We start from the raw sequence: 421,713 nt of genomic DNA on the forward strand, positions 1-421,713 counted from the left end.
CTGGACAATATGGAGGTAAAAGGCTCGGCGCCCTTGCCTCAATTTAGGACGATGCTGAAAGGACATCCCAGCTCCAGAGCTCCCTGTAGGATCACCTGAGGCTCTGCCTTGCCAGACAACACCTGTCCCCTGCTCCCATGATCTGTCCAGCCTCCCTGCCTGGCTTCCAGGACAAGAACTAGGGTCGAGTCATAACAGAACCCAGTGCGGGGCGTGCTGGCTCTGCTAGAGGAAGAGACAGACTATTTCAAGATGAGGACCTGGCCACCGCCAGGAGGCCAGTCAGGGGACTGCAGCCTGAGGGTGCCGGACCAAGGAGAAGAGAACAGGGAGCACTCACTCATGATATGGGATTTCACACCCAGCAAGGATCCCAGAAGGAGGTCCTAACCAGCTGGTAGGGTGACATAGAAGCCTGTAAAAAGTGATGGCCCACATTAAATGCAGTAACAATGCAGGAACCAGGATCAAGAGGCTCGGTGAAGTGAGCACGCTGGCCTGTATATACTATGTAAAGCCAGAAACCCACTAGATGACCACAGGCTGTGGACCAGCCCAGAGGACATGCCGTTTACCAAAGCAAGGAAGACTGTGATGCTGAGAGGGTCACCAAATCTTTGAGAAGCTAAGTGATGGCTCCGTAGGGCAGGGCCGATGGTAAGAAACGGTGTTACAGAGCTGGGCTCCCTGGCAACAATGCGAATGCGAGGATCCAGAAATAATAGAGGCCAGGTGGCAGCACTTACCTGTTGAGAAGCTGGGTGGGCACAACTGTTACAATGAGTGGCAGAAGTGGGGAGGCAGCCGGGTCCCTTGACCTGTAGAGAGCTAAGGAGATGGTCAGTGAAACATGGTATTCTGAGGAGAAAAACAGGTGGGCGGTTGTGTCAGCGGTCCGTAAGACCCCCCTCAGGTTCAATGATTCATTAGGACTCACGGAACTCAGAAGAGCTATCATACTCACAGTCACAAATTATTACAGCAAAAGGATAAGGCTTAAAATCAGCAAAGGCGAAAGTCACAGAGGACAGAGTGCAGGAGAGACCAGGTGCTAATTTCTAGTTGTCCTCTCCCAGTGGAGTCACGTGGGCAATACTTCTTAGTTCTCCCAGCAATAGTGTCACAACACGTATGGAATGTCACCAACCAGAGAGGCTTACCCAAGCCTTATATCGAGGGTGTTTGTTGGGCTTGGTCATGTAGGCGTGGAGCGCCCATGTGGCTGATCTAAGTTTCTCCGTCTCCAGCCCTTCTAGAGGTCAACTGATTGGCGTGGCCGAAGTCCCCCACCAGAAGTCACATTATTTGCATAAACTATCTGTGACCCAAGCCCCCAGGTATGAAGACACTCTTATCAGGCAGGATTTTCCAAGGGCTTAGAGGTTGTCTCCTAGAAGCCGGTCAAGGGCCAATTTCTTCGGAGTATACGTGGTTGAGCACCCCAGACCTGCTGAGTTAACCATTACAGCACATCAGCCAACAGATGTCTTGCTTATTTCATGCAAGCAAAAAGAAATCAAGGATGGATGATCAGAGAGTGAGAACAGGTCCCCGAGAAAGTTCACGATCCCTTGTGCTCAGGACTTGAGCCAGTCCTGAACCCTGAAACCCACTGAGCAAAGGAGAGAAGAGCCGCTGGGAGGAAGGGCCGACCCCGCCACACTATGGCAAGTGTATATGGTAATTATTTGCCCAGACTTTCCCTAAAGAGATCTATAGTCACATACTCAGGTAACTCTGCACTGGGGAAAAGGGAATACCCAAACTTTTCAAGGACTATTAAACACAGGAACTGAGTTGGCATTGATATCCAGGCCCAAAACCTCATCATGGCCCCTTGTTAGAGAGGGTGCACACAGGGGACAGGCAGCAAAGAGTCCTGGAGCAGGTCCAGCTCACGGTGCATCCACTGGGCCCAGTGACTCAGGTGGTGGTCATTTTCCCATCCCTGAAACTATATTTGGAGTGCACGTACTTGATTGTTGGCAGACTCTCACACTCCTTCCTTGAACGATAGAGTAAGAGCTATGTCAGTGAAGGCCAAGGAGAAGCTCTGAAAACTGCCCCCTCCCAGGCCAATAAAATACATTTCATAAAAATCATATTTCAATGATAAAGGCAGAGATTCAAGCCATCCTTAGAAATCATAAGGGTACAGTGTTGGTGGTCCCCATGAAAACCCCATTGGGGGATCCCTTACAAAAGCAGACAGGTCCTGGGGGATGACTGTGGACTAATGTAAAATTAACTAAATAGTGAACACAATGATAGCTCTGTGCCAGACACAGTATTTTTCCTAGAGCAAATTAATCCAGCCTAAGGTGCATGGTATGTGCCTTTGATGTGGAGAATGTGTTCTTCATTCCTATTCAAAGAGGGGACAGAAACTCTGCACTCACATGGGACAATCACACACACATTTTTAGTCTTGCCCTGGGGCTATGTTAATTCTCCTACTCTCTGCCATGACCATCCCCTGAAGGAATCTGGGAAATCTGGACATTCTGCAGATGATCGCATTTGTCCATTATATTGATAATTTCATATTAACCAGACCAGTCAAGCAAGAAGATGAAGGCACTGGTAAGACATGTACACTTGGGGCTGGCTCTGTGGCCGAGTGGTTAAGTTTGCGCGCTCGGCTGCGGCAGCCCAGGGTTCAGATCCTGGGCGCGGACATGGCACCGCTCGTCAGGCCACGTTGAGGTGGCGTCCCACATCCCACAACTAGAAGGACCTACAACTAAGATATACAACTGTGTACGGGGGGGTTTGGGGAGATAAAGCAGGAAAAAAAAACGAAAAACAAAAAAACAGATTGGCAACAGTTGTTAGCCCAGGTGCCAATCTTTAAAAAAAAGAAAAAAAGACATGCACACTCAAGAGGGTGATAGATAAAAAGTATGAAGTCAGGATTTTGCCATATCAGTAAAACTGTTAATGGCCCGCTGGTCTGGGGCATGCCTGGACAACCCCCCAAAATAAAAGACAAACTATTACAACTTACACCCACTACCACAAGATGAAATCACAACAGCTTGTAGGCCTCTTTGGGTTCTGGAGGCAGCATATTCCACAACTGGTAATTTTCTCTGATCCGTTTTTTGAGTGACATAAAAGAATACCAATTCTGAATATGGCCTAGAACAGGACAGGACTTAGCAGCAGGTCCCATCTGCAATGCAAGCAACTCTGCAGCTTGCGCCATGCAATCTAGCAAACCTCATTGTTCTAGAGGTATTGGTAATGGGAAAGATGCTATGCAAAATTCATGCTAAGATCCAATAGGATTATCACAATGTAGACTCCTAAGGTTCTGGTGCAAGGCCACATCACCTGCAGCAGAGACCCAAACACCTTCAAGTGGAGATCCTGGTGTGCAAATTGGCCCTGGTAGAAGTTGAGGGACATGTGGCCTGAGCCGCTTACTAAATCTTAAGGCAGAGTGGCCCCAAGAGCAATCCATTATAAGATGAGAGTGGTACATATGTGATGTTGCATGCATAGGAAAGAGGGCACAGGCAAACAGTACTAGTGTGGTGGCCCACGCTGTCATGTCATTCATCTCTGTTGCATCAGCACCCCTCTCTCAGCTCACACAAAATGAAAGAGCCCTTATGACCAGCTGACAGAGGAGGGAAAAGGCTGAGCTTGGTTCATGGATGGAAGGGCTTGGAATGTGGGTGCAAGACAAAAATTGGCTGCAGATGTATACAGCTCCATTCAGGGTGCTCTTGAAGGAAAGCAGTGAGGGGAAATTTTCCCAATGGGAAAAGCTTCAGGCAGTGTGGAAAGAGAAGTAGCCTGAGGTAAGAATAAACCATGGCAGTGTTGGATGACTTGGCTGATTGGTCAGGGCCTGGAAGGAGAAAGGTTGGGAACAAGGAGGTCTGGGGACAAGAGACACGTAGATGGACCTATGGGAGCAGGCGCAAGTATGAAGATCTTTACATCACATGTTAACATCACCACAGAGCATCCAACCTAGAAAAGGCACTAAACAGCCAAGTAGATAGAAGGGCTTGGGCAGCTGATGTCACTTCTAGCCTGTCATTGGCCACACAGTGGACTCACGTATGGAGGGGATATGGTGGCAGGGCTAGAGGATATGCATGGGCCCAACAGCAAGGGCTCGAACTCACCCAGGCTGATCTACTGCTACAGCAAGATGTCCAATTTACCAACCACAGAAATCAAAGCTGAGTCCCCATTCTGGCACCATCCCTCAAAGCGACCAATGAGCTACTTGGTGGCAAGTTGATTACATTGAACTCTTCACTCTCTAAGGGGCAGTGATTCATCCTGACTGGAAGCAACATATATTCTGGGTAGGAATTTCCTTTCCTGTCTGCAGAGCCCCTTGGTCAGCACCACTATCCATCTTACATTATTTAGTCCACCAACGTGAACACCACTTCAGACCAAGAGATCTACTTTGCAGCACAGGAGGGACATGATCATGGGATCCAGTAGTCCTGTCTGTACCACTCAGAAGCTGCCGGCCAAGTGATGCAAGGGCCTTTTGCAGGGATAGCTGAGGCTCCAGCTTGGAGTTGATGCCCTGCCACAATAGGATTCCTTTCCCTAGAAGGTAGTATACGTCTTGATTCAAAGACCATTACATGGTGCTGTGTCCCCTGTAGATAGAGCTAAGGGATGGATGTAGGCATGGCCCCACTTACCATCACTTCCAGTGGCCAATTTGGGGATTTTGAGCTTTTAGCTTTAGGCTGTGGTGATCTACAGCTGCACTGTCCAACATGATAGCCATTATCCAAATGTAGCTATTTAAATTTAAATTAATTAAATTAAATTAAATTAAATTAAACATTTACTTTCTCAGTCATACTAGCCAGAATTCTAGTCCTCAATAGCCACATGAGGTTAGTGCTACCATGTTGAACAGGGTAGATAGAGAACATTTTCATCATTGTGGAAAGTTCTATTAGACAGCGCTGGTTAGACCTTGTTCCCAGAGGGGCAGCACTTCTTCCAGGAGAAACAACAAGAGTTCCACTAAATTTAAGCTACAGTTGTTGCCTGGTCACTTTGAATTCTTTGTGCCAAGAGACCAGCAGGCAAGAAAAGGCATCACCATCCTGGCAGGCGAACCATGCATGTTCATCAGGAGGACATAGGGCTACTGTTAGATCATAAGGCCAGGAAATAACATGTTTGGCACCCACGTGATCTGTTGGAGCATTTCTTGGTTATCCATATCCTGCCCAATTTTGGTGGTAAATGAGCAAATGTAGCCATGCCTGAGAAAGACTCTCTGACCAGGGCTCAGACCCCTCAGAGATGAGGGTCTTCACCAGATAAACAATCTAGGCCTGCAGAGGCGCTAGAGGTGACAAGAGGAGACGGTATAAACAGAGGAGGGAGATGATGAGAATCAGCGGTAGCTTCAAGACCAGCCACAATGGTGGGGATGACCATCCACCTCACTATCCTTCCTCTCCTGATTTCCCAGGAAAAACGTCCAACTAGAACCCTGGACAAGATGTTCCCAGATGGGGTGACCATCTACTCAAAGCACCTGGCTTCGAGTGGCACAAGAGGAGAGCTGTAGTGGATGCTGTGGTATACCAACAGACCGCCTTTCAGAACACAGGCCCCTTTCCCTGCTGCTGGCAGCATTGGTTGCTGATGGCCAACAGCTAAGGCCTTCTCCAGGAGTTGACCTTGGTGGAAGGGAGCCGTTCATGCAAGGTTACACGCACCCCCTGAAGGCAGCACATGTTCAATGACTGGTCAATACTGGGGCACAAAGGTCTAGCCCTCTTGAAAACTTACATCTTCAACCCTGAAGCATTTTCATTTTTTTTTTTTTTCAGTACGTTCTTCCTTCATTTTTTTTTTTTTCTTTTTGGTCTCTCTCTCTCTCTCTGGGATAATATTTCAGATTAAACTTCTATGACTCTTATCTATGGTCCCATAATTTCTGAGATTTTTGTCTCTGGATCTGGGAGACTTTTTCCACTTTATTTTCTAGCCCGTCCATTGGACTTTTTATTTCTATAATCATTTTTTAATTTCTGAGAACTTCCTTGTTTATCTGATTGTTCCTTTTACTCATAACCCCCTGTTGTCATTGTATAAATGTTATTTTTCAAATTCTTTTCTGTTCTCTAAACTATCTTTGTTTCTTCCAGCATCAGTTTTTTCTCAGTTCGTTTTGGCCTTTCTCTCTCACGCAGCTGGTTTCTCTGCTAACTGCTGAGTGGGCTAGCCCCTCTCCTGAGTGAAAAGTGTGCCTGGACGCTGTGAATGTTAATTGACAGACTTTGTTCCAGGGTATCGTGAGGAACGTTTTCCATCTGTACCTTCCCCTCCCCCGCATCTCTGTCCTCTGGCTCCCAACTGTGTTTAGTCAAGGAGGCACCCTGGCAAGAGATACGGGGGCATGGGCTGTGGTTTGGGTATTCACTTTCCTGGCTTCCTCCCTCATGTTGCTTCAGGTTGTCTGTGCCCCTCAGCAGAAGGTCTCAGATCTTTCCAGAATGATGCTCTCACCATCCAGCTTTTCCTGACTTTTCCCTGCCCTTCAAGGCAGGGGTTGGGACAGCCTCAGTGCTTCTGGCCTCAGGTCCAGCACCATCCCTGGTCTTCCCAACACCCCACACGCACTTTTCTTATTCTGACGGGTCTTACCCTGACCTCCCTGGGAGGCAGAGCCTGAGGCAATGCTCTTAGATGGGGTGTAAGTAGGACAGTCTCTGTCTCCAGGGAGAAACAGGCAAGAATTTATCCACCACCTCCCATCTCCCGTTTGTCAAAACGTAACTGCACAGGTGTTAACTCCCCCTGCACTTTCAAGTTGCACGTGGTGGGCTCTGTGCTTGATCTCATGGTGTCCCATGACTCAGTTTGCTAATTAAGCCCCAGGACAGGAGGTAAAAGGTGTGCTATGCAGGTATGAGGGGAGGGGCTGGCAGATTGTACCAGTGCAATGCTAATAAATGTTAAGAAACAGCTCTCCTGTTTCTATGGTAAAACACTCTCCATGGCCAATGTCAGTGAGGACTTGGTTAGAGGTGCTTTACATGGTGTTTACATTATAAAGTTACAAAAGGTGTAAGTAACCTCAAGACTATACATAGTAGTAGAATAGGTAGAAAGTGATGAGTTTTGAGTAGATACTACCTTTGCTTTTAATAAAATTTATTTAATTGTAAGTTTACATAATCTAATTTTTTAGTAATGGCTGTGTTTAACCCTCCCAAGCCGGTAAGGACCAGCTCCACGCATCACTGAACTGCACTTGCGAAAAGACTGTTGGAGCCCATCAAGTAGCCACTGCAGTGGTGGCTTGACCACGAGACAGGCGAGGCCCAAAGGACACCTGAAGGGGTGCATCAGAGGATGCTGGTACAGTCCCTTGTCAATGAACCCCCCTCCATGACTCTAGTTTGAGTGTTGGGACCTGATGACACAGCTGAGAAGGTTTGGGGCAACTGTCAAGCTACATACTCCGCAAAGGCCAGAACTAGGAAAGTTTTACCTGAGAGGCACCAACATCCCCCACGAGAACACACCTCTCCCTGGACACTCAGCTTCTTCAGAGAACGCTCCCTGGGCTCTGGTGGGGATTCTGCACATGTGAGATAGGGGCCCGTGGGAGCCGTTGTTGTGTGAACGTTCTTTCACTCCCACTGTTTTCAGCCCCACTCCTCGCTGCCCCCCAACACCAGACCTGCCAATTACAACTGGAGTCCCTGGGAATCCAGACAACCAGCCAGGCCCTGCCTTCCTGCAGCAGTCTCTCAGGGTAACCCCGACTGCAGCTTCTTCCACGCGGTTTGTGGGTAGGCACATTTCCTGTACTTGCCATTTGCCAGAAATTTGTTGGACTCTCCCATCTACTCATCAGTCACTCCCCAGGTCTCTTTATCTTTATGGGTTAATTTCTTTTTGCTTTACTAAACTTTTATCTCACTTGGGCACTAGAAAGCATATGAGACAAATATACGTGGTAGATCATTGTTTTTAAGTGAGGAAAGGCTTACATGTGATTAAGTAAAGCACACGGGTGAACGTCCGCGTGTCATCCCCTCTGAGGGAGGGAGAGTGAGCAGAGGAATCAGTGACCACCTTTGAACTCCCGATGGCCTGTGTCTCAGCAGGGAGCGCTATGAAAAACTCGAGTCAGTGAAAACAGTTCAGTGCACTTGAAACCTCAAACGTTGACTTGATTTCTGATCTATGGCAACTCATTAAACTTGATGTTCATATTATCTCCCTGTTAAATGGGCTAGTGGTACTTATGAAAGTGATGTGAAACTCAATTAGAGAGATTGTCCCCAAGGATTTATTGAATATTTATTGTATATAAAGCCCTAAATTAGGACCTGACAAATTAAAAAGAGAGAGAAAGAGAGGGAGAGATTGAAATCCTGTCTATAATATAAAATATGCCTATTTTGGGGCTAGCCCAGTGACATAGTGGTTAAGTTCACGTGCTTAACTGATTCAGCAGCCTGGGGTATGTGGGTTTGGATCCCGGGCGCAGGCCTACATACCACTCATCGAGCCACGCTATGGCAGCAACCCACTCACAAAATAGAGGGAGATTGGCACAGATGTTAGCTCAGGGCCAATCTTCCTCACCAAAAAACAAAAAGAGCCTATTTTGAATAAAGGGAGGTTATGTTAATTGACTGGTAGGTATTATGAAAGATAACAAAATGGCAAATTTGTAAAACTTTAAAGAAAACACTATGAAGAGATATCACCAAAAGTTGAATTGCCTTGTGTTTTCATCCTATTTTTAAAATGTAGCCTATCTTTGGATTAGAGGGACTTTTAATTATCCATCTGACCGTCTTTTTTTCTTTTAGTTTTCTTAGGAAATACAGCGTTGTAGCCAATCTCTTAGAGCGCCGAGTCACGCAAGGACTCACTCTTCCTTCAAAGCGACTTTTGTCTATTGGTGAGGGATTCTCCTAGAAGGAGGGAGCTCAGACCAAAGTTAGCGGGCAGACCCTTCCTGACAGAGTCACTCTGATCACTACACTTTGTGAAAGACCTTTCTCTTCCCGGGGACTGAGGTAATATCTTCGAATTTTCACATGTTTAAAATACAGGTTCATAAGTCTGGAAGGAAGCTGACAAGTCCACCTCACCTGGGTGCGCCATCACCGTGGCTCAGGGCGGTGCAGGGACTAGCTGGTGCCCAGCAGCAGCTGAGGGCAGACTACCTCCCACCTCAGCACGGTGCCTGTCCATCTTCCCTGACTCCTGGGGTATATATTGTGAAGATCATTAAAGAGGTTTTTAAAAGCCACCCAATGAAAAATATATTACTGCCTCCTTGTTTATCTGCTCTTGTTTTAGGACAAATTGAGGAAATGAGTCTGGGCGGTTAAAAATGCAGTGAATTAGCTGGACACTGGCAACGTACACAAAGGTAGGAGTTACTGTTTCAGCACAGGCCGGAAGGAACAAGCTAGTCGTCTTCACAGGAAAACTCTGGGCTGGCCTGTGTGAAAGCACACAAGGGTGGGTTCTCTCACCAGCTCCTGCATGGTTTTCAGGGCTTTCATAACCATGTGGTCTCTTGGGCTGATTCAAACATTTTTAAAAATTAAAATGCTCTCTTTTTCCTCCCATCATTCCCAAATCTTAATAAACCATTTGCCACTACTTTGTGGAAAGGAAACTTAAAGCAGAGAGAAATGGAGTGTGTCTCTTAAGATTGTTTCAAATGGAATATCAACATTTTGTAGAAATGGCGTTATCCAGTGCTGGGTCTGGATTTCTAAATTCAGACCACTTTCTACTCTCCAAATTAGTGTAATCTGATTTCCTTCCTTGAGTGAGTTTGATACTGTCATTGTCCCCCTAAGTTGCCCAAGATCTCACAGGTAGGAAGAGGTAAAACCAAAAAGTCTAGCACCAGAACTCACTTCCTTAACTATTCGAAAAGGCTGAGTGGGAGGAGAAACCAGTCTTGATGGCAGACTCTCTCTAGCAGGAAGCAGAAGACACAGATCATTGGAACCGGCATTGGTAACCCGGATAGGAATCTGAGGTAAGTGCCTATTTTGGTAGGATCTCGAGTTAGGACTGAGAAATAAGTGACGCAGGGCCTGCCCCGTGGCCCAGTGGTTAAGTTTGTGTGCTCCACTTCAGTGGCCAAGGGTTTCACTGGGTCGGATCCTGGGCGCCCACCTAGCACCTTTCATTAGGCCATGCTGAGGCAGCGTCCCACATAGCACAACCAGAAGAACCTACAACTAAAATACACAGCTATATACTGGGGGGGTTTGGGAAGATGAAGTAAAAAAAGAAAAGAAAAGGAAAGAGGATTGGCGACAGATGTTAGCTCAGGGCCAATCTTTAAAAACAAAAAAGGAAGAAATAAGTGACACAAAAGTTGGAAAGGAAGATGGCAGCCAAGTTTGGAGATCCTACAATGCCAGCCATATCCATCAGCAGCTGGGTCAGCAGCTGTCATAACAGATAGCCAAAATCTGTGGCTTAAATATATTAGGTAGTAATTTGCTCATGAATAAGAAGTCAGAAGGTCAGCTCTCCAGGGCTGGCGTGGCAGCTTCAGGGACCCAGACTCCATCTATCTTTCTGCTTCTCCCTCCTCAAGGCCACCAGTTGGCAGCAGGAGCTTCAGCCATCTTGTCCATGTTCTAGAGCCAGTCCTGAGAAGCAGAAGAGCAAAGGTGAAGAGCTCACACCCCACAACTGAGTCAGCTCCGCTCAAAGAGCTTTCTCATGGAAGTCCCAATGACCACGTACAGCCCAGAGGCCACCCCTGGCTGCAAGGGATGCTGGCAAATGTCATCTTTTCAGGGCCATGGCTTCTAGGGATAAAATCAGTGTTCTAAGACATAAGTGAAAAATGGATATTGGGTAGGCATGTTGGGTGGCAGTCTCGATGTCCCCAGCGTAAGGGGTGCAGACCATTTTCTTAGGCTGCGGGAAGTCACTGGAAGATTCTAAGGTGAGAAGTGAGGCAGCTAGGTCAAGAAGACGAAATTGGCAGAACTGTGGGAGCAAACGGAGAAGGGCGAGCAGAGGGTTATGCTGTGTGGATGTGAGGGGAATGGAAAGCGGACAAACGCACTCCAACCTTCTCAGCAGCCCCTGGGAAACTGAGGCAGTTGGATGGCGTTGCTTTAAGAAATACCTTCTCTGCGGCGCTCCAAGTAACAGGCCTGACAGTTGACTGAATGCTTTTAGATTGAATATGCAAAGTAAGGTCAGCTTTCATGTGATTAGCGACTTTATCTCATTGTTATGCCGGATGTCACATTTCTGCTTTAAAACAAATAACGTTCCTTCTATAAAGCTACTCGAAAACATTTTGTCTTCTCCCCTTTGCTCTCCTTTGGACACCAACATAACATTTGTAGTTGAATAATCTTTCAAACCTTGCTCCATTGAACTGTGTACAACTGGACTTGGGAATTTTGTCGTGCTTAGCACGTTAACACCAACCCGTATTGACTTTGTAGTCACAACTGAATAGGTGTTTGTGTCAATGAGGTGTTCATGAGTGCTATGACTCAAAAACAAAGCCCAAATACACAAAATAAACACAGCAAGTATAAATAAAAAATATGAGCAAGTGTGCATGTATTTTACAGTAAATCATAGTAGAATCCTTTGTTGATCTGATGTGACTTTTGAATACAGTCTTTACAATGTTTACTGACTTCTTTCAATGGTTTGCTGTCTAGATTTGGAATATCGGGATTTCTGAGACATTCCCGTGGTTTATCGGAACAAAGGGATGGAGTATTTGAAGTTGGGTTGCTCTGTAAATGGCAGTAGCTTCCTGCCTTGGATATCTGTACTATGAATATTCAACATTTTAGGGTTTATGTTTGAATTGCAGGAATTTTCTTTCATAAAGGGACACCTAAGTGATATGGTGTAGTTCATAGTCATCAGCACTAAAAGTCAAAAGACAGGCAGGATGCAAGGAGTGGCTTGAAATGGCCAGTGTTCAGGCCACAAAACTCTCTGAGGACTTTCAGGGACTGAGCTACATAAAAACAGGCAGCTCCATGTTGGCTGCTGAGAAACTACCAAAAATAACTCAATCCGCGGGATTCCTCGTGTCTGTCCTGATGCTTGCCCTCACCTTAGTGAGACTTGTTTGCTTAAACTCCATAAAGATGTATTATCCTTTGTGTTTTAAAACCTAGGGCTTTTGGGAAAGAACATGATTCCATTTCCAAAACGCAGATGTAGAAATAGAAAAGGACGCTGATGTTCACGTCATCAGGTAGCATTTATCCCGTGGGGAAGAGTTTTTATACAGGCTGGGCACTTTGGCCTCTTTTTTATTTGCTAATTACCAATACTAAATGTTTCTCTTTGACAATGAATTTCTGGCAAAACGTCTGTTTTCATCCAGTGCACTACTGAGAATTATAAATTCCGCACCCTCCCCCGATGGGTTGATGCCGTGATAAACACGGCCCAGCAGTTAGACAGATGGAGACAGTTCTGCGGCACCAGCAGCGGGGGAGGCGAGGGGCTGGATTGTGGGGCCTGTTCAGGGGATTTATTAAAAATGATAACAGTAAAAACAACAGATCTTCATCTGAGCTCAAGAGTGCTGGTTATTCTTCCTGACAGAGATATAGCCTGATTTGCCTACAAAAACACATGCATTATTAAAAACAAAACTAGCAGAGGTCAGGTGAATTTCTCGTGGCTGGAGGCCAAGGTCTCCTTCTCTGGTTTTGCTCTTCCCCTCCCCTATCATATTCCTACCAAATTCCATCTCAGGATATTTTGTTCATAAGGATTAAGGGGCCAAGTGATGGCAGCCTTGAGCTCCCTGTAATATCTACCAACCCCTCCATAAAGCATCCCAAATCAACCTACAACACATGTGATAGCAAGGGGCTTGCCATACTAAGGAAGCTCTAATGCTAGTCCCCTAATCCCCCTTCCAACCAGATGGCTGTCCCTAAGCCCCGCCTGTATGGAAATTTTGGCTCACTCGCTGCTTAAGGGATTAAGTTTATCCCAAGCTGACAGCAGAGGCTTCTCTAGACATCACTACAAAGCTGGTGAATGAACCTGCCTGAGGACCAGGCACCAGCCAGACATCTGGGCAGCAGCGAGTCTGCTCATCTTTGGAAATCCAAAGAGAACCAAGCAGCCTTTAAGACCCTTATGATGGGGAGAGGGAGAGCCCTTGACTGGAGCATAAGTGAGGATCCTGCCCGACTCTGGTGAGGTGTCTAAAGTAAAGGTTTGCTCCTTGCTGGAGAGGGCATGATACAGAATAATGGCACAGCCCAGCCACACGGGCCTTCTACCCCAGCATCCAGAGGGAAGGCCAAGAGTGGTTAGTGTGGGGACGCTGAATGGAATTCCTTGCCAGCCCTCCCCGCGGTAAGCCGGGGCAGGGGAAACTGTCGTCTTATCTTTGGAGAACAGTTGGAGTAAAGTACACAAGGAGAACCCCAAACAAGTATGGTGGCATCTGTTCATTTGGCAGATTCTCACTGGACACTGATCTGACCCAGGCATCATGCTAGGCTCGGGGATACAGCTGTGCACGGAAACAATCCCTGACCTCAAGGAGCTCCGAGGTGGAAAGAGAAGAGAGGCAACCGAACAGTGTGGTCAACCAAGATAAGTAAGTGTTCAGTGGGAGCTCTTAGTGGGGGCCCTGAAGAAGACACCATGTGCCACGTGCTCTTGGCCCACCTCGTGCTCACCTGCAGCTGGTGGGCAGTTTCTGTGCACACTAACAGCTTCCTACCTCCAGCACTTACCCACCTCGCCCTTTTTCTCTACCCGAGGGCTGCAGGGCAGCTAGGAAGTGTCAAGCACTTCACGCTCTTAGGGCAACATTCAACCAGTCAGTGGATAAATGCCCTGGCTTCCTCCTGCTCTGTGGGGCAATTATGAGGCATGCCCCATGCAGCCTTCTGGGGACCCTGCAGAAGTGAGGCCCAGTTACCCACAGCAGTAACTCACTCATTGACTTGTCCTTTATTGACTTCCTTGCCTCACCTCCCTACTCCCTCACAGCACCACCTGGGCCTCCTCCCAATTAGCCACTTGACTTAAGTCCTTGTCTCAAGCTCTGCCCTTAGGGGGACACAGGCTAAAGATTTGACCCAGGCTCATGGCACTTTTGTGTAAGTTAGAAGATGGCACCCTCCACTGGAGGAGGCAGCTGACCCCAGGGCATACTCTTGGCCAGTAGAGAGTAACCCAGCCTGGATGTTGCCCCACCTGCTCCCTTGACCAAGCAACTGTGCACAGGTCACAATCTGACCACTTTTACACAGCAGTCCTGCTGAGGTGACCTCTAGAGGCTTATAAAGGACTTGGAAAGTTTATACATCTGAAACCCTTAAGATGTCCCATCTTTTTCCCACTGAGCATGGGATGGCTACCTTTCAAGTAGTGCCTGTGAGGTCATCTGACACTTCCCTCCCCCAGGTCCAGGCCTCAGAAAACACATCCCCTCACTTCCTGGAGACACAAAGCACAGAGACACAGTCTCTTATGCAAAATCCTTGGGGCCAAATGTGCTTCAGAATTTGAATAGTTCAAACATTGGAAGAGTAAAACCCTACGTATACCATATATGACACATCACTCCTGGCAGAGTCTGGGACCAAATTCCCCAATGAAACAGTTTAAAATTCCTGAATCTTCTTGTTGAACACGAGTTTGTCCCAACCCTACAAAAGCTTTTGGTTCTCAGAACATTTTGGATTTCAAATTGCAGGTAAGAGGTTACGGAGTTATTCGACATCCTGCTACCCGAGCAAATCCTGTCACCTCAAGGCCCTCCGCATGCCCCTCCTCTTTTGTGACCCTTCTCTGACTTCCAAAGGACTAATAGAACTCATAGTCTATAACATAAAATACAACACTTGATACCACTCTAGTTTAAATTGTTCTCTAATTGTTTTCCATGCATCAATCCTAACTTCCATTTCAATTGTAAAAATCCTTGAAGGCAGAAATCATGTATTATGCAGCATGCTGCATTTGGCAGGACTCTCTTGGTGGCAGGAAAAGTTAATTCATATTTGACTTTTAAAAAGTGAATTTTTGCTCTCATAACTGAAAATTTCAGGAATAGTCTCTGATTCAGGTCCAGCTGGATCCAGGGGCTCCTTCCGTCCATCAGGCTTCTATCTTATTGTTCTCTCTGTGTTTCTGGGTGCTGCTCCTTCTTAGTTGGTGTCATTCTTGACCAGGCTTTCTCTATCTGGTAGACCCTAGAGGCTCAAGGTTTACAACAGCTAGCTGAGCAATCCTCAGGGAGAGACAGCTTCTCTGTCCCGATATTTTCTCAAAAACTCCCACTGGTCACTCCTATTAGCCAGCTTGGTCCTGAACCAATTTCCATAGCTAAGGGCAGTGGTGTTCTCCTTGACTAACCTTGGGCACCTATTTCCCCATGGAACAAGTGCTTTCAGATGGTGTTGGTGGAATGCAAAATCGTACAGCCCCTAGAGAATGCAATTGCCCTTTGACTCAGAAATCCCACCTCTTGAAACTTGTCCCACCAATGCAGTGGCAAGCAAATGTAACACGTGTGTGTGAGGCTTTCATTGCAGAGCTATTCACAATAGCAAAAGATCGGAAATAATCAAATAACTAACAAGAGACTGATTTAATAAACTAAGGCAGATCCATACAATGGAGCTGCCACAAGGAGTGAAGAATATTGTGATGGTTGATTTTATGTGTCAAGTTGATTGGGTCACAGGGTGCCCAGATATTTGGTTAAACATTTTTCTGGGTGTGTACATGAGGGTGTTTCTGGATGAGATTAACATCTAAATTGATAGAGGGAATGAAGCAGAGTGCCCTCCCCAATGTGGGTGGGCCACATCCAATCAGTTGAAGGCCTGAATAGAATAAAAAGGCTGACTCTCCCCTAAGTAAGAAAGGATCCCTCCTGCCTGATGGTCTTTGAGCTGGGGTATTAGTTTTTTCCTGCCTTCAGACTGGGATGTTTGACATTGGGACAGTGCGAGTAAATATTGGGCTTTGTGGTTGCTGAGCCTCTGAATATTGGTCACACGGATACCCATCAATAGTGCTTCTTGAATAAATAAATGTTTCATCCAATTAACCTACATACGGAGGTTGATACTGCTGAGGTTATTTATAAATAAATGGTATAAATCCATACGGCAGATCAAAATAACTGCTGCTTACAAGCAGGAGAGGGGGCAAGCTGAGCAAAACAGTGCTGCTCAGCCTTGTGCGATGGTGGAAATCTGAAGGGCAGAAACGGGCGCAGGTCCAGGAACGTTCAGTCAGGGTTGGAGAAAGAATCTCAGGATCTGGAGCAGGGACTGGTCACAACCCACTCTTCACTTTCAGAGCGGAGCAAGCTCAGAAGCCACGTGATGCAAGCTTTGACACAATATTTTTTGAGGAATTGGACCATTTTAAACTCTTCCTACTGTTAAGCCAGTTTGCATCTAACTGCTTAAATTCCTCTGTGGCCCTTGAAATCATGAGGCTGCAAGGGATTACTCTAATGTTCTGGAGTAATCCATCATTCCACGTAACAAAACATTTCACGATAAGTCACTGGAAATATCTGTTGCTTCATTAAGAGCAGCTCTCCACTGGTGCGTGCACAGACGAAGGAGGGGTAGCTTATGATGGGCATCCCATCCCGCAGATCCTCGTCAGTCACAGGTGCAGCCAACGCCCTGACCGGCACCCCAGAGCCCTTAAATGCAAGAATCCAGCCCCCTTGACCCCTCAAAAGTGGCTTTCGATGATTATGCCCCAAGAGAAAACAGATCGGACTTGCTTCTGGTACTGTTTGAGTCCACTTGTATTCTGCGATTAGCCACCAAGTCCCTGGACACTGCAAACATCACCTGCTTGTAGTGGACGGAAAACAGGTAAATGGGAACCGAGCAGACTAGACTAAACCCAGCCTCAGGGGCCAGCGATTCCCTTGCAGTGAAGCCTTGAGGGGGAAATCTCAGAGGCAAAGCCTTGATGAAGGAGGAAAGTGGCTGACATAGCACTCACCCGGAAAGTCCTCAGTCCCAGCAAAGGCTCCATTCTTTGTCCCATGGATGGGACAACCCTGAGGGATGTCCCCAGTGGGACTGTGCCTCAATTTCTCACAGTGGTAGCCCCTTCATTAACACACAGCATATTGACTGCCTCCCCTTCCTTCTCTCCCTTCCCCACTTCTCGAATTCCTGGGATGAGCTGCTCACACTCAAATGCTTTTCTTAGGATCTACTGCTCAGGAAACACAAATCAAGACAGTCCCAGGTCTGCCAACCCCTCTGAGGCCAGCAGCATGTGATAGGGGCTCCAGGCTCTCCTCCAGAGAGGCGAGCTACAAGTGGTGTTAGTGATGCAACAAGTGGACCCAGAACCGTAGAGACAGAAACAGCAAGGCCAGGAGTAACACGGGGGCTGAATTCTCTTGAGCCGATTGCAGACAGAGAGACTGGGATTCCACATGACTGCAGGTGTGTGAGCGAGCCAAGCAGAGATCATATCAGGCTGAGTTCTGCTGGCTCATATCAGCAGGACTGGAGACTCCTGAGAAATAATGAAGGGTGGTTGTACAGACCTGTAAGGTTTGGGGCCATTTGTTATGCAGAAATAGTAACCGCTACATGATGCTTGATTTTTTTATTGAGGTATAATTGACAAATAAAATGGTGTATATTTAAAGCATACAGTGTGACGACTTGATATACAAGGAAAAGATTGCTCTTAGGTGTTACCAAATAAGGAAGAAAATTGTGGAAGGAGAGCACCGTTGCCTCAAATGAGGTAGAGAGTGAGTGTTGGAGACCACAGTGACCCCCAATTTTTCACTAGAGGACTCCATACACTTCCTTCTGTTATAATGTGGCGTTGGAATGTACTGGAAGAGGCTCAAGTGCAGGACCTCCTCTGTCCTCACTCCAAATATTTGTTCTGGGGCCCTGGGCTGTTCAGATAATTAAGTCACCCACTTTCAGGCCGAGGATGAGAAAGTGTGGGTAGTGCGTGTGGTATTCAGGTAATGCTTGCCACTGCGCCACGTGGCATCTAAAGGCCCTGAAACCCTTGCGGTGGAATTCAAGGGGCTCCGTGTTTCCATCTCACCGTCATGAAAGAGCCGCAAAGGAAGCTCTGGCAAGAGAAGCAGCTCCTAGAACACCGGGGCCTCCAGGATGAAGCACGCCAGCCTAGTAGCACCATCTGCCCCCTCAGCTGTGACTTCTCCATTCTCGAAATGCCTCCTCAAGGCATAAAATGGGGGGAAATATTTGCAAAACATATATCTGAAGAGGATTTGTGTCTAGAATATAGAAACAGTTCTTGCAACTCACTATCAAGGCAAACAACTCAATTTTTTTTAAATGGGCAAAAGATTTCAACAGGTACTTCACCAAAGATTTAGAAGTGGCAAATATATGCGTGGGAAGATGTTCAACATCACCGGGCACTGGGGAAATGCAAATTGAAGTAGCACTGAGATACCACTACAAATCTGCCAAAATAGCTAAAATTAAAAGACTAACCACACCAAATGTTGGCAAGAATGTGAAGCAAGGGGAATTCTCCCTCTCCTGAGAGAGGCGGGAACAGAACAGCCACTGCAGAAAAGAGTTTGGCCATTTCTTACAAAGTTACAGACTTCCCGTATGATCTAGGTGTTCCCTTCCTAGAGAAAGAAAAGCGTGTATCCGTACAAAGACTTGAACACAAGTGTTCACAGCAACTTTATTTGAAAAAGCCGCAGACTGGATAAAACCCAGATGCTCACCCACAGGTGAATGGATGAACAAATCATAGTACATCCATACAATAAACACTACTCACCAATAACAAGGAACAAGGTATGGACCCACACAACAACAGGCCGAATCGTAACATCATTGTGGTGAGTGAAAGAAGGTACATTGTGTGTGCTGCGCACTCTGCTTCCATGTATGTAACACTCTAGGGGACGCAAAACTAGTGTAAAGTGATAGAAATCAGATCAGTGGTTACCTGGCGATGGGAGGGTTGGAGGAGGGAAAGATTATGAGGGCCTGAGGGAACTTTTGAGAATGACGTCTATGTTCATGATCATAATTGTGATGTTTCCATAGGTATATGCGTGTGTCAGAACTCATCACATTGTATATGTTAAAAAAACAAAAAACAAAAAAACTTCTCCTAAGGTGGGTAAAGGGATGCAGCACCTGGCACATTTGGTGCTCCTGTTCCAGAAAATTCTAGTCGTTACTCGGCATTCTCAGGTATTCCACCAGGCCTCTAAACTGTCTCTTGTAGACAAAAAGAAATGAAGCAAGTATGGCTTTTGGGTTGCTGGGGGCCTGGCAACTTTGGAGCCTACAGTCAACCTCTGTCCCCAGCAGATGAGGAAAATGAAAGGCTACGTGACTGGTCCAAACTCACTTATCAAATCACCACCAACCCAGTGACTTGTTCCCCTAGATCCCACCTGTGGACCTGTGCTTGGTTCGCTGGGTCACCGGGCTTCTCAAGCCCTTCAACAGCTGCCCATTGTTTTTCTGGCGTTGTGTTTTCCCTCTGCTTGCCGGGTTGAGACCATTTCCTCTGAAGTTCAGAGTTCTTAAGGATGCTCTTGGAAACCAGTCCCAGTTTTCAATGAAATGGTATTTCTCATTCCATTGTATCCCCAGATCACAGATAAACAGCTCTTTAGTCCTCCTGAGTCGCTTTGATCATTGGTCCCTTTATCCCAGATCTATACCCGGCTGGCCTCACCCCTCTGGAGCCCACAAGAGCCCAGATTCTATAAGGGTAATCTGTAGATCAGTCCAACACACATATGCTGAACTGGAGTCATAAATGCCTTCATTATCCCGGACCACCCAGCTAAGATTTTATCTTCAATATGAATGCCTGGCCCCACAATGACCCCGTTGTTCTGCACCTTTAGGCTGTGGCGAAGCCCCACCATAATCTCCCTGTTCATAAAGGACCCCCGGGCTCAGGTTATCCTTTCTACTATTGTGAGCACTTGCAAAATCCTTTGGGAAACCAGAGTAGTTTACAGCAGTGTCTTATGCCACTTGTCTCCCAAGCCCCTCCTGGTCATTCATGGGGGATTTCCAAACGGCCGGCACACCACACACAGAGTGGCCTCCAGGGCCAGCCCATGCCCACGTGCCAGGACTGGCGCGGGGGCTCACCCCGATGCTGTGGGAGGCCTCCCCATCTCCCCTTTCCCCCGGCCTCCCTCCCCGCTTCCTGCCTCTGCTATCTCTCTTGAAAGGAGTTTGTGCTCTGCACACATAACAGAAATACAGGAGGGCACAAGAAGGAAAAGCTGTTGGCCAAATGAAACTCATGCAGTATGGACCCTGCACCATCCTGCCTCTATATACCTGGAGGAAAACAAGAAGAGATGCCTGTCTGTGTAGACCAAAGCCCACCCTGGCTATTTATTCTTCCAATGAATAAACAGTGCTCTTTGCTGCTTCCAAACTGTCAGTGAAAATCCTCAGTTTTAGGAGCTAACAGAGAAGATATTTTGTAGAATTGTCCGCTGGCGCCTTGATTCTCAGCGTGGCCTGTGGACCAGCAGCACCGCCACCACCCAGCTTGCTGGAAATGCAGAATCTCAGATCCCCTCCCAGTTTTACCGAATCAGAATCCGTATTTTAACAAGATCCCCAGCTGATCAGAGCTGAGAAGATCTTCTCAAAAAATGACTGCTGAATATTCCAAAGAAAGTTCTTTGCCACCTTGATACAGACTGTCTTGAAACGGGGAGGGTCACTGTTTCCCAGGCCTTTTGGGCAGTTTCTAACCTTCCAGAATTCTCTAAAAGAGTCTATTCCCCAGTCACCCTGGTGAGAATTGTTCTGGAAGAAAGTGTACTGGAAGAAAGTGTTCTGGAAGAAAGCGTTTCTGAAAGAAAGGGAGGAAGACTTTTCCTCTACCTAATGTGGGTTCGTCTGGCCGGAGAACGAATTAAATTCACATGAGACAGAATAGCAAGAGAAAATTAAACAAAGCTTTATAACATGTATACATGGGAGAGGTCAGGCAAGCTGAGCAACTCGCCAAAATGGCCGAAACCACCGCTTAAATATCTAAAGACAAAGGAGGATGTTGGGGGTGGAGGGGGAGTCGATCATGGGAGATTACCACACAAGTACAGTAAACAAAATGCGGATTTAAGTCCTTGCCTTTGGCATTGATTAAGAGTTTCTAGAGAGAAGGTCATCTCCCCTTCCTGGTACAGAGAGGGAGATACCTTTACAGATGGAGAGTTCCTTTACAATGTAAATGTCTCTTACAAAGGGTAGGTAAATTCTACTTTTCAGTTGCTTTCCTGTCTGCAAAGTAACTAGCCTCAAATAATCATCATGCCAAAGAGACATATCTTGGGGTGGCCAATTCCAGTCCCCACAAAAGTAAAGAACGCAATCCAAGGTGGGACATAAACATGTGTTTGGGGTCGGGGCAGGGGGCATATGGGAAGCCACAGGTGACGTCAGCCCTGCACAACTTTGCTAAAAACCACTCGGGGTCAGCTGCTCATACAGCTCCTGGTGATGACAGCTATTTTTACCATTCTTAACAAACCTCAGCCACATGCCATGAAAACATTTCTATCTAAGATTTTTCCCTTTTGTAGAGGTATTATTTGTTCCGTCTCGTTTTAGACCAGTTTTTCCATAACACATATAGACATGTTCAGAAAAATAGAAGAGAAAGGTTTGATTCCCATGGCACCGTCTCTGCCGAGCTAAATCGCTCTCTAGGACAAGAAAAGTTAATGTCGCTACTCCGGGATTTTCTCAGCTGAGGGAGGTTTTGTCCCCAGGGGACATTTGGCAATGTGTGGGGACATGTTAGGTTATCACAGCTGGAGACAGGGAAGTGTGGCTGGCATCTAACGGGTAGAGGCCAGGGATGCTGCTAAACATCCTACAGCCCAGAACAACAACGGCCACATGACAAAGAAGCGTCTGGCTCCAGACGTCAGAGTGCTGTGGTCGAGATCCCTGCTCTAGACAACACCTGGTCTAGCCACATCCCGCGGCCGTCTTAATGTTTATTCTACGAGTGCCCTCAACCTGCCCTGCTCAAATACAGCCATCTCTCTCTTCTTCAGAGACAAAAGAGATTTCATAATAATCATAAATGATGCTTGTTAAATGCTTAATCTAGCCCAGGCATGGCTCTTGGTGCTTTCCATGTGCTTTCCAGCAACTCATTTAGCCTTTAAAACAAGCTTGAGGGCTGCTAGTATTATTATGTTATTATTATCATACCCTATTCAACAGATGAGGAGCTGACGCCCAGAGAGGACTACCTTGCCTGAGGTCTCCTAGCTAGTCAGGGATGGAAGCAGGATTTGCACACAAGAGGATTGTCTCCAGAATCCACCTGCTTAACTGCAACACGATGCTTGCCAAGGAACCGAAGGTGATGGAACAGCCACAGGCCGAGTTCAGGAGCCCCAGTGCTGTGGACGAGCCCCCTTCTCAGGAGAACATGGTCCTTTACACACACTGCCTCACCCCAGGGGCCAGGCTGATCATAGGATGTGGGAGGAAAGGAGACAGTAGGCACTATGGGAAACTCTGAGGTGAGGAAGTTTCGGTGTCTCTGCACAGAGGTGTGCCGGTTCCCTGAAGCTGCTTCTGCAGTAGCGGCGCACGTTTGGTGAGAATGACAGTCGGGGCCCCATGGTTTGTAATTGCTGATGGACAAGATAGAGAAATATCCTATCAGTTAGTTGTGGCAGTGCCCACTATTCGGCCTGAGGAGCTCCATTCTTTCTAGGAGAAAAGCTCATTTGCACTTGAGGAAAGGTTCAAGAAAAACAAAGGTTTTATTTTGGAGTAGTGATTTACAAAAATCCCGGCCCCATTGAGTGCTTTACCTGCCACATGGCTAAATGGGCCCTTCCTGACGGGCCCACTTGGACCCACATCCTCTCCCCACCGACACTGCCACCAGGACGGTGCCGGGTGCTGTACAGAAGACAATCAAAAACAGTGTATAGTAAGTACAGCCATCCACCAGCTTTGATGGAGGAAAACCGAAATTCAAATATTTAAGTGATTTAACACAATTATTTTGTTGGCATGGGCAGAATTTTTCAGATGAGGCATTCCTGAAAAGAATGTAAACCAGTACCAATGATAATATCAACCAGGCGTGGACCAATTTCTGCATGCCAGGCACTATCCTCACCGTTTTATACACACATCTCATCTAACTTCACAAGAACCTCCTCACTTTATGGATGAAGAAAATAAGGTTCAGAAAGGCAAAGTAACTTGCCCGAAGTCACACAGCCATCCAGTGGCAGAGCCAGAACTCCAGCCCCGATCCTAATCACCAGGCTTTCCTGTGGCCTCACTCAGTCAACTAAGCTGTCGTTAAGATGCCTCACCCATAGGTACCCATGATGCACTGCATCCAAGTTGTAGCTTCATTCTTCTCAAGGTCTCCCAGAGTTGTTCAGCAGCATCTCCACATTACTTTATCACAAGTTCTGGCCTGTGGAGAATGAAGTCACCTTCCCAAGAAGGTAGGTCCTGCTTCCCCTCCAGCTCCTCCTGGGGAACAGCTGGTGACTAAAGTGACCCAAGAGTCAGCCAGTGTGTTGGGTACACCACTGGAGTCAGTGCTCTCAGGGGACAAGGAATACTTTTGTTTCCTGGGAAAAAAGTGACAGCACAGACAAGACTGCCTTGCCTTCAGGCAAAAGGAGTTTAAAACAAGAGTACCAAGAAGAAACCTAGAGAGGAAAGGAAAGACGGCACCGTCGCTATTTTGCCATTTCTTTCTTGGGTGCTTCACCTCTCTCTTAGTCCGTTTGGGCACCTATAACAAAATACTGTCGACTGGGTGTCTAACAAACAACAGAAATTTATTTCTTACAGCTCTGGAGGCTGGAAGTCTGAGGTCAGAGAGCCGGCACAGCCAGGTAAGGGCTGTCTTCGTGTCGCAGGCTTCTTGTTGTGTCCTCACATGGTGGAACGGACGAGGGGGCTCTGTGGAGTCTCTTATAAGGCACTAATTCCACCCTGAGCGCTCTGCCTTCATGATCTAATCACTGCCCAAAGGCCCAGACTCCTAACTGAGAGTAGGTTTCAGCATATGAACTGGGCGGACGGGGGACACAGTCAGACCACAGCAACCTCTGTGTCATGTCAGTGGCTCTCAACCAGGAGATTGATAAGGATTTTTAGGCTGGTTAATTTTAAAACGGTTTATGATGAGTATTTTTAGGCTGGTTAATTTTAAAACTACAGATGAGAAGCAGGCTCCGAGGAGTGGAATTTGCTTGCCCCTTTGTTGGGAAACATTTACATTTCTAAGGGAAACCTCTCTCTGTAAAGATGCCTCCCTCTCTGTGCCAGGAAGAAGGGGGATGGCCTTATCTCTAGAAACTCTTAATCAATGCCAGAGGCAAGGACTTAAGTTGTTTACTGTCTGGCAACCTCATGTAACTGACCCCCCTCCCCCAATCCTCCTTTGTCTTTAGCTGAGGATAATATTCAAGTGGTGACTTCTGCCATTTACTCAATCCGGTTTGATTCTTATCTAAAAGTTGTGGGACCACCAAATGGCTGGACCCTACTAAATGGCTGGACCCTACCAAATGGCTGGACCCTATGGGCACTGATACCGTTTTAACTTTTTTACATATTCTTTCTTTTGTCTTTTAAAGAGATAACTCACATACCTATGCCTTAAATTTAGCCTTACTCTCCACCCAACTTTGCAGCAGAAGCAGCAGCAGCAACATGCCGGCAGCAGCTCTGCCTCCCCGTGGGTCCCGTCCCTATGACAGCGGCAGCAGCAGCAGCAGCAGCTCCCCATGCCAGCAGCATCTCTGACTGCTCGTGGGTCCTGTCCCCATGCAGCAGAAGCTCTGACTGCCCGTGGATCCTGTCCCCATGCTATTCTATTCTCTAAATAAAAGAGCACTACTGCCAGATCTTAAGAGTCTAAGAAATCTTTCTTTCGACTCCTCGGCTCACCGACCCTGCATCAAGATGACTTACCAACTAGGGAATAACTTATTAAGGGCTATTTGGCAAAGTCAGAGAACATTGGTCACTACTGGGGGTTGAGGGGTGGGGCTACTGGCATCTAGCCAGTAGAGGCCAGAGATGCTGCTAAACATCCTACAGCACACAGGACAGCCCCACTACTGTCCAAAATGTCGATCGTGCTGAGGTTGAGGAACCCTGCTCTGTGTAACAAATGTAGGACTTCACAGCACAGGCCACGCCAAGGTGTTTGGACCCAGACTGCAATCTATCATCAGCTTTGAAGAAAGAACTCTTCACTTTTATCTGGCCCCAAATTTATCTGTCAACAAATGAACAAGGATTCAGAAATGCACAGACCCTCTTTGTTCCTGACCTCTGAACCTGGACATAAAAGAAGAGCGATTCCCAATCCAAGACTGACATGCTCACGGCCCTGACGCGCCTTGATGATTATCCATGAGGCCATGACTCATTTACTCTTCTTCTTTATAGAACAGGGGATCAAAGGAAAAAGTTAGCCTGGCAAACTGTGGGGAAAAAGGGAAATGGGAAGATTCCAGAAAGATTTTTCAGGGGAAACATCACTCTGAGGTAGCTAACTTAAATTGTACAATTTTTAAAAAGTAAAATAAAGCAAACACCTAATGAACAACGAAAGTCACAGGTGTTGTCTTCGCAACCTGGAACTTTACAAGCTGCCTTTCAGCGTTGGGAAAGAGCGCCACCGTGCCAGCCCAACCAGGAGCTCCAGAGCAAGGACTGGCCCTTAGAGGAGCCCCACTCTGGAAGGAAGGGCCCGCCCCGTACCCGCACCTTGCTCAGTCTTTGGCCAGGGGCCCCAGAAAAGCTGTCATCAGCCAACCACACCCCCGGGCAGCACTTATTTTCCTAAAGGAGGGGCCGAGTTTTGTCTCAGGCTGGATCCCCAGAAGCAGACGCCTCGGTATAGTAAGTACAGGGGTTTGTGCGGCAAGAGTTGATGAGGAAGTGCTCCCAGGAAGAACCTGGGGGTGGGACAGTGGGGAGAGAGGTAGGCTAAGCTGGGGGAGATCACAGGCAGAATCCCACCGAGGGCCACTTTGGCTCAGCCCTGGGGAAGGGCGCACTTGGAGGTGACCAATCAGGGCTGCGGGCTCCAGTCAATGCCCCTGCACCACCTGCCCCCACTCAGCAAGTCACAGGTCCTGGCTGCCCCTGAAGGGCAGTAAATTCCCAGGCACTTCTCTCCTCTGTGCTACAAAGAGAGTTCCAATCCTTTAGGGGCAGCCTGGACGAAGGGATTCAGGGGCTGGCTAATGGCAATGAAAACACCTCAGGAGGGTTTCCTGAAACGCAAAGGGCCCCAGGGCCCCTGGGTGGAGCTCTGCCAGCACCCAAGTTTATAAGTGATTGAGGCAGAGAAGGAAAATTGAAAATAGAACCAAAAAAAGTTTGTAAATCTGTCCATGTAAAAGTCAACTCTGACGTTCTTTTCCTTAAAAAACCATTTCAGGGTGTGGATAGTGGTGGGAGAAACAGGAAGAGGTTGGTCAAAGAGTATAAACTTTCAGCTGTAAGATGAATAAGTCTGAAGATCTAACGTAAAGTGTGGTGACTATAGTTGATATCACTATGTTAAATATTGGAAATTTCCTAAGAGAGTAGAACTTAAGTGTTCTAACCAAAAAGAAAAAAAAGATAAAGATAAATCTGTGAGGTGATGGATATGTTCATTAACTAAATGGTGGGAATCTTTTCACAATGTATATGTGTATCAAACCACCATGATATACACTTTAAATTTCTTACAATTTTATTTGTCAGTTACAGCCCAATAAAGCTGAAAAAAAAAAAAAATCAGGGAACTATTATGAGTCGTGGAACTTGGGAAGCACCTCATCTTGCTTCCCCTTCTCCAGAGCTGGCCTGTCCGTCACGCCACGAGGCTTCCAGCAGCTCTGCCTGAGCAGTTGGAGGCGCCGGGCGGACACAGTGACTGGGTCAGACTCCTTAGCAGAGTAACATCCATGGAGAGCCGTTCAAAGGAGGTGGGAAGCCATTTGCTTTACAGAACAGGTTAAATGTATTTCCTGGAGGCACAGTAAGGAACTTTGCCTCAGTAATGCCTCCAGATCAAGAAAAACAAAGTCCGTTGAGGACTTCAACATGCACTGAAGGATTTGGTTAAGGCAAATCAGAACTTAATCTCAAAATGCTTTATCCCAAAGTCATATTGCAGCAGCTTACTTACAGACTTATTTTTCTTCCTCTCAGTATTTTTTCTTTGGGTCTCCAGAGAGAAGTTTCCAGGAAGAACTCTTATTTCTCAGGTTCTTGTAGGGGTGGGAAGTGGGTCAAAGATGTCTCCTCACCACAACTTGAAGCTCAGATTCGGATTTCCTGCCGTTGATTTGATCACTGGCAAAAGTGGAACCAGATAACTGACCCAAGTACCGCCTTCCTCGAAATCCAAGGTAGCCATCCGAACGTTTTATGTTACTTTAGCCAGAAATTGTCAGACCTGCACAGAGTTCTATGTAAGAACACATGGTGTAACTCCATTTGCTTATTATTGTATTTACTTATTTGTTTTTTGATTGTTCAGAACAGTTTTAGATCTACAGAAAAATTCAGAAGATAGTACAGAGACTACACATATAGTCCCCTGCCCACAGATTCTGATTATTGACATCTTACACTAGTATTGTACATTAACTACAATTAATGAACCAATATTGACACCTTATTTTTTTTTTTTGAGGAAGATTAGCCCCGAGCTAATATCTGCTACCAATCCTCCTCTTTTTTGCTGAGGAAGCCTCGCCTTGAGCTAACATCCGTGCCCATCTTCCTCTACTTTATATGTGGGATGCCTACCACAGCATGGTGTGCCAAGCGATGCCATGTCCACACCAGGGATCCGAACCGGTGAACTCCAGGCCACTGAGAAGCGGAACGTGCGAACTTAACCGCTGCACCACTGGGCCGGCACCATGACACCTTATTATTAAACACAGTTCAGGTTTATTCACACTTCCTTAGTTTTTAGCCTAACATTCCTTTCGGTCCCAGGATCCCATCCAGGACACCACATTACATTTGATTATCATGTCTCCTTAGGCTCCTCTTGATTGTGACAGCTTTTCAGACTCTTTTTGTTTTTGATGAATTTGACAGTCTTGAAAGTGATGTGGATTAAGGCTGCCCCATGTAGAGAAGCCCAAGGCGACCTGGCCTACATGCCAAACTATATGACCCAGTGGATTTTTATGGTATGAATTAGGGCTGCCCCAGGGAGAGAAGCCCAGGGCATCCTCACCTACATGCCGATCTATATGGCCAGATTCGTATCTAAAATTATATGACGGCACAATAACCAGACCCCATCTGCACTGAAATCATTTAATGACTTTTTACATCATCTTTTCTTTTTCCAGTAAAAATAAGTCATGTACCCATGCCTTATAAAATTAGCCCTAACCCTCAACTCAGAGCAGCAGCAGGAGCTCTGACTGCCCATGGGTCCTGTCCCCATGCAGCAGCAGCAACAGCTCTTCACTGCCCATGGGTCCTGTCCCCATGCTGTTCTGTACTATTCTCTAAATAAAAGAGACCACTGCCAGACCTTGAGAGTCCAAGAAATCTTTCTTTCGACTCCTCGGCTCACCGACCCCGCATCAAAAGTACTGGCCAGGTATATTACAGAATGTTCCTCCATTGAGATTTGTCTGGTGTTTTTCTCGTGATTAGATTGAGATTATGGGTTTTTAGGAAGAAGATCACAGAGATAAAGTGCCATTTTCATCTCTTCATATCATGAGTACACACTGTCAACGTGATTACAGCTGTTGATGCTGCCTTTGATCACCTGGCTGAGGGAGTATTTGCCAGTTTCCTCCACTGTAAAGGTCCTTTTACTTCCCTTTTCCATCCTGTGCTTATGGAAGGAAGACACTATGTACAGCCTGCCCTTGCGGAGTGGGGCATTATGCTCCACCACCTTGAGGCTGGACTATCTACATAATTTTCTTGGAATTCTGCCTGGCAGATGTGTCTGTTCTCCTCCACTTATTAATTTATTCATCTTTTACTTATGTCAGTATGGGCTCATAGATATTCATTTTCGAGCTTACTATTACTTTATTTAATACTATCTTTATTTCTTTTCTTGCTCACATTGCTCTAGCTTTGGCCATTGGGAGCACATTCAGTTGGCTCCCGTGGTCCTTTGACGAGCCGCTGTCAATGTGTGTGCTCTGTATTTTAGTGCTTCCTGATTTTATAGCACTACAAAACGCCCCAGGCTCAGCTTGTATGTTTCCTGACCCAGCTGGGAAATGAGCTATTTCTCCAAAGAGCCCTGGTCTTTTTTATTGACAAATGGTGTTAGAATCCAAGATCTGCACACTAGGTATGCTTGTTGCTCCTGGGGTGTCATTGCTTCCAGGCCATCTCAGCTGACAGAGCAAAGAAATACATGTGTATATACACACATATCTTAAATATTTCTCTATGTAACTATCTGTATTTACATTGAGTTAAATATGAGTTCTCATTGATATCTCTAACTCTAATCCATTACCACATGCACCATTCTAGCCGCCTCCGCTTACTTACACGTAAATTCCCACCATCACCATCCATTAGCTTAATTGTTCAGTTCCATATACATGTATGGCAGTATCAGATTTGTTAACCCATAACCCTATGTGAAGCAAGTTTATCAACTAGAGGATAGTGGTTACGTGCAGTTCCTTTTGCCTTTAGATTTACAGACTTCACTCATTCTCAAGTTACTTAGATCAATACCTTGTCCCCCACTCCCTTCAGTGAAGTTATTTCACAGATTTGCAATACAGTTGGAGTCTCTTGTCATAGTCTGCATTTTCTTCCCTGGGATTCTGCTTAATTTGCTTCAGATTTATAAAGTAATTTTTCTCTCCCCCTCAGATTGTATCAAATAGAAAACTTGAGTAGCAAAATCATTTTTATTAGTAATGCAGATACATTAAAAAAAGTTGCCATCAAGTGAGTGTCTGAAGTTACCAAGCCAGGTTCCAAGAAGAATAGTGAATTGTTTAATTCCTACATGTCTCAATTTCCCTTCCGTATCACAGGATACCAATAGTGGTTCCTACCTCCCAGGGTTTAGTATATCAACATCTTCAGAACAGATCATAACATATAAAAAATGCTTCACAAATGACCCTGATATTATTACCACCAACAAGTTTTCAGTGGAAGAGCACAGTGGCATGATTAACATCTTAAAAGATCATTCTGGAAGCTGAGGCAGGAAATCTAGTAAGAGGCTATTGTAGAAGTCTGAATGAGGGATGGGGCAGCATGGGGGCAGGCAAGGAGAGGGGGAGAAGCTGATGGATATGATGGGATATGAGAGGTAAAGAGAAGAGTCAAGGATAACACCTAGTTTTTGTTTTTAACAACCAGTTGTCAGGATAGTAGTGCCGTTTACTGGGGAGAGAAGACTGGGAGCTTTGGTTTGAGTAATCATGAAAGCAGAGCCTGCAACAAGGACTTTGGTATCTGAAGTTTATTTGGGAGGTGATCCCAGGAAGCTGGAGTGAAGGATGGTGAGCTGAAAGGAGAAAAGCCAATAAAGGATGTGTCATTGGGTTGGTCACTACTGTGGGCCACTGGGCTCAGTCCCACTTGGGACGCTCTGTGTAGAACACGCCTCAGAGTTGTTCCTCTGAAGGACAAGAGGTTGGGATGTTTACCCACCAGCCCCTACTCCCTTTGGTGGAGCGGTGCCCCTGGAGGAATGAGCTTCCCCATACTCCCTGCCCTTCCAGCACTTGTCATAGGCTATGGGGGCTTCTCTGGCTTTGGAGAAAGCCCTGGGGAAGAAAAGTAAAGAGATGTGTGGTGGCAGAGGAAGGATGTTCTCAGTGTGCACTGCAGCTATAAGAACATCAGAGGTGGGTGGAGGCACCCCAAAAAGTCAGCTCTATGGAGAAAAAGCAGGTTTTCCAAAGATGAGATGGAGTATGAATGAAAGTCTTTTCATTTTCAATTCAGTAATTATTTATTGAGCGTGTATAATACGTTAGGGTATTCTGCCTAGATGCATGGGAGATGGACATGAAATAGACACCAAAGGGGTAAAGACATGGTCCCTTCTCTCAGGAAATTACATCTAGTAATATAATATAACATGATATAATATAATATAATATAATATAATATTATTATAATATAATATAAACATAAAGAGCACTGGCTTTGGAGCACTGGCTTTGGAGTCACACACGTAAGGTTTAAGTCTGCCATTTTCTACCTAAGCAAACTTAGGACATGGTGCTTAACCTTTCTGAGATGATGTAGTCTATTTCCCCATTTGTAAAATGGGGAAACATCTGCTCCCTCAGAAGTCTGTGTTGAGTGTTGCACGAAGCAATGCGCTTGAGGTGCCGAGCGCAGAGCCTGGTGTAAGGACTCAGTTACTACTAGCTACTATTGTGGTGGTCGTTGCTGTTGTTAAAAAGAGAGAGAAGACATTTGCTGCAATCATTATAGGGCAAAAAGATTTTCATAAGAAGGCAAAAATTTTGTCTTTCACTCCTCTCCTAGTATTTCCAGTTACTTCTAGAATTTTGGGGAAGACAAACTAAAGTAGGTCCAATACATCATTATCTCATAAATTCTTTATGGCCAAAGAATGAATAGTCACCCAAAAGGAATCGTTTAGGACTATTTCACACACATTCAGTCCTATCCCTTTCCAACTTCAGAATTTAGTCATGGTAACTTTAGAGTCTCCCATTTGTATCAAGAAGTGGCACATAGGACAATTTTTTTCACAGGAGCTGTAACCCATACTACCATTATTTAATTGCCCTGATGTCCTCATAGCTTATCTCTGTCATTTTTAGTTCTTCCTCCATAGATTGAAGTCAGTGACTCTCAATTTGGAGAACGTACGTCTCTGTGTATCTATGTTTGTGTGTACGTTTAAATGAATGTGTTTAAGTGTGTGTATGTATGAGAGAGACAAAAGGGGGAGAGATAGAAAGAGGGGAGCTGTGTCAGTTGTCTACTACTGTGACAATGCTGCATAACAAACTATCACAAAACTTAGTGCCTGAAAACAAGAAGCTCTTATTTAGCTCACAGGTCTGTGGGTCAGTGATTCGGGCTGGCTAGGATGGGCAGTGCTGATTTAGTGGGAGCCGCTCACATGTCTGGGGGACAGTTGGCATTGGCTGATCAGAATGGACATGGACTTGGCTGGAATAACTGGGGCAGCTAGACTCGGCTTCATACTCCTCATCCTCCAGCAGGCTAGCCCCGGCGTCTTTTCATGGTGAAGGCAGAGGAGCAGGACAGGAAGAGCAAATGGGAAAGTGCTAGCTCACACCTCTGTGTGCATCATATCTGCTGATGTCCCCTGGCCAAAGCCAAATCAAAGCATGGGAACACAGACTCGCCTCTTTAGTGAAAGAGCTAAAAAGTCACATGGCAGAGGGCTTGGGCTCAGAGAGACGTGGAGAACTGAGGCTGTTCATGCAATCTGTCGAAGAGTCGGCTTCAGAGCTACCTTGGGAATGTTCTCGAATTCCCCACACATCCTCCTCCTGCCACAGGGACTCTGGTTCCCCCTCACCCCATCCTGCTGGGTGAGAATCACTTTCTCACATGCCCTTCGCAAACTCGGCTTCCACGTGGGTCATGGACTTCCATTAACATGAGAATGTTTGACTATATTTAATAAGGAAAACACATATTGGACAATGCGTTAGTTCTGGGGATCCAGAAATAGGTCAGGGCGCCTGACTGGTGGGAGGAATAGTGTGACAAATGATTCCAATGCAACATAGCAGGGGACACAACAGAGGAAAAAGCAAAGCACCACAGTGGCTGGGGGACTTGGAGGTGAGGCTCATCCATTCGTCTATGTGTTCTGCTTGTACTTCAAAATGCAATTAAAAAAATAAATTCTGGTTTCTTCAACAGATATAGTGAAGGAAAAAAAAAAAAGAGAGAGGGAGGGAAAACCTGTAGATTAAAATAGCCATAGATTTAAGAGACACAGACTAGCAACCTAACCATAGTGTGAATCTTTTTTGGATCTTGATTCAAACAAACTGAAAAAATTGTATTGTTTATGGATAATTGAAAATTTAAATGCTGACATTAAAAAATTACTCTTAATTTTTTCAGTCTGAAAATGGTATTATTGTGGTTATGTTAAAAAAAAAGTGCTTATTTTTAGAGCCATATAGCTGTTTATGAACAAAATCATATAATGTTTAAAATTTGCAACAAAATAATATGGGAGGGGACGTGAATGGGGCGGAACTGTCAATAGGGTTGGGAGTTGGGCCTGGTGATCAGCATATGTGTCCTTTATATGGTTCTGTTGACTTTGTGTATGTTTCAAATTCTCCACAAAATAAAGTTAAGTAAATAAACTCATCTTCCCTAGGAAGATTGACGGGATGAACCCACTTGATTCTGATGGTTTCCAGGACCCCCCACATTCACAGTTCAGTCCACACACAACCACTGCTGAGCAATGACTTAGTGTTTGTCATTAACGTGTTTCTCTCTCATCGGTCTGGTACCCAGTGATTCCATCTGTACAAAAGCAGTATGTGCCTGCGGTCCCTTCCAGGCCCTAGAGGAACTATGAACCTGGTTCATATCCTTCCTTTCTGGGGTCCCCTTGGGTGGTCCCTACCCTTACCAACTCCTGCCAATCAAGATCTTGTCAAGAATCCTGACCGGGGGCTGGCCCAGTGGTGTAGTGGTTAAGTTCGCATACTCCACTTCTGTGGCCCTGGATTCACAGGTTCGGATCCCGGGTGTAGACTTACCACCGCTCCTCAAGCCACGCTGCAGTAGCATCCCACATAAAGCAGAGGAGGACTGGCACAAATGTTAGCTCAGCGACAATCTTCCTCGAGCAAAAGGAGGAAGATTGGCAACAGATGTTAGCTCAGGGCCACTCTTCCTCACAAAAAACAAACAAACAGAATGAATCCTTATGACTGTGCTATGTTCTCTCTTCATGGTGGAGGGCCACAGGCTCTTAGACACATTCATGCAAACATGAAAAAACATAACCAAAAAATCAGCCCACCTGATAACTCCCCAAACAGCTTCCTGGGATAAAAAGCATTCCTTTGCAAATTATTATCTTAAGATTAAATGCCTGGACCATTTCATGTTCAAAAAATGCTAACAGTTTTCTGTCTTTTATCAAGAAAGTCTTGGACAATACAACCAAATCCTTTTAGCCCCTCAGGTGGTCATCAGGTTCTTAGCCTGAAACAATAAATATTAGTTGGAATTAAAGTTTTAATAAGAATAAGCAGGCAATTGCAGCACAGCTCCAGGATGCATGAAGCCAGAAGCTGGTGCCTCCTTGTAACTAACGTTGACACTTTTAATGCTCCATTCCTTTCAGTGTCTTTGATATGTTGTCCCAGACCATCGGTCCTGAATAAACTGCCAACTCCATGGATGCAGCAACGCAGGGAACAATGAACCATCCTTTCCTGCAAGACGATCCCCTTACCCACTATTAGTTTCCTCTACGATGCTTCTTCCTGACAAACACGTGAGTTCAGCTTTTGCTGCTGAAAAATCAGAGGCAGAAAGCTGAGGATGGCTTCATGTGGAATCCAATCTAGTAGCGAGGATCATCTCAAGAGAAGGCTGACAGGTATGGGGAGGTACCATAGTACCTTGTAAACCTATAATCTCATTACTATTATCCAAATGGCTTAGCTATGTAGGCCTTCAACAATGGCTTGACATGGTTAGTATAGTACCTGGATGTAAGATTCTGGGGTGCAAACACAGGCATCTTCAGGAAACAGGCAGGTAATGTCTAGGAGTAAAGTGGCCAGAGCAACACATTTCATATTAAGTGGGCACGGCCTTTGCTTTTAAAAGAATCACGCATTCCCTCATTTTTCTTGAAATACATGGCTTTCTGTATCTATCATTTTCCTTCTTTAGGGCATAAAAATTATTTTATTTCCGTCTTCCCTGTAAGCGAAATAACAGAGCAAGTATGTTGATAACTGACAATTTATTTTCTGCGTAGACCCAGGGAAGGGGGTGGGGACTGGGGTAAACAGGGGACAGTGTATTGCACCTTGTAAATGATCAACAAAGCTGAACATTGGTTAAAGTGGTAAGGATGGATTTTAATCAGTAATAACTATTGCAATCGGGAAAAGAGTCCAGGGAAAGAATTCAACTTTGACTTGTACAGAGACAACTAGGAGTTTTAAAGGGAGAATGAGGGGATATGGAGGGGGGCGAGTGGGGTCTCAATAGAGTCAGGGAAGTGAAAAATTACAAAAGCAGGAAGAGGAGTGTTGGTCCATGTGAAATCCATCTGAGTTTGCTAACTGGTGCTTAGACGTTAGGCTCCTGCCCTCCCATAGAGGCTGGGAGACAGGGGCCCTATCCTTAGGTGTTGGCTGGAACAAATAGGACATTTTCTGGTAGCTTCGAGCTTCCTCAGGAAGGCACTTTAAGGGGGATCTAGGATTGTCCTAGAGATGTGGACTTGAGCTGTTAGAAACTGTTAGAATTTGTTCAAGTCTTTATAGGCCAAGCTGAGGCCTAGTTGAGAAGTGGGCTCAGAGGAGCCTGGCTAAACCGTGGTCAAGGAGAGAGTCTCTGTCAGTCTCAAAGCTGTGTCCACTGCTCAGCTCAAACAGGTCATTAACGTGTGGGACTGAACATTGCCAAGTCTTCCAGCTGCTGAAGGAAAGCCAGAAATGCAGACATTTGCACAAAATCTCCCAATTTGTACAATTTGGTAACTTATTGCAATATATGCATTTTTAACATAGTTCAGGACAAGCTAACAAAAGCTGCCCCTGGGTGAACTCTGGCCCTCAGACCACCAGTTTGCTGCCTCTGCGTAAACTAATGGGGAAAAAATTAACCCTTGACCTTCATTCTTTTCTCATAAAAATGTCACTCTTTGGCAATACCACTTTCCCAAATCTTTATTTTGTGTTCTGTTTGATTTACGAGGCATAAATAAAAATGTTTCCTGACACGTGGACTCTTGCCTCCCAGGCAAGACAGATAGGAGCACTTTGCTATTTCAGTGCTGGATTCTATGGTTTATGAATCCTTTTCCTTTAAGAACTTTCCTTTATCTCATTCCTTTGGGCAACAGGCTACTTTGCTGAGAAAGCTTGGCAAAAGATTATGTTTAGAAAAGTGTGGAGCCAAGCAGGTTCCTCCATGAGCTGTCCTGAAACCTGTGACCCCGCCGGCCTGGCGCAGAAGCCTACGTCCTGCCGTTTCCGTCTGCCCTCCGGAGCCTTTCATTAAATGTATGGTTGGGCACTTCTCATTTGTATGCCCAAGAGAGGTTTATAAGCACAGATTTAAAAGGGTGTAATAAACGCTTTTGGAATCATTGAAATTGCCTGATTTTATTGTTACCTTGCATGCCAGAACACTAAACAGAAAGGTTTCTATGAGTAGTAGAAGGAAGAGTTCAGCTCCTCCTCTCCTCCCCCATCTAGGCCAGAAGCTCATTTCTTAGCCCTTCTCCCTGCAGCCACCTATTTGGAAGCAGACATCACATGCTATCGTTCAAAGTGCTTCAAACTTTTAGCTCTGAGGAAAAGGTACTGGGTTGGTTTATCCTCGAATAATGGGGTTTACTCTGAGGAGAGATGAGAGACAAGGGCAGCAGGAATCTCTCGGGAACCCACAGACAGTTGTGCGGAGTGAGGCCTCACAGGGCCTGAGATTCAGGATTCATGTCTACAACCAAGAGGGGCTCCTGATCCCAGGAGCTCAGCTCCATCAATGAGCCAATGGCCCTCAGCCTATAGGAAGAGTTCACTCATCTCTTGCCTTGATGGGGTGTTATGGACTGAATTGTGTCCTCCCTAAAATTCATATGGTGAAGTCCTAATGCCCGGTACCTCAGAATGGGACCCTCTTTGGATGTAGGGCTTTTAAAAAGGTGACTTAGTTAGAATGAGGTCATTAGGAGGGGCCCTAGTCCAATGTGACCGTGTCCTTATTAGAAGAGGAGAGTAGGACACAGACACACACACAGAGAAGATCATGTGAAGACACAGGGAGAGGAAGGCCATCTGTAAGCAAAGGAGAGAGGCCTCAGAAGAAACCAACCCTGCTGACACCTTGATCTTGGACTTCCAGCCTCCAGAACCGTGGGGAAATACGTCTCTGTTGTTCAAGCGGCAAGTCTGTGGTACTCTGTTATGGCAGCCCTAGCAGACTCATGGATGGGGCTCAGCTGCTTTTGCTCCTGCTGCTGCTGCTGCCACCACCCACCATTTTATCCCCTGAATATCTCTAGGCCATGGCTTGTGCTGACCCAAAACTTCTGCTTAAGTAGAGTTGCTGTGTCTTCATGGCTCGTCCTGTTGGGCAGAGCACTCAAACCGACTCCCTCTTCAGGCTGCTGGGTCAGGTTTCCTGCTCTCTCCAACTCTGTCACCAGAAGGTCACACAACATGCCCTGAAGCTGCCTAAGGCTGTTCGCCTTGGCGTGAGGCTGTAGGAAGAGACCCCCCCCCCTTAGAAAGGAGTGTGTGTGTGCATGCATGTGTATGTGTGTGTGTGAAATGTTTAGATTTAACCCACTTCCACACTCATTTATTCAAAAGCCAGTTTACTCTAGAAAATGAAAATTAGTCTACAGTGACAATGAGGTGGGGGTGGAGGGAGGGGTGGACTGCAATGGGATTTGAGAAAACCTGTGGATAAAGAAAATGGTTTGTGTTTTGATTATGGCCTTAATATCATGGACATATTTATCTTTCAAAAACTCATGAAATCCTATCCTTTACAACATGGATGCTGCTTATTGTATTAAATTAAACCTAAAAAAACCTTCAGAACAAAGTTTGCTTTTTAAGAGGTTAGTTTCCGGATATTTGGCACCTTGGGGTATGACGAAGGAGCCTGAAGGCGTAGGCTGTGCCTTAGAGATAGCTCAGAAACTCCGATGTGAAAGTGTGATTTCTTCACCTTCCTTGTCGTGGCAAACAAAGAAGTCAGTAGGCAAGGGCTGGCTGTGCTGGGAAATGAATGAATGGGCAAGGTTGGATGGAGGCCCTGGGTGACCGTGAATGAAGAAGGCTCAGCTGATTACAGTGATTATTGTTTTCATAATGTTCTGGAACCCTCTGATTCAGGGAGCATAAGACAATACCCTCTGGTCTGAGTCCTACTTTTGTTCATCCCCACTTTGTTCTAGAACTAAGTTTTCTCAGAATTCTAATGCAAACACAGCCCAGTTTCTGCTTTACAGTGCAGGCTTTGATACTCCCCATCAGCACAAGTATTTAAGGATGCAACGATTGCAACATACCCTGGAGTCAATCCTGCTGGCATCGAGAAAAGACCTGCAGAGAGCACACCCAAGGCTTTGCTTCGCTCTTGTTGGTTTTAGCATATGCTGACGTGGGCAAGGGTAGATGGAGCCATTATTATTGCTGCTAATTCAAAAACAAGGGCTCAAATATACAGCCCAATTTTTTTTTTTTTAGGATTTTATTTTTCCTTTTTCTGCCCAAAGCCCCCTGGTACATAGTTGTATATTTTTAGTTGTGGGTGCTTCCAGCATGGCCTGACAAGTGGTGCCATGTCCGCGCCCAGGATCCGAACCGGTGAAACCCCGGGCCACCGAAGCAGAGCGCGCAAACCCAACCACTCAGCCATGGGGCCCGCCCCATGCCGAATTCTTTTTAAGTGCTTTAAAGACAGAAAGAGATTTCACCAGATACCCCTTTTTAGCAAATCTTGTGTTGAAATTTAGCATACATAGAGAAAATTGCATCTATTATATGGAAACAGCTTGATGAATCATCACAAATGGCATAGCCTTGGTGGGTATCCAGATCAAGAAAGGGAAGATTACTAGCATCCTAGAGGCCTCTTCATGCCACCTGCCAGCCACCGCCTCCCCCACCCAAAGATAACCACTATCCAGACCCATAACAGCATTATATAATTCTACCTCTTCTTGACTTTCACGTAAATAGATTCATACAAGATGAATTCCTTTGTGTCTGGCTTATTTTGTTCAAAATTATGTTTCTAAGATTTATCTGTATTTTTACTTCTAGTTGTAGGTGTTTACTCCTGTTGCTGTGTAATACTCTATGACTATAACACCATTTATTTATCCATCTACCCTTGCTGGGCATTTGAATTGTTCCAGGTTTGGGGCTAATAATAATAGTACTGCTATGAATATTTTAGTACTTTTCTTTAGATGAATATATGTCCAGAATTCTCCCAGAGTATGCATCTGGAAGCTGAAATGTTGGCTCAGATGTTTAGCTTTAGAACACTCTCCCAAATAATTTTCTAAAATGGCTGTAGCAACATTCACTTCTACCATTTGTGTATGAGAGTTCCTGTTGCTCCTCGTCCTTGCCAGCATTGGATTTTTTTCATCTTTTTCAGTATTCCCATTCCTGTGGGTCAGAAATTCTTTTGAGGAAAAAAAATGATAGTCTAGGAAGGAATCATCACTATAAATATTTTCTCAACATTAGGCAAATTTTGTTTCTTCCAAATTAAGAATTAACTATGTAGTAAAGTTTTCTGGCCTCAGACAATCAATTGTACGCTTAATATTAGAAGACCTCCAAATGTAACCACGCTTCAGGCTCAAGTGTGCTCTGTAAACGATATTGTGATGTGGTGGTGCGGCCACGTGGAGGGTGATTTGGAAACATCTCCCAAAGTTTTAAACATGCATTGACGTAACAACATCGCCCCGGGAAGGATAATTCAGAAACACCTAAGTATACTAACATTTTTATGCAGATATGCGTTGGACCATTGTTTGTGTTAGTAAAAACTGGAAACCACCTAAATGTTTGATTTTAAGTGGTCTAATCTGAATACGTTCGTACTGTGGAATACTGTGTAGCCATTAAAAAAAAATGACATTTGTACTTCCATGGAAAAAATGTCCATGATGTATTGTTAAGTGAAAAAAGACAATTTAAGAACAATATGTATGGTATGAACTCATGTTTGTTTGGAAACAACACACATTGAAAATAGTCTGGAAGAAGACACTAAAAACTGTTAACAAGAATTTACTTCTTGGGCCGGCCCCATGGCCAAGTGGTTAGGCACTCTGCCGCAGCAGCCCAGGGTTTCGCCAGTTCAGATCCTGGGTGCGGACATGGCACGGCTCGTCAGGCCACGTTGAGGCAGCTCCCACTTGCCCCAACTAGAAGGACCTGCAACTAGGATATACAACTATGTCCGGGGGGAATTGGGGGAGATAAAGCAGAAAAAAAAAAGAAAAAAGAAGATTGGCAACAGTTATTAGCTCAGGTGCCAATCTTTAAAAAAAAAAGAATTTACTTCTTGGAAGTTGGATTAAAAAATTGGAATAAAGAGAGATGCACAATTTTAATCTTTTGTATTTTTGCTCTTTTTGAAGTTTTTGCTATGAGCAAATATTACTTCACGATTTTTAAAAAGTGTGGCCTTTCCAGTATAAGGCAACAACACTAATGAGGGTGTGGTCTCGACAGGCATTCCTCACTACGGAGGCAGCTTAGATTATTGCTCAGCAAATAACCGCTCCTCTACCTCCAACCTCCACGAGAGGAGCATGCTTCCCCACCCACTGATGTGGTCGTGGCCACAGAACTTGCTTGGGCCAATGGAAAGTGGGCAGAAATGACAGTGTGCCAGTTCCAGGGGCTAGGCCTTAAAAGACACCATGTGTTTTCACACATCCCTCTGGGAACTTCCAATTTTGCCATGAGAAAAATGTCCCCCAGGTGGACCTGCCTCTCTAGCCTGGGAGACTCACAGTGAGAAATGTGGAGTGGGACTGCCCCAGCTGACCAGGGAGAGCGTGGGAAGGCTTGCTTATTGTTGTATGCCACCAAATTGGTTTTGTTTTGCAGTATTGATGTGTGGAAAGCCTACTGAGACATTCACTAACAACTCTCTTGGTTTTTGCCCCATTGACATTGTTGATTTTTCTTTTCTTTTTCTTTTTCTTTCTTTTCTTTTCTTTTCTTTCTTTCTTTTTTTTTTTTTTTGAGGAAGATTAGCCCTGAGCTAACATCTGCCACCAGTCCTCCTCTTTTTGCTGAGAAAGACTGGTCTTGAGCTAACATCTGTGCCCATCTTCCTCTACTTTATATGTGGGATACTCACCACAGCATGGCTTGATGAGAGCTGCGTATGTCTGCACCCAGGATCTGAACCATCGAACCCTGGGCCGCCAAAGTGGAGTGTGTGAACTTTGCTACGCCACCGGGCTGGCCCTGACATTATTTGTTTTTAAATGGGCTTACTTTTAAAAACTTAATTTCCTATTTAGCTCTACCATAAGCTATAATGATCATGTAGTCATAGGGTTTACGTGGTAGTTATATATTAAATACACATTAGCATAAATATATAACTATTAAAAATTTTAAAGTTGATCTTAGATTTATCTGACCCACCATCAGTAGTATAAATACCACTTTTAGAAATACTAATGTAGTCTACAGATATATTCACTCTCTTCTCTTATTTAGTAGTCCTAGGCATTTGTGCCGTGCCAGGCAGCGTCTATGGCTCTAGAACTAAGCACATCTGAGTGTCGGATGTGGGGCTAAACCACTGTCCTTGGTGTTTTTAACACTGTGCAGTCAGTTACTGGGTTTACCAGCTCAAGCTATGGGCAGAGCAATATGCTGTAATGGGAGCCATTAGTTAATTGTCAGTACGCAGTATTTGCTCCCCGCTTCTTTACACAATTAAGTTAGTCCCATAGATTGTATTAAGCTCAAGGTTTTGTTATGCTCCTGGAAGCAGTATGGAGACCCCCTGAAGAGAAATGAAACAACAACAAAAGCTCAGCCAATTCAAAAGCAAAACTATCTGACACCTACCAATGGCAGGTGTCACTTTGTGGTAAATGATAACTGGGAAACCATCCACCATCCCAAAGAAATTTCTGACTAATTGCTCAGCTGAGCAAGTCAGCATTGACCTTCTGGTTTTGGTCAGTTTTACTCTTGCAGTTTGACATCTAGAATTATCTTACCCACCAACAGTAGTATGAATACAACACTCACAAATACTGTCCATAAATAATGTCTTCTTGATATCGTCAATTCTTTTATATCGTTACTCAAGGATGACCTGTTACAGCTGGCATTCTCTGTGATGGCAGAACGAATGAACTGAAACTCTCAACGCATGCTTGCTCTTAGCTGGGACTTCCTGAAGTCTAAGATCTGGATACCATGCTTTTCATTTAATTCTAAAGTCTTATGTGAATGCATCCAAATAGTAGGCAAAATTTGTATTCATTTTGGCTCCTAAAAAATATTATTCAATACGTAGAACATAGGCTGCCACAATAAACTCATAAATGAAGCCCATTCATAACCGGGTTCCGCCAGGAAAAAACCACCACTGACGCTCTTCAGAGCTTACTATTGGAACATGGGCTTGTCTACTGAATTTTAAAGCTGGAGGAACCCTCGGTAGGTCACAGCCTCCAATCTCCTTTCCTCAAGATCCACCAGGTAACCTTGGAGAACACAACACCTCGTCCAGTTGGTGGTGTTGACCATAGGCTCATTGTAATCCTGGAATTCCCCAAAGGATTCAAGAACAGCAGATTACAGTGCGTGGGCTCCTCAGTGCATGTCTGGTTTCCATATAGAGGAAGCTTCTAGATGTCAAATATGTGAATCGCCTATAAAGTATATTTTGCAAACAAATTAAAAATACATCTTGGGACCTTCCTCAACTTGATAAAGGGCGTTTACGAAAAATCAACAGCTAACATCATACTTAATGGTGAAAGACTGAAAGCTCTTCCCAGAAAAAGACAAGGATCTCTGCTCTTGCCGCTTCTATTCAACATTGTACTGAAAATTCTAACCAGAGCAATTAGGCAAGAAAAAGGGAGTAAATTATGTTTCAGTTTGGGAAGGAAGAAGTAAAATTCTCTCTCTGCATAGGTGACGTGATTTTGCGTATAGAAAATCCTAAGGAGTACACACACATGCACACACACACGCACACACATCTACTAGAGCTAATAGATAAGTTCATTGTATACCAAAAACTATAAAACATTGTTGAAAGAAATTAAAGAAGACCTAAGTAAATGGAAAGAAATTCCATGTTTGTGAGTTGAAAGGGTTAATACTGTTAAGATGGCAGTAGTTTTCAAACTGATTTACAGATTCAATGCTTTTCCTATCAAAATCCCAGTTGGCTTTTTTGCAGCAACGGACAAGCTGATCTTAAACTTCCTATGGAAATGCAAGAGATCCAGAATGGCTAAAACAATCTTGAAAAAGAAGAATAAAGTTAGAGGACACACTTCCTAATTTCAAAACTACAGTAATCAAGACTGTGTGCTGTGGGCATAAGAACACACATATAATCTATGTAGTAGAATTGAGAGTCTAGAAACAAACTCATACACTATAGCCAGCTGATTTTTTTTTTGACAAAGGTGCCAGGATAATAGTCTTTTCAACAAATAGTGCTGGGACAACTGGATATCCACATGCAAAAGAATGAAGTTGGATCCTTACTCTACACCATATATATAAATTAACCAAAATGGATTAAAGATCTAAATATAAGAGATGAACTGTAAGAATCTTAGAAGAAAGCATAGATTTAAATCTTCATAACCCTGGATTGGACAACAATTTCTTAGATCTGACACCAAAAGCACAACAAAAGAAAAAATAGATATATTGGACTTCATCAAAAGAAAACGGTTTTGTATTTCAAAGGAACTCCCAAGAAAGTGAAAACACATCCCACAGAATGGGAGAAAATATTTGTAAGTCCTATATTCGATAAGGGACTTGCATTCAGAATATTTAAAGAGCTACTGCAACTTAGTAAAAAACAAATAACCCAATTTATAAAAATAAGCAAAGAATTTGAATCGCTATTTCTCCAAAGAAAACATACAAATGGCCAACCAACACATGAAAAGACACTCTACATCTTTAGTTATAAAGAAATACAAATCAAAAGCACAAAGAGATACCATTTCACAACCACTAGGATAGCTATATTAAAAGACCTACAACAACAAGGATTGATGAGGATTTGAAGAAACTGGAACCCTCGTACATTGCTGATGGGAAAGTAAAATGGTGCAGCCACTCTGGAAAGCAGTTTGCCAGTTCCTTAGAAAGTTAAATATAGAGTTATCATAAGATTCAGCAATTCTACTCCTGGGTATATCCCCAAGATAACTGAAAACATATGACCACACAAAAACTTGTACATGAATGTTCAAAGAAGCATTATTTATAACAGCCAAAAAAAGTAAACAATCCAAATGTCCAGCTACTGATGAATGGATAAGCAAAATGTAGTATATCCATACAGTGGAATATTGTTCAGCCAAGTACTGATGTGTGCCACAACTTGGATGAGCCTTCAAAACATTATGCTAAGTAAAAGAAGCCAGACACCAAAGGTCACATATGGTATGATTCCATTTATATGAAATGACCGACTAGGCAAATTCGTTGGGAAAAAAGTAGATTAGTATTTTCCAGGGTTTGGGGGTAGGAGTGCAGTGGAGGAGTGACTGCTAGGATATAGGGTTTCTTTACAGGGTGATGGAAATGTTCTGGAATTAGATAGTGATGATAGTTGCACAACATTGTGAATATGCTAAAAAACATTAAATTGTATTCTTTTAAAAAGTGAAGTTTGTGGTATTTGAATTATATCAACTTTTAAAAATCCACCTCTTCTTTACATTGTGTTTTGTACGTATGCATTGTGTTTATTGACCATTTCAGTGACAGACTCTTTTCCATTCTTTACATAAATTCTAGAAACTTCACATTCTTTCACCCTCCAGCTCTATTTAATCACAGTGCTTTAACTTTGGCACAAAGATATTATTCTGTTAAAAGTTCTTTTGTAGTTTAAAAACTAAATAAACTACAGTCATTGTGACTCAATTTGAATTCATGTAAACGGAATTTTTTTTTTTTCTGTTAAGTAAAATCACGCGAGATGTTGCTCTTCATCTGTTACTAATCAAACTTCTTAGCTATCAAAAGTACAATCTTGGCCAGTTGTTCATGTCAACCCTCACTTCAGAAAATACAAATTTACACATTTATTCAGTGTCGTTTCTGTTATCCTCTATCATGCCACACTTACATACTCTCAACTAACTAAACACACCTTCCGTTAACAGACAGGATCCTTTTAATAAATCATATATCTCATGCATGATAAACATTTTTTTTGAGGAAGATTAGCCCTGAGCTAACATCCACCACCAATCCTCCTCTTTTTGCTGAGGAAGATTGGCCCTGAGCTAACATCTTTGCCCATCTTCCTCTATTTTATCTGCGGGACGCCTGCCACAGCATGGCTTGAAAAGCAGTGCATAAGTCCATGCCTGGGGTCCAAACCAGCAAACCCCAGGTCACCAAAGCGGAGTGCAAACTTAACTGCTATGCCACCAGGCCAGCCCTGAAAAACATTTTTAGATTAAATTGAAATCTGTTGAAAGATAATGCAATTGTGTTTTATAGCTTAATTGGAAATTTTTGAAAAAGGAAATTAAAGGGAAGCCTGGCCCTGGCACACCTTGATTTTGGACTTCCAGCCTCCAGAATTGTACACAACAAATTGCTATTGTTCTAGCCACCCAGTTTGTGGTCCTTTGTTAGGGTAGCCCTAGGAGACTAATACAAACTAATTTCTTTAAGGATATTAAGTGTGTGTGTGTGTGTGTGTGTGTGTTTTAAACAAATCTGGACTATTTCACACTCAAATTCCCCTCTGCTGTTTTCAGTCCTATTACAAATACAAAGAACAACATGGCTAAGTTTGTTTGTCTCATGAGCAGAGTCAACAGCATCCTGTAGTAATGTAAATGATAAGAGACTACGTCTATCCATTAGTGTCACTAGAATTTTACACCATGGTTAAAATGACTCTTTGGGGGTAATGGCACTGTCTTTGTTTGAAATTGCCTCTGTACAAGGCATAAGGACCCTGGAGGGTGCCACATAATTCTTGTATCCTGAGAAAAAGACAGCAGGACGTCCTAACCTGGGCTCTCTAGGAAGCTGAACCGAGGCAAAACTTGCTGTGCCAAGGCTTTATTGGGAGGTGCAATCACAGGGCAGCAAGAACAAGGGGAACAAGAGGTGCAAGGCAGGGAGGGTGCCGCGCATCACTGAGCTGGCCACAGCTTCATGAGGAAACACAGCTGATGGCTCACATTGCCGGTGATCTCCCAGAGAGGCCAGTGAAGTACACTGAACCTTGGTACAGGCTGTCAAGGGAAGGAAAGCAGGAGCTTTCACTGCGAACCCTTTCCATTTCTTGTTTCTCACTGATCTGTTTCCCTCACAAGATTTTAATTTCCCTGCTCTTTTGGGTGGTATTACCTTGACCCTTTAGGTAGCCATTGAGAAATAAAAATTCCATGTCCAGTGGTATTTGAATCATCTATTGCTTCATAACAAACTACTCCAAAACTTGTACCTTAAAACAGCAGCAACTTGACATTTTTTACAGTTATAGGCTGATGAGCAGTCCTTCCGCCTGGCCTCACCTGGGCTTACTCATGCGGCCGCATTCAGCCAGCAGGTTGGTGGGGCAGGGCTCAGCTGGGACAGCTGGTTTGACTAGGGTTCCCTCAATGGTGTCTTTTTTCCCAAGCTTCTTCCCAGCCGGGTGGTCTCGGGGTGGAGGTCCAAGAGGGTGAGAACAGAAGCAGGCAAGGCTCTTGAGACTTGGGTTGGGAACTTGCACACATGGCTTCTGCCACATTCTGCAGTCAAAGCAAGCCACAAGCCAGACTCAGAATCAAGGAGAGGGGAAATAGACCCTAGGTCTTGATAGATAAATAGATAGATATTTAACCTACTATATATGGTGTATACTTCTACGGAGTCCAGTAGTGGCGGGAGGAGCCAGGTCAGACTGGCCCTGGGTGCCAGCGCTGCTGTGGCTCCCGTCCTGGTGGGTGCACTGCAGCTCTGATGAAGACTGTCTCACCAGGGGGCACTGACAACCTGTAGGGAAACCAGGGAATGGCTGCTGTGGTCGAACCGCCCACGTCTCAAGGGTGGCAGGAGGGGATGAGTCTCTGAGAGATTCACACATTATATCCTGTCCACAGGATTCACAGATAAAGGATGGTAAATGTTGATCGAGTCAGAGGGTGTGTTGAGAAGACCCAGAGTATGATCTAAGCACTAGAGAGAGGAGCCCAGGAAGGGAGGACAGCACCTGGAAGGGGGCTCAGGACAACCTGAGTGTTGCCAAATAGCAAGATGAGAACACTGGCTGCCTGGCATGCGAAAAGGAGGGCATGGACACCTGTAAAACAAATTTTTCCCCCTTCCTTGCATTTTTACCTGCTGCTGTCTCTGAACAGAACATATCTGAGCTCAGACCAAAGCACCAACTAGAGCATTCTGCAATTCATTCCACCAATAGCCTTTTAGTTCTTAGCATAATTTCAGTGTTAAACACACTTTTGGGTTTTGTGTCAGCCATAGCCTCAGTTCTCCAAGAAGAAACTCTAAGACAAGAATGAGGGTGGAAGTGTTTATTTTTGAGGTGACTTTAGGAAACCCTGGTGGGGGGAGAGGAAGAGAGACAAGGAGCAGGAGAGAACAAGGGAAAAGGAGAGAAGGAAAGAAAGAGATTGAAAGCAATAAGCAAACACGTTTTACATGAAAGTGTACCTTGGCACCAGTAGCTTGGCACATGCAGATGCCCTTTTGAAATAGGTATTGTCTCAGTCTGGAGTCCCTCAGAAGGTGAACCTAGGATAAGCATTAGAGTGAAAAGAGCTTCTGTGAGAAGTGAAGGTAAGGGAGCAGACAATAATGCAGAACACGAGGGCTGCCAATCACAGCTGTGTTCTCAAGCCAGCTCCCCCAGTGGGCAGCTAGAGCTTAGCCCTAGTATGGAAGACCCACCTCCAAGTTATCCCACCCAAGGTGAAGGAGTTGGCCTACTTATATGCTAACTTAGAGTGATCGTTGTTTGAAAGCTGCTCCTGAGGGTCTTAATTCCTCAGTACTTCTGGCCTGTTGCAAGGAAGTGCTCAGTGGAAATGCAGTGAGTGCCAACTGGAATGAGGTCATTGGGCATGAAGTAGGGAGGCAAAGAGAATGGCGGGCAGGGCAGGCAGTGTAGGCCACAGGTATCTGCCCAGATTTTTTTCAACCTTCCGCTCTTATAAACTCCTATTATTGGCATTTCAAGGGAAAAAGATATCTCCACCTGACTTGAATTTGATTCCAGCACTTTGTTATAACGTCCCAGACCAAGGCGACCTTGTGAATCCTCTGGGAGAGCAGAGCTGGGGCGAACACCTCTGGGGACACAGCCATGGAGTTGCCTCCTAACTACTGGTAAATTGGCTTCAGTTTCAATTCTCCTAAAGAAAAGAAAAGCAGCGCCATGTGTTTCATATAAATGCCTTGCAGAAAAAATTCTCATTGCTTGAGATGACTCATGGCAGGCAGATACAGTTGTCCTAAGCAAAAAAGAGCAGAGAACGGGAGTTTTAAAAAATTCAATTTGTTATAGAATAGGTTGTGGCTTATTGTGGTTGTGTTTCGGGTCATAGCCAATGGAGTTCTAGTACTGCAATAATCAGAGAATCTCGTGTGGTAGCCTCACTTAAAAGGTGTGAAATCCAACGGCGTGGATTTCGAAGGCAAGTTTAACGTGTCTCTAAGTAACGTATGATCCAATGGCAGTCTCGAAATGATGACTAAATCACTGTTTAAAACACTCATTCATTTAAAAAATACTTGTTGAGGGCTGGCCCCGTGGCCGAGGGGTTAAGTTCGCGCGCTCCGCTGCAGGCGGCCCAGTGGTTCATTGGTTCGAATCCTGGGCGTGGACATGGCACTGCTCATCAAACCACGCTGAGGCAGCGTCCCACATACCACAACTAGAAGAACCCACAACGAAGAATATACAACTATGTACCGGGGGATTTGGGGAGAAAAAGGAGAAAATAAAATCTTTAAAAAAAAAATACTTGTTGAGACTCTTGTAATAGCTGGGCTCTGTTCTCGATGCTGGGAGAACAGCAGTGAGCCACACCTACAAAGCCCCCATCCTGTGAAGCTTGTTGTCTAGGTGTGCAAAACAGACGAAAAATAAATAAGCAAAATACAGAGGACGTGAGATGGTGATAAGTGCAACGGAAAAGGACAAGGCAAGTCAAAGAGCGAGATGGAGTAAGGGTGGGAGCTGCAACTTTAAATAGAGTAGACAGCAGGTAACCCTTGAGCTGAGTCCAGGAGGAGGGGAGAAGGGAGAAAAGACAGGAATAACTTCATCTCCATCCTTGGTGTGAATAACTGAGTGTGCGCATTTTAGGGGTAGTAGTAATGGAAGGAACTTCTGGCAGCTGGTCAGGGGAGCAATTTGGAAAGAGTCAGGGGCTCCTCCACACCCCAAACACTCCCTTGTATTTGGTGATTCTGGTTCACATATAGGGCCAAAGAGCCTGAGACATTAACTGTAAAATGCAGGCTGAAACTAATTTAAAAATGAGCCAAAGACCTTAACAGACACCTCACCAAAGAAGATACACAGATGGCAAATAAGCATACGAAATGATGCTCCACATTGAAACAACAATGAAATACCACTACACACCTTTTGGAATGGCAAAATCCAGAATACTGACAACAACAAAAGCTGGCAAGGACGTGGAGCAACAGGAACTCTCATTCATTGCTGGTGGGAATGCGAAATGGTGCAGCCACTTTGGAAGACAGTTTGGGGGTTTCTTACAAAACTGAAATACTCTCACCATATGATCCAGCAATCATGCTCCTTGATATTTACCCAAAAGAACTGAAAATTCACATCTACACAAAAACTTGCACACAGATGTTTACAGAGGTTTTATTCATAGTTGCTAAAACTCAGAAGTATCCGAGATGTCCTTCAAGTAGGTGAATGGATAAACAAATGGTAGTACATCTAAATAACGGAATATTATTTAGTACTAAAACGAAATGAGCTATCAAGCCATGAAAAGATATAGAGGAAGCTTAAATGCATATTACTAGGTGAAAGAAGCCAAACTGAAATGGCTAGATATGGCGTGATTGTAACAATATGACAACCTGGAAAAAGCAAAATTATGGAGGCAGCAAAAAGATCAGTGATTGCCAGGGGTTAGGGGGAGGAAGGGCTGAATAGGCAGAGCACAGAGGATTCTTCGGGCAGTGAAACTACTCTGTATGATACTATAGGGCGGATACACATCATTATACATTTGTCCAAACCCATAGAAGGTACACCGCCAAGAGTGAACCCTGATGTGAACTGTAGCCTCTGGGTGATGATGTGTCAGTGCAGGTTCATCGATTGTTAGAAATGCACCGCTCCACTGGGGAATGTTGATAATGGGGGAGGCTGTGCACGTGTGGGGATATATGGGAAATCCCTGTACCTTCTGCTCAATTTTGGTGTGAACTTAAAACTTTTCTAAAAAATTAATTCTGTAAAATAAATAAAGAAATAAAAGTAGGCTGACTTGCATATAAAACGTTCTCATTAATTAGCATGAAGGGAGAAATTGGCATTTGATGCGCTGCTCCGGGCTGGGCTCTCACTGGTTGTTTCATTGTCACCAAAGCCCTTCAGGGGTGGGATATAATGCTTCCGGATCCTCTGTGATTTATTTTCCACCTGCCCCAACCAGCGCTCACCAGCCCTCAGGGGAGGGGTAAATCCAGCTGGTTCCAGTGAGAATTTTTCTTTGGACTTCATTTCCATAAGCTTGGCTGCTTCTGGCTGGCTGTAGTCAAGTTCTCTGGCGGAGACAGAAAAAGATGCCCTGAATGAAGCACCTGTGCAACAAATTCTGGTAATTCACTTGATGGAGTTTTACACAGCCATTTAGAATAACGGCTATGATGACTGTGCAGCAATATAAGAAATGCTTTGGGGAAAAATCAAACAAAATACAAAATTGAATACATGCCACAATCACCAATATATGTTTTAAGAAAATAGACAAGAAAAAAAGTAACAGGGAAAGCATGAGAGGCTGAAAGTGTTAGGGATCATTTTACAAAAATGTGATAGAGCTATTATCACTACGATTATACTTTTTTTCTAAATTGTTTTGAACTCCCAGCTGCGTGATTTCTTCTTTGCTACCAAAGAAAGACCGGTTTCTGAGAACTGACAGTTTTGGAGAGTTTGAATGTCAAACTCTGGACGGCTGAGTGGGTCCACTCCCTCCTCTCCTGTGACTGGAAGCTGAGACTCAAGTCTTGTTTCAAAAGCTCCTGTGTCCCACGTGGGAGGCCAACATTTGAGTCAGCCTATTCCTTTCAAGGTTCCTGGGAACAATATAACAATTTCCCGGCAGTAATCACTAGTGGTCAGCAAATGAAACTGACAAAGATACCTAATATTGTCTTTCCTCCTTCCTTCCTTCTCTTCAGAAAGTTAGTCAAACAGGAATTTCATCAAGGAAAGGTCATCTTTCTTGCCATGTGATTTTAATACCCTTCTAACAACCTCAGAACTTCTCTGCAAAGTTAGAAAATGAACAATTCCTGCTAACAAATGTCAAGGGAGGGAATTAAAGTTTTGAGTTTTAGCTAGAAAGGACGGTAACAAATATGATTTGTAAAGAAGTCTGAGATGAAATTCAGAATAAAAGGTTTAAGATACTTAAGTCCACACGTTTATGCCTATGCAAAGGATGCCATTTACTTTCAAATAATTCAACATATATTTTTTGGTGAAGCAATTTATATAATGACCCAGGATCTTACTTTTCCCTTCTAGAAGAAATTTAAAAACTTGCTGTCCAAAAAGGCTGCTAGCAGATAATACGAGAGTTGTTGAGTATTCATACTACCAAAGGATTTTTGATATACTAAACAAGTTGTCACAGTGTCCCAAATGCATTTAAAGAACGATTGGATTTGTGAAATCTTTATTTTCTAGATAAACATCTAGTAAGACGCTCCCATATAATGATTATGGGTTTTTATAGCTATTTCTCTTTCCTCCCTCTCTCCCTTCTATCCTCTCTCCCTTTCTGCCTGACTAAAAATTAAAATAATCGTTAGTCACGTGTTCGTATTACTATATTTCTTATAACACTTAAATTATCGAGAGTATTTGACAAGCCAGCTTTTTTCTTAATTTTTGGTAGGTAAAAATGCAATTAGTTACCCTCTCCGATCTATTTCCTCTTGTCCTCCTCTCCTGCTCTGTTTTTCATACTTTTCTTTGTCCTCTTGCAACAGGAATGTGGGAAAGCTACACCAAGATCTGGGGGGAAATCTAATGAGGCTCCATCACTAATTAATGTTCTAATTAAAGTGGTTGTTGGAAGTGTTCTCCTAATGAACTGTTGTATCCCAGTTCCGTGGGTGTGACTTCACTCTTTGATGTAGCCATTGTGTGGCTCTGCTTCCATCCTTACAAAAAGTAGCCCCCAATGTAGGTTGGCATATGAGTGCGGTTGCAGTAGTCTTCTGGCCTTCCTACAGAAGCTGCGTGCTGTCGTTCCTGCTCTGTTCTGAGCCAGGTTGGCTTGTCCTTTCTTTCTTCCTTCTCTGGTTCTGAGATTGGACATGGCTGGCATGTAGATGACTGTGATTTGGATGAAACATTTCTAAGAGTTGTCTTTGATGTCTCCGTGGCTACCCCTGTGCCCCGGCACTTAACCACTGCACTGTCGTAACCTCAGTCTGACCGCCCACCCTTCATCTGAGCCCAGCACAACCTCTCCCAGACTTCCTCCTGTCCAAATGATGACCCAGCTCTGTGGCAGAAATATTCTAGATATTTAAACCAAAAACTCAACACTTCTTCAAAAAATATATGCATAGGCTCACATCTTCATCCATTTGTGTATAATAAACACAGCAGAAATTCTACAAGCACATCCAATGTGTGAATGATTCCATTTATTCTGGCAGTGGACATCCAGAATTTTTAAACAGTGCAAACATTTTGTAACTAGATCGGTTCTCATTAAAGTACTGGTTCCAGGATAGCCATTTACTGGGAACAACACTTACTGTAAGGTTTGAAATATCCAGATGTTTGTGAGAAAAACAATTTGATGCCTCTGTTTTTGAGTAATTTACCAGTGTAGAGAAGGAAAACGTCTTCCTAGACTATCTTAGGGTCCCTTGCTGTGTCTGAAAATTAACCTGACAAAGACAGATTAACAAGAGAAAAGCATACAAATATAAGTTTTGCATGACACAAGAACCTTCCTAAGGAAACGAAGACCCGAAGAAATAGTCAGACCTGTGTACTTTCATGCTGCATTTGGTGAAGCATGGACAGTCGTGGAGGAATGTGACAGGTCAAGGAATGGGAGGGAAGGGTAGTAAACTGGGCAGACTCAGCAAGGCCTGTTTGTCCAGATTTTTCTCGGGTCCCTTTTTCCTCAGAGATAAGGACGCTCCTTTCCGCCTGGTGTGGGAGGGCTCCTCTCAAGACTGTTTGATGGCCTGTTTCAGGGGCGAAGGGTGGGGAGAAGGTCAGAGTGACTTTCCTGCTTCTGTTGTTTTCTCAATCTCTTTCAGCTTAAAATATTCAAGATGCCAAGGTGCCATATATTGAGGTATCACGACCTGAACCAATCACCAGTCAGAACTAATGTCTTAGTTTCAGGTGTCTGCTGGAGTTTAGATTTGAAAGGGAAGAGAAAATTTTATTGAAGTATAAAAAACAAGTAACATCAAGAGTATACAGTTTGCTGAATTTCTCAAGCTGAACATACTCTTGTAACCAGTGCCCAGACCAAGAATTAGAACACTCCCTGTTCCCAAAAGCCCCTCAAGCTGCCTCTCAGACACCACCCTTCAGCAAGGGTAACTGTATCTTGATTTCTAAGAGCACAGATTAATTTTTCTATTTTTGTACTTTTTGAGTATGGTTTCTTTCACTCAACATCATCTTTGTGATATTCACCTGGTTGCACGTATTTGTAGATAATTCATTTTTACTGCTGTAGATATTTGCATTTCCATAATGTGAACAGACCACAATTTATTATTCTATTGCTGGGAATTTGGTTGTTTTGCTTTGGCTGTGACAAATAGTTCTGCTGTGAATGAACATTTTGGCATATGTCTTTTGGTGTACATATGTGCTCATTTCTAATGAGGATACCTAGAGTGTGGTTGCTGGGTTATAGGAAATGTATATGTTCAGCTTTATTCGATATTGTCAAACCATTTTCTAAAGGGGGTTGTGTCAATTTACACTCCCACCAGCAGTGTGTGAAGAGTTCCAATTGTTCCACCTCTTCGCCAATACTTGGCATAATCTATGTTTTTAATTTTAGCCATTCTGAGAGTAGCTGTAATTTGTATTTCCTTAATGACTAATTAAATTGTGTATATCTCATATGCTCATTGACCATTTGGATATACCCGGGGAGACAGATTTTTAAAATTTTCAAGGAGTATTTACTTGTGTGATGTAAAATGATGTAGAAGAAACATTTTCCATTAAAAAATAAAAATACAAAACTAACCTTATCCTCACTTTTGATCCAGGTGTACAAACACAAGTGTGCATCAGTTTCCTGGTGAAAAACAATCTCACTTGGATGGATTGATGAAGGAACTTCTACAGCAGTGCAGGCAGAATTAACAGGGGACCAGGAAGCACCCAGGGCCAACAGCAATGGGGACCCAGTATCACCCTAGACCTGAGGAGGCAAAGAGAAGGAGCAGGGTGCCAGGAGCCCGGTGAGAAGGTTTCCAGGGAGGAGGACCTCCTGGCAGAAGCTGTAGTTGTGGAGGAATACAGCTACTGCCAGAAAACATAGTCCAGAGCAGAGAGAAGATGGGGAAGAGAGACCTCAACTGCTCTCATCCCCTGGCCTCCACTCTCCTGCTGGTGCCTGCCATTGGCCAAATCCAACCAGAGCCCAGAGAGCAAGGGGATCCCAATGAGGCAACCCAGGGCACAGAGCAGGAGAGCAAGGAGAGTGGAATGGACCTGCAGGGGATAGAGGTGGGACAAACAGATTAATCAGCAAGTTCAGGTACCGCAGTGTGGCACAAAGAACACGGTACCAGCAGCCCTGGGCTCTGTCACTCACTAGCTCTGTGTCTTTGAGAAGAGAAATAACCATTCTGAACCTCACTGTGCTCATCTGTAAAGGGGAGTTTTGCCCAAATGGTCTGTAAGTTTCCTTTCAGTCTCAGAATTGTTTTTTTTCGAAAATTGTTGAGTTATTTATTGAGTCGCTCATGCCATTTTCATCACGATGGTCTATCCAGGTCCCCATAGGTCCCCAACCACTTCCTATTGTGCTATACAGCCCCCATAGGCATTTGGGTTTGCAGACAATGGCCTTAAGTTTTCTGGGTAGAATAAGATCTCAATTAAAAACCTCTCCTGAGTAACCTTATATTGCCACCTGTAAATATTTTCCTCCTTCATTAAAGAAGTGCCCCAATGCGGCTACTCTGGATTTCAGAAGCCCCATCTTTTTCCAGCAGATAGCAGTCTAGATGCAGGGCAGGCCCATTGGGGAAGATTGATGTGGCATAAAGCATGGGGTGGCTCTGAAGTCACCAAGGACACGATAAGGCAGAGGTCCAGCTCTACATGCTCAACAAATATGAAGGAAGGAGGAGCAGAAGTACGAAAAACACCACTGCAAAATGTAACAAGAGCTATTAAAACCTCAAACATGCACACCCTACGACCCAGCAATTGCACTTCTAGATCTCTCCCATAAAGAAACCCTCATGTCTGTAAGTATGTTTTGCTTAAGCTAATTTGAATTAGGGTTCTACCTTCTTACCTACTCATTACTTCCCTGCTTATTACCTATTCAGTGTGATCCAGGTGGATTAGCTGATTAGTGATTTATTTTGGTGTTATATTCAAGTGACAGGCTTGATTTCTGCAGCCTATTGGAGTGTTTTTATTAAGAGTCATGCCATCCAAAGAAATTCAATGGCAGGAAGTGTGGACTAATAGATAGAAGGCTGAAGGGAAACCCAGAGGGCCAACTGTACCAGCCAATTCCTCTACAGACTGATGACTGACCTTGGGTAGCCTTGCTCACTGCTCTGCTTTCTCCTATCTGTGCATGCAGCTCTTCACCCCAGACCTTGAGGTCACTTTCATCTGTAAAGACCCTCATGAGGACCTGAGTCTTTCTCTGCTTCACAACAGATGAATACTTTGCAATCATCTAAAGTGGGTGCCTTATCCTTTTATCAACTGCATTGGAGTTGTTGGTGTAAGAGAAACAGATGTTCAGACATCAGCTCATAGAAACTGTTTGTTAAATGAGGCTGAAGTTAAATTGGCATTTGTAGCCTCAGGCAAGTCAATGAATTTATGCGACGAAAATTTTACTTAGCCAAGCAGCTTTTCATCTGTCTTCTAGTTTGGAAGTGAAAATGCAATCTGATTTAATAATGGATGAATAGGGAACACTACTTGAAATTATAAGTAGAGTTATTCGAAATTATTATGGTATTGTAAAACATGTTTCCTTTGACAACTTGAGATGGTGGGATTTTTAGAGGAAGTCAATCAAGGCATGGAATTTCAGTTTAGTTTCAACTCTCCAATTTTATTTAACACAAAAGATGAGCCTTAATTATAAAAGTTTTTTGAATTCTTTAACAGGAAATTACATAGTTAAAGCAGTGAGAAACACAACAACGTGGATGGATTTCACTGACGTGATTTTGGGCATAATCACACACACAAGGCTATACGTTATAGGATTCCATGGGTATGAAGTCCAGTAACAGACAACACTCATGCACGCTGATAGGAGTCAGAATAGTGGCTACTTCTCGGGGTTAGAGGAGAGGACATGAGAGAGTCTTCTGGGTGCTAGATATATTCTATATTTTGGTGGTTTCATGTGAGTAGACATATGTAAAAATATATCAAGCTGTATACTTGCTATTTTTGCCCTTTGCTGTATATGTTGTAACTAAAAAATAAAGTAAAAAAAATTTTGAACAATTGAGCAAAAAACCACCTGGCACACAGTGGTAGTTTAAAACTACTATTTCACAAATAATCCAGCTATAATCCGGAATTATTCTGTAGTATTTTAAGGGATTATAAAAACAGCGTCATAGTGAAAAATACTTCAGCCCTTTCGGAGAACCGCAGTCAAACGTTCACTCGTAAGGAGGGATCCTGCGTTCACAATATTCCTTAACGCAGATGATTGATTGGCTACAAATTTGAGCTTTATTAAGCCCAGGCGACCTTATTTGACAATCTTGTTTGTCATTTCTAACATCAACAAGAATTCTTACCTTTGTAGTTACTTTTAAAATCTCCCTGGAATAACAGGGAGGAATAGTTGGATGTGTTAGTGTAAATAATTCAACTTCTCTTTTTGTCAGTATGTTTTTACGTAATTGACCAATCAGGTAATTGTTAAGTCCCCGAGATTAGAACGGATGTATCACGCCTAAAGATAGGACACAAAACAGGGCCATTCTCCTCAACATAATACCTTTTTCTCACAGTTCAAGGATTAAAACAGAGCTAGTTAATTGGGTTATTAATCACTGTTACAAACTAGCTTTCTGAAGAATAAATTTTTGATAATTCATGGGCAGTTCTTATCCCCTATTCTCCAACCCTGGCCCTAAAAATAAGGCAACAGTGATGTCAAAGCACAGAAATGACTGACCCAGTAAGTGGCCCCTGGTTCTAGGTCTTTATGGAACCAGGTATCTACCCTAGGGCTTTGGACATAGGGATTCAGCAATGGGTGGCAGAGTTCCACCATGGATCTCCTCAAGTTCTTTTCCTCTGTTGTACATGCCTTTTTTCAAGAGGGTGTCTGTGGCTTCTAGCAGATTCTCAAATGGATTCATACTCAGAATTTGGTTAAAAATCTCTGCAATAGAATGTCCCAGTTTGGCTCACACAGGATACAACCTTTGGTCCCTACCCTTGTCTAGCCTCTTGCTATGCCAGCCTCAAGACACAAGGTGAAGGATGCTGTTGTTCACGTTGCTACAAGTCATCACAAGCAGCTTAGGGACTGGAAAGGAGATGCAAATCAAGGCTATTGGAATAGTTCTGAAATATATATACCATGCAGTCATGTTTTCCAAGTTATTCTCAACTTAACTGTTGAAATTATGGCAGAATTCACAGCAACAGCAAAGAGAGAGTCCTAGGATCAAATCAAAGACAGTTAGTAATTGTAAGAGGCAATATAGGTGGCTTGGACCAGTACAGTAGAAGTAAGATGTGAAAAGTAGTCAGATCCTGGATGTCAGGTCCTGGCTTTGAAGGTAAAGCCAAGTTTATTAATGAATTGGTGGAGAGTGTGACAGAAGGGAAGTCAAAGATGGGGTTTGAGCATTATCAACTGGCAAGATAGAGTTGCCATCAACTGTGTGGGAAAAGCTGTGGGTGGAGCTCACTTGGGTGGGAAGATCTGGAGTTCTGTTTTTGACGTGCTAAGTTTGAGATGTCTATTAGACATTCAAGAACAGACATTGAGTAGGCAGTTCATGGGAGAGGTCTGGATATGTAAATTTGTATCATTAGAATCTAGGTGATGTGTAAAGCTATGAGACTCTTTGAGATCACCAAGAAAGAGAAGCAAACAAAAGAGAGAAGTCCAAGGACAGAGCTCCGGGGACTCCAAGTTTAAGGAGTGGAGAAGATGAAGAGGAATTGGTGAAGCAGGGTGAGAAGGAGTTGTCACCAAGACAGAAGAAATGCCCAGGAGAATGTAGTACCCTAAAAGCCAGGTGTGGTGGATTATATTTTCTAAAGATGGCCTCAGCACTGTCTCCCTTACAATGTCGTGTTAGTACTGCTCCATTGAGAGATGGGGTCTTTGACTACAGCAAAAGTGAAACTGTATGATTTCCAAGGTTGGATGGCAAAAGGCAAGGTGGTACAGCTTTTGTCTGGCTCCTTCTCTCTTGGGACACATGCCTTACAAGGCCTGAGAATGTAAGAAATCTGGGTACTCTGATGCTAATGCTGCCATGCTGGGGAGACAACAGACAGACAGAGACAGAGACAGAGACAGAGAGAGATGTCCAAGGTGCTCAAGTGTTCCAGCCCCCAGGTGTTTGAGTCTTCCCAGCCCAAGCACCAGGCATGTGAGTGAAGGCACCTCAGACGATTCCAGCCGCTGGCCCTCGAGTCTCCCTAGCTGACACAGAGTCAAGTAGAAATGAGTCGTCCCCACCAAGCCCCGGCCAGTTTGCAGATTCTTGAACAAAGTAAATGCATTTATTGTCTTAAGTTGTTAAGTTTTGAGGTAATTTGTTATGCTGTCCTAGTAACGGAACACCAAGTGAAGACAGACTTTCTAAGAAAAGCAAGATCTCACTTACGTCAAAGGCTGCTGTAGATAGAACAAGACGATGACTGAGAACTGACTGCTGGATTAATAATGTAAAAGGCACTGGAAACACTGAAAAGTGGTGAAGGAAGAGCTAAAATGGAGAGGGTTTAAGAAAGAATGGAATTGAATTGTAAACAGCCAATAATGACAACGCTTTGAAGGAGTTTTGCTAAAAAGTAGATTTGAGAAGTGGGGCAATAGTGAGACAGGAAAGTGGGGTCAGGAGAGAGGCTTTGGTTGATATGGGCGACGTAATAGCATGTGTGTCAATGGGAGCGATCCAGTGAAGAGGGGGAGATGGATGATGAAAAGAGAAAGGGAGAATTGTTGGAGCCACTTTCATGAGAGATAAGAGGGTCTGGGGTCTATGACTCTGTGACATAGGTGGAGGGAGTGGCTTTAGTGGAACATGGACAGTTTATTCATAGTTACAGAAGGGAAGGCAGAGTCTGCGGGCACAGATGCAGGTAAGTGTGTAAACGCAGTGGTGGGAAGATGAATAAGTTCTCGTCTGCTTGCTTCCATTTTCTTAGTGGGAGAGTAAATGGGCTGGGGCAATATGTGGCTTACCAAGTAGCATTAGGGGCCCACTTGAGGTTCCTAACCATGAATTTAAAGGGAGACCAGTTGGTGTGGTTATGCTGTTGTCCAGCCACATTCAGTGGCCTGGGTACAAGCACAAATTAGGTGGGGCATTGTGCTTAACCAGGGTTATGGTGTTGCCAAGAGAAAATGAATAAGAGAGGGGGGCAAGGGAGCTGAGGGTCTATGCAAGGGAGTGATCATACAGATTGACTGTGGAATTTAAGCTGGGCTAAGAGGAAAGGAAAGATGTGTGGGGTTGAGGGACAGGAAAGAAGCAGTGGGATCTATGGGATTGTAGGTCCCACTAGAGTTTAAGAATTGCTTGAGCTCATACACTTTAATTATCCCCATTCCAAGGATGAGAAAATTCCACTTAGATAAGTTAAAGTACCTTGTAAATAAAGAAGTCAGGGAGTGGCAAAGCAGGAATTCAAACCCAGGGGGTCCAGCTCCTGTAATAGCAAGAACACCTGCTTTCACAACACCGTGTCTGCTCAGAAGGAACGGAGAGTAAAAAGGGCAATCAGTGTTGATTGTCACCAAGTGCTCCAAACACCAGATCTGGAGAAATCTCAAGGGGGATTCCTTCATGTCCTGAAGGCTTGGTTTTAAGTTCTGAGTGAAATTATGTGCCTTTTGAAAGAGTTGTGGTTATTTTTCTTGGAAATCTGTTTTTAAGTGAGATCTCTTTAGAACAAGGATGCAGCAAGAGTTGTCATACTGGCGCAGAAACTAAAACCGGTAGTTTCAGTCCACCTTGTGTGACTGGTGCCTGTATCCTTCCCCACTGAGGTATTTCCTGCATGCCATGGACGATTTCATCAAAGGAAGCCTGTACTGGAATTACATCATGAACCCGATTGTTCAAAGTCTCTATTACAGCCAATTAATTATAATGAGAACCAGGGGGCTCTCCAGCTTGGCCCTGCTGAGAAGCTTTGGCTGATGGCATCACACCACAGTTATGAGAGGATGTTTGTAAGAGGAAGTTTTGTAAGAGGAATTGACAAGCCTCTCCTGTGTATTCTGCCCTCAATTGTATTTGCAATATCATTTCCTACTGTTGATTGTCCTGTAATTCTGGTTGTGCAGCAACTCTGACATTGGTAATGTGTTTATTTCCAGAGGAGGTGGTTTGGGTGGGGACGAAGGGAACGGCTAAGAGGTTGTTCCTTATGTGTTTGAAAAGGGCAGGTTAGCCTGAGAGTAATTAGCTTCTCTTTCTTTTTGCTGCAGAGAGAGAGAGAAAATGGACAAATTCTATAATTTAGGAGATGAGCATATTAAAATGATTTGAAGAAAATTAGGTCATTCAAAGCCAAAATAAGGTTGTAAGGAAGGAAGAATTTTCTCTATCTATTGCTCAGATCATATTTCTCCCACGTCACCCAACCATTCCACCCCTACCCCCACCCACACTGGGACTATTGGGACCTCCCATGACTGTATAGATTCTGACCCAAGGTATAGGAGAAAGAAATTAAGTTTTAATCTCAGAAAGACCTGAGTTTTTGTCTGAGTTCCATCTCCTAATGAGTAGCATTGAGCCAGATAAGGCTCTGGGAGCCTCAGTTTAGTCCTCCATAAAATGGGGATGATAATGCCTACCTCACAGGGTGGTTTCTGAAGCTTAAATGACAAAGTGTGAAGAGCATCTGGCTGCTCACAATTGACACATTCTGTCTCTCTCAGCCTGTCCTTTGACTCTTCCCACCATCTTATCCTTATCTTTATACATAGTGCTTGGAATGTCTCCTACCTTCCAGCTAATTTGATGTGCCCTCCCTCCCTTCCTTTCATCTGTTCATCCTCCCTTCTTCCCTTCCTTCCTGCTTTCGTTCCTTTAGGTCCCCATACTCCAGTTCTCCAATAAAGCCTTTCCAACTATTCAGAAGATATAGTTTACATATCAAGTTCCCCTTGAAATCATACATAAGTTTCCATCACTCACACACTATACGCTTACCATGATATCAATCACATAGGTATTTATTCATCCAGTCCTCTGATTTGCATGCTGGTTCAACGTTTCCCTTCTTGTTTATGCCTCTCCATGCTGGTATCATACCTGAAATCTTATATTTTTACAGTGTTTCATACTTTGTGTTCCACGTGTTTTATCATATATTATCTCAGTTGAGCTTTACAACATCCTGTGAGTTAAGCAGCACAGACACTATCATCATTTTCTATTTTATAAATGTGAAAACAGACTCAGCAGAGTGGCTCACCTACCCACCCAAGATTGCAACACTGGTTTCGGGAAGCCTATTGTAGGCTATCTTGACCCAAAGCCTGCTTGTGATCTTCAGGAGCCACTTCCTACCTTGTCCAATCTCTCTTATGCTGTGTGTGCCCCTATTTGCATCAGTGGAACTCTCTGGTTGCAGAACCCCAGGAATGTGGGTCTCCGTGTACTCCAGTCACTTTTTCCAGGTTACTCTAGGGCCTGTTTGAGGTGCCCTCAAAATCACATGAATCCCCATTTTCTTTAATCTGAGATCTTCTTAAGTGCTGAGGAACCATAGATATTGGTTTTGATTTTCCAATAGTTTAAGGCCATCAGGAGCAATACCTTAAATCTTATGCTGAAGAGAGAAGATCTCAAGCAAAGCATTAGGTTTTGGCTCAAAGAGTTGGCGAGTATTTGAGCTAGTTCTTTGCTCAAACAGGTTCAGACATCCCTAATTATAATTCATAAGTTCAAAAGCATGCTGATTCCTATTGTAGCAGAACCTGCTTATCCCTTATCTCATAAATAGTTGCAGGATGTTTAGATTAAGTTGATCATTGCTCTTTAAGTCTCAATCCTTATCCTGCCCAATCACCACATCACATCTCCGTGAACCAAAAAGTTCTTACACTTCCATATTGGCAATATAATAACCTTCTAGTGATATTTTGATTCCAGAAAAGGCTGTGTCCCTGGGGATTTAAATGGCCTCAGACAAATCTGTTTAATCTTGATGACCTCATTTGTGTTGCACATGGCCCTATTTCAAATTTGAAACCCACCGTGAGTCACATGAACAAAAGAATACAATGCTGAAAACTACATTCAACCTTTGAAGCTCTTATTAATAAGTATGTTGGCATTATTAATAAGTGAAGATTCCTTTCTGTTTTTATTCTTTTTTTTGAGGAAGACTAGCCCTGAGCTAACATCTGCCAATCTTCCTCTTTTTTCTGAGGAAGACTGGCCCTGAGCTAACATCCATGCCCATCTTCCTCTGCTTTCTATGTGGGACGCCTACCACAGCATGGCTTTTGCCAAGCGGTGCCACGTCCGCACCCAGGATCCCAACCGGCGAACCCTGGGCTGCCGAAGCGGAACGTGCGCACTTAACCGCTGCACCACCGGGCTGGCCCCTCAAGATTCCTTTCTGAACTAGGATTTGACTCATATGTCACTGGCCATTAAACATTTTCATTCCTGTGAACCTCTGAATAAAAATTATCTTGTTTTCTTTCAAATTTATCTTGACAAATTTTTAATATTTCGAGTATGTATTTGTGGTTTTGTGTTTTATCTTCCAAGGAAGCTTTAAATGGCTAACCTATTAAACATAAGGCTGAATTAAGGTGGATGTTGTTTCTTGGTCACTTGAGCTGGATTTAAAAGACAATCCCAGGGGCTGGCCCAGTGGCACAGGGGTTAAGTTCGCACCTTTCGCTTCGGCAGCCCAGGGTTCACTGGTTCGGATCCTGGGTGCGGACATGGCACCACTTGGCAAGCCATGCTGTGGTAGGTGTCTCAAATATAAAGTGGAGGAAGATGGGCACAGATGTTAGCTCATGTCCAGTTTTCCTCCGCAAGAAGGGGAGGATTGGCAGCAGATGTTAGCTCAGGGCTAATCTTCCTCAGGAAAAAAAAAAACGGACAATCCCACATGCATGAAGAAACATTTGGAAATGAACTTTCAATTCAGCAATATGTGTTGCATATTTGCTTTGCAATAAGCAATGGAAGAGAAAAATATGTGTATAAATATGGGCTTGTTTTTGGTATACATGAGATTTGTTGATAAAAATAATTAAAGAAATATTAAATATAATTCAAAATAAAATGCTAAATGGAATATTACCAACTTGTAGAAAAGATCATCTGTGTTACATCTAAAAGAAAAGAGAACTATCAATATGAACCCAAGTCGTTGAGGAATTGGTGCCCTACAAGGGCATGCCAGGCACATTGCCTTCGGGATTCTCAGCATATTAGGTGTCATGAAAGATGGCTAAGGAAAATTCTCATTAGAAGCCAAGAAATTTATTGAGTCTGTCTTAGCTATAGATTGTAGGAAAACCACTCCAAAACTTAGTTCTTTAGAAACAACAATCATCTTATTATCTTTCCACTTCTATGGATTGACTTGGTTCAGCTGGGGGTTCTTCTGCTCCATGTGATGTAAGCTGGAACTCTAGTCAACTATGTGGAAGCTTGACTGAACTGAATGTTCACAATGGAGAATTCATATGGTTGGTGTTTGATGCTGGCTGTTGGCTGGGAGCTAAGCTGGGCCATAGACTTCTCGGTTCTCTTCCATGTGGCTTGGGCTTCTCACAGCATGGTCACTGTATTCCAAGAATAAGGAAGTGGAAGCTGCCAGGCTTCTTAAGGCTCACACTCAGAAGTCCCAGAATATCACTTTCCATCATATTGACCAAAGCAGTGTTGACCAAAGCAATCACAAGGCCAGGCCAGATGCAAGAGGTGGAAAAATAAAAGCCACCTTCCAATGGCAGAGTGGCATGTGCGTAAAGGTGAGGGAAGAATTTATGGTGGCCATCATTGGAGACTATCTACCACAGAGCTTAAGCAAATGCACACGACTTGCATGGCTAATGCAAGGCCTTTCTGTTGGTCAGCCTACCAGAGCCATTGCTACCAGTTCTGCTAGAGTCTTCTGTCTTCATCTTCTTCCTACCTGTTTTTCCCTTGTGGGAAATGAGCCTATGACTTCTGAATACATTCCAAACTCAGGATGCCTGCATCTTTCTGGAGATTGAAAGTCTTCTGTCGGGCTTGCTTCCCAGACTTGACTCTATGTCTTCTATCCCCGCCCCACAGAACCATCCTTAGTGTAATGCATCCTCTCAGGCCTATGTTTAGAGCCCTGATGCCCAGTTGCCTCTGTAGGCTTCAGACTCTTAGTCTCAGCTTGCCTGTGTAGAATCTGATCTCTTGCTCCCAATACTAGTCCTAACATTGATAGAGCATGGGATGGGAGTAGATGGATAGCCATGAAAGATCCCATAGATCTTAACAAGTTAAACAGGTTTTGATTGAACAGAAGGTGAAGAGTCTGAGCAGAAATGTATGATTAGAACTAAGCTTATAGAACAAAGAGGGTGGAGGAAACTTGTTTTGGAAGAGAAAAAAGGTGGGGGTGGGTGGAAAAATTAGTGTATAGGGCCAGGTGATGACAGTCAGGAAAGGAAGTTTAGATTTGATGTGATAAGAAGTAGTAAGCCACTGTGCATTCTTAAGGTGTGGCCTGTTGAAAAGATGTTTAAGCAAGATTACTGAAGTGGTGGAATATAGGGTAGAGTAGAGAAACTGAAATCAAGGAGGCCAGTGGTTGCTGCGTTCATGAATGATGAGTGCTAGGATTAAGGGGGCTGCAATGGAAATGATGAAAAAAGGATGAATACGAGATAATTCAAAGGAAAAAAACCTATAAGGCAGTGACTTCTTGGATATGGGAAATTAAACTAAAGAAGACCAAGAAGTAAATTAATGAGATGGACAGTGGGAGGCTGCTGTGGGCTCTGGGGAGGTGCTGGGGAAGAGTTGGAATGATTGACAGCAGGATGCAGAAAGCAACGAACAGATCAAGACCACAGTGAAGGAAAGGTCAGTTAAACAGTAATGACTTCCTCATCAAGGGTAGCGGATGCTGAAATGAAGAAGGGATGACTCAGAGGAAATTTCAATGTAGGAAGAAATGGTCTTTAACGAAAGTTTCAATCGAGAAGAAAAGTAGAAAGGGTGAAGTAGAAGTGACTCATCTGCATTTTGAAAATTTGGAGCCATTGACAGAAAGGGGGACATGGTGAAGGAAGGTTGGCTTGGGAAGGAAGCCGAATACAATGCAGACTGAGTGTAAGGAAACACTTGACACTCTGGTAGGAATGTCTAAAAGGGCAAAGAGGTAGGGTGAGAAGTTAGGTAAGGCAACCTTAAAGAGTAACTTGTTCAGAGTTGAAATCCTGTGCCAGTGCAGATGTGGTACCCGCCTGTATTCCTGGACCACCTTGGGTTTGCTCTTCACCATCACAACTCGAGGGTAAAACAGCAGGGTAAGCAGGCAGAAGGTACAGGGATGGTGCAAGAAGCCCCAAGATTTCAGCTCTTACCCTTAGTCTTCTGAGTTCTCCAATGAGTTCCTTTATTGCACACCTGACCTCCATCATCCAGCATGAACTGTTCTGGTCACTAGGACTGAGGGAACAGAAAGAAGTGTTCAAAGACATAAGAAAAAAAAAAGAGCCAAAGAAGCCATGGAAAGAACCCGCAAGCAGGAGATTGGGGAAGCAGGTATGCTTACATCTACGGATCCCTTGTTGTGTGCTGGGTTCTGTGCTAATAGCCTTGTATGCATATTCCACGTCATCTTCACAATTAACTTTATGAATTATTAACATGTCCATAACTCTGAAGCATGTTCTACACTGCTTCTCAGTATTCCCGGGGAAAGGAGAGATGTTAAGCTCCATTTGGCCACAGTGACAAATTGCTTGATAAATGCAAGCTTTAATGACTTCTCCTTTCCCTGTTTACTTCCTCACTCCCTACCACTGTTTCCCAGTGTCACCTCCTAAATGAACTACTTGCACACACATACTCGTGTCAGGGTCTCAGCTGAGTCACCATGGTTAGCAGGGCTCTGAGGTGCAGCTTTCCCGGGCCCCTCAGGGGCCCTATGCATTGAGAGCTCTGAGTTAAGAACTACCTGGGGGCAGTAATGCCTTGGCAGAGGCCAGGGTGCATGCTCAGGCAGCAGGCTGCTGGAGGACTTGGAGTGCTTTGAGGGTCTGCCATCAGCGGGGAGCTAAGGCTGTGCTGACCAGCCAGAGGAAGATGGCGGACGTTCCCTGTGGGCATGAGACAGACCCTGAGTCCCCCCGCCACAGAGTGCCATCCCAAAGACCAGCAAGGTATTCAAGAACCAGGGGTGCCAAAGGCCATCACCCCAGGAAGGAGCCAGAGGATACCATCCCTAAGGACCCGAAATCTTCTTCCCAAACATCCAAAAAGCCATCTTACAAAGGATTCTGAGAAAGAAGCAGGAGAGAGCAATCTGAAAGACTGAGCATCACTTCATAAGACAGTGAAATGATCAGATTGGCAGAATTAAAAGTTAATTGTTTTCTCTTGCTCCTGGGTGCTCAGGATCAAAGTCAGACAATAAGATGAGCCTTCTTTTCTGGGCACTGCTGAGCTGTGTTGTGAATTAAAATGTGCGATTCCAGTGGAGCAGCCCGTGGGGCTGAGCTGCAGTTGTCCACACTGGGAGCCAGTTCCTTTAGGAATCAAGTATCTTAGAGAATTATCATACGCTGCACAGCATGGCTGATGGGGAGAGACAGCAAACGCTTCACAATATCTTCCGAACATGCTTGGATTTGAACTGGTCTCTTTTCAGTCCTAGCACACTTTCAGGAATGCTCTTTGTTTGTTCTAAAGTACCTCTCCACCCATGAATTCTGGCCCTCTAGGAACAGGATGTCACACAATTAGGCCAAGTTTTCCACGGGCCTCTCCTTCCATGAGGGTATCAATGTTCAGAAAGCCACTTGTTGCCGCTCTGTTTTGTATGCCCTTGGAGTGGCTCTTTCTGCAGCCTGCTAAGACAGGAGCTGGCCTCACTCAGTTCCGTGGGACCTGTGCCAGCCCAGGTCTATGGGGGCCACTGGCTTCCCTGCAAGGCTGGCACACAATTGCTGTTGAGAAACTGCCCATGAGGGGAAAGGCAGCATTTAAACCTTAAAACTCGAGCTTCACATGGCAACACAGATATGATTATTTTGGGAGTTGGGAGATGCACTGTACAGAGAAAATAGGAGGCTGCTCTAAGGAATTTACACGGCACTTTGTCTTGGCAAGAGTTTAATTATTCATTCCCAGCCAGCCAGATCACAAATACTCAGCTGACAAAGCTTCAGCCCTTCTCTGCGACCATTAGAGGAAGCAGTTTGAACCCTCTCGCTTGAGTAAACACACAGTGAGTACTGGTTCCTATGTCCTGAACAATATCTGAGGACAGGGCTCCAGGCCATTTCCTTTACTGGCAGAATAGTGACTTTTCACAAGGATAAACTCAAAATGTAAGGGTCAGAGGCCCGTCTGCGGCTAACGATGGGGAGGGAAGGCACGTAACCATAGCAGCAACATGAACACCACTAATCGTAGGGATTATGCATTGAGCCCCTTCTCATGCCCGGCAGTGTTAGGCATCCTCGCTGCACCCAGAGCAGCCCCTATTATCACTGTCCCCATGTTATATTTGAGGGAACTTAGGCAAAGAGAAGGAATTTGCCTCAAATTCTGATCCTACAATTGCTGAGTGACTAAACCAAGAAGCCAAAATTACAATCCCGGTCTACTCACCATCTTCATTCTCTCTCTTGTCGTTCTGTCTCTCTGGAACTATGTTCAAAACCTTTGGTTTTACAAATCAAAAATTGAGATATGTTGTTGACAATTTTTTCCCCAAAGGTCTAAAATCAAGTCACTTCATTCATGACTTTAATAAAATAAAAGAATATTCCAAAATTCTGTAACGTCTCCGAAAACTGGGTGTTTGTTATCTGCCATGGGTTTGTTTTCCACCTTGTCACAAGGTAAGTAGAGTAGGCGGGTTGAAATTTTTCACCTTTATTTAAATGATTTTTTCAGCGCCTTTGTGCACAGCCTCACTTTCCCCTCACGTTGGCAAACAAGCACGGTGACCTTTGTTTGAAGTTACGGACATGCTGAATCTTCCTTTGCAGAACTTCTCCTCTTACCTCTTGACACTGACTCTTGCTCCAGTTTCAGAAATGCGACGGAAGAACAAGGACAAGGCAGAAAAGAGAGCTGCCACCATCTCTCTTCCTCCCAACTAAATAAAGCATGTCTTCAGAGGCGTTTCACTGAGTGCATTTTCCTCCCTCCACATCCCAGACAAGGTTAATGAATGCCAAACTGTCTGCATCCATATAGCATTTTTAAATTCGTGAATTCAAATTGTACTTCAGACTCCACAGTGGTACATGTGGTTTGGTTTCAGTCATACCAACTTTATCTTACATGTCAATCATCCTACAAATGTATGCATATTCCATACCAATTCCAAGGATTGAAAACAAGAGGCAGCAAGGTGACTGAATGTGACCTTGTTTTCTGTAGCCCACTATTCATTAAAGTATGCCATAGGATGGTCACTTTACATTTCTTATTTCTATGTGCCCACTGTCACCAAGCCACAGGACCCCCTCTCAAAACTGGTTCTGGGAGACTAGGTTGATCCAGTAAGGTGTTACTAAAGCGTTTGTGTATTTTAGGGAACAGAAGCCACCACCTGATGGGTTTCTGCTGGAATTTCCTCTGCTCCACAGTAACAATACATACAAAATGACTCTCAAATGTTTGTTAAGAGGTGAATTTTTTAATCATCTCAGTTGGGCTTTTCTTCATAAATCAGGTTATATAATAGCACCATTGAGCCTCCCTAATCCGTGTCAATCTGTATTTGTGCTAATTGCTTTCGACCGAGTGCCTGGAGTACCAGGATAGAATTCCCTCCAGTGTCAACTTTACCCTGCAGTGCTTGGTTTTCTAGTTCTTATGTTTTGCCCCCATTTATATCAGGATGCTCCAGACGTCACCCTCCCTTGCTCCCTTCAAAAGGAACTCTGCATTTGTCACCAGCCAGTGCGGCTTCCAAGGGTAATGTGAAAAGCTATGATACAGCACCACGACTAACGTTTCTGAAGTGCTTCTGACATCCTGGGTAGCAGGCCAAGTGCTTTGGGGGGATATTCATTTGTTCCTCCCAGCAGCTCTGTGTGTCCGGCAAGTACCAGGTGGCATTCAAAAAGTTGAACAGAAGGCAGTTCAGTCAAGGGATATTTACAGAGGTACGGGCAGGGCTAGGGAACCAACAGGAGATGGTGAGGCACCCACGAAACAGCAATAATGGAAAGCCTTTAGCACCCAAGGCTTGAAGGATCAAGGGAGGAAATAGTCTGGTGAGAGCTGGAGTCGCAGAAGGGGGCCATTTGCCAAGAACGCGGCCACATGCACAGCCTGGGCCTGAAGGGAGTGTGGGTGGATGTGATGCAGGCTCACAGAGCCAAGGAGTCGAAAGAAAGATTCCTTGCACTCTCAAGTTCTGGCAGTAGTGCCCTTTTATTCAGAGAATAGCATGGAGTAGCATGGGGACAGGACTCATAGGCAGCTCTTCCCTGCCCATGGATCCTGTCCCCATGTTGCAGCTCCTTACTGCCCATGGGTCCTATCCCCATGCTACTCCTTGCTATTCTCTGAATAAAAGAGCACTACTGCCAGACCTTTTCTTTGGACTCCTCTGCTCACCGAGCCCACATGGGGGGTGGGGAGAAGGGAGGGGAGGTGGGAGAAAGGCATAAATGAAACCAGCAAAGAATCAGCCATTGATGATTAAGTAGCTGGGAACTGAAGGTTTTTTCCTTTTCGTAATTACTGGTTATAGCTTTTAGCTGTTTAATCCACCCATTGTTAACTGTGCTGCTTAGGCAATATGCTATCTGACTCCCACTAGGTTCCCATAGATAACATCTCCCTGGAGCCTGGGTCACCAGGGTAATGGATGTTTGAGCTGTTTTTCAGGAATTAGAACCCCTTTGGCCACCCCAGGCTGGTTGAGACCACCAACTCATCAATGGGACCCACGCAGATGTCCCATAGATGACCTTTTGACGTCAAGAGGCTAGAAACTCTCCCCTCAGATCACGCTAACGCCACCATTTTTTGAACATGCGTCCTATGAAGATCCATGAAGTCTAACCATGCTTGCATGGATCATCAATTACCTCACCTCTCCTCACCTCCAATCACCTCTCTCTACATTTCAAACCATCTTGCCCCCATCCCATAAATATCCCTGAGTCTCTATTTCCAGGAAATCAGATTTGAGGCTCACGCTCTTGCTTCCTCACATGGCTGCCTTGTGATTAAACTCTTTCTCTGCTGCAATCTTGTCGTCTGGGTGTTTGGCTTTCTGGGAGACAGGCAAAAACGAACCTGGCGCAGTAACGTAAATATCCCTGACACTTCTCTCCTGCCACCTTCTAATCTCCTACAAGTGGCTCCCATTGGTCACACCCAACTGGCAGGCCAGGCTCCTGGGGGATACTGCCTGGAGAGGCCAGCCTCCTGGGCACAGAGCAGGGCAGAGAAGGGTGGAGAGTGGATTGAGGGGAGGCAAATGGAGAAAAGCCAGCATAACATAGTTATTAATGAATTCCAGTTAATAAATGTAGAAGGGGGGCTGGCCCTGTGGCCAAGTGGTTAAGTTCACATGCTTCACTTCAGTGGCATGGGGTTCTGCCAGTTCAGATCCTGGGCTGGATCTAGCACCGCTCATCAAGCCATGTTGAGGTGATGTCCCACATAGAAGAACTAGAAGGACATACAACCAGAATATACAATTATGTACTGGAGGGCTTTGGGGAGAAGAAGAGGAAAAAAAAAAAGATTGGCAACAGATGTTAGCTTAGGACCAATCTTTAAAAAATAAATAAATAAATGCAGAAGGAATGGTGGAATTAGAAAAATCGCTATTTGGCAAACATCACAGCAATAATTACTCCAGATAAGAAACATCAAGGAAAAAAAATTGGCGACTAAAGTATGACAAATTATTTATATAGTCTCAAAGTATCTTCCCACAAGATAATCATTAATTCCAAAAGACAAAGGTAATAACTTTACACTGCAGAAACCCCGCAGACACCACCTTAATGAAATGATCAAAGCCGCCATCACCATAATGAGATATATTGGCATCTTGTACTTTCTGATAAGATGCCCTGAGAAGGGCACATTATTTCTGTATATTCTTGCAAAAAGTGTGTGACCTGAATTTAATCATTCAGAAATATTAGACAATCCCAGATTGATGGACAGTCTCCAAGATAACTGCCTAGAACTCCTTAGAAGTGTCAAAGTCATGAAAGGTAAAGACTGGAATCTGCCCCAGATTGGAGGACACTAAGAAGACAGGGCAACTTGATGTGATGGGGAGTCTCTGATTGCGTCTTAGACCAGAAGAAAAGGACGTTAGCGGGACAACTGGCAAAATTTGAATAGGTTTATAGATTAGTTAACAGTATTGTATCAATGTTAATTTTCTGGTTTTAATAATTGAACCATGGTTATGTGAGATATTGATATTAGAGGAAGCTGAGTGAAAGGTATAGGAGAAATTCCAGTACTTACTGATTTTGTAACTTTTTGGTGATTATTTGAAAATGAAAAGTTAAGAAATTATTAACTAAAAAATTAACTATTCTACTAAATACTGTTTCCCTCTACATTTAAAACATGATAAGACTTAAAAAGTGGATTTACATACCTTAAAAACACTTCCACTGCATTTATTATGCATTTCTTTTTGTCCATTCTGTACGTGATTGGTCTCTGCATTCCAATCTGCTATATGGAGGCAGATTTCCAGACTACTCATATGATAATGTCTTGAAGACTCTTCCTCTCTGCTTCTCTATCCCCTTCAGAGATATGGCCTGCATTACTTTTTCCTTTCCATATCTCTCCCAACCTTCCCAACAAAATAGATGGATGGGTGAGTAGACGGATGGATGGATAAAGCCAAAGAACCATACTCAGCTGGCCCTCACGGGCTGAGCTGAGGCCCAGACAGGGGAAACTAGGACAGGGGAAAGAAGCTGTTTGAGAGGAAGTCTCCAGAAGTCAAAGAGGAAGGCTGACAAGGATTCATCGCCATTTGGAAGCAAAGCAGGGCGATCTCAAGGAGTTCAGAATACACGATGTAGCTCTTGAGGGAAAAAACTAGAGGGATGGAGCCCACTGGAAGCGCTGTGAGGAGGCTGAGGTGTGGCCTGATGTAGCAGAGGCTGCATGTCTCCTCCAGGTGACCAGCAGACAGTTCCACCCAGAGCTTCCTGCATCTTTGTGCCCCAGGGCCTTTTCAGGCCAGCAGGGGGATTAGCCAGCACAGGGCAGTTTGCAAGTGCCAGGGAGTTGGAGTTAATGCCCAAGGCACACACTTTACCCATTGACAAATGGGAATTGGTGGACAAATAGCTCAGCTTCCCTGCCCTTCAGCAGGACCACAGCGAGTTGTGTTTCATGCTACCTCAGGAGGCTCCAGTGGGATGGAGCTCCTGTTGCCCACACTGACAACCTGCTCAGTGACACACCTTATATCGGGCGTCCTACCTTCCTTGATTACTTTCCCGTTTCGTGACTGAGCTTCCAGGAATCACCTTCCAAATCAACTGCTTGCATCCAAATCCTTGTCTCAGAGTCTGCCTTTAAAGAGAACCCCAGCTAAAGACACTGGGAAAAGGGGATTCTCTACCAACGCACGTAAACCGATGCCTTAGGTTCTCTCTGTCTCTGATGGAAAGGGCCACTTCTAATTCCTTCAAAGACCTTTGGGGATGGCCTGTGGCCCTTGATCTTGCTTACCTCCCCAACACTCTAAATCTGAGAAACAGGAGTTTGGATTCTCCCTATGATTCTGGTCCTGCCTAGCTAAGCTGTCACAGGTATACACAGCTCAGATGCTAAATAGGTACTCAGGTCATAAAACCCAGTTGAGGGAGACCTAAAGAGCCAGCCAGGAGAGCTTTCATCATGGTGAATTCTTTAACTTCCCAAAACAAAGAGTGAACCCAGGACCCCGAGCATTAGCAGACCAGCCTAAACTGCAGGGGCAGTTAACAACATGGAGGAGACTCCAACTGCCCTGTTGGAAGTTAGGCACGACACCTCCTGTCAGCAGCGATTAATACAAACCTTACTGTCCACTTAATTTCTCTATTAAGTTGTTGGAAATGTTTTGTTTTCTTTATGGACCTGTATAGGCTTGAAAAGGAAAACATTTTAACAAAGAAGTTGAATGATCCAGGTAGAAAGTTGCCAAGCTTTACTCTTATAATTATTTTGTTTCTTTAAGAGAATGCCATTCAAGTTCTCACCTGTTTTACTTTAAATGATTTTTTTTCTGTCAAAAGTAATACATGCTCATGTAATGAATCTGAAAAGGCACAGCTTTAAAAATAAAAATCTTTGTCTGCATAAAATCCAGGTTAACATTTTGCTGTCTTGTGTTTCCTTTTTTTAATGCATTATGCAGAATTGTAGATGCATGTGTGCATTTACATAGAGTTATAAAATCTGTGAAATCTCCAGCCCTGGTAGTCTAGTGGTTAAGATTTGGTGCTTTCACTGTGGCGGCCAGTTTGTCTCCCGGTCAGGGAACCACGTCACCCATCTGTCAGATGTCATACTGTGGCGGCTGCGTGTTGCTATGATGCTGAAAGCTATACCAACAGTATTTCAAATACCAGCAGGCTCACCCTGGGGGGACAGGTTTCAGCGGAGCTTCCAGACTAAGACAAACTAGGAAGAAGGACCTGGCCACCCACTTCTGAAAAAATTGGCCATGAAAACCCTAAGAATAGCAGCAGAGCATTGTCTGCTGTAGCACTGGAAAGTGAGAGGATGGTGCAAAAAGGTCAGGCAGGGCTCTGCTCTGCTATATGCAGGGTCCCTAGGAGTCAGAATCCACTCCACAGCACTAACAAAAATAAAATCTGTATCATACAATTTCCTATTTTTCTATTTTTATCTAGCATTACAATATTACCATTTTATCTTGTTATAATACATTTGTAAATTAATTTTAGTGGTTGCATACATGATATTCCACTGAATCATACACTATAATCTCTTTATTTTCCCATTGCACTTTTAAGTAAACTATAATTTTTGGGTTTTTTAAACAGTGCTGTAATACCTGTACATAAATGGTGCTGTGATGGGTATCCAGGTACATATTTCGATTTTCCTGTTATTTCCTTAGGTTGGTTCCTATATGGGGAATTACAGGCCCAAAGAGTACAGACTTATTTAAGGCCAAATTTCTCATTAGAAAGGCCATCCCAATTTATACTCAGACCAGTGGTGTATCAGTATATTCATTTCACTGTTCATTCCAAAACCACTTTGCCAACTTGATAGGAGAACAATGGCATCCCAATTTTGTTTAATTTGCATTTCTTTTCTTGGTAGTGAGGTTGATCTTTTCTACACTGAACTTTTTGTTTATGTCCTTTGCCCATTTTTCTACCGGAATTTTAGTGATTTTCTTATAAAGTTTACACACGACAGAAAAAGAGGGATTTGGTCAATCACACCTATTGCAAATATTTTTCTAGTTTGTCATGAGACTTTAAACTTACTGTGTTTAAAATAAAATTTCCCACATGTATTTCTAGTTTTGAAAAATGATTTCAATTTTTACGTTTAATTCCTTGCCATCTCCAGAACTTATTTTGAGACAATGGTCTACTATTATTTTATAAGCAAATTATTTTAAGTTTAGCTACCATTTAGTTAAGTATTTTAGGTGAAGAGCACTAGAACTTTTCTTTTTCATACTTGTAGCTAAAGTTGTACCTTGTCCAAAACTGAAAAAGAGAGAATCTGCAAATGCTCTTTGCTTCCTTGAAACTGTTGATTCAGATTTCAGAAAATGAAAGACCAAAAAGTGTTTCAGAAGGCCTAAATGTTTCTAAAAAAAACTATCACGGGAGAGTGGAGAGTCTTGTTCACCTCTTGGGGTGAGTAGAGACAACCCATGCTTTCACCTGGGGATTTTCTGTGAGTGCTTGAAAACTCGCAGGCCGGCATTCAGATGCCGCTTCCTCAGCATCCTTCCACAGGGCCTCGCTCAGTTATGTTTCTACTGGGTCTTAGGGACTGGAGGAAGCCCTTTTATTCAGGCAATTGTCTAATACAGAAGTGTTTTCGCTTCCTGGAATGAAGTGATGATATATTTATGTGAAAGAGGAAGCATCAGGAACAATGATCTAATGTTTGTTACCCATCTCTAGCAGGTTTTAGATGTTTCAGCAAGAAAATAAAATTGAAAACATTCCTCACACAAAAAATTCCCCAGCCCACCGAACTGGAGTGAGTTAGCTGATGTCAGTACACTTATTTTCTTGGTAGGCGGTAGAGTGAGTGGTGGCGTTTAAGAAGTTCATGAGGAGCCAGACTTCCATCTGTCATTTTGTTCTAATTCTGTAGTGGCCTCTGTGGGGTTTTTTGCTTCCTTCCACAGTCATTCACTGGACTTTGCATGACTGCCTCCAATCTTCTTTTGGGGAGCTCTCGTCCCTCATCCTCTTGCGTGAGGTTTGGTTTTCCTCCACCCACCAGCCACAGTGATTGGGGGTACCCAATCGGGTTCAGTCCAAGGCTTTTGCTTGAGCCCCGGCTCTGCTGTGGCCATTCTGCTACAGGAAGGGCCTGCAAATGAGCCAGCAGAGAGAGAAAACAGAACGGAGCTGAAAGCCAGGGAGGCCTGGTCATCTGTTAACCTCGAACTCTGAAGCCAAGGCCATGCCTGGACTTCTCCGTTGCATGAAATAATAAAGTCCCTTCTCTTCCTTCCACCAGCTTGAGCTGGGCTTCTTCAGAGCTCCACCAGAAAAAGTCTTATTGATGCCCTTACGCTGTTTTACCCCAAACACACTCTGCTGTTTTAATTCCTCCTTGTGATTAAAGACATGGCTTTGTCTGATTGTTTCACCTGGGGATTGTAGAGCATGGGCTTTTTAAAATAACTTTTTTCACTTACAACAAGATAGACGGTTCTTCAATATTCAGTTCGACGATTTTTGACAAAAGTATGGGCCTGTGGAACAATACCCAAAACCAGATGTAGAATTTTTCTGTCTCACGTGGAGAGCTCTCTCATTATCTTTCTAACCAGCCTCCATGCCCTATATGAAGAACTGTGTTCTGATTTCTATGACTAGAGATTAGCTTTGCCTGTTCTAAAACTTTTTATAAATGGAATCATACAATATGTGCTCTTTTGTGCCTGGCTTCTTTCACTCAGCATAATGTTTTTGAGATTCACCCACGTCACTGCGTGAATAGCGATCCTTTCCTCTTTATTTCTGAGTAGTGTTCTGTGGGGTTGATGGACAGTTTGTCCATCCTTTTTCCTGTTGGACATTTGCGTTATTTCGGAGATGAGATATTTTTTCATATTCATGTCACACAAAATTCTGGAGCCCAGTGTGACTCCCATAATGTCACAGACAAGAAAACTCACATTCCAAGATCTCTTTTTTCAAATAGATGGTCATCAGAGAGGGTGGACCCAATAAATATATCACAAGGGAGCATGAACAAACTGTAGAGATGACAGCCTTCTCTGTCTGGAATGGGCAGATGGAGTTTATTAACTCCACACACATCTATTAAATGCCTATTGTGCGCCAAGCAATCTTCACAGTAGTAAATAAAATGAAACCCTGGCCATAGCGGAGCTCACATTACAGAGGGGCTTTCGTTAGAGAGGATTGTCCACACATACTTAAACAAGATCATTTCAGATTGTGAAAAGTGCCCCAAGGAAAATAAAGCCAGCTGATATAGAGGGCATGCTCCTTAGTCTGGGGGAGCTGGAAAGGCCCCCAGAGGTAGTGATGTTGGAGTGGAGGTGGGATGACCAGGTGTCAGCCATGTGCAGAGCTGGGATGGGTTTCCAGTCAAGGTGACAGCAAGTATAAAACCATGAGGTGGGAACATTCAAGGGGAAGAAAGTCAGAGTGGACTGAATGGGACAGATGAGAGGAGATTGTAGGAAAAGAGGTCTGAGAGGTTAGGGCACACCAGAGGCACAGGACTTTCAAGCCATAGTATGGTGTTTACTGCTTAGAAGTTCCTCCCGAGTAGAAGGAAGACGTCTCTGGATACACAGTCCATCTGGTGGGCCTCTCCTCATTTTGAATGAACAGGAGATACTGGCAGTGCCTCATCTGAATGCCCACACAGCACTCTCCAGAGCTGGCTCAGCTTTCTCTCTGGATCTGATCTGTTTATTCTGGTGACCTCAGGATGAGGACTTCAGGGAAACTGCTCTTTACCTGCACTCAGGAGTCAGACTTGGGAAAATTTATGCAGCCTCACTTCTGTGCCCGTCAGCATTTGCCACCTAAATCTTGGGTCCTATGTGCCTCACCCAGGCCAATTTCCTATTTGTTGCCCCATATCACCCTTGGCCATGTTAAGAGAGCTGGTTATTTTCCTAGAGAAAAAGTATCATTTGGACTTAAGTTCTTAAACATCTTATTTATAGTGTTCACTCCAGTGGCCCCTCACTTAACTTTTTTTGTCTTTATGCTCTAAAGCAGAAGAAAAGTCTGAATCACTTCTAACTCCACGCCACCCAAGAACAGCTGATAATTTTGTCTTTTTTCTTTTCTGGAATCATAAAGACATATTTTACTTCCTTCTTCTAACTTTTGATCTTTAAAGACTTTGTATATGTAAAATCCGTGCTCTATAATATTTGCATTTGAAACTGCTAGCTAGTATTTCAGAGGTGGCCTGGTAATTGGGAGAAATGCTATTCTTATACGAATTACCAACAATCTAAAGAAACACCTTGAATAAGGACTTAAGACTTACGGGTTTTTTCCTAGAAAAGTAGTAATTAACATCTTGGGCTTTGAAAGATGACCTGAGTTAAAACCTTGGCTCCACCATTCAATGGCTGTGTGACCATTTGCAAGTTGCCTAGCCCTTGTGAGCCTCAGTATGGCTGCAGAATCAAGAACATGAAGCGAGGAGCGAGGCTGCCTGAGTTCAAATCCCAGCTCTAGCATATACTAGCTGTGCAACTTTAGGTGTTTCTTAACCTCTCTGTACTTCAGCCCCCTCTTCTGGAGGGATAATAGCAATCTCTACCTCATAAAGATATTGTGTGGATTAAATGAGATAATGTAAAAAAAAAGCCTCATACATATTATGTGCTTTATGAATTTTAGCTTTTATATTTAAAGTATTATGTCTATTGAGTAGTTAAGATTAACTACTGATGGCTTGATTATCTGCTACCACAGAAGTGCTTTGAGGTCTAATTAATATTTTAAAACACTTTGAGATCTTTAAACTAAAGGGAACCCTCAAAGGGAGAATGATTTCCTTATTCAGGGTATCACCTCTAAATGGCAGAGCCTTGCTCCCTTGGTTAGGTAACCAGTGCCCGCAAACAGCTGAGTCATTGGCCTGGTTCCGCCTGATGGAAACTCACATGGCCATTTTGCTCACTTTCTATTTTTGAAATACACCTTCATGGCGGGAATTTTTGGTGAGGAAGTGAAGGAAAACTGGGCTATCAATTCAGAAATCTCGTGTGCCATCACATCAATTTGGTGAAAATAATTTTTTGCTCAGAGTTAACTGATTGGAAGTGGGACAGGAATAATAGCCATTCCATCTAATTTCTAGCAAGAATAAAGAGGTGAAAAGGAATGAAATAAGCCAAATAAACCTATTATTTTAATCAGGTAAGACGGAGCAAGCCAAATCCTGAGTCACTTTCCTGGCCAACTATTTTTATTGACTTGAAATAACAAAGGATGCAAGCCTGAAATGACCCAGATCACTTTTCTTACAGAGCTACTTGTTTTCTGTGCCCAATGGATAAAGCAGATCCTGGAATTCCCCGAGAGGTGAGGACTGTTTACACAAGTCAATATTCTGAAAATAGATTCTTTTTAAAATTGGAGGAAAAAGAAAAAACTTAAAGTCAGAGAAAAGCTTTCCGTTAGTCACAGATTAAATAATTCCTATTTTCTATTGACAGTTTTGCTAACTTTCCACAGAACCGATTCTATATTTCTTTAGTATATGCTTCTTGGAGTCATCAGTAATTACAGTGTGCTTGAGAGAAACTTTTAAAAAGTAAAGGCAACAAAGTAAAGTCAGAAAAGGGTTGTATCTGGGCCAGTTCAAAGCCAGAGCAGATTTATGTAGAGTCAGGCACCGCGTAACGACATTTCAGTCAACAATGGACTGCATACATGACGGTGGACCCATAATGTTAGTACCATACAGCCCAGGTGTGTAGTAGGTTATACTATCTAGGTTTGTGTAAGTACACTCTATGATATTTGCACACTGACGAAATCGCCTAACAATGCATTTCTCAGAACATATTTCCATTGTTAAGCGGTGCATGACTGTATTTTAAAATTATGAACAATGTATTTCAGACATACAAAGAAGTCCAGAAATGAGGTCAACACTCATTGGATGATTACACTCCTTCCAAGTACCCCACTATCACTATGCCCACCACCAGAGGTAATCTCTGTTGTGGATTTGGTGTTTTCCACCCAGCAAGCCCACTCCCACATAAATACCCTAGCAACCCCGTGCGCATGTATGCACGCACACATGCAGATGTACACATGCACTGGGGACAGGCACAGACAGGATTGATCGTCACAGCATGGGCTGCAATCATAAAACGTTAGGACAGTCTGAATATCCACCTACAGGAGAATGAATCAATAAATTTTGCCATATTCACACACGTGGACTACTTTGAAGCAATTAAAATGAGTGCATATATCAATATTGAAAAAAAATCTCAGACACGTAATATTGAGTAAGAAAAGCAAGTTGCAGGAGGAGCCATGGAGAATGATGTCATCTTTTGTATACAGCGTTATGAGGTTTCAAGGAGTTAGGTAGTAAAGACTGGAGACTGTCTTTCCCCAAATTTCCAGTTTGTCTTCCTCTGACCCCCTGGCTAAGGCCCAGACTGATAGGTCACATAGATGGCTGAGTCATCCTTTCCTCTATCTGTCTGTCTGTCTGTCACCCACTTAGAAGCCCTGGGATTTGTCTTGCTTGAATCTCGTCAACTCGATTCACTTTCATTTAGCTTATCATATCAGTTCCTACTTGGCTGAATTCATCATTGACAAAGAAAAATTGAAAATCCTAGGTATTATTCTAGCAACCTCAGCTTACTATTTTGATTGTCTTCTCTTGTGAGACTGAATGCTCTCTTGGGTTGAAACACAGATTTGAGAACAAGCAGTTGATTTGGAAGGGGATCCCAGGAAACATTCGCAGGGGAGTGGGGAAGTGAGACAGGGCAGGTGAGGTGGCCCATGTGGGTTCATTATCAAGCGGGCAACCCCTGCAAGACTGTAGAGAACATATTCCTCAGAGTTATTGCAACCCAAAGGTGGAGGAGCTGGGATCTTTATCCATCAGCTTCCTGTGCATCATTGGTTGAGGACTGCTTTTGAGAGCATTAACTCTGGCATATGCAGATTGCCCTATGCATGGACCCAGTATGCTTCCACAGTGAGAAAAAACTTATTGTGCGGTCTACCAGAGCCAGTAAAATACAAGTAACTGTTTCCTAGGATTTCACTTTCCAAAGCAAGAAATATACAAACCATATAAATATTGTATTGAATGCCACGCTTTTTATTGGAAAAATTCCTTTGTGTCAGGACACTGAACATACTTCCAGGGGTCAGAGCTTCTAGAAGATGGGGGCTCTATCTTTAGGGACTCATCTAATGTAGTGTTCTGTGGCTAAAGAAATGTCACCTGGTGAGGGGTGCTGCTTTTCTAGAGTGCCTTACAAGGTCTGAATTTGTTGGTAGGGTCGCCATGAATTTGGTGTCTGGAGTTTGGTTATGCAGGTCCAGAAACTCAGTGTTATAATGTCTGCTTGTGTCTTTCAAGCTGTGGGTAACTAGCCCATGCCAAACAACCCAATTCATAAAGACTTTGTAAACTCAGGCGAAGTCAGAGCAATGGGCACTCGCGGTTCTTGAATGCTACTTCCCACTCTGCAGCAGTTTTCCCCTCTCAGTAACCATTAGCGTTATGGCTGATAGGTGCACTGTTTCTCTCCCTTCAAAGTCCTGGATAAATATTGGCAATGTCTTACTATTTAATTTGCCTTTCAATCAATCATCCAGGTCACCTTTATTTTGTAATAGGAAAAGTGTAATATAATTGTCTGTTGTATCATTCTCATTTCAGCAATTCCTTCCTAAGCACATACCTGGGTCTCTTAACAGGGACTTAGAAAACCCACTAGTATCACAATTAACGCATTTATTCCCCATCTCTCAGGACAGCCACATTCCTCAGACTCCAAAGTCCAGTGGTCTATATGTGACTTCAAAAAGGCAGGGGATACTGAAGGGTGGTCACAAAAGGATAGGCGTGTGAATGACCAGGCAGAAATATGAGTTCCTTTAATGTGGATAATGGACTGAGGACCATGCAAAGCAGCAGGTACTTCTTGTTGAAGGTGCAAGTTTCCTTTGCTTCAAGTCCCCAGGGGCTAATAACGCTACCTAATCAGACAGAAGATCCTGATAGATCCTTCAAAAATCTCCTTTTGTCCATTTTCAAGGTTGATTTTTACAAAATAACTTCTGTGGTAGATTGATTAATGGTCACAATTCTTAACCCCTCTCTATGTCCATTCCCTTTGCCTTCCTCTTCTGACTCCCAGCTGAGCCACATGAGTTACTTTGGCCAGTAGAATAATAGCAAATCTGTCACAATTAGATGCTTAAAACTGCTTGTGCACTTGGACTTGCTCACTCCTGCCCTTTGTCATTCTCAGGAGAACGACATGCTCAGACTAGTCCACTGGGCCAAGGAGGAAGATGAGAAAAATCTGGACCAAAGCCAAGTTACCCCCAGTCACCCCAGCCAAGACCACCCTAGACCAACCAATAGCTAGTGAACACCTAGACATGGAAGTGATCTCAGCCGAGATCAGCCAAGCCCAACCCAGATCGGACGAACCCCATAGACACAGGAACTGAAAAAATGTTTATTGGTGTATGCCACTGAAGTTTTGTGGTTGGTTGCTATGCAGCATTTTAGTGGCATAGATATTTGATACACCTTCTTCCCAACTCTTCTGGAGACTCCATCTATGTTCCTGCCTGCTTACCAGCTGCAAGTAACTAGTTACAAGCCAAGTACATTTTCAAGTGCTTCCTATAATACTGGATGAATCAAAGTCAATTTCTCAAGTCAATTTCTCTTGACCTGCCTGTTTCTGGCTTGCCTGGTGCTTTTCCTATGAATATTCTGTTAATTACTCTATAAATACCTCCAATGTACTCTACAAAGACAAGCTTTGGATTTTCTTTCTTTGCTGCCCCACCCAAACTCTTGGAGCTTCTTCTATTTGCATCTACCTCTGGAAGATTGTTTTCCCTCCCTTCTTGTCACTTACATTCCTACTCTTAGGTGGGAAAAGCAACCCCTGTCAGGCTGGTCACCTTCTGCGAACAAAAATCTCTTTATCTTGTAGATACCTTGTCTGAGGTCATAGGGATAAACCAAGGAGAGAGTCACAGGCTCAAAGAATTTTAGAATCACAAGATGTTAGAAATAAGCCATTGGACACAGTGTCTGGCTTTGTCTAGCTGAGGAGATGAGTCTTCGAGATTTGTTAGTTTCAGATCCTGGGGACCACAAGCAGATACCCTCTCTGTTTCAGCTGCTTATTGCTATGTAACAAACTATCCCTAAATGTAGTGGCTGACTACGGCATTTTATTCATTTGTTCACAATCCTGCAATTTGGGTAAGGCTTAGCTGGAACAGTTTGGCTCTACATGGCTGACATGTTTGACTGGGGCTGGAGGATGCACTTGCAAGATGGCCTCACTCCTGTGGCTGGCAAGTTGGTGTGGGCTGTCATCATGAAGCTCGGCTTAGGCTGTTAGCCAGGGGCCTCAGTTCCTTTCTGCATGGCCTCTCCACATGGCTAGATTAGACTTCTCATGGGGTGGCAGTCTCTGGATAGTCAAACTTCCTACTACCAGAGTGCAAACATGAAAGCTGCCAGCCCTTTCTAAAGCTTAGGATTGGAACTGGCACCCTGTCACTTCCTCCATGTTCTATTTGTTAAAGGAGGGCACAGAATCAGTCCAGATTCAAGGGGAAAGGAAAATTACAGGGGTATGAATACTAGGATGCATGGCTCATTGAGAGCTACCATTATAAAAGATTAGCCCACTGTCCTTCCAGTTTTTACTGAAAATTGAGCTTCCACTGACATTTCTTGCCAGCAAATATGTGGTTAGATGAACGCTGTCCAGGAGTCAGGAGACCTGAGTTTCTCACCTAGCTTGGCTATTAATTAGCTTTAGAGACTTGGAGAAGTCACCTAACTCTGCAAGTTTCCTTGTCTGGATGAATTTTAAAGCAGCCTCTGGCTCTAATGCTGAATCCTAGGTCTTTGCAGGTTTCGTAGGTTTTCAGTTCCAAGATGAGACTTTTTATTCTCCTTCAAGAGCCTTTCCTACTCTCGCTGAACTGGTCTATCTTGATCTCCAGTTACCAGGAGACTAACCAAATCATTTATTTACTTTCTATGCTCTGTTTTTCTAAGTCCTTTCGATTTGTCATTTTGACCTGCTTCTTGTGAGCTGAACGACCTTGAGCCAGCCATACAACTTCTCTGAATATAGATGAAATGGCGATAAGAACCCTAATTCATGGGCTGTTATGAGGATTAAATGGGAGAAAGTGCATGAAACTGCTTTGCAAAATGGCATTCTGATATGATGGTATTTTCCGGCCACCTTAATGACTCTGGAAGCATCGTGTGGGGGTCAGGTAAGTGTTTCCATCCCCAGTTCGGCTAACAAGCAATTACTAACCAACTTTGGTTCTTATTTTTCCTCTTTATAAAGAAAGAATACATCCGTCAGTCAGTCACATTTTACTCTCAAAACTTTCTATGATTCTAGGATTTTCTTGGTAATAATTCTTGATGTTTATGTAAAATTATTCAACCTAGATTTACAGAAGGCAATATCACAACCAAGGCTGGGACGGAGTGAGGCTGAATTATACAAAAGCAAAACAAATGAGGGGCTTTCATTAATACTTTCTGGAAGTTAAAAATAAAAACAACTTCATATTTATTTTGCAAACTGTCATCTTCGGATAGTTGGGATAGTGAGCTCCTTGGGAACAAGGATTTTGTCTTTTTATCTTTTATTGAGTGACTAGAATAAGTGCCTGGCCCAAAGAAACTCAATAAGTGCTTGTTGAATGAATGAATGAATGAATGAGAAAAAGCTAGAATTGTGAAGAGGCTCCAGAAAAGATTATTATTTTGAATTTTAAAGTGACAGTGAAAAATGTCAATTAGAGTCTTCTGATAGATTATTCAAGCCAAACTTTTTAGTCTCTGAAGCATTACTTTGTTGTTTTTATGACTGTTATAGCTTAAATTATTATTTGATTTATTATAATCTGATTTATATTAATCTGAATTATTACTTTACCTTTTGAAAGTACTCATAAACTATTCATGGGTTTGGTCTTACAGCAACCAAAGGAAGTAAAATATGCCTTGGAACAAACTGCTGAGTCACACATTTAGGTCCAAGAGCCCTTGCCCAGCATTCTTAATCCAGTATCACTTAAAGTCCAGAAAGAAGCAGATATTTTACCTGGCATGATGGGGGCATCAGTGAAAATACCCTTCCTTGCCAAGGAGTGCACATAACAAAAATGGGGAACAAGGGATTCTGGGACATTGCTTCCCCCTATTCTGATGGTGTCCAGTGTGGACTATGTAAAATCATGGGAAACCACAGCTGTGTAAGCCCTTCTTTTCAACACATTTAGAAATTAAGTGTGCGCACAAATGGACAATCAGCAAACAGGAATTGCCTTGTTTGTATTTTGTGGGGGTAGAGGAGAAGAGAAAAACAAAAGATATTTATTGGATATTTTTGTACCAGGCATTGTCCTCAATTCTTTTTATGATCATTTACTTCTTAGAATAAAAAGCTCAGTGCAATTTTATCTTCATTTTACAGATAAGGAAAACTGAGGGTTGGAGAATTAAGTCACCCATTTAAGATCACACAGCTGGTAAGGGGGAAAGACCCGGCATCACAGCCTTAGCCTTTGCTTTTGCCGTCTTCGCATCCTGCCTTCCACAGATTCAACAGAAGTGCACTGTTCTCTTCCCACTTTGGCATCATCACCTTTTACTATCATTTGGCCCTGCTGTTTTTACAAAGCTACGCAAACATATACACATTTCTGCAACCCCTACACTATGCTGAATATAACCACAAGCACAAACCTAGGTAGCAACCACACAAAACCAAATTGTTTCTGGAGGTCTTCACACAGCCCATTGCATCTTACCTCCTTGCCTTGCCTGGGGTGTGTTTAGCTCCTTTCCCCAGTTCAGGTGCCATCTCCTCCTGGAAATCTTCTCTGAGCCCTCCCCTCATCCCTACTGCCCAGTGCCTCCTGGTATTTCCTATAAAGCCTCACTTGTATCACCATTGTTAATTACTATTGTCTAGGTACTTGTCTGTCTCCTCCATCAGACTACGACTTCTCTGGGGGTTGAGGTTGTATCCTCATTATACCTGTCACTTCATTGCTGTGCATAAAACTACAGAGTAGGTACTCAGTTAGTCTACTGACTGGATCAAAAAGATTACTAAGAAGGACAATAAAACGTGATAAATATTAGAGTGGCTCACAGAGGGGTGCTTCAATTCAGAAAGAAGAAAAAAATAACATAAGAGAAGGAAAATATAAAGGGAGGTACTTAGCAATGTTCTCTGTGGCATGCGAATTCTTCAATTTTGGTTAGATGAAAATTTGATTCAATTCTTTGCAATTATTCACTATGATGATTTTAATAATTGCATAATTCACATATACCCTATGTCTAAGTGAAATCATGGGTTTCCCCATTAAAATTTGGGGAAAAACCTATCAAATGTAGCTCTTCCTTAAAGATTTACTGAAAGCAGTAAACTGTCTTTCAGTCATCTTACTTAAGTACAAGATCTTAATTATAAATCAGACCTATAGGTGGATACTTTCCACATTCCAGGGCACATATTAATTTATGTGAATTGTAAATAGTGATGATTCCGTTCTCTTTATTGCTCTGTGGAAGATGTATTTATTTGTCCTTGTTGTTGTTTTATCTATTTGGCATCCAACATCCCTTCCTCCAGCAAAGTACTCCATTGTTTTTGGGGGAGATGTCCTATCTTACGTAGTCTTGGTGAGAGGTAGTGCCCACCTCCTACTTACCAAGAGGGTTAGCACCTCAGATTTTCTGACCCGGGGAAGCCAGGGGGGTGGACACATGAACTGGGCATCCGACTAAGACTTAGCCAATTGAATATTCTTGAGGCTTTGAACTTGAAGATGTGAGGGATGGTGGGAGGTCATTCATTGTTATGGAAGCCATAGTGTGCTGACCCATGTGCTCTGCTCTATGACCTGTCCAGGCCTCCGAGAGGTGCCTCAGTGTCTAATTTTCTAGTATTTTCCAATCCTGGTACTCCAACCTCCCATTGATTTTGTAAGCCTGACAGTCTTTGAATGGATCCTTTTTCACTTAAATAGATAGCCAATTCCTGTTGCTTGCAACTTAGATCCTGTCTGAAATACCAGGTAGAAATAATATCAATTTAAGACATACATTTATATGTGGATTAGTAAAGAATTTGTATTCTTGTATTGTGTTTCCCAAGAATTGCTATGCTCCCGAAGAATTATTATTACTATTTTTTTGAGGAAGATTAGCCCTGAGCTAACTACTGCCAATCCTCCTCTTTTTGCTGAGGAAGACTGGCCCTGAGCTAACATCCGTGCCCATCTTCCTCTGCTTTATATGTGGGATGCCTACCACAGCATGGGCTTTTGCCAAGCAGTGCCATGTCCGCACGCGGATCTGAACCGGTGAACCCCAGGCCACTGAGAAGCAGAACATGCGAACATAACCGCTGCCCCACCGGGCTGGCCCCCCCAAAGAATTATTGTGAGATTCATTTTTCTAGAAAATTACAGGAATTTATTAGTAAAACAAACTATGTGATGATTTTCTCCATTTTGAATGAATAGTTTTGTTGACATTCTACAATCTGCATTCCTTTTTAGAAAATCTAGCACTCAGTTCTAAATTAGGAAGTAAATCTGACCTAATATTAAACCTAATGGTAGCACTTTGAGTATTGGTGGCAAATGTGAGATAACAAACAAATTTTCCCAGGCTCCTCACCTTATGTAACTTCATCTATCTTGCCTTTGTGCATTATCTTCTATTAAAGTTTTATTTACTATTTAGGTAGTTTCCATTATTCCTCATTTTTCCAACATTATCATTCAAAGGTATGTTTTTTCACTCATAAAAGTTCTTATGGTACTTATGGGCTTACATTTTTCTAATGTTGATGTGTATCCATGATTCAATACTGAAATGTTACTACTGTTTTGATGATTAAAAAATGAAAATATACCCAAAGCAGATGACATGGTGGTTGAAATGCACAGCTGCAAAAACATCTGCTTGAATAAATTTAGAAAAATGATTAGGTTTCTTTCCCTTACGGCATTGCTTTGTCACCAGGCATTCATCAGACATATCAAAATGGCCAGTATATTTTCAAAAACTTTTTCAAGTCTGTCCTGAAGTAAAATTCTCATATAAAATGATTTATAGTCAAGTTTAATATTAAGTATTAAATCTCCTTGCTTGACAGATAGTTGGAAAGAAAAGAAACTAATGGTTTCCTACTAGAGAAGAAACTAATAGGAAATATTTTTGGAGGACAAAAATATATATTGTCAGTGTTTACAGTAATATATCATCTGGAAAACAGAGACATTGGTCTCCTGTTTCTTAAGCATTGAGGTCGGTGTTTCATTCCTATGAAGGGGCATCATTCCTTCTTTCCTGGAGTCCTAGGTAGGTGTAGATTCTCAGGGACACAACAGGCTTCTTGAATGGATGTTAGGTGGACATTGCAGGGTGAAAGCTGATACATGAAAAACACTTGACTTTATTAGATTGTAGCTTTTTTTTTTTAGAAAATAAGAATGCAAAGGGTCCTGTGATCAATAAAAACAGACTCTGTGTCACAAGGGTCCACCAGGGGTTTGCTCTTTGTGGCAAAAGCATCCAGATGATGACCCAAGTATGCTGACATTCTAAAAGATCTTACTCCTGAGGACAGTCACAATAAGCTTTTCTGATAGGAAAATATGTACCTAAGTTGAATTTTTCCATATACTAAAATTGACATAATATGCACGACAATTAGGATTAATGTACAGGCACAAGATATTTTAGCCAATTTGAAAAAAACAAATTCTTCCAAACTGAAAAACTCTGATGAGTGAAAAATTGGGAAATAAAATATATCAGCATTTAGGTTATCTGGAAACTACAGAACCGGCAGGTCTAAGCATCTAGAACGATTCCAACTATGAAAGTTAAAAAGGCAAACAAATTGTCTCTGATAGCAATGATTGAACTTCTGGGTAAGAAGTCGTAGAAGTTATATGGGACAGCCCTATCAGGCATTTCTGCTTTGTTTGTAGGGGCAACACCAATTTAGGAGGAAAGGAAGGGCCCAGAGTTGGGGGGGATAAAGTATGGTTCCATAAACAATGAATAATCTATTTAAGAAGATGGGGAAGCCTGAGGTATATTTTAGAAAGATTTCTGAGAAAACAAGCGTAGAATTTTAAAATTTGGGTGCATAATACATTACTTAAAGCAAAATCATTATACTGAACAACATTCCCTAATTATGCTGAGATGTTAATGAAAGAATGAGTTCATTCATTCAACAAATATTGATTGAATGCTGACCCTGGCCCTGTCCTGGGCACAAGCGTGGCAACGATGAATTGTAGAATTGCTTGATAAATACTTAACATCAATGATGACGGGAGTTGCAGTTTTCACATAAACCCATCAATGACCGATTTTCACTACAACAGAAAAGAGTGGGAAAGTACAAAACTATGGTCATCACAATTTAGCTACAGGAGTTGTTCAATAAATATTTGCTTGAATTTATGTAAATAGTATACAAAAACAAAAAATCTAAAATTCTGCTCCAGACAACATCTGGAATTGATGAGTGTTCCTGTTTATTCTTTGGTCCTTCTTGGTCTCTAATCTCACCTTCCTTACTTTTTCCTGGTCTCTTGGTGACTGTCTTCCTGAATAACCAAATCCCATTTGGTGTCATCAGGAAAACATGATGCTCTTCTGGCAAGTGATGAAGGGAGGGAATTATAAAGCCCTAAAGCCTTGCGCTCTTCCCTAGGTAGGATCTTGAAACACACCCAGTTCAGAGTGGGTTCCCCATTTGCTCCTGAGGAAGGGTCTGAGCCACCTGAGGGCTCTTAAATTCTTTTTTCTTTTTTAAGTCTTCCCCAAATCATCAAAGGTGCAAGAAAGGTTTTCTACTTGAAATACTCATCTGGTACGTCGAAAAAAATTTCTTTTGTACATCATATGGATACCTGAATTTTGATTTATTCATAGTGTTATAATCAATAACAGTCACTATTCTTTTTGATGAGCGCATTATCCTATATTTAGCCATAAGGAACCCCTTCCAGCTGGCGTCTGTGTTTTAGAGACTTTCCCGTTGATCTTATATTCACTCTCTATTTTCCCTGCTCCAGACCTGGAACCAGCCATTTCTTGAAAGAACTCTAATTACTTTGGGGTGGGGAATGATATTTGGAAACGAAGATATGGGTGCTGGGTGTGCTCATTGCCACTGGGTGCCATTTCTTCTGGGCCTTTTCAGAGATTAGAAGAACTAGAAAAAACAGCAGATTTTTTTTTAATAGATAGATAAATTGATTCTAAAATTTATATGGAACTGTAAAGGATCTAAATTGGCAAAGTAAGCTTAAACAAGGAGATATATACTACCTGAAATCAAGACTTACAATAAAGCTTCAGTAGTTAAGACAGAGGGCTAATGATTTATGGTTAAACAACCAGATTAATGGAAGAGAACAGGGAGTCCAGAAATAGAGATACACTTGTATGTTTGATTGATAATTGACAAAGGTACCAAGTTAATTCCATGAGGAAAAGGAAAGTCTTTTTATAAATATTGCTGGAACAACTAAATATCTCTACTGAAAAAAAATGAACCTTGACCCATGCATGTATTTTTAAATCAAGAGTTCAAATTGATATTTCCAGGTAAAATTTAATATTACAGAATTTTTATTTAATTTCTTTGATTTTGATATTTGTGTGTCTCCTTTCTCTTACATTGAAAATCTTAATTCCTAACAACAGTTAATATTTCTTTTCAGATCTTTTTGCCCTTAGAATATACCCATCTTCATTAAAGATGATGTGGTAAATATATACAATGGAATACTACTTAGCCATAAAAAAGACAAAATTGTGCCATTTATGACAACATGGATTGACCTTGAGGGTACTATGCTAAGCAAAATAAGCCAGACAGAGAAAGAGAAATACCATATGATTTCATTCATATGTGGAAAATAAACAAACAAATGTGTGGATAAGGAGAATAGATTAGTGGTTACCAGAGTGGAAGCGGGTGGGGGAAGGGTGAAAGAGTTAAAGGGGCACATATATATGGTGATGGATAAAAACTAGACTATTGATGGTGAACAAGATGCAGTGGATACACAAACTGACATATAATAACATACACTTGAAATTTATACAATGTTATAAACCAATGTGACTTCAATAAAAAGAAAGAATATATCCCTCTACAGAGGTACAATCAGGATACTGTTTTCAAAAGTCACTTGAAATAATTATTTTCTCTGTTTAGTTATGTTACCAATTAGATATATGGTTGAGTTCATTTGTTTGTTCTGTTTATTTTCAATTTTTAGATTTGTTTCCTCTTTTTCTTTTAATTTTTGAATATGTAAAGCATTTAAATGATTCAAAAGTCAAAACTATATGAAATGATGTTGTTGGAGAGGACCTTGTGCCATCTCTTCTCCTTTCCGCCCTATCCTCCATTCCACTGAGGTAGGCATTAATGTTAGTTTTTGATTTATCCTTCCACTGCTTCTTTTTGAAAAAATAAGCAAATAAAGACGTATTTTATGTTCTGTCCATTGCTTTTATACTTAACAATGTATCTGGGAGATTAGGTCAAATGAGGACATAGGTAATTTTCTCATTCTTTCTTATGGTTGCGTAGTACTGCATAGCACTACATTATGTGGACGCACTGGATTCAAGCAGCCACTTTTACATGTGTACACATGCACTAGATCCAATCAGATCCTGTTAGACAGTCACACTGAGTTCTCGCCAGTATCTGCTGGTATTCATTTTCCAGGGCGGCTTCAACCAATTACCACATATTATGTTGCTTAAAACAAGAGAAATTTGCTCACGGTTCTGGAGTTCAGAAGTCTGAAATCAAAGTTTTGGCAGGGCTGGGCTCCCTCTGGAAGAGCCCCAGGGAGAATCTGTCCTTGCTTCTTCCAGCTTCTGGTGGCTGCAAGCGTCACTTGGCTTGTGGCTACACGAGTTCCACCTGCGCCTCCATTTTCACATGGCCTTCTTCTCTAATTATGTGTCTTCTCCTCTTCTATCCTCTAGAAGGACACTCCTTAGGGCCCACCCAGATAATCCGGGGTGATCTTACCTTGAAATCCTTAACTTCATCACACCTGCAAAGACCCCTTTTCTAAAAAAAGTCACAATCACATGTCCCAGGGATTAGGACATGGACACATCTGTTCAGCTCACTCCACTGGCTGTTATAAACAATGCTGGAAGGAGTAAACTTCCACGTGTGGGTTCGTATTTGTGGAGGTATATCTTCAGAGTAGATTCTGAGAAGTAGGATTTCTGTGTCAAAGGGCAAATAATATGTAATTTGGCCAAATTCCACTCCATAGGGGTTGTACTATTTTACATTCCTATCAGCTATGTTTTTCTATAGTTTTGCTACCAGCATGTTGTTAAATCTTGTTTTTGTTTTTGTTTTTTTTTTTTTGCTAATTCAAATGGTGTTTCAGGGTAGTTTTAATTTGCATTGCAAGTTTTTGACTCTTGACTTCATTATCTTGATTTATTAATGAAAGTGACATTATTTGATAGCACTTTTATCTGCAAAATTCTTGGCACTCTGAACCTCTAGGGATAAAAAATTAATTACAAAGCAGGTGAATGTCTTTAAGGAGCTCGCAGTCCAGTAGGAAAGATTTTGGAGAGCAACAGAAAATGAGAAGTACTCTTATCCCACATTTATATACATGTGGGTGAAAAAGCATCAAAATAAGAATTTATGTTCCTTGCCTTTTTTAGAGAAGGCATTTTCATCAGTAAGTAAAGTCTAGATATGATGGATGAGATGAACCTATATGCACAAATGCCTGTTTCTGGTACTATCAAGTTCTGATAGTGTCATGTGTTCACTGTACACTGTCGTTTACCTCTTCACTTACAGTCATGCATCGCTTAATCACAGGGACACGTTCTGAGAAATGTGTCCTTAGGCAATTTCGTTGTTGGGCAAACATAACAGAGTGTACTTACACAAATCCAGATGGTGTAGTCTACTATGCACCTAGGCTCTACGGTACTAATCTTATGGGACCACTATTATCTGCACAGTTCATCTTTGACCAAAACATTGTTATGGGGTGTGTGACTGTATCTAGTTGCTCTGGCCGTCAACTAGATTGGAAGCTTTGGAGGTCAGGAGGCTGCATTTTATACATCTTTTTATCCCCAAGGTTTAGACTCATGCCTTGCACACAGTAGGTGCTTAATAAATGACTTTGATGACAGGTTGCTTTGATAGAAAAATTGAATTCCCTAAGACAAGTGCATCCTATTTTTTTCAATCAAGGTAATGAAAGGTATCTTCTTCTAAAGGAATGGGGCAGTGAATATTATGACTTACTAAGTGTAATCAGTATAGGCTAAGTTGCTGTAACAAGGACACCCAAAATGCCTTGACTTAAGAGATAAGGTTATTTCTCTCTTCTAACAGTTTTGGAGGGTTTGTGGTCCTGATTGGGATGTCATCTAGGAACCTAGGCTGGTATGGCAGTTCTGCCTTTATCCTGAGGGTAGGGCTTCCATCTCAGGGTCTGAGATTCATCCGTGTTATTGGGTTTACTAGGAGTCCATTCTTTTTTATTGCTGAGTAATATTTCTTTGTATGAATATATCCGGGTTCTATCAAAGCTATTTTGACAATACTAAAAATAGAGAGAGGCTCCAACAACTAGGGGATATACATACACATATTTTTTAAGATTTTATTTTTCCTTTTTCTCCCAAAGCCCCCTGGTACATAGTTGTGTACTTTTAGTCGTGGATCCTTCTAGTTGTGGCATGTGGGATGCGGCCTCAACGTAGCTTGAGGAGCAGTGCCATGTCGGCACCCAGGATTCCAACTGGCGAAACCCTGGGCCTGCGAAGCAGAGCACGGGACCTTAGCCACTCGGCCACAGGGCCAACCCCTAGGAGATAGTTTTTGCATGCTTGGATAAATACATAGGACTGTTTCAGTTTTTTATTCCATTTTATTTAACAAATTTTTATTGAGTGCGTCTAGAGGCCAAATAGTGTGCTCAGTGACGAGGATACAAAGCTGTCTAAATGCCCAGCTGCACCGCCCGCCATAGTTCAGCTGAATGAGATAAGATCCAATTGCGTAGTCCCAATTTGATGGAAAGCACATGACTTTAAAGATCCAGCTTAAGTACTTGCTAAAATGTTGTCAAAATTTGGAGCATGAAAGGATCCAGATGCCAGTAAATAACTCTCCAGATCTCTTGTAAGAAATCTCAAGATCATCTTCCATCTCAAAGTCTTGCCCCGGGTTACAGGGGCCTGGCCTTAAAAAGCATACCGGCCTGAGAGTCAGGTCCCTCAGGTTCTATTTCTGGTTCTGCTACTATATCTTGCACAACAGAACATGCACTTCCTACAAAGCAAGACGCAAGATCCTGAGGAGCCCTCCAGTGAGGGACTCCGTGAGGTTGGGTCCCAGGAACCAAGGGTACTGGCTGGACTCCTCACCTAGGCATGCCCTGCTGCTAAAGCTATTCATTTTAGCGTGAAATTGGAGCTCCGATTGTGGTATGGTCAAAGGCATTCCCACTCGCTCCCTGGCTTCCTAGTGTGAAAGAAGCCAAAACTTAAAGCGGCTTGCATTTGAAAAGCCTTGAAACTTTTTTTACTGAGATGTTCCTGTGGTTCACGTTGCACTAGAGGGAACTGGGGTGGGCGCACAGATCCGAGAATGAAGGTACGGGAGCCCCGGGCCTCCGGGGTACGGGGTGGGCGACGGTACCCAGCTGCTTAGGACCCTGGGAAGGGGGTCGCAGCGGCTCGCCTCCTCGAGAACTACATTTCCCAGCAGCACTTGCGGCCTACGGTGGGGTGGGGACAGGGGAAATACTCAGAGCCGGCCCACTGACTCCCGTCGTACGGAAGTCACGCCAGCCTAATTGGAGGGCCCTGTCGCGATGCATCCCGGGACAGGTAGTACAGCGAGCACAGCGTGCTGCAAGCTTCTTTGTGATTCGCGGCGCCGGCTCGGCGCTCCCGGCCCGCCCCCATGAGGCGGGTCTGGACCGCGCGCGCGTGCGCTGCATCCTAGGGGCTAGCCGGCGCCTCCCGCAGGGCGGGGCGGTCGGTTCCGCGTCGACACCGCCTTCCTGCCCCGCCCCTCGCCGTGCCCGGCCCGCCCCTCCTTCCTGGAGCCACAGCTGAGGCGGCGGCAGCGGCGGCCCAGCGGGGGGGCGGCGAGTGGCCCGCGCGACACGCGCCGGCCCCGACTCTATGTGGTGACTCGCGCGGCGCAGGCGTCTCCTGCCCCGCCGGCGGGGCCCGGGATTCCCGCGGCGGGATGTTCTCCCGAAGGAGCCACGGGGATGTGAAGAAGTCCACCCAGAAGGTGCTAGACCCCAAGAAGGACGTGCTGACCCGCCTGAAGCACCTGCGGGCGCTGCTGGGTGAGGCGCGCACAGGGGCGCGGGCGCCGGGGACACCTGCACGGGCGCGGGCCGGGTGAGGGGTCGGGGCCGGGATCCCGAGGGAGTGAGTGGGGCCCTCAGACCCTCTTCTCCAGGTCCGGGCATTGTTCCCGGGAAAGCGGGCACTGCTCTGTCGTTCTCGAGTGTAAACTTAGCCAGATTCTCACCGGGTGACCGCGAGGCCGGACACAGCCGTGACTCTCCCTTCCCCAGCAAATACTGGACCCCAAGTGGTCCTCTCGCACACACACTGAACTGTCTTCTCCCCTCCCATTTTTTAGTTTTAATTTTTGAGTCCGAGACCCTAAGTAGACTGAGACCCGAAGTGGTCCTAGCATAGAATTAATTGAACTGTCATCTCTTTCGCGCCCTACCCCCCTTTTAAATTTTATTTTTACTTTTGAGTCTGAGTCCCCAAATAGCCTGAGACTCCACGTGGTCCTAGGATAAATTTAATTTAACTGTCATCCCTCTTCCCATGCCCCTCTTTTAAATTTTATTTTTGTTTTGGGTCTGGCTGCTTCACTTTCTTTGTGTCCTTGGTGTCAAGGGGGCTCCTGGTGTCTCTTGGAGGGAGGAGTGACTTTCTTGGGTTCAAGGAGGCTGCTTCTCCTTTATTGCCAGGATGACCGTGATGATTATATACCTTCTTCCGTTTTTATGAGACTGCTGGGTGGAGGTTCTGCAGAGTCCAGGTGGGCCTGCAGTTGACCTGAGATGAAGCTCAGCCCTGTGGGTGTGAAGTGTCCACAAGGCTTCCTGTCACCTGCTGTGTGTGATCTGTAGCTAGTTTGCTAAGCTATGTTTTGTTTTCTATTTTCTTACCTCTTTGGTCTTAACTTTTGTTTAGGATGAAAACACCTTTGCTGTCTATAGACAGACTTGTCTTTGTGTATTTGGGCACTGAGAAAAGGACACCTTAGGTTTCTTTTAGATGTCTTTTTTATTCTTAAGATGAGCAGCATCACCTAGTTTAGGGCATAGAGTCTTAATATGTCTGTCATTTGAGGAAATACGGCATAAAAGAATTCATTATCTTTGTGAGAGTTTTAAATAAAGATCTTATTCATGAGATTAAAAGTTGCAAATTATTTCTATTTATATGCTATGACGCACCTTTAAGGAAAAAAACCCCACATACCTGGTTTTGCGAAGTGAAGTTATACCCAGTCTTGGATTTCTTGAAATTACACTGTTTTGTTCGGTTGGAATGAAATGTAAATTAGTTACTGTTAGAGGGATTAGTTCTCGAGACCCTTGAAAGTGAAATGTGGTGTTCTTGGTAAACTGAACTTTCTACTTCCTGTAGTAAAATACCATGTACACACAGGTTGCATTGTGCAGAGTCCTAGTAGTGACTGATTAACACCTACTGCAGGGACATTTTTGATAAAGGAGAGTTGAGCAGTATTTTAAACCATTTGATACGTTGGGACTTTTTCTGAGGTGGAGAACTTGAACTTCTGTCCAAGTCTACAGGATTAAGTTGGCCTCATTTTATAAAGGCAGCCTCAATTAAACCTAGATCGGTTTGGTTTCTTAGAGACACAGAGTACATTGTTACCATTCTGAGAAAGTAGTTAGTTTTCAAGGCTGTGTAATTTGGTTTCACTGTAAGGTATGTGTCTTATTTTGAGGAACTTTCTTTTATCATTTCATTGAGCTCATGATGACCTCAGTTTTGTAACATGGAAAAGTTCCGTGATATTTCCTTAGGTCTGTGTTGTTTTTTATTGATGTGTGCGTTTGTGGAATGGCCCAGTTTACTTTATTACTGTAATCTTTATCTGTAAGGACTAGATTTTTGGACATTTGTCTGAGGAGTTCTAGTCATAATGTTTAATGTAAACTTCTGCTTACAACTGTGGTTTAAAGACTTTAAAGGAAAATAGTACATCAATGCACTAGTGCCTACCACATTGCATACCTTGTTTGCTACTTTAAGAAAAGTCTACTTAGAACAAAAGGCCTCTTGATGTGAAAAATAGGAATTAGTCAAAATCAAGAAAACTATTTGAAGGAAATGAATAGAAATTATTATTGTATTTTTACTTGTATATTTATATAATACTCTTGCTTTCCACATCTTTTATCTTCAGGTGATAATAAATGTTATTTTTTATGTACAAAGATGATGCTGCCGTCCTGGATTTGCAGCCCGCAGCTGTGTGGCTTTGGGCTAGTTACTTAGCCTGTCTTTGAACTTCAGCTTTTTTGCTCTGTGAAATGGGTATGGTAATGTCTGCCTTGTAAAGGTTGTTGTGAGTAGGATGTATAAACTACTTCAGCTTGGAGTAGGCATTGAACAGTTTCCTCTCCTGTTGTTACTTGTCTCCCATCTTTAATGAGATAGAATAAGCATTTTGACAGGTAGTCCCCCCCTTTCTTATTTTGATAATTGTTGTGTGTTTGTTCTCTTTTCATAAAAATTAGTCCGTATTTAAGACAGTTGGCTGAGAAACACAATTAGCTGTGAAGAGTAGAATATTTCTTATTATCATGGTAGTGACTCCAATTAGAACTTGCTTAGCTACTTTGACTTGGCTATATATTTTAGATTGGCCTGATAGTATTAACTTTATTTTACAGAGGGGGAAATTGAGGCACAGACAGGCCTTACAAGGGACCAAGCCATGTACTAAATGGTTTATATGTATTATGTTAATTAGAGGAAGAACAGAGAGCTGTTCATTCCCTTGACTTGCACTTCTTCCTCCACTGTTGAAATCATCATTGGGAAAGTAAATGAGTAAACAAAAAACATCCTGCATATTGCTCCAGCAAAGAGTCCATGTCTTATTAAAAGTTGAGTGCCTACTATGTGTCCCCAAATAGGGTATGGAAATGACATTGGTATAGCAGGAAGAACAGGTATAAAATAGTAGTAAATGTAAAGTGTGTTATGTAATTAGATAGTGGCTCGTATGGTAGACTCCATTATAGGATTTCAAGAGGCAAGAAAGATCATTAAGAATGGCACAAAGCTAGGGGCATGTTGAAGGAGGTTTTCCTCATGCTGGGCCCTGAAGAATGGTTAGACTAGCTCTGTCCAAAAGAAGTATAACGTGAGCCACCATTATACACCACAAGCCTGACTCTTCTTTGTGTCCAGTGGGGGTCTGGTGAGGGTAACATTGGGCACTGAGGGTAGGGTGCTCGAACCCTGGCCCTGAGGGCGTCCACAGTGTCAGATAAGTGACTAGAGTACTGTGTACGCCAGCAGTAGGGGCAGGACAGTGAGTCAGACTGGTGGGTATTAGCGGAGGAAAGGGGTGGTGGCCTGACTGGCTGAAGCTGAGGAAGGTTGGGGCTAGATTCAAGGGCCTTGTTTGCCTTAGTTAGAAGCTCAGATCTTATTCTGCAGGTGAGAGGGCCAGTTTGGAGAAATCTTAGCAGGTCGAGTGATAGGATCTGAGACCTGCCTCTCTACCAGCAGGGGGGAAACCTGGATTGGGGTTGATGGGAGGGGTGGTGCTGAAGACAGGAAGACTGCTGAGAAGATTGGCAATGATGAAACAGACAAATGACAAGGACCTGAAATAAGACGCTCCATGACTGGAGAAGGGGTGGGATTATAAAGGACCAGTGCAGCAGGAACTAGTGATTCTCTACATGAAGTCCTGAAAGCGACGTTTGCAGAAGCTAGGCGAGGAGGGATTAATGTGAAGGAGAAGAGGTTTGGGGTCAGAGGCCACAGTCAAGTCAACTCAAGTGACACCAGAGTTTGGACCAAATATTTGGAACCAGAGAGGAGAGAACAGTCTCTCACAAATGTCCTATATACTGATAAAGCAAAATAGACCATTTTGGTATGTTTCCATTTTGTGCCTCTGATGCTTTAAGTAGGGACAAGTTCACTCACAGTTTTAAATGTTGCCTTTTATTATTAGCATTTCCCCATATTTTGTTTCTCTCATTTTTATTAACCGCAAACGTTTGTTGAGACTATGTACCATAATTGAGCTTACCGTTTCTTAGATAAATTGTTTCCTTCCTTTCTTTCTCTTTTTCTCTTTTTTTCTGATATAAATAATACTGCTGTAAACATCTTTTTCTTTTTTTCTATGAAGCACTTTCTTCTATAATTTGCATTATTTCCTTATAATAGATTCCACTGAAGTTGAATTGCTGGGTTTGAGCAAGTTTATGACTTGATTCACAGTGCTTTCCTGAGTGTTGCTCCCATTGGCCCTGGAAGCAGCAAGGGTTGAGACTACCATCTCCACTGTAGTCTGACTAGCAATAAACACGTTTTTATAATTTGATAATTGGTGGTTAGGTATTTGGGAGAATGGGAGTGTCGTGGATAGAGCTAGAAGAGTTGGGAGGAGATGCTGGCTAATGACAGGGGCAGATGAGTTTGAGAAAAAGGTAAGATCCAAATGGAAATGTCTAGGAGGTTGTTGGACATGGGGTCTGGAGCTTAATGAGAGGGTAGAAAGCTATGATATGGTTGTTTATTATCCTCATGATCTCATTTGAATCTTCTTGCAACGTATGATTCAGGAGATGTCCCTGCACCCAGCCTACAGAGGAGGAAACTGAGGCTCAGTGAGGTGAGCTGCTTGTCTGCCAGCTCCCAGCTGATAAATGGCAGAGCTGGGATTCATGTGACTACAAAGCCCATGTTGTGCTTCTGCTAGTTATCTGACTCAAAGCATATTTACACACCAGAAAAACATATTTACCCACCAGAATGAATGTTACCATATAAACAGAAGCTCAGCAGCTTTTGCGTGTCTCTCAAAAATATTGCTTTGAGTGTTGCTGCTCTCTTCCTGGTCTGTTTTACCATATTCTTTTAGGGAGACTTGAGGTTCTATTTGATTTGAACGTGGCAGAAGCTCCTTCTGTGTATTCATGTTCATTGGCCTCTCAGTGCCCTTGGCAGGCCTAGCAGGTGGTAAAATATTTGCATGGCCATTGGTGCCACATGGACATTCTACAACTGGAACAAAGCTGGGAGGTGTAATTTCATGCTCTTCAGATGGTCTTGGTATGGTCTTTCTCAGTTGTTTGAAGCAAAGTAATTTTGTCGTATGCTTGTTCCCTTTGCTAATTTTTAATCAATTACTGACATTTTATGTCTGTAACCTCTGGAATATAAAATGAACTTTGGACACACATGTGTAGCACAAATACCTGCTTCCTGGGCTTGAGATTGTCTAGACTTCTGACGTGAGAAAGGTGAACCTGGGATAAAAGTCTCGTTGAGCTCAGATGTTTTGTTTGAGATTACTGACAAGGGCTGGCTTCTACCTTTTATCCTGGGAAGAGGGAGAATTGGTACGTGCAGAAGATTTTGATGTAAACTTCTGTAATTTTTATTTTGTTTTGTAAGTGCTTTATTTGCAGATGGGCGTAAATACTTTTACTAGCTGTTTAGAGTACTGATCTTTGGTCTTCAAACGAGTACCATGGATAAAACTGTAGAGAATTGTTTATTTTTAAAAAAAAGTTGACTTTCAACATAGCAAATTGATTCAATTTAAGTTTTAAATTATTTTTAAAAGAAGGGATATAAGTTACTGTACTGTAAAATTAAAAATAGTTAATATATAAATGTGGTAAACAACTATCTTGTCTTTGGATTTTAAAAAAAATTTAGCTTCACAAACATTTTTTCGTGTGTGTGTGTTTGCTCAGTAGGGCTGTGTCTTCGGAGATTAATGAGAAACAACCTCAGGAGTTATAGTTTGGTAGGAGAGACAGACACATAAACAACTACATTTGCCATAAGGCTCTAGGTTCCTTGGTGGAGTGGGATGAAATTGTAGAGGTGGCTACAAGGTGCAGAGGAGGCACAGCAGAAAGGCCTCTTGGAGTGGTCCCTCCTGAAGGCGGTTGGGTCTGAGGTGGGTTTGGAATAATGAATACGGGAGTTTCCCAGGTGGACAAGTTGAGGATGAGGGGACTACAGAAAGAGGAGCTTGTGCAAAGGTAATGGTGTGGCCATCATGGAGTTAAGTGTACGGTGACTTTTATCCTGTGGTGTAGGTAGATGCAGGAAACCCGGGGAAGAGTTCTAAGCAGAGGAGGAGCCAAATTCACTTTCTTCCTTTGGTGAATGGTCCGGGAGTCCCAGTCTCCCTGAGATTTGAAACATGGATGCTGGGAGAGTGAGAGCTCCCCTTCTTTCGGATTGCAGACCATGAGGATGTAGCCTGGACTGCCAGTGTTTGTCTTTCCTCTCGTGTGGAGAGCACCTGCCTCAAATTGAGTTCACACTCAGAGGGAAGCAGAGCAGAAAGATGGAGAGTGAGAATAGCCCAGTGGAGGAATTCAGCCATGTCTATTCCATCTTCACCTTGAGCTTCTCAGTTGCAGGAGGAAATAAGACCCTGTTTTTGCTATAGCTAGCTTGAGTTGTATTTCCGAGTCTTGCAATGGAAAGAGTGCAGATTAATATACCAGAAAGAGAAGGGGAAATTCCAGATCAAGGCTGGATGAGTGTGTGCATGTATTTGTGTGTGTGTGTATAAATATGATTTTTATATTTTTTAAGACCTAGGTGAATTTCAGTTTATATTTAGGAGAAGGAACTAATAAAAGAGTGAAATTGAAGAAACGGTAGAGAGAAAGGGGATATAAATGGAGAAAGGTGTTGTCTGCAGTGGGATCAAGAGTGTCGGGCAGGAGATCAGGCTTGACAATAGGGACGCGTTTTCCTCTAAAGCCAATTGGAGGAAGCAGGAATGGGGATGCTGGATGACTGGGATGTTTAGGGAGCTCACACGATGGCTTCTGTTTTTTTATATGTGAGAAGAGGCCAAGTCAACTGCTGAGCCAGTTTTCATGCTGGTGTGGTGATCAGGAACTGAGTATGTCTTGCTCCTCTTCTGTGTCAAGTGTCCCTTTAAAATAAAGGAAATGTAATCTGTGAGACTTTGTTGTTGTTCTTTTGGGGAGTGATCTCATAAATGCATTTAACTTACATATTAAAAGCTTGGCTGGAAGGGGGACGTATATATATATAATCAGGACATTTTAAGTAGTGCAGATGTTGCCTGCCCTTCTGCTTAGTGACCACGCTCCTCATAATGGCGTGAGGTGCGACAAGGGTGCTGTGTCCTCAGTGGTCTTCTTTTCTTTGTGCCTCTCATTGTGGTAGCATCTTCCCTGCTGGGCGTGACTCTAGTGTTTAAGAGTGATTTTGACTTTCTCCATTTTGCCTTTAATGTGCCTTAACCCACATGAGATGTAGCTCTCTTGTATTGTTATCTCATATTCATGTAGCACGTTACACTTTGCAAAATGTTTTCTCATGTATCTTTTGACCAAATTGCTGCTTTAAGCAATCAGTTCATAAGGGATCTACCGTCTAGATTCTTAGTAGAGCTTTGTTACTGCATGAGTTCTGTATCCTCAATTCAGGATTTTAGCTTTGAGTTTTAGAGAGGAGATGTCTCATAACTCTTTTTATGTCTCTTGTGTTGTTTTAGAAACTGAAACCACATCTGGAAGATATTGAATACTATTTTCAAAGTAGTTGTAATCTTTAAAAGTGAATATGTACTTTCATTTTGCTATTACAATTGTGGTTTAGTTAAAAAATATCCCTTTTGAAAAAGATAAGGATCCCACTGATATTGTCTTGTGTTTGATTTTAAGTGACGGCACATATTTGTTGAACCTTGAACCTCAGCCATGCTTTCAAGGACACATAAAGTACGAGCGACATCGCTTGTGCCCAACTGTGGGAGCCATGAGAATGCGCCACTTAGATCTCCCACTTCAGGGAGCATGATTGACTGAAGGCTCCGACTGCTGCCCTCTGAATTTACCACCAGTGCCAAAGCCTAGTTTCTCTTGGGCTATTCCCCGCCAGTTACTGAGCCAACAGGAGTATTAATGTGGCCCATTCTTTTGAGACCCAGATGCCTCTGAAGGGTGTCTTTGGCTTGAGGACTCCCTATTGGCCTGGCCAGCACCTTCTCAGAACTGAGTTGAAGTCTGAGACTCTTCCTTGCCAGCCCTCGTTCCTTTCTTTTCTCCTTCGCAGGGTCAGACCTGTATTGTGGTCTGAAGCCACTCCCTGCCTGCTCAGCTGTTTCCCCTTTATCCTTCACAAGTAGTATCCCCAAGAAATCTCTTGCATGTCTAATCGTGACTGGGCATCTACTTCTCAGAGAACCCGCTAATACATCATCTCTTTTCCTAGAAGGTGTTGCCCATCCTGCCATCTAAAATTCTTCCAGGAGACAGCATAAGCATGTTACATCTTCCATATAAGCTTTCTTCATCCCTCTGCCCTGAAGTGATCTTTCCTCAGAATTCCTACAGCATCTGTACCTCTCATTTGTCTTTTAAAGCCTTTGGCTTTGTCTTCTACTTACTTATGTTCCCTGATTTCCCCACTAGATGATAAGTACATTGAGAACGTGAATAGCTTCTTGTTCATCTTGATTCCTCTTAGTAACAGACTTCCTCATTTGTAATAATAATAATAATAATTAGCATTTAATCATCATTTTCCGTGTGCCAAGCACTGCCAGAGATACTTCTATGTGTATTAACTCATTTAATCCTCTCAAGTGAGTTAGGTAATCTCATTATCCCCATTTTATAGATGAGACACGGAGAGGTTAAGAACCTTGTCCAAGGTTACACAGCTAGGAAGTGGCAGAGTTGGGATTTGGACGTAGGCAGCTGGGTCCAGAGTCCTGTTATTCATTTAAAAGTTACTTTTTCTCCAGTACCAATCATGTGTTGGGCATTGTGCACAGCATTGGGATGCCAGAGCTTGTAGTCTAAGTCTGGAATAAATAACTCTTTAAAAGCCCCCAAAATGTGATTTCCAAATAGATGGAGCTAAGTCTGTGGGGGAGGGGCAGCCACCTGTGTGGATGTTTTGAAAAATTCCTGAAAGCCTTCCTGCCACAGAGATTGTTTTCACCAGCCGGAAGCTCCTATCATTAAAGTAGCGATTCAAGAACATGATTTAAGGTCTCCTGAAAGATCCCTCTAACCTTCTCCCTTGTCTCCGTGCACTCATCATCAGACCCACCCCTTGGATCCCAAGGGGAGTAACTGTAAGAAAGGACTGTTTCTGTGGACAAAAGGGAGAAGAGATTGGAAAACCTTGACTGGGATATGGGAAGAAGGGGCAGCAGGGCTGGAGGGCTGTTGCTGAGGACAGGCTTGGTGAGGCTTGGGCAAGTGCCCCAGATATTCTTTCATGGTGCTGACCTCTTGGAGTGGAAGTAAAATATCACCTAATCTTCCTTTGTGTGTGTGTGTATCATATTGCAGGTATTTATTTTTGAGAGAATGGAACCATTCTTCTCTTCCTGCTCCTAAAATAGATACATACACAAACAGACACCTCACTTTTTTTTTTTTTTGAGGAAGATTAGCCCTGAGATAACTACTGCTAATCCTCCTGTTTTTGCTGAGGAAGACTGGCCCTGAACTAACATCCATGCCCATCTTCCTCTACTTTATACTTGGGACGCCTGCCACAGCATAGCTTTTGCCAAGTGGTGCATTCTCCACACCTGGGATCCGAACTGGTGAACCCCGGGCCACCAAGAAGTGGAACGTGCAAACTTAACTGCTGCACCACTGGGCCGGTCCCAGACACATCACTTTTAACTCAAGTAAAAAGTAAATAATGAACTGGAAAAATATTTGAAACTTACAGGAGAGGAAATAGTTATAGCTTCAATATATAAAGAGCTCCTAAATATTAACAAAAAATTATGATAAATGTTTAAAATATATGTATACATGTCACAAATGAAGAAATACCAAGACCCAGTGTTTTAAATGTCACTCCTCACTAATCTAAGATATATAAATTTACAGATTAAAATGTGTTTACCTATTATGTTAACAAAGTTGCTGTGTTTTTCTGATGACAATATACTGTGTTAGCTCTGTAACACACCTTTGATAGGACTATAATTTGGCATGATCTTCCTGGAAACTAATTTGTTAATATGTATCAATGGTCTTAAAAATGTACATATCATTTGACCCAATTTGCTCTTCTAGGAAATTATGATAGATATACTGAAAGACTGTTATATTAAGAAGTACATTGCAGCATTGTTTGTATGTTAAGTCTTTTTTATTGAAATGAAATTCATAAAATTAACCATTTTAAAGTGATCAATTCAGTGGCATTTAGTACATTCACAATGTTTTGCAACCACCATCTCTATGTAGTTCCCAAACTGAAATTTTCGTCACCCCAAAAGAAAACTCTGTAACCATTAAGCAGTCACTCCTTATTCCCTCCTTTGTCCAGGCCCTGGCAACCTTTGTGTGTGTGTGTGTGTGTGTGTGTGTGTGTGTGTGTGTGTGTGTGTGTGTTTAACCGGCCTGGGCCTTCTTTTTGTTTCTCTTAATTCTTCTGTTCCACCAGAATCAGAATGGTACCTGTTGAGTGTATTGGTATTTGTAAGGACTGTTAGTTGCAAGTGGTAGAAACCCTGCTCAAATTAACTTAAGCAAAAGGGGGAATTTAATGACATATGCAACTAGCCTAAAGGAACGTGGCTTTAGGTATGGCTATCAACAAGGATGTAAGTGGTATCTCCCACTCTCACGTCCACTCACCCACTCTCATGTCCACTCACCCACTCTCACATCTACTCTCTTTTTCCATCTCCTCCCTTGGTGGAAAATACACCTCTCCACTCTTGTTCTGTGTTTGTTTGTTTGTTTTCTGTGCCTCTGCTTCATTCTCAGGCTGACTTAGCCAGGTGCAGGAGAGATGGTCCTGGCCATGACAGCTAGTGACCCTTGAGAAGAGTGAGGCCTCTCTCCTAGGGCTTACACCAGTACCTGAGAACCACTCTGATTGGCCTTACTGGGGTCATGTCACCTTTCCTGTGCGGATCACTGGGTAAGGGAGATGGGGACTCTGATTGGCTAGCCTGGATTACTTGCCCTGTTCCTATGAACTGAATCTCATTCTGGCTCATGTATGTCTGAGCACGTACTTCTAGAAAGGCATTCTGGCTCATTCCCACACAAAATGACACTGCTTATATCTCTGTCCGTGGCCGTATATACCACAAAGTGAAGTTGACTAACTTTTGTGTTAATAATCCTAGATCATTGAGAAAACCTTAAGTGACATTCATTAAGTTCTATTTAAGACTGCAGAGTTACATTTGAGGATTTATCTAATTTGAGGGAAGTTAGGGTTACTCTTTTAAGATATGGATTGGCCACTCTTTGAGTCTGCCTGGATTAGACTATCCTTATTGTTTTTAAGCCATTCTATAAATAGTTATCGAGTGCCTGCTGTGTGCCAAATGAAGCCCCAGCTTCCATTCTTTTGGGGGTAGATGGACAATAAACAAAAGACAAGCAAATGTATAATACCATTTAAGATAATATTATAGGAAGATGAAGCTTGATTGTGTGTGCTGGTCTAGAGAGCAGGGTCAGGGAAGGCCTCTCTGAAGAGGGTTTATAGCCAAGTCTTGGGTTAAGTGGGGAGCAGCTTTGTGATTATTTTTGGGAAGAGTGTTCCAAGCAAAGGGAACAGTAAGTGCAAAGGCTCTGAGTCATAAATAGGCTTGGGAATCTCGTAGAAGTCAATAGAGTTGGAGGAGAGAGGGAGCGGAGAAAGGACGGGGTGGGAGAGGGGAGGTAAGGGTTAGACCAGGTGGGGCTTACAGGTCTTGGTGAGGACTTGGGTTTTTTCTCTAAGGTAAGATGGGGAGCCCAGGGGGGCTAAGAGCAGGGGAGTGACCCGAGTTGACCTTTAGGTTTAAAGGAATCACTATGATTTCTGCACGGAGAATAGACTTGCTTGGTTAGGCTACCAGAGTCTGGTTTTCGGACTGCAAGCTTTCTTTGTAAAGAAAGCTTCCTTTGGCTTACGTTTTAAAAGGTCAGATCCTTTGCACAAAGACTGAACAGTGGCTTGAGACGGAAGAGAGAAGAGGGAAGAGAAAGAAGTGCTGGAGAAGAGGAGTGAGTGGCTATGGAAGCCATGGCAGGCACAGGTTTTGAGGAAGACAGGGGACATACATGGCCTGTGTCTTTCCTTACAGCAGCAGCAAGTAGTGATGAGAAGACAGGCTAGGAACACTGTGGGCAATGGGACAGGAAAGCTGGAGTGCAGTGGGCCATGTAATGGGGCCCACACAGCGGCCCCAGCATGTAACAGTGTGGAGATGGGCTTGCTGTGGTTCTCTGAATTCTAGTAAGATGCAAACTGCAGACATATTAGAAAGTGCTCCTGATGATGACAAAAAAATGGAGATCTGCTAGTGGCTGAAAAAGAATGAGCACAGAAAAATGTTGATGGGTCAGTACAGTATTAATTTATCAATATAAATGATTTCAAAAGGCAGCAAACGCTGCAGATTGGCTCCATTTCATGTACCCAGCTAAATTACATCCCCGTTTGTGCTTTATATTGTGTTTCTTAGTGGAAAGGCCCTAATCTTTGGCTCAGTGTTAATGGAAAAGATGTGATTTTTATGAACCAGTGTTGCTCACTGAGCATGCACTGAAGGGAATTCTGTTGTGGCAGCTTAAACCTGTCGTGTTTGAGCAGAATGAGGAACGGCTGACTTATGTGGGCTAAGGCTATCAGGTCATATGAATGAATCCTAACATGATTGGAAATTTCATCACCTTTTTGCATTCAAAGGTATCACACGTTTGTTCATTCTCATTCAGTACAAGCTACTGAATGACTGGACAGAGACAATTTCTTCTTGCCCAGTTCTATTATTTTTCTATATTTTTCAGTAAACAACAACTAGAGAAACATAGCTTTCCCTAAAGACAGCAAAACTCCTTTATAACTAGATCATTACAAGGCATTCTGTACATTTATGTGTTATTACAGAAGTTTAATTACAGTGTTGGACAGAGGAAATTTAAATTACTTTCTGTTTTTAGGGCATTTTAGTCTTGGTAAAGATGCTATTTTATATTGTTTTGGTCTTGAGTGTTCTTCAAAGTTGAAAAGTAAGACAAGTTTGGAGAAAATTATGGCCTAGTGTCATGTCTGATGAGTTGTTCTTTTCTTTTTTATGGTAAGTATTCAGGCTTTGGAAAAAAATCTCTTTCTAAAATGCCCTGGCAGCTTTTTTTTCCAAAATGAAGAATAGCTTTATATTTTTTTCTGGTTATAAAATTTTACGTACTCGTTATAAATATTTGAATAATATGAATAAGCGAAAAATAATTTAAATATGAAAAAGCTCTTTAAATTCTACAATCCCCTGATAGCCATTGTTCAAAGTTTGGTAGACGTGCTTTCTATGCTTGTTCTTGCTTGTGTGTGTTCTCTCCCTCTCTCTATCTTGTGTGTGCACACATACAAACGCAGTTTACATGAGTAGTCATTATACATGGTCTAACACTGTGTTTTTGACTTAACATGTCTTGGACATTTTTCCACATCAGTAAGTGAAGACTTACATAATACTTAAATGGCTGTATCCTGTTCCATTAGACTCATGTAACAAATTATCCACCACCCAGTCTTCAGGTTGTAAATTTCAGGCCTTCCCCTGCTGTCAGCAGATTGTGGCCTGGGAGTGAGAGGAGTGGCTGCCCAGCAACCAGAAGGGCCTTTGGTTTCTTATGTAAGGGATAAAGCAGCCGTGACAGTGTTTGTGGCAGCCGACAGGACAGGGAACAGTGTGGTGATTTTCTGGAGATAAAGACAGCCCGTTGGGGTAGGCCATTTAGTCTGTGCTGAGTTAATATCACAGAAAAGCCTTGCTTTTAACCTGTCCAAGGGGAAGATCATTCTGCTTGCAGGCTGACTCTAGTGTCCTGAGTAAACCAACTTCCAGGTCCTCTTTTGGATTTAATAGCTATTTAGTTCTGTGACTTCTACCAGATCTCTATTATGTATTTAAAAAAAAATTATTTTCAAAGTATGCTTTCCTGCACCTCCTCCATCACTTTCTGTTAATGTTAGGCTTAATTAGGTGAGCACTGTGGGAGCCTAACTGCCTGGGTTCCAGTCCTGGCAGTGACTTAACTTCTCTGACTTGCCACTGGTGATAAGGACGGTACCTGCTTCCTAGGGCTGTTGGAGTTTTAACTGAGTTAATATATGCACAGCTCTTTTGTAGGCCATTATTAGAATTATTAATAATTATTTGACATAAGGAAGACAGCTCTCTCTGCCCTCATCACCACTTTTCTGCTTCCTTCGTTGTTGGAAATGGAGGGGTGGAGGTTACCATTTAGCTCCTGCTTCATTCATTTTATTTCTGTCTCTGACTCTTTCCCTAGTGAGTGGTTTTGACTGTGATGTAGGCTAGCCCCAATTCAGATCAAGAAAAGTAGAAGCAATTGTGCATTGACTCAAAAAGTCTGATGAAATGTGATTCCTATAAAAGGAATAAATATATTAAAATGTATATAAAACATATTTGATTTGAATATTATATTTCATTGGTATATATATTGTGTTTTATAATATTGATACTTAATATCTGTTAACAATAAAGTTTTGGAATCCTGCGTTTAAGAAATGTGTATCAAAAATGTTTAAAATAAAAATAGCTCTACTTTTTAAAAGTTTCGCACTAGATATCTGGAGTATATCTTCATACAGAATTACTTTATACATGGACTATCAGTCCTGGATAACAAAGTTTTACCTTTCTGACTTCTAAGAATTTTACTTTCTACGTCTAGTTTCCATTGTAGGTATAAATAAATGAAAATAATACATCTTAGGAAATGAAATGGAGGAATATAACTTTTTTGACCTTTTCAATTATACTAGTATTTGTTTCCTGTTCTGCTGTCAGATTTTATTTTAGTATCTACAGGATGTTTTTGGTTGCAAGTAACAGAAAACCCAAATATAAATGTGAATAATAAGGACTGTCTTTTTCTTCTATGAAAAGCAGTCTCAAGGCTGGGCAGCCCCAGAGTTGGCTAATTCAGCAGTTCAGTGACATCAACAGTCCGGACTCTCTGCCTCCCTGCTCTGCTGTCCTTAGTGTCCTCAGTGTGCCAGGTTTGTCCTCAGGGTGGCAAAATGCCTGCAGACATTGCAAGCATTGTGCCCAGGTAGAGCAATGTCCAGAGACAGGAAAAAAGAAGACGTTTTTTCTTTGTGTGTCTTTAAGAACAATGAATCTTTTCCAGACATCTCCATCAGACTTCCTCCCATTTCATATTGAGCAACGTTGGGTCACAGGCTTGAGCCTAAACAAATCATTGGTAAGTGGCATGTTGCCACCATAGTTGGCTTGACAGCACCAGGTCCCACCCTCTGGGGCTAGGGACAAGCCAGCCTCTCTGAAGGGCACAGCTTGTGGAGGAGGATGATCCCTGAACAAATGGGGGCTCTGTTTGGGAGAGGAAGGGTCAGTTTGTGGGAGTGAGTGGGGTGAAGGGGCCAGAGGGAAAGCAACAGTGTCTGCTCCAGGCTACTCTCACTTTTTAGTTTAAATGCTATGAAGAACACCTATGGAAATAAATAGTCAACTATGATGAAGTTTGAATATATGTATATTTTTAGGGAAAAATTAAAAAAAACTTTAGAACAGTATAACTGGTAGGTACAACAAAGCTATAATGTATGTAAGAAAGAAAACTATCAGTGAAGCTAAAAGATGAGTTCATTTCATTTCCTGCAAATAGGAGTATGTAGTTTAGGCCCAACATGCTTCCAAAGTACTATCTGAGGGTTCTAGTCTCCTTTTCCTTCTATTGGGCCAGGTTAGTGGTCTTGGGCACCAAGTACAGGTGTATCATCAGCTTTTGGCCCTGGAGAGGGCTGAAAATTGGATTCACAGTGTGGAACTTCTTAGAGTGATGGGGCAAAAGCCTGATTGTATTAGATGCTTAGTTAGGTGGGTGGGTCTAAAGTGTTTATTATTATGCATCGTAAATTACATGCATGCAAGGCCTGAGGAGACATCCCTGTTGTGTGCCTAGGGAGTGGCCTATGATCACTTCTAATTATAGTCTCCTTATTGAGTCTGGTTGCTTAGGCAGCTTGTGGTGGGGAGGTAAGGAGGAAAGGCTGGGTGTCTTGTAAGGAGCAAGGGGAGGACCTCCCATCAGTCTGATGGGGTGGGGTAGTATAAGGGTTATCTTCAGTACATTATTCTTTAACTTCTGGATGACTCCAGGAGTAATTCCATGTCAAATATGTTCAATGATGTTTATACCTAAAAGTGGATATAGATTGAAAACATGGCATTTGAGAGAGGTTTTCTGAAATATGAAATCTCCATGGCATTAGAAAAAGTGTACTTGTAGAATGGACTTTGATCTTTTAGTTCTTAAAGCTTTGCAGAAATTCTAGAAATAACTTTGCCTGTTGTGGTGGGGGGTTGTTGTGTTAGGCAAGGTGTCCTTACTTGTGAGCTGACTTTAGTGGGTGAGTAGGCCCACCTCCCAATTCATCCTCTACTCCCAGACTTCTCATACCACGTCTTCAACCAGACCTCATGTTTCAGAGCCCTGATGCACTGGGGTTGGAGCCTTTCGTTTGCTGTGTAAGTTAGTATTTCCATCCACACAAAGATTTTATATTTGCATGTAATCGTTACAGGGGGCATTTTTAGGTCTGTATTTGATGCATTTTTCAGATGTGAATTTCTCTTTAACAATAATGATAAAAGTATTGATTACCGTGGAAGCACAGTGAACATACCTGTTGTGTTATCACCTGATTACCAGCTGAGTCTTGAAAGGGCTTCATTGTGTAGATTTTACCTCCTCACCAGGAAGGCTCCAGGGTTTTTACCTTCCCTTGGCACAGTACTGCACACACAGGAGGTTCTAAACCTACTGCCTGCTGTCAGGAAAAGGAGTCCCTGCCTGCACTCTTGTTAGCATGTGTCACTGTTGACAGAAAGTTTGTATCAACAGGCAGCCTCTGTTATTTGGATCCATTTTTTCTGCTTTTCCTTCTTTAGTGGAGGCGATGATGTGTTATACTTGCGGGCACCTCTTCATGGGCTTGTCGGCCATCATGGCCCGTGAAGCTGCTTGGTGATGAGTTTCTTCTTTTTCTCCACCAACGTTTCTGTAATAGTGTTGCCTAACAGCCCATCCCAAACCTCATGGCAACAAGCATCTATTTTTTTCCCTCACCAGTCTGCATTGGTTGGGGTGGTTCTACCTCTGGCTGCAGGTTGCCTGGGTTTGACTCCACTGTGGGCTGAGTCCAATGAGTTCCCTCATTTCCCGTGCACGAGAGACTACCAGAGGCTCTCCAGCTGCTGCTGGGTCATATTTCTGATGACTGACCAAAGCAAGTCAGGAGATCAGCCCCAAATCACTGTGGGTGGGTGTTATCCAAAGGTGTGGATGGAGGGAAGGAATAATTTGTGGCGTTTTTACAAACTGTCACAAGAGGGAAAGAGGGCAGGGATATAGGCAGTTGTTAAAAGTGAAATCACCAGACTCATATTAGCCTTTAAGTAATGGTACATTACTAGTGACCTTCGTCCTTGTCAGCATTTTCTGTCTTCTGTCTAAATAGTTTATTTTCCTTCTTCTCATTCTTTCTAAACTATGTTTTATTAAGTTGTTATGGTCACCTTGAATTCTTCACCTACCCCTTTTCCCTATCACCAGGCTGTGATCTTGAGCATCATGCCTCAGTGCCATTCTCTAGGGAATATGAGTAAAAGAGTAAATGACACGGTCTTCATCTGTACAGATGTGTAGGCAGGCAGGATGGCCCCTGGCTCTGGCCTGGGGCTGGGGCTGGGGGATGGAGGGACAGGGAGGGTTGGGGGTTCAGTCCCCACTAGGGAGGAGCTGAACTGAGCTCCTTCTTCCTCTTGACAGTTTCTACTCGGGCTCCCGAGTGGGAGAAAGCCTTTTTCTCTTCCTTTGGTTCTTTCCGGGGGTCTGCGGAAGCAGGTTTTTGTGGGATTCTGTTCTGATCCTTCCAAGTAAAAAGGAATAGAATTGTTATTGAAAAGGATTATATGTGGAAGGAAATGGAGGGATCATCTCTCTGGTTTTGTGGGTAGTCCTTACTGCTGTATTGGGATTGAGTGCCATTTAATAAGGGACGGTCTCATTCAGTGTAAGAGTTTCATGAGCCAGAGTTTTATGGCTTCACAGGTAGATGTTCACAGGTAGGTGGGTTAATCCCACCTAGTGAGAGGGCCTTTGCCAGGAGCTAAATAGTTGTAAAACAACCAACATTTATATAATCCTGGCTGACAGTCTTATAAGCACCTTGCGTATGCTCATTTCTTTGTCATAGCAGTCCTGTGATGAAAGAACCATTGTCAGCCCCATTTCTCAGATGAGGAAATTGAGGCACAGGGTGTTCAAATAACTTGTCCAAGGTCCTGTAGTTTCTGAACTTGAACCCAGGCAGTCGGCTCTGAAGGTTTTGCCCTCAGCCTTTGCTGTTGCCTTTCAGCTGGATGTGGAGAAATAGTCGTCAACAAAAGGTTCAGCTGGACAAAGGGCCGGGAGAGAGTAGGTTTTAGTGTGGAATCTAAAAGATTATTTTTGAAATGTAATGGGAAAATAATAGAAACAGTTTATTGGGTTTTGGTTGATGGTGAAGGAGAATGAGAAATTAAAGGAGATTTCTTTGAAAATTCAGGAATGTCCCCTAGCTCTGCTAAGCTGTCTGCTGCTTGCTTCCCTGTGGTTAACTTGAACTCACTTCCTTGAGTTTTGTGATTATAGTGAGGCGGTGGGCCCGTGATGTGCCACCCACACTGAAGACCATCACCTCAAAGGCGGCTCACCATCTGGGCTCTGGAGTTCAGGGCTTTCCCTTCTCCTCTCTTCCTTACTGGCTCCACGAGGCTGTGGGGAGGTCACTGTGAGCTCCTTCTTGGGAACTCAGCAGTTCCCATCTTCAGTGCCGCTCACTCCCCTCGTTTCTTACGTGTCTTCTTTTCCTCCTGCTCTTTTTCATCTGGCTTTCCTGCACATCCCCAAGGTGATGACTTATTTTTTTATATTCCTGACCTGATTTCTTGTTTTCATTTATTCCCACTTGTCTCTGAGGCCTTTGTATAGCTTAGGTTTGAGTCAGAAGACCCAGACAGTTCTGCCCACATTCCTGGCTGGCTGTGTTGCCTCAGCTTCTGAACCTCAGGTTTCTTTATCTTGATCACAACTGCCCCATCTACGTCACGGGGCTGTGGTGAAGGTCAAATAAAATAAGTTCATGAAAGTGCTTTTAAAACATAAATGTATAGCATTATTAATATTCCCAACCTCCCCATGTGGCCTTGTCCACTTCCTGCTTTGATGCCTCAGCTTCAGTCATGGTGCCTTTCCTGTTACTTATTTGTTTACCTGTGTATTCTTGAGGGCCCTGTGTTTTAATCTCTTTGAATTTCCTTGCACTCTGCACAGGGCTAGTTGGCATGGGGAGGGCCTCAGAAATATTTGAATGAATAGGTGAAGAATGTCTAAAGGAAGTTTGTGGTCATAGTCTTCTTTTTTTTTCGTGAACAAAGCATTCCTACTATATCCCTGAACAAAGTGAAGTTAACCTTGTTAAAAAGCAGCCCTTTGATGCTTTCTTGTGTTCCCTTTTCCAGGATGCTAAATTCCAGTGCCTATGGTTGCCTTCCCCAGGATCTATGCTTACTTTATAAATAATCATCTGATGAGACTTGTGCTTCAAAAGTAAGACAAATCAAGGAATCATTCTAGATTTTGAATTAGAGAAGTAAAATATTTGATATTTACTTTTTGTTTATTCATTAAACAAATATGTGTTAAGTACCAAGCTCTGTTCCTGGGGCTGAGACTACAGCAGTGAACAAAACAGATGAGATTCCTGCCCTTATGCAGCTTCCATTCTAGTAGAGTGCCAGTCAATGAAGAAATAAATGAATAAATAAGATAATTTCAATTGATCTTAAGTGCTGTAGGGGAGAATCATGTGAAGAGGACTCCCAGACCAATGAGAAGTTCTCATACTTGTAAATAAACTGAGTACATTACAGATGTTGTGCTCTTAGTTTCACTGTATATTGGCTTACCTTGAAGGTGTCTAATTGTCTTGTTAGTATTTTAAGCTCAGCACCATCCATGCCTCATCCACAAGAAAGATAGTGAATAGCTGAGGAAGAAGGCGGCTGTTACCTGGACTTTTGGCTTCATGAGAGCATCTCAGTCTATAGGAGGGCTGCTCAACCTTGACAGGGACCTTCTTTGTTCAGGTTGCTGATATTTAAGTGTCTCTGAGGGACCAAGGGAGGCGTGGGGAAGATGGGGGAGTTGTTGATTGCCCAGTGACCTTTCTGTACCATCTTGCTCCATCAGTGCACCCACATCCTTGATGCCAGGGAAATTCTGTGTCTGAGGCCCACTTACTGGTGAGCAGTTGGGTGTCTATCTGTCGCAGAGTCTATAAAGGAAGAAGGCAGGGTGATATGATGAAATGTGAAGAAGGACATAAGGGACATCTTTAGATTTCTGTGAGGAGGTGATGTGTGATCCCAGTTCTGAAGGATGAGAAGGAATGAATTGTATGAAGATCTAGGGGTGGCAGCAGCATACTGGAGGTGCCCCAAGTTGGGAACACATTTGGGAAGTTTGGGGAATGGAAAGACGCTGCAGTGGTTGGAGTACAGGGCGTAAAGGAGACAGTAGTGTGAAATGAAGCTGGCATTGAATGGAGGGAATCATGCAGAGCCTTGCAGGCCTTGGTGAAGAGTTTGCATCTTATTTTAAGTACTCTGGGAGGCTGTTGGGAGGTTTTGAGTAAAGGAATGATCTGATTTGATTGATACTATTAAATTTTCGTTTGACTGCAGTGTAGAGAATGGACTGCAGAGGGGAGGAGTGGAAGCAGGGAGCCCAGGCAGTGGGTGTGGTTGCAGCCTGGGTGAGAATTCATGGCTACGTTTGCCAGGCAGGGCTTTGGAGGGTGAGAAGCGGCCCAAGACTGGAACCTGCTGGAGCTGACACACTGCAGATGGGTTGTGAAGGAGCAAGAAGAACCCGAGATGATGTCTAGGTTTTGGCTTGAGCAGCTGGATGGATGGTGGTTCCTGAGGGAAGAACTGAATTTGAGGGGGAGAACAATGTTTCCCTTTAGACATGTTTAATTTGAGAAGCCTTTGGACCCTTACGTGGAGAGATCCAGCTGGTAGCAGGCTGTGAGAGTAGAGATCGCCAGGGGCGAGGGGAGTGTCAGGGCAACAGATAGAAATCGGGAGTCTGGGGCAGAGGTATGAAATTTCTCTCTTGATAGCCTCAAGGATTTGAAGGAGGATTAGGCCGTTTCTTTCCTGTAGGCATATGATCTAATGGTTTACAAGTTATGGTTATTATCCTCTCATTGTATGTTATAGGCTGTTTCTTTTATTCAATTCATTCAAGAAAATATTGAACTAAATACTGTACTACATGTAGGGGACATAATTATGCATGAGATAGACTGGGAATTCTGTGAGGGTAGGGAGTATCTTTGGCAGAGAAGACAGATCATTCCAGTAGGAGTAAGTCGGAATTCCATCAGGAGTTAAGTAAATATAACACCTTCTATGACAGGGCAGAACAGTGGGGTGGGGCACATAGCAGAGGCAACTCACCTAGTCTTGGGGTAGGCTGGGATGTTTGAGCTGACCAGCAAGTGGTGAGTAGAGGCCAGCTGGGTGAAGCGTGCTTCAGAGGGAACAGTTAGTGGTGGATGGGCTAGCAGTGTGTATCGGAGCGAAAATGAACAAAACCCTTTCTTGGAACCGGCACATTCTGCGGAAGGCACTCAAGGATTGCTTGGCAAGATTGTGTGGCTCCTTAGAATGGTAATATTCATGTGGGTTAATGATACTAGTTTCATTGTTACTTGCTTTCACACAGATCAGTTTGTTAGTTACTAGGAACTTCCACTGCTCTGTGCTCGGTTCTGTTTTAGGGCAGGAAATCGAATGTTAAATTGGCAGCTCATATGACTTTATAAAACACCTTGTGTGCATTATTTCAAAGAACGAGGGCAGATTTTTGCATGAAAGACCCCATCTGCATATCTAGAGGCCTTTACTTCTCTAAAGGCCCTATCTAGCTAGTTGTTTTCAAAAACGACTTTTTAGATTCACCAGCATGAGTGTTAACTTTATAGAATTTAAAAAATAGTAATGGGTGTGTTCACATATATTCACAGTATTAGACCCCAAAAGCAACTGATACCGTTCTGTTACAGATTGAATAGCAACACATTTTTTCCTTGAGTAATCCATGTAGAATTTTAAGGGAAGCTGTTTTTAATTTTCCTACGGTTACTAGTGTATTCTTCCAAAGAGCCGACACCTTGGTCAGGACCCCATTGTAAATGGCACGAACAACTTGTTTGCTAAGGAAAATGTACAAAGGTGCGTTGACAGTGGATAACTGCTCTGACCCGAGTTGCGAGGAATGATTGGGGCCCCAGGAAGAAGTGGCTGTATTGCTGCCTGGCCCCAGCAGGAGTTGTCATTGGGCTAAGTTCCCTGCACAGCCTATCTACCCGAAGAACCTGGTTTAGCAAATCTGGTGCAAGAAGGAGAAACACTGCTCAAGGCGACTCTAGGAACATGTGCTGGGCCCTGCGTGTCCAAACAGAGCAGAACAGGTCACCTAGAAGCTGGAGGGAAGGTGGTGACCAGTGGCCCAGATGAAAGTGGGTGGGTATGGTGGGGAGTACCTGCTGGTTCTCTTCAGCTGGTTTTATGTCAGCAGGGAGAGAGAAGAGACTGGGCCATGTGGAACTCCACCCGCAAAGTTGTTTTTCAGACAAACAAACCCATACCCCTTGTTGGCCTACGTCAGAAGCCGCGTCCTCCATGAACTTCTACTTTCCCGTTCCCTAACAGGAAGTCATCTTGTCCCTCCCCAGACCCTCACTTGCTGCTGCCCCTCTAGCTGGTCTGTCAGTGCTATGCCCCTGTGGCTCTGATCTTGAGTCAGTCTCCTGCAGGGGTCTGCACATGGAGGAACGGCGCCTGGCCAATTCAGAGCTCCCTTAAATGAATGGAAATACTGTTTTCTTGTTTTGTTTTGTCTCATAAGAGAATAAAGCTAGTTTTTATTTTCCTTAATTTCTGAAAAGGTTGTTTGTGAATTCTGATAATTGTATAAGGTTGTTGTCATAAATGAAAACTTTTTCTTTTCAGATAATGTGGATACAAGTGATCTTAAGCAGTTTTTTGAGACCAACTATTCTCAGATATATTTCATCTTCTATGAAAATTTTATAACACTGGAAAATAGTTTGAAATTAAAAGGTAAGCATTTCTACAAGGTTTTATATATACAAGGTTTTTTTTATATACAAGGTTTTTTTAAAAAAATATTCAGGACGTTTTTGGAGGTTGTATGTGTCCAGAGCCACAAGTGATATGCTTTGAGCCCTCTTTCTTGCCAAGCCCTTAGCAGAGCTGCGAGATCACAGTGGCTGGCATCTGTTTCCCTTGAGCTTTCTCTTCTACAGGTGTTAATTGCACGGCAAATGGCTAAAGGGAAAACAGAAAAAGAAGAAACCTACAGAAGGCATGAATTCCAAAGGAATAATTTACTCAAAAAGAAAGAAAGAAAATTAATATATGCACACTATATAAAGAACTCAGACTCTATTAAAGGATTTGAAATGAAAACTGACGTGTCTGTTTTGCCCAGACCTCCAGTCCTACTCTTCAGAAGCAACCACTATTAAGTTTCTGTATTTCTTTCTATATATGTTATTAATGTATTATGTTTATATATGTTTATGGTTATGCCCATGTATACTTACATAAAATATTCTTAGAAAATCAAGCCAATAAGGTCACACTGTGCTTTCTGCTTTGTATTTAGGTGGCAGGATAGTGTAGCCTGGGGAGCCAGACTGGGTTTGATCCTGGCCCTACCCTTCCAGCTGTTTTTCCCTGGGCAAGTTACTTAACGTCTTTCTGAAGCTCCCTCCTGTCTGCATTAAACGGGTCCTGGGGTTTTAGGACAGAGTATGGCACATCATATGTGCTCAGTAAGTGTTAGCTGCTGTGATCATCATCTTTCGTTTTCATGTAGTCTGTTTTGGAAATTCTTACATGTTAGCACATTTATTTCTACCTCAGTTTTAAATAGTTACATAGTACTGCATTGAATAGAAATGCCATAATTCTGGATAAGTGACTTCTGAGTGACTGGGTCAGAATCAGAGTTTTAAGGTTGGAAGGGGCTCAAGAGATTGGGTTGTCCACACTCCTCATTTTAGATTTGAGAGAACCATGTCCAGACAGGTTATATTACTGGCCTAAGGCCACACAGATTATTTAATTGCATAGCCAGAAATGCAGCCAGCTTTCTTGATGCTAAGTTCAGAGCTCCTTCTGTACCAGTGGTTCTCAAAGCCTGGTTGTTGCACTAGCAGCATGGGTATCACCTGGGTACTTGTTAATAAGCCTACTGAATCAGGAACTCTGCGGATGCAACTCAGCACTTTGTGTTAACAAGCTCTCCAGATGATACTGATGTGCTCTCAAGTTTGAACACCACTGTTCTGTTTTGTGTTTCTCCTATTAAAAAAAAAACACTGATGCTAGGTCAACCAGACACATGCTGAAATGTCATCTTTGTTGTCAGTAGTCTGTGTTGCTCACCTACAGATAAGAGTGTCTTATACCTGTGGCATAGACCATACGTGCTTTAGCATCTCAAAGCATGCCTCTGCTGCTGGTGCCTCTCAGGGCTCAGCCTTTGGACCCTGCCTCTGGCAGCTCTGTGTCTCTCTTCTGTTTAATCCTTCGTTTATTCACCCATCCCAGTATTGAATGCTGACAATGTTCAATGCACTATGTTAAAGTCCTTGAGGAATCCAGAGATGTATCAGATGCTGAACATGTTTCATGGGGGAGTGGTGGTGGTAGTGATTGTGGACTGGTCTCAGAATAAGCCATATGCGTAGTTAACTATGAAACAAGTTAGAAAGTGAGATGTTCTATAAGAGAGATATACACAAAGTGCTATGGTTGTTGGGGAGAGGGAGAGATGACTTCTTGTTGAGCATATGAGTGAGGCTTTGGGGACAAGGTGACCTTGGAGATGGACCTTGAAGGCGATGTAGGATTTCAAGTGGAGGAGAAGGGCACTGCAGATGGAGGGTAGAAAATGAGCGAGAGCCAGGAGCCTGTGTTTAGGGCATGTGGGGAGATAGCATTTTTTTTTTCTTGCAATGTAAGATGTGTGAAAGAGACTTGCAGGAAATCAGATTATGCTAGACTTGCAAGGAGCTTTGAACTCCAGGCTAAGAAGTTTGGACTTTGTTCTTTAGGTAGTTAGAGCTTTTGAAAATGTTTGCTACTAAGACAGTGTCTTATAATGTGGTAAGTGGACCAGAGGCAGGAAGACCAATTAGGAGGCTGATGCTGTCATCCCTGTGAGAGCTGGTGATGCCTAATCCAGGGAGGTGGCAGTTAAGAGCAGAGAAAGTGTTGTGTCTCAATGGGTTCACCATTCATGAGACTTGAATATAAGGAGAAGGAATACAGGAGGGAGAAGTCAAAGATGCTTCAGGATGTTGAGTCTGGTTCATAAGCTGCCATTACAACAGTGGGAACCCTGGCGGGGAGCTAGGTTTGGGAGATAAGAGGATGAGTGCAGCTTTGAGCAATCTGAGTTTGAGGTGCTCTGAGTTTGAGGTGCCTGTGGGACACCCAGGTGTTGGTTGTGGCTGGGCAGTAAAAATATAGGCTCTGAAGTTTGGGAGAAGAGAGATGCAGTCATGCTATTGCCAAGGGAGAAAGGATATGTAGAGAAAGAGAGTGATAGTCAGGGATTTGGGGTAACTCCTTCTTTTACTGGGTAGATTAAGGAGAGATAAAGGAGTTGTGGGTGTGGTTGTGGGTGTGGGCGTGGGCATGCGTGTGCCCCAGGAAAGTGTTTTGTCGCAGAAGCCCAGAGAAGAATTTCAGTGAATGAAAGATCAGCAATGCTTGATGATGCAAAAAGTTGAGGGGCAGTGGGACTAGGAAATGATAGTGCGTTGAGGAGGTTGCCACTGACTACTGAAAGAAAAATTCTAGGGGAGTAGTAGGATCAGAAGCCAGACAGAGAGAGATGGAGTAACTGGATGGTGAGACAGTGAAGGCTATAGGTGGGAATACCCTCCCAGAAGTTTGGTAATGGAGACAAAGGATTGTATCTCAACGAGTAGCTTGATCATGGGAAGATTTTAAAGGATGTGTTTGCCTGTTTGAGGGCTGAGGAAAGGGAGATAACTGATGGTGCAATGGGTTGGCAGAAGTGGGTTGAGACAGGATCAAGTGTAAAGAAGAGAACATGGAGAGGAGTGTGTAGATGCTCTGATTGCTTCTGTAGAACCTGAGGCGAATGGCAAGCTGGAGGGGAAGGAATTTGGGGTGAGGCACTGTGGTGGTCTCTGACGTATAGCAGGTGGCTCAGAGTCTTACAGAATGCACCAGGCTCTAGTAGGTCATCAAGTCATATATGGGTGTGTGTCCAGGATGCCAAATGTTTTTTTAATGAGTTCTTTAGCTTTTTCTCCTGTGATTTATAAATTTAAATTTTTTCCCCCAAATTTGCAGATATTTCATGTATGAAATGATCTGGTTTTTATTTTGCTTCCTAATTTTGCTCCACTTCACTTTTGTTTGAAAGTGTGTGGAGTAAGAAAGTGTGATATTATGTGTAGTCAAAATAGCAAAGAAAAAAGTTTAAACCCCATATCTGAAAAAAAAACCCAAACCTCTACAGCCTAAAAACCTTGTTTTTAAAGAGTCCTCCCTCCCTCTTCCCCTTTTTGTTCCCTCTATCCTTTTCAAAAGTGTAGCTGTTCAAGACTGTATCGGTTAGTTTGTGATGCATAACAAATTACATAACAAACCATTCTAAAACTGGGTGCCTTAAAACAACCACCAGTCATTTAGCATATGATTTTCTGGGTCTATTGGGCAGTTCTTCTGGTTTAGGCTGGTTCATGCCTTTGATGGCAGTTGGTGGCAGATGGTCTTGTTTACGTGTCTTGTGGTTGGCAAGCTATTGACTAGGGCACCTTGGTTCTCCAGGTGACCCCTTTTCTCCAGCAGGCAGGCTATCTTGGGATCCTTCACATGGTGGCCTTAGGGCTCCAAGCTCAGTAAATGCATAAGGCTTTTAAAGCTTGTGCTTGTCTCACATTTGTTAATGTCACTTTGGCCAGAACAAGTCACATGGCATGTCAGATTTAAGGCATGAAGAAATTGACATCTCTTGATGGGAGGGGAGAAACTCTGCACTTTTGCAGTCTACCGCAAAGAATCATAATGAAGAACCAATAAAAACAGAGTGAGATTTTGAAGTTTCTTGCTTTTAATAAAATCTGTGTTTTGATTAGAGTGTATGGCAGAAAGTGTACTAAAACAAAAGAATAAAGGAAAATGTTTACTAGGAATAGTGAAATAATCATGTGATAACTTCAGCCTTCCAGTTATTCAGGCCAAAACCTGAGTTACTGTCTCTCCCTTCATAATACATCAATCATCACTGGCCTCTTCTCATTGCCTATACTGGAAATGCTGAAGTTCTCATTATCCTCCTCTGGATTACTGCAGTAGCCTCAGAAATAGTCTTCCCTCCTCCGCATTGCACCCCCCTACCCAAAATCTCTTTAAAAGAGCAGCAAGAGTGATGCTTTTAAAATGTGAGTCAAATCACAACTCTCAGTGCTCCACACCCTTAAATGGCTTCTCATTCTTGAAGTCGTTACAGTGATTTCAGACCTTACCTACCTGCCTTCCTTTACCTCACCCATTCTCTAATCTCACCTGCCACAACTCTCCCCCTTTGTTCCAGACACAAGGGCCTTCTCGCTGTTTCCTGACTGTGCCAAACCTGCTCAGCTGTAGGGAATTTGCACTGTCCAGTCCCTCTGCCTGGGGCACATTTCCTCTAAATTTCCATATGGCTTCTTTCCTTACGTCTTTTAGATCTTTGCTCAAATGTCATCTTTTTTTTTTAAGATTTTATTTTTTTCCTTTTTCTCCCCAAAGTCCCAGTACATAGTTGTATATTGTTCGTTGTGGGTCCTTCTAGTTGTAGGCTTGTGGGACCCTGCCTCAGCGTGTTTTGATGAGCAGTGCCATGTCCGCGCCTAGGATTTGAACCAACGAAACACTGGGCCACCTGCAGCGGAGCATGCGAACTTAACCACTCGGCCACGGGGCCAGCCCCGCTCAGATGTCATCTTATCAGCAAGATGTTCCTGGACTTCCCTAGTCAAAACTGCAAACTACCCTTTTTGGCATTCCCCATCTGCCTTCCTTCGTGGTTTTCTCACTTACTCATTGTTGACTGCCTCCTCCTGCCAGAATGTAAGCTCCCTTGGTGTAGGGGTTGTTCTGTTTTGTTCTCTCTTGTATCCTCAGGTTCTGGAATAATTCCTGACATAGAGACATTCTTTAGTACTTGTTCAGTGAATGAATGACATCCACTTTATAGAGCTGTGGGGATTCAGTTAGATTAGGGGTCCACAGGTTATAGGTCGCTGCCTGTTTTTATAAATAAAGGTTGGACACAGTCAGCCCCATTCATTTGTGTATTATCTATGGCTGCTTTTGTACTATAACAGCAGAATTGAGTGGTTGCAAGAGAGGCCTGCAAAGCCTAAAATATTTACTATCTGGCACTTTACAGAAAACGTTTACTGATTCCTAAGTTAGGTGATATGTGCCAGGCACTTAGCACAGTGCTTGGTACATAGAGACTGGACAGTAAGTCATAACTGCTGCTATCAGTGTTGTAGTTTTATTATTGTTATTATCAAAAGGACAGTGTGCAATTGCCTGAAGAGGTATATGACTTTTTATAGTTATTACTGGTCTATGCCTCTTTGTGTCACAAAGCTAGAACTTTTTATTTTTGTTGGGTGTTCTATCATAATTTGAGCTCATAAGTAACTAATTGAGAAATGAATAAATTACCTGCCACAGGTTGTTAACAACTTGGGAAACATGGAATCTGTGTTAAAACACTTAGCAAGGAGCAGTTCTGCTGGATTCTGGACCCAGACAGTCTGGCTCAGTTGTCCATCTGCATTCCTAACACGGGCTCCACATTACCTCCTAGTATTTTTTGAATAAATGAATGTATGTTGAGGCTTAAATGTTTTAAGATACCTTTTAACATAATTTTTAATATCCTAAAATTTACACATTGTCATAATAACTAATTTTTTTTTCCTGTATTCCAGGGAATAATAAGTCACAAAGGGAGGAGCTGGACTCCATCCTCTTTCTTTTTGAAGTAAGTTTTTGTTAATTCATTTAGCTTTTAAGATTCTTGTCAAAAATATGGTATTTTAAATCTTTAACTTGCAGACAAAACAAAAATGATGGACGTGTGTTTCCTTCCTCCTTCCTTCCTTTTGCTTTTACAAGCAATGCTGCAAAGAAGGTTCTTGTGATTTTTTTTTTTCTGCAAATGTGGGAGAATTTTTCCTGTAAGGATACCTAGACTTGAAATTATTAGATGGAAACGTATGCACATTTTAAATAACTGATATTGACAAATTGCTCTTCAAAAAGGTCATATAAGCTTACATGTAAACTATATGTAAGTCTTATATCAGTTTCTGTAACCAACAGTGGAGATGATTTGTGTTTGTAATATATGCAAACTGACATATAAAAACTTACTGTTTTTAATAAATGTTTTTCTGACTACTAGTGAGGTTGCAATCTTTTTATGTGTTTATGTGTCCTTGTGTGTAGATCGTATGTTCTCTTCAATTTGGAATAGTGTTTGGGTGTGGTTTTTGATCTATTAAGCTTAAAGTCTCTCTTGTCCAAATGTATTAGATCAGTGGCCGGAATACCCATACCTTGAAAACTACACTAGAAGCAAATTATAGGTTCTGAAAGTTAATTGTTGGTTATCTAGAAATTATTCATTGTTTGAAGAGACATGTACTTAGGTTGATGCGGGATCAACTTTATGGCTGTGAAGGAAAAGCCTAATATGTATTTGCTGCAGAGCTGGCTGGAGAGGGAGGCCATGGCTCTCCATGGGCTTTCTGGGTTTGTGGTATAAAACACATATGGAAACCTCCAGCCCAGGGCTCGGCTCATAGCTGGCGCTTGATAACTATGGTTCCCTTTTCTCTCCTTTGAGGACTGTCCTCCTTCACCAGAATAACAGACATTGATTCACTGCGTATTTTGCGGTGGTTGTTGTGTTTCCTGTGGTAACCCTCCTGTGAATGAAACCTGTGCAGAGGAGTTGTTTTTAACAGAAGCTTTAAGTCTATCACTTAAATGTGTATCTACTGACCACCATTTGTTTCGACTATTCTATTAATTTACTTTATTTGTGTAATAGTTGATGCGTTTACTAAAGGATCTATAACACATGCAAGTTTTGAAGCATGATGATAAAGCCCATACTCTTTTTTTTTTAAGATTGGCACCTGAGCTAACATCTCTTGCCACTCTTTGTTTTGTTTTGTTTTTCCTCCTTCTTCTCCCCAAAGCCCCCCAGGACATAGTTGTATAATCTAGTTGCAGGTCCTTCTAGTTGTGGCATGTGGGACGCCGCCTCAGCATGGCCTGATGAGCGGTGCCATGTCCACCCCCAGGATCTGAACCGGCGAAACCCTGGGCCGCCGCAGCAGAGCACATGAACTTAACTGCTTGGCCACGGGGCCGGCCCCTCTTCTTTTTCTGTTGTATAAAATAGTTTGTATGAGATTGGAATGTTCTGTGCCTAGAATGTTTTTCAGTCATTGCTGTAAAAACCATCTGAGACTGGTGCTTTTTTGTTTTTGTTTTTTTAATGGGAGGATTTTAACCACTCATTCAATTTCTTCAATAGTTTTAGAATTATTTTAGGATTATTTGAGTTTTCCATTTTTTCTTGATTTAGGCTTGGTAAATTATATGTTTTTCTAAGAATTTGAAGAATTCTAAGAATTTATACTTATCACCAAAGTTTTAAAACTTATTGTGACTCTTCATAAATCTCTTCAGTTTTATCTGCTCTGTATTAATTTTTGCTGTCTTCAAACAATTATTTGTATTAGACACATTATGAGTAGTAATAGTAATAGTAGTGATAGTATTTGTGTCACACTTTGCAGGTATTATTTTACTATCTTCCAGTTGCCATTGCAACAGTTTTAAACCCTGTTCTCAGTCTAATTGTTGTCCCTTTAAATGCCCTTTCTCTCTGGCTTCTCTTAAAATCTTTGTCTTAGTCTTTGGTATTCTGCAGTTTCACCACAAAATGTCTAGTTGAAGATTTCTTATCGTGCTTGGTGTGTATGTGCTTCCTGTTTTCTGGATTCAAATCTTTTATCATTTCTATGAAATTCTCAGCTGCTGTCTTCTCAAATGCTGACTCATTTCTATTCTTTCTGGCCATACTTTCTAGGATTCCTACTTAAGTTTCTTGATCTATCCTCGTGTCCCTTAAGCTTGCTTTTATACTCTCTTCCCCTGTCTCCTTGTGTTACATTCTGGGACATTTCTTCAGTTCCTTCTTCCAGTGCACTCACTTTCTTCATTTGGGTCTAATCTGCTTCTTAACTATTCTATTGAGTGTTAAATTTCAATGACTTTTTTTTTTTCATGTTTTAACTTCTTTTGGTTTGGTAGTCACGTGTGGCTGGTTGCTTGTGATAGTCCCTGATCCTTGTTCATTTTTAGACATCTTTTATTTTCTTAAACATTTAACATAATATTTCATATTCTGTGTCTGATTATTCTAATATCTGAAGTGTTTTGTGGTCTAAATCTGTTGGTTATTTCTGCTGTCTCTCACAATGGCTTCTTCTCTTGCATGTTATGTGATAGGATTTTGAGATCAAATTTAATTGAACAGAGATTCAATCTCTTTAATCTTGGAAGGCTTGTCTTTGCTTTTGGTGGGAGTCTGAGAGTGCTCTTGATTGGGATCACTTTGGCTCCATTTGAGGGTCCTGGTTTATCAATGGAATCTCAGGTTCAGTTCCTCAAACATATGATGTGGTAGGGAGTGGGGTCTGGAGGGCACAGACATTTATAGATCCTAATGTGGAATGGGCAGTAGCTCTCTGGCACCCTGCGTTGATTTTCTTGAGCTTTTTGCTTACAGATAGGATTTTGGGTTACTTCTCCCACCTTCCTCCTTCCCTCCTACTTTCTCTCCAACTGATTTTTAAATCTCTTGTTAGTTTCCCTCTGTCCTCCCAAGCCCAGAAATGTTTTGAGAATTACATTTGCTGTCACTGATCTCAGGTCTAGTTGTCCTGCAATAGGAAAGTCCGTCAGAGGCCGTGGTCCTCTACCTCCCACAGAGGAAGTTTCAATACCTTCTCCTCGTGTCCGGAAATTCTAGATTAGGGAGGATGCTGTTACTGATACATTACTAACTACAGAGGATTAGTTGCCTATATAATAGAACAAATATATATTATTCAAAGCTTCGTAAAACTTTCATTTTGCATAGTAAATATGAATGAGTAATGAACTTACATTACTTTTATTTATGCTTATGTTCTCTCTCTGTCTCTAGCTTTAGAAGGTAGGTTGTAATTTCTATGGTTCATTCTGAGAATTCAGTAACTTCATTACTACTTTCTGCAACTTAGTGCCATATAAAGAGATGGTTTATGAGGATTTGAAGGTAAATACTTATCAAGGTGTAAATAATTGGGAGGGGTTTCCTTTAGAAGAGGTAGAATTATTAAGACATGCTAAATCACAGAAGGGATACTGTGTGAAGATAGTCTGTAAGTACGAAATGGCTTGGAAGAAAGCATAGAGGTGAGAGAGTTCAGAAGGCGTGAAAGAAGAGTATGTGAGGAGACCTGCTGCCCGCCTTTGTAAGTCAGGGGCAGTCTAGAAGGGAACCTTTTAAAAGGCAACAGTAGTTTTCAGATGTAGTGAGCTACTGGAGACATGACAGTGCTCTGATAAAGTGAGTGATGTGCACTCGAGGCTGCACGCCTGGTCCGAGTCGCGGTTTCAGGCAGGGAACAGACCTTTCTGTCTGCCTTTTTATCTCCAGTGGGAGCACCTGTACCCCTTGGAGGTTGACCTCCAGCCTCCTTTGCCTATAGCTTCAAATCTGTGTACCACTTAGAGTTTCTGTTGTTGCTGGTTCATGGAGATGTTTATCACGATTTTTATTGAGGTTATCACTCTTTAATTTTACTCTTCTTTTAAAAACATGTTTCCTCTATCATTGCTATGTGTTTCAAATGGGAGTGTGGGGATGATGGTGTGGGACCCTGTAAAATGAGTTTACATTGCCGTCTTGACCAGAATGTAAATGTTTTACGTGGCCATCCTGTTTACTCCTTTCCTTCTGAGGTAGATTCTGTCTTCCCAGTTTTTATTGATGAAGGAATGGGGCCTTTGTGATGTTAGGTGATTTATCCAAGACAGCACATCATCAAATGATAGAGATTTAACCTCTGGTTTCACTCTAGAACCCATTTCCTTAACTTGATGCCATGCTGCTTACCACTTAGGAGTCCTGATATTCTCCTGCTTCTCAAGCTATAATCCACAGGCCATCTATACCAATGTGTACCTATTCTTGTACAATTTATTCATTTATTAGACACATTTATTGAGTACCTAGTATATGTCAGGCACACTTTTAGGTGCTAGAGATATGGCAGTGGGTAAGATAGGCAGAGCTCTCTGCCCTCATGGAGCATATGTTACATTTCATGGTAAACTGAAGAGTCCACTGGTAAGAATGGACTATGTCAGAGCTCTAGTAATGACCTTTGGAGTCACAGAAAATTCTGCATAGCCCTTTTCAGAAGTGACACTTTGGTAGTGGCCCTTGAGGTGGCTACCTGCATAGGGGAAAAAGAGGGTTGATGTAGAAATGTAAGGCACCTCGTGAGTGGGCTTCAAGGTCAAATAATTCACTTGACTTTGAGAACTTTCTGGATTCAGCAGTTGAGGAATTAATTGTTTTAATGGTCCATGGGATTTGTTTTAATCAGGTATGGTAAGACACACAGACATGAAAATGATTAGCATGAAGGAAGAAGTTTTTATTGTACTCACGGTGCCAGATAAACAGGGGGTGTGGCATGCCACGCAGGGCTGTTCAGAGAAGCACAAAGGTAAAATGAGCAGGCAGAGAGATTGAGGGTGGGAAGCTTTATCGTGATTTTTACACACATGGGCAATAATGTGGGAAGTAATGGGCAAGGCAGGGTAAGCAATCTAAACAGGGTTAGGATTGGATAGTTTGAGTAATATCAGTGGGCTCCAGGCTGTAGGGGTGGTCCCTAGTTCTTCTGTACCTGGTCCCCCTGTGATTCAGGCAGGGGGATAGTGTCCCAGAGTGTGAGAGTCCATAAAAGAAGGTGGTTGGGGGTATGGGTTTGGGCTGGGATTGGTTGGTTTGCATATCAAAGGCATGCTGGTAGGTACTATCTCTAGGAATTAGCTATTCCTGGGAGGGGGCACTCCCTCCCAGCTCAGCAAGGCCCCAGGTGTCAGAGCATCAAGAATACAGAAAATAAGAAAATATAGTTAATACAGAGGTATTGTTTCAAGCTGTCTGTCATGTTATACGTCATCCTTCTTTAGTAGAGAAATGGAATAGTTTGGAGTTATTTTATGGTTAAGAAAGCATCTAGATTTTGATAGCAAGGTATTTCGTTAGCCTCCCACACCCCAATTAAAATATACATGGACAAAAAAGGTTTAATTTCAAAACTTACACATGTTCTGGCCTTGGAATGCTACTCGTTCAGCTGTTTTTCAAATATCACAGAGTTAGAAATCACAGATACACAGGACATTTGATTTCTAGACTCCTTATTTTTAAATTTATCCAAATTGCTCCACCAGATTATATAAACTCTGTTTTTTTGTTTTTTCCTTCCTGGAATCTTGAACAGGTTCTTTGTGGCCTGCCAAGTGTGGCCCAAGCTGGTCTAAAACTCAGAACCATCCCAGGGTCCCTGTGTGCTTTCTTGCGCATTTGGTTGTTGATGTTGCTCTGTCACACGCATACTGCTTTGTTTGTTGCCTCTTTACCTCTTTTCGAATGGTTTCACTTCTGCCTCTTGGTTTATGCAATTCTCTTTTCAGGGTCTGCCCTTTGCTCTCCTCCTCATCTGCTCGTTCTTTCAGGCTCTGTTCACACTCACTGATTTCTTTTGGCAGCTCAGCTAGAGATGCCCATTCTTTTCTGTGAACTCATACAGTACAGCTCCCGCTTGTTACCATTTGGTTGTAGCTGAGTGTTCTTAGTTTTCCCTTAAGGTGGCTCTGTCTTAGCTGCCTAATGAGGCTATAAAGTTCCTGAGGCCAGCAACCGTTACTTATAATTCTTTGTGTCCCCCTCAGTCATTTGCACCTATTAATGTTTATTGTTGTTTTTAAAATTCTACGTGTAAGTGAAATCATGCAGTATTTTTCTTTCGTCTGACTTATTTCACTTAAGAATACCCTCTAGGCCCATCAGTGTTGTTGCAAATAGCAAGATTTCATTCTTTTTAATGGTTGAGTAGTATTCCATTATATATGTTGGATTAAACCCTCTTAAATTCTCAGCTTATCTCTCATGGGGTTGTTTGGTATTTTTATATTAAAACCATTTTCTTTTCTCACCTAGATAAAAGAGATGGGAAAAAGGTAGCAGAGGAACTGGCTAAGTTTAGATAGGGCTTTGACACTGACAGGCTGTGTGGTCTTAGGGTCTTAACCTTTCCTTACCTTGCCTTACATGACTATAAAGTGAGGTAATGGGACTGGATGAGTTCTGGGGTCTTTTCCAGCTCTACCAACCTAGGATACTACAAATATGGCTTTGTTTGAAGTCTCTGAACAAGAGTCTTCACAACAAGAAGTTCATGGAGAAGTCTTTTTTAGCATGAAATTTAATTTTATGCTTTCATTTAGTCTTAAATATTAAACTGATTTGACTCTGATTAGCTTTTGCATATCTAAACATCTCAGTTGCTTTTTGTCTCTAGAGTAGCTCTGTTCAATAGAACTTTCTGTGATGATGGGAATATTCTGTATCTGCTATCCAGTTAGGTAAGCACTAGCCATATGGGCTATTTAGTGCTTAAAATGTGAGTAGTGTGACTGAGTGACTTAAATTTTAATTTAAAGTAATTTTATTGGATTTAAATTTTAAATTTAAATAGCCATATGTGGCTGGTGGCTGCTGATTAGACAGGGAAGCTCTGTATTCTTCCAGCAGAGCCTTGTTACCTCATTTGAAAGACTTCTTCTTTGTCAACACTTGGTTAAATCCTCAGTATGTTGCATATCTGTTTCCTCATGGGGCAGGGGACTTAAGGTTTAGGGTTTTACTGAAATGGTTTCCCTAGGCTTCTCAGGCGTTGTTACCAAAGTGCCCTTGGCTGAGGGGAATGCGCATTTACCTCCATGGGTTAGGGAAGCATGGCTCCGAAGTGGCCTTCTGAAAATTGAAAATCCATACACAATTTCATTCTACTCTTCATGCTTGTCCTAAGATAGAAATAATATTTTAAATAATGGTCAGTCAAATTACATAGTACTCATCTCCCCACCACACCTTCCACCTTCCCTCCACCCCCCGCTCCCTCCAAGATAAAGAAAACACCTTCAGTGTCATTTCCGGAAAATGCATCTGTTTCTCCTTCACCCCTCCTTTGGTGGGGAGTTGTGGGTTGGAGAAGCATGGACATAAGAGGCAAGCTGTAGCAGCTGAGCCACCCAGAGATGCAGATAATATGTGGGCTTCTTCAGAGGCAGACAGAGGAAGAGGAGTAATACTATGGCCAATAGTTTTTGTTTCTCTTTTACTGTTGAAGATGACAGTTTGGTTGTTTGAAATTTACTGTAGGCTCCTGCCTACTGTCTCCCTTCCCTCCCTGCAGTGTGGACGTAGTGCTGGATTGGGGGCAGAATTGTATGTGTGTGGAGTCTTGCTGGGTGTAGTTATGTTTGGGAGTCATAATTGATTGGCAGTGAATCCAGGGCTGTAGTGGAATCTCTGTCTTACTTTAATAGAATTCAACACTGGGTCTCTTGTTCTTCATTGTTCCAAGTGAGCTTATATAGATGGTGGATTTAGCCTCTAATTCTTTTTCTCAAAATAGAGGGAGAGGACTTTTAATAGTTTTCTTGATAATAATAACACAACTGGATCCAGTGCAGTGCCCGGAATTGTGGAAAAGAAGGTGAAACAAACGACTGGTTTTCACTCTCGTTACAACTACTTTGTATATGCCACCTGATAATTTGAGTATTGACTTTATTTCCCATACAAATGCATTTATTTATGACTTTTCACATTTAATAGTACCATTCTACTTCAGATATTAATAATGAAGAAGAATTGCCTGAAGAAAAACTAGAATTATGAATATAATAGGATTATAAACAGTTCTGAGATGTTTATTTGCGTTTTCCCCCACACCTCTTTTCCCCTCCGCCATCTTCCTCCTCCTTTTGTTGGGACTGTATATCTTTTATAAGATATACAGTGAATGAAAACAAATTAGAAGTTCTGCAGAGGTTCAATGGAAATGCTTGCGCTGAATCATAGGTAAGTCAACACGTTCAGGGCAGGTGCTCTACAGGATTAAGTCACAAGCTTTTTTCTTTCTTCATACGATGACTAATGCCTTTTCTTATGAGCAAATAACACATGGCAAGACAGCAGAATTGTACTTTTACAGTTAACTAGTTTCCACAGCCCCTGCCTTCTTTTGCTTCATTTGTCATTATTTCTTCCAGATTATCCATTGTGCAGAAATACTTCCATGCTCCTCCCTCCTCCTCACACTGAGGTAAAGGACTTTATTCCATAAACCTCTCACGCTGTTATTGCTTTTTTATTTCTTGTACCCATAAGATATAACTTTACTGTTATTGAGTGGAGGAGGGACAAGAACAAATAAAATGAACAAGAAATACAGATTCTTTCTAAGTCTTTGGAATTTAAGTTCTTGTTCAGGGTTTCAAATATTTGGATGCTTCAGTGAATATTTTTCTTTTAAAATAAAGATTCCAATTTTGAATGCAGCTCCTGGGTCACTCACATAATTCTAAATGACTGATTGCAACTGAAAAAAAGCCTGAGTCAGTTCAAATTTCCTGGAGAACATTTTAAAAAGAACTGAGCTTACAGAGACACCCATCTCTCATCCCTAAACATGTCCTGAGTTCCACTTGGCAAGCAAAATCAGTGCCACTGGTTGTTATGACCAGCATATTGGGTCACCTTTATGACATCAGGAGTATATTTTAATGTGTTATATGTTTTTAAATGATGATAGAGATGTATAATTATCATGGCTTTCTTCATAATGTTAACCATACTTGTTTTTCTTAATGTTGAGCCCTTGGTTGGGAACAACTCCAGATGATAGCATTATTGTTATGGCTTAGTGGGATGATTTCTGATATTCCTTGAGACCCCCTCTGCAGGGATCACAGTAGAGGGCTGGGTAGCCAGTCCTACCCTTTCTCACTGGTCTCATGTGTTGCCTCTGATGGTGAATTAGCTCATTACCTGCGCCTTGGTGCCATGCCCTATACTGGATACCAGGGAAATGATTAAACACTGGGCCCAGGTCTTTTATTTCTATAGCATGAGGTTATTCTGGTATCTGCTTTTGGTCATGAAAAGTTTATAATTCTCTGCAAACAGGAAGATGGAAACAAAACATAACATCTAGTTCTTTCTGGAGATTCTTTGAATGCATTGTTTGTGGTTAAAATTTGATTATCTTATTATAGCATATTAATAATTTGAATTAGACTACAGGTGTCTGAGTTAAAAGGAGCCATTTTCAATGGGCATTTTAACTTATAAGTTTAATATTCAAGTCTACAGTTTTCCTTATTCCTTGAGACTTATAGGTGAGAAACTTGGGATTGACCCAACAGGGTGTACTGAATTACTCAGTTCACCTTGAGGGAGAGAAAACTGAAGACAAGATTTTTGTGAAAGTCTGAAATTACATTCTTGTGATTATCTCTGCAGCCCAGGTGCCCTGAGTTTCCTGGCATGCTGGCCCTTATCACGTAGTGTGCCACTCGACTTGTCGGTAACTGACACTCTTAGGAGCAGGTCTCTTGGAAGGCAGCACTAGCAAATGCCTCCAAGAACCCTTTAAAGGCAGATGTAGAAACCGCATTAGGGCTAAATATATGGAAAATTCACAGTAAGACTTGAGCATGTTGTATTTATTGTTAGAACAGCAGAAGATTTGTAAAGAGCTTTCTCTCTCCCTTTAAATTAAATGGAATTAATGGGTTAACACAGTTTAGATGAGTTTGTCTTTTTATAAATTTAGGAGAGAGTTGTACAAATATTTGCTGTGTTGTAAATTTTCTGTGGCTTGTTTTATTTGGATGTGTAGTGTGGCTGTTCCAGAGTGACACCTAGTGTTTGATGCGCTGTGACACTGGGCGGGTTGGAAGGGACAAGTCTGGCTTGAAGCCTGCAGTGCACCAGCTGCTCCTGCAGACCTTGGACACTTGCTGAGTGAACTTGGCGGATTGGCCAGTCCTGAGCCTGTTACAGGTCTGCGACACTAATTGTGCTGAGTCGAGCATTTCAATCCTCTAAGTTTCTGGGATGGTGGGAACAACCTGGTGGCATCTCACTGGGGCTTTGTTATTTCTCTACTCATCACTTACCTGGAAACTCTCTGGAAGTGAATTTTTGTTTTGTGGAAAATGGCACAGAAAAGACAGCCAACTGGTTGTGCTGGTACCAAAATTGAAGAGATATGAAAAAATGCCATTTTTAGCCAGAAAATAGAAGCTTCCATTAAATGAAGAAGAGCACGGCAGATTTGATTGTGACAGATCTCCCATGTAAGATGCTTGTGTGAAAAGAAGAAGACTGTTGAATCTGTTTCAGTGAGTGCTTTATTAGGGGCAAAACCATGTATTATGGTCAGGATTATATGCTACTAATTAGGGGATTTATGAAGGTTGCTGGATGTTCTCTCATTAAAAATGAAGAGTCTAGTGCAATTTGATTTTCTTTGAAAAGACATTAGACCTTTGCATGATCTTAAGTAAAGTGAAAAAATAAACTCTTAGAATCTGTCAACTGCCTATGCTTCCAAGTTTTTGAATATTGTATGTTTAGTACCTAATAAAAATGGTTTCCTATCTGTATCTGTCTGTTTATTTTGATCAATACTGATAGGGTTTCCACTCCGTGGTTCTGCCCATTGTGTGCTGCTGTTCTTTGATACCCTCTTCTGTGTACTACCTCAGCCTTCGTTCAGAGCCTCAGTTTCTCCTCTACTGGAGCATCTTGATAACTAGACTTTTGGTCTGTGATTCTGCCCCTGCTGTCTCCCTCACCCACCTGGAATGCTCTCTGTGTAATGTAATTCTGATTCCCATGGCCTTTAGGTCAAAGGTCGATCGAACTCCCCAGCAGGGCACTCAAGGCCCTTCCTTCTCTGACCTCTGCCTCCCTCTCCATCCCTTGTCACTCGTCTTGCTTCTGTCCCCACTGGCAACCTTTTGAAGGTCCACAGACAGAGCAGGGCTTTTTTTTTTTTTTTTGATGCTCCTGCTGCTTAAAATGCCCTTCTTCTGCCTAAAAGGCCCTTCTTTTCCTGGCTCGCTCAAGTGTGCCCTTCAGGATTCAGTTCAAGGATGGTCTCCCTTTGGAAGTGTGCCTTGTCTGTACTTCCTTCCTTCCTTTGCAGGTACTGACGTCCCTGATGGTCTTGCCTTTTTTCCCTTAGGGCTGTAGCTTTTAGAGCAGCAACAGTGTCCTTCTTTCTCTCTCTCTCTAATCCCTTGCATGGTATCTGGCACAAAAGGGGCCTTAGTAGGAATATTTATTAACCAATCAAATAAACGGTTGATTCAGGGGATATTTGTTTTAATTATCTACACTACTGCCAATTCAAATCCCTATCTATAGCTTAGCGATTTGCAGTACTTGAAGAGGATTTCATTATTATGAAAGTTGCTTTTCTTTTTATTGATTTCTTCCTTAAAACACCTTTCTCAACGTTTTGATTTTAAAACCTGCTTTTGTTTTTTGCCTCTTGTTTCAGCTTTGACTAATTTTTGTTATACAGCATTTACATTGTTGATGACTTTTAGTCTATAATTATAGTTGTGTATGTGTGTGTGTTTTTAACTTGAATGTTGCTCAGAAGAGTGTTTTACAATCTCCAAAGTAATTGAGAATTTTTTAGTTTAAGCTCTCAGTGGTGGACTTTCAGTGCATTGAGTTTACTTGTGGCCTGTGCAACTCCTACACTGAGGGTTTTAGTCACAAGGATTAGAAAAGGAAATTTTAGTAGATGTTTCATGAACGTTAGGATCTGTGAAGTGAAATTTTCTCTCTCTATATACGTATATCTATTAACTGGCCTTACTATATTCAGATCAGCTGTATTCTACTCTATTGCCTGTTTTATCTGTCAAAGATAGAGTACGTTAAAATCTCCCATTATAAATGTTTCCCCCCTCAGTTTCTGTATATGTTTCATTTTCATGTATTTTTGTATTTGTTTTATTTTTATGCTATGTTATTTCTTGCATAAAGGTTCATGAGTATTAAAGCTAAATTGTGAATTACATTTTCAATGTGTTTGAAATAGTTCCTTTTGTCCCACTTAGAGTCTTTTCACTTGATGTTGATCCTGCTTTGCTGTGTGTCTGTGCCAATGTGCACCTGATATGTCATTTTCTGTATTTTATTGTTAATCTTTCTGTTTGAAAGCTGATTCTGATTGACTTGGTCTGTGGTAGGGGAATTGAACCTATTTATATTTATTTTTTGTATGATAATCAACAATTTTTGTTTTTGTTCTACTTTTGTTTTTGGAGAGGTCACTGACTTTCACTTTATGGAATATGCTTTGTGATTTGGAAGATGTACTTCCTATTTTCTGTCATTCCAATAATTATCTCTAACTTAACAAAATACTGTTTGAACCTTTTCTTCTAATTATCCATTTCAAGAATAAAGCAGTATTTGATGCATTTACTTTAATCTCATATGTCTTCTGTACTTCTCACTTCTCAGCTACTTTAAGCATTTTAGATCCAGATTATTTTATTATAATAATTTTAGAATTTTAATCATTCTCTTATTTTAATCATTTTGACGACTTACTTGATGTTTTATAATCACACTAACTCCAATTATGTAAATATAGCTCACTGTCACAGTGTTTGTACCCGTGCACCCTTGTTTTTGCATTGTTTGTGTTACTCTCTGTATTTGCTGGAATATGAATCACTTAGTATGTTGAGGAAGTGAGGTATGTGGCTGTATACTTCCAACTCTAAAATATCTTTCTTTTGACTTCAGACATCCATAGCTGGCTATATAATTTTTGAATCATAATCTTTTAAACTCAAAACTCTGAGTTTTGTTTTTTTTTCCAAAATAGCTATAGTTTACTCTAGCAGTCTGTCATACATTGGACTCTTACATAGGCACCTTGTCTGCTTTGAGGCTTCTATTCTCCATGTGTGTATATGTTGTGGCCATTCTACTCACTTTGGCCTGCAGTGGGTAGTTGACTACATTATCTCCTGGAGCTTAATGTTGCCGAAGGAGAGTCTGAGGTCTCCTGATCTTTGTTCCTTTGTGGATAATCGACTTCTTCTGTTTAGATTTGTGTAGGATTTTTAGTTATATATTGAATTTACATCTTCAAATTTGCTATGTCTAAATATTTATCTCTCCAGCTTATTTAGTTCTAGGGAGGCCTTGTGATGTGCAGTGTCTCATTGCAGGGTTATGGTGGCGGACTCTGCAGCAGATTCACTAGATTCATGCTTTCCATCTTTTTCATCTCCATGTAATGTTTTCTGTTATCAGAATGTTACTCACTTGTGCATCTGCTTTCTTTGTTTTCCCAGATCTTAAAAAAGATTCACTGTCTTCTTGGATCTTTTAAGAATGTGAATAAAAAATACTAAAAAATTACCCTATTCTTTCAGCACATCTATTTCAGAAGGAAGAGTTTTCGTTTCTCTTTAGGATGGTCTCCTCCTTTGCTGCATATTCTAGATATGTTCTACCTTCATGGGAAGGGGACCACCCCCACCTTCTCATGTCTTTGCAGTTGCGTCTGTGCTTTAAGGAGCCAGTCCTCTAAGTGTTTTGCTTGTACATGGGATCCTTTACCCTTTCCAAGTTTTCATTGCTTAATGAGGTTTTCCAACACTTAATATTGGTTGATTTCTGAAATACAGGAGGGAGAAATTAGATAGCCCTCCCTTTTCATTACATTCCATATTTCTTTTAGATGTCTTTGCCTTGTATTTTTTTTTAAAGGCTTATCTAGTCTTCAAAGGGATGCATTTTTTTTCTTTTAAGGTATGCTTTTTGGTGAGGAAGATTGGCCCTGAGCTAAAAGCTGTTGTCAATCTTCCTCTTTTTTTTTCTCCCCAAAGCCCCAGTACACAGTTGTATATCCTAGTTGTAGGTCATTCTAATTCTTCTACGTGGGATGCCACCACAGCATGGCTTGATGAGTGGTGTGTAGGTCTGCACCTAGGATCCGAACCTGCAAACCCTGGGCCGCCAAAGTGGAGCATACAAACTTAGCCCCTATGCTACTGGGTCAGCTCCCTGCCTTGTGTTTTAAAGTCTCTCTTTTGCAATATTTTTATTAATTTTTTTGTAAGAAGAAATGGTAAGCCATTTTTGTAAGCCAAGAAAAGTATTGCCTTTTGAGTGATCATCTAATCAAGAATGAAGATTAACAGTAATGTTTGGAAGCACAGTTCCATTCTCAGTTATCTTTATCAAGTGCCTACTTGCCAGGTTCTGTGTTTCTACTATGTTACGGTACAAGCACCTTCCTTAAACTTGGGCATTTCTGAGTGTCTGCTGTACATGTGAACTAAAATTAGAATTCCTTTGTCTTCCTTTTTTTCATTTTTCATTCATTCCTCTATCTGTGCATGCAGTGCTTGTTAGCAAATGTTATGTACCAGGCACTGTTCTTGGTGTTGGGGATACTAGATGGCTAATAGAGGGTCCCTTCTCAAGAAATCCAGTTATCTAGTGATGGAATGGGCCCTGTGGCCGTTTAGCTGAGAAGCATGCAGTGAAGGATGTGGTGAGAGGTGTGATCGTGGTGGGCTTTTCTCAAGAGGTGATGTTTGAGTTTGGTCTTAAAGACTGAAAGGGATATAAGAAGACAGAGCTGTGCTTCTCTTACTCAGGAACAACATGGCTAGTGATTAGATAGACAGTGTATTGTACTGGAAGAGATTGATGGTACAAGAAGAAAAGCATTACTTTTTTAGCTAAAAATGTAGTGATCTTATTTTTTAAGATTATGTAGTTCCTTATTTTTGCTCTCCTTCTCTTAAATTTTAAGGTTCCAAGCAAGCGTTGACACTCAGAGTTCAATGAAAACATTTTGTCCACGTCAGAAAGTCTAGTCATTTTTAAAGAGATGAATGGACAAGACAGTTGAATAACGAGTTGCCCTCTCCATGGGTCTCCCTGGAAGTGTCCATGCTCCTGGGCTTCTTCTCACATTGGTCCTTCTGAAACCAGTCTGTCCTTGTGGCACAGCCATTCACAGAACATCTCCTTTAAACCTAACTGCCCAGTTCTCATCATGAGTTTTTGAACATTTATTACTCAAGAGGTCAAGTAACTAAGACTTCTATTCTTTTAAACCAAACTTTGTATGTTCTTTGTGGTCAACGTTTTCTTTACCTAGTGCTCTTTGTCATGCAGCTAGTGTCAGGGAGAGTTGCTCCTCACGTTCTCTGTTTTGGATGTAACAGGTTTAGTTGGCCATTGTTTTAGTAGATTACATTACATGAGTTGGTATATATTTTTCTCATTCTTCACTGTACTACCTTTCTCAGTGGAATTGAAATCAGTTGTGAATCTACTGGGATATGTTGCAATCATCTGCTAATAATTTGAAAAGAAAATGTTTCCCATACAAATTAAACGAAGATCAGCAGTTTTAAAGTACAGTGTAGCATCTTGTATAAACTCCAGCTTACTTTTCACATTATTCCTGGTCATGTAGTCGGTTCTGAAGAAAAAAGAACTATGGATAATCAGTTACAAGAATGACAGATTCCCTGATGTGCTGATCAGTAGTAATACCTAATTTCGATTTCATGTGCTATAATGGATTACCATATAGATGCAGCCGAGTACTGAGCATTAAACAGAGCCATGTGTTTTTCAGAAAAGTAATATTTATTCACACTGTGTGGCTTTCCTGAAAAATTTTTTTGGTTTTACTCTCCAGTGAAACTACAAACAAGATGTCAATAGCTTATGTGGCATTCACAGTAGTGTAGCTTAGACTATTGGCTGTATTGTATTTGCCTCAGAAAAGATAGGCTTCATCTGGGACTTTCTGATGGACAGGCTTAGCATTTAGACACAGATGGTTGTGTGGGGCTTTATTTTTATTGACTACATAGACTTTAATGCATAAAAAATGGCCCTTGAAATATTTAGGTGTGAAAAGAAGCATCAATGTGGGTGATGTTTTAGTCTTTGAATTGTTGTGTAAGATTCTGTCTGTTTGGGAATAGTTTTAGTAGCTCAGACATTGGGCATGGCGTTTCATATCCAAACATTATTGAATTTTTCTTTTGAGTGTCTTTAAAGTCCATCCATTTTGTAAATCTGAAGACTTTTATCCAGAAGTGGTGATAATGATAGGCGTGCCCTCAGAACAAGGTGGAAACTACTTGTGGCCAACCAACAGTATCCAAGCATCTAGATACACACCATTGTGCTATATTCTTTATTTTTCATTATATTAAAAAGACATTTTTCTTTGTTGCCTACTAAGAAAAGAAACCTAAATCCGATAAGTAAACCTACTAAACCTAAGACTGATAAGTATTTTTGAAAGCTGAAAAGTGTGATTCAGTGTCAAATTGGTTTCCTGACTAAAGTAAAGATCTGAAGAACAGTGGGCATGCCAGGCATTCATCTAGTGCAAGATAAGATGTATCCTGATCTTTAGAGTAATTTTCTCAGCACCTTCTATATGACGTTTTAAAATTAAGTGGCAAGATGGGATCAGAATATGATCCTGGAACATACCTGGGTTGCCAAGTCCCCTTGGAGGAAAATGCATGAGAAAGTAGGATACCAAGTTACAGTTATTCACTCAGAAATAGTGAACTGCGTGGAAGGAGGCAGAAAACATATGGGAAGGACTCAGTGGGCCCAGGCTTCTATCATCGTGAGGCTGCAGCCAACTGATGAGAAACAATGCCAGCAGAGGCTATGTCCCTAAAGTAGGGTACACTTCCCCCAGTACATCAGCCTCTTAATATGATGAGAGTATTCTAATTAGTGATTGAAGATTATTGTGGGAGACATAGAGATGTACTGCTTACATCCTCTTTCAAGAAAGAATTTGCTGCCTAGTTGCAAGGAATGGGGTTAGCTGGCACCCTCCAGCTGTTAAGGCCTTCAGCTTTCTAGCCTTGGTCATGCTCTTCCATTGTATTCAGCCAATGCCTGAGCAAGGCACTAGTATGAGGGCCTGACCATCTTCAGCCTCTTGGGGCTCCTCTAATGGGCTGTGTTTACTCCAGAACTTCTGCTAGGCTGGCAGAGATTTGTCAGCTCTGTGTGATGGTCTGATTCTCCCTGCCCAGTCCTGCTTCCTCATTTCACTTTCACAGATGTTACTGTCCAGTAAAACATTGGCACTCCTAACTCCACCACAGTGTCTGTTTCCCAGAGAACTCACCCTTCAACTATCATTGTTCATTTGTTATCAAACATACTGAACTTGGAACTAAAGAATCGGAAAACTAGGTGCAAATGGAGGCTGTCTTTCTCTCTTTAGCTTGGAGACCTCCCAGCCCACCCCCTGACTATGCTTGTTCTGGGCTCTAGGGTTGCTTATTTGGCTTGGCAGCAGCCTGACTACTGAGACCCTCATCCTTATTATCAGTTCAGTCATTGGTTTTCTTGTGCTAATCTCCTGGCTTGTGATGTTTTCCCATAATCTCTGGACAGCTCTCTGGGATCTTACCCCTGTCTTTGTCATCTTCTACAGCTCATGGGGATGTTCAGGTTTACATTCTGTTGGTAGGACAGTGCTTGTGTGGGTTCTTATTAAAATATTCTATAAAGAACTTTCTTTTTAACTGCTGATTCCCTTTTAATGTACTGGAGCTTAAATATAACCCAGTTTTTACACTTAGTTCCTTTTGTGTGTTGTCCATCTAAACTTCATGTTAGTGTATATTGCAAGGTGAAGACCTGTTTTGATTTTTTCCCCGCAAAGAGCCACTTGCCTCTGCACAATTTATAGGTGAATCCATCCTGCCTGGCGTTTGGTGTCTGACTGACAAAGGTTGTGGGTTACATCCACAAATATCTGGGTAACTGAAGTCACTTTGTTACGTGGCATCAGTTTTCCCACATTTTCCACCATCTTTAACTTTTTGTAACTAGTTGTACATGTAAATAGTCGTAAGTATTTCTAATCTTTAAAAGAAATAAACATCTAAACAGCAAAAGTATCGCATCACAAGTTTCTCCTTTGACCTGTGCACGCTTTTCTCTGGCTTCTGCTCTACCTTCTTAGGGGAACCTCAGTGCACTGATATCTCTAGGGTTTCATCTCATTTTCTCATTTTAAGCTCTTCCCCAGAGGGATCTCATATACACACATCTTCAGCTGCTACCTGTATTCTGTTACCATCCAAATCCTGGTCCTGCACTCTACACCAATAAATCCACTTGCCTAGAAGAACATCTCTACTTAGTCCATTGACACCTCAAATTCCTGGATGTCCAGAACGAAACTTGATACGCTTCAATTCTGAGATTCTTTCTGGACTTCATGCCTTAGATAAAGGTATCACCATCTACTAAGCCATTGGGGAGTCATTCTTGAGTCATCCGTTTACCACAACTGCTCCACCCACCCATCTCGACAGTTTTACCTCCTGAATATCATTGTCATATGCTTTTCCTCTTTCCCTTGCTGATCTTGGTCCAGGCCATTTTATTCCTTATCTGGAGTACTATCATCGCCTCTTCTCGATAGCTCTGCCTCTCTTCTCAGCCATCTTACATTTACCTCCAGCTGGAACCTGTTCAGAGACTGCAACTGCTCCGTGAGAACATCAACCTGCGGCCTCCCCTGCCTCTCCAGTCCCATCTCCTCCCCTCCTCATCCACCTCCCAGCCAAGTGGACCCTCTTGATGCTGCTGTTCCTTTAAGGCACCAGGCTGTCTTTGCCTCTTGGCCTTCACACATGCTCTTCCTTCTGCTTCTGTTCTGTGCTAGGCTAATTTAATTAATCCTATAAGTCTCAGCTCAAGCTTCCTCTTTTTCAGGAAGCATTCCATGAAGACCCTACTGAGATAAGGTGCTTTCCCCCTCACCTCTGTAGCACCTCAGACAAACTTCTGTCAGGCTTTTTTTTTCCTGGATGATATTTTCTTTTCTTTTTTGGAGGAAGATTAGCCCTGAGCTAACTGCTGCTAGGCCTCCTTTTTTTGCTGAGGAAGACTGGCCCTGAGCTAACATCCATGCCCATCTTCCTCTGCTTTATATGTGGGATGCCTACCACAGCATGGCATGCCAAGCGGTGCCATATACGCACCTGGGATCCGAACCGGCGAACCTCAGGCCGCCGCAGTGGAACGTGTGCACTTAACTGCTGCGCCACTGGGAGATAGTTCCTTTACCGTCTCTCTTGCCCATTAATCATTCAACCCTTGGAAGTAAGAACTAACTGTTTTATTCATATTTATTTTATTTCTACATTTCACATGCCAGGCTTGATATCTAGTATGTTTTCACTAAATGGGATTTGTCTCACCTGTGCACATTGTGTGTGTGTGTAAGTGTGTTTGGGAAGTAGGAATGGAAGTGGAAAGTGAAATGGGAAATGGAAAGTGAAAAAGAAGAAACCTGAGGAATCTGGCATTTGAGAAGTTATTCTTTTAATGTTTAAGTAATGGCTAGATTTAATTAAGATAAAATTATCATTGTAGTTTTTTTTTCTTGTTTTCTTTTATGATGAGTTAAACTTGGAACAGTAGTCTCTATAAAACATTCAGAGAAGGAAGCTTATCTGGGGCAAGTAAAAACTGTCCTATGGGGTACAGGATAAAGTACAGTATTTATATTATTACAAAGAGTTTTTCTTTTTACTTCTAAAATATGTATATAGCAAGTTGTATGGGGCTATCATGAAAATGTGTAATTTCATTTGTACTTTATGTTCTCTTTATGTATTATTGATTTTCTTTTGTTTTATAGAAGATACTGCAGTTTCTACCTGAACGAATTTTCTTTCGATGGCATTACCAGAGTATAGGTAAGAACAATTAAAAAAATTTTTAAGTAATATGGATTTCTTCCAGTTGAATCTTCAGTAATGTTTTATGTGATTAAACCCATGAAGATAGGTTATAGCAAGGGTATGCTAATTAAAACTGAGACAAGTCCAACCTGGACTGTGGAGGAAAAGATGGTGTCTCTCTCTCGCTCTGAAAGTGCTACTTAAGGTGTAGTTTATAGACCAGCAGCATCAGCCTCAGCTGAGAGCTTGTTGGAAAATGCAGAGTCTGAGGCCCCGGCCGGGCCTGCCACATCATGGTCTGCATTTTTAACATTTTCACAATAAGTTTGAGAAACATTGATGTAGGACCAATGCTTTAGAATGCGGCAGCAAAAGGAAACTTGAAATAAAGCAAGTTACCATGGCTGCCTTTTCTGTCTGCATTTTGACGTCGAATAGCATTTCATCTCAATTTAATATTCACAGCACAACTGGCATAATTTGTGGTGTTGATTATGTATTCTCTTGTCTGTTTGAAGAATGCTTGGCTTAATCTTTCTACCTTAGAAGACTCTGATATTTCCTACAATTTTTCTTTTTTACCAGTTTATCTTTTTTATGATCATATTTTCTTCCTTGCCGGATGGTCATATTTGAGGAGAGCATAACCTTATACTGGAATCTTAACTATTTGATCATTCATTCATTCAAATATTTATTGAGGGAGAGACATTCGTGTGCAAAGTTCTGGGGCAAAAGCAAAGAATCTCTCAGTAGCTTGTATTGTATACGTTGATTGCCTAGTGAGAGGTGAGAAAAAGTAATTACAGTATAATTGGCGCTGTGAAAGAAGTGTAATGGTTGCAAAGAAGAAAAGTTCAATAATTCTATTCAGAGGAATTGAGGAAGGGTTCAAGAGAGGTAATTTCGATCTGAACCTTGAAAGATAAGTATGGAAAGTGTGGAAAGTTCTTTCTAGGTGGGAGATCAATGTGTAAAAGACATGGAGGGGCCGGCCCCATGGCATAGCAGTTAAGTTCACCCATTCTGCTTTGGTGGCCCGGGGTTCGCCAGTTCGGATCCCGGGCGCAGACCTACGCACCGCTTGGCACGCCATGCTGTGGCAGGCATCCCACATATAAAGTAGGGAAAGATGGGCATGGATGTGTGCTCAGGGCTGGTCTTCCTCAGCAAAAAGAGGAGGATTGGCAGCAGATGTTACCTCAGGGCTAATCTTCCTCAAAAATAAATAAATAAATAAATAAATAAATTAATTAATTAAAAAAAAAGACATGGAACCTGAAAGAACATGGCAGATTCAGTGGATATTCCAAAATTCAGAAACTTAAATTTAATTTAGGATTATTTATGTGGAGAATGTAACTGACCCTTATATAAACTGAATTATTTTGTTATATGTTATAAATGTAAAGAAAATAAAGTATATATAGGAAATACATCTATTGAAATGAATGAATAAATCTTACTTTAAGATGGTGCCTTGGTCGTTAGATCTTTCAAACACATAAAGAAAATTTTCCTTTAAATTTTAGAGAGTTGTCAATAGCATTTCTGCTTAATTGATGCTTTGGCCTTGTGTATTTAAATTAAAGTAAAAACATAAGGAGCTTTTTACCCAGTTTAATAGTGTCTTCCTGAGCACAGTGACTCTTGGATTGGGATTACAGAGTGCTAGGTCTCCTGAGCCATCGTAAGAGCTGGTGTTGTTTATCTGTGCGTAGAATAAACTGGCTTTAAGCATGGTCGGAATGAGTCATATTTCATAATGCTGAAGTATGGCGTTTGCTATAAAATCATCCTTATTATTGATGCTTATATACTTAATGCTTGAATCAAATAAGCAAGTAAAGCTGTTTTAGGATAAGCGTATTTTTGCATGATTTGTCAAACTGGATAGAAGTTGGTGTTTGTACAGATCCACATCTCTTTTATGGTCATCTTCAGGCTTGATGTGCTTTGGAATCAGAATTTCTCATATTTTAGAAAGGCAGTGTGGTGTGTTGATATACAACGACCATTAGCGTGATGATATCACGTCCGTAGGTAACAGCCTAGGGGTCTGGGCGGTACCCTGTAACCCAGAGAGTTCTTATTTCTGTAGCCTAAGATGTGAGTATTCATCATCAGTGCGATAACTAAACCCCAAATAGCCTCAGTCAGGTTAGTCAGGTGTTGCTGCCACGTGAGTTCAGATCAGGTGAGGTCCTGTCCACTAAGGAATTACACAAAAGAAGCTTCAGTTTTCATGGGTTTTTGGGTTTTGAAATTGCTGATAAGGGATTATGGATTTGTAATTCTACACATTTTTTTTACGTGCTTCACTGCATGTATTCTTGCATTCTTCCCAGTTTATTTGGATTTGTGAAAACTGTTACCGTTTGTCACTCAAGGTCTTGTCCAAGTTAGTTGTAGAAGCTAAGAAACTATAAGGAAACACTAGATTTCAAAGGAAAGGAATGTGCCTTAAATATCTCTCTAACATTGGCATCTTCTGAAAAGCCTCTGAGACTAAGGCAGGAAGCTTTTTACTAGTCAGTACCTGACATTCCAGGTATCTAATATTCCTCACTTTAGGCTTTTTACAGTCTAGACATCTAGTATTCCTTACCCAATAGGAACAACACTGCTGGATAAACTTAGTAATTGAATGTTATTGCAGCTGCTAGTGGCCAAGGTACTCTGAAATATCGGGTTAGAATCTTGAAGCTTGGTTTGCCGCCACTGATTCAGTGTGCTTCCTGTCCTGCACTACAGATGACAGTGTTAGTAGGCGTAGAAACCTAACATCAGAGCAACTCCTGTATTCTGCTAGTCTTAACAGCTCTCAGACCTACCTGATAGCCACGTTTATCCTGAGAAGGAAGAAAATAACTTGAAACAGCAACTGCCAGTGTTTGAAGTCTGTTTCTTATCATGTCAACTTGTTTTGTTTGTAGCAAAGAGAGATACTCTATTTCTCTTAAAACTGTTTTTAGAGGGAAAAAAATAGTCTGTACGTTTCTCTTTGTTTAAGGTTTTTAATCCTGGCTCCTTGATACAAATCATTGAATGAGGAAGCGTATTTGAACTCTAAGTTTTGCCATGTGAAGTGAATACTGGTTCATTATTCCAAGCATCTAGAGATACTGCTTCAAGTGATGTTTGGAGAGTAAGAAGATCAGGGAAGTGGCTGACACAACACTCATGACTCTGTAATGTATACTAACCAGCTACTCAACTATTTGTAAATTTCCATTGTTGATTAAAATGGAAAAAATTGGTTTGTCAAACTATTCTTAAAGTGATTTTTAGGCCAGTCAGTCATGGTGGATGAAGGTGGCCGCTTGAAGTCTTATCTCTTTGCGATAATGAGAACTGACAGGGAGTGAGGAGATGACGAATGGCACATGAGCAAACCGGGAAATTTGGTGCAAGGGCAGTCAGTGGCACCCTTTCTTGTGCCCATGTGTTATCAGTACAGGACTCAAGTTACATGTGTGTTTGCTTTAAGAAGGTTTCCTGCTCACAAGCCTCTAGAAAGCAGATTTCCTGTCCCATTCAGTGTACAGTGCTGAATACAGAATACAGTATTGTTCATATGTGTTTTTATATATGTCATTATTAAATCTAGTTTGCTCAACTAGCTTTTTCTTATACATAGTATAAAAACTAAGTGCATAACTACACTGTAGATTTGTTTATGACTTTTTAAGAGTGTCCCTGGCTTTATGCCTTCGGCTCTTCAGTGGCCTCACATTGCCTGGGATGTAATGCATCCTCTGAGCAAACTCGGAGCAGCCTCGTTTCTCATTATACTGCTCCCTGGGCTCTAAGCTTTCCTCAGGAGCTTGTCTGACAGCCCTCCCTGGGGCCCTCACAGTCAGGCCGCCCCACAGTCCACTCTTCCTGAGGAAGCAGGTCTCCCCATCCACTTCACACTAAGACCCCTTCAGAGGGACATCACAGCCAGGCTGAGCTAAATCCAGTGACCCTGCATGTGTCTGTGTCCACCAGGGGTGGCTTGGCCTAGTGCCCCTTCAGCTCACTTGGTGTCTTCCCAGAGTCCTCTCTGGGGTGCTTTCACCATCATTGCTCTGTGTTTTTTCCCCTCCTTCCCCCTTCTTTGTGCTCTGCCCTCTGAAAGACCTCTTCTTGAGTTAAGCAACAGCCCTACAATTTCTGCCTCTTGCCTTCGTCTCCTTGGCTACTAAAACCTGGGTTTTCTTTGAGGCTCCTCTTCTCTCTCAGGGGTATGGGGATAAGATCGTCGTCCTTTTTTTTTCCTCCAAGGTCAATTCTAGACATCATTGACCACCCCCTCAGTGGAAATCTCTCTTCCTAGACTATGCCACCTTATCCCTCCTTGTTGCTGCCGTGTCTCTGATCTCCTGCTTACTTGCTTTTTTTCTTTTTTTTTAAATGGCTGAACCCTCTCCCAGTCCTTTTCTTTCATACCAAGTTACCCATCAGCCCCTTGACCCCCTCACCCTCTGTGATTTCCTGACTTCTCTTCTGGATCCTCATCATCATGCAGACCTCAGACCATAACCTCCATCCCTCTGATGTTGAACTCAGTCACTGCCAGGCCACCTGCTCTATTATTCTTTTGTTAAAAAAACAATTTTTTTAGAGTATAATTGACATACAATAAACTGTACATGTTTAAAATGTACATTTTGCTAAATTTCAACATAGGTATACACCTGTACAATCAAGATAATGAACATAGCCGTCACTCCCACAAGTTTTCTCTTGTTCCTTTCCCACTCTTCCCCAACTCACCCCCCAGTCCCCAGGCAACCACTGATCTGCTTTTTGTCACTATAGATTTGTTTGATTTTCTAGAGTTTTACAGAAATAGAATCGTGCAGTGTATACTCTTTTTTGTTTGTTTTTTTCACTCAATATAATTAGTTTGAGATTCATCTGTATTGGTGGATATGTTAATAGTTCATTCTTTTTTATTTCTGAGTTGTACAGTATTCTATTGTATGGATATACCATAGTTTATCTCTTCACTTGATAGGCATTTGAGTGGTTTCTAGTATTTCGCTACATATAAAGCTACTGTAAACATTTGTGTACAAGTCTGTATGAACATGCACTTTCGTATCTCTTGAGAATGGAGTGGCTGAATCATACACAGGCATATGTTTAAATGCCAGACTCTTTTCCAAAGTGGTTGCACCATTTTACATTCCTACCAGCAGTGTGAAGGTTCCAGGTACTCCACATTCTTGTCAATGGTTAGTATGATCAGCCCTTTTATTTTAGTGGTAGTGGTATCTCATTGTGGTTTTAATTTGCATTTCTCTAATGACTAATGATCTTGAGCATCTTTTCATGTGCTATTTGCCATCTGTATATCTTTGGTGAAGTGTATGTGATAATCTATTGCCTGTTTTTTTAAATTGAGTTGTTTTCTAAATATTGAATTTTGAGAGTTCTTTTCATGTTCCAGATATAAGTGCTTTATGAGATATATGAATTGGAAATATTTTCTTCCCATCTCTGGCTTGTCTTTTCATTTCCTTAATAGTGTTCTTCAGAGAGTCAAAATTTTTAATTTTAATAAAGCCCAATTTAACAGTTTTTCGTTTATGGATTATGCATTTGGTGTCCTGTCTAAGGAAATTTTGCCACTCAGGATCACAGTGATCTTCACCTGTCTTTTTTTCTAGAAGTTCTATTTAGGTGCTTGATCCATTTTGAGAAATTTTTTGTTTATTTCACATGCTTAGTGTAGATGTGGCAGTGCGGAAAGTTCTGTGCTCCTGTTCCCCGGCAGCTTTGAGCAGACCTTGCACCCCACCAGCCCAGAGGGTCTCTGTGTTCCTGCCCCTTCCCTGGTGGTGTTCTGCCATTGCTTGTTAATTGATTCGAGGCATGATACACAAAGGGAGCTTTCAAAGAATTAAATACAGTTTTATAATGTGAAAGTTAGATTTGAAATATCTTTGTGAACTTATGGCCTTCAAAATATCTTTAAAAGATTGCTACTTCATCAGGAGAAATTGTCAAGCATGGCACTTCTCACAATTGAAAAAGGAGATAAACAAAGAAGTAGATTTTTAAAATATTGATGAATTTGCTTCCATTAAATCCAGGAAAATAAAATTATAATATACTCTGTGTTACAAATAAAATGTTTAGACTAATGTGAGTTTTAATACCTTTTGACTTTTCAGTATTGAGCCTTTAAATTTTTTAATATTTTTTCAACTACTTTAATGTTCTGGAAAGATAAAAAGACATGAAACCATATAGATAGGGATACACATTTTTCCTTTTACCTCAGGCTCCAGTGTGGCTCAGCTCAACACTGGTACTTACTTAAAATTTTAATATTGTTCATCATGGGTTTTTTGCACTGATTTTTTTTTGTTTGTTTTTTAAAAGCTATTGCGTTAAAATATTATTTGATTACTGAGTTTTTTGGTGCCCTCTTAAATTTTGTGCAGAGCCCTCCCTCTTCTCATCCTAGTTCCTGTCCTGGTAGTCTTACTGCCGCCTCAAAAGTAGTAAGATTTATGGGGCTGGCCCCGTGGCCGAGTGGTTAAGTTCTCGCGCTCCGCTGCAGGTGGCCCAGTGTTTCGTTGGTTTGAATCCTGGGCGCGGACATGGCACTGCTCATCAAACCACGCTGAGGCAGCGTCCCACATGCTACAAGTAGAAGGACCCACAACGAAGAATATACAACTACGTACCGGGGGGCTTTGGGGAGAAAAAGGAAAAAATAAAATCTTTAAAAAAAAAACAAAGTAGTAAGATTTATGTTCAAAGGATATTTATTGTTAAAATACAATAAAAGTTAGCCAATAGAAGTTAGAGTTTCATAGAATCAGTCCAACGAATTAGATTTTATTTACTAGTTTATTTATTTTTTTCACTTGAGTAAATGTAATGACAACCAGTAGGGTTGAAGAGGCACATAAAAGAGATGGGGTGGGTATGATCATAGTTTGGATGAAGAGTTTAAAAATCCAAACAGGAATGATATATATAGAGAAATTTCTGAGATTAAAATGAAAAGGATTTCATAATGGTAAAGTTAGAGTAGAAATATCTTTGTGAACTTAAGGTCTTAGGGAATACCCGAAGTGGCCAGGCAAGGCTCTCAGGTACTTCTCACCAGTTCTCATGTTGAAACCCTCTGCTATGTACCCCCACTGCACAAATTTTTCTTTCCAGTATTGTTCTTGTTTAAAAAGAGTTCCTTAGAGAATAGTTGATGTCCTATCTTCTGAGGAAAATGTGCTTTCCATGTACCAGACACTGTTCTAAGCATTTATATATATTAACTCATTTAAACCTCATTACAATTCTCTATGGTAGACACTGGTATTATCCCATTTTACAGAGGAGAAAACTCAGATGTGGTGAAATTAAGTAACTGACCCAGATTACTCAGTAAACACAGAACCTAGATTTGAACCCTAGCAGTCTGCCTCCCAAATCTGGCTTATAACTGCTAAACTGTACTGCTTCACATGTACAAGAGTTTCTGAGTACAAGAGAATGGAATAGATCAAATATATATGTATTAGTTTTCTATTGCTGCTGTAGCAAATTACCAGATTAATTTCAAAAAGTTGGGGATTCTTGACAGATACGGGACATAGGTTCTGTATGTCTTTTTCTAAAGTCTATTCTTTTTCTGTGTATTTTTCTCCTCCCTGTGTAGGGAAGAGTTGGTATAGACAACTATGGGTAGGTTAAAAGTTAAAAATGTTGGACCCATTCCAAGAAGGGGAAAGACTGACAAGCCTCAGCAGTCGCACCCAGTGATCAGGAGAAAGTGTTCCCCAGAATATGTTGCAAGATGATGGATTTGCCAGATGTTTGGGAGGAGAACTGTCTGTGTAGACTTTATCCCGAGTCTCCTGGGAGGTGAAGTGTCTGTTGGCCCTGCCAAGCGTCATGAGGTCCACATAGGCCTAAGGAAGCAAATACTGAGCTGAGGCAGAATGGACTTTTTCCAAGAATGGATGAATGTGGAGACAAGGGGCAAGACCCTAAGTTGAAGAAAGGTGTGGGATAAAACAGTCCTTGAGCACAGGCACTTGAACCTTAGCTATGAGAGAGCCCAGCCTGCTAAATACTGACTCTAGACCAAAAAATACTGGGCGTGGTTTGGTGACTGGAGAAGAAGAGGGAAGAGGGCACTTTAACTTCCTTACTCAGCAAACCAGTAATGTGTTAATGCTGTAACCTAGTCATGACAATGGTGAATTTCCACTGAGCCCCCGTGTTAGGTATTATAAACAGTACAGCAGTTAGAAAAGGTTCCTTCAGGTAACCAGTGATTTTGTTCTGGCTAATGAATTCCTAAAATGTATGCATTTAACTGACATGCATGTATCTGTCGACATAGATGTGACCTGTAGCAATCGTTGAGACACTGCCTCTATTTCTTGGTGCAACATGTCTTTGAAATAGGTTGGTGGAGTAAATGTGATGTGATATTCAGTTTTTAAAAATTGCACAAAACTTTGCATCAGGAGATCTAATAACTTTTTTCCTCAAAATTTGATTGGGAGAAAAGATTTTCTTGCTTAAGACTTTCAATATATTTTTATTTCAAAGATTACTTCCCTTTCTTGAAGTTAAGATCCCGTTTAGAGTCTGCATATGATATTTAGGTGGGGTTGCCAAGCCATCTCCATATTAAGGGCATGAACACACTTATAGAGTAATAGGTACTATGTTTCCATCCTCAGAAGAGAGACTTTCCTCAGTGCAGTGGGACACACCACCAGTTTTTGCAGTTGGCTGGTGTAGTTTTGAGTAAACCTCGATTCCCTCTCCTTGACAAGTGACCAGAGTGCTCTGCTAGGTGATTTATTGATGGACCGAACCCATAAATGTGGTCGTCATTGCAAGGAGAGAAACGTGATGTCCGGAATATTTGTAAAATGTTCTTGTAAAAGTGTTTTATGAGTGGTGGTTTTATATTATTTTTACTTTTAGAGATTTTAAAAATCATTCATTTTATGCTTGACAAGAGATATGTGCACATAATCCACTGTGGGCATTTGGCTTACCTTAATATCAATCATTTTGACTCTTTTAAAAGAATTTTGAAGAGGTTCATACTTAAAGTACTTTTATCTTAAATATGTCTCTCCCTCTATGACATTGCTTTGCTTCTGAAGGTCAGCTTTCTTCCTTTTATTTTTTAAAAATTATATGTTTTTTCACAAGTACACTTTTTCTTTGTAAAACTGATCTTTTAAAAATAGATCTTAAATATGCTTTCATATACTCCATTTCTAATTCATTGTTTTAAATTTTCAGGCTCAACTTTAAAGAAGCTTCTACACACTGGAAATTCTATTAAGGTATTTATTTTAAAAGAAAATGTAATGGCATTTTTTCATTACCCTTTAATTTATTAATGCCATAAAGTGACAAAATTAGACCATTTTGGAAAAAAACTGTAAAAATCACTTAGTTTTTTATTTTTAATAGAGATATTGTATGACAAATATTGTTAGAGTTTTTATTCTTGTATTGTAACTTATTGTGATAGACATTTTAAATATTGTTAGGAGAAAGCGGCTTGGGTTTAGAGTTTGGAGTTTGGAGTTCTGAGTTGTCATTTTGATTCTGCTGTGTACAGCTCAGGAACCACGGGCAAGGTGCTAACTGCTCCTGTTCCATTATCGGAAAAGGGAAGAGGTTGAACCGGTTCCTCTCTCAGCTTGAAAGCTAACGTGCCTAATTCTGTCCACCCCAGTAGTTATTTTCCCTGCTTGGGGAGAGGAGGACAGTGTCAGTGGGTGTGGAGGTTTATGCAGAGCAATGGTGAGTCCACAGCATGTCTGAAAGTGCACTGTATAATCCACATGAGGAAGCACTGTCACCAGACAGGGTGTCTATCTTGGTGTAATTGACTTCTGTGGGGAGTCAGCCAAACTTTTTTTTCTTTTCTTTCTTTCTTTTTTTTTTTTTGCCTCTCTTGGCTTTCCTGCAGAGCCTTGCAGAGCCTTTCCTTGCAGAGTGTTTGGCTTGAACACTTGCTCTGGAGGAATCCGCACCACCTGGGTGTAATTGAAAAGCTATCAGGCAGTCCGTCAATTGCCTACATTTGGAGCTTTCTACATCTTTCAGCCGCATCTGACGGTTTTTCATCTCTTTTGCTTATTTAACTTCCTTTATTGACATTATCTTTTCAGCCATTTAGGAATATAGAAATGGAAGTACCTGTGTTTATGAATTCTAGGAATGGGATGAAGTTGAAAGTAAATGTAGAAGAGGAAAAATAACACATCTGCCTATCGGAATGTTTTCTACCAGGGGATGCCGACCATTCGGAGCACAGTGACGATGTTGGAGAGAGTAGAGACATAAGGCAGGGAAGCTGAGAGCTGCCCTATCCCAGTGAGCCAGGTCTTCATGGTCTTATTTAGCTCCAGGTGTTCTGATTTTCAAGAACGTGATACAAAGCATAGTGTAAATTCGGAGGCGGATTATCCTTGCATTGTTTTCATGGATAATTGAGCATTGATGATATGGGCACTGTTGCCCGATGGAATAAAATACTATTAATAGGAAATATGTAGCGCTTAGCATGAGTCAGGCACTGTTTTAACTCACTTAATCCTACACCAGAACTTTGTCGTAAATTCTGTTATTATCCCTATTTTACAGATAGGGAGACTAAGGCACAGAGAAGTTAAGTGGTTCTCCATGGGTCACAGCTAAGCTAGAAAGTGGCAGAACCTGCATTTGAACCCAGGCTCTCTGGCTCCAGAACCCAAGCTCTTAACTCTTGTGCTGCATTGCAGCATCCTTGCTTACTTGTCACTAAGTGAAAAACTTGGTGCGATACTTTAACAATGCCTTTAACTTCTAGTTTTTCTTTCTCAGAACTGATGCTAAGTTGCAATGCATTTCTACAAATACACGTAAGTATTTAATTTCATTACCTTTAATTTTATTTTTAGATAAGATGTGAAGGAATCAGACTGTTTCTTTTGTGGCTTCAAGCACTTCAGACAAACTGTGCCGAAGAGCAGGTGCTGATTTTTGCTTGCCTCGTGCCTGGTTTCCCAGCGATCATGTCATCTAGAGGGCCCTGCACGCTGGAGACACTCATCAATCCTAGCCCTAGTGCGGCTGATGGTGAGTAATGTTAACCATCTTACAGGCTGAAATAACTCTTCGAGTTACATTGAAGAATTCCTTGGTTTGTCATTTTCCTGAATAGAATTCTTGATTTCATAGATAGGTTCTGAAGAGGAATTATTCCCTATTTCTATTCACAGTAGATTCTTAGAAACATTAGAATTGAAAAGACTTGGAGCCTATTTTATATGAAATGATGACAGGAGAAATTTACTGAAGTGATAGGAACAGGAATGGAAAGGAGGAGATAAATGTTGGCAATAGCAGAAAGTAGAAACACATGGTATGTCTGGAATGCTTTTGTGGTGATTTAAATTTGCTATCCAAAACTTCTGTCTGTTGTCCTCATCACTGTTGTTTCATAAGTGGATGTAAGTGTTCTCACAGGCTCTTTGTTGCCAGCTGTGTATTTTCATGCAGCATTCATGGAAGGACAGTAGTGGCCTCATGGGACTATTAATGGCAGCCATTTGTGTCCTGTGAGTTTTCAAGGAACTTGCCTGTTAGGGCCATTGATTGATTGCTGCTCATCACTTTATTGCCCACTGACAGATATTTGATCTTAGGCTGACTGAGGTGGAATTTGAAAGCAGTGAAAATGGTCCAGTGGGAGAGGTGGCTTTGTGGGCATCTGTACCATTTTTCCAAGCCCTTCGTGTACACTGGCTTGGAGTTCATTCTGAGGAGTTCCAATGGATGGGTAGATGCATTTTAATAGAGGCCTCTTTTTTTTTTAAAACCCCATTTAAAATTTAACTTTGCCGAGAGAGCTCTCATTGTTTTCCACTCTGCAGCAAAGATATATCCAGAAGAAATTACTCCACTCCTGCCAGCCGTATCAGGGGAAAAGATTGCTGAGGACCAAACGTGCTTTTTTCTTCAAATACTGTTGAAATATATGGTTATTCAGGTAAGAGCAAAATTGTAGATAATTCAATGATAGTCTTATTCTCGGTAGGAAAAAGAAAACCTGCCTCTTTTCTTCCCATTTGTTCATATTTTGTTTTTTTGCTTTTTTTTGAGGTTGTTTTGTGTGATGTTTCACTAATCATAGAGTATGTGCCAGGTCACTTCAGCAAAGGCCGGGCATACATACTGTTTTGTGTGAGTGTGTATATAAAGGAAAAAATTCAGTTCTCCATCTGGGTGTATCCTTTACTTTCATATTATTACCACATTCACAAGAACACTTCACTTCTGACGCTTCTAGTCAGGAAATGCATGGGTTTTTTTTCCCAACACCAAGCAAATCTCTGTGATACCAGCTGGGTGTTATACCGTTTAACTCAATTCTGACACTGTCTATCTGGAGATAGCATCAGATCCCACAAGTTAAGGGCTCAGTCCCATAAGACTGTTCCCACCCCATTCAGATGCCAATTGCAAGTAGCAGGTCCTAGGTTACTCACAACTTCTGTTATTAGACTTGGTTACAAATCAGAGTTTCCCATGACTCCCTCCTCAGATTGGATTAATTTGCTAGAGCAGCTCACAGAACTCAGGGAAACATTACATTTACCAGTTTATTAGAGGATATGATAGTATATGATAAAGGATACTAATGAGCAGCCAGATGAAGAGATACATAGGGCGAGGTCTGGGAGGGTCCCGAGTGCAGGAGCTTCTGTCCTCATGGAATTGGGGTGCATCACCCACCTGAGAGCTCCCTGAAACCTCTGCTATTGAGATTTGATGGAGGCTTCCTCACGTAGGCATTACCAATTAACTCCATTTCCAGCCCCTCACCCCTATCTGGAGAAACTGGAGGGGTGCTGAAAATTCCAACTTCTTATCATGGCTTGGTCTTTCTGGTGACCAGCCCCATCCAGGAACCCATTCAGAGTCACCTCATTAGAACAAAAGATGCTCCTAATGCTCTTGTCACTTAGGGATTTACAGGGGTTTTAGGGCTCTATGCCAGGAACCGGGGGGAGAGACCAATATGTATATTTTCTATTATCTCATAGTGTATGAAACTATTTTTGCCTCCTTATTGCTTCCCTAACCCTGATCTCTATGCCTGCGAGACAGGACGGAGAAGGAGGCAGGCCCAGAGGTTGAAAGGGTGGCTCAGGAATAGGCAGGGCAGGCAGGGAGGTTTGAACAAAAGTATGTGTAATTATTTCATCGTGCCATCAGCAGAGGCCTGCTTTGTGTTACGTATTCCTTTCTATTGTATTTACCAACTGGAATAATACAATCTCTGAACTTATTTTAGAATGAAAGCTCCTGTTTCCACCCCCAGCCCTGGCCCACTTCAATTCAGAAGTCTGCAGGGGGATGCAGAAGAGGGGCGCACGGGAATACAGAACTAAAATCATTGGTTTATGATTTCCTTAGGTGATTTATGTCTCTTGGTCTATATTTCTGAGCATAATATGGTTCAAAAAAATGCTACTGAATTCATCTCTCTTAGCAAACACTTCTCTCATCCCTTAGTTCCTCCTGGGAAGAGTCCAGTCTCTGTCCTCCCCTTCACAGCCAAGTTTGTTGACATAATAATCTCTGCCAAGTGCACTTCCTCACCTGGTGTTCCTTTGACACTCACTGTTACCTGCCTGTCACTGCTAAGAAGGAGGCCCAAGACCGTGAAGGGGATCTGGTGGTCACGTCCAGGGGAAGGACATGCTTCACTTTCTGCTGTATTGAATCTGTCAGCTGGTTTGACAGTGACTGCCCCTCCTTCATGAGATTCTCTCCTCCCGTGATATTTTTTTCTGGCTTTTCTCCTCCCTTTCTTTTATTCTTTTCAGTTTTCTTTAGGGGACAGTGTTTCTCTCTGCTGTCCCTTAGGATTCAGTCCTTGGCTTCCCTTTTTCACTGCTCTGTCCGGGTGATCTCTTCTGCTCTTCTCTCCCCTGGTTCCGTTAGCCAGCACCAGAAACACAAGGACTCTAAAATCCTGAGAGCTGACTGGGGTATTCTGTTGTCTTCTGGAAGCCCCCATTTTAGCTCTATCGGCCCGTTCTATGTGCATCTCAAATTTTATTTGTCCAGAAGTGGTAGAGCATTCCATCTGTCCCAGGAGATCAGCATAGAGTATCTAGAACTTGGATGTGTTGGGGGACTTGGGTGTTTATTCTAGATGTGTCACTAATAAGCTGTGTGACCTTGGATAAGACACGTAATCTCCAGGATTCCAGTAGAAGAAGGATGCCATTGATAGAGGGTAGAGGTTTTAATGCAGACTGTGAATCACCTAAATTGTGTACAGAATTGTACGTGCGTGTCCATCCTTCTGTCCTTCCCTCACCTGTCTGCTGAGGTGAGTCCTCAGAGCAGAGTTTCTCTCTTGGCTCACCCTGGAGAACTTCTGACAGGTTGCAGACACTGAGCCCCTCTGCCGCAGGGGCGGCCAAAGCCCCTCGTCCCTTTACCTCAGGTGCTGCACAAATGTCATCATTTTCTAAGTGGGCTGTATCATGAAGGAATTGGGAAGTTTGCTTTAGAGTGCTCTGGGGTCTAGCAAGTATTAAGAACCACTAACAGGTGTAGCTGGACTGGCAGGCTTGGTTTATCTTAGCCTGTGGATTGCTTTTAATGAGGAAAATGCGCTTTACAAGGTTCCATAGCTTTGCCTTTTGATATTGATTTTGCATGTAGGTAACATTGGATGAAATCCTTGCTAGGGGTTGTTTCCGTAATTCCTGCTTGTTATAAATGGCCTTTTTTGAGTTTAAAAAAATAAAAGCATCTGATTACATCTAACTAAACATTTTAAGGCACAAGGAATGTGACATCATTACACAGAACGTGTGGGAAGAAATGTGGGCGTGATGCAGTAGAGCAAGTTCAAAAGATATGCCGTCACTGGGTCATTTTTTTTTAATACTCAGTAAAAATGCTGTTTTTAACATAGTTACCATTTTGTTTTAAAGTATTCATTCTCATCATCTTTTGAGTTTTAAGCTATGATTTCGTTACATGATTGTCAATGTTATAAAGTTTTTTATTTAGGATAGGAATTTTAATAGTATAAGAGCATTTCAGTTTAGTATACATTAATTTGAAATGTAAATATACATGTGTTCTTCTCCACTTATTATCCAAAGGCTGCAAGCTTGGAGTGGAAGAATAAGGAGAATCAAGATACTGGTTTTAAATTTCTTTTTACATTGTTTCGAAAGTATTATCTTCCTCATTTATTTCCATCATTTACTAAGTTAACAAACATCTACAAACCTGTGCTTGGTAAGTACTGATTGAGCCATGTATAAAGGATGTCCATAGGGAGGCTGTACAGTCTCTTTCAGAGAGACCTTTGTATTCTGAAAGTAAAATAGTCATTTTATTCCTATATTTAAAGATAACTTTATTGTAAGAGGTTTAAGGTTTTCTAATAAATGATTTTAACTATTTGTACAAACTAAGATGTACCTCAGCTCACAGCAATAAGGAGAAACTGTGGCTCCTATACTTAGAAATAATTTGAAATGTATTATGATTCTTTGGTGTAATTATATTTAAAATCGTTTTTTTTTTAAAGATTTTATTTTTCCTTTTTTCTCCCAAAGTCCCCCGGTACATAGTTGTGTATTATTTTAGTTGTGGGTCCTTCTAGTTGTGGCATGTGGGATGCCACCTCAGCATGGCTTGATTAGCGGTGCCATGTCCGAGCCCAGGATTCGAACTGGTGAAACCCTGGGCCGCCGAAGCAGAGCACGTGAACTTAACCACTCGGCCATGGGGCCGGCCCCTAAAATCTTTTAATGTCAAAAATAAGCTTGCATTTCCTTAAGTCCTCTCTTAGAGTGGTGGGATATGGTGACCCCAGACCTTGCTCATTGGCCAGGCAGGCCAGCCCAGGCCGCATAGCTGCACACAGTAAGCCCTTACTTTTATATTGGATCTTTTATCCAGCAGGTTCTACTTACAGCTGCTTATGAAAGGACAGATGTTTGGGCAATTGGGTAACCCAGGGACAGTAAGCCCCAGAGGGGAAAGAAACATCAGAGAATTTCCAATTTAGCTCCTAAAGTTTTCCTTCTATAAGCAATGAAGACTCATAAGACAGAAGCATTCCTTAGATTTGTGGAGGTGGGGGGGCAAATCTTCCTGTCCTTGTTATTTTGAAGCAGGTTAAATTAGTTAAAATGAATAATCAAGAACTATTTTGGAGGGGAAAAGGTCACAACAGATGTTAATCCATCTGGGGAATGTAGACAACTAATTCAGTCGTCTCTGGGTGTGTGTTTGTACCCACACGCTTGGGCAAGGGGAAAACCATGGAAGCCCAGTGCACTCTGAAAGATGTGGAAGTGCTGACTTGTGGGGGTACTGGATATGTATTTTGTTAGCTATATCTCTGTGGGTATTTTTTTAAAAAATTCTGATTGCATAAGTAGTCTATATTCATTGTAGGAAACATAGTATATTGTTAATATTCTGAAATTAAAAGTTATTTGCTGAGAATTTTTCTGCAGGTACATGCAGCTACCTACAGGTGTAGAAAAATTAGTAAGAGAGTTGGACTTACAGCAAGTAGTATCTCAAATCCAATGCCATAGAATTGTCATATTGATTATGGAATTTAAAGAATGAGAAATGGACCTCCTATTAATTCTTTGAAAATTGTGGTGTCCGACACCTCAAAGATGAAATATGACTTTCTGAATTCTTTCAGACATGAAGTAGATTATACTGATTCTGTTTCTTTGGATTCATTTAAAGGGAAAAGGATTTGATTAGTGTAGTGTTGGATGTTAAAATGCCTAAAATGATGAAAATGTCTATGCATGCTTTTACATTTGTTCCAGTCATAAAGTAAGATTAAATTAGTTTTAACATGTAAAAAGATTTTCACTATTACAGTCACATGTAATTTCTCAAATTTGTTAAAAAGATCAGCTTAGTTTTTCCACAGCTATATATCATAGTTGTAAGTGAACAGTCACTATTACCACTACCTCGTCTTGGTCAGATCGCAAGGTGGAACCAGAAATGAGTCGACCACAAGATGCCACTTTTAATCCTTTCTGGTTCTTTAATCTTAGTTGCTATTTAAACAACCAAATATATGTCTATTTAATTGGAAACTGAAACATTTATAGGGGCTATATAATGTTAAGATCCACTAACCTAATCATGTGTTCTTTTTTCTTCCAGACATCCCCCATTTGAGACCAAAGCCAGTGTACGTTACTACAACTCGAGACAATGAAAACATTTACAGTACAAAAATTCCATACATGGCAGCTCGGGTTGTTTTTATTAAGTGGATTGTAACTTTCTTTTTGGAAAAAAAGTATCTAACTACAACACAAAACACTAAAAATGGAGTTGATGTGTTGCCTAAAATCATACAGGTATGTCACTCATCATCTTTTTATCTCCTAATACTTTTGTAATAACACACTAACACATACCAGAGAAATTGATTATTAGGGTTATTGGGTTTTTACAGGTTGTTGGTTATAGGGACTTGATTTTATTGGTGTGCTGTGTAATGCTGAGGTTTCAGAGGAAGCTGTGAGTTACAGGCACTTGCTGTGCTCTCTTGGCATTGCCACGATGAGGCAATCTTGTGGCGAGGGAGGCGTTCTGAGAAGATGGCTGTTGTGTGCACACTCCTGGCCTCCTCTCATTTTCTCTCCTTCACTCAAGTACCAGTCACCTTTGAGCATAAGACCAGGGACCTATTTTACCTTCGCCAGTTCCCAGCACCTGGAATGCCCTCAGGAATCATGCAAGTGGGCCATAGAGAGCACCTGTGAGACTGTCAGGTGCCCTCTGGATCTCAAGGGAAGGAGTGGATTAGCAGCTCAGGGTTTCAGGGTGGTTGTTGAGCCATGATGGGGGTCCCTGGAAGAGAAGGCTGCCTCTCCTCAAGGCCTTTGGTGAAGACCTCTTCTTTATGGGGCCTGTGGTGCCTTCTCTCTATGGCTGGCCTTGGTTAGACACAAATTGGGCTTTCCCAGCAGGCTGAGTTGCTGCGGGACTTTGCGCTGGGTAGAGCGGGACCACTTGTGGAAGCCAGAGAGCAGACACTGCACAGAGGGGTTGTGGTTTTGTGTGCTTTTTATGTTGTTCCCAAGAGCAGGCATAGGAAGTATGGGCCACTTAGTGCAGGTTTGCTGATTCCTGGAGTTTCCAGAAGTGTGACCTTGGCCCTAGCTGAGAGTACACACACCTGAGGGGTAGTTAGTACCTTGAAGGAGGAGCACGTGGCTCCATTGACAAGAATTGACTGAAGAACCGGAGGAACTTATTTTCAAAGAAGTCTGAGGGAGATAGAATTGCAGTAAGAACAAAACACTTGCTGAAAGAAAGTTTAAAACCTTAAGTGTCTTAATTTAAAAATTTAGTAGGTGACCTGGAAAAGGTAATGATCACTGCTGAGAACAAAATTGGTTTTCTGAAGAAATATCCCACAACACTGAGCAAAAATTCAAAGAGGTGGAAATCAGGAATTAATAAATAAGACTGGAGGATAGGTCCAGACTTACAAATATTGTGAGGGCAGAAGAAGAAAAGAATGAGAAGTAGTAATTGAACTAATAAAAAGAATAGTTAACCTGAGCTGAAAAAAGGTGATGCCTTAGACTGAAGAGGTTTTTGAGTCCCAGGAAGAATTAGCTAAACAGACACAAACTTAAACAGACATTTGACTTTCAGGGATTAAGGAAAAATTATACAGACTTCCAGACAGAAACCAGAGGTTCCTTCAAGGGAGTGAGACTGAGATTAGCATTGAATATCTAATCTAATTTATAGCCCTGAAAGCTGAAAGAACCTGTCTGTCTGTCTCTCTCTTTCTCAGAACCTTGCTTCATTTTACATACATAAACCAATGCCAGATAGATTTAAGGTCTAAATTTATTTAATGTCTAAATATAAAAACAAAAATATGAAGAACTTAGGAGAAAATCTAGGGGAATGTATAAATTTGGGAAGTGGGAGACCAACTTAGGTAGAGATAAGACCCAGAAGCCATAGAAGAAATGAGATTCAGCTTTATTTAAAAAAATAGAAGAATACTTACGTGTCAAAAAGATAGCATAAAGCCACACCCACGCAATAGACTGCGAAAAGCATTTGTAACATCATGGCTGTTAAAAGAGTTCATATTCGTGCTGTAAAGAGTGCCTAAAAATTGATAAGAAGACAACCCAGTTGAAAAATGGACAAAGGAGATGAAAGGGAAGTTCACAGAAGAGGAAATAAAAATGCCCCCGATTTCACCAGCAGTCAGGGAAACACAGTTCTGAAGCATGATGAGAGACCTTTATTCATGCACCAGGTAGACAAAAACTAAAAATCATCACGCAAACACTTGCATGAAATTATATATAAGACATTCAGTCACACTCTTTGATAAACTTTACATTACATTTCGTGTGATTGTTCAGTCAATTCAAAACAGTCTATTTAAAGGATGTAACTTTTTCCTACCTGGTTTCAAAATTTCAGAAAACCGTCACCTGGATTTATTGAAAATAAGTTGCTCATTCTTGAAAAATATGTTTAGATGATGATAAGTAGCAAGAATAGCAAATTAACCACTGCTTTAAGGTTCTAATTTTTTCCTGTAGTTGACTCTTCACACTTGTGAGTCATCTACTTTCATTATCTAGCTTTTTCAGTGTCATAAGGGCCTGACCTCCTGAATCAATTAGGATGGTTCTATTATCTTAACAGAAAAAAAAGATCCCAGAACTCCAGCTTTCTTAAATATAAAAGAAATATTTTAATCTCATGAAAGAAGCTCATGATGAGGGTGGCTGAGAATATGGTTCACTCATGCTCTATGATTCTTCGCAATCTTCTCTTCTCTGCCCTTTTCCCTCTGGCTGGTTTATCTTCGATTCCCCCATGATTACAAGATGGCTGCCAGCAGCTGGGGCACTGTTATTTTTGTTCAATTACAGAGACAATCTGAAATATGAAGGCCTTCCCTTTTGTCTGAGTGGAAGAATTTAGGTTACTTGGCCCCTCCTAGAACAGTAACAAGGCACTGATTGGCTTACAGCTGGCTATTTGAATGGCAGAGGAGGGCTGTGATTGGCTACCATGAAACAGAATGCTCCCCTGGTACTTGGATGGCGTCAGCTTCCTGTGAGTCAGGTACGAGGAGCACTGGCGTTTTGTTAGGGAGGGGGCATGGATGCTAGGCAGACAACCATCTGTGCCCACTGCTACCATGCCCTGCAGGTGGCTGCACCTAGAAATGGCCACTGCCATTGTAGAGACTGTTGTTGTATTAGTTCCCTATTGCCACTGTAGCAAGTTGTCACAAACTTAGTGGCTTGAAACAACACAAATTTATTATCTTGCAGTTCTGGAACTCAGAAGTCCAAAATCAGTCTCAGTTGGATAAAATCAAAGTGTGGGCAGGTTTGTGTTCCTTCTGGAGGCTCTAGAGGAGAATTTGTTTTCTTGCCTTGTCCAGCTTCTAGAGGCTGCATTCCTTTGTTCATGGCCCATCATCATATCACCTTTTTTCCCTGTTGCCATCTTCACATCACCTTCTCTGGGTCTGATCCTCCTGCCTCCTTACAGATCCTTGTGATTACACGGGGGCCACCCAGATAAACCAGGATAATTTTCCCATCTCAACACCTTTAACTTAACCACACCTCCTAAGATCCTTTTGCCAGGTAAGGTAACATAGTCAAAGGTTCTGGGACTGGGGCAGGGACATCTTTGGGGGCAGTCATTATTCAGTGAACCAGTTGTTTCCTGTATTCCTTTCTCTGCCTTGCTGCTGTGTTTCCCACCTCATCTCATGTCTCTCCTATGTTCTACTCTTCATTTACATTGTATGTGAGAAAAAGCAGCAATTTAAACAATTGAATATTAAATTTTGGAAATGGAGTTACAGGAATAAAAAGCACATATAATTGCATTTGTCTTCTGAAAGTTTTTGTTTGAAGTTTCAAATTTAGTGTAATTTTACTCATGTAAAGTGAATATTACTGTCCAAGTCAGGCAATCTAAAATCTCTTTTCAAGGAATATGCTGCTCTTATAAAAGCCCTTTAAAACAGTCTTTTAAGTACTGCTTCCAAATAGAGTTCACACGTTTGCCACTATTACTACATTAAATGTCATGTATGAGGTATTTTTTCCAAAGTGAATTTACTTCTTTTTGATCTAGAACTAATAACTTTGACAATGTTTTTCACCAGGGAGAAAAGGAATTAGTGCATCTTCTAGACTTAGCTTACTTACCACTTGGACAATCTGGTTTAACAGATTTTCTTGTTCAGTGGTGTCATTCATGAGAGAATGAAAATACAGCTGCTCATACATCCCATACTGTGTTGGCAACAACAGTCCTCCTCTTAAATCTGCACTGATGCAGAAATTCTTCGTGCCTCAGATGAAAATGTTTTCAGTGAAGTATTATTCCTTAGTAATTCATTTTGTATGAGATAGTACATTAGAGAAAGCAGAGTGGTGATTTAAAAATTTTAGCAGTAACTGTTTTTACCAGTTCTGTATGCACATGAATTAAACATTAAAACTCAAGTCCGTTAGGGAATGGAAAAGAAAGTTTGAGATGCTAAGACAGTTGATCACATTTACCTGCATAATAACTCTTTAGTTATATTATTAAAGTACCACTTTTACTAATTCTGAACCAGCCCTTCAGTGATTCATGGGCTGTGGGTTTCCTGAAATTGTATTTTGTGGGATGAACAGTTAGAAAAAGGGAATCACACAAATTGACAACCCTACAGGAGTTTGTATATTGTACACACTCATTTGTTTGTTGATTACCACTGTAGTGCTCTCTGTGTTCTTAAGCTCTACCAAGGCAAATGTGTGCTGCCCCCAACAATGTAGGTGAGTCACCACTGGGGGATTGAGTGACATTAGGCATCACCAACAGAGTTACAGTTACATCCTCTTGTTTCACACCTGCTTTGTGGATCTCCTCATTTAACCTGACCCTGAGGGTGAACAAGTCTCAGTGTGAGCTGTGGGTTGAGAAGAAACCAGGGTGGTAGGGAGGGTAGAGGGGAAGGATTAAGTGACAGTTTGTATCATGCAATTTCCTGAGCCACGGCAGCGCAGGCCTGGTCCAAGCAGATATGTCTGTTTCACTGACTAAGGTTGCTTCATACACCAAAGAAGTGAAAGTCATCTTTGCGTTTACCACTGAAATCAACTAATACTAATAGTCATTGAGAATTCCAGCTTGAATGTAGTGGGCGCAAAATGGACCTCTTTCTGTGGTTAATTCTTATTCATGCTCGTACTATAAATCTTCGTAAAAGAGACAAGAAATGAGTAGACTTGGATTATCAGTTTGTTTTTACTCTTATTACTTGCTATAATTATCAGTATCTGTCAAAACATATAGATGTTTTTGGAAGGCAGCCTTTTGTAGATGAGTGGACTAGGAGAGGCTAAGAAAAGCATCCTTTTATCAAGAGAAGTAGTTTTCAATTTATGGCATGATGAGAAATCCATCTATGCTACTGCTATGTTCTGTTTGGATAACAGCTCATTGTTTGAATGACTTGGTGCCTTTAAACTTCATTCTTTATGTATATTATTTTAGTTTTATCTAATTGTTATGTTATCTAAGTAGTTATCTAATGACCTCAAAACTCAGTAGCTTAAAACAACAATCCTTTCTTGCCTCTTGTGGCACTAACTGAAGTCAATGGATGGTAGTCTTCAGCTGGCAACTGGTTGGTCTGGAGGGTCCAAGATGACTTCATTCATATGCCTTTTACTTTGGTGGGTGCAGTTGGAAGGCTGGGCTCAACTGTGCCTCCCTTTCCATGTCGTCTCTCTAGCAGGCTAGGTAGACTTCTTTCCTGGCTGCTCAGGGCTCCAAGAGCAAATCTTCCAAGAGATAGGAAGTGGTAACTGTCTACCTCTTGGTCCTGGGCCTGAAACTGATACAGGTCTCTTCCATTCTATTCTACTGGTTAACACAGTTGCACAGTACATGTGGGTCAAAGGGAGGGGATGTAGATTTTGGTTCTCTAGGGAAGGAGTGTCAAAGAATTTGTGGCCATTTTTAATTTGCTACATATGTGTGTATGTACATGAGTTTTTTTTTTCTTTTCTGACCTGTGGGGAAAATGGATAGGACTTATTGATCAAAAAGTCACAGGTTATTGAGCTGCAAAAGATGTTAGGCTTAATCCAACCTCCATGCTTTACAGATGAAAAAAACATGTATCAGTAAAAATGAGTAAAATTTTATTTTTCTATGGAAGATAGTTGATCCATCAAAAAGATGAACTAATTTTAGGGGCTGGCCCCGTGGCCGAGTGGTTAAGTTCGCGCGCTCCGCTGCAGGCGGCCCAGTGTTTCGTTAGTTTGAATCCTGGGCGCGGACATGGCACTGCTCATCAGACCACGCTGAGGCAGCGTCCCACATGCCACAACTAGAAGAACCCACAATGAAGAATACACAACTATGTACCGGGGGGCTTTGGGGAGAAAAAGGAAAAAATAAAGTCTTTAAAAAAAAAAAAGATGAACTAATTATTATAGGATAGCTCATCTCACAGTGTGACATGATAAGCCACACAGGCTTAATAGATAAGGCAGAAAGAGAAAAATTACTATAAATTTAATCTTCCATTAATTTTCCCAGAGATTACTATTTGGATATCTACTTTGCTTTCAAATGGTCTTTGGTAGTCGCTGAAATTACTATTTTATATTACTCATATCTTATCACTTCTTGTACAAAATATTCACCGTGGGTAGAGTTTTAGTGGTATTTGGAGTATATATTTTTGACACTTAAAAGAATAATAGTAGAATTTACAAAGATGAAGCATAATTATACATGTATTATGTTTGGTGGAAACCTTTAATTCTATGGAGGAATGAGAGCAGAACAGTGTTAAACTTTGTGAGTCATTGCATGAATTATTTTATTTCTTTGTGTTGTTAAAGTCTTCTAAATATTTAAGGTTTTATAAATATATTAAGTTTGATCTGAGATTATGAATATAAAACTCAGATCAAGGTTCTTCTCATAAAATACCCTTTAAAGATATTGGCATTCCTCCATCAAGGTGTCACTTTGTCTTAAGAATCAAATGATGCTTCCCACATTGTGGCTGCAAAAAATCCACCAAGTTTTCAAATCTTTGTGACCATAGAGTAAGTGCTGAAGTGTAGAGACCAAAGGTGATGATAATATAAATTCATTTACACATTAATCTATTCTGTGATTCTACAAATGTAAATTAAACTTTCCAGGTTGATAAATCTTCACAGCCTTCCTCCCTGCAATAATTTAGTAGTTTTCCTGTTAAAACAACTGAGTCAGGGAGGGGTTAGTTGGTGAACTGTAAAATTGGTAAATATAGATCCTGGAGCCCCTTGTGCTTTGAGTAGCGCTGGTTTCCAGCTTGTTGTCAAGTTGATGGAAACAAGAGTTCTTTAAAATAAAGCAAGTCTTCAGTTTTGGTAGGTGTTCTTGAGTGTCAAAGAGGGTTACTCAGAAGTGGTAATGACTTTCTTCCAGACTGTTAGTGGTGGTGCGGGGCAAGAGAAGGCGCCGGAGATGGATGGTGGCGGGCCCACAGAGCAGGACAAAAGCCATTCTAACAGCAGCACCTTGTCTGACCGAAGACTCAGCAACTCTAGCCTTTGTAGCATTGAGGAAGAGCACCGAACCGTGTATGAAATGGTGCAGCGGATTCTCTTGTCAACACGAGGTTATGTCAATTTTGTCAATGAAGTATTTCGCCAGGTTAGTGTGTGTATGTGTGTGTTATAAATTCATGAAATTGAAGAGATATTTGCTCTTGTTCTTTTAATCATAATACTCCAAGAAATACCATTGATGAATTGGGCTAAATTACAGGACAGAATAATGATCCCTCTAATCCTGCTTTTAATTTGTCATGTAGAGTGTTGTGGTTTTCATTCTTTTGTGATTTTTTAAATTATGTTTTTGGGATAAAAAACCAAGACTGGTATATATGCTGAAAAAAAGAGACACACTTCAGAACTCAGGACACTTATAAACTCAAAGTGAAAGGATGGAAATAGATACTCCATGCAAATGGCAAAGAAATGAAAGCAGGGCAAGCAATACTTATATCAGACAAAATAGTCTTTAAAACAAAAACTGTAACAAGAGACAAAGAAGGGCACTACATAATGATAAAGGAAACAATCCAACAAGAAGATATAATGCTTGTAAATATCTATGCACCCAACATAGGAACACCTAAATATATAAAGCAACTATTAACAGACTTAAAAGGAGAAATAGACAGTAACATAATAACAGTAGGAGACTTTAACACTCCACTTTACATCAATGGATAGATCATCCAAACAGAAGATTCATGAGGAAACACTGGCTTTAAATGACACTTTAGACCAGATGGACTTAGTAGATATATACAGAACATTCCATCTAAAAACTGCAGAATACACATTCTTTTCAAATGCACATGGAACATTCTCCAAGATTGATCACATATTAGGCCACAAAAAAGTCTCAATAAATTTAAGAAGATCGAAATAATACCAAGCATCTTTTCTGACCATCAAGGTACGAAACTAGAAATCAACTACAGGAAGAAAATCAGAAAAGCTGCAAAAATGTGGAGATGGAAAAAAAATGCTACTGAACAATGATTGGGTCAATGAAGAAATCAAAGGAGAAACCAAAAAAAGACCTAGGGAGAAATGAAAATGAAAATACAACATGCCAAAATTTATGGGATACAGCAAAAGCGATTCTGAGAGGAAAGTTTATAGCAATTCAGGCCTATCTCAACAAAGAAGAAAAATCCCAAATAAACAGTCTAACAGTGCACCTAAAGGAACTGGAAAAAGAAGAACAAAGAGAGCCCAAAATCAGCAGAAAGAAAGGAATAAAAAAATCAGAGCAGAAATAAATGAAATAGAGACTAAAAAAACAACAGAAAAAATTAATTAAAAAACTAACCAAAAGATTAACAAAATTGACAAACTTTTAGCTAGACTCACCAAGAAAAAAAGAGAAAAGTCTCAAATAAAATCAGAAGTGACAGAAGAGAAATTACAATAGACACCTCAGAAATACAAAAGATTCTAAGAGAATACTATGACAAGCTGTATGCCAACAAATTAGATAATCTAGAAGAAATGGATAAATTCTTAGAGTCATACAACCTTCCAAAACTGGATCAAGAAGAAGTAGAGAATTTGAATAGACCCATCAGCAGGAAGGAGATTGAAACAGTAATCAAAAACCTCCCCCAAAATAAAAGTCCAGGACCAGATGACTTCCCTGGTAAATTCTACCAAACATTCAAAGAAGACTTAATACTTATCCTTCTCAAACTGTTCCAAAAAATTGAAAAGGAGGGAGACTTCCTAAGTCATTCTATGAAGCCAACGTTATCCTGATACCAAAACCAAAGAAGGGCAACACAAAAAAGAAAATTACAGGCCAATATCACCATGAACATCAATGCAAAAATCCTCAACAAAATACTAGCAAATTGAATACAACAATACATTAAAAAGATAATATATCATGATCAAGTGGGTTTTATTCCAGGAATGCACAGATGGTTCAACATCTGCAGATCAATCAGTGTGATACACTACATTAACAAAATGAGAAATAAAAATCACGTGATCATCTCAGTAGATGCAGAGAAAGCATTTGACAAGACACAGCATCCATTTATGATAAAAACTCTAAATAAAGTGGGTATAGAAGGAAAATACCTCAACATAATAAAGGCCATATATGACAAATGCAGAGCAAATATCATTCTCAATGGAGAAAAACTGAAAGCTGTCCCTCTAAGAACAGGAACCAGACAAGGATGCCCACTGTCACCACTCTTATTTAATAACATAGTGTTGGAAGTCCTAGCCAGAGTAATCAGGAAAGAAAAATAAATAGAAGGGATCCAAATTGGAAAATAAGAAGTGAAACGGCCATATTTGCAGGCAACATGATTTTATACATAGAAAACCCTAAAGAATCCACTAAAAACTTTCAGAAATAATAAATGAATACAGTCAAGTCGCAGGGTAAAAAATCAACGTAAGAAAAATCGGTTGGGTTTCTATACACTAACCACGAAGTAGCAAAAAGAGAAATTAAGAATACAATCCCATTTACAATTGCAACAAAAGGAATAAAATACCTAGGAGTAAACTTAACCAAAGAAGTGAAAGATCTGTACACGGAAAACTCTAAAACTTTGTTGAAAGAAAATGAAGAAACAAAGAAATGGAAAGATTCCGTGTGCCGTTGGATTGGATGAATTAACATAGTTAAAATGTCCATACTTCCTAAAGCAATCTATAGATTCAATGCCATCCCTATCAAAGTTCCAAAAACATTTTTGACAGAAATACAACAAAGGATCCTAAAATTTATGTGGAACAGCAAAAGACCCCGAATACCCAAAGGAATCCTGAGGAAAAAGAACAAAGCTGGAGGTATCACACCCCCTGATTTCAAAATATACTACAAAGCTAGAGTAACCTAAACAGCATAGCACTGGCACAAAAACAGACACACAGATCAAGGGAACAGAATCAAGAGCCCAGAAATAAACCCACACATTTATGGACAGCTAATATTCGACAAGGGAGCCAAGAACATACGATGGAGAAAGGAGAGTCTCTTCAATAAATGGTGTTGGAAAAACTGGACAGCCACATGCAAAAGAATGAAAGTAGATCATCATCTTACACTGTGCACAAACATCAGTCAACTCAAAATGGATTAAAGACTTGAATGTAAGACCTGAAACCATGAAATTTCTAGAAGAAAACATAGGCAGCATGCTCTTTGACATTGGTCTTAGCATATTTTCATGTATCATGTCTGACTGAGCAAGGGAAACAAAAGATAAAGTAAACAAATGGGACCACATCAAATTAAAAAGCTTCTGCACAGCAAAGGAAACCATCAATGAAAGGAAAGGACAACCTAACAATTGGGAGAAGATATTTGCAAACTGTATGTCAGATAAAGGATTAATATCCAAAATATACAAAGAACTCATACATCTCAGCAAGAAAAAACCCAACAAGCCAATTAAAAAATGAGTAAAAGATCTGAATAGAGATTTCTCCAAAGAAGATATACGGATGGCTAACAGGCACATGAAAAGATGTTCAACATATTAATTATCAGGGAAATGCAAATCAAAACTGCAATGATATATCACCTCACTCTGGTCAGAATGGCTATAATTAACAAGACAGGAAACAACACGTGTTGGAGAGGATGTGGGGGCAAGGGAATCCTCGCACACTGCTGGTGGGAGTGCCAACTGGTGCAGCCACTATGGAAAGCAGAATGGAGTTTCCTTAGAAAATTAAGAAGAGATCTGCCATATGATCCAGCTATTCCACTGCTGGGTGTTTATCCAAAGAACTTGAAAACATAAATGCATAAAGATACATACACCCCTATGTTTATTGCAGCATTATTCACAGTAGCCAAGACATGGAACAACCTAGGTGCCCATCAGGGGACGGATGGATAAAGAAGATGTGGTATAGATACACAATGGAATACTACTCAGCCATAAGAAAGGATGAAATCCAGCCATTTGTGACAACATGGATGGACCTTGAGGGTATTATGCTAAGTGAAATAAGTCAGAGGGAGAAAGTCAAATACTGTATGATCTCACTCATAAGTAGAAGATAAAAACAACGACAAACACACACATAGCAACAGAGATTGGATTGATGGTTACCAGAGGGGAAGGAGAGAGGGAGGAGGAGGAAAGGGGTGTTTAGGCACATGTGTGTGGTGATGGATTATAATTAGTCTTTGATTGGTAAACATGATATAATCTACAGAGAATTCGAAAGGTATTATGATGTACATCTGAAAGAAGTTATATAAGTTATAATCCAATGTTACTGCTATAAAAACAAAATTAAAAAAATAAAGTTTTTCTAAAATTCCTACATATGGAGGGAAAATTCCATAGTTGAGCAAAATCATCCCACAAATACCCTCATGTTTCCATAATAAACTTTCAACTGAGAGTTACATGGGAAGAAAGCCATTCTTGAATGCTCATCAATAAATGAACGTAGCAAAGACGAGCCTGAGGCTGCAGTGTTTCCCGGGCCTTGGGGAGCTCTCTAATGAGCTGCAAGTTTCTGCAAACAGTTCTACTTTCGCTGCAAAGGAATATGGCAACACACATGATAGAAGTATTTATGTCTTAAGAGGAAAAAGGTGAGTGAGAAAAGGAATAAAAGGGAAGAAAGGATTTGAGGCCGAGACATTGAAATAACAGACCTATAGTGGAAACTGGTGGGTAAAAAGGTGTTGGGAAGAACAAGTGCAAACAGCAAAACGGTTCAAGCAAGGGAAGAACACAGAAGAGATCAGAGGCTGGGGCAATGATTAGCAGCCATGGGTGACAGCTCGGCCTGATCTTTCCCCCGAGGGGACATTGGGCAACGTCTGGAGACATTGTGGTTATCACAGTGTCGGGGTGGGCAGTGCTACTGGCATCTGTGGATAGCAGCCCAGTATGTTGTTAAATATCCAGAAGCACAGTACAGCTTCCCCCCAACCCATGACAAAGAACAATCTGGCCCAAACTGTCAGTAGTGGCTGCTGTGGAGAAACTCTGAGCTATAGCCATCTGACAGCAGAAGCAGAACCCTTGATGTAGTTGAGAAGACAGTAGCTCTGTAGCCTGGGCTGGAGCCACTAACCACCTGCATCGTGGTACTGGTGTCCCGGAAAACAGAGAACATGGCTCTTTTGGTGGGGGCTTGTGTATGATAGGGGAATGGTTGTTTAGTCTATGCGCTAGAACAGAAGGTGACACCCTCAAATGGCAGAGACGTGTTATTGGTGAGAGCAGGAAGACTGCTGCACACATATGAGCGGTGCACCTGCACCATGAAGACCTTTTTACAGAGAGGCAAGATTTCCAAATAGTGAGTAATGAACCCTTCGCTTCTGAGACTTTCATTAAAAAGAAGTCAACCAGGAATGAAACTCCCAGTAGAATCCACAGCAATCTAGAGGTTTTACCATATTTTGTATTTTAATGAACACGAAAGTTTCACTTGAGAAAATGTGTTGAATCTGCAATTAAAATTCCCCTTATGTAATGTTTCCCTGATGTTTGTGGCACAGCACTGCTTTGGTTCTTCTCATTCCCTGACAGTGTCTTCTTCTGTTTCATTTTTTGGTCCTTTTTGTTCACTCCAAATTACCAGAGTTAGCCAAGATTCTGGCCTTGAACCTCTGCTTCTGTAACTCCATACTTGCCTCCTTGGGGCCTTCAACTGCTTGCCCGGTGCCATCAACCACTGTGGCATATGATTCCCAATCAAGCCTTTTGTCCAGATCTCACTTCTTAATTTCACACTTGCCCTTTAAAATGCCCACTTGCAGTCTCATCTGTCATTGTTGTGGTATCTTAATGATAACAAGGCCAAACCTTATCTTGTTTCCTTCCCTAACATCAGCATCTCCTCTTGATTTGACTGCTTCTTTAAAGGGACCTGTGTTCTTACGTACATATTTATTTTCACCCTTCTGAGCTCCTTGTCAGCTTCTCTGTGAGCCGTCACTGGGCAAGTCATGCAGGGGGCTCTCTCACTCACTTTCTCTCCTTTTCCTTTGACCATGGTTAGCAGCACACTCCTTGGAGCCGCACAGCTTCTGTGTCATCCCTTTTAAATCTATACTGTACACACTGTGCTGCCAAAATATTCTTTTGTTATAATAGTCCATGATTTAAAAATCTATCCTATTCCCTCCATTAATGTTGCTATAATCGTGTTCCTGTTGTACACATGGAAGGTAAAGATTTAATTTGAATTGAAATAGTCGAGATCCTAGAGGACATATGATAGAGATCACAGGTCAGTACACTTTATTACAGTAAAGGGCCAAATAGTAAATATTTTAGGCTTTCTTGATCATATGGACTCTGGGTTGCTCTCTGAGTTGCAACTACTCAACTATGCCTTTGTAGTGAGAAAGCAGCCGTAGATAGTATGTAACAAATAAGCATGGCTGTTTCATATAAAACTTTATTTACAAAAATCAAGTGGCAGGCTGGATTTGGATTTTAGATCATAGTTTGCTGACTCTGTTCTATAGTAATGTTTTAAATTCTTGGATGAAAATGCTTAAAATATAAGACTAGATATCTTTGACAAAGCTTTTCAGTTTTTTGCAGTGTGCTAAGTTGATATGGTTTACCTTTATTGTATAATTGTCAACTTATCATACACATAGTTCTATCTGCATCCATTATTGACATTCTACTCATGACATTAGTGTGCTCTAAATTCCAAATTCAGTCTAAACCCTAAATCCAATCTAAATTTAATTTGGAAGTAGCTGAGTCATTGAGGTGACTGCAGACTACTTATGACTGAAGTTATGAGACATCTATGTGCCATGAAGCTCAAAAACATTTTATTTACATTTTATATTTATTCTTAATCAAATCTAGTTTGAAAGTGTATATTTGAACTTTAAAATATGAGTATTATACATTGTTAAAATACCGAAATAGAGACATTTAGGAAAGGGGGCATGGGTTTTAACATTGCATTCTATTGCCCTCCCTTGATCAATGAAGAATTTTTCTTTTATGGAGCACGAAATGTGACTTCTTTTCTAATAGTCTTTTTCAATTTTAAGTTAAAGTATTCAGAGACTATTTAAGCCTCAAGGCTATTAAAGTTTAAAATGCATATTCAAGAAGTGCATGTTCTCAGTGGGGATGTAAGTGTGTTCTCACACTAGAGAACCGTGTGAGACAGCAGAAGATCAGATGTCCACGTGTGTGACATGGGAATAAATGCAGATGAGTGGCCCCTGGAAGCAGGGAGGCTCACAGCAGGGACAATGGTGCAAGTCATCTTGGACTGGATGGTTCAGTGAGATGAAGGTGGTGGAAATAGTAACTGAGGGGAGATGAGGTTCTGCAAGGTTCAGGGCAGCCTCAGTTTCCTGCCACCCCCAGCAGGAGGCCAGCAGTGGTGGAGTGCTTCAGGTAGGGCAGTTCTAGTCTCTGGGTTGCTCCATTGGAAATTTGTCTTCTATCTGGTGTTTTTCAGACTGCCTGTTGTGACCATTTGTAGGTCATAAAATCTACTTAGTGGGTCAAAAACTAGTATTTTAAAAAAAATAATGGAATAGAATAAAATAGACCAAAACATTTCATAGTGCAGTGCATATTGTAAGGATTAGAATTTCTTCGTGAAACTTCTGATTTATTTATGTATATACTGTATATACAAAGGCAGCTATCCTTCTGTAAAATATCTTAGTTTATGGTCTGAAAAGTTCAAGGCAGTGCTCTAAAGGATCTTTATTCATTAGGTTGTTTTGTTTTAAAGAACAACTTTATTTTTGTTAAAGAAAGATGAATGTTCATTAGATAAACAATCTCTCTCTATATGTAATTGTAGAGGAGAAGAAAGCAAAAGCAAATCACTCAAAACACTACCATTTAAGTAATTTAAGTAACCACTATTAATGTTAGAAGAGCTCATTCTAGGTATTTCTATGTGTATATATGGCTGCTGGCCTGGCTAGATAGATAGGCAAGAAACGGGCAAAGGGGAAAGGGTAAGACAGGATGTAAACAGAAGGCAGCCTGACAGACAGACAGGAAGGGCTTACAGATGAGCTGATAGATATAAACTGGCAGGCAGGCGTAGAAGAACAGACAGATCGGTAGAGAAAGGCCAGCTGGCAGAGGTGGAAATAAACAGGGAGGTGAAGATGTACAGGTGGGTGGGTGCAGGCAGACAGGCAGACAGAGAATTTGGCAGGCAGATCTAGATGGACAGGCAGGCAGGCAGCCATGGACAGAGACAGGTAAAAGTGAAACCAGACTAAGCAGATTTGAATAGGAAAAAATAGAACTTCTGGAAGTGAAAAAAATGTAATAATTGAAATAGTAAAGAAAAACTTCAAAGGATAAGTTTAATAGCAGATTAGATGCAGCTCAAGAGAGAATAAAGTGGATGATAGATCTGAAGAAATTATCCTGAATGCACCTCAGAGAGACAAAGAGATGAAAAATCTGAGAGGTTGAGTCATGGAGGATAGATGGGAAGGTATGAAGTATGGGTTCAGCTCTCTGCTCTTCATATTTTTTGACTGCTGTTCTACCAGTTACTGAGATTATTCTACTATGGCTGTAGATTTATCCACATTTTTCTTCAAAGTCTATCAGTATTTCCTATATATATATTTGAGGCAAAATTATTAGTTGCAGTACAGATTTAAAATTACTATATGTTCCTTTGAAAAGTTTTCTCTCTTTATCTCTAGTAATGCCTTTTTGCCTCAAAGTCGATCTTGCCTGATCTTAATTTAGCTCCACCAATTTTCTTTTGATTTGTGTTTGCATCATGTATCTTTTTCTGACTTTTTACTTTCAACCTCTCCATATTCTTATGTTTTGGATGTCCTCTTATAAATGGCGTATAGTTTTTAAAATTGAATTGTTTTAAAAATTTATTTAAACCATATAATTTCTGTCTGTTGATTGGAGCATTATTCTATTTACATTTAACATGACAACTGCTGTAATTGTATTTAAGTTTACTATCTTACTTTCTACTTTCTAGTTGTCTTGAATTCTTTCAGACTGATGGTTTTTAGCATCCCATTTTTCTCTTCTAGATTAATATTTTTATACTCATTTGTAATACTTTAATGCCTAACAACGCACATCTCTAACTTGAAATCTTGCGTCAATTTCAAGTTTTACCCTCTTAATATGCACTTTAGCTCCATTTGCGCCTTGTCAGTTTATATGCCATTATTATGTATTTGAAATCCATATTATGAAAATATAATATATATGTATAATCTATTTCAGAACTATATTTTACTCAGGTTTTTTCTTTTTATTCATATATATTTTATTCATTTAGATTTATTCAAATAATTACCCTTTTTTGTTGCATTTTTTCCCTTCCCAAATCTCTGACCTGGCATTATTTTCCTTCTGCCTAAAGAATAACTTTTAGTATTTCTCTTAGATCAAGTCCCTTGGTAACAGATTTTCTTATTTCCTTATCTGAAAATGTCTATATTTTGCTTTCGTTTTTGAAGTATATTCTGTGTGGTGCTAAATTCTGCATAGGTACCTGTGTTCTTTCTTTACATTGACTATTTCATTCTTTTGTTTCTGGCTTCCATTGTTTCTTTGAGAAGTTATGCTAAGTTACATGATTGCTCCTTTGGAGGAAATGTGTCTGTTTTCCTCTGGCTGCTTTTAAGATTTTCTGATTGTCTTTGGTTTTCAGCAGTTTTCCCATAATATACTTTGTGTTTATCTTGCTTGTATTTCTTTGTGATTGTTGAATCTGTGGATTGATATCTTTTATCAATTTTGGCAAGATTCTCAGCCATTCTTTCTTCAAATATTGTTTCTGCCCCTTCTTACTAATCTTCTTTCCTTCTGCATCTCCAACCATAGGATAACCTTTTCATTGTATTCTCTCTCTTACCTTAGCTTTTGATTTAGCCATCCTTTTGTCTCTCTGTGCTTCCTTCTGGATATTTTCTTCTGTTTTCTCTTCAGCTATGTCCATTCTGTTGTCAACTCATATATGCTGTTTTTAGTTTTGTTTATTTCATGTTTCAATTTCATTTATATCTTTTTCTGGTTCTTTATCTAGATTTCATATATGTTTAAACTATTGTCTAATTTTTATTGTGATTGTGTTAATATTGACTTCTTTTCTCATATTTCTGATTTTTTAAGATGCTGTATATCATACTAGCCAGACTGTGCAAGTAATTTTGGTTTTACTGTGATTTTATTTTCCTCCAGAGATGATTTATATTTGCTTTCTGGGAGGAGTATAACATGATATACCTTGATACTGGATTTGGGTTACATAGTTGTCTACATTTGTCAAAGCTCATCATCCATTTAAGATTTGTACATTTCATTGTTTATAAATTTTACCTAAAGTACAATAAATAAATTTTGAACTCTAGTCAGTGATATGCATGCTGAAATGTTTAGGAGTGAAATGTACTGATATCTGCAGCTTTCTTTGACATGCATCAAAAATAAAATGGATTGAAAGAAGGTTAGAGAGGGGTAGGATTGACAGATAGCTATGTGGTAAAGCAGATATACAAATGCTAATGGTAGAATCTAGAGGGTGGGTATATGGATGTTAACTGTAAAAGATTTTCAACTTTTTATATATGTGAAAATATTTGTAATAAAATTTTGGAACAAAACTAAAATGAGCACCATTGTACTTTGTCATATTCTTGTCTTTATTGATCTTTATTAAGATGTGAGTCCAAATATTTGATATATGGATACATTGCAGCCTTGTTATAACACAAACTCCTCTATTCTGAAGTTTGATGTGACATGACCACTATCTATGGAAAATGTGTATATTGCACAAAGCCTTGTTACAGTGAAATCTGCCTGTAACTGGATCCTGTAGCGTGAACCTTGAGGATGATATTAAAGCAAATCTCTGAACCTTGAGATCAAGACTTGGATTCATCACTAACTAAGTTTGTAAGCTTGGGAAATATCTCAGGTATTCTGAGCCTGAACTTAATTCTTCATCTATGGAATTAAAGCAATTATAGGAGTGTTGAGTACCTCTCCTTTGTGTTCACCCCTCGTATAGAAATATTCCTTAAAGCTGGCACTCAAAAAGCAAATGCATTTCCCCTTTACATTTTTGTTTACATTTTTGGAATCTTATCACATTAAATCAAAATTCTTATTCTATACATTAATTCAGATGTGTAAGGGGATTCTTGAATGATAAAAAGTTCGCATAAGTATGCACAGTGCTACAGCTGGCCAGTGGCTTTCATTACATCGGTATCTGTCCTCATTGGTGTGCTGGTAAATGTTGAACAACTGGATCTCAAAAAAGGATGGAAAGGTTGGAAAGAAGAAGGAGAGAAAGAAAGAAAGAAGGAAGGGAAAGGAAGAAAGAGAAAGATAAGGAAAGGAAAAAGGCAAAAAAAGACAAGAAAAGAAGAGCCCTGATTGGTAGCACTTGCCTACTTCTATGGTATAAATACTCCTGCCGTGGCGAATTCAGGCTACCAACGTCATGTCACTGAACCTGGAGTTGGGAAGAGATGTGGCAATTGGCTGCAACTGGCTGTACTAGTGTGTCTGTTTTCTTATAATCTATTTCTGATTCATTGGGAAAAGTTCCCAGTTGTACAATTATTATTCTTTAGCCAATTAAAATATCTGCATAGGTGTGCATTTTGATTATTCTTGTGGAAAAATTATTCAGAAGATGGAAGTTATTTTTAAATTGCATTATGTTTTCTGGCCCAATTATGAAAATACCTTTTTTTGTCAGATAAGTTTGGTGTGCACAACAATATGTGGCTCTGTGTAGTATATTCACAAGCCTTATGTTTCAAAGGAAAGTCTGAAATTGGTGATGGCCAATAGAAATGTCTATTTTGTGGCTCTTTATTGATCTGAGCTTGTGTGGAGTTAAAGGAAATTTTCTCTTTTCATTTTAGGCGTTTTTATTGCCTTCCTGTGACATAGCTGTAACAAGAAAAGTAGTTCAAGTGTACAGAAAGTGGATCCTCCAGGACAAACCTGTGTTCATGGAGGAACCAGATAAAAAAGAAGTTGCCCAAGAAGATTCTGAAAAATTAGAATTTTCAGAGACTGACAACAAGGAGGTAATATTTTATCACTTATTGTTTCAGTTGGGAGTCTATATTTTTAAGCAAAGCATACCTGCTCAGTCAAGGGTCCCAGTCGGTGGGACATAGGCAGTTGGATCTTTTTTTTTGTTGTGTCTAATGTTCTCTAGTTGCTGAGTTCCGTGAGGACCTGCCTCAGTGAGGCTGCTTCTGTGCTCTATTCAGGATTGTCTGTCATCTCCTAACCTGCAGGCTAGGCTCACATGTGCACTGAAGCTTTGTTATTCACCATCATGTGAGAGTTGTTTAATAAACCATCATATTTTACATGTTTCTATATGAGACTAAAAATGTCACTGCCTTATCGTTGACATGTTAATTAGCATTTGAGAAACTAAATTTAGAATGTTTGGGCAGCCTTTTCTTGTGCAGTGGCCTGTACCAGAAACAGTCATTATGATACCCACTTGAAAGGACTAACCCAGTGACGAGTGTTACCTTCCCCATTGGTAAGCCTCGCTGTGTGGCTGGGTGCTCCTCAGAGAACCAGTGCTGCTGGAATGGGCCTTTCGGTTCATGTTGGATAAGTCTAGAGGCTGGGTAAATCTAAAACAACAGAGTGGGACCTGTTCCTGAAACACAAAAGAAGCTTAAGTCATATTTATATATGTATATTTACACATTCTGTTTTGGAATCTAGTCTGAGAAATTATTTCTAAAAGTCAGGGTTTGTCACAGCAATTAACAACAAACATTTAAACATATTTGTAACCAAAGACATATCACTTTTAAATATCTGTATTAATTCCATAATTTTGATTTTTTAATATTGGTGAAGTCATTCTAATAACTAGTCATGAAGTTAAAATGTAAAATAAGCAAATGGAATTTATCATACATATTAAAGGTCAGTACTACATGCTCATTCAGTCATTGGACGTTTGTTTATTTCTTCAGCACATACTGAATGCTAGGAACTATTTTAGGTGCTAAAGGTAGAGTAGTGAACACAATGGAAAAAGACTTGTCCTCCTAGAACCCATATTCTCATAAATTCTGGTGAGTGTGAGGAATTAAATATGCGAATGTGTGCTTCTTCCCCCTCTGTTAACTGGTTGTTATTTTCTAAAGACCTCGTCTGAAAGTTCCGGTCATAAGCGATCTTCCAGTTGGGGACGAACCTACTCCTTCACAAATGCGGTGAACAGAGGGTGTGTGGCAGAGGAGGAAAATAAGAATGTGAGAGCCGGGGCCCAGGCCATGCTGCAGGTACGTGTGCAGCCAGAGACGACATGCCCCCAGTTGGAGTTGGTTTGAACATTTTGTTTATTAGGGTAACATTGTATAATGTATGGTGGTATTTTTAACCATCTGTCAGTAAATAGCTCTTAAATTCTCGTTCTGAGTTTTCTTCCTGATTTCTCACTTTCAATTTGAAAAAATTTTTTTTCTAGTCAAAGGAGACGTAAGAACTGGTTGCAGTTTTTTTAAGAGGAATTATTATATAGTGAATGTAAAAGGACTAAGATTTAAATCTTAAATGTATCTTCTGAACACATATGGGTAGTTAGTTACCCAGACTCTAATTTGCAAGACCAGCATGGTGATTATTTAATCTTACAAGTAATAGTCCTCTTAAAAATTACCTGTGTTTATGAAGAATGATGATTAATCCATTAATTTTTAGATATTTATCTGAATGAATATATGAAATAGAACCGATACCATTTAAGGACATTGGAAATAATAACTTTGGCTCATCACTTAGTCTCCCTCGACTTCAGGATTTTATTTCAAAGATGGAGATTGGGAGATTACTTCTTGGGTCCCATTCAGCTTGAAGGTTGTTAAGAACATAAGTGAAAACACAGGCTGCCTCTCTTTCCCCTGCTGCCAGGCATGCCCTCCATCCCGTAAACATGTTTGTAGCAATGTCCAGTTAGGCCTCCCACACAGAGGCCAGGCATGGAGTCTTGGGATGGCCTGGGCATGGCATGCATGGTACCCAGTTTTAAATGACACTATATTTCTAAAATCTGTCTCTTGATAGGATTCCTTATCATGGTATCCTTTTTAAGTTACTTAGCAGTGTAATACGCTAACTAATGAATTTTCTCATTTTTCAAAAATCAAATCAGCAAATAATTTTAAATTAACTTAAAAAAATCAAGATGATTTTACTTAAGTAGCTTCAAAGAACTTCGGTGCAGCTCATAATTATAACCTGTGTCCTCACCAGAGAAATACTTGCAGGGTTCCCTGCCCTGTGTCCCTCAGTAGCCCCCTTCCTCCAAGTTGATTGCCAGATTGCCACCCTCAGCCATCCCACTGTCAGCCAGTGGGATTGTGGATGCCAGTTATCTCCCTGGGTTCAGAAGAATGTTATTTGTTTTCTGAAAGGATAAGTTACATCTGCTTGGATGAACCAAGAAAAAAATTTTCTACTTGCTTATAGCTCTAGTTTTAAAAAATATTTAGTTTGGATTTAAATAGCTGTTTTTGTTCTCATTGTATCCAGTACCTTGGTCCTTTATGTGGTTCATTAGGAGAAAGTGGCCAAATGGAGCTTTGATAAGATAGTACTCTTCTGTAGTTGCTTTTGACAAGTCTAATTTGGACATATTAATTTTATTTATTTTTACCTTAACTGATACTAATGTGGTAATAAGAAATTACGGAATTACCATGTTGATGTTTTTAACAAAGCAAAGTGAACGAAGTGTGATATATGGAGACTCTTCACTTTTACTTGGGAATATGCAGTAATTTCAAATTCAAATCAAGAAGCTAAAGACGTTGAATTAAACTGATCTGCATGGCAATATGTCATCTATGGCATACATCTTTAAAAAATAAAGTCAGTAAAACTGCTGTAGTTTGTTAGTCAAAAAATTCTTTTTCTTGCTTGAAGGCTAGTAAGTTCTTCATGATTGCTGTTATCTATTATCCACTATTATAGCACTTATTTAGTAATTCTTCCTAGAAAATTGAGACATGATACTTTTTTAAGGTAATCTTAGAGGCTGTCAACATTTTAGTTCACCCACTTGACTTTTAAGCGTGTTCATTTTTTTTTTAAAGATTTTATTTTTCATTTTTCTCCCCAAAGCCGCCCGGGACATAGTTGTATATTTTTTTAGTTGTGGCTCCTTCTAGTTGTGGCATATGGGATGCCGCCTCAGCATGGCCTGATGAGCGGTGCCATGTCCGCACCCAGGATCCAAACCGGCGAAACCCTGGGCTGCCGAAGCGGAGCGCATGAACTTAACCACTTGGCCCCGGGGCTGGCCTCAAGTGTGTTCATTTTAATTTCTCTGGTCAGTTTGTGCATCTATTTTGAGATGTTGTGTTAATGGATTTCCATCCACAGGTGAGCCAAAGAGGCTCTGTTTGTTCCCAGATTTTTGAGTTTGGACTGTTGAACACAAAGGAGACCTAAGAGAGAATATAGCTGTAGATAGATGGAGCAGATTTACCCTCATCTAGGTTGGCAACTCAAAATCTCCTAAATTGAGGGGTCACTAGTGTCATCTGTGTAAATGGTAAAATATTGTTATTTTACATGCCCCTAAACAGTAACTTACTATATCATAACCTGAATCAGCGCTTCTCACAATCTTCTACAAAAATACCCCTGATGGTAGAGAACAGTGAACTTTATCCGAAAGGTCTGAGGCACAACGTAGAGCAGTTGGTTGTTACCTAAGATTTTTTGAAATGTTTTTATATTAAGAATTCACTTATATTTTATATTCTACTGCATAATATAGTTCTCATATTAAAAATACATGTTCCTGGAAGATGCGCAGTGTTGATCATGTGGCTTTGGCTGTTTCCTGGCGCGCCAGTGCTCCTAGAGGCCCACACCCTTGTTGGGTGGTGCTGGCCTGGCTGTGCTTCCTGTCAGCAAGTTGTTTATGTGCTGGGAGATTCAACAGTAATCAGATAGTTCTTTCTAGCCACTGTCTGACCACAACTCCTCTTCCTCTCCCCTTCTCCCACCCCAAAATTTCTCACCCAGAAGTGGTGATCTTATCTTACCTTTTTTCTCTCTCCCTCCACCCCTTTTTTTTAAGCAATGTCAAAAAGAAGTCCCCAAAAGCTTTTTTGATTCATGGAATTTCTGAAGTTGCAATATAAATAAGTAATAGTAATTTTTTTCTAGGAAAGGTCTTTCAGGTGTCTCAGTATTTTAAGAGGTGAACTAAAAAAAATCTTAAGTATATGTTGGTACCACTTGCCTTAATTGAAATAATGCAAAGGTGACATTGGTAGAGTGAAATTAATATTATCTTTAAGCAAAATTTGTTCAGATTTATATGTTTAATTATGTTTTCTAATGTAAAATTTGTTGATTTTAAGGTGTTTTTGACAAATGCTGCAAATGTTTTTTTGTTGGAACCATGTGCTGAAGTTCCCATGCTCTTGAAAGAACAAGTTGATGCTTGTAAAGCTGTTTTGATTATTTTTAGGCGCATGATAATGGAGCTTACAATGAATAAAAAGACATGGTAAGTTTATTCCAAATTAATTAATATTGTAAAACGGACGTTTCTGTTTTTCAACATAATAATTAAAATGTTAAAGCTTCCATTTATTAAGTGGCTTTATGAAGTTAACAATAAAGTGATGATTAGTCTTTTGTAACAGTTTCTGTGAATTATGAAGAAGGTAAGTGTCCAGTACTTTGATAGTTCATTTATTTTCATTATTGGTTTCAAAACTATTCTTGAATTAAGAGTAAGTAGTCATATTACATAATAGTAGATTTTTCCATTTTAACTATCATCAAACAGTTTTGTGAAAAAGTATAACTGGTGTTTTACAGTATCATTCTTCTGAAGCCCAGGAGAGTTTGTTAATTGCTCCAAAATGCTGTTAACTGATTTTTGTTGCTTCAAAACTTGAAGTTTTAAATTCATTTTGGAAAAATAATTACTTTAAATGATAAATTGTCAAAAGTGGCTAAATAAATAGTGCAGTCAAAAATATAGTGGTGTTAGGGCTGGCCCTGTGGCCAAGTGGTTAAGTTCGCGCGCTCCGCTGCAGGCGGCCCAGTGTTTTGTTGGTTCGAATCCTGGGCCACGGACATGGCACTGCTCATCAAACCACGCTGAGGCAGCGTCCCACATGCCACAACTAGAAGGACCCACAACGAAGAATATACAACTGTGTACTGGGGGGCTTTGGGAGAAAAAGGAAAAAAATAAAATCTTTAAAAAAAATATATAGTAGTGTCATTAAAATATACTTACACAAAGTGTTTTCATTTTCATCCTTCATTTTTGTTTGGTGTTTTTGTGTTTATTATATCCCTAAAGGTAAACAATGCATTAAGTTTTTTCCATGCCCTTCTCCCATAATGAATGTCTTCATATCACTCTGGTTTTGAGGTGTTTTCAGAGGTTCTCGGCAACAGACCAGAGTTCCTCATAGCCACTTTCAAATCCTCTCTTCCTTCATGCATTGGAAAGGCAGCCTCTCTGTTCTGCCTCTAAAATGCCTCTCAAGTCCATCCTTTGCATGCTCCCCCACCCAACCACTCAAGCAGACAAGACGCCCTCACTGCTTGCCCGGCTGTGGTCAACACTCCTCCCAGTGATCTTTGGGCTCGGCTCTCAGTCTGCTGAGGCCACTGCAGACCTGCGCTGGTGGCACACTTCTCTCCTGGAAGTCTTCTGGTCCCCATTACCCAGCTGTGTTCTGGATGCCCTTTCTGGACGTCTCTGCGTCAGCAGTAAAGGTGCTCTGGAAGGATCTCTCTGCAGTTGGTGGTAACCACAGAAATGAGGCAGGACTGAGCTGGCAGGACCTCCGGGGCCATCGAGTGGTTTTCTTTCTCAGTTGAGGGAGGGGAGAGCCTAGAGAATCCTGTCATGCAGAAAGTTCACTAATACGGAAACTACAGTATCAAAATGATTATTTTAAGATGTAAATTTCAATGTCATTCTTTCCCAGATTTTTAAACTTAGCACCATTTGCCAAGAAGCAGTTGTTAAAGCTGGAAATATTACTGTGATGAACAATATGATTTAAGTCAAGTTAAATGTTGCATCAGTAATAGTGAAAGTAATGAAAACTGCTAGTATACTTTCAACTGAAATATGTGCTCCTCAATACCACAGTTATATCAATAGTGTTTTTGATGGCTTTTTTTTTTCTTTGGAACTCTATGAATTCAGCATGCCATTGTATCAGCACTGTTTTGATATTTTTGATAATCTTTTTTTGGGTGAAAATTCTAGGAAATAAAATTAAGCAATTCTTCTCTGTTCTTTAATCAGAAATTTTCAGATAAAAGTATAAAAAAACAAATTATAGAAATAGATGAAAATACTCACCAAAAAATAGTCAGTAGAGCATAGAAAGGGATGTGATCTGTTTCCGTAGCAGATTTTCTTATGTATTTTAGTACCAGACAATCCCTCTATGCCCTCCTCTCTGTCCCTCCCTTCTTCCCTCTAGTAAATAACTACTTAACTTCTGTGAAGATATAGGGTGAACTAGATAGACAAGGTTCCTGCCCTCATGAGATTTCCATCCTCACAGACTGAGAAGTGTAATGAACACAGAAGCAATTTTAGTAGGATTAAGTGCTAAGAACAACGAAGCTGGGGAAGGGGACAGTGTGGAGGGTGGGGGAGTTTTTTTCATCAGGTGTCAGGAAAGGCCTTTCTGAGCAGAGGTCCGAGGGAAGAGGAGGGGAGCCATGGGAGATCTGTGGGAAGAGCATCTTGATAGAAGGAGCAGCAAGTAACCAGCATGGTGTGTTCCAGGCAGGACAAGATGACAGCCCATGTGGCAGAGCAGAAAGAGGGAGGGGGAGAGTGGGAGGGGATGACACGGGGGCAAGCCAGAGCCAGGTTTCTCGGGGCCTTTCAGGTCTCAGGAAGCACACTACTACCTCTCTGTGTGTGCGCCAGAGTGACGCAATCTAATTTATGTTTCCAAAAGACCCCTCTGACTGCCATGTGGATAAGAGACAGTGGGGAAGAGCACGAAGTCTGTGGCCATTGATGATGGTGGCTTTGACCAGGGCTTGTAGCCAGAGAGGTACTGAGAAGTGGTCCTGAAATAGTGATAACTGGTGTGTGAGTGAGTAACAACACCATCTGTGTGAGAAGATGAGGACAAAGTAAAGAATGAAGAGTGCAGGAAAGTCCTGTGCCTCTGCCAACACCAGAACAGCACGTGCGCATCGTTTCATGTGCTCTGATAGGAGTTGTTACACTCTTCGGGCAGTTCTCCTTTGAGGAGGAGTCACAAAAGTCAGCGTTTCACAAAATAGGAAGGAACAAGTTAGAGTCAAAATTGTTAGGAAAGATTTTTCCAAACTAGAGATAATTTTTTACCTTCATTTTCTTCCAGAAGACTCTGGGAATTTCATGACTTTCCAAGCTTCCATAGGTTCAGAAATTAAATTAACCCTGTGTCTTTGTCAGTTATTGCTTTGATCAGGTTTGCATTTTTTGATAGTCAACTTTATTTTCTATCACAAAGATAGATAGGGAGACCTTACAGGTTAATAAAATAATGGATGTGAAAATTAAAGGTTGCTGCGTAAGTTCAAACAGGCACAGCTACTCACTAAGTGTCTTTACGGGACTGGCACCGTTGGAGAAACAATCTTGCCTCCCTTTGTGCAAGGGGAGAAAATCAGGCCAGGATGATACCTGTTTTATCCTGCCTATTGATATGGGCATCAATAGTTGACATATTTTTAGAACTGTTGTAACATAAGGTAGCTTAGAACTGTTGTAACATAAGGTAGCTTGTTTTGATAAATTATAGTATTCATTATGTAATTGGCGTTTGGATTTTTAATACTTTTGAGTAATACACGATTATCAATGTTACTGAATTCTTAAGAGAATTTCTTGTACACATAAATTAAGGTGCTTTGGAGATGTGATTAATAATATGAGCTTTTATTTTGTGTGACCCAGGGAACAGATGTTGCAAATACTACTCAGGATAACAGAAGCTGTCATGCAGAAGCCAAAGGATAAACAAATAAAGGACTTGTTTGCCCAGAGCTTGGCAGGGATACTGTTTAGGGTAAGTCTTTTTTATTAAAACACTGCAAATGCAAGAAATGAATTAGATTTCACAGCAAATTAGTTTGAATCATTGAGAATTTTGAGTAAAATTTAACTAACTTTAAATTTCTAGAAATTTTTCTTCTTTGCTTTGTCCTGAAGGTTCTAATCTATTCCTTACTATTAGCACTGGGCTTCTTTTAGGCTTTCTCACCTCTCTGCCATCTACTTCCTCTTTTGATGTGCTTGAGGTTGGTAGAAATTTGGAAGATGAGAACAGCTGATGGCCTTAGTGGAGGACCAGGTAGATTTGAAGAGGTAAAGGATGAATGGAAGCCTGGGAATGGGAATAAGGTCAGGGAGTGGTTCAGGCTAGAAATAAAAATGCAAGAGCCATTGCTGTGTTGGTCAATTGTGTTTAAAGACTAGGTGCGATCACCTAGGGAAAGAATAGTGCCATAGAGACAAGAAGACCATCTCTATAATTGGTGGAGGAGAGGAGGCAGCCAGAGATGCTGAGAAAGAGTGGCCAGGGAGCTAGGAGGGAAACTACAGGGGCATGTGTCCTGGATGTCTGGAGAAGAGTGTTGGGTAAGAGGAGAACTGCCAGTTGACCATTGGCTTTGACTAGATGTAGATAGTTAATGTTCTAGGGGAATGAGGCTGACTTGGAGTGGATGGAGGAGAAAATGAGAGCTGGGCAGTGGAGGTAGCAAGTATACTCAAGGCTTTGCAAGGGTATTGATGTAGAAGGGAAAAGGGAGCTACCTGGAGTCAGCAGTATGCATGGAGGGCAGAGTTTAAGGTGGGTGGTATTATAGTATGTTTGCTTGCCAGTGGAGATGGTCCAGTGTGAGAGAGAATAGGATAGTGTAGGGGAGAGATAGGAGAACTGCAGAAGTGAAGTCCTGGGTGAGGTGGGGACTGGGCTGGCCTTAGGTAGGAGCAGAGAGCCAAGGAGATGGCTGTGTTTCTTGCATCTCACATGATGAGAAAGGTCAAGAACACAAGTAGTCTGACATTGCCCTAAGGGAGAGAGAAGAGAAGGCAGATGATGAACTAACTGCCTGGGAAGTAAAAGTTTTAAAGGGTCTTGAGGGCAGTAGCCTATTGCAACATTATTCTAGAAAGCACTAATACTTATGGGATGTGTAGAATTTATAAAGCATTTCTGAAAAACAACAGTGTGAAGGGCTCTGGAAAAATGTGACATCCTCACAAACAAAGGCATCAATACCATGGATAGACCTGATTTTGAATAATTTGATTAGGAGAAAGCGTGGTAGATCCTGAGCTGGAAGTGATGCTTGCAGGGAGAAGAAGTTAACTTCCTTCCTCGGTTGACTCAAAGGTGGTTTTGGAGGATATATATTAACAGCATATCTAGAATACAGGTAGGATGTGTAGGTGAAGATGACAAAAAAGGAAATTAGTTCTTTAAAGCTAAATATGCCCATTGTAATATAAGAGAACCCGATTCATATCAATTTTTAATAATTTAATATGATTGAATGATCTTGACTTGATGAAAAATGTATGAGAGGCTGAAGAAATAATTGGCATGCACTCACTTACCTCCTAAATGATATAATCACTTTTACTTTGATTGCCTTGCCTAGTTATTGGGTACATGAAGTGGTCCACCACATCCTTTCATGTTGGTCCAACTTTGCTGTGCTCTTGCCTCGAGGATGGTACTGACCACTTGCTTTGCTCCTCATGTGGACACACAGACACTCTCCTCACTTTGCTCTGACTCTCATGGAGCATCTCACTTTTGGCACCTTCCTGATCTCCCAGTTCTGATGGGACTGGGACTGCCAAGTGACATGGACTGAAGCCAGGCTCAGGATCATTCCTGGGCCTCATTCCGCACCAGTTGCCTGGCCCTGCATCTGTTGTGTGTGTGGGAATTAGAGCGAGAATTTGTTACTGAATTAAGCAAGAATCTATTGTGGAGTTGTGTTTTTTGTTTGTTCGTTTGGTTTTGGGTTTTGGGGGGGACATCCCCCTCATTAATGGAGAAATTTTGTCAGATCTCCCTTGAAGATCAGTTTTGAATCCATGATCAGTGATTTTGATGTCATTGTTATTATTATTATTTTGGCAGTAGTTAGATGGAGCAAGAAGAATGCTTACATTAAGAACTAACCACAAAATAGTGGAGAAAGAATGATCTTTTTTTGGAGGTAGGCAGTTTCTTGGTTCTGATCCCAGATCTGACATTTCCTGACTGTGTGGCCTTGAGCAAATCATGTCACTTTTCTGAGTCTCTGCTCTAATCTGTCACAATCAGGAAAGGGTTCCTTCCTACCTTGCAGGGTTGCCGTAAGAATCAGAGAGGAGTCTTTTGGGATTTATGATCATCTGTTGACCTTCCCAGTCCTTTTGTGAGATCCGAGGAGGGAGAAAAATATGAAAAGTCTAGACAGATCTGCCAGACAATCAAGTGGGCATCATCCTAGTCCTATACTAAAATTAAAATGCGCCGTCTCATCGTTATTCATCTGGTCATGTGGACCATCTACAATTGCCTCTTGATACTTGATTTTTAAAAATTTGAATAAGGAGACTATTAAAGGGGACAGGAAATTTTAAGTTGCCATTAGCCTTTTATTTTTTTCTAATTTTTCCTTTAGTGTTTAGTTTTTTCTCTGTCAGTAGATAACTTGGTTTGGCAAATTTTCTCCAAATGACAGTTGAGTTTTAATTAGTTTTAAGTATTACCAAATAATGATGATTGCCTTAAATGATGTGTTAATCTGTTGTCAGTGCTAAATATGACCTTGTGCTTGAAGCTCTGAAGGTACATCAGAAAACTTGGACTATGGTCCTTCTATTTACAGTCTGAGCCGTTACTTTGAAGTTGTGTAGTCCCCTAACATGTCGAGTAGAGAAAGGCAGAAGGTGGCTGGTTAGGAAAGGTATATAAGAAAAGGAGCAATTTACAAGTGAAGCTGTTCTTTTAATACAGCTTGTGTGCCAAGATGTATTTGATAAAACAGGAATTTCAGTGCTGAAGGAACCTTGGGGATACTTTTGCTCAGCTTTTTATTTTTAACGAGAAATATGACTCCAGAAAAGTCAAGTAAATTGCCAAGGTCACAAACCAAGTTAGTGACAGAACCGAGTCTTGGTGCTCTCTCTTTCCCTGTTCCTCTTAGAAAAGGGTAACTTATTAAAGGGATGTCCAAAGGTGCTGCCCGTCACCCGCTGACTGTATTTCATGGTTTTGCTCTGTATGGAAGTATTGTTAGTTGTGAATAATGATGATCATTCCACAGGTCAGTGTACATGTTTTTAAGGTTAGCTAAGATGAATTTTATAAGCTGAAGGAAGTCATCGTTCTGTCCTTGTTTTATGATTAGTCAATAAAGTGAAGCCAATGCAAGATTCCCAATACAGGTATCTTCCCCCACCAAAGCATGTGCCTTTAAACCTGTAGCCAGTTCTATAACCAGATGTGAGGCTGAGTCCCGGTAACGTTGCCAGTCTCTACTTTCTCCTCTTACTCTGCTAAGATAATATTTTTATCTACTATTTATTAATTTTATTGTATGTATGTACTTTATGGTAATGGCCTCAAACTCATTTTGAAAATAGGAGTGTAAAAAGGAATACACAGAAGCTGGCATTTTAGTCATAATAAAAGTATATAGTAAAATATTAATAAATGATAAAATTATTTTAATGTTTTATTTTGTATTGTCTTTAATTTTTTAAAAAATTCATTCACCTTAGAATCAGATTTTAAGTCTGAGTGTTTAAAACCTTGTTTTCAATGTACTCAAGTATTTTAGCTCAACTTTAACATTTTTATCCCTTTAAAAAGTGTAGTAAACATGATTTTGAAGAATCTTTTCGGACACTATAACTCCTCAGCTGAGGGAAACAACAGAAAGAATAAACAAATGGGACTTTATCAGAATAAAGAGCTTCTTCAAGGCAAGGGAAAACAGGATTGAAACAAAAAAACAGCCCACTAATTGGGAAAAAATATTTACAAGCTACTTATCCGACAAAGGGTTAATCTCCATAATATACAAAGAACTCACACAGCTTAACAACAAAAAAACAAACAACCCGATCAAAAAATGGGCAGAGGACATAAACAGACATTTCTCCAAAGAATATATAAGTATGGCCAATAGACACATGAAAAGATGCTCATCATCACTAATCATCAAAATGCAAATCAAAACTACACTAAGATATCACCTTTACAATGACAATAATAACTGAAACAAATAGTAACAAATGTTGGAGAGGTTGTGGAGAAAAAGGAACCCTCATACACTGTTGGTGGGAATGCAAACTAGTGCAGCCACTATGGAAAACAGTATGGAGATTTCTCAAAAAGTTAAAAATAGAAATACCCTATGACCCAGCCATCCCACTACTGGGTATCTATCCTAAGAACCTGAAATCAGCAATCCCAAGAGTCCCATGCACCCCTCTGTTCATTGCAGCATTATTTACAATAGCCAAGACATGGAACCAACCTAAATGCCCAGAAACTGATGATTGGATAAAGAAGATATGGTATATGTACACAATGGAATACTACTCAGCCATAAAAAGGACCAAATTGTTCCATTCGCATCCACATGGATGGACCTTGAGGGTATTATGTTAAGCGAAATAAGCCAGACAGAGAAAGACGAACTCTATATGACTCCACCTATAGGTGGAAGTTAACATATAGACAAGGAGAACTGATTGGTGGTTACCAGGGAAAAGGGGGGTTGGGGGGAGGGCACAAAGGGTGAAGTGGTGTACCCACAACATGACTAACAAAAATGTACAACTGAAATCTCACAAGGTTGTAATCTATCATAACCTTAATAAAAAAAAAAAGTGTAGTAAACATGATTTTGAAACATAGAGGACAGGTACATTACAAAAGGGTCACTTTAAATATGATTTTTCAAGTGGTTAGAACAGGCCTGCCTAATTATAGACTGCTTTCTGTTTCTCATAGTTTTCCTGTGTCTATGTTAAAGAACAATTTCTCTCTTAATTAAAAAGCAAATTCATCCGTAACCCGTGCACAGTACAACCCCCGAAGACAGTGGGACCCAGTTTGCATCTGGGTTGACCAGAAATATTTGCAAGTTGGCACTTTAAGAAGTACATTTAGCTCTGACAACAGATCAGGAAAGTTACACAGACTTTGGATATAAAGATTCCCTCTACTGAGATTGGGCAGGGATCTGAGGCTCATCTGAGATGGACTTGGCATTTCTTTCAAGGGAGACACATTTTGATTTGAATTTTGAAGTATTTGGAATATTTTGGGAGAGGTAAGGAACTGGGCAATTTCAAGGTAAGGAAATATCTGGAATATATGCGTAATGGACCACACATGTGACCAGTTGTAGTGCTGTGGACCATAAGGCTAGAGGAGGGACACAGAGAAGTGAACAGACTCCTAAGGAAAGGAGTGATAAGTGCTCTGAGGGGAACATGCAGAGAGCTGTGGGAACTGAAGGCTACTTACTGGAGGCTGGGATTGAGGTGGCAGTCAGGGACACCTTGGAGGAAGTAATGTCCAAGTTATGACCTGAAGAATGAGTGGGAATTAAAGAGGCAAAAAGGAGGGAAGAGAGGGAAGGAAGAGTATTTGCAAAAACCAGGAGCAAGACACCAGGTCGAGGAATTGGATGCATCTCAATGGAAGAAATCAGATTCTTTTTACTATTATGCTGTATTACAGCTGCTTGCAGAACATCCAAGTAGAGCTATTGAGTAAGCAGATAGGTAGGTCAGGAAACCAGCAAAGAGGCGTGGGCTGAACATGGAGATTCAGAAGTCAGCGCTATACAGATGGTAACTGGAGTCATTAGAATGGAGACCAAAATTCAGGCAGAAGGTGGGGTGGGTAGGAAGGGAGAAAGCCAGAGCAGTCAGTTGACTGGGAGGTGAGGAAGTGCAGATGGAGGGAGTGCAGAAAAGTCTTTCAAGAAATTTGGCTTTGAAATGCGAAGCAGAAGGACTCTGCTAGAGGGGGGAATCTGGGTTCAAGGGAACCTTTTTTTTTAAGATGAGGAAGAACTGGAGCATGTTTAAATGCGGATGGCGAGGAACTGGGCGAGTAGGATAGATTGGAGATAAAGGAGAAGTGTGGTTAATAGAAACACAGAGACTGTGAAGGAGAGGGCCAAAGCAGAGGTGGGGACAAGGATAGAAGAGCAGGAGACTGTCTTTGCTTACACCCTCCACATGGAGAAGAAGCTGGGCGAAAAAATGAGTCTTGTGGGCAGAGGTTCAGGACATTCTTGTTTAATGGGTTCTATTTTCTCTGAAGTCTGCAGCGACTTCATCTGCTAAATGTCAGAGAGGAGTTGGTGGGGTTGGAGGTTTACATGTAGGAGAGAAGGTTTGAAGTAGCCAATGTGGAGAGTGAGGGAAAGAGCTGTCTCAGGAGACAATAGTTGTACAGAGAGCATCATCTTCTCCCCACTTATGGCCAGGACCAGCCATAGACACTAGAATAATTTTGAATCGGTAGCTTGTTCATAAAGATAACTAATTTCACAGTAGCTCAAATCCTGATTACAGTTGATCAAATGAATTTTGAGAAATTAAAAAAAAATCCAAAAGCACTTTTTGTTTTAAAATTCATTTTATTATTAGTAATTTAAAGTATCTTGTTGAAGATTATACTTCTTCCAATTGAAGATGATTGAATTCTCTTCTTGGTTGGTTGGTTTTAGACGCTCCTTGTGGCTTGGATCCGGGCAAACCTCTGTGTGTACATTTCTCGAGAGCTCTGGGATGACTTTCTTGGTGTGCTGTCCTCCCTCACGGAATGGGAGGAACTCATAAACGAGTGGGCCAACATCATGGACTCCTTGACAGCAGTGCTTGCGAGAACCGTTTATGGAGTTGAGATGACAAACCTACCTCTGGACAAATTAAGTGAACAAAAGGAAAAGAAGCAACGAGGCAAAGGTATTTCCATTCTTACAGGGAAACACTAGATGTCTGAGACTGTGGAGGAGTGTGTATTTACACGTCAGCAATTATTACATGAATTTTCACAATAAACTGAACTAGCCATAGACAGTGTCTTTTTAATGGTGGCATTAGATTGTGTCTCATAGCACTCTGTCCCCTTAATGAGGATGATGAATTTATAGAGAGGCTGTGGAAGGAGGAGGAGGATGAAGGGGAGCAGTAGCAGTGGTAGTAGTAGTAGTAATAACAGTAATAATAGTGGCTACTGCCGTGTATATGTTGTCACTCTTCACCCTCCTGGTAACCTCTGAAGTAGACACTACTATTCCCACATCACAGACAAAGAAACTGAAGTACAGAGAGTCCACAGTGATTGACTCATTCAAGGTCACATAACGAAGAAGTGGTGAAGCCAGAAGGGCAAGTCCAACTCAAGACGCCACACCATTAAAGATGTATTCTCTGCTTCCCTAGGAAAGGTGGAAAAATTCTGAATGCTTCAGATGGAAGTTGTTTTAGTTTTGTTGTGTTTCTGGGTAAAAGTTGTTTTGAGACCTGGAGTCAGATCAAGGTGAGGAACATCAGTGGTGTCTGTTGGGGATGACAGTTTGGCAGCCTCTGTCTTCATTACTGTTTTTAAGGCTATGACGCAGTTCTTGGATTAATTCCGTTGTACTCAAACTTACTGTGTAAAGGTTTTGAGACAACTCATAGAAAAACATATAATACAATAGATAAAATACATAAGGACATTGGGGCAAAATGAAAGGGGCTGGAACAACAGGCATGATTAAAATGCCAAAATGCGTGCCGAAGAGCCTCATGTGGTTGCTGGAGAGGTGGGAAGAGGACAGCCTTGGATTTGACTCTGATCTTCACAGGATTACTTCAGAGAATCATCGAGTACAAAAGGTAAAACCAATCCACTTGCTTAGGTGATACATAGCTTTTCCTGGTCCTAAGACGTAGGGGGAATCTCCTCCAAAGACTCAAAAAGAGTACATTGCTTGCTAGGGCAGACTACAGCCTCAATAATAGCCTTATTATAGATTGTCAGTTAGCTGTTACCATGTGACAGATTACTTCAAAACATAATGGCTTAAAATAACCCTGTATGTAGGTCATGATTTTTTGAGTTGACAGTTTGGGTTGGGCTTAGTTGGGCAGTTCTTCTGCTGGATTCACTCCTGTTTTTGCAGTCAACGAGGCTGTGAGATAGTCAGCTAGGCAGCTCTCCTTCTAGGGGTTGGCTAGCTGTCAGCTGGGACAGTGGGGGTGACTGGGCCTTATATCTTTCATCACCCAGCAGGCTAGCTCAGACTGTTCACATGATGGTTTAGGGTTCCAGGAGCAGCAAGAGGGCAAGCCCAAATTTTCAAGTGCATTTCAAAACTCTACTTGCTCAGTTTTGCTTCCAAAGTAAGTCATGCTCTGAAGCCCAGATTCAGTGTGGGAGAGGACAACAGAGGATGTTGATATGGGGAGGTGTGAACCAATTACAGTGATTAATTAACCATAGAGAAATGTAATTAACATGACTGATTCTTAAAATACCCTCATTGCAGTCTGTGAGTGCCTTGCCAAAGAACCAGTTGATAAAAACAAGTTAGGAAGAAGCTAAAACAAAGTAGTTTAAGTCCATGGCATTCCAGTGGAACATTTTAATCCCAGTTTAGATTTAGACTGTTTAATGCAGTGACTTTCTAACATATTTTAGCAGCAGATCCTTTTTTCTCCCCAGTTGAAGCTGTACAGAGCCCCTTCCTAAAAAAATATATTAGTCTGGAGATTTGGGATTGAAGTAGGGACAGGGAGCCAAGAACCTGGGCCCTTGGCCTCTCTGTTGTGTCCTCTACAGCAGCTCTGAGGTCCTCTGTGTAAACCCAGAGCCTAAGAGAATCAAGATGGTTCCAGCCAGGAACTTGGCTCTAAGACTGTGGTTCTCAGCCCGAAGGAGAGTCTACCTGACTAGGGGCACCCTTCAGGATGGAGGGTAGTTGCTAAGACAACCATCCCCAGAGTTAAGGACCTTCTCAAATTAAATGCATATCTTGCCTCCTGAAATTCTTGTAATCTACCCTGCCCCTCAGCCCCCGCAATGTTCTCTTCACTCTCACTGTGTGAACACAGATTCATGGGAAGAGATAGGCTCGTCTTAGGAGGTAAACAACTTTAAAAACACTATTTTCAGAATGATACAGGACAAATTTAATTATTTAATTAATGGCTATGGTAAATATTTTTGATTGATTTATTATATTGCTGTATTATAAAAATGGATTTAAATAGCCATTGTAGAAATACTTGCCTTCTAAGCACTGGACACGTGGAAACAAAATATACTCTTGAGGAGCCTGGGTGTAAAAACAAGCCACAGGTGGCAGCCACCAGCCACATCACACCTGTGCAGAGGTCTCTACATGACTCATTCTCTTTTCTCCTATATTTCTTTTGGATCCTTGACCACTCATTTGAACTAAGTGACCAGAGCAATATGACAGGAAAGAGGAGAATTTGAATTGCAGAGCTGCAATATTTTATTGTTTTGGAGCTTCACTAAAATAAAATTTTTTATTGTTTGAAGATTTTCATTGTCCTTGCTCAATCGACTGACTCTAGTTAGAGTTTATAAGCATAAACTCCTTTTGGGGATTTATGAAAAGGTTGACGTCTACAGGATGGAACACTATTCAAAATCAGGCTCTCTAATTTTCTGGTCTATAAAAGTAGTTTTTGGAGTGTCCTGGGAGCAGTGGTGTGACTTCATTTGACATTGTTTTTCTGTTGAGAAAGGTTTATTAATATGTTTTTTTTTGTATATTGGAGTACTATGAAGAGATGATAATTTTCATGAGACTATTGAAGATGCTTGAAAAATACTTTGGCAACAGGAATTTTTAGATTAGCAATATATGAATAACTTCCTAAATTGCAGTATAAGGAAGCGGTACCTAATTTGCAACAAGAGAACCTGCTGGTTATATATAATTGTATGTGTGAAATTTGCTGAGCAACATAGGCTATGAAATGAATAATAATTCAGCCTTTAGATTATTTTTCTTGCCTTATTTTTTATCAGGCTGTGTTCTGGATTCTCAGAAAGGAACCACTGTGGGGAGATCCTTTTCTCTCAGCTGGCGGAGCCACCCAGATGTGACGGAGCCAATGCGGTTTAGGAGTGCCACCACATCAGGGGCGCCAGGAGTCGAGAAAGCAAGAAATATTGTTCGCCAAAAAGCAACTGGTAAACATTTATTTAAATATTTCTCAAAGGTCTAGTTGCTATCTAAATGGATTTGTAGGAATAAAATATTTTAAAAGTTTTAAAATTCCACTCAGAACTTAAATACTAGACTTTTTATTAAATGAGATATCTTTATATCTTTTTAACTTTCTATCCTGGTTACTTTTCAAATTGTTTTTTTGATGCTTATTTCTAAATTCTTCATTGTGAAAAAGAACTTGAGATGTTAATATTGAGTGAAATATTTGTGCAAAAGAGACAAAATAGATTTTTTGCTTGAACCTTGAAGAAAATAGATTCATAGTAATCACACAAGTAGTTGTGTTATTATTGTTGTTAAACAATATTAATCTTAAGAGAGAGAAGCAACTTGTTCCAGCAAAGAAAAGGAGAATAATGTACTTAGTTTTCAGGACTGGACAGAGACATTTAACTTTTTTGCTTCTTTGGAAAATTGAGCTTTACATGCCTGTAGATGACGTTACAGTCTGTTAGAATTAACAGGGACTCGACCAAGAACCCCCAGTTAATCAAACTGCTTTGCTGTACTTTACCCTTAAGACAAAAAGAAATCTGTCAAAAGTAGGCCTATATCCAATATTTAATAAGAACAAATAAAGGCCCTTCCCCACCCCCGCACCGTGACTTTGAGGCTGTAACTCAAGTTTAAAACAAATGTGTCTCAGTTTCCTGTCGTTATTCACATCAGTAGTACCATGCAATTGTCATTGATACTCAGCTTGTTGACTGCAGAGAGTCACCATATCCTCTGGTCCTAAATCAAAGAGTTATTTATACTCAACATATTCTACAGTGCTTAGTAAAGGCTTAATACAGATGTCTTAGAATCTTCTTGGAGTTTTTATGAAAGTGTATTGTACCGTAGTCCAAACTGTCTCAGGCTTTTTTGCCTGTAGCTGTAGCTTTTATTGGTAATTATCACCTTATTTACACACGCCTCCTATTCTACTTCTGCTTTCCTTTGTCCTCTCCCTTGAGGAGAGATCCAATTCCCAATAACAGACAGTTTTAGGGGAGGCTTATTCACTGATTTCCTTTCTCATCCCAACTCCTAAGAACTCCTTTTTTCCATCACTGGATACTTGAAAGGGATCAGAACAGAAGTTTGTGACAAAGATGGCATCATGCCTGAGCTGCCCAGACTTCTCCTGCCCCTCATAACCCTTGAATTACAATGATAATAAAAGTGATGGTTCAAAACACTCCTTAAAACTTTATTCTCACATTTTAATGAGCAGCAAATTATTGTATATTGCATGTTCCATACGCCACTACTTGGCCAAAACACAGCCATAGAAGAGACCACATCTTAGTTTTTCAACAAGTATTTTAGACCAATGGTATGGTAGAGGCACTGATATGTTTTAGAAAATCCTCAAGACATTTGTGTCAGTGAGGTTCTGTTTATCAGTGTTCTAAGTTGTCTGAAAAGCTATGGTATTGCAAAAATAAGAACTTTTATAAAATCATGTAAAGGCATTTGTAGGGTATGTCACTTAAAAACCATAAACCTAGCCTTTGTAGGATTAATTAAAATAAAAACACTTGGAACCAAAGCCTTTAAAAGATAATGAAGATGAGAACTGTTGAGTTGGACAGATGTATTACCTTCATGGATTTTACACATACATCTATATGGTTACGTATGTATGTATTTTTTATTTTATTTTAGATTCTTTAAAATTATAAAATATTATGAATCTTTGTTGCCTGTGAAAACAGTAGTCTTTGAAGATTTTATTATATCATGCTGTTTTATAAATTAATCTATATAGACTAAATATTGGTGATTTTACTCAGTTCTGTTATTTTTACGTTGTATAATAATTCACCTTTTCATCTTTTAAAAAGGCCCAGAACATTTTCATGGTAGATTTTGATTTGTGTAGAGGCCACCTTTTAATGAGAGAAGAGCAGCTCATGAAGAAGTTAGTTTTTGCTACTTTTAACATTAAAATATTTATGACGGAAGACCCATTTGAAAGTGACTTTTTTTTCCTAACCCAGGAAGAGAATAATTTAAGATTATTATACTATGATATGCCCCACGGTCTACGTTTAAGTTGAGAAAATGTCAGTGATGGTGGCAAGAGGGAAATGTAAACTAAGGAATTGCAGAGTCGGGAAATGACTGTTCATTTAACAGAGGATGCAGTAGTTTGCAATTTAAACGGACTGGCAAGGAGAGTCTTACAGAATTATAAAGTAAAAGTTTGTTCCTGAATGTGAATGATGCTCCAATTTTAGATGTCTAAAATGAGTGGTTAAAGCAAATCAATTTCCACACAAAATAATTATATTTTATTATTCCTAAAATACCCAGTGATCAATTTTGGAAAAATGCACAGTTGTTTGATTTGTAAGAAGAAAATTTTTTAAAACAACACTCAAGTGAAATATCTCTGACATTGAGAGATGAACAAATCTTCTAGGAAGTTTGAAATAAGTCATTTTGACATTTACAGGGAAGTTGTTTTCACTTAAATATTATTAGATCTGTGAATTATATTGTAACACCTTGCAGATAGTCCTTTAGAGCTGGAAATTCTGATAGCTAAAGTTTGGGGGAAAAGACAGGAAAGTAAAAACTTTATTTCACTTTTTGTAAATGTGTCACTACCATTTGTAGTTCTATTTCATTAATGTTCAATAAAACCAGGTAAAAATAATAAAACAGCAGGTAATAATAAAACAGTATATTTTTGTTTTAAAGACAAAACTGATTTTACTGATGGTGGTTTCATATATATGAGGCATATTCTCTTCCTGTGTCCCTCCGTTTTCCCAAATGATCATTTGACTAATGGTATATAATAAACTTAAGAACATCATAAAGTTCATGCTAAGAAATTATGGATTTATTAAGCATGAAATGTAATATAGAAGGATGGATTTCATGAAGATTTTTACTTTTTTTCTAGATACAAAATCATTTAATGTTCAACTTGACTTTTATGTGTTCTCGAGCTTTTAGGATATTTAGTTTACTAAATGATTTGCTTTTGAATACAGTCAGCTCTCAGCAAACCAATTTTTGAATCATTTATGATTTATAGAACAATTTTAATCTTAGGCTAGATTTCCCTCTCTCACTGTGGTCATTTTGTTTGTGTCCTTTAGGAAGAGAGAACTAATTATAAGTTCTGTCCAAACAAACTAGCAACTCAAATGTGAATCTGATACACAGTAGAAAAAAAAGAAAAGACTAAACCAATAAAGCATTCTAAAATAAGATTATCAGTGAATTATCCGTTCTCCCATGTCATCAGAATGACTGAAAGTTGGCTGTATTTAGAGACAATGATTAAATACAGTGCTCTGTACTGACGGCCCTTAAAGTTTAAAGTGACCTTCTTTAAATATGTAAGGAGAACCCAGAAAAATAATTATAATAAAACAAGAAGTGAAAGATCCTGATGTTCTTCTGACGTAATTATTACTTTATCTTTCCTGGAAGCTAAGCGAAGCCAGTCTATCAGCAACTGTGTTCACCTTTCTGAGGCTTTGCCTGCCACTAAAAGCGTCCCGCTCCTCCTTCACACCGTGAGCGCTCTCTTCCCTGGTCTCTCTTACTCCTCTTGTTCTCACAGGCTGTCAGGTACTGTAATGCTGTCTCATTTGTCCCTCAATGTCCCTGGGCTTCTCATGCTTGCCTCTGGGCCTTGCTTCCTTTGTTAATGTGCCCACATCACGCATGCGTGCCTGGCCATTGCACTTTGCATTTATTTTCAGTGAATATTAATAATTGTTTTTTATGTAGTTAGATGTTTAACAGCAATTGAAGTGTCAAGAAAAATTTCTGTAACACGGCTGGTCTTTGCGTTCCCAGTTAAGAGAGCTAGAGGAGTTTTTGGCCCTTCGTTTATTTATTTATTTATTTATTTATTTATTTTATTAAGATTATGATAGATTACAACCTTGTGAGCTTTCAGTTGTACATTATTGTTAGTAATGTTGTGGGTACACCACTTCACCCTTTGTGCCCTCCCCCCAACCCCCCTTTTCCCTGGTAACCACCGATCGGTTCTCCATGTCTATATGTTAACTTCCACCTATAAGTGGGGTCATATAGAGTTCGTCTTTCTCTGTCTGTCTTATTTCGCTTAACATAATACCCTCAAGGTCCATCCATGTTGATGCGAATGGAACAATTTGGTCCTTTTTTATGGCTGAGTAGTATTCCATTGTGTATATATACCATATCTTCTTTATCCAGTCGTCATGGCCCTTCATTTTTAATAGGGGAAAACAGTGATGCCTGCCTCAGTGTGCCTTCTATGCAGTGTCTAGAATGGAAGGGAATTTTCATGAAGTTTTACACAAGTTTTGAGCATGTCAATGTTAGAATGCTTGCTGTGCCCCTCAAATGAATAAACTGGAAAAATTATGCAGGCAAGGCTGCCTTGGAGTTAATAAATCATAATGGTGTAAAAGTAATGATCAGTTTATGTAGATTCATACTGATTATTGAGATTTGAGTTAAAAATGCAAAAAAGTGCTAATTTTCAAAACAAAGAAACATTGTTTCTGGGCTTCAGCCACTTAAAATTGAGTTTAGCTACATGTGGTTTACACAGTACATTTCCTGGTTTATTAAGATATGATAGCACCAAAAGTGATTTTTGGCATAGAGACCTCAATAAAAGAATTTATTTTGCTCTACAGTGAATAATTAGGTCTATGTCTACTTATTTTTCAGTGATTCCAAGATGAGCTGAATCTTCTTACTAAAGAGGGAAATATTTTCATGTCTTTTTTATTTTCAGAAAGATGACATTATAGATTAGTATTTGTTTATTGTGGCTTTCTGTAGCACCATCATCATATTGTGGTTTAGCAAAGCCAAATTAAAGCTTAATTTTCCAGATAAGTATGTAAAATATCATATTATTGAACTTACAGAATATGGGGGAAGAAGTTAGTTTTATTGAGACTGAGGACTGTGTTTCTTAGAAAACTCATTTTCTCTACTCACTACCAAAGGTGGAAAATAATAGGAATGGTACATGGGAAGATGATCACCAGTCGGTTAAATTACTGGTGACCCTCAACTACTTGATAATTTGGTTTGCAAAAAAAAAAAAATAAAACTACTGTCTAGAGATGATTAATAAATTATTTAAAATAGTTTTACTTTCTATTTGGCTGATATATACCCAAAAGGAATTTTTTTTTCATGGTGAAAAGTTTTCTTTTTTCACAGTCCATTTTTTTCCCCATATTGTTTCATTTAAGTGTTTTACTAGTTTATCCAGAATGTGTTCTCACAAGAAATCTCCTCCTGTTAGTAATCTCATTTTGGAAACTTTTTTCTCATTCAATATTGTATTTTAGTTTACTCAGAGTCTTGATTCCCATATATATGTACACAGTTCCAAAGAAGTTGAATATGATTTAAAGCAGTGGTTCTCAACTGGGAATGAGTTTGCCCCCAAAGGAACATTTGGCAATGTCTAGAGACATTTTTGCTTTTCACAACTGGAGCAGGGCCACTGACACCAGTGGCTGGAAGCCAGGGATGCTGCTAAATATCCTACAATGCACAGGACAGCCCCCACCACAAAGAATTGTCTAACCCAACATATCAATAGTGCTGAGGTTGAGAGACCCTGATTTAGAGTGAAATGTAGCAGGCCATGCTGGGTCTGTGTTTTCCTGTCTTTGCCATCCCTATTCCTGGTTTTATAGTGCAAAGGATAAAGGGACTTGGTGGTATATGACTTTGAGAACAATCTGCTGTTCTATCTGTTTCCTCTGACAGCTACAGTAGCGAGCTCCTCCTTAGTCTGATGCCATTTGTTCTTTACTATTAAAAGGATGCCATTGTCATTTGTGCCTGTCCTATCAAGAGATTTGGCCAAGAGCAAAGCATATCAGTCCTCAGTTTTAGATGATAAATTCTTCACTGGTTGAGGCACTAGAGTATTAAATTTGTGCTCCAATTTAAATCCTAGAGTGTTGGCATACCTGGCTAACCTGTTGCTAAGTATGGGTATAGATGGGTGTACATCCACCTGTACGTAATAAGCAGACTCTTTTAATGTTGACTTTCTGGTTACAAGTTCTTTACTATAAAGATGATTGTAATTTTCTTTTCATTTGTTAACATTTCTTGTTTTTGTTTGTAATCTATATGACTAATCAACCAACCAAAATTGTTTTAATAATGTAAACAATAGAGAATTACTTACCTTCACCTGCTATCGTATGTTGTTCTGATCCCTTTGGGACTCTTCATTTGGTGGCAGCAGAATTTTGGGAAAGTCACACCACCTGTATTCCATTAATGGGAAGAGCTACATAAACATGCACATGGGAGGCAGAACTGGCACTTTCAGTGATTTCTCTTTTTCTCCTTTGTGAGAACAGTTCTTTACAGCTGTTTTGCAGTTTTAACTGCTTTTACCTTGGGACATTTATCAGTCTGTAGTGTTTACAGGCTATGCAGATGGTAGATTTTATTTTTCTTTTAGGAATATTGTAAAAGTAGTAATTAGAGGACCAGTGATCTTCTCTCTTCCTGCAAGAGACTTAATGGGACCTAACGGAAAGCCTCACTTAGCTTTCTCTGCCTCTCATTCTCCACCTTCCAGGCAGTTGCTGATTGTCAGGACCTGGCTGTTGTCAGGGTCTGGGCTGATTCACCTTTGGACCTGTGGGAAACCTTAAGATGTTGAGTTGATTTTCATCTCTGGCACTTTGTATAGGGTCAAGTTGGTGCCATGCACAATGCTTTAAAAGTTAGGAAATTATACTATTAACTTCGCTTGTGCAACCTTGTGTGAGGCGTAAATGAACCCAGAACTTTGGTAATTGAAGAGTGAGTCTCCCTCCATTTAGATTAAGGAAACCTTAGATTAAAGAGTGAAATTGCTTTGAAAAATAGTGAGACATATGGAATAAACAGAATTTTCTGAAGAGTTTACACACTTAATTTAATTTAATCATATGGATTCTTCTCTCAGTGGGGAAAAAATGAAATTGAGTAATCCTTATTTGATCATTTTTCTGGGGTTTTGAATGGAGCTTTAGAAAGCAATGATTTAGTAATGGTGTTGTGTAATTTATACTATCAAGAAGCTAGAAAGGTAGTGCTTTTAAAATTTGAATTATTGGGTTTGCTATGCTTGAGAGAAAGTGAATGATTTGATGAATCTGAGATAGAATTTAGCCCTCTGAAGTGATTCAAACAGAAATTGTATGATATTCAAAACAGAGAGTGCCTTAGACCTTCCAGAATTTATAATGTAATTTTTATATAACTTAGATTGTTGTTTTTCTGTTTTGAATATCAGATAATCCTGTATCTTAATATTTGCATAATATTGTTAAAATGGTTTTAATTTGTTATGAAAGAGTAATGGCTACAGCTGACACTGTAGGCTGGGAGCAGCTTTAACATTAATTGCTTTCTTAAGAAATAAAAAGCCAGCAGAGGGAGCTCAAGAACTGTTTAAAAAATAGGGAGACCGAAAAGAAAATGTTTTTGGTATTTGTTCATTTACACAAATCATATATTGAGTATATACTTAGTACAAAGTGTGAGAGAAGGCCAAGAAATGTACACTTACCAATCAGGAAATTGTGTTTAAATTGTGGGGTAAGGAGAATTTAAAATTCTTTTTTCACACTGTGTCACATAACAGTCAACTGCAGAAGAGGCTCAGGGCATTGGTAGCACAACAGCCCTAGCAGCACACTTGACACACTGACTCTCCCCTTCCTTTCTCCCCCTCATCATGGATCCTCCCGCTCTCACCACTTCCAGTGAGTTCTACAAGCTTGGACTTTCTCCATGTAAGTCCCTACCAACAGTTTTACAAAAACAAAGGCTTAGAGCTACGTCAGGCCAGCCTGTTGGGAAGGCAGACCAGCTGGTGGTGGCAGGCTCTTCGTCCGTCTGTTGTGTTGAGGGCCAGTGGGGACACTCGAATTTAGAAGCCATGATGCTGTGGCTGTATTGCATCCCGCCAGATGGCAATGTTCTTTATCTTTAAAAAGATGCTGCCAGTGTTGGCTCAGCTCTTATTTGTTTCTGCTCATAGCCCAGAAACCAATATCTAACGGTTTTTGGCATGAAGTTGAAGTGAATAAAGCCCACTCTTCCCACTGTCCATAAAAACTGACACTTGCCAATTATTTTCAGGGAATTAGGAAGCTCTTGGGCTCCCTCTACTGATCTTGGGTTAACAAGTAGGTTCATTAACAAATATAAAGTCTTCCCGGAAGGTTTCAGTGTTTTGCATAATTAGAATAACCAATGAAAGAAGACAGCCAAATGGGGCTGGCCCCATGATATTATCTGGCTTTTGTTGCCTCATGCTGAAGAGCCTAGAAGCAGACCTGTGAAAAGGGCCTAGTCTAAGCTCTGGAATGAGTGGATAGATCACAAATATGTACGTATGTCTTGTATTTCTCTGTGAGGAAATGAATGGTTCTTGGCTATTCATGAGACGAGAAGAACAAAGACTACCTGGGAAGGAGGGAGCTTTAGTGGCTCTGTCTGCTTTTGCTACCTGGGCCTGCCTTTGCTTTTATCCTAAGTTCAGCTTCCCGTCAGTATCTAAATTTAGATTATGGCCCCGTATTCTGAATTATAAGGGAAGGAACACACAGATTTCATAGTTCTGAGGTCTTGTAACTTGTATCAGTGTACTTGAAAATGGGGTTTTAATTTGGATGGTAAAAATAAAGCAGCAACCCTTTGTTGAAATCCTGTGTATTATACTTAGAATCTTCCTACGTACAACTTCTTGGTTAGGGTGAGCTAGCACTTTCACATGTAGCTTGGATTAAAGGGTTATACAGAGTGTGGCACATTGACAGCGAGTCTCATTGCAGGAATTGGGTGACACTGCGAGGTAAGATAATATAGGCTGAATTTTGATCACTCTCTTCTTAGAAGGAGTGAAACTTTAGCTAATTAAAATTTTTGGAAAATATGATGTTATAGTTATATGGATGTAAAGTTTCATGACTACATGAGTGAGTGTGGAGTCTGGTGAGGGATGCGGTGGTGGGGTTCACACATGGCAAGTCCTGTAGGAGGGGTGCCCAGGCAGCATGGGAGAGAGGGGAGAGGGAACAGATCTGAGGTTGGGATAGAGGAGTGAGCAGCAGGAGGGAGAGAGCAGCAGATGCCAAGTAGGCTAGGATTGCTGGAGACTGACGTGAGTGAGAGCTCCTTGTTGGGGGTCAGATCTGTGGGGTGAGGTCAAGGAGAGCGCTGCGTGCACTGTGAGGAGCACAGGCGACTGTACAGTGAAGGAGAGCCCCAGCAGGAGAGCAATGGCACAATAAGATCTTTATTTTAGAAGGACCTCTCTGGGACTACAGAGCATAGGGGGTGGCAAGAAAAGGGGGACAGTGACCAGTTAGGAGGCTATTATAATGACCTAGGCAAAAGATGATGCAACCCCAAAGCTGTGATTCTAGAGAGAGAGGGTGGGGTGATTCTTCCAGTGCCTTGGGTTGTCTTTGGAGATTAAAATGAACCGGGAAGTTTAGAAATGAGCTAGAAGGGGACTCATTCTCTAGGAGAATATGGTTGGTAATAATGCTGGCTGAGATTATCCAGTGGTCAGTACTCAGCTATGGTTTTCTATTTTATGACACATATGTATTGATTCTCTAAAAATACCAGTGAATCATTTTTGTACTTTAGTGACTAATTCAACATTGCATTTGGTGATATAAACCATTAAATAATTATAATATTGTATTTTGGACAGCTGTGTGTTTATCTGTTAAAAGGGATAATAGAGTTGAAATTCCCACTTCTTTTTCCTTAAGCATGTGTGTGCTACTTTTTCTCTCCTCAAATGTCAATTGCCTATTCATGTATCTCCTGATCTCTCTTTCCTTGGCCTGCCTGTCCTCAAAATTCCAAATGACTTGTACAGTTCTCGGGGCTTTTCTCTTCTTTTTTTCTTCACTTTGATTGAAAAATAAATGCTTTCTAGAACTTAAAAGGAAAATGTATTCTTGGAGTGGAATATTACTGTTAAAAAGTGTGGAAAACTTTATGATGTAAATGCAGAATATCTACCTGCATAATTTTTGTGGAAAAAAGTATCTAAAACTACATTTTTAGAATCAGTGGTTTTAAGTGGTGAAATTATTTTTAAAAATCTTGAGATTCATCCATGCTTGTTTTGTGTCCATACCCACAGAAGTGGAAGAGTGTCAGCAGTTGGAAAACGCACCCGCAGTTGAGTCTGGCCGCCTGGCGGCTGAGCAGCAGCAGCTTTTCCGGAGCAGCAGCTCGCCTGATGTCGCTGAGCCCCTTTGCTCAGACTCTTCTCAGGGTACGGAGGGGCTCCAGTCACCAACACAGTACTGTAGATTCTGACTGGGAAGAAGCTGCGTGCCATATTGCTTTCTACATTTCTTCCAACTCTATTTCAAGAAAATTTATTTTAGAAGTTGATTGCAAGCATAGATTTCTGACAATGAGATATTTTTACTATTTTACTATAACTATCTAAATTAGCTATACACATGTGCACGTTTTTCAAATGTGGCATGTTTGAGGACTAGAAAGAAGTTCACAGTGGCTAGAGTAGGTGGGAGGCAGAGAATGTTACACCACAAGGTCAGGGAGAGCAGCAAGTTAGCCAGAAGGCAGGGCGGCGGGATAAGGAGGATGTGGAGAAGGGTTGTGAGTAGGCATAAAAGTTATCAGTGAGAACAGAAAGCTGACCAGACTGAAAAAATTTATTCGCGGCTTGTAGACTCTGCTGAGGTTGAAAATTCCAAGTTGTAACAGCATTAATCTGCGTGGTTTCTCCAACAACTTTCAGCAACAACCGGGCATGGAAATCAAAGAGGCAGATGGTGAGACTTGTAAACAGTGAATAATGTATTTTACGATGAAAGCACATGTTTAAACTGTGTCTGGTGTCAATGAAGTTACTTAGTTTTAGTTTCATGAGTTAAGTAAGAAATAAACCAACCTTGTTTATCAACAGGTTATCTCATAGTTTTTAATGTCGAGATCATGCTACCTCATCAAATGAAAAGGGAAGGAGTCCCTCTTAGAAATCCTCTTGAAAGAAGAAAACACAGTAAAAAATAGTTTGAGAAATGTATTATCTGAAATATTTTCTCTTCCACAAAACGTTTTGTAAGGTTGTTGTGATTTTTCCCCCCTGAAATCTTTGATAGAATCCACCAGTTACCTGGAGTTTTCTTGTAGGACGATTTTAAAATATCATTCAAATTTAAAAATCATTTTAAGACTATTCAGATTTTCCTTTTCTTATTTTGATTTGGATAAGTTGTATTTTTCTAGGAATTTGTTCAGTTCATATATTTTTAAAAAATTTGTTGGCCCCAGATTATTCACAAAATCGTCTTACGATCTTTTTATGTTTGCAGGCTTTGTAGTAATAACTCCCTTTTTTATGACTGATGTTGGTTCCCTGTGCTCCCTCTCATCAGTCTTTATTCTCAGGCAATACTGAGCTGCCTTCCTGCTCTCTTCCTGTCAGCTCCCCTGGCAAAATCAGGCAGCTGTTCTCTGAGATCCCTTCCCCACAGCCCCCAGGACAGGTCTTGTTGCCCTCGCCTGTGCTGAGTGGACCCATTGGCTACAGTGAGTGGCATTCAGTCTGCCCTCTGAGGAGTTCTTTGAGGGTCAGAGGCTGGGGCTATAAAGTAGACTTAACCCACAGGCTACCAGTTTGTCGATCCCTGATTCCTGTGTTTACATGTCTTAGGATAGCTAAATTTAATAATTACCTATCTATAAAAACCTGTTTCCAATTTTGCCATCTGAAATATTCATTCTCTTGATTTTTTTTCCCCAAAGCTCTAGGTCAAAAAGTAGAAGATGCAGAGAATTTGAGTTCTTCAGAGCCTAAGCCTGTTCAAGAGGATAAAGGACATGTGAAGAAAGAACATGAAGGGGTAACAGTAAAATGTTTTCAAACTGCATCAGTTTGTCATTAAACATATAAATTAGTGGCACAATAAATAAATTCATTAGTGGCATTGATGCATTCTTTAAAAAACTTTTTCCGTTTAGGTGGGTTATAAGCCTAAATGGCCTTGAGATCTTTTAAAGTCATGCTTGCTTTCTGTGTAAACTTACAGTCCCATTGCAAAAATAGAAAAAATTAGCATGAAAATGGAATTTACCACCTGGTCTGTATATGACACCCTGTTTTTAAACAGGTATCCTTGCCTGTCAAGTGTATGTTCAGATTCCCTGTTCTCGACGTCGCTTTGGGTGGTAGCTACTGCCTCACAAGAGTTGCTAGATAAGTGAGTTTTTGCAAAGATCTGTCATGGGGTTCTTTTTTAAAAAAGTGTGAAATAGCATTTTTTGTTTTTTTAAAAAACAAATGTAAAGTATTAAGAAAATAATTTAAAAGTAGCTCATAACTCATTCATGCAGATAACTCCTATTTATTCAATTTTTAAAAGTGTAGTGTAAATAGAAAACTCAAGCATCACAGAAAGGTACAAAATAAACAGAGAAAGCCTCTCCCTATTCCTCCCTACCTGGAAGATAACCAGTGTTAAGTTTCTTCTGTCTTTATTTTTTAAAAGGACATTTACTAGCTTACATGTATTTATATTCTGTATGTATGTGTTTATTATTTGTATTTTTTTAGCAATCAAATAAACTCCCACAAACCCATCACCCAGCTTAAGAACTAGAATGTTTCCAGTGTTGTTGCTTTGGCCTGTAAGTGCCTTCCTTGTCCCCTCCGAGATCTGCATTATGTTGGCTTTGAGTTTCTCATATCCTTGCTTTGCTCTAGAGTTTTGTTCTATATGTGTATATTGCCTAACAATATATCCTTTTGTTTTCCTTATTTTTAAACTTTATAAAAGTGGTATTATTGCTTTGTTCATTCAGTTATGTGTTTCTAAGATTCATCCATGTTATGGCTTGTAGCCGTAGTTCATTAAGTTTTCTCTGCTGTATGATATTCCACTGTGAATATTCCACAATTTATTTTTCCATTCTCTTGTTGAGGGACATTTAGATTGTTTCAGGTTTTCTTTTTTTAATGGAAAATGCAGCTTCTATGTACATTCTTGTATATGTTTTGTTTTAGGTTTTCTCTATGGTGGCTGTCTAAGAGTGGAATTAATGAGTCATAGAGTAGAAGATTGTTCTTCTTTACAGGACAATGTGTGTTTTCCAAGGTGGTTGCACCACTTGTATTTCTGCTAGCGGCGTACAAAGAGTTCCCATTCATCCACGTTCTTGCCAACACTTTCTATTGTCAGATTTAAAAATTCTTATGAGTCAAGTGGATGAAAATGGGATTCCATTTTATTTTGCATTTCTCAGGTCTCTAGTATAGTTTAAAATCTTTCCATGCTGATTGACCATGTGTGTTTCATGTGTGTCTGATGTCTTTGCAATTTTCCTATTGATTTGTTTGTCTTTTCTCTTTTGTTTGTGTCAATTCTTTATATAGTCTGAATACAGACCTATTTTGGTTATGTTTCTGGCAATTATTTTCTTCTAAGGTGTGCCTTATATTTTCACTTTCTCTGCGGTGTCTTTTGATGACAGAGGTTCTTAATTTTGATATTCTTGATTATCAGTCATTTTTTATGGTTAGGTTTTATGAAAATTTTAAAATGCCAATTCTACAGGGATAAAAATATTACCTTATAAGTGTTTCAGTTTTGTTCTGCACATTTAAGTCTTTCATCTGTCTGGAATTGATTCTTACTTACAGAGTGAGTTAGGGATCCAGTTTTATTTTTTTCCCCACGTGGATAACCACTTGTCCTAGGTCACATTGTATCTATTTTTCCTTCATTGATCTGAAATGCTACCTTTCTGTCATATATACTGTTTTGCCAATGCGTAAGGCTTTATTTTGTGCTTCTTATCTTGATTCATTGGTTACTTTGTCTCTCTGGACAGTATACCATCTTAATTACAGTAGTTTCCCCGCTTCTTTCCCCCTTAACTTCTCCCTTCTAAGGGAAGCTATTTTTCTGCTATCTTTTGTCTTTCATGGTTGCTATTGAGAAATGGTTTTTCCATCCTATTTGTTGTTCCTTGCTGTTGTCTTTGTCTTTCAGTTTCACTACAGTATATTTAGGTGCATTTTCCTTTGGTTTATACGTTTGTCCTTTTTTGTATATGCTGTGTGACATGTATTTGTGAATGCTTGTTCTTCTCTTGTTTCTGGAAAATTTTTTGTAATAATTTCTTAAAATATTTCCTCTTTTTTGTTCTCTCTGCTCTTTCCTTCTGTGATTCTGGTTAGAAATATATTTAGACTTTCTCATTCTGTCTTCCATGTCTCTTAAGCCCTCTTTCATATTTCCCATTCTCCTTGTCCCTCTGGGTACATAGATAATTCGTCAGATGGGTCTTTCATTCAGTTCAATATTTTTCTCTTTAGTCATAGATGATCTACTGTTTAATACTTCTACTGAGTTTTTTAGTTCAACAATTAAACGTTTTGCTTCTGAAAGTTCAGGTTAATTCTCTTCAAGTATATCTTGTAATTTCTAATAATCTCTTGTTGCTTGCCCATTTTTGTAATTCCTTTCTTTTATTCTTTTAAAATAGTCACAATTTGCAATTCTCAATTCTTTATCTGATTATCTGAAATTCTTGGGGGGGGGGGGGTGGTTCTAAATGTGGTATTTGTTGTTTCTGCAACTCTTATGTATGCTGATTTATTTCCTTTGGTGTTTGGTGATCTTTGATTGTGAGTTCCTAGCTGGCTGATCTCAATCTACAGTACCCTGGATATCTGAAGTGATGGAGTTTCACCAGGACAGGATTTGCATTTGTTTCTTCTGGGAACCGTGGAGTGCTACTTTAATCCTGGGGTCCTTTTGCCTCTGGCAGTGATAATATTAGATTTACCCTTACAATAGCCCTGGTTTCTGTTCACTTTTGGGGACAGAGGAGAGTGTGGATCACTTGGAGGTTTATTTTACTTCCTGTGAGCCTCAAATTTTTGTGTAAGATCTAATTGTATAGCTGGAGGATATTTTGTCTCTCATATAGTCAGAAGCAGAACCCTGCTTTTCTATTAAGGAAATATCCTGGGTATATTAGCATTATCATGTTAGATATATCATCCTTCTTTAAGGCTGAGTAATATTTTTTCATATACTGTTAGTCTTCTAAATATTTTATTCATCACCTACTTCTGTGTTTTAGCTTAATAATTATTCTATCTTTTATTATACAGTTTGGTCCCCCCTGTTCATTTGCTTGTTTAATGTTCATCCCTTTAGTTGGTTCATTGAATCCCAGGGTTTTTATGCACTCTGCACTGGAGGACCTTAAATTTACACCTTCATTCCTGCCTTTATCCTGTTGTCGCCAGTTCTGGATTTTTGTCCTCCGCTTATAGGACATTCTCTTTGGATATTCAGCCCAAAGACGAAAAGTAAAATTTCAGAAACTTTCTTAAGTTCCTTTGTCCGTTGACCTTCCTTCCATCCTTCCTTCCTTCATCACCCTCATTCTCATGGTCCCCTAGATTCATATCATTTTGTGATTTAATTTTCTTCCACTCTCATTTACAGCTCTTATATAAGCTCTCATATAAGCTCTTGTCTGTCCTTCTGCAGCATTTTCTTATCTCTTATTCTCCTTTTCCACCATCAAAAGCGTTGTCCACTCATCCCTGAATCACCATGACAGTTCCATAGCAATTTTCTTCTTAACTCTAATCTGTCCCACAGATAACTGACTAGACTTATCTTTCTAGTTATATTTTTTAATCACAGTAAGCTATTATCTGGAACATACGGTTGCTCATTTTGTCAATATTGGGTGGAAATTCCTAAGCCTGATGCTGAAGGCCCACTGGCAGCTGCCTCTTTTGGAAGGTGGTTGACATTTTCTTCTTATCATTTTCCCTCTTTACCTGACTATCCTGCATGGCCTGCTATAATCAGCTTCTTTTCCTGCACATAGAACTTGCTGATTACCACTCAGTGCTTCCTGCCTTGAATCCCTCCTGCCTTCTCTCTACCACTTCATGTCTTGCCTTCTTGAACAGCTCTCCTGTAACTGTGAGCCAATTAAGGTAACGCTTTATTCTGCATACCTATAGAGAGAGTTTACGTGCATATTTTGCTTATGTACGTTGTAATCATTTTGTGTAATTTGTGTATGTTTTGTCTCTCCAAGCAAGTTATACATTGTAGAGGATGCAGATTGCCTCCAAGTTTTTCATTCACTGTGTTTAACACAAGGTCCAGTGTTGAGCACTGTTCAGGAAAGTCTGTTGCACATTTAACAAGGAAGGCCCTGAGTGACCTTTAGAAGTCTAGGTGGAGTTTATACCTTCCCTGCCAGCACACTCACCATTTATGAGTAATTTAGGCCTTCTCGAGACCTGTATTCACTATATACCTGTGCTTAAGCAGAATAAGGAATAGAACTTTAAAATAAAGTATTTCCGTATAATTTGGCATCCTTTCTCAGTAGACCAATTCAATTGGATGTCATTTAAGAATGCAGAAGCCATAAATTTCAGATCTTGAGTAATTTATGATTCAATTATAGTAATTTGTGAACACGTATCCTTCAAATGGAAAACATCATTCGATTTTTTGTTACTGTTTTTCTATTTATTTAGAAATGTGAACTAGAAACTGAACAATATTTTAAAAATTAAAACTTTCCTGTAGCAAATGCAATATTTGTTTTTGTCTGAAGATCTTAGTTCGAAGAAGCAGCAGCCCTGCTGAATTGGATTTAAAAGATGATTTGCAACAGACGCAAGGAAAATGTAGAGAAAGACAGAAGAGTAAGTTCCAGGAAATGTGGTCTGTGTTCATCCAGCTTCAGAGCTCCTGTATTTTGTTTTCTTTTTACTTTCTAACTTGAATGATATCTTAGTATCTGAAGAGACATGGTTGTGAAATGCGACATTTTTATTCCTGAAATCCCAGGATTGATGGACGGTTAGCCTACACATAGAATAGAACAGTTCCAGTCACTCACCTGTACATTAAAGGCCTGTCTTTCCACCCCTGGGCCTTTCTCTAGGTGAGAGGCACAACCAAAGTTGATGGCTGGGTGAGGAGACCGACCCAGAAGGAAAATGATCTTCCCTAGAAAGTTCCCATAGACTAGCAGCAAAAAGCCTCAGAAGTACGTTGAAGTCAGTAGTATAAGTATTTAAAAAATAAAATTTGATTGGAATCCTGTGACGTGTTATCATATATACTGTAAAATGTAGCCCTAATACTCTACTTCCCTGAAGTAGGTGCCCGGCCACCTCCTTCTCGGAGTAGCATAGTAAACACCCCTGCAGATCTAGGATGGTTCTGCATGGAGTGCAGAGGAGCTCCTCTTAGGCTCCACCTTCAGCCCCTGTTGGCTTAGAGTTCTGTGCCAGATGAAGTTAGAGACCTTACAGGTTGGTTACTAGAACAACTTTCAGTTTATCTGCTAACTGGGACAACTTTTAGTCCTTTGCAAGGGAAGAGAGGACAGGAGACTAGAAGCAGCAAGGCTGGCGACTGTCACCAGCAGATAGAAAGAGCAGCTGGGGGGCTAGCCCCATGGCCAAGTGGTTAACTTCGTACTCTTCACTTCGGTGGCTCAGGGTTTGACCAGTTCAAATCCTGGGTGTGGACATGGCACCACTCATCAGGCCATGCTGAGGTGGCGTCCCACATGCCACAACTGGAAGAACCCACAACTAAAATTTGCAACTATGTACTGGGAATTTGGGGAGAAGAAGCAGAAAAAAAAAAAAGAAGAAGATTGGCAACAGTTGTTAGCTCAGGTGACAATCTTAAAAAAAAAAAAAAAGCAGCTGGAACAGTGAGCACACAGAAAGGGGAGACACGTGGAATTGTTATGAAGTAGATAGAAGACTTTGAGGAGTAGACTGGCTCGGTCTGTTTTGTTGTCAGACTAAATAGCCCTAAAAGACTGAATCGTCTTTGAAAGCATCATTGTATTATGACAAATTAGAACTTTTTAGTGTTTAAAGGGGAGAATTTCTGTTGGAGAAAATCTTCTGCGTGGGCCACTTCATCTGCCAGTGATCCTGAATGATTGACCCTGGGTTTAGGTCTAGACATTGAGGTCAAGGAATAAAACATCTTGAGGCTCTTCTGGCCAGCAGAATAAACTTGCATTTGTGGTGGAATAAATTCCCACCCTCTTCCTTCACCCATCCTCATTTTGTGGTTGAATAAGTGGCAGGAGAAAACTTAACGACTTGATGTGATCTTTTGGGTACATGGGATAACTGAGCTGAAGACCCCTTGAAAAGAATGCCTCCTGAGTGATATGTAGTGGAGCTCATGACTACTATTAATGCCCTGCACTTGAAAGCTTTGTTTCATTGACCAGGAACCCCAGACAGGCACCTTTTGAGCCCCTATTCCTGAATGACTCCTGCTGTGTCAGCTGTTTGGTTACTGTGTATTGGTAATTGTGAACATTCTGATTCCCAGCTATTAGTTATCTCAGACTTTGGTTCTTCCATTGTGCCAGGTGAAAGTGTCAGCAGTGACACAGCTCTGGGCTATAACGGTGAGGCCGAGCTGTCCATGAGCCCATGGCAGACCTATGAGGAAGACCCAGAACTGAACACTCCTACAGATGTTGTGGCAGACTCCGATGCCCGCCATTGGTTACAACTGAGTCCCACCGATGTTTCAAACTTAACAGGTAACTGTGTCTTTGAAAAGTAGGCACCAGTATTAACCACTAGGAGATCCCAGAGTTTCCTAGTTGCAAGAACTTCAGGGTTCCTTTAGCACAATGGTGATGGAGGTGCCGCCTCCAACCAAACTGGCATGGCAGCCCCAGCCACTTGTTCATAATTAGTTCTTAATTCCCAGAGTCCTTTTTGGAAAGGGTTCTAAAACAGTGGCTGGATGTGGGCAGAAGTGTGCCATGCCGACAACCACTGTCCATCATGGGAGGAAGTGCTGATATTCGCGCCAAGCTTTTGCTGTCCCTGACCAAATTTGCTTTACTCTGGAAACACAGAAGAGTGGTTTATCCAACCTACGTGTGCCATAAATCCAGGATAAGTTAAAGAGTTTGAATAGCTTATTGATTAATATTTTCTTTAATTTTTACTGTAAAATATTTGATACATACAAGATAAGTTGCGACATATACATAAGTTATGGGCCATTATAATAAAATGAGCATCAGTGAGCCTACTACCCACCTTAAGAAATAAAACACCTCCCAAACCAGTAAGGTTCTTGAAAGCCCCTTCTCAAGTTCCTTTCCTTTTCCTATCATTCTGTGACCTTATGCCCAATTTTTTAATATAATAATTCTCTTGATTTCTCTATAGTTTTACCATATATATCTGATCCTCAATAATATATCTTTTAATTTTGGTCTTAAACTTTTGAAAAATGGTGTCATATTTTGTAATTTTTGCAACTTTCCCCCCCTGAGTATTGTATTTCTGAGATGCATGAATGGACTACAGAACCAAAGTTTCTGGGTCTCTATCTGGGCTCTGCCAAGGAATTGCTGGGTGACCTTGAGCAAGTTAATCTCTCTCTCTTTCTATTTCTTTTTTGGAAAATGGGAATACTAATAGTCTCTGTTATAGGGTTGCTGGGGGAATAATGAGTGAACACATGAGTCAAGTGCACTGAACAGTGTGTGTGTAGGAAGTGCTCTGCAGTTTTAGCTGTTCACATGCGCACACATGCACGTGCACATTGACTGTGGGTAAGTGAACCTCTCAAAGCTCAGCTCCTTCACCTGTATGACAGGGCTGATGAGAAGGGCGACACCAAAGACAGGTGGTTTTTTATTTTGATAGTTGTCGAGAGAGACTAGTGTTCTGAAGAACTCAGTGTGGGAAATGCTGACCATAGCCAAGTCCTTCCTGGTCCACCATATCCATGCTTACATACAATATCTTTTATGAAAACAACAAATTAGCCCATGTTGAGTAAAAAGTGTTATTAAAATGCTAAAAGTTAAAATTATAAATAAAGGCTAAAAATTTTACCTTAGTTCATTGTAACTAAGCAAACTTTGGTTTCTATTAATTATGATATAAAATTTAACCAGTCTTTGATGTTTTTGGAAATCCCTGATGGAGTAACATTAAAACTTCATAAAATTTACATAGAAAAATGGTATTAGATAAAATCTTTTATGTATGAGATAGTTAAGACCAAGAAGCATGATCTTAATGTGTGTTTAATGTGTGCATTTTAATTAATTAAGAGTAGAATAATAAACAAAGAAAAACAAACCAGTCAGCTGTATGTGAGTAATGTATTATTGCCTTTGTAGTGCTGTCTTTAAAAGACAATGGACATTTTTTGGTCTATGTATTCAAATCTGCCCATGGTAGAAACCTTGCAAAGTCAATGAGGAAATGATTAACAAAATCGTGTGCTTAGTTTGATAAATTATTGGGTAGCAATTTATGCTTCTCAAATTTTTGGTTCTTTTAAAAATGATTTAAAATTCTTTATATATATAATGATGTGTAGATACATATAATGATTTTGAATAATAATACTATAATTTATAAGAGATTTAATAGTTTACAAAGAACTCTAAGGCATCCTCTTTGATTCTGTATGGTAAACAGGCCAAGTCTTACAAATTCTGTTTTAAAGATAGAGAAACTAAGACCCAGAGAAATCATATGGTCTAACTAGAAAGTAAGTGCCAGAGTTGGAACTGGCTTCCACAGTGTGTTGACTCCAATTTCAGTGTTATGTCTACTCCTTTCTACTACGTTGCTGTTAAAATTACAACTGCAGACCCCTTTAAACTATTTGAGAATCATTAATACATTTATGGAATTAACGGCTTCTTTGGGTCCAATATACAGATTATCCAAGGGGAATCCTCATCATGGTACTATCAAAGGCAATACTGAATTTTTAGTAAGCTGAATTTACTTAAACAAGAACTAGTTTTAATTATTTTTATTGAAAAGAAAAAAAAATTGGGTGATTACTTCTTTTGTCTGTCCTTTGGGAAGATTAGTTTTGATCCCATTTCAGAGTATGCATGGGACAGCTCAATTTAATAAACTTGTGTGAGGTAATTTTATATGATGCACTCTATAGTGTGATTAATTCCTCCAAATACTTAGTTCTTCTTTGAAATACTAGTATAGAGAATCAGTACGCTCAGTTCAATAGTTCATCTTGTCATCTGTGAAAAGGACAAACCGTAATATGATAAGGTTTAAGGATTATCACAGTTCTGAATTTAACTTTCTGTTCTTAAGAGAACAATTTCTTCGTAAACGTACAAAATAAAACTTGTGTGAGCCTAATCTTTAGGACATGCAAAGAGACTGATCAAACAATTTGAGTGTATCTCTTGTTTCTCATTGAATAATCCTGCCAGTTATCAAATGCTTAGAATAATAAACTGCTTGTAAAATCTTAAATTCCTTCATCACTAGCAAACTAACAGTTTAGTTTTATATTTGCTTTCTCATTTAAATCACTTCACATTTGCTGAAAATAGCAGCTAAATTTATTGCACATTATTTCAAAATGTACCTGGGATTTGTCTTAATCAGGTATGGCAAGACATGCAGACATGAAAATGATTGTCATGAAGGAAGAAGTTTATACTCACAGGTCCCTAGAAACAGAGGCATAGCATGCCGTGCAGGGAGACCACATGGGGAAACACCAAGGCTGGTCAGGAGGCAGAAGGAGAGAGGGGAAAACATGGGGAACAACGTTTATTGTCATTTCCCTGGGAAAGACAAGGCAGAGCAGGCTAAGCAGATTTAGGATTGGCTAGTTTGAATAATTTCAGCAGACTCTGGAGCCTATATAGATGCTATCCCTGGTTGCCTGGTACCAGACCCTGGGGTTATTAGGGCTGGGGGGTTGGGGAGGATGTTGGTTTGCTGAGTAGGCACTAGATAAAGGAGGTAGTTGGGAGGTAAGATTGTGGATTGCTGGGTTTACATATGAAAGGCACACTTCCCGGTGAGTTGTTTGCTATCTTTAGAAATTAGCTAACCCTGGGAAGGGCAGTCCTTTTATTGTCAAGGAGGCCCCAGATGCAAGAGCATCAATATAGAAAATAAGAAAATATAGTTAATACATACATAAATTTTGTTCTGTTGAGGTAATGATTTTGGAGAAGGGAATATTTATGACTCTATACCTAAGAATCAGGATTGCTGTTGACCTTATCTCTTATTTAGCAAATAAGCTTACAATCTAGAATACTGATTTTGTTGCTGTAAGAAATAAAAAGATGAATAAACCATAGCCACGATTGACTTAAGAGCTTAGTAAGAGGGCAGAAGATAAGACATTTATGCTGATAGCCACAAATAATGTGATAAATGCTATGTGGTTTATTTAAAGAAAGTTTTAACCACAGGGACAGACAAATAGACTAAAGGAACGGAGTAGAAAATAGATACTGAATCCACACAGGCTTGGAGTTGTGATAGATGAAAGGTGGCACTCCAGATCTGACAAGGAGAGAAAGTGCTGTTCAACAGATGCCAATGGGACAAGTATTTAGCCATATGGAAAAAAATGAAATAGAATCCCTACCTCACTCCATGCCCACAGTCAATTCCAGATGGATAAAATCCTTCAATAAGAAAAGGAAAATTTAAAAACTTTTGGAAGAAAATATCTTCTAAAAATATGTTTAAGACCTTGGATTAGTGAAAGTTTTCTTAAATGAGACTCACACACACACAAAGCTACCCATAAGAAAGGTATCAATCATTAATTCAACTTCAGTATAATTAAAGCTTTCTTTTCATTATCAAAGAAATCTTTAATAATTCCATGGGTTAAGGGCCAGCCCGGTGGCATAGTGGTTGGGTTCGCGTGCTCTGCTTCGGCGGCCCGGGGTTCACAGGTTTGGATCCTGGGCATGGACCTGGCATTGCTTGTCAAGCCATGCTGTGGGAGCATCCCCCATAAAATAGAGGAAGATTGGCTCAGATATTAGCTCAGTGACAATCCTCCTCAAACAAAAAGAGGAAGATTGGCAACAGATGTTAGCTCAGGGCCAAACTTCCTCAGGAAAAAAAAAAAAGAATTCCACGGGTTAGCAGAACCCTGAAGGGTAAAAGCCAGTTTTGGTGTTCTTTCCTTTCCAGATTCCTTTCAGATCAGTGATACATTTTAAGATAAGATTCAGTAAGAAATAGTATCCACCATTTTGGTTTAGTTAGGAGAGGGTCAGTGGTTTCCCACCACTGGAATATAAGCTTGTGGGGTGGGAGGTTGTCGTCAGTCGTGTTCCTAGCTGATTCTTGGCTCCTAGAATGGTGTGTGCATGGCCAGAGAAGAACATTCAGTAAATACCCAAATCAATGAATGAGTAAGCTTTAAGCTGTAGGCTATTGTTTTATTTAGCTAAAAACAGCAATTAAATTTTAACCTTTTTTTAGTAAAAAATACATAAGATTCAGTTTTAAAATCTCTTTAGTATGTTTGTCACAGCCCTGCCTCCAAAGATTGTTACAGAAATCCTTTTACCACTTCTGCTTTTAATTGTAGCTGTGCGCATGAGTTGCATTCACTGTTACCTGCCACCAAAATGGTTTTTGCAGGAGTGGTTTGTCAGTGTTCTCTGCCACTGTACACATTTTTGGCGTTTTCACCAGGCTTTGAAGGCTTTTGTCTGCTTTGAAGACATGAATATTATAAAGAAAAATAACAGTAATAACTACCATGGGATTGGTTGCTCACCTTTAGAATCTTTGAAATGAACCACGTATGTCCCTGGAAAGCAGATGAGGAAAGAGAGGAGAGTCAGGCCATAGTGGTGGTCAACAGAACACCAGCCTGGTGCTTCTCTACTTTCACCATCAAAGTGTGTGCTTGATTTTTCTGGTCCCGCAATTAAGGTGTTTCAACTGAGCCTTTGGGTTTGTGCCTTTTGTTTAGTTTTCAAATCAAAAGAGAAATTCATTTCCAAAGTGCCGGCTATGTTTCTTCAACATTCTACCAAACCTACATAAAATTGCAGTCATGTGAAATCATGATTTGGTCACAAGTGCCTGTTTTACCACTTACCAAGACTTATTTCATGGCTAAAATCCTTTGCATATTTGCAATGTTCTAAACTTTAGATTGCTCTGTTAAAATCATGTATGTGATTTGAGAAAGATGATATAGTTGTATTTGTTTGCAAGACTTTCCACTTTAATAAAAATTTTTATATGCCCCTGTAGCATTTAGTAATAATGAAATGAAAAGATACTAGGCTAGCATACTAGCCTGCTCATGAAAAAGAAAATAAACTAAATATTTGGCATTTTTAGGGTGAACATGAAATTTTCTGGAATCTCTCAAATCCCCATTTTTAATTAAGTGCTGCTTCACTGAGGAGTCATCTACATGTAAAATGTCAGCATCTGTTCTGTTACTTATGCCATCAGTGGAATAATTTTGGACAAAAATATTCAACTCAAAAATTTTTTTTCACAGTAATATTGAGTGTGCAGTCATTTCAAATACTTCTAAAGACTCAACATGTTTTGATAATGTGATGAAGGATGTTACCTAGGATTTTATCATTGATGTATAAATTTTCCTGAGAACAAAGTAGTATTGAAATAGATTTTCTACATGGGATCTTTGCATAACTGAGAATGTATTAGTTGGCAGGCAACAAGGAGGTGCAGGTGATGAGATACCTAGCCGATGTTTACTTGGAGTTGCTACTCAAGCAAGTTCCAGCATGATTGGAACATTGGGGGCTAGTCTCTGTTTTGGATGGCTGCATTTGGGGGATGGGGGTAGGGGATGAAACAAAGCTGTAAATCATCTAATCCTCTTACATTTTTTTACCCCTCAGGGGATTAAAGACATCATGGCATTCTTTATGAGAAGACTAAATGCCATATTATATTTGAGGGCTTATGTTGATTTATAAGCATTATTTAAAGCTTCAGCATACCCTCTCAGACTGACAGATGCTTGATACTGCACTTATTTTACAGATCAAACATTAGGAGGACAAGTCACTCTTCTGAGGCTTGATAAAACTCAGAGAACCCAGAAGGCTCATAATTAAGCTTTTGTTCTCTATACCTCTTGTCTTTCAGGCACAGTGTGTAGGAATTCCAGCTCAGATTATAGCTGCACATTTTAATTTGTCTTCCCAATTCATTATATGATACTTATGTGTGAAATACAGATAGGCTTTCCTCTAAGAAGGAACATGCTCCTGTGTTTGGGAAGGCCTTTCCGTGACACTGTGTGCCGTCCTTACTGAATCCTTTGTTTCAGGGTCTTAGGATCTTTCTATAACTAATATAGTAAGCTGTTAGCATCTGTTGTAGGTGCAGTGTTGGAAGGATACAGAACCATTCTTGGATCTGCCTTGGCTGCTTGTCACATTCACTCCTTCTTGCTCCTTGTTGGCTCTTGTCATTCCTCTTCTTGAGTTCCTCACTTCCATAGATTGTACTTCAGTTTCTTTGATTGGCCTTAAAAACACCAACAACATATATACTCAAAATGACACTCAGTGAAGGTTGGTAGTTGCCTAGAAATCAGTCTCTCTTTATTTGTGTGGGGTGAGGAATAGAACTTTGAGAAAGATTACATTAATAACAAAGGGTATAAGGTAAAGGAGATTAGTGGTGGAGGTGGAATACAACCCTTTAAACTCCCTCCAAAGATTCAAAAGAGAAGCAAAGCAAAGGTGACTTAAACAGAAAGCCTAAAGTAAGGTGTTGGAAATGAAATCAAGTAAATCAGCAACTACAATAAATATAAACAATTTAAACTTGCAGTTAGATTGAAGAAATAAAATCCAGCCATATGATGTTTATAAGAGGTACCACTAATACATAATGTATAGGGAGATCCTAAGTGAGTAAATAAGAACATTGATAGATATGAAGAAAGGAAGATAGATCACTGGTCTACCTATATGTATGTCAGTCACATAAACTTTAAAGCAAAATCACTTATTAGTGAAGCAGTAATTCTGAATTTATAATGAACTTCAAAGCCTCCAGATATATAAAGTGAAATTTAGCAGAATTACAAGGAACTACTGGTAAAACAATAATCATAGTAGGACATTTTAATATTAACTCTCATTAATTGATGAGTTAAGCAGAAAAAAATGTTAGAATAGGGAAGACTTACACAATACAATTAATCTTGATTGAATAGAGATATGAGAGAGTATATATATAAAACTTTGAACTTAATTTAAAAATATGTGTGATTTTTAAATGCAATGGAACACTTATAGAAACTGACCAATTAGATTGTTAAGCAAGTCTCAACAAATGTCCATGATTTGAAACTATACCACATTCTGTGAATGTGATGAAATAAATTAAGAAGATAAGAAAAATACATTAAGAAACTAAAAACCACTTCAAATAAGGTTCAAAAAGAAATCAAATTGTGAATTAAAAAGTATTTCAACCTGAACTGTAGTGAAAACTACATAGCAAAAGCTCTAGAATGTAGCTGAACTTTATGTGAAGAAAAATATATGGCTTTGGGTGTTTATATTAGAAGAGAAAAATATTAATCTGTGTGTCCTAGTCAAAAAATTAGGAAAAATGGCAGAATAATATATAAAAGTTAATAAAAAAGGACTTATAAAGCTAAAAGCATATATCTATAGAGTAGGTTACTTCAATAGATTTATAAAATAAAGTACAATTCTTAGTTTTACTGAAGCTTCAAATAAAAGAGAAACTATCTTTTCCAACCTATTCCAGGCACTAGAAAGAAGGAAAGCTCCCTAACTTCTGTTATTTACCTTGTGATATCTTGATAATAAAACCAGACAAGGTGAGTATTAAAAAAGGAAAATTAGGGTCCAGTCCAGTGGCACAGCGGTTAAGGTCAAATGTTCCGCTTCAGCAGCCAAGGGTTTTGTGGGTTTGGATGCTGGGTACAGACCTATGCACTGCTTATCAAGCCATGCTATGGTAGGCGTCCCACATATAAAGTAGAGGAAGATGGGCATGGATGTTAGCTCAGGGCCAATCTTCCTCAGCAAAAAGAGGAGGATTGGCAGCTGATGTTAGCTCAGGGAGAATCTTCCTCAAAAAAAACAACAACAAAAAAGGAAAATTAGAATCCATCTCACTTAAAAGCATATAATAGTAAAAATCCTAAATAAAGCGTTAGCAAACAAAATCCAAGAATACTGGAAGAAGTTCATACATTAGAGGTAAGAAAAGTTCGTTTCAGAAATGCAAAAGCAAAAAAATATATATAATAATCCATCATGAGAAAAACATCAGACAAATGCAATTGAAGAACATTCTACAAAATATACAATCAGTACTCCTCAAAATTGTCAGGGTCATCTAAAACAAGGAAAGTCTGAGAAACTGTCACAGCCAAGAGGAGGCTAAGAAAACATTACACTGAAATGTAATGTGATATCTTGGATGGAATCTTGGAACAGAAAAAAGTCATTAGGTTAAAAGCTCAAGAGATCCAAATAAAGTATAGACTTTACAATAATGTTTCAATATTGGTTCATTAATTGTAACAAGTGTACCATACTTATGTAAGATATTAGTAATGGGGAAACTGGATGTGGAGTATATGGGAACTCTCTGTACTATCTTTGCAATTTTTTATAAATCCAAAACTGTTCTAAAAAATAAAGTTTTATTTTTAAAAACGTAATTCAGGAAAAAGTTGTCAAATTTAAAATAAATGCCTTAAAACTAAAAATGATCAAATAAGAAAATGAAATAATTGACTTTTAAAAATAAGCTAAAGAAATGACTGACAGAGGCGTTTAAAAAATCCAGTCAAAGATAGTAGAATGGACAAACACAGATAGCCCCACTTGTTCCCCAAACCTCACCAACACCACATTAATGGCCTTATGTTAAATTAGACATAATCTACAAGGACAAAGATGGCAGGAAAAACGATAGTAGCAACCAACTGTTAAAAGTTCCAAACAGATGACGTGGTAAAGGAATCAGCAGACCCAAGAACACTGAATCCTATGTCAGTCGTGGGAAAGCTAAGAAGCAACCTGACTACAGTTATTGTAGGTTTCCTAAAAGGGTTAGAAAATTGCCCATATGAGATGGTAGAAGGTAATGGGCTAAAAACAGGAAGACTGTTTGTTAAGTCTATTTAAGTAATTAAAACTTTACCCTAGAAGATGGAGAGAGTAAATTAGGAGGTTTCTAGCCTCCAGTCACCAATGCACAGCCCAGTCTAGAGGTGTAGTCTTGAAAACAAAGGGACTAAATTAGAGTTTGCATACTCTGAGCAGGATCAAGTCTTTTTCCTGGAATTTGAGTTCTAGGAAAAAACCCTAAAGATACATATGTCTGAGATTCTCCAAGAATATGGTGAAACTCACCAAAGACCATGCTTGTGGACTAAGCTTCCATTCATCTCTTTTGTGGACTGTTCTTAAATATGAGCAGATAGCCAAAGATCCCCAGCCATTTGAAGAAGACACCTAATATGAAAATATGAGACAAATATGAGAATATAGGGGTGAGGTAGGGTGGACAACATCTTAAGAGACTGCAGGAAGAAATAAAATTTTAAAAGCTGTTAATATCTTTAGAGAGAGAAGATTAATTGCATCCATAAAATGAGGACCAAGAGTATCAAAATGGACTGAGAACAAGAAAGAGATTTGGGGTATTAAAATATGATGGCAGAAATAAAATCAAGTTAATGGATGGATTGGAAGACAAAGTTGGAGACATCCACTTTGCATTTACAGAGTAGAACAAAGACCAAAAACATGAGAAATAAGAGTGAAAAGATCAGAAAATAAGGACCTGTGTGAGACATTGAACCTCAAATAGAAGGTCAAGAAAGAGAAAAAATAGAACTAAAGAACATGAAATCCTCATGTAGTTGACAAGACCTAATGAGTGCCAAACACAGTGGTGGAAAATGGATAATACCCAGGCCCATCATGAGGTTTCAGAATACTAGGTGTAAAAAGAGGATACAAAAATTTTCCAGAGTTAATAACTTTTTATTAAAATATTTCAAGTGTCAGAATGCTGCTGACTTTAAAATTACGAGGGAAACTGTAGGAAAGTGGAGCAAAGCATTTCCTACACAGAATTCTATACCCAACCAGACTAGGAATCACAAGTCAGGGAACAAACGTTTTCAGATACGTAAGGACATGCCTGTCTCTCAGGCAGCCACTAATTGGATGTGGTCCGAGAAAAAGGAAAGAATAAGCAAAGAAATGATGTATGCCATTTTGTGATTCTAGTCTTAAAAAAGAGAAATGTAAACATATCACATAAAAACCTGCAAATGAATGTTTATGGTAGCTTTATTTATAATCACCCAAAGCGGGAAGCTATCCAAAGGTCCTTCAGTGGGTGAATAGATAAACTATGATACATCTGCAAAACGGAATATTGATCTGCAGTGAGAAGGAACAGACTGATACGTCTAACCACATGGATGAATCTCAAATGCATTATGCTAAGTGAAAGAAACCAGACAGAGAGGCTACATACTGTAGGATTTCATTTATATGACATTCTGGAGAAGGCAAAACTTATAGGCACAGAAAACAGCAGTGGTTGCCAGGAGCAGAGAGTAGGGGTAGGGGACTCACTATAAAGGGGCACAATTGTAGTGATGAGACTGTTCCATGTCTCAATTATGGTGGCAGTTTATAGTGACAGTTACATGATTGTATACACTTCTTAAAACTCCTTGAATCTAAAAAGGATAAAATATATTGTAAACAAATTATACCCAAATAAACCTGAGTTAACAATAACAACCACCACAAATGTCCCTTTGGCAATGAGACTTTCCCTGGTTGCCTGTTTTTCACGGCCTGGCTCCCTACCCATGCTGCTCACCGTTCTCCTCCTTCCCCACCCCTGTTCTGTAAAACCCTTCACAGGGTCTCCAGAAACTGTTTTTGTCATCTCTAGGTGGTTGCCCTTTTTGTTTGAAGAGTCAAAATCATTTGACCTTTCTTCATTGATCCTGCTTTTCTGTCCTTTCAAATTATCAGCCATTTCACACTTTTCATCTTAATTGGTTTACTCTGAATACTTAAATTTTCAAACATAGGTAATTTGCATTAAAGAAGACAGGTTGTGATGATGGAATCAAGGTTGTGTTTATGGGGTTGACACGTTTCCCTCCGCAGATAGCAGCGAATGCCTTGCAGATGACTGTAGCATCGTCGCTGGAGGGACCCTCGCTGGTTGGCATCCAGACTCGGCTGCTGTGTTGTGGAGAAGAGTCCTGGGAATTCTTGGAGATGTGAATAATATCCAGTCACCTAAGATTCATGCCAAGGTTTTTGGCTATCTCTATGAACTCTGGTACAAACTAGCAAAGGTACGTCCTGCTGCCACGTCACCTTCTATTCTAATAGGGAAAATTAATTTATCATTTCACATAAAATCCATGTTGCAGTTAGCTGCTGAACATATCCTGGAACAAAAATTAGGTGACTAGACAAAGTACATTTCATTATCAAAGAATAAATGATAGTACTACAGTTTAGTCGTTTTATAAATGCAGAAGTTATTTCATTTAATGCATATGTAGAATATTACTACAGGATATTAAAGAATAAGGTGTTAAGTAGTTTTAGTTACTCTCTTTATAAAAATGATACTGGTTTTATTATACAAAATATGAAAAATGTAGAAAAATAGAAGAGAATTAACATCACCATCCCATGGGGATAACCAATATTAATATATAGTCTTATTTCTGTGGATAAATACATTTTACAAAAGTATATACAATTTTCGTTCTGGTTTTTGTTTTTGTTTATAACAAAAACGTTATTACAGGAGCTGGCCCGGTGATATAGTGGCTAACTTCGTGTGCTCTGCTTCAGCAGCCTGGGGTTCGCGGGTTCAGATCCCAGGCATAGACCTACACACTGCTCATCAAGCCAAGTTGTGGCAGTGTCCCACATACAAAATAGAGGAGGATTGGCACAGATGTTAGCTCAGCAACAGTATTCCTCAAGCAAAAAGGAAGATTGGCAACAGATGTTAGCTCAGGGCCACTCTCTTCCTTGCCAAAAAAAAAAAAAATTTACATTTTTCTTCAAAAACATGATTCATGTTTATACAGTATAACTTGTTAAACCATTCCTTATCATTTTGAGTTCAGGACCTCTCCAGGCATTAACATTCAAGAAAAACAATACTCTAGTTTTGTGTTAAATCTAATATCAGGTACAGTAAGTCAGGCACACAATTCAAAGGAACAGGAAATCTCATGATAAAAGAAAAACTTGTAAATATTATAGGTTCTCACTCAACTTATAAAAATTTAATTGGAGGCAGCTCTTTGCCCATGGGACACAATATTGAAGTATCATTGGGATAAACTGTATAATTCCTTCCCTAAAATTCTCCTCTCTGTGAATTAGATACGGGATAATCTAGCAATAAGCCTGGATAACCAGTCTTCTCCATCTCCCCCGGTCTTGATCCCACCGCTCAGAATGTTTGCATCATGGCTTTTTAAGGCAAGTGAATATGTGTTTATTCCTTTATTGTAATTTCCTCTTCCTTTCTGAGATTGAGTTTAAAATATGCAATTGCCCAAGACTGCATCTTTCAAAGACAGGCTGTCTAACTAAAGCCAAGGTATCCCACAGCTCCATAAACAACTCTTATGGAATACTGAGAAGTAAATGAAATGCTGAAATGCCCTGCACCTGGAGTTGGTTAACTCTTTAAACATCATCTCCTTGGCAGGCGACAACATTGCCAAATGAATATAAGGAAGGCAAACTACAAGCCTACAAACTGATCTGTGCCATGATGACCCGACGCCAGGACGTGCTGCCAAACTCGGACTTCCTGGTGCATTTTTACCTTGTGATGCACCTTGGATTAACCAGTGAGGATCAGGTATTCTGTGACTCCTTTATCATGGTGGTCCCTTATTTGGAAAGTGCATTTCACACTTTATAGGTTAAATTGAGGTTTATGAAAATATATTAGAAAGGTTGAAATTCTCAGTAGTTTCAACTCTTGCACACAGCAACAACAGTGGTCTTTCAAAAATGTAAATCAGATTTTATCACATCCCTGCTTCTTCTCCCCACTGACTTTGCATTGCACCAACCAGATTTGAATTTTATTCCATGGCCTATACAATTCTATATGATCTAACCTCTGCCTGTGTTGTCAGCCTCAAAAATGCTATTTCAACCACTTTTTCTTGGGATTCTACACTAGTTAATATTTGAAGAAAATTATTCTGGTCATTTAATAATGTTTGAAAACTATTTTTTTAGGAGGTAAGATGTTTTTGTGAATGACCTCACCCATGAATCAGGGGTCCCGACATTACTTGATGAGGACCTATTTTAATTTATCCGCCAAAAATATGATTTGTGGTTAAGCTGAAGCAGAAAGGCCAAAGGAGCCACTAATGACAGCCCCTCATTGTAGCCCCTGGGTGGGATATGGCCAGCCCCTGGGCTCCTCCCTTGAGAAGACGCCAGCCAGTGAGCAGAGGGTGGGAAAGTGGGACAGGGACACTCTGACTCTTGACTTGCTGTCTGAATATCAAGCAGGCAAATGATGTGATTAGTTTATACTTCACAGGGATTATTCTGGACACTGTCTGGAGGATGGATTTGAAAATCTGACAGTGGTAGGATAGAGTAGGAGGGGGTGGGCCTGGAGACAGATTAGTTAGGAAGTGATTAAATGAATATGGATTTAAAAAATGATGAGAAGTAAGATGGTAGCATTGGAGATGGGAAGAGGAAGGAATAGGAAAAATTCAAGAAATTTTAAGGCATTTACTTTTATCACGAGGTCTTCTTTAGAAATTAGAGATATAGAGAATGTTTTACAATTTACCCTTTAACTTGTAGATACTTAACAGTGAACTTGAATCATTCATGAACTACCAAGTAGCCATCCTTTCTGTGTTTCTCTTATCCTTTGTATGATGCAGACGCACAGACCTTTTGATACCCCTGGGGTACATGTAGGAAGTCATTCTCCTGATTGGCCAGCTTTCCTTGGCTGCTTCAGAATACACTTGAACCTTGCCAACCTTTGGGCCCTATTTAAAACTCTTGCGATATGTTCCCTGATAAACACTTTGAGCTTTCATCATTGAGCTTTTATCTGAAGTAATAACCATACTGTCCTACTGAGTTGACATTGTTAGATTTTGCTCCAATTTCAGCAGTGTGTAGAGGACATCTATACAGCAGGCTGGACTTACACCCATAGTCTCATTTATTTCCTAAATAAATGTAGAAATAGAGATGTGAGAATAGAACTGTTTGTACTTCGTGCTCAGATGGAGCCATCTTCATACAGCCATCATTGATGGTGGAAGCATCTTTAACAGAATGTTACAACTCAGGGCGTGTGGAAGATTAAGGGGTATAAAAAGGGAAGAGAATTAACTCTGACAGATAATAATGAAATCCCTCAATGAGAGAACCAGAGGAAGAATGGTTAGTTAACACCGTTGTACTTTAAAGCAATATTTTGCTAAGGTTTTGCAGGAAAAAAATTTACTTGGAAATAGTAATCAACTGTAGAATCTTCTGATTTAATGAAAACAAGTTTGAAGTCAGCAGTAAACCCTTAGTATTCCTAGAATGAATTTTCTAGAAAGTCACATAAATAGGTGTGAGTTTAGACTCATCTTTCTGTTTTAAAGTGTGTTGGAATGAAAATGAAACAATAATATGGGATGAAATGAGTATATTATAACCTTTGAGAACCCAAAAAATTATTTCAAAAAATAGGATTTTACGGTGTAAAATAAGGAGTTTTCAAATTTTATGCTTAAAATCATTTTCACATTTTAGTGTATGCCATGTTTTTGCTTAAGTTTGATCTTTTGTTGTTCACTGTAAATTACATAAATCTTAAATGATGGCCCATTGCTAGTAGTAATCCCAATGTACAGACTTCTAAGACAAAATGAGGATATCATAAATCTCTACTTTATAGTCAGCCTATTGTTTCAGCTATTAGAAGCTTGAATTTTTGTGTGTTTAATAGAGTTGACTGTTTTGCTTTAACCTTAACAATTATTGGTGTATGTCTTAGAAGCCCTGACCATTTGCCAAACAGAATTACTCTAAATAAAATTTATTCCTTTGACAGAAGAAAATTACGCAGAAGACCTTCTAAGGAAGAAAACTTTTCTCGTTTAAGTAAGAAAAGTCTCTGATAGTTAGTTTAACTTTTGGTGAACATGGCTAAATAGATTCGTGGTGGTTGTTGCAGAACTTATATGTAAACACGTTATATTAATTATAAAAAGAAAACATCTACCGTAGAGAATACAGTTAAATTTGATTTTTTAATTGGTGAACTAGTACCGTCTCAGGGCTTGTTTCCATCTTGTGGGAGTTCTCAGAGAGCCACACTTTTATGTAGCCTGGCACTAAAAGTCTTCGTTCCTGCAGGGAGAACCCTAAAAAGAATTTCCTGTGTTTTTTAAATAAGTAATAACAAATAATTTAAAAATTTTTGACATTTATTAGTTTTGTCTTACAAATAGAATCCAAGGTGAATTTCCTCCTTTTGCCTCTGGGTGGCAAACTTGTCTGCACAACTCTGCCTTGTGTGGCTCATGGGCCACCAGAGCTTTAAAACTGTGGCAAGACCCAGGGCCCCGTGAGCATTATGCTGTGGCCTGGTCACTTTACGGATGCTTTCTGAAATCTGACCGTATCAAAATTATGTCAGTAATGACTAATAAAGTGTGGAATTTGAAGTAAGCAATCGCTTCTCGGTCTTTTGGCTAAGATCAAGTGAAATAAGCTCCGAGATGTTCCAGACAGAAGAGTGTTTATAGTAATTGAAGACTTTTTTTAATCAAAAAAAAGAAACTATTTGTAAACTAGATGTCTCACAGATTATCCTTGGTTCTGTTCATGTTCTTACAATCACATAAAATCATGGTTTCATCTAATAGGATAGCAAATTCATCATGTAAACAAATATAATCATTTCTATACTTAAAAAATAGTAATTATAATACATATACCAAGTAGCCAGAATTTAAAATGTGGTACCTTCCTAACCAACTGTTTTTAATATTGTTTGGACCAGTTTTAGCTATCCTAATAACTTAAAAAAATTTTTTTTAATTATTTTATTGAGGTCATGTTGGCTTATAACACTGTGTAAATTTCAGGTATACGTTATTGTATATCAGTTTCTGTGTATAGACTGCTTCGTGCTCACCACCAATAGTCTAGTTTTTATCTGTCACTGTATATATGTGCCCCTTTAACCCTTTCACCATCCCCCCACCCCCTCCTCCTCTGGTAACCACTGATCTCTTCTCCTTATCTATGTGTTTATCTTCCACATATGTGGAATTTTTCTTCTGTTATGGCTGAGTAGTAGTCTTAATAATTTAATAGCTAAAATAATGACCATATCAAGTAGTATTTCCCACGGTACATGTACAGTGTGAGTTTATGGTTTATTAGGATGATTGCAAAAATGCTTTGAAATAGTTTATTTTTCCTCAACAGTGAATTTTTAAAAATTGATCCTGTTACTGGCTTAGAAAATAATTAGGATCATAAAGACCTTCAAAATAACTGTAAATTATGTGGAAAATTTGAGGTGATTCATAGGACTGCCCAGCCTGCTTGTGAAGGGGTCTTCCTGCGCTTCCCTCTGCCCACCTGCTTTGTGTCTGTTGGGGATAGAAGATCCTCGTTTCCTTAGCACCCGCAGTGCCACTCTGTGTCGAGAACTGCAGTATGCTGTCCCATGGATTCTTCTTCGCAGTTCAGTTAGATAAATAACATGACCCATTGTATAAATATCTAAGGTTCAAAAAGTATTGGGAACACTGGCCTAATGCCACATGTTGAAAAATGCTGTTAGAGTTCACAGATAGGCTTGGCTTATTCTACAGGCAATGTCTTTCCCATTGATTCACCGCTAACACATGGGTCAAACAGTCTTTGGTCATACTCCTCCCTTTTGTCTTATTTCACCTGGGCTCTTGCCTTGGTCCTGCTCTGCTTCAGAATACTCCTTATCTGAGTACCCTCCCATCCCCAACCTGCAGACACTTTTCCGTGATTGCCTTCCCATTTCACCATCTTTCAACCGCTCTTCTAAAGCTGTTCCTGGTTGTTCTTAGTTTTTCCTAATGCTTAAGCAGCTTTTTCACCTTCAGTCTTCCGCAAAATATTTGGACATGAAAGGAGCTATGATTTGGATTTCTTAAAAACAGTTCCTGTTAATTTCATCATTAGTTAAAACATGGAAAGATCAATATGTGTGAAATGGAAAAGGACAGTTGAGGAAAGGAATTTTATTTTCATGTCTCTAAGAACATATATCAAAAACTGGAAAGTTTTCTTTACTTCAAATAAGTAAACTGTTTTTAACAATGACTTACAGATTTAAGGTCTTGATACAATTTGTCTGTTATACATCAAAGTTAAATTCTCTTTAAATGCAAAGCTTACATTAATGCAAAATTATTGTTGCAAATTTGCATATAGAAATTTTGGTAACTATGTCTTTGTCATTGTCATCTATAACGCGGTAGTATCATTTGTAATGCACCAAAAAAGCATGGGGCTCCCAGGTGGAGAAATGTGTATTCTTCTGCCCTGAGGCAACCATCCAGCTACAAATTTGAATCATAACAGTATAAAGTTATGATTTAGTGTGATACAGTGTGATATAGTGTAGCAGTTCAGAGCATGAGCTTCCAGACAGCCTGGCTGAGCTCCAAACTTGGCTATACCTCTTATTAGCCAGGTCGTTTGACCTCACCGTGCCTTGGTTCCCTTATCTGTAAGATGCAGATAATTACACTGCCTACCTCAGAGGGTTCTTTGAAGACTTGGAGGAGGTAAAACATGTAATGCAGTCAGTTCAGAGCTGGGGCACGACAGTCCCCAGTGAGCATGAGCCCCTGTAATGATGCTGAAGAGGATGAGGAGGACAAAACCAGCTCCTTGAGTAACTGAGTGTATTTTATTGTTCTCATATCCTAAAATGTTGGTTTTTTTCTGTTCCCCTACATTTTCTTACTTTTGAAGTAACGATTTGACTGAAAAATATAACTAGCCATTGTGGAATTTCAGAACATGTAGAGAAATAGCCACTCCCATGCTGTGGGTCAGACATAAGTAGTAAATCTTTATTTAGCCCTTTTGTAATTCAAAAATGTTTCTTCTGTGTCCCTGGCTGTTGGCTCACTTTCTACCTGCTCCTCACCCCACCCAGTGTGCCTTCTGTATGTGAAAGCTAGAAAACTAAACTCTGTGTGTCCCCAACTCCTTGCAGCTTGGTGGACCTTGCCTAGGTCCCGTCCAGCAGAAGCATCTACGTGGCACTAGAAGGCAGACGTAGGGAGCAGTGGGCAGCAGCTGTCAGGGGGATTCTGCTCAGGCACCTGCTACGCAGGCGACAGGAGCAGGCAAGGGAGCCTTCACAGGAACTGCTCTGTGGCGTGGCTGGGCGTTTCTGCTGCTGCCTTGTTCCTGGCTGCGGAGGGTTCATGCTTGGTTCCCTGGCACTTCTAGAAATTTTATAAGCCATCTAATGCCCTGATATAAATCCCTTTCCTCTTAATCTCAGCGGACTGGATTCTCTTGTCTGCGCAGAAGAAACTGGCTTCGACAGTGACTACACTGCAAAGTGCTGTGCTGGGCACTAGAGGTGCGGGATCAACATTGGTTCATGTTTCAGCTGCTGAATGCACTTGTAGCATTTCTTTTTTTCCCCTTAATTTTAGCCACTTGTTTTGTAGCGAAGAATATTTACTTTTTTTAGGAACATTTTTGCTTCCATTTAACTTTATATTTTAATTAAGCTTTTGCCACACCAGTGTTAAAGAAAACATAATTTTAAACATATGTAGAGTAATATTCTATCATAGAAGTCAAAATAGTTCATGATTTTCTTAACGGATGTTACAACCTCCTCCCATGAGATATATGATGGAATAATATAATAATAAACAGTCATTTGTAAAAAGATCCCAGGGGGCCTCTCAGTGAGCATAAAACTCAGCAGTGAGCTGTGAAAGCAAGCTGCAGGGGTGATGCTTGTAAATTGGTCATACCTGACTCTTTTAATAACCCCAGACAGCCTGTATCATGCAGTGATATGTAATAATTGCATCACCTTTTCTCAGACAAAGAATTTCTCTTTGCTGAAAATTTACGCTTATAACTAGAACCATATTTTTTAGATACACATAAGTTTATAAATATATTTAAGACTAAGCATAAGTGAGTATTCAGTTTCAGAAAAAGTGAAGAATTAAGATGGCAATTTAGGGACCTTGTTTATCTCATATCCAAGGAAATAATTCCAGTGCATCGCTAAAGTGCTTATTCTGTACAGCAAGTGATTTTTACCAAGGTTTGAAGTCATGGGATTTTAACTAAATGCTCCCAGGATAAAGAGCATTTTTATAAATTTAAAGGTCCAACTGATGTTTAAAGAATTAAATAATAACCTTGATGTGTATCAGTGGAGTCACTTTAGAAGGCCAACTTAAAAGCTTCATTTAAAAACAATTTTAAAAAACTATAGAGTTGTACAGTGAGTAAAAATAGGACTAATTCCAGAGCTTATTCTTAAGGTTTTTAAGAATAGGGAAATGTGTCTTTCAAGGCTTCAGGATATAACCAGCTTCAGGATATAGTCAACATTCGACGTGTATGGACGACAAGCCTCATATTGGGAGGTGAAAGACCTTGGAGCTGGATTCAGCTTTGTCTCCCACGGGCTCTGGGGCCCTTGCCTGACTGCAGGTGGTCAAGTACATGAGTTGGACTGGAGGTCTCTAAGGCCCCCTCCTACTGAGCATTCTTGGATCTTCTGATTTATTTTCAGGCATTTTATTATTGGAGTTACATCATTCTTTTCTAAGACAGCCAAAGGTTCAATAAGTTTTTCAAGTTGAATATTTTTCCTCAACATAGTAAAGACGTGGTCAGGTTCTGAGAGTATGTACAGTAGCATGATGCACATAAATGAGTATCTGTAATTTCCATCAGCTTGGCAAAGGGCCAGATGAGTGATATACGCATTATAGGAATTGAACTTGGTTGAATACCCTGCTGGCTGAGTTGGTTTGAAAGTAGCTCACAGAGGTGCAATTTGAGCAGAACTTTCAGAGACGGATAGGATTTAGATAGCTGGACAAGAAGCAGGATGAAATTTCACATGTCAAATATACAGACCTTCTCAGGCTATGTTCAAGGAACAGAGTGGTTTTGATTTAGTGCCAGATAGAGGCATGGAAATAATGTGTGGATAGGAATCCAGGCAGCACTATAGAGAGCCTTGATTCAGAGCCTTTTTCATCTCTTGGGTAATGGGGAGCCGTTGAATGTTTTAGAACACAACACTCAAAATTACCAAAAAGCATTTTAAGAAGCATAAACCACAGTGGTTATGTGGGATAAATTATAGTCAGGAGAGAATGATGACAACAAGCACAGAAAGGGAATCGTAGTATAGCCCAGGGGCAAGGTAATGAGGGCCTAACAAGAACTGAGACACAGATGGGGTTTGGGCGTGTAAATTTATCTATTTATATGTGTGTATATATGCACATGTGTATATTTATGTCCATGTGCACATGTATGTTTTGTATATATATATTTGTGTGTGTGTATGAAGTATTTTGAACAGGTGGGATATAGTGCTGAGTGATAAGTGCCCTGAGAAGGCAGAACCTCCTGGCACAATTCCCATTATCTCTCAGAGCAAAAGTCGATTTAGAAAGCAAAAAGATGAATTGAGAAAAGGCAGGGCGTAAGGTAGGATGGGACCCCTCTCTTCACTGTGGACATTGTAACACAGTGGCAGGCTAATCAAGTGTATGGAAGGTGTCCTCAAAGAATCCTTGCCTGTGAGGAAGTAGAAACGTGTGGGAAAGATTTCCAGGCACATTGTCTCTCCACTTAAGAGAATGTATTTTCTAACCCTGTTGGAATTCAAACAGGGCGCAAACCGTAAATTTATTTACACTTATTAAGCTAGAACTTCCAAAGTTCTCTGTTATTTTATGGTTTTGTTAGCCAATGTTGTTACTATTTTTTTGAAAGTAATTTGACAAAATAATTCTTTTATTTTCCTAGAAATATAATTTTTATTAGCTTGAATTTACTTCATTCAAATTATTGGGATTTTACTGAATATAAAGATTTACTACAGCAATAAACAAAACTTTCAAGTTTGACTTAGGTTTGATGGAGGAATAATATTTGCAAGGTTAGGTGGTGTATGTCGCCTCTCCTGACTTGTATTGTTAAGTTAATGGTAGTTCTTAGTTTGTGCTTATTTTGCAAATTCAGAGTAATAACATGTAGAATCTATCATATAGTGTTATACCATCAAGTAACATTGGTTTCTGAATGTTTCCCCTAAGGTTTCATGAGAATGTACAAGCCGTAGATTACTCATTTTATCGAAGAAAATTTTATTATATTTTTGTTCAGCCATGGACTCTTAAGATAGATGATTGCACCAAAATAATAAACAGGAGTGTTTTTTCTTTTCTTTTATAGCTGTAAAACCAATAATTATTTTCCATTAAGCTATAGACTGAACCCACTTACACCTAAATAAGAAAAGTAGAAATATATAGAAGGTAACAGATGGTGGAGGTTCCAGTTATGAGGTTTTACACGTGCAGTGAACTCGCTTCACAGCTTTAACAAGTGTAAGTGATCGCATGGGAGGCTGATCTGAGAGGAAAAAGTTTACCTGGGAGCCCAGAAACTAGAGTTTTGTTTGATTTCCATTTTTGAAATTAAAGTATAAAGACTTTCTTTCAAGTAAATGCTATCAGTGAAGAATATGAATTATATGTATTTTGCCGTAAGTGTTTAATAATCACCTGCTTTATGAAATAAATTAAAGCATAAAAAATGCAATATAATAGCAACTCAATATTTATGGAAAATTGAAAGATTTTGTTCTCAGTAAACTGTTACCATATGATACAATGTATAAGCTGGCCTACATTTTTCAGTAGAGAAAATATTCTTTTGCCCCTCAGGTCTCTCTGAAAGGAGACTCTATTGTGGCTTCTCACAAGCTCCAAGTTATCAACATCTTCCTCAGTAGACTCTCTGGAGTACATCTTGTCTTTTCCAAGACAGTAGGGAGTCAGTAAATGTGTTGATTGATAGAAAATCGAAGACAAAAAGAAAGACCTCCTTAAATCCATGGGGAAGAATGGGTGACCAAAGTAGCTGAGCTGAACTCTTCTGGTTGAGACTTTGGTTCCAATTGTCAATTTCAAAGCAGGCATTAACTTTCTATAGTGATGAGCTAGCCAGTGTTCATTACCCTAGAGCAGTGATTCCTGGGATGCAGGGGGATTTTGACACACATCCTCCACCCCTCTGGGGACCTTGGAAATGTCTGGAGACATTTTGGTTGTCACAAGTGGGGAGGGGAGTGCACTGGCAGCTAGTGGGTAGAGGTCATGGATGTCATTAAACATCCTACAACCACGACAAAGAATTTACGATCCAAAGTGTCAATAGTGCTGAGATTGAGAGACCCTGTCCTAGAAGAGAACCTGTGTAGACGACACTAGACTAGGAGAAGAGCCAGGCAGTATAAATTAAATGACAAAACTCAGTAATCAAAAAAAGTGTGAAAGACTAGCTCTCTCAACTTAACAAAGGAAATTAAACCATGCAAAAATGTAACCAGGGACATTTAAAGAATTGCAAATGTTTTACATTGAACTATATGAAAATTGCCAATATTGGACTATTTTTCAAAAAGGGGGGTGTGATTTCATATGATTCAAGGTATTTTTAAAAATCAATTTAAGAAGTAAAACATTGTGTGATCTGATTAATTCAGAGTTAACATGAAAAATATCTGAGTTGTATTTTGTCCAAAAGCCCAATCTGAATGACTGGTGTGGTCTGCAGTCACAAAGCCCAAGGCACTACAAGCATGAATGGAGGCCAGGAGGAAGCTCAGGGTAGCTCTGCTACCTTCACCCCACTGCCCAAGTAGCTAAGAGGAAGAAGGATGGTGAGAGAACAGCTCGCCTGGTAAAGAGTTGGCACATGGGTACCAATCATTGCTGTCTTCAAATGTCTAGAGCCATGCTTGTGGGGAGAGAGAGATCGGGCTGTCTTACCTCCAGAGTGGGGAACTGATGGTAGACACCAGCTCACCACCAGAGACACTTTCTAACCCGATCCTATCGAGGCATAGCAGATGATTGATTAGGGGTTTGTAAGCCTCTCAAGCTCTGAAGTATCCATCCAGGCTATCTGGCCTGGCCCCCTCACTGGCAGCCTGGGGAAAAAGGATGTCCACTTTAGAGCTTGAGCCCTGGCCTTGCAGTTAAGTCTCTGCATCCTTGCACCAGTGACCACATAGCTTTCTCTGGCTTGAGCTTCTTGTTCTGTGAAGCGGGGTCCTAATGGCTCTCTTTGGGGCCTTGGAAAGGCGAGGACAGTTGGGTCTTTAGTAGGCACTGGTGCTGCCACTACAGTAGGGATTCCCTGTTGTCTGGAATATCTCTTGTTGACCTACAAGATCGTCTTTCTCCATTTAGAATTCCATGAAGATTTAAGGAACATTCACTTTTTTCTTTAGGCAGAGAAGAACTGAGAGACAGAGCGATGGCTTCTAGAGGCATGTAAAGTACTAAATTGTACTAGGGACAGGGGGATGCTGCTAAGTCCCGTTGAAAAGGAGTGATTTTTGAATAGAAGAGATTTTAAATCATGACTGTGGTTTATAATCCATAAAGGATAGGTTTAGATACAAGGAAATAACATCAAGAAGAGCACTTTAAATTGCAAGTCTTGTTTCTGTGAGAAAGTACTCTCCTTGTGGGGAATAATCTCTTTTTGTCTGTTGATTTCTTTTTAGCACATAACAGTAAGTGGTAGTTGGTAATGCAGCTTGTTAAGCTATTAATGCTATTTAGTGGAACACACTTTGGAGAGAACATTGTTTTCTAAAGAAACAATAAACAACAGTTTTTCTTTTGTTCTTCCATGGAAAAATATTCTTTGATAGGTATTTGTGGGCTGGAGAAAATCTTAGAAAAAAGAGAACCTTTCAGTAATAAGACATTAACATAAAATACCTACCATTTTTTTCTGTACGGGAGTCTTGCATTGAATGTGTGCAGCATGGTCCTTTTGTCAAGACCCATTGCCCTGTGTCACCTGTTTGCTTCTCACCCTTGAGTCCCCATGAGTACTTGCTGCCCCCTGCAAAAACCTTATGCTGTTGGCCTGGCTTCACCCTCAGCTATGCATAGCTGTCTCCTTACCCCTCAGAGGTCATTGCTGGAAGGCAGGAGCTGTGCTTTATTCTGCCTCAGTCCCCTTACAGTGCTTGACGTGGTACCTTCAACCCAGGTAGCACCTGAGAAATTTGTCAACTTATCGTTAAATGTTTGTGTATTAAATTAGTGGAAGGACTTGATTTTCATTTCACACGCTTTTTTAATTAGTAGATTTTTAATCAAATCTGTTTCATCTTATTTTTTAATCGATGCTAGAAAAAACTTATTTTAATAAGATCGTAATTAATAATACTGCTATAATTTAATGAAAGCTCTGATGAATGAGGCTTTAGAACTTGCAAAATGCTCTCAGATCAGTCTCCTTTGCCCCTTGTAAGAGCACTGTGGGATAGCTTTCTTGTATTTTCACTCCCATTTTACACATCATGAAATTGCTGCTCAGGAGACAAAAGTATCTGCCCAAGATCAGAGAACAAATTAATGGTATCTTTTAGGAGTCTTATCTCCACATCCCTCCTCTTCCTGCTTCATCATTCTCCCCAATATCTGCCTGAAAGCAACTCTGTTTAAAGAAAAAAAGAAGGTACTTTTTAAGCCCCCAAAATGAATTTCACTATGTGTAAATTAAAAATGAAAATGTTAAAGAGGTATTCCTAGAATTTGAAGCAGTGAGCCATTTGTCGACTCTAGAGGTCGATTAGTTCTTCTAGACGTCTGATTCCTTACCTTTGCCTCTTTCCTTCCTGCTATGGTGGGCTTCGAGTGTAATGGGCTCTCCATCATAGGATTAGCAGGCCAGGTGATGGCTCAGGTTTGTCAAAACTGCTGCTTTGTTAGTGGTTCTGGCCTGAGGTTTCACTGGAAGTAGGCTGACAGAGCTGGTTCCCTTTGGGATTTTTCTCTTAAATTTCAGCCATTCTTGGGAGCTCTTTGTCCAAACACAAATTAAATTACAAAAAAGAAGAAGTTGTAATTCTGTTGCCCAAACAGAGACTAAAAACATTATCTGTCGGGACTCCTCTGTGTATCTTATCCAGACCTCCATTCCACATTGGTGGGATGGTCTCTAGACTCCTAGAATTAGATGACCACTGGATTGCCCTCCTTTTTTTAATTTTTTTACAGAACACAAAAATGTTGGAAGCTTCAGTTTTGCTTGTACGTGCTGAGAGAATAATTTTACATATAAGGAAACAAACTAGGGAGCATGCATTTTGTGTTATCCTAGAATGAAAAGAATGAGTATAATCATATTCCAAAATTCCTTTCTTTTCTGGTGTGAGAATGCACCAGAAGACATGGGAAGCTCCAACAGAAGTAGTTTTTCCTCTTTAACCTGCCCCTGGTCATAGGCTAGGAAACAGCCCAGCAGAACTCAGAGCCACCAAGTGAGAAGGAAACAGTTTTGGTTTTTTATTTTTTTTTTTTAACTTTCAGGTGTACATCGTAATATATTTCGAATTCTGTGTAGATTACATCATGTTCACCACCCAAAAATTAATTATAATCCATCACCACACATGTGAGCCTAATCACCCCTTTACCCTCCCCCATCCACCCTTCCCCTATGGTAACCACCAATCCAATCTCTGTTGCTATGTGTTTGTTTGTTTTTGTTTTTATCTTCTACTTATGAGTGAGATCGTATGGTATTTGACTCTCTCCCTCTGACTTATTTCACTTAGCATATACCCTCAAGGTCCATCCATGTTGTCACAAATTTCTGGATTTCATCATTTCTTATGGCTGAGTGGTATTCCATTGTGTATATATACCACATCTTCTTTATCCATCCCTCCCTTGATGGGCACCTAGGTTGCTTCCAGTTCTCGGCTATTGTGAATAATGCTGCAATGAACATAGGGGTGTATGTATCTTTATGCATTTATGTTTTCAAGTTCTTTGGATAAATACCCAGCAGTGGAATAACTGTATCATATAGTAGATCTATTTTTAATTTTCTGAGGATACTGCTTTCCGTATTGGCTGCACCAGTTTGCACTCCCACCAGCAATGTACGAGGGTTCCCTTCTCTCCACATCCTCTCCAACACTTGTTGTTTCCTGTCTTGTTAATTATAGCCATTCTGACTGGCGTGAGGTGATATCTCATTGTAATTTTGATTTGCATTTCCCTGATACCTAATGATGTTGAACATCTTTTCATGTGCCTGTTGGCCGTCGATCTATCTTCTTTGGAGAAATGTCTGTTCAAATCTTTTACCCATTTTTTAATTGGGTAGTTGGGTTTTTTGTTGTTGAGATGTATAAGTTATTTGTATATTTTGGATATTAAGACCTTGTCTGATATATGGTTTGCAAATGTCTGCTCCCAATTGTTAGGTTGTCTTTTTGTTTTGTTGATGGTTTCCTTTGCTGTGCAGAAGCTTTTTAGTTTGATGTAGTCCCATTTGTTCATTTTTTCTTTTGTTTCCCTTGCCCGGTCAGACATAGTACTTGAAAATATGCTGCTAAGACCAATGTCAAAGAGTACACTGCCTATGTTTTTTTCTATAAGTTTCATGGTTTTGGGTCTTACATTCAAGTCTTTAATCCATTTTGAGTTGATTTTTTTGCATGGTGTAAGGGAATTATCTACTTTCATTCTTTTGCATCTGGCTGTCCAGTTTTCCCAACACCATTTATTGAAGAGACTCTCCTTTCTCCATTGTATGCTCTTGGCTCCCTTATCGAATATTAGCTGTCCATAAATGTGTGGGTTTATTTCTGGGCTCTCGATTCTGTTCCCTTGATCTGTGTGTCTGTTTTTGTGCCAGTACCGTGCTGTTTTGGTTACTCTAGCTTTGTAGTATATTTTGAAATCAGGGAGTGTGATACCTCCAGCTTTGTTCTTTTTCCTCAGGAATCCTTTGGCTATTCCGGGTCTTTTGTTGTTCCATATAAATTTTAGGATTCCTTGTTCTATTTCTGTGAAAAATGTTTTTGGAACTTTGATAGGGATGGCATTGAATCTATAGATTGCTTTAGGAAGTATGAACATTTTAGCGATGTTAATTCTTCCAATCCAAGAGCATGGGATATCTTTCTATTTCTTTGTGTCTTCTTCACTCTCTTTCAACAATGTTTTATAGTTTTCAGTGTACAGATCTTTCACTTCTTTGGTTAAGTTTATTCCTATGTATTTTATTCCTTTTGTTGCAATTGTAAATGGGATTGTATTCTTAATTTCTCTTTCTGCTACTTCATGGTTAGTGTATAGAAACACAACCGATTTTTTCTATGTTGATTTTGTATCCTGCAGCTTGCCTGTATTCATTTATTATTTCTAAAAGATTTTTACTGGATTCTTTAGGGTTTTCTATATATAAAATCATGTTGCCTGCCAATAGTGACAGTTTCACTTCTTCTTTTCCAATGTGGATCCCTTTTACTTCTTTGTCTTGCCTGATTGCTCTGGCTAGGACTTCCAATACTCTGTTAAATAAGAGTGGTGACAGAGGGCATCCTTGTCTGGTTCCTGTTCTTACAGGAATAGCTTTCAGCTTTTCTCCATTGAGAATGATATTTGCTGTGGGTTTGTCATATATGGTCGTTATTATGTTGAGGTATTTTCCTTCTATACCCATTTTATTTAGAGTTTTTATCATAAATAGATGCTATATCTTGTCAAATGCTTTCTCTGCATCTATTGAGATGATCATGTGATTTTTATTCTTCATTTTGTTAGTGTGGTGTATCACGTTGATAGATTTTTCGATGTTGAGCCATCTGTGCATTCCTGGAATAAAACCCACTTGATCATGATGTATGATCTTTTTAATGTATTCTTGTATTTGATTTGCTAGTATTTTGTTGAGGATTTTTGTATCAATGTTCATGCTGATATTGGCCTGTACTTTTCTTTTTTTGTGTTGTCCTTGTCTGGTTTTGGTATCAGGATAATGTTGGCTTCGTAGAATGTGTTAGGAAGCCTCCCCTCCTCTTCGATTTTTTGGAAGAGTTTGAGAAGTATAGGTATTACATCTTCTTTGAATGTTTTGTAGAATTCACCAAGGAAGTCATCTGGTCCTGGACTTTTATTTTTGGGGAGATTTTTGACTGCTGTTTTGATCTCCTTACTGTTATTAGTCTATTGAAATTTTCTGTTTCTTCTTGGTCCAGTTTTGGAAGGTTGTGTGATTCTAAGAATTCATCCATTTGGTTGGTGTACAGCTTTTCATAGTATTCTCTTATAATCTTTTGTACTTCTAAAGTGTCTGTTGTAATTTCTCCTCTTTCATTTCTGGCTATTTATTTGAGGCTTTTCTCTTTTTTTCTTGGTGAGTCTAGCTAAGGGTTTGTCAATTTTGTTTATCTTTTCAAAGGATCAGCTCTTGGTTTCATTAATTGTTTCTATTGTATTTTTAGTCTCTATTTCATTTATTTCTGCTGATTTTTATTATTTCCTTCCCTCTGCTGATTTTGGGCTTCGTTTGTTCTTCTTTTTCCAGTTACTTTAGATACACTGTTAGATTATTTATTTGGGATTTTTCTTCTTTGTTGAGGTAGGCCTGAATTACTATCAACTTCCCTCTTAGAACCACCTTTGCTGTATCCCATAGATTTTGGCATGTCACATTTTCATTTTCATTTGTCTCCAAGTCTTCTTTGGTTTCTCCTTTGATTTCTTCATTGACCCAACCATTGTTCAGTAGCATTTTGTTTAATCTTCACATTTTTGTGGCTTTTCTGATTTTCTTCCTGTAGTTGATTTCTAGTTTCATACTTTTGTGGTTGGAAAACATGCATGGTATTATTTCGATCTTCTTAAATTTATTGAGACTTGTTTTGTGGCCTAATATGTGATCACTCCTGGAGACTGTTCCATGTGCATTTGAAAAGAAGGTGTATTCTGCAGTTTTTGGATGGAATGTTCCATATATATCTACTAAGTCCATCTGGTCTAAGGTGTCATTTAAACCCAGTGTTTCCTTATTGACCTTCTGTTTGGATGATCTATCCATTGGTGTAAGTGGTGTGTTAAAGTTTCCTATTATTATTGTGTTACTGTCTATTTCTCATTTTATGTCTGTTAATAATTGCTTCATATATTTATATGCTTCTATGTTGGGTGCATAGATATTTACAAGTGTTATATTTTCTTGTTGCATTGTTCCCTTTATAATTATGTAGTCCCTGTCTTTGTCTCTTGTTGCAGTTTTTGTTTTAAAGTCTATTTTGTCTGATATAAGTATTGCTATCCCTGCTTTCTTTTCTTTGCCATTTGCATGGAGTATCTTTTTCCATCCTTTCACTTTCGGTTTGTGAATGTCTTTAGGTGTGAATTGTGTCTCTTATATGCAGCATATACGTGGGTCTTGTTTTTTTTATCCAACTGGCCACTCTGTGCCTTTTGAATGGAGCATTTAGTCCATTGACGTTTAAAGTAGCTATTGATAAATATGTGTTTATTGCTATTCTGTTACTTTTTTTTCTAGGTGTTTTAGTAGTTCTTCTCTGTTCCTTTCTTTTTGTCTTCCTCTCTTCCCTTGTGATTTGATGGCTTTCTTTAATAATATGTTTAATTTCTTTCCTCTTACTTATTTGTTTATTTATTATAGATTTCTGGTTTGTGATTACCATGAGGTTCCTCTATAATATTCTACGTATATAGCAACCTATATTGAGTTCATAGTCTCTCTAGCTTGACCTCTTTCTAAAATCTTTACTTTTTCACTCCCCTCCTCCCACATTTTATGTTTTTGAAATCATATCTAATCTCTTGTTTTGTGTGTCTATCTATTACCCTCTTATCATTGAAATAGGTAATTTTAGTACTTTTGTGTTTTAACCTTCATATTATCTTCATAGGTGGGTGATCTGCTACCTTCACTATATTTCTACCTTTGCCAGTGATTTTATTGCCTGTTGTGTTTTTTTTTTTTTTGATAATTTACTTATCCCTATTTGTGGTCATCTCTTTCCCACTTAAAGAAGTCCCTTCAGCATTTCTTGTAGAACTGATTTCTTGGTGATAAGCTCCTTTAATTTTTGCTTGTCTGGGAAGCTCTTTGTCTCTGCTTCCATTCTGAATGATAACCTTGCTGGATAGAGTATTCTTGGCTGTAGGTTTTTTCCTTTAAGCACTTTAAATATGTCATGCCATTCTCGTCTAGCCTGTTGGGTTTCAGCTGAGAAGCCTGCTGATAGCCTTATGGGCTTTCCTTTGTGTCACTTATTGCCTTTCTCTTGCCAGTTTTAGGATTCTCTCTTTATCTTTAATTTTGGACATTTTAATTATAATGTGTCTTGGTGTTGGCCTATTTGGGCTTATCTTGTTTGGAGCTCTCTGTGCTTCCTGTACTTGGATGTCTGTTTCCTTCCTTATGTTAGGAAAGTTTTAAGATATTATTTCTTCACATAGGTTTTCTGCCCCTTTGTCTCTCTCTTCTCTTTCTTGGACACCTATAAAATGAATGTTAGTGTGCTTGATATTGTCCCAGAGTTCCCTTAGACTGTTCTCATTCTTTTTTCTTTTTTCTGTTCAGCTTGAGTGATTTCCTCTAGCTCGCTGATCTGTTCTTCTGTATCATCTACTCTGCTATTGGGTCCCTCTAGTGAATTTTTCCTTTCAAGTATTGTATTCTTCATTTCTGATTGGTTCTTTTTTATATTTTCCAATTCTTTGTTGACATTCTCACTGTGTTCATCCAGTCTTCTCCCAATATCAGTGAGCATCCTTGTGAGTTTTTGTCTGAACTCTTTGTCATGTAGATTTCTTATTTCTGTTTCATTTAGTTCTTTTTCTGGGGTTTTGTCCTGTTCCCTTGCTTGAATGTATTCCTCTGTCTCCTCATTATGCCTCTTTCTCTGTGCTTATATCTATGTATTAGGTGGGTTAGCTATGTCTCCTGATCTTGGACAAGTGGCCTTATGTAAGAGATGCCTTTTGAGGCCCAGCAGTGTGCTTCCGTCTTATCATCAGTCCAGATGATCCAGAAGTGACCCCTGTTTGGGCTACTTGTGTCCTTCTACTGTGGCAGGGTTGCTCTTACTACAGGTACCCAGGGAGTCTAGTCTTTCCCTCCCTGGCCAGCTATTTGTAAATGTGATTTGGGGAGCCTCAGCACCATTGGCTGCAAGGTCTAGTCTCACACTCCTGTTGCAGTTTTCCTGTTAATTGGGTAGGTATCCAATGTAGCTGGTTGCTATGCTCAGGGGCTTATATTTTCTGTAGGCCTCAGGCCTGCAAGGCTGTTGTCAGTTCTCTTAGGAGCACAGCTAAGTGGGGCTGGCCCTAGGCATGGGAACACCCAATTGTTTCAGGCTTTGGAAGGTGGGTCTGATCCTTTTTATGGCTATTTTTGAAGCACAGGTCTTCTGCCCCACCCCCCACAGGGCCACACACAACATTAATGCAGTCCTGGTCTGTGCACACTTCCCAACCTCCTGGAGTGTACCCCATTGCAGGGACCCCCACCTCTCCACCAATGCCCCCCACAGTTCACCTGGTCCTCACACAGGCCATGCCCCTCAGAGGTAGACACATTTGCCTGCCTGTAGAAGATCAGGGCACCCAGTGCATGCAGGACGACAAGTAGCCTGAGTGCTTGCTGTTGGGTGGGGCCAGTCCCTAGGGTGGGCTGCCTGTTCTGGCTGAACTGGATTAAATCTGGACTCTAGTGGGAGTGGCAGACCCCTGGGCTAACAGGCCAGGGGAACAACTTCAATGCCGTCTGCCAGGGTTTATGGCAGCATGGCTGTATTAGGTGACAACAATGGCCACCACCAATGTCTCAGTCTCCAGAGAGGTCTCACTGCTCACTGATATGCACCCAGTGCCTACCAGGTGAGTCTCTTTACCAAAGGACTGTCAGCTTTCTGTCTGATGATTTTAGGTTGCTCTCTGAGACAGGTGAGTTTGTCCATGGGCCCTTTAAGACCCAGGTTTTTTTGGCTTTTGTCTGATAGCTTTTCTAGGGGTGTCCCCGCTGCAGTTAATAGCTGGCAAAGCCGGGTAGTAGGACCCTCATCTCAGTTGTGCTGACTCTGAAGGATGCTTATAGCGGTAACGGGACCCCAGCTCAGAACCTCACTCCTCTAGGGAGGGCTGTGTACCTTAGGGTGGCTCCCACTTGGCTGGCTGTGAAGCTTCACAGCTGGAGAAGGTGGCTTTTTTTCTCTCCAGAAGGAATTTTTGCCTCTTCTGCCTCAGTCAGGACCGTCCCTTGTTGTGGGGGTTCTTTTTATCCAGTTTTCAGTTTTCTTTCCAGGGTAATTTTTCCAAAAATAGTTGTAACCTGTTTGTGTTTGTGGGAGGAGGTGAGTTCAGAGTCTGCTTATGCTGCAATCTTGATGAGATCTCCCAGGAAACGGTTTTAATTGCATCGGATGCTAGTCTTTAACAGCGTCAGAAGCCCTCAGTCTTAGCAGAGCTGAGGCTACCAGTAAGGGACCATAGAAGCCACAAATGGTATGTGTTCTCTGGTGTTCATTTTGAGGGAAAAATAAAAGTCCTGATTTCTTGTTGGAATCCTGGGAAATGTCTTGGTGTTTTCCCATAGAAGCCTTCAAACTACCACCCTCCCACAGCTGTGCCTGCACAAACACACAGACACAGACACAAACACAGACGTTCTGTGCAGCAGTTTCCTAAGAAGAATACTTTGGTGGGAGGCTCAGGGATTTTTTTGAAGATAGCATTTATGACCTAGTTCCTGCATGTAATAATATTTCTGTGAGAGTAAGAGTTATATGTTATTTTGGAAGCTCGTTCTTAAGCCATGGCAGTCATTTATTGACTTCACTTGAAAGTGTAGCTTTAAAAAGTATTATTTGCATTTTTAAGTGAACATTAGGCAAAGTGAATGAGATGAAAGAGTAATTTACACTTCAGAGATAAGTAACATCCTCAGGATGGTGCTTTGCTCTATATATGAGGCCGTTATTCACAAATGTCAAATGGTGCTCCATTGACCCTGAGTTAACGTTTCTCTTTCTATAAGAAGAGGAGCACATCTGGGTTTCTGTCCAAACCTTATGGCAATTTCTGGCCTTGATTAATCTCCTACTTTGTGTCTATAAAATGAAAATATTGAATGATGATCTCTTAGATCTTCTCTAAGTTTTCATAGTTCCAAAGAACCAAATTAAATACCCTCGTTACCCACATTCATTAGAGGTGTGTTTTTCCTTCTAAGTTTCTATACTTCATTCTAAGGTAACACAAGTGTGCAGTCGGATCCTGATCTGAGTTCCAGCACGAGTGAGAGTGAGATGATTATTCTGTTTTGCATCACTGATGTTGATTAAACATTCACTGCGCCTTGCAGCCACTGTGTTGGGCAGCACCTGAGTATGTTAAACCTATGGTTTTATCCAAGAATTTCTTTTCAATATTCTAAGAAGAATGTATTTCTAACTGATGCATTCCTGAGACAGGACGAACAATAATCCTGGGGACGGTATGGCTGCCTGTCTCTTTAGTACCTATGTTAATTATATGTGTGCATATTTTACTCATTGCAGTAATTCCTATCTTAGTGATATTGCTTGCATGATTGATTATGCACTGTAAGCGCATTTATAACCATTCTGTTATCTGTGATGGCAGTGACTTTCTGCTTTTGCTTCTGCTCCAGAACAGTGTAAAAGCAGTAGAGGGGTCGGGTGGAGGAGAGAGTGGAAAGACTTGATTCAGTTTAGCTCTTCTGAAACCGGCAGCTGGTTGCCTCAGGAAAAACAGATTTTAGTATCCTCCTATCCTACCCTATCTACCCCGCGCCCCAGCCCCTTGTAAATTCTTAGGATGTACAAATGCCTTTCTGTGTAGTCTTGTGTCTCTCAGCTTTGGCCATCAGGTTTGGTCCTCTTTCAGAGTGCTCTGCAAGCACTTTACACACCCCTGAGTCTGATGCAGCCTCAACACTCCCACTGTCATCACTTACCAGTAGTAACTAGTTGAAGCCCTCATTTGCCAGATCTCATTGCGAGTGGTTAATAACTGCTCTAGAGCATCTGCATCAACCTCATTAAGCCAGCCTGCTGTACAAACTGTAATGTTGTGGATTTGAGGCTTATCAGGGTCACGACTAAGACAGTCCTTATATAGGCTGTGGTGTCTTCACTGATTGGTGCAGCTGGTTAAGTCACTTCTCTCTAGGACCCTCCAACAGTTTCCCTTGTCTTATGAAATCATAAATGTGGCAGAACTTCCTGATAGCTTTGCCATCTCCCTGTCAGTCTCCCAAGTGAGCTGTGAAATACGTATTATAGGAAGCATACATGAAAGCAGCCCCTTGTGATCTGTGGGCTGCAAGCAGCGTGTTGTATTGGTCTGAGTAAAGGGACTTTATGTTTTGTTTACATTGCTGTGGACTTCGGGCTGAGGGGATGAGCCAGTTCATGTGATGGAGGGTAAGTTCTTTCTCATAGTACCCTGAGCATCCTCAATAGAAAGCACTAATTCGCTGATCTCCAAAAATATTTTGAGAAAATGTTGCTCTGGGTTTGGATGCCACATCATAGGCTCTGGCTTTCTTACCACCAAAGAAACAACAGGCATTTCCATTTTAAACTTCCACATTCTCCTGAAGATCAGGAACAAGATGTGGATGTCCGTTCTCACTGCTTCTAATCACTGGTGTACTGGAGATTCTAGCCAGGGCAGTTAGGTAAGAAAATGACAGAAAATGCATCCAGACTGGAATGAAAAAAGGAAAGCTATCTATATTCACAGATGACATAGTATTGTATAGAGAAAACGCTAAGGAACACACACCACACACAAAAAACCCTATTAGAACAAATAAATGAATTCAGCAAAGTTGCAGGATACAAGGTCTATATACAAAAATCAACTGCATTTTCATATGCCACAATGTACAATTTGAAAATGAAATTGGGAAAACAGTTCCATTTACAGTAGCATCAGAAAGAGCAAAATATTTAGGAATAAATATAACCAAGGAAGTATAAGATGTGTACACTGAAAACCACAAAACATTTCTATAAGAAATTAAAGAAGACTTAAATAAGAAAATATCCCATATTCCATCGATTGGAATACTTAGTACTGTTAAGATGGCAATACTCCCCAAGCTGATCCACAAATTCAACACAATCCCTATGAAAATTCCAGTTGTCTTTTTCACAGAAATGGAAAAGCTGATCCTAAAGTTCACATGCCAATTGCAAGGGACCTCAAGTAGCCAAAACAATCTTGAAAAAGAAGAGCAAAGTCAGAGGACTTCCAGTTTCCTATTTCAAAACTTACTACAAAGGTACAGTAATCAAAACAGCATGGTACTGGTAAAAGACTTGACATAGAGATTAATGGGATAGAATTGGGAGTCCAGAAATAAACCCATACGTCTGTGGTTAACTGATTTTCAACAAGGGTGCTGGGATAATTCAGTGGGGAAGAAGTAGTCTCTGCAACAAGTGGTGCTGGGACAACTGGATATCCACATGCAAAAGGATGAAGTTGGATTCCTACCTCACACTGTATACAAGAATTGAGTCAAAATGGATCATAGACCTAAATGTCCGAGCTAAAATAATAAAACTTATAGGAGTAAATTGTTGTGACCTTGGATTTTGCAGTGGATTCTTAAAAATGACACCAAAGCACAAGCAACAAAATAAAAAAATGGACAAATTTTACTTAATTAAAATTAAAATCTTTTATGCATCAAAGGACACTATCAAGTGTATGAAAAGACAACCCACAAGATAGTAGAAAATATTTGCAAATCATATATCTGATAAAGTCCGTGCCCAGAATATATAGAGAAGTTTCACAACTTAAAAACAAAAAGACAAACAGCCCAATTTAAAAATGGGTGAAGGACTTAGACATTTCTCCAAATAAGATATAATAATGGCCAATAAACACATGAAAAGATGCTCAGCGTCCTTAGTCACCAGGGAACTACAAATCAAAGCCACAGTGAAATACCACTTCATACTCAGTAGGATGACTGTAATAATACTTTTAAAAAAACAGAAAACGTTGAAGAAGAAAGAGACATTGGAACCTTCGTATGTTACTGGTGAGAATCTAAAATGGTAAGGCCACTCTGGAAAGCAGTTTTGCCCTTCCTCAAAAGTTAAACATAGAATTACCTTATGAACCAGCAATTCCACTCCTAGGTATATACCCAAAAGAATTGTCAACGGGTATTCAAATGAAAACTTGTACACAGATTTCCGTAGTGATAGCATTTACAGTTGCCAAAAGGTAGAAACAACCTAAATGTCCATCAAATGATGAAAGGATAAATAAAAATGTGGTATATCAATACAAAGGAATATTATTTGGTCATAAAAAGGAATAACGTATTGCTACATGCTGCATTGCTACATGCTGCAACAGGGGTGAACCTTGAAAACATGCTAAGTGAAAGAAGCCAGATTAAAAAAACTCCACATATTGTATGACTCCATATTCTGAAATGCCCAATATATGTATATTCATAGAGACAGAAAGTAGATTAGTGGTTGCCTGGGGAAGGGGAATGGAGAATGACTGCTAACTGGCAGAGAATTCCATTGAGGGGTAATGAAAATGTTCTCAGATTATGGTGCTAGTGCACAATTCTGTGAATATACTAAAAGCTACTGAGTTGTACACTTTAAAGGGTGAATTTTATTATGTGTAAATTATATCTCAGTAAAACTGTTACAAATAACAAAAAGAAAAAGAAACAGTTAAGACAACCTGGTGACATATCAACTCTAGCACAAAGTAAAATTCATTTAGTGTTTCTTAAAATCAATCAATCCATCTCTACTTTTCCTGAAGCAGTCAGACAGTCTTCATCAGTTTAAAGGCCAGCAGAGTTTTTCCTCACAGATGAGGGATTAATTGTAAAGCAATCGTAAGAAATATTCATCACTCTTCTTTAGGGCTTGAAGATTGGAGCGACTTTGCTGCCATCTGCCCCCTTGTTCTGTCACTCTTGAATCCTGATCCTGCGGATAGTCGAAGCAGCTCCTGTGACCATTAGAAGTTTGTTTTACGTTTCTCACTCCCTTTCTCCTTTGCACACTGCTGTCAAGGAAACTCAGTGTCTTCTCGATGGCATTTTTTGCAGTGAGAAGTACTAGGTGGTTTTATTTTTCAAGCCACAGAACCCAGTTACTCTGTCTTGTCATATTTCTCCTGGTCTTGGTAACATAGTTACAGCCACAGAAGTCACATTTGTCCAGCACTTAGAAAAATCTCACCTTTTTCTCCAAACAGATTATACCATACTTGGCCATTTTAACAGACAGTGTATAGCAAATACCACATATTCCTTGGCTCAGATCTTGACAGTAATTTTTAGCTTTGTCCTGCAATGTTTTTATTTCCAGTGACTTTCTGGAAGTGCAGTGCTGGTGACATGATCTGCTGTGCTTTCTCTTAAAGGCCATAATCATAAAGCCTTTATTTTTATCAACAAACATCCTACCTGAACCAATGTAGAGCATGAAGAGGCCAGGTAGCAGCTTGTGGTATGTAAAGGATGTCTTTGTGCACCGGGATAAAGGAGCAAAGACCCACTAGCGGAAACGAGAGGACCAGGCCTTGGGACTTTGAGGGCTCTTCAGATCTGTTCTTCTGGTAACTGAAACTTTTTTGTCACTCAGCATTTCTGCACTTTGTCAATAAGGTGATAATTGATACAAATCTGCCCTCAATCAAGGTAGTACAGGATTGTGGCTGTCTTTTTAATTGTTAAAGAAAGCTTAAATTATATCCCGTTTTGGTGTTAAAGGTGTCCCGTTGCATTCAAGTTTTTTGATAATCAGTAATTCCACTTGAGTGTGGAATGAGTTGTACCTTTTTATTAACTAGCTTAATGGGACAGCCAGATCTGAATGCTCCCCATTTTACCAAATAAAAGAGTATCTTACAGGATTTTCTGATAAAAGACAGGTATCTTCTTTGAAAAATAGTGATGGAGTCATTAATGGTGTAGTGTTTTAGTTTTCTTAAAGTAAAAAGAGGAGTTCAATGATTTTGCATAGACAGGTTTTGTTTCTTAACAATTCTATTTGGCCTCCTGGAAGGTCTGAATGACTTTAGGTGGAATAACCGGATCTGTTTGCTCCTGAGGAGCAGGCGTGAGTCCGCTAAGGAAAGGCAGGAGACAGATGGCCGGCTATTGTGTTACAACCATCATCTGCTGGGCCGTGAGCAAATATTAAGTGAATAATATATACGTAATTGGTGTGAAAGTACAGTTGCAACATTTCTAATTCCGTTTGGAGGATGGCTACTTCTTGAACATTTGTATTTCAAAGAATAGTATATTAAAATGTTTTTGTTTACAGGGTTAATCCATTTTAAACAGCTTTAGAGTGAGCATTTTCCCCCATTTTTGACACCACTGTGCAATATTTTGAATTGAAATGGCCTGTAATGGCCCTTTTTTTATTTTCCATAACAACACGAGCTCTAAATTATAGCTGTGCAATTATGTAAACAATGGAAATGCTTCCAGAATGAATCCTTCCTTTTAAATTTTCATTTTGTGTAATTGTTGGAAGGTTTGGAGCCATAATAAACAAAATTATTTTACACATTTATCGTTCTAAAGGTCAATTATAAGAGAACTAAAGAAACAACACTATGCAAAATGAATAAACCAATTTCTATTGCCATCACCATATGTTTTTCTTATCACTTATGGTTTTTCCAGTTGCTGTGTACATAGCATTCAATTAAAGCGATTCATTTACCAGCCTGAATGCGGTTCATGTTTATAGAACTGTGCTTTGGAGGAGAGGAGACAACACGCCTCTGTTTGAATTACCTGATTTTTGTAAGATCAGTGAGAAGAGACAGATGTTCCCACTAGTTACTTTCTCATAAACCTGAATCTTCTGATAAGCTGCAAATTTGCAATTATCATCTCACAATCTAGTTTTCACACTCAATGTGTAGCATGTGTGTGGACTTTTAACCAAAATAAAGAGGAAAAATACTAGTTTGGTGGTCTGTTCACTATATTACAACATTTTGCAGAATGAATTTTATTTCCTTTGAACAAAAGCCTGTGAAAGAATTTTGTCTGTGCTTCATGCTGGTCAGTTTTCAAGAATAAACTTAATTATTATTTTAGAGCCCGTTTTTCGTTGAGCTTATTGTTTAGCTTATTGTTTTTAGACTGTTTAGAGTGTGGAAAAGAAAGTAATTTTTGCTACCACACTCACTTATTTGGGGTAAATTCTAGAACTCTTTAGAGGAATGAGACCTAGAAAATGCAAAAAGATCATTTTCCTGTTTTTATTTCATTATTTACCTTATAAATTATACGCACTTTGACTAATCTCTGTAATTCTTTGCTAAGGATGTTATTTGAGAGCATTAATTTCTAGAGTTTTTTAACTTCTAGGGTAATGTAATATGAGAGGCTTATTGTGCCACCTTTGAAATGTCTTAAAATGCTGTTTCTGTAGAGCAGCAAAATAATAGTTCACTGAATTCTAAGTATACCTACAAAATAAATTCTAGAAAGTAAAATTCTTCAGAATCCTCCCTTTTTTGAAAAAAATTTTTTTACTTGTCACTCTGATTATTTCCCTATGGCTCTTTTAAGTTTACTAAGGCAAGTGTTCACATCTACTATCCGCTAGATACAACTTTGTAAGAGGGAATTACCCCAGTTTATGGAGGAGGAATGTGGAGCTCTAGGCATGACGTGTTCTGCCGCAATCACACACTCTAGGCCTTGGAACCAGGCCTTGTGGTCCCAGTTTTAGAGTTCTATTCACCACACCAGAGTTTGAGTATAGGGATGTTTCCTGGTGGTCACAATGGAGGCAGCACTGAATGGCATCTAATCACACGGTGGGAACGATGACCCTTTCTCATCTCTGCCAGTCCTCGTGACCCTCAGCAGGTGGGCTGGAGCAGGTATAGAACTTCTGTCACACCATCCTGAGGATGCAAACTGCTGTTTTACAAGGAGAGCCTCCATCAGACAGTGATATTTAGCAAAAATTCAGTAGGCTTGGTTTACCATTATTGTATTGATTTAAGGGTTTTCTATTTATGACACAGGTTACGTGTTTTCCAGAATAATCTTATTTAAGTTCAAAAAAGTGAGTTGCTTCGAAGACCAAATAATGTTCACTTTGGATGTGGATATGACAAAAAGTATGAGAGTTGTACATGAATAATTGATGTTTTAGAAGCACCATCTTGGCCTGTCTATATAGAAAATCCTGGGACTGTGAAGAAAATTTCAGAGTCTCAAGATTTTTATTTTTCCAGAGATTCCAGTTATAGCTGTGATCTTAATGTATCGAGGAGAAAGTGGAAGAAGGATTCTACTAGAAAAGCGTGGAGGACTTTGTAGATGTCCTTCTATTGGGAATATGCAACTGCTCTCTTTGGAGCACCATGCAGTTATTCCTAATTTTAAAATGTTATCAGAAAGATATAATCTTTGGGTTGTTCCTTTTCAGTGTGGATGAGCAAAATAAGCAGGCATATGGCCATAATTTGGCTGACTGGGCATATATTTCCCTCTTTAACCCCCACATTAACCCTACCCCAGTGCTGTCTTTAACTGGCGACAACGGAACAGGCCCCGTTATCCTCGGGGCTCTGTCTTACGTGGGTGGCAGGGTAGGGTAGGCTAGCCATCTGTTATTTTGCCCTCTCTTTCCAATCTTCTTACCCATAGAAACAGGTTCCGTTGAAGTGACTGGCTGAGATCCAGGGGGTGGGGAGCTGTGTGACTTTATCTCGGCTACAACTACACGCATTTCTGCTATCTTTAGCATCAGTGGCAACTTAGTAATTTTTTGTGAATGCTCCATTTACAGATCGTTGCCTTTACACACATATGAATCTTAGGAAGCAAAATGAATTTTGTTTACAAATTCCAGCTTTAGCTTCTTAAAGTATTTAGTGTATAATTCTATAAACTTATCACAGGAAAACATTTTTAAATTAAAACTCTAAATTCCAGTGGTGAAAATGGCTTATTTGATTTACGTATGTGCTAAAGATTTTAAAAATCTACAGAGTTCAAGGCTTAGTTCCTCATCTCAACAGATGGAATTAACACAAACATAACCAAGTTAACATCATGGTTGTTTGCGTTATTAATCTTCAAATGCATGGCATTCTGCTACCTTGCTAGCCAGGTTTGCCCAAATCCTTTCATTGCAGCATATGTCAACAGAAATGCACTTCCATCTGCTGCCGGATAGCTTGGTGCCTGATATTCCGAGACAAGGCCCAGCACAATGCGTACCTCTGTGAGTAATTACAGGTGTGTGGTGAGGAGCCCAGGGCATTAATCAGAGGCTTAATTATGAAAAAGGTGGATCTTTTGTTCCACTCTTGGAGCATGAGTTTACCACACACTTTCTAAACTGCAGCATCCATCTGCTCACCCCCTCAGAGTGTTTGCCTTGGCTGATATGGACCCTAAAGTGTATCAAAGGATGTGATTAAAGCAGGTTTAAACATTAACTTGGAAGAAGCATGGTTAGGGTTTTCTTTACTTTTTTCCTTCCTTCCTTTTATCTGTCTGTCTATTTATGTGTCATTTATTTTTGCTATAGGAAAAAATCTGCTGAAATTCTAACTTCAAATTAGTACTTGCTAAACTATTTACCATGTATGAGCTCTAGCAGAGTAAGCATTGTACAGTCATTTTAAGGTTATAAACAATACGACTTGTGGAAACTAAATGAGGAAAAAAATAAGTCTTTACTTAGAAAAAAATGTTTTGTGAACACACAAAATTTTTCTTTTAGGATTAAAAGTTGTTAAGTGAGGTTACTTTTATTATGATCTTAACACGTTAGAATTCAGCGTGTTGCTACTACTTTGCTCTAATTTAATGAAATTAAATTGGGATTATTTTAAAGGATTTTCCAAATAGCCACACTGAAATCTGAGAAAAGAAACCAGATTTCTTTTTGCATTTTGCTTCTTCCTCATATTTTGAGACTAACTATATGTTGTGTAACCACAAGTCACATACTAACGTACCTCAGTATGTTTGATTAATGTGCGTGGCCTAGAACTGCATAAAAGAAATTTGTGGTTTTCTTAATAATCCCCCTTGCACACACACTAAAACAGATGGCTTCAGAGATGTGGCCTGGCCATGAACACTGTCCAGTAGTGGAGCTCTGGTCTGCCACAAGCTGGAATGAGTTTACTGCCTCAGAACAAAGCCGGTGGGCAGGGGCCAGCCAGCCACTCACCAGTAAGAAGCCATTACAGACACAGGAACACCAGGTGTCTGAGCAGTTGATGATCTTCATGCTGTACCTTGTGCAAACGGTGACGGCTACACTTTATACTTGCACCTCATGATCACACTCAGAGCCACACCAACTGCCTGACCTTAGAGTATGAGCAGTCACCTTACCGTGGCACTCCATACATTCCCGTTGTTTAATACAGGGAATCACCCAAAAAGTGAAAGTCCTCATCTGTTTGTCTACTTTAAGTTTTTTTAATGTAACGGTATGCTTTAACTTTTGAAAATTGAAAGTTATAGATGTTTAGAGGTTTTATTTATATATCTACCTCAATTCTTGTAGCTTGTCCAAGAGGCTCACCTTTAGGTGGAAGATGGAAGAAGTGTCTAGTCCCAGTGCCATGATTTGGATTTTGGACAAGTTGTCTTATAGTTTAGTGTCGCCGTTATCTACCCTGTAAAATGGGTACATTAGTACCCCTTTCACTGAAAACTTTCTGTCCTCTGTGTTCTCTTAGACTATCGTACAGTAGTCATATGTATAGGCAAACTGACTACTTTGGAATTTTGGTCCTGAAAATTACACTTGTGTTTTCTTATCTTCCCTTTTAGGATATCTTAAATACCATTGTAAGGCACTGTCCACCCCGCTTTTTCTCCCTGGGTTTGCCTGGCTTCTCAATGCTGGTGGGGGACTTCATCACGGCCGCTGCCAGGGTCCTCAGTACAGACATGCTGGCGGTGAGTATGACAATGCTCAACATCCAAACTCCCAGGAGGCTTCACAGGCACTAACAAGGTTCAGATTTCTCCACTCTTAACAGGTGTTGACTCATTAGTGCAATGTGAAACTGGGCTCTCGGGTAGATGCCCTGGCAGCTGATGTGTGAAATTGTAGGATAAGATGACACACTCGTATTGGAAAGGCGTTTCATCAAAAGGCCAGAGTGTGAGAAATCATATCCTCACTAATATTTCAGCACATTTACACAGTCAGAAGCAGGACTTGTCTCTTAGAATCTTATTAGCATTTTCCAGTAAATGGTGGCATAGATGCCTGTAGTAAAGAGAGAATTTTAAGTGTACATTATCAATGAGGTTTTCTTTTTATTATTAAGTCTTGGTTATTGTAAGTCTAATGGAAAATACTTCTTAAAATGTTAGAACACTAAAATTTTAACAAGAAAATGAAAATATATTTTCTTAATAATGTGCAATAAAACTGGCAGAATTCTTATTCTAAAAATTAGAAGCAAATAGAGTGTTAGGGCTACAAAAAACATTTATTTGTAATCTCTGCATTTACCTCCACTATTAGGGCAATGTCCTAATGCCTTCTGAGAATACTCTTATACTTTTAAATTTAAAGGGCCTTTCCTGTTTGTGTTCTGTACAGCCATTATTTGCTCAGGCTCATCTTTTTCCTCTTCAAATGGTATAAATAAAATTAGCTTTACCATTTGCCAGGGCCTTGTATTGAAATCAATATGAGTATCTAGCTACCTAAATTTTGTTTGACACATTGTTACGTTTTAGTTCTGCTTATTTCTTTGGTGCCGGGTATATTCAAACTCTAACCCTGAATTTTAAATTAAATTGTTTTTTAATATTTTGTATAGCTGGTATTTCATGCTGGTATTTTCAAGCACTCATTTTTCCTTGTAAGGATAAATTAAAAAACAAAGGGAAAGGAAAAGAGGAGCAAAAGGGAAGCATGAGAGAAGAAAAGGAAAGTAGAAGAAATATGTTGAATTTGTTCAGCTGTTTTTTTGGTAGAGGATATGACAACTTTCATATTTCATTATTTCTGAAAAATATTTTAGGATAATCATTACCAACGAACTTTCAAATTTATTTTTAACCATTCAAAACAACATTGAGAAAACTTACAGGATGCAGGAAGGAAAGTCATACTTCTTTACTGAAATTTTCTTTACTCGCTATGAGAGTTTCCTGTGAAAATGTTGGCACCTTTTCTAGAGATAATATCATGTGTGGTGGTCATCCTCTATGAAAATTTATCTTTTGGCTAGATGAGCTATTAAAGGAGCCTTCCGAAACGTTTTTTAAAAAGGGAGAGAAAAAATATTAAAATGTGAATGTCAGAGTTACATAAGGGAACAGTGACTCTTTGAATTACTTTGAGTTACTCTTTTACTGTAAACTTGAGGTTTAAAATTATAGGAGAACTGGTGAGAGGTGTTTCGGTAGGGCATATCTGCTCAGTCAAAATTTTTGGTTAACGCAAGTTAATCACAAGTTTGGAGTGCCCCTTCTATATAGATCTGCCCTGCTGAGGCAACGAGGGAAAGAGAAATGCAGGCACAAGTAACCAAAAGATGGGTAGGAGCTTGTGCTCAGGAGACATTGTAGTAGCCAAAAACTGGAACCACTCCAAATGTCCGTCAATAATAGAACAGGTAAATTGTGGTGTTCACATAAGATAGAGTATTACAGATAATTCCCTTCCTGTTCCTGACCCTGTAGCTCCATAGAGTCAGACCTGGGTTGAATCCCATCGTTGCTTTGTACTATCCTTGGACGATTATATATCCTTGGGCAATATACTTAAGCATGCAGGCCTCATTTTCCTGTCTGTTAATTGGGGCTCACAATAGGCTCAGTGCTTAGGCAAAAATATTATCTAGATTTACTCCATTCTTTGAATAAAGCTGTGTAACAACTCTTTATTTTATTTAAGAGCTAATGTTTGCATCCAGTTATTATATAGTCTCACATTCAATCTAAAAGTCCACAGTGCAAGCCAAGTCACAGGCTACATCGTAGTTCAAGTCCACTCAGGGAGACGAACCCCAGCGAAGTCTAAACCAAGACTGTCTAGTGGGTGAAGGACAGCAGTTAGTGAGGACTGACAAAGCAAGGTGTGTTGTAGAAACATTTACCATGGACCTACTATGTGCCGGATCCGTGCCCTCAAGGAATCAGACATGTAAACTAGTGTTACTGTTTGCACATAAGTTTCTAGCGGCCACAATAGAATCACATCCAGAACCCAGAGGAGCACCAAAATAGGAGTAGTTAATTCTGCTTGGTGAGAGGTGGAAGGGAAGACACACGTTAGAAAAGTCTTCCTGGAGGAAGTGATGTTGAAGCAGAGAAAGGTGATCAGGATTCACTCAGTAAATAAGGACAGCAGCAGCCACCCCTTATCTCAGGGCAGTGTTTATTGAGCATCCAATGGGGTAGAGAAGTGATAAAGACTGTCTAACCCCTTCGTCTCACAGGGAACACAAACATTAAATGAATATTTAATGTATCAGGAAGTGACAAATGCAAAGAAAAAACCCAAAGCAGGGATGCTGAGAACACGAGGTGGAATGACACAGTGCCTTGAATTTGCTTTAAAATATTGAAAGTGGAAACTTTTAAGTGAATATTTAATGTTGGAATGAAAAAGTGAAAAGGAGATAGATGAGGCAAGAGTGGTAAAATCGTGAATCTAGGTGTTGCATACTGTATATGGATATAACCTTCTTTCTACTTTTATGTTTAAAGTTTTTCTTAAAAATAAAAGTAAAGGCAGCAGATGAGAGGACAGAATGATGGAGGTGAAGTAGTGTTACACAGAATTACAGAGCTCCGTGGTAAGGTGGAGCTGTCAGTATGAGATGCCTACTTGACCCCGTAGTGGAGACGTCAAACAAGCAGCTGGATCTACAAATACGGACTTCAGGAAGGAAGTCTGGGCTAGAGAGAGATGCCGGCGAGTCTGCAGCCTGTAGGAGGCTTTTAAATCCATGGATCTGGATATCCCTTGGGAGTGAGTATAGATTTAAGAGAGAAGAGGGCAAAGAACTATGCCCAGCATCCCAGAGTTTAGATCCTGAGGGAAATGAGAAGTTCCAGCACAGAGACCATCAGATCTCCTTGAGAACCAAGAAAGGTGTCCCAGAGGCCAAAAGATTAACGTGTTCCCAGGTACAAGAGAGCCATCAGCTGCATCCAGTGCCACCAAGGGGTCAAGTGAGATAAGGCCTGGATGGTGACCACTGGGTTTTGCATTGTGGAAGTCATGTAACAAGAAATTCTTTACTCACTAACTGACTTTGGCAAATCCTAACATTTTGCTGTAGTAGTTTCAAATCTTTATATTTAAAAAACTAAGTAAAGCATTAAAAATATAGTGACTTCATCCCTGATGCCATTGCCCCATTTGGAGCTGTCATCACTCTTGCCTAGACTATACATCAGTGACTGCCTGATACTCTTCTCTCCCTGAGAGCATCCATTTGCACCACACCGCTGCTGGGGTTAGGAGTCTGACAGCATCACTCCTCAGGCAGAATGAGATGAGGACTGTGCCATGTGGCCTGTGGGTCTTTCCAAGGTGGCCCCTTTCTCAGACTCCTCCTACTACAGCTTTCCCAGTTCCTGTATGCACACTCACATGTTCTCTGGGCTCTGTGTACGTGGTACCTTTTACAGCTCCACAGGTGCCCTGGGTGCCTTTGTCTTTTCTATTCCCACTGTCTTCATCATGCCTCTTGCCTCCTCAACTTACTCCCTAGCTCTCCACCTGCCTAGCTGACTCCTACTCTGCCAGATGACTCTTCATAATAGTCTGTTTTAGTGTTTACAAACCATCTGAACACAACAAATCATTGCCTCGCTTGGGTTCCCATAGAATATCTCTCTCTGTGTTTTATATTGCCTTTTATTTATGTGGTTCTGGTGAGACTAAGCGAGGTAAAAAATGAATCTACTGGGATCTCGTCATATCCTCAGTATGTGGCTCTCATAGCACATGTTCCATTGAATTGTACATAACTATTTGCCTCTTCTCCCCAACCCCACACACCAGCTGTCATCTCTCTGAGGGAGGGAAGCTCTCTGTCATTTCATACCCCAAGTGCTTAACAGTACAGGCCCAGTGTGGACTCTGGAGTTAGATGGCCTCAGTTCAAATCAGGGTCTGTCACTTGAAAAGCTACTTAATTTCTCTGAGCCTTAGTTTTCTTACCTGTAAAATGGAAATAATAATAGTATCCACTTCATTGGCTTGTTGAGGGCATTCTGTGAGAAAATGCTTGTATAGCACTTGGAACAATGCCTAGCACAGAGTGAGAAGTCCTTAAGTGTTAGCTGCCATTGTTGTAATTATTAGGTACAGTAGATAGAGGGATGGATGGACAGGCGAGTGGGTGGATACACATACCTTTGTAGTCCTGGTGCCCGCCCCCATTCTTGGGTAATCATAGATGCTAGTAAGTGGTGGCTGAATTGAAATCTAGTGAAGTGCCTCCTTTAATATATACCTAATTCCAGCAATGGACAAACAAGTGATTTTGTATCTCAGTAGATGTCAAATGCTATGTTATTTTGCAAAGTAGTTCTTGGTGAAACAGAACATATGGTAGCTGGTGTTTTCTCTTCTTCTCTACTTTCTGATAGTTAGCCCCAACCCCTCTTCCTTATAAATTTTCATTAACTCTCTTCACAGTAAAAACAATATTAAGTTGATATCACTTACCCTGTTTTGTCAAGAAGATTGACTAAAAAAAAAGGTAAAACACTCATGACTGAATTATTTGCTTTTCTGACTCTAAATGAATCTGCAGACCAGTTTTCACAATGCTTGTTTATATCCAAGTATAGTGATCTTTTCCATTCCTTGGAAATTTGCTTTTTTCGTTTAGGAAAACCTCTCGCTTAAATATTCACCTAGTGGAAAATAACCAGGCATAGTCTGATATTTCTTAGCTAGGATAAGATAGTTATAAAGATTCTCTCTCAAAATCGTGAAAAAGTAAAACATGTTGTCACTTATCTAAAGTTTCTAACTTTCAAAAAGAAAAATGTGTTTTACTTTTTTTGTGTGCAGGCGCCTCGTTCAGAAGCTCTCACCATTCTTGGTTCTCTTGTCTGCTTTCCAAATGCCTACCGGGAGATCCCTCTACTGCAGTCAGTGCCAGAGGTTAATGAAGTCATTACAGGAGCCAAAGATGTCAAGGTACATGATGTTTTGACTGAATCTCAAGCTTAGCGTTTTATACCTCTAGCTATGTGGTTCTCTCTTCCATTATTATACATTGATCTACTAATCCCTGAAAGTTTTGCTATATCATTTAATGTTTCAATGGTTGTTTTTTCAGAAGGCTGTTTTAGGGGGATTAAATATATTAGACTCAGAGCATATTGCCATTATAACTGATAGGTTCCTTGAGTGTTTTTTATTAGATCTGTTTGTCATGCTTACAGATCATAATTATGTAATGAATCCTTCTTTGTAATAATTTTATTAATTATGCTGCATTAGTGCATTAGTTGAATTTATGAGAAATAATTGAAATAAGCTAACTATTCAAGCCCATTGTTGGCCTGATTAAATACTACTAATAATTTGAAATTCCACATTATTCCTTGGAGAATAAAAGTAAGCATTTCTTCTCTTCTCAACTGACTTTGGGGCAAACAAAAATGTTTTTCAAATCCTGGAATCAATCAGCCTACCTGTAGTAGGTGGTTACATTATGTGATTCAGGGTACAATAGATAGTCCAATTGAAGTAAAAGGAAACTGAGATTTTCCTATCTGGAAGCCTCACTTGCTTTGCTAGGTTTTTCTTGTATCCAAGAAGCTCTCTTTTCTAGGCCGGCTTCATTGCCCAGGGCGGCCCGCCTGAGACCACCTTCGTCATGCTGTTCCTCCGAGCCTTCTGTTTCCTTCCCCCCAGGTTCTCCCCGAGGGAGCCTCTCAGAGCTCCTTGGTCCTTCACTAGCTCCTGACTGCCTGGAACACGGTCAGAACATGTGGGAAATCAACTGTGAAACAAAGTTTTTATTTTACTTAATTTTGTGTTTTTAGCATTACCTCATAAATATTTTACTGAAGAATGCCACAGAGGAACCAAATGAATGTGCAAGGTAAATGTTGAATAAAAGGTAAACTGTTTTAGAATTTTAAGACACACATTTATGTGTAAACAGTTGATGTTAAAAAACACTTATTCTTCCACATTACTCTTAGACATACTAAAAAGTATACTAAGAATTATGTCAGGAAGATGTTGTACTTTATTTTTTAAAAAGGTGTCGTTATTAAGTAAATATAGTAAGATGCAGAAGATTATACGTAGTATGCTACCTTTAATGTAAGAAAAAGCAAGATTAAGAATGTATTCACGGATATTTTTAATAAGTAATAAAATGGAAGGATAAACCACAAACTTACAAAAATGATATACATATAGGGTAGCGATTCTCAACCAGAGGTGATTTTTGTACCCTAGGAGACATTTGGCAATGTTTGGAAACATTTTGGTTGTTTCTGCCAGGCATCTGAGGTTGCTAGCAGTCTGTGACCAAGGTGTGAGGCTTTCTTGGCCACCTTTTGTGGTTAGTGCCATTAAGTAAATTCCAACTCCTGGCGACGCTGTATACAGCAGAGCGGAACCCTGCGTAGTCTTTTTGCGCCATCCTCTCACCTTCTGGCACTGTATCAGACAATGCTCCACTGCTGTTCACAGGGTTTCCATGGCCAATTCTTTTCAGAAGTGGATTGTCAGGTCTTTCTTCTGGACTCCTTTCAGCAGAGTCTAGAAGCTTTGCTAAACCTATCCACCATGGGTGGCCTTGCTGGTATTTGAAATACCGGTGGCCTAGCTTTTAGCATCACAGCAACATGCAGCCGCCACAGTAAGATAACAACAGATGGGTGGTGTGGTTGCCTGACCAGGAGGCAAACCTGGGCTGTGGAGGTGAGAGCACCGAATCTTTTTTTTTTTTTTTAAAGATTTTTTTTTTTTTTTTTCCCTTTTTCTCCCTAAAGCCCCCCGGTACATTGTTGTGTATTCTTCGTTGTGGGTCCTTCTAGTTGTAGCATATGGGACGCCGCCTCAGCGTGGCTTGATGAGCAGTGCCATGTTCATGCCCAGGATTCGAACCAACGAAACACTGGGCTGCCTGCAGCGGAGCGCACGAACTTAACCACTCAGCCACGGGGCCAGCCCCGAGAGCACCGAATCTTAACCACTAGATTTCCCCAGGTCACCTACATGATGAAAAATTTCTACTTCTTCTCCCAAGGTAAAGCCCAAAGCAGGGAGCACTGGTGAAAGGGAATTATCCTTTCTGATCGTTAACCTCCAACCCCATGAGGTCCGCAGAAGCCCACCTCAGCCTCCTGCTGCCTCCTAGGTATTGGCTCGTGCCCTGCTCCCTGGTCTAGGCTCATTCCAGTTTAGCAGCCTATCACCCGTCACTGTCTTGTTAGCTCTTTGATGATTTTAACGGATTCCTTCTTTTTGTATTTTATCTAACTTCTTCAGTTGTCTTCAGTGGATGGTTTAGTCTAAATTTTCTAGTCTGCCATTACTAGAAGCTATAAATTCATTATCAGTTTGCTAATATTAAAGTAACTTTGCGTTTTGGGATAAACCCAGCTTCATTTATACAGTGCTGGATCTGGTTTGACTAGTGTTTTGTTCCGGGAAGTTGCATGTACATGCGTGTTCGTGGCCCGTAGTTCTCTTTTACCATCCTGTCCTCATCAGGCTTAATTGCGAGGTTATATAGTCTCACAAAATAAGTGAAGTATTGTTTCATTCTCTTTAGTCAGCAAGCGTTTTTGTAAAATTAGAGTTCTTGTGTATTTAGTAGACCTTAATGGTAAAACTGTCTAGGTCTGGTATTTTCTTTATGAGAAGGTTAACCACTGACTATTTTCCTCATTGATTTTAGGAATATTGAGGTTTTCTTCTCTTTTTTTTGAACAGTTTACATAAACTAAAATTTTCTAGAAGTTTGTCCGTTCCAAGTTTTGAAATATACTGGCATACAGGATGTGTCCATTGTCTTCTTACAGTCCTTTATCTCTTTCACTTTGTAACTATATGCATTTTTTAATCTCTAACACTTTTTATGTGTTCCCTGATTTTCCCCACTAGACTTGCCACAGATTTGTCAACTTTATTCATCTTTTTAAAGAATAGACTTTTGTCTTTGTTCAGCCTCTCTGTTCTATATTTGTTTTTATTTCCTACTTTCTGCTCTTTTTTATGTTCTTTCTCCTACTTTGTTTATACTCCATTATTCCTTTTCTTACTTTTTAAGTTGCACATTTAGTATATTCTCAGCCTTTCTTCTTTACAAATACAAACATTTAAGTCTACATGTTTATTTCGAGGTACAACTTTATCTGAGTTCTGTAAGTTTTGGTGCGTAATATTTTCCATTACAAATTTTCTCCAACTTCCATTATGATTCCTTCATTGAGTCATGGTTTATTTAGAAATATATTTCTTAATTTCCAAACAGCCAGTCATTTCTGTTTATCGTTTTGCTACTGATATGTTAGTTAATTGCATTGTGGATCCAAAATGTTGTCTGACTGATAACAGTCTGAAATTGTTGAGATTTGCCTTATGACCCAATATGTAGACAGTTTTTGCAAATATATCATATATGCTTGAAAAGAATGTGTACACTGTTCTCCATTTGTTGAGTGCAGTGCTCCAGATGTGTCCATTAATTTTTTTAACCATATGCTTCAAATATTTCATATCCTTTCTAATTTTTTTTCATCATCTTAATAATTTACTGAGAGAGAGATGTTAAAATCTCCTACTATTATGGTGCATTTATCTATTTCTCCTTGTATATCTGCCTATTTTTGTTTTATATATTTTGAAGCTATGTTATTAGCTGCATAGAAGTTTATAATTATCATCTCTATAGTGGATCAAATCTTTTATATTTATATAGTGACACTCTTTATCTTTAAGAATGATTTTTTTATGTTAAAGGCCACTTGTCTGATATTGATTCAGCTATTTTTTAATAATATTTTCTATGTTTTAAAATTTAACCTTTTTATATTGTTCTTTTTAAATCTCTTTGCAAAAACTGTACATACTTGATTTTATGCATTTACCCTATTTGATCTTTATCTTTTAACTGAAGCTTTAGTTCATTTACATTTATTACAATTACTGAGATATTTGGATGTATTTCTTACATCTTATTTTATACTTTGTTCTTATTCCTTCTTAATATTTCTTTCATTTTCTCCTTTTTATTTCGTTTGGTTTTTTATCTTCTTTTCTTTCTCTCGTTCTTTCTTTTTTCCTTCCTTCCTTCTTTCTTTTCTTTCAGATTGATTATATTTTCTACATTCCATTTATTACCTCTATTTTTGGAATTTTCAGACTCTCAGTTCTTTTAGAGGTTACCTTAGAAATTTTAATATGCGTACTTCTATTTCCTAATTCTGAAGTTAGTCTGTCTTTACCCTCTTCCTGAATAATGCCAATTCCTTAGAACATCATCTGATGTTGCTCCTACAGCTCTACAGCTGCTCCTTCCTGGTATCCCTCCTCTACTTAACCCCTGAATGTTAGAGTGACTCAGGGTTCAGGGCTGGTCTGCTTCTCTCTCCATCACTTTCTTAGGTGCTCTTATTTATTCTAACCAGACTTTAAATACCACCTACTTACTGATGATACTGAATTTATTTACCTAGACCCTTCTGTGAACCCCCTAGATATTCAGGCTTATATATTAAACTGCCTACTTGACATCTCAACTTGGATGTCTTAGCACATCCAAACTTAACACAACCATAACTGAACCTTGAGTCTGCTGTCTGACCCCAAACCCTTACTTTCCAGTAAATGGCACCATTATCTACCCAGATTTTCAATCCAGAAACTTGAGGAAAATCCTTGTTTTTCCCATACCCACCACATTCAGAACTTCAATAAATATTGACAATACTTTTCCCCCCCTTTTTCTTTGGCGTAGAAAGCCAAATTTCTCGAGGAGTTAAAAATGGAATAGAAATGTGTGATATTGTCAGTCTTCCTTAGCTGTGTATAAAAGGAGTTAGACAATGAAATTAAGTCCATGTAAGTGTATGTAAGCAAGCAGACTGAAATATGATCAATGTTGCAAATAAATGGAGGATAATTAACTTAGAATATAGTTATAACTATGTGATAATTTAGAAAAATTAAGGAAAAATAATACATTTTTGTTATATAAATTGGAGTGATATGAGGTAACAACAAATAGTATCAAAAGAGTGTGTTAGAATACAGAATGAGAGTGAAGATAGTATTGCCATTAGCTAAAAAAAGAGTCTTGGTAGATAAAACTCATTTGGGATCACAAAGGACGTATTTGGAATATGGAGAACCTTAATTGACAGGAATTCCTAGACATGAGGAGTAACAAAGTATTAGAACGGGAAGATACTAAGTAGAGTGTTAAATGATAAATTTCAAAGAGATAAAATTGTATGAAAGAGCCGTTTATAAGCTAGCGTGGTTTAAAACTCAAGGCAAATAAGGGTCGTTTAGATTGTAAAATCATTTTATGGGTCACAAACATTCTCCATAGTGCCAGGCTAAATGGTTACAGAGTAATGCAGGTGTTCGTAGACATGAGAGAGGTTTGTTCTTAACAAATTATATTTAACAAATAGGTTACTGGGTTGTAAAAAATAAATGTGTAGTCTTAAAATGGTGAAAATATGATTTTGGATATAATTCCAAGTTGTATAGATTTTAGTGGGTTGAACAATCAGTTTGAGTTAAGCTGAGGGGGGAATAAAGAGGCTTTTGGAAAGAATATAGAATACATGGGAATTACTGCAAAGATAAGAATGCAAAGTGCAGTTTCTTGACTGAGAATAAGGGTAGGAGTTAGGCAAGAGAGATAAATTTAGACAGTTCTACACAGTGAGGAAGTCGAGGATTAGGGTTGTGTGGAACTCCGTGCTGCTGTTAGAAAAACAAAAGGGCCTGGCACACCTTGCACACTGCATTGCCCTGCTTTTACTGAGTAAATTTTGGTGGATGGTGACATGGTCTCCAAAGGGTTTTTAATTCATTTAAATAAACTAGTTATGAAGCACTTTGTCTATCTTAATTTAAACAGATGAGAATCCAGTGGAATATGGTGGTTTTAAAACCTCAAAGTATATTGATTTTAATTGCTGAATTATATCGAATACAAAGGAACTTTCAGTATGGAGAACTGGACAGTATTTCTGGTTTGATTGGCACTGGATGTATCCTCTTCTTACAAAGAACAACATGTACATATTACAGCTAATGTCTGCTTCCAGGTTGTAGTTTGAATCCTGCAAGTGAGCACATTTGGGAGCAAGTATTTTAATTTTATATATGGGCATTCAGAAAAAATTAACAGGAATATGAGTTTTTGATCATTGCAAAAGATAGTGGAGTATATCAATTTCAAAGAATTTTACCATTTAAAATTGATAATTAAGATAATTTTTAAAGAACTGTGCAACTTAAAGAATATTTTTTCTTAACACATTGTTTAAAAGAAATAGCAGTGAAATTTATTTTTATTTTAAAAGTTGTATTCAGATATTCTTTACAATAAAATACAGGATTTGTCTTCTGTTTGTGGTAGGTGTTGTGTATTTTATTGTAAGGAAAACCATTACAAACTCAGCTTCTAACAATTTCCTAAGATTCATCCTCAAAAATATCTTGAAGAAATAAAATATAATAAAAATTAGTTTCAGCAAAAATAAGTGATATATGGGCTGTGACAACAGAAAATATACCATTTATTTCATTAAGTCTTTATGTGCTAACTATTACCAGTATTTCTGTTTGTCCTGAAAATACTATTTGAAAGCCTATTGAGAGTATCTCATCTTCTCTCTCAAGAAGACATTCTGTTAATGTATCTATAATTTTTGCTACTTTATATAAAAAGATTTAAAATATTTTGTCATTTGAAAAAAACCAAGAAAATACATTAAATTTCATGAGCGTTTTCCTCCTTTTCCTTCTCTTTCAAAAGATGCATTGCCATTTGCTCCCTTGGGGTCTGGATTTGTGAAGAACTTGCGCAGTGTACAAGCCATCCTCAGCTGAAAGCAGCCATCAATGTGATAGGTGTCACTTTGAAGGTATTACCAGTTTGTGATGTGTACTTGACATTAAGCTAGATCCCATTTTTAGTTTGAATTAGCCCCATCTTTATTTTCCCCTACCTTACAGAGAGGTTGGGATTCAAAAGTTCTTTTTATGAGAGCCATGTTGAATGTGTTGTGAGGTTCCCAGGAGAGCCCACCAACGGCTGCTTCCCCTCTGGCAGCCACAACCCGGCTGTCCATAGCATGAGCACTCATGGCTTTAGCCTGAGCCCAAGCCTGGTGGCCAGATGGGGTTCCTCTGGTGACTGGGCAGCTCCTGTGGCAAGCAAGATAGCTGTCACCTTCTGGTGGGAGTGACAAGAAAGTGGAATTTCATGCTCTGGTGTCTTCAGCAGGACTTGGAGAGACCTGACAGTCCCAGTTAGCGGCCCTGAGTGCTCGCCGTCCAGCTGGGCCGTGGGCACTTTTAGGACATCTTTTTCCCTTTCTTTATTAATGAGAAGAAGGGCTACCATTTACTGGGCACTCCCGCTGGGCCAGATTCATGGCAAAGTTTCTAAATACTTTTGTTAATCTTCACAACAGCTCTGCAGAGTAGATGTTATAATCCCTTTGACACGCCAGAGGAAAGCAAAGCCCAGAGTAATCAGGTTGTGAGCCCATAGCCATGTAGGTATAACGATGGAACCAGCACTGAGAGCAGAGCTGTGTGACAGTAAAGACACACCTGAACTTCTATATGCGCTGTTAGGCCACTTCCTACAACAGAGCTCAAATCCTGCTGTGTCCTTTCTGGCTCCTGCTTAGAAATGGTGGTAATAATTAGCGTTGCTGTTGTTACACCTTCAGAACCAGGGAGTGCCCAGTCCCTGCGAGGCACTGTGCTGACAGTTTGTGCAAGTTCTCAGTTGCAAAGTAAGTGCCCCGTTTTACAGTGGAGGAACTCAGGTGCAGGAGAGTTAAGGACCTTGTTCCAGGTTCTTGCTTGCCCTTCTCTGCTGCCTGCCACGTGCTGCTATAATAGTAACAGCCATTGCAGCTACCCTTGGGATAGTTATCCCCAAGCCAGCAACAGTCCCTATGTCACCCTTTGTGCATTATCTGCTTCAGCCCACAGGATAACCAGCCAGGGGCGTCCCCTACCCATGCCTTGGCTTCCAGCCCCTGCCTGCCTTTGCAGCCTGATTTCCTGGCAGCCCTCCTCACCCACCCCTCCCCCTGGCCAAAATTGGTGCCTCCAGTTCCCTAAGTGTGCCCTCTGACCACTCTACTTGTCACCTCATCCTCCACAACACCTGGGGATGCTCGTTATATCATGAGAGCTGGAAAAACTCTTGCTGCTGATCCCTGTGGTGAGGAATGGAAAATTGCTCAAACCAAGGTATCACTTAGGGGTGCTCCCTCTGGCCTGAGCATGGTGCCAACCCCTGACCTTTGTTATGTGTTTAATCCTTGGAATCATCCAATGAGATGAAGGGTTACTAGCACCTCCACTTCACAGATGAGGAAAATGAGCTGAGTGGGAACTAAGGAGCTTCCCAGGGTTAACCCAGGATGCTCTGGCCCCACGTTTGGGCTTTTGCACAACTGTGGTGTTCAAGACACTCCCCCTGACTCCCAAAGACCTGGAGAAATATTCACATATAATTATTAAAGTGAAAAAGGTTGGATATCAATTGTATATCTATAGCTTCCAATTCACTTTTTTAATCCCCATTTTTCTCAATTCTAAGATCTATTTCTCAAATTTTAATCTTTCTTAAATCTAGAAATGTATATTTAATGTGATATGGTTCCTCCACCTCTACACCTTTCCTGGAAAAGGTGTTAATAATTTAATGGTATCTTAGAATGAAGATACTTCTACATATATGGTTTTATATAGTATAGAAGAGAGAGAGGGACTTTGAAACAAGAGTAGAAGGATATAAGATGGCTTACATTTTTTCTTTATATTTCCACAAATTTTCAGGAGTTTTTGTAGTTTTTCTATAATCATGAGGAAAAATATAATGGCACCAGAAAAATGTGACTGCCATGTATTGAGCCCTTGCTCTGTCAGGGGTGTGCCAGCACAGTGCATGGACTGTCCATAGAATCCTGCCGCTCCTGGGCCGGTGCTGCTGCTCTCCCTATTTAAGAGATAAAGGAGAAAGTGACTGACTGAGGGAGGCCAAGGAACTTGCTCCAGCTTGAACTGCTGACAAATCAGAGGGCCAGGATGAGCCAAATCAGTCTCCCTTTAACCATTATTAAGAACAGAGGAAGACTCGTGACTTAAGTCCTGGTCTCTGGGACAGCACCCGCCCCCCCTCCCTCTGATACCTCTGTTGCTGTGCCAGTTGGGTTTTTACCGAAGGACTTAGTGCATAAATCTAAGAGAACCAAGGACAAGAAGGGAAACGGTCGCCACAGGAGCAAGGGGACAGCAGCCACTCTGAGAAAAGGGGCCTAAGGGAGGCTTGGGGCTCTGCCAGGAGGGAGAGAGGTGGAGGGAGAGGAGGAGGTGGCAGAGCAGGCAGTTGGGGGCACGAGCCCTGGAAGGGTTCCTGCCTTACGGGCTTCACACAGCTCCAGGCACTGCTCTGCTGTAACTGTGTCCCTCAGAAACAATGGGTGCGGTCAACCCAGGTGTTCCCTCAGTTGTGGGAAGAGCATGGTCAGCATGGGCTAGGGAAGTGTTCCCCAAGGGGTGTAGATGAGAACCAGCCTGCCCCTACAACAGTGAATGGGAACAGTCTAGCTGCGCAGCCGCCTGGAGAATTCCGCTGGGCTAGTTGTTTGCTTCTGGTGGGGTAGCCTGTCAGCAGTGGAGGTGGGGAGTTGATCTAAGCTGAAGCCAGACTTATACACTTAGCATCCCATTGAGGAAGAGGACGTGGGCTGAGGGCACTAGAGTGGCAGCATGGGCTCAAGCTCAGGTGAGTTGCCTCCCAGGCACCTGAGTGAGAGGAGGCCTGACCTGAGCCCCCGCCCTCAGTTCCACCTGCTTCTCCTTTCTCTTACCCCATCTTATGAGACATCATTGACCTTCTCTCCTCCTTACCCCACCACCCTCTCCAGTCACAGTCTTGCTGCCCCAGGGCCATCTTTTACCTGGGCTAGCTCCCTGTACCGGAAACTGAGCTTCCTAACACCTCGCCACGCCATGGCCCTGGTTTAGCCCCCAACAGATCTGCCCGCCATACTGCCACCGGAGGGATCTGTCCTTCAGAGTAAGGACTGTATCTGCCTGGTACATCGTGTGCCCTGTGCTTTTAATTCAGTGCTGGCACATTGTCAGTACTCCATGAATATGTGCCCAATGAGTGCGTGAGTGAATGAATGATTTATTTCATCCTGCCATTCCCCACAGCACTCATCTGTCAGTAATACTATCCCACTTCTGACCCTCCGCACTCACCTTTCTTGCCTAAGTGCCTTGCCCGGCTGCCCACTGCCTGAAAGGAAAGACTCTGGCTCTGCATTCCTCCAGTCTTAGCCCAGCTCTTCCCTCCCTCTTTGATGCTTTCTCTCTGCTATCTGCCCCTCTCTCTCTCACATCACCCCTTTCTGTCCATAGCCTTTTTGTCTTGTCTGCCATAGCTTTCATTTCATCATTTTCCTCGTCTGTTTCTAGCCTGATGTTTCTATGACTTGGCCATGACTTGATTGCTCTGATGCAACAGAAACACACCCAGCGCCCACTCGTCTTCTTCCATTCCCTCCATGTTCTATCCTCACCTCAAACACACCATGCATTTTCCCTCAGGGGGCTGTGCTGGACATTAGGAATACAGTGGTGAGTAAGATGCAGGAAAATAAACACACAAAAGAGCAAGCAGACAAACACAAAAGATCAGGTCTGATAGCTTTTGATACCATAAAAAATCTATTACAGGGGAACTGGATGGAGCTGCAGACCTGGAGGGGGTAGACTGCTACTCCTTTGGATGGGCATGGTGGCCCTCTGAAAGAGATAACATTTAATGCCATGATTTAAAAGATATGGCAGTGCTGGCCAAATGCAGACCTGGGGAACAAGTCCCAGGCAAAGCAGGGAGCAGTTGCAAAGGTCCTGGGACAGAAACAAGCTAGAACATTTGAGAGATGGGAAGAGACCCATGAGGATCAGGTCGTCTGGAACTTCGATGGCCAGAGGAGGCTGTGAAGAGCCCCTTGAGTGCACATGCTCTTGCCCTAGGTTCACCTTGTGCCTGTCAGGGAGGGGCAGTCAGTAACTGTTTATTCTGTAGAATTAAAAAATTGATCATCTTTCCCTTACCTTCTTCCTTATCCTGTGCATTTGTCAGTGAGATGCTAAATGTTGTCTTTTCCTTGGTGTTTATGTGTTGCTCATGTCAGCTGGTGTCTGCTTCATGTGACTTGGAGTTCTTGGTGTAGAAGTACCTAAGCTACATATCCAGAAGTTTCCCTAGAGAAAGATGCAGAATCAGTGACAAACCTCTCTTCTCTAGATAACGAGATATGGATAGCAGGGTAGCCCAGGTTCTGACCAAGGAGAGAAACACAGGATGCCCTCATCCCTCTTGTGCATCCCCAGCCAATGGTCCTTACAGGTACTGCCCCTTAGACATACCATCTCACAAGAAATAGAAGCAGCCAGAGGATCTTGGACACAAGCCAGACTCAGAAAACATGCTCAAAGTAATTGAATACGGTGTTGTGTTGCTTAACGACAGGAAGACATTCTGAGAGAGGCGTTGTTAGGCGATTTTGTCATTGTGAGAACATCACGGAGTATACTTACACAAACCTAGATGGTATAGCCTACTACATATGTAGGCTACGTGGTACTAATCTTATGGGACCACTGTTGTATATGCAGTCTGTCGTTGACTAAAACGTCATTGTGTGATGCATGACTGTGTACCATAATTTATGAATTATGTTCTCATAGTCCCAAATTTTTCACATTTCTTAGTATCTTATGCATGCAGATTAAGTTTAACTTCATAGGATAGAAAGTCATTTGATTGATCCCTGTTTCTCCATGTGTAAAATGAAGATACCATCTCCCGTGCAGAGCTGTTAATGAAGAGTTATCAATGTGAGAATGAGTAAAATCCTTGTAAAAGGTTCAGCACACAGGGGATAGTCAATAATTTGCTAAGTTTTAATTTCCTCTAATTGTCAAAACTATGATTTATATGATCTGAAGGCTTTTGAAATTATTGTTTTAATTTCCAAGTGATTAAATGACAGCTGCCTGTTTCTGTATGTTATGTAAACTAGTACAGCTAGTCTAGACAAGAGGCAGTCAAGAGTAGGGGCTGTGTATAAACTATCTGGTAATAGGATACATGTTTCATAAATTTCATGCAAAACAAGGAAGTGTATCCCTATATGGAGCTGGAAAGAAAGAACTGTTTTCTTCTTCCTTAGAAATAATGTACATGTTAAATTGGGTCATTTACTTTGGGGTTTTGTTTCTTTCTATAGTTTCCTAACAAAATCGTGGCTCAGGTAGCCTGTGATGTTCTTCAGTTGCTGGTTTCCTACTGGGAAAAGCTTCAGATGTTTGAAACCTCTTTGCCTCGGAAAATTGCAGAAGTAAGTCTTTTTCTTGTAATGCTAAAATGTAAGCATTTCCTTTAATATATTTGATATTTAATTAATTATAGATACTCAGATAATTGTTAGAGAACTGAGTATTAAATTGCCATATGAGTCATTCATTTTAAGATTAAAGTGCACTGGATCTTCTCAGCTGTGATTTCAAGCACTACGTAAAGAAGCCACCAGTGTTTCAGGGCAGAGCCTTACACTTGGGGAGTTTGAAAGGCAGACACGATCACAACAAAGAGACCTTTTGTAGATTGGGCTTCATTCATCAAGAGTAATTTGGATGGTGCCAACAAGAAGTAGGCAGCTGGTTATGATGCCCTCCATGTGGGGGCGGGGCTGGGGGCATGGTTGTGTAAAACAGGAGTCTCTCCCAGACTGAAGCCCCTACCATGCGCTCTGCCGTTGCATGATTACTCAGCTCTAATGAGATTACTACTATAATACCCTCTGTGGGGTAATTGGTGGAGTAGAAGGACAGAAGGACCAGGAAGAATCATCTCAAGGATAATGTCCTGGAGGTCAGCGACATTTCAGGGTGCTCTGTGTGTACAGGAGCAGGGACCATCATCCTGTGGGTGCCTAGTGGTGAGGCACAGCCGTTCCTGCCTCTTGGTATAGCTGCACTTTTTAAAACATGCTCTGTTCTTTACACATCCAATGGTACCTCTTCAAGGAAATTTGATTTTCCTCCATGTGGTGTTATAGGGAGAAAGAAGAGAGATTGATTTATTTTCTCTCAGCCCTAGACAGATTTCACCAGTGAGACCACTTTGGTCTCTCAAAGATACATCAGAAATCGTAAGTGATTTTCGACCTTATGAGACCTAGAGTGAAATAGAACTTTGGACATAGCAATATAAGATTCTGCAAAATGTAAAGTTGCGTTTTAGGGCAACCATATAATTTATCTTCCAAACAGCAATACCTTTGAGAATGAAAGGGATGCTGTGACACAAGGATGGCAGGTAGAGAACTGGGGTATTTATAAGATAATTAAATGGGAGCATTTTCATAATTATTTTTGAAAATACTTTTTGCTTTCATTGTGAAAGGTGTGGAGGCCAATGATGGAAATTGTCTGACTACAGAAATATTCCTTTCTCTGGGGCCCCCAGTTTGACCATCAGTAAAGTCGAGTAGAAACCAGGCAAGGCCCCATTGCCTTCCCCGATTTTCGAGATCATGCATATCTCCAAACTGGCTCTTTGCTTTTTGTCACCTTCCTCTAGGGAATTGACACCAAGCTGGATTTAGTTGCAAAGCTGTCTTGGGACTCCTATCATATGGCTTCTAAAAGTATTACTATGGTCTGTTTGATTGGGGATTTGTCTTTTATGCAGATCCTTGTGGCCACAATTGCTTTTCTTTTACCAAGTGCGGAGTACTCCTCAGTGGAAACAGATAAGAAGGTAGGTGGCATATTAACTAAGTTTTCGCTAGAGTTTGTTTTTAAATATGTAAGACAGAATGATGAATGATGTTACGTGTAGCGATATCCTTTATAATATTTTTCTGCATTGGCTCTAACAGTCTCTCCTATGCAAACTTTGTTCATGCATTCATTCCTTTTGCATTTGTGTGTCCATTGAATAATTACTTTTGTGCAGCGACAGTTCTGTTGTTTGTTATTACATGTAGTGAAGTTTAAGAGACTGCAGTATATGGTACTGGGCCTGTTTCCTCTTCCAGTTTATTGTGTCCTTACTGCTCTGCCTCTTGGACTGGTGCATGGCGTTGCCGGTGAACACCCTTCTCCACCCAGTGTCCACAGCGGCCCTGGAGGAGCAACACTCAGCCAGAGCCCCTTTGCTGGATTATATCTACAGGGTGAGTTTCCAGCTGGGCCTCAAAGGTGTGGATTATGGAATTAAGCATTGGAGAATTACCAAAATACATTTTATGCATTTACTTCTTTATCTATGCCCTTTTGAAAAGGATTTATGAGGCTTAAACATTTTAAAAGAAATGAATAACTTAAGGAGTGAAAACAGAACAGATATAATTGTAAAGAACTGGTTAACAAATGCAAGGTGCATGCATTTTTACATGACTGTCATCTTTAAACAACTGCAGTTTGATCAGAATCCCCCAATTTTCATGTAACGTGGTCTTTTTAAAGACCGTGATCATTTAAAAAAGAACTGTTTATATTGTAGGAATATCCAGAGCCTTAGTTTGACAAAATCTGTTAATCAAAGAAAGAAAAAAGTATTAATGGTTCCAGTAATCTCTTTGCTTTAAAAGACCTTAAGAAATAAATTAAGAAAATATATCACATGAAAGTAATTAGCCTCATTTTTTATAGTACTTAAAATATTTGAATTTCAAACCCTACTGATGACCAGGTGTGGTATTTTGCTCTGGACCCTTTATTCTACCCTTCCCTATCAGCCTTACAGGCAGTCCCTCCTGTGAAAGCCCAATTTAGTCATTATTTGTCTGTTTATCTCTCTATCTATTTAGCATTTGTGTGTTCATTGAATAATTGCTGTTGCCTAGGAACAATTCTGTTGTTTATGTTTTTAGTAATAAACTTTTAATAATAGTAAAAAAAAAAGATTCCAAGTCATTAACTAATTATTTTGTTGCTTTATTTTAAAATATATTAAATTAAACAAAACACCACTTAACCATGGTTAAAATTCTACTAAAAAGTATTGTGTATTTTTAAATGGTTTCTTCAGTGGTCAAAGATTTTAATAACTATATTAGGATTAATTAGATACTTGTGGCATACTTTTGGCTTATAAACCTGTATAAGGTTTGGCTTAACCAACTAAAGTAGCCACAATCATTTAAATTCATCTTTTTTCTAATTTATTTCTTAAAAGATTTCTCTTAAAATTGCTTTACCAATATAAAAGTCACCTCATAGTTAACATGATTCATAAATTTATTGAATAACTCTTTATTGCATTTTTAAAGGAAACTTTTTATTGAAATATAATATGCATCCAGAAAACCACTTCAATCATAAGTGAAAGCTTGATGAATTTTTGCCAAGTGAGCACACCTATAAGACCAGATCCCAGCTCTGGGAACAGAACATTCCTAGCATCCCTGAAGCCTCCACTGTGTCTCCTCCTAGTCACTACCCCCATAAACATACCCAGGGTAACCCCTATCCTGTCTGACAGTATAGATTTGTTTTGCCTATTTTTTAATTTTGTATGGATAGAATTATACAGTGTGTGCTTTTGTGTCTGACGTCTTTCACTCAACATTATTTTTGAGGGATTCACTCATACTGTTATGAATAGTCGTAGATTTTTCACTGTCATTGCTATTTAGTATTACACAGTGAGAATAAACTATGATTTATTTATACTACTGTTGATGGACATTGGGTAGTTTAGAGTTTGGGACCATAAAATAATTCTGTGAACATTCCATTCTAGTATGTCTTTTGGTACACAGATGTATGCATTTCTGTTGGGTGTATACCTAGGAGAGGTGTTGCTAGAATACATGTGTTCTACTTTAGTAATGAACACTAAATAATTTTCTGGTGTGGTTGTGCTAATTAACACTGTCACCAACAGTGTCTGAGAATTGCAGTTGCTTTACATTCTTGCTGACACTTTGCTATCTGATAGGTATGCCATGGCATTGTGGTTTTAATTTGCATTTATTATATTTATTGCATTTGACTAATAGAAATTAATGCTCTCAATGACAGAAGCTCAATTTTTATGTTAATAAGAAAGCTACCATAAGGATTTTCCTATACTGCCTTTTTGCTTGGAAGAAGATGTATACAGTTGTCCCCTGCTGACTATAATTCTTGGTCCTTTTTAGCCATGTGCAAAGGTTGCACACACCTAAATCCTCCAGTCCCCAAGAGGCACCACAAGTAGAAGGAACTAAATCGGAAGATGTCCAACCTGATCACAAGGCCTCCTGCCACGTGGGCAAATCAAAGCCAGTCGTCTATATGTGAATTTACTTTGTATAAATATATTTAACCCAAAGATATGTCCTTAGTTTCTAAAATATTACCTTGATTTTCATAAAAATCAGGTTTTTTGAATTTATGATCAAAAAGTAAAATTTAGTGCAGTTATTAGTTCCTTTATACATTTTGGCATACTCAAGATGAATTGTGTGTACATGGCTTGTACGTGCACAAAAGCACAAACAAGAGTAGTTAGAGCTTTAAGTCAACTGCAATTCATAAATAACCAGTGAGTTTTGGGGAAATTAATCTTTTAAAAATAAGAAAACTTTAAAAATTTGTATTAAATTACTTTCATTAATTGTACTTTTAAAAATTAAATTTGCGGGGCTGGCCCCGTGGCCGAGTGGTTAAGTTCGCGCGCTCCGCTGCAGGCGGCCCAGTGTTTCGTCAGTTCGAATCCTGGGCGCGGACATGGCACTGCTCGTCAGACCACGCTGAGGCAGCGTCCCACATGCCACAACTAGAGGAACCCACAACGAAGAATACACAACTATGTACCGGGGGGCTTTGGGGAGAAAAAGGAAAAAATAAAATCTTAAAAAAAAAAAAAAAAAAAAAAAAAATTTTAAATTTGCCCTTCCAAGTCATGGGGTCACAAGTTACATTAATTCAAATTCATGAATGGTTATAAAGTATACTAATGGTCTCTACTTATTGGTTTCATTCTGCCTTCCACCATGGGTGGTGGTTGTGTATTCTGGAGCTCACCCCACAGCTACTCTTCATCTCCTGATTTAGTTTCTTCCACTTGTGTTGCCTCTGGTGGAGTGAAGCAGGATTTAGGTATGTGCAACCACATAGAATGGCTCAAGAAGTGCTTTTTCACTTTTGCCTTCCTTTTTCCTTGAGAATATATTTATTGGCATTGATGTGAAAGGAGCAAAATTAACTTGCTAATAGCACAAAGATACTTTGGAAATGGAAAGAATTCTCTGTTTTCAAGTATTACCAAGGAGATGTCCTGCCTTCTGAGTGCTGTTGTAGTTTTGACAGATTGTCAGGGGACGGGAGGTTAGTGTCATCCATGGCACACATTCCCTTCTGTTTTTCACAGGTTCTGCACTGCTGTGTTTGTGGCTCAAGCACATACACCCAACAAAGTCACTACACGTTGACCCTGGCCGACCTGTCATCCACAGATTACGACCCCTTCCTGCCGCTGGCAAATGTGAGGAATTCTGAGCCAGTCCAATATCATTCATCAGCAGAACTGGGAAACCTGCTTACTGTTGAAGAGGGTGAGATTCTTCAGAATATTAATTCTTATGGGCAGGAAAAGGAAGGATTGTAGGCTTTTGTCCATGATTGCTTTTATTTTTTTGAAATCTAGTTGTTGAAATCCTGCTAGAAAAAGTCCTCTGTGATATCAAATTCTGCCTTCCTTGTTTCTTCCTTTTTTCTCTGTTTCTTCTCCTCTCTCTTTTCCCATCTTAGGTGGATTTTGTATTATTGAGGACCTGTATGTTTCAGACCCATTGGACCCACAATAAAGGCTCATTTTCTGTCCTCAAGGAATTTTACATGTAATAGGAGAGACAGGATTAATGCAGAAAGATGAATTTGTGGACTGGTGGCACCATGGGGGCCTCCCATGGTGAAGGACTTAAGCCAGACTTAGAAGGATGGGCAGACTTTGAAAGAAGCTGATAGAGTATTCCCGACCAGCAAAACATCATGCTGAGAGAGATGGGAATTTACATGCCACAGTTTGAGGATTGCTCTACTCATAGCAGAGGTCCATTTTAGACTGTGTGGGTATTGTCAGGACTTAGGGACTGTTGTATGTCCTCCTCAACCACTCTTCTCCCCAAAATGACAAGAGCTCATCTCTGGGCCTTGGAATGTGAGTGAAAATGTGGGTCTGTCATCCATACATGTGAAATAATTGCATAGAACCAAATGCACACACACACAAATGAGTGCATGTAAAACTAGTGAACTCTGAATATTGATGAGTTGTGTCAGTGTCAATTTCCTGATTGTGATAGTGTACTGCAGCTTTGCAAGATGTTACCATTGGGATGAAGGATATTTGGGATCTCTCTATTATTTCTTACAAGTACATGTGAATCTTCAATTGTCTCAAAATTAAAAGTTAAAAAAAAATGTGGGTGTGGAGTGTTAGATCATCCATGAAAATTTTATAAACTTTACAAGTTAAACACCTGGGCCCAAGAATGGAAACTTGTGGGTAAAAACGTCCTTAAAGAAAAAGGCATGAGGGAATGTCACCAGGAAAGCAGTGTCAAAGAAATAGAAAAAGAACCAAGAAAGAGTCATTTTTAGAAAGTCAAGGGAAGAAAGTGAATAAACAGCCAGAAAGGTCACCACTGCCAGGTGCTTCAGAAAGCTCAGGGAGGGTGAGAACAAACAGGAACCGTTTTATCTCCCAACTAAGCATTTGGTGGTGGGGTTTGCCAAGTACTTTGGGTAGAGCAGTTGCTCTGTAGCCACATAGCATAAGCAGGTGACCTGGGGGATGACCACTCAGAACCCTGAGACAGACCTTCTTGTGGGGCCTTTGGTAGAGAGAGGAAGCACACAGCAGGCAGAAGCTGAGTGAGGGGACGAGGTCCAGGGCTTTGCTTGCATGATTGCAGAGTCTGGAGTGTGGTTCAGGCTAAGGGGAAGGGGATGGGTGAGGTGAGGATGAAGAGGACAGGAGGCGGGGTACCAGTTGGGAGCAAGGGCTGTGGAATCGGCCAGTCCTGATTTTAGCTCCGTCTTATAGACGAGCAAACAAAAGTGAAGGGATTTTCCCAAGGATGTATAAGTCAGAAGTAATGGAGGTGGAATTTGAATTTAAGATTTAATGACCAAGTTCCTGAAATATCCTTATTATTTACTCTGAGATTTTGCCACAGAGTGGACCAAGGACTCATTTTGGTTGTGTTGCTAGTGGATGCTACATGGCATATTTTCACATTGCCCCCTTGGTTGACCTGCATTTAGTTGTCTTTTCCTAGAGTTCCACTGTACTTTTACTTCAATATTTTTTTGCCCTTTTTTCCCCAGAGTTGTAAATTCAAACCCTATGTTTTTTTAACTGAAGGCGTAATAGTTGACAACATTGTGAAATTTCACTTGTACATTATTATTTGTCCATCACTATATAAGTGCTCCCCTTCACCCTCTGTGCCCACCCCTCCCAGCCCGCTTCCCCCCTGGCAACCACTGTTCTCTTTGTCCGTGTGTTTATCTTTCATGTATGAGTGAAATCGTATGGTATTTGTCTTTCTCTGTCTAAATTCAAACCATATTTTAAAAAAATAATCGAAATGACCCTTCATCTATTTCTTTTCTTGTTTCCTACCTTGCAGTTCCTGTCTTAGAAGAAAATTAACTTACTTTTTCCTAAAGTCATTAATTTACACTCATCCCACATGGCTATCCCTAAAATAGGTTCACCACTTATTATGACTTGTCACTTGAAAATAATGGGAGATTAATAAGTTAGTGGAAAAGAATAAACCTAAAAATGCACATTTAAATTTTGGCAGTGCTTTTCTTTTGATGTATAACACTCTTTGACTTGAATATTCCTTCTCCAAAAAACCTCAGGACCTTGTGCAAAATTGTCCTAATGTAGTTCTATAAAATAATTGTTTAAACTTCTATGGCAAAGGAGTTTTAAAATTTACTAGCATTTTAACTAAATAAAAAAGCAAAGAAGCTTAAAACGTTGGCATGCACTCTCTTGCTGAGTGGTTACAACCTGTTAAGAGTGAAGGGGAAAAATAAAGATGATAGCTTACGTGTTTTAGGTTAAACAAATATGCTCATATTTGAGGGGTTTTTTTCCATTTAATGTCATAATTCATCATTCACAACCAGACTATTCCTCTCAGATAATGTTTCTGATAAGCAATGGTATATTTTTATCTATTATTCTTCATAGGCCAATGCTGACTATTTGATGTAGTTAGTGCTTTCAAATAGAGTTACAGGGGCTGGCCCCTTGGCCGAGTGGTTAAGTTGACACGCTCCGCTGCAGGCGGCCCAGTGTTTCGTTGGTTCGAATCCTGGGCGCGGACATGGCACTGCTCATCAGACCACGCTGAGGCAGCATCCCACATGCCACAACTGGAAGGACCCACAACAAAGAATATACAACTATGTACCGGGGGGCTTTGGGGAGAAAAAGGGAAAAAATAAAATCTTTAAAAAAAAAAAAAAAGTAGAGTTACAAACAAGAGACACCTACAGCTGAGGTGGCTGCTGGCCCAGCTCAAGGAAACGCTGTTCAAGGCACACACAGGTGCTCAAATTCCTCATCATTAATACCTAAGTGAAGGGGAGGGAAGAGCCTTAAAACATGAAAGTTAAAGGACAACCTAAAATTACTGCTTTTATATTTCCTCTCTAAATTTGGGAAAATAAATATTTGAAATATATTTCTTCATAGTTTGTTCAAGTCATGAGCTTGTTTTTTCAATACTGGAGTCTAGATTTTCTCTTTATTTTTGAGGGAACTCACAGGCCTTTGATTCAGCTGAAGTCTTCCAGTGAAGAACAATTCTCATTTCATAAATAGTCCCTTTCCTTATGTGGGGGATCAGAATTGGCTACCCCAAAATGTGTCTCTTTGATATTTTTAAGAACAAAAGACTTCGAAAAAAAAAACTTTGACTTTCCCCCACTTGCCTAAAAGAGTTTAAAATAGAAGGGCCTATTCCAGAAAGAAGCTAATACCCATAAGATAACTGTAATGTAACGTAAAATGTGTCTCTTAGGTCACATTGTCTATAGTTGGCCCAGTTTCATTTCCATTTCCGTCTCTAAATTGCCTTCCTCCTCCTTGAAGTCCCAAACCAGTACCCCGACACCCTCCTTTGTCTTCAGCTAAAAATGGTATTTAGCGTGGCAGCTTCAGCCATTTCTGGCGAGTTGCTCAGTTTTCCTGGGTTTCTCCCATGTATACATGTTACAAAGTTTTGTTTGGTTTTCTCCTGTTATTCTGTCTCATGTCGATTTAATTCATAGCCCAGCCAGAAAGACCTAGAGGGCAGAGGAATCGTCTTCCTTCCCTACAGTTACTTTTCAGTACCAAAGATACTTCGGGTTTTTACTGGATGTGTCTTGGTTTGTGACTTGATTAGTGGACTCCCAGTTAATTTCCCATGGTAGAATTCAAACATAATCATTAAAATATAATGCATCTCAAATTGAAAGCACAACCTGCGTAAGTAAAAGTAGAAGAAAGTTGCTTTTCCAGTTGTTATTTTCTGCCTTGGGCTTTATCAAATTGGACCTTTATCCTTAGTTTCCTAGCCTGCTATACCATGTCATCACCATGCAGTGTCTTACATTGTGGACTCCTGAGCTCCCAGCTGGCTGCACCTTTGTCGTTGGGGACATTAACATTTCTGATGGAGCATATATTCATATGGAATGATAAGCATGAATAAAAAGCATCTGTAACTTTTGAAAAAGTTAATATGGACACAAAAGCAAAGGCATTCATAACTGTGATTTCAAGGGAATTAGTTGAGGTATTTTAAATTTCTCAGCTGTATGGAAATCATACACACTTCAATGCGGGCCGGGAAGAAGAGTTTAATTTCAGAGACAGATGTAGATGACCTCCTTTGCTTATAAAAAATGAATTTTTTTAATATAAAGTTTTATTTTACATTATTGAATGCAGGTGATTTCTTGTTCATTGAAAAGAAAAAATTAGAAGAAAAGTCAGGAAAATCTTGTTCCCCTCAGTCATCACACAGAATTTCTTAGATTCCAGGGTTGTTTCTTTCTGGGAATTAGACATCATACAATTGATGCTGTATAAGTCAGTCAATTGGATTTATAATGCCTGAGAGGGAGGGTGTTTAGCTTGAAAAAGCATACTTACAGTTATTTATGTTTTAATCAATATTTGATTTTTCATGTTATAAATTTAAAAACCAGGTATTTCCTAAATCTTTAAGTCCAAATTATAAATCTTAGTTTATTTAAATATCTAGTGATTTTTGTTGTTGAAATCAAGAGGTTTAATTTTCACTTGTTCTTAGATTAACACACTATTCTTTATGAATTTGGCAAATTAAAATTTCCCTAACTACTCTCAAGCTTAAGTAGTCATTTCAACTCATACTTAGGGATTTGGTTTATCTGCTTTGCCCTTACGCCTCAAACATTTTACAAGGCCTGCTTTTACATGCTATAGTCAAAGTCTTTCTAGATTTTTGAAGTCTTAAAAATTTTGTAAATCAGTTGCTCTTGGGCATTTTATCAACTACAGATTTCATTAAAGCCTTCTAAGTATTGCCATGAATTACAAATATATCAGATTCTGTTAAATATTTCAAATGCCCTGACAACAACGTAAATTGTCACAATGCTTTGGATTGCTTCAATATGTTGAAGCAGTCACAGGCTTTGTTCACTTCCTTTTCAATGTCTACCTTTACCTCACTGAGGGGAGTGAGGTCGCCTCTCTGGCCCAGGCCCCCAGCCCCCTCTCCATCCTCTCCAGCTTCGGATTTTGACCTCCCAGAGCTCCCAGAACCATCAACTCTAAGAACAGGGACCTTTCTCTTTTGTTTATTACTGTGTCTACAGATATTTAAATTTACTTTTCAGAATGAAATCTTCAGGTAAATTGGTTCTTTTATCATTCTCTTTAAATTATGCTTTTAAATTCAAATAGAATTAGTGTCAAAAAAGAAAATAGGTGAAAAAAATTCCCAGATTGAAAAAATCAAACATTCTGAGTACAGATTTTAATCTTTGTTCTCCATGGTCTGTGTATTTCTTTCCTGCTGTTCACAGAGAGGAGGAGGAGAAGTTTGGAGCTGATCCCTCTGACTGCCAGAGTGGTGATGGCCCACCTGGTGAACCACCTGGGGCACTTCCCCCTCCGTGGGGGCCCTGCTGTGCTACACAGCCTGGTCAGCGAGAACCATGACAATGTGCATGCGGAAGCCTCTGAGCTCTCCTCCGAAGTGTTCAGGAGCCCAAACCTGCAGCTGTTTGTATTTAACGACAGCACCCTCATCTCCTACCTTCAAACGCCCTCAGAAGGACCGGCAGGCGGATCACCAGTGGGCGCCCTCTCGGATGTGAGAGTTATTGTGAGGGATATCTCAGGGAAGTACTCTTGGGATGGGAAGGTTTTATATGGACCTTCGGAAGGCTGCTTAGCACCAAAAGGCAGAAGTCCTGCATTTCTGATTTCAGGCTGGCATCATCAAGCAGTTGGACCTCAGAAAGATTGTTCTCAAACTGAGGAGGGAGATGATGTCCTCGACAAATTACTTGAAAACATTGGCCACACAAGTCCTGAGTGCCTTTTACCATCGCAGCTAAATCTAAATGAGCCTTCCCCACCCCCACGTGGAATGAACCGTGACCAAGAGAAGGAAATCATCAAGGTCATTTTGCACCAGAATGCACAAGAAGACGAGTATGTTCAGAGGTGTAACTCTGATTTGGCCATGAAAGTCACCAGCCAGGAGCAGCCCTCACCAGTGGAGCCCCGAGGACCCTTTTATTTCTGCAGGCTGTTGCTTGATGACTTGGGAATGAATTCTTGGGACAAAAGGTAACAATCCCCTCTAGACTTTCAATTATTTTATTGTTATTTTTGTGTGATCGTTCTTTTTATCAATTTGGGGTTTGGGAAGCAAAGAATAGAAATGGAGATTTTTCTCTATTTTAGCATTTACAGCTTATTTTCTGCTGTTAAATTAAAGCTAGGAATGAAACTAACTATGCTCTACTGATGTGCAGATTGAATTCCAAACATCTCTTGAATATTTTGAAGGGTATCAAACATTTTCTGTGTGTGTATATGTGTTAATTACTGCTCTGCCCATTATTGCTTCTGCCTTCAAGAAAGATGTGAATGGACTATGAAGATAAATAAGCCACAGTCTCACCTTAGCTCTGGTGAGGGAGGTAGATTTAATACAACTCTCATGAAAAGTAACATGACACAGGAGCTCAAGGGAAACAGTTAATCCAATAGGAAGTGCTGGACAGTGGAGAGGACTCTGTGGAAGGGGCTGGGTTTGGCTGGACTCTCATAGTGGAGTGGAGGTTTTAAGGACAGAGGTGGGGAAAAGAGATTCACAGCAGAGCTGATAGTGAAAACAGAAACATAGGCACACGCTCACAAGTCACACACTCATTGACCGCAGAGCCATCCAGCGTCACTGGATAGTAATAGGATGCAGTGGGATTTTGATGCCTTTGAATGTATGTCTTAAAGAGAATGGAGTTTATTCTGTAGGCTTCAATCACAAATCTTTTGTGAATGAGGCAGGTTATGTGTTGGTAGATGGATGGACGGAGAGTAGATAGGTTTGTTAATTGATTGGAAAGGGCAAAATTGGTCTGTGATTACACAACTTTTCTTACATCTTTTTTTCTTTATAGGAAGAATTTTCATCTGTTGAAGAAAAATTCAAAATTATTGAGAGAGCTAAAAAATCTGGACTCCCGTCAGTGGTATGTGAAAGTATATCAAAGCACTTTATACTTGTTTATCTTTAGGGGGTGTTTGGATGACAGATATAGATGGAGAAATGAATACACCTACAGAGACATCCAAGGGTAGTTTTGTAAGCTGGAATCCGGTGACATTTGCATGTGCCATACCTTTGGTATTTTTACCCTTGAGGGATAAACTTACATGTTTGCTACACTAAGTCGTCATTGCTCCCACCTAATCTGTGCCTTTGATTGAGGACTTTTCCACATGGCAGAGTGGGCGTTCATTCTCATTGAATCTCTGCAGCCACCTCTTTTTCCAGGGAGGAACACAGGCTTTCCTAACTCAAACAGCCTGCCTGTGCTCACACATACCATGTTGTTTGAAGCAAATGAGTCTGACTTCATAACCTGTGCTGTACGCTGATGCACTGGCATTCTGTGGTCTCTGCTCTGCGGTGTTGACAAAATTAAAACCAGTGTGCGATAACTAGTAACTCCCTGGTAGTAAGCCTCACTCTCCAAAGCAGGCCAAATCTCAGATCTGCCCTCTTTCCCTACAATCTTAGAAGCAATTCATAAGATGAGCTCACAACCAGTTTTTGATTTGGGGAAATGTGTGCTTCCAAAAACATCTCAGTCAAGAGTTAAGTATAGTACTTGGTACATAACAGGTGCTTGAAAGTCTTGAATAAACTGCTTCTTTAATCTTTAGTTTTTAACAAGCTCATTTAAAAAATTTTTTAAATTTCTCATTAGAGAGGAGAAACCTGAAGCCATCATTCCTCGCATTGCCCTTCATCACAGTCAGTTTCCCCATTGTTGTTGTGCTTCTTTTTCTCTAGAGCAATAGAGACCGAATTCTCTGTGGAAATTCTGGGAGGGATTTCTTCTGAAGGACTTAGGGATTCACTTTTCTCTCTCTTGTCCTCCAGTGTTAAGCAAGCAGTCACTTGGGCTCCAGACTCAGCTTTTCGAGCGTATGCTAAATTATTCTGTGCTTCGTAGTCTTAAGTGAATATATTGGTGTCTTGTAATTGTGGCCAATTTGTTGAGTGTTAATGCACTTTAGTTGCATGAGGTACAATTGAATTAGCTCCCTGGGGTGCTGTTGCAGTAAAATATGGCTTCGGAGAGCTGAGTGGCAGATCCTCTGCCCCTTGATTAACCTTTGCTTGAAACCCCAACGCCTGGATTTAGTGTCTTCTTGACATCTAAAAAGGTATCAACTTATTTTATTGCAAAAGGTGTTTTCCAGGTTCTTTTTGAAAAACTAGAAATAAGTTGGGGACTCTACCTATGAAAAATCTACACTGTCCCGTGTATTGGTCAGTTAGCAGGTAATAACATATCTTGTCCCTCAACTTTCAATTAGTATGTTTCTATTTATTTCTGATATCAATTTACCTCCGTGCTGTCGAGGCATAGTTCCTGCTTAGCATGTTCTTAGGAAAAGTAGAGACTATCTTGCAACTATTATCTATATACTTTGAAGTTAGCAGAGATGTAAATAGTATTATGAATGTACATACAGACTACAGTGGTCTCCCCTTTTAAATATTAATGCCTCTTGTCACCACATGGTAAGGTGAAAGTTAAAATCATGTTTTTTCTTTGTTTGGCTTTTTAATGGGACATCACGAGGAAACTGAACTATTCTGGTCTATTCCTTATAAGAGAGAAAAATGCATTCTAATGAGGGAGAGGAAATTGTTGATTTTATGTGTGTGTGTTCCTGAATTACCTGCTCCTTCATGCGTTGGTCCTGTAGCTTATGGTTATGAAGCGCTGTTGGTGATGCTAATTATCATTTCAAAAGCCTGGCTCTAATAAGGCCAGACCCAGCATCTGCATCCTAGCAGGCTCTCTGTGGTGCTAACATTTTGGAGGATGTGAAATTTGATGAATGTGTACAGCTAAAGGTCACCTTTCCTCACACCTACACCCGTTAGGCGGTCGTTGGGCTTGGCTCTGTTTTGCTCCACCTTGAGTTAATGAGGACCAAGGACCTCTGAGCAGCTACAGTGTAAAAAGCGGGGACTAGAAGGAGAATAAACAAACATTTCAGATAAAACTAAGATTGTTTTTATATATGTAAAGTGTATAGAATAGAGAAAAATTAAATGCCGAGGACTTTTAAATATATAGAAAGAGCTACAGAAAGAAATCGAGTAACTATACTTTTTTCTCCTTTTGTTGAGACTTAGGTTATGGCCTCATAGGTTATGGCCTCTGTTACCATCCAAGCCCCTAAATTATTATAGCTCTAGAATAAGCTAGTCAGAGTCTAGACTGCTGGTGTGTCCTGCCTGTGTCTCAGGGAGTAAATGGTGTTGCCATTTCGGGACTCTCTACTGCATGAGGACGAGCTTTCTGACAGTCTGAGAGCACAAGGTCTCTACCAGAGCATTGGCCCCCTAGGATCCATAACCAAGAAACTCCCCTCTCCTCACAATAGCTGTTCCTGTTAAGAGAGGCACCCCCAGCAGTGTGCTTATGCCACACCAGTCAGGGCATCCAGGATGTCTACCTTCTCCAGGGGCAGCGAGACAGTGTGCATCAGAAGCCTTAAAGATGGGCAGGGACCAAGATTCCATTTTTATGAATTTATTTTAACGACATATCAAAGATAGTGTGAAAATGTCTTTAAAAATGGAAGCAACCTAAATGTCTAATAACAAGGATTTGGGATATGGTATATTAAAATAATGGAAGGTTACACAACCATTAGTAGCTTTGTTATACAAACACGTTATAAAAGTGTTCATGCTCAAAAATGGTTTAAATAGTGACTTTTGTATTATGTATATTTCACACAATAAAAAAGTGTTCACAAATATTTTAAGTGAAAAAAATCAGTTGCAAAGCAGGATATAGTAGCCTCTCTTTTTTAATGCAAAAATGCATCCTAAAATGGTAGCAGTTGTGATTGCAACCTATGAGCAAAGAACATAGTGATGTTTTTATTCTTCTCTTCACTTCCTGTATTTTCTAATTTTTCTTCTAAGTATGTTTATTACATGTAAACTATGGGGGAAATGAATAAGCTATCTAGTAGAATAGAAGGAGAGTACTTTCCTCCTTGATTTATTTTTATGATTTTTGAGTTGTGTTCCAATTCGTTCTGCTTAATAAGTAGAAAAATAACTCCTGCAGAAGGACACATTTGAGAAAATGTTAAAGTATGGAACCCAAATTCCACCAATATAGATGTCTAATCAGATTCTAATGTTGAGATATTGAACAATTGGACAGTAGAAACATTTCCATATTGTTTAGGCACTTGATAGTTTTTCTTATGAGATTTTGAAGAATGTAGTGCAAAAATAAGAAGAGTGGAACTTCTCTGTAAGTGGTAATCCGAAATTTTAGAAAATTGAAATGAGAGTAAAAAACTCTTGGTTGATGGGGCTGTGGAATGAGCAGTTCTTGATTAAAGCCCTGTTTGAATGAAAACAATGTCTTCATCTCTAAACTATAACCAGATTGCTTGGTGTAGGTCTAGTTATTTTGACACTTTAATCCAGGGTATAATTTGTAGAAGTTGGTTATTAACATATTCAAATATGTCATCATACCTCTGGTCAATGCAGGAGAGATTTAACTGAGCACCTACTATGTACCAAGGACTATGCCAGATGTGCAGAAGGTGAGAAGGCAGGGCTCTTTTCCTCAAAGTGCACATCACATGTGCTTGAATTAACAGCAAACTGCCCAAAACCCATTGTGGAGGAAGTGAATGAGGTTTGATATGGCCAAAGAGATTTCCCTGGACAGCTGTCCACCCTCCCAGGCACCTTCAGATTAGTTAGAGCACATGGTGGGTATACCCCTCACAAAGAAAGTACCTAAGTATGTTCTGCTTAGAAGAAGTTTCTCTTTCTCATAAAGTCTCAGCATATTTTATAGTTCCAGTCAGGGAGCTCCCCAATATCCTTATCTCAGAATGTGGAAAGTGAAATACGGGTGGTCACATAGATCTATTCACAATTGATATCTATTTGAAATGCTTTCAAAGATATTTTTCACCAAAGATGGAGAGAATTTGTCAAATGGTGTGCTCCGACATGCTGTTAGGTATATCATATGTCTGAGAGAGTGATCTCAAGAGCCAGACTGCCCTGCTTTAGTCCCCACCGTCCTGCTGGCTGTGTGTGCTTTTGGTTTACCTTTCTGTGCCTTCTTTCAGCCACCTCTGCAAGGTGGGTGATGATCATGCTTGTCTCATTAGGGTGATTGTGAAGAGTAAATGAGATCATGCGTCGAAACAACTTAGAACAGTGACTGACCTCTAGCAAGTTCTCAGTAAATGTAATCTCTATAGTAGGAGTCATGCTGGTGGTAGTACTAAAATAAAATTTTACATGTAAGAATTCTAACTCCTTTAAATTTAAAAATTTATAGCCGTGAAACACACAAAATTGCAGTATTTTACATTGCTGAAGGTCAAGAAGACAAGTGTTCAATCCTTTCCAATGAAAGAGGAAGCCAAGCATATGAAGACTTTGTTGCTGGACTTGGATGGGAGGTAATTCATTTCATCCAGGAGGTGTTTTATTGACCAGCACTATTTAAGGATGTATATAAACTAGACATTGATTGTGTAAGTTTTTACATATGTTTTTACATTCAGTAGTGTGGGTAGAGTTCTGGAGTTGAAGAATATATTGAATTTGACATCTTCTATTAGTTGCCTTCCAGTACTTTATACGTGAACTTTTGTTTCCTGTTAACTTTCCTCTTACTATAATTTCATTTGCTTTTTCTAAGAACTGAGTAGTCAGATTAGCTCACCCAGCCATAGACAGTTTATAGTCAAAGAAGTCACCTATGGGCAGAGAAGCAATGGCTTTGGCCACAATATGGAAATTGTAGAAGAAATCAATGACTTGATGGGTGAAAAAATGGAGAAAGAGTTGGATGAAGTCAAAAGTTGAAACGAAAATAGAATATAGTAGCCATGATGGTTTAGCTATCAACCTATTTCCATAAGGTAGATCCCAGGATGATTGATATTGAAAACATTTGTTTTTTCTTTACTAAATGGTACTCAGACAGACATATATACCTTTATACACATGTACACACACACACACATATATCTGTCTCCAGGAACATAAATGTAAAGGAAAGTATATTCCCAGAATCTGAAAGAATTGAGAGTAGCTCAAATGGAAATCAGCACAGCTGAATAATGTTCTTACTTTTTCTTACTTTTGGTTTCTTGGTTATCTGTGCTGTGGGAAACTCTGGGTGTATAAGTAAGACTTGTCTCTGAGAGTTGAATGTTAGCAAGGGGACTGACGTGGAGATAGGGACAGGGTAAGGGTACGTTAAGGTCAAGAACATATACTTTCTAAAATATCATGTAGGGTTTAGTCTAAAAGATTTATTGCACTTCCAATAAATCATTTTATATATATATATGTGTACACAACATACCATACATGTTATATGTACATGTATGGTGTACATATAACACCATACATGTACATATATGTGTGTATAAATATACACACACACATAGACGTACACGTCTAGAGAAATATGCACCAAACTTTTGATAGTGGTTTTCTTAAGTGGGTAGAATTTTGGAGCACTTTCATTATTTATGTTTCTTTAATATTTTATTTTGTCTAGCTTTGTATTACAGTTGTTTGTAATCAGCTATAAAAAGGAAAATAATTAGATCATTTGGAAAAATCTACATTCCTGCTTAGTGAATAAGCACAGCTCGTGTCTGACCCTCACTCTTCCTCTCTATGACCTGCATCAGGTGGATCTCTCAACCCACTGTGGGTTCATGGGTGGACTTCAGCGCAACGGCAGCACAGGGCAGACCGCCCCTTATTATGCTACCTCAACCGTGGAAGTGATTTTCCACGTTTCAACTCGGATGCCGTCAGACTCAGATGATTCACTCACCAAAAAGGTAAGGGGCCTCCTGGGAACCATTCTTAGCTGCCCTGGTTTGTAGGCGAGGCGAGGCTCTCCTAGAGCAGAATGAAGGTCACGGATAGCATGCAATAGCATGCACGGAGACCGGTTTCCTCTGGAGGCGGCCTCAGGGTCGCTCTTCTTAAGGTACAGTTGTAGTTAATCTGAAATATCCAGCTTGGAACAAACTAGATAAAGAAATATGTGAAAAGCAATCAATCGTTTGAGTCTTAAATCCTGAGATTAAGATTTATGGAAAAGAAGGGTCTTAAATGTTGTTAATTATGGATCTATCCTCACACGACTACTAACTAACAGAAAGTAATGGTGTTGCCCTCTCAGGTTGGCGAAAGTCGTAAGATGTAGTGACCTTGTGCTGATGGGGATCTGAGAATGCAGGCACCTCTCAGGTTTCCCGTGGGGCGATTTGGCAGTGTCTGTCAAAATGCCAAGTGCAGGTGTGCTGCTGCCCAGTGGGCCTGTCTTTGGCACTTACCTTGTGTTCTCCTTCAACTTGGGCCCTGTGGGCAGTTTTTTCTAGAATTCAGAGGAAACCTCCTGTATCTCTGAGGAGAAACCCCCTAGGGGAACACAGCCCTGTACTTTCCAACGTGCAGGATGTTCACCTCAAGTGATCCTCCGTTAGAGGTGAGGAGCGCCTCAATAGAAGAGGAATTTTATTCTGGGACAGAAGCCTAGAAATCGGAACCACTTCTGTGAGTTCACACAAGAAGTACAACTGCAACTTAGCCTGCTAGTGGGTGGCAGAGCCTGGAATCATTACTTCACACCTACTTTCTCCCTGCAAGGATGCAAGGAACTGAGGACAGTACCTGGGTGGTTGGAGAACAGGTCATTCAGACGGCGACTGAGGCTGGCTGATAGGGGATCTAGTCTGGTGGTTATAGCCAAGGTCTGGAAACAGGCAGACCTGGGCTCCAGTGTGTATCCAGTTACTTCACCAGCCTGTGCCTCAGTTTCCCCATCTATTAAAGGAGATTAAAAACACGGCCTATGTCACAAGGTTGTTGTGAAGTAAATGGATACTGCCTGTAAAATTGTTTAGCATGGTGCCTGATAGGATCTCTAACCATCGGCCTTCATCATTGCCCATTGGTCTATTTGATTCTTTTTTTCCCCTGCCCCAATAGGCAGATAGTATTGGCTGATGGGCCTCACTGTACCTGCCTCTTTTCTCTTCTTTGCGGTTTTGCTTTTTCATTACTACAGCCACTGACGTCTGGGCCATGTACATTGTGGGCAGCAGTGTTCATGACACCTCAGAACTCAAGTTACAGCACAATCACAGACAACTCTTACAGGGACCAAGTGTCTCAGATATGCAAAGCACTATTGTCTGTCACTCCCTAGCTTGCATGCTAGCATGGCCTCCTGCTAGCCATGTGCTAGCTCCTACGGGCATGGAGGAGCTGACTCTACATCTTAAGTACTAATACTGTAGTGTTCTTAGTGAAGGGGACCCTGCTCTCAGAGAAGCTATTTCAGATTACCAAGACCCTAGATAAGGCTTACACATCCTTTTTATTTGTAGTACCTTGTAAATTGCTGCTACTTTGCAAATGTGTCACTATATTCCATGATTTTCTTTTTTTTTTTTAATTTTACTTTTTTCCTTTTTCTCCCAGAGCCCCCTGGTACATAGTTGTATATTTTTTAGTTGTGGGTCCTTCTAGTTGTGGCATGTGGGATGCTGCCCCAGCATGGCTTGACGAGTGATGCTGTGTCGGCACCCAGGATATGAACTGGTGAAGCCCCGGGCCACCAAAACAGAGCACGCAAACTCAACCACTCAGCCATGGGGCTGGCCCCTCCATGATTTTCTTTTTTTCTTTTTTTTATTGTAAAGATTGGTACCTGAGCTAACAACTGTTGCCAATCTTCCTTTTTTTTTTTTCTTTTCTAACTCCCCAGATTCCCCCAGTACGCAGTTTTGTATATCCTAGTTGTGGGTCCTTCTGGTTGTGGCATGTGGGATGCCACCTCATCATGGCCTAGCGAGCCGTGCCATGTCCGCGCCTGGGATCTGAACCCTGGGCCACTCAGCCATGGGGCCGGCCCCTCCATGATTTTCTTATGACTGAGCACTATTTTGTTAAAAGATAGATTTATATTTAAAATATTTTTAAAAATTATTTCCTAAGTAAAGTAGGATTGTCTTTTTTTTAGATAAGATATAGTGTTTTCTTCATAAAATGCCATACTATAAGTAATGTTCCAAGGCTTGGCCTGGTTGGAAGATTCCCTACTGTAATAATCAAAATTCAGCTGATACCTTTTGCAGCTCCAAGATTTAACATCATTAATGACAAGTTCTCTTTATCAGGATGTCTCACAGCTAGACGAAAAATCAGTCACAGTAACAGCACCCCACAGTTCCTTGTCTTATTCTCACTAAATTGTCCCTAACAGCTTAAAAATGCGCTGCAAAATTCTAAAGTGATTCATGTTTTCTTCTGCCCCTGTCATGGGGCCACTTTTTCAATTCTGCAATCCGGTTGCAACCCCATACTGAACTCTTGATCCTTCACTGCAGAAATTTGTTAGCTCTAGCTAGATTAGATTTTTCACAGCTAATCTAACTGCTGTAGGGGTTTGCAGAGTGGGGACAGAGCTGTGCTATTGGATTTGTCCAATTCATTTGACTCCAGGACTATAATTGCACTTATGTCTTACAAGGCTTTTATAGCCTCAGGCTGGCCAGCCGCATAAAAAACAAATTGGCAGTGATACAGTATGAGTGAAAAGGGATGAAAGGCCCACATTATCAGTCTCCAGGCAGCACTGTTCTGGCAGGAAGTTTCTTGGTTAATTTGCAAATAAAACTTAGATTTTAGGATGGGCACACTGTCAGCTGAACAATGGGGATGTCAGGCCTGACTGTTACTTAGTAAAAGTAGCAGCCGGGCCCACTGAGGAGCAGGAATTCTTCAATCAAACAGACGACTCCTTCTGGAGCCAGCTGGCGATGTAATGCAATTAGTCGGGAAAGGAGGTCAGCCTATTAGGTGTGTACCATGACCAGTGTCACCAGTGCGTGCCGCCTGGCAGCAGCATGCAAAAGGACCCAGGCAAAGGGACTTTAAAACTCTGTCAGGACAAGAAGTGTCAGGACATGGGGTTGATTTCTTAAGACTTAAGAACAGAGCATTTGTTTTGAGCCTGTTAAGCATCCTCGAATTCTGGAGCCTGTTGTGAGGTTGAAGCAATAGTTGGCGTGAATGACAGCTCCATTCCAGGATGTGACTTGTCAGTCTCCTGCCAGATTATGCATGAGTCAGATCAACTTGACTTGTGTGCATGGAACTAACTCACTGGTAGATTTCTAATTTGAGGACCTCTAATCAAAATTCTCCAAAACTCACAAAATGCCATCTCTGTAGTTTCCAGAGTATTCCCTTATGTTCTGACATGGTCAACAATTTGACCAGGTTAATTTTATTTGTTTTACCTAGTTGTGTTCTTGTCATAGGCAGAAGAGGGTGTATTTTTGCTCTTTACTCTGGATTTATCAGCCAAGTGGTCCTGGGGCCTTAGCTCTTAGTTTTGTGAGTTAGCTAATTAAATTGTGGTGTGTCCAGAGGTCTGAGGCACATGACATTGAAAGCAGCTTTGAGATGATGAATGTTGTATTATTTTCACACAAAAATAGCTCTTCCTTAATTACAGAAGTGTCACACTGGGAGGATGGCTGTATTAGTGTGATACTATTCTCGCTTGCTCTAGTTCTGAGAATACAGTTGCAAACAGAATTAGGAGAGACTTACTTGGGTTATATAATTGAGTAAGCTAATTTAGAAAAGGGAGAGTAACTGCAAAATTTCAGTAATTACGGTATTACTTCAGAGTTAATGCCTTGTGACTGAAACTTCTGGATGATGGATTTCAGAATGCTCATGTTAGGTGGTTTGGATCCTGGGCACGGATGTACTGGGTAATTTTACATTTAGAAAGTGATAAACACCATTAAGTTGTTCTGGATCACCATGACTTGTGCTTGACACCCGTGGCTGCATTGTCCCAGAGCCTGTACTGAGGCACAGTGGAATCGTGTGCCCCTCACTATAGGGGCTACTGTACTTGCACCTGTACCTCACTATAGGTTCAAAGGTACAGGTGCAAGTCTCTTTTTTAAAATTTGACTTGTACAGGTATTCCCAGAAGTATAAGAGAGTGAAGAATAAGAAGACATTGCAGTAAACCAACTTCCTTTGTATCCTTGTAAATGCAAAGGAGACCATGTTGGGGTCACCTCAGGTTTTCCATTTGTGGTCAAATAATCTATAAAGAAAATTGTATTTCTACTAACCTGTTTTAAATACAGAGTGTTCCAGAGCATCCTTTTTTATATTTTAACATAAAACTAAAGCATTAGCTTTGACAGAACCTCTGTATTTCATTAAAGTGCCTCTAAATTTAATCATTTTTCAGGTTCATCTATTAAATAAGCTAGGAAGCAAGAAATACTTTCTCATGGTGCATAGTGTCTTCTGCAGCAGGGGAGAGGACCAAAATCTCAAATTCTCGACAGGCGTCAAAGGACGTTCCTAGTCAACCTTTATTGTTTTAGCACTTCAATTTTGGCCAACATTTTTTAATTTTTATAAGCCAGTTTCTTTTAGTCACACTTTCAGTCTTACTCAGATGATTTCATATGCAGCCCAGGCTATGTAGTCATTATGCAGGGGCTTTATTAAACAAGGGTTTTCTTGCGTCTGACAGAGCTTGGCCCTAGAAGCACTGTCAAGGGGTCCCTTCCTGGGAGACATGCTAAGCCCTCCTCAGAAAGCCCAGGAGTCTCTGACTTGTTTTTGGACTCCAGGGCCTCTTTGTGATAGTACAATTAGCTCTTGGCGCAGGCTTAGATGGCCATGAACAGTGGAAACAGCACTGGAGTAGAACCCCAGCCCAGCGTTGCAGGCCCATTCTGCCACATACTGTTCATACGCCCTGGGTAGGTGGGACCTTTGCCTTCCTGAGCCCCCTTCCTCCTCGTTAGATAACATAAAGATGATGTTGTGACCTCAGAGAGTTAGTGGAAAAATTAAACAAAACAGTACGTGTGAACATACTTTCTATGGCATTCTTTAAATGTTGGGTACTAGTGTTCTTACTAAGTTTAAGCAATATTTATTAGTTTCTTAAACAAAGGTAATTTTATGCATACTTTTTCTTAAAGGTTTGTGACAGTCTGGTTTTTATACATTCGGTAACAGTTGGTTTTAATGACTTATGTTCTCCTATATTCGTATTCTTTTTATCTTTAATAGCCATTGAATTAAGAGTTTTATGAAGCTTTACTGTAATATGGAATAAAAGACTCATATTGTTAATTGTTTAAAACATGCTCAGCAATATAAAGCATCAGGCTTTGATGCAGGAGTAAAATTCAATTTTAAGAAATCCTTGAAAAGATCTTGTTCCCATCCAGCCGTAATGTACCTGTGATGCATACGTGCATCATCTTAGTACCAATGCGTTTCATAGAAGGCAAGCTGTGTTTTCAGGCACATGTGCTTTTTAAAATCCTCATAGAAGACACTGGTGTTGTAGCCTTTTTGGGGAATGAAATATTTTTGCCTCTGAGTATTATAATTCAATTTGTAAGCCATGACCCCTCATAAACTGCTGTTATCACTCTGATTAATAAAGAGTCAATTTGCTGTTGCAGCTCCGTCACTTGGGGAATGATGAGGTCCACATCGTCTGGTCTGAACACTCCAGGGACTACCGCAGGGGCATTATCCCAACTGCCTTTGGAGATGTTTCAATCATTATTTACCCAATGAAGAATCACATGTTCTTTATCGCTATCACGAAGAAACCCGAGGTACGTTTTCACCACATTATTGCTCTGACTCATACAACATTTGCCATATGATTCACCATTATTGACAACAATGATAGTAATATGCTAAAAGAGAATTTTTTCTAACTGATGAATGTCTGACGTGTATATGAATCACATATGCTATATAGAATTAAATATGAGTTGGGATTTTCAAAGAATCTTTCATCATGAGTACAGAAATCTGTATTTTATTACTTAGGCTCTTTGAAAGTTATAATGTAAAGACATTTAGGATTTTTTTAATGTTTTAAATTTTTAAAAATTTGTAATTTAAGATAAAGTTATAATTTTAAATTTGAGGCGCATTGATTAATAACAGTAAGAGTTGAACGAAGCCCATATTACATCTAGCATTTTGTGCATGGCTGTGAGTATATGATCCAACATTGCCTGACAGATGGGCGCTGCTCACCAAGCCTCTGCCTGTGCTGATCGGGGTCAGTCCTGAAGAACTGTGGCATGTCCATGAAGAGGCCGGACCTCTGTAGCACAGCCCGTGTGGTGATTTTCAACAATTGAAGTACCTTGACACAGAATCAGTCCGGCTGTGTCAATTGCTATTGATCATGGGAACGGCTAGAACAATCCAATGGTTGTGTGCCGTGTGCTAAATTGGCTGCAGTTTCCATCCTTACCATGCCTTTACTGGTATTTTAGGGGTGCTTTATATAGTGACTTGTTTTCATTTCGGAATTATTAATATAAGGGCTTTTTATTTTAAGTTTTTTAATTAAACATTTAGCTTATTAAGTCACTCCTCTTCAAGAAGATGACTTTGCATCTTTCAGCTTGATATTAAATATAATTTCATTTTCATGTCAAATTGTTCTCCTGAAGAAAGTAAAAGTTACCATTCTAAATACGCTCTCTTTTTAATCTTTAAAATAACAAGTAACTGAGATTTTGATATTTATAACCTAATCTAAAGTGTTAAAGTTGTAAGGATTAAATGAGTGGAGAATTGAAAGGTGCTCGAACAGTGCCTGGCCCAGAGCAAAAGCTACTTAAGCGTTAGTTGTTGCTGTTGTTACCTTTTTTTTTGTTATAGTTACTACATTGAAAATAGATTAAATAATGAGACCCAGGTTTAGCATGCTTATTATTTCTCAGCCTAGATTCAGTGTGGTTCAACTCCTGAATTCACAGAAGTGAACCACTCTGGCTGGTGAGGAGCCTGACATAAAGGAACTCTCTTTTCTGTTCCGGGAGCAAAGATGCCAAAAGTTCTTCATTTTAAATATATATCTTATCGCTCATTCAGGTTTCTGTGTATGTTAAGTTTTCACTTTTGTATAAGAAAATGTCTCTTCTGCTAATAATATTTGTGTTTGACCATGAAGAACACTGCTTTAATTTTAAGAATTAAACTGAAAATTTTAATATTAGACAACGAGTAAATTTACTATCCTCTAGCTTTCAAAACTGAAAAATGTGTTTCTTTAATATTTAGTATGGATTAACTGGCTTTATTAGTTCATTTTCAGCATGGCCCTCTAAAATGCCATTTAGTGTCCTAAAAATGTTGCTTATTTTTAATAGTAAATAAAGAACATAAAAAAGATATTTCAATTCACTTTCTGGTGTCTAAAGTGATTTTTAAAAAGGTATTATTACACTTATAATGCATGAAAACAAGTATTAATATACCTTTTCAAATTTCTTTAAAAAATGTGTGTCTTATAAATTTGGTCATAAATTCTGACAAGATGAATTGAGCAAATCACTTTCTTAATATTTCAATTCAAAAAGCCTAAAGGGAAGAAGAGAATAATGGCCAACTGGAAATTTAGTGTTATCCTCACGTTTAAAGTACAAACCATTACAATGTAATAAAATTAATCCCGACGTTTCCAGGGCAAGTGTGGCTGACCTTTTGTTCACCAACCACTGACCCCAGGGTGAATGCAAGAGGCTTGTGGAGGGAAAGTCTGTTTGTTTGGCTTCAGTCCCTGGTATTTAAATTGCATTCCCTAATCAAATGAAAAGGCTGTCCTCTCTATCAGGTTACAGAATCCATGGCAACATTTGGCCTTTTATATCCATAATGTTAGCCTTTTTGTTTGCATCTAAGTAGAGACACCTGGAGCAATGTTAACATTAACCGATTTAGCATTAATAGCTTCATTATATAAGAATTTCTGATCAGATAGCTGTTACTTTTGTTATATTGCTTCAGCTTGTATTGTTGTCATTTTTTATCTCCCTGCTTGGCAACCAGGCAATGATTTGCAAATTTTTTTTGTCTTGATTAATTAAGCAATATAATTATCAGTAACCGTGATGCAGTCTTTGCTCAACAAAGCTTCTGAGAGAAAACAATGGTAAGTCTGTTAGTATGAATGCATTCCACGCGTCCCAGATGCATGAGGATATTATGGACAATGAGGGGAAAGGCCGCCTGTGAGCGAGGACAAAGGGTGCCACGCAGACTCGACACACTGCACATACCGCCAGGGACATGCTGCGGGCTCCCTGGGACACAGACGCCTCGTTAGATTACAGCTAGTCAGCAGAGATTAATTCTCAGCCATTTGGTGCCATAATTTACCCATTCCCCAGTCTTTTAACTAGTGCTCCTTACTATGGAAGTGAAGGCTTTGTACTCAAAAGGTTTATTTAACCTTGTCTACTTTTAGGGATCTCCACCAAAATCACTATTTTTGCTTAGAAATTGTAATGACACAGCTGCTTAAAGTTGAGGAATATTCCTTTTGGGAGGACGGGATATGCACAAGCTTCAGAAATTGTAGGTAAACTCAAAGGCATTCTTTTAGCACCTGTATGTTTCATCTGAATATAGTGTGACTCTGTGGTCTAAGTACATTTATTTTACTGGTCTCTGAGCAGCCATACTTCTGTAAGAATAATTTTAATCCTTTTTTAGGAGGAAAAAAACCTCATCAGTACACAAAAGTCCTGCTCATTGGATAGAGTCATGCATATTCAAATTGTACTTTCATTCACTCAGCCTCATTAATAGCGTATGTAATAATGTAGGGCCATTTGTAATACAAGCTCACAGGCAGCATTGCTTCCAAGTCCTTTGAAATTTAACATATTTCGCTTTTTCATTCCATACACCTCCCTTAAATATACAAATTATGTGCCTGGCAGAATCCGCCTCCTCTTAATAATACACAGCATTTGTGAAATGGTATGTTGGAGAAGTGTGGGTGTGCTTGCGTGAGCTCATAAAACCCTCACATCTCAGAAGCCCTGCTCACTTTTCTAGCTTTTTATTGAACTTTTTTTTAAATAAATAAATAAAAATCAGTGGACTTAGCAACATGATTGTTACTTTTAAAATAAGTCAATCTCCATAAATATTGACACACTGGTCTTTGGTCACGGAAAAGAAATGTGCTATCGTCAGACTTCTATTTTTTCCTACTTTTCTCACTAAGTCAGTGGTCAGGGAAGACTTACATTTAGAGCAGAATATGAGTGATTTAAAGGTTTGTTAAAATGCCTAGTTTGTTCTGCAGAACATCGTTGGTAAAGCCTCCATGTTGCAGTGAGTACCCAGGTTTCTTTCCTTCTTTCAGTAACTGAAAATAATGTTGGTGTTCAGAACATTTGCTTTTATGAATTTGTGAAGGTAAGTTTTAGTGTTTTTGCCATGTTTCTCTCCAGGCACATTAGTTGCTGGCTGGTGACTGTCTGACCAAAGGGTAGACTTGCTGAAGCAACCTTGACCGGGAGCAGTTAAGACAGGAGGAAGCCTTGATGAAGTGTCTTCCTTGTCACCTCAACCAGAGTGTCCATTTCATAAATGAAAAACATGTTTATGTCCTCCAAACTCTACTTACTTGGCCCTGGTAGATATGGACATGGAAGAAAAATGGATAACGATGCAATCGTTTCTGAGAAGCCTAGCTGGAAAGAGTAATAGGATAGAAGATAGGACCCCAGGGTTCCAGTTCCTGTGCTGCTACAAGTGGGTGGGTGTCTTGGGCAAGTCTCTCTATTTCTTTGGACCTTAGCTTCCTCAGCTGTAACATTCAGGTTGGGACCAAGGTATCTATGCAGTCATTTCAGGGATTCTAAGTGCCCCTTTAAGTCAATGGGCCCTCGCTGGATCCTCTTGTTCCTAGATGGCGCATCCTTTCCCTAAGTTGTCCCTACTCACCAGGCTGCTGTTGAGGTGGTGTCTGGTTCCCTTACAGACTCAGCAGCCATTGTGAGTGTGTGTGTGTGTGTGTGTGTGTGACCCTCTTCAGGATGATGGCTAGCCCAAAACTTCCACCTGAAGCAGATGCCCAGAAATGCTGGTTAAGGCTGATGCACCAGAAGTCACAAGAGCATTTGCACATGTGAGGTCGAGAGGAGCCAGTATTGGCACCTGTGTTTGAAAGGAAATCGTTTAATAGTGTTATAGTATTATGTAGGGAGTGTGTTTGACTGCAACATGGCTATGTACATTTCTTTATTTTTATTTCAAATGTGCAATTTTCTTAAATATTTATCTCAGCCCCAACCAAATAACCTTTTATAAGATTAAGTCATACACTTTAAAATACTCTGGGAAATTCTCAGGGAAAGGTAAGTTGTTAACTTTTGAATACGTAAAGAATCGTTTATTTTGAAAAGGTAATTGAAAATACTGAATAATCAGAATTTACTAAAATACATTATTAAATGCATTACTGCAATATGTTGTTTTGATAACTTATTATTATTACTGATTTTTTTAGTAAAGGAGTGACACTGAGAACTTTATGAAAAGGCAGCTGTCATTTGCAGATTTTATAGCAAAATCAAATTTCTTCTCTAATTCATTGTCATTCCTAATTAGAGGAATTCCCTGGATACAAGGGATGTATATTGTTCCTTTTGTCCAGTTTTTGAAAGACTATCTGAGTCACCCACAAGCAGTTGCCAAAGAATAATAAAGAACATTTATTTTTAAGATAAGCCTCAATACAGATGGAAAAAAATCTATGACCTATTATTAACTTCTAGCTCCTGATTTATCGTTCATGACAATTTGGCTATTGAAAGTTCTTTCTCAATTGATTTTTCTCAAAAGTTGACATTGTTTCCCCCTTTTTTTTAGTTGGTCTTTGATATAAACATCTTCCACTTCTTTGCCTTAGCCTCCCTACTTTTGCCAGCTAGAGCCAGACTGTGTAAATGTACACTGAGTGGCAAATAGTAGAGCCTGCTTTGTGTCAGAAAGCAAGACATTTCCCGTCCTCTACCTCTGAGCTGCCTCAGCAGGAAGAGCCTTCTGGCCTAAGGACAAGCACGTTCTCCTGACCCTTCGGCACATGCTTCCTAAGTTCCTGCACACAGTTGCTCACGCCATTGGCAAAGCTGGGTGGGGCGGGTGGCCAGGGTGTCAGGAGCACAGAACCCCTCTGTGAGAAGGAAACAAGGCGCCTGGCCCAGGAATTAGAGAATTTATCCTTAGAGATGTATTTTCTGTGCTATACTTGAAATTCATTATTTGTTGTTGTTGGGGTTTTTGTTGTTTTGTTTTCTTCATGCATACTTTCATCATAACTCCATCTCACCGATTGCTGGACTGCTTTTAGTGTGCCATAGGAGGAAGTGCACTTATTTTTTTAAGGAATGTATTTTAAGTAAACTTTTTAAGTGTGGTATTGCTAAAATAGAAGGAAAGAGTTATTCTTTCTTATTTCCTTATTTGTTTGTTTGTTATCACTTTTGCCTGTTCTAAGCAACACTGAATGATTTTAGACTATGAATCGCTCCTTGATTTTCCCCTTTGGAATTATGATGCCCACTCTCCACCCCCCCACGCGCCCCAGTATTATCATAAGGGGGAAGCACTCATTATTTGTCATCACTAGTAGAACTAACAGTCCCATCCTTCTTTGCTCCCATTTGAGTTTCCTGAGGTCTGAATGCTTCCTCTGTGCTATAGGTGCTGATCTCAAAATAGGTTTATCCAACTTTGCAGTTTTACATCTCTTGTTTTAACTCTGGAGCCCTTTCCTCAAACTCACCAAATGGAAGAAGAGGTGTGGCAGCAGAAGCCTGCTCTGGACCCCAGGACCTCCCCTGTCACCCCTTCACCCTGGTCTTTCAGGCATCTCCATGAAGCAAGAGACAGATGGTCACAACAGATCTTGTTCTCGAAATGTGAAGAGGGACAACAGACTTAGTTAATGTCCGGCAGTCAGAGCCTCTGGAGACAGAGGCCTTCACCCAGTCATTCAAGCAACATTTATCTGTTGAGGCTGCTTCATGCCAGACACTATGTCAAGGGGATCTTTACTCCTGGCATCTAAATTTTAGTGAGGGAGACAGCCAACAAATAAGTAAGTAAATGGTTGAACTGCAGACTTTCAGACAGTAGAAGGTGTTGGAAAGAAAATAAGACAGAATGATAGGATGGCAGGAAGGAAGCTGCTTTAATCCAGTTAGGGGATCTGGTTTCCAGTTCAGCCTTTAGGGATTTTGGAAGTCATCACTCCCATCCTCACAACAAGAAAAAAGCTGAACAAACTGAAAATCAGCATCGTCTTTGATCTATCAGAGAATTGAAGTCACAGGGCAAACCACTGCCTCAGGAGTTGGAGGGTCAGACAGGCAGGTACAGAGAATCACCACTTGCCAAGCAGAAGCCCAGGAGCAGAAACCTCTGGGGAAACCAACACCAGGGTAGGAAAATGTCAGCTGTAATTGACTGATTGCTAGAGGCTCAGTATACAAAAATTTGAGAGTTAAAGAGTCAAGAGGGGACTCGTCTTAGGGAGACTCCCACACTTTTGTGAGTTTTCCCTCTAGGAGCCCTACCGCGTTCTCACAGTGAAGACTGGAGGAAAAACCCTCAAGCTTCAACAGAGGGAGGGGAAAGTAGCCATTTCAAAATGCACCCAGAGCATTCCGCTTCTTAACAAGGTCTGCCCTCAAGAGAAAGTGTTTTACCAGAGCCTTACCTGCTGGGGTTTTACCAGCACCTAGTCAATCTGGGGAAAGGGAAGTACCCAACTCAAGTGCCCTCTAGCCTTGCTGTCTCACCTAGGGAGGGGACCAGAAAACAAAACTGAGAAGACCTGTGAAGGTCACAGCCCAGGGACACAGGCTCACTAAAGGACTGGGATCTAGTCATAGGTCTTTAGAACACTTCTCCTCCCTATTAAGCTGCTACATTAATAGAGCTTTGGTAGTAACAGGATACAACTGAAAGAACTGCACATCCAAGATCTTATTTGAGAAGTCTCTAGGGAAACCCAAAGATGACAGAGGAGACAAAAACAAGGGCATCCAAGGAAATTTTAGCCTCTGGCGCCTTCATCTACAGCTTCAGAAAACAATAAACACAGCCTAACTCCTAGCCAGACGAACACAAAGCCTCACACAAAAGGCCTATTTACTTTGGTTCCTTGTGCCTGGTTATCATGTCCAGCTTTCAACAAAAACTTACAAGGCATACTAAAAGGCAAAAACCACAGTTTGTAGAGACAGAGCAAGTATCAGAAGCAGACTCAGATTTGGCAGAGGTTTTGGAATTATCAGACCAGGAACTTAAGATAACTATGATTAGTACACTAACGGCTCTAATAAAAAAAGTGGACGACATGCAAGAAGAGACAACGAATGTAAGCAGAGAGATGCAGGCTCCAAGGAAGAATTAAAAGGAAATGCTAGATATCAAAAATACTGTAACAGAAATGAAGAATGCCTTTAATGGGCTCATCAGTAAACTGGACAGCCAAGGAAAGGGACTGTGAGCTTGAAGATATGTTAATAGAGACCTTGGAACTGAACTGCAAAGGGAAAAAAGGATGAAAAAACCTAAACAGAACATTTAAGACCTGTGTGACAATTACAAAAGGTGTAATATACACCTAATGGAAATACCAGAAGGAAAAGAAAGAGAAAAGAACAGAAGAAATATTTGAGATTATCATTTAAGTATTTTTTGTATAATATATATTTTAATATATGAAAATTTTCCAAATTAATGACAGATGCCAAACCACAGATCCAGGAAGCACAGAGAATACCAAATAAGATAAATGCCAAAATATCTATATCTAGACATACCATATTCAAATTGCATGTTATGACCTGAATGTGTATGTCCCTCCAGGATTCATATTTTGAAACCTAACCCCCAATGTGGTGATATTTGGAGGTAGGACCTTTGGGAGGTGGTTAGGTCATGAGGGTGGAGACCTTAGGGATGGGATTTGTGCTCTTATAAAAGAGGCATCAGAGAGCTCCCTTACCCTTTCTGCCACGCGAGGACACGGAGCAGAGACAGCCATGTAGGAAGGAGGCTCTCCCCAGTTACTGAACTCTGACATCTTGATCTTGGACTTCCCACCTCCGGAACCTGGAGAAGTAAACTTCTTTTAAACCACCCAGTCTATGGTACTTTGTTATAGCAGCCCAGACAGACTAAGACACTACAAAAAATCAAAACAATCTTGAAAGAAGCCAGAAAAAATAACAACTGTGGAGGAGCAAGGATAAGTTTTATGTTGAACTGCTCTTCAGAAATCATGCAGATAGGAAGCACGTGGAGTAAAATATTTAAAGTGGAGAAAGAAAAAAAAAACCAACCTAGAATTGTGTATCCTTCAAAAGTGAAAGAAGAAATACTTTCTCAGACAAAAATTAGGAAATTTGTGGCCAGTAGACCTGCCTTGCAAGATAGGTTAAAATAAATTTATCAAAAAGAAGGAAAATGAGATGAATCAGAAGCACAGATCTACTTAAAAAAGAAAGAGCTTTAGAGAAGGAATAAATGAAGGTAAAATGAAATCTTTCATTTTTCTTATTCTTAATTGATTTAACAGATAACAATTTGTTCCAAATAATAATAGAAAAAATGTATTCAATGATTATAGCTCAAGGATAAATAATGAATGGCAGCAGTGTTAAAAGGAAGAATTGGAATGCTGTACTCTAAGGCATTTGCACTACCTGTGAAGCAGTATAGTGTTATTTAAAGGAGGATTTGGATTAAGTATAAATGTATGTGTTAAACTTAAGGGCAACCACTGAAAGTAAAAAAAATTATAATTGATATGCTAAGAGCAGAGAAAAAAATTGAACCATATAAAATACTCAGTTAAAATCAGAGAAGGCAGAAAAAGAGTAGGAGACAAAGAGGAACAAGAGCATCAAATGAAAGACAGTAACAAATATGGTAGATACTAATCTCACTATATCAATAATCACTTTACATGTCAGTGGTCTAAATACGCCAATTAAAATACAGAGACTGTCAGAGCAGATAGAAAAACAAGACCCCATCTATATGCTGCCTACAAGAAACCCATTTTTTTTTTTTTTAATTTTATTTTTTCCTTTTTCTCCCCAAAGCCCCCCGGTACATAGTTGTGTATTCTTCGTTGTGGGTTCCTCTAGTTGTGGCATGTGGGACGCTGCCTCAGCGTGGTCTGACGAGCAGTGCCATGTTCGCGCCCAGGATTCGAACCGACGAAACACTGGGCCGCTTGCAGCGGAGCACGCGAACTTAACCACTCGGCCACGGGGTCAGCCCCAAGAAACCCATTTTAAATATAAATACACATTAAAAGGGATAGAGAAAGATATACCATGCTAACACTAATCAATAGAAAGCTGGAGTAACTGTATTAATACCAGACAAAGCCAACTTCAGAGCAAGGAAAATTGTCAGGGATAAAGAGGGTCATTACAGATGGGCACAGAAAGCTCCCCAAGGAGGTGACATTTCAGCTGATCCCGAATGGAGCAGGAGAGCCAGCCCTCAGCAAGCTTCAAGCAGAAAGGACAGTGAGGGCAAAGTCCTTGCAGAGGGCTTGAGCTTTAAAGTCTGAAGAAAGGAAGACACCTGCTGTGGCCAGAGTTTCAGGAGCAAGGAGGAGGGCTGGAGGAGCTGAGGGAGGCAGAACAGGTCATGCAGAGCTCTGAGTTGGTGGGGAGGAGTCTGGGCCTGAGTCCTGACCTGGAAGAGCTTAGACAGGCAGTAAGCCAGTCTAACCTTCATCTTTTTCCCTATAAAGTAGGGATGAAGTGTCGGCTTCATGGGATTGCTGTAAGAATTACAGATTGTACACTGAGCGCTGAGCTCAGAACCTGGCCGAGCATCGGGAGCTTAGTAACAGTTGTAACAGCAGCCACAGCCATTGGGCTCATCATCAAAATCGGATACTTCTGGGTTTTTTAACCCCTTGTTCTAAGATTCTTTTGTTATTATGTCTTAATATAACCTCTTAATTAGTCCAAAAATAGATCAATTATGTATATTACTTTCATCTCCAATTACTAAGAATCATAGACTTCAAAGGCATCAAAGGAGAATGACTTATAAGCCCAATTAAGTGATCAGCCACTTTTAAAAGCACTCATAGAGATGCCATAATTGTTCCCTAAGGGGACTTTCTCACTATTTGGAAATTCTTTTTCTGTGTCTATCCCAGGTTCTGCAAAATAGAGTTTAAATCTGTTTTCTCTCATCTTTCAAGAAAGTTACCCAAATCTAATGAGCCATTTCCCGGCTGCCCCTCCTCAGAGAGGGCCGCCCTGCAGATGCCCTTGTGGAGTTGTGCATTCCTGGTGGACAGTGCCACGCCCTCCCCTGTCCACATCCCACTCTGAACTGCAGAGCGCATAAGTGCTTAGAATTTAACACATTTTACTTTTTATAAAATTTTCAGTCCACAGACTCCTCAGTCTTTCTGGCAAATACTGGTGTTATTTTCCAGTAGGAAAGTTGTTGTACTTCAGTGCAGTTTTTTAACCAATTTGTCTGTCACTGACTTTGACACCTCGGGCATAAATCCATAGGTCCAGACACACCCTTGCACTCCATAAGTTCATACTGTGGGATTGTGAATGTCCCAGGAGGGGAAACCGTAGCAGGTCCTGGAATCGTAGATTGCAGAGGTGAAGGGCCCTTAAAGGTCGTCTGTTCTGACCTTACTTGTGCACAGATGCCTCAGGAGGGCCCTGTGTCTGTACACCCGGCACCCCTGGAGCGTGAAGTCCTGTGAATAACCACTCCCAGAAATGACTTCTTTCCTTTTGGGCCGCTCATTTTGACCCTTCGTTACCTGGCGCTTGGTTCTCTCATTGTTCTTTTTGACTTTTTGATTATTTTAGATTTACTTAGGGGATCTGCTCAGAAATGTGAGAAACTCTGTTGTTTGTGGATTTAATGAAATGCCCCCCAAGAAGTTCTTTTCCCCTGACTTTGTAGGCAGGATTCAGGGTGATCGCTGCGTATGGTCTCTCCGATTGTGAGGCTGCTCTCTCCCTTGTGCCTCAGTGCTTTTTTGTTGGCAGATATGAAGACCTGCCCCTCAATGTGAGGTTCAATGGGTCTTGTATGGATTGAGTCTTGATGGATGGTCCTGATCCCTTATTGACGAGGTAGTTCAGGCTTTGGAGAAACTGGAGCCGAGCTTCTCTGGAGGAATGTCCTTAGCCAGGCTGTTAATGGAAAGCCAGCTCTGGCCTGCTCAACCCACTGGCAACTCCCCACATGCCTGTTTTCCCATCTGTGTAGAAGCTCTTCTCTTCAGTTTCTTTCTTTATTGATCTCTTAATCTAAAATTATTTTCTAACTCAGAATTGCACTCTTCTTTATCATTGACATTGATCCTTTTATAGAGATTGTGATCATTATTGCGATTATTATTAACCTCACAGGACCTTTTTCTTTTCTTTTCGTTTCTTTTCGTTTTTTTGGTGAGGAAGATTGGCCCTGAGCTAATATCTGTTGCTAATCTTCCTTTTTTTTTTTTCCTCCCCAAAGCCCCAGTACATAGTTGTAAGTCCTTCTAGTTCTTCTATGTGGGATGCCCCCACACCATGGCTTGATGATCGGTGTGTAGGCCTGCGCCCAGGATCCAAACTGGCAAACCCCAGGCCACCAAAGCAGAGCGCATGAACTTAACCATTCCGCCATGGGGCTGGCCCTGACAGGACCTTTCTTTACTCTCATGATTTTATATTATGATATTTCCCTCCGGGTATAAAAACATGCACTCTTCCCTGCCTTACTTTAGCATTTTGATTATGTATTTGCAAAGACAATCTCAAAGTTAGGTCTACAACCTCCACACTTCTCACCACCCACCAGGTCTTACCTCCTAGTGACATACACAGACTTAATGAGTGTGCTTTCGTCTTGGCCTCTGTGTTTAGTGAGGAAAGGGAAAAAGTTTACCTGGTGTTCTGTGTTGCTTTCATTTGGATTACCAGGTCGTGAGCGGGTGATAGGCTGGGAGTCAGCAAATAGAGCAGGGCGGAGTCGGGGAAAAAGAGCGGATTATTTCCGCTGGGCGTTCGTGGAGTCCAGCATCGTCAGCTGAGTTCCCATGGTTGTTCTTTAGTCTTTTCATTTATCTCTCAGTGATATTGACGCTCCGTGCATTTCCCAAGATACCTATTCTGGAGCTTTCCATTCCTCTCAAGTCCACAGTCTAGGCCTCCCCTCCTGCCTTACTTCCTCCAGCGGCCCTGCCTCTGACTTCCCCACTTTGCTACAGGAGGTCTCTCAGCAGCTGTGTACAGCCCTTTGTCTTGTTCTAGCCAGTCTTTCTCTTTATTTATCTGTAATGCTTTAATCATTAACTCTAGGCAGGTGTTTTCATATGACACTAACTAATGCTCAGCAAAATTAGCCCCTCCTAGAATACATTGTGGGGCACTGCCTTAGCACAGAAAGCCAGGGATGCCTCATCCTTTCGTTCCTGTTCTGCACCATTCGCCTGGAGTGCTCCTCCCCTTCCACCACGACTCTCTGCCAACATCCATGGTCATGACCACCTGCAAAATCAAGCCACAGCTCAACTATAAGAGGACTCTTGCTTCAGAACTTTCTATCTGTACCCACCCTAAAGCTATTTTTTCCTTTTCGTTTTTTGCCTTCTTGAATACATATTTTTATCTCCCCTGCAAACTGCTATGGGTAAGAGCCCTGACTTATTTGTCTCTGTATTTCTCTGCAGCTCTTATTAGGGCTTTGACCAAAGCATGCAAATGCGTAACTATTAAACAGATGAAATCTGAAATCCCAGCCCCTTTTGACCTAGAAAGAGTCTATGCAATCTTCAGAGTTTTCAGGCAAAATTTTAGAGTCCTCTGATTATCCCTTTTTCCCCAAAATTATTTTGATAATTCAAGAACCTACTTCTGCAATATAGAGATAAAAATATGTAGAAATAAACATTTTCTTTCTCACAAACATACATTTCTCTTAAAAGTTTTCACCTTTATGTCAAAAATAGATGACTTTTCTACCTTGCCTCTTATACTACAGTACTACTTGCAACACACTTTAGGGGCTAATACAGCACTTCAACATTTCAGCCAGTCTGAGGGCAGTAGGGCAGCACGCTGCTCCTGGGTTCCAAATACGTCCATAGTTGGTGCATGTGTAGTAGTTTATCCAAGGGGACGTGGTTTCTGGGCAGCCAAATCAGGTCCAGAATTCCAATTCCAGTGTTCTCAATCTCTTTAATAGTAGAAAGGTGTTAATTTTCACACCTGTATGCAGATGCTTATTAATGGAGGGCTGTTTATACTTGTGTGGTTCTGTGTACACATCTTCTGTACACTTTACAGGCATATGTGTGGAGTTCAACAGAAACTCAAATCCTAGACCTTTGCATTAAGTCACCTACCTCTTGCAGAATAAAGGCAGTGCCAAAAAGCTGGGCACAAAAATCATGGCCATCTCTTTGTTACGAACGCATGACTAGTTTTTAAAAAGGGATGCATAACTGACCAAACTGGGTAAGTCGGCCACCCATACTCTGCATTTATGGTTTTCAGCATGGCCTGGATCTCAGTAGGCCCATTCATGGCAATATTCCTATTCCAGAAACGGGAGGTTCTCTGTGAAGAACTTGAACAGAGCTCAATTGTTCATTACCATGCTTTGGAACATCAAGATGTCTCGACTGAGTCCTTGAAAGATTAATTCCCACAATCAAATAGAGATTTCAGATCATTTTCGTGTCCCAAGGATTCTCCTTTGTCCTTCCTTTGTCCTTGTGCTGGCATGCTGAGCCATTATTGCAGCGTGAACTTCAGTGTCATCACTTCTCTGCAAAAACAAAACAAAAGTAAAGAAAAAAACCTTTCTCTGCTTTCACGGTATCTGGCCAAGAGAACCTGAGTGTGACAGTGTCTTTTCCTGGACCCAGGCCTGACAAGGAGAAAATTGTTTGGGCTACACTTTCTAGGTTTGTGCTTCCTCTCACAGTTGTACTTCCTTTAGTCTAGGAGTACATGATAAGGGCTCCACATGTATCTCCCAACTTGCAGCTAGTGAGGAAATCTAGGTTGTCAGCAGTCTTGGAAAATCTTAATAATCTCCAGACTTTGGTCGTCATGTGTCATGGAGGGCAGTTACAAATCATTCAGAGTCTTTAGTTGGTTGTGAATATACATGCTCAATAGGGGTGAAATGCTGAGTTAAGGTTCTGATTAGGACTAATGGTTGATGTAGTCTTCATTAAATTTACCATTGAGCCTGGGAGTGGGATGGGGTGGCCCAGGAGAATCTCTTTTCCCCATCCCCATTGTGTAGCAGCAGCACTATTCCCCTGGGCAGGGCCACTCACCAGTCCACCCTGGAGCCTCTTTTGCTGCCTTGGTGTCCAGTGGTCTGGGGAGCCCGATAGCCAGTGGCAGTTTCCACTTCCAGTTGAAGGGAACCATTGTGTCTTATGATAGGAGTGCTGCTCCCTTAAGTACTGAAAACTAATCTCAAAGACTAGCACCGTAGGAACAGAAGAAAAAACTGCACATGGGTCAGGAGAAGTAAAGTGAGAGGCACTACCTTTCCCCCTATACCTAGACTTGAGTATTCTGGTTATAGAAGAAATGCCACCATATAGTGATCCTGGTTCCAAGGATATACCATATCTTTTAGGTCAATATCCCCACTTCACAAGGTAGTATATCCCAGTTAGCACCAGAAATGAGTTTTCAACAGTCGTCATATATGCTGAAGGCTGTGCCTATGCTCCTCCATTCAGCTCCACTGGTCCAGTGTGCCTCTGTCACACTGTCTTACTACAGCTCACCATATATCTTGCTTTAAGGTAGGGCAAGTCCCTACTCTGTTCTTCCTCAAGAAGGTCTTAGCTTTTCTTGACCTCTTTGATTTCCATGTACATTTTAGAATCAGCTCATCAAGATACATATATACATTGCATTGAATCCATAGATCAATCTGGGAAGGGAAGTCACAAAAGTGTTGTCTTCTAGTCCATGAATAGATACATCGTTCCAGTTATTTAGACTGCTTTACTTTTTAGACTACTTTAATGTTGCTCAGTAAAATTTTAAAACTTTCTGTATACCTTCCTTGTTAAATCTGTTCCTATGGACTTCATGTTTTTCTGCTGTTGTAAATAGTATCTCTTCATGTCATTTTCTAACCATTTTTTGCTGATGGATAGAAATGCAGTAGGATTTTTGTTAGTTTATTCTGTATCCAATGACCTTGATAAACCCTCTTATTAATTCTGACCTTTTTCTGTAGATTCTTTTGGAGATTCTGTGAATATAATCATGTCATCCAAAATAATGACAGTTTTGCTTCTTCCTTTCTACTTCATAATCCTCTCTTTCTATTTCTTGCATTACTGTATTGGCAAGGATCTCCAGTGCAAAAGTTGATAGATGTGATCTAAGGGACATTCTTCTCTCCATTACAGTCTCACACGGAAAGCTTTCAACATATTACCCTTGGGTTTAGTGGTTACTGTAGGATTTGGTAGATATTCTTTAACAGATTAGGGAAATTCCCTTCAATTCCAAGATTGCTAAGAATTTTTTTCTCATAAATAGATTCTGAATTTTATGAAACAATTTTTTAAGCATCTGTTGAGGTGATCATCTGACTTTTCTCATGTAATCTACTAATGTGGTTTAGTGTACAGATTGATTTTTAATGAAAACCCACATATATATTCCTGGAACATACCTAACTTGGTCAGGATGTTTCATTATTTTTGCACATTATTGAATTAGTTTGCTAATGTTTTGCTGGGATTTTTGCATGTATGTTCATGAGTGAGATTGGCCCCTGATTTTGTTAAGACTACACTAGCCTAATAAAATGAGTGGATTTGTTTTCTCTTTTCCTAGACTGGAAGTTTCTCTAAAATAATAATTATTTGTTCTTTGAAGGTTTTGTAGAATTTGCCAATAAAGCTATGTGTGATGGCTTTTCCTCGTCAAAATAGCTTTTCTCACTGTGATTCCATTACTTTAAAGCTTATAGAATTCTAGTTTTTATATGTCATCTTGTATCTGTATTTGCTAAGTTGTGTTTTACTGGGAATTTGACCATTTCATCTACATTTTCAAATGTGTAGGCGTAAAGCTGTACATATTTTCTAAGCGTCTGTTGTTGTGTCCCTCTTTTATTCCTGATGTTATTTATTTGTGCTTTCTTCTTTTCTTGATTCATCTTGCCAAAGATCTATCAGTTAATTGTATTGGACTTTTTTCAAAGAACCAACTTTGATCTTGGTTACTACCTCTATTGTGGTTTGTTTTTATCCAAAAATGCCTACTTTTGTCTTTATTTCTTCCCTTGTACTTTCCTTGAGTTTATTTTATTCTTTTGGTTTTTCAGTACTACTTGAGATGGATGCCTATCTCCTTAAGTTGCAGCCTTTATTCTTTTCTAAGCATTCAATCCCACACGTTCCCTCTAAGTATTGCTTCAACATATAAGTTATAGTATCTACTATTTTCATTATTATTAGCTCAACATATTTTAAAATTTCCATTCAATATTTTTGTTGACCCTTGAGTTATTTAGAAGTATGTTTCTTAATTTCTAAACATAGAGATTTGTGCTAGTTATCCTTTTGTTGTGGATTTTTAACTTAATAGCTCTTTGGGCACAGAATATGGATTGTATGATTTCCATCCCTTGAAAATTGTGGAGACTTGCTTTATGACCTAGAACAGGGCTCAGCAAACTTTTTCTGTGAAGAAATATTTTAGGCTTTGTGGCCCACACAGTGTCTGTCACAACTACTCAGCTCTGCCATTGCTGTGCGAAAACAGGCACAGGCAATACACAAGTGAAGGAGTGTGGTTGTGTTCCAGTAAAAGTTATTTTTGGACTGATTTTGAGCTTTATATAATTATCATATGTCACAAAACAAATTATTTTCAATTGTTTAAAAACATAAAAACCATTCTTGGCTTCCAGGCCATACACAAAAAGGCACCAGGCTAGAATTAGGCCCTGCAGGCCATGTTTGTGAACCCTTGGCTGAGAATATGGTCAATTTTTTAAAAATATTCTATGCGTGCTTGAAAAGAATGTGTCTTTTGCAGTTCTTGGATGAAGTATTTTATATGTATCCATTAAAATGAGTTTGTTGTGTTGTTCAAATCTTCTATAGTCTTGCTTGTTTTTTTAAAAATACTTTCTTTGAAACATAGCAGTAATAAAGGCACAAATTTTAAGTGTACAGTGTGATGAAATGTTTTCAAAGCAAACAATTTAATACTACTCATATCTAAACATAGGATGTTACTAGTCCCAGAAATCTCCATTATGCCCCCTCCCAAGCACTAATTCCCCCCAAACAGGGCCACTATTCAACTTCTGTCAGCACTGATTACTTTTACCTGTTTTTCAACTTTCTATGAATGGAATTATATAATATGAACTTCTATGTGTCTATTTCTTTCACTCAGCATTATATTTGGGTCATTTCCGTGACGTTACATGTAGTTGTGGTTTGTTCATTTCGTTACTATGGAAGATTCTATTGGGTGAATAGACCACAAATTTTTTATTCATTCTCCTGTTGATGGACCTTTAGGGTATATCCAGTTTGGTAAATATGTGTGACTTGCAATTTCACTTTCAGGATGAATAGAATTTTTAAAATTTTTATTAAGTTCAATTTATTTATTTTTTATTTTATGGTTGGTGCCTTTTGTACCTAAGAAATCTTTGCCTAACCCAAGGTTGTGAAGATTTTCTCACATGTTTCCTTGTAGAATCTTTGTGATTTTAGCTTTAATATTTCAATCTATAATCCATCTCAGTTTTTGTGTGTGATATGAGGTAGAGGTCAAGGTTCCCTTTTCAATATGGCTATCCAGTTGTTTCAGTGTCTTTATTGAAACAGACTTTTCTTTTCCCGTAAAATTGATGTGCTGCCTTTGTTGCAAATCAGTTACCATATATACGTGGCTCTATTCTTGGACTCCATATTCTATTCTCTTGATATATTTGTCTATCCTGGTGCTAATATTATGATATATTAATTATTATAGTCTTATAGTATGCCTTGAAATCAGGTAATCTAAACCTTCTTATTATTGCATTGGCTAATTTATGTCATTTAATTTCCATATAAATTTAGAATCAGCTTGTCCATATCTATAAAAACAGCTTGCTAGAATTTTGATTTGGTTTGTGCTAAATCTATAGCTCAATATCAGAAGACTTGACATCTTAACAATGTGGAAACTTCCAATCCATGAACATTGTACATATTTCCATTTATTTAGATTGTCTCTAATTTATCTCAGCAATGTTTAGCAGTTTTAAGTACAATGTCTTGCATGTCTTTTGTCAGATTTATTTATACGTATTTGATGTTTTGATGCAGTATTTTTAAATGTCATTTTTCAGTTGTTGGTTGCTAATATTCAGAAATCCAATTGATTTGGAGGGTATATTGTATCTTTTGACCTTTCAAAATTCATTTACTAGTTCTAGTTAAATTCCTTTGGATTTTTCATGTACATAATCATGTTATCCGTGAATAAAAATAACTACTGCTTTTTAATCTTTATGCTCCTTTCCTTTTACTTCCTTTCTTTCTCTTATTTTTCTTTATTGTAATGACTAAAACCTTCAAAAATATTGAATAGAAGAGGTGAGCATAGACATTCTTGCCTTTTTAGAGCTTAGAAAACGTTTAATATTTCACCATTAATTATGTTGCCATAATTTTTTTCCTCTAAGATTTCGTCAAGTTGAGGAAGTTCCCTTCTATTCCCAGTTTGCTAGGATTTTTTTTTTTTTGTCATGAATGAGAGTTGAATTTTATCTGCACTTGTTATGTATTTATTAAGAAGATCATATGATTTTTCGTCTTTATTCTGTTAATGTCATAAATTGCCTTGATGGGTTTACGAATGTTAAACCAACTTTGTTTTTTTATGGGAAATACCACTTGGTCAAGATACAGTGTCTTTTTTAAATGTTGCTGGATTTAATTTGCTAAAACTTTGTAAAGGATTTTTGCATCTTTTCTGAGGGATGTTAGTCTGTAGTTTTCCTGTGTCAGCTCCTATGGGCAAAGATAGTCTTTCATTTACCGTTGTATCCCAAGCCCCTCCCCCACTGCCAACCACAGAAAAGATGTTCTCCAAATAAATAGTCTTTGACACAAGTCAGAAGACTTAGGTTGGAGACCCACATTCATTAATTTATTTAAATTATTTAAAATATTAATTAATTTCACTCATTTGACAGGTGTTTGCATTCCAACTGTGTGCCAGTTATGGTGCTTCTCATTGGAAATTTGTCTCCTCCATCTCCAGTCACTCCTTCTCAGTCTTCTTTACTAATTCTTTCTCATGTTTCCAACCTCTAAACATTGGAGGGCCACAGGATGTAGTCCTTGAACCTCTTTTCGTGCTTGTTCAATCATCCAACCTCACGGCTGTAAACATCATCTATAAATGATTAACTCTTAAATCTCTAACCTGAACCTCTCCCTTGACTGCCAGCCTGTCATATCCACTGCTGCCTCCATGCATCTCCACTGGATATCTAACAGGCATCTCAAACTTAGCATGGCTAAAATTGAGCTAATGACCCTCTCTCTCAGTCGTCTCCATTTCAGGAAAAGGTGGCTCCAACCTTCCAATTGCCAACAAACCGTGGCATCATCTTGACACCTCTCTTTTCCTCCTACTACATTAATAATCCTTGGCAAATCCTGTCAGCTCTTCCTTCAGAGTATATCCAGAAACCAACCTCTCCCCATTTCTCCTGCTTCCATTCTGATCCAAGCCACCATCATCCCTCCCCTGGATTATTCAGTAGTTCCCTAAGTGGTCTCTATAATGCTTACCCTTTGAAGTTTTCCCAACACAGCAGCCAGAATAATACTTATTTTTAAATGTAGTTTACATCCTGTTCCCTTCTTCCCTAAACCCTCCAGAAGGCTTTCATCTTACTCTGAGCAGAAATCCAGAATCCTTAAAACTTCCTGCAAGGCCCCTCTTATTACCAGTCCAACTTTATTTCCTTCTATTCTTTCTCTTGCTCGCTCAGCTCCAGCCACTGTGGCTTCCTTACTGTTGCTTAAACATAGTAATTCCACTTCCACCACAGGGTCATTGTATTTGCTGTTCCTCTGCCTGGAATGCTCTTCCATCAGATGGCCTCATAGCTTGAGGTTCATTCCTTCACTTTTGTCAAATCTTTACTGAAATGTCATCGTCTCCTTGAAGCCCTCTCTGGTCATGTGATCTAAAATTAGAGAACTTTGCCCCTCAAAAAGAGTCCTATTGCTCTTCCCCGCTTTATTTTTCACCTTAGCAGTTTTACTACCTTTGTTGTCATTAGCGCTGTTGAGTCGATTCCAACTCCCAGTGACCCTGTGGACAGCAGAGCAGAACCCTGCCCCGTCTTTTTGCACCATCCTCTCACCTTCTGGCACTATATCAGACAATGCTGCACTGCTTTTCATAGGGGTTTCGTGGCCAATTTTTTCAGAAGTGGGTGGGCAGGTCCTTCTTCTTAGTCATAGTCTGGAAGCTCCACTGAAACCTGTCCACCATGGGTGACCCTGCTGGTATTTGAAATACCAGTGGCATAGCTTTCAACATCACAGGAACATCACAGGTAGCTTTCAGCCACCACAATATGACAACCGACAGATGGGTAATGTGGCTCCCTGACCAAGAAACAAATCTGGGCCAGGACAGTGAGTCTTAACCACTAGACCACCAGGGCTGGCTTTTACTACCTAACATATCATATATTTTATGTATTTAAACTGTTTATTCTCTGGAACCTCTAATAAATTCTAAGCTCAATGAAATCAAGAATTTTTTCTATTATTTACTGCTGTATCCCCAGTGAATAGAATAGTATCTGTTACCTAATAAACATTCCTTTTTGAATAAATGAATAAGCAAGTGAGAGAGTGAATAAAATATAAGTTACAAGGCAGACCCAGTCTTTGACCTCATGGAGTTGACAATCTCCATATTAGTGAATGGAGTCAACGAGATTCTAATTGGAAAAAAACGTGAGCGAGAGAAAGAAATCCAAAAAAGACAGGCACAAAACCTTGTGGGTTGCCCACATGGTAGAAGTGGGTCCACTGAAGGAAACTCAGGTCTCTATTAAAGAAGTAGAAGGAAATGAGGATAATGCAATATCTTAGAAGCAGAGAGAAAGAAGGTTAAGAATGAGCACTGTAAGTAAGACCTTATAGTTGTTAACTGGAATAGTCATCATCTCCTTTGAGAGTTAATATGCATCAGGATCCATGCAGAAGTATTACCAATTCCAAAACTGGTTCCAAAAGGATGAAAGGTTAGAGGTGTGCAGTGAGGCACAGCTGTGTTTTGTGCCTAATCCATGCAATGTAGGCCCTTAGAAGAATAATACCATTTCTGTAAATGGCAACACAAGAAAAGAAAACAGTAACCTAGTGATAATTTGTTGTTAGATGTTTTGCTGGAGAATTTGTAGTAGAGGAGCATTGTGGAACAATCCTGTTTTGCTTGTTTGGAAAGCCCTCGACCTGTATCCCATTAAGTTCAGCATTTATTATGTGAGTGACAGCCTTTGTGGTCGTTGCAGGTCTGAGTCATCAATCAGCTGTTCTCATGCCTTTGGTTTGACTTTTACTGGTTTTTGAAGATTGTGTTTTTCTGTTTTGAATCAACAGGTTCCATTTTTTGGGCCTCTGTTTGATGGAGCCATAGTGAGTGGGAAGCTACTGCCAAGCCTTATATGTGCCACGTGCATCAATGCCAGCAGGGCTGTGAAGTGCCTCATCCCACTCTACCAGAGCTTGTATCTTTTTGCTTTAAATGTGTAACTTATTAACCATCCCAGAATCCAGATTCCTGGCGGTTTTTCATGAGAGGTAAGTGTTCACCACTGGGTTGAAAAAGAAAGAGAATTTTCTTCAATCTGTATTGAAAATAACAGTGTGATTTTCATACTGTTTTCTGATTTATATTAATAATTTTGTGCTGCATCAAACTTAGAGTTTATTTTCATAATCTAGTCACGTAAGTTTGTGCTGAGAAGCTGTGACTATCAAAAGATGCTCATATCTACTTGGGTATTTTTCCCCAAGTTCAGTCTCTTCCTTCATCCATCCCTGTTAGTCACAGTCTGTTGTGGGTATAAGGTGGGATGCTGAGGAAAATGTGACAGGGTCACTCAGACTGCCTACCAGAAACCGACAGCAAGTGAAATGACTCTCGTAAGTCAAAGAACGTGGCAGGTGCCACCAGAGAAATACAAACAGTGTTCTCGGAGGTGAGGGGAGGGAGAAATTGCATGTGGTGGGGAGGACAGGGAAAGTTGCATTTGAACTCGCAAGAGTGGCTAGAAATTCTTTTGTAATTTTCCCAAATCATTAATATCTCCTTCTCTAATACCTGATGTTATCTCTAAAAACAGAAGACATTTCACTCTGTTTAACTTTTTCCCAAACATTAGCTGGCATGCTGTAATCTTTAAATCCAGGCATGATTTCTGATTATAAGAAAAGAAGTTAAGGTGACTTCATAAAATTTCTGCAAAAGACATCTGACTACCTAATAAAACTTTAGAATCTCTTTGTTTCTAATTGGTATTGCTAATGATTATAAACATACTGTGCTTGACCTCTCTATACTTCTCCCAACCTAACCATAGTGATGTGTTACTGGGGGGTGGAGGTAATGAGTGGGTGAGAAATATCGTGTGTGGATAGATACAGTTCATGAAAAATACCTTTCATTAAAATCCTGGTCACTTCATTGAGTGATATTCTGTCTTTAGATTGAAAAAAAAATACATATGCCATGTGGCAACTTGGAATTATCATAGAAATTAGTAGTAGAAAAGAGCTATTAGGTCCCATCTGGTCCCTCCCCGGGGGCCAGGCAGCATTATTCCCTTCAGCGTGCTCCCTCGTGCTTTGTCCAAGCTTGTGGTGCGTGTTTTGGAGATGGCATTCTTTGCAGTGATTTCCACAGTACTCTAGACTTAATCTCAGGGCTGGTGTCGATTCAGCCTTCAGCATGGAGTTTTTATTTCACATGCTGTTAAAAAGAGGTTCTTGGCAGAAATGAGAAAGAACTAGTTAGCGATTGACTTGTCAGTTTGCATGTCAACTAGGATGAGCTGGACACTCATCAGTCAAGTATGTTGGACCAAGGCAAGAAAAATCATTTGCAAACAAGAAAATTCCATTTTATATAAGTCCATTGTGATTTTTGTCACGTCACCTTCTCCACTTATCGAACTTCTCATTACGAAACACATGCTTTGTTATTTTGTTGAACACTGCTTTCTCAAATAAGAATTAATATGGCATCAGAATAATCAGGTTTAGGAAAAACAGTGGTTTTAAAAGTTCAGAGGATTGGATTCAGTATCACTTTAAAAACTTTTTAAGCAATCATATTGGACTAATGTGGATGCCAGCTAGAGCTACTGATGCTAAGCGGTTAGTAAATGCTGTATTCTAAAATAATTCATAAAATAGCCAGGTTGACATCTTGGAAGATAACTTAGCATAGAAATTAGGAAAGAAAAAATAACAAAACCTATTATGTTCATCATTATAAAAACTTAAAATATTCTTCTTTTGTCTTATACCTTGAGAAGATTTAATTGATACTATTCAAATAAATTAAAACAAAAAACAAAGGTCCAGCCCCTTGGCCACGTGGTTAAGTTCGCACACTCTGCTGCAGTGGCCCAGGGTTTCGCTGGTTCAGATCCCCGGCGCAGACATGGCACCGCTCATCAAGCCATGCTGAGGCGGCGTCCCACATGCCACAACTAGAAGGACCCATATCTAAAAAAATATACAACTATGTACCAGGGGGCTTTGGGGAGAAAAAGGTAACACAAAATCTTTAAAAAAAGAAATACTAAATTTTTTATACAAATGTAATCAATGGGGAAAACTTTGCAAGCATTAACTACTCTATTCTTTAATTTCTGCCTGCAAAAGGGCTAATAGATCAGAAACCAAAGGTATAATAAGATGAAAAGTGGAAAAACTAAGAAAAAAGAGAGTTTTAATAATTACTAATTTAGGGGCTGGCTGTGTGGCCGAGTGGTTAAGTTCGTGCGCTCCGCTGCGGCGGCCCAGGGTTCGGATCCTGGGTACGGACATGGCACTGCTCGTCAGGCCACGTTGAGGCGGCATCCCACATCCCGCAACTAGAAGGACCTGCAACTAAGATATACAACTATGTACGAGGGGGTTGGGAAGATAAAGCAAAAAAGAAAAAAAAAGAGAAGATTGGCGGCAGTTGTTAGCTGAGGTGCCAATCTTTAAAAGAAAGAAAAACTGATAAAAAAATACTAATTTAAAAAATTTTTAAATACATATGTATTTAACCATGAATTGCTCCCTTAACATTTCTTAAAACATCCTGGTCCTCACATACTTTGGCAAAAGTCTAAACTAGTTTGTGTCAGAGCTGATATCTGGAACTCGCTGCTTCATTGAGATAAGTCTTAGATTTGAACTTTGAAAAACACTGAATAATCTAACATCCTGATCATGAGCGTCTCCTTCCATTTATTCATTTACCAAACCAACAGTCAGTGTGGACGTACAATCTGCCAAGCCCAGTGCTAGGGGTTTGAGATACACAGGGAACAAGGCAGACAAGGTTCTTGCCCCATGCTTCATAGAGAAGACAAACAACTAGATAGAGGGGGGTCACACCGCGTCAGGAAAGACCTCTGTGCAGAGAGAGCTTGTAGGCTGAGATTGGAGGAATGAGAGAGAAGCCATGCCCAGGGAGCAGAGGCAGCATGCCAGGCAGAGAACACAATAGCAAGTACAAGGACTCAGAGTGTTTTCAAGTGTTGAACTTGGGTTTTTAAGGATTTTATGCATTGTCAAGTTCATCAGAGTGCCTGTGACAGACACAAGTGCGAGCTTCCAGCAGAGATGGTTTGCTGGGTGATACCCGAGGAAGCCTGGCTTCCCTAATCCTTTCACCTCATGGCCCACCTTGAGAGTTCTGGTACAGCATCAAGGCTGCCTGTTGCCAGGACAACAGGTGGGAAGGGAGTCTGGGGACCACCACCCCAAGCCCTTTGCAAGCCCCTGCAAGGGCTGGAAAGATCAGTAATACTTTGGATACACCTGAAACCAGGGCCTACTGTATAACCTGTGGGTCCCAGTGTGAAATGGAAATGTGGAGACCCTTGTTCAAAAAGCAGGAAAAAGTGCCTCCAAAGATGCTAAAATATAAAGCTTTTTCCATTCTTCTGCGGTTTTTCTCTTGACTTGTCATGGTGTTTTTTATTTGCTATTTAATGTCATTTTAAGTAAGGAAATATTAAAAATTAAACTTAGTAGTATTAATTTTATCATTCTTCTTTATGTTGTGCAATGCCAGTTTAACATGCAAATATAAAAGCATTTAACTCATATGTGGAATCAGCAAAGTTACACAGTTCATAGTCATAACTCATATGTGGATATATTTTGTTCTTAACAGAACAGTGGAAACACCGAACAAAACTAACTTACCTATTTTTATTTTACTCTTCACATATTGTACCAACATTCTACCTTCAGTTTACTGATGTAGGTAAGGAAGGACTGACAAGAAAGGGAACCGTGGGTCACCTGTTTTTTCCTTCCCTTCTATATCATCCTTTTCAGAGTAAGTTGTTGGCTAATACAGGGAAGTAACACAACTAGGGATATATAGGATTCCTTGGTTATTCATATTTCCTAGGACACCATTGATTTCCTTCTGCCTTAAAGAAAGTTCTGGTTCAGAAGGAGTGTGATAGTTAACATCCCGCTTACTCAATCATAGAGGTAACACACTTCTCGTGTGTTCTCTGAGTCTCTCTGAACTCCCAGGCATTGTGGGTCCACTGGTATTCCATGCTTGTGGGACATTGCTAAGACTGTGTGTGAATGGGTCAGATGGCAAGGAGCCAGGAGACCACATATTGTATGTATCTCCTCTGCCCATGTGCATGCTCCATTGTCTCACCAGACTTCAAGTGCAAAACACAAGATCAAAGATAAATTATTAAGAATTTCAAGACGGCAGCAGCAGAGCATTAAAGCAAGCAGGCCCCGTTGTAATCACAGGGCCCTGTGTAACTGCTCAGTTCACACACCCGTGAAGTTCTACCTGAAACTCATCCCGAAACCCCCCAGTATGAATTGGGGAACTCTGTTCTTGGGTATTTAGTAGATTTGATTCCCTTCCTAAAGCCGTACAGTGTATCCCTTGGCAAAACTTTATTGGCTTATGAACCAAGACCCTTTAAGAAATGAAGCAGCTTGTGTGCATGGCCCTAGACGACACAGTTCATTTAAGAGACCAAAAATCTGAGAAAGAATTACCATTACCTGTTTCCCTGAGATATTAGGTATAGCAGTGGGTGCTGACAAAGAAAGGGAAATTTCTTTATCAACACAGACCATTTTATAAGGGCAATCCTATATTCCCATTTTATTTCTAATATTTAGATTACAATTGTTAAGTAAAACATTCCCAAACTGTTCATTTCACCCAAATGTCACTCCCTTTCTAGATATCAGAATGACTATTCTATGAACCAAGGAACATATTGTTTAGTTCAGACCTTCTAGAAATCCTTTAGAGAGGGAGCACTTGCTTTTCTGTATTGACCATAAATAGCCAAACATTGAACCTGATGACAGAGGAAAGAGCCAGTGGAATTGCTTTGCAGTACTTATTCTCCCATCCCCTCCCCAGCTAATGATTGATGCTTCACTTCCTTAAAATAGTGTCACCTGGGATTCAGTTTTATATATTTAACTAAATGTAGAAATGGGGGCAGTTCCATATCAAGTTTGTTCAGTAATATTCAAGAAATGCAACATTTCTTATTAGGTTGAGGACTAGGGGCATTGTTGGAATGAATTTGCATTTTTAGGATCTTTTTGAACAGCTTAGAATCAATATCAAAGGATTTCTTTTTTGGGGTACCCTTGGCTAAATGATCAAGCAGTTGGAACTGAGAGGTGAAGGAACATGGCAGACTGAAAATACCGTTGTCTTCCATGATCAAAAAAAAGGGAGCACAGTAGGAATGTGCTTGGAAAGCACCCTCAGTAGCATTTCAGCTTAGCCCCTTTATTCCTCCTGGGTTTTCTGGGAACTTCCTCAGCGGGCTAAATCGAATCTGTCAAGTGGAGCCTTCGTCCTGTGGCCATGCTCTTCTGAGTGATGAGGGCCCACTCACCTGCCATCTGCTTTCTCTGTCCCTCGTGGGCAATAGAAGGGCCTTCCTGTGCCTAGAGTGTTGTAAATGAGAAGCTTGCCACATGTTATGTTTATAGTTCCCAAGCCAACTGAAGATTCCAAAATCAAACCCTGGTCAGCTGATACAAGTTTCCAAAACCATTTCAGCTAGGGCTTTCATTCTCCTCCTCAGATAACTTGTTTTTAGGGAAAAAACTGCCACACAATATGCAGTGTGCCCATTAGAAGGAGTTCACCCCAAATCAAACAGATGGTAGCTTTTTAAAATAAACGTCCACTTCAATAGAACAGTAGTCTCAGTGGCATTTGCCATCTCTCCTCTCTGGAACTATCAGCATTTAATGGACAGAACTGGGCTGTCTAAGAGAAGGTAATTTTGCACCTCATTCTTTCACTAGTGAAATTTAGTTTCATTTTCAATTAGCAGATGTATTTGATAATACTGGAGCTTCTCTCTTAGACTCATGACTTCTTAATATCATTGCTAAGTTTTCCTCAATTTACACAGTTTTGAAAATGACCTCTCTCTCTAAAGCTGTAACAATCCTGTTTCTTTCCTCTCTAGTGTGATCTTTGGTTCTTTTTCTTGGGAAGAACTTTAATTTCCTCCGTTTGTCTCCATACACTTAAAGTGTATGAAAAGTAGTCAGATGGTACCATGTGGTTTATTTTGCCATGTAGAACTAGTTATGCATCTGTCAACATTTGCAGTCCCTGCCATGTGCCAGGCACTGTCCTAGCCATTAGGAATAGAAATATGAATAAGATATTCTAGTGAGGGGACAATATTTGCTCATTGACTGAGCTCTGACAGAGCACATCACATTGAGAACCACAGATGCTTCCATATGGCAGAGTATGAGAGACAACACACACATAGCCAGGGTGAATGGAGGTGATGAAGGCATTTAAGGGGCACCAGAGGGAGTTCTGAGAGATAGTGAGGGCCAGACCTAAGGCAGTGGCAGCGGGATGGACTGGATACCTACGTAAAGTGGGTAGACTAATTCAATGTGGGACCTGCAAGATTTGCTGGGGTGCGAAGAGTGATGAGAAGATCAAGGGCAGAACTCTCTGGAGCATCGCATTTGAAGAGTAGGTTTGGGAAGAGGAGGTAGAGATAGAGAGGCAGAGGAAAGGAGAGAATAGTTTCACAGAAAAGTGAGAAGGAGAGAAAAGAAGGGTTACCGTCAGCAGAGTGGTCAAGCAAGACACATCCTCCTGGTGGGGGGGTCTCAGTCACGGCTGATTCTAGCAGTCTCAGTCTTCACCTGGAGAATCAGGTGTATGAGGACCTAGAACTGAAGTACTTCAAGGAAAGAGGCAAAAACATATCAGATAACAGCAGCTCCGAAAAGAAGTAAAACACTCCGGGGTGGGAGCCTGAGTGCCTGAGAATGGAAAATGCATGGGAGAGGGCTGGATTTAGGAGCAGCAGCCAGAATGGAGTCATACTCCACATGGGAGGGCATGCACAGTGCTTTCTAATCCACATTTCTAAACAAGCCCAAAGGAAAAATATAGTTATAATAGGAATTTACACTGCTCAGTATTAGCTTCAAGGTACATTCTACTAAAGGCAACAAGCATGCGATAAATTCTTGGCTGGCAAACAATCTCATCTCTCAAAAGACAGAGGAAGCAAACGAGGGGAACTATGGTTTTGGATCCATTCCTTAGCAATTTTAAAAGATTAGATTTGTGACTTTGTTGCAGAAAGTAATGAGTTTGTACTAGAGTTTGTATAAGAATGGGAGAAGATGCAAGTAGACCTGTACCCTGACACTTGGGAAACATTTCGAAAAGTAGAGTTCAGAGAAAGAAATGGCATATCCCCATGGGTGCATTGAGGCTGTAAAAGGGAATAAGAAATGAGAGATTTTTTATTATAAAATTAAAACTATTTGTCTGAGAAAGAAAAAGGGGAGGCATGGAAGCCAGTGTAGGTGTAGAGTGTGGACTCTGATAAGTTCATATTTAAAATACATGCATCAAGGGCTGGCCAGATGGCTTATGGGTTAAATTTGTGTGCTCCACTTCGGCAGCTTGGGGTTCGCGGGTTCAGCTCCTGGGCATGGACCTACACACTGCTTACCAAGCCATGCTGAGGCAGCATCCCACATACAAAAAAAGTAGAGGCAGTTTGGCACAGATGTTAGCTCAGGGTCAATCTTCCTCACCAATAAAAAACATAATAAAATAAAATAAGTGCATCAAGATTAAAAGAGGAACTCCACCCCGTGCTGGTAGAAGGTCGTCACTGTTAACCCACATCCCAGTTGCCCTCCCTCTTCTTCGTATGGGAGGGGACAGAAAAGTGTCTTAGAGGATGAATTAAAACTCAGATCACTGCGAACACTATAAGAAAAAGAAGAATTGGCCCTTGAAGGTAAGGTCTAGCCTTCAAGGCCACATGTGTCAAGTTGTAGAACAAACTTACAACAGTGGTCTCAGAACCACAAGAACTGTATCTTTAGAAATCATGTATAATAAAAGATGCACCCAGAGCTGAAGACAAGAAAATATTTTCCTCATTTTCAAATATGATTAAGGATGAATTTTGGAATGTCGTGTGCAACCCTTGTAAAATTGTTAGGCTAGGTTATTAAATAGCTTGTGAGCCGTCAGAAAAGAATGAGCTCACAAAGAATAAAATACCGCAAACACACTCATTGTCTTTTTTAGATAAAATTACTATTTTCAGAGATTAGAGAAAGCTTATAAATGTACATTCTAATTCCAGTAAAACACAAGATAAAGTATGATAATCATCTGGCAGATAGGAGAGAGAAATATGGGCCCATGGGAGCTGGGTGACTTCACTGTGGCCAGACCGAAAATGCACTGATTCATAGACCACCAGTCAACTGGGCCTCTCTGTCTCTAGCGCAGTGTGTGTACCACGGCTTGGGTCAACCCCTCTTCCATTCACGATCTTTTTTATAAGCAACTTTCACAAAGGTCTAGAACACATGTTTATCAAAACACCATTAAAAGAAAGCTAAGAGGGTTAACTAATTTGATATAAAGCAAAATCAGAAGTTAGGATTCTCTTAACAGATGAGACTTCGAGGCCCAAACCAACAAGATGAGCTTTAGGAGGTAGACTGTAATGCCAGGCGCTTGGGTTAGATGCTCAGCTATGTAAGTACAAGGTGAGGGTGCTATGGCATGACAGCAGTCACTGAAAAACGTTGCTTGAGCACAGATTTGAGATGAGAGATGAGGGTGATGCAGCAGCCAACTGCACTGGTGTCCCTGGACCACAGCACGAGGACCGTGAGGTCTGGGTCACAGGAACAAGGCGTCATCTCCATGCTCCTACCGCCTCAGGTTGCACTAGAAGTGTTGTGTGCTGCTCTGGGAGCTACACTATAAGAACGACCTCGGCCAACCTGGAGTAAGTCCAGAAAAATCGTGACCCTTGCTCCTTAGGTGTCAGGGAGCCGTTAAAACCGAGAAGTTGTTGTTTCAGGAGCCCAGGGGTTTTAAAGAGGAGATGGGCGACAGAACTGGCACCAGTGAACAGAGGCAACCAGGAAGCAGCTTTTAGCTCAATGTCAAAGCAAACATTCACACTCCAGAGCCGACACACCCGCTGCCTGCAGGCCAAGTCCAGCCCCCAGACGGGCTTTGTTTGAACTGCAGCTGGCCTCCACCATTACTCATAAAAGTTCAGTTTGTCAGCCACTTTGAAAAATTGGGAGAGTTTGCGTTTTAAGAAATCTAGATTTCTAGGTCCAGCCCCATGGCCAAATGGTTAAAGCTCTGCATGCTCCAGTTCTGCAGGTCGGGATCCTGGGTGCGGACGTACTCCACTCATCAGCCATGCTGTGGAGGCATCCCACATACAAAAAACAGAGGAAGACTGGCACAAATGTTGGCTCAGGGCTCATCTTCCTCAAGCAAAGGGAAAGAAAAAGAGGAAGATTGGCAGTGGATGTTAGCTCAGGGCAAATCTTCCTCATCCAAAAAAATAAAAAATCTAGATTTCTGACTTCTCTTGAAGAATCAGAACCTCTGACCCCGCTGAGCCTCCTTCCCTGCTGGCAGCAGCCAGCCTCCTTACAGGCCTTGTGCTCTCCTGTTCACCACAGCCCACCTCATCCACGTGTCTCCCCAGCACTGAGACTTAACGCCAGGCACTACCATCAGTGAGGCACCCCTGGGTGATCTCCCTCTGAGGATTGGTGAGTGAGTTAGTAGGTCAAGCAGGTCAAACAGTGCCTGGCCCTGGTGAGAACCCAGTAAGTGTTCCCGAGTTTATCCTTATCACATTACCAGCCCGCCCCGGTAAGCGTCAGAGTTTTAAACCTCAGTTATAAAAACTGGAACCACCCAACTGGAGTCAGGTCTTGGGAAGTATTTACTTTTTACCATCACAGATGTTAAGATAAAGGCTGGAGACTACTCTTCCCTCAGTGACTTGTAGAAAGTTCTCCTGACTGTGGTTGGCTCCCTAAGGCCAGAGCTGCCCTCTACCCTGGGTGCATGGAAATGAGGCCTGTGAGAAGCACACAGTGGTGCAGGGAAAATCTTCGAAGAGGGAGAAGAGGAAATCATTTTGCAATTTTGCTGTGATGTGACATATAACTGTTAGACAAAAGACCATGCCTTCAGGAAAAGTTATTGTAAGTCTAACAGTCTGTGCAGAAGCTAGGCCTACGCTGTGCTTAGGGAAATTCAGTATCAGCCCCAGCTTTCCTCTCTTCCCACTCTTACATCCGTGGTTGTGGGGTCGTCCCTCTCATGGCTAGTCCTTCACAGGGGGTGTGCTCCTTCCCATGGGGTCCTTTGGTATGATGACCGCCGCCTCAGGGATTCCCCCCTTGGCTACTCTGCTGCCCCCCCTCCAAGCCCTCTCCTTGGGTCTCTCCTGTGACAGATCCCTCAGCCTTCTGCAGCCATCTTGCCCTCTGAGACGCTCCTTGCCAGACTGGGCCTGCCTCTATCCTCCTCTGTCTCCTAATTAGACTACGAGTTGCCCAAGGGGGACCTTGTTTCCATTCTGTTGATATCCCTCCCACATATACTTCCTAGAACATTATGAATATTGTGTGCGTGCGTATACAGGGAGAAAGGAAGGGAGGGAGAAAGTAATTTGGTAAAAAACGTTTTGGAAAACAGAATTAGAAGACAAAAGCAAATCATATTTGATGAAACTGCATTTTTAAAAAGTTGAAAACCTTAATTGTCCAAGAAATACACGAATACACTCTACAAATAGAATATGTACCAATATATGTATATATAGCTACATTTTTAACTTCTTTTTATTCCATTTTTGAAAGTTTAGTTTATAGCTGGATCCCCATCACTTAGAACAGCACCTGGCACATAGCAGGTACTTAATAAATAGTTCTTAGTGAGCTGTATTGGCAAAAATACATAGTAGTATTCAAGGGAAAAATGTTAGAATTTTTACTGAAAAATTGTATTTTGTATTTTTCTTTGTATTAAACAATATAGTGTTTTGTGCATATTACTTTTCTAGCACATTCTAAATAATAATCCTTCCATCACCACCCGAAAAAGTTCTCAAAGGACATTTATGTGGAAATTCTGACAATGAGAATGGTGGCTTTATATTTGATTTTGAAATTAATGGACTCTTATTGAGAGCCTTGAAACGTAAATGAAGGCTATTCAGTAATCCCATTTTCTTAAAGTGATACATTTATTTAGTTAGTTTTTGAGAGAGATATGGAATTAAACAGTGTTAAAATCAGAAAGCTTACAGACTAGAAAGAAGTGAGAAGGAAAGATAATGTTGCCTTAAAGCCATGGTCCCCCTGGAGGGGGCTGACCCTCCGGTCCGGGATAAGAAAGAAGTGTCTGGAAAGGCCTTAAATAATGTTAGTGTCAGAGTCTATTTCTAAATCCTAGGGACGTAGAAGTAGGGTGTTTTTTTAAATTCTTAATTGTATGTAAATTTTATACACGTAAATAAAACGCCTGCAATGCCTAAGGGAAGCTCTCCGCATGTCTGAGACCTGGAGCAGGCTGGGCCTGGGCTGCGCATGCAAATACTGACAGCTGAAGTCACTTGTTGGAAAGTCTGCAAACTCTGGTTACAGCTGCATTTGTCAGTAGCTTTAAGGGAAGTGTAATCAGCCAGAGAGATTAATTTGCATCTCAATTAGAAAAGAGTCCAGAGGAAGCACTAGGGTCTGGTGCGGGAAGGTTGTGGAAGAAATCTCACCAAGCACAAAAGCCTTCGTTGCTCCGTCCTCCAGCTGAGTGGAGGACAATGTCTGAGGTTTCGTTTCCATAGGGACCAGAAGCCTGCTGGGCACCAGAAGAATCTTGGGTTTGCACCGTAATCATTTGGTCATGATGACACACATTCCACTCTTGTTCCCAAATACATTTTGCTATTAAAAAGCTGTTAGAAAAGTGGAAGTGGTCATCATGTCAAAAGCATGCAAGACGGTATTTGCTGACCCTCCTTACCTTTTTTCATAGTGCTGCTAGGATTTCCAGGCATTTTAACATTTATTAATGTCTGAATATTCAAAGAGCAAAAGGTCATTCCATAAATGACAATATTTCTTTAGCATTCAGTTGGTTACTTTGGGAATGACGCAGCTTCAAAGGGAGCCATTATTCCTGATTCTCCCACACTCTTCAGCAGTAGGCAAACAAGATTAAGAATTAAAAACACAGGCGAGGAAGAAACATAGAATCCTCTGACTGTGGAGCGTGGAAAAAATTCTGGCCATTACAGGCCTTTTTATAATCCTAACAAAACTTAAAGAGGTGTCCCGAACCTTAACTTTAAAAAGCACAAAGTAGTATTAATTTTACGTTTTTCCTTCACATATTATCTTGTGGTCATTTTCACACACTTTTATATTTATACCAGACAAACCCTTTGTTTTTAGAAAAGGTCTTAATATTCTCAATGTTCTGCACATGAGCCTACTGAAAGCTGAAACTGTCTGAACCGTTGACCCACGCCAAATTACTGTGTTAGAACCACGAGGGCTCAGTGTTGGCATTTTTGGAGGAAGACTTTTATTTCTAGTTTATTTAGTTCTCTCTCAAATAGTTAATTCATTGGCTCCAGCTTCAAAGTAAGAAAACAAACAAGAGTGAGAAAAAACGGATCCTTCATTGCAAACTGTTGAACACAAACAGCATTCTCTTTTTAAAAAATCAGGGTTTTAAATTCATCTTCCCATTCTGAAAAGGGGAAGGAACAAGTTTCCTAAGGACAGTCTCTTCCAGTGCCCACAGACTGAAATGACACATTGCAGCGAGACATCAGAACCTCTTAATCCAACATTAATCAAATTTCAGTTTACTAATTATCGCTCCCATTTCGAAAGGAACATAATGCCATAAACAGCATCCGCTGAATGTTTAGTAGACTCTGGGATTATAAGCAATATATTTGAAAGTGAGACTTTCTGTTATTCAAATCTCCGAAAAGGATAATACATGCCTTATTATAATAAGAGATTGTGCAAAGCCAAAGAAGGACAAAGCAGGCAAGTCCAAATGGTGATCCCTTCTGTGCCCGTCTGCCTTAGTGTACGCAGCGAGCTCCCAGCAGGTTTCAGCGCTAGAGTAATTTGCAACACGCTCAAGTAGATTTTTTAATCAAAGCAGAATACTTTTTTGGTAATCTGTGGGTGAGTACAACCCAAATGCCATCATGTTAGCCTTGAAAGGGTGTTCTTTATAGTTTACTACTGTGGAATTTTACCAAACTCTGAAATGAGTACTTTGATGTTGTGCTTCAGATGTATTGCTGGGGTTCTGTGCCTTGAAAGCATTTGACTTTATGCCCTGGTACTTGATGGAGACCATGGGGCCCGGGTCGGGGGAAGATGGACGCTCTGAGGATCAGTTCTAATGCCTACCCCGCCTCTCCCCTCCCAACCCCCCACAATCAGGTGTCCAGGGTGCAAGCGACTAGGGAGTCACTTGAATGTTTATATTGTATTTTGCACATGCCTTTAACATAGCCAACGTGAGAATAGGCAGCTGCTTTAGTTTCCAATAGGAGTGGCGTGTTTCCAAAATCCCATAATATTTTAAACAGATACCTCCCTGGATATTGCTCATTATTAATTACAGACCCACATCTAGAATTATATATGTCCAAATGCTCTTCTTGTCACTTTCATTAGAATCACAAAAGTGAAACAATACAATACTTAGTAGCTTATGATATTTATCTTTCTTCAGCTTATTTCTTCTAATGCTTCATTTCAGTCTTCAATCTTCTTAATTTGGTCCTAGGATGTAAAAGGTACAGAATATGTGTCCCTCTGCCGTGTCCACTCATTTAAACTCTGCAGCACAAAGTTTTGGTTCTTAATCCATCAATGATCAATGAAGGGGCTGCCTCCTAGAAACTTGGGGTCTGCTCCTCATGGAACAAACCAGCCCTTAAGATGCCAAGTCCCTTTGGTTCTCTCTTCATTTGCCTATGAAGTGGGATGTAAGTATACCAGCGCATCCCGGCTTTGAGGCAGATGTGTGCCTGGAAGAGCAGGCTCATACCTCCACAAAGGGTACACAGGCTCGCTAGCTGATGGGATTCTGAATTTATAAGCAGAGTTCCAGAATTCCCTCAGGGCCTACTTTTCAAAGGCAAATTAGTATGTTTGCAACTTGATCCCTGGGCAACTTTTGACAGTTGTTCTAAGAATAATAAAACAGATGGACAGAATAGATTTTGGGGTATCCATCCAAACTGCCATCCTTAGTGGAATTTAAAGAAGGCGTAGAGTTGAGGGAAAGAACTGCTGCTACTTACCATTGTGTTCTCTGCCTTTACCATCCGAGAACCATAACTTTGTCCCAGGAGATGAAAATTGTCATCACTTTATATTCTCCTGATGAGAGTTCAGTGTGGCTGGGAGAAAATAAGTAGGATGTGTGTTTTCTTCACATATTTAAAATTAAATGAATTCAACTTAGTTAAATTTACACACCCAAGAAACCAATTTTAATATGAATATGAGGAAGAAATGTAAATTAGTTTTAAGTTTAAGGAGTATTTTCATAGGATTTTAACCCCTTTAAATAAAGGAGAGCCTCTTTAGAAGGTCAGAAATACTGTCTACTCATTAATTTGGGAAAACAGAATTTATTCCTTTCTGACAGGATAAACATTCTCTGCATATAACAACATATATGCACATCAGAAGTCTACGTCAGAAAACAGCATTTAAATTATCTGAATGAAGACAATAGATTACTTCTGTATTTATGAGCTATAATTTCCTCAAACAAGTGCCGGTATATTTGTGCATTAAACACTTCACGTACACTACTCCCTGTTTTGTAGAATTTCCGACTTCTCTCAGTATTGGTTTTAGCTCAGATCCGATCAGGATGGGTTGTGCTTTCCTTTTAGTTTACTGTCTCCATCTGAGATAGATTTCCACCCTCTTTAATCATTCCCTTCCTCTGGATTCATTTGCCCAGTTATCACCTTTAGACCATAAAGATTAAGTAAGGTAGCAGATCAGCTGTGCTTCTGGAGCTGCAGAGCTGCTCGAGTGGCTGCTGAAAGACAGGTACTGGGGCCCCCAGTTGTGCTAGGTTTGTTGTGTAGACCAGTGGTTAAGTTCCACTGGTGATAACTCAGTAGGGTAGGAAACTTTTTTTTCTGAGAAGACGTATGAAAGCAATTGAAACCTTTTTCTAGATCTCGCATTGGGCGGTATCATTGATACCCTGACAGGGGACCCTCCTGGTCCAGTCTCGATTCTCACTGAAAGGCGCTCAGAGACATCCTCTTCCCTCCTAAGCAGCAGTTTTCCTACAAGTGTCAGGTCAATTGTAAGGTGGATCTTTTTGTTGTAGTGCTAAAATTAGCAAGCAACGTGTGATAGCTGGCCTCAGAGAGACCCTGGGTTTCAATTTACCTTTAAATAATAACTAGCTCTTTGGCTTTTAACAAGTGTCTTTACCTCTATCAGTTTCCTTATCAGTAAAATGAGGAAAATAATCCCTCACAGATTATTGAAGGATTTATGGAATGAATATGTATAAACTTAATTACTCCATGAAACCTAACCCAAATCCAGCTGCTTCTTACTGCCCCATTTCCCCACCCTGGTCTGGGCGCCCTCCTTGCTCCCTGGGCTAGAGTGGCAGCCTCTCCCTAGTCTCTTCTCTCCCTAGAAAACTCTTGGCAGCCAATCCTTCTAAAATGGAAATCAGCATGTCGTAGCTCAAAACCCTCCCATTACTTCCCATTCTCACCCACCGAAAAGTCCAGAATCTGGACCAGCCCAGTGGTGTAGTGGTTAAGTTCGCACACTCTGCTTCAGCGACCTGGGGTTCATGGGTTTGTATCCCAGGTGTGGACCCAGCACCACTTATCAAGCCATACTGTGGCAGCGTCCCACATACAAAATAGAGGAAGATTGGCACAGATGTTAGCTCAGCGACAATCTTCCTCAAGCAAAAAGAGGAAGATTGGCAACAGATGTTAGCTTAGGACCACTCTTCTTCACCGAAAAGAAAGAAAGAAAGAAAGAAAGAAAGAAAAAGAAAGAAAGAAAAATCCATAATCCTTATAAGGACTCACAAATGTATTCCAGCCTCAGGAACTGCACATTGTGCTAGGAATCCCCTCCTCCCCCTTGCCTCCTCCACCCCGTGCCAATATCTAGATAGCTTACCCCTTCCCTTCCCTTTGGTCTCTGCTCAGAAGTCACTCATCAGAAAGCTTTCTAAAATAGCAAGCACTCTGGGCAGTCTCACCCGTGTTCTCCTTAGCACTTATCATTTATTTAATGTCTCTTTCTCCCTCTAGTATGTAGACTGCATGAGAGTAGGAATTTGTTTAGTTTACTGCTGTATCTCTAACACCTAGAGCCCAGGGCAAGACCTCATAGGAGCATGCTCTCCCTAAGAATAGATTGAGAATGGTGCATGAACAAACTGATGGATGCTCATAAAGTGTAGAGGAGGGCCTGGCACCCTGCATGTTCTCTATAACCTGAAGCAGCTGCACCACACCCCCAGCACAGGAGAATGAGTCAGGTCCCAGACTCTGCCACACACACCATGGTAACTCAGGGCAGTTGGACTTCCATGTTCCTCCTTCAGCCAACATCGGGGGTGGGAGGGAGGCCCTGGCAAGCACTGGAGGATGCAAAGTAAAGTGGCCTTGCTCTCAAGAGGCTTGAGGCTTCCTACCCTATAGGGGGATTGTAACTGTGACATAAAGGAGAATGTGACCCGGGCTTGAGGAGACATGTGCAGTTAGTGCCGATGGGCATCTGTTGAGTCGTTGAAACACAAGATCCAAAAAAGAGAATCAGAAGGTCATGGAAACTCTAGGGAAAAGAGTATTTCTAGTTGCATCATTAAATCATTCACGTATTTTTGTGTGTCTCTGATCACGTGTAGTGTATGTTATCTACAACTCAATAGGCTAGAAATTTCACAACGATTTTATTTGTTTTACCAAAGGGTAGCCATAATCTAATTACAGTTGATGACACAAATGCCCGCAGCCTATTGCCAGATGCTGAGGCGTTTTTTTCAGTGAGTGAAGTTCCTGAGCAGTGTTGTCGGTGCGCAGAGCTGCTCCTCCTTCCATCGCAGAGGAGAGGTCTGCCGTTACCTCCTCACTTCGGGGGGTAGGGACTCCCGCCTTGAACACGCTTCCCACCTCCATTGTCTGGTCTTTTTCTTATTACATACCCCATCAAAGGCCAAAAAAACAACTTTTAAGCATGCCGTTCAAACATATATATTGATTTATGTAAAGTATATACAGGTTCTACTATACTAATATATTAGGAAATTATAAAGTGTACTCAGTAATGAGAATTTGAAAGAATGTGATAAAGGTGAAATAAACAATAATTTGAAGTATTTTATATTTAATAGTATAAAACTGTTTTGCTTTTACTATGGTCTTAATGGTATTTTAGTGACTACACTGGGATTAAATGTGCTACATCATTTTTATAAACTTGATTTAATATTCTGTGATTCAGTGATTCTAAGGAGTCTAAACCCAGTTTGTTGTGATACTTGGTTTCCTAGCTGAAAACAAAAGCTTGCAGAGATGCATAGAGCCGCAGGAGCAAGGGGTCACCGTCTTGGCCTGCTCAGTCACAGCGCTCATGCTCAGGTTTCATTCCCAGCCACCAGTTCTAGGAAGGCTCTCACTGACGTTTGGCTGGAAATGTCCCGTCTTCCCTGATGTCGTACCGGTTATTGCACTGTTATATTTTTTAAGAAACACATTGAAAACAGATAGTAAAGTCTCCAATTGGAAGGTTAGAAACAGCTTATAGAATTCTGTTTGTGAGTTTTTTTGTGGTACAGATCTGTGAGCTTTCTGAAAACATGCACCATCTTCCACAATAAATTACCATGCTGAAGCAGGCATTTCCTAACATTTCTATTCAAGGTGTTCTCTCCATGGCACGTTTCTTTCAAGTAGCGGTTATTCTCTCATTCAATGTCAAAACGTCACTTCTACCTCGAGAGAATAGAAGGTATCATTTTCCTAAGAAAACAGCTAAGGGTGTACTGCTGACCATAGTCTCCTGACTTTATCTCCTGCTTCCACCCCACCTCTACCTCCAGTCTGTACTCAGCCCTGTAGCCAGAACCAGCCCACTGAAACATGAGTCGGACCACATCTCTGCCCTGCTTGCAGTCTCCAGGCCCTCCCCGCCCCCTCCCACACCCCCCCCCCCCCCAGCCAACTCAGAGCCAAGGCCAGAGTCCTACAGGGGAGGCCCGAATGCTCAGTGCCCTCTGCCTAAAATGCTATCCCCCAGCTGTCCACCTGGCTCATTCTCTCACCTCCTCCCAGGCTCTCCCCAACCTCCCTGGGGAATAGCTCACCCACCTGCACACACATGGACACACACACCTCCCACTACCTCCTGTGGCACACCTGCACTCTTTGTTTCTCCACAGCCCTTGTCACCCTCTAATTTACTATATAATTCACTTACTTTATTCATGCTGTGCCCCCTTCATGAGTGCAGAGATTTTTCTCTGTTTTGTTTACTGATGCCTCCAAGGGTAATAGTTGAAATATTTAACATCAGGTACCACAGGGGCACCAGTTGGACGCTGGCCAGGATGCTGCCCATGCTGTATTTTCCAGGTGGATACAACCCTGGGTGCAGCCCTGGCACCTGCCGCAGAGCAAACATTGGTTCCATAACTGCTTACTGAATGAATGAATAAATTCAGCCCCTTGTCATCACAGAAGAGGTCACCAAATTTAGAACATTTGGTCTCCTGTAAAAAAGAAAGAGGAGTAATTCATCTTTATGTTCAAGAGCTTTTACGAACTTTCCTATGAGATAAAGAACAAACCTTTATGTGCTATGAAAGATTTTATAGTCATGACCTGCCTCAATACAACATATTGGAAAGATGATACTATTATAGTAAAATTCAAAACTTCAATATGGAGGGTCATGAAAACCATGATACATCACAATGTGGTGAATGAGGGAGCTGCCGTCAGCACATGCATGCGCACGTGCGCGCATGTACACACACACACACACACACACACACACACACACACACGGTCTCACCCTCAAGACTGAGCCCAACCCAGGACAGTCTGATAAATGACCGAGCAAGGAGGGTGTCAGTGTCAGGCCATGTTGTAAATCTCAGTAAAGTTTAATTTCCTTCTTAAATTTGGATTAAAAAATAAATATTAATGGCAGTCCTAGCATTTCCTCTCACCTTGGAGACCTGCAGGATAAAGTCTAAAGACTTTTGCAGAGGTTCTGAAGGAGAGCTGCTAGAGGGAGGATCTGGAACAATTGGGGATATCTCTCACTCTCCGGCTCCCTCTCCACTTGGTGAGCTTGGGTCTTCTCACAGCAAAGTAAATATAGCAGTTGGACTTCTTACTTGGCTGCTCAGGGCTCCAAGGGACCCAAGTGGAAGGCACGAGGTTTTTCACAGTCTAACCTTGGAAGTCCCAGAACTCTTGGCCAAGGCAGGTCCCAAGGCCAGCCTAGATTCAAGGGAGGAGAATCAACCTGTAGAGGGGAGCAGCAGCCTGCCTGTGCAGGGAGGGGAGGCGCCCAGGGACATCTCTGCCTTCTTCCACAGACAGTGTGGTGCAACCACACTGGGTCAGGGCTCATTCTGATGTGCCTCCCTCTCCCCTGAATAGCAAGCTCTGTGAAGGCAAAGACCATGCCTTAATCATCTTTCAGTCTCCCACATCCCATGTAATAAGAACTCAGTAGGTGTTAGTTGCATTAAAGTCTGAGATGCAAACATTTTAAGGAATTTTTAATTAGGAGAAAGTAGACTCTAGTACCATGTATTTAATGGTACTTAAAAGACACTGCTAGATGTCTTTATGCATGCATAGGAGGAAATGACTTATAAGGGATACCATAAAGAGATAACTGATTTTAAATAATGACTTCTTAATCCAGAGAAGTTAATCATAAAAGCAAAAAAGTTGAGCTAACACTGCTTCCATGTCCACAGAAACACACATTCAAAGGGTGCATTTGGTTCTTAGCTTGATTTCCTTGGTTTTCACTTTAGTCTGCTCTCCTTAATCCTTTTTTTAGTTTTATACTGCCTTCGAGAATCACAAATTGTGATGTACCTCATAATTGTATTTGACTTTTCAGATGAGTTTATGTTTTTGTGCCTGTGGAAGTTTGTCTCCATGAAAATCTTTTGAAAGCTGTGTAGATCATATCATTGAGATTTCCTTGAGAATGTCCATTTGGGCCAATTTTTAAAATGTTCATCTTTAAGTGAGGGAGGGGTCAACTTTTAGTAGGGGAAAAGGTTTTTGTCTTTTATAAAAGAGCTGACTTTGGGCTTTAAGGAGCCTCTCAGACAGTAGAGGGAGTTCTTAAAGATGCATGCACATTACTTTGACAGTTTTTTGACATGGCCTCTGGCATTTCTCTGTGGCAGTGGGCAGGCTGCCTTGCAGGAATGCATGAATGCTCATCCCAGGCTTCTGTTGCAATGTTTTTTGGGGGTTTTTTTTGTTTGTTTCTTTTGAAAAGTCCAAGATTTCGCATGCATCCTTGGCTTCTGCTAGAGATAGTGCAACCAGCTAATGTGACGAGAGGTGGCCTCAAGACTCCCACGTTTGGCCCCGCTCCCCCTTCCGTCTGTGCCTGGATGCACATCACAGTAACTCTCCTAGGGGGTGTGAAGGAGTGCTGACCCTCATTTGGAAGCGCAGCCCCCCGCCGGAGCAAATCAATACTTGAGCTGTCTGTCTCCACTGCTTACCTTCCTTTCGCACAGCGAGACCCTTCTGTAGGGAGCGATCGATAGCTCTAATCTGCAGCAGCCTGCAGCAAGTCATGCGAGGCGGAGCGCTTAGGTGACATTACACGGGACCGCGGAGGCAGCAGCTTTTGTGGTTCAGATTCATAGCAACCTTCCTAGGGGCACATTCCATTTGGACTATGTGCTTTTTATACCCTCTTCCATGGATCACCATTCCTCTGAAACTTGATTCAGGGAAATGGACTGCGGGGGGGGGGGGGGGGTGGGGGGTGAATTTCAGACACATATTTTGCTCCCTTCCCAGATTCAACCACCTCTCCCTATTTTGTGCTGCTCCTGATCATAACTGCATCCTGGCAGTTTTGTCTAGACTTGAGCCTTGTGCTATAATTATTTCTATTCTGGGTATTTTTCAAACATAAACAAGTTTTTCTTTTTTCATCTTGGAAATCTCAGTGTCTGAAGAGCATTTTTATTCTAGCAACTACTTTCCCACAAAAGATCATTAGAAGATCATGAACATTATATGTCACTCCCGTCTTTGAATGGCTGTGACCAAGTGAGAGACTCAGGGATGAAGACCTGGCTCTTCCAGGACCACCCTTGTCTCAGGAGCCGCTGCCTCGGGATCAGCTCTTGAACTGCCCCTATGCATCCTCTGTAAGCAGGGTGGGAGTCAGGAAAAGCCCCCTCCAGTTCTCTACCTGGCCTTCCAATCTTCGTTTCCATACCTAGTTATCCTGATTTTGTCTGTGGAATTCTGAATAGAACAGGAAATTAAGGGCTGGATATAAAAAAGCAAATACATGGGAGACACATTTAAACAAGGGTCAGAACTGACCGCTGTGTAAGCCTCCCCTCTGAGGAGCAGACAGCCAGTGGCAATAGAACTGAGTGCAGCGCCCGCCGCCCCGAGAGCACCAGCAGCTGCTGCGTGGAGAGAGCTAAGGCTTCCTCTGTGAACGCAGTTTTCTGAATTAAAACATGCTTAAATTCATCAATGATTTCCATGCTGTGTTTTACGGGAAGTTCCTTAGGATGTTTATCATTGCACTTCTTTAAATTTAAGTCTCCTGGTATCTAATCTTTATAGCCTGTTGCACTGTGGCAGATCGTCTCACTGATCTCCGTTCCACAGGCAACTGCATGCTTTCTGTTTTTCGGAAAGTACAGATGTCACCTTTGGAGACTCTCCGAGTTGAGCTTACCTTGCAGGAAAACTTGGAGGAGAGAAGATTTCCTCTCAAGTACCACTTCTCTCGTTGTGTTTACACACACCCAACCCGAGGAGATAGAGGTGGAAAGTGCATTTGCTGCTGGAGATGATCTTTCAATAAAGTGTCTTTTACTTAGAGCTATAAAAGAATCTTGGCAAAGAAGTGATCAACATTCCGATAATCCCATTCACACTCCCAGACACCAGTTCTGAAAATGACATGTCCAAAAGCAATGTTTCCGTTAGTTTGCTCTTTCAACAAAATATCCATTGGCTCTTTCTTGTCTGCCAGGAACTGTGCTGTTGCTGAGGGTGCCCAATGGAAGGCACGGCATCGTTCCTCAAGAGGCTCCTTGCTGAGTATGGAAAACATTAAGGAAGAGATAGGGGGCTGCCCAGTGGCATAGTGGTTAAGTTCACACGCTCCGCTTTGGCGGCCCAGGATTTGCTGGTTCGGATCGCAGGTGCAGACCTATACACCGCTTGTCAGGCCATACTGCAGCAGCGTCCCACATACAAAATAGAGGAAGATTGCCACAGATGTTAGCTCAGCAACAATCTTCCTCAAGCAAAAAAAGGAGGATTGGCAACAGATGTTGACTCAGGGCCACTCTTCCTCACCAAAAAAAAAAGAAAGAAAGAAAGGAAAGAGGGGTCCACACAGTTTCATAATGACTATGATGAAGAGTTCAGCCCAGAGCTTCAAGGAAAGCATCCCAGGGAGGGACCTTTGACTTGGCATTTAGAGGATTTCTAGGAGTCACGGGGACTTGATCAAAGGAAGGAGCATTCAGAGAAAGCAAACGCCTTTCAGCAGAGCAGAGCCTTCAGTAAACCTAGAACCATGAAGGAACTTAATGTTCTGGGGACTCCAGATGCCACTGACAGCCCAAACCCACCTATCACAGGTAGTCGGTCCCAGGGTCCACAGGGCCCCCATCCCCACTTCCCTCTTCACCACCATCTGCTCATTGTGTCTGCTAGTCACCTTCTCCCAGCCCCAAGTAGTAGACCCCTGACTCATAAGGAGATGTGTTCCTGCCTTACCTGGGGAGAAGAACTGGGAGGCTGAGCACCTTGCCGTCGCTGTGGTTCCAGGACGAGTAATGGAGCTCTACTCTCTGGTCACCTGGAGAGACAGCAGTTTGTTAGCTTCACCACCACTTGCTGTGTCCAAGACACTATGAGCTTCACGCGTGTATTCAATACTTTGATCTTTACAGCAATGCTGTGAGGAATGTACAGTTACTATCCTATTTTAGTATATTATGCAAACACAGTACAATGTCTTATATAGTACAATCTGTTATGTATTTTATTATACCTGAAAAATATAGTTGAGGGTGCAGAGGTCCAAAGAGGTTAAATAACTTGGCTGGGGTCACACAGTTATGTTAGTGGTGAGCCAGGACCTGGAGCCAGCAGCACCTGCTCCCCACTGCCCCCCACTCCCCGCAGTACTAAGATGCCTGTGGAAATTGTACATACGTTCAATGCAACTTTTTAAAGCAGATTAGATCTGTTCGGTGGATTTATAAGTTGTGACTTACAAACAATTTTGATAAGCCACAAATACCAGTGTTGTGTTTTAATGAGACTGAAGGCATGAAGGAGCAGGCTCTAATCTTGAGGCTGTTGTGGGGACGCGTGGACGTTGCAGTTGCCCCTCTGAAGGCCGGCATTGTCGCCAGGCTCATTAGCATCCGCGCTCCTCACTCGGCCTCTGCTCGCTAGCTTACCAGCTGTTCCTGCTGCTCCTTACAATGTCGGATGTGTTCAGCTCACTGGGTTCCTGTCCCCACCGCCGGGAGGAGACAGCCCTTCCGCTGGGGATACCCACGTGGCTGCCTGTCAGCGGTGGCACCGAATAAAGTAATAGGCCTTCGCATGGCATATGGTGTCTGGATTCGTACAAGATGCAAAACTCTTCTGCTGCTAATGCATGATGACTCATAGCATTGCTAATTTTTCAAACAAAAGCTGACTTCCACACCCACACTTTTAACCCCTCGGGCTAAAAAGTCTAGTTGCAAGGCTCCAGAAAGGTGGCTTCTGGATGACTATATAAAATGTGTTACACTTTTGGACAGCATATGAAATATCTTGCTTTGCTTTGGGGTGAGGTTATTTTACATTTCTGGGCCTTTTTTTCCCCTCCAGAGATGTGGAATTTTTAAGCTTTAACTCTATTTCTTTCTCACAATGGAATTGTCCAACACTTGGGTAGACTGATTTTTTTTTAAGCTATTATTAAAAAAACAGCCACAAGGCATATAACTGTTGTAAATTAGAACTGTTGTAAAGTAGAACACTAGAAACTGTTTACAAGTCAGCTTTTTCTTTTAAAAGTTCCATACAGAGTACTGCCTGATACTGTGTCAACTCAAGTGTGGAGCATTTCAAGCTCTTCGCATTAGAATATTTTAATGTTATAAGAGAATGCTGATTCTTCTCTGGAATATGATATTGCACCGTCTCTCCTAGTGTACTAAATACATAGGATCAGTTGTGCTAATAGATGTCTAAATTTAATCTGTATTTATGTACTAAAATACAACTGTTATTTGCATTTATGCAATCAGGTCTCCCGTTGAATTAGTGATCAAAATATTGCTTCTTTTATAAATAATCCTTTATTGAACATTTTATTTAAACATTTTAGAGTCAAGAATTGCCAACATAAAATGATTAGACAGTTTTTAATTATGGACCTAATCACTAAGTGTTTTAGTCAGTCTGGCACATGAGAGCTTTTGCAATCAGACTTTGGCAAATGCATGAATTTTTAAAGGAACTTCACCCTAGGAGGATGATGCGGGTTTTCTAATAGGTTAGTCTGTGCCGCCACTGAAGGTTTCTTTGGAAGAGGGAACTGGAGACTCATATTCTCAATATTGATAGTTCATTTTGGTTCCATTTTCAAATCCAAAGTTTTTATTTATCTACAGATAGGAATTCAGATGTGAACCTACCTTCTTATAAAGGGCATTCTGTTTTCAGAAAATGAAACAAAATATATAAAATTCCTAAATGTGCCTCACTTTCTAGATCCTAGTGTTTGATGCTATTTTTCTAGCATGTTCTCTAATGTTCTTGCCCTTTGCCATTGGAAATAAGCTGGTATGTATTCAGTGAGCCTAAAAATTCATTAGACACTTAAAATTCACCGTGACAGTTAAATTGAAATTAAATAGATACTGAAGTTTTAAAAACATTTTACTTGAGGTTACCAAGTAACGAATTTCCAGTTTCTGCCATTCCCTTGAGTTTGAGAGCTATGTTTGTTGTTACTAATGTCAGTGCTTTCTTTTTGTCCTATTTCCACTCATTTTTATGAAATGTGAGTGGAATGCAGTGGAATCTCCAAATAATTGCATAAGGATAGAGGTGGGGACACTACTGAGACTGAATTCTTGGTCAGTAGTTAGTGTCTGCATGTGACCCGTAAAATGCTCTCTCATCATGGACCAGCAACCAAACTCAGCATCCAAAGGGCAGTTTGGGACAGAGGTGGATAATGTGCAGAAGCACAGGCTGATCAAAAGCACCCAGAAGATGAGGACCATTTGTCCATCACTCCCACTCTTGGCGACAGCCCTGCAGAATAGGGCTGTGTCAATCCAGCTCCCCATATGGAGAGAGTGAAGCTCAAGGAAGCAGGGGTCTTGACCAAGACCCCACAGCCATGGCAGGGCTAGGATGGGAGCCCAGGCCAGCGTGACTCTGAGGCCCCCCTCCTGTTTCTCACTGGTTCAGCACTTTTCACCTGAGAACAGGAAACCATCAAAATTATATAGCTTTGAGAAACTGCAGCAGTTAATTTTAGTCTGTTCTATCATTATTGTTACCAAGAGGATTTTAGTCTTTAAGCCTTGATTTTATGGAATAAAGATGAAAACATAACTGTTGTAAATTAGAATGGAAAGTTTTCCCATTTTGATACCATATGTACATCCCTTATGCCTAAATAGATGTAGCTTCCAAATTAAAAAGCAATGAAAACATTAAGCTTAAATATTCTCAATGACATATCTCACAACAGAGTCTAGCTCAAAATAAGGACCAGATTGGTGCTTTTGCCTTGATAAATAGTTGAGAACATGGTTCCATCATGGTGATATTTCTGGTCTTGCAATCAAGGCATTTATTCATATATGTTGAAGCTATTTTATTCTACCTCTTTCAAAAATAGACTTGAAGGAACTTACAGTAAGGGCCATGTGTACTGAGAAAGAGAAAAATTGAAGCCAAGGAAGTAAGGATCAGGCATCATGACATGTGGCTTCCTATTGGGGACCTCAGTGACATAAGCAAGGGGTCCCTGTTAACTACTGCTGACCTCTACAGCTTCACTATAATGTATAGCTAGCCTGTGTCCTCTGTGTATCCTTGTGCCGAAGTTTTCAATTACTGTTAAAGAGAGTATATTATATCTAAACTGGAAAACGTAATATATCATTCCAAAGAAATATATTCCTAATTTCAAAATTTTATGTTCCAGGCAACAAATATTTACAGCAAATTTTTAATATCAGAGTAAGTTTCTGTTCTCTATTTTTTGTTCCAAAAAATATCTTTTGAGTTGATACACAATTCCACGTGCCGCAAAGGCTAATTAGGATGAAAAAAGAAATTTAAGGGTTTGACATAGGTGAAAAAGTAAAGAATTAATTAGTGATATGGGGAAAAATATCATTAAAAAGTAGTCTTAATGTGCACATTTTCTAGATGCTGCTTAAGCCTTTTAGTGTAAAAAGCCCAAGTGCCTGGCATTTTACATCTGTGTTTCTATAAAGATAAAAGGAAACTTGAGTGTCTCATTCTCCATAATGCATTTAATATGTGACAAAAGGTTTCTGTTCCATTGATTTCCATGGCCAGGCAGTTTCACAGTATTGCTCCACTAACTGTCTTTTTGTGCTTAACTCTTTGTAGACACGTACCACTTTCCTCAGCCCCTGGGATGGTCTAGGATTGAATGACCTCAAAGGCGTTTTGTGTATTAGATACTTCCACTCACGTTAGTCTTCTTGTTACCATGTTGCAGGACTTGTTGCCCTGATAATCTAGCTCTTCTGGCAGGCTTGTTTACTTGTGATCACTATGTAATCATTCATTTTATGGAGCCTCATTAAGGACTGCAAACCTCTGTCCCAATTTAGCGTCATTCGAGCGTAGGTAGCATCCATCTGCTCCACCCGCACTGTTTAATTAATGAACTTCATAATGTGTTCTTTGCCTGTGAAAAGCTCTCCGTCTTCTCAGGTTGTTGAATGGGACTTGCATTCCAGGTTTTCCATGTTGAGATTCTAGAAAGCCCGCCATGGTAGGTGCTAATTATGGACGACCCAAACTTCTGTTAAGTCTTACTTTGAAAGCAAATTTACTTTTTCTTTCATTATATATTCATAAACCCAAAGTGAGATTACTTTTTAAGTAAGTAAATTGTTATAATTTCTTTCTCTTCTCTTAGGTGAGAGTAGACTATGTTTCACATAAAAAGGCTGTCTTTCCTTTCAATAAAGTAAAAATATGCCTGTTATTTTGAGATTTTTCCCTTCTGAAATTAAAGTTATAGATGAAAGTCAAAATGTTATTTCTGTTTTCCAGTATCTCTGTTTTATGGAATTGTCTAAGAAACTTGGTAGCATAGATTTTGTTAAAAGTAATAGAATAGCGACTGAGTTTCTGTTTCTTCTGGGAAAATAGTTAAGACTCAAGTAAAATATTTTTAACACTTCAGTATCTTTTATTTTTAGTGTGTTGTAAAGTTCCATCTGGATTTAGAGGTGTTTTGTTAGCATCTATTCAAAAACCTGATAAATTTGATATTATATGACAAATGGTGTAAAACTAGGCACACTCATTTATTTAAAACATCTATTACAAACTAAGACCAGGGGTTTAATACCGATTTTTAAAATCATACCTATGGTTCATGTGCCTTTTCTTAAAGACTATTTAGTATTGAGATTAAACTCCACTCAACCCTGTCAAGTGCTCTCAAGTCAGAGAATTTCTTTCTATCCTGGAACGTGACAGCATCCCACATTCATATTATATTCATTTTTCTTCATCACAGTATTAACTCATTTCTATAATGGTGAGGAAAAAATACGGCTGAATATTCATTGCTTCAAAAAACATTTTTACCTACACGCATCAAAATTGGAAGGGTAACTATATCTGTGTTCCCGTTTAATCATTCTAAAGTTAATAAATTTTGAAAATCAGTGTTAAAGTTCTTACAAACGAAATACCTCATGTACAGTGAGTGTAAAAGCGAAAGGGATTAAGAGTTAGAAGAATAACCGGAGCGGAGGGCAGCTGGAATGATGCTACGGGACAGTCACATGTGGGTAAGTGGGGGTAGCACTTTTAGAAGATACCACCTCTTGCTCTCCCTTCTCTAACATTTGTGGAGGAGAACGTAGTTGGGGATGTGGTACCCTCCTTGGAGACATCATTGATAAGGGGCAATGATCCTGAGACTCTTTTGATGTGGCCCGATCTGGAACTGTCGCACTCCATCACCCTTAAAGGTGCTCAGAAAAATAGCATCATGATCACAAAAAATTAGGTAACAGGATGAGTTCCACCTTGCTTTAAATTGGGTGGAAGTACATGAAATTGCTCATATTTGACTATTTTTGACCTAGTAAAAAGGCATTTTCAGATACTTCGGCCTAATTTTTTGCATTATAAAAATGTATGTTGTGTATGAACATCAACTCCCTTAGCTGTGCAGAGAAATCCGTGTGCATGGGGTGCTCTGCAGAGGCTTTCACTGCCTAACAGAGCGAGGGCTGCGTCTGCAAGGCTGCTGCTTCCAGGGAACCCCTGGCTCTTGAGGTGGCTACATCTTGAATTGTTTTCTTCTCTTTGGGGCCATCCTTTTCCTTTAGCCTTTGTGTTTGTGTAGCTGGTTTCCCTGGGCATTGTGCCCAGTCAGTGTTATTTTATTATTGTTATTATGTGCTGTGTCTCCAATCCTGTTTAGTAATAAGGATTTTAAAAATCAATTAACAAATGAAATACATCTGTACCTGGGAAACTTTTGAATTGACTGCCAGCTTAGCAAATTCTCAAGACTGCCACAGACCCCAACTGTTAACCACCTTCTAGTGTGGGGCAGTGAATAGTCCTCTTTCATTTACCAGCCAAGGGAGTCGAACTACCTTTATATTAATGCAATAAAAATTGTAAATCGAAAAGAAGTATCTTTGCCTCATATGCAATTTTTATTAAAAGTATGAAAATTTACAAGCAGATGATTAAAATGCTATCCCTGCCAGTCATCTGGGAGACCAGTTTAAGTGGGTTTTGAATCATGACAAATAGGCCATGAAACTAAAACTTAGCAGAACCATGGCAGCCAGAGAGTTCCAGAGCAAGATTTGGCCTTTGAGGGCTTCCTGAGTGTGAACTGAGGCACAGCCAGCCAAAGCAGATCAGTGACTCGTCGATGCAGAGAAGTTGTCAATGTCCCCACCCCATCGTGGCCCCAGACACATCTTGATGCTGCAGGACCTAGTCCAATCCAGTAAGTCACTTTAGCATTTGTGGAAAACCATTGGCCCCAATGGAATGTTTGGCCCCTGCATCATACCTGTGGCTGCCCAGGTCAGCTTTGTTCTGTGTCACCCAGGGGCAGTGCTGGCCAACACAATTTCTTTCTTTACTGTATTAATTCGTTTAGTCCCGGCAGCAGTCCTGTGAAGTCAGGGTGCTGTAATGTGTTTCCGCTGGCTGCTGCGTCTCCTTCTCTCTCCCTCCTCCTCCTCCTCCTCCTTCACATCAGTTTCAAAACCCGGTTTGAAAATTTACATCTCTCACAGTAAGAAGATGTGGTGCTTTCCCAAAAAAGCTTATAACCTGCACTGTATGTGTTTAATTTATAATTAGTTTAGTATATTTCTTCATTTCTCTAAATGGTTTTCACTTGGGAAGTAAAACCCTCAAGATGTAGAAATTGAGAGGGAAAAAACCTCAAATTTTTCTGTTTTTTAACTATACACACCTATTAACTGGAAACATATATTCCAAGGAGGTCACAGTTTTGATTTCTGTAAAGAACATATAGTTAAGTAAGAAGGTGAAATTTTACTGACCACAACTCCTGTTAAAGGTGGGGAAAGGCCCCGCACAGGAGAAATGATACTTTGGCTCTAAGAAGAAAATGGACTATGTTTGTAAATTCAGTCATTTAAAAACTTTTTTTTTCAAAACAGATGTGCCTTGTTCAGGGCTAATAGAATGCATTAATTTTGGCTATGTCATGATTTCAGCTTTTCAGAAAGTGCTTACAAATTCAGATCTTCTTATCATGTCTTTTATAGCAGTTGTTAGATTTTGCCAGTTTTTCTTTCTGAGTATCCTTCTTTTAAGGCTAGTTCTAAGAATGGCAAAGGCATTAAACAAACTGATTAAATCTATTTGTGATTAAAATCGTGCTGACCTGAGAATCTTAAAGGCGGTTTGACCGTCAGGTCATGGAGGCGTCTGGCGCTGTGAGGGGCGGCACTTTGGAGAGGCTCCTCTTTCTCGGCCCTGCCGGTGGCCATGGGGAAGATAGCCTTGTCGGGCTGGGAGGAGTTCGTCGTTTTTGCTCTCGGTTTGTTTTTAAAACAAGATCTTGCAGGAGCAGCCTTTTCCAGGTGCTGTGGACTAGTCAAGGCCATGAGCTGAGCCAAAGCCAGGATTAGGTTAAAGGCTTTCCTGAGCTTCCGACTCTAGCAGCAAAGAGAATGTCACTCAGTGGCCCTCATACTCAGAGCCAACCTCTCACCAGTATGTTTGTCCTGTCATCTGCCCTTCCGCCATCCTGACTTCAGCCCTTTGGGTAATAGGCTTCTCTGTCTTTATGAATCTCCTTTCAAAACTCAGACACTCCTGAGATAGCCAAACATTAAATTAGAGCTTCTTAAATCGGGAGCCAGGCAGTGAGCCAGGTCATAGGCAGGCCCCATGAGAGCATAACGTATCTTTGCAGATCATCAGCCGTGCTTGGTGGTTAATCATTTGCAACATTTTTTAGTAAACATGAGCCATGAATTTGCATTATTTTTAAGATAAGAAATCTCACACATTTGTTGCTTGCAAGTCTGTTAGACCCAGCTTCCAGGGCTCTGGAGGTCCTGCCCTCCCATTCTCTGCCCCTCTGCAGAGTGGGAGGACTCTAGGGGAAATATTTGTGTCTCAGGGCTTTCAGCCATAGTTCTCAACTCTAGAATCACATAGAGAATTGCAATATAGACTGATGCCCAGGACCCACTCCACAGCTTCTGGTTAACTTGGTTTGGAGTGGGGATTAATCAATGCTGATTAATCACCAGATGGTTCTAATGTGCAGCCGGGAATGAGAGCTGCTGCCATAAGGTATTAAGCAGTCCCCTTAGTAGGGATTCATGAAGCCCCAAGGAATAGGATGAAAAGATTGCTAGTGCTTTGTGGGAGATGGAATTAAGAACCTCCGTGGTTTCTTCCAGAGCTGAGAATGGTAGCTAACAACCATCTAGGGCTGAGCTTGTGCTGGGCACTATACTAAGCACTTTATGTGGGACCACTGTTTTCCCCATTACCCAGGAGGAAACTGAGGCCCAGAGAGGCCCTGACTCTCTCAAGAGTACACAGCCAGATGAGGGGTGATGGTAGGCTTGGAGCATGGGCAGTCTAACTGCAGAGCCTGGGCTCCGTCTCAGAAGAATGTCACGTGGTAAGACTTGGACTAAGCATCCTGGCAGGCAGGAGGAAGTTGGGGATGGTGGAATGTTGAGGTGGCTGGAAACTGAATGACAAACAGCTCTAGCCTCACACTTAGGGCACCTGCTATGGGACACCTAAAGCTTGAGAGGGACCCAAAAATACAAGGAGAGAAAGGTGGCAATCAGGAGGCATCTGAGGCACCATTTCATGGTATCCCCAAAATAATGCAGTGTCAGAAGAGTCACTGCCTGGATATCTCAGGCCCAAGGCATCTGTTCGTTGGAGAACCATCTCCCCCATCTCTACCCAAAAAGGTGCTTATTCTGCATCCTTCATCCAAGAAATGAATATGATCCCCTTCAAATCACATCCCTGTGCCACTGTAATCGTATAAACCCTTGTGATATTACCATCTTACCTTTTTAGACTTTTGTTAATTGATCAAAGGGTTAAAAGTATAAAAACTGTACAGCTTTAAGGAAAATGTAGATATTAATATCTTTCTTTAATCTGTAATAATGGCTGGTTTTAGTCAGAATGCTTTAAATGCAGCTATTGTCAGATCTATGCCCTGTATCAGTGGTTAAGTATCCCGGCCCATTGGTATAGCTTTAAAAAGTTCAAAGGCTATGCTAGCATGTCTTTGTCTCCTTGTCTTTTAACTGTAGAGAAAAAAACGTCCTTGTAGCAAGCCTTAGCATTTATGTGAAAAATGAAATTGGGTTCAGTTTGTGCATAGATTTTCAGAGAGATTAAAGTGGGCATCACACAATTTTTCTCGATAAAAGGCCGCCTTTGATGTGCTTTCTGTCTATTCATACAGAAGTGTCAGCCATTGTTTCTGAGCCACAGAAGAGCATCCGCTTGTCATTGGCATATTCTAATACTTTTGTGTTGGAGCCTTGTTCAAGGTGGATCTTACAATTCAGAGATAATGTTACTAGAACCGTACATTGTGACCAGACACCAGTCTGCCTCGGAAAGATAAATGCCAAGGCGAAGCCAAAGCATTTATGGAAAATGATCAGGAAGCAAAACTAAAACATTTGTTTCTGAATGTCCGATTGTAATCTGCTCTTGATATTTCATCAGCCCTATAACAGAGAGTTATTCTTTGGTGCTTGCTTTGTTCTGGCACTGGGTTCTAATTTGCTTTTGCTTTTGAGTTTTTACTGCAAAGGAAATCAATGAAGTGGTTACGTTCTAGGGCCGAGTGTGCCTGAGTGTGTGCTCCCAACTTGAATCAGGCAAAGATGATGGAGGCTAGAGTGGAGATGCCTTAGCGAACTGAAAGTTGAGAACATTCTCACAAAATGTCTGCTGGCTAGTCATCCTTATGTGAGCTCCTGGAATGTGTACAACGTGCTGTTTTGTGTGCATTTAATCCTAACTGGGAAGTGAGGTCCTTGCCCTGTTCTACAAAAGAGGCAGCTAAGGCACAAATAGAAGTTGAGTGACTTGCCCAACTCTCTGTCAGTAAGTGGAAAGGAATTCACACCCTTAGCCACTGTGCTCATGTCTTCCAGCTTCCCGACTGCAGTGTCACTAATTGCTAAAAATATTCTCACATAGTACTTTGAATTTGCATATCAACTAAAATTTTCACCTTTCTCCCTACATTTATTCAGACGGTCTTCTTCATCTCTGAAAAAAAAGCAGGGCTTTTTTCCTTAAATGAAAGTGAAGTCCAGTAGAAATTTTTTCTTTGCTTGGCTTATGTCCTTTTGACAATATGTGTTTCAGGATAATCTAACTCTTTGTTGATATTTTTGTTAATGCTACCTCTGAATTTAAAAAAGAAATTCTCTTTTAAAATTATGTCCCAAACAGCGAAGGCTAAATCCCTATGCCAACATTATTTAAATGGCTATCTGATCTCTCTGTACCTTTGTTTTCCTTACATTTCTTCCACTTCAAGCTTTCCCAGCACATTCAAACTGTGCAGCCATGTGTCTGAGGCTGCTGGCCTGGCTGTCTAACCATAGGAAGCCTAAAGCCTCTGCTGGGAGGAGAAATGGAGGCTCCTGCGGTGACCCCCTCTCAGTACTTGGGGGAGAAAAGCAAAGGAGGAGGAGGGAAGGGAGGCTCCTTTCTGCTGCTGTCCTGCCGTGACCTTCCTTTGCCCCATTGAGGCCTGCAGAGAGCAACTCTCTGGTGGGGTGGGGGGACACGTCTCAGCTGTCCATCTAATTCCACTACTGTGTGTCCACAGGTCCACCCAAACTCACCTCCTCAGGACCACCTTCCCCCTAAGCAACAGTTCCCTGACTTAGAGATTAGCAGCCATTCACACTTCCTACTCTTGTTTCCTCCTCTGTCATTTCCCATTATGAAAATAGTGATCATATGAAAGACCCAAAAAAAAAATCTTATGTAAACTCATGCCAACATATTTGAAAGTCCTCCTGCAAAAAGAAAATTGGAACATGAATTCTGAGTTAAAATGAGACATTGTTTTCTGGCTGCTCAGTTAAATTCTGCTTTTGTTTGTTTTTTATTTGCAAGTTAACCCATGTTAAAATGAAGTCAAAGCTACGCTATGCCATTCCGAAGAAGCATTTGGCCACTAAATGAGAAAAGAGCCAGGATCTATGTATAAATTATTCAGAAATTTAGTAAATAAATGTGCAAACTTCTAGCTGAGGCTATCGCTATTGCATTATTCAGTCCAATAAAGAGAATTTAATTTAATGGATTTTCAGCAACATCATTCAGTGATCAACAAAAGGCATACTGTCCTTTATGAATAACTGATTTTCCCAGGGCATTCTGAAGAAAGTGGGTCCTCGTTAACCCTAGAATGGCTAGCTAATGTAATTGAAGCGCAACCACCTGGCAGTGAGGTTGCCCGTCAGCTGCCAAGGAAGGCCCGGGCCGGGAGGACCAGGTGCTCTGCTCGGGCTGTCTGATTGTTACAGTGGAATAAACAGCGTGATTGCACAGTATGGCCGGGGGCGAGGATCCAAGACTGCTGCCAACCGGAGAGCCTGCTTTCTTCCCTGGTCTTTGACAAGGGGGCTGAAAGTGCTTCTATTCAGAGCAGGTAATGCTGACAAAGCTCTGATGCTGTCTGCTGCAATTAGGACAAAAAAAAAAATCAGGCTGGCCTGAGAATGAAGCAGCAGTGAGCCTCAAGTACCTATTTCCGCATCATAGGAAGCCTCGGCCCTTTTAGTACAGGCTGTGAAGTTTAAGCATAAAAACGTAAAAGAAATTTAAGAAAACGTAAATACTGAGTGACCACTGTTTCTTAGAGCACGTGGGCTTAATGTGCTGCCTGCTTGGAAACATAACGCCGAGTCGTCACCAAACGATAAACTTTATTTGGGCCTGAATTCCATGGCAACCCAAATTCTCTGGCTCTTTGATTATACTTAATAAAATCCTGGGCCAGGTCATTCCTCTTTATCTTCCTTTGTAAAGCCCTACAAGCATCTATGTTAACTAACTGAAATAGTCCTCACTCTATGCTGTTGTTCATTCTCGGTAATTTTTTTTAAAGCACTGATTCTTGTGGAGATATAAAAGAAAATCAACATTATTTAACTTTTAAAAAATTTAATTAAGAAATAGGCATTATGACCTTTCTAAGGGGTTTTGAGTGTGAAATGGTTCATTAAGTTCATGTTAATAGAAAAGTAAAGAGCACTGCCCCCAAACAGCAAGGAAAAAATCACTCTCTCTTAACACATTGATTTATTTCCTTTGCTAAGCACAGGAACCATGAAATGTTTCGTCCCCAGCAGCACATTAAATATGTGCAGAAGTAAAATTACAGCTGAACAGTACCTTGTACTTTGTACTTGTGGTGTGTACATTTCAATAGGCTGGGATGGAAAAAACAAACTGTAGAAAGATCCTTTTATGAAATTAAATTACCTGTTTTTTGTATTGCTCTGAAGCTGTGCATGTGGCTTTTGATTCAGAGGGAGCTTAACTGTTGCCTGTAGCTTTTCTGTTGGTTAATCCCATCCTCCCCGCCACCCCCCCCCCCCCAGTCAGTATCTATCATTAGAAAATAGAAATGAGAAAAATGTTTCCACTTGGGTATTTAGTCTGTCCAGTGGTACCTAACTGTGAATAGAGTTACCAGGATTGCTTAGAAGGACAAGTGTTAGGTCGGCAGTGTTTCTCAGTATATTATCAAATAGCAGTTGGGCCACTTAGTTATAAATTGGGAGACTGACTTGAGCCAAGCTGGGTCATGTCTCTTAGCCTCAGTTTCCACATCTGTGAAAAGGAATGGTAAACACAATGGTACGTGAAAAGCTGTTACTGCAGCAAGGTCTGCCACAGACAGGGGCTTCATAAATGGAGTTTCCTTCCTCTTTCTCACACAGTGGGTTTTTTCCCGTGGAGAATGACTCCATGTCATGCCTTTTTTTCCTAAAGGATTTATTTTTCAGACTCCATTTTGCATAAGTACTCTGCAAGGACAAAGTAAATATATATAAATTTAGTTGTTGGAAAAAAGAAATATATATAAAAGTACATATATTATATATTTATATTAAATTATGTATATAATTTATATATATATTTAATTCATATTTATATATATAATTTATAGAAATTATAAATTATATATTTATATATATATTTTTAACCTTTAGTCTTCTAGCTTGGAATTCTATTTTGGTTTGCTCAAACTGGAGAGTCTTATTGGCATCCCCTCCTTGATGCTGTCTTGGCATTTGAGCTAGAAACCTAGATTTGAATCCTGCTCCTAGTTGGGCATCAGCATTGCCCACCACTCCGTGGCTGTTTCCCATCTATAAGATGGGCTGAAGGCAGTGCCAGTGATAGAGAGGTTGGATGGATTCAATGGTTAGCGTGTGTGCAGCACAAACCACACTGTTAGTGGTCCCTGGAGGCTGTCACCCTTATCACTGCCTCTGAGGCTTGACCTTGAGCTTACGCTAGAACTCGACAGGACCATTAAAGGCGGTCCCACTGCCGGGGTCTCTGAACCGTCTTTGTGCTGTGGACCTCCTGCCCTTCTCAGTATGTTTATAAATGAGAAAATAAAACACATAGGATTACAAAGTAAATCATTTACGGTAAAATACTTTTTAAATCAAGCACAGATGTAGTAATATATGAATATCTTTATTCATACGTTAAATACTAAGCTGTAGTGGTGGGTGTTACAACTTCTGTAATTTTGAAGCAGTGATGAGCAAAACTGATATTTTGAGACATCAGCAACAACATAATGTGATGTGAAAATATCTGTGATTTCTGCTGGCGATACAGCCACAGGGATTGCCACTATGGTTCATTGTTCATATTCATAATGGAAAGAAAGGCTTAATTTCAGTTAGAAGATAGTGAAAAAAGATGTAGTTTGTGTCATCCAAGTTCACGGACCCCTTGAATTCTGATCATCACCCAAAAGAGACCTCTGGGGTCCGTAGACCCGGATTAAGAACCACTCTTTGGAGAATTCACAAGAACCACAGTCAGGATTCCCCTCACTCTGGCCTCAATTGGATGCTCTTAACTGGGATAAAAAGCCAGTCACTCACTGAAGCATTCCTCCAGCCAGCCAGCCATGCAAGGAATTATACTGATGCCTGTAGGTAAGGAGGCCCATTGTTACGGGTTCTAGGGCAGAGTCTGACCGAGACAGACCACAGTGTCTGCCTCACAGAGCTTCCATTCTAGTCAGGGAGACAGACAGCAGACAAGGTGAATCATTAAGATGCAGTGCATGTTAGAGTACGGTGAGTATAGAGAAGAGCAAAGGGACTGGTTGCCTCCCAAGAAGGCATCATCTGAGCAAAGAGCTGAAGGAGGTGAGGGAGGGATCTTGGGAGAACATTCCAGGCAGAGGACACAAAGAGGGCTCCAGAGTGTACCTGGAATGCCAGAGGGGGACTGAGGTCAGTCTGAGATGATTATGGTGGGGGCATGGTTGGGAAGGGCCTCGCTGGCTGCTCTAAGGACTTTGCTTTTACTGTGAGATGGAGGCCATTAGAGGGACACCATACCATGAAGACTCTGCTTGGTACATAGAGGCTGGCAGACCAGGTAAGGGGCTGTAGCCATAATCCAGGGAAGAGATCATGATGGCTTGGCCCAGGGGTGGTGTGCAGTGGTGACATGTGGTTGGGTTCTGGATAGATTTGGATTTTCTACCAAGTGGGATATGGCATGTGAGAGGAAGTGGAGGCACGAGTGTCCTAAGTCACCCAGGTTTTCAGGACATTCAGGGTAGTTTGTGGTCACACGTCTGACTTAATTTCCCCATTTACAAAAGGTAAACATTTATTTAAATTAATAGTAATAACCAACATTTATTTAGCTAACATTACATTATCCATATTGTATACTACGCATATATTAACAGATGCATTCTGTAATATGCCTATTTTATAGAGGAGGCCATGGGTCTCAGGAAGGGTGGGGAACTTGCCAAGGTTCTGCAGGTAGCACTCAGAACTCTGAGCATCCCCTCAGTTATCCTGGAGCTTGGTCTCTCTGACATGCGGCAGGGCCCTGCCAAGCTCCTCGCTCAGACTGAGAGGCCACAGGATTGTGACAGGGACTAGGTTCCGGCATGGCTATCAAGACAATAACTCTGCTCTTTCCCTCACAGGAGCCTCAGGCTCAGCAGGGCGCATCTGCTTCCCTAGAACTCGACACCCTGGCAAGGCCAGGTCTTTAGTCCTTCTATTTAAATGACCCTCCTGCCTCTAGTTTTATGGCAGCAGAGTCAACGGTGTCCACCCATTGTAACCTTTGAGAGCCATCCCACTGTTTGCCTCCCTGGGGGAAGTAGGCAGCTGCTCTCAGCTACCATACCTCTGTTTCTAGACCTCTGTGCACTGGCCTGGGCCAGGTGCTGGCTGCCTGGTGGGGACACTCTGCCTTGTTACTCATTTATTGCCACAGCACTTAAGTACACCTTCTCTCTCAGCCATCACTTCATTCTTCCTTCCTGTTAGGAACTGCATTGGAAGGAGGAATAGATAAATAACACCTTTGAGCAAAGAAAGATCTATCTTATTAAATTGTTTGGCTTAGTAGGGATGGTATTGACAAATAGACTGAGATCTGTTGAGAAAACTCATGCAAACTCATCTGTAGAGGTCTTGAATTGATTTGGTGGGACCTGGAGGCACTAAGGATTTCAGGAGCTCCATGGTTCCTTTGTGGGGTTTGTTTGAAGGGTTCTGAGAGCACTGCACACTGGAGGCCACCTACTTCCCTGATGAGCACGTGACCTGTGGCCTGAGAGAGAAGGAGAAGTATCCACAAGTAGGGTTGTGGCCCAGGCCAGCTCAGGGGAAATGTCTGGGCCTCAGGGGCCTTCCAGACTGATCAGTGACTCTCTGAATTAGGTACCCACATGAAATTGTGATTCTTTTAGTGTAAAAATCTGTAGTTTTGTATGATTCAACTGAATACATAATTCACCCCATTTTCAGACTTCAGCAGCTGTAGTATTTCTGGGATTATTCATTTCAACAGAATTTGGAGCAAGAAATCTCCAAACACTTTTACTAATTCTGCCCACAGACTTAATCTTGATTCTTGTCCATGTGAGTTCAATCCAGAGCAGCCCCTGGAGAGGGGCTGCAATGCCACTCCTGCCTGTGGGGAGGTCTGGAGACCTGTCGCCGCATCGAGTCCCCTCATTCCTTCCCACATGAAGAGAAAAAGCCCCGCATTTCACCACACTGGGACTCCAGGGCAGCCTGTCAACAATTCTGCCATCAGCCCTTCTCTTTGCTAAAAGTGGTGTCATGCCACGTCTCTTTTCTCCTGTCCCAGAAGAGACACTGCTCTGCCCTCCTCTTGCCTCAGCGGGAGCTGAGAGAGTTCTCAGCTTCTTGTACCACAGCCTTTACAGTAAGGAGGTGACCCCTATTTCCTAGTCTTGTCCCTCAGATATAATTTAGTGAGCTTGCATTTGATTAAAAAGTTAAAAAACAAAAAACCCAGAGAGAAGGCTATTTGGAGAGAGATCAGAATTTGTTCTTTCAAAATAAATCGTTCTAAGTAAGTAAATAATTCTTTGCTTTCTCGTGTACATGTAAAGTGGTGGAATCTATTTTCCCAATGTTGAATTAGTCTGCTATTTAGTGTCCTTTAGCCAGCCTGGTGGTCTAGTCGTTAAGATTTGGCGCTCTCACCACCGTGGCCCGGGTTCATATCCTGGTCAGGGAACTACACCACTTGTCTGTCGCTTGTCTTACTGTGGTGGCTGCATGCAGCTGTGATGCTGAAAGGTATGTAAATGGGATTTCAAATACCAGCACGGTCACCCATGGTGGACAGGTTTCAGTGGAGTTTCCAGCCTAACACAGACTGGGAAGAAGGACCTGGTCACCCACTTCTGAAAAAATTGACTGTGAAAACCCTGTGAATGGCAGCAGAGCGTTGTCTGATATAGCACCAGAAGGTGAGAGGATGGCACAAAAAGACAGGGGAGGGTTCCACCCTGCTGTACGCAGGGTCCTAGGAGTTGGAATCAATTCAACAGCACTAACAACAACAAAAACTTGGTGTCCCTTAAATCATTAACTTTACATAACAGTTTTCTAAGGAAATGCTGTGGCCTTTATTTTAAATTCTTTCTTAATCAAGGGAATTGGATGGCATTACTAAGTGATAAAGAGTCAAGGTAGGTACCTTTAATTTTGTCCTCCAAAAAGCTCAAAAATAAAAGCTCATTAGGTGACATTGCTCACTTTTAATAAGATTAGTATTGTCACAAAGCTCAGGGGAACCACAGATTGGTAACTTTTCACCTTTCCCCCACTTTTTGTCCCATGATGATCACCTGGCTTGTGACACCACACAGCTAATTATAATCACCAAAAGAGCCCTGGTAGTCGCTCATGGACAGAGTCAACAAGACAATCACATTCTCGGACCATCTCTGTAGAAAATGACCCAGGTATTTTATTCTATAATGGTAGGATCATCAAGGGGAAAAAAAGGCTTGCTCTCATGCTGAATTCTGACAGTGACATGCTACAAGATCCAATAGCCACTGCCCCAGCCACGAACAGGCACTCTGCTGGCCCCGTGCTCAGCACACATATGGCATCATCCCTCCTCACTGCACCGCGGTCCCTCAGATGAGCTCTGAATCCGCTTCCCAGATGAGCAGCCAGGGTTCTGCTAGGCAAGCTAGTTGCCTACGGCCACGTGGACCAGACCCAGAGGAGCCTGCATCTGAACTCAGGCTTGACTTAGACCGTGCCATCCACAACGACATGTGGAATGTGAGGCCTGTGTTTCTAGTCCCTCTTTTGCTCAGTCATTGCACAGATGATTTAACCCTCTTTGGTGTTTTTTAATGACAGTAAGTGGCCCATAATTAAAAATAGGGATTTGCCAGATGCTTTATTACCCTTGAAGATAGCAGTTGGAGATTAACAATCTATTCTTATTGCCTCTCTGTTTTGATGGTGGAACAAAAGCCAAATGGATCTTACATTGCGAAGCTCTGTTGTTCTCCAGTGCTGAAGCATGTTATAATTTCAAAATCCATATCTGATGATGCTAAATCAATCTCTCATCAAAAATGTCCATTCTCAATAGTTAATTAGTAAAACTTTAGAATTCTATACTGGTTATCTTCAAAAGTGACCAGAAATAAGCACAGTAAGATCAATTTTGCTTAAATGGGCTCATTTAGATTTCCCAATCTCTGTTGCATAAATGAAAGCATTGAGTTAATATAGTTTATTACTCTAAATTCTGGCTTCTTATGTCAATCATACATATAATAATTCAGCTAGGAAGTCACCATTTATGCCATATTAACTATAAAAATTGCCAATTTATTTTACACTCCTCTTGGTTCTGGAGCGAGAGAAAAGGATCTAATTTGTCTATTCTCATCCTTCCTCTCAGCACCAAACAACAGGATTTATGAATTAACTTAGCATGAACATTACAAACTCCTAAATAAAATAATATTCAAATTAAACTGAGACAGTATAAGAGAGTAGAAGGGGCCAGCATTTGGAACAAATTGGCATGGGCTTGAGTTCACGCCCTGCTCATTACTAGCTGGGTGCTCTCAGAAGGATCATTTCTGCTCCCTGTTCTGCTTTATCATCTGTGGTTTGAGGTTTGCAGGAGGATCCAATGGGTTCATGGCTATGAAAGGGCAGAGCATTATGCGAACACTGGGTAGGTTGTTCTTACTTATTTCATAAAGGTTGTCTTTTATTCTAAGTGAGATATTGCCCTAATAGAACTCAGGCTAATTATACTGTCACCTCACCATGATGTGTTTTAGAATCCCGCCAAAACACTGTAACACTCAGCGTGATGGTTAAGAATTGTAGAAACCAAGACTTAGAACAGAGTTAAGAAGAAGGAAGTACTTTTCTTATATCTGAAGGAAGAATAATGGATACATAGGAGGCACTCAGGAGATATCAGTTGGATGGAAGGAAGGAAGGTTGGATGGATGGAGGAAGGAAGGATCAATAGGTGGATGGGTGGATGGAAGGAAGGATGGATGGATGAGTGGATGAAAGGAAGGAAGGATGAATGGATGGATAGATGGTTGGATGGATGGATGGATGGATGGATGGATGGAGGACACAAAGGAAGGGTGTGTTGATGAATAGATAAATGGATGGATGGATGATTGGAAGGGTGGATGGATGGATGGATGGATGGATGGGTGAGTAGCAGGCACAATAATAGGAGGAAATAATGAATTGAAGGAAGAACCTAGGGTCTCTGGTGTGGATGGGCTACCTCTTGGGGATCAAATCTAGCCTTCTGGGCTGGAGACCTGTGATACAATTCTGCTTCATATTTGATTTGTGAGAAACATCTCCAACTGCCTTTAAATAAAATACAAAATGGCTTCCAAGGTCATTTTCCTCATCTGGGCCATGTCTCATGTCATTAATATAAAACTGCTGATTTAATGGAGCTGCTTTTGATCTGTCAAGAAAAGACACACCTAATTCAATTTGGCTATTTTTCCAAGAGTAAGTGTCTTAATTTGCAAGAGAATGATTTGATTATAATTTTAAGTAATACCGCAGTTATATTTTTAGTCATGAAGATGATATTGAGTGACTCTATGAGGCTCAAATGTGGAAAGTCCCAGAGAATTGTGTGATTTGGGAATTTTATCTTTAACAGCATTCAGGGTTGTGTCTGTTTGTAATGTGACAAATATATTTTAGTCAGAATGAATGGGATCTCTGACATGGAATTTTGCATATAAAATATAAAAGCAGGTAGTTTTCATTTAAAATGTAAAGTAGAATAATCCCAGAATATAAAGACATATAAAATCGCAATGTAAACACTCATCACTTTTTTATCTGTACATTGTCACTGTGAAGTGTGTGGTATCTTGAGAGAATTTCTAATTCTGGTCTGTGTTCCCACCGGATCAGCCTTGTTTCTTGATTTCCTTCTGCATTACTCTTAATTTTTAAAATGGAAAATTTCTAGAGGGCTGGGCCGGTGGCGCAGCAGTTAAGTTTGCACGTTCCGCTTTGGCAGCCTGGGGTTTGATGGTTTAGATCCCAGGTGTGGACCTACGTACCGCTTGTCGAGCCATGCTGTGGTAGGTGTCCCATATATAATGTAGAGGAAGATGGGCACAGATGTTAGTTCAGGGCCAGTCTTCCTCAGCAAAAACAGGAGGATTGGCAGCAGATGTTAGCTCAGGGCTAGTCTTCCTCAAAAGAAAAAAAATATATATATATATATTTCTAGATACCTAAAGGTACCTACTGAAATGTAGTATAGATGCTAAATCTGTTGTACAAATATCAGACTCAAATGGGACTGAATATCCACCCTGCACCTGATGACGTGTGTTCTCCAAGCACTAAAGAAGACAAAACAAATCTTCTTCCTCCCACAATTCACCCTGAGCCAGCTGTAGCCATAGCTCGTGGTGAAAATTGGTTTCCTGTAAATGACGCCTGTGGGGTCATTGGCATGACACTGTCCAGTATCAGGTTGAAAGCCGTGGAGGATACTGCAGCAGGTAAATGGTAACAACACCAAAAGCAAGAGGACACAAAGGATGCACATGGCCACCCCATGCTGTTCACCATCAAATACCAGGTGCCAGGCCGTGGGGGGATGGGGACAGCATGTGGGTGAGCCTGGAGGGGGGCATTTTACTTAAGGAACAGTGACAGAGGGAAAGAGATGTCTGCATTGATAAGTGCAAGGATGGAAGGACGTGGTGTGCCCATGCTGCAGAAGGCCCACCCTGCGAACGCCAGTGGGATTGAGTGAGTCACCTCATCCCTGCTCTAACCTTCAGGAATTTCTCTCACAGACACGTGATGGCCAGAAGTGCTTACCTGAGATCCAAGCATTGAGACTGACTTAATTGGCAGGAGGAGAAGTCTTTTTTTTTTTAAAGGTTTTATTTTTCCTTTTTCTCCCCAAAGCCCCCCAGTACATTGTTGTGTATTTTTAATTGAGTCCTGGTTGTGGCATGTGGGACGCCACCTCGGCATGGCCTGATGAGCAGTGCCATGTCTGTACCCAGGATTCGAACTGGTGAAACCCTGGGCCACCGAAGCGGAGCCCGCGAACTTAACCACTTGGCCACGGGACAGCCCCAAGAAGTCTATTTGAAACACAGTAAGTTTTCTTTCTCCTGAAGTTGTTAGGTAATACAGTCTGACTTGGAGGGAGTGGGAGAAGAACTTCCATTTCTTCCTTCAGGTTTCCATAAAAACACCAGTGAGTGGATGGAGCTGGGTTTTCTGTTAGTTGTGGCTCCCCCGGTCTTTCCTCTTCAGGGGAGAATTCCGATGTCAAGGGGCAGGGCTGGGCTGAGAGCAGGGCTCTAAAGTCAGACTGCTGGGCTTTGAGTCCAGGCCCTGGCATTGACCATCCTAGAGGCCTGGAGCAAAACACCTCTGCTCTCTGCTCTTCAGTTTCCTCCTCTAATGAAAAGGTGATAATAATACAAACCATACAGTGTGGTTGTGAGGATTAAATGACATACAGCCTATAAAACACCTAGCACAGTGCTTGGGCCCCGGAAAGCACTCGATCATTTTAGTTGGTATCACTATGTAAATATAACCTGTGATTGACGCCTCATCAGCGGAGGTGCCTCTTGCCTGGGGCAAGCTTGCACTCGTGATGCAGTTTGATTCATATGCCACAAAGAGACACCTCACCCGAAAGGCTGCCAGGACAACTTTTCCCTTTGGAGCACATTCATAAAAGGGCGTCCTGTACCGCGCATGTTGCCCATTGTCTCTGAGAATATGCAGTGGCTGTGCCTGAACCTCACCCTAGACTGTTCCCTAAGGCCTCCTCTGGTTTCATTGCAGGGAGTTTCCCTTCCTCCCTAGGAAGCAGGAGTGGCACAGGAACGCCTGATCCCCTTGCGTGGTCCTTGGCTCAGTGCACTTCAGCTGGCACTTCATTAGGAAACAGGTTGTCTCTCTACTCCTTTCATTGGAAGGCACTGCAAGAACATCTCCTAGTCCACTCAAGCAGCTAATCCTTCATCCAGACACAGAACTATATGTGTGTGTATTTGTCTTTGCACAGCCTAGAACTAAGATTAGCAGAGGTTGTAGGACCACACAGTGAAGTCTCCTATGAAATCAAAGTCATTCCAGCAGCCCCTGGGACTTTTTGTGAAATTGAAAGCAAAACATAAAAATGTTCCACTACATTGTTTAAATAACTTTTATATACTTCCTAATCTTTTTTTTTTTTTTTACCTAACACTCAAATGCTAAAACAAGTGTAGAAGGAGTAAAAGAGGTGCTTTTTGCCCTCCAGCTACCTAAAACCACTTTCATAGTCACAACTTTAATGAAACCAGTGTTCTCCATGGTCATCTGACCATCTGGGGTTTGCACAGGGCCCGTACCTGTTGACAGGCCTGGCCATGCCTACAGAGGAACAGCTCTTCAGAGTGTTGATCTGTGCTCGTCCCCACCTTGGGCCGCTCAGCATGACATCTCAACCCGTGTGTCCACTTAGTGTGGCTTCCGCCCCAGTGAGCCGTTTGCATCACACACTGTTTTTAATCACCAGAAATCAGTGCTTTAATATTAAGTGGCAAACATAGTCTTGCTACTTCTGAGCATGGAGGAGCTTTGTATTATTAGAATTCCCCCAAATTTCCAGTTAGGTTTCTATAACTGTGGCCATATTTTTTTGCTCTGAGAAGTCTGTGGGGGTATTGAGTTTCAAGTGTGGGTCAGCAGTGGCAGTTGTCACCCCAGGTGTGCTCTGATGCCCTATTTCACCCACTAGACCAGAGTCTGAATAGGCCACTTCGACCCCTTCACACAAGCTGCTTTCCTCGGTTTCTAGGTCACTTGCATTTGGTAAACCCCTAACTTTTCTCGGAGTTTCTTCTTGTCATCTGATAATTTGGTGTAAATACAAGTATCTTCCTGGAAAACTCAGACACCATTAAGCCATTATTATTTTATAGAAATATTATTTTGTTTTTAAATAAATTGATGTTTGTTGTTTTTAAATGTGCAGAAGAAAAATATAGCTTAAACTTATAAACATCATAAGGAATATTTCCCCAGAATTGTTTTCAGAAGCGAAAAATAAAGAAAATCTATACAGAGCTTGATGCAAATACCCTGGACCACAAAAACTTAATTCTGCCATCTCTGAGCCCAGTCCATCTTTGTCTGGGTCCAGTGGGTTGTTGATGGGCAACAGTTGAGAATATTTCAAGAGTGTGATAACCAGAAGATCTGCCACAGAAGATGTTTTTGTCCTTGTCAATTTTGTTCTGTTGTTATCTATCATAATCATCATGAATCTATTTTATTTTTAGAATCAACCTGGATATAAACTGACCCGTAGGTCAATGGAATGGGCTTTCACCTCCAAAATGAGAGTGGCTGAAGAGGAAATATTGGATGATTCGGTTCAAATCACATTGCTCTAAACAATATCTGTAATGTGTGTAGTAATATCTTTTCTCTTACAGTCAGTGATGATAAAGTTAGAGTTTAAAATCCATGTGTACTGCTGTTTAATTGTCTACCCTTTTTATACCTTGCCACAAAGAGGATTCAAGACCTTTAGAGCCAGTTCTGTATTTCTTATTATTCTACAGTTAGTTGTAACTTCATGGATATTAAATGACAATGAAATGTCAGCAATATCCATTCCTATAGCTAAGGTTGAGAGCACATTTTTTAGCTCTTTTAACCTACCGTATCTTTAGGATGAATGAAAATCTGTGAGAGAAACAGTTCGAGTGACAATGACTCCCTTCCCCCAGAAATCACATTATGGGCATAAGCAGGGCAGAGCTGTCGGGCTTTCCATTGTTTGTATTGATTTGTCCTCTCTTGGTTCATTTTCATCAGCGAAGCAGCCTTGGAATCTTTGCTCACTCATTTGACAGTGCATCCTCTGGATGTGAAATAGGCCAAATGGCTGATTTTCTTGTCACTTATGTTTTTGCTGATGTGAGACTTGGAGTGGCAGTGGAGCCCTTTCTCACTTGCTGATTTATAGAAGGTGAGGTGCACTAGGAGAAGACGGGAATGGACAATGCTGTAATCATGGGTGTACTCCTTCACAAATCAGTCCCCCTAGGAGGAGCTGATTTGAACGTTTCTAATAAAAATAGAGATCAAATCCATTGCACCCTTGGAGCATCTCCGATTCTGAGAGGGAGACCTTCTGTTCTTTATACCGGAAGGACGTGGGAATATGAGAGCAGACCTTCTCCAAAAGTCTGTAATTTAATAGCTTGAAGAAAATCTGTTTTTTCCCATTTCCATTTGCTCTTATCATTTCCTCAGAATTCCTCTTAAACTTGGTTATATGGTATTTTCTTCTTTCTTAGCAGTAGTGGACTGTTTTCCTCTCTAGGAGTGTATCATTAGGGTTTGGAACCTAATCTAATATCTCATACCTCCATGTGTTTAATTTCCTTTTCCAAAACATCCATTTTATTTGGTTACATTGTTCAGTAAAGTCACCCTCTTTATCCATTACCAGGTTGTGACATTTACTTTGAATGATTCATTTATCTGGGGTCTTAAACAGTCCTAGAATTTAAATTTGCAGTATACCGAAAGACAAACAAAATCTTTGTAAAAATCATGTGTGGCTTCAGGCTGTAACTGGCATCTCTTCCTGTCTTGATTATTATGGAATTCCGTCCACTTATGTAGGATTGTTAAATGCCAACCCAGCCCACCTATGGCGTATCCCTCCGGTTGGCAGGTACCAGGAAAGATGTTAAGGAAATGGAAGGGCATCTGGCAGAGTCTCCTCCTTCCAGAAACCCTTCTCCCAGGGTTCTGTGATGGCTCTCCCCGGATGCCGCCTCCATGTCCCTGTCCTGTGCGTTTACTTCTGTGCCCCTGTGAAGTGGGCAGGAAGGAGTTCCCAGTGTTGCATTCTCCCTGTTTTTCCTCCAAGATCATCTCCAAACCCATGACTCACAGCTCTTGATCTCCAGCCCAGGCCTCTGCTGAGACACAGTCATCACCTCCCAAAATTTCTTCCTGGATACCCCTTTAGGTCCTCCAGACTCAACTCAGCCCTGCCTTCCCTCCTCAAGTCCCTCTACATCAGCATCTGCACCGTTTGCCTAGTCACCTAAGCCCTGGTCCCCACAGTTTTGTCCTGACTTCTCCCTCTCTCTCACCAAGAGTGAGCACCCCCATGCCCAGCTGGGTCTGCCTGCAGAGCAACCCTACAATCAGACGCTTCCCCTTCCTTCCCTCCATCACTGCTGTCTTGAGGCCCATGTCACCTCACTCTCTCTCTGACTAGTTTCTCTTCCTCCACTGTCTCTCATTTCTAGGCTCTCCTACACAGGCCCTCCCCCACCATTATCTCTCAAGTACAGGTCAGATCTTACTGTTCATCTGTTTAAAAACCTTCAGTGATTCCCAGGGACTCTTGTTGCTTCTCCTGTGTGATAGGCCCTTAGCACCCTGACCTAGACCACTCCCCACCCACAGGGAAACATGCCACCCTCTGGGTCCATTTGGTTCATGGGGTACTTACCAGTTTGCATGTGATAGCTTTGTGTCTGTCTTTCCATGTAAGTTGTGAAAGCTGCGAGGGACAACACTATCTCTTTTTCATCTTGCTCCCTTCAGCTCCTAGCATAGTCCCTGGCACATGGTATGCTCCTCTTCAGCTGTCTTCTATGAATAAATGATCCAGCAATAGTGCTCAGAGGGCTTTATCCTCTGCCAGACCGCCTTTCCATCTGTTCCAGAGTGTGGTCAGTGAGGACCTTTTTATGAGAAGACCATCCCCACAATACGTCGTGTGTACTGCATACCAATAGGCATTTGAGGGGACAGTTTTTCATTGAGATATAATTCACATACCATAAAATTCAACCTTTTAAATTGTCTAATGTAATGGTTTTTAATATATTTACCAGGTTATGCAACCATTGCCAACATCCAATTCCAGAACATTTTCATCACCCAGAAGAGAAACCCCATACCATTAGTAGTCAGTCCTCATTCCCCATCTTCCTCCAGCCCCTGATAATCACTAATTTCTTTCCTGTCTCCATGAATTTTATTATTCTGGACATTTATATTAATGGAATCACAATACGTGGTCTTTTGTATCTGACTTCTTTCATTTAGCATAGTGTTTTCAAGGTTCATCCATGTTGTAACATGTTCAGTATCTCATTCCTTTTTAAGGCTGAATAATATTCCATTGTATGCCTATGCCACATTTTGTTTATCCAGCAGTTTATGGACATTTGGGTTGTTTTCACTTTTTGCCTATTATGAATAATGCTGCTATAAACTTTTGTGTACAAGTTTTTGTGTGAACATACATTTTCAGTTCTCTTTGGTGTATACCTAGGAATAGATTCTCTGGATCATATGTTTAACTTTTTAAGGAACTGTCAAACTATTTTCCGTAGTGGCTGCACCATTTTACATTCCCACCGGCAGAGTATGACAATTCCAATTTCTCCACATTCTCACCAATACTTGTTCATCCTTGTCCTTTTGATTATAACCATCCTAGTAGGTCTGAAGTAGTATCTCATTGTGGTTTTGATTTCATTTCCCTAATCACTAATGATATTGAGCATCTTTTCATGTGCTTGTTGGTCATGTATATATCTTGTTTGGAGAAATGTCTATTCAGATCATTTGCTCATTTTTCAATTGGGTTGTCTTTTTATTATTGAGTTATGAGAGTTCTTTATATATTCTGGATATGAGACTCTTATCAGATAAATGATTTTCAAATATTTTCCCTCATTCTATGGGTTATCTCTTCACTTTCTTGATAGAGTCTTTTGAAATGCAAAAAATTTTTATTTTGATGAAGTCTCATTTTCCTATGTTTTCTTTGGTTACTTGTGCTCTTGGTGTCATATCTAAGACCAGTAAGCATTTTAAAGCTTTATCCTTTGATCGCTGTTCAAAACATTGCCCAAGAAGTGAAAATGTATTATTATCATCCTCTGCATCCTGTATTCCAAAAACTACTGGTAGTGGGACTAACAGAAGAAATCAGCTCATTAATTTCCTATTTTTGCAAAATGGTCTTAGCCCTTCCTTCTCTGAGCTCAGATTCTCTGCCACTGTTGACTCATCTTTTTACTGGGTTTAAAATATATCTGTGGATGTACTTCAAGCATGTGATTCAGGGAGCATTCCTCAGTCCATGGCTGTCTTATGTATTCTCATTTTCACCAGATTTCCGTGAGCCCAGTGTGTGTCCTTGTGTGAGGAATGCACCCAGCCTCTCATCTGTAATGCTTTGTTCTCTGCCTCACCTAGAGGGGGCTGCTTCCACCCCAGCATCTGCTCCATTTCCTCTTCCCTCCAAGTCAGGTGTGTCACTCAGCCAGCCTCTCTCTCTGTTGACCACTCTCAGAGGTTCTGGTCATTTGACATCTGCAGGTAGCCTTCTTACCTTTTCCACTTGCCCAAAATATATGTGTCGTTTGCTTCTGAAAATAGGTAAGAATAAGTAGAAAATATTGAGATGTTTGGACAAGTCCATTTATTGAACATAGAGATGCAAGTCAGCACTGACGTCTTCAAAGCTCGAGGGCACTCTGGACTCTGCTTAGTGGTGGCAGACCTTCTAAGGGCAATCTGCAAACCTAAGTGAGATCCTATTGCTCCCTTGCCTCAGACCCCCAGGCCTCCCATGAACCAGCACCAGCTCCTGCACCTCCTGCCCTCTCTTGCCACCCTGTCTTCTTTCACCTCCTGAAACAGCCCAAGTTCCTTCCAGCTTAGATGTCTCTGTGCCTGAAATGCTCTTACCACTCCCTATCCTCACCCTCTCTTGATTAGCCCCTTCCCTGCCACCCCTTCAGAGACTTCCCTGCTCTTCTTGTCCCCTCTTTCCTACCTGACACTAAGGTAAGGACAGTTCGCTTTATTCTTTGGACTTGTCCCTCCTAGAATGCAGGCTTGACGAGGGTGGGGCAGCATCTGTCTTGTTTCCCAGGTGCATGCCCATCACCAAGCACAGATAGGCACTCAGCAATGGTCCTGAATGGATGAACACTTGAGTGAAGCTGCACTTGCTTTTGGAAAATGGCAGAGTCACTTAAGATCAAGTTTTCTGAGCAGAGTAGGATAGTGTATAGAAATCATACACATAGGCCCATGTATATATGTAGCATTTTGACCATTCTCTAGTTCAGTCCATTTTGTCATTCTTAGTGCATGGTAATTCTAGCAAAAGTATTCTTGTAGAAAACCTATTTTTTTCTGGAGCAGTACCCCCCATGAATGGCATTTGTGTCCATGTTTGACTTAAAATCCCCATCTGTCAAAGTGCTCCATGACTTTCTGAAAATTTTGAGCTCTAATATTTTGGTGTATTTCTGGAACTAAGGCCCTAAAAATAGCACAGCCCCTTTTCTGCTTTCTCTGTGGCTGAATCAAATGGACATTTCTGTCATCATTCTCTCTAACAACCAAACTTATACCTTTTATATCCACCTTTGGCTTGAAGAAGCTCCTTCTGTTCTTCCAAAGGGTGAGAAAAGATCCATTTGATTAGTGCTATATTCCATTCTCACCAGATTGCTTACTTTTAAAGATGTATGAAATATTTTATACAAACTAGAAAACATACAATATGAACATAAATTCTAAAGAATAATAAAAGGTGTTCCTGTACTGCTCCTCCGTATGTCACAAAAAATGTATTTGAGACCCTCCCATGTGCCACCTCCTCCCTCACCCCGGAGATAATGCTGATTATAGTTTCACTGCATATGTGTGTATCCCTAAGCAATGTGTTTTCACTTTGCCTGTTTTTAAAATTTATGTAAATAGAGTTTCAGTGTACATGTTCTTCAGTGACTTGTTTTTTTTCATTGAACATTGTTTTAAGTTTCATCCATACTATACACATACCGGTAGTTTATTTTCACTGCTGTGTAGTATTCCACTGTGTAACTATATTTGTCAGTAGACGTTAAAAATGACTTCTCTCTTTTTTCTTTTTGCTGTTGTCTATAGAATATTATAAACATTCTTACGTGTGGAATTGCTGGCCCACGGAGTATGCACATCTGCCCTTTCCTGGATAATATCAAATTGCCTTCCCAAGAGGTTGGGGCAGTTACCTCCCGCTAGCAGGCTCGGAGAGTTGCTGGGCCCCAGTCTTCTCTGATGTTTGACATTATTAGATTTTTTTGTTTTGCAAATCTGATGTATATAAAATGGTATCTCATTGTGGCTCTAATAATCCCTGATTATTAATGATGTTGAGCATCTTAATGTCCATTCATAGTTTATGTTCTGGAAATGCTTATGTCTTTTGCCCGTTTTTCTAGTGGATTGTTTGGGGTTTTTTCAATTGATTTTTAGGGGTTCTTTATATATTCTAGACACCAACCCTTTGTCACTTATGTGTTGTTGATGCCTTCTCCCACTTTGTGCCTTGCAGCTTCACCATCTTTAAGGTATTATGGTGAACCATCGTTCTTAATTTTAATGTGCCCAGATGTACCAGTTTTCTTTATGGTTCATGTTTTTTGTTTCCTATTTAATAAATCATTCTACATCCCAGAATAGTAAAGAATCTGCCACACACTTTCCTCTAGAAGTTTTGTATCACTTAGTTTTTTATCTATGCAGAATTTTACTTCAATTTGAAAACTCTCTAACCTCTCCTTATGACCTGCCTTTGCCTAGAATATGTCTAGTTGTATCTTAGCCCAGAGCAATGGGCACAAATCCTAGGCAATCATTTATCCATTCAATAAATATTGTGTAAAGCACATAGAAGCTGGATGGTGTGAGTGATGTGAGGATGACCCTGACTCATACAGTGTCCTTAAGGAGTGTAGTGGGCTAAATGGTGGCCCCCAAAAATACGTATCCACATCCTAGTCCCAGAACCTGAGCCTGTTAACTTATTTGAATAAGAGTCTCTGTAAATGTAAAGTTAAGGATCTTGAGATGAGGAGTCATCCTGGATCATTCAGGTGGGCCCTAAATCCAATGGCAGTGTCCTAATAAGAGACACACAGAGAAGAGGAAGAGGCAGTGTAACCAAGGAGACAGGGGTAGGAGTGATGCAGCCACAAGCTCAGAATGCAAACAGCCAAATGGAACTGGAAGAAGCAAGAAGCGATTCTTCCCTAGAGCCTCTGGAAGGAGCAAGGCCCTGCTGACACTTTGACCTTGAAGTTATTGGCCTCTCAGAACTGTGAGAGGATAAGTTTCTGTCGTTTTAAGCCACCCAGTTTGTGGTCATTTACAGCAGCCACGGGAAGCTGATAGAAGGATGTTTAAGATGAGATGGTCGTACATGGTAACTATAGCCAGAGGTTCTCTCTTCTCCACCCTGATATACTCAAGGGATAGAACAACCAATGTCAGCAAAACTTGGGAGCGCCGCAGCTTACGAGAGGGGCATGGGTTGGCCGAAGTTCCCCTAGTAGTGCTGAAGCATAGCTTCCCTCCTTTGCAGGTCACTGCTGTCGGAAGTAGTCTGTGGAGTCACGAGAATGGCTAGCTCTGGGCTGGCTTGTGTCGGCAATAAGGGGTGTGTAAACTGCTACAGGACACACACGTGCTCACATCAGGGGGCAGCCTCCTCTAAGGCTGCTTTGTTGGTTTGAGTATGGTGTCCACTCTTGGCAAATTTAGAGAAGGTCCAGGCAAGAAGCGTCTCAAGGGTTGAAAAAAATACAATCTGCCAATGTAGACTTTCAAACAGATCCCTTTTTTCTTTGATTAAAAAAAAAAATGGAGTTATTCCAAGATAGAAGTTACTGCAAGATAGAAGGTTGACAGTACTAAATGACAGTCAAAAAACATATAACCTGAATAAGTAAAAAGAAATTAAAATGAAGTCGTTGGTATTTTTATGAATTTATGAAGTCAGCATGGTCTGTGGGTATAGATGCAGCTAAAACCTATGTACTCAAGTTTAAATTGCAGGTTGATTTTTCTACCCACACATATTTAAGTCAGTTGCTTTATTCTCATTTGGAGTTTAGCTCCCAACCTTGCACAAGATCTTGAACTTAATCTCATGTATTCTAGAATTCAAGATATTAGCTGAAAGCAGTAAAGGTTAGAAGACCTGGATGCTAGTCCCAATTTCACCACTGAGTAACTGTGACTCCAGAAAATCACTGGAGCTCTGAGCTTCCGTTTCCTGATCAGTAACGTGGAGACCATGGGACTCCCCCCAGCTCCTGAGGGTCTAGTATAAAGGAGGCTTGCTTGTCGTAAAGCCCAGGATTCCCCTGAGCTTATCCACTATGTTCTTTCTGGAAGAGGAACCCATAAGCCCACGTTAAGGGAGTAGGGGGAGCAGGCAAACCACTTTTATCGTGCTTCTCTTGTGTCCTGGAACCTGGGTCGATGCTTCATCACATGATTCCATTTAATCCTCCCAGCAGCCATGAAAGCAGATGTGAGTGGCCCAGTTCACACATAGGACACCCAAGGCTGAGGGGTTGGGATAGCTTGCCCCAAGTCCCCCAGCTGGTGGGGGAGAGAGCTGGACTTCAAACCTAGGCCGTCTTCCTTCAAAAAGCAAGCTCCTTCCTGACTGTCATGCTGCTGCTACCATTTCTGAAAATTAAGACAAATAATAATCAGAATAAAGCTGCGGGGTCGGGTTTGGATTCTCAGGCTCTTGCAGCACAGCAGAGTGTGTGTTGATGGTCTTGGAAAGTTCTCTCGGAGGTTTCTGATAAAATGTAACCAACGAAGACATAGGGCCTCTTTATTCCAGTAGAGCCATGTTGATAATTGATAAATCCTTGTGTGAAAATGTAGACAGAGTGGGTCACTAAAGAAACTCAGAAATATCCAGAAACTAAGATGGGTTTCTAGTTAATAGTGTGAATGTTCTCTGAGTTGAACAATCAAGGGGAAAATTGCTCTTTAAAAAAGTACTTTACTGTGTGTGGGTTTTAATGAGAGAGTAATTCAGAAAAGAACTAGGGTTCACATTTGTTAGTGGACTTTCTGAGAGAACAAAAAGGCAATGGCTAGTATTGAAATGAGTATTGGACTTGTGACCAGGTGCCTCTTTAGCTACCTGTGTTCAGTCAAAGGCCACTGACCATCCACTGCCTGGCATCATTCCAGCATTCAGTTCATATCTTAACGTGTCTCATGTGTGAGGAAAAGAACCTTCTAAGTGTTTTGATGTCGAAATTATAAATGCCTTTTTTATAGAAGGCAACCAGCATTGATGCCCTGAGGATGTTAGGTAAGAAAATGTCAGATGAGACTGCTTGGAATTGCCCTTGCCAGTAGTTCTACTAATAAATTCAGTTAAGATCCCAGAGCTACGTTTTTTAAAGCTACTAAAGGAAATGGTTTTTGGCACCCATGAGCTCCTTGGCTGTTTCTAAACACTGCCAGAATTGGGGGGATGTTTGTTTTCTCTTTGTCCTGGTGTTTATACGCCCTGGCTTGGGCCACGAGTGATAATGCATTTGATGATCTCCTGGCCTCTCCCCAGTCCCTAATGGATGTTTGTCTGAATGACAACACCCAGTTTAGTGCCACAGCTTAGGGCCAGCCTGAGCGTGGGGCAGTGTGTGCTTCGTGTGACAGTTGGGGGCTTGAATGGTGAGATCAGGAGCCTTCTATAAAGTAAACACTTCCTCCCCTAATACTCAGTTCTGGAAGCACCTTTTTTTTTTTTTTTTTTTAAAGATTTTATTTTTGCTTTTTCTCCCCAAAGCCCCTCAGTACATAGTTGTATATTCTTTGTTGTGGGTCCTTCTAGTTGTGGCATGTGGGATGCTGCCTCAGCATGGTTTGATGAGCAGTGCCATGTCCACGACCAGGATTCGAACCAACGAAACACTGGGCCGCCTGCAGCGGAGTGCACGAACTTAACCACTCGGCCACGAGGCCAGCCCCTGGAAGCACCTTTTTACATTGTCTCCCATAGTGCCTTAATTTAGAGTCAGATCATAAATATTCATTGAATCAGAGAATCTCAAAACTTAATGTTACCCCCTATAACTCTAGTGCTGAACTTGGTCTTAGGAGCCCACATCTCTCAGCCTTGACAAGGACAAGCTTATGACAACCAGATAGTGTCATCCACGATGAGGATGACAGACTGCTGTCAGGGGTCAGTTTGCATGGTATTATACACGCATCCCTGTGTGGGTTTGATGGTGACGTGATTAACATAGCAGCCACTCTTCCAGATACACGGCTTCCATGGCATATTTAGCAAAATGCATTCGCATTTCTGTTTTGTTCACCATTGTCCCGAGCACTGTTTGTGGATGTGTTAGACGCAGTGGGGCCTTTCAGGAAACAGCAGGACGATTCTAGGCAGAGCATGACAGGTCTTTAGAGGGACGCGCCTGCTCTCACCCAGGCCCACAAGCAGACTGTGGCCTGAAAGGGGGAGCCATGACTTGAGCGTTGACAGCGGGCCACGGCTGTCCAAAGGCTCAGGTGGTTGTCAGCCATAAGTTTAGCTCAGCTCTTTGAGTAATTTGTCACGCCTCGCTCGGCCCCTGCTGGGCCAGCACGTGCCAGCTTAGTGTCAGAGTGCCTGTTCGCCAGACGGCCACTCAGGCCTAACGTCCTGCTGTTCCCCGGACCAGCGGCTTGCTGGGGCCATGCACGGAGGGCTGAGCTGTGGCGACAGCCAAGTGCTGTGCAGAATAAGCGTGTTCATAATGAGACGTGAATGGCATTAGTGGGTCCCTCTAGAATTGGGCCTGAGCGGATGCCTCTCGCTGAGGAAGTTTGGCAGTCTGTTCGTTAAGGCGAGTCACCAGGAGTTCAGCCTGCAGTTGAGAAGCCAGCTCAGGCTCACGCTGTCCAGGCCTTAGGCTGTTGTGACCATCTCTATAAAAGATTATAAATCATCAGAGGGGCCACTTTTGATATCTTCCAACTCATTTTCCTTTTTTAAAGTTCCACAGAGCAAGCCTAAAGAGAAATTCTGAAATAGTGCTGTCCAATAGCTCTTTCCACACGATGGGCATGTTCTGTATCTGTGTAGTCCAGGACGGTAACCCCTAGCCACATGTGGCTGTTGGGTGCTTGAAATATAGCTAGTGGGACAGAAGAACTGAATTTCTATTTTTTAATTTTAATTAATTTAAATTTAGATAGCCACATGTGTCCCATGGCTGCTGAATTAGACAGACAGCCCTAGAACGCCCCTGGTCTCCTCCTGGCAGAATGCCTCTCTCTGAATGTAGTTAAAGGAGGAAGAAGAGCCTGCCTGGAGAAATCCATGTGCGTACGTTGGCAAAAGAAGAGAGCAAAACATTTTCCTGTTTTAAAACACATGCTTATTGAAAGCTAATTGGAAGGACATAATTTTCACCAACTTAAATTTTTAAGTAGGCCATTTTGAAAAGATAGTTTTAAAATACAGTGAGAAATGCTAGAATTACTTTTACTCTTCTGGAGCTGCAAAGAATAAAGCGATGGTGATCCACATTCCCTATATTCCTGGGGGAATTAGCATGATTTTTAACTTTTGCGTTGATAATGAGGAAGGGGAAAATGAGATGGAGTGCCGACTTCCCCAAGTGTTAATTCATGAAGTTGTAAGTGCGGTGCTTCCATCCGCTGTTGAATTGTTCTGACGTTATCCTGTTATTGGAAGTGCATGATTCACCTTCTGAGGAAACAGAAGCCACACACAAAAGGGGAAGATTTGCTTTCTGCCATATGAAAGGCTGCCACACGCAGGGGTCCTATTAAGACAGCTGGAAAGTTGCTTCAGTGTGTTACGCTTGTAAGTTTTATTGGTGACTGGTTTTTGATTACACATTTGAATGCGTGTGTTCCAGACTGCAGTTTTAATTAAAAGGCAATAGTCTTTTTTTATTGCATTGTACACTCTCTGCTAGATTCTCCCACATATTGGTTCTTATTTTCTAACGCTCATAGCCTATCTTGTCTTGAGGCTCTGGTCCCCCTTCAGAGCATACCTTCCTGGCCTTCCCTCTTCCCAGGGATGTGCTTTGTCTTATTTTTTTTAAAGTATGTGCACCATCCTATCACCAATTCTTGCTTGAAGTTATCAATTCATTTTATCAGGAGACTGAGAAGAACATTTATCCTCTGAACTAGGAAGGGAAGATCCAAAGTCGTCCCACAGTTGTCACTGAAAAGAAATGTCACAATCAGCATCTCTGTTCTGTGTGTTGGATCAACCTTAATGATCTGGATGCACTTCTGTGACTATTGGCGTAGATATTTCTTAGTGATACTAGTGTTGGATGCAGTTAAAGTCTAAGAGAAGTTTAAGTCTCAAAATCAGAATTGTGTCATTAATTATTGACTAATATTTCATTCTTTGGCAGGATGTTAACAGACTTGCAAGGTACTTTTTTCCCCACACAAATGTAAAAGTTGCCTAACTATTTAAACAAAGTGAACTATGTCATTGTTATGGGTGTCATTCTGCACATGCCCGTCTTTCCTTAACTGATCACTGCAGCTATGAAGAGCGAGCTCTGTATCTTGAAGCAGTAATTCAGAACCACCGTGAAGTAATGACATTTGAGGATTTCGCAGCCCAAGTCTTTTCTCCCTCTCCCAGCTCCTCCCTCGGTGGAACGGGTGAGTGTCTATATTATTCTTCCCTCACGCGCCTAAGACGCACTCGAGCAGCAGATGCACACCTGTTTTTCACAGATAAATGCTTGCAAATTTAAGAAGAGCATTCTCCCTCTGAATCAGCTAATGAATATCAAAAGGAATGATGACATTCATTTTAATTTGTTTTGTATCTGAGCTGTTCACTCAGTTCTTTTCTTCGGCTATCCTGTTAACCTCCAAATCTAGCAAGGTTAATGAACTTTTTCTCAGTAATGTGCTCCGGTTCATTCAGAAGTGTGGGTTTCTTGCTGAGCTGGGAATATGTTGTTTAAAAGCGATGCCCGAATCAGTGCTTACTTATCAAAAAAGAGTTCCTCACAGTCGAAGCCGTTGCTACTAATGCTAAATGGGGATTATGCTGCCGAGATGCGCGGGTCAGGGATTAATGCAGGAGAAATGGAAGGACAGTGTTCCCTGGGCCATCATTACAGCAGTGCAGCGTGCACGTTCTCTCTCTGGAGTGGTCGCTGTCACATGGACAAGCCGCTGACCAGAGCAGCACCTGGTGTGGAACCTGTTTAGAAACTAGCTTACAATCATTTTCATTTATTATGCCAATGGAAATTTCAAAAATTTCCGTGAATGTCCTTGTTTTTAGTTTTTACTCTTTTTATATTTCCAGTTTGAAAAAAAAAATTTGTACTGCCACTTAAACTGATTATATGATGGCTGTGGGGTTTTTTCAAAGTATAGAATTGCTTGTAAATTTCTGCATGTAATTAGAGATTAATTGCCTTTCAGAGAGTAAATGGGATATTTAGTCAATGCATGTTGAAATTCTCAATGAGGGGCTTCCTTCTTCCACCAGTGTAGACACAACTGCTAGAGAGCTTAATAGATTTCTAACCTGTGTCAATTGTCTCTAAACACCGCCTTACTTCTCCTATTCTGACTTGTTAACAAATATCTTACACACAAAGTGAAAAAAAAATTAAATTCAGTGAAATAAATCACTTACAAATAAAATCAGCCATGCATCATTGTTTAACATCGCTGGCTTCCGTCGGTGCCTCTCGGAGCTTTGTTGGGAGATAAGAGGGAGAGGCTTGCACTTGCACAGGGAGCCAGGAGCAGCAGGCAGAAGGCCTGGGAGATAAGCAAGCTGGCCGAGGTGGAGCTGCATGATTTACATAATCACGCCGCTGCTTCCTGGTGAGGCGTCAAGAAACATAGGGATGGCCTCTATTGATCTTTGTTGAACTGGAATACTAAACAACATGAGAAAAGCTTATAACTTAAAGCTTTGATTAATGTTTCTTACATTAAAAAAGTAGAACAGCTGTGAATTGAATTCTTTTATACACTCTGCCAACATTCTATCTAAAATGAAAAAAAAAAATCAGTTTCAAGGGAAATGAAGATTTCATACCCAGTCTGGCTAGAGGTTTAAATTGTTTCTAATTTTTAGGTGAAAGAACATGAAGGATCTGTAGCAAAGCTAATTTTTTAAAGATCTCATTCAGCTTTTTCCCATAGTCATGAGATATTGGAACTTAATTTTTCAGTGCAGTGTTTTGTGTTTTGTAAACTCTTGATAAAGCTTTTTGTTTCTTAAAATTAAAAGAAATGAAATAGTAACTAACTATTTACATTCCTTAACTCAAGTGTTACATCCTTAAGGTTCATGGTTAAGATGTTATTGAAAGAAATATTGATAAACTTTATTTTCTACATGTATTTTAGCCTCTGTATAAATTAACTTGATCTTTTCCAAAAGTTCATAACTATTTAAACCAATTTAAATGAGTCAGTGTGTAGGTAACATCTTAAGTGAGACTCCAAGAAGCGATTGGATTTTTTAAGCCCTGCTCTTTGGAGAAGATTGCTGACAGGCTTCTTCAAGAACATCGCATTTGCCAAACTCACTTAGCAGATAAAGGTTCTGACAGCTCGAAGAATGGGCATTGGAGCCTGTGCGAAAGGAACGTGTAACCAAAGATCGGGTAGCAAGACAAATGCTGGTCCTTCCTCTTTTCAAATTGTTAACATCAGTTTTACATTTCATAATGTTCAGGGTTTAGGGTATTTGGTGTTGAGTGATAAAATTTGTTATATGCATATGACATCAATCCATGACTGTAATTTTAACTCTGGGCATAATGTTCTCTTTTAAGGCTTTGTGTATCCGCCCACAACAATGAATAGGAAGAAACTAGAAATGAGCTTGATTTGAACTGAAATTTGGGGGCAGTGCAATGAGGATGGAGCATTTTTGTACCATATACAGGCACGTTTTCAGAACCACATCCTCTTCTCATTTATGAACCAATTTTGCTTTTGAGGAATCCCTGTGCCTGTCTGTTACCACTTTAACAGATGAAAACATTTTTCATTTATTCACGGTGTTTTTTATTTTTTTGGGACAAGTACAGTCAAACCCAGATGAGCCAGTCAGCTTAAACTAAGAAATTGAAGTGAAGTCTCCTCTTCCAAGCAGCAAGCCAACTGGAAAAATTGACCCTGAGCGGCTTAAGCTCCCACAGTGCACTTAGGACCCAATCAGACCCTCTCGGCCAGCAGTGTCATCAAAGCAGGGCCTTGGGCTCCTGCTCACATGCATATGCACAATCGGAGGAATTAGGGGCTCCCAGGTTTTCTTTGTATCCTTGCAACAAGGGGCTTTGTTGTTAATGCAAAGGGAGAATAACCTGAACACTGTATTCATTCCACACTCTGTGTAACAGCGCGCCGCCCTCCTTTCTAGAGGGAAGGCCTCTCATATCAGCCTTTAAGTCCTGGATATAAGTAAGAGATGTGCTAAGTGGGAGTGGCCTGTGCCCAAAGATGCCCTCTCCTCAGACTCTCCCTGCCCCTGCACTGTTGCTTGTCACCCAAGGCAGCCACAGAGGGGCACACTGGCCAAGTGAGCGGGCTTCTATTCATGATGCACTGTCACCCCCAAATGAGGAGGTACGGTCTTTTGTGTTAGGCTAATAATGAGTGCTCAGCTTTTTTAAAAGAGGTTCAAAAAACTTTTTTTTTTCCAATCAGAAAATGTTATTTTAAAACACCACCTGCCTCATATCTATTCTGCCCATTACTTGTATTGATGATGCCCCATGTGTAATAGGTATTTGAGCTGCTTTTTTACCTAGCCTTATAGTTTGCGTTCCTTTTAATTCTTTCCTTATTTACCAGCAATAAGTAACCAGTGTGAAAATATTGGCTGCAATTAACACACACACATTGGGATGAGGGACTAGGTTAGGGGGGCTGGCAGAGAGGCCTTTCAAGGGTTAACTGGAATGGGCACCCTCCACTGCTGGGAGGGACTGATGTAATCACTGCAGCTCACAGCCAAGTGCATCTGTTCACCATGAGGTCATTCTTCTGCATGCTAATGATCTGGAAAATCAAGTCTAATGTTTGACATTATCGGAAAGGATATAAATAGTATAAATCTTTACTTTTGGAAGCTACTCTTAGAAAACAAAAGAAAAAAAAGAAACTTTATCTTGGACTTCAGGTTTTTTCCCAGAACTGCTTTAAAGATTGTATCTGGACCTTAAAATCTTGGCGGAATCCACTGGTGTCTGTTGATAAATGAATCCCCAAATCACTATTACAATCACAGCTAGCAATTTGGTAGTTGAGGACTATAGGTATGTATAATTTGATGTTGCCTTTTAAGAATTTCCAAGTACCTTCGTCAGAAGTTGATAAAGATGGATTTTTCTGAAAGAATGTCTGAAACCAAGTTACGTGAGTGGTTCTTCTTGAATTGACTGCGTTTGCTGAAGATGCCAACACTGTTTATGTTTCCCTTCTACTTTAATACTGCTGAAGGGAGCCAGCAGAGGGAGCACAGATCTTTGTTTATTTCTAAGCCCTACATAAACACAGCATTTGATTTCTCCAAGATATGGTCAGAAACACTTTCTCCTTCATGATAGGCTAGATTGTAAAGGCTCTAGGATTTAGAACAAGTGGGAGAAAATTCCTCACTAGGCTCCATGAGATTCTGCCACTTGTAATGTAGGTCATATTTGGAGCTTAAACCAGATTAGTCTCAGTCAGTCTCAGGATGCTGCTACCACTGCTGCTATTGTACAAAACTGCACACTTTCGTCTTTCACACTCAGGAATTGCACAGGTGCCCTCTTGCTCACCTACCTGATAAAAAAGACTTTTATAATTTTTTTCTACAAAACATCATTATATTAACTTCACAAAAACTATCAGAAGACTCTGCCTGATGTCACTGGGTCATTCTGGTGGCCAATAAAATCTCTTCATAAGACTGTAGACGTGTTACACATTGGTCATAAAGTGAATCTGGCATGTCGATGCTATACAAACTACTTTTATACCTCACCAACCTTTGCCTGGAGGAGTAAAGCTACACCCAGCATTCGCTTGCTAAGACCTTCGAACCAACCACAGTGGTTACATGTGCCAGGATATTGCAGGCTGGTCATCCTGCATACAGATCCTGATACGCCATTTCACTGGGCAGTTAGCAATCAAGTTGATCCCCAGAAACAGCACAAGGTAGACCCTAACTCTAACCCCAAAAAGAAGACAGATTGTCCACATTCATTGAGAGTGGTCATGTCACAGAGTCATTCAGTGTTTCCTTTCTCTCTCTGTCTCTTCCTCGCTCCTCTCCCTTCCTTCCTCCCTCCTTGTTAAAGTGGTCTTAATAAGGTTTTGATTGGTATCACTCCTTATGTATTTACCTTCCTCATAAATTTGCCAAAACCGGCAAAGAACATCATAGAATGTAGAGCTGGAAGGGGCTTCAAGAGATATTAAGTATGACCTCTTCACATCAATTTTGAAGCACAGGAAGACCAAGCCATGAAAGGACAACAAAGGCCGTGGGCAAATGGCAGCAGGGCCAACTCAGCCCTCACCCCTCATTCCACACTCTCTTTTCTTCCACAAGGCAGAGTCAATGCAGGTATTAGTGACGTCATCAAAGGCTCAGCTGGTTACCAACTCCCCTACTTGGTGAACTGTCACCAAACATTGGTTGTCATTTACGTTGGTCACAGAGTTCCTAACCAGCCAATTATAAGAGAATTTTTAAATGCACACAAACCATGTAGTGTCTCTCATACAGCCTGCTCAAGAAAGCTGTACCTTCCTCGTTTTTCTCGTGAGCCAAGCGTGCTCATGAGACTTCAGAAAGTCTTCATGAGATAAGAATGAAGTTTGGGAAAGACATTAACATGACCAGAAACATAGCAGAAACTCAGATTACAGAACTTCATATATGATGTTGTGGTTATGGTTATTCCTATCAAGGTGACAATTTATAAATTCTTTAGCCAGTACACTCATGTGATTGTGATAGCGTGTGGGGTTACCTAGTAGTTGTGGCTGCAAAATCTTTTAAGGAGTCCTCTCATTCCCTCTTCTAACCAACTACATTGAACAGATGAGGGAATTGAAGCCCAGAATATACAGTGATTCATTTAGTCAACAGACGTGCATCGCAGGCTTCCACGTGCCCCTGGTGGGTCAGGCTTCAGGGGTTCAGGCAGATCATCCCAAGGCCTAGAGGGCTTCTAAGGTTCTGAGAGGCTAGAAACACAGCCCAGACCTGTGCAGCCACACACCACAGCTGAACCCTGGAGTAAGGACCAGTAGCAGTGCCCATCAGCAGACCTTTGACTCTTCACTTCCCATTGCCAGGGCTGGCACACTTTCCTCCGTTGGTACTTAATACAGCCCAGACTTGCCTTCCCTTGCTTTTCCTCCTCACACACGGCCACTCCAGTCTCTCAAATTCCTCTGTTTTCCTGTCCTCCCTTGCTCAACAAGGGAACAAGAACCTTCCACCTGGAGCCAGCCTCCCCAGCTGCCTTAGAGGCTCCTCATGGGGAGAATGTATTCTCAGGAGAGGCCTGGGTTCTGCAGATAGCCAGTGTCTTCCATGCTTCGGCATGTGGCCTCAGCCAAGTTACCTGTCACTCTGTGGCTCAGAGTCTGATTCTGTAAAACGTTCCTGACAATAGTACTTCCTTAAAGTGCATTCATAAGGATTCAGTAAGCGAGTATGTGTGAGAGATGAGAACAGTGCCTGGCACACAGGGCGCCTTCAGCAGATGTTCATTCTGCTATCATCCTCGCCTCCCACCAGCATGTCCAGGTTTCTCCTCACTCTGTCCTGTGCAGCCCTCTGCCTCTTCCTGCGCATCTTCCTTCTGTCTTCCACGGTGAACATGTTCCTCCCATTTCTTCTCTCTCATCCTGGAATCACTGCTGCCTGCCCGTCACCCTGTCTCCTAGAAGGAGAAGTGCAAGCTGGGGACCTTGACACGTAGAACTGCTAGCCCAGGGCCCACCCTTAGCTGACAGTCCCATAAATCAGAGCCACGGCTGCTGGCCTTTTATTAATACTAGTTAAAGACCAGGATCGAAGCTCAGAACTCCATTCAGATCATCTAGAAGTTTCCCTTAAATACAAGCTCTCTTATGTCACTGTCTGTTCAAGAACTCAGGATCACCCCACTCTGCATCCTCAGCACGCTTGGCTGTTACCACGCACCCTGCAAACAACTGCCCGCCCCACACAGACACTTCTTCCCCTCAGTAATCCCTCCCAGACCCCGCCCAAATCTTCCTCCCACATAACCCACTTAATTCTGACCCCCGTGCATATGACACTTTTTTTTGAAACCTAAAATGTATTCTTCCTGAAAAGATGATGAAGCATCCATAGGAATTTTTTTAACTACCCGTGCTCCCATCACCTGAACCCAGTGGTGCTGGCTCCAGCTGCACACTGGATCACTTGTGGAGGCATAGGGATCCTGATGTTGTGTCCCTCCACCAGAGATTTGGGTTTATTGGTCTGGGGTGTGACCTGGGCATGGGGACTTTCTTTTGAAAACTCCTGAGGGCATTTTAATATGCAAGCATGACTGAGAACCACTGTCCTAAATCAAGGCATCTCTCTAATGTTTAGGTCCTCGTTTTAGTGCCATCTAACCTGTCGTTACTTATATCTTGATTTTTCTTAGCATATGTCTTTGTCCTCTGTGTGTGTGTTTCTTCTATCTATAATAGGCTGTAAATTCTTTAGGGAACGATGCATATAATTTCTTTCTTATAACATGAACAACAGTAAGAGAAATGCAGACAGAAAAGACTCAGGCGATTGCTTTAAGAGGTACAGGTGTGTCTCCAGACCACAGATGTGTGCTGCGCCTGATGCAAGATGCAGAGCAAACACCTGTAATTGTTTCATCTGTCTCCCTCCCTTCCCGGTCTCATAGTGTAAGGCCAGTGATGAGCAATATGGCCAAAACTGGGTGTGGAGAAAGGTGGGGGAAGCCAGAAGCCTGGTTATCCACAGACTGGATAATGCAGTTTGAATAACTGAAACTTGATTTGAGATGCTTTTGTAAATGCTGTCGGGGGTATTAAAGAGAATTCTCAGTTGTCCTGGTTAGCACCACATTTTGCCTCATGCTTGTTCATCCCTTTTTCCTCTTAACACTCTTTTACTCTCCTCCATGTAAGCTCTGGAAGGGGGAAGAAAGAGATGAAACAAACATTTGTTCCATTTGATCCTCTAGAAAATGATGGTGCTACTTGTCAAATGTTGCCGTCTCTGAATTGGCCCTCCCCTCTCCTCCCCTAGGCCGCTGCCACCAAGCAGGACTGTGCTGGGCATTTTAAGGGCACAGAGGCTCTGGACACCTTGTGCTCTGTCTCTCCTCTTCGGAGCTTTCAGTCTCGTCAGGCAGAAGCAGATACTCGTGAACCACCAAAAATGGCTAATTGTTAATAATCCCAGATTAGTTAGCTCCAAACTATAATTCCATGTCAAAAAGATAACAGTGCAAAAACAAAAAAAAGATACAAACAGCCAATGGTTTGGGTCAGTTGGGTTGAGATTTCCCTGAGATGGGCCATGCCATCTGCCTGTGAGCCTGGGAGAGAATGAAAACTTGCTGAATATGTATTAGATATACTCAGCATCCTTCCAGTTGCTTTTGAACTTTCCCACATTGGCTAAGAGTTGGGACATCTGAGAGCTGGGAGGCCTGTGGACAAGAAGAGGAAGACGAAGGATAGTAAATGTGGGAAGAGTGGAGAGGAGGAGGTGACTCCTTTCAGAGCTGACATGGGGACCCTCCTGCCCGTGGGACTTGTGCAGAGATCGGGGGTGTTCACAGGTTCCCAGAAAAATAAGGGACCTGAGATTATTCATTCTAAAGTATTGACATTACATTTAATTTGTTCCTTTGGAAGAACTTGAAGATACTGCTTTTTCTATGAAATGCTGCATTGGGTTAGTTTTGGTCTCTCAGTCTTTGCTGGGTTTTAAGCGCAAGTGGCATCTTCCTCCCTGCCTAACTGTTGATTACAGCTCCGGGGACACGAGCAGTTGCCAAGAGATGGCCAGCAGGTACCAAGAATTTTTCTCAGAGACAGTTTTTGGAAGTGACTCTTAATTAAAGCTTATTTGGAATAACTTTCAGAATTTGTTTCAGAAGAACCTGGAGCTTCTGACACCCAGGTTCACATTCCTTGTAAACCGTGACTGTGACCTTCATGGTCTTCTGGATGTCCCAGGTAGAAGTTGTACAACCTCAGCCATTAGGGTGGTTTCCTGGAAGACTCAGTGGTTTTGCTTGAATTTCTATTTAGCAACAACCAAACCAAAGCAGAGGCCAAAAGGAACCTCTCTTACTAGCGTTTAAGTCTGCTGATGAAAAAAAGAAAGAATATTTTATACTCTCCTTTTCCAGAAGGATATATGATGATAACCAGGAAATAAACCTCTAAATAGCATAATGAAGAGAAAAGCTGATTCTTCTTTTCCCGTTATCTTTTCAAGTCCCTCAGAGGGCTGAAAAGAAAACCCTTAAAAATGGGGAACATGCCAGTCAACTGTATAAAAAAAAATACATAAAGTATTTACAGCATTGACATGGCTATGTCATTTCTCAACAAATAAGAAGGCTAGTGGCATCATTGTGAAAAGTGCTGAGAAAGAATAAGCAAAAGGCTATTTTTCGACCACTTCAAGACTATGAGACACTAAGATGCCAGATGCACAGAGAACACATCCACCTACCTGTGCCCCCACACCAGGTCCCTCTTCCCGCCCCACAGTGCTCAGCATTACCTGTGGTGGGAACCTTGGCCCACACCATCCCCCAGCATCTCTCTTCTCATGTGAGATGGCCTGAGGGTGAGGAAGCCACTGGGGTCTTCCAGGACTCACTGGTAAAGTCTCGTCCTCCAGCCCTAATCGCAGACAGAGCTGAGAAGCGCATACTGCCCTTCCGTTGCTGCTGAAGGATGTTAGTGCAGACTCTGCGGCAGGCAGTCCCAGGGCCGTTCATGGTAGTTAGGGAAACCCTGCTCCCTGGCTACGTCCCGAGGGCTCCAAGGAGTAGCTAGAGAAACCGCCCCACTCCAGTTAGCACCAGAGCCCTCCATAACACCTGGGCCTGCGGCTCTCCAAGGCCAGGCACTCCTGACCTGGGGGGTGGGCGCAGGGGTGGTTAGCCGACCCAAGAGCTTCTGGGGTGAGTCCCAGAGGAAGGGGTCACCACAGAGAAGAAAGGAAGAAGCCGGAAATGGGGCTCCACTAGGCCAGCTCTGCTCTATCGCAGTTACCCAAAGCTGGCAACTTGCTAGAGGCCATATTGAGATATTAATACTAGTCCTGGGAGCACACACGCACCTTTGGTACAGCTTAGGTAGATGAGAACGCAGCTTTACCCTGGACATCACATCAACCCTGCGAGGGCCAAACCTTCAGCATGCATTCCATAAACATTTACTAAATACTTCATATGGAAGACACACAGATGAGCAAAACCACAGCAGCTCCACCCTCCCTGAGGCTTCTCCTCTAGATAGGCAAGAAGGACGCTCGTCTCCTGGCAGGCGCTGAGGAGAGCTAAGAAGAAAAAGACAGCAGGACGGAGGACCAGGGGTGCTGCTGAGAAATGTACACTGGATGAGGTGCACTTTAAAACGGAGTCAGGGAGGGCCTCACTGAGAAGGTGACATTTGAGGAAAGACTTGAAGGAGGCGAGGGAGCAAGTCACTTAGCATTTGGTGGGGAAGCGTTCCAAGGAGAGGAACAGGAAGCACAAAGGCCCTGAGGCAAGAGCTTCCCTGGCCTGTCAAGGAACAGTGAGGAATCTGCGTTGGTAGGGCAGAGCAGCAAGATGGGGAGGAGGAGGCAGGTCAGAGCGACCTTGCAACCATGCAGGCAGAGGGAGAGGCCTTGGTTCTTACTCTAGTAAGATGGGCAGCTACTGGAGGGGCATAGGCAGTGCGGTGACATGATGTGAATTTTGTTGTAACGGGTCACTGTGCTTCTGTGGGTGGGATATACCGTGGGAGGGCAGGAGGAGGACCAGTTAGACAATACTTCGTCGCCACGTATTCCCATCCCCTGGCGCACAGCAGCCATGTAATGCATGTTTGACTAGTGAATGAATGTTGTGGCGATTCAAGAGATGTTCTCCCCAAACATTCCCAATGGGGGCCCACTAGAGGGGGTCCCCTCACACCAGTGCCGCAGAACGCAGCCCCTAACCTGGACTGCACAGGTGAAGGGAGCATGGTGCCACCCGCCTCTTTATAGGGGAAGGTTTGCGTGGTGGGAGGAAGGTGAAAAGGAGATGGACAGAACTCCGACCTGCAGGCACATCTCCCCACCTCGTTAAGACCGCCAGACTCACACCAGAATTCAGTGGCCTTGAACCCGTGCGCTGGCACGCAGAACCATGGCAGATAACTATCCCTGGTGCACAGAACACTGCAGAGAGGAAAATGGCCCCCAGTATCCGAAGAGCTCGCGTGTGAGGCTGAGCTCCCTTCGCATTGTTTCACTTTTGTAAAAATGATCTCTAGGACAACCTATGAACAGTAGTAGCTCTTTACATATGTGTGGAGATTTGCAGCTTACTGCACACTCTCCTCACAGTCTGCTTTCTGTAGGGCACGATTTTTCTCTTTGGCAGTATTGGAACTGAGAGCAGCTGGTTTTTTTCATGGTCAAGTGGCCAAGACTAGGGCTCAGGCCCTTAGGTCTTTCTGTTCCCAGGCAGGACTCACTGCCCCTACCTGAGAGGCCCTGCCTTTCGGTGCCTGCTCGTGGGGTGGAGGGGAGGAACCCTTCTTTTGTGGCAAAGGCAAAATGTGACTTCCCAAAGGCAGAAAGGTCTGTTTTATAGATGGCCTGTACAATTTTTACAGTGGCAAACGCACACCCACTGTGACACAGGTAACCGAGAAATTTAACTGAAAGTTAACCAAAGTGTTTCTACTTCAGGATGCAAACTGAGTACCGTAGAAAGAATTCACATATAGAAAATATCTTAATTATGGACTAGAATGTCTTCCTTAATGTCTGAAGACAACAGGACAGCTTGTATCAGTGAAACTACCAGATGGTTCCACTGCTTCTTTAATGTCTGAAGACAACTCAGACAAATACCTAGAACTCACTGTCCTCCCACAGGTCACCACAGACCTCGCTGCGGCTGCTAACATCTGCTACGTTTCCTTAGCTGTTGATTGTTAGGGAGTTTAAAAAGTAGTCCTGAACTACACACAAAATCCCAGTGTGTCCCAGGGAGTCACACTGTAATCCCACCTTATACTCTTGAGGTTTTTTATGACAGATGAATTCAAGTTGCAATAAACCCAAGAGACAACGCTGAAGAGAAGAGAAGAGGGTTGCCTGAGGGGTAGCCCCATTTTCTTTGCTTTGAGGATAGTTAAAGTCTGTAGCGTGAAACAGAGGGAGAGTTGCTGGTGGCATCTGCTAACCTTCACAGCCAGCCCTGTGCCCCTGCCTCCCAAGGTGCCCACAGGGGATTTTGTTTTCCTGGAGCTCGGAGGCCCTTCTGTTGTGTCACCTTCGGAAAAGTAGTGGCAGTAGTGCGCCCAGACCACCTTCTAGTCGATTTTGCCATTTTTACAAACAGTGTTATCGAGATTAATTCACATACCATACAGTTCACCCATTTGAAGTAAAGAATTCAGTGTTTGTAGTCTATTCACAAGGTAGGGCACCCATCACCACAATCTAATTTTAGAACATTTCTTTTCTCCCCAAAGGCCCAGTACATAGTTGTATATCCTCGTTGTAGGTCATTCTAGTTCTTCTATGTGGGACACCGCCTCATGATGGCTTGATGAGCAGTGTGTAGGTTAGTGCCCAGGATCCAAACTGGCAAACCCCAGGCTGCTAAAGTGGAGCTTGTGGACTTAATCACTTGGCCGTGGGGCCAGCCCCTAATTTTAGAGCATTTTTATCCCTCCTAAAAAATAAAAAAATAATAGAGCCCTGATGGCCTAGTGGGTCAAGTATGGTGCTCACCGCTTCGGTAGCCTGGTTTCGTTTCTGGGTCACAGAACCACACCACCCACCCATCTGTCAGTTGCCATGACGTGGTGGTGGCTCACATAGAAGAACTAGAACAACTTACACCTAGGATATCCAGCCATGTACTGGGGCTTTGGGAGGGGGAGAAAAAAGAGGAAGATTGGCAACAGGTGTTAGGGCAAATCTTTCCCTGCAATAATAATAATAATAATAATAATAAACCCACTAGTAGTTGATCCCCATGCCCCCTACTCCACCCCCAGCCCTAAGCAGCCACTAGTCTACTTTCTGTCTCTACGGAGACATTCTATTCTGAACATTTCATTTAAGTGAAATCCTACAATATGTGGTCTTTGGTGACTAACTTCTATCACTTAGGATGTTCTCAGTGTTTGTCCATCTTGTAGCCTGTATCATTATTTTACTTCTTTTTCTTGCCAAATAGTATTCCATTATAAGGGTAGGCCACATTTTGGTTGTCCATTCATGAGTTGAAGGACATGTGAGCTATTTCTACTTTTTGGCTTTTATGAATATTGCTGCTACAAGCATTTGTGTGCTATTTTCCCATTTTGAGATGTGGATTCAGTCTGGTAAAATGAACAGCCTACCATGGCTAAGTTGTAACTGAGATCTTGATATTCGTGTTCTCTGAGACAGTGAGAGGGTCTGGAAACCTCCTTCTCCATGAGGGCCTTAAAAGAAAGTTGACACCAAGATATTAATTTTTAATTTATAATTTAGTTAAATTTAGTCATAGATCAATAAGAGTACATTATAGTTGTGGAAGGGAAGAGAAAAATACCAGAAAAGTTTTTTCATGAATGTTCCACCCGCTCGCTTAGCCCCTCACACAGGTCCATATGCACATGCAGGCACACAATACATGCACTCTCTCTCTGCCTGCCTAAGAGAGAGTGGTCCAGCTGTCCTAGCTTTCTGCTTCGGAACCAAAGTTGATGAGCAAGACCAACAACCAAAAAGAGTAAGCTGAGCCCAGAGCCAGGGCTGGGGCCAGGACACAGCCACTGCTGCTGGGTTGGAAATACTGGAAGCCATCCTTGGGCCATTTGGAAATGTTAATTAGGCTGGCTAATTCCCACTGGTCTTGGGTTGCCAGTGTTGAGTTGAGTGTGTAGGCTTACCCCATCCACTGCTGCACCTGTTCCCTTCCTCAGAGCCATTCCAAGAGGTCTGAATAGCCCAGACAGCTCTCTGATCTCCCGCTCTGTCCGCCTTCCTGCTGGGAGGATATTTAGCACTTGCCTAAAGCTGGAACCCTAGTCCACTATTTCTCTCCCTCATCCATGCCAGCTCTCAAAATCATTCCCTTCCCTAATTATCTTGAACCAGTTAATCATTTTCCACACTGACTGTTCAGTAACAAGGACCCAGGGAGACGCAGCCACTTTTCTTGTCTGACCCTGCCCAGCATTATCCCAGGTGGCAGTTCTGGATGTCAGCCTTTCCTCCGAGAGAAGCAGCTCGGTTCAAATCCTTGCTCTTTTGCTCCCCTAGTGAGTACAGCCAGAGAAAACATGCCATAAAAAGACCCACCAGTTCTTGAAAAACCTCCACTAGGCCGAGCTGTGCAGAACACAGCATATCCCCAACCGAGACTATTGTTTCCTGTGTTTTCTTAAATCCTTGCTGATATCCAGAGCATCAGAGGAGTCACAGGAGACCAAAGATGTAAGGCATCTTTCTCCAAAAGCGACTTCCGGATTCTTGGGGCTCCCACTCTGCATCTGAGCTGCTAAGTGGCCGCAGTGTGGCCCATCAGTATCTTGAGTTACACTTCAAGGGCTCTCCCCAGAGGTGTCTCACTCAGCTGCTCTTGGATGCAAGCTGGGCTGACTCCTGATCCCCAGCACCACTAATGTATAAGAAACATCTTGAATTAAAGACACCTATTAACCCTACCATTTAATGTTCCTCAACCTTTTTCTCATTATTGCCTCACTGTGGAGCCTTCTAAGACATGTTTGTTCCCTTTATCCCCTCCCCTGAAACACCACAGAAATACTGTGTGTCTGTTTATTCACCATACTTCTATCTGAGCTTTATAGATATAAAGAGTAAGATATTGTTCCCCCCCAGGGGTGATATCATCCTGTTAGAAGGCATGCCGTAACTCCTCCACGAAAGGCCGTCAAAGGCAGGAGCCTCTCTGCTGTGTTCACTGCCGTAACCCAGAGCCTAGAACAGCCCCGGGCACAGATCAGGGGCCCAGCAATGAAAGGATGACATAGTTATGCTTTGTGTCTCTCCCCCACACCTGCAGGCATCACATGCCTCCTATTCTCTTTCCATCCCTCCTCTCCAAGCACAGTGGTCTCTTCTGGTGCCTTCCAACACTGCCCAGTTGGTTGGAACCTCATGCTTGCCCCCAGGGATGTATCAGGAAGCTGACAGCCCACTCCTCTGTTCCAAGAATGGGGCCCCCACCCCTTGGTAGCATTGCCTGTGTGTCAAGGGCAAGTGACATTCGAGCCCCATGGAATAATTAAGGCAGCCCCCAACTGTCTGTCTTTGTATCTCCTTAACTCAACCATGGATTGGCAGTTATCAAGACATTCTGTTTGGTCCAGCACACCACACCAGGCTGCATCTGGGGACGCACTGGGGAGAGGAGCAAACCAGTCCTCATCAGCAATTACAAACAAGCCCTCCATTGTTAGCTGTACCATCTGTTTTCTTGGTTTCTACCAATCCAGTGCCTGTACGCCCAGTATAACCAGGGCTGAGGGGGCAGCCGGGGAGGGAGACCAAGGAGCCCCTTCATGAAGAGACCCTTTGCTCCCACTGGAGAGGGTCAGTAGCATGGTGCCCTGAAAAACTGAACTTCCTCAACTCCAGGAAGACCCACGCAGGCTTCCTGTATGTTTGCATCTTCCATAAGAGGAAACAGCCCCACAGCACAGTGCATTGGGGGAAAACAGGAAATCTCGATAATCACATTATCTAGAGGATCCACGGAAAACATTCTAGTCTGTTACCAACAATCACCACCAGCCCAAGAACTTCTTGTGCCCCTAGAGCACAATCAACATGTAGACAAGGAGCAGTTAACAGAGGTTGGAAATCAAGTAAAACAGGATGCTACAGGATCATCTGTGATCGCTTATTTATCCTGAAATTCTTACCCCAAATAATTTTTTTTTGGAGGGAGAGGGAATGAGTTTTCCTCAGCAGATTGGAAACTATGGCTTCATAGACGTCCACATTTCTTTCAGAGAGCCCCACCTAAGAGTATGGCAGTGGTCCTTCCTCTGATGGCATTCTGAACCACCATCTTAGAAACTGGCCCTGGCCACTGTGCCAGCCTTGGCAGGTGGGGTCAGCAGACAGTCCAAGTTTACACCTGTGGCCATGCACACAACAGTCTGTGTCACTGATAAGTGTCCTTTGTCCCAATTTGATGGTGGTCCAGTGACGCTGAATTCAGGAGTGTTGTGGCGTTTGGGGTGAGGAGCTATTGCCTGATGCCGACAGAGGCTGCGTTTGCTAAGGCAAACCCACATAGGAAATAGGATGGCTGTGGGAGGGCTGGGGGAGTGGGAAAACTTGTCACAAGGTTGAAAAGCTCAGATCCTCTCTCGGGTTTGGGGTAACTGCTAAGATCCACTGCTCTGTGAGGGTGACCTTGTGTCCCATTTCACCACCGAGGGTCCCCTTCCCAAGCCACCCTCTGCACAGCACACTGTATGCTTCCTCCCAGTCTGTCACATTGAAGGTGACACTAGTACTGAATTAACACACTATGTACCACTCAGAAACCTGAAAATGAAACTTGACAGACATGTAACATGGCACACTTAAAGGGTATCAATTATTTTTTCAGGTCATCCTTTGAATTCTAAATGCTTGTCTTGAAAACTCTTATCTTTGACCATGTTTTAGACCCAATCAGTCAGGAAATATTGGGCAGCAAGGAGAGGATACAGTGGTCCATGCTGCCCAGTGCCTGTAGGGCTCCCAGCAGCATCTGCGTCATACATCCTAGGAACGCTAATGTCTGTTCATGTCACATTTATCAATGTGACCGCAGCTAGAATTCTGTCCTGCCAAGTCGAATTTTAGGTGAATTTTCAGTTTGTAATGATCTCCAGCGCTGCGGCAGCACTCAGGCAGCCCAGCAGTAATGGATGCTTAGCACTATGTTCATTGTCACGTTGGGCTGTGGGTGCTGGGCTTGTATTCATTTGGTATTATGTTCTTTTCCTTCAGATTAAAATACATAAAGGTCTCATTGCAATATTTGAGCAAGGTAAGACTGACATGCAGCAGATTTCCCCAGGCAGCCTGCTCTGAGGGAGGGTGTGTGAATTCACTAACAGCCTCCCTCCACGGCTAACACCGCGCTGAAATGCCCCTCGGGTTCCTTGCCTCCACCTCCCTCCCCCGGGGCCCTGCCTGCACTCCTGCCCCTGCATGTCTGCGCTGCCCGGGGAAACCCAGCCTCGCCTTTCTTCTGCCCCGTGCTGTCTGGGCGGAATCTGACACCAACACCTGCCATCCCGGAAAATGTCTTTGTCGCCCGCCCTTTTGTGTGTGAGGCTGCGGGGAGCCAGTGGACCCGGGCCGCCTCCTTTTTTGTTGCCCAAGCCGGAGGAGCAGGATCTTGAGATGGGCTGATAAGACGAGGCACGTGCTGGGCTGGCCTCTGACCGCTCGCCTTAATGGAGGCCTCTGAGAGGGGAGGGCAGGTTGTCCAAGGGGCTGCTGAATGGAACAGCTGGGGGAGGAAGAGCAGACAAAAGCTAGGGGAGTTCAGAGGGTGGAGAACCCGGGGATCGGCTGCGGTTTAGGACCCAGAGGGCAGGCCAGCCGTGGCAGGTGTGACCCCCGTGGGCCTCTCCTTCTGCCCAGGTTGGGGTTTAGGTCCTTCCCCCCGTGGCATTGCTGGCTGGAAACCCTCTAGGGTGGCCCAACTGTACCCACTCATGGGCTCACAGGTGGAAGGGAGATCAGATGATGATGATGATAAAAATAATAATAATGGAGAATACCAGTGAGTGAGCTGTCATTTCTTACACTATCGCCCACAGTCTGCGTGGCACAGAGGGCAGTCACTGTCTCAGTAAATATGGAAGTGGGATGTGAGGGTCCAGATTTTTTGGTTTATCCAAAACAGCGCCCCCCTCCACCAGGCATGGGCTTTACACCTACAGGCCAGACGAGCAGCCACTACCCTCTGGCCCGCTGCCCTTTCTTTTCCCCTCAGCCTCAGCTTTGGCCCAGTCCCTGAATTGTTCCAAACTGGGTTCACTGACGTCAGCCCCCAGAAGCGACGTGACCCACAAAGCCTAGGTGCTCTCTTTGGGTGGGACGGAGCAGGGCTTTTCAGTCCCCACCAGCAGCGGGAATTCATGCAAAGGTCTTTATTTTCTGGGCCCCCCAATCCATTCATGTCCCCCTGCTCCCGCCCCAGAAGCAGTGAATTGGGACTCAAGCGTCCTTTGAACAGACCCCCAGCTTCCAGCACAAGGAAAGGCCAAGTGAGTGGAGTGGCTGCCAGCAGCTTGCGAGTGGAATGCCCTCCTTTGTGCTTATTCCACATCTGCTGCCTCCCATCAGTCACCAGGTGCAGCAGGCAGGCAGGAGCCATCCCCAGCTGGGGATGTGCCAGCAGGAAGCTGGGGACTGGAGAAATGCAGGAGGCACCGTAGTGCAGGCTCCTGCTCAGGTGTGACCTTCCCTTTGCCCCACTGGTTGAGGACGCTGCTGTCAGATGCGCAAAGGCGGCTTTGCTGCAGAGCTTCATGCAGCTTGTCAAAGCTGGCGGCACCCTGTCCACCTGCCGTCCTGCGGAGCTGTGAAGTGCTCCCCTCTGTGCCCTCCCTGGGTGGGGGCGGAGGGGTTAAATGTTTCCCCTTCTGATCCAGAATTACTCTTTCACTTAACATCAGATCTTTGAACATCACTTTGTCTCTTTCATTTACTTGCTTTTTCTTGGCTTCCTTCTCCCAATTGATCTGATTACAATAGTGAATGGGGTGGTTCCTACTTAATAATGTGAAATCTTATACAATTTGAAGTGAAGTTATTTCAAAATGGAATATTATCTGAAATTAAATCAGGGTCATTCCCCAATGTTGCTCCCACTCCCACCTCCAGCTACCCGGGGATGGAGAGATGCCTGTTACCAGTGCCGTTTCTGCTATGGGTGATGGTATAGCTGTGCTGCCTTTGTCAAAAGCAGCCTGTTTTCAAAGGCAAAAATAGCAGGAGAGAAGCCGCGGCATTTCCTCTCCCTGCCTGACCTTCCTGGGACAGAAGGAGGAGACAGCAGAGCCCCAGCTGTGGGAGTCTTAATGCTGGATTTTGGAACACACTGGGGAAGGTTGGCCTCCTCGGGTCCAAGCATGTCTGCAAGTATAGATTTCAGAGACTCTTCCTAGAAACAATAAGGGAAGGTCAGAAAATGAAAAAAGAGGCTGTCTGTGAATAAGATAACTTACGTAAATTAATTTCAAATGCCATTAATAATAAAAATTGCAAAGGCCAAACTCCTGGAAGTGAAGCATGTTGGGAGGAAGATAGAAGCCTGCTTTTGAGGTTCATTCCAAGCCTGGAAGCTTGGGGTGTAATACAGCACGGTTTAAAAATAGATTACGAGGGGAAGGGTGATGAAATGATCGTCTCCCTCGCAGAGCGGCCCCCGGGAGAGCAGACTCCACCGGCAACAGCGGCTGGGTGTTGCAGCAGGCGTTCCTGGATCCCTAGGAGCCCGGGCAGCCTGGGGAAGGGGAGAGCTGCAGCCACGCGCACTTCGTTTTACTCTTTTCTCCCTCCAGTGCTAAATAGCGCTGTGCTCATCTGGACTCATTCAGACGGGCAACCTAGTCCTGACCTCTTGTCTCAGATCCTTTGGGGAGTAATCAAGTTGTAACTCACTCTGTAAAGTATCAATATGTAAATACGTCTAAATAATAACCCCCACAGAAATCCACAAAGCTGCCTGTGAGGCTTTACTTGCTTTTTCGTTGACTCTGGACAGTGTGCTTCATTGGCTCCTCCTCCCTTCAATCAGATGCCTTTTCTCTTCATTCTTTACTTGTGGATTGGACAGTAAGGCCGAGTTAATTTCAGAAAGATTCATAGTTTCTTTATGCTTCAGGAAAGTCCAGAGCAAAGACTGGGAAGAAGGACGTTCATTTGTTAATTCTCTCAACAAACATCCTTGCATGTGCCGCACAGGGAAGTTGTCAAACCCTCTTCTTGGGGACATGGTTCCATTTCTTGTGAATGCCACACACCCCCCCCCCCCCACGCACCCCCGTGAATCTGTACCCAGAAGGGCCTCGCCTGGCGCCCTGACATGATCTTTCTCTGCTTTCTCTGCAGGGCCCTAGCCGCCAGCCCACCACATGGCGCCTCTTGGTGAGGAGACTGCCCTACCGCCCCACCTCAAACCCCCAAACCCAGAGACTCCAGGACACGTTGCTTTGCTAGCACCCTCAGCAAGTGTGCTTGTTAATGGCCTTCTGAAGTTAGACGTGAACCCACCGAATTGTTGTGGATTGAACCTTCAAATGAGGCGGTGTCATCTTGCCTGAAACCTCATGAACCTTGGGCTTTGAAGGAAGAAAAGAAAAAGTCACCAACAGAGAGTCTGCCCCGCTCTCCCGTGGGCGTTGGTGTGGCTGGCCCGGGCAGAGCCAGCAGGAGAAGATTCTGGGCTTTCAGGGAGGGCAGAGGGCAGCTGGTTTCTGTACCCGAAGTTACCTCCTCTCATTTATAAACTCAAGTGAGATTAACAGAGGGACCAGCCAAACAACTGTCACATTGTTTGAGGAATGTTCTCTGCATTGATTTTGCTAGTTCTTCCTATGTTAGGATTTGTGATTTACTCAAAAATTTCATCATGGAAATTGGCTCTCCCTGGGGTCTTGAGCCCATGAGAAGTTTTACCTCAGTTGCTGAGTGTTTTTCCACCTGGTGCCTGAGACCCACTAACTGGGGAGAGGTTTTCCTGACCATCCTGGAGGCCCTCCAGGTTGTGACAGTGATGCTCCTGTCACAGAACACTCAGATGGTTCTAGAAGTGCAGGGTCCTGTCCCTGCGAAGTTCCCGTAGGTCAGGAAACCTTCCAAGGCTCCACTCAACACAGGGCCGCGTCAGCACAAGGTGCCCCCAGCTCGGGCAGTGGACTGAGACGGGCACCCCAGGAATGTCTGTCTGCCTCCGAGAGCTTCCCCTACCCGCTGCCGAGAGGGTGCCACGGCAGGGGCCCTAGAAACCCTTCCTGTCACGTGGAGTCTTAGGGTAACAGATTCCAAGCAAGAGACAGGATCCAAGAAAGGCATGTTGAGCCTGTTTGGAAAAAAATGAAAAGCTCCCCTTCCATCTGTGCTTGCCCAGCACCCTTGCTGGGGTCTGTGGGTGTCAGCAACAGAGAAGTCAGACAACAGAGAAGTCCTGTTTGGTGCAGGCCCTTGGCCTGTCTCCATAGCAAGCCCTCGGCCCACGACGGAGAGCAGCACGAAGAACACTGCCACTAACCAAGGGCCCAAGAAAGGCTGGCCATGAGGATATTCTCCTGCCTCTCCCTGCCCTCTGCCTCTCTACTCTTGTGCCCACTGTCATTACCCACAGCCTGCTCTGCTCACCTTTCTGGTGAGCCCACTGAGCCTAATCACCCTGTCACAGCCGCCATTTTCACTGACCTGTCAGTTCTTTCCATCAGCCATGGAGTTGGTTTGGCTGGTACCTGACCTTTGCAGGAGAGACGGGCAGACCCAGGAGCCAGACTTGCCTTGGGGACAAGTGAGAAAGGATTGAGACAGTCATTTCTATTAGAAGGATGGACCTTCTAGTTCTGGAGAGAATTTGTTTTTCTCCTTTATAGAGGGTTGCAAGCAGGGCTGGAGGCCCAGGCCCAGAGACAGAGCAGCCTGAGCACACTCCGAACATCAGAGATCGAGGGGCAGTCCAAACAGAAGACGCGAGCCGTGGGTTGTTCTGTAAATGGCCTGATCTGTTCACTTATTGAGGGGCTCAATGGCAGTATGGAGGGTGACTGATAGTCACAGCATTTTCCGCTCTGTCAGCAAGTGTCATGATTCTTACCTTCCCACCCTCCCCCATTTTCTGATGACTTGAGCTTTCTGGTCAGCATGGTTTGGCCCATATTGCTCAGACTCGAGACTCTGGTCAAGCTGCTTTGTGTGACATTTACAAAGGACCCCGACCTCGTTCCTGCAGAGAAGGGCATCACATGTTCCTGGCTCCAGAGTCCCATGTAGTCTCTGACGCAAGTAGCTTCTGGGAGAGCACTTCACCTTCAGGCTCTAGAAACCCCCGTTGCAGAATTCTTGGATTTAGTCCAAGTGTCAGAAGTTGGAAGTCACATTGGACTCTTGCTCCATGGTTCCCTTTTCTCTGTGGGAGCCAGTCTTCCTGACCCTGGAGTGGGAGACTCGGTTGTAGGCAGCAAATATCCAGACCTTCCTGTGATCCCTAATGATTTTAACAACTCACGACCCCAGGTTACTGCCAACAGTTTTGTGACTGGAGCTTTCTCTAAGCCGACTCTTCTCAGTAACGACTCTGGTTGGGAGATTTGGGATGGGGGAACAGGGAATCTGGCGACAAGATTGCTCATAATCACGTAGACTTGAATCATTTTGTTATTTGGGGTGGAAAATTGAAATGATCAAGGTTTTTTTTTTTTCACCTAGAAAAGCAAACATTGTGCTTTTGTAATAAATGCCTTTCAGCAGAATTGCAGAGGGTCACTCACCCGGTGGGGACCCGCCTGAGTCACAGTGCTGACTCATCATTAGTAGGGCAGCCATCTGTAAACAAGAGTGGCCCTAATTGGCTCAAAATGGTAAGACCCGTTGGCTTCCAGGCTGGGCCAGGCCAGCCCCCTCACTTGTCTACACGCTGATGTCCATCTAAAGCAAAGCTGATATTCTGTAGTCTCAGTGAGTAGGTTCTTGTACTTAAAAGAGCATAGTAATTCTACAAACTGACTCTTTTTTAAATAGTAAAACCTTAAGTAAACAGAAGTGAGGAAATTTAGCTTGGATAAGTGACTGTCCCAGTATCTTCATCCAGTTAAGGCTGCAGCTCCTCAGAGCCGCTGAGAGGATGGGGTGGTTTAAGCCTTGACTTGGTGACAGGGGCTGACCGATGGGACCCTTAGCCTTACAAGCAAGAGATCGCGCAGATCCGTAGACAATGCAAATCACATCCTCCTGACCTTCCTCAGGCGTGACCACCTGTGCTTCCTTTATTGTTATATTTGTATCATCTGAAGGGTTGAGGGGTCCTTTAAAACTTACTGTGATGTCTTATATGTAACTGTGTTACGTTAATACCTAGTAAAGGGGAATGTCCGCACTGAAGGGAAATTCAACATGAGACAACCATCGTTTTAGTTGCACTCAATATCTATGTATGACATACACATTAAGTGAATGTTTTCAGGTCTACAATATTTAGTACATGTAAATAAGGAAAAAATTTGATAAAAATGGTAAATTAAGTTATAGTGTGTCACTTGATTTTTATTTTGCTATCTCTTGTTATTTAATTTTCCTAATGCTCCACATCTAGGTTTATGTCTAGGTGAGATAGGCCTTTACGTATAACCCACTTTTGCAGGCGGGTGTGTGCGCCACGACACACTGCAGCAGAGCGTGCCACGCCCGGAAAAGCACACAGCTCCCCCGATGACCGCCACTTGCCTCCAGTTTACCCTCTTTTTCTCTTTAATTCTGATTTACTGTGATGATTTAATAAAGTAGAAACACAGCACTTGAGTGCCATATGTTTCATTTGTTTTCAATATAGTTTGCAGGAAAATAAAGTTTATCCTGGCATCTAACACAGATGGTTTGCATTATTATCAGATGAAGCTGTTCAAAAGCATTCAAAGCCTAAGTACGTGTCCAAAATGGTAGCCAGTACCAATTGGGAAGTTTACAAATGTGTTCATGTAGAGTTGGCCTCTCAGTTCCTAACATAGAATACTAAGATCCACTCATAAGAACATTTGAGTCCAAGCTCCATCCATCTCATATTGAAGTCCATCCTGTCTTCATGATTACAAATAGCTGGGTCCGAATCTCCTGCGATTTGTATCCAGGCGCACAGTGGGCCCTGGCCCTGACTCTCATCTCTCCAGGGCAGCTCTCTGCACTAGCCACCCTCCCAGAGGTCTGGAGTCCCTGGCCCTGAGGAGCAAGAGGCCAACTTTGAGGGTTTGTCTTTGTGAGTAAGTGATAGACAAGATGTTACAACAACCTCGTGTTGGTGTGGCTGAAGAAGTGTTGATGGCCCTGCCTCAGGACTCCAACCATCACATTCTGACAACCTGGCCAGGTGGCCTCTACCAGTGTCCTGGGCTACTCCTATGCTCTGGGCAGCAGGGAACTTCCAGGACATTAGGCAATCGACCTTTCTAAAATCATCCATTTGTCTGTTTAGCAAATATTTGTTGAGTACTTATCACTTACAAGACATTTCAGTGACCTCAAAAAGGGTCCAGATGCTTTCTTGGTAACCAAGTAGAGCCTGAATCAATTTGGCGCTTTTTTAGCTTTTGACTGGTAGCAAGAACTTGCTTGAAGGTATGTGGTGCTTTTAATACTTGGTTGCTCATAGAATGAAGCTTCACACAGAGTTTTAGAGCTTCCTTGCCTAGAAGCAGTGGTTCCCAGCCTTGTGCATCAGAATTGTTTAGGAAGCTCCACAAGATGCAGAGTGCCACCCAATCCCCACCTAGATTCTGACCCACCAGGCCTGCGTAGGGCCCCAGCATGTCTATTTTTCTAAGCTCCCCTGTCCCCTGAGGACTCTGACCTGCAGGTAGACTTGGGTTGAGGCACTTGGAGCAGCCCCATTGTGATGCTTTGGGCAGCCCTGACCTCCCGTCCCGCCTGCGTGTCTACCCTGGAGTGGAGAGAACATGAGCGAGGACTCCCTGAGGAGCAGCTGGGTCCTCTGCAACCGCTCAGTGTAGTGTCCCCGCCTCATGATTCCACTTTAGAGATGCCCGTATAACCTCCAGGATCAATTATGGATTCTTTTCGGTTCTAGAAACAATCATTTGAATTTCACAGGATATTATTATGAAAAATCTCATAGAGCAGTTTGTCTTATTTATAACAAAAAGTTGGGGGGGGGGGGGCAGGGAGCGGTATTCCAGTCACTTACACTTCCTGTGAAGGATCCTGGTCATCTTCAAAAAATACTCACCAAATTTTAGGCCATACCATCCAAGACCTTCAGCAGAATTCCAAAAAGATTTCAACTCCCAGTGGTTCCAAAAGGACCATCGCTACAAACAGTGCTCTCCTTGGCCTTTCTTGGCTTTTGCTAGGTGCCATAATTTAAAGAAGGAATACCCTTAAGGTACACCCTGGCCATAGTATAATTCTCTAAGTATTCCAGGAAAAGTGCCGGCGTGTGCTATGTTTGCTGCAGTGGAGAATCTCTCTTGGCGATAAGGCTCAGACATTTGTATATTTTCACTTCTGTGCACATTTGAGCTAGTGCATGGTCCTGTGTATGTGTATAAACTAAACTGAGGCCCCTTTTATTTATTAATAGTTTTGTGTCAAGGGGAACTATTCTCATTTGCTCATCCTTCTGTAAGTGAAAGTGGTTTTAATTACGTTTCATTTTTCAAGTCAAAAAGTGAAGGTCATGGAAATGGAACACACAGTAAACTTCATCCCTGTGTATCTGGTTTACCCAAGGCACAGACTTCTAGTCAGAAAGGTCGTCCCCCCACTTCCAACCACCTTTTTCTATGGATATAGAAGATGCTTCAAGACACTGGCTCACTGGGCTTCCCAGAGGTAGAAAGTGGAGCTCCAGGCAGGAGCTGAGTTTCCTGGGCCCCATTTCTTGATGACACCCCCATTTCACAGCAGTCTCTGTTCTTAACCAGAGCACAGACTGTTTGCTGATAATGTAGTTTCCGTGGTTTTTTGGCTACTGTGAAGATTTCCCTAAGGTCAAGTCTGAAGCCACCCTGACCCTCCTCTCACGGACCGGGCACAACACAGGCCAGGATCTGCCAGCACTGGGGAACGTGTTTTGACTGGAGACGCCCACCTACTTTCCCTACGGGCACAGAAGAGGACACTGGAAGTGACTTTTCTCTATGACTCTGGAAACCACTGGATAATACATCTCTGAAAAGACAAATTGCTCATGTCCTCAGATGTGAAAAATAGACTTTGACGCAAAGAAACAGGAGCAGGCGCAGCTGCACATGGTGCTGGTGGTAAGCATGGGCAGGCCTGCCACGCTCCAGGAGGTCCCCCTCTGCTCTCTGCACACACACATCCACAGAGTGACTTAGCACTTGCTACAGTTTGGCCAAAATTTTCTATTCATTGTCTCCTGAAAAAAGTTTTATGTTTCAGGAGTTTAAGAGAAAGAAGGTGAAGACACATCAATGTCCTTACAGACCCCAAGGACCACTCTTGAGTGAAGTGGAAAGAGATTTGCTCCCAAAACCGAGGCCAGAGGGTCCTAGGGTGTCGCCCCCTGCATCTCCAACCACATCTTTGCCCTCAGATAACATAACAAGACCAGATGACAACCCAGGGAGTCAGGAGCATTTTAAATAACAGTAATAGTCTCTCTGCCCCAACTATCCTCTCAAATGTGCCTCCTAAACAATCAAACAGCAGCAACAAAACCTGCAGGAACTCTGAGGTGATATTCTTTCTGAGTAATATAAAAGAATTTGCTGGAATTGGAGATTGCTTCTTTTTTGTTGTTAAAATTTTAATTAAAAATACATTTAATACCTAAATTTCCACTGTCTTAAGTTAAATTGGATAAGATGAAAGGCGTGAGAATTTATAACAAGCTGTCATGTTAAGAAATACTAGTCTGGAAGATTCTGCCTCTTACAGAACAAAAGAGAAATTCGGAAGGCCCAGTTAGCCTCTTCCCTTCTGTGCCATGTCAGACATGAAAGACACTGACTAGATTTTTTTTTTTTTTTTGACATTCACACCAAGATATTCCTGCCTCAGATATCAGCGGACATTGTATTTGTGATCAAAAATTCTATTTAAAACATTATTATAGGAAATAAAGGATAAATGAATAGATTCTCTCTGGGACAAGAGTACGCTTCCCTATGTGTCCAGGTGTAATTTTTAATCTTCCACTTATAGGCCCCACCTCCCACCTCTCCCTCTAGCAAAGTGCTTGTTGAGTTTGACAGAGAAGATTTAATACAAAGAGGTCACACTTGTCAGCTTCCCCCTTGACACGAGGTCCTGGGGGTCTGAAAATTGGAGTGCGCCTCTCACCTAGGGTGTGAAGTGGGAAGGGGCTTGCTATTATAGCTCCTGAAAGGATCTTTTTGACTTCGGAAAATAGCCTGGCAAAGAAAAGCTTTTTTCTAAGAATACTGAGGGACTGCATTATGCTCCTCAGATGGTGGAGGTGAGTACTTCTGATCAATATTCCCTGAGAAATGGCCGCTGGGCTAAGTGCAAGCAGAGGGCCTCAGGAACAGGCCTCCCCCAGACCTGCAGAGCACTTGCAGCAAATCTCTCCTGAACAGGCAGACCCAGGGAGGACTGCACATTAACGGCATCATCTTCTCCTCCCTTTAAAAAAGCGTCACCTCATTTTGTCTTCCGTGTTGATAGCTGATTATGGGACCAGTAGAAACAATTGTTTCTGTAGCCTTCCTTCAGGGAAATCTTGGCATCTTCACTTTAGGCACCAGGAAAAGTGAACTCCTGGAACCCTTTCAACCTGAAGAAGAGAGCACAATGCTGCGAGGGAAACTCAAAACAGTAGCTTCTCTTAGTCAAAGAGGATTGAGTTACTAATCGCCATTGAGATGTTAATGAAGCAGCCAAAGTATGGATGTGTTCTTTACACCAGGTACTCTATACTTTTCTTTCTTCTAGAACTAATGATCTGCCCCCATTCCACACCCCCTCACCAGATTGACAAGAGATTATTCGAAAGAATATTTTTCTACCCTTCTCTCCAAATTAATGCAAACACACACAAAGATACAGCGTTTTCTGTTTTACAGAAATAGCATCATACAATACACATTGTTCTATAACTTCATTTTTGAACTTAAAATCTGTCATGGGCATCCCCCTCTGATTTGTCCTTTTTAATAGTTGCGTGTTATTCCTTAATATAGATGTACCTTTCTTTACTCAACCCATCTGTGGACATTCTGATGGTTTCCAAGGTTTGTTATAACAAATGCCCCCGCAGCGAGCACCATCACACCTATAGCCTGACGTCACACTGCTTTTATTTATGTGAGATAAATTCCTAAAATGAAATTACTGAGGCAGAGAGTTTATGTAATTTTAGCCCTAATAGACTATTTGATCTCTTCAGAATTCAACAAAGTCAGCTTTTGAGGTCTATAAAAAAAGTAAAGTTGGGATCCATGTTTTCCCATGTTTCTTCAGAGGAACTCACTAAATTACCCATCAGCTTAAGAAACGAAATGTTTTTAAAGGAGAGCCCTGGGTAAAAGGCAAGATTTCAGACTGGGTAAAGGGGGCGTTCATAGGCTGAAGAAAGGCCGCCATCCAGCTGGCCCATGGCACACACTTCTTTTCATGATAGCATTCAGAAGAGTTTCCTGGTTTTGAAGAAATTTCTGAACATACTAACATAACTGCATCAAAATAAACCATAAGTCCACCTTTTCCTGTAGATGGAGAAGAACATGGCGTTGGGAATCAGATAGCACTGGCTTCAAATTCTGGCTGCACGCTGCCCTTGTGGCCTTTGAGCCCTTGAGTCCCAACCATTCTGTGTCCTCTCCTGTGAGTTAGGGGAACAGCACTGACTGCAGGGGCCACCTCAGAGAGGGTCCCAGCCATCCTCACCTCCTGGTATTCACACCCACACATGGCCCCTCCCCCTGTAATTCAGAAATGACCTGCAGGACCAAGAAAACACAGCAAAAGGGATGGTGTGTGTCTTCCAAGATCATGTCATAAAGGTCTTGCAGATTGTGCCTTGGCCTCTTGGATCACTTGGTCTGGAGAAAGTCAGGCACCATGCGGTCAGGACACTCAAGCAGTGCTGTGGAGACCAACAGCCCTGGGAGGGAACCATCCTGGAAGTGAATCCTCCAGCCCCACTCAAGCCTTCCCTTGACTGCAGCCCCAGGGCACATTTAAGTGGAACTTCATGAGGGACACCAAGCCAGAACCACCCTGCCAGGCTGCTTCTGAATTCCTGACCCACAAAACAATGATACAATAAATGATTATTGTTATCTAAGCCACTAAGTTTTGGGATGACTTGTTACACAGTCATAGTAACTGGGACGTTGACCTAACGGGTGTTTTGAAGATGAGATGAAGACAATGTGCAGACGGCACTTACATGCAGCAGTTCCTTATAATAGCACTGTAAATGGCACGATGGGTAAAACGATTATAAACCCTATTTCTCTGGACCCTGACCACATCACTGCGTAGAGAGTGCTGTGCCAGGGAGCCAGAGACCTGGGCTCTGACTTCTCTGTGTCTCAGATGAAGAGCCTTGTAATGGAGGGCAAGGCATTCAACAGTCAGACATGTTCTTCACATCCAGATTAGTGAATTAGAATACTTTCCATGCAGGGTTGATATGAAGACCAAATAGAAAAGTTCACATTGAAGCATTGTGAAAACTAGGCAACACTCTAAAAACATAAGGTATATTCCACTTATCTATTGCTACATAACACATCACCCCAAAACTTAGTGACTTAAAACAACAATCATTTTCATACTGTCTCTCACGGTTCTGGGGGTGCCAGGGCCCAGCTGGGTTGTTGTCCCTGGGCTCTCTCATGCAGGTGTTCTGAGATGGTGGAAGGGGCTGGCGTCACCTCGGGGGCTCACCTGCCCCCTCATATGTCTGGGATTGATTCTGGCTGTTGACTGAGATCTTGTCTCGAGCTGTCAGCAGAACACCTGCATGTGGCCTCTGTGTGTAGCCTGGGCTTCCCCACAGCGTGGAGTCTGAGACCACCAGGAGAGCCCCAGGCAGAAGCCACAGAGCCTTTTCTAACCTAGTCTCAGAAATCACACAGTGTCACCTCCTCTGCATTTTTCAAGGAACACTCTCAAGGGTCCACTCAGTTTCAAGGGGGGGACACAGACGCCACCTCTCAATGGAAGGCATGTCAAAGAGTTTGCAGGAATGTTTTTGCGGGTTTTTTTTAAGATTTTATTTTTCCTTTTTCTCCCCAAAGCCCCCTGGTACATCATTGTATATTTTCAGTTGTGGGTCCTTCTAGTTGTGGCATGTGGGATGCCGCCTCAACATGGCCTGATGAGTGGTGCCATGTCTGCTCCTGGGATCCGAACCTGCGAAACCCTGTGCCACTGAAGCTGAGCACATGAACTTAACCACTCGGCCACGGGGCGGCCCCTGCAGAAATGTTTTAAGACCTGCCCCAGGCGCCATTAACATTATGTAAAATTTCGAATCAGTATTCTCTCACATCTTGTAGATGGAAGTGATGGGCATCAAAGAACTCAAAAGAACAACGAGTGAGTTCTCACGAGCACTGGACCTGAATAACTCAATCTCAACAACAGGCCAGGTCAGTACTTAGTTGCAGACGGCCAAAAGCACTTTAGCTGGCTGAAGTTGATAAATCATCTATTAGAAGTTCTTGGCTACCTCACAGGCTGCCCAGGAGGGCCAGGCAATCAGGCTTTGGGGCTAAAAGAGCCAGGAACAGCACCTCAATCGCCCTGCCAGACAAGTCCAACTGCAGCCCCCATCAAGGCACTGGGCCTTCACCATGGCCCCCTCTGAGGGACCAATCCCTCTCCACTCCCCTTACCAGTGCTGACCACACCTGGCACCACCTCCTCTGCTCTCTCCTCTGGATTCGTGTTTCGTGGGTGCCTCTGATTAGAGGTTGGGTGCCTCAAATCCAAGTTGTGAGGGCGACCAGACTGTAGGACACTGATCCTTTTCCATTTCCTCACAGCAGAGCCTAGCTGCAAGGGAAGCTGAAAAGCAAGTTTCTGGATTCTGCCTTGGGAAGGCAGGACTCCTCCGATGGGAAATTACCAGAGCATAGGAAAGGTGTTCAAAAGGTGTGGGGTAAGCAGAAAGCATTATAAATGTGTGCCACAAGTAGGTACTACTCCCTCCTCATTTTATCATTGAGGAAACAGAGGCAAAGAGAGGTTACGTAATTCACCCAAGGCCACACAGCTCTTAAGTGGTGGAGACAAGATGATGAAAGCAGTCACATGTGCTCCACACCTCTGGCACCTAACAGCCACAGTATGCTGGGGAAGAGACAGGGTCCCTCTGAGCTCATGACATCCACCCTAGAGGGAAGATAAAGGGAGTGACCTGCCAGCATTATCAGAATCCACTACTTGGAAGCCACAACACTGGCACTCTCTTTGAGGGATAAAACTAAATTTTTTATTGAAACGTTTTCTTAAAAGTGACTCGACTGTAAGTCTCAGATTTGGGGTTTGGGATTGGCCCATCTTCCTCAACATTGGCGTCCCTTTGCCTGCCCTTGTTTGAGACCAAGCAGGGAGTGCTTAATGACCTGTGCTCGGGGATTTTTTTCCTTGTTGTACTCTTGCCGGTTGCCATGGTTCTGGGATGGCCTGTTAACTGGCTTGCAGGTGTAGAATAGTAAGTGATTTCCACAACCAAGTGCTTTTAGAACCGAAGTGGAAGGTAGAGAACTGACGGAAGGCGGCACGGGCACACTAGCTCGAAGAGATGTCTTCACTGCAGTACCACCTGAAACGCCATCATTTACGATGAATTCGTAGGGGTCTCCCTTTTACAGTTTGCATCTGCAGCATGTTCACACAAAGCAAAGGTGCTTCAGAATCTACGAGCTTCCTACTGCAAACGTGCCAGTGCAAGAGCCTTAGTTACAATCGCGGCCTGCTGAATTAACCTGTTTCTCATGAGTACTGGTTATTTGTGTTTGCAGGTTGGGTTGTGTAGAAATAAGAAGTTTCTCGTATGTATAAGATAGGAGATAACTTGAAATGATGCTATACTTGACTCTCTCTCACCCAGGTGGAATTTTCAGGCTATCGTTCTGGAGTCAAATTGCTGAAACACAAATCAGGGGTTTCCATGATTTGGGGTTAGAACTGTATATTTCCTTATACTGTCACATCATGCTCCCTGCTTTGGTAGCCCCTTGTCAACAAGATGGAATCAAGACTCTTGTATTTCACTATCCATTTGAGTTCTCCTGCACTGGCACATTCATCCCTTTAAGGGTTTCTCTCTATGAGCCACTTTCCTCCTTGCTCTCAACTAAATTTCTCCACTTACTGGTCATGTGACCTCTTAGGGCCTTTCATTTCCCCATCTGTTAAATGGGGGTGACCACTACAACCTCGATGAATTTCAGCTGTTAGTACTTTTACAACTCCATCATTAGTTGGGGTTAGTGGTTGCTGGGTAAGACTGCAAGACATAAACTCTTCCCGGGCCAAACTTACTGTCGGTGGCAACACCTGGGAGCACTCTACGTATGACCAAGATCTCAAACCCTCCACCAGAGCACATTAAACATCACAGTGCACACAGATCCCGTGGGGATCTTGTCAGAATGCAGATTCTGATAGGTCTGGAATGGCGCCTGCAATTCTGATCTCTAACCAGCTCCCAGGAGATGCTGATGCTACAAGTTCATGGTCCATAGTTTGAGTACCAAGGCTCTAAAAGTTACACGCTGGGAAAGTACAACACGTTCTCCATTGTTGTTGCCATAACTGGGTCAGAAACCTGCCTTAGAAAAGTTTCAAGTAGAGCTTGGGAACTTCTAACCAGAGCTGACTTCTCACAGTTGGATATTGATCTAAATGTCCCAAATGCTCAAATATTTGCACAATTAAAGGAGGTCAGCAGTGGTCAGAAAAGTGCTTGTTACTTTTGAAGTACTATTATTTTTAAACTGATCAATGCTGAATTAAAGTTATCTTCTGTCTTTAACTCAATTTTTAAGCTAATGGTTACGAAAAATCCTTAAAATGTTCGGTTGAACCATACAAAATTGTTGATATTAAACTTTTTATTTTTACCTATAAAAATGGTAATTTCTTACAAGTCAACCTGAGCTGCCATTTCACTCGATGAATTCAGCCATTATTGCAATGAGGAAACACCCTTCACACCAGAAGACAATGTTCCTCTTCCAATTAGATTTCTGCAAGGTTAGAAATTGTATGTATCGCCTATGAGCCGCGATAATCGACAAGACAAACATGAGCAGTTTCAATAAAACCATCTTGGAGGCAGCTTCCTACTCAGTAAACTTTCCAATTTAAACAATCAAGATTTTAAAAGTGGTACCTGAGGTGGTGACACTTGTTAAAATAGTGGTACTCAATTTTGCGATTTTTGAGAACATATACGCTGAGTTGTTGAGTTTGTGGCACTCAACACACAGCTGAACAAAGTACAAGTTCCCGTCTAATCAAGGGCAGGATTAGAAAACATTACTGCGTGACTTCATTACTGCCCAGGGGTGGGCAAACTTTCTCTATAAAGAGCCGTACAGTAAATACTTTACATTCTGTGGGCCATGCAGTCTCTATCTCAATGGCTAAACTCTGCCATTGCAGGATGGAAGCGGCCACAGGGAGTAAGTGAGTGGGCGTGGCTGTGTTACAGTAAAACTTTACTTACAAAGATAGGCTCACGCCTGGTTTTGGCCAGCGGGCCTTAGTTTGCAGACCCCTGGTTTAGCCTTTTCTGTTAAAATGATAGAGATGGTGAAATACTACAATGGTGGCAATAATTCTAGAAACTCAGTATAACCTTGGAAGTTGTAAGATCACTGTTGCTACAACAAACAGATCAAAGTAGTTATAATATGTGTCTAATTTTTTTTTAGTTCTCTTTAGTATGAATTATGAAATTTTAAAAATACAAAAGGGAAAAATCATGATTTTCTCTGTGGTTAACAGAGCAAAAAGTTTTCTGATACAAATCTGAAATCTTAATCATGTAAATGTTTCACTAAAACGATTTAAAACTATAATTGGTGTTTGGTGATTTATCAAGATATTCATGTGAAGACGCCCAGAAGATATCAAGGATAATAATACTGTTCAGAAGAAGCAATAAAGGTCTTCTGTGAAAGAGATGCCTGAAAAAAGAGTGTGTCCCTTTGTGGTGTAAATATTTGATGAGATCTGACATGATTCTGTCCCGATTTGGACACCCAGAGACTGCGATTTGGTTCATCCCCTTCTGTCCCTGACAGTTCTCAGTTTGATCATTTTCATGTACACTATTCCTATCAGCTTCTCCCCTGATAATAACCTTTTTGTGACTCTGTTCTAGAATGGTAAAGGCTGATTTTACATAATACGGTAGCATAGACAGCAATCGAAAAGAACTGCAATCAGTTGGCGTTACAAGATTTTACATGGCAATACTGTACACGTATTCCAGCCTAAGTTCTCCATCCTTTTCTGTTCTTTGTGCTCAGAGGAAATTTTAGCCTAATTTTTTTCCTCCTGTAGAAAGAGCCTTCTCTGAAACCCTTCCATGCACTAACACCTCCTCTGCTTTCTATCAGATTCGACAGACAATAGCCTCTTGGCTCACTCTGTTCATCCTGTCACCATCAGGTGTGACTGTCATCTGGCCGTGGCATTTGAAAAGGGGCATTGCGTCAGGGCTCTGGTCCTGAACAACAGAGATGAAGCAGATGTTTCATTCAAATAAAAGGGCCTTCTTTGATGAGTGAAAGAGGAGAATAATGCATTCAGGGTGAAGTTTCCGCCATCATTATTTCCTCCACACCATGCCTAGTCTACTGCTTCAAACCAAGTAGAAGGAGCAGTGGACACCTGGGTTCTGACGAGGGGAAGGCAGTCCTGGTAAACTATGAATGCAAACTGTGTGGCCAAGCTTCCTATAGATGTTGGTGACACTGCACAGCATGAACATGACATGCTTGAAACACTGGCTGTCAATAATCATGCCTTTGAATGTGCTCTGACTGGCAGTAAACATTCTTTAGGTTTCATTTGAGTGTGGCAAATGTTCTAAGCATGGTTTGTCCCAGTAGCACAGGCTTACATGATGAGCTAAAGAAAAAACATAAGTATGGATGCTTTTGTGGAAATACCACCAGGAAGACCACACAGTATAGAAATCTTCAAACAAGACAAACATGGACATGTTTACCCCACAACCCATCTGCTCACCATATATACTGCCAGAGGAAGCATGCATGTCCCGAACATTCCACTTTCCAGATGCAACAGAATCAGCCCACAATAAAAGTATGTGGTAGACAACTGATGAGAGTTGGGGCTTAAGAGATGAAGGGGTGTGTGTTTGGATTAGTGAAAATATGTTAACTGACTTCAAATCATATGCTCAAATTTGTTCTATGATTCTAAGAAGCACAGGCATTAATGGTGATTAAAAAAAATCGTTATGGACGGTAAATTTGTAAGCCAAGTTGTTTCTCTCACCCGGCCATAAGAAGTCAATTCCCTTCCCTACAAAGGTCCATCACAGGTTCCTTGCTGGTGACACCTCTCATTGAGCTCTGTTGCTTTCGAGACCCAATCTGGCCTATAGTAATTTCCCCCTGCAGCTCCTCATCAGAAATGTCCAAAGAAACAGGATTCATTTGTCTTCAGAAAATCCTCTTGGTTGGGAAATCGCCTTGATGACACTAAAATCTGTAGCTGGTTGTTTGCACAAGACAATGAGATGTTGATGAATCAGTTGAAAATTATTTATGTTTCCCAAGCAGTCTCAGAGGAGGCAGTTCCCTAGTTCTCCCGATGAAAACAAGATTTCCTTATTCATGGAAATCCTTGGGCAGGTAGGTGACGTCTTCTCTCGCCCCTTCTTCCTATAGACTCAGTGTACCTGGCTTCACTTGGGAGCCTTGGCCAACCGAGGTGCTGGGGGATGGCAGGAGGCCCCAGGAGTAGAGCAGGCCTACAGAGGATGGTCTTCCCTCTCTGGGTGCGTAGGAATAGTTTTTTCTCCAAGGGCCACTTGGTGGGAACAACCTTGTGGGCCCCGTGACTAGGTCTCATTTCTGAACTTTTCTCTGTGTTGCTCATGTACCTGTTAAAGACGGTTGCCACTTACAGCCCAGGAGTAACACGTATTCCAGACTTTCTCTGTGAGTATGGGTCACTTAATACTGCAGGTTGGTGATAAAGAAACAATGTTTCTTCAATATATAAGATGAGCTGTAACTTAAAGATGCACTTTATTGCTCTCTCAGCCAGTGGAATTTTCAAGCTATTACTTTCAGGTTATATTGCCAAAACATTAATCAGATGTTTCCCTAATTTAGGATTCGAATCCTAAATGTCTTTAGACCACCATATTGTGCTCAGTGCTTTGGCACTACCTTGGCAATCAAACAGAATCAAGATCCTTGCAGATTGCTCTTCAGAGGGTTCTCTCACACAGGTGTGTTTCCCCGCCTTGTGGGTCTCTCTCTACAATTCAGTTTCCTCCTTTATTTTCTCTAAATCCCACAGCTTGTACCTTTAATTAGCAAACATTACAGGTTTCTCCAGACTTGCCACCAAGAGACTCCAACTTAACCTGGCCCTGTAACAAGCTAACTAGTGACACATACACTATATGGATATATGACATGTGTCTGACTCCACACACTAGGGCCTATTGGCCAGAACATTTCTCTACAAGGCCAAAATGTTCCTTCTGCAAAAACATAGCAAGTTTTTCTCAAAGCCTGCCTGCCACAGGCCAGTGGATTTATAACTAATCTAAAATGCCGTAGACCACCCCCACCCAGAAAGAGGTTTTCTCCTGCTTGTATGAAGAACTCCACTCCCTTTGGGGTCCTTACTGCCTTTCATCTCAGTCGGAAATCCTCCTGAACGTCTCACTGTGTCTCACAGAACCCCATATTCTCTGGTTTGCAGACGAGGAGACAGAGGCCTGTAGGAAGCTGAGGGGCTTGGCCGAGCCTGTTACTAGACCCTTTGCAAGCCATTTGGTGGGTGAAGAATTCCTATGCTGTTACCTTTTCACTAGGATTGCTAAGCGGTCCTTCTGCTTTGTTATGTTTGAAGGCTTTGTGGATGGCTGTGGGATTAGGTCCAAGGGGATGGAGGGGTAGCTGGTGGGAGGAGGCCGCTGCTCCGGGAAGTCTGCAGTGGAGCAAATGGAGGCAAACGAGAACCGGGGCATCCCATCCTCCTCAGCACTATCTGGGCGCAGACACGCCGGGCCACATCCCCCGGTGACAAGCGTTGCCAGGCCCAACCTTCTGCACCCTGGCCTCTGCGGGGCACCTCATCATACCCATACGTGCCTTTGCGCAGCCAGAGTCCAGCCAGCCTCCAGGCTTCTGCTGTGCTCTGCGGGGTCATCATGGCCTGCTGTCGAGCCTCCGGCCTTGCTGACTGTGCTCATAGGTGACCTTGGAGCGGCTGCCTCCAGCCTGAACCCAGCCACGGCCGGTCCGGGGTCATGTGGAGGCGGAGCACGCGGCGGCCGGGACTCCGCAGAGGCACGTGCGCCTCTGCAGCGCTGGCCTCAGAGTAGCTGACCCAGCTTAACCCGTTTCACTACGACGTTCCCGCTCTGAGGGCTGTAAGAGCCCGGTCTTCTCCGGGTCCCCAGGGAAACGCGCCTCCAGAGGACATTATCAGCTCTGAAGGAAGGGCTACCCCGGCGTGTCTGGCAGCTGTTTCGGCCGCGGGCTCCCTTCGGAACCAGAGTGCTGAGCAGCCTTTGGCTTTCATTACACCACATTTGTGTGGAAG

The 421,713-nt window shown here is 41.2% G+C and overlaps 1 protein-coding gene and 1 long non-coding RNA gene across 16 annotated transcripts; one reads left to right on the plus strand and one right to left on the minus strand.

The window, feature by feature from the left end:
• The first annotated feature begins 84,429 nt into the window (after positions 1–84,429).
• Positions 84,430–407,722, plus strand: RALGAPA2 (Ral GTPase activating protein catalytic subunit alpha 2). 14 transcript variants are annotated; one of them, XM_070247005.1, is made up of 42 exons: positions 95,601–95,850; positions 118,923–119,033; positions 123,817–124,094; positions 124,973–125,025; positions 144,974–145,031; positions 154,293–154,336; positions 155,945–156,122; positions 156,920–157,035; positions 160,178–160,316; positions 162,231–162,430; positions 169,572–169,799; positions 181,575–181,742; positions 182,838–182,975; positions 186,069–186,217; positions 189,653–189,764; positions 196,462–196,699; positions 199,785–199,949; positions 203,428–203,568; positions 210,143–210,277; positions 211,783–211,880; positions 216,640–216,730; positions 218,437–218,613; positions 230,050–230,243; positions 231,298–231,396; positions 231,629–231,784; positions 261,931–262,059; positions 267,161–267,289; positions 268,144–268,202; positions 274,119–274,227; positions 279,637–279,747; positions 281,103–281,171; positions 281,452–281,589; positions 284,775–284,958; positions 290,492–291,263; positions 292,100–292,171; positions 296,558–296,681; positions 297,930–298,085; positions 303,780–303,938; positions 325,847–325,974; positions 384,475–384,596; positions 401,182–401,221; positions 404,302–407,722. In XM_070247005.1, the coding sequence occupies exons 3-41, from the start codon at positions 123,980–123,982 to the stop codon at positions 401,184–401,186; spliced, it is 5,658 nt and encodes a 1,885-aa protein (XP_070103106.1). In that variant the 5' UTR covers positions 95,601–95,850; positions 118,923–119,033; positions 123,817–123,979; the 3' UTR covers positions 401,187–401,221; positions 404,302–407,722. The 14 variants fall into 14 exon arrangements, with proteins under 14 accessions (XP_070103109.1, XP_023481779.1, XP_023481778.1 ...); XM_023626011.2 differs by lacking the exon at positions 123,817–124,094 and having other exon boundaries at positions 95,293–95,850; XM_070247009.1 differs by lacking the exons at positions 123,817–124,094; positions 401,182–401,221 and adding an exon at positions 133,470–133,522 and having other exon boundaries at positions 95,571–95,850.
• On the minus strand, positions 342,813–349,804 carry LOC138920048 (uncharacterized). 2 transcript variants are annotated; one of them, XR_011430673.1, is made up of 6 exons: positions 349,351–349,645; positions 348,910–348,991; positions 347,855–348,698; positions 345,111–345,387; positions 344,357–344,648; positions 342,813–343,868 (listed from the first exon to the last, which is right to left on the minus strand). It is a non-coding gene; the product is annotated as an uncharacterized lncRNA (long non-coding RNA). The 2 variants fall into 2 exon arrangements; XR_011430674.1 differs by lacking the exon at positions 345,111–345,387 and having other exon boundaries at positions 342,814–343,868; positions 349,602–349,804.
• Positions 407,723–421,713: the final 13,991 nt, after the last annotated feature.

The sequence above is a fragment of the Equus caballus genome, chromosome 22 (genome assembly GCF_041296265.1).
Source record: "Equus caballus isolate H_3958 breed thoroughbred chromosome 22, TB-T2T, whole genome shotgun sequence".
Lineage (NCBI taxonomy): Eukaryota > Metazoa > Chordata > Mammalia > Perissodactyla > Equidae > Equus > Equus caballus.

What these genes read in the sequence shown, in the direction of transcription:
- RALGAPA2 (XM_023626010.2), top strand. Translation starts at nt 95,745, where the DNA reads ATGTTCTCCCGAAGGAGCCACGGGGATGTGAAGAAGTCCACCCAGAAG. An exon ending in CATCTACAAACCTGTGCTTG is followed by an intron (nt 160,317 to 162,230) that starts GTAAGTACTGAT and finishes TTTTTCTTCCAG; the next exon opens with ACATCCCCCATTTGAGACCA. An exon ending in CTATCACGAAGAAACCCGAG is followed by an intron (nt 303,939 to 325,846) that starts GTACGTTTTCAC and finishes TTGAATCAACAG; the next exon opens with GTTCCATTTTTTGGGCCTCT.